This window comes from Ranitomeya variabilis, chromosome 2, assembly GCF_051348905.1.
Source record: "Ranitomeya variabilis isolate aRanVar5 chromosome 2, aRanVar5.hap1, whole genome shotgun sequence".
NCBI classification, from domain to species: domain Eukaryota; kingdom Metazoa; phylum Chordata; class Amphibia; order Anura; family Dendrobatidae; genus Ranitomeya; species Ranitomeya variabilis.
In genome coordinates, this window is record NC_135233.1 from 215,388,993 (window position 1) to 215,965,708 (window position 576,716).

The following is a 576,716-nucleotide window of genomic DNA, read 5'->3' on the forward strand; positions in this document are numbered from 1 at the left end:
GCGCACCCTCGCCAGGTACGGTACACCCTCGTCAGGTACGGCGCACGCTGACCAGGTATGGCGCACACTGGACAGGTACGGCGCACCCTCGCCAGGTATGGTACACCCTCGCCAGTAGTACCGCCCACACTGGCTAGGTACGATGCACTCTGGCCAGTTACCGTGCACACTTACCCTTTAAGGCTATGTGCACATAAAGCTGCTCAGGCGCCTTTGTCGGATTCCCATTGACTTCTAATATATTGTGTGGAACGGCTTCAGAGCATAACAAAACCCCTGAGGAATGGACAGGTCTCTTCTGTTCGCCTCTAGGCTTTTTTTTTTTTTTTAAACTGAATCTGTTAAAAGACACACAAAAGCCTGAACGTGTGAATAGCGAGTTGTTCTTGCGTAGAGATGCAGATGTTCGTTATTTTGAGCGTTTTCTGTGCGCTTTTTCAGGCAGTTTTCAGAGCAGAATCCACCTGAAAAAGACGTTGTGGGTGCACACTATTAGGGGGCGATTCTGTTAAGGCTTTATTCAGGGCTGCCACTAGAAATTTCGGGGCCCCATACTGGCAAAATTTCCGGGGCCCCCTTGAGACTAAGCCCAGGCTCCACCCCAGCCCCGCCTCCACGCTCCACCCCTCAAACTGTCCACAGTCCCACCGCTCTCTCTTGGAAAATCTCCACTTCTCACCTATCACACATTGACAGTTCCCATCACCAGATCACACATGTAGCCGGCAGCTTTTGTTTTGGCCAATAGATTTTTTTAAGCCACCAAAATGACAAGGTAGACACTTTTGGCCGGGCCCTACTCTACTGTAACCTATTAAATATTTGTTAAAATATGCAGTACAATTTAGGTATATTTTTATTTTTCAATTTTTAAAATGACCTATAATACCACATACAAGGAACAAATACCACAGCACCATGACCAGACACCATATTATCACCACAGTGACCTATAATACTATCTACAAGGCACAAATACCGCCACACCATGACCAGATGACATATTACCACCACAGTGATCGAATAATATCAAATACAAGGAACAAATACCACAACATCATGACCAGACCACATATTACCAACACATAGTGACTGAATACTACAATACTGATCAATAATAAAAAAAAACACAATACTATCACCATAAGTGCCATTATACACAGGAGATCTGTACTTAGTATGCAGTGTCTGTGTACAGGTAATACAGTGATCACCAGTGACATTATACACAGGAGCTCTGTATATAGTCTATAGGTAATCCAGTGATCACTGGTGATATTATACACAGGAGCTCTGTATATAGTATACAGTGTATAGTGTCAGTGTATAGGTAACACTGACTTACCAGTGACGTCTCTAGGTGAAGTCCTTCATCTTTCATCCCGTACAGACCACCATCACTTCATGCAGCCAGGACTCGTTTCTACAGGAAATAACAGTTATCTCGAGTTCCACTTTGCAGAACACATTACTTAATTTTCCCAACTTCTACATTACACCACATGAAGAAGGCGACATAGTGTCAATCTACACAGTAATAGGACCGCCCCTCCATTTAAAACAGTGTACTCAAAAAATAAAATAAATACATCACTGCAGTAATAATATCCCATAATTAGCCCCTATGGTAATAATATTCGCCATCCTAGCCCCCGTGTGTCTCATTACTGGGGTCAGCCATATGTTCTCCCATCCTGCCCTAATGAGTATCCATCCTGCCCCATATGATCTCCCCATCCTGCCCCATCTGTCTCAATCGTATCCATCCTGCCCCATGATCCTGCCCCATCTGTCTCCAATCCTGCCTCCAGTGTCTCCAATCATGCCCGTATCACCATTCTGCCCCGTCTCCAATCAGGCCCCCATTTCTCAATTCTGCCCCATCTGTTTCCATTCCTGCCCCAGTGTCTCCAGTCATGCCCCAGTGTCTCCAGTCATGCCCCAGTGTCTCCAGTCACGCCCCAGTGTCTGTCATCCTGCCCCGTGTCTCCAATCATGCCCTGTTTCTCCTTTCTGCCCCCCCTGTGTCCAGCTTTCTGCCCCTGTGCCCAGCTTTCTGCCCCTGTGCCCAGCTTTCTGCCCCTGTGCCCAGCTTTCTGCCCCTGTGCCCAGCTTTCTGCCCCCCTGTGTCCTGCTTTCTGCCCCCCTGTGTCCAGCTTTCTGCCCCCCCTGTGCCCAGCTTTCTGCCCGTGTGCAGCTTTCTGCCCCTGTGTGCATCTTTCTGCCCTTGTGTGCATCTTTCTGCCCCAATGTCCAGCGTTCTGCCCGTGTCCAGCGCTCTGCCCGTGTCCAGCGCTCTGCCCGTGTCCAGCGCTCTGCCCCCCTGTGTCCAGCGCTCTGCCCCCTCCTGTGTCCAGCGTTCTGCCCCTCCTGTGTCCAGCGTTCTGCCCCCTCCTGTGTCCAGCGTTCTGCCCCCTCCTGTGTCCAGCGTTCTGCCCCCCCCCGTGTCCAGCGTTCTGCCCCCTCCTGTGTCCAGCGCTCTGCCCTCCTGTGTCCAGCGTTCTGCCCCCTCATGTGTCCAGCGCTCTGCCCCCCCTGTGTCCAGCATTCTGCCCCCTCCTGTGTCCAGCGTTCTGCCCCCCCCTGTGTCCAGCGTTCTGCCCCCTCCTGTGTCCAGCGCTCTGCCCCCTCCTGTGTCCAGCGCTCTGCCCCCTCCTGTGTCCAGCGCTCTGCCCTCCTGTGTCCAGCGTTCTGCCCCCTCCTGTGTCCAGCGCTCTGCCCCCCCTGTGTCCAGCGTTCTGCCCCCTCCTGTGTCCAGCGTTCTGCCCCCCCCTGTGTCCAGCGTTCTGCCCCCCCCTGTGTCCAGCGCTCTGCCCCCTCCTGTGTCCAGCGCTCTGCCCCCTCCTGTGTCCAGCGCTCTGCCCCCTCCTGTGTCCAGCGCTCTGCCCCCTCCTGTGTCCAGCGCTCTGCCCTGGGCCCCACCCGGATCGCCGCTCTCAATTAAAAAAAAAAAAAAAAAAAAAGTTCTACTTACCTCCCGTCCCGCGCTCCTGCTCTCTGCACGCAGCTGCAGCGTGCACTCGCCGGCGACTGACAATGAAGTCAGACGCCGGCGACATGCACGCTGCGGCTGACGTCAGCTGCCAGCCTCAGATTGGCTGGCGGCTGTTAACTATTGACGTGCGGGCTCGGGCCCGCACTTCAATAGCGCTGCAGCGCCGGCCGCAGCTAAGGGCCCGGTTCAGCCTGCGGCTGCCGGTAGGGGCCCGATGGGCAGATGAGACGGGGCCCGATGCGGGCCCCTCTGCCCACCGGGCCCCATACGCCAGTCACGGCTGTAATGCCCTGATGGCGGCCCTGGCTTTATTATTAGGGCTCATACAAGTACAAAATCAGCAACACAAGTCTACGGGTCTGTGAAAAAAGTTGGATCGCACTTAGATGACATCGGACTGACAGAATAGAGAAGGTGAAGAAACTTTTCATCTCTTTCTACGGCCACGTTCACACGATCAGTATTTTACCTCAGTATTTGTAGCCAAAACCAGGAGAGTAACAATCAGAGGAAAAGTCTAATAGAAACACATCACCACTTCTGGATTTATCATTCTCTCCTGGTTTTGGCTTACAGATACTGAGGTAAAAAATTTACCAAATACTGACGGTCTGAACGTGGCCTAACTCCGAGAAATACTGATGCCTTTCTGATCAGAATAATTGGATCTTTTTTTTTAATATGGAGAAAACTGTTGTGTGACCGTAGGGGAACTTCTATTTAAGCAATACCTGACCTGAAGGTTTTCCTACATGACTGTAGTAATGCTATAATCTGTATTTAGCACATTTTTAACCTCACAGTGATCGGAGCTGATACATCTTAGGGGGGAGAATGTATGTATGTATGTGTATATAAATATATATTGTATTATATATGTGACTAACATACATATGTAATACATACATGTGTAATACACACACACACACACACACACACACACACACACACACACACACACACACACACACACACACTATAATATATATAAGTACACATATTTATTTATATATATGTATGTGGGTGTATGTTTTTATATATATATATATATATATATATATATATATATATATATATATATATATATATATTAGTGTGTATATCTATATACTAGTGGCACATAATTTCAGTCAGGAGGTTGCAGACGGTCACGCTCCCAGTGTTGGCCATACGCTTTGTGACTTCCCACCCTATAAGTATGTGCGTCCATGTTCTCTGTCAGTGTTTTATGGTAACACAGTGTACATGTCTTTATTACAGCGCTCTGCTCTTTATTAGACTGTCTGCATTGCTCAGCCCCGGCCGCTGTCTGTGAGGGAGAAGCTCATGCACCCAGCATCCCTCAGCAGCCCCATCCCTCTGCTCTCTCTTGCTGCCATGGCAATCACAAGACTGTGTGAGGACCAACACAAGCTCCGCCCACACACTGACATCATGCTTTTGAACCGACCAATGGTAAGTAAAAAGAGGCGGGCGGGAAAAAAAAAACCCACGTGCTCTCAACCAAGCTTCTTCTTACAGCGGAAAAAGCCAAGCATGACAGACAAAAGAATTCCTGCGGTTTTGATTGGTTGGCGTGTTTGCGTTTACCCTTAGCAACCGCGGTGACAACACCTGGTCGTAGCAACCACCTCAGCGCGCCATTTCTTGTGAGGCGGGGAGACGGAGCGTCCGCCCAGTCCGTCCTCCTCCTCCCGGGGCTGAGGACACGGGGAGGAGGAGCCTGCCTCCATTATTTATATTTTGTCTCCCTTTTTATTTCCTCCCCTCCTTCAAAGTCTGACACGTCCGCAGTGAGTGAGTGGCGTTGGCAGCCTGTCAATCCGTCACCGGGGCCGGCAGCAGCGGCAGCGTAAAGCAGGGCAAGCAGCCGGAGCCATAAATCCCGCCCGGGAGAGCCCCGACTACCGGCCCCCCATCCATCTCTCCTCATCACCCCCGCAGCAGCCGCCGCTGCCGCCACCGAGGAGGAAAAAACTTTTTTGATTGCTGCTCTGAAGCATCATCATCGTCCCCAGCTCCTGTCATTAATACTCCCCCACCCACAAGTTCTTCATCTCCTTCTTCCTCTTCTTCTTCATCCCAGAGACTTTCTTTTATATATCTTATTTCTTCTTCTTTTTTTCCTAATTTTTATTATTTTTTTTAATAATCTGCCATTTATTTTATTGGAGGTGATCAGCGAGAGGAGCTGCAGCCACTACAACTCCCACCATCCCTACTACTACTCCTCCATCACCATCGGACGCTGATTTATTAAATGAAAGACTGGGAGATTGTCAGCACCCGGAGGCGAAAGGATTGAAATAAAGATCCCCAGGACTGATCCCAGGAGGAGCACCATGCCTTCATCACCGGGGAGGAAATCAACTTAAAATTAAAAAAAAAAAAAAAAAATGATTTTTTTACTCTTTTGTTTAATTTTTTAGGATTTTTTAAAATAATTTATTTAAATTTTTTTCTACCTTGATGGAATAAAGCATTGATTAACCCTGCGGCACCCAGAACTGTCCCTAGAAGAAAGTGCTGCTGCTACCAATCATCCTTCAAGTCTCTGACTTTTTAATTTTTTTTTTCTTTAATTATTTTTTTTAGGGGTGGGGGGGATGATCTCGGAATAAAGAATTTTAAAATTGGCCCCCAAAATATTTACATTTGAGACATTGAATGAATGGATTTTTCTTCCTTTTTTTTTGTCCTAATGGGATGAATCAGAAGTGGCCTTAAGAAGCCGAGACTTTTCATGAGACCCCCAGAAATTTGTTGCATTATCCTGGGAATAAAAATTGCATTGAAAATAATAGATCTCCAGAAATAATAAGAAGGTGAAGCGTGAGAGGGGCTGCAGCTTTGTTACTTTGTATAAGGTTTTTTTTTTTTCTTTCTTGGATGGAGTGAACTGTATTATACGCCTTATTTACTAGTCGGGGTACCCAAGGCTGGGAATTTACGCTTGCTGCCATTGTTGATGTGCGGGGCATTGACCCCCCAAGCAGTTGTTGTGCCCCTCTGACTGTGAGGTTGTCTCCTTGCAGTCTTCCGTTTCTATTGATTCGGCTGCGGAGACGAGTATGGACGAACAGACCAGGATGTTGCAGACTTTGGCCGGGGTGACTATGGCCGGTCACTCGGTACAGGGGGGAATGACTTTACCTCCTCCCCATGGACACGATGGGACGGACGGAGATGGCAGGAAACAGGACATTGGCGACATCCTGCACCAGATCATGACCATCACTGATCAGAGCCTGGATGAGGCACAAGCAAAGTTGGTTTCCATCGCAATAATAAAAAAAAAAAAAAATCCCCGCACACATATACACGCAGCAGCATCACGCTTTCCCTCCCCAAACATGAGAGCAGCTCATCACTCCTGTACATCCTGGAGTGAGCAACTTGCAGACAGTTTGTCAAATAATCCGACACATGTTTGGGTAGCAACGATGAGGAGCAGAGGCTGCCATGCAGCTGGAGGCTCCTTCTAGCAGGGGAACGGGGGTGATCTGCTCTAAAGAGGGGCCGCAGCAGCTGTGTAAGAGGTGCTGCTGCCTCCACACAATCCATTCTAGGATCTGTCCCTATATACGAAGAGTGATCACTATAAATGTAATTCAGCGCGTTAAGGGGCTACACCAGTCAATCCGCACCCTTTTATTAGTCCATATATTGTTAAAGTGATGACCATAAACGCAGCTCGTCCCTATGTGTAGAGGATTATTTATAGGGCTTCCTGTATGTACTGCGGCTAGAAGGTGCCAGGTTCTGCATCTTTCTGTGCCCATCTTGTAGCCCTTAACCAGATGCAGACCGCTGTCGTGTTTTGTATGGTTTCTGGTGCTTTTTAGGAGCAGATGCTACCGCAGAAGAAAAACAAAACAAAACAATGTTAGGAAAATATACTGCTGTTTAAAAGTTGCCCCTTTTTAATAAATCAGTTTTGATATGGATTGAAGCCGGTTATTGCCGACAAGCGATGATTTATATGGGCTGTAATAGTCGGCTAATCTGACATGTGAGTAAACATTACAAATCGCCAAGCCTTTAGTGGGGAAAGCAAGACTTACACTTTTTACAAGTTAATAGTCGTAAGCAACGGGGCATTTAAAACGACAAAGTTAGGGCCAAGTTATCAAAAAAGTTTTCCCCGACGCCTCAGGGATCAGATGTTTGCTGCGATAGGTAGCGATAATAATGATATGTATTGTTGTAAATACTATTGTTCTGCTTCCTGCTTACTTAAAGGGTGCAGTATATTTATAAAGAAAGTATCTAATATTTAGCTATTTTGTAACATGTTCAGTAGTTTATTACAAATCCTACACGTTTGGATATACACACGCCAAGTATATATATACACATACGTACATATGAAACACATATTTTATTTAAAAATGATCAATTTCTGAGTGACCAATCTGTAGATCTATCCATACATCTGTCTGTCTATGAATGAATTGTCTATATATGAATGAATATGAATATGTGAGTGAAATGTCTATATATGAATTATCCTTTCATTATATCTATTTATTAATGAGTTATCTGTCATCTATGTAGCAGTCTATTTTTTAAAGCCTTTTTATCTAGTTAAATATGGTATCTATCTATGAGTTGGCTATCTATCTATCTATCTATCTATCTATCTATCTATCTATCTATCTATGAGTTGGCTATCTATGTATCTATCCCTTATCTAGTTATATATCTATCCAGCCATATCTATCTATCTATCTATCTATCTATCTATCTATCTATCTATCTATCTATCTATCTATCTATCTATCTATCTATCTATCTATCTATCTATCTCCATCCTCATATCTATCCACCTATCCTATATCTATTCAGTTATGTATGTATTTATGTATATATACACACGATTATTTATCTACATTATGTATTTTTTTTATTCTACCATGCTAATATCATGTTTCTAAACCCTTTTTTTTGCAGGAAGCATGCACTAAACTGTCATAGGATGAAGCCAGCCCTCTTCAGCGTGCTATGCGAAATCAAAGAGAAAACAGGTAGGGAGTTGTAATCTTTCTGTCATTATTAACCCCTTAATCGCGCTCAGCTTAACATGGCTTTTAAGCTGGGCGACGCCATCTTTGTTTCCTCGTGCGGTCAAGAAACAGTCCAAAAAAAGATTGTATTGATCATTTGTGTACTGATGGTTGTGTATGTTGGGCAAGGGGACAGGTCATCCTGCCTTTTGGCAACACTTCTGTCAGACAAACTATATTGAAATGTTAACCCTTCAGGGAGGCAGGCTGAATAGATATAGGCCACAAAGTTGTTCCTGTGGCTCACAAGCCCCCCCAAAATAAATGGTTCTGAGGTTGGTGGTATGCAGGAAGTGAAGTGGAGATGCTTTTTTCCCCCCTCCAACCCCTATGAAAAGATCAATAAGGAATCTGTGCTGGTGACACCAAATCACATCATTAATTAACTGCCAAAATCACTGGGAAAGATATCTTTATTGTGACGGATGCAAAATTAATTCCTATCTTAATCCACATTTAAAGGAAGAAACAAAAAAGAAATAGATTTTCTTCTGGGTTTTCTTGAGTTGGTTATAAGTTTCAGTACTGTACCGTCATCCACAGTAGCATGAAGTATTTTTCCTATAGGGTATATATCATCTATACACACATGTATATTGCATACGGTATTACATCAAGGTAATTGATGTAGGTGAGCGTTCTTAGGACATATCTCTATGGCTGCATTAGAAAAAAAAGTATTTAAAAAAAAAAAAATTCTTTTGTGAGGCGTTCTTATATATTTTCATAAAAAGCCATCATTAAATAATCCGATGATTTCAAGGGTGTCAAATCACCAGAACCTATTAAGGGTGTCAGTTTCAGTGTTGAGCTTGTCATTGATACATTGTAGCAAATCAAATGACTACAATATATATATTAATTGCTGGCACACCTAATCAATCACCGTCAATTTCTGTGTGCTGAGAGGGTTTTTTTTTCCCCTTAAACCCCCCCAAATCTATCTCCGTAATTGCTGCTTTCTGCTGGAATAATACACAATGACCTGATCTTATGAGCACTTCCTCTGTTTACTAGACGCCGTTCGGTCGTTTAGCAACTCAGAGGTTAATTTAATGCAATCTTTATACGGTTGCTACATATTTCTCTTAGGGATTAATTTTTAAAAAACATTTTTGCGTTTCGCTTTTAATTGCTCTTTTTCTCAGGCTTTTGTCTACACTTTTCACAGCATATGTTGCCACTTAACAGGGGGGAAAACAAAATTTAATAATTGAAATAATTGTACACTTCATGCATTCTGCAAAATGAACTTAATCGGACTGACTAGTGCTGTAAGGAAAGGTGTCAAATCTCAGATTTTCATAGATTAGATAAGGGGGCGAAACCAACCTTCGCGGCTGAGAGGGCTGTTCGGTACAAATGTCCACTGGCACCCCCGGCTTATAAAAGTGACAGTAACATTGACAAAAGGAAAAATGGAAATTGGAAAAGACGTGCCTATTACATTATGAATGAGCACAAGACTCTTTAGTCGCTTTAGCAGACAAAGAACGCCGAGCATTGGCCGTGACATCAATAACCAGCCGAATTGTTTAAATGAGAAGATTCGGTTTGCATCATCATCTCTTTAGTGTGATATAAAATTGTAGGCTGTGTACGTATGGATTTCACACATTGCACCGCTTCGCTCCGGAGCCGTAGAAGCAGCTGCTTCTTCCAGTTAGAAACAATGCTGAATTTCAAGTGTTTTTTTTTTTTTTATCCTCAGTGGCTGCAATCTGTTTAATGTCACAGAGGGCGGCTGGTGTGGCGTGTGCTAATGCCAGCCCCAGCAACTTTACCTTATTAGCCAGCGAAAATGAAAAGGGTCAGGAAACGTCTTTTGTTTTCTGACCGCTTCATTGTTTCAAAGCTTCTCTCTCTCCGTCTACAGAGAATCTATGAAAATATTGCACCAGGGTAAGACGCTTCCCCCCTCTATCCACACCTACACTTTCAGCACTGTTTTTTTTTTTTTATTATGTTTGTTCATTTTAATTATCACATCAGCCGGCAGGTTTTATTGAATAAAAAGCCAGATAACAAGCAGGTTTCAGTTTGTCCAGCACATTTTATCTTCTTCCCATTTTGCATACTTGGGAGTGGATTTTTTTTTTGTTAGGTGTTAAAATTATACACTAGTTACCAGGCTTTATTCACACCAGCTGCAAGGTAGAAGCAGTTTTTTATTTTATTTTTTTCTTCCCCTAAAATGTTAGGGGTTTTTTTTTGCCCCAAATATTTCAGATTTATGTCATTTTCTAGATTATTTTATTTATTTGGGATCGGAAGCCGAGAAAAGGATAAAAAAATAAGAAGCGTGAAAGATTTAGCTGCCTGGGCTGTGTTTGCTGCATGTAGATGAGAAATGACCTTTTTTTGAATTAAATAAAAAGGCTCTGGATTTTTCAGCTAGCCACAGGCATAAAAATCAATACACGTGAACATATGAGTGTGTATGGATGGCTTTTTTTTTTTCTTTTTGTCAACAAGCCTGAGCCTAAATGTAAGTTTTTATTCCCGAGTGGGTACACAGTGGCAACAAAAAACAAAAAGCATAAGATTGTTTCATTAGTGTTGGCAAAGCGAGAAAATTAGAAATATTTGTTAGTTTGTCATAAATCTCGGAACATGAAAGCAAAACAAATAAATAGTAATAAAAAATAAATAATAATAATTTTGTTTCTATAGCTCCAACATATTCCGCAGCACCTTGCACTTATGTACGTGTAAGGATATGGATAAAGGTGTCTTCCTTAACACCTATAGCGTCTTGCTCATCTGCCCTGTGAAACAGTCCGTTAAGATTTTAGGACTTAGAAGGCGCATTGACAGCTGCCAGCCACCCCATAATATAGGTGTCGCGGAGCAGAGATCTTAAATGCCAGTCGTTTCATAGTAATGTCTAGTGGCATACATGATGGTTTGCCAGATTTGTGGCCTTTTGCAAGCCTTGTAAGCAGCAGGACAGACTTGGGAAGATCATAAAATGTAATGAACTTCTCCACTGAGCGTGGTGTCCGCAGGGGGAAGCTAAAAGGACCGTCTCGGGCTACTTGAAGGATTTTTATACGCCTAAAGAGAGTCTGTAGAAAACACTCACTGAACATTTTTGACCCAGAAAAGATGCGAGTAGCCAGTCAGGAGAACGTTAACCTGTTTGTCGCCGAGGCATATAGCGAAAGATTAAAAGTTTGTGACCTAAAAGTTAATAATGAGTCACTTGTTGATAAAGGAAATCTAGATATTACTTGACGAAGCGCGAGAAAAACCTCATACAGGTAGCATGCAATAGAATATGCCTCAACATAAATGCACAAAAATTATTCTTTATAGTTGTGTATGTAAAAACAAAAATTAAGAAAGTACAACTCGTGGCCGCATAGTCAAATACGACTATTCAGTCCCCATCATTTCCTTTCCTGGGGACAGTAAAATGATCCATAGTTAAAAGAATGGGAATGTGCCAGAGTGCAAGCGTAGAAAAAGGGAAAAGATATATATATATATATATATATATATATATATATATATATATATATATATATATATATATATATATATATCTCCAATATTAATTTCTCAGCTTGACATAACCTTTAGAAAGTGCTGATTCAAAGTGATCAGACATACCTTTGTTCCTATGTCATTTTTTGGGAGTTGTGATAAACCACCTCACTCAGATCTTAGCCCCCCAACCCTGTGTGTCTGATGTGTATTTTTTTACACCCACCAGTCCTTGTAGAACCTTAGAAATTATTACTACCCCCCGGGGTAGCCTATCATGCATACGTACATCATATCATGCGTTGCCTATACTGCATGAAAACGTTTAACATATAGATTTTTTTTTTTAAACTTGCCGCTACACAGATATTTTCACCATCCATATCAATTACATCACGTCGCATAGAGATTCAGAGATATGGGACAATCTTTCCTGTTAATCATTATTTTTTTGTTAATTTGTAACTTGATTATTGGCCTCCCTATACTGCAGTAGGTTCACGTACAGCCTCCTATCAAAAATTGCAATACATTTGCTTTCAGTGCACCAACTTTGCTACATCTGTATGTTGGCTAAATACATTGATTCTTCATCAGAGCAGTAGTGTAGTCAAGTTTATGCATGGGATGATAATGCAGGTGTAACTGCAGCCCCATGTAAACGGTGTGATTGCGTTTGCTTGCAACCCATTACACTAGAAAGGGAGGTGGGTTGGGTGTAGGTCTATCTCGCTTCCCAAACCCGGTGATTATTAGTATTATGTATGATCAGTAGTGCCGGCTCTTGGGTAACGTAGGGGGTTAACCATCCAACAAAACTTCAACTCAATTACAGAGCTCTGTTTCCAGTGTATGTCTCGGCTTCCTCTTGTAAGGTTAAGCGGCAGCCAGTTATCAATGTAAATGTAATAAATGAAGATAATGAGGGGCAGGTTCAGACAGTAGGACGCACACACGTATGTCCTATGTACCAACGGGGATCTGTTCTAATATTCCATCCTAAACTGCTTTTATTGTTTCAGTCTTCTAAGGGTTGTACATGGGAATGCAGCCCTAGCGTTGGTCACTGAACGCTTTCTTTTATTCCTTTCCCCTTTTATATGTGTTGCATTGCACCGTATCTTTTTTTTTTTTCCGTCTTTTTTTTTTTTTGCCCAAAGTGATGCATATGTTGGTTATCTATAAAAACGTATAATTATTACAGCGTGGGGACACAAGAATATTACACATTTCTTTCTTTTTTTTTTTTTCTGCACATTCAGAACCATTTTACGAGGACGGCAAGAAATGTCATATTTTCTGACTGCCCAATAAAAGTTATCACATCCTGAATGTAGAGCTGGAATTTTTTTTTACAGTAAAGCAGGGACAGGTCCAAAGAAGAATTGATATAGTTCCCATGCAAGGCAGAGATTAGAAGTTTTAGTCATGGGTTTCTTTAGTTTGGTCTGATTAAAAAGCGAGCAATGTTGCTGGTAAAGCAATAGTCAATCATTTTTTATTTATTTCTCTTTTTTTTCCAGTAAACATATATCACTTCACGGATCACACTTAGTTTTTTTTTTAACCTAAATCTTAGAAACCTGAACAGGTCACCCCGAAAATGAACAGGAGGGTTGTCTGGTATGGCAATCGCTCGTTGGATCTGTAAACTGTGTGTTACATGTGTCCCTTATATGTTTGATGTAATAATGTTATTTATTTTCGTCCCAGAATTATTTATTGCTGATTTGAAAAAAAGAAATAGAGAAAACTCACTAATGATTTTTTTTAATTTTTACAGGGTGTCTGAAATGCCTAAACAAAAGGTGGGCACGTAGACAGATAAATAGATAGTTGGATGGCGGCTTTATTAGACGTTGTAGATATTTATAGTTTGATAGAAACACACTTTAGAAATGAGGCGTATAATCACATGTTGTTTTATGTTGTTCTGACTCTTTGTCGGTCATTGTGCTACCTTATCTGCAAACCTATTGTGACTTTTCCAATACACAAAGCGTGGGTAATGTAACCTTACAACACATTAGGGTAGGTAATCTGGTCTACTGCATATCCCCCCATACATTGTGAGACAGGTATCCCACTCGTGAGGCATTTTCTTAGATAAATGTAATGACATTTACACAGAACCCAGGTACTTGCAGCCACGCAAGGTTCGTCCACACTGTTATGTTTCTATCCTACCCCGTACTGACAATTACTTTAACATTGTAACCAGTCATAGGTAATACAAGTGCTGACGGAGCAGTCGTTGGATTATGACCAGGAAGTATATGCTCCCAAAACTTAGTCATAGGAGGATACATCATTTGTGAGCCCTAAACTCTCACCAAGGTGAAGAAGCCCAAATCTGGCCTTTCTCACCCACTCGATCACCCCTCCGTATCCAGCCTTTCTCACCCACTCGATCACCCTTCCGCGTCACTCCCGCTCTGTACACGTCTCAAGGTTTTTGAATTATGAGTGTTGTAAATAATTCACATCAATGTTTAAGATCAATTATTAAAGTTTCTGTCAGGCCTTACGTTACGCCATCTTTCTAAAAGCCCAGGCATGTTGCGATGAGTGACAATTTGGAAAACACGAAAGTTTCTGGACAGAAACTCCATATTAAGAGCTACACCCCTCTGAGAAAGCCCCCCCCATCACCCTGCAGTTTTCACTTAGCCATTACAGTATAAAGTGTAGAGGGAAAGGGAATAGGATGTGAATATTCCTGCTCGGCCCATGTGTCAGAGAACCACTTATGGCATTATAATCTCGGGGGATAGGCTTACAAATTCTCCTTCTTGAATTATTATTATTTTTTAGATATTTTTCACGTTGCAGTTACTCTGTATCTAATCACATGCTATAGGACATAGACTATTAACTATGTCCCCCTACATAGTCCTTCTCCAACCTCTTATAACAATACTCTTTTTCTTATTAAGACACTTTTTAAGACGTATGATTTTACCTCCACCCCCCACACACTCCAATACTACATTCCCCGCATTGTAGGACAATTTTGTCATCTTTTTTTTAGATAAGAATGAAACACGTCACTATAAATAATTCACTTTTCTTTTTTATGTTTAATTATTCCTTACACATCCCCATTCATTTCAATGGTCTGACGGTTTTCTTATTTTTTTTAATCTAAAATGGATTGGATGATAAATGCACTCAAAAATGACTTTGTAACTAATCACTAACCATCCATATTTCCTTTCTATTGACTTTACTAGAAAAATGTGCATTTCTGTGGGGCAGATATCCCATTCATTTTTTTTTTTTTTCTAGAATTATTGAAACTGATGTCACTGGCTCGTCTGTTATTTATTTCAGAGGAAAAGCCAAAAACACAGAAAAAAAACCCTTAGCCTGACATAAACTTTGGAGTAATTGTGTGATTTTACTGACTGTAGCAGGCAGACAGATCCGTCCTTACATCAGTGAGCCGCGCTCATAAAAAGGGAAATTAGAAAGCCGACGTTTTTTTTTACAAACTGTATACGATCTTCCCGGTGCGTGTGTTCTCCTTACAGGCCGCAGGGAGCGTATAGAAATTGCCAATAAATGTAACAAAGCCACAGCGAAAGTAGAATTCCCAATTTTGTTGCATAAAATTTCCAAAACACACCAAATTAGCTGCGAAAAAAGGGTTTCCCCCTTAAGCCCACGTTCTACTGTTCATTATCTGCCGTTTTCAAGATAGAGAGAGAGGGATATGGGCCAACAATGTAAATTGACAGCGCACGTTGTAGTATGGGGTGGGTACGGCTGGATCGCTGGCACCGGGAATCACAAGTGAAGTGTTTTAGAGCTGATTATGAATAATCCTGTTACACATATGCTGCTTCGTGTGTGTATTATGCACACCATGTGTGTCTTTTTTTTTTAATTTAAACGCAAGGAAATTGTACCGTTTACGCCATTATTTTTCAGTGTTTTAAAGTAACCCTTTCAGAACCGGTTCCCGACTCAAACCAAATTAGAACCGTTTATGAGCAGTGACTATTTAGAGAATGTTACTGTAGGTTGAGTGATACGGGTATTGTATGTTATGTCGGTTAATTGTATATAAGTTGTGGCGTTGTCACAGGCGGGCGTCCCCGGACCTTGTTAGCGCAGAAACTGCGAGAGATATACATTGTGCTTTCACGCACGGCACGTCCTGAGATAAAACACATCGGGCAGAGCAAGTCCGCAATAAACACCATCCACTATTACAGAAAGTTTTATATATAGTTGTGTCTCACAGCGAGTGAACTTTGAGCTCAGGCAAAGCAAAATATATGTATCATCCCCCACGTTCCTTTTCCAAAGTGGAGCTGACAATCCGTCTGCTGGAGTTTCCCCACTTCTCAGTATTGATAATAATTCCCGACTTCACGGATAATACAGATTTTTTTTTTTTTTTTAAATTTTATTGTTATTAGCCATTCATTATCCTAAATAATTATTATTATTGCATCAGTTACGTTAATGTTATTCTGCATTAATGTTAATATAGAGCAGCTGATTTCTGTTTTTCTCATTTGCTTTCTGTACATTTTATTTTATATATTAGCTACTATTCTTATTTATTAATAAATTTAATGCACTTTTATATCGCATCTGCTCATAATTAACTGTGTTACGTCAGGGGGGACAACTTGTCGCTTGCACAATACATACATGTATCTATGGATGTGGTAGGCCTGTCCCACACGTCCAGATAATTCCGGTACCGGAAAAATCGGTACCGGAATTATCCGTGTCCGTGTGCCCGTGCTTTTCTGTGGCACATCAGTGTGGCAAACGTGCGGCACACGTGTGCTGCCCGTGTGCCGACTGGGTACCACACGCACCGTGCAGGAGACAGCGCTAGAGATAAGCGCTGTCCCCCCACGTGGTGCTGAAGCCGCCATTCATATCTTCTCTGCAGCAGCGTTTGCTGTAGAGAAGATATGAATAATCCTTTTTTTTTTTTGTTTTTCGTGTTTAACATAAAGATCCCTGAACCTCCACCTCACATACTGGAATCACTGACGTGTGAAACCGGCCTTAGACTTGTTTTCTGCTGCTCTCATATTTGTGTCTGGTAATAGAGCTTTAGTCATGGAATATTTTTGCTTTATTTTCAATAACACTCAGTCATTCATTTATTTATAAAATACTGCCTTACACATATTGTTTTCCCCAAATTATCATTTTTTAGGTCACTGTCATTGGCCCATTTTAGATCTTGCAAAACCTGCAGCTACTGATGTCGTGATACCATGAGTCCGGGCAATCAAGGTCCAGCTAGTTGTTGTTGCTGAAGATGGTTGATTCACTGCATTCTCTCCTCTATTAAATATACAAGCAGATTCCACTAAATTTTCCTTGAAAGGCTATAGACTACTATCTAATCTATGACCAGCTTAAAGGAGTTGTCCAGGATTAAAAAAACAAACAAAAAAACCCCACCCCATATAACAATAATTATTAGGGGTTTTGCCTGCTCTTGTGAATGGACCTGTTGTGATGACATGCCTTACTTGCTCACGTGGCGGCTGCACCCAGTGGCTGTCTTCATTGTTGATGCCCGCATGTACAGCTTGCAACAGCTAATTCCAATGATACGGGACGACCAAATCAAAAGAGCCGAAAAATTGGCGGATTTACCGGATTAGTACCTTGTTTTATAGCATTCTGGGAGGGAATATCATTCTGCAGGATGTAAACACAGAGTGGTTTTCTGATTTCTTGGTGCATAGATTTAGTTTTGTCCCAGTCACGCTAAATATCCCGGCCTTGTTAGAATAGGATAATAGTGCCACCCATCACCAAGGGCACTTGCCCAGCTAGCAACCCCAAACTATGATGTTAACTTTATTTTTTCTTATTTTTCTAATATATATTTATTTTAAATAATATAGTGCAGCACAGTGGCTCATTGGTTAGCACTGTCGCTGTGCAACTCGGGGGACCTGGGTTCAAATCCCACAAAGGACATCTGCAAGGAGTTTGTATGTTCTTGCCATGTTGTCCTTTTTCCTCCCACATTACAGAGACATACCGGTAGGGAATTTTACATTGTGAGCCCCAATGAGGACAGTGATGATAATATATGTAATGTCCAAATGAAAGAAAAGAGGCACAACCGCACTGTTGATAATGTGAACACCACCAACATCCGACTCTGCACCTTTTAGGTTGCGCCAGCTGTATGTCTCCTCCACACTCTCGTAGGGGTGCTGCATCCAAAAACCAGTAAGCAAAATCCAACGAAAAAATGAAGAAATAGGAGCGCACTTACCCAGGTGGGATGACAATCACTTTATTAGGACATATTACAAAAACTGCAGGGAGAGATGAAGATAGCCACGGACAACGGCCGTTTCGTGCTGCACGGCACTTCAACGGGACCTGTTGAAGTGCCGTGCAGCACGAAACGGCCGTTGTCCGTGGCTATCTTCATCTCTCCCTGCCGTTTTTGTAATATGTCCTAATAAAGTGATTGTCATCCCACCTGGGTAAGTGCGCTCCTATTTCTTCATTTTTTCGTTTAATGTATGTAATGCTCTGCAATGCATAATAATAATATTTATAAAAAAATAAGAATAAATATTTTATCTCACATACAGCTGCTCTTGGTTAGGGTCATAGCTAGAGGGTGCTAGCTTGACAAGTATATGTATTTATATATAATATATATTTTTTTATTTTTGTGTTTGTCGAGTTGATTTTTCCCTGTAACTTTAGAGACGCATCAAGAATGAAATGGGTTCCCAGACAGTAGGTGAGATAACAGACTTTACTACCGTGACTAGTGGGAAGTTGGGAGGTCCGCAGGCCCCATCTGTAGCTTCACAGCATGACTGCATTACGGTACAGCATGCGGGCAGCTCCAGACCAGACAGCGGCATAGCGGTATAAAGTACTGCTGTTCTCTGCGCAGCTTTCCAAGCTGCAGAACCAAACCATGGGCCAACTCCTCCATGGCTAATACGAGTCTTAATAAGTAACGGAAAAGCCAGCGCCCCTCCAGCTGGGTTTCATAATGTTACACATGTCATTAAGCATGCATTACGCGTATTGGATCTATACTCTGGGAAAGTCAAATATTGTGACTACTGAAATATATAATTCACTGTAGTTAAACCAACATGCTCCATTTATTTGGCTAACAAGATATCCGCAGAGTCTAGTAATCCTTTTTACAATAATCAGTGCAGTGGGGATAAAAAAATAACCTGATGCCCGTAAGGATCCAGATGTCCTCAGGCCTCGAATGGCATGCTTCTGTGGACTTTTTTGGGGGCACTGACTGTTTCCTGTAGTGCTAGATATTGTCTACAGCAATGGCAAAATTGGGGCTTGCTTGTGTGTGGATATATTCAGCGGCTTCTCTTACTATGTACATATTTTATTGCAAAGTTGTTCTTATGGAATGGCAAATTCAGACTTGAGGGTGCCAACTATTCTCCCCCAAATTTATCTGAAAAAGGCTTTTTACACAAGCAATGCCATGTTTTGGAAGCAATGTAATAAAGCACAGCCATCATCAATATTATTACCCCCATAATGCAAGTGCTTGTATGTTTCTAAGGCTAGTTTCACACATCAGTTTTTTGTTTTCAGGCTGAATCCGGCAAAATTAAAAAAAAACAGGTCCAACGTAAATTGCGGAAAACTGATGCGCCGGTTCCGTTTTTTAGCTGGGTCCGGTCTTCTTTAATGCGCATGGATTTTTTGACTTCCTGGTCCCGGGGAAAAGAGAGAGAGAGAATCTGCATGATTTGTATGGAAAATGCTTTGAAAACCGGATCCGAGCGCCAGATTCAGTGTTTCACATCTCCGTTTTTTATGTGTTTTTGGCCGATTCCGTCAGTGTGTGTTTTTTTCCGCTGCACAAAAAAACGTTGCAGTGGACGTTTCCTCCGTCCGCCAGAAACGACTATTTCGGCGGATCCGGAAAAAAACGGATGAAACGTCTGGCCATCAGGCACAATCCGGCGCTAATACAACTCTATGGGAAAAAAACGGATACGGCATAAAAAAAAAGGATCCGTTTTTTCCAAAAATTGCCGGGTTGTGCCTGAAACAAAAAGCCCGATGTGTGAAAGTAGCCTAACTACACCATTAAAGGTACTATTAAAAATTGCATTTAGCACAAAAAACGGATTTAAACAATGGGTCATTCTCTAATGAAACATTCCCTTTAAATGGATATATTAGTCAATGCAAAGCGACATATCGCTAGTGAAAATCCGTATACACTGCTCAAAAAAATAAAGTAAACACTTAAACAACAGAATATAACTCCGAGTAAATCAAACTTCTGTGAAATCACACTGTCCACTTAGGAAGCAACATTGTTTGACAATCAATTTCACATGCTGTTGTGCAAATGGAATAGACAACAGATGGAAATTATTGGCAATTATCAAGACACCCTCAAAAGGAGTGGTTCTGCAGGTGAGGGCCACATCTCCGTACGAATGCTTTCTGGCTGATGTTTTGGTCACTTTTGAATGTTGGTTGTGCTTTCACACTCGTGGTAGCATGAGACGGACTCTACAACCCACACAAGTGGCTCAGGTAGTGCAGCTCAACCAGGATGGCACATCAAAGCGAGCTCTGGCAAGAAGGTTTGCTGTGTCTTTGAGCGCAGTGTCCAGAGGCTGGGGGCGCTACCAGGAGACAGGCCAGTACACCAGGAGACGTGGAGGGGGCCGCAGGAGGGCAACAACCCAGCAGCAGGCCTGCTACCTCCGCCTTTGTGCAAGGAGGAGCACTGCCAGAGCCCTGCAAAATGACCTCCAGCAGGCCGCAAATGTGCATGTGTCTGCACAAACGGTTACAAACTGACTCCATGAGGATGGTCTGAGTGCCCAACGTCCACAGATGGGGGTTGTGCTCACAGCCCAACACCGTGCAGGACTCTTGGCATTTGCCACAGAACACCAGGATTGGCAAATTCGCCACTGGCGCCCTGTGCTCTTCACAGATGAAAGCAGATTCACACTGAGCACATGTGACAGACGTGACAGAGTCTGGAGATGCCGTGGAGAGCGATCTGCTGCCTGCAACATCCTCCAGCATGACTGGTTTGGCAGTGGGTCAGTAATAGTGTGGGGTGGCATTTCTTTGGAGGACCGCACAGCCCTCCATGTGCTCGCCAGAGGTAGCCTGACTGCCATTAGGTACCGAGATGAGATCTTCAGACCCCTTGTGAGACCATATGCTGGAGCGGTTGGCCCTGGGTTCCTCCTAATGCAGGACAATGCCAGAGCTAATGGGGCTGGAGTGTGTCAGCAGTTCTTGCAAGATGATGGCATTGAAGCTATGGACTGGCCCGCCCGTTCCCCAGACTTGAATCCGATTGAGCACATCTGGGACATCATGTCTCGCTCCATCCACCAACGTCACATTGCACCACAGACTGTCCAGGAGTTGACGGATGCTTTAGTTCAGGTCTGGGAGGAGATCCCTCAGAAGAACATCTGCCACCTCATCAGGAGCATGCCCAGGCATTGTAGGGAGATCATACCAGCACGTGGAGGCCACACACAATACTGAGCATCATTTTCCTTGTCTTGAGGCATTTCCACTGAAGTTGGATCAGCCTGCAATTTGATTTTACACTTTGATTTTGAGTATCATTCCAAATCCAAACCTCCATGGGATATTCATTTTGATTTACATTGATAATTGTTAGGTTTTATTATGAACACATTCCACTATGCAATGAATACAAATTTGCAACTGGAATATTTCATTCAGAGATATCCAGGATGTGGGATTTTAGTGTTCCCTTTATTTTTTTGAACAGTGTATAATGCCATTGTGCAATCGGTAGCAATAGGCGCATTTGTAAAAAAAGAAAATAAAAAAAAAAGTGGTATTCACCTACAGAGCAGTAAAAGTGGTAAGACTACGTCATTTTTAACCCGCTAACAAATTATGATGCAACTGTATATCATTGCAGGGGTCATCGTGTTTGGAGGGGGGCTTTGGACCTGAACTCCATCCACATGTAATAGATTCCGGATAACAGCAGCAGCTGGAGTAGCGCTCCTATCACTGCTGTTGTCCACTTACATACCACTGTCAATGTCTGACAGCGGCGTTAAATGGAGCGGTTCCCTGTATTTGTGTTCACTGAGCCACCGGCAACGCTATTATGGGTCACCACTGCAGATGGTGACCAGTCTACAGGTTAAAGGTGACCAGGTTTTTTTCTTATTTTGTTCCTTCTGTTCTCTTGTGTGTTCCATGTTTTCCTATTTTTTTAATTTTTAATTTAATTTTTATGGTCTTTATGCTGCTCTACGTTATTAACTTGTGAGAAACTCCCCCTCGGTAAAGACCATAAAAAGTGTCACTAAAATAAAGGCCCAAATCTCTGGAATCATCCAAGGGATTTAAAAAAACAAACAAACCAAAAAATCTGAATACTCCCGGGAGCAGCCGGAAGAAAATAAGAGCAAAAACTGGCTACTTTTGATCTGGTGACAGATCCTTTTTAAGGGGTTTAAGGACCACCACAATGAAGAACGTGTCCAAAAGTTGTATACAACATTTTTCAGGTACCAATAATATTGACTGTCAACGTCAACATTAACCATTAACAAGAATTATTCTAATGATCTAAATAGCTCGATAGTGAAGAAATCTATCTATTATCTATTACCGTAATCATCTATCTATCATCTATCATCTATTATCTGTCTATCATATATCTCTTATCTATCATCTATCTAGCTATCATCTATTATCTATCTATTATCTATCTTCTATCTATCATCTATCTATCATCTATCTATTATCTATCATCTATCTATTATCTATCTATCTATTATCTATCTATTTACTATCTATTATCTATCTTCTATCTATCATCTATCTATCATCTATTATCTATCTATCATCTATCTATTATCTATCATCTATCTATTATCTATCTATCTATCTATCTATCTATCTATCTATCTATCTATCTATCTATCTATCTATCTATCTTTTATCTACCTGTCTATTATCTATCTACCTATCTATCTATTTATCTATCTATCTTTTGGTCCCTTAGCATAAAATAAAATGCAGCAGCCCCTGTATCTTGTAAATTCAGATACTTAGCAGATGCCGATAAGTTTGGCAATTATCATTTTCCTTTCTTTTCTTCCTTCGTCTTGGCGAACAGTAGTAAAACAGTGTGCGGTAAAAGTGTTTAGAGAGGGAGATAAATAAGTTGAACAGTTTTGCAATGCAAAGTGGTTGGTGGTATGTGTATTTTTTTTCTCTGAGCCTTTCTTGGCTTCTTCTAAACTGCTATTGTGAGCCCCAAGCAGATTTTCCCATTGCTAATGTCCTAGAAGTATTAATTCACTTTGAAATGCTAATTAGAGGGCATTATGCAAGAAATGAGATTAAGTGGCAGCGTGAAGCCATTTGCCTGTCAGTAAATTGAGAGTTTTAGCATCAAGAAGAGCTTTGTTTTTTTTTTTTCTTCTTTTTTTTTCTGTGGGTTTCTCTGGATTTTGCATATAAATAAAATTGATTGAAAGCACTCAAGAAGCTTCCAGAACGGAGCTAGATCTTTCCAACCGCCCTTTGTTTCACATATATATATATATATATATATATATATATATATATATATATATATATATATATATATATATATATATATATATATATGTATGTATTTTGGTATTTTGGATGTTATGAAGTAATGATGAAAGATTTGAATTTAGTGTTCACGGTAGCCCTATAATAAGTTTTTACATATTACCCTCTGCTGTTGCACATGTTCTAGTTTCTGAAAAACTACATGGTGACCACGTTCACGGTGTGACAATATGTGATGTTTTCAATTGCCATGGATTATATATAAAACAAAAAGAAAGTGATGGCAGCATAAAACATTTTAACGTTGCACAAGAAGATATGAATGGTTTTCTCTCTTTTTGGCTTTCGAAGGATTACAGAATTGTGAATGGTACAAGTGTGTCCGTGCTAATAGATACCATAAACAATTAACATGAAGGATGTTTTACATTGGCACCACAATATGGCATCTGATACGTTTTGGTACAATTTTGTTTCTTTTTTTCTTCAGGGGAGTCAGTAAAGGGGTTATCTCTTGTTAAATGGGAAATGTAAAAACAAACATCTCTGCAATCTACCTTTTCTTATTAAAGATTCTCTCCATTGTGGAAATATTTTTAATTCTATAGCTTACTCATCATTGCCTAGGTTACTGGCCACCACTGCAGTCTATTAGACTAGGCAGGCACTTGCAAACTCTTTGCTTTTTGAGTTTTCAAGCTATTAATGTGAGCCCTAATGCAAAATCTCCAACGTGGCCCCCAGCTATTACCGGTCTTTAATATTAATAGTCTTTTTATATGGATCAAGGGAACCTTCTGGGCCCTCTAGGGTCCGGGGCCACGGTGCAATTGAAACGCTTACACTTTTTATTGTTACGCTTCTGCAAGTGATGTTCTGAATCTGAAGTATTTGTGGATCAGCGCTTATCCGATGCTGTGGAGTCAGTAAGCCAAACCTTCTACTCTGACTCCTCAATTTCCCTAACTCCCGACTCCGACCCAACAGCACTAGTCACTACTGAGCATGTCCATAAAGTGCAGCACAGATTCGTCTCAACTAAAAGCCTAGATCCTTAGAACAGGAACAGGACAGACATTCATAGGACATTCCCTAACTTTCCCAAATTATGAAAAATATTACAACACATACTACATTGAACTATTGTATTGAGTCCGTCCATTTTATACAGATTCCATCAAAATGGACACGGACTCTGACTCCACAGGCCTACCACTTGTAGCATTGGGTAGTGGACAGCTTCAATCATGCAACCAAGATGCTCTGTCAGTCTTCAGGAGCACATCGCCACTCGGCAAGTAGGAAGCTGGGAGACCAAGGAGAGGCTCGCTCCTGAAGAAAGACACAACAAACCCTTTAATGAAGTACAATAAGGCGTTTATAGTTGCCGTATTATCGCTCTAATCCATTTTTAGGTTACATGGAGCCATAAAAAATTAAAGAATAGAGCTTGTTACTTTAGGCTACAGAATCAGAACCAGATACGGTAACCAGCGAAGATCTACCGAGGGTTACTAGTTCTATCACCGGTTTTATTGGTAGACTGTAGGTTTGTTGCTCATGTAAAGTCCTACTGCGGTGGAAGGTGAGCTAAGGTTGACCAGTTTCTAAAAAATTGCCTCTGGTCTGTTCTAAAATAAGTTATGCCACCTACTAATACAATTTTAGCTCCTATTCCCCTTACATTTTTTTTTAAAGATGTGGAAACAGCATTATACGCCTCCAAGTAAACAATTGTAGCTGTAGTAATAGAGAGGATGGTCCCGTGATAGCACATGGTCAATGCATCAGTTGCTTCCTTTGTGGACGCGGGCACATACATATAGAAACTCCTGTTCAGACAATCTAGTAATTTCTTTTGTAGTAATACCCAAGCAATGGACGCAGTGCTCAAAAGATTTATCCCATGACCATCACCTCTGTCCCATAGTGTCGTGTCCACATGCTGAATAGCAAGAATTGGAGCAGACAGGTGGAGAAGGCGCCCAAGGACCTACACAAGGGAATGCTGCCTGTCCCTTGTAATAGTTATATTAGTACGCGCCATCATTTTGTATTCAATGACCGATGAGAGCCATTTATTAGAAACTGGCCAACCCATTTAAGTCAATAAATTGTAGTAGTCAGCAGAAAACCCCGGACATCAATATCCTTCCATATTTAGGCCATCTAGTCATTTGGGTTTTGTCTAGCTGTGATATATGCAAAAAAGGCTAACCATTAAATTAATTATAATATTATTATTATTAGGGTAATGTAGGGTAATTGTGACATCTACCATATTGTTGATTTTGCTACGTCCACTCCGTAGGCTGCATTACACTTTTTGCTTTGTTCATAAAGACCCCTGCCAAATATCATCTCCACCTGCAAGGATTCCACCGGGAAACATTAATGCAATCACTCAATGTAGGTAATGAGTTTTCATGAATCAACTACCGTACATGTCCACTAAGTCCGCTGTCTGTACTAATAATTCCCAGGTAAAGATATCTTCCATCACAATCTATCTCATTAGTTAATGTTGATGCATTATATGATGATGAGAACCAACAGGTCCACTAGCCTGTGACTAGTAAAAACAAAATATCCATCATATCCAAACCTCAGAATTCGTGAAGCAGAAAACTTTTTTTTTTTTTAACTTTTTACAATCTAGCAGTCTTTGATACATTGAGACTGAACTCTCTCTCTTCGTCTCGACTCTTCTCTCTCTCTTTCTCTCCTCTCTTCTCCTTTCTTTCTCTCTTCACCCTCGTCCGCATTCGGCCGAACACTTCTGTCCTGGTTTGCCCATCTCTGCCACTTAAGGTACCGTCACATTAAGCGACGCTGCAGCGATAGCGACAGCGATGCCGATCGCTGCAGCGTCGCTGTTTGGTCGCTGGAGAGCTGTCACACAGACCGCTCTCCAGCGACCAACGATGCCGAGGTCCCCGGGTAACCAGGGTAAGCATCGGGTTGCTAAGCGCAGGGCCGCGCTTAGTAACCCGATGTTTACCCTGGTTACCAGCGTAAAAGTTAAAAAAACAAACAGTACATACTCACCTGTGCGTCCCCCGGCGTCCGCTTCCTGACACTGACTGAGCTCCGGCCCTAACAGCACAGCGGTGACGTCACCGCTGTGCTTTCACTTTCAGTTTAGGGCCGGCGCTCAGTCAGTGTCAGGAAGCAGAGGCTGGGGGACGCGCTGGTGAGTATGTGCTGTTTGTTTTTTTAACTTTTACGCTGGTAACCAGGGTAAACATCGGGTTACTAAGCGCGGCCTTGCGCTTAGTAACCCGATGTTTACCCTGGTTACCAGTGTAAAATATCGCTGGTATCCTTGCTTTTGCTGTCAAACACGGCGATACACGGCGACCTAGCGACCAAATAAAGTGCAGACCTTCTAGCAGCGACCAGCAATTTCACAGCGGGATCCAGATCGCTGCTGCGTGTCAAATACAGCGATATCGCTATCCAGGTCGCTGCAACGTCACGGATCGCTGGCGATATCGCCTAGTGTGACGGTACCTTTAGAATATTCTGAACTCTTATCAGCAGGACTGAAAAATGGACTCTTCACCAGCCCCTCATTTTATATTGTCAGCACTACGGTGGTCAGCAGTTATCACACAGATACACAGCTTTCCATGTATGAAATACGTAAGTCTTTATTTAGAAGATTCTTTGCTCAGGATGTTTTATGTGGCTAAAAGTCACTTGTTAGATTGCATTTACAGTCCATTATCAATTGAGATGTACCTGTCCTTTCATGTAAAATGTATAGAAATGCACGGCATTGCTATCCTCATCCCTCACAGGTTAAAACCGCTACACATACCAATCTAATATGTCTTGAAACTGTAAAGGTTTTTTTGCAATGCAAACTGCCATCCACTGTTTTTGAGTGAGCTCAGAACTCTGCCAGCACTACAGGTACTGGAATTTACTTTCCCTCAATTCCCACCATATTCGTGTCCAATGGCCCTGTCTGTCTGAACCTCCTCTCTGTTATACCTGGATACAGTTTGACATACAGAAGAGTAGGAGCAGAGATAAAGCCCCCCCACTGCCAGTAGAGGGTCATACACTTGCCCCCCACCTCCTGTAGAGGGTCAAAGACACACGCCCAATTCCCATATAGGGTCAAAGACCCCCCCCCTTCCTGTGGAGGGTCAAAGACCCATGCTCTGCTTCCTGTAGAGGGTCAAAAACCTGCCCCCAATTTCTTTTACAGGGTCAAATACTCATCCCCCACTTCCTGTAGATGGTAAAAGACCTGCGCCCCCTGCTTCCTTTATTGGGTCAAAGATCTGCCTCCCACTTCCTTTAGAGGTCAAAGACCCAACCCCCCCTTCTTGTAGAGGATCAAAGACCCAGTGTAGAGGGTCAAAGACCCAACCTCCACTTCCTGTAGAGGATCAAAGACCCAGTGTAGAGGGTCAAAGACTCAATCTCCACTTCCTGTAGAGGATCAAAGACCCAGTGTAGAGGGTCAAAGACCCAACCTCCACTTCCTGTAGAGGATCAAAGATCCAGTGTAGAGGGTCAAAGACTCAACCTCCACTTCCTGTAGAGGATCAAAGACCCAGTGTAGAGGGTCAAAGACTCAACCTCCACTTCCTGTAGAGGGTCAAAGACCCAACCTCCACTTCCTGTAGAGGATCAAAGACCCAGTGTAGAGGGTCAAAGACCCAACCTCCACTTCCTGTAGAGGATCAAAGACCCAGTGTAGAGGGTCAAAGACTCAATCTCCACTTCCTGTAGAGGATCAAAGACCCAGTGTAGAGGGTCAAAGACCCAACCTCCACTTCCTGTAGAGGATCAAAGATCCAGTGTAGAGGGTCAAAGACTCAACCTCCACTTCCTGTAGAGGATCAAAGACCCAGTGTAGAGGGTCAAAGACTCAACCTCCACTTCCTGTAGAGGGTCAAAGACCCAACCTCCACTTCCTGTAGAGGATCAAAGACCCAGTGTAGAGGGTCAAAGACCCAACCTCCACTTCCTGTAGAGGATCAAAGACCCAGTGTAGAGGGTCAAAGACTCAACCTCCACTTCCTGTAGAGGATCAAAGACCCAGTGTAGAGGGTCAAAGACCCAACCTCCACTTCCTGTAGAGGATCAAAGACCCAGTGTAGAGGGTCAAAGACCCAACCTCCACTTCCTGTAGAGGGTCAAAGACCTAACCTCCACTTCCTGTAGAGGATCAAAGACCCAGTGTAGAGGGTCAAAGACCCAACCTCCACTTCTTGTAGAAGGTCAAAGACCCAACCTCCACTTCTGTAGAGGGTCAAAGACCCTCCCTCCCGTTTCCTGTAATCGATGTCAATGGCTCTCCTGGTAAAGAGGAATTACACTTGGCAACAAGTTAGCCAGAAACCTATTGGTCATCACTTTGCAGTTATTTTTTAGGGGTAAGATGACATCATGATTATGATTGTGATTTGCAGATTGGCTACCTATCACATTATCATAGTCTGAAGTGTACTGACCATTATCACACTGTCAATGTGTCTGGACATTTTTCAGAATTCATCCTATGATGGTGTTTTAATTTGCTATCTCCATGATCCATTATAGATCTAGCAGCGGTTGCATGTCTGTAATGTCAAATGTGAATACTCTGCAGCCCGACCGAATATTCCCGGGCCTGCTATCTCTTACAGCTACGTCTGTTGTACAGTACAGTGAATTCCTGTCCCTATATCCTGTCAAAAAATGACTTAGGATTTTAGCCTTATGGTCAAAATGTGCAATGATTCCTATTTGACCTCATGGATGTATATATCTTACCATTCCTGAGTAAATTACCCCTCCATAAAAAGTACAGCCAGCGATTGTGCAGAGCCTAACATGATCCATAGCGCCAATGTGTGAGTTTTATGGCATTTTATGCTGAAGTTTTCTCAAAAATTATAGCACAATCCTGTCACTATAAAACCAGATGATAGGTAATAACAGGCAGGGGGAGGATTTCAACATTTTTTTTCTTGTTGTTCCTGTAGAAATTGATTGTTTTTTTTTGTTTTTCCTTTTTTTCCCTTCCTTTTTCTACAAGCAGACTGTAAGGTCTTGCAAAATTAATCTGTTGCCTAGCCAATCCGTATGATAGCATTTCTGAGAATTAAAACAAATACAAGTATATGGTAGGTTTCCTTTGCTCTTAGAGGTTTTGTCCTTAATTTGATCAGGGCTTCACTGAGCAAATTGTCTCAAAGATAAAGATCGAGGAATTTTAGGCTAATTTAACGTGTCCATACACATTAGATGAATATTGGCCAGACCTCCTCCTCTTAGTAACAGATGTATTGGGGAAAGAAGGGTTGGGCTGATGAGATTTCTACATGCCTAACCCTTTTGTCATCATGGGAGTTTAGTGCCTGCTGTAGATGTCTTACTCCTCGCTAGGGATACATGTACTCTTAATGGGACTTAAAGTGCTATTCCCATCTTCAAGATCCTATCCCAATAGGTGTAATAATATTAGCAAATACCTCCAATTAGAAATGTAGTATAGTTTTTCTGATTCACTGTCTTTCCTCTTATGCAGGGCCTTGCAAGATCTTTTGTATTCATGGTTACGACCACTGATATAGTGACAGTCAGCTAGTTGTTAGTGGTCGTAACCATGGATACCTAAGGTCCTGTAGCGCTCTACACATGTGGAAAGACACATAGCGAATCAGAAGAACTATGCTACATTTCTAATTGGAGGTATTTGCTAATATTATTATTACACTGACTACATATTGGGATAGGATCTTGGAGATGGAAATACCCCTTTTTTTGTCACATTTAAACAGTCCGATTTTCAGGAACAAGTGTTTCAAGAAGTATTTTGTTTCCCGATAATTCACCGATATAAGCAAGCCGGCAGTCATCTGACAAATGAGTAAAATGCTGATTTCAGCGATGTGTCACATACAGGGTTAGTTGTTGTAGTTTCAATAAAATCACTGTTTTATCAGCAAATTATCAGTAGAGGACTAGTCATCTTGTGCCATGCAGTCCTTCTACTCCATATAACCCTGCCCCCAACACTGATTTGTAGCTTTTTGCCTATGCACATTGTATGCAGAAAGCAGCCAATCAGAGGTGTGGGCGGGGTTATTCAGAGAACCGCTAGATCTACAGCAGAGAAAACCGATGATACTACACTCACTGTGATTGGCAGCCTACTGGATTACCTTCAGTCATCAATGATTTTAGTGCTGGACTTTGCCCATATTTTGACCGTAGACTTGATTTTCTTTTTTGCAGTAAATAGTTTTCTCCAGCCTCCAATCCCATTTCTCTCCTCCTGGACACTTACACTGGGCAGACTGCCTTTAACAACTATAGGTTTTACACACATTAGTTTATAATAAAGTGTTTGTTATGTCCCCCGCCCCTAAAAAAATAGCTCCATTTACAGAATATGACCAAAAGCTCCTAGAATATTAATACAAGGAATGTGTTGTTCTAAATCTAACAGCATCACAGTAAGTGACATGTCTCTACAGCTAGGAGTGGAAATAAAGACTTGTCCAATTAAATATTATTGTCTGTCCTCTATATTTTTGTACCTATTATTTTACATACCGCGGACTTCACTTCATCTCAGTCCATGCAGGGTTTGTCGAGTATTAACAGCCAGACACATTTGTTGAAAATCTGCCTTTTGCTGCCTAATAAAATCTGCTAGAGCCAAACAACCTGACTTACATTTTTTATTTTTTTTGCAAATTGATTGCAGGGACGCTGCCAGCTCTATTTTGCATGACAAAATGCTCTCATAACTTTTTCCTTTGAAGACCTCTTCCTCTGCCTATCCGGGTACTTAAGGCAGAGATTCTTATTTGTCATGTCATTGGATGTATATACATTGTATTAAAGGTGTGGTCCTTACTGAAAGTGGCTTACAGGAAACGTAGCCTTATTATTCATCCAATGTCACCTTTTATTTTATCACTGCAGACTGAGAAATAAGAGCAGAGCTTTAATTGTCCGTGAAGCAATTATGGCTTTTGCAAAAAAACATGCAGCCTTCTTCCAAAAACAGTGAGTGGTGATAAATCCATAGTGATCAGTGTCCCCCTCTTACACTGGGGCCCACCGGAGGATTCTCCTGTTCTCCTGAATGCCAGTCCAAGACTGATAGTGATAGTCGGTATAAGTTAGTGCTGCCCTTTGCCCAATTAAAAGTACCACTGGCGGAAAAAAGCAGAACTGGACCCCGTGCAAGAACAGTATATCGGCCCATTGCAGCCCAATAGCTCATCATAAATGGACTCTTTTAGCTCTTGGGCCCCTGTCTTGCTGCACAGGTTGCACCAATGATATGTCCACCCCCAGAAAGACTACTCCATTATGGTTGGAGATGTTCAACCATTGGGACTGAGTAGAACTGATGTCTACGGTAGGTTCTTGGGTGGACCATTAAGCCGGTATCTAACCAGTTGGGACTGCTCCAGTCTGGTTGCAGATGTTCAACCATTGGGACTGAGTAGAACTGACGTCTTCAGTAGGTTCTTGGGTGGACCATTAAGACGGTATCTAACCAGTTGGGACTACTCCAGTCTGGTTGGAGATGTTCAACCATCGGGACTGAGTAGAACTGACGTCTTCAGTAGGTTCTTGGGTGGATCATTAGGCCGGTATCTAACCAGTACCAGGAGTACAGTACTATGAGACATAATCCGGCTAGATGTAGAGTGATCTCAGGTGAATTGAGACACAATTTGGGGTCGGTGAGCAGAAGGGCACTCAAAGTCTGAATCTCAGGTGGAAAGGGATAATCTTGGGTGTCCAAGGAAGAGATAATTAACCAGGGCAAGAAGACACGTAAGAGAAGATACTTTAAGGCAGCGAGTCATGGATCCAAAGTGATCTATGGTGTAGAGCCAATTTTTCGTTGAATATGTTCCCAGCAAGTCATTTTTGTTTGATCTGCGATTTCATTTAAGAGCATGAGATCAGTGAATGGAAGATGTCTTCATTCTGTCTTTCATTACTCCTGAATACAGCTGCAGGAAGCTAACAATTAAATGGGTTGTCTTCCATACAGTTTTAATAAGGCTGTTTAAAAAAGAAAAAAAAAAAAGTCCCCGAACAGCCTCTTTACCCTCTGCCGCCTGGCTTACCCAGCAGTAATAATAACACAGATCACAGTGCTGCTGGTATGTCACCCCAGAGGTGGCTGCACGCTGACCTGTGAGGAATAATTGTAAGAGCACAGTGGCACTGATAGATATTATTACAGATTGCCTGTCCTGGCTCGAGCTTTGCAGCAGGAAAGCAACTTGTCTTGTTCACAAAGTGCTAGTGTTTCGGCTCTTATCCGCAGCATCAATATAACCCATTCTGTCAGCAGCCTGGCTGTGGTCAGCAGTAATGTAAATGTTTGTAGGATGAGTGTGTTTTACAGGCTTCAATCTACTGGTGTAAATCTGTTCTGTAAGTATATGCCGGAAAACAGATTCCCATTCATCCAGAAAACAATTGTCTTTGTTATCAGAGAGGCTTTGCTGGTACTTACGCAGCCACCAAATCCAGGCCTGCTGCCACAAGCTGGTTAGTAGCCACTGCCAACATACACTTCCCAAGCGTCAGTGCCAGGAAACGGGTACAGAGAGGGGATTTATCACAGCTCTGACGATTTTTGCATTGAAAGGCTAGTTAAATGATATACATGAGAGCCAGACACGGGGAAAGCAGAAATGTTCTTGTTTTACTTTCCGCTATAGTGAACTGTCCATTGCGAGTCATATACCTTACACACATAACTATATATACAGTATATTTATTTAAGTTGTTTGATCGTAGCAGCCAGATGTTATCCTGAGGATCTTATTGGTAATCACTGAAAATTTTGAAAATTCTCGTGCCCCAGTGCAAAATTTGTAAGGTTAAAGGGTTATTTCCACAATCACATTACTTTTCATAAAACACAGTATTCATATCGCTGTTGTAAGTATACCGACCTTTATTGTACCTTTGTGTCTTTTTGATCTCCTTCTACCCCTCTGTGCAGCACCACCCTGCTTCTCCTCAGTGCTGCAGGGCTCTCTCTCTTTGCTCTCCTGTGTGTTTATGAAGCGCCTTTACTGCAGTTCTCAAGAGTAGGAACGAAAGATCATCACTTTCTTTCAAATTACAGATATAATACTAATATATATTTGTAATATGGATGTTGTAACCATAAAATGTATTGATCTATATTGTGGTTCCAGAACTTTGTCTGTCTCTTGCATAATTGGAAAAGCAACAGTATATACATAAAGACTAGTCTATTTTTATATTTACGCAGACTATTTTACTATAGTTTAAAAAAAATCATTTTATTTATTTTCATCACTTATATAGCGCCATTAATTCCACAGCGCTTAACGGACGTTAATGGCACTGTCCCATTTGGGGCTCACAAGCTGCATTCCCTATCAGTATGTCTTTGGCGTGTGGGAGGAAACCAAAGGACCCGGAGGAAACCCACGCAAACACGGGGAGAACATACAAACTCCTTGTAGATATTCTCCTTGGTAGGATTTGAACCCAGGACTCCAGCACTGTAAGGCTACAGTGCTAACCACTGATCCACCATGCTGCCAACTGAGCCACTGTTTAGTACCAAAATCATCTAAACCCAGTACATCATAAACTAGAACAGCGGAGTATACTGTACATTAGACATGCACAGCAGGGGCCTACATAGAAATATTGGGGTCCCTAATAAAAGTCACAGGGTCATAGTGTATAGAAGATGATTGGAAGCATCAATAGATTCAGTTGTTTATTGGCCTGCTGAATCTGCTGACGTTTGTCCACACGGGATGCTGATCCTGGGAGTCCAGGTTTAGAGAAGTGGATAGGTCCTATGATGGGGTTGGGCAAATCAATAGCTGCATGGTCTGCCTTCTATGGATGCTATACAGGAACAGATGAAAGCAATTTGGTCCTGTGTATGGCAAAAGTCCAAGTGTATGGGGCTATATGAAAATGAACAGCCTAAAATATGTGGTCACTCTTCCCTACTGCATCCATGTTTTACACAGCGTTGTGCTACAGACATAGTACCCAAACACACAGCTCTGCTACAGTCATTGAAAACACACAATCTACTACAGCCATAGTACATGCACAGCTGTGCTATAGTCCTAGTACACACAGCTGTGCTCGCTTTCTGGCTGGCCGGTGCTCACAGTGCAGAGAAGCTGAGACGCCGGAGGACAGACACCGGAATGTAAGTATGTACTGTTTGTTTTTTTTACGTTTACGCTGGTAACCAGGGTAAACATCGGGTTACTAAGCGCGGCCCTGCGCTTAGTTACCCGATGTTTACCCTGGTTACAAGCGAACACATCGCTGGATCGCTGTCACACACAACGATCCAGCGATGTCAGCGGGAGATCCAGCGACGAAAGAAAGTTCCATACGATCTGCTACGACGTACGATTCTCAGCAGGGTCCCTGATCGCTGCTGCGTGTCAGACACAGCGATATCGTATGGATATCGCTGGAACGTCACGGATCGTACGGTCGTAGCGATCAAAGTGTGACTGTGTGACGGTACCCTTACAACCATAGTACTATCACACTACAACCATATTACTCCCAAGCTATTGCATAATACACACACACACACACACTGCTTTCCAGCAGTCATCATTAACACATTTATCTGCTCCATCCATAGTAAAGACACAGCTGTGTTGCAGTTATACACACACATACTACAAACATAGTACACATGCCTCTGCTGACTCTGACAGAGCTCCCCTGCTCTTCACATGACTGTGGTGATATAGCCATGACATCCTCAGGTGATCAGTAAGTGACATGTACGGAGAGTTCAGGGGTAAGACGGCACAGGTGCGGTTTCACAGCTGAGGAGCGCTCGGCTGTGGACATATACTCAGCCAGATCTGCAGGAGGGCAAATGATAGACTGGCAGCCTATGGAGCAATGAAGGATGTAAGTGTCCAGGCTCGTCCGTTGTCATTGGTACTACAGGAGGATTGTTTTAAAGGCAGCCTGGGAAAATAACCCAGTGAGGTTGAAAATGCCCAAAAATATGGCAGTTCTACAGCAGTTGTGGCAAAAGAACATAGCACCCGCAATATGTGAATACAGCTTTAAACGGCCCACACCTATATTATGCCATGTGTAATGATGGTGTCCTCTTATGCGTCAGTAGGGCCTTTATGGTGTTTCTGGTGCTAATGCAACCTCTGCACCCACTGTAGCTAAACCCCATGCAGATATTCTATTTAAGGGGTGCTTAGGACAGACATTTGTTGCTTATTTCCCTTTCAATGTCAGATTAGTAGGGTCTGACTTGTGACTAATAAATAGTGACAGTAACATTTTGAGCAGACCAAAGGGTCAATCATGTGCTAGCTGATAAATGCAGTGCCAACAGAAGATGATAGGGCATGCTTCTGAGAGGTTACTGTGCTTTGATCCCTGCCATTGTAATGTAGGTGGCATAGCCAGGCAATACCACAGTCTAATTAGGCACTACCCTTTAAATAAAGTGGTGTGGATGTGCCAAAGCTTGTTTCGGGGGTCCTCCTGTTGTGTGATTCCACCATACTTAGTTGGCAATGTCTTGTATGTAGGTAACCTAGAATCACCTGAATGTAGAGCTCTTCCCGGAGCTCATTTATCTCCATGATTGTCCAATACTTGTATTTGTGTTGATGAACGATCCTCGCACTGTGAAGCAGTGATGTCTCTGGGCCGTGTAGGGCATCTGATGGCTGTAAAGGAAGCTTTGACACACGGGGGGCAATGTATACAAATCAAATGGAGTGGGAAGAGTTCCCCTTTCACACAATGCATCCTAAATCATGTATATTTGTATTGACAAACGCAATCGTCTTCATGGACCTTTGAGGTTCATAGGATGGCTCAAAGTCTCGAGGTCGTTGCCTTAAGAGTGTGAATCGTGCCTTTGCCTCGTACCCTACTACTGATGTATATAACTGTTATGTCAGCGGAAAATCATAGCTTTTATTATGATAGATACCGCTTTATATGGTCATTGTATCTGAATATACTATATACCCTTGTGTGTTTCAAGGCTGATCATTTGGGATTACTAGCCTCCATGCTGTTAATAGGACAGCGCATAAGCTTCGCCCCCCCCCCTCCACATACCTCTGCGATGTCTGATCGCCCACTGTTTACCATTCGTGGCGGGTATAGTACCCCTCCTATCTGCCTTGTCGAGGTGTCATATCACTGATATTTTCCAGAGGTGGACCATCCCTTTGAGGATAAATTTATGCTTGTGTAGTATTGATATTATTGATGGTCGGTCTGCAAATGTTTTCTATAATTTATTATGTTTTCTATAATACAGCGATTTATCACAGTGAGGGATGGAGGCACGTGGAACTTGGTTTCATACAGCTGGAAGATTGGATGAAAAAGACTATCTCTCTGGCTTTTGCATAAAATGACTTTTTGTTTTTTTACACTTCCAAAATAAAATTTCTATTTACGTACAGACAAAAAGGAAAAGGAATAACGCATATATAGCACAGAGTCTTTTTTTTTTTTCCATTTATTGTTCAGTAAGGTTTCCAGGCTAAATCATTGGAAGCACTGGCCTTTGATCAGACTCGCATTATAATCCCATAACCACAAAACCACCGGCAATGTTAATGAAAAAGAGGGATCAAGACGAGCGAGTCCCGAGCTTTTATCTTAATCAGAATCAAGTTCTGCTGTTTTCGGCCAAGGATCTTTTTGTTATAGAGCAATCTATAGCATTAGTGCTCCTCATCTGTCATTGGCGGTGGGTCCTACCATTGCCGTACGTACAGTATGAGGCTGTAGCTTATCAAATCTGACGTCACCAGAGATATCACATCCCGTTTTTAAAAATGTATTAGTGACATCTCCAAAAACAGTTAATCCCCTTCAATTATTTTAATAGAAAAGTGTTTCGTTGACGTACATGGGTTTCTGGTGGTTGGTGCAGTCAATAAAAGGCGGTCTATAATGGTCTGCCTGATGAAGGGTTAATAATGTGTTTTCATACATGTACAAGCCGTCTGTACAAAAGAGTCCATTCCAAGGACAGGATCATTAAAACTTCTCCTGCTAAGATTCCTAAGTAAGGCTGCGGAGTTCACCCCAGTAATTCATCTGACTTGTATTTATACATTCCTTCACCCTGAGGTATATACATTCTCTGTTCTCGGTTTGGGAGGACTGTGATGGAAATACAATACATGGTCACTGTAGATCTTTTTTTTCGAAGGGTTTGGTTTTAATGTAGTTAAAGATTAGAGCTACACCGAACAAGTACATTGGTTACCACAAATGCAGAGCTCCTTCAGTATTCATTCATTCTGGGACAATGAAAATGGTAAACGTAAAACTATAAGTCTATGGAAAGCACCAAAACATTCTCTCCACATGTAAAAGTGGAGCAGGGGATTCTTTGGGGGCCTTTCTGATGCACATACCCTCTGGGATCTTGAAGAGTGTGACTAGTCGTATACATGGGAGGACGCTCGCCATCCTGACTCCCTCCGTATACACGTAGAAGCCACCCGACACTCCATGTTTGGCTTATCTCTGATCCCCAACTGCCCGATTCTTCTCCCTGTCCAAAATTAGGTGGTTGCCATGTCCCGTCAAAACGGCCGCTTTGGCGAACATCCGTCTAGTGTGCATGGTCAGCTTCACCTTCTGCCAACTCTGTCCATTTTTCTTTTTCCAGCCTTCTTCATAGAGGGGCTACATTATAAGCGGGAGACAGACTCTTACCGCCAATCGTGCATTGATGATATACCGTAGCTAGAGCTAGTTGACGCTCCAGGATTCCTGCATTTGTAATCCATGCCGAAATACTCATTTTATTCCCCTTATTGCTAATCTACCAGCAGAGTAGATCAGATAACATAGATTCACGTGATCATACCTTTTTCGATTGATGTTATGGTCACATGACTGAAATATCAAAGACATTTAATGTCGCGGCGTTTTGAACCAAGTGTTTTGGAGCTGAAAATATTTTGGTATGGCTTTTCATTAGATGGATTGTTACCGATTTCCATGTATGTAGTTTATCATTCTCCCCCAGGTCAGGGTTTGTGGGTACGAAACATTAGGGAAATTCTTATTATTCAGGACACATGAAACCCGAAACCATGCAAAATCCAAGTGTTGACTGGTTGATGGGAAACATTTGGTTTAAAGGGAATCTGTCAGCATATTTTTGCTATGTAATATGAGAGCAGCATGATGTAGGGGCAGAGAGCCTGATTCCAGGCATGTGACACTTACTGGGTGCAGAAATTATTATAGAATCCCTGTTTTCTCAGCTATAGATGTAGCAGCGCTCAGAATGCTGTGCTATGTCTAACCCCGCCCACATCCCTGATTGGCCGCTTCGTGAGTCCTAGTCAGGCAGTGATAATCTCCTGCCGATAAAACACTGATTGTATTGAAGCTACAGCACAGGACCTGATAAGTAAGACATCCCTGGAATTAGGCTCTTAGCCCCAAATGCTGCTCTCAGATTAAAAAGTAAAAACCTGCTGATAAATTGGAAGATGCTTATATAGCGTGTGTAACCAATTCTGGCTAATAGAAGGGGGAAGGCTAGCGGGAGACCACCATGTATGATGTCCATATGTGTCAATAGGCCATAAGGACGGCGGATGTCTTCATGAGAAATCCCCTCTGACGTCTTGCAATAATATAGCTGCTTCTGTTGATTTTCGCCGTCCTCCTGTTGTATTCTACGGATTTTCCCTATGAAACGACAAGATATTAATAGGCCCGGATTCTGCTATTCATACGTAGTGTAACCCGATAATCCCCTTTTAACTCGCTGCGTATTGTCTCCATGTGCATTTCTATCAAAATATTCAGATATTAAAAAAAAAAAAACCCTTCTCTTGCGACGAGGCGCGCTGTTCTAATATTTACATTTTGCTGTGACATGTCAACATCCCCTCTGTGCCATTTCTGATATGTTGCTATCAATAACTTTGTCAGGCACAATAGAAGCTTCCCATTTCAATCCACCCACCGCTATGTTTAATCACACACTTTTTTTTTCTCCCATACACGAGATGTGAAATTAACCGAACAATCGGGATGAGAAATCTCCGCAGTCGCTGGAAGCGCCTAGACATAGGCAGCCGTCCTCCGTGCGCTCAGAATTCGCCCGCGCCTTCCCCAGCCGCTTTCCAACATGCCTAAATTTACTGCCGCACAACACACCATTCAATATCTGTTCACTTGTGTACACTGGAATTGCAAGTATTGTATTTTCAATAGGAGTAAAACAAGATTACTCCATCGTTAACGCTGACTGATTAAAGCCTCCGCTCTTCCCATTAAAAAGATGTTCAATTTATAAAACTCCCATTTTTTTTTTTAAATAGTATCTTGGGTAACCCATAACCTTTTCTTGCAACAACTTATAGGGCTCTGTTGGGGATAGGATGAGGGGGAGGAGGCTGGTAAAATCAGTTTAAAAAAAAAAAAAAAAAAAGAGCAAATACATTTTTTTTTAAATTTTCAAAAAACTTAGAGGGAATCTGTCACCATTTTTTGCTATCTCATCTGAGAGCAGCATAATGTGGAGAAAGAGTCCCTGATTCCAGTGATGTGTGACAGCTTACTGGGTGCAGTTTTTAGATATAGCATGTAGCAGCCTTTTGTGTATATTGACAGATGCTGGACCAGTAGGCACGAGGCAGCTAGTCCATCAGTGCTAATCTCCTGCTGATAAACATTATCTTATTGCATGGAAACAGCAGCCCCCAGCATAATAAGTGGTACATCGCTGGAATCAGTGTCTCATCCCCTCAGATTACATAGCACAACCTGCTGACAGATTCCCTTTAATAACATTGTGGGGGACATACGTGCAACTGATTTTCTTTGTATGAAATTTCATACAATCTCATTCACACGCTGCAAATAAATCTGCAGAGTAATTGAGTGACCCTGTAAATGTCGCTTCCGCCTACTGTCAATTTACGCTGCAGATTTTCACAATGGATTTCGCCCCTTTGAATTCTTTGCAGAATCGCTTAATTATGGGGCACTCGAACAATGTGAAATAACTTATTTGTGGTTGGCTTCCTAAAAGACTTTTTTTTATTTTTCAGTAGTAGCGCCACTCTAGTCACTGGGTTGTGTCTGGTATTGCAGCTTACCGTTACACAAATGCCTGGGGTTGCACTGTAATACCAGACACAAGCGATGGACCCGAGTGGCGCCACAAGACCCTTTTCCACAAATTTCAGAGGGACCCTGATAAGCATGGAGGGATTCCGTCTGCCCCTTCTTCTGGATGTCTGGATAGTGTACAGTCAGGACTGCGGCTTTTGCTTCTTCATATCTCTCAGCCTCTCGGTATCGATCATCCTTTGGGGAAATATTGAAAGTTATTAGCTTAAAGAGGGTCAGCGGCAGAGGCGACTTTCCAACACGAGCCCTCTCTCCGTAATGACGCCGCTATTTATAGATCCCCCATTTCATTAGTCGCAGAGTTTCAGGGAAGAGGATTTCTCTGGGGGAATGGGATACTTGAAGTTCATTTTCTCCCTGATACACATTAAAGCACAGGGAAGGAAAAAAAAAAAAACCTGCACGCAGCCTTCATCTCTCGGTATTTATCTAGGACACAAGCTGACATCTGGAGGAGGCTGGTATTCCTAAATATATATTTGTAGCAATCCGAGGGCAGCCTGTTCTGCACGGCGGCGTATTAAATATCTGACAGTGCAATATCATTTAACCCGTTTGCTGCCAGCGTGATCCCTGCCCTCTCATCAAGTGTATCGTGTAGGGTCTGTGCTTAGGCTGGGGTAAGACAAAGGCGACTGCTTCGCCATACCTTGGCCTGTAGAAATGTACACTGGTGGGATTTCCTGGTTTCTTAGGCTAAATTCATTTATTCTGTGATTTGGAAAAGTTACTAACTAAAAAAAACAAAACATTTATGCAAGTTACATGTCCAATTTTACAACATACTGGTTATACGGTCATCCTTTTATAGGGTAATTGTATAATTTCTCCCCAAATATTTGCCAAGTATGTGTCCATAGGGCACCGATACATTTGCAGTATGCATTTTTTTTTTTTTATAACTGTTAGATATGTCAGGGCTATACACAATATGATCCGAGCCTTGATCCTCTGTATACCCTACCGAGAAGTGACCGACACATTTTTGTTTATTTTTTTATGGAAAAGGTTTTTTGTCATTTTTAGAAAAATATTTTGCCTTGTTGGGATCCCCTTAATCAGAAGCGACTGCCAAATGTTTCCTCGGGAAAAGTATTTATAGTATTTTTTTCTTTTTCTGTATTTGCATTCCAGAAATTAAGTCCCCCCACGCCAGTACTCGACATGCCTTTCATACATTAGAATGATGAATTGAGAGCAGAAATGGGGGAAAGACTGCAATGCAATGAAAATTTAATCAGCATCTTCTGCTGCTTTAATAAGGCAAATAATTCTTATTGGTCGCTGCGTTAAGATTTCTAATATTTAATTCATAACAAACCTTGCATTATTTCGCAGCAGTCGCAACAGCTACACTTTGCTGCCTGCCAAAAGGCAACCATAACAGCTTAAAAGCAGATGTAAATGCCGGGGTACAACTAGAGTGATTTGATCTAACAATCCGCGGCAATGTCACCAAATCATTTGACAAGTCCAATATGTTTACCAAATCATATTTAATGATGGATCACCACCGGCCGCCCCGGCTTCATGGTTGTGGGCGAGGAATAGACCTCAGCAAGGTTTAGCCAAAGGCCAGTGTGGCAGTATATGGCGGCGATGAGTATCTGTCACCCTCCACTTTCATTATTACTGAATGGATATATTATATATATTTTATATGTGTGCGTGTGTGTGTATATATATATATATATATATATATATATATATATATATATATATATATATATATATATATGTAAAAATATATAATTTTTTTTTTTTATCTGTGATGATATTCCTTAGACTGAGACAGACAGAATTAGTGGTATCTTTCAATTTTCGGGTTATTAAGCTATCCGCACACATTTGAGCTGTCATGTCCAAAGGAAAGAGATGTATGGCAAGAAGCAGATCTCGCTGCTCCTCTTTGTCATGATATTGTAAGCAGTCGCGTTGGCTGAAGTGAGGCCGCACCACAGCGCTATGGTAATACTCCTCTTCAGTCTATTGAGGCTGCCTGGAGGAGGATGCAGAAGGCAAAGGATGGGGTTTAGTAACTCATTGTATTCTTTGTGTTACTTTCTAGAAAGCACTAGGTCATGATTCTACGTCGTATTCAATTCAAGTATTAATCTACACAGCTGAATAACCTTTTGCATCATTTGTGATCTATGGTTACTGTAAACGCGGATAGGATGTCATGAAGCACACAAGCACATATTCATTTTGCTTTTCAATTAAATACTTATAGTCATATAGTAACAGATAGTCCTTAATTGCAATATGCTTCACATGCAGATATTGTATATGGCAGATAATTAACCTCGTGTACTCCAGGTGCTCGTTTGTAATGACCTTTGATGACCTTAAAGTTAATAATCCATAGAAGTGTAGCCATGTACGAGACCTGCAACTGTGAAGGGTAAAAGTCATGAAAATACAGGTATATACACACATATGTGTGTGTATATGTTTGTATTTATGTGTATATGTAATTATGTATGAATACATGTGTGTTTACATATAAATGTGTGTATATTTTGGTTGTACGTGTGTGTGAGTATAAATGTGTGTGCGTTTGTTTTATTTTGTTTGTCTGTATAAATGTATGTATGTGTGTATTTATGTTTATTTGTGTGTATATTTATGTGTAGGTATAAATGTGTGTATATTTGTGTGTATTTATGTTTGCTATATGCACGCATATGTATAAATGTGTATGCACATTATGTGTATCTATAAATATGTGTGTGATTGCTATATGTGCGTGTATCTATAAATGTGCTTAAATATTGTTGTGTATGAATAAATGTGTGTATTTGTTTGTGTATGTATAAAAGTGTATGTATTTGTTTGCTGTTTCTGTGCATGTGTATATGTGTGTTCATTATGTTTGTGTAAATGTGTGAGTTATATGTATGTAGGAAATGTGTGTATGTATAAATGTGTGTGTATAAATGTGTGAGTTATGTGTATGTATAAATGTGTGTATAAATGTGTGAGTTATGTGTATGTATAAGTGTGTGTGTATAAATGTGTGAGTTATGTGTATGTATAAATGTGTGTTGTGTATGTATAAATGTGTGTGTTATGTATATGTATGTGTTGTGTATGTATAAATGTGTGTGTGTTATGTGTATGTATAAGGGTATGGCTCCACGGTCCGGAGGGGCGGCGGTATCGCCGCAGCGGCGAAGCCGCTCGGCGCTAAGCCCCGCCCCCTTTCTGGGACGCGATGGTGCCGGATGTGTACAGTACACATCCGGGATCATCGCACCCCTCGCCATAGGGCCCTGTGATATGCCTTGCGGGGACGCTGCGTCCCCGCAAGGTGTACGGACATGCTGCGATCTGAAAAGACGCGCAGCATGTCCGGAGTCGCAGGGCCGCCGCGTGTGGGTTTCCACGCATAGTGGAGACGGGATTTCATAAAATCCCCTCCACTATGCTGGAACATCTGGACGCTGCTTGTTTGACGCTGCAGCGTCAAACAAGCAGCGTTTACTCACCGTGGAAACATACCCTAAATGTGTGTATGTGTTGTGTATATAAATGTGTGTGTTATGTGTATGTATAAATGTGTTTAAGTGTTGTGTATGTATAAATGTGTTTATGTATAAATGTGTTTATGTATAAATGTGTGTATGTGCAAATTGCCTCTTCAGAGAAAAAGAGGACTTGAACTCTATAGCGCCACCTGTTGGAAGTAGCGATCCTACAAGTCACAATCAACCCTTTAACGAGTCGTGCAACATGACTTAGGATAAAAGCCAAATCAGTATCTCAATTCGCAGACACGGTGTTTCGGGCTGTTGGCCCTCGTCAGTGCGAAGCATGAGAACTGATTTGGCTAGGTGAGAGGCTCTGGACTGGGGTCTAAGGGGTGTTGTGTATAAATGTGAGTTGTGTATGTATAAATGTGTGTTATGTATATGTATAAATCTGTGTGTGTTGTGTATCTATAAATGTGTGTATGTATAAATGTGTATGTGTTGTGTATATAAATGTGTGAGTTATGTGTATGTATAAATGTGTTTATGTATAAACATGTGTGTGTTGTGTATGTATAAATGTGTGTATGTATTGTGTATGTATAAATGTGTGAGATGTGTGTACGTATGAATGTGTTTATGTATTGTGTGTATGTATAAATGTGTGTATGTATTGTGTATGTATAAATGTGTAAGATGTGTGTATGTATAAATGTGTGTGTGTTATGTGTATGTATAAATGTGTATGTATAAATGTGTGTGTGTTGTGTATGTATAAATGTGTGTATGTATTGTGTATGTATAAATGTGTAAGATGTGTGTATGTATGAATGTGTTTATGTATTGTGTGTATATATAAATGTGTGTTGTGTATATATAAATGTGTGAGATGTGTATGTATAAATGTGTTTTGTTTATGTGTGTGTGAGTTTATATGTATTTATGTTGTGTGTGCATGTATGTATAAATATGTGTACATTTTCTATACTATCTATACATTTTGTGCTTGTGCCTCTCACAGACAGGCAGAGCAATGTTCACCATTGGAGGAGCATGGTCGTTCTCCAAACTCATTGAATTGATGTCCTTTCCCCAGAGGTAGAAAGCTCCCGAAGCCCCGAGCCTGCACAGTCCACCCTCGCTGCGCCCTGACAGTCTCCGGCCCATGTTTGGCATGACAGGAATTAATCCAGGAAGGCTGCAGGAAAGCAGTGATTAATGTCAGGTGGGACGGGATGCTCGCTTGCTCTCGCTCTGCTTTGATCGGGATTGAGAAGTGGAGAAGGCTCATTTCCTTCGGAGCAGAAAGCAGAGGTCGTCCGGAGTACATTAAAGTCAATTTCTTCTTATCTTCGGTTTCCCGTTAATATTTTGAACCCCTTCAATGCCAGCAGCGGAGAAATGTCCTCCCGTTTCGGTGTAATGACTCCTAGCGTGCAGGGCTGTCATAAAGTCGTGGACTCCTTAGTTTAGTAAATGACCATGCAGGTGGTGATCTAGTAGGCCGGGGTCAGCAGATTCTTCTCACACTTACCTCGTAATGGTACTCATACCTTATGTCCATAGGTAAATTATACCCCTATGCGTCATATGCGGGGGATCAGGTAAGGGTCTGGTACGGTCAGATCTGCCGAGGGTAAATGTCTCTGAAGACTGTAATCTATATCATGTACACCATATTCCACAAAGCGCACACGTCAATAGCGGACGACGGAAACATAACTGGAAGTAAAGGGAACGGAAAATTGGTATTAATAACGATTACAGAATTAAATAGCAGGGGTCCATTAAAATGTTCCATGCCTTTGTAGTATAGAAGTGTATGGGATCGGAACAGAACCAGGACACTTCTTCCCCCATTCATACACGATACATTTTTTTTTTTTTGCTGTAAGTAAAACCTGTATCTCTCTTTTTTTTTTGTAGTCACGGTGCTGAAAATAAATGATAATAAACTCATTTCTTGGTGTTTTTCTGCCTTAAGACATATCCTGGGCTTTTATACCCCAGTGAAACGTGAGCGAGGAGCCTGTCAGTAGCAGTGCATGACAAAATAGATTATTAATGAAGATCTGATCTCCAGAACTCTATTAATTTATGTCTGCCTGTCGCATCTCCCAGATATATCAGCCTCCTCACTCAGGGAAGAAAAAAAAAAAACTATCTGCCAACATTTCTGCTTTGTTTTAAAGTTCCTCCTAAGATAAAGGATTCGTTAGTAGGAACATGGTGTTGCCGGCGAGAGGAGAGGGAAAAAAAAAGACTTTTTATCACGTTTCTTGGAAAGGCTTTGGCAAGAATTAATAACTACCCAGGTAGATATATGCACTGAAAACTTATCTTGATAGGAGAAAAATAAAATATTGTGAGGTGTTTTTTTATATATATATATAAAATAAACGTACATTCATTAGACAAGCCTTTGTTTAGTCTGGGAGATGTAGATATTCCAGCGTCTTTAGTAATGCTGCACAGTGGAAAACTATGTATGTAGTGCAGATAATTGGAGTTATAGTCTTCAGTACCCAGACATACTGGATATATGCATTATTATACACGGCCCCCACCCCTCCGTGAATGCATTCTCAACAAGGCCAAGAGTGCATGTGTTCAACCTTTTAAAAAAATGTTCTGGTTGGAAATTGCCCACTCTCTACATCCCTCCACAATTAGTCAGACACTGGGATATTTTTATTAATTTTTGGATACAGGTTTAGGGACTGCTAGCCTAGCTATTAAAGGGACATTCCAACCGTTAAAAAATAAGGCCGGCCTCACACTAGCGAGTTTTACGGACGTATGAGCGCATAAACTACGTCCGTAAAATTCGCATTACACACGGCCCAATGATTCCCTATGTCCCAGCTCCTGTCTGCCGTATATTACGCATCCGTAATATACGGTCTTGTACGGCCGTAGAAAATCGCAGCATGCTGCGTTTGGCACCGTATTGCGCAAAAAAATCGCCAATGAAAGTCTATGGGGGCGAGAAAAATACGGATTCCACACGGACCAGCAGTGTGACTTGCGAGAAATACGCACCGGTGTTAGTGAAAAGCCGGTAATTCAATTGCCGGCTTTTCATTTCTCCTTCCCAAACCCGACATGATATGAGACATGGTTTACATACAGTAAACCATCTCATATCCCCCTTTTTTTTGCATATTCCACACTACTAATGTTAGTAGTGTGTATGTGCAAAATTTGGGTGCTTTAGCTGCTAAAATAAAGGGTTAAATGGCGGAAAAAATTGGCGTGGGCTCCCGCGCAATTTTCTCCGCCAGAGTGGTAAAGCCAGTGACTGAGGGCAGATATTAAAGGGAACCTGTCACCTGAATTTGGCGGGACCGGTTTTGGGTCATATGGGCGGGGTTTTCGGGTGTTTGATTCACCCTTTCCTTACCCGCTGGCTGCATACTGGCCGCAATATTGGATTGAAGTTCATGCTCTGTCCTCCGGAGTACAAACCAGCGCAAGGCAATATTGCCTTATGCAGGCGTGTACTATGGAGGACAGAGAATGAACTTCAATCCATTATTGCGGCCAGCATGCAGCCAGCGGGTAAGGAAAGGGTGAATCAAGCACCCGAAAACCCCACCCATATGACCCAAAACCGGTCCCGCCAAATTCAGGTGACAGGTTCCCTTTAATAGCCTAGAGAGGGTCCATGGTTATTGGCCCCCCCTGGCTACAAACATCTGCCCCCAGCCACCCCAGAAAAGGCACATCTGGAAGATGCGCCTATTCTGGCACTTGGCCACTCTCTTCCCACTCCCGTGTAGCGGTGGGATATGGGGTAATGAAGGGTTAATGCCACCTTGCTATTGTAAGGTGACATTAAGCCAGATCAATAATGGAGAGGCGTCAATTATGTCACCTATCCATTATTAATCCAATTGTATGAAAGGGTTAAAAAACACACACACACACACACACACACACATTATTAAAAAGTATTTTAATGAAATAAACACACAGGTTGTTTTAATATTTTATTGCTCTCTCAATCCACCAGAAGACCCTCGCTTGGCAAAATAATAAACCAACAATATACATACCTTCTGTTGATGTGTCACGTCCCACGAAGTAAATCCATCTGAAGGGGTTAACTCATTTTACAGGCAGGAGCTGTGCTAAAGCACTCGCTCGTACCTGTAAACCCCGGGTGCTGAAAGGAAAGCTGGGTGATCTGTACTTACATTGAGTTGCGGTGATGCGCCCTCTGGTGGATGAACTCATGAACTGGAGCCTTGGAAAAGTTCCCACGCTCGAGTTCATATGAGTTCAACCTGCAGAGGGCGCCTCACCGCGACTCAATGTAAGTACAGATCACCCAGCTTTCCTTTCAGCACCCGGGGATTACAGGCACGAGCGAGTGCTTTTGTTTAAATTTTAGATATAGTTTTAGAGTAGGAATTTATTAGAAAACATAATTTTTACTCAAGAAAATAATAAATAATTTGTGCTTTAGCACAGCTCCTGCCTGTAAATTGATTTAACCCCTTCAGATGGATTTACTTCGTGGGACGTGACAGTTCATCAGAAGGTATGTATATTGTTGGTTTATTATTTTGCCAAGCGAGGGTCTTCTGGTGGATTGAGAGAGCAATAAAATATTAAAACAACCTGTGTGTTTATTTCATTAAAATAATTTTTAATAATGTGTGTGTGTTTTTTAACCCTTCCATACAATTGGATTAATAATGGATAGGTGTCATAATTGACGCCTCTCCATTATTAATCTGGCTTAATGTCACCTTACAATAGCAAGGTGGCATTAACCCTTCATTACCCCATATCCCACCACTACACGGGAGTGGGAAGAGAGTGGCCAAGTGCCAGAATAGGCGCATCTTCCAGATGTGCCTTTTCTGGGGTGGCTGGGGGCAGATGTTTGTAGCCAGGGGGGGCCAATAACCATGGACCCTCTCTAGGCTATTAATATCTGCCCTCAGTCACTGGCTTTACCACTCTGGCGGAGAAAATTGCACGGGAGCCCACGCCAATTTTTTCCGCCATTTAACCCTTTATTTTAGCAGCTACAGCACCCAAATTTTGCACATACACACTACTAACATTAGTAGTGTGGAATATGCAAAAAAAAAAGGGATATGAGATGGTTTACTGTATGCAAACCATGTTTCATATCATGTCGGGTTTGTGAAGGAGAAATGAAAAGCCGGCAATTGAATTACCGGCTTTTTACATATATCGCGCTGAATTAAATATAAATACAGAATATATATATATATATGTGTCTCAATTATATATATATATATATATATATATATATATATATATATATATATATATATACTGTATATATTTTTAACGAACATTTGAGCACATAAATCCATTAGATGTCGGTTTTGCAAGCCTGCGAGAAAATATCGCAGTACGGATGCCATACGGATTACATACGGAGGATGCCATGCGCAAAATACGCTGACACACCCTGCCTACGGATGACATACGGACCACTATTTTGGGGACTTTTCTGCGTATTACGGCCGTAAAAAACGGACCGTATTTTTATACGCTGAGTGTGAGGCTGGCCTAACTTGGATCTGACCGAAAATCTGTGAAAATAACAGCCCTCAATATACGCTACATACGGTACTTTATTACTAGTTCTTGTCAATTGTACACTCCTATAAGGTGAGCAGACCAAGAAAATATTTCTGTAAGTTCAATAATGACTGGATGCTTTGGATCTGATAATTAGGCATTAATTGCATTAATGATAATTTAGTAATTGTCATTATCACTTTTTCAGGAGGATTGTAGTGTCCATGACTATACACTATACAGACGCAAACAACCACTTAAAGGGATTATCCAGTAAATTATTTTTTTTTACTATGAGCCAAAAAACTAACAAGCGGGTAGTTGCTAATTAGTTAGCAACTACCTTCCTCTTTTATCTAGTGTCGGCTCAGAGCGGTCATTGACTGCTCTTGCTGGCGATTCAGCTGCTCCACGTCAACAGAGCAGCTCTTTTTCTTCAGCTGTGCTGATGATGGGACATGGCTGCCAACGTCATGCTGATGGATTGCAGACTCCCCGCAGTTATGCGGCGGGGAGCCGGCTGTCAGCATGACATTGGCAGTTATGTTCCATCAACAGAGCAGATTAGAAGAGAAGCAGCTGCTCTGTTGACATGACATCAGCTTAATCCGCAGAGATCTGCATTGGGCAGAAAAGTCAGCTAGTAAGCAAATATCTGTATGTTAGGTCTTAGGCCACAGTAGAGAAAATTAATATAGTCCTGGACAGCTTCTTTAAAGGCGTTTTCTCAATTTATTAGGAGCGCACTGCTCCACTGTATCCCAACTTTCAGCTTGACAATTCAGGCCATTAGTACAGTTGCACTTCTGGCCCGAACCATGCTTTCTCCCATGCTGCAAGCAGAGACAGCTTTTCCTCTGCAGCATCGGAAGAGCTCAGGGGAACTGAAACTTGCAGGATCCAGCCAGCTTCAGAGCAGCTCTTACAAGCTCTATAAAAGAGAACTTATAAGTGCTGCGCTCCTTGCCTTGGAAACTGGCTACCTCTGATGGACTGTAGTGGTAGGTGGTAACCAATAAAAAGTAAAAACGTCTCCATTCTTGAGAACGAAGAGGAATTTCAATACTAAGTAAATTGCAAAGTTGCTCGTTTTTACAAGCATTTTGCAATTTTACCCATTTATGAAGATGATAAAAAAAAACCTTTTAAAGAAGAAACACGTGAAAACCAAAGAACCTGTTATACGGTCCCAAGATAATTTGTGTATAGGAATATCCGTCAGTCAGGTCGTTTGTTCCTTTACGCAGACGTTAAAAATGTTTGTCACCAGCACATCCCCTCGCGTAAACTGGGACTGTGACGCAGACAATAATGAGGCCGTATATGAGCGATCGATTAACGATCATTAGACTGCATACAAAGCCAACGATTGATCCATGCAAATGGAGCAAAACGAGTGCCAGCTTGTCAGTAGGCGCTAGTTTCGTGCAGAAAATCTGTGTATGGGAACCACAGGCCTTTTGCAATTTACTTACATTGTTCAAAAAAGCACTAATAATATGCAAGTAACCGTTTCTATTTCTCTTGCCGTTTTCCAGTGTGTTTTATAATATCTGACATTTCACGTTTGTGTGCTGTCGCTTACTGTTTTGTTTATTTATCTTCATATATTTATTTGTGATTGTTATTCCCAGGCTTTTAATTTCATGTTTACTAATAGTGTGTATATATATATATATATATATATATATATATATATATATATATATATATATATATATATATATATATATAAATAAATATTTATTCTGCTTTATTGCTCTACTGTATGTTCTGGATCCGTTTCCAATCTCGCTGCTTGTTACAAGCCTGTTTTTTTTTTTTGCCCAGAATGTAAGTCGCCTTTCAGATGTAAGAATGAAAAATGAACGGCTCTGTCTTTGGGAAGTAAAAGGCAGAGTGCTCAGTTCCTTCATATCACCGCCAATAAATGCATTGAAGCCCCCCTCCACGTCCTCCCCTCCTTCCAGACACATAGACGCGTTTTCGAGGCGGACAGCTATATTTTTCAGAGTGCCTCGCGCTGAGAGATTTCTGCTCTCTGCCTGACACTAGACACCAAGAATATTTCCTGAAGTCGGGAGAATTTTGAAAGGGTAGAAGGAATAAAAAAAAAAAAAAGATCACGTTGCAGGATGATATTCAGGTCGGGAGCAGGGGGGTAACCAGCAAATCGATTTAACCCATGAGTAGTCTAGGTAATCAGTAGCTGGACAACTTCTTTAGTAGTAGTTTGTTGAATCAATGTGGCCCTTGAAATTGATGCAGACAATTGCAATGCCTCCTTTAGGGTATGTTTCCACGTTCAGGAAACGCTGCGTTTTTGACGCTGCGTTTTTCCGCAGCGTCAAAAACGCAGCGTCCAGATGTTACAGCATAGTGGATGGGATTTCATGAAATCCAGACTCCACTATGCGTTTAAAAACGCATGCGTTTTTGCCGCGAAAACGCATGCGTGGTGCGTTTTTTCGAAACGCAGCATGTTGCTACTATGAGCAAAACACGCAGGTACACCGCAGGTGACCTGCCAGTGACCTCAGGTGCAGTTTTGGTCAGGATTTTACCTGCATAAAATCCTGACCAAAGCCTGAAGCAAAACTGAACGTGGAAACATACCCTTAAGGAGACTGAAAAGCTTGGTGGAGCGGTTACAAGCAGGATGATGGTGATGATGGAATATATTTAGCAGAGCATCCCTTTGCTTGCCATTCATGTCCACACATTAATGACAGTTTGCTAAACAGCTTGGCTATTCAGCTTTTGGAAAAGGCAGCCCTTGGCTTTGAGCCGTTAGCCGTGTGAAGCCCATCTCATTTGTAGGGTACCGAACTCTCCTCCAGCATCAGAAGAGGATGCCGTGTCTATCGCGGAAATGCCACTGGCAGCAAAGGGTTTGTATCTTTTTTTTTTTTTTTTTTGGTTAAAACAAAAGAAAAAAGAATCGTCTGGCATTCTGTAAGAATTTATTTCCCCCCGCTGGTCTTACCAGCCAGATTTTTTTTGCATGCGTGCATGAATATTCTGACGAGAGCAGGGACTGGAGGCATCCCATGGCTGCTCAAAAGACGCAAGTTTGGCCAGTTCCTTCGCTAGAAAGAAAAATTGATGGCCGTGCAAACAAATCATTTCTATTTGCCAGTGCCTTAACCATCTCGCACACAACAACGCGAGGAACAAAAGATAAAATAGCCCAATCAATCTGTTTAGCAACATATGCTTTACACAGGGATTTGGATATGAAGGTGTTGAGGTGGCAGATAAAGCCTCTGTTATGTCACCTTCTAATTTTATGGCCCACAGTATGTTACAATTACAGAAACACCAATGTGTTATGGCGCCTTTCTGACTGCGGCTCTCGAAATGGGAAGTGACTCTATAACATCTGTGAATAGCATTGTTCACAATAGCAGCGTATATAACATCTGTGAATAGCATTGTGCGCAATAGCAGCGTATATAACATCTGTGAATAGCATTGTGCCCAATAGCAGCGTATATAACATCTGTGAATAGCATTGTGCGCAATAGCAGCGTATAAAACATCTGTGAATAGCATTGTGTGCAATAGCGGCGTATATAACATCTGTGAATATCATTGTGTGCAATAGCAGCGTATATAACATCTGTGAATAGCATTGTGCCCAATAGCAGCATATATAACATCTGTGAATAGCATTGTGCATAATAGCAGCGTATATAACATCTGTGAATAGCATTGTGCACAATAGCAGCGTATATAACATCTGAATAGCATTGTTCACAATAGCGGCGTATATAACATCTGTGAATAGCATTGTGCCCAATAGCAGCGTATATAACATCTGTGAATATCATTGTGCCCAATAGCAGCGTATATAACATCTGTGAATAACATTGTGCGCAATAGCAGCGTATAAAACATCTGTGAATAGCATTGTGCGCAATGGCAGCGTATATAACATCTGTGAATATCATTGTGTGCAATAGCAGCGTATATAACATCTGTGAATAGCATTGTGCCCAATAGCAGCATATATAACATCTGTGAATAGCATTGTGCATAATAGCAGCGTATATAACATCTGTGAATAGCATTGTGCACAATAGCAGCGTATATAACATCTGAATAGCATTGTTCACAATAGCGGCGTATATAACATCTGTGAATAGCATTGTGCCCAATAGCAGCGTATATAACATCTGTGAATATCATTGTGCCCAATAGCAGCGTATATAACATCTGTGAATAACATTGTGCGCAATAGCAGCGTATATTAAATCTGTGAATAGCATTGTGTGCAATAGCAGCGTATATAACATCTGTGAATAACATTGTGCGCAATAGCAGCGTATATTACATCTGTGAATAGCATTGTGTGGAATAGCAGCGTATATAACATCTGTGAATAGCGTTGTGCGCAATAGCAGCGTATATAACATCTGTGAATAGCATTGTGCGCAATAGCAGCGTATATAACATCTGTGAATAGCATTGTGCTCAATAGCAGCGTATATAACATCTGTGAATAGCATTGTGCACAATAGCAGCGTATATAACATCTGTGAATAGCATTGTGCGCAATAGCAGCGTATTTCCGAGCTAACTGCTTTATACTTTTACTATATTGCATATATGGTGCTGAAATCTAAGGGCCCCTTTCCACTTGCGAGGAAAACGGACGAGTGCAATCCGATAAAAAATCGGATTGCACTCGGACCAATGTTAGTTAATAGGTGTCTTTTCATTTGCGATTTTTTTCTCAGCCGAAATCGGACTGAGAAAAATCTGGATCGGCTGAGAAAAAAATCGCAGCATGCTGCGTATTGCTGCGATTCTCGGACGAGACTCGCCAATGCAAGTCAATGGGTGCGAGAAAAAAATCGCACAGCACTCGCACCATGCGAGTTCTGTCCGATTTTTACGCACCGGTGTCCTTTGAAAAGCCGGCAATTCAGCGCGGTGTACAGTAAAATCACACTGACAGGTTAGAATAGAGTAGATATATACACATAGAATAGGTATATATACATATATATATGTCAGTGAGACACCTATATATATATTTATATTTAATGCAGCGCTAGATAGCATAAAAGCCGCTAATTCAATTGCCGGCTTTTGCTCTCTCCTTCACAAACCCGACAGGATATGAGACATGGTTTACATACAGTAAACCATCTCATATCCCTTCTTTTATTACATATTCCTCTTCACTAATGTAAGAAGTGTCTGTGTGTCAAATTTGGGGGCTCTAGCTATGAAATTAAAGGGTTAAATGGCGGAAAAAATTGGCGTGGGCTCCCGCGCAATTTTCTCCGCCAGAGTGGTAAAGCCGGTGACTGAAGGCAGATATTAATAGCCTAGAGAGGGTCCATGGTTATTGGCCCCCCCTGGCTACAAACATCTGCCCCCAGCCACCCCAGAAAAGGCACATCTGGAAGATGCGCCTATTCTGGCACTTGGCCACTCTCTTCCCACCCCCGTGTAGCGGTGGGACATGGGGTAATGAAGGGTTAATGTCACCTTGCTATTGTAAGGTCACATTAAGCCAGGTTAATAATGGAGAGGCGCCAATTATGACACCTAACCATTATTAATCCAATTGCATGAAATGATTAAAAAAAACACACACACACATTATTACAAAGTATTTTAATGAAATAAACACACAGGTTGTTGTAATATTTTATTGCTCTCTCAATCCACCTGAAGACCATCGTTCTGTAACAAATTAAAAATAATAAACCAACAATATACATACCTTCCGTAGATCTGTGACGTCCCACGATGTAAATCCATCTGAAGGGGTTAAAATATTTTACAGGCAGGAGCTCTGCTATAATGCAGCTGTGCTCGTGCCTGTAAACCCCGGGGAATGAAGGTAATGTAGGTCAATGACCTATAGTTACCTTCAGTCACAGTGATGCGCCCTCTGCTGGATGTCCTCATGAACTGCAGCCTGGGAACTTTTTCCCACGCTCGACGTCATATGAGGACATCCAGCAGGGGGCGCATCACCGCGACTGAAGGCAACTATAGGTCATTGACCTACATTACCTTCATTCCCCGGGGTTTACAGGCACGAGCACAGCTGAATATAGCAGAGCTCCTGCCTGTAAAATATTTTAACCCCTTCAGATGGATTTACATCGTGAGACGTCACAGATCTACGGAAGGTATGTATATTGTTGGTTTATTATTTTTAATTTGTTACAGAACGATGGTCTTCAGGTGGATTGAGAGAGCAATAAAATATTACAACAACCTGTGTGTTTATTTCATTAAAATACTTTGCAATATTGTGTGTGTGTGTTTTTTTTAAACATTTCATACAATTGGATTAATAATGGACAGGTGTCATAATTGATGCCTCTCCATTATTAATCTGGCTTAATGTGACCTTACAATAGCAAGGTGGCATTAACCCTTCATTACCCCATATCCCACCGCTACACGGGAGTGGGAAGAGAGTGGCCAAGTGCCAGAATAGGCGCATCTTCCAGATGTGCCTTTTCTGGGGTGGCTGGGGGCAGATATTTGTAGCCGGGGGGGGGCAATAACCATGGACCCTCTCTAGGCTATTAATATCTGCCCTCTGTCACCGGCTTTACCACTCTGGCGGAGAAAATTGCGCGGGAGCCCACGCCAATTTTTTCCGCCATTTAACCCTTTAATTTCATAGCTAGAGCCCCCAAATTTGACACACAGACACTTCTTACATTAGTGAAGAGGAATATGTAATAAAAGAAGGGATATGAGATGGTTTACTGTATGTAAACCATGTCTCATATCCTGTCGGGTTTGTGAAGGAGAGAGCAAAAGCCGGCAATTGAATTAGCGGCTTTAATGCTATCTAGCGCTGCATTAAATATAAATATACATATATAGGTGTCTCACTGACATATATATATGTATATATACACATTCTATGTGTATATATCTATTCTAACCTGTCAGTGTGATTTTACTGTACACAGCACTGATTTGCCGGCTTTTCAAAGGACACCGGTGCGTAAAAATCGGACAGCAATACGGATGTCATACGGATGTTGCGATTAAAAAATCGCATGACACTCGCATGACAATCGCACGATTTTCCTCCGTTTTTTCGGTCCGTTAATCGGACTGTTTTGTCTCTCACAAGTGGAAAGGGACCCTTACACACAGGTTGGTCCTATTTGTGTTACTTTGATCAGGGTAGTATGTACCGATAATAACCAGCAGGGCTGCTGTGAATTTCATATCTCCTGGGTTTTCTTGCAGATTTATAATAGCTGGTAATACCGAGTCAGTTGTCAGAATACAGGCCTCCATAATGTGCAGCCTGCACTCTGCTTACAGATTCACAGTGAAGCGATGGAAATATATTGTTCTCTATCTGCAGGGTGTCAGAGTGCTCTTATCTAAAGACTTTTTCTATCTTGATTATAGTAGGAAGTTGCCCTTTATACATTTTCTTAAAGGGTTTTCTTAGGTTATCAAAATGCAAAAAAACTAAAGTTATAAAGAAAATAAATAAGCATTTCCATACCCCCACAAATCTTCATCTCACCTGTGGCTTCTAGCAGTGCAGGACGTGATGACATTCATGCCATGAATTGCATTACCACTGCAGCTAATCACTAACCTCAACGATCACATATTTGAAAATGTTCCCTACTATTTGATAACTTTTGAAAATCACTTTAAATGTCGTGTACAGCTCCATTTGTTACAATGACCAGATGAAACTGCTTTGTAAATGGTCTTAAAGGGAATCTGTCAGCAGGTATGTTATGTAATCTGAGCACCATATTGTAGGAGCAGAGACCTTGATTACAATGATGTGTCTCTTACTAGGCTGTGTTTTGCTGTTTCAATCCAATCAACATTTTATCAACAAGAGATTATCATTGCAGGACAACATGGCACATTTCGGGTAGTCCAACCTCGCCCCCAGCACTGATTAGCAGATTTCTGCCTGTGCACAGTGTACACAGAGATCAGAGGTGTGGGGGATGGGTTATACACAACTCTGCATTCAGAGCTCTGCTAGATCTGCAGCAGAGCAAACTGTGATTCTATCACAACTGCTGCACCCAGTAAACTAATTTATACGTTGCTGGAATTGTTTTCTCTGTCACTATTTCATGGTGCTGTCAGATTACGCAACAAAAACCTGCTGACAGGTTCCCTTTAAATAAAAATCTTGTTTGTGTCTAGAGTTCCCAAGCAGACTTATGTGTCGCCCTGGTAACAATCCGATTCTAGCTTCTACTCTGAGACCAAGGTTTCTTGGTAAAATACAGTTGAAAGGTTACAGACAGATGTAAAAAGGAGAGTGTCTGCAGGATCAGACTACCCAAGGTTTGTCTGTAGTCTGTTACCATGGAGACCCATATATTAAATGCTTTGGAGTAATTAAAAAATGTTGAATAGGCTTATATAGATTTTAAAGGGTTTATCCAGGTCCTTTTTTTTTTTTTTTTAACTCTGGCGGTTTATCCAGGTCCTTTTTTTTTTTTTTTTTTTTAAACTCTGGCCCTAAAAAAATAACAGGCAGGTGTTTGATAGCTACCTGCCTGTTGTACCCGATGCTGGCTCAGAGCTCCTGCCGGCGATTCAGCTGCTCAACGTCAACAGAGCAGCTCTTCCTCTGTTGACAGAGCGTGACTGCCGGCATCATGCTGATTGACAGCCAGCTTCCCATGGTTAGTCAGCAGGGAGCAGGCTGTCAATCAGCATGACGTTGGCAGGCACACCCCGTCAACAGAGCAGAGGGAAGAGAAGCTGCTGCTCTGTCGACGTGGCGTCAGCGAAAGCTGCTGAATTGCTGGCAGTAGCCATCTGTCACCACTCTGTGCCATCAGAGATCAGCGCTGGGCACCACAGGCAAGTAATTAGACCCATAGTAAACAAAAATGTCCTGGGTAAACTGTTTAAGCAACGAAAAGGTGGTGTAGTTGTTTGCTTGCTTGTAAGATACATTTGCCTTTCAGTGTAGGCAGACATATGCTTGTATATGTGTTTGTATTTTTCCCTCTTTCTACCCCTCATTGGATAACATGGATCTGGCAGCCGGCTGTAAAGATCTTCCCTTTGTAAACTCCTTCATACCCTTGTACAGCCTTATATACATAAATTAATATTTACACATGCATGTGAGGGAAACTCCCGGGCGTTCTTGATCTCTTTCCATCCCCCTGACTCCCCTTTGCTGGGTTCTGAGGAGGAAAGGCTTAGCATCTGATAGCAGGCGAGTGTTTGTTAGAGGATGGGATAGTTTAAAAGCACAGAACGATTAGCAGCCCCTCCTGAGCCGCCGGCATCTGAGCACCAGTACACACCATCCACACATACATCTTTCCGTGGAGTAGCAAAGGACATTTGTCTTTGCGAATTGTGGTGAGATTTTAAAGAGCGGGTTTGACAGGAGACATTTTGCTGACATAGAATATTTTGTTCACTTCTGACTCTGGAATAAGTGCTACTTCTGTCACAGTGATTGATTTATATTTGTTTCCGGCTGCACCGCTCTGCACCGCGTGCTGCGTACCGTTTGGTGTTGATCACTAACGCTATGTGCGACAACACATTTCTACCAACTCGCACCGCGTTTCATCGTGACAAATAAAACTTGGGGGAAATTAAATTCAGCCACTTTTCATTTTTCTTTGTCTCATCATTTTTTATTTTTTCCCACCGCATCAGGCTCGATATAATTTTTAGGGCAGGATCATATGGACGTCTATTCAGGTTTTCAGTATATTAAGGTGCTTGGAAACTTTTATAATCCGGTAATAAGGAACTTAAAGGGAATCTGTCAGCAGCTTTTTGCTACCCCATCTGAGTGCAGCATGATGTAGGGGCAGAGACACTGATCCCTTACCGTACTTTGCCGCTTGCTGTCATTTTCTCAAGATCACTGTTTGCTCTGCTGTAGATCTAGCAGTTCTCTGAATGCTGAGCTGTGTATAACCCTGCCCACACCACTGATGGGCTGCTTTCTGTGTTCATAGGCAGAAAGCTGCCAATCAGTGGTGGGAGCAGGGTTATACAGAGCCTATTAATATAGAGCACTACCTGGGAGCAGGTTTTTGGTGCAGAAAAATCTGCTGCAAATGCTCAACGTGTGCATATATTCTTACAGTTTGTGTCTAGCATTGTTTCCAGTGCCGTCATGTGAACGGAGCCATGTGTGAAGAGGAATGGCTAAGTAGTTTAAGTTAATACCTAAGCCAGACCATGTCTGTACATCAGCTGTGATAGAGAAGGAGGCTGGCTTAGCTATTGAAATAAGCCGTCAGCCAGCCTCCTTCACAAACCGCTGTACTCCTGTGTCGGAGACCTACTATAAGAAGACTCGCTGGGGCCGGATCTTGTATCTTAAATTCAGGGCACCCTTCAGATGTGACATATTTGGTCATGATATCGTGTGTGCATCATGTGATGACTACCGTCATGGCCACTGGACCAGGATCCTGCAAGATTTTTTTTTTCAAACTCTGAAGTATATTAGTAAGTTGCATAACTTAATAATTTAGATTAAAGTATCAGGATTGGAAATGTTTCTGTGCTCTCTGAAGATACAACAAACACAGTGGTAGGTAAAAATGTACGGTAGGTTTCTTGTCTCAGCATTTCAGAGTCCACCCACTCCTTCAGGACAACCATACATAAATAGCAAGACAATCCAGACATACATAGTTTACATACAAAAAAAAAATAAAAAAGGTGCCAAGAGCAGATGGAGGAGTATGTAAAGTCACATGTCAAAACACCGTGTTCAAGTTTTACTAAAAAATATACTTCATTATATAACCTAGTACCGTATGCGGTGTTTTGACATGTGACTATATATACTCCTCCCTCTGCTCTTGGTGCCCTTTTACTATTTTTCTTCTGTCTTTAAGCCATGTATGTCTGGATTGACTCGCTATTTATGAATGGGTGTCCTGAAGAAGGAGTCGGTGGACTCTGAAACGCGTTGTCAATAAATCTACATTTTTACCTACCACTATTTTTGTCAGGACTCCAAAGAGCGCATAAACCCTTCCAATCCTGATACCGTGATCTGATAACTCTATGTACGCTGCATCTGGATTCATCTTTAATTCAAAAAGCCTATTAGATCGAATCTGTATTTATTGAAATGCCATTATGATTGGTCAGTAGCTGAATCAATTGATTAATGATGTTATTAAGGGATCTCCCTACCTATAAGTGTAGGTTAGCAGAATAGTTATAGTTTCATAGTTAAGGTTGAAGGTAGACTTCAGTCCATCGCTTTCAACCTATAGCCTAACATTGAAATCATATAAAGAAAACGCGTATAAAGAACAATTCATATAATGATCTTTATTACAAAAAAACAAAACACAAGGGATATACTCCCTATCAACATATGACACATTTAAAAAAACACCTGGTAGCCACAAGTGTGTTACAATGGTGAGCCAACAAAAAATTAGTGGCACCACTCTGAGTGCATGTTGATACCAGAGGAAATAACAGAACTAACACGCCATTCTCTAAATAGCATCAGATGGTACAAAGAAAAAACTGCAAATACCAGATCAAACCATCACTGTATCAACCATAGTATTAAAGCCACTGTGGCATACGTCACTACACACTACATGAGGTTATGAGGAAGGAATTAGCAGAAGCATGGCAGACAAATGGCGTCCTATTATTGGTCCTCTCTAGTATATAAGGTACCTCTTAGAAACATGATGCCACTCCCCCTGACGAAGGCACGCCGCCGAAACGCGCGTAGGGGTCGTGGCACCATTCTCTGAGTGTTCTGGTAAAGTACTTTATTTATTTACTGTTTGGTCTATTTGTCTGCCATGCCACTAATTTTTTGTTGGCTCACCATTGTAACACACTTGTGGCTACCAGGTCTTTTTTTTAAATGTGTCATATGTTGATAGGGAGTATATCCCTTGTGTTTTGTTTTTTTGTAATAAAGATCATTATATGCATTGTTCTTTATACGCGTTTTCTTTATATGATTTCAAGTATGTAGCGTTGAACACGTACATATTTTCCGTTATTCTGGACGCCTTATATACTTGCCACTGATGGTTATGAAGTATAATATAGATGCGTCTGTTTTGCTAAAGGTAACCATTTGATTTTTTACTTTTTCTATAGCCTAACATGTTGATCCAGAAGAAGGCACAGACCCATGGGGCAGACTTCAATAGCTCCATATTGGGGGAAAAATGATTTTACGACTCCACATTCAGCAATCGGACTAGTTCCCTGGATCAATACCCCATTACAGAATCTAATGCCCATAACTTGTAAGGTTAAATATTTTTTTTTAAAAAAAGCATCCAGGCCCTTCTTGAACGTAGTGAATCAACCAGCGTCATGTGGCAGAGACTTCCATAACCTCACTGCTCCTACAGTAAAGATTCTGCAACTGTGATCATGATTAAACCTTCTTTCCTCTACATGTAGAGGATGCCCCCTTGTCCCCGTCGCAGGCCTAGGTATAAAAAGATCATTAGAAAGATCTCTGTGCAATCTCCTCATATACGGTATTTGCACATTGTAATAAGATCTCCTCTACACCTTTGTTTTTCCGAACTGAATAACCCCAAGTTTAATATTGCAGTCCACCCATTCCCTTAATAACCTTGATTGTTCTTCTCTGAACCCGCTATGGTTCAGCTAGGTCCTTATTGTACACCAGGGTCCAAAATTTTTCCCAATATTGAAAGCGCTGTCACACTAGAGAGTTGTAAAAAACTATGTTCTTATCATATGTGTCTATGCCTTTATTAATGCATCCCAATTATTTTATTAGCCTTGGCAGCAGCTGCCTGACACTGCTCACTAAAGTTTAGTTTGCTGTCCACCCATACACCCAAGTCTTTTTCAGTGAGGGTATGTTTCCACGGGCCGGATTACATCCGGATTTGCAGCGTTCAATCCGCAGCGTCCAGATGTTACAGCATAGTGGAGAGGGATTTAATGAAATCCCATCTCCACTATGCGTGTGAACACGCATCCAGCGGCCCTGCGTTTTCGAACATACACCGCATCTTTTTAGACCGCAGCATGTCTGTTTACCTTGTGGCGACGCTCCATCTCCGCAAGGTAAATAACACAGTCCTATTTATGGAGTGCGGAGATTCCGGATGTGTTCAATGAACACATCCGGAATCACCGCATGTACAGAAGGGGGCGGCGCTATGGGCAGAGCGGTGTTTCCTCTCCTTCCAAAGTGCCGACAATCCCACCAGTGGACACGTACCCTGACAGTTCTACCCAGTGTTTACAATTTAATACATAATGATACATTTCATTTCCTATTACCTTACCTTTATCTAGCAACAGCAAGGACAAAGCCAGCTCACCGCTGCATCGAGAGGATCCAGTGTGCTCAGAACCTCTGTACATATTGATATAAGAAAAAGATTTGGGGTTTGCTCCAGCTACTTGATGAAGGTTAAAAAAGTATTGTCTTTATTGAAATATTCTTAAAACATAGCAGAAAAAGGTGGGTGGAAGGAAGTGGGTTAAAACGACGCGTTTCAAACATTATCCTTTGTCAAAGAACGCCGGATAGCATTGACAAAACACATTAATTTAGCCCGTTTCCTTCCATCCACTTTTTTCTGCAATTTTTTAAGAATATTTCAATAAAGACCATTCTTTTTTAACCTTCATCCAGGAGCTGGAACAAACCCAAAATCTTTGTTATATTTATCACTATACTTTTTAGCGGTGTTGATTATAACCTTATTGTGAATAGGATCAAAATAACTAGGTGTCCGGTAACTAAACGCTGAGCTAATTTGCATCCTTTTGTTAATGATCCCCCAAGATATGCTTTAGGACTATTCTATAGGTGCCCATTATACACTACAAAATGTATTCAGTCTCACCATTACACTTCTTGGTTACGGTTCTCAGGAGCTGGGGTTTTGTTACCTTGAAGCATCTGCTCTGCAGACACAGGAACGCCAACATAATCCTAATTTCCATTATCTGTGACAATGTGAACCAAGCCAGGAAAGTTTTGGCATTGAAGCTTTTGCACAGAGCTCACAGATTGTTCCACCGTACGAAGCAAAGCCAGATATTGACTAAGTCTCATAAATCAAGTGTTCTGCTCTGGGATTGTGCCTGATGAAATCCACTGCCTTAAAACAGGATGGGATCTTTTGTCAGACTTTTTTTTTCCTGCAGTTTTTTTTCTTTCTGTCAAATCACGGTAACACTTGCTCCATGGCTTTCATTCATCACAGTAACATAGTTTAAATGCACACTATTTATTAGTAGACTAAAAGAAATAAATATATCTTTATCAACAGTATATGAATACAATACGGTAAATATTTTTCATTAATACATTGGTGCCAGATGTTTACAGATTAGGGCCCTTTCACATTGCCTTTTTCCTTCGGTCAATGGCTCAGTCGGGGCTTATGTCTGAACAGGCTTTGAGTGTATGTGCCGATGGGTCCATTGACTATAATGATGCAGATGAGGTTACCGTTTGCTGCTCCGCACATAGTTCTCGGCCATATATGCCTATTTGAGTCAGGCATTAAGACATACATGGCCAAAAATGATGCATGGCAGAGCATACGGTGGCTCCATCTACATCATTATAGTCAATGGCCCGTCTGTGCATAAGCCCAAATCCCTTTTTGCGGGGGTAGGTGGGAGAGGGAGAATTGAGGTTTTAGACATAAACCCCGACGGGCCACTGAGAATAGGTAAAACGCAATGTGAAAGGGTCTTTTCTGGTAAATAGTTTGCATTTCACAGAAATGGGGTAAAAATTGCAACAAAGTAGTTATTAAACGAGTTGTCCACTACTAGTTGGTGGTAAGACATTTTTGTTTTTGGAGATTTATTTTTATAGCAGTCACATTTCTTTTTTGGGGAAGGTATATAGATGACATTCTGATTTTTTTGGAAAGATGAGACACAATTATTTTTTTATTTTGTCACTATTTTACTCACAATCAAATAGGGGAGAGCAGATTCATTTCCTTTATTTGAATATCTGCATTGATGTAGACTGTAGTTTGCAGGCGGAAATATTCCGTAAGTCTACTGCAACTAATAACTTTTTGCATTGGTATAGCTTTCATATAATGACAGACAGCCCTGCTCTTCTCACTTATTTCACTGCCAACAGCTACTGTATTTATAAGTGGTGGAGGGGAGTAGAGCAAACACCTCTGCAGCTGCAGCTCTCTTCTCACAGCTCTGTTACCTCCCCTCTCCCCACACTGACTGCTGGGAAAAGAGAGCTGCAAGAGGTATTTGACATAACACATACCTCTGCTCTACTTGCCGTCCCCCTACCCTGACTGGCATGCAATGAGAGCTGCAGATGCAGAGGTCTTTGTAATGACACAGCTCTGCTCTACTTCTTTTCCCGCCACACTAATTGCCGTGGAATGAGAGCTGCAGATGCAGAGGTGTTTGTAATGACACACAGCTCTGCTCTACTTCTTTTCCCGACACACTAATTGCCGTGGAATGAGAGCTGCAGATGCAGAGGTGTTTGTAATGACACGCAGCTCAGCTCTACTCTCTTTCCCACCACACTGATTGCCATGGGTTGAGAGCTGCAGATGCATAGGTGTTTGTAACGACACACAGCTGTGCTATACTTCCTTTCCCGCCATACTGATTGACGTGGGGTGAGCGCTGCAGATGTAGAGGTGTTTGTAATGACACACAGCTCTGCTATACTCTCTTTCCCGCCACACTGATCGCCTTGGGATGAGAGCTGCAGATGCAGAGGTGTTTGTAACGACACACAGCTGTGCTATACTTCCTTTCCCGCCATACTGATTGACGTGGGATGAGAGCTGCAGATGCAGAGGTGTTTGTAATGACAGACAGCTCTGCTATACTCTCTTTCCCGCCACACTGATCGCCTTGGGATGAGAGCTGCAGATGCAGAGGTGTTTGTAACGACACGCAGCTGTTCTATACTTCCTTTCCCGCCATACTGATTGACGTGGGGTGAGCGCTGCAGATGCAGAGGTGTTTGTAATGACTCACATCTCTCCTTTACTCGCCTCCCTCATTTATAATCACAGTAGATGCCGGCCGTGACATTAGTTAGGAAAGCAGGGCTGTGTACCGTTATAAAGTTGGATCTGATATTCCCTGTGGGTGTTTATTTTTCTCCTTGGTCTTGGCAAAAATTAGAATCTAAACTAAAATCTCTGCAATGGAGATGAGAAATTTAATAAAATTAAAAAGAAAAGGTCAGGATAACATGCTGAAACTGGTGATGGGTCCTCTTTAGGTGTAAACTTCCTTTAAAAGGAAATGTGTTTGTTGCCATTAGATTTAATACAATTTACGGTTGCTATCTACTGACTATAACTGCAAATAAAATGTTGACGTCTGAATCTGGAATTTACCATGCAGCTCTCCATTTCTCCAGGGTAAAGTTCCTGGGTATGAAACTTGTGTGGAGCAGAAATCTCCATCCTTAGAGAATTGATGTGAGGAACTGATCATTTACATCTCTCTTTGACCTCGCTGTCCACTAATGGCTTAGAAAATTGCTCATTAGAGCATTCAATACCTAACAAGCCTGCACCTCAACAGCTAATATCCACCTTTCAGTTGGTTGCTCGCTTACCGTTTTATAACCACATTTGATTAGGGGTCATATAAAGCCAAACTCATCAAATTGTGTGATTTGCATGAAGTTGTTTGGAAATTTGGATTTCTAGTGTCTATGTTTCATTTTCAGTGTCATTTCCCAGGTTTGAAAGGTTTATTTTTTTCATATGTGACATAAATAATAATTAACCTGGGGTTAAAACTAGCAAGAAATATTCATTTTATCCTTATTTGTCTGAAATTTAAATTCTATGCTTTTATCGGAGTAGAAGTGGATCCTGCGCTGGTAGTGGTACCAGTGGTAAATTTGTATAAAGATGTTACAAATTATTTATAAAGCTGGGAATACCTAGTTGTCAAAGTTGTGCAATATACCCTCAATTTAATATGTAAAAGTGTCTGTCAGTCTTGGCTCTGAGGAGCAATGGAAGACAAGTATACTATTTGGTTATTATTATTATTATTATTTATTGTTATAGCGCCATTTATTCCATGGCGCTTTACAAGTGAGGAGGGGTATACATAATAAAAACAAGTACAATAATCTTGAACAATACAATACAAGTCATAACTGGTACAGGAGGAGTGAGGACCCTGCCCGCGAGGGCTCACAATCTACAAGGGATGGGTGAGAATACAGTAGGTGAGGATAGAGCTGATCGTGCAGCGGTTGGTTGATCGGTGGTTACTGCAGGTTGTAGGCTTGTCGGAAGAGGTGGGTCTTCAGATTCTTTTTGAAGGTTTCGATGGTGGGCGAGAGTCTGATGTGTTGTGGTAGAGGGTTCCAGAGTAGGGGTGATACGCGAGAGAAATCTTGTATACGATTGTGGGAAGAGGAGATAAGAGGGGAGTAGAGAAGGAGATCTTGTGAGGATCGGAGGTTGCGTGTAGGAAAGTACCGGGAGATGAGGTCACAGATGTAAGGAGGAGACAGGTTGTGGATGGCTTTGTACGTCATGGTTAGGGTTTTGTACTGGAGTCTCTGGGCAATGGGGAGCCAGTGAAGGGATTGACAGAGGGGAGAGGCCGGAGAATAGCGGGGGGACAGGTGGATTAGTCGGGCAGCAGAGTTTAGAATAGATTGGAGGGGTGCGAGAGTGTTTGAGGGGAGGCCACAGAGCAGGATGTTGCAGTAGTCAAGACGAGAGATGATGAGGGCATGGACTAGGGTTTTTGCAGATTCTTGGTTGAGGAATGAACGGATTCGTGCAATATTTTTGAGTTGAAGTCGGCAGGAAGTGGAAAGGGCTTGGATATGTGGTTTGAAGGAGAGATCAGCGTCAAGGATAACCCCGAGGCAGCGAGCTTGTGGGACTGGGGAGAGTGGGCAGCCATTTACTGTAATGGATAGGTTCGTTGGGGGGGTCACGTGAGATGGGGGAAAGATGATGAATTCTGTTTTGTCCATGTTAAGTTTCAGAAATTTAGCGGAGAAGAAGGATGAAATAGTGGACAGACATTGAGGGATTCTGGTTAGTAGGGAGGTGATATCTGGTCCAGAGATGTAGATCTGTGTGTCATCAGCATAGAGGTGATACTGAAAGCCATGAGATTCTATGAGCTGTCCCAGGCCAAAGGTGTAAATGGAGAAGAGCAGGGGCCCAAGGACTGAACCTTGTGGGACTCCGACAGAGAGGGGGCGAGGTGAGGAGGTGGTGTGTGAGTGGGAGACGCTGAATGTCCGGTCTGTTAGGTATGATGAGATCCAGGATAGGGCCAAGTCTGTGATGCCAAGGGATGAGAGGGTCTGTAATAATAGGGAATGGTCCACTGTGTCAAAGGCAGCCGACAGGTCGAGGAGGAGGAGAACAGAGTAGTGTCGCTTGCTCTTGGCGGTTAAAAGGTCAGTGGTGACCTTAGTTAGGGCAGTTTCAGTGGAATGGTGTGGCCGGAAGCCAGATTGTAAGCGGTCAAAGAGGGAGCAAGAAGAGAGATGGGAGGACAGTTCAAGGTAGACGTGTTGTTCCAGTAGTTTTGAGGCATAGGGGAGAAGTGATATAGGGCGATAGCTAGATACAGAGGATGGGTCAAGAGAGGGCTTTTTGAGGATAGGTGTGATGGAGGCATGTTTAAAGCTTGAGGGGAAAACACCATTTGTTAGTGATAGGTTGAAGAGATGGGTTAGGGTTGGGATGAAGATTGTGGTGAGGTTTGGGATGAGGTGGGTTGGGAGCGGGTCAAGTGCACAGGTGGTGAGATGCGATCTTGAGAGTAGAGTGGCGAGTTGATCTTTTGTAATGGTGGAGTAGTTGGTTTTGGAGGTGGAGGGTAGGGAAGTTGGGAGGAAGGGCTCTGGGGCTTGTTGACCAAAACTGTCTCTGATGTTATCAATCTTCTGCTTGAAGAATGAGGCAAAGTCTTCAGCAGAGATAAGTGAGGAGGGAGGAGGTGCTGGGGGACGGAGGAGAGAATTGAAGGTGTTGAATAACTGTTTAGGGTTGTGAGACAGGGAGGATATGAGAGATGAGAAGTAGGTTTGTTTAGCTGTGGCGAGTGCGGTCTTGAAAGTAGTGAGGGACTGTTTGAATGCGATTAAGTGGTCGTTGGAGTGGGATCTTTTCCATCTGCGCTCAGCAGCCCTGGAAGCTCGCCTCAGTTCTTTGGTCAGGCTGGTGTGCCAGGGCTGTCTGTTGATTTTGCGAGCTTTGGTATGTGTAAGTGGGGCAGCAGATTCCAAAGCTACAGCTATTGTGGTGTTATATAGAGCGGCAGCGTCATCCGCATTGTGTATGGAAATTATGTCTGTGAGAGGGAGGAGGGATTCAGAGAATGAATGTAGGTCAAGATGTTTAAGATTTCTGCGAGGGTGTGAAAGTTTGTGGGGTGGGGACTCTAGACATGGAGTGGAGAGAGATGAGAATGTGAGAAGGTTGTGGTCAGAGAGAGGAAGAGGCGAGTTAGAGAGGTTAGATAGGGAGCAGAGGCGGGTGAAGATGAGGTCCAGTGTGTGACCATCTTTGTGAGTGGCTGCAGAAGACCATTGAGTGAGGCCGAAGGAGGAAGAGAGAGATAGAAGTTTAGTGGCAGCTGAGAGGGAAGTGTCAATGGGTATGTTGAAATCGCCCATGATGATAGTGGGGATGTCCGCAGAAAGGAAATGAAGTAGCCAGGTGGTGAAGTGGTCAAAGAAGGTGGTGGCTGGCCCTGGGGGGCGGTAAATGACAGCCAGTTGGAGGTTGGAGGGGGAGTAGATGCGCACAGAGTGCACCTCAAAGGAAGGGAGGGTAACAGGGTGGCAGTGGGATTGGGGTGAAGGAGCAGTTATCTGACAGGAGAAAACCAACTCCTCCACCATGCTTGCTGCTGGGGCGGGGTGTGTGAGAAAGGTGGAAGCCACCGTAAGAGAGTGCAGCAGGGGAGGCCGTGTCAGAAGGGGTGAGCCAGGTTTCGGTGATGGCGAGGAAGGAAAGTTTGGTAGTAACAAAAAGATCATGGATGTAGGAAAGCTTGTTACAGACAGAGCGAGCGTTCCACAGAGCTCCTGTTAGTGGGACTGGGGAAGCGGGGGCTGGGCGAATGGGTATAAGGTTAGAGAGGTTACGGAAGTTTGTGATGGAGCGTGGATGGGAGGTAGAAATGACTGTGGGAATATGGTGAGGAGGACCAGGATTTGGAGAGATATCACCAGCAGTGAGAAGGAGCAGAGATAGTGTTAGCAGGTGGGAGCAGGAGAGAGCGTGAGGGGGCTGCCTGTGCTTTGAGACAGAGGATTGTATGTTAAGGAACAGTTCTGAGGAGGAGGTGAGATGGATGGGGAGGATTGAAGAGGAGATGAACAGTTCCTTACTTGGTGTGGGGATTGGGGGAGGTTGCAGAAAGTGAAAGATTATAGGGGTAAAAGTGACAACAAACAGAAACATTGTTTGCAGTGATTGGCCAGTTACCTTCAGTTCCCTTCAGGTTCAATTCAGGTTTTAATTCTAATGTAATCCACACTTTTAGAACACACTTCTAGAAATCACACAGCAGACTAAAGTCCTGCAGACTTGTGCTATGCAATATATGGAAAACTAAGTGCGGTCAGGTGTGGAGCAGAGAGGAGTGGTCTCTGCTCATCTTGGTCAGAGAATTAAGGGTCGACCAGATGCATACAATCAAGACTAAGTAAACAAGGTCATAAATATCACACAGTAAGTTGGGGGTTAGCTGAAAGGCATACCATCACAATGCTAGGAGCAGGGGAAAGTCTATGCGCAAAGCTGGGTGATGTATTATGTGCGCTTCATGTAGGAGAGCTGGATGAACATACCATCACAATGCTAGGAGCAGGGGAAAGTCTATGCGCAAAGCTGGGTGATGTATTATGTGCGCTTCATGTAGGAGAGCTGGATGAACATACCATCACAATGCTAGGTTGTCCTATGTCCCTTGTGACACGGATCTGCCTCCCAGGTCCTACATTAGGACCTATGTATACCTATGTGTATATACGTTTTGCTAAATAATTTATGTATCAATTTAAATTTAGAGAATCTAATTCATGGGTCCCGATTCATCAAAACTGGCAGTGTTCACAATTGATGAGAGGGCAAGTTGTAGTCAGATGCGCCCGATTCATTACGAGTTTCGTCTCTCCATGAGCCTCACCACAAATCTTACTCTAGTCAGGGACTGGTGAAAGATTATTGGCATAAGGAACTCGCTACTCGACGTGAACGCCATAAGGAACACCACTACTCGGAACACCACTGCTTATCCTAAATGCCACCATAAGGAAGGCCAGCGCTTGTCAGGTGTAAGAAATGCCACCGCTTGACCTAAACACCCCCATAAGGAACACCACCACTCGTCATGGACGCCACCATAAGGAACGCCAGCACTCGTCAGGTGTAAGGAACGCCGCCGCTTGACTTGAGTGCCACCATAAGGAACACCACCACTCGTCATGGACGCCACCATAAGGGGTACCACTGCTCATCATGAACGGCACAATAAGAACCGCCACCGCTCATGATGAACGTCACCTCAAGAAACACCACCGCTCTTCAGAAATTCCGCGGTAAGGAGCGCTACCACTCGTCATGAATGCCACCATATGGGATCCATGGGTTTCCTCCGCACACATATCTCAGTCTGCACTCGCCCTCATTTAAAGTTTTTTTAAGCCTTGCTTTTGTTACTGCCTTTCTCGCCATGACTGACCCTGTGATTGTGGAATTTTTGTGTTTTGCTTTGACTACATTGTGGTCCTCTTGTATTATGTACTGGGTTCCTTGTTGTCCTCCTTTCCCTGTCCTCCCCCCCTTCCTTACTCCCTCTCCCCCTCCTGATGTTTTTTTTTTATATGTTGTTAATATGCAATCTTTCAATAAAAATGTATTGGTTAAAAAAAATGAATGCCACCATAAAGAATCCCACCGCTCTTCAGAAATATTCCTGTAAGAAACGACACCTCTCATCTCGCCCCCATTTTGGTACATCTGGGTTTAACTGGCGTTGAAACGCCAAAAGTTGCAACACTTCTCTACAAATCTATGTTGTGCAAAAATATGGCCATATTTCAAAGCGATTTACTCCATAATTCAGGCTTAATCCTTTTGATGAATCGGAGCCTTGCTCTTTTATCTCAAAGATAATTACATTATGCCACTCTGACATCACACAAGATTGTCCACTTGTCCGAATAGGAAAAGGAAAACTCTGAGAGGTTAAATTCCCTTCCCATCCTCCCCTTCCTCAGAGTTTTTCCTGTTCCTACCAGGACAAGGGCTTTAGAGGAATTTTATAAATTCATGAACCTTGCTTCTCAGGTGTATTCCAATGCAGAATTATCAGTAGGTGCCATGTAAGCCTTCATTTCACCTGCGGGGGCACTGCAGGAAAATGAAATACTTGAAACCTGCTTCCCTAACTAATTGCTGAGCCTCCTATTATCGGAACACTATGTGACCAGTGTAGTATAAAGTGATTGCCCATAGTATACGTCCCAGTGCTAGGATCAAGATTAGATTTAATCTTGACCTGTTCATTGTATTAAGTGCAGTATATTTCTGTCGCCAGGAACTGCAGCAAACAATTTCCATAGAAAATAAACCTGTAATAGCCAGGTGTTTAGGTGAGACGCAGGCGCCTCTGATCTCGGGGAAGTAATTTCTTCCTCTAGTTAAACCATGTCAGGCTGCGGAGGCATAGCCCTGTCCTTGCCTGTTCTCTCGAGATCACAGCGCAATATTTGTATCCTCTTGCAGCCACGGAGGTCAACCATTCTAATAAGAATGGCGAGATAAAACGACTGGAGTAAAGTGGATATATATCCTGTATTGCTTTCGGTGCCCCCTTTATTATCACAAGACATGTTATAAATTGCGTGGGCTTTTAGATGGCACTGATGTCTATAGACTGAAAGTAAGGCCAAATATATTTTACAATCATCTCATAGATTTGGTGATTAATGAAAATTTTAATTTAGGCACTTAGATTTTTGAACCTTTAAAAACCCCCACGCGTCATATTAATTGCTTATATTTTTTTAGTTTCTTTGATATAGGAACAATATAGCTTTTAGATAGGCCATCTGGGTATAATCATAGTGGTCCGCGGCCCTTTCATTATTTAACCAAAAAGTGCGGCTGTGCGTGGTACCGCAGCCCCACTCATTCAAGTCAACGGCTAGACGGGGGTCACTTGGAATAAAAGGTGCCCATGTAAATTAGGCAAATGATAATGTGTAAAAGTGGTGTCCCAAATCTCCCGTGACCCCAGACGTTGGAATTCAACAAGCGAGACCCTTTTTAGTAAAGGATGATATTCCGCTGCCTGAGGTGCTGGCCGTCACGTATCTGTAGCACAGGCAGATGATTATGGAGGAAGTCAGGATCGAGCAAGTTACATTTCAACTTCTTCTCTTCTTGTTCTAAGAGTTCAGCTTACAGCAGCAATTTATTCACCCCTCTATTGAGAACACCTGCACATTTGGCCGATTGGAGGATCGAGAGGGATTGATATTAACTAAATAAGCGTCATCCAAGTGCTATGTAACGTGTATGGCACCTTAGAGTATGGGCTTTTAAACTCTGGCGAACCCAACGATTTTACCAAGACGAAGAATCTTCAGGTCACATTGGCGCTTTTTGTCCTGAAATGTCTTTTTTTTCATCTTGTTGGTCCTTACCTGAGTACTTGCTTCGTTGTTTTTGATCGCCAACTATTATTTATCTTTTTTTTTTTTAATCATTTTGCTTTCATCTTTTTTTTCCTCTATTCAAAAAATTACGAGACCCCCCCTACCAAATTCTGAAGCAAAAACTCACAACAAAAAATGGCCGGGTGTCTTTTAAGCCTTCCCATTTACTTGTATTGTAAAGAACAGATGCTTAAAGAATGGTCATACAAGAAAGATATATATCTTGGTACCGCGTTAGTCAGTAGATAGAAAAATATTTAGAATTGAAAGTCCTCAGTGGTTGATACCTTTTAATGGCTAACTGAAAAGCCATTTTTTTCTGTGCGGTGTTGTGCATAAATGTGTTCTTTCAGAATTTGTATTAGTCTATGCCTGATGAAGAGACCTGAGTAGTCTCGAAAGCTTGCAATTTGTTACCATCTTTTCAGTTAGCCATTAAAAAGTATCACCCACTGAGGACTCTCAAATCTAAATATTTTTCTAAGAATGGTCAGGTCTCTGCTTTTAGCCACTTGGCGCCTTTTTAAGCCTGATGCAGTAAAAAGTCACTCAAAAGAATGAACATGTTCATTTCTATGTAAAACATCACTTCCTGTTCACACGTTAAGGCTTTTAAGTGCTTTATCGGGCTGAATCTGTCTGAATAAGATGTCTGCACATACCCTTACAGAGTAATGGAGCGGTAGTGAGCATGTGAGACCACCACTCCTATAAACGTGGACACCGAGATCAGTGGTCGGATCTCCATTGATCAGACATGTATCCCTTGTGGAGAGGTTAGACTTGCTATTTATGGGACAGTACCCAGAACCAGGCCATACCCTTTCCATGCGACCATACCAGTAAGTATGTTTTGAGGGCGCCATCTTTCTTAAGTACCGTAATAAACAACATCTATCAAATGGTAAAAATAGATGACGTAGGGGAAGATAAACTCCTCTGGGTCAACAGACCACCGAGCGAGGATTTGGTCAGCTTTGACAATAGAGTAATGTAGATCCGATCACACTATTTATTACAAAGATTTCTTGCTAAGGCGGCACCTTTTGTAGTAAACTAAGAGACACTTGCAGTATGTAACGGGGGAGGAAGGCGAGAAATAATCTTCCAAAACACGCCACATTACGGATGTATTTGACAACATTAGCAATGTAAACTACAGATTGAGCGTATAAAAAAATAACTAGCAGGGAGAGGGCTTTACAGTAATGCCAGGGAAAGGAGCGTCTGTGATTTTCATGAGCAATCATCAGTTATGGTGTAGCAAGTTCACAAATCAGAAATGATATCTTCAGGCAGCGCTGTCAAGTACTATTCAAATAACCGCAGCCCGCATGTGAATAACAGCAGACATTTTGAATTAATTAATCAGAGGAGATAGCCCGATCCCTCTTCTCATTAGTCTGCGGGTCGGGAACAGGGAGATGTATGTGATGACGATGATAGTCTTGTCTTTTAATGGTGATTTATGAAGATTCAGAATTGACTGAGATTTGTACGAGGGCTTTGGATAAAATAAACCTGTGTTTTTGATTAGAAGTGTCAAGCAATGCAGGTTTACGCTTCCTTCACTCCACATAGGACCTAGCGTCGTAAATTGCACTAATCACCGTCTACTTGGCGCGTTGATATACAAACGCTTGGACGTTCAGGCACAATAGACATGGAAGAGTCCTAAACTGGGCGGCACGGTGGCGCAGTGGTTAGCACTGCAGCCTTGCAGCGCTGGAGTCCTGGGTTCAAACCCCACCAAGGACAACATCTGCAAAGAGTTTGTATGTTCTCTCCGTGTTTGTGTGGATTTCCTTCGGGTACTCCGGTTTCCTCCCACATTCCAAAGACATACTGATAGGGAATTTAGATTGTGAGGCCCATCGGGGACAGCGATGATGTGTGCAAATTGTAAAGCGCTGTGGAATATGTTAGCGCTATATAAAGATTATAAAGATTATTATTATTAACTGTGTAGGAGGCTTTACAGCAGAACATGGAGTCTCTGCTCGCTATGGGCACTATGTGACAGGTCCTGGCATAACTGCAGATGCCATGAAGGGGTGAATTCTGCTCGGGTGTTAAACCTTAAAGCCCTCATATACATTAGATTAAAATCGGTCATACTCGCTTATATCTGGAAGAGTAGATGGTATTCAGCTCACGTGTACCTAGAGGGTTGCTAAGCAGTACATTCGAGGAAAGGGAAACCACCGCCAGCGTGCAAAATATGATAACAACTTACGTTTTAAAAAAAAAAAAAAGATTTATCCAATGAGATTCCAGAAAAGAAATAAAGACATTGCTGATGCGGTTTAGGCACAACTGAAGCCTAAGGCCACTAAAATCTGCTGAACTCGCCTATTATCGACGGGTTCGGCCGCCGGTGTAATATGTATGGGGGCGGTGGCCGACTGATGTTTGGGACATATGCCGTCCACACATCCTCAATTTCAGACTGATGATCGCATTGGTAAGTCGCAATCCGACATGATATCAAGCACCTTTCTCATAGAGAACACAGGAGCAGTCGGCTGAGCCAGTGTTCCTGTGTATGTCAGGGTCGGCTGAGATGGCTGTCAGCTGATCAATTTCCCAAAGCATCGTTTGGCCAGCAACCATCTAATGTGTATAGCCAGCCTTAGTCCTAGCAGAAAAACCAATACACAGACAGGAGTGTAAAAACTTTTACTTCTGAAACTTTTAAAATCCACTGTGTTTTGGATTTTATGCTACGACTATGGGCGGTTTGTGCCTGAAACGCGCCAACGATATCTATATCTCTTGTTTGTGGAATCTCATTGGATATATGTTTTTAATCTGAAAAAATAAACTGAAGACTTTATCTTGAACACGGACTGTGGTCTCCTTTTCCTCAACTGGTTTGGACCACAGTTCAATGTGTATAGGGCCCCCTGATGACTGTCGAGGGAGATCGTGATCCGGCATGTCTGATTTCAGACTGTTGAGGCCTTTGTTCTCGAAGAAAAGTCTGGCAGCGACTCTCTGAGAATACAGGAGCATGCGGCGGCACAGTGGGCGAGGTATCTACCAACCAAACGATCTGTGGGATCGTTGTTCAGCCGACAGCTATCTAAAGTGTATGGGGGCTTTCCATGTATGCTTGGGTGTTTTTGTCACTCGCAGACCCAGAGATGCATCTGTGGATGCAGGATGATGGGGTCCCAGTAGCAAACCCTCGTCATACGTTTATCAGCTATCCTAGATTATTTTAAAGCAGTAAAGTGTCTCTCTGGGCCTGCTTAGTAGAAGTGGGCCTGGGCGTGAGATTACCTCTGGGATGTGTGGGAAGAGCCACTATACTCTGCAGTTTCAGACCTTTTTTACAAGCTTATCTTTGCAACTGTCAACTGATGCTGTAAACCTTTACTACCAGCCGTTAACTGGCTCTGCTTTAATTATAGGCAAATTCCTCATTCTGTCCTAAGAGGAAGTTCCAGCAGTTCTATATTTACAGCCCATAACAGAGTTACTAACCCGCTGATACAGATGTCAGCTTCATAAAGGAAGCCAGCTCCTGCCAGCGATAGCACACGGCCAGATCTGCGGGCGCTTTACGAAGGTCAAGAGAGGAAATTACAAGCGAAAGCGATTTGGACTCGTTCATATTCATTCTCAAGGTGACATGGCCCCCGTCCTGCATCATGAGATAGCGGAGCCATAGCCCTAGTGAGAACCAGTGTTCACATCTTCACCTATGGCATTAACCCATTAACCTTATGCACGCAGGTGAACAATTAGGACAGCCAAGTACTTTAAGCATATTTTTGGTCACTTTTCTTTAATAGGATTTGTACACAGAATTTGGGCAAAAAAATGTTGCAACTTTGGGCATTTTTTACGCCAGTCCTGCCAAATTTTGGGCCAGAGATTAGCAATGAAAAAAAAAAGGATGTGCCTGAGCATAAAAGGGCAATTCATTATAATTTACCAGATATATACTCCAGTCCATGATTTTAGTATATTTTTTACGCTGTCTCACACGGCTCTTAATGAATTTTACTTCTGCACACTGTTTATCCAGACTGACGTCCAAAACACCAGTCGTGGTGACTCGGGGCCTTTTTTCAATTATTTTCCAACCATTTTTGTTTAATTATGTTCATTTTTGTAAACAATTAAAAACTTTTTGGTGCCCATATGTCCAGGAATTATCTTGATGCTGTGTAACTTTCCATTCACTGTTTTTTAGTGGACGCATTTCTCTTTATTAGCATTTTGCCAGCACTTTAAGTACTGGAACTTCCTCTCCCTTACTTTTCAACATTGGTCATCACTGCACTAGATGTCTAAGGCCTACATGATTCATAATCAAGACTTTAACCCGCTCTTTGTAGTGGTTCTCAGCTTTTATATAATAATATATGGTAAGGTATTTTGTTTTTTTTACAGCAAACAATCCCGTTAATTCATTCTCTAAACACTGGAAATCGCTGATATCTTGACCACAAAGTCTTCTTCCTTTACTTTGCAGATCGTCTTTGTCACGATTTGTTACTTTGGGGGCCAAGATGTGTAGTACACCCGGTAATAACAAGCGTTGCCTCGGCACGGTGTGTGCTGACACTTCGGGACCATTGTCTGCATGTCTCCTCTGTTCTTGTTGTCACATCTCCAGCCCACATGGTGTTCTAGGTAAAAAATCAGATTTCTTCCACAGCGGCAAGCGTCACAAAAATCACCGCATAGTTTTCAGACTAATGTGACAATGCCTTTTGGTAGAAAGGACTGTCACTTTTCTAATGTGCAAAATCTGGTTACTGTCTGCGACATCAACCTCAAGACGTAGGAGTAGGATCCCCACCATCGGGATGACCGCTTATTAAGGAATGAACCCGGAAATAAGTCATGGGGGGTAGTCATCATCGTTACCTTTAATGGTTAATACAGGAATATATTCTATAAGAAAATGTCAGAATTCTTTTGCGTATGTCATATTTCTGCCTGAATGTGGGCAGAAGCGCCTCGAGGTGGAGAGGCTGATGGAGCGACTGAATATTCCTCTCTCCTTACAGCGAGGGGCCTCTCTACTGCTCCATACATATTATGAGAAGGCAAATATGTTTTGGAGGGTGGAATAAATTGCCAAATCATTCAAAATAGTGCAGGTTTTATGGCTATGAAAAAAACATTACAAGAATCTGAATGTGCCCATTCATTCCTAAACAATGATTCTTAAACTGCAGGCAGAAAGGCAGAATGCACAGGTGTTAGCGAGTGGAGCCGCTCGTTCCGACGCGCCCAACATATGCTCGGTATTATTCCCATTATTAATTGTGGTAATAACATGTAATAGTCATCCGATGAGATACAAATGGATGCCATTCAATAGGACGCTCCGACAGCTCAGCAATTACCCAGACAGCTCGCAGTCAGAAAATCTGTTCAAATCTGAGATTATCACAGATACACTGGTGACAACGGCACCTTGTCAGGTCTAAAGAATGTGCACAATCTCTGTTTTAATTGGCCTTGTTTATTAATTACCCTTATCAGGCAATTCTTTTTTTATTGTGCCTCGATTTAACCCCGTCCTAGCAGACGCAATTGGGCATTGAGTTCGTTCAGCTTTGATAGGCTTGGTTCTTGGATTTAGCTAATGGTGTTCATGGTGATAATTAATGAGAACATTTCCGCTTTATGTGTATTTTTTGCCTTTGTGTGTATTGTGCCCGATCCTTACGTTGGGCCTATCCATTCACCCGATGGCCTACATAGTGTCATGCTTTGATACCTTTTCTTCATATGTTTCATAAAGCATAGCAGGCTATGTTTTCTTATATAGAAGCTACTCCAAAAACGTATGTCTATATGGTGGCATATTTTGCTGATGAAATCTTTCCAATGTCCTCCGTAGATGAAAGGCTCAAATGTAAAGTGCATTTAGACTTAGAAGGATTCTCCGCTGTCGCGCACTCCTGCAACTGGAGGTGAGCAATGCTGATGACGTTGTGTTGGCAGATGCCTGCATGATACTTGCCGGCCTTGTCCACTTTCTGGCAGGCGTCTGCCAACTCAATGTCATCAGCGCCGCTTCACTACTGAAAACCCTTTTAAGGTTCTTTTTGTACAAAAAAAAAAAAAAAAATATTGACTAATTCTTGATAAAATATCAATCATTTTTACAGTCCTTAAATACTCGGCACAAAGCACAGCTGTACAAAGGAACGCCAAGTGCCTGCGGCTTCACAAGACTGGTGCCCTCTTTTTCTTCATATTAAGACTTTTTATAAGACTCAATTTCTCTATGATTCCGAATATATCTTGCTTTGTTTTGCTTTGGATTTGTATCGCATACGGCAGACAAATGTTTTATGCTTCCGTTTGACATCAGAAGCATCTAAAAATATATTTTGACCCCCTAAAGGTCCGTTTCCACCTGTCAGTCAGTGGCACTAAACAACCGCTGATCAGCTGTTTGTTTTCGGAGCGGCAGTCGTTTCATCAGCTCTAAACGGCAATCTGTAAGCGATTACTCAGTTTGCATAGGCTGCCATTGATCTCGGCAGCACAATTCCTGTTTACACAGGAGAGTGTGCTGCCGAGAACAAGATTATCTTATGTGCAACACAAAAGATCATTTTACCCTGTAAACGAGTGTTTTGCTCATTTTTGGGGGGGATTGGCAGCCTTCTTAAAATAAGTAATTATCATAAAATTAGCCTTCCTAGTTATTTAATGTTTACAGCCCTATTAGTTTGGAGAGAATTAGAGAACAATAAAAGTGTGTGTTTCTTTAAAGACTTTGTGTAGTGTCACCTATGTGATATATGTCCTTATATACTAGAGACCTGCATTAATAAATAAATAATTAGAAATATTTTTATCAGTGACATGGCTTCCTTCACAAGCCATAGCAATCCGATAAGTAGGATATTCCTGTGTGAGGCTCCTGGCAAAATGGTCTGTCTATGGATGATGCTATTGCCTCCAGCCAAAAAGACAGATATCGATGGAAAGGAGTCCAAATTAGCCCAAAGTGTAACATTTTGTACTCCCATTTAGCTTGTCCAAATCAATGGCTATTTTAGGGGACATATTTTCAGCACATTTTACGGGAATGCAGCAAGAAGCTCCTGATGGGTGACAAATTGTTTGTGAGCAGGCCTTAAGGTTATTGCAATGCGGCCCCCAAGCCGAAGTGTCAGGATCTAGCCATGGACCCCCTGGCGCACTCATGTGAAGGTCTTCAGGACTCCTCATGTTAAATAAGTGCAGTTTTGGACTCTTGGAGACCCCAATGAGTGAGCGAAGCGAGACCCATCTTATTACAAGATCGAGGATGTTTATTGTAATGTATCGTAAAGTACAAGCATGATCCACTACCTTCCATTCCTGTTTCATTGATGAACACAAGTGATATCTTTTGAAGGCCAAATGTGTGTGGTGTCGGACAGAGTAGACTTTGTTAGCTCCCTGGGAAAAGAACAAACCGTTGGTAACTTTATTGAATAGAACGGTACCATAAATCCTCCCTGTGATCAACACCAGACCGGCTTCTCTACAAAATACCGGACACGGCATCACAAGAAGTGTCGCCATGGAGAACGCAGACATGTATTTTATATGTTCAAAAGACATATGTCAGAGTTTATCCTGTCATTCTTGGACTTTAAATTGATCACCAATTGTATTTCTTTACTAGATTTGTTTATTTTTAAATTTGTTTTATGGACGATTATACAAGGTTACATCAAGGAACAAACAACATGTTTCATTGCTCATTAATACTGTCTGACAAATTTAACCTTTCCCTTAATATACCATGGTCTAATATCTTAACCAAAAGCAGAAGGCACCAAATATCACATATTTTAATCATAGTGACTGGTGTGTGATTGGCTAATCAAGCCAAGGCTTCCATACCTTCTCATTTTTGAGGATAATATCTATTTTTATGTACCACCCCTCATAGGAAGCTGCAGTATTTACTGTGTTGATCCATATGAAATCCACAGGGGTAATCTATCCATTCCAAGAATGGTGATAGCTCTAGGGGCTAAAAATGTTTCCCCGAAGAGAGTGCGAGGGTAGTGAGGCCTCCTCATCAAAGATTCCCAATAAGAACTCCTTAGGACAGGGTATCACAAGGGATTGGAAGATCTCGGTAAGGATAGCTTAGGCGTTCTTATTCAAAGCCTGATGGGAAAATGTTCCCAATAATCCTATATAACGACCTGGACGAATCACGGAAGGACTAGGTATCACATGATATAAGAATGAGAGAATCAATACTAAAACATGAATAGAGACATAAAATACAAAAAGTGCTGAATAAATAGAACTAAAGAAAAACATAAAATTAAGAAAAAACATGAAACAATATCATGACGCAAATTCGAACAATTATAATGTCGGGTGCGGAGACTGAATATCCAGAAAGCCTCACAAGTTAACAGCCGTCTTTGGTTATCCCCCCCAATAGGCTCCTTAACTCTTTCAATACCAAAAATTCGGAGGGCGGAGACCTGGCGTTGATGGTGAAGGATGAAACGTTTAGCTGCAGATGATACCTTTCTGTTAGTATTGTTGCTGCCAGAGATGTCATTTAAATGTTTTTTTTTCACTTAGGACTGGTGTAACCAATATATAATAATTGACAGGAAACACATTTGATCCCATAAATAAAATTTTTAGAAATATAATTAATGTATTGATTAATTTGATAGGATTGTGAATTGTCATGATTGGAAAATGTACGACAATGAAAGGCATAATTAGAAGTTTTGCAACGTGCTGCTCCACACTTATAGGAGCCATTGTAGGTGGGCAAAGTGGGGATAGATCTGTTGTACGTAAAGAAACAGGAGTGAAAGAATATTACCAAGCGAGGGGACTTTTTTTAGCTACAGTGTTGCAACTTGATTTCAGAACAAAAGCAAGAGTGTTGCCTTCAAACAATATAGATAAGTATGATCCGTTTGGTATCATTGGATTCCAGGCTATATTGTACGGACAAAGCAGGTTTACGGATTTTGGTAGAAGCTTCTGGTTTATCGTTCGCTTTCAGTCGTTTACGATCCTTCCTATGTACAATATCACGTGCACGATTTAGGGTGTGTGCACACGTTGCAGAGTTGCTAGCAAAACCTGAAGCAATTCCGATGCCAGCAAAGTGAATGAGAAACCTGAAGTGTCATGCACACGTTGCTTATTTGTTACTTGCAGATTTGGTGCAGAAAATAATCTGCGGTATGTCTATTCTCTGCGCATTTTTACCCTGCATTTTTCACCATTGACTTCACTCAAATCAGTGAAAAGCGCAGGGCAAAAACATACGTTTTTGCAGCTGCATTTTTACTGCCAAGAGATGCAGAAATGATGCAAAAAAGTCTGCATCCATTTACTCTAGGTGTGCACATAGCCTTAAGGGCCACTGGGAATAACCTCTTGCAATTAATGCCTATTATGTGCATTACTAATTTCCTGCTCAAATCATTGTGCATCACTGCAATTCCTCAATATTCGGGTGTATTCTCCTACCGGTATAGATTTAATAGTGTGATTGGGGTGACTGCTGGTAACATGCAGGATGGTGCATGTTTTCTATACATGAAACTAAGGAAAAAAGGGTGCACTCTAGCTGTATACTCGTAATGGGTCAGGGTGCAGTGCCTAGTCCAATAATTGATATAACCATAACAAAGAAGAAGAAAGATTGGACTGAATTAGGCTCGCACAACCTTGTTCTGTATAAAGATATGAAATACGTTTATTTGAACACCACAACAAAACAACATAAAAACATTTAAAAATGCACAAATAAGTACACAACACCCCAATTAAACTCAGTTTGTAGAATAACAATACACTGCTAGACTCAGCTGAACCGACATATACATACCAACATCATGGTCAGGACCCAATATAGTAAACCAAATGGTAGTGGAAAAAGTCCACAACAATATGTAGTGGGTCCCTCTATTCTATGGCAAGAGGCAGATGAAGCAATAAATGGCCAGGAAAACACTGCTAGATATGCAAAGAAACGGCATAATGCCGTACCTGTTCGGTTAATTTAGGAAACAGACCAAAGTACAAAGATGTAAGGCTGTAAAGGTCGCCTGAAACCCATATGCCAGAGATGGTCAGCTGAGAGTGAAAAATGGGGTGTGAGGAACTGGCCCCACGCGTATCGCCGCCGCAGCGGCTTCGTCAGGGGAAGTGAGTTTGTGTGGTGAGCCACCAACGTTATATGCTACCAGCCCAATTTACCTAAAGTGCCGCTGAGTCTCGTCGGAGCAGGGGAGCGTGGACCGCAAGGCAACCGCCGACCGGAAGTGGAGGGGAGCTGGGCGGAAGTCAAGGGAATCTCCATGGAGATATAGTTGCGCATGTGCACACACGGCTCTGGTAATGAGCCATGTTGCGCAAGCGCTAAGCAAAAGACACAGGACAGATGGGGAGAATGAAAAAAGAGATCGATCTAAAATGTCCCACCCTGCAGCCGCCGCAAAAGATGAGACAGAGCACAGTACGAATAAAGACTCCAAAAGGGGTGGAGAAACATGAGGCAACCTATAGGGTATGGAAAAACGGCATATGATCAATGCAACAACGCAAACATATACAAATATGCACCCAAACCAGATGACTATATGTGTAAAAATACAAAAATAAGACAAACAATGAGGAAAACCCCTAGTATATTATAAGACAATTCACATAAACAATATATTTCCCCTATGTCTTCTTATATACCTTAATTTAAAGTGCCGAATATCCAAGAGGGCACAAATCCCACTGATACAAGATGACTATATATGTAAAACATACAAGAATAAAACAAACAGTGAGGAAAACCCCTAGTATATTATAAGACAATTCACATGAACAATATATTTCCTCTTTGTCTTCTTACATACCGTATATACTCGAGTATAAGCCGACCCGAGTATAAGCCGACCCCCCTAATTTTGCCACAAAAAACTAGGAAAACTTATTGACTCGAGTATAAGCCTAGGGTGGAAAATGCAGCAGCTACCGGTGAATTTCAAAAATAAAAATAGATGCTCCATACCGTTCATTATGGCCCCATAGCTGTGCCATATAGTGCTCTACACCGTTCATTATTGCCCCATAGCTGTGCCATATAGTGCTCTGCACCGTTCATAATTGCCCCATAGCTGTGCCATATAGTGCTCTGCACCGTTCATAATTGCCCCATAGCTGTGCCATATAGTGCTCTGCACCATTATTGTCCCATAGCTGTGCCATACAGTGCTCTGCACCATTATTGCCCCATAGCTGTGCCATATAGTGCTCTGCACCATTCATTATTGCCCCATAGCTGTGCCATATAGTGCTCTGCACCATTATTGCCCCATAGCTGTGCCATATAGTGCTCTGCACCATTCATTATTGCCCCATAGCTGTGCCATATAGTGCTCTGCACCAATATTGCCCCATAGCTGTGCCATATAGTGCTCTGCACCATTATTGCCCCATAGCTGTGCCATATAGTGCTCTGCACCATTCATTATTGCCCCATAGCTGTGCCATATAGTGCTCTGCACCGTTCATTATTGCCCCATAGCTGTGCCATATAGTGCTCTGCACCATTATTGCCCCATAGCTGTGCCATATAGTGCTCTGCACCATTATTGCCCCATAGCTGTGCCATACAGTGCTCTGCACCAATATTGCCCCATAGCTGTGCCATATAGTGCTCTGCACCATTATTGCCCCATAGCTGTGCCATATAGTGCTCTGCACCATTATTGCCCCATAGCTGTGCCATATAGTGCTCTGCACCATTATTGCCCCATAGCTGTGCCATACAGTGCTCTGCACCATTATTGCCCCATAGCTGTGCCATATAGTGCTCTGCACCGTCCATTATTGCCCCATAGCTGTGCCATATAGTGCTCTGCACCATCCATTATTGCCCCATAGCTGTGCCATATAGTGCTCTGCACCGTTCATAATTGCCCCATAGCTGTGCCATATAGTGCTCTGCACCGTTCATAATTGCCCCATAGCTGTGCCATATAGTGCTCTGCACCATTATTGTCCCATAGCTGTGCCATACAGTGCTCTGCACCATTATTGCCCCATAGCTGTGCCATATAGTGCTCTGCACCAATATTGCCCCATAGCTGTGCCATATAGTGCTCTGCACCGTACATTATTGCCCCATAGCTGTGCCATACAGTGCTCTTTCGGCTGAAAATCTCGGCTTATACTCGAGTATATACGGTACTTTGATTTAAAGTGCCGAATATCCAGGAGGGCACAAATCCCACTGCCAGTGTTTTCTATACATGGTAGTTAGAATAACTTGGTTTGGAATACCAGTAAATTGTAAATCTAGAAAAGTGATGGTGGATGAATGACGAACTGCAGTAAATTTTAGATTGTACTCATTGGTGTTGATGTATTGAGCAAATGATGAAATGTCAGATGCTCGGCCAGACTAGAAAATTAACAAGTCGTCGATAAATCTGCCATACCAATGAATATAATGGATTGATACAAAAAATATTGCTTCCAGAATGTCTTGACCAAGTTCGCTAAAGGTGAAAATTTAGCACCCATAGAAACTCCCCTGTGTTGTTAATAGTAACCCTCCCTTGGGAATATTCTTTCACCCAGTTTCTTTAGGTCCACCATACTTAACACACTTGGCTCCACTACAATGGCTCCTATACTGCAGATCAGCACGTTGCAAAACTTGTAAATACCGTATGTCTTTCAATGTCATACATTTTCCAGTTATGACAATTCACAATACTATCAAATTAATCAATACATTAATGGCAGTTCCAAAAAATGTTATTTATGGGATGAAATGTGTTTCCTATCAATTATATATTGGTTACACCAGCCGTAAGTTAAAAGTACGTATAACCGAACATTTAAATGACATCTCTGGCAGCAACAATACTAACAGAAATGTATCATCTGCAGCTAAACGTTTCATCCTTCACCATCAACGCCAGGTCTCCTCCCTCTGAATTTTTGGCATTGAAAGAGTTAATTAGCCTATTAGGGGTGATAACGAAAGACGGCTGTTAACTTGTGAGGCTTTCTGGATATTCATCCTATGCACTAGACATCACAATAGTTTGAATTTGCATCATGATATTTCATTATTAATGTTTTGTTTTCTTAGTTTTATGTTTTTCTTTAGTTCTATCTATTCATCACTCTTTGTATTTGATGTGTCTATTCATGTTTATTTTATTTTTTTTTAATTTATACTCTCCTTGTTATATCATGTGATACCTAGTCCTTTCTTGATTCGTCCAGGTCGTTATATAGGATTATTGGGAACATTTTCCCAACAGGCTTTGAAAAAGAACTCCAGATTGTGATTGAAACGTATTGTCTTGTTCTGGTCTCTTACACCTTACTTTAGATAAGGATTTTTAACTCCGTAAAGTTGGACTGAAAAATATTTTTACCAGAAGCTGGAACCCATTGCTTTTTCTCTCCATTTTTCACTCTTCGTCAGAACGTCTTTCCTATGGATTTTTAACCCAATAAAGTTGTACAAAATCTGCCACCTGCTGCCCACACCTATGGCAACGTGCAGGCGTGGATCTACCCATGTTATATCACTTTACTTGGAGACTTAATATACAGTATGTGCAGTGGCACTTCTTCTATAGGACCACTATATAGCTTGGGAAAACACAAAGGCTCCCCACTCATCAAAGCAATTTCACCAACATTCTGCCGTTAATTGCTTTAAAAAGTTGTAATATTTTTGTGCAACTCTGAGTTGGGCAAAAATGTGTCATTTTTTTTGGCATTTTGTTGCCAGTTTTTCCAAGTGGGAGGAGCTGGGTCGGGGGTGCAGCAGGGCTGTGATGCTACAACTTGTCTAATTCATGATCAGATGTGGCGTTCCTTGCACCAGAAATCTTACTCAACTGGAGTAAAATTTCTGTTGTGGCGCATGGAGGCGCTCGACACTCATCAGCCGCTTCTGATTCATTAAGATGGGCGAGCCTCTGACTCCAGCATGCCCTCTCATTAAGACAGGTGAGAAAATCACTGATCTTGATGAATTGGGGCCAAAATGTGCGAACAGACCAACCTGAGCAAAACTTACAGCTGTTTTTAGGATTTATGTAGGAACCATCATAACCTATTTCTATTGTATATTGAGCACCTCAATATGAAATGCAGTGTCTCAGTATATTACCACTACTGCTTGATTCAACACCAAGTCACCTGGGCTACCTTTACCCTTGGCCTATCGCTCCTGTACAAGATAAGTAATTACTTCTGCTTTGCTCTGCACATTTCTAATTACTTTATCCTTTTTCCCACCCCCCAGAGGTCATTGTGATTTAAAGGGAACCTGTCACCAGGTTTTCCCTATGTAAACTAAATGCACCATTTTTGTCTTCTTTACTAGATCTCCTGCTTATAAGTGTCCATTTCGCCCGCATATCAAAGAAAATACCTTTTATAACACTCCTGCATCAATGGGTGTCACTGGTCCTTGCTCGGCGCCTCCTCCGTCCCCTTAATCGCTAGCCTTCCTGCCTTGATTAACATGGCTGATGTCCTCTACTTCATCCACAATGTCTGTTGCTCCCATTCTCTACTCTGCAGGCGTGAGAGTTGAACGTAGGAGACATCAGCCCCATCAATTAAGGCTGGAGGCTCCGAGCGCAGACCATCGAGACCCATCGGCACAGGAGGGTATGCTGGTGAGCTGGACACTTACGACAAGGTGACTTAAAAGTGGTTGATATGGTTTGTATAAGGAAATCCTAGCGACAGGTTCCCTTTACGGCCAGAGTCACTCACGGCAGATTTGTCGTTGACATTTTTTCTGCCTTTCATGTGTAAAGGTCTACACTGGTGGCAAATCCGCAAGTGTCCGTTCACCCTGAATCTTCCATCTGTGCCCATAGACTGTCTACAGCTGCAGCAAGGCCAGAGTTTCCAAAAAGTTAAGATTAGACCTAACTTTATAACTTCTCTTCCCACACCCTTGTATGTTAGGAAATTGCTTGTGCTAGAGGGTACGCCATAAATTTGTCTGCGCCCCCTTTTCTAATTTACCATCGCTTCCTCCTAACGGCGTTTCTCCCCTTGATGCGGCGACAGCCATATTGTGTCCACAGCACACACTTTTGCTTGGTGGACTAAATGCTTCATTTAGAAGCCATTGCATCCCAATAGATTTTGGAACGACAGATCAGCTTGGGGGGACAGTTAATTGCAGATGGCACAGACAGCTGCTTTAAATGAGATCCCAGTACGACATATATTCCGTAACGGAGACCTTCTCCTATTAACTACCAGCTCAAAACTCTGTTGTATTGTACATCGGCGTCGCACAAATTGCTTTGTTCCTGCATGCTGATCCTTTAGGGGTTTGGTACGAGACACCGTGTTATTGAAACTCCTAGGAAGCAAGGCATAGGATGTTCTAAGGGATGAAAAAAAAAAAGGAAATAGACAAAACCGGTTTTAACCATTTTGGTGGCGGTTGGATGTTGTGAGCGTAAGCGCTAGCTCGCAGCTCTACTCGGTCACACAGGTGTATATATTCGATCAGCGCCACATAATGAATGCTTGCCGCTGGTATAAGGAGGAGGAAACCGTAATAATGTTAATAAAGATTCAAGAACTGCTGGCAGCCCGGAGCACTTCCTTCGCTTCTGTAGCCGTCCGACTTCCGCTGTTTCATGTGATACCGGCAGCAGCAGAACGAACGCTGCTCTTGGTCCTTCGCTCGGAGGTAGCCTCTGGCAAACTGCTTTATCTCCTCGTGTTTCTATTTACTGAAGTCTAAGGGGGTCGTCATAAAAAGACCATTTCCCAGCATCTTTCCCACTGACCACTGTATGCTCTCGTCTCTTGCCAGCCTTCTGCTGCCAAAAGACCATTTGAAAGTAAGCAATATAATTTAGCTCGGAAACTGTGAATTGTGTGTGATACTTGACTGCACGATTGTGAACGGTGTCAGCCACCGCCTCTCTGATGGAGATGCTTTTCTGTACAGTATGTAGCTCACCCGAGACATGACCCACTCATTTTTTTTTTTCCTTTTGGAATGGTATCATTGATTTGCAAGACCCTGTTCTATTTTGGACATATCCGCTCCCCTTTACACATGTTTTTTTTTTTGTTTTTTTTTAAGTAAATACTACTATTCCCCATAAAATAATAATGTTGGGGTACCTTTTCTAAGAACTCTGCATATTAATTCCTCTCTCCTGGAAGTAAATATGTTGAGACATTACTATTCCCCTTGGGTGTTTTTACATTGTGCCCCTGTCATTCCTGATTGAAAAGTGTCCGAATGCAGATGGACATAAAAAAAAAAGTCATATTTCCAGGAGGAATAACAGAGGAAGCACACAATACAAAGTTCTATGTTCTGTAGAATATGTGTTTGATGGGGATCTTCTTTTACAATTTCGGCTGACGTGTAATCAGTTAGGAGCTCGGTAACTCTGGGGCAATAAAACCCATGACTATTGTTGCCCTTGAACCAACAGAGAACAAAAAGGGATCGTTGAGGGTTAAAAAGTGGGTTTTCTTTTTTTTATATCTAGAAATGGCACCATTTATGCATTGCAGCTCGACATTATTCATACAGGCAATGCGTCCTCAGAAAATGATGTACTGATTAAATCAAGTGTTACATTAAATTTATTTGTTTTATTATCTGATCTGTAAAAAAAATAGAAATCTTGTTATTTTCACACTTGCGACTGGAGCTATTTAACACTCATGTCCTGTTGTTTCAGAAAATGCACATGTACATGAGCAGCAATAGACATCTAATGAGTGTGTGTAAATGTCATTGTGAAGGGGATAACACAGGAAAGGTAGATCAGCTGTGTATAGAGGTGTTACCTCCCAGCGTAATCCTGCCTGTGATGATAATGAGACTTTTGAAAAGTCATCTGTAAAGCGCAGTAAGTACAAGTCTAGAGTTGCCTCTGTGACCAGTTTTTTGTGATATGGGAAAAACATTGCCATTTAGATTTTTAATACATTTAGCCTTATTTAAACAAGGCTGATGACTGTAAAAGCCAAAATGGTCCCATATTTTGAGCACATTTCTCTTGAACAAATTGGATAGCGTGAGCTGGTAATTCCTAGATAAGAGCCCAGTGGCATTTATCATTACATATCCTGTTTCATAAAGGCAGGATTGATAAATATAATTTCTCTTGGCCGTAGAGCGAGGAAAATAGTTAATTTGTTACATCGGTGTCAATCGTTGATATATAAACTTTAAGTGCATATCAATACTTTCAGAAGGGTTATGAATTTGCAGAACAGATAAATTCTGCTATAAGAGCTCATTAAAGCCACGTACATGGAGCCCTGTGCAGGTAGCCATTCATCAACATTCATCTGCAAATGCTCCCCAGGTACAGATCTGCATCAACTTAGACTGATACCGGCACCAATCACCGCACTGAAATGCAGCTAAATGATTGTATAGGAAGACAAACCTCTGCATCGATCCGGCACTAAAACCGAGTCCTCCTCATGCTGTAATACTGTGATATTTCAAAACACTTTGCAATGCTGTGCGACGGACCGGCAGGGGTGCACATAATTTTCCTAACTTAAGAGGATGTTATCTTGATGAGTTGGACAAGTTGATAAACTTTAATATTTACCTATAAAGTGATGGCTTGTGGCTAGACTATGCCATGACTTTATGATCGGTGAGGTCTCTGTCTCCCTTAGGACTTCCATAGATTCTGAGAACGAAGCAGGTGACAACTCATGTACATCAAGAAGTGTGTAAGGAGCCTATATGAGGCCACTGCACTAATGAAAGGTTTACTATCATTGATATAAAAATCATTGCCTCTTTAGAATTAGTGATTGGTGGGGGTTCAAGTGTTGTGGCCGCTACTGATGAATGGACCCGATTGGCACTTTATGCTTAGGCCGGTCTTATAATGTCCAAGTATGGACTGGACGCAGATTTCCTGACTTGAACTCTACAAACGCATATGGACCAATACGGCCGTCAAGCTTGGGTAAGAAGACCAGCATCCCATCTGAATTCGGACCCTGAAACAAGGTTGCGTGACACCAGCCTAAAATTGGGTTCTGAAAAAAAAATCCAAGCCAAATGGATCCATTGCTGAACCTGCACTCTCAGATATTTGCTTATCACACCGGGTGCAGTCCTGTTGGGAATTATTAACACCTCTTTTTTTGTGTGTCCATTCTATCAAACGCCATTCATGTTCTCTATCTGTTTTTGTAGATCAGACTCCGCCATTCATATCTTTGGGGATCCATCAAAAAGGATTAAAGACCTCCGTTTTAGATCCCCTTTTTATCAATGGGAAAAATAAAAAAAAAGTTTACCTCTTTCAGTTTTTAAAGACTGATGAGAATAAAATGGAAGCAAAACAGAGGCATAGATAGAAAGTAATTTTTGATGGATGTAAAATTGGAAATGGATGTGTGAAAGTAGCTTTATACACTCCTGATTCTTTTTTTCTAGTGATTAATGGGGGATTCATCATCTGGGGTCCCACCAATCAAAACCTCTGCCATGTCACTAAAATTACAAGCCCATACACATTAGATTAAGAACTGTCTAAACCACTGATATCTATGAGATCTGTTTGGGGGACCTCCTGACTCAGAGAGTCTTTTTTTCCTTAGGGCTTTGTGACAAATCCCTGCTGCAAATTGCAAGAAAATACAATATAAACGCAATGTGTGCACAGACCATTAAGATGGTTTTGTCACAAAATCTGATGGATTTCCTAGTACCGTTAAACTGAACGAGATTCCTGAAGTCTCATTCACGTGTTTCTTATTTATTTTCCTTGCAGAATTGATGAATATTTAAATCTGCAGCACGTCAATTCTTTGTGTTTTTGAATAGGAGAAAATTCATCAAAAAAGCGTAATAAAAAAAAATGCAAAACTCGTCAGAAATGCATGTTTTTCATGCTGTGTTTTTCCTGCCAACATATCAGTATTTGCAGCAGATTTTTCTGTCCTTATACAGCATTTAGAAACCATTTACCTGTAGATTATCACTAGATCTGCAGTTAAACAGCGTTTCTGAATGTGACAGGTACACTTTGGCTATGTGACCACTATCTGTTTTGGATGCAGCATATTTTCGCTATTGAGCACAGGTAAATCCGCATGTGTTCACTGATCCATGGGGATTTACTGCATTCAATACATTCTATTGATGAAATTTCTGTTGCGGAGACGCTACATGTTGGTGACCTGAAAGTCGCACCGCATGTCCGTTTCCACGGGTGATCCACGCTGTACATCCACGTATAGTGGACATGGCATTTCTAGAAAGACTGTATAAAAAGACAAAAAAGTCAGTAATGCACCAAATGTTACCATATCCCCAAATGTGAACCCATTGCACAAGATACAAACAGAAAATAAAATGAAGCAAGTAATAAAAATTTTGCGTGCATTGACGTGTACTCTGCGAACATTGTCAGGACTGTGATATACAATCCATCACTTAGATCCAAATCTGGCAAAGAAAAAATGCTATCGCTTTGCCAGGTTAAAGATTGTGGCTCATCAGTACGATAGACTGCAAAGTTCCAGTGAGCGGAACTCGGAACCAAAATCCAATTATTTATTGATACTTTTCATAGCTTGTTACATTTCTAGAAATATAGAAATGCCAATAAAGACACATTTAACAAACTATGATGGACATGTTCGCAACTAATACCTCTATTTCTCATTGTTCTTCTCATGGAGTAATTAATGCAAATATTAAGAATATCGGCATCTGTAAAATAGAAGTGACAGTAGGTTTTACTGCGACGTTATTAACTCAGACAATAGGAGCAGCGAGAAGAGAAGGGGGAAATAAATGGCTTGGAAACTTGCAGCAAGTTGGAGAAGCCTCCTGCCAGGGAGATAGATTTGGAAGAGGAGGAACAGACAAAGAGAGAAGAGAAAGTGTTGTCTTTGTTTTCACTTCTACACATGACATGTCAGCAGCATGAAGGACACAACTTATTCCAGAACCGTGGATTGGCACCGCTTGTCAACACTTTGTAATGATGTTAAGTCAGCAGTATGTAGGATTTGGGATGCCACAATGTCTCAGTGTCTCCCGGGATGCATGTTTTAACTGTGCCACTTCACCAACTCCTCACTGAATCATTAAAAAAAGAAAAGTCTGTGTTTCTTCACTAAACCTGTAGCATCTGGCAGCTGAAAAAGTGCAGCAGAAACGAGCAACATGGTGCAGAGCATAGGAGAAATTTCATATTGTGACAACACATCAAAATAAATTGCTGTCAACAGACCCAAACACAGAGTGCTGTGATTTTATCTGACGTGTGAAGGGCTGAGACAGGCTGTCTTGACAAGAATTCCTGGAGCACCTGATATATACACAAGACAGTGATGTAAATCTGATTTTCCTGATAAGAGTGTGTGGATACAGTTAGAGCTATAGAAAATATACCTACTATTATTATTCACACACATGCTGGCCTTTAATTTTTGGCTGCAGGTTCCTTCCATCTCTGGTCATTGTTGGCCAACCATATTGAAACGCTTCCCAACCTTGACAAGGAGATGATATTTCTTTGGCCAGACTATTCTACCTCTACGTCAAAGCAATACGTTACTCAAAAAAAAAAAAAAAGTAAAATAAATAATAATAATAATTATATATATATATATAACAACATCCCAAGCATTTTCAGTGTCCATTTAAAGCTGTTAGGGAGCAGTGGAAAGCTGGCATCGTGTAATAGGACTTCCATGGACAGGCTTTGTACTACTCTCTCTAGGAGGGCCCATAGGGTCCTCTTGTTTTCCCCTTTTAACTCCTATACAGGGATCTGGTCTTCCACAGATGTTCCTGGGTTGGGTCAACAGAGTGGCTGCTGGCCGATAGAGCGATCTGGCAGAGGATGGTCAGAAAGCCTCATCAATACCAGGAGGTCGGGGACAGGAACAGAATAGTTAGGCAAATGCATAGTCTAAACATAGGCTGAAGAGATTAATAACGGGACTGAACCAGAGCAAGAATAAAGTATAACTGGCAGGGAGGGTAGGGTGTGGTGCTCTAACATTGGCCACAGCAGGAAGCTCATTGCTCCTGGTCCGCAAACACCCCTACTGCCAGACTGGGCAGCACTACAGGTGCCAGCTGGCTGAACAGAGCCTCTGCCTCCCAGAGCTTCTGGTCACAACGTCTCCACCATACCCTGCATTGCCAAGAGAAGCAGACTTCACAGGAGGAGGCCCAAATGGAGATGTGAAAAAAACTTGTGAAATGGTTTTTTGACCATCAAGTCACCACCTTTGAAAGTCATAGGTATTCTTGTGTCCTTAGTAGCCCAGATAAATACCTCATGTTGATGCTCGCTCAGGAGACAAGTCAGTATCTTGTCCAAAGCCAGATGGGTTGGGAATATGACAAGGCTAGCTTGACGTTTCTCCCAAGCGTTCCTACCTTCATTACGGACCAGTAATTTGAATGTGTCACACAGGCAGTAAACTTGGGTATAGGAGCAGAGCAGTCAGCATCTTATGGCAATTTGAAGGGTAAAAAGCATTTGACCCGTTTACTTTAAAGTTGTTTTTTTTGCCATTTCATGGCTGAGACGGGAGTAACTCCTACAAGACTTTTTCCGTAACTCGCACCTATTTCTATGAGATTTAGGGAAACAAAGTAGCACTGCCGCTCTCCATACTCCACCTCTACCCCGCAGATAGTTATTCCTGTTCCCTCTACAAATGGCTGAAAGTGGAATAAGCCTTTAGCCACGTGGCAGACAGCGCTTGTGATATTGAAGTTGCTTAGATTGACTCTTCATGTAGATACAGTCTGTGGGTTTGTAAAGCAGTCGGGTAACTTTTTCGTAACGTGCAGGGTTAAGAGTGCGGCATCTTTGAAGCCATAGTTGTCTACATGTACTTACCTAGCACAGACAATCCATTTGGCACCTACGCAGAACCATTACAGATCATTTAGGAATGCTAAACAATCTCCCCCAGATTCTCCCCGTCCTACAAGTCTAAATAGTGCATATTTCATCTCGCCGGTGGTGGCAGGGAGCTCCGAATGATGCATAGAAATTTGCCTCTCACTAGATCATCTTGGTGTATGCATATTTTGCTTCAATCATCTCAACGTAGATTGTAAATGGTGGCGAGTGATTGGAGAAGAGCTATGCTTTCAGTGTGAAGGAAGAGGGGGGGAAAAAACCTCTGCATGTAATCTGCATGTCAGGGCGTTCTGCATAATTCTGATTTTCCTCCATAGCTCTATAAAACAATATTTTGCTTGTGCTCCCCTGAGACATTATGCATGAAGTGAGTGCATTCACATTTGCAATTTACATATATTGCAGCCTTAGTGTAAGATAGAACAGCAAGCCACAATAAGGGAGGATTTTCTCCGCTGCCGACGTTCCTTTTCTCTAAAGCCGGAAACCATAATTAATGCTGGGAGTTCTTGTTTTCCAACAGTGGGGAGCCACAGGTAGGGGACCTCTGGTATGACATATTGTAGATGGGGTGCAGTGCGTGATGAGGAGCTCTTAGGCTGTGTGCACACGATGCGGATTTAGTGCAGATCCGCAGCGTTTTTTTCCGCGCAGAAACAGAGCAGATCCGCACTGTGATTTACAGTACAATGTAAATCAATGTAAAAAAAAAAAAAAGCTGTGCACATGGTGCAGAAAAATCAGTGCGGAATTGCTGCGGATTTAAAAGAAGTGTCACTTCTTTTGTGCGGATCTGCAGCGTTTCTGCACCCTTCCATAATAGAAATCCGCAGTGGGAAAAACTGCAGAAAATCCGCACAAAATCCGCATCAATTCCGCACTAAACCACATAAAAACCGTGGCAAATCAGCGGCTGCGGATTCTGCCAGGAGATGCGGATTTTGTGCAGAAAATTCTGCACCCCTTTCCCTACGTGTGCACACAGCCTTACAATTCTGCCATAGTGATCGTTAAAGATATACCTGTCCTAGTGTATCCTATTCCCTTAATTTGCATATATTCTAATTAGTTCCTAATTAAAAAATTTTTTCTCCTTCATTCTCTATGAGGGATCTGTGGCATGACTTGTCTTGGCGACACCCAACACAACCCATTGAGTTATATTGACTACCATTGGATTTTGTTGCGTGTTCATTGTTTTGATGGGAAGAATAGTGCAATATTATAGTTCCCCTCTAATATTACCGAATAACTTGGCAGATTTGCCATCTACAGCTCGTTATACACATGATATAGCAGCTCTATCACCCAACTCCTTTACACACCTGAACGCTCAGCTCGGCCGAGCTTTCACGTGTTTCTATTTCCATAAGGGAAGGCCGACAAAGCCTCTGGCGGAGGCTTATCTTACACAGGTGGGAGGCATAAAGGCCCCGATTCATTACAACTGGCTTTTGTTTATACCAATCCTAATGAATACGGCACATCTAATCTAATGCTCCCTTCATTATTCGCTGCGTGCCACTTAAAGGGAATCTGTCTTAAGGTTTTTGCGACCTTATCTTAGAGTAGCATAATGTAGGTAAAGAGAAGCTGAACTCCATGATGTAGCAATTCTGACACAGAGTTGTTAGCAATGCAGCAGAGCTGAGAAAGCAAACCCCGCCCACACCAGGTTCTGTGTGTGCAGAATCCATAGACAGTGAGCTGCTTATCACAGGAGGAATGTAGTCCAGCATTGTTAATCTCTTAGTGATCAATCCTTCACAGTTAGTACACACTTTGACAAGTGACACATCCCTGAATTCTGTGTTTCAGCCCCTGTCTCCTGCTGTCTCCAGATCACAGCAAACACCTGATGACAGATTCCCTTTAATGACTTGGGCGTATTTTACAAATGCCATCCACCTTCCCCAGAAATGTTACTCCATCCAAGCGCTAGCGTACATTTCTGGCATAATTTACACCACTTTTGTGGCATGAATTATGATAAATTTTTGCTCCGGGCTTCGCCTTGCCCTGTCCAGCGCAACCTCCACACATTTTGGTCAGACTAGAGTAAAAACTCCAAAAGTTGCTTCCAAATTGTAGAAAAATTTTGCAACATTTCGAAGCGTTTTTCTCCAGAATTTTTGATGGTCTTAGTCTATGTTCAGACGCAGCAGGGTTTTTTTTCGGCCGCAAAAACACTGGGTTCAAAACTAAGGTATTGCTACTTTTTTGCCATATTTTTTTTAATGTGTGTGGATTGCATGTTTAATAAACTTAGTTTTATCCACGAAAAAGTTTTTTTTTTTTTGCTTTCTATGCGTGGAGAAAACTGCTGCAAAAACAATGAAATAATTGACAGGTTGCAGATTTTAAAAACGTGGTCAGTCTAAAAACAAAAAACAGTGTGTGAAATTTCCATAATCTCATAGTTTTTGCTGGTAAGGTATAAAGCAGTTTATTTTCTGCAGAAAAAAAACTGCTGCGTGTGAACATTGCCTTAGAGTCTAGAAAAACCATCTGAAAACTTGTGTATGTAGTTTCTGTGATGATGGTCGTCCGTGTTGTCAACCAAGTGGTCCCGAAGCCTCAAATTGTATAACTAATGGAAAAAAAGGTATAAAAATGTGGCATAAAAGGAGAAGTCAAGGACTCGTGTTAGTGGTTGATCCTAGAGGGAAATACTCGGTGATATTGTCTGTGAGTTATGGAGAAGAAATCCTCGTCTTCTTGATATCACTCCTTTTTATAAAACCTGGAGACCTCTTACCGGGGCTTTTCTAGTAATACCTCGATTTTTCGGTTAAAATGCGAGTCGCCTTTTTCCTGTATTGTTATTTTATCCCTTAAAGGCTGCTAATGAGAAATAGAGCCTCATTATGATTTTAAGGATGAGAGAGGAATGCTTTTAATTAATGATATGTAAATGCTCTTGAATTGATTATGTTAGAATATCAAGAGAGATGGGTAGAAGCTGTGGTGTAATATATTTTAATTAAGAATTAATTAAAAATGATGGCAATTTCATAAAGCCTTGCAGAAAATAGTGGGAATTTACTTTCTGTCAGGAGTAAATTAGCTCGTGATTAAATAAAAGGGCCTTGCATTAATAGCAGAGTTATTTTTACATTGCGCAATGAAAAATTGCATCTTTCTCCTAAATATATAATCCAGCGTTCTGTGCATCTTATTCAATGTTGCACAAAAAGAAAAAACTTTGGTAAGAAGTTATCGGAAGACAAAGAGGACACATAAAAGAAAGCTATCCATAGACAGCTGTCAACTTGTGACTCCAAGCAAACATCACAGGATGCAGTAGATGGATCCTGATGGCCGCGCCGTGTTACATCTTCCCAGGTGACAGTCAACGCTCCTATCTTAATGTATGCCTGGCTTCCGTCCATACTTTAATATGACATCCCAGGGTTAGTAGCATCACTTGTGCAAGGTGACCTGGCTGCTAACTTGGGACACCTGTTACAAGTGCGCATAGCAGAGCCAGACAAAGGAGAATTTTAAAAAATGCGCTATGGGCGTAAATCCAAAATGAAAATTAATTGTGGCTTTTTTTTATTATTTTAATGTAGGTTTTAGGCTTTTGCTAACATTGTTCTTGAATCATGTTGAGAGGTACACATTCTGTAAAATAGAATTCGGACATCCTACTCGATGGGTGTTGGTTGCAATGCCCCGGGGCAAGGCACATAATGCACCCCCAAACCCACTTTTAAAGGGAATCTGCCACCTAATCTGAAAGCAGCATAATATAGGGGCAGTGACCCTGATTCTTGTGATGTATCGTTTACTAGGGTACTTGCTGTAGTTTTGATAAAATCACTGTTTTATCAGCAGGAGATTATTGCTAGGTAGTCCTTCATTTTCATGATCTCTGTATAACCCCGCCCCCACCACTGATTGGCAGCTCTCTGCCTATGCACAGTGTACACATAAACCTACCAATCAGTGATGTGGGCGGGATTATACACAGCTCAGCATTCAGAGAACTGCTAGATCTGAAGCAAATATAACTTATTTTATCAAAATGCAGCTCAGTGAGTGATACATCGCTAGAATCAGAGTCTCTGGCCCTTTATTATGCAGCTCTCAGATGGCAAGTAAATACCTGGTGACATATATTCTCTTTAATGCTCCCTTAAAATAAATAATGCCCCATGAGTGACTCCTTAGAAATCAATGATGCCCTTTGAGTTTCCCCTCCAAAAGTAATAATGCCACTTTTGTGCCAACCCCCATAAAAAAGTTTCTGCTCTTGTAATCTTAGGGAGTGAGTCCTCTTCTCTGCATACAGAGCCGGAAGGCATGGACAGCCCAATGCGGTGACGTCATTGTGTCGCTAGCATCGGGATGCTGACAACTCGTGGGCCTTGGGTCTATAGTAGGCTGTGGTGTACAGAATGGTGAGAGGTGGAGCAGAGAGTCTATGGCCACTGGTTGGTCGAGGTTGTCTTTAGCTTGTTTATTTTATCAAGGTGTGGCCCACCAATGGTGACCACAGTGTAATCTGCCGAGCTCTGGCGCCCACTTCAGAAAATTTTTTTGATTCTCTGATTTTAAAGGAAGAGTTCAGCCAGAAGCTTGCATAGGATAGGGGATAAAGGCTAGCTTGGTGAGGTCTGATTGATGAGCGTTGCAAGGAGCATTCATGACTGCTGCTCCACTCGTACTCCTCCTAGCGATGGTCTTGTTGCAGCCAGTGTCCTAGGAGTCATGGTTGTCCCAGCAGTCGAACCCCCATGAAATATTTGACATGCTCAATTCCTTTTTTTCTCTTTCAATAATCCTGTTGATTTCTACATTTTTTTTACCAATTTCACTTTTAATATAACTGGAAGAAGAGATGTTGTATGTGATTCAACCTCAGTCTACTGGGAGCCAATGATGGGCAGACGTGGTCACTAAGTTCACGACTTTGTATTACTTCTTACTTCTGAGGGTTTTCATCTATTGCATGAATGTTTTTTCGCCCTTTCAGTTCTTTACTGCATAATTTACAATCTTTTTTTGATTGAGAATGACCTGATTTTTCTAGATTAAGACTACGATCAGGTGGCTTCCCACATCCGCGTGTCGCGGGTCAAGTACAGACTGTGGTTCACAGACCGACCACGAATCTCCTGACCTGAACTTGGCAGTCTCATATATGCTTATGAGGGTGTTGAGTTCAGGTCGGTAAAACTGCAGCCGATCTGTGACACAGATGTGTGAATGCTGCCTTAGGGTATGTGCCCACTGAGTTTTTCAAGCAGAAATTGAGTGGCAACTCCACAGATCTCAAAAGTTTTAAAAAACTTTTAAGTTTCAGTTCATCTTCTCTTCTGAAAACCCAGAAAAAAAGACTCCGGGCACGATTAATCAAGACCAGCGTTGTGAGAGGGCGTGCTGGAGTCAGACCCTCCTGACGAGTGGTGTCTGCTTTAGTGCATCACCCCAGAAATGTCTTTCACGTCAGGTACTGGAGTGGGATTTTTGGCCTGGGGAACTCCACAGCTTGTCATGAATGAGACGAGCTGTTCCGTCATGTCCGTGCCACACTCCTGTCCCACCCTAGTCCCGCCAATTTTGTCATATCTGGGAGAAACTGGAGTGAAATGTCAAAAGGCGCGACTCTAAGTTGCATCTAAATTATGTGACTTTTTCAAGCTTTGCCGCCATAATTCTGGCATGAAAGCTTTGATGAATGTGGCGCTCAGTCTGCACACAGCCTTATATTGGTTCCTCAACGTTTCCCTACAGAAAAAAAAGTCATACATATGGAAACAGTGAGGTCGCAGAACAGGAGAGCTACTTCAGTCTATCGATGATCTGATAAAACCTTTCTGCCTTACTCCATAGAGATCAAGAGGTATTTTTTTGGGGAAGACATTGTCTGGACACTCATGGGTGGACCATAGAAGATGACACATTCATGTGGTTACAGATTTCTAATTTTCCCTCTAATTATAGATGTATTATATCATACTTGGTGGGCCTGGCATGCTCTACTCTCATTCTTTTTACAGAACTACAGACAAAAATAATAATAATTGGCAAGCCAGTGATCTGTGGTGGTGCTAAATGTCTGCATGCCATTCCCCCACCTCTACGCTCGCTGCCTGGCAGGACAACAACCGGCAGCACGTTCTGCTCTCTGCCTCCTGTGGCATTGTGCCTTCGGTGTGGAGTGAAGCGCTCGGTTGAAAGGAACATTCCCGATCTCCATACACGCCATGGGTTCAGCAGCACTTAGCCCTGGGAGGGAGGCAAAGACTATCTCTGAAATGTTTCTAAATTGACTTCACACCCATCGGAGCATCAGGGTTCATTCTCTTTAAGTATTCTCTTCCTCACCACGATGCCACCTAATTGCTTCTTGAATAATTTCAGCGTTTCTGCCTGGACAGTTGTACCCGCCGGCCCAACCGCATTTACCATTCTCTTGCTCGAGAAGAAGCGTTTTTCTGCTCTTGCCTTGAATTTAGCTTTGGTCTTAATCTCCTGTTCTATCCCTGTTTGTGCTCATTTGCTTTTCGCTGGCGAGCCCGCTACTAATAACTTATATTTACATATTGATCTCGGTGATTTGCATTAGAACTTATTTTAGTTCATTATCCGCTTAGTGAATAATTTCTTCTCTGATTATATTTAAAATGCGTTAGCGCTGTTTATTGCTTCTTACAGTCATCAAGATGGTACGATGGCGACACTTCTGCTAAATATCTATTCCGCAACCAGTCCACTATACTCTTTCACGTGGCATCTGATACATGTATATGTGTGTGTGTGTGTATATATAATGTGTATGTGTGTGTGTGTGTGTATATATATATATATATATATATATATATATATATATATATTTATTTATATACAGTGTGTGTGTATGTATATACTGTGTGTGTATGTATGTGTGTGTATATATAATGTGTGTGTGTATATATGTATACACATACAATGTGTGTGTGTATGTGTATATATATATATAATGTGTATGTTTGTGTGCGTATATATATATATACATACAGTATGTGTATGTATATACTATGTGTGTGTGTATATACTGTGTATGTGTATATATATATATATAAATATATACATACAGTGTGAGTGTGTGTATGTATATTCTGTGTGTTTATATATAATGTGTGTACATATATATATATATATATATATATATATACATACAATGTGTGTGTGTGTGTATATATATATATATATATATATATATATATATATATTAATTAATCATCTTTATTTTTATATAGCGCTGACATATTCCGCACATTATCACTGCTGTCCCCAATGAGGCTCACAGTCTAAATTCCACATCGGTATGTATATATAAATATATGTATGTACAGTATCTATACATCTGTGTGTGTGTGTATGTATATATAAATATATATATATATATATGTATACACACACGTTTGTATCTATACATGTGTTTGTATGTATGCGCGTGTATATACATGTTTTCGTATATACCATATATATATATGTTTATATATTGTGTGTATATGTGTACATTTGTGTGTGTGTGTATGTTATTCATATATATATATATATATATATATATATATATATATATATATATATATATATATATATATATATATATATTATATATATATATCGTATATAGAAAATATTGGAAGAGCACCAAACAATTGCCTCATCTAATGTGCAAAGCTTCTCCAACCAACAGTCCAGTGGTTCCTTACAATAAAATAAAAAAGAAAAACAACACAAACATATAGAAAAAAAGTGAACTTTATTGCCCAATGGCACTTTTCTATATTTTTTGTGCTTTTTCTCTTATAATATATATATATATATATATATATATATATATTGTACACGGGAGTGTGTTATTTTTTCCAAATTTCTGCACTTTTTCTTTGGAGCTGAATTAAACAAAAGCTTTTTGTTTCGTTTTTTTTCCCCCTGCATTAAGTGCTGGCCCCTCCATGGTATATACGCACCTAATTAGCCATCAAATATGCACATGAAGGGTTAAACCAAAGGCAAATTACATATGCGTACCTGCCAGCCAACTCTTGTCACACACCCATCAGCCGGAAAACATTAAATGAGTCGGAAAACATTAGCGAGATATGACAGCAGCAGCTTTTAAAGCATTTAATGCGTCTGCTACCACTCAAACCACAATGACCTCCCAGGACTAGGGGTCTCGCAGACCCCGGTGGATGGTGGGGAGGGTGCTAGTTGTACATTTTTAGAGATTGAGCGCTAGTGGATGGGGGGGGGGGGGAGATAAAGGTGGTCATGATTGTAGGAATAAGATGTTTATGTTTTATACACACGGGCTTCGGAGCTTTGTAGTGCTCGGGACATTATCCGGGCTGGGGTTAGACTATATCATCAGTCTATGAGTGGTAGTGATGGTCTGGCTTACCAAGATGTAACGGTAGACTGTGGTCAGGTGAGGTTAATGTGTAAAGCTGTCACATTCTGCATTTAGAAACGATCAACATAAAATAACTTTTGGGACCGGGACATGCCATTGACATCCATTCAGTGTCACGGTGATGCATGCCACGACGGTGCCCTGGAAATGAATTTGTCCTCTCCTTTTGTGTTACTTGACATTAAAGAACCTGCAGCAAAGATCCAGTAACAAAAGGAACATTTCTAGCTTGGCGAGGACTGCATTGTAATTATACAGTTCTTAAACCTTCAGACCCCCCGGCTGCTTTCCCCCCCAGCTGTGCGCCAGTCACATTGCACCCCTGCCGACTCCCCATGCCTTCCCAGGAATCCTTCCTCACACCACCCTCTGTGTTACAATCTGCCAGCGCAGATATAATTGCCGGGTAGCTCCTCTCTCTCTCTGTCTCTCGTTCTGAGCCTGTTAAAGTTGGAGCTGACACTGCCCTATGAATCTCCTGTCAGAAACAGTAGAACCTGAGCCCTTAACCCTAGATGTGCAGAACCCTCAATTGCTCCTGAGCCTTGAGTCCGTAATACAACGACAAGACGCTCAGTGCTTTTTCTTATTTGTTTGAGCAAATCCATACATTGTTGTTTTGTATATTTGCTTGCAGTTATAGAATTATGTCCAGATAAGCACAACACTAGTGTCACTAAGTAGTAATTTATGTACTATGTTCGCCTTGAAGCTAGGCTTTAATGACTTTTATACATGTTTAATAATAATAATTTTATTTATATAGCACCAATATATTCCATGGCACTTTACAACTAAGATGAGGAAAATTTAGAAAGAAGAGAGAGAGAAGAGATCTGTTTTTTAAGCACGGTTAAAAATGTGGTGGCTAGGTATTCATTGGATCGTTCTGGGGTAGTGCATTCCGAAAAACCAGCACAGCACGAGTGAAGTCTAGGAGACGGAATTTGTAGGTTTGTATTATGGAGGATGTTAGTTTTTGATTAGTTGCAGAATGATGAGAACAGGTAGGGAGGTAGATAGAAATAAGGGAGGAGATATGTGGTGGTGTATGACTGTGGAAAGCTTTGTGGGTGAGAGATAAGATTGTATTGTATTCTGTAGCGAATGAGTAACCAGTGCAATGGCTGGATGCACAAGGTGGAGGCATCGGTGTAGCAGCTGGACAGAAATACAATCCTAGCTGCCGGATTCAGGACGGATTAGAGAGGAGAAAGTTCGGAAAGAAGGAGACCAATCAGTAGAGAGTTGAAATAGTCCAGACGAGAAAGAATAAGAGCTACAGTAAGGGTATGTGCACACTTTCAGGAATTGGCAGTGCTTTGGACTCGGCACATGTTCACTGTGTCCAAAGCGCTGCCATCTGTTGAACGCCGGTGAATCTGCATGTATTCACTGAACCGTGTGGATTCATCTCGTCCAATACATTGTACAGATGAAATTAATCTTGCGGAATCTCGCGTGTCCACAAGATAAATAGATATGCTGCGGTCTGGAGAGACCCACCGCATGTCCGTCTTCTTGGGTGAGCCGTGGGTGTCTCTGGACGCATAGTGGGCACTATGCTGTAACATCTTGATGCTGCGGGTTGGATACTGCACAAGTACGCAGCGTCCAACCCGCAGCTTTTACTGACCGTGTGCACCTACCCTAACAGTTTCTGCAGTTTCAAGGGTGAGAAGAGCTCGGATTCTGGAGATGTTTTTAAGATGCAGGTGACATGAGCGAGTGAGCAATTTAATATAGGGAATAAAGAAAGTTCTGTCCCCAAGATAGCGAGTGTGCTGCTTGGGAGTTATGGTTGAATCATCCAAGGCAATTTCAGTTTGGCTATAGAGGGAGGAAGTGTTTGTATTAATTATATTGTAGTATTTCAATCAATAAAATAATAAGATCTGTTCAGAATAGAAAAAAATACTGCAAACTTATATCTAGTAGGTGGAGGGGTTGTGTCTAAAATATCATCTAAGAAGGGACACTGTTTCGACTTTGTTGCGGTTTTCCACTACTTAAAATAAATAAATTAAAAACATTTTCAATGGCCTGAAGACTCCCTGCCTGGCTCCTGGATTTATTTCTCTGCACGCCGCATCATGAGGTGGCTATAGCCAGTGAGCGGCCGCTGATTGACTGCAGCCTGGCTTCCTGTATCGGTGGGCAGCATCTATCCACAACTACTGCCAGCATCTGCTGATAGCTTCAGTGCTTGTATCCCATCCGCTCAGACCCAGTGTCAAGTGACGCCACCCGCTGGAAGAGGAAGTCTGGATCCTGGCAGAGAACACCGACAGCAGAATGGTTCCGTAGATGAGGATCTGAATTTTTTTTTTCAAGCACCCTACTGTGGGTAATTGAAAAAGTTTTTTGTTTTTAAAGTAGCGAAGAACTCCTTCAATATTCACAGTCTCGAACTAGAGAAAATAATTTATCTTACCACTTTATCTATTCTGTGCTTTCTTTAAAACTTTTCTCCACAGACAAATACCTGTTGCTAGACTGTTTTGACCTCTCTGATAAGCTTGTGTCAATGGTAGCCCAAGTTTTTGAGGAGGATTTGGAGAGTTTCCACTCGGTTTCCTCACCAAAACCTCAGCAAATAGTCCCAGGACCTCAGGAGACATATTCACTCTAATGATGGCTCTATGTGGGTTTCCTCCGTGTTCTCCACTTTCCTCCCACACTCCAAAGACATACTGATACGGAAATTAGGTTGTGAGCCCCAATGGGGACAGTGATGGTATTATCTGTAAAGCTTTGTGGAATTAATGGAGCTATATAAGTGAATAAAATGAAAAGTATTTGTAGTTAGTTGCTCAAACCCATAAAAAGTATCCCTTTGTACACTGAGGATGGCACTTGGTGGGCACACAGTGAGGGGTAATTAACTGATCTGGTAATTCTGTATTAACAAACCCTTTTGAGTGGGTCCTCGATTCTTCTCTCTCACTGTAGGAGGGTTTTCTCTCATATTGAATCATTTTCTCTTTTTTCTTAGCTCTTTCTGTTCTCCGCGCCTCTTGCCAGCAATAACAATCACACAGTATGCGGCAGAGCTGATTGTACTGCTGCTGGCTCTATATGGTTTTTCATGACAGATATTTTTAATTTATATTCACAATCATATCCAGGCTCCATTCACACCAGAATTTGGAAAGTATCTAACCAAAAATTGAAAACCAGTCCAGAAAGTGGAGGTTTGGGGTGATTTAGACTTTCTGCCATAAACCATATGATTTTTAAATTATCATTTTTCTTTATTAATTTTGCATTTTATTTTAGGAGTTCACCATAGGATTGGTGTTTGTATATACTTAGATTGTTGATCTACTCTTGTTCTCTTCATAATGTCTACAAGTAATCCAAAATGACCTAAAGATTAAAATAAAAAAAATCAAATATAGGTGTGTGTGTATATACATCAAGACTCTCTCTCTCTATATAGATTGTTGTTTTCTGTTATTAATATTAATATTAGTTTTCTAAATATAGTGACAGAGAATAACAAATATGTACATATTTCTGCCTTTAATAACCATTAGTAAAGTGTTTTATTCAATTGTCAAAGTTTGTAAAATCAATAGGGTCAAATTTTAGTCTATATCTGAATTAGCAAAACAATACATAACCTCTACATGTCATGTTACTGAGAGAATCTCCACTTAAATCATTAATTTGAAGGAGAAATTGTATAACACTGTGGCCGTGGCTCTCCTTTCTATGTTTGCCAATGATCTAAGCAATTGTGGGGGGGGTGTTCTTTCTCCACTGTGTAGCTGCCTGCTTATGATTGGTCAGCAGCATACAGGGAGAAGAAGTACACACCCCCAGTGAAAACAATCTGATAACACCCACTTGGACATAACAAAAGTTGACTCATTAGGTGCCAAATACTTTGATTGCTAATATCTCCACTATGGAAAAACTGAATAAAAAACAAACAAAAGACGTTATATTCTGCCCTGTAGCCACTAATACATCATGTGTCCAGATCAACATGAAACATTTGGTGAAAGGTCCTGTTGAATGAGTCCTAATTCACTGGTTATAGATCGGGTATATTTTTACCCCTGGTAGGTACTTCCTTACTCAAAGTTAGTGGGGTAGATGACAGTACAAAATGAGAGAGAGAGCATACTATTTTTTATCTAACAGAAAAAAAAACTAAATTGGTCATTACATTATTATTATTTTTTTTTTAAATCTTACAATGTTGTAGTTGTAGCTGTTGCATAAAGAATGCACCACTCCACAAGGTGTTTGTACCACCTATAAAAAAAAGTTCACTTCAAGTAATTCTACCATATGAAAGTATCATTTATTTTATATTCTACCTTATAAAAAGAACTATAAACAATGTAAAAAAACAAACAAAGGGCAACGTCATCCCATTTACTGCCAAGGCAGCAACTCATTCATAGTACGTCACAGTCAGGGAGTAATAACTGCGTTCATTGAGATTCACACAAGTGACTGGTTTTACGAACTTCATGTGAAAACCCATCAGGGCTAGAAAATAGAGAAATGGAGAGAACTAGAGGAGAAGTCCACTGTCTTAAGAGCAGGCTACAATAGGACACAATGTGGTTGGTCATGTGGGTGTCATTTTAATTCACACAGAGACCCCCATGATGGAGGCACAGGACAAGAGGCACCTTCATCAGGACCAGCATTTTTCACAGGCAGATTTCAACCTCCGTTTTTTAAAGGCTTGTCCATTGGTTCCTTTGCTCTGCTGATCATTTAGGCTCCTGGGGGGCCAGTTCCCCACGTATTAATAGCCTAACCTACAATGGGCTATCCAGATGGTTTTTTTCTCCTAAACAAGTGTGTGTGTGTGTGTATATATATAATATAAAGCATTTAATTTAAAGGAAAGTGTCTGCCTTTTCCTCAATATTCAAATTATATAGGGTTGAGTGCATTACCAAGCATTCAGGCTTCTTTTGGGGTATATTACAATTATTATATATTTAGATGTTTCTTAATGACATACTGGCAGATTTTTATTCCAAGTTCCCCTGTACTTTTCATTGATATTTTGTCTTTTGATTCCCCGTACCGACCTTTTTACCCATTTGCATTATGTGGCCCTCAGGGGTTTCTGTGGTTTATTAACTGGTGCATTTGGCACAATACTTTTTTTTTTATGTAGGCAAACAATGAGCTTTGGAAGGAGTTAGGCCCTAACTACCTGGTACCACATGGTATGGCAGTTTTTTAGGTGCCACTCCTCCCTGGAACTAGTTGCAATATATCACTGTCAGCCCGGTGCCCTCCACATCTCGGATCTCCAGATCAGGTGCCCGGGCGGCACTCACCGCAGCAGCTGAACAATCCTGACACACCGTCCCCGGTGGAGGACTGAGGTGAGGCACGGTTGGAAGGCACAGAGATTGGCGTCACTGTCTGCTGCCTCCTTACAAGGGGAAGCCTGATTAAAACTGAAAGGAGGAATTTATCGTTAGCTGTCGACACAGGCAAAAGTAATCCGACAGACCCTGCACACTATTGCATGCCTCTTATTATTCGTCCCTCAGTAAAACGTAAAAATAAATTTTGCCCCATAGTAAAAGGGAGACGAGGGTTTGAACCCAGGAAACCAGGGATATCATCTTGTGAAGGTCTAAATGTTGAGCCCTACAGTAAAGCATTCCTTCAGATGACAACTGCCGACATTCATGCCCGGAGGGTTTATTAACCTCTGCCTACGCGCTGTGGGTCAGGAAGGAGTTACGGGTGTTAAACAATGTGCCGTTTCCATCCATTGTCACGGCGGTTGTTTGCAGCACGGAGTAAGTGGAACGGTGGCCGTCACCGGGAGGAGGGTGGAAGTGGCTGGATGTAATGTAGGCAGTGACACAGGGACAGTGTAAATATCCCAGTGCGGCACAGGGGAAATTAGATTTACTCCAGCAGCTTGAAATCAAGGACAGGCAAGTGCCCTGTGCGTATTACTGTAATAAAGACACACTGTTCCTTGTGTAATGCTACAAGCCACCCTTGTGTGTGATACCGTAATATAGATGCCGGCACTGTACATTTAATACTGGAAAATGGATTTGGTGCTTGTGGGTAATTTAGAATTGCTTCATAGGTTAGAGAGTAATGAACCATGCACCATAATACAGGTATTGCATGTATGTCCAACGGTTACCCAAGGGTGATGTATGAACACCTGAAAAATAGGGCACGGAAATGCTGGCATGTATATTACCGAGGTAGCAGAGATCCTATATAATGGCATGTTATGTGTATATGTTGGAAAGAGTCTTGTGATACCGGGCAAGCATGACTATTCAGGGTCCAGAGGTTGTGATCACGCCCAAGTCTTGTTGTCTTGGGGGGATCCAGTGGTTTCATTCCTACAAGAATGGAAACCAGGACCACATGTGATGGTTAGAGGTGGCCCAGGGATAGATGGAGAATTGGGGCCGCTTGCAAGGTATGTTTGCCTGGAGAATAGGAGACAACAGATAATGCCGGGCCCAACTATTTTTTACAATTTTGTTCGAAAAGCTAAACTTTGCCATTGAGAAGAAGTCTTGTATGCCAATATCACAACGACTAAAGTCACCATATATGGTAGATCCCTCCTTATACTTATACATAGGGCATTGGTCTACCCTGCCATCTTTCAACACTTTATCTTTAGGATTTTTTTTTTCAGGTTCAGGTCAGGTGCTCCTATGGATGAGCCATTTGCAAAAAAACCCACCACTGTACACAGCCACTAACTATATAACACTGGACAGCAAGATGTTAGACCCTCATTCATCAGAAATCTGGATTAAAACACTTTGAAAAGTTGCAAAAAAACACTTTTGCCATTGTTACGCCAGTTTCTAGGGTGGATCTGGGGTGGGACCCCAGGCATGGTGACACCATCTTGTCTAATCCAAGTTTTGTCATACTTTACGCCACAAATTTTATTTACAATTCATCTTCTAACGATTCATCAAGACAGGCATTGTTCACATCGGTCTTGATGAGAGGATGTGCTGGAGTCAGAGGTACCTGACTCATTAAGAGGACACGTCACTCAATGAATCAGGTGCCTCTCAAAAGTGGAGTTCGCTTCGCCACAAATCTTACTCCAGTCTAGTACTGGAATAAGATTTGTGAAATAACTTACATAGCACAGGTCTTCTTGAATTAGACTAGCAGGAATTGCCATGTTCTATCCTGCCCCAGTTCCACCCAATTTGGCCCAAATTGGCAAAAGTCGAAAAAGCAACTGGCGTTGGGCAACAGTTTAGCCACTTTTCTAAGTGTTTTACTGCAGATTTGTGGCATAAACTCTTTGATGAATCGGGGCCTTAGTGGCAAGTGTGTGTATGGCTGGTTTGCATTGATTTAGTTGACATTCGGACATAATTGTGTAGTATTGCTGTTTTAATTGTTGCTCTAGAAGCATTTTGAAATGCTCACCACCTTCATCGTATGCATGGATGGTTCTTCTATGTGGCACTTTGTATGGGGAAGTCATGTTTCTCTCTCACAAGTAAGCAATATGTCAGCTCACACCCAGACTTGTAAATGCAAATATGCCTAGGCAGCATATTTTCTGAGTGAGGTACACCGTGGCCATATGTCTTGCCCTACATTTATATTCTTTACCTAAAACTTAAGATTTAGGCATTTTTTAAGATGTAATGACAGGAACATTGGACCTCCATATTGATGTCCTACAGCACCAACTGGACAACCCCATTACATGGCTTTTTATCTCTATAAACATAATTGGCAGACGTGGTGGCCAAGACATGGAGAATTATAATAGTAGGTTTTAAAGTTTTTTTTTAAATCCTCATGCTTTTTGTGTCGTCAATTTGAGACAACCCCTGTAAAATGTAATGACTATGTTACAAATGCATCTCTTAGGGTACTGGCTCTCCTTGTGGATCTACAGTTAGGTCCATATATATTTGGACAGAGACAACATTTTTCTAATTTTGGTTATAGACGTTACCACAATGAATTTTAAACAGAACAATTCAGATGCAGTTGAAGTTCAGACTTTCAGCTTTCATTTAAGGGTATCCACGTTAAAATTGGATGAAGGGTTTAGGAGTTTCAGCTCCTTAACATGTGCCACCCTGTTTTTAAAGGGACCAAAAGTAATTGGACAGATTCAATAATTTAAAATAAAATGTTCATTTCTAGTACTTGGTTGAAAACCCTTTGTTGGCAACGACTGCCTGAAGTCTTGAACTCATGGACATCACCAGACGCTGTGTTTTCTCCTTTTTGATGCTCTGCCAGGCCTTCACTGCAGTGGTTTTCAGTTGCTGTTTGTTTGTGGGCCTTTCTGTCTGAAGTTTAGTCTTTAACAAGTGAAATGCATGCTCAATTGGGTTGAGATCAGGTGACTGACTTGGCCATTCAGGAATATTCCACTTCTTTGCTTTAATAAACTCCTGGGTTGCTTTGGCTTTATGTTTTGGGTCATTGTCCATCTGTAGTATGAAACGACGACCAATCAGTTTGGCTGCATTTGGCTGGATCTGAGCACACAGTATGGCTCTAAATACCTTAGAATTCATTTGGCTGCTTCTGTCCTGTGTCACATCATCAATAAACACTAGTGACCCAGTGCCACTGGCAGCCATGCATGCCCAAGCCATCACACTGCCTCCGCCGTGTTTTACAGATGATGTGGTATGCTTAGGATCATGAGCTGCACCACGCCTTCGCCATACTTTTCTCTTTCCATCATTCTGGTAGAGGTTGATCTTGGTTTCATCTGTCCAAAGAATGTTCTTCCAGAACTGTGCTGGCTTTTTTAGATGTTTTTTAGCAAAGTCCAGTCTAGCCTTTTTATTCTTGATGCTTATGAGTGGCTTGCACTGTGCAGTGAACCCTCTGTATTCACTTTCATGCAGGCTTCTCTTTATGGTAGATTTGGATATTGATACGCCGACCTGCTGGAGAGTGTTGTTCACTTGGTTGGCTGTTGTGAAGGGGTTTCTCTTCACCATGGAGATTATTTTGCGATCATCCACCAGTCTTCCATGGGCGCCCAGGTCTTTTTGCATTGATGAGTTCACCAGTGCTTTCTTTCTTTCTCAGGATGTACCAAACTGTAGATTTTGCAACTCCTAATATTGTAGCAATTTCTCGGGTGGGTTTTTTCTGTTTTCGCAGCTTAAGGATGGCTTGTTTCACCTGCATGGAGAGCTCCTTTGACCATATGTTTACTTCACAGCAAAACCTTCCAAATGCAAGCACCACACCTCAAATCAACTCCAGGCCTTTTATCTGCTTAATTGAGAATGACATAACGAAGGGATTGCCCACACCTGTCCATGAAATGACCTTGGAGTCAATTGTCCAATTACTTTTGGTCCCTTTAAAAACAGGGTGGCACATGTTAAGGAGCTGAAACTCCTAAACCCTTCATCCAATTTTAATGTGGATACCCTCAAATGAAAGCTGAAAGTCTGAACTTCAACTGCATCTGAATTGTTTTGTTTAAAATTCATTGTGGTAATGTCTATAACCAAAATTGGAAAAATGTTGTCTCTGTCCAAATATATATGGACGTAACTGTAGCTGGTGTAGAGAGTCCTGTAGGCAATGTTTTCTGGAAAAAGATGCGTAGATTACTGTAACTCGCCACTAGAAGTAAAACAATTGCCTTTCTGGTGCCACTTTACCCTGTCAATATGTGACCCATTAAAGAGCCCTAAAATATGTCTAAGAATTTCAGCCAAATCAACGACTTTTAAAAATAACTTAATTTCCAGCAATTCAGTAGCAAATCAAAATTTGTTAAAGAGACAATAAAAAATATATACCGTATATACTCGAGTATAAGCCGACCCGAGTATAAGCCGACCCCCCTAATTTTGCCACAAAAAACTGGGAAAACTTATTGACTCGAGTATAAGCCTAGGGTGGAAAATGCAGCAGGTACTGGTGAATTTCAAAATTAAAAATAGATACTCCATACCGTTCATTATGGCCCCATAGATGCTCCACATAAAGCTGTGCCATATATAATGCTCTGCACCGTTCATTATGGCCCCATAGATGCTCCACATAAAGCTGTGCCATATATACAATGCTCTGCACCGTTGCCCCATAGATGCTCCATATATATAATGCTCTGCACCGTTGCCCCATAGCTGTGCCATATATATAGTGCTCTGCACCGTTGCCCCATAGCTGTGCCATATAGTGCTCTGCACCGTTGCCCCATAGCTGTGCCATATAGTGCTCTGCACCGATGCCCCATAGCTGTGCCATATAGTGCTCTGCACCGATGCCCCATAGCTGTGCCATATATATAATGCTCTGCACCGTTGCCCCATAGCTGTGCCATATAGTACTCTGCACCGTTGCCCCATAGCTGTGCCATATAGTGCTCTGCACCGTTGCCCCATAGCTGTGCCATATAGTACTCTGCACCGTTGCCCCATAGCTGTGCCATATAGTGCTCTGCACCGTTGCCCCATAGATGTGCCATATAGTGCTCTGCACCGTTGCCCCATAGATAGCTGTGCCATATAGTGCTCTGCACCGTTGCCCCATAGATGTGCCATATAGTGCTCTGCACCGTTGCCCCATAGATAGCTGTGCCATATAATGCTCTGCACCGTTGCCCCATAGATAGCTGTGCCATATAGTGCTCTGCACCGTTGCCCCATAGCTGTGCCATATAGTGCTCTGCACCATTATTGCCCCATAGCTGTGCCATATAGTGCTCTGTTATGGTTCTCAATGGCAAGAGAACATAGCCCAGCATACATAGGAACTAGCTCTTGGAAGGATGGAAACTTAAACTGACCATGAACTAAACCTGCCGCACAACTAACAGTAGCCGGGTAGCGTAGCCTGCGTTTTATCCCTAGACGCCCAGCGCCGGCCGGAGGACTAACTAATCCTGGCAGAGGAAAATATAGTCCTGGCTCACCTCTAGAGAAATTTCCCCGAAAGGCAGACAGAGGCCCCCACATATATTGGCGGTGATTTAAGATGAAAATGACAAACGTAGTATGAAAATAGGTTTAGCAAAATCGAGGTCCGCTTACTAGATAGCAGGAAGACAGAAAGGGTACTTTCATGGTCAGCTGAAAACCCTATCAATACACCATCCTGAAATTACTTTAAGACTCTAGTATTAACTCATAACATCAGAGTGGCAATTTCAGATCACAAGAGCTTTCCAGACACAGAAACGAAACTGCAGCTGTGAACTGGAACAAAATGCAAAAAACAAACAAGGACAAAAGTCCGACTTAGCTGGAAGTTGTCTGGTAGCAGGAACATGCACAGAAAGGCTTCTGATTACAATGTTGACCGGCATGGAAGTGACAGAGGAGCAAGGTTAAATAGCGACTCCCACATCCTGATGGGAACAGGTGAACAGAGGGGATGATGCACACAAGTTCAATTCCACCAGTGGCCACCGGGGGAGCCCAAAATCCAATTTCACAACAGTACCCCCCCCTCAAGGAGGGGGCACCGAACCCTCACCAGAACCACCAGGGCGATCAGGATGAGCCCTATGAAAGGCACGGACCAGATCGGAGGCATGAACATCAGAGGCAGTCACCCAAGAATTATCCTCCTGACCGTATCCCTTCCATTTGACCAGATACTGGAGTTTCCGTCTGGAAACACGGGAGTCCAAGATTTTTTCCACAACGTACTCCAACTCGCCCTCAACCAACACCGGAGCAGGAGGCTCAACGGAAGGCACAACCGGTACCTCATACCTGCGCAACAATGACCGATGAAAAACATTATGAATAGAAAAAGATGCAGGGAGGTCCAAACGGAAGGACACAGGGTTAAGAATCTCCAATATCTTGTACGGGCCGATGAACCGAGGCTTAAACTTAGGAGAAGAAACCCTCATAGGGACAAAACGAGAAGACAACCACACCAAGTCCCCGACACAAAGCCGAGGACCAACCCGACGCCGGCGGTTGGCAAAAAGCTGAGTCTTCTCCTGGGACAACTTCAAATTGTCCACCACCTGCCCCCAAATCTGATGCAACCTCTCCACCACAGCATCCACTCCAGGACAATCCGAAGATTCCACCTGACCGGAGGAAAATCGAGGATGAAACCCCGAATTACAGAAAAAAGGAGACACCAAGGTGGCAGAGCTGGCCCGATTATTGAGGGCAAACTCCGCTAAAGGCAAAAAAGCAACCCAATCATCCTGATCTGCAGACACAAAACACCTCAAATATGTCTCCAAAGTCTGATTCGTCCGCTCGGTCTGGCCATTAGTCTGAGGATGGAAAGCAGACGAGAAAGACAAATCTATGCCCATCCTAGCACAGAATGCCCGCCAAAATCTAGACACGAATTGGGTTCCTCTGTCAGAAACGATATTCTCCGGAATACCATGCAAACGAACCACATTTTGAAAAAACAGAGGAACCAACTCGGAAGAAGAAGGCAACTTAGGCAGGGGAACCAAATGGACCATCTTAGAGAAACGGTCACACACCACCCAGATGACAGACATCTTCTGAGAAACAGGAAGATCCGAAATAAAATCCATCGAGATGTGCGTCCAAGGCCTCTTCGGGATAGGCAAGGGCAACAACAATCCACTAGCCCGAGAACAACAAGGCTTGGCCCGAGCACAAACGTCACAAGACTGCACAAAGCCTCGTACATCTCGTGACAGGGAAGGCCACCAGAAGGACCTTGCCACCAAATCCCTGGTACCAAAGATTCCAGGATGACCTGCCAACGCAGAAGAATGAACCTCAGAAATGACTTTACTGGTCCAATCATCAGGAACAAACAGTCTACCAGGTGGGCAACGATCAGGTCTATCCGCCTGAAAATCCTGCAAGGCCCGCCGCAGGTCTGGAGAAACGGCAGACAATATCACTCCATCCTTAAGGATACCTGTAGGTTCAGAACTACCAGGGGAGTCAGGCTCAAAACTCCTAGAAAGGGCATCAGCCTTAACATTCTTAGAACCCGGTAGGTATGACACCACAAAATTAAACCGAGAGAAAAACAACGACCAGCGCGCCTGTCTAGGATTCAGGCGTCTGGCGGACTCAAGATAAATTAAATTTTTGTGGTCGGTCAATACCACCACCTGATGTCTAGCCCCCTCAAGCCAATGACGCCACTCCTCAAAAGCCCACTTCATGGCCAAAAGCTCCCGATTCCCAATATCATAATTCCGCTCGGCGGGCGAAAATTTACGAGAAAAAAAAGCACAAGGTTTCATCACGGAGCAGTCGGAACTTCTTTGCGACAAAACCGCCCCAGCTCCGATTTCAGAAGCGTCGACCTCAACCTGAAAAGGAAGAGCAACATCAGGCTGACGCAAGACAGGGGCGGAAGAAAAGCGGCGCTTAAGCTCCCGAAAGGCCTCCACAGCAGCAGGGGACCAATCAGCAACATCAGCACCCTTCTTAGTCAAATCAGTCAATGGTTTAACAACATCAGAAAAACCAGCAATAAATCGACGATAAAAGTTAGCAAAGCCCAAAAATTTCTGAAGACTCTTAAGAGAAGAGGGTTGCGTCCAATCACAAATAGCCCGAACCTTGACAGGATCCATCTCGATGGAAGAGGGGGAAAAAATGTATCCCAAGAAGGAAATCTTTTGAACCCCAAAAACGCACTTAGAACCCTTCACACACAAGGAATTAGACCGCAAAACCTGAAAAACCCTCCTGACCTGCTGGACATGAGAGTCCCAGTCATCCGAAAAAATCAGAATATCATCCAGATACACGATCATAAATTTATCCAAATAATCACGGAAAATGTCATGCATAAAGGACTGAAAGACTGAAGGGGCATTTGAAAGGCCAAAAGGCATCACCAAATACTCAAAGTGGCCCTCGGGCGTATTAAATGCGGTTTTCCACTCATCCCCCTGCTTAATTCGCACCAAATTATACGCCCCACGGAGATCTATCTTAGAGAACCACTTGGCCCCCTTTATGCGAGCAAACAAATCAGTCAGCAGTGGCAACGGATATTGATATTTAACCGTGATTTTATTCAAAAGCCGATAATCAATACACGGCCTCAAAGAGCCATCTTTCTTAGACACAAAGAAAAAACCGGCTCCTAAGGGAGATGACGAAGGACGAATATGTCCCTTTTCCAAGGACTCCTTTATATATTCTCGCATAGCAGCATGTTCAGGCACAGACAGATTAAATAAACGACCCTTAGGGTATTTACTACCCGGAATCAAATCTATGGCACAATCGCACTCCCGGTGCGGAGGTAATGAACCAAGCTTAGGTTCTTCAAAAACGTCACGATAGTCAGACAAGAATTCAGGAATCTCAGAGGGAATAGATGACGAAATGGAAACCAAAGGTACGTCCCCATGCATCCCCTTACATCCCCAGCTTAACACAGACATAGCGTTCCAGTCGAGGACTGGGTTATGAGATTGCAGCCATGGCAATCCAAGCACCAACACATCATGTAGATTATACAGCACAAGAAAGCGAATAATCTCCTGATGATCCGGATTAATTCGCATAGTTACTTGTGTCCAGTATTGTGGTTTATTACTAGCCAATGGGGTGGAGTCAATCCCCTTCAGAGGTATAGGAGTTTCAAGAGGCTCTAAATCATACCCACAGCGTTTGGCAAAGGACCAATCCATAAGACTCAAAGCGGCGCCAGAGTCGACATAGGCATCCGCGGTAATAGATGATAAAGAACAAATCAGGGTCACAGATAGAATAAACTTAGACTGAAAAGTGCCAATTGAAACTGACTTATCAAGCTTCTTAGTACGCTTAGAGCATGTTGATATAACATGAGTTGAATCACCACAATAAAAGCACAACCCATTTTTTCGTCTAAAATTCTGCCGTTCGCTTCTGGACAGAATTCTATCACATTGCATATTCTCTGGCGTCTTCTCAGTAGACACCGCCAAATGGTGCACAGGTTTGCGCTCCCGCAGACGTCTATCGATCTGGATAGCCATTGTCATGGACTCATTCAGACCCGCAGGCACAGGGAACCCCACCATAACATCCTTAACGGCATCAGAGAGACCCTCTCTGAAATTCGCCGCCAGGGCGCACTCATTCCACTGAGTAAGCACAGACCATTTACGGAATTTTTGGCAGTATATTTCAACTTCATCTTGCCCCTGAGATAGGGACATCAAGGCTTTTTCCGCCTGAAGCTCTAAATGAGGTTCCTCATAAAGCAACCCCAAGGCCAGAAAAAACGCATCCACATTGAGCAACGCAGGATCCCCTGAAGCCAATGCAAAAGCCCAATCTTGAGGGTCGCCCCGGAGCAAGGAAATCACAATCCTGACCTGCTGAGCAGGATCTCCAGCAGAGCGAGATTTCAGGGACAAAAACAACTTGCAATTATTTTTGAAATATTGAAAGCAAGATCTATTCCCCGAGAAAAATTCAGGCAAAGGAATTCTAGGTTCAGATATAGGAACATGAACAACAAAATCTTGTAAATTTTGAACTTTCGTGGTGAGATTATTCAAACCTGCAGCTAAACTCTGAATATCCATTTTAAACAGGTGAACACAGAGCCATTCCAGGATTAGAAGGAGAGAGAGAGAGGAAGGCTGCAATATAGGCAGACTTGCAAGTGATTCAATTGAAAGCACACTCAGAACTGAAGGAAAAAAAAAAAAAAAATTTTTTCAGCAGACTTCTTTTTTCTCTCCTTTCTCTGCCAATTAATTTAACCCTTTGTGGGCCGGTCAAACTGTTATGGTTCTCAATGGCAAGAGAACATAGCCCAGCATACATAGGAACTAGCTCTTGGAAGGATGGAAACTTAAACTGACCATGAACTAAACCTGCCGCACAACTAACAGTAGCCGGGTAGCGTAGCCTGCGTTTTATCCCTAGACGCCCAGCGCCGGCCGGAGGACTAACTAATCCTGGCAGAGGAAAATATAGTCCTGGCTCACCTCTAGAGAAATTTCCCCGAAAGGCAGACAGAGGCCCCCACATATATTGGCGGTGATTTAAGATGAAAATGACAAACGTAGTATGAAAATAGGTTTAGCAAAATCGAGGTCCGCTTACTAGATAGCAGGAAGACAGAAAGGGTACTTTCATGGTCAGCTGAAAACCCTATCAATACACCATCCTGAAATTACTTTAAGACTCTAGTATTAACTCATAACATCAGAGTGGCAATTTCAGATCACAAGAGCTTTCCAGACACAGAAACGAAACTGCAGCTGTGAACTGGAACAAAATGCAAAAAACAAACAAGGACAAAAGTCCGACTTAGCTGGAAGTTGTCTGGTAGCAGGAACATGCACAGAAAGGCTTCTGATTACAATGTTGACCGGCATGGAAGTGACAGAGGAGCAAGGTTAAATAGCGACTCCCACATCCTGATGGGAACAGGTGAACAGAGGGGATGATGCACACAAGTTCAATTCCACCAGTGGCCACCGGGGGAGCCCAAAATCCAATTTCACAACAGTGCTCTGCACCATTATTGCCCCATAGCTGTGCCATATAGTGCTCTGCACCATTATTGCCCCATAGCTGTGCCATATAGTGCTCTGCACCGTCCATTATTGCCCCATAGCTGTGCCATATAGTGCTCTGCACCGTCCATTATTGCCCCATAGCTGTGCTGCTGCTGCAATAAAATAATAAAACACATACTCGCCTCTCTTGCTTGCAGCTCCTCGGCGCCATCTTCCCGGCGTCTCTCTGCACTGACTGATCAGGCAGAGGGCGGCGCGCACACTATATGCGTCATCGCGCCCTCTGACCTGCACAGTCAGTGCGGAGAGACGCCGGGAAGATGGCGCGACGCCCGGTGTGTGGAACGAGGACAGGTGAATATGTAATACTTACCTGCTCCCGGCGTCCCGCTCCTTCCCCCGGACAGCTGGTCTTCGGTGCCGCAGCCTCTTCCTCTGTCAGCGGTCACCGGCACCGCTGATTAGAGAAATGAATTATGCGGCTCCGCCCCTATGGGAGTGGAGCAGCCTATTAATTTCTCTAATGAGCGGTACCATGTGACCGCTGAACAGGGGAAGAGCTGGGGCACCGAAGACAGTGGGACGGGCAGGGGGAGCGACAGGAACGCCTGAACTAGGTGAGTATGCCTCAGCACCCTCTCCCACTCACCCGCCGACCCCACCACCGATCATGACTCGAGTATAAGCCGAGAGGGGCACTTTCAGCCCAAACATTTGGGCTGAAAATCTCGGCTTATACTCGAGTATATACGGTACTTTTTTTCTTGTGTGATTTAGAAGTCAGAATGGTGTAGGGATCGGGGTCCGATGATTTGGGCTTCCATAGCTGCTATGAACAAATAAGTCCAAGGCAGAACCTAAATTGGATAACCTCTAATAATGCGTCATTTCCTTTTCTTCATCTTTTAGTAATAGACTTTTTGTGTCAGATAGTGAGGAAAAGAGTTTTGGTTGAGATTGTCAAGTACTTCACTGCAGGGCAGCTCTGCGGGGGTGGGACTACGGTGTGATTGGCAGCTTGGCTTTCTAGTACTGTTATTACTGTTATCACAGCACTTAGTAGCCATCATAACTGCTATAAATATAGTTACATAGGTTGAAAAAGACCTCGGTCCATCAAGTTCAACCTTTCTCCATTAATTGTACATTTTGTCACTAAATTAACTATAACCCTCAATGTTATGCGTATCTAGGAAATCCAGCCCTTGTATAAAAGCTGTTATAGTGTCAGCCGTTACTACCTCTTGTGGTCGGCATTCCAAAGTCTGACTGCTCTAACTGTAAAGAACCCTTTCCTGTTTAGCTGCCGGAATCGCCTTTCTTCCACCAATAATGAGTGCCCCATGGTCTTTGGAAGGAATAAGTCATGTATGCGTCCTCTGTATTGACCACACATATATTTATACATGTATCTCTTCTGAGGCGTCTTTTTTTCTAAACTAAACAAGCCCATCTTTTCCAACCTCTCATCATATGGCGGGCCTCCATCCCTTGTAGCAATCTAGTTGCCCAACTTTGAACTGACTCTTAAATTCTGAATATCCTTTTTAAAATGTGGAGCCCAAATCTGGATATCATATTCTAGATGTTGCCTCACCAGTGATTTATAAAGGGCTAACAATACGTTGGGATTGCGGGATTTTATCTCTCTTTTTATACACCCTAAAATCTTGCTTGCTTTTGCAGCTGCTGCCTGACATTGAGTACTGCTGCTCAGCTTACTTGTAACCGGAATCCCCGTCCTTCTCCTGTTCTGTAGTCCCGAGTATACTCCCATATGTGTATACATATATATGTTATTTTATTGCCACTCTTTGTCGTTAACAGCCGATTTGTTCCTTATGGAATTAGGCTTCCATTTCTTGTCCTTTCCTTCTCTCTATTGCTTTCTCTCCTTCTTTCCGTCTTGCTTTTTATTTCTTAATAAATGACAGCGCAGCTCGATGGAGAACAAGAAGGGGCGAGTAAAAGAAAACAAAAGATTTTCAATAGCTGGCACCGAATCTCCATGGCAACACCCCCAACATACGATTTCTGCCTCCTAACGATTATCACATTAGGGCCCAGATAAGTTTTTTAGAATCGAAGTAATGGAACGCGTTAGCCCACACGCCACCCACTAGTCATTTTGGCCACGGCGCATAGAGGTCATAAGCTGCGTTCAGTGAAGGGAGCCAGGACGGCAAATGATGCTGAGCCTGCGTCTGGGATCCGAGAAGAACAGAATTACAAGAAGAGTGCAGACCTGCTGAGGCAATTACCACTTAATGGGGTCATTTGGAAGGCAATTGCTAGGGGTTAATGTAGTATGGAGAGATGAGGTGAGATTGAAGCGGAATTTGGGGGCTGCAAATATCTTAAGATAAGAGAGATCAGAGAGCAGAGAATTTCCTTGCGGGCAGGACATGGATGAAAATGCACTGAAGGGGCAGGAGGGGTGTGGGCGGTCTGCGATGGTGGCGGACATGGGGGGGAAAGGGAAGGTACACACGTGGTATTGAGAAAGGATAGAACATGCCAAATTAGGTCTAAAGCTTGAGGCGCTAGCTCATGGATGACCCCGGTAGCCATTTTTACCTGACCCTATAAAGAACACACAACCTTCTATATCTCTATGTCAGTAAGTGATGAGGTTTCTCTCATTGCATAGATAGGAATCACATATTTCTGAGGTTTCCAACATACAGTCCTGGGGGGCAAATTATTCTATGGAAGAAGGTGTTCAGGTCACATAATAGAAATCTGTTGGGTGTCTCCACGAACCTGGCTTTTCGGAGAACAAAAATAAAATTAATTAAAAAAAACAAAACAAAACAAACCCTTCAGCGGCATTGTTAGATTCTACAGCGTGAGGCTTTGGAGCACATCACGTTTCCCAGCATCAGAGCAAAGCAAAGAGAATGTCAAAATATTATATGAATATCAGCTAGCGTTCTCTGAATGGGTATTTGGGTTGTGCGGAAAAATTACAGGTGTTTCAATTAAAAGTGTCAAAACGCTGATGGCATAATGAAAGTCATCATTTTTGTGTTAACCTATATTTTAGGCGCTCGTGTACAAACCAGGCCTGGAAGCCGGGAGTTGAGATTAATTTCTGAATAAACTGTTAGGAAATTATTAACTATTATAAGCATCACGAAAAATGAAGCGGAACCGATGGTAGAACAGAATAGTGTTAAAGGGAATTTGTCAGCAGGTTTCTGCTATGTAATCTGAGAGCACCATGATGTAGGGCCTGAGATGCTGCATCCAGCGATGTATCACTTACTGGGCTTTGGTTTGCTCTTTTAAGAAAATGTGTTTTATCAGCAGGAGATTATCAATACAGGACTAGGTGTCTCCTAGGTCCAGCTATGCCCCCACCACTAATTTTTGTCAATTTACAGTGTACACAGAAAGCAGTACTTCACTAGTCATGGGGTGGCAGAAGATTCCCTTTCTTGTAACATGAGTTCCCACCTGCTGTACCATCACCGATTTTATACATTTAGTAACTTTTGGGAATAACCCTTTAACCTTTGGATAGGACAGTAGTTGCTGATCTCTAGAAATCCTCCTGCTGGGATCCACAATGATCCTGACATTGGAGCTCTGGAGCGCATGCTTGGCTTCTTATCCATTCATTGTCAATGAGACTGCCAGAAATAGCACAGTAAATCTTTTGGCTTTCTCCGGCAGCCACATTGCCAGTGAATGGAGTCAGAGGTCAAGCATCTGGAGATCGCTTAGGGTCCTAGTGGTCAGATCTCCTGACTTAATTTTTGATATACATTTTTGAGGGAACAATCTTAGTAAAACTTGCATTTAAAAAAAAAAATCCCTGGTGTTCTTATTCATATGAATCCAGTGGGTAGTCCCTCCTAGGACTCTGCATGCAGAGATAGCTGTCAATCACTGAGTAGGACCACCCACTGGACTCGAATACATACAAACCCCAGAGATGTCAACGAATAAAATACAAGTTATACTGAATCTTTTCCTACTAAACCTATATATCATTCTGCTCAGCTTCTCCTTCTCTATAGCATGCACTCCACAGATGGTGCTGCATGTACACCGTGACAAGTTGATGCCAGAATAAAACCTGTTCAATTTGTCATCTACTTCTTGCTATACCTCTGAATCTTTGTTACCAAGTAGTAGGAAACAGATGGAAGGGAGTATGACTGTCGGATGAGACTACGGAAGGCTGCTGCATAGTCTTTAACCATGGAAAAAAAGGGTCTGAAAAAAAAACAACAGAAAAACTATATGTATATACAGTGGGGGAAAAAAGGATTTAGTCGGCGACCAATTGTGCAAGTTCTCCCACTTACAAAGATGAGAGAGGCCTGTAATTGACATCATATATAGACCACAACTATGAGAGTCAAAATGAGAAAGCATATCCAGAAAATAACCTCGTCTGATTTGGCGAGATTTGTTTTGCAAATTATGGTGGAAAATAAGTATTTGGTCATTAAGAAAAGTTCATCTCAATATTTTGTTATATATCCTTTGTTGGCAATGGCAGAGGTCAAATGTTTTCTGTAAGTCTACACAAGGTTGGCACACACTGTTGGTGGTATGTTGGCCCATTCCTCCATGCAGATCTCCTCTAGAGCAGTGATGTTTTAGGCCTGTCGCTGGGCAACACGGACTTTCAACTCCCCCCAAAGGTTTTCTATGAGGTTGAGATCTGCAGACTGGCTAGGCCACTCCAGGACCTTCATATGCTTCTTATGAAGCCACTCCTTCGTTGCCCTGGCGGTCTGCTTGGGATCATTATCATGCTGATAGACTCATCCACGTTTCATCTTCAATGCCCTTGCTGATGGAAGGAGATTTACACTCAAAATCTCACAATACATGGCCCCATTCATTCTTTCATGTACATGTATCAGTCGTCCTGGTCCCTATGCAGAGAAACAGCCCCAAAGCGTGATGTTGCCACCCCCATGCTTCACAGTAGGTATGGTGTTCTTTGGATGCAACTCAGCATTCTGTCTCCTCCAAACACGACGAGTTTTGTTTCTACCAAACAGTTCTACTTTGGTTTCATCAACAATATGACATTCTCCCAACACTCTGCTGGATAAAAAAAATTGAAAGAAACGGATGGCACTCACCGGTTAAAAAAACTTCTTTATTCCAATACTTTAAAACATCGGCGTTGGGAGGATGGGAGCAGGAGTGGAATGGACGACAGCCGTTTCGCACGGCAGTGGCGCTTCTACTGGTCACAAAGGTGAGTGAAACTGACATCACCTTTTAACAGAGGGACGGCAGTTAAACCACACCCCCGATGCTTGAACATATGTGCAGCTGCTATACATAACAATTAAAATGCATTTAGAAAACAAATGGATACAATACAAAACACAATAGAACCAGCTTATTACAAGAAAATGGACATATCCAATCTTTCATTCAAACCAGCGAATCCATATGGCCTCTCTTTTTAGTAGAAGCTTATTCAGATCTCCTCCTTGCACTGGAAGAGACACCCTTTCTAAGCCAGCAAAAGAAAGCACCTGGTCCCTTTGCAGAGAAACAGCCTCAAAGCATGATGTTGCCACCTCCATGCGTCACAGTAGGTATGGTGTTCTTTGGATGCAACTCTGCATTCTGTCTCCTCCAAACACGACGATTTTTGTTTCTACCAAACAGTTCTACTTTGGTTTCATCAGACTGTATGACATTCTCCCAATACTCTTCTGGATAATCCAAATGCTCTGTAGCAAACTTCAAACAGGCCCGGACATGTACTGGCTTAAGCAGGGGAAGACATCTGGCCCTTCAGGATGTGGCAGCGTAGTGTGTTACTGATGGTGGCCTTTGTTAAGGTGGTCCCAGCTCTATGCAGGTCATTTACTAGGTCCCCCCATGTGGTTCTGGGATTTTTGCTCACCGTTCTTGTGATCATTTTGACCCCACGGGGTGAGGTCTTGCGTGGAGCCCCAGATCGAGGGAGATTATCAGTTTTCTTGTATGTCTTCCATTTTCTTATTATTGCTCCCGGAGTTGATTTTATCACACCAAGCTGCTTGCCTATTGCAGATTCAGTCTTCCCAGCCTGGTGCAGGGCTACAATTTTGTTTCTGGTGTCCTTCGTCAGCTCTTTGGTCGTTACCATAGTGGAGTTTGGAGTGTGACTGTTTGAGGTTGTGGACAGGTGTCTTTTATACTGATAACAGGTGCCATTACTACAGGTAATGAGTGGAGGACAGAGGAACCTCTTAAATAAGAAGTTACAGGTCTGTGAGAGCCAGATATCTTGCATGTTTTTAGGTGACCAAATACTTATTTTCTACTGTATTTTGCTAAATAAATCTTGCAAAATCAGACAAGGTGATTTTCTGGAGTTGTTTTCCTTTTTTGACTCTTATAGTTGTGGTCTACCTATGATGTCAATTACAGGCCTCTCATCTTTTTAAGTGGGAGAACTTGCACAATTGGTGGCTGAGTAAATATTCTTTTCCCCAAATTTTCCCCACTGTGTGAGATATATATATATATATATATATATATATATATCCGAATGTCGCAGCAGAAATCGAGACTCATCAGACCAAGCAACGTTTTTCCAATCTTCTACTGTCCAATTTCGATGAGCTTGTACAAATTGTAGCCTCAGTTTCCTGTTCTTAGCTGAAAGGAGTGGTACCCGGTGTGGTCTTCTGCTGCTGTAGCCCATCTGCCTCAAAGTTCGACGCACTGTGCGTTCAGAGATGCTCTTAGGCCTACCTTGGTTGTAACGGGTGGCGATTTGAGTCACTGTTGCCTTTCTATCAGCTCAAACCAGTCTGCCCATTCTCCTCTGACCTCTGGCATCAACAAGGCATTTCCACCCACAGAACTGCCGCTCACTGGATTTTTTTTCTTTTTCGGACCATTCTCTGTAAACCCTAGAGATGGTTGTGCGTGAAAATCCCAGTAGATCAGCAGTTTCTGAAATACTCAGACCAGCCCTTCTGGCACCAACAACCATGCCACGTTCAAAGGCACTCAAATCACCTTTCTTCCCCATACTGATGCTCGGTTTGAACTGCAGGAGATTGTCTTGACCATGTCTACATGCCTAAATGCACTGAGTTGCCGCCATGTGATTGGCTGATTAGAAATTAAGTGTTAACAAGAAATTGGACAGGTGTACCTAATAAAGTGGCCGGTGAGTGTATATATATATATATATATATATATATATATATATATATATATATATATATATATATATACAGTACAGACCAAAAGTTTGGACACACCTTCTCACCTGTTGATTTTTCTGTATTTTTATGACTATGAAAATTGCGCATTCACACTGAAGGCATCAAAACTATGATTTAACATATGTGGAATTATATACTTAACAAAAAAGTGTGAAACAACTGAAAATATGTCTTGCATTCTAGGTTCTTCAAAGTAGCCACCTTTTGCTTTGATGACTGGTTTGCACATTCTTGGCATTCTCTTGATGAGCTTCAAGAGGTAGTCACCGGGAATGGTCTTCCAACAATCTTGAAGGAGTTCAAAGAGATGCTTAGCACTTGTTGGCCCTTTTGCCTTCACTCTGCGGTCCAGCTCACTCCAAACCATCTCGATTGGGTTCAGGTCTGGTGACTGTGGAGGCCAGGTCATCTGGCGTAGCTCTCCATCACTCTCCTTCGTGGTCAGATAGTCCTTACACAGCCTGGAGGTGTGTTTGGGGTCATTGTCCTGTTGAAAAATAAATGATGGTCCAACTAAACGAAACTGGATGGAATAGCATACCGCTGCAAGATGCTGTGGTAGCCATGCTGGTTCAGTATGCCTTCAATTTTGAATAAATCCCCAACAGTGTCACCAACAAAGCACCCCCACACCATCACACTTCCTCCTCCATGCTTCACGGTGGGAACCAGGCATGTAGAGTCCATCCGTTCACCTTTTCTGCGTCGCACAAAGACAAGGTGGTTGGAACCAAAGATCTCAAATTTGGACTCATCAGCCCAAAGCACAGATTTCCACTGGTCTATTGTCCATTCCTTGTGTTTTCTAGCCCAAACAAGTCTCTTCTGCTTGTTGTCTGTCCTTAGCAGTGGTTTCCTAGCAGCTATTTTACCATGAAGACCTGCTGCACAAAGTCTCCTCTTAACAGTTGTTGTAGAGATGTGTCTGCTGCTAGAACTCTGTGTGGCATTGACCTGGTCTCTAATCTGAGCTGCTGTTAAACCTGCGATTTCTGAGGCTGGTGACTCGGATAAACTTATCCTCAGAAGCAGAGGTGACTCTTGGTCTTCCTTTCCTGGGGCAGTCCTCATGTGAGCCAGTTTCTTTGTAGCGCTTGATGGTTTTTGCCACTGCACTTGTGGACACTTTCAAAGTTTTCCCAATTTTTCGGACTGACTGACCTTCATTTCTTAAAGTAATGATGGCCACTCGTATTTCTTTACTTTTTGCTGCTTTTTTCTTGCCATAATACAAATTCTAACAGTCTATTCAGTAGGACTATCAGCTGTGTATCCACCAGACTTCTGCACAACACAACTGATGGTCCCAGCCCCATTTATAAGGCAAGAAATCCCACTTATTAAACCTGACAGGGCACACCTGTGAACTGAAAACCATTCCCGGTGACTATCTCTTGAAGCTCATCAAGAGAATGCCAAGAGTGTGCAAAGCAGTCATGAAAGCAAAAGGTGGCTACTTTGAAGAACCTAGAATAGAAGACATAATTTAAGTTGTTTCACACTTTTTTGTTAGGTATATAATTCCACATGTGTTAATTCATAGTTTTGATGCCTTCAGTGTGAATGTACAATTTTCATAGTCATGAAAATACAGAAAAATCTTTAAATGAGAAGGTGTGTCCAAACTTTTGGTCTGTACTGTATGTGTGTGTATATATATATATATATATATATAACAGTATATAGTGGGGGAAATAACTATTTGATCCGCTGCTGATTTTGTAAGTTTGCCCACTGATATAGACATGAACAGTCTATAATTTTAAGGGTAGATTAACTTTAAGATTGAGAGATAAAATATAAAAAATAAAATCCAAAGTATATACCGGTATGTATTTTTTACCCAAATTTGTTTTCCAAGTTGCTTCATTTTGTATTTTAGATGCATCGGTTGAAATTGGGGATATAACCTTTAAAGTGTATCTATTGGCATGTTTTTTCTATTAATCTGAAAGCATCATAACTTAGAGGCAGAAAACCTGATACCGGTGATGTGTCACTTACTAGACTGTGTGTTGTAGTTTCAATACAATAAGTGCTTTATCAGCAGAAGATTATCACTACAGGACTACGTATCACGTGCAGGCCAGTCCTGCTTATCTGTGTAACCCCACCCCCAGCACTAATTGGCAGTTTGCTGACAATGTACACAGTAAGCTACCAATCAGGGGTGTGGGCGGGGTTATACACAGCTCAGTATTTTGATCGCTGCCACATCTACAGTAGAGAAAACAGGGATTCTATCAAAACTGCAGCAAACAACCCAGTAAGTGACACATCGCTGGAATCGGGGTCTCTGCCCCTACATTATGCTGCTCTCAGATTACATAGCAAAAACCTGTTGACAGATTCTGTTTTTATGCAAATTCACAAAGTAGCTACCTATATGGGGCATTATAAAGGGTTTTCTTTAGTTTGGAGAACATTGCATGTAAGACTTCTTATACTTTCTGGATCTCCCCCAGGGGAACCAGCACCCCCAGAACACCACCTCTGATACAAATAGGATTACTGCTAGTCGTCTCCCCTTTACCTTACAAATAAGTGCTGCGAGACTAATTCCCACTATAATGCTGCAATCAAGACGATTGCCGATCCCTTTGCGGCTTTATGTGAGAATTGCACGGTCCATGCTTGGAATGATTGGATTTGCCGTTAATACAGGTATTTCAGCGACTCATTGTGTTTGCCCACATCCTCCTTGTTGTTCATATTCCGCCCTGAAGAATATCCGAAGGAGAATAATGTTTCCATCCTGTAAAACCAGCTTTTTTTTTTCTTTTTTTTTTCCTCTTTCTCCTCAATCCGAAGAGCATATCAAGAAAAAGCATTAAACAAGAGAATGGAAGCTAGAAATTATGACTTAAAAAGTCTGAAGGGTTGGAATTCATTGCTGGCCCCCGTCTGTACTGTTGTAAGGTAGAAAAATCAATGATGCAATCTTTTCCCTCTCTCCTTGTCCGAGCCCTAATTGAAATGGAAAATCAGATGAACGGCCAGCAGATAATTGTTTTATCAATAGTGCCTGCCTGCCCTGGAAGGGTCAGCCTAGAATGATCGCGAGCCAGAGGTATGACGGGGACAAAATGTGAAATTGAACGGGGAGGAGGTCATAAATCAACCGTGACAAGGAAGAGTGACCGATGTGCGTGCAGCTGCTGGGACAGACTTGCTCCACTGCTTGGGATGTCTTAACCCCTCATGGGGATACAGGTGTTCATAATAATATCTCGGGCCTGCTAATTACAATGATGTGCGGCGAGCGGGCACAATGACAAGAAGTTGGCACAAGAAGGTTCCACGTAGAGTCATTTCGCATCAAAGCGTGAAGGTTCCCGGTGCCTGATCGCTATTATTACAATTACCTACAAGACCGAAACCTTCATTCGTAGCGTTAGCAGTACATTATTTTTTTTATCAACGGTATTTTTTTTTTAGATACAGTAATATTAATTGAACGCTGCTCACATTTAACCCCCTTTAAAATTCCAGAATTGTATTGGCAAAGCACCGAGTTTTTTTTTTTTTTTTTCCCCTACAGTAACTAATTTTTGTATTTTGTGTTTTTTTTATATATATGTTTTTTTTTTTGTATGTTTTTATGAAGAACGTACATTGGTGTAAAATTCAAGCAAAAAAATTAGGGTAAAGTACAAGTGTTAATTATTATAAATTTTTTTATACTATGACATATTAGCCATGCAAACCATTTTCTAATAGTTGTGAAATGCGTGGGACATTCTTTTACATTTTTGGCCCAAGACAAGTAGAAATTAAAAAAAATTTTTTTATATTAAGACGTGACATTCTTTTACATTTTTGGGCAAGAACAAGTAAAAACTATTTAGTTATTTATTTTATACAATGACATATTAGCCATGCCAACCATTTTCTAATACAGTCGTGAAATGCGTGGGTCATTCTTGTACATTTTTGGGCAAGAACAAGTACAAATAATAATTTTTTTTTACATACACTATGACATTTTAGCCATGCAAATCATTTTCAAATGGAGTTGTGAAATGCGTGGGACATTTTTTTTTTTACAGTTTTGGGCCAGCACAAGTAGAAATTATTTTTTTTAAATATTAAGACATGGGACATTCTTTTACATTTTTGGGCAAGAACAAGTACAAACTATTGATTTATTTATTTTATACAATGACATATTAGCCATGCAAATCATTTTCTAATAGAGTCGTGAAATGCGTGGGTCATTCTTATACATTTTTGGGCAAGAAAAAGTACAAATAATAATTTTTTTTACATACACTATGACATTTTAGCCATGCAAATCATTTTCTAATGGAGTCGTGAAATGCGTGGGACATTTTTTTTTACATTTTTGGGCCAGCACAAGTAGTAATTAATTATTTTTATTGTCTTATATTGCGACATGGGACATTCTTTTTCATTTTTGGGCAAGAACAAGTACAAACTATTTAGTTTATATTATGACATTTTTGGCCGTGAAGACCATTTCCTACTGGAGTCATGAAATGCGTGGACCTTTCTTTCACATTTATCCTTATTTAACATCTTGGGAATCAGGGTTAATTTTATATATAGGAACAGCTTGTTTTGTTTTTTTGTTTTGCTTTCATATTTTTTGTTTTATTTATTTACGGTACATGTTTGTTTTTCCTTTTATTTTTTTTATTTAAAGGGCACAATCCATTGCCATGCCAGAATAAGGCCTGTGACTGTGGACTGCATAGAAATATTTCAGACGAAGTCATTTATATTATTAGAATTAAAGCTTGTGTTTTTCTAGGATGCGATTTAACAAGTACTTGGGGTAATCTCTAGAAACACTTGTATCTGTGAATGACTGTCGTCTCCCTTTCTGGCGCTGCAGCAGCCGAGTCCCAGAGGTCTGAGGTGTGGATGTAACCTCTTGTGTCTGGAAGATCATGACAGGGAAGCACAGATAACATGTCTCATATATCTAATTCTGATGTAACTTGTTTTGAGCAGTAAATGGCATGATGTTGATATATATCCCCACCTGACATTATCTAGCAGCTGGAGCAGCAAGCTGAATCCTCGGTCACATGGGGATCCAGGTTTAGCGCAGTCAGACCATCCTGACAGTGAGTTGACGCTTGGAGAAGCAATGTCCCTTTGTGCCTCCAATACATGAAGATGTTTCCCTCCAGTCTCCATCTTGCTGGTGTCAGACACTTGTTTTGGTGTCCCAGGTAGTGAATTAGGACCTCTTCATTTGCAGACACCGGTTGCACACTTTAGCGGATATAAGTTTGCCAATATACTTTGTAATCAGAGGCTGTATATGTTCTGCTGCAAATACAGTATTATAGACATCATTTATATCTAGGCCACAGTACGGGGCTACCTAGCATTTGCGACCCCAGGAAGGAGGGCTGACCACCATGTTTTTTGACTGATTTTAGGGAATGCTTCACACAGGAGGGTGTTTTGTATGTGACCCTGCAGACTGGTTACTTTGCAGGTAACAGTAATTTAGACATCTATTTAATCTGAGAGCAGCATTATGTGGGGATGTGTCTTATTAAGCTGTGTGTTGTAGTTTCAATACAACCACATTTTATCAACAGAAGATTATCACTGCAGGACTATGTGTCACATGCAGGCAAGGTAGGCTATCACAATGCACAGTGTACACAGGAAGCTGCCATATAGGGTGTGGATGGGTTGGACACAGCTCGGCATTTTGAGCACTGCTACATATTCATCAGACAAACAGGGATTCTATCGAAAGTACACTATGCAGTCCGGTAAGTGATACATCCCTGGAATCAGAGTTTACGCCTCTACATCATGCTGTTATCATATTCCGCAGCAAAATCCTGCTGCCAGAATCTCTTTAACGCTGTTCTAGCGATTTTAGCTTTGATTTTGTCTGCCACCACTAGGGGAGTTATGGAGCATATATTACTGCATTCTGTATTACTATTTAGTAGGTGTATAAAATGTATGCATGACGCTCTGGAGCTCCCTCTAGTGGAGACAGAATTTTATAATTTCACTATCACAATGCAAAGCTCTGAATGCAGAGGAATGTGTAGCTCTGAATGCAGAGGTATTTGGAGCTCTGAATGCACAGGTATTTGGAGCTCTGAATGCAGAGGTATTTGGAGCTCTGAATGCAGAGGAATTTGGAGCTCTGAATGCAGAGGAATTTGTAGCTCTGAATGTAGAGGAATTTGGAGCTCTGAATGCAGAGCTATTTGTAGCTCTGAATGTAGAGGAATTTGGAGCTCTCAATACAGAGGAATTAGGAGTTCTGAATGCAGAGGTATTTGGAGTTCTGAATGCAGAGGTATTTGGAGCTCTGAATGTAGAGGAATTTGGAGTTCTGAATGCAGAGGAATTTGGAGCTGTGAATGCAGAGGAATTTGGAGCTCTGAATGCAGAGAAATTGAGAGCTCTGAATGCAGAGATATTTGGAGCTCTGAATGCAGAGGAATTTGAAGCTCTGAATGTAGAGTAATTTGGAGCTCTGAATGCAGTGGAATTTGGAGCTCTGAATGCAGAGGTATTTGGAGCTCTGAATGTAGAGGGATTTGGAGCTCTGAATGTAGAGGTATTTGGAGCTCTGAATGCAGAGGAATTTGGAGCTCTGAATGCAGAGGTATTTGGAGCACTGAATGCAGAGGTATTTGGAGCTCTGAATGCAGAGGTATTTGGAGCTCTGAATGTAGAGTAATTTGGAGCTCTGAATGCAGAGGTATTTGGAGCTCTGAATGCAGAGGTATTTGGAGCTCTGAATGCAGAGGAATTTGGAGCTGTGAATGCAGAGGAATTTGGAGCTCTGAATACAGAGGAATTTGGAGCTCTAAACGCAGAGGAATTTGGAGCTCTGAATGCAGAGGAATTTGGAGCTCTGAATGCAGAGGAATTTGGAGCTCTGAATGCAGAGGTGTTTAGAGCTCTGAATGCAGAGGAATTTGGAGCTCTGAATGCAGAGGAATTTGGAGCTCTGAATGCAGAGGAATTTGGAGCTCTGAATGCAGAGGTATTTGAAGCTCTGAATGCAGAGGTATTTGGAGCTCTGAATGCAGAGGTATTTGGAGCTCTGAATGCAGAGGAATTTGGAGCTCTGAATGCAGAGGTATTTGGAGCTCTGAATGCAAAAAAAAAAACAGCTCCAACCGTTATAAAGATATATTAAGATATTAATCGGTATAAAAAAATTAGAACTGAAAGTAAACTTACTTATTCGTGGGGTGCAACCTCTGGACCTGCACCAATCAGCAAGAAGGGTAATTTTTATCCCCTTTGTAAAATGGACCGCCGCTCCATTCATTCCCTATGGGGCTACAGAATACAGCTGAGCCCAAAACTCTACAGCTACCTAGGGAATGAAAAGAGCAGCGTAGCAGGGATTAAAGTCCTCTGTTCTAACGATGGGTGCGAGTCCTAGTGGTCGGACCCCCACCAATCTATAAGTTATCTCCTATCCTTTGGATAGAGGTGATGACTTCTTTCCACCGGACAAACCCTTCAAGGCTTACAATCATGTAAAAGTTTTTGTGCACAGGTGATAATTAACAGCCGAATTTCAAGACTGTTATGACCACAAGACGGAAGGCAATTATTTTCAGGTCCCAATTTATGCCCCACCATGAAACACGTCCTATACCAGTGTACACACATATACATATTAGGCATATTGTTATTGTATTGCTATATAAAGAGCAAATGAGTGGGACTGTGCCCCCTGGCATTGGTAAAAGAGTCCGAGGGGCAAAGTGCTGTATCGTGCTACTATGTGCGTGCTGTAGAGAAGAACAAGAAAAGCCAGATAGGTAGCTAGAGTAATGTGTAGCTGCGATTATCCTTTCCTTTATGTGCTGTGAATGGAGCGCTCACCTGCCAGTGACAGCGAAATTATTTTATTCAGGATTAAAATTAATATTACCTTGAAATTGAGAAGAGCGCCATGCCGTGGGCTGCACACGGAGGTCACACACAATTGTACCGTTTTACCATATTTCTAATTATAATAATTAAGCCTTCAGTATCTTATTGCCGCACAGCGCGCTGCAGTTACAGCCTAATGCTTTCCTGGGGGCTGCAAGGTGGTATGATTGGGGTCTATGTTAGCATATTGTAATATGTAGGTTATATTAAAGGGGTGGTCCAGTCTCATGACATTTTTTTTTTTTTTTAGCAAAATCTTTGAAGGGTGAAAAATAACAAACTGAGTAATACTTGGCTTTAACGATTCCTGATGCCCATTTTTTTTCTGGGTTTTGGTTTTCAGCAAAAGATGTTTAATCACAATCATGTGATCCCAAAGGCAAAATATTGTGGTATGAGTATCTGCTGCGACCATTACATGTCTGTGTTGAAGCATCATCTGTAAAGGCCAGGATATAGAGACCGGAGGGGGACAAAGGGGCAGACATAATCAGTTAGGTGGGTATTACTTAGTTTGGTATTGTTTATAGTTCTAGGGGGAAAAAACCAAGGGTCTGGACTACTACCGTACTTTAATTCATAGATTTTTTTGGACCCAAGTGTAGTTACGTACCCATTCCTGCAGGTGGCAGTGTTTGAGTTTGGTGTAATTTCTCTGTTCTACACTCTGTACCGCCATAAGGTACATTATGTTGCCCTGGGTGACCGAACAATGGTCTCGTTGCCCAAAATGATACAAATATTGTTCCTTTCTGCCATGTAGATGCTCACACAGGGTCACCGCATCATCCCGCCAGGGCGTAAGCAGTTGTGGCGCAAGACCTAAACAGTAGCAGGGTTTTTTTTGTGTTTTTTTGTACACTTTTTGCCTATTTTTAATGTTTTTATTTTTTATTTTTTTCAGTGTGTGTGTTTATATATATATATATATATATATATATATATATATATATATATATATATATATATATATATATATATATTATGAACAGTGTCGGGTGGCATGATATAAAAATACCTTTATTACTGCAGAAATTGGAAATCCGATCGGTACGTCCCCTCTCCCCATCATTTTTATTTAGTCTGTGAAGTACTACGCTGTGAGTGAGCTTCAAAGAAATCCCTCCACACAACCTGCAGCTAGAAACACTTGGAGAAAATCATCACTTTGCTTCTACCTAAAGTCTCTTCCTATCTGGCCCCCGCCTGGAACAGAGAATTGACAAAAATATGAAATTGATTTGGTTGAGGAGTGTTAAAGAGCCGAGAGCCAAATGTCACAGCAATGAATGGCCACCGAGCCGGGAAAATCGATGCGGAGGTTACGGTGGGGCTGGGCAGAATGCTGTGTTCCTGGAAGAGATCAGTCTGCGACGGCCTTGGAGAGCCATCAGGCGAAGAGCCTGAGAGGTTTAATGACACTGGATACTGAGGGGCTGACAGTACGAGCGTATACACACCAAGACACACAGGAGACCGAGGAACGTTATTACACCAAAGTGGAGCGCCTGTGACTACGAGAACGTCCACATATTGTCCCTGAGCCGTGGAGCTTACAATCTAACCTGAAGTACCATAGATGTTTGATCAGCACTAGGACCCCCAAAAACTCTAGATCTGGGGTTCCTGTGGCCCTCCCATGCAGAGGAAAAGCCCCTATAGGTGATATGGGAACAGTCTTTGGAAATCTACTTATGTTTCGTAAATTGCATTGTAAGCTATTATGAGAATTCTGACAGACACAACAATGTCTTGTAACGTCATCAGAAAGTAGCTGCCTGACAGTGCCGTCTTACTATCATAAATGGTCCTTGAGTCTTGCTGATGACAGATTCCTCCTACTTCAGAAATAGCCATAAAGCTTGTAATAAAGCCCACCATAGACACTAGATGGGTGTCAGCAAAGAGTTGGGTTGGCCAAATCTTTGTTCGGCAGCCGACTCTCCCATACACAGAAGCACTCGTTCAGCTTGAGAGCGCCTGTGTTCTCTGTGAGAAAGCCACCGACTGACAATTCTTTCTGCAGCTTATCTCAGGGAGAACAAAAGGACCTGCAGTCCAAAATTGCTGGATCGTTAACTCCCCTGACAACTAACTTTCCAGGGCCCCTATACACTTTAGACTTGTCGTTATTGGTGGCTTGGACAAAAGTCTAATTCATTGTCTTGTGGATTGAAATGGTCACCAGCAAACATTGACTTTAAAGGGAGTCTGTCACCGTTTTTTTTTCAACTGATCTGACAGCAGCATAATGTAGAGGCAGAGTCTGTGATTCCATCGATGCGTCACTTACAGGGCTGCTTACTGTAGTTTTGATAAAATTCCTTTTTTTCAGCAGCAGATTATCATTGCAGGACTAGTAAATCTGGTGCCAGGTAGTCCAACCATGCCCCCCACCACTGATTGGCAGGTTACTGTGTACACTGTACATGGCAGGAGAAGGTTGCCAATCAGATGTGTGGGCGGGGTTATGCAGAGCTCAGCATTCAGACAACTACTAGATCGGCAGCAGATTAAACCTTGATATTTTATAAATGACAGCAAGCAGCCCAGTAAGTGACACATCACTGGAATCAGTGTCTCTGTGGTTACATCATGCTGCTCTCAGATGGGGGAGCAAAACCCTGGTGACAGATTCCCTTTTATAGGGTTCGTTAAAATACTAAATTACCACCAATTGAAGTTCACATCATGTATCTAACTTTCATGTTAAAGGGCTTCTCAGCTTTGGACAATTCCCACTTGACAGAGTAATAACAAAATGTCCTCCTACTGTGAGCCCCCCCCCCCCCCCAGTGATCTAGAAGGAATCCTGGCAACAAGTGTCCAAATTTCCTGCAGCGCCACCACTGGAGAAATGAAGCATTGCACAGTGCCCAATTAATATAATAGGTTGTCTGTTTAATGCAACGCAGGACTGGATCTCTAGGGCAAGAGCTGCTCTTTTTAACCCCTTTACCCTCTGAATAATGAGGGTCCTGGACTAGGACCCTCCTCTCCTCTTTTATCTCGGGATTCTTTGATAGGGTATATTATATTGGGATTTCTTTACTAGACAACCCCTTTAAGAAAATGTCAGTTCTGCTATACTACCTACAGTATATAGAGTTCCTGCTCCGATATACCAATAACATTATATTAGGCAATTGCTAATAATACAATCCCATAATGTACTTGCACCTTGGAGAGCACTGGTACGTTCACCTTTGGCTCGCCCTGTATTTGCTCCATAATTCCCTCCTCTGTTCCCCTTCTTTCCATAAGTCTCGGAGCCTTTGTCTGCATTTCCGTGCTCCGGTGTACAGCACACGCACCTGCCAGACTTTCATTGCACCACCTTTTGCTCCCACATCTTAATTACTTCCCCTTTTAATTCCCGGTTTGCTGCCAACCCCCCCATGATGCCTCTTCCAGGCTCCTCATAGCACATCCCTCCCCCCATTCAGCGCCTGCCTGTTTTGTTTTTTTTCCCCTCTTTCTTTTCCTGAAGAAAAATCGCCTCATTAGTGTTAAATTCCCAAATGCCACATCATCTCAAACAGGGAAGATTATAACCTGAAAGGAAGAAAAGACAAATCTAAAAAAAAAAAAGAAAGGGAAAAAAAACCCCGTAAACCTATGGCAAATAGTCTGCGAGTGGACTGGCTCATAAAAATGCCCCCTATGTTGTTGGGAGTGTGTTTGGAGAGCCGCCGCCATATGTTCCTTGGGTTTTTTCGCTGGGATTATGCCATCATTATTGCTGATAAAAGCTGTTTACTGCCTTGGCAGAGGATTCCTGCTCCGAGCCATTCTGGAAATTGGCATACAGTTTACAGAAAAGTTCATTTAATGCCAGATGCCACAATACAGGGCTTTTGTTTTACGCTGCCATTCCTTCTCATTGTCCTACATATCGGATATTGATTGGATTTATCAGATATAGTTTTATCTTTTGAGGGGCCAAAAAAATGCCCAAATTCCGTTATGAAAAACCTGAAACGCGTGGTTCTAAACAGTAATCGGACTGGCTTGTCATAGGCCCACCAGTGACACTGATTCTTGGTGCCCTCTGTTCAGGTACATGCAAAAATCACCTGACCCTAGTACACAGATTTACTTTTGACAACTTGGCCAGCTTTTTTAAAGAATGATTAGATTATACCTTTTTCTGCAAATTATGAATCAAGTGTAATAGCACTGCTCATTAACATTCCTTCAGAGGGGCCTACCGGAGGAATCTCCGCTCCAGCGTGGGCCAGTCCGAGCCTGGTTAGAAGTAGACACCTTCATATTTTATTTTTTACCGCTCAGATCTCCTCTTTTTAGCCTTTTAAAGAGTTAATAAACCAGCATCTAAACTAGTGACCCGGCCTAGACTGCAAATGTGAGGTTTAGCTACACTGTCTGGTTTAGCGCTGTGTGACCTTACAGAAGTAAGCGATCTATAATTCTCGTTTGGGTAGAATTCCAACCACTGTATAAAATTTACTACTCTGCCCGCTGTAAACTTTAACGGCTTGTGCCAAGCGATAAAAGTGGGAGCTTTTAGAAAGGAATGGCGCTCGTAGAGCATTACACGACACGGCTGTCTTAAGGGCTTCTTAAACTCAACAAGCTCAGGCGCTTAAATTTGATCACTGGCCACTTTTTTTTTTTTTGGCATGTCATTTTTATGTTTATATATTATAAATTTACATGATTATTTCTTTTTGTTTTCTCGCTAAAACATATTGGAAGATCCTATAATGGTTTGTTCTGTTTCTGGACAATCTGTTTGGCAAAAAGGGTCTTTAACACTGAAAATGGTGCCTGTTGGGGTAAAAGGATCCACCCTTAAAGCCCCCAGATGATAGTGGGGATTGGAAAAGGATTGGACAGTTTTAATGGATATGTCTTTGCCAGAGATGTCTGTCGTGGTTAAAGGGGTTGTCACATCTTCATGAATGGATAAAATTGTACAGTTCTTGTAAATAAAAAAAAAACACAGTAACTTTGCAACTTAAAGGCTGGTGGAACTCGGACGAGAGCTATCAGTGGTTTTGATGGCCATCACTCATACCCATGTTATTCTATGGGGCTGTGCACATGTCCGATTTGTTTTCACGGACCAATTGAGTGGTCCGAGGAAAGACTGCATCATGTTGATTTGCCTCCGAGAATTGGCTAGTACTGGCCCATTCAATTTTCATGGATTGACATTGTGGAGAAACTTTATTTTTTTCTCTCCACCTCTGGGAAAGTCTGATACAAGTCTGATTAGTATGATCGGGCTGATTTTCTCAGATGTAGAGAAAACGGTCGTGTGCCCTTAGCTTAATAATTATTACAAATTCTGTCTATTTGTTAAGAATGGAGGGATTTTTAATGTTAATGTTTAATGCTCATTGCCTAGGTTACCGTCCAGTGCTGAAGTCTACTAGCAGAGGCCAATCACCTAGGCAATGAGCGCAGCGCTTACAAGATCTTTTGTGTTAGAGCTTACAGGTGCTGGTCAGATCACTAGATCCGGTCAGATTCAGTGCCACTATGCTCCGCGGATGTTGCAGAGGAAAAACTGCCTCCGTTGTTAGCACTTTTGACCAGTGGCTCAATCACGCCGCCGGTGTGAACGGTGAATCAGGAGTGAAGCGCACTTTATGGTCTCGTACATTCAAGAGAGGATTTTGGGGCTGATGGTTGCAATGGGTAAAAAAAGTGCCCTTCTTTGTCTCTGAGATAATCTGTTGGCCCAGTATGTCTTAAAGAGAAAGGAGCTCTATTTCATACATGTAACTTATTGTGACTTCCATCACTCGAGCACTGGCACATAAATTGTATTTTTTTTTCACATAAATCATTGGTGAAATGCTACTGCCAAGAGCAACAGTGTAGAACAAGTGTTCAAACAAGTCTAGCAGCACGGCATTGCCTTTATATGAAAATGTCCCCGTACGTCAGTCCTTAATGAAACTCTAGTGAATTTATCACTGTCCCGAGTTGTTTGACTTGTCCTTTGAGCATTGTTAGTATAGGCACGGTGAGAACAACCGTAATACACAGCACAGCCTATCTGTGTAGCAGAAATCCTTATCACCCCAGCTTACTTCTCCTGTCGTTACTTTTTTTAGATATATCTTTAACCCCTTAAGCCCCGAGGGTGGTTTGCACGTTAATGACCAGGCCAATTTTTACAATTCTGACCACTGTCCCTTTATGAGGTTATAACTCTGGAACGCTTCAACGGATCTTGGCGATTCTGACATTGTTTTCTCGTGACATATTGTACTTCATGTTAGTGGTAAAATTTCTTCGATATAACTTGCGTTTATTTGTGAAAAAAACGAATATTTGGCGAAAATTTTGAAAATTTCGCAATTTTCCAACTTTGAATTTTTATGCCCTTAAATCACAGACATATGTCACACAAAATACTTAATAAATAACATTTCCCACATGTCTACTTTACATCAGCACAATTTTGGAACCAAAATTTTTTTTTGTGACGGAGTTATAAGGGTTAAAAGTTGACCAGCAATTTCTCATTTTTACAACACCATTTTTTTTTAGGGACCACATCTCATTTGAAGTCATTTTGACGGGTCTATATGATAGAAAATACCCAAGTGTGACACCATTCTAAAAACTGCACCCCTCAAGGTACTCAAAACCACTTTCAAGAAGTTTATTAACCCTTCAGGTGTGTCACAGGAATTTTTGGAATGTTTAAATAAAAATGAACATTTAACTTTTTTTCACACAAAATTTATTTCAGCTCCAATTTGTTTTATTTTACCAAGGGTAACAGGAGAAAATAGACCCCAAAAGTTGTTGTACAATTTGTCCTGAGTACGCTGATACCCCATATGTGGGGGTAAACCACAGTTTGGGCGCATGGCAGAGCTTGGAAGCAAAGGAGCGCCATTTGACTTTTCAATGCAAAATTGACTGGAATTGAGATGGGACGCCATGTTGCATTTGGAGAGCCCCTGATGTGCCTAAACATTGAAACCCCTAACAAGTGACACCATTTTGGAAAGTAGACCCCCTAAGGAACTTATCTAGATGTGTGGTGAGCACTTTGACCCAACAAGTGCTTTACAGAAGTTTATAATGCAGAGCCGTAAAAATAAAAAATCATATTTTTTCACAAAAATGATCTTTTCACCCCCAATTTTTTATTTTCCCAAGGGTAAGAGAAGAAATTGGACCCCAAAAATTGTTGTGCAATTTGTCCTGAGTACGCTGATACCCCATATGTGGGTGTAAACCATTGTTTGGGCGCAGGGCAGAGCTCGGAAGGGAAGGAGCGCCATTTGACTTTTCAATGCAAAATTGACTGGAATTGAGATGGGACGCCATGTTGCATTTAGAGAGCCCTTGATGTGCCTAAACATTGAAACCCCTAACAAGTGACACCATTTTGGAAAGTAGACCCCCTAAGGAACTTATCTAGATGTGTGTTGAGCACTTTGACCCAACAAGTGCTTCACAGAAGTTTATAATGCAGAGCCGTAAAAATAAAAAATCATATTTTTTCACAAAAATGATCTTTTCACCCCCATTTTTTTATTTCCCCAAGGGTAAGAGAAGAAATTAGACCACAGAAGTTGTTGTGCAATTTGTCCTGAGTACGACGATACCCCATATGTGGGTGTAAACCATTGTTTGGGCGCATAGCAGAGCTCAGAAGGGAAGAAGCGCTATTTTACTTTTCAATGCAAAATTGACTGGAATTAAGATGGGATGCCATGTTGCGTTTGGAGAGCCCCTGATGTGCCTAAACATTAAACCCCCCCACAAGTGACACCATTTTGGAAAGTAGACCCCCTAAGGAACTTATCTAGATGTGTTTTGAGAGCTTTGAACCCCCAAGTGTTTCACTACAGTTTATAACGCAGAGCCGTGAAAATAAAAATTATTTTTTTTTTCACAAAAATGATTTTTTAGCCCCCAGTTTTGTATTTTCACAAAGGTATCAGGATAAATTGGACCCCAAAAGTTGTTGTCCAATTTGTCTGGAGTACGCTGATACCCCATTTGTGGGGGGGAACCACTGTTTGGGCGCATGACAGAGCTCGGAAGGGAAGGAGCGCCATTTGGAATGCAGACTTAAATGGATTGGTCTGCAGGCGTCACGTTGCATTTGCAGAGCCCCTGATGTACCCAAACAGTACAAACCCCCCACAAGTGACCCCATATTGGAAACTAGACCCCCCAAGGAACTTATCTAGATGTGTTGTGAGAACTTTGAACCCCCAAGTGTTTCACTACAGTTTATAACGCAGAGCCGTGAAAATAATTTTTTTTTTTTTTCCACAAAAATGAAATTTAGCCCCCAGTTTTGTATTTTCACAAGGGTATCAGGATAAATTGGACCCTAAAAGTTGTTGTCCAATTTGTCCTGAGTACGCTGATACCCCCTATGTGGGGGGGAACCACTGTTTGGGCGCATGACAGAGCTCGGAAGGGAAGGAGCGCCATTTGGAATGCAGACTTAAATGGATTGGTCTGCAGGCGTCACGTTGCATTTGCAGAGCCCCTGATGTACCCAAACAGTACAAACTCCCCACAAGTGACCCCATATTGGAAACTAGACCTCCCAAGGAACTTATCTAGATGTGTTGTGAGAACTTTGAACCCCAAAGTGTTTCACTACAGTTTACAACGCAGAGCCGTGAAAATAAAACATATTTTTTTTCCCACAAAAATGATTTTTAGCCCCCCAAATTTTTATTTTCCCAAGGATAACAAGAGAACTTGGACCCCAGAAGTTGTTGTTCAATTTGTCCCTAGTACGCTGATACCCCATATGTTGGGGTAAACCCCTTTTTGGACGCACGGGAGAGCTCGGAAGGGAAGGAGCACTGTTTTACTTTTTCAACGCAGAATTGGCTGGAATTGAGATTGGACGCCATGTCGCGTTTGGAGAGCCCCTGATGTGCCTGAACAGTGGAAACTCCCCAATTCTACCTGAAACCCTACCCCTAACCTCACCCCTAACCGTTTACTGAACATTTTCTGACAGTCATAAGTGCCACGTATATAAGTGCCACGTATATAAGTGCCACGTATTTAAGAGCCACGTATTTAAGAGCCACGTATTTAAGTGCCACGTATTTAAGTGCCACGATATTTCAGTGCCACGTATTTCAGTGCCACGTATTTCAGTGCCACGTATTTCAGTGCCACGTATTTCAGGCACTGAAAAATACGTGGCACGTAAATACTTCAGTGCCATGATATTTCAGTGCCACGATATTTCAGTGCCACGATATTTCAGTGCCACGTATTTCAGTGCCACGTATTTCAGGCACTGAATAATACGTGGCACGTAAATACGTGGCACTGAAATACGTGGCACTGAAATACGTGGCACTTAAATACGTGGCACTTAAATACGTGGCACTTATATACGTGGCACTTATATACGTGGCCACTGAAATATCGTGGCACTTATATACGTATATACGTATATAAACGTATATTTCAGTGCCACGTATTTCAGTGCCACGTATTTCAGGTTAGGGGTAGGGGTAGGGGTAGGGTTAGGGTTTTTTGTTTTTTTCTTGTTTTCTTGTGTTTTTCTATAAAAACGCATGCGTTTTACCGCGTTTACATGCATTTTTTCACACATGCGGTTTTTTTAAAAAACGCATGCAGATAAAAACGCAAGTGTGAAACCAGACTAAAAGACGCTTTTTATAGCAAAAAAGTTTTTGCGTCTCCACATTTTGAGACCTATAATTTTTCCACATTTTGGTCCACAGAGTCATGTGAGGTCTTGTTTTTTGCGGGACGAGTTGACGTTTTTATTGGTAACATTTTCGGACACGTGACCATTTTTTATCACTTTTTATTCCGATTTTTGTGAGGCAGAATAACCAAAAACCAGCTATTCATGAATTTCTTTTGGGGGAGGCGTTTATACCGTTCCGCGTTTGGTAAAATTGATAAAGCAGTTTTATTCGTCGGGTCAGTACGATTACAGCGATATCTCATTTATATCATTTTTTTATGTTTTGACGCTTTTATACGATAAAAACTATTTTATAGAAAAAATAATTATTTTGGCATCGCTTTATTCTGAGGACTATAACTTTTTTATTTTTTTGCTGATGATGCTGTATGGCGGCTCGTTTTTTGCGGGACAAGATGACGTTTTCAGCGGTAACATGGTTATTTATATCCGTCTTTTTGATCGCGTGTTATTCCACTTTTTGTTTGGCGGTATGGTAATAAAGCGTTGTTTTTTGCCTCGTTTTTTTTTTTTTTTTCTTACGGTGTTTACTGAAGGGGTTAACTAGTGGGCCAGTTTTATAGGTTGGGTCGTTACGGACGTGGCGATACTAAATATGTGTACTTTTATTGTTTTTGTTTGTTTTTTTTAGATAAAGAAATGTTTTTATGGGAATAATATTTTTTTTTTTTATTATTATTTATTTAGGATTTTTTTTTTTTTTTTTTTACACATGTGGAAATTTTTTTTTTTTACTTTTTTACTTTGTCCCAGGGGGGGACATCACAGATCGCAGATCTGATAGTGTGCACAGCACTCTATCAGATCGGCGATCATACTTTCATCGGAGCAGGCTGCAGCTTTCATCTGCAGCCTGCTCCGACCCGGAAGTGCTCCCTGCAGGACCCGGATACAGCCCCTCGGCCATTTTGGATCCGGGGCCTGCAGGGAGAAGACGTTCGGTACGAGGTGAGTACATCACCTTGTACCGATCGTCTCAGGGAAGCCCGCAGGGAGCCCCCTCCCTGCGCGATGCTTCCCTGTACCGCCGGTACACCGCGATCATGTTTGATCGCGGTGTGCCAGGGGTTAATGTGCCGGGGGCGGTCCGTGACCGCTCCTGGCACATAGTGCCGGATGTCAGCTGCGATATGCAGCCGACACCCGGCCGCGCTCCCCCCGTGAGCGCGGCCGATCGCGTATGACGTACTATCCCGTCACCGGGAATTAAGGCCCACCCCACCTCGACGGGATAGTACGTCATACGGGCTTAAGGGGTTAAAGGGGTGCAACGCCTTTAGCCTCATTACCTTAATAATAATGCAGCCAAGGGTCTCAAATACATTTACTATTGTCGGTCAGTCAATGTATGGCAGATATCAGTTTTAATTATTATTTATTTTTTAGAGCACCATTGATTCCCTGGTGCTGTACATGAGAAGGGTTTACATGCAAAGTACAATCTACCGTATATACTCGAGTATAAGCCGACCCGAGTATAAGCCGACCCCCCTAATTTTGCCACAAAAAACTGGGAAAACTTATTGACTCGAGTATAAGCCTAGGGGGGAAAATGCAGCAGCTACCGGTAAATGTCAAAAGTAATAATAGATACCAATAAAAGTAAAATTAATTGAGACATCAGTAGGTTAAGTGTCTTTGAATATCCATATTGAATCAGGAGCCCCATATAATGCTCCATACTGTTCATTATGGCCCCATAAGATGTTCCATATTAAAATATGCCCCATATAATCCTGCATAAAGGTTAATAAAGGCCCCATAAGATGCTCCATAGACACATTTGCCCAATATAATGCTGCACAAATGCTGATTATGGCCCCATAAGATGCTCTATAAAGATATTTGCCCCTTATAGTGCTGCACAAACGTTATGGCCCTATAAGATGCTCCATACAGACACTTGCCCCATATGCCGTAGTGCCCTACAAACGTTAATTATGGCCCCATACAGACACTTGCCCCATATAGTGCTGCACAAACATTATGCCTCTATATAGTGCTGCAGAAACGTTATGGCCCCATATAGTGCTGCAGAAATGTTATGGCCCCATATAGTGCTGCACAAACGTTATGGCCCCATAAATTGCTGCAGGAATGTTATGGCCCCATATAGTGCTGCACAAACGTTATGGCCCCATATAGTGCTGCAGAAACGTTATGGCCCCATATAGTGCTGCAGGAATGTTATGGCCCCATATAGTGCTGCAGGAATGTTATGGCCCCATATAGTGCTGCAGGAACGTTATGGCCCCCATATAGTGCTGCAGGAACGTTATGGCCCCATAGATGCTCCATACAGACACTTGCCCCATTTGCTGCGATAAAAAAAAAAAATCACATACTCACCTCACCGTCGCTCAGGCCCCCGCACTTTCAATAGTCACCTGCTCCTCGTTCCGGGCGCCGATCTGTCTCCAGCACTGATGTTCAGCAGAGGGCACGCACTGACCACGTCACCGCGCCCTCTGACCTCAATGTCACTGCTGGAGACAGATCGGTGCCCGGAACGAGGAGCAGGTGACTATCGCGCAGCGCTGCGCTCCCCTCCCCGTATACTCACCTGGTCCTGCCGCTGTGTAGATCCTGCTTCCCCAACGCCGCAGCGCTTCATCCTGTACTCAGCGGTCACATGGTCCCGCTGATTACTGTAATGAATAGGCGGCTCCACCCCTATGGGAGGTGGAGCCGAATATTCATTTACTGTAATGAGCGGGACCATGTGACCGCTGAGTACAGGAAGAAGCTGAAGCTGCTGCTGTTGGCGCCGGGGAAGCAGGGAACGCGCCTGGACTAGGTGAGTATTTTTAGACAGCCCCCGCTCCCCCTCCCCTGCCGACGCCCGGTATGACTCGAGTATAAGCCGAGAGGGGCAATTTCAGCCCAAAAAAGTGGGCTGAATATCTCGGCTTATACTCGAGTATATACGGTAATAATGAACACCTGGTACAGAGGGGAGAGAGCCCTGCCCTGGTGGGCTTATAGTCTACAGGATGATGGGCAAGGAGGCAGTAGGTTGGGTGGTGGTGAGGTGGCATCGGGGTTATTGCAGGCTGTAACTTTCTTGAAGAGATGGGTTTTCAGGTTCTGAATATGGTGGATAATCGGACGTGTTGGAGCACAGAATTCCAAAAGATGGGGGGATACTTGGAAGAAGTCTTGGAGGCATTTGGGTGAGGAACGTACGAGTGTGGAGGAGAGAAAGTGGTCTTTGGAGGACCGGAGATTACTTGTGGGAAGGTATTGATAAATTAGTTTGGAGATACATGGAGGAGACAGATTATGGATGGCTTTGTAGGCCAATGTCCGTAGTTTGAACTGAATTTGTTTGGCAATCGGAAGCCAATGTGAAGGGACTTCATAGAGGGGAAAAGCGGAAGAGTAGCGAGAACAGGGGAGGATTACTCAGGCAGTAGAGTTAAGGATGGACTGGAGAACTGAGAGCGCGTTAGTCTGGAGGCCACAGAGGAGGATATTGTAGTAGTTGAGGCGGGAGATGATGGGGACATGCACTAACATTTTAGTAGATTCGTGGTTGAGGAAAGGATGGATTCTGGAAATACTTGAGTTGTAGGAGGCAGGAGGTGGTGAGAGCTCCGATGTGCAGTTTGATGGACATGACATAGTCAAGGATTACTCCGAGGCAGCGGACTTTCGGTACAGTGGAAAGTGTGACCACGTTCACAAGCTCAGTATTTGGTCAGTACTTTACATCAGTATTTCTAATCCAAAACTAGAAATGGATGATAAATACAGAAGTGGTGACGTGTTTCTATTATACTTTTCCTCTAATTATTCCTCTCCTGGTTTTGGCTACAAATACTGAGGTAAAATACTGACCAAATACTGAATGTGCGAACTGGCTTTATAGGGATGGATAGATCGGGTAGGGGAGTTAAGTGGGATGGAGGAAACATGATGAGTTTGGTATTTTCCACATTCTGCTTTATAAAGCCTGTTGAGAAGGATCAAGTCCGTTCATACTACATGCTCTTCAAGGGCTGTTGCAGTCTACAATAACGATGTGTTTAATAATAACGATCACTTATCCATCGGATGGATGATTATGTTAGATCGGTGTGCGTCCAGCCTCTGTGACCCTTAGCCATCACCGGTCTCTTTTGTTCCTGGAGAAGGGGCTCTAATGCCCTGAAACACGTTGTATCCTGAGACTTTTCATGTTTTAACTTCTTCCAAATAAAAAAAAAATCCTTGCTGGATTCAACATTACTTGAAGTTTGCATTCATGTTCTATTGGTATACTAGCAGTGTGTGCCGTACATGGACCTGTTCTTGCCCTGATGTTCTCCATTTTGACCAAGGCCAGCAACTCGTTATGGACCCTGGCTGCATTTCTTCTTACATGGGCTGCGGTAGTGTCGTGCCTATACTAGTTGAGTCTACATTTCCACTCTTGCACTTGTCTTTCCTTTGACGTACTGACACCATGGGCGCCTTTTGCTTTTCTCTCTGATCCTGTCACTAAGTCATCACCAGAACAGGAGGCCTATATTCCTCTTTCATCCCTAGCCACAAGTTGAATGGAGCTGTTAGTTACACCATTTTTTGTTCGTTGGGGGTGACCATAACTGCTCATTGCAGGCCATGTTGGCATGTACATTATTATGGATTTGTAGGCTGGTGCGTGATTTGCGCCCTCAGAACAATACTGAAGAACTTTAATATTACCGCAGCATCTTCCTCTTTTTTTTTTTTTCTTCTGAACCAAGCATCTTCTCAATGACCCAGGCCCAAAAGATCAAGACACTTATTTTCCACACATCAAAGTATTGACATTGCCGATCACCTAACCGAGAAAAAAACCTCATTATTCCAGAAGTAGCAGGCTTTTCCCAGAGCTTGAGGGTTTAAATAGGCAGCGCTGTTGTATGCATTTTCAGCTTCAGCCCAATTAATAATTTGCATAATTAACACACATATTAAATTGGGACTGGCCTTGTGTGTTTGCTGTGACGGAGTAATGAAAGCACAGAGGGGCTGCTGCATATCGCCGTCAGCCAGCGCGAGGAAGCAGTAATTTGCGCAGGGACTGACAGGCCAGTTCGGGCAAACCCTGTTTGGCAGCTTTAATCGGTGACAAACGGCTCTTAAAGCCGTAACAGTGTTTCTGTCACTTACCCGGTTTGATGTCACCGTTAGACACAATAAATCAATAGTGTCAGAATTCTGCAATGTTTACAGCTAGCAAGCTTTATTATTTCATACGCTCTGGGCTGCGGACATCTGCAAATTGTCATAGACAGAGCCCTACAGAGCGGCGTTAGTGTAATTCTAGAGCAGAGCGTGCATGTAATGTGGATGGCGTAACGTTGTGCGCAGCGCAGAGCTGCCATCCGCTTCTGTCTGCTCTCAGTCCAACGCAGTCCACGTATAGTATACAGATTATGATATGTAGGTAACACTTGCAATGATAGGTGACCCAATAGGTAGGTGAGCCAATAGGTAGGTGCCCAATGCAATGATAGGTGACCCAATGCAATGATAGGTGCCCAATGCAATGATAGGTGACCCAGTGCAATGATAGGTGACCCAATGCAATGATAGGTGACCCACTGCAATGATAGGTGACCCAATGCAATGATAGGTGACCCAATGCAATGATAGGTGACCCAATACAATGATAGGTGACCCAGTGCAATGATAGGTGACCCAATGCAATGATAGGTGACCCAGTGCAATGATAGGTGACCCAATGCAATGATAGGTGACCCAGTGCAATGATAGGTGACCCAATGCAATGATAGGTGACCCAGTGCAATGATAGGTGACCCAATGCAATAATAGGTGACCCAGTGCAATGATAGGTGACCCAATGCAATGATAGGTGACCCAATGCAATGATAGGTGACCCAATGCAATGATAGGTGACTCAATGCAATCATAGGTGCCCAATGCAATGATAGGTGACCCAATGCAATGATAGGTGACCCAATGCAATGATAGGTGACCCAGTGCAATGCTAGGTGACCCAATGCAATGATAGGTGACCCAATGCAATGCTAGGTGACCCAATGCAATGCTAGGTTACCCAATGCAATGCTAGGTGACCCAATGCAATGCTAGGTGCCCAATGCAATGATAGGTGACTCAATGCAATGATAGGTGCCCAGTGCAATGATAGGTGCCCAATGCAATGACAAGTGACCCAATGCAATGATAGGTGACTCAATGCAATGATAGGTGACCCAATGCAATGATAGGTGACCCAATGCAATGATAGGTGACCCAGTGCAATGATAGGTGACCCAATACAATGCTAGGTGACCCAATGCAATGATAGGTGACCCAGTGCAATGATAGGTGACCCAGTGCAATGATAGGTGACCCAATGCAATGCTGGGTGACCCAATGCAATGATAGGTGCCCAATGCAATGCTAGGTGACCCAATGCAATGATAGGTGACCCAATGCAATGATAGGTGACCCAGTGCAATGATAGGTGACCCAATGCAATGATAGGTGACCCAATGCAATGATAGGTGACCCAGTGCAATGATAGGTGACCCAGTGCAATGATAGGTGACCCAATGCAATGCTAGGTGACCCAATGCAATGATAGGTGACCCAGTGCAATGATAGGTGACCCAATGCAATGATAGGTGCCCAATGCAATGCTAGGTGACCCAATGCAATGATAGGTGACCCAATGCAGTGATAGGTGACCCAATGCAATGATAGGTGACCCAGTGCAATGATAGGTGACCCAATGCAATGATAGGTGACCCAATGCAGTGATAGGTGACCCAATGCAATGATAGGTGACCCAGTGCAATGATAGGTGACCCAATGCAATGATAGGTGACCTTGTTAATGGGGTGTTCCAGAAAATGACAGGAGCAGTCTCATATTGGCCAGTTTCCTTGGCAAGGAGAGTGCGCTGCTTACACGTTCTAGGCTTTAGAGCCGGCAGGCGCCTCTCGAAGCTGTCTGGATCTGGCCAACTTGTCATCCCGCTCTTCATCCATGCTGCAGAGTGCTAAGTTCAAGCTGTCGACCATGTGCGCGTCTAAAGACCAAAAATTAGTAAAATACTTCTGTAAAATGGTTCGAGAAGAGGGTGGTTGCTTTTTTTTTCTCAAAACCATTCAACACTGGTCCATCGCTTTTGTCTTGGATTAAAAGGGGTTTTCCACACCAGTGTAGACTTGTGGCAAGCAGTGCAGCATGCTGGATGCCAGCAGTGCGTAATATGGATACTGTTGGATTCGGCTTTGCTAGCAGGTTCAAGCACATGCAATTTGTCAGATGCTGAATATCTTCTCATCCGCTTCTCGCAATATCTCGGCCTTATGGCTAAGATCAAGTATAGTGTCTTTAGAGAAGGTGGTCCTGGCCAAGGCACCCTAGGTTGATACACGATACACACTGGGTTTGGTGCACTAGTTTGTACGCCAGGTGGCTTATGTAATCACCTGAAGGAGGTGAGACACGATTTTTGACAAAATCAAATCCTGGACAACCCTTTTAAAGGAGATCTGTAACAATATTTCTCAATACAAGCTGCATGCATTATAAAATAGGTCTTCTAGACTTAAGGAAAAGCCCATGTCAGAACGACCATATGATCCTTTTTTCCCACCTGATATTAAAATGCAAAATGGGTAGAACTGTAGCTGGGACTCCTAAACCGCTCATCTTATCATCAGGATCAGACAGCCTTTCTGACATTAATTTTCAAAGTAAGTGCACAAGTCCCATCAGGTCTAAGATATCCATTTAATAATAAATACTGTCTGGTGACTGACCCGCTTTAAATAGTAAGTTAGGTCATCAAAGTTTGATCGATGGCTTCTCATTTTAGCGAAAAAGTCCTTAAATTGTACCAAATGTGGTTAAAACATTTTTATCGTTTTGAGGAGGACATTTAATTCACTTTTGTTTATTTCGTTCTGGTGGCATCTTAATCCTATTAACCATGATTATTCCTTTTTTTTTTTACATTTTGGCTTGCTTTGTTAACATTACTGCCAGTAAACCCAATCCTTCGCTTTTTTGGGTGAGGAGCGGTTGGCCAAATTGGCTGGATACAGGTTTTTTTTTTAGCACTGAGCACTTTAGCTGGTGCTCTTGGGACCGGTTAGCGTCTTGGCAGACCACTCTACTCTCAAGCTCGGTGTCTGTCCATTGACCAATCTGGGACATGTCTGAACACTGTCCAGTAGACTTTATTATTGGGAGGGTGGCCGGTATACCTCACATCTTATGATGCCACCTGCCAATGTGGATAGAGATGTCTCCATAGCCAAATGCTGATGTGTAGGATATATTCAAACAAAGCCATGAGCGCCATTCCAGCACCTGCGCTTGCCAGTCACTTAAGACTAAATATTCCAGTTAACACCATCAATACCCCACCATCCAGGGGCCGAAGTTATTAGTGAGTCATTCTGGGCGCATTACTTAGAATGCTAATTCACTGGAGCGCTTACAACAATTGTAAAATGACAGCACAGAGGTAGGAGGTGGGGATAGATTGTTGACTCCAGAAAAGAAAGGAGCCGGAGGGGAGGGGGACATCTCTCTAACCCATTCCTCCATTTTTTTTTTTTTATGATGAATAGAATATCTGACATCTGAGGCTCGGGAAACAAACATGTTGTGTCCACATGAGGGGTCAACATGGCTAACCTAAGCTCGATGAAACCCCCGGTATCCCCTTCCCTCTCCCCCCACAAACACTACAGTCTCTCAACCACACTCGGGAGACAAAGAAGAAAAGCCTAGATAATTAGACCAAGCTGATCGGCAGGAGGTAGGCAGCCTCTCTCAGACTGCCTCTTGTATATTCATGACCCTGAGTGATTGATGGAAGGACAGCGATTGTTGACACTGTCATTTGCAAGTGGAGAGGTAGGGACAAGAGACCGCCATGCATCTAAAAGGGGCCTTGGCGCCTTCTCATTTGAATTCTGCGTGTCACCCACTTCCAACAGGACATCTGCTAATATTGGGGGAAATAGGGGTTAACTCTACCGCTGCCAGACATCTCTAAACCAGCGCTATTACTTCATCCAATAATCAAGTCTAGGATCAAAATATTTAAGCACCTCCGAAAACTCCCTGCAATGGTAAATACATTGTGACAGCAGGTTAAAAACCGCTTGAACCCCCCCCTTGACGTCATATACATTTTATATTCCGTGTGATGTCCCGTGTAATATACTTTTAAAATACTCAATAATTAAGATTCCAGGAATCAAGTACAAAGGGAATCATTTCCCCCGCTTTCAATTACTCCAGAGCCTATATACAGTAATTAATTTCCAGAACCATCCAGTTATCAAATATGGCCCTTATAACGGCATGTGAATCTTGAAAACAGACTTGTAGCCCATTTACAACATCTTTGTGTTACAAGATGACCATAGCCCAGTAGCGGCTGCCGGGGCTTCGGACGCTCTTCTTCAATCTTCATCATTAAAGACAATGATCCGTTTGACTTTGAGATGATTGCCAATGGGCAAGGAAGACATTTTCACGGAGGCCACGCTCTATTTGTCATCTGCCCGACTTCAGTAAAATGTAAACTTTTTTTAAAAACTTGTTGAAATTATAAACTTTTCAAAAGATTATATTATAGAAGGAATGGAAACTAATGTTCTAAACTAGCATTTTCTGAGGCGGCTTCTTAGCAAATAGATGGCACATTGCCATGACCTGTGGATTCATTTGAAAGGAAATCTGTCACTAGGTTTTTTTCACCACATCTGTAGGAGCAGAAACCCTGATTCCAGGGACGTATCATTTTTACTGGGTTGCTGGCTGTCATTTTGATACAATCCCTGTTTTCTCTGCTGCAGATCTAGCAGTTCTCTGAATACTGAGCTCTGTATAGCCCCGCCCACAACTCTGGTTAACAGAAAGTGATAATCTCCTGCTGATAAAACCTAGGATTTTATGAAAACTGCAGCAAGCAACCCAGTAAGTGACACATTGCTGGAATCAGCCTTTCTGCCTCAACATTATGCCGCTGTCAGACTAGGTGGTAAAAACCTGATGACAGAATCCCTTTACTACTGTAAGTTCTTCTGACCAATCCTGATTTTCTGCATTTTGCATACTAGGGTGTGTGGCATCTTGAAATGTCGTGTACCCTATCCACCCATGTTTCCAAGACAAAGCCAAGATGGGTCCTATTCTTTCTCAGTTAATTTGAGGCCTAAGGACAGAGAGAGCTTAGACAAACATAAAAGCAATGCCTTTTTGCTGGCAGATGGACTCACACATTTTGATTAAAATGTGAATTAAGAGCCTCCCGCCTTTACTTGTGTATTCACTACACTTTTCTTATATGTGTCCTTTGACCCATGCAGCCCCAAGCAGTGTGACCTCTGACCTTTCTTGTTAACAGTCTTATGCATTATGGACGTCACATACATGTGGTGATGACATCTTGTCGCATGGTGGTGGCTGCGGCATTGCATATCTAAAGCTCTGCACACCCAACGTTTTATACCTTTTGTATCCCACTGTATATTTTTTTGTATAGGCCATCAAACCTTTAATGCTCAATCACAATTATCTTGCACCTGATGAACAAGCAAAACGCTCACTTTTCGGGAGAAATGATGTTTTAGGCAGCATAAAAGATCGTCGTTCTCATCTACAGGACTCACAGTGCGGAGAACAATGGTAACCTATGCGCACTGAGCCCACTGTTACAGATCCCCAGTAGCCATCGTTTGCTTTGGTCTACAAAAAATCACCGATCAGTAAAAGCTTACCGATTGGTTGTGCTTAAATCCCCAAAAACTACCACAATCTTTGCTGCTGAGCCATGCCTTTCCGAGTCATTCCTTGAGTGATCAGTGGGGGTCTCGGGACCCTCACCCCCACCGATATACAGTACAGTGCCTATAATGATGGGACAATATGTATCTAGGGTAAATATCACTAATGGGAGAGGTAGGAGTTTTGCTAGAATGGGATTGATCTTTAGGAGTTCCTCCTGCTCACAAATTCCTCTGCATCCCCCTCCTCTTCTATCCTTCTTCTAATCAACTCCACAATTTACGGCCAGGCTCTGAAATGAACGCCCTCAACTGCCATCTTTGTATTTACATCAATTAACACATAAACTCTTAATTACCCTGAGCAGGGGAGTTCCCAGCCCATAAATGGGTAGTGACACTGCAGCTGCCAGCACCAACTCAAGGTGACAATGAATAGGGACGTATCAATTAAATGGCAGTCCCTGGGAGGCACGCGCATTGCTCCGAGCAGAGGGTGCGAGGCGGTGGGCCATGTTTAGCCGGAGCTGTAGGCAGTTAGAGAGTGACAACCTCTCATTCAGGCATCGATGAAACGCCGCTTCACATTTTATGTCATTGGGTATTTCTCATATGTTCCTGGGTCGTTTGTTTTATTACAGAAATCAGTTTGTTTTTATCTTAGAGAGAATCTTTGCACTCCTATGCATTTTGTTTACAATGGAATTTTGTATTGGCTTTATTTTTTCTTCATATTTTTTAATAATATATTTATAGGAAAATGAGCATTAATATTATATAGCAGAATTGCTTAACTTATAAAACTCCTTTTTTTCTGCACTCCCTCCCTTTATTTTTTCCTTACATGCTCCAGTATCATGTAATTTCGAAATAAAGGCTTCATTAAGTGACGTGCTTAACAAAGAGACGCATTTCACACATTAAGCAGACGGTCTATTAGCATAAATGTTTAACTCCGCAAAGTACACAGAAATTCTAGTTTAAAAACAAAAAACAAAAGCCAAAACATAACGCATTCGATAAAACCAGCACTGTATTCAATAGGTGCTACGGTAATTGGAAATATAGCACAGGGATATGCATTGTCTCCTAATTCAATGCACTGCAATACGGACAGGGGACTTTTGCACCAAAAACAGAGCTCTTGTTTTTTAATAGATCTATATGCCTGGCTCCTACAGAATAGATACGGTCTAGTAGTATCACATAAGACAACATTGAGCACAGTGTCTCCCTATACTGGTCAGCACTGGACAGCGACCAGTATTTCTTGTGAGAGCCCTGGGATGAGGCTAGGACTGGATCAGCAGGAACCTGGCCTCCTTTCTCCTCTTATGATGAGTATATAGATAACCAGTCCTTCACTTTAGCATTCCATTTTTGTTAAACACCCCCTTTTCATCGTGCAGGATGCCCCTATGCTCCCCAGCATGTGACACGGTGTAAATACCTACCAAGCTGGCGGTTCTACCTGAGGAGCTGTCGCCTTTTGGACGAGAATTATGGCTGTTTTCGTTAGAGCAACGACTGGAAATTAGCTCCAGTCCTCCAGCAATTCTTCCTCCCGCCCGGAGCATCTCAGTGTGTTTATACATGGCTTGTATGGCAGCCTTCATAAGACATTTACCCCATGATTTGCGATGAGCTTATGTGTGAATAATTAATGGCAATTAATCCTTAATTACAGTAATTAGGCAAGTCACAGGAAATTAAGCTGCAGCTGGAGAAGACCATGCCTGCATAGCGAGGGCTGAGGGGCTGTGTGAATTTGCCTTTCACTGACAAGCAATGCCAAAGATGAGGGTTTAGCGGTCCCTCCTGGCTGACTGATGAAGAAGGAAGAGTTAACTACTTTGGTGTCAGACAAGTCGGAAGGATTAATAATACCAACTTTTGACCTCTTCGGGTGCAGGGATCAATGTTGTCCTAAAGAAAGAACCCAGTCAACCAAATGGACTTTTGACGCTCTAGGAATACTGAAGAATTTCATGTATATAGGTAGCAAAATCATAAAAGTAGTAGAGATGGAGAAAGTTGACTTGCCTTCCATGTAAATAATAAGAAAGGTGCATAAAGGTTCTCAGAAAGTCATATTTGCCATTATTAAAATGTAATTCGGATTTTAAGTAGCTGATGGACTTGATTGAAGATACCTACCTAGTAGAGCACATTCATGTGTGTAGTCAGGGGGATTTTTATTTTAGCGGGCAGCCATTCCAGGTAGTTTTCATCGAGTGGCTTGATCTAATTGTACTCTTAAATGCTTTTAGGACAGTTGGATCTACTCATATATCATTAAGGCCCCCTTAATGATCGATGGGTTTGGCCAACAGTCTGTGTATGATGGTCCCCTACTCTTCCTTGACAGATGATGTTAGTGGAGATAAGGATCCAGCATGTCCTAGTTCAGACTACTGATCCTTTTGTTCTCTAAGGGATAAGCCACCGCCAGAGAAATTGTGTAGAGGAATCTTACAGGCAAACCAGGAGCTTTGTGTGGTACAGCTGCAAGCTGAGCTATGGTTTGGCCAACAGCCATCTAAGGTATATGGTACATGCAAGAAGCGAAGTGACTGAAGGAAAGGTCTGTACAAATTTATATACTACATGATTGAAGACTTACTTTGGAGAAAGAGTCCTGTCTACTGACCGTCCGTAGTCACCTCATTTACTTCCTCACTCTCCATAATCATTATATGTTTTAGTCCTTGGTTTAAAGGAGCATTCATAATAACAGGTCTCCTCATATTTCTCTTAGGTTTAGCATTTAGATCTTGGAGTTTCTTGTCTTAAGATAAAGCCAAGTTGGAAAATGAATTGTTGGACTCAAGCTAGCCTCATAAAATACTGGGACCTGCTGGTTTCTATAGGTCTCCAATAAAAATTATCATTTTTCCCTAAGCAGCGATGAGGAAGGGAAATCTGAACTGGTGAGAAGCCCAATCCATAAGCCATGTACATGGGACACCTAATGGGATCCTTCTGTTGTAGGTGAAATGATCTGCCACCACAAAGCCTTACATATTAGATGGCTGAACGATTCTTCGGCTGAGTGTTCGGCTGACCGCTATCTCTGCCAACTCTTCCATACACAGGTGGACTCCTTCGGCCAAACACTTAGGTGTTCTGTATGAGAAAGTCACTGACCGCCATGTCGACCGGTGGCTTATCTCCAGGAGAACAATGTGATTGGGCATGTTCGGTTTCAGTCTGCCAATCTACATTTTCATTCGGCCGGCGCCCCAGTACACCGTGGACCATTGGCCAAACTCGTTTATAACGGTGGATTCTGCCAATGTTAGTCTGATGTATATAGGGGTCTTTACTTAATATGAATTTTCCATTAGATCACTCAGGTAATTTTTGTACTCCTAGCTGTTTCTTTAGGCAGCCCACAGCTAGAACATGACATCCCCCTGCTCTTTTGTCCTAATTTTCTTACATTTGGAACAAGTCCGAGGCATTTCATGTTTCCTTTGCCCTTTAACAAAACATCAAGAACATGATGGGAACAGTAAGCATGGAAAGAAAAAGAAGTTGACCCCAGAAGGCTCTAGATGAGTTTGAGAGCACTAAAACTCGCACTCTATATTGAAAGTACTGTATACAACAGGAGAATTTAAAGAAGTACAGAGGGGAAAGTATTGTATCAAATACTTATTTCATGCAATAAAATGCAAATTAATTATGTAGTAATCATACAATGTGATTTTATGGATTTTTTTTTTTAAGATTCTGTCTCTCACAGTTGAAGTGTACCTACGATAAAATTACAGACCTCTCCATTCTTTGTAGGTGGGAAAACTTGTAAAATCAGCAGTGTATCAAATACTTATTTTCCCCACTGTATGTAACAGATGGATTTTCTTGCCTCTAGATTTCCAAGTTAAAAAACATGTAAACTATTCTTTACAGCCCCAAAAAGTTTGCAGACAAGTACTGGTCCACCGGAGGCTGCATGGAATGTAAGCGCACCCTAATTCCACAATATATCTGTCTCATAATTTGTATGTAAGAGTTAAAGCAGCAAAGATGTTCACGGCTTACATTCCAATTATTAATACAGGAGGTTGCAGCCTTGGAGGTTATTCAAATGTAGAAAATGAGTTTGGCTTTTTCAAGTCACTTCCCGGCATCTGTCTACGTGACGTAGGCCGCCATTTTCAGCAGCCTGCAATTTTGTTCTCTTACTGTTATAAATGTAAGAAAAAAATAAAAGAAAAAAAAAAATGAACAGCCAGATTCTACATAACAGAAATGAAGTGTGCGTGGATGAGTTCTACACATTGTCTTTGCGGACGGGTTAATTGCTGTGAAAACTATTAAAATAGGATTTGTGTCAAACGCACAAAGGGTGTCAGATTCTCACTAAGCCCTTAATTATGAGTTGTCAACACTTAGCAAAACGAGCCCTTGTCCTTAATTAGCTTTGATTTAGTATATTCATTGTTAGAAAGTGTAAACAAGCGAATAATTATTTTCTTTTTCTTTCAAGCCAGCAAAATAAGGAAATATCATTGGTGTCGGAAACTGTTAAAAGAGCAGTCAGTGGCATTTATAAAGGAGGAAAATAAAAATCACAGAAATACTTTGCCGGTGGAGGATTAACCCTCCAATCTCTGCGGTATCAAAACCATAGAATGGGAATTTCAAGAAAATGCCAACTATGCCTTTACTTGTCTTTATCTAAATAGTATCAACCTTAAAAGCACTGTCCTTATTTGTTAAAGTGTAAGCCGATCCTCAAAGATGTAGGAAAGCTCAACCCCATCTATCCGAATGTGACAGCAGCCAACGTTCATGGGCCATGCTATTTCAAGGCATAAAAAAGCAAACTGTTGTCACGCACACGCTGAGACTGGTTGGCGCGGGCGTGCGGCCCCACTGGACCACAGACCAAACTTCCCTGGAAGGGGCGTAACTAAGTAGCTTCCTAGGTGTTCGCTGGAGCCTCTGATGGTGAGGTCAGACTTGTGCAATAGGAAGCTACCGGGTACCACTCCAGGGTGGTGTCTGGCTGTGGCTGCTGATCCCTCCGGGGAACGGAACATAGACAGGCAGGTGGACACGGCTGGCTCTCTGGTAAGCAGGCAGGTACGGCTGGCTTTCTGGAAGGACAGGCGGACATGACTGGTACACTGGAAGAACCGGTAGGGACCGGTCTGCAGGAAGGTATGTAAAACAGTATTTAATACTATAATCATGAAGCACCAATATATCCGGTGATGGTGAGCGGATAGTACCGACTCTTTCTACGCACCCTACGGATGCCCCTCTAGGACCACTCCAAAATACCACTACCACAAAGATACGGAGCAAAAACGTCCACTTCAACATAATTATTTAAAAGTATTCAAAAATGTTTATTAGTATAATCACCTTAATACATCAATATACAAATTACAGGATACAATATACAAAATGTACGTGCTGTCAGCACAAACATATAGCAGGAGACACTAAAAGGAGAACATGACAGTAGCCAAGTTAGAGGGGGAGTACTAAAGTACACCCTTCTGGTTACAGCTTTAATCCTTAGTGTAGCATTCTATATATGGCCATGTACATATGTATCATTGTGTCTAATAGTGCCCATACCACGGCCACCTCATATACAGTGGGGCAAAAAAGTATTTAGTCATTCAGCAATAGTGCAAGTTCCACCACTTAAAAAGATGAGAGGCGTCTGTAATTTACATCATAGGTAGACCTCAACTATGGGAGACAAACTGAGAAAAAAAAATCCAGAAAATCACATTGTCTGTTTTTTTTATCATTTTATTTGCATATTATGGTGGAAAATAAGTATTTGGTCAGAAACAAAATTTCATCTCAATACTTTGTAATATATCCTTTGTTGGCAATGACAGAGGTCAAACGTTTTCTGTAAGTCTTCACAAGGTTGCCACACACTGTTGTTGGTATGTTGGCCCATTCCTCCATGCAGATCTCCTCTAGAGCAGTGATGTTTTTGGCTTTTCGCTTGGCAACACGGACTTTCAACTCCCTCCAAAGGTTTTCTATAGGGTTGAGATCTGGAGACTGGCTAGGCCACTCCAGGACCTTGAAATGCTTCTTACGAAGCCACTCCTTCGTTGCCCTGGCGGTGTGCTTTGGATCATTGTCATGTTGAAAGACCCAGCCACGTTTCATCTTCAATGCCCTTGCTGATGGAAGGAGGTTTGCACTCAAAATCTCACGATACATGGCCCCATTCATTCTTTCATGTACCCGGATCAGTCGTCCTGGCCCCTTTGCAGAGAAACAGCCCCAAAGCATGATGTTTCCACCACCATGCTTTACAGTAGGTATGGTGTTTGATGGATGCAACTCAGTATTCTTTTTCCTCCAAACACGACAAGTTGTGTTTCTACCAAACAGTTCCAGTTTGGTTTCATCAGACCATAGGACATTCTCCCAAAACTCCTCTGGATCATCCAAATGCTCTCTAGCAAACTTCAGACGGGCCCGGACATGTACTGGCTTAAGCAGTGGGACACGTCTGGCACTGCAGGATCTGAGTCCATGGTGGCGTAGTGTGTTACTTATGGTAGGCCTTGTTACATTGGACCCAGCTCTCTGCAGTTCATTCACTAGGTCCCCCTGCGTGGTTCTGGGATTTTTGCTCACCGTTCTTGTGATCATTCTGACCCCACGGGGTGGGATTTTGCGTGGAGCCCCAGATCGAGGGAGATTATCAGTGGTCTTGTATGTCTTCCATTTTCTAATTATTGCTCCCACTGTTGATTTCTTCACTCCAAGCTGGTTGGCTATTGCAGATTCAGTCTTCCCAGCCTGGTGCAGGGCTACAATTTTGTTTCTGGTGTCCTTTGACAGCTCTTTGGTCTTCACCATAGTGGAGTTTGGAGTCAGACTGTTTGAGGGTGTGCACAGGTGTCTTTTTATACTGATAACTAGTTTAAACAGGTGCCATTACTACAGGTAATGAGTGGAGGAAAGAGGAGACTCTTAAAGAAGAATTTACAGGTCTGTGAGAGCCAGAAATCTTGATTGTTTGTTTCTGACCAAATACTTATTTTCCACCATAATATGCAAATAAAATGATAAAATAACAGACAATGTGATTGTCTGGATTTTTTTTTCTCAGTTTGTCTCCCATAGTTGAGGTCTACCTATGATGTAAATTACAGACGCCTCTCATCTTTTTAAGTGGTGGAACTTGCACTATTGCTGAATGACTAAATACTTTTTTGCCCCACTGTATGCAGTCACAGAAATATATACAATTGCTGCTTACCCATTGATGGTCAGGGCTGGTACCCCCACCTCGCTTGGCCTCCCTGGATGCGCGTTTCGCGTAGCTTTTTCAATAGGGTACGTACATTTTGTATATTGTATCCTGTAATTTGTATATTGATGTATTAAGGTGATTATACTAATAAACATTTTTGAATGCTTTTAAATAATTATGTTACGGTATGTAAAACAGGTAAGAACCTGTTCAGACAGGAGGACTAAATAATAGGTAGAGAAAGACCGCAAGAGCCGATGCAGAGCGAAAGCACAGGAGGCGGAGCCAATTGTAGAAACGTAGGAGGCGGAGCCAAGTGCAGAAACGCAGGAGGCGGAGCCAAGTGCAGAAACGCAGGAGGCGGAGCCAAGAGCTGGAGGCGGAGTCAAGTGCAGAAACACAAGATGCAGAGCCAAGAGCAGGAGGCGGAGCCAAGTGCAAAAACCCAAACGCAGGAGGCGGAGCCAAGAGCTGGAGGCGGAGTCAAGTGCAGAAACGCAGGAGGTGGAGCCAAGAGCTGGAGGCGGAGCCAAGTGCAGAAACGCAGGAGACGGAGCCAAGAGCTGGAGGCAGAGCCAGGTAGAACTGCAAGGAACGGAGCAAAGTAGAACCACAAGAAGCGGAGCCGCAGAGCGAGAGCTGAGCGGAGCCGCAGAGCAGGGCACAGAGTGCACAGCAAAGTCAGAATACAGAGCAAAGCTACAGAGAGCAGAGCTGAGAGCAAAGCCACAGAGTGCAGAGCTGAGAGCAGAGCAAAAACAGAGTGCAGAGCAAGATCACAGAATGCAGAGCAAGGAGCAAAGCAAGGTTGCAGAGAGCGGAGCCGAAAGCAGAGTAAAGCAAGACACAGAGGGCAGAGCAGGGCAAAGCAAGACACAGTACGCACAGCAGAAAATGCAAACCAAGACAGGGATATAAACGGACACAGGAACAAGACTAGACTAAGACAGAGTCAAGAACGAGACAAGGGATAGAGACATGGACACAAGCCAGGGTACGACGCCCCTCTGGGTGGCAGACATAGGCCAGGGTACAAAGCCCCGCTGGGTGGCTACACAGGAAACAGACCAGGGTACAACGCCCTCCTGGGTGGCAGAACACAAGAGTCACAGAGACATGGCCTGGCACTTCAGTAGCAAAGAACTGACTGAGGGAGTAAGTTGCACAGGCCCCCACCTATGGGTGGGGATGTCTTAAATACAGGAAGCCTCTTGGCGATTGGCCAGGGACACCTTAGCAGGGTGCACAGAGTCTCTATAAGAAACAGGAGTTGCCGGCGCCGCCCCTCTATGCACACACAGAGCATGCACAGAGCTAACAGCAGACATGAGGCACACAGCATGGAGCTGGCAGCAGAGAGAAGTCACAACAAGGCCCAGAGAAGTAAGTGAGTTTGAGAGTAATGCAGGTGGGGGATGGGAGGCCATGCAGTGATGCCAGCAGAGTTGTTACAACTGTTGTTCTAGTCCTGGACAATCCCTTTAAGTACTTTCTTACCAAAATGATGTCACAGCTCACCCCCCCCCCCGTACAATGACTAATAACACCACTATATACAGTAGATAACACAGGATCCACCATTCACAATAGGTGATGTCACAGCTCACCTCCTCCTGTACAATGAGTGATAACACCTCTATATACAGTAGATAACACCGGATCCAGCATCCACAATAGGTGATATCACAGCTCCCCTCCTCCTCCTGTACAAGGACTGATAACACCTCTATATACAGTAAAGGCCGGATCCACCTTTCACAATAGGTGATATCGCAGCTCACCTCCTCCTGTACAATGACTGATAACACCTCTATATACAGTAGATAAGGCCGGATCCACCATTCACAATAGGTGATATCGCAGCTCACCTCCTCCTCCTGTACAATGACTGATAACACCTCTATATACAGTAGATAACACATGATCCACCATCCACAATAGGTGATATCACAGCACACCTCCTCCTCCTGTACAATGACTGATAACACCTCTGTTATGATCCGGTGACTTTGGAGCCGCATGAACTTTCTCTGGAGTAGGTGGAAACTGTACTGACCGCAAAACCTGAACTAACACCGCAACTAGAAGTAGCCGTGGGCTGTGCCTAACAAACCCTAGACACGTCGACACAGCCGGAGGACTAAATACCCCTATAGATGGAAATAGGAATACTACCTTGCCTCAGAGCAGAACCCCAAAGGATAGGCAGCCCCCCACGAATATTGACTGTGAGTAGGAGAGGAAAGACACACGCAGGCAGAAAACAGGATTCAGCAAAAGAGGCCACTCTAGCTAAATAGGGAAAGATAGGACAGAATACTAAGCGGTCAGTATTAAAACCCTTCCAAAAATATCCACAGCATGTAATACAAAAAGTTCCACAATCTAACTAAAGACATGGAATGTATATCTGCCACTCCAGAGAATCCAACAAGACTGAGAAAATACTGACGCAATCTAAGCTGGAGAAAAAAAAACCACTGAATAGCACTGAATTATTAAGCACACAGCATGTGTGCCACAGAAACCAAAACCAGACACTTATCTTTGCTGATTTGGCAGAAGGCAGAAGGAACCAAACCAGGACCAAAACCTCCCAAAAACCATGGACAACTGGCAAGGACTAATGAATCCTGCACGCCTAAATACCCCAGTCAGAACAGCAATCAGCAGATACACCTGACCAGGACTGCAACTCAGGGACAACTGCATTACCACCTACAACCACCGGTGGGAGCCCAAAAGCAGAATTCACAACACACCTCTATACACAGGAGATAACACAAGATGCACCATTCACAATAGGTGATGTCACAACTCACCTTCTCCTCCTGTACAATGACTGATAATACCTCTATATACAGTAGATAACACAGGATCCACCATCCACAATAGGTGATGTCACAGCTCACCCCCCCCTGTACAATGACTGAGAACACCTCTATATACAGTAGATAACACAGGATCCACCATTCACAATAGGTGATGTCACAGCTCACCTTCTCCTGTACAATGAGTGATAACACCTCTATATACAGTAGATAACACAGGATCCACAATAGGTGATGTCACAGCTCCCCTCCTCCTCCTGTACAATGACTGATAACAGCTCTATATACAGTAGGTAACACAGGATACACCATCCACAATAGGTGATGTCACAGCTCACCTCCTGTACAATGAGTGATAACACCTCTATATACAGTAAATAACACAGGATCCAGCATCCACAGTAGGTGATGTCACAGCTCCCCTCCTCCTGTACAAGGTCTGATAACACCTCTATATACAGTAGATAAGGCCGGACCCACCTTTCACAATAGGTGATATCGCAGCTCACCTCCTCCTCCGGTACAATGACTGATAACACCTCTATATACAGTAGATAACACAGGATCCACCATCCACAATAGGTGATGTCACAGCTCACCTCCTCCTGTACAATGACTGATAGCACCTCTATATACAGTAGATAACACAGGATCCACCATCCACAATAGGTGATGTCACAGCTCACCTTCTCCTCCTGTACAATGACTGATAACACCTCTATGTACAGTAGATAACACAGGATCCACCATCCACAATAGGTGATGTCACAGCTCACCCCCCCTGTACAATGACTGATGACACCTCTGTATACAGTAGATAACACAGGATCCACCATCCACAATAGGTGATGTCACAGCTCACCCCCCCTGTACAAGGACTGATAACACCTCTATATACAGTAGATAAGGCCGGATCCACCTTTCACAATAGGTGATATCGCAGCTCACCTTTTCCTCCTGTACAATGACTGATAACACCTCTATATACAGTAGATAACACAGGATCCACCATCCACAATAGGTGATATCACAGCACACCTCCTCCTCCTGTACAATGACTGATAATACCTTTATATACAGTAGATAGCACAGGATCCCTCATTCACAATAGGTGATGTCACAGCTCACCTTCTCTTCCTGTACAATGACTGATAACACCTCTATATACAGTAGATAACACATGATCCAGCATGCACAATAGGTGATGTCACAGCTCACCTCCTCCTCCTGTACAAGGACTGATAACACCTTTATATACAGTAGATAAGGCCGGATCCACCTTTCACAATAGGTGATATCGCAGCTCACCTCCTCCTCCTGTACAGTGACTGATAACACCTCTATATACAGTAGATAACACCGGATCCACCATTCATAATAGGTGATATCACAGCTCACCTCCTCCTCCTCTACAATGACTGATAACACCTCTATATACAGGAGATAACACAGGATCCACCATCCACAATAGGTGATGTCACAGCTCACCACTCCCCCTGTACAATGACTGATAACACCTCTATATACAGTAGATAACACAGGATCCACCATTCACAATAGGTGATGTCACAGCTCACCCCCTCCTGTACAATGAGTGATAACACCTCTATATACAGTAGATAACACCGGATCCAGCATCCACAATAGGTGGTGTCACAGCTCCCCTCCTCCTGTACAAGGACTGATAACACCTCTATATACAGTAGATAAGGCCGGATCCACATTTCACAATAGGTGATATCGCAGCTCACCTCCTCCTGTACAATGACTGATAACACCTCTATATACAGTAGATAACACATGATCCACCATCACAATAGGTGATATCACAGCACACCTCCTCCTCCTATACAATGACTGATAACACCTCTATACACAGGAGATAACACAAGATGCACCATTCACAATAGGTGTTGTCACAACTCACCTTCTCCTCCTGTACAATGACTGAGAACACCTCTATATACAGTAGATAACACAGGAACCACCATTCACAATAGGTGATGTCACAGCTCACCTCCTCCTGTAGAATGAGTGATAACACCTCTATATACAGTAGATAACACAGGATCCAGCATCCACAATAGGTGATGTCACAGCTCCCCTCCTCCTCCTGTACAAGGACTGATAACACCTCTATATACAGTAGATAAGGCCGGATCCACCTTTTACAATAGGTGATATCGCAGCTCACCTCCTCCTCCTGTACAATGACTGATAACACCTCTATATACAGTTGATAACACAGGATCCACCATTCACAATAGGTGATGTCACAGCTCACCTCCTCTACTTGTACAATGACTGATAACACCTCTATATACAGTAGATAACACAGGATCCACCATTCACAATAGGTGATGTCACAGCTCACCTCCTGTACAATGAGTGATAACACCTCTATATACAGCAGATAACACACGATCCACCATTCACAGTAGGTGATGTCACAGCTCCCCTCCTCCTCCTGTACAAGGACTGATAACACCTCTATACACAGTAGATAAGGCCGGACCCACCTTTCACAATAGGTGATATCACAGCTCACCTCCTCCTCCTGTGCAATGACTGATAACACCTCTATATACAGTAGATAACACAGGATCCACCATTCACATTAGGTGATGTCACAGCTCACCTCCTCCTCCTGTACAATGACTGATAACACCTCTATATACAGTAGATAACACAGGATCCACCATTCACAATAGGTGATGTCACAGCTCAACACCTCCTCCTGTACAATGACTGATAACCCCTCTATATACAGTAGATAAGGCTGGATCCATCATTCACAATAGGTGATATCACAGCTCCCCTCCTCCTCCTGTACAAGGACTGATAACACCTCTATATACAGTAGATAAGGCCGGATCCACCTTTCACAATATGTGATATTGCAGCTCACCTCCTCCCTCCACAATGATTATTGCACACATTTTATATTATCATCGCTGTCCCCATTGGGGCTCACTATGTGTATTCCCTATCAGTATATCTTTGGAATGTGGGAGGAAACCCACGCAACCACGGGGAGAACATACAAACTCCTTGCAGATGTTGTCCTGGGTGAGATTTGAACCCTGTACCTAAGTGCTGCAATAAGTCATTTTCTGAAGATAGCTTTCCTTTCAAACTGTCAGAAAAGTGATAATGCGAAAAAAGATTATTTGATCATCAATAGTCAACTTAGTTGTTGATTGTTTTCTGTTGGATCATTGATGAAAACTTAGATATCTCATAGATTTTTATGTTCAGTCAAAATCATCTCCGCCCTAATACTGAATGGCCATACCCTTTCCTATGAGAAACTGTCTACCTATAAATAAATATCCAGACGTATTCCACATTGTTCTAGATAAAGGTTTGATCCCTCATGAGACTGGTATGAGGACAGATTCATTCTTTGATCAGGGGTCCAAGTTAAAGAGATTATCAAGCACTGTATATTTTTTTCCTAAGAAGTAGCAGGCAAGTGTTGCCACCTACCTTCCTGTAAAATACTTATTATACCTCATTAAAGGGTTTGTCGTGCCTTCTCTCTTCAGGAGCACACCTCTCCTCTACCTCTTGGCTTTCTACTTGCCGAGTGGCGGTGTGCTCCTTAAGATTGACCGTTCAGATCGGAGCATCTAGGTCGCTCCACTGATCTGAGCGGTGCATGCTTTGATGCTACAAGCAGGTGCAGCTTTGCCTCTGCAGCATCAGAGGAGCGCCTATCCACAAATGCTTCAGATTCACAACATCGATTCCAAACTCCTGAAGCAATGAACTTGCAAGTGTACACTAGCTACTTAGGAAACCAGCCTCACCTAATAGACTGCAGCGGCGACCAGTAACCTAGGAAACCAGCAGTAAACTATAGATTTAAAAATCCCTCGGGAGCCGAAAGGATCTCTAATAAGAGGAAGTAAATTGCAAAGATGCTTGTTTTTACATGCAAATTGCCATTTTACCTATTTAAAGGGGTTAGCCAGGATTTTTTTTCCTATATACCTAAAAACTAACAGGCAGTTAGTTGCTACCCACCTGCCTGTTGTGCCTGGCACCAATCTCTGATGGCACAGAGCTATCTGTGACTGTTCCTGTCTGTGATTCAGCAGCTTCCGCTGACGTCACGTTAGTAGAGCCGCGGCTTCTTCTCCCTACGCTCTATTGACGGGATGTGGCTGCTGATGTCATGCTGATTGACAGCCTGCTGCTTACCTGCGATGAGATGGCTGTCAATCAGCATGACATCGGCAGTCATGCCCCATCAACAAAGCAACCCATATGAAGAAGGGCTCCTCTGTTGTTGTGGAGCAGCTGAATCGCTGGCAGGAGTGGTCGGTGACGGCTCTGAGCCAGCACTGGGTAGAAGAGGCAAGTAGTTGCCTGTGTTTGGCCCATAGTAAAATAATATACAACAGTCCTGACATTCTAGAATGGGCCCAGATCGAGCCTTGCTGCCCATTGGTTGGTTGATATCATCAGGCTGGATCCCACCTATGCCTTGGACAAAGGTCTGATGGCTTAATTGGTTCTTGGAATTTTGGCACGTTTGAGGTTCTGTATGGATATAGCAGACCTTGGTGTTAGGGGGCACAATGTTGAGAGTGCCAGATGACTTTTGGAGAGTTGTCAAAATGTATCACTGTTAGTAGACAAGAGAATAATGACCAGTCATCGTGCTTCACCACCGAACCATGCACGGACATGCTGGTGGAGAGGGCAGAGCGGGGGTCTGTTGTTGTACACATGGATGTGATATTATATGACACCTAATTGTCTCTAAAGTGGAATACTTTTGTATTCCAGCATTTTATCACGCGCCCAGGTGACACCATTCTCCGTGCCATTCCATAAGAAAAAAAAGAAAACCTTATTAAGATTAAATACAAGGGAAATTCTGTAGGGACCGGCCTGCAGTGACATCTGGGGCTGAATGTAGATGGAAAACATTTCAGACCTGGGCTGCCAGATTGAAGGGCATGGATCAATTTTTAATTTACTTGTACGTACAGATGACTCATTTTGAAAGAGAGAGATGGCAGAAAGAGAAGGAGCGAGCACAAACCGTGTACAGAGCGTTGGAGAGGAGCTAGACGGCAACACAAGATGGAAATGAGACTGCGATAATGGGGTGGGCAAGGAGCTAATAGAGAATCCAGGCAGTGTGCTGGAATTATAGGGGGGCCGTGTGAAGGGGAGGGCTGCACTCCGTGCCGATTAAAGTCATGGAGTGTTTGATTTTATAAATGATTTTGCCCTTCCCTTCGCTCTTTTACGCCACCATCTCCCCAACCTAGCAAATAAGCAGCACATTCATTTTAATATGTAGAATTGGTTTGCTAACAGGGTGACAATTTCAAACGGACACCCCACTGTGTCGCAAACACGGCGGAGATTGTTGCCCATTTTACCCCGCCAAGGCAGTTGTTTAGGAGCGAGATTGGTCGTCCCTAGGAAATGCTTTAAAGTGCTGTAATTTTATTTAGGATAATGAGGATTTATAACAGTTTACCATACAAGAACCTGCCTTTTAAATGGACGTCCAAATAAGCTGTTTAGCTTTAGCTGAACTGAGCGCGGGATTAGATGAGCACTAAGGAGACGCGGAGTTAATAACTGCATACTCTGCACATTATCTAAAGACAAATCGTTCACCGGAACATTATGCCTGGTATTCCCGAGTCTATGTGGCCTAAGAGCCTCGTCTGCTCCTCATGTTGGAAGACAAATGGTTAATTTTTGTAGTTATATAGTTTGCAAAAAATTAGGCTGTTTGACTCCGCTTTCCGTTTTCACCACAGTGATTTTGATGCTGATTTTGAAAGGTAATTTTAACCTTAGTTATACGATTTAGGATTGGTGAAGGGGGGATATATTAATGAGACCCTGGTAACGTGCATGAAGTTATACAGTCATCATAGTAGAGGACCCCTGCTCACGATCTTTCTTTATTATCCATTGCTGCTTTAAAGAGTGCCTTTAAGGGAATATGTCATTTTGTGCATGCATTACTATCAGTGGGCAACATGGTATAGGGGAATCTGGGTAGATTGATATATACAGGGTGGGCCATTTATATGGGTACACTTGGGTGGGCCATTTATAAAGTTGGATCCAAAATGGCCGACTTCAAAATGGCCGCCATAGTCACCACCCATTATGAAAAGTTTCCCCCCTCCCATATACTAATGTGCCACAAACAGGAAGTTGATATCACCAACAATTCCCATTTTATTTAGGTGTATCCATATAAATGGCCCACCATGTATTATTGTGGGGAAAGAATCTGTATATTTTTAGTATTTTATTCAAGTAAATCTGGGCACTTTGGAGTCCAGTGGGTGGTAATTTCTATGCAAATTCATAAATGTAAAGCTGTCGATCATTATGTAGGACCACCCACTGGACTCCTAAGCATAGAGCAGGGATATAAAGTAAATAAAAAAAGATAAATCTCCGTCTCTCCTCCTGTCTATAGTAGACTGTTTGCAGATCAGGCTTATCTTGGGGAGTTGAAGACCTGTAAGTTCTAAAGCATGACATGGTCATACCAATTTTTTCAGTTCCCTTGCTTAACGTGGTTATTCTATGAAAACAAGATGTCGCCTATCCACAGGATAGGTGATAATGTGTTGATCGGTAGTGTCACAGTCTGCAGAACGTAGCACTGTTATCCACATTACAGTGGAGCATCATACTCGACCACTGCTAGATTCATTACTGCCGAGTGCCTTTTCCAGCAGTCCCATAGACCATGAAAGGAGCAGTAGTACTAGTCAGGCATCTGATTTGCAGCTCCATTTTCTTACTGGAATAAAAGTGTCCAATTGGGGATTAAAATTCCCTGTCCTGCCATTCTGTGTGGGTTCCAACAGTTGGAATCCCACCGATCAATAAAATATCATCTATCCTGCGGATAAGTGATAACTTGTTTTCAGCACAGAACCCCTTTAAAAAATGGAAAAATGGTCTATCAAAATTAAAGCATTAACCATTGACGATTTTAAAGGGAATCTGAGAGCAGTATGATATAGGGGCAGATACCCTGATTCCAGTGATGTGTCACTTACTAGGCTGTGCGTTGTTGTTTCAATAGAATCAGTGTTTCATCAGCAGGAGATTATAACTGCAGGACTAAGTGTCTTGTGCCTCCTAGTCCAACCCCGCCCCCAACATTGATTAACAGTTTTCTGTCAAAGTGCAGTGCATAGAAAAAGCGTCCAATCAGTGATGAGGGCGGGGTCGTGCACAGCTCAGCATTTGTGCTCTGCTAGATTGCTAGATCTGCTACAGAGAAAGTTGCAATTGTATCAAAATGACAGCATGCAGACCAGCAAGTGACACATCGCTGGAATCAGGGTATCTGTCCCTACATCATGCTACTTTTGGATTACATAGCAAAAACCTGCTGACATATTCCCTTTTAACGAACACCACAAGTAAAAGTGTTAGGCTCCATTCAGTCTTTTTGAAGTCCTGCTGCCTCAGATTTCAGATAAAAGACAATGACATGTATTGTTAGGGCTCGCTATTATCCACCTATTGAGACTTTTGATATCCAGCACCCACATGTACCTCTTACCAGGGAAAGCCATCACAGTCCTTAGTTGGGGTGATGATCGCACATTTGGGTTTGCTATACTCAGTGTAGCCTGACATAAGGTGGGAATACATTCACAAACATCGCAGGTGCTGCTGTGATTGGCTCACACATGTCTGCCTGTGCTTAGAGTCCTCTTCTTCCTCACTACCGAGTGCTGATATTAAAGCTTTCTATGGCTGCTGCTAGCGCTCACAAGGTCAGTGTGTTTGCTGGTTTAATAGCTCCCCATCAAGAATAAAATCAATGAGCTGCCTCACACAGCTTCTCTAGGGATTCTCACCTACTCCACCACTAGCATGTCAAGCTCATTTCTATAAGGAGTTTTCTAGATTTCCTTTTTTTTTTTTTTAATATGTATATTTTTTTATATTTATATAATGTATTGGGCGCTAGAGGCTGGCACTTAAGGGACATAGCCCACTTTCTAGAATAATGGCATCTTTTTCATTCCTATAACTGGTGAACACATGTGTTATTAAAGAGGTATTAGCTTCTAAAATATACTTATTATAGGCGGTTTGTGCTTCTGACCTCTTTACCTAGTCGAGACGAGAAGATACAGTACCTCCTCCACCTTCCATATACCTCATAAAAAGGATAGTCTCAGAAATAGTAGTAGATATGGTTTTATCATTTACACTGAAAGATTATCATGGACAAGAATTTTTTAAAGGGAATCTGTCAGCAGGATTTCACCCTTAAACTATGTATATGCTCATGTTGGTCTTTCAAAGACAAGTCCAGCAATAGCTTTACATGGCCAGTCCGATCCTCCGTTACTGAGAAATCAGCGTTTTAATCAATCTGTAGATGAGAGATCCGCATCCTCTGTCACACCAGCTCTGTCCCCCGCCTAGTGCTGACCTCCTGGGCAGGGAATAGAGGTGGAGTGACCGAGGCTTTCGATTTCCAAATAGATCTTCAGCCTCATTTGCATATCAATTCAAACGTTGATTTCTCAGTAACTGAGGAACGGACTGGACTTGTCTATAGAAGAGCTACATGCACATATAAATAGTTGGGGGGTGAAATCCTGCTGACAGATTCCCATACATAGCTGGATTATCGTGACACAAGCATTCTTAAACTTGCTGCTAATCACTCAATGAATGAGCAAAACACTTGTTCATCAAGTGAAATGATCTTTTGTCCAGCACATAATTCTCGGCACCTACAATCTATAGAAGACCAACAAGATATGGAGTTCTGGGAAGAGCACAATAAGCTACTGTGACATTAAAGAGGTTGTCCAGCTCCAAAAGTGTTTTAGAAATGGCAAAATATCCAACAATCAATTAACAAAGTACCTAGAGCTCCAGAAATCTTTGCTGGTCCAGCGTTGTGACAGCTCCACTTCTGGCTTGTGTTGGACACACGAGAGTGTTTCCTGCATCAGTTTGTTAATAGGGCTGATTGACAGATTCATTCAGTAGCTAAACCAGCCCCCTTCTGTTTATGCATAGAAAAGGGGGCTAAATTAATTATTAAAATGAGTCAAGCCTCCAGTCCCCCTCACTCACCGCATTGCTGTTTCCAGATTTTTGTATGGTAACTTGCTGCAGATGCGATGCGGGTGTGCAGTCATTTAATAAGTCTAATCTTTTATTTTCTACTCCTCCTTTAATTTTTTCCGTGGTTATCAAAAATTTGTGCTGAAATTTTCTCATGGATTTGATGCAGACTGTCATCGGATTTAATGCAAGTAAAACGGCACAATTCCTGCCCTTTAGACAAATCTATCAAAAAAATAAGAATCTGTCATTGAGAAGTCTAAAAAAACAAATGGAAAACAAGACATAAGCCCCGATTCATCATAATTGGCGTATAAACGGGTGACCTGGAATTAGATGCGCCACATTGATTAACAGCCACGGGCCTCCTAATGATTTTGGGCGCATTTTTCAGCTGCCATGATTGGGCGCTGGGCTCAAATGTCGTGCAACCGCACGAGAGCCCCAGGACTGCGAGTGGTGACACCACTGGAACGGCGCGTGACGTGAGAATAAGCTTTTTTATTTTGTCGGGGCCAAACATTTAGATCGCGAAGGGGTTGTCCTAGTAGTGGACACCCCCTTTAATGACCATATGATAAAGATAATAATAACTATATTCCGGGTTTATATAGATTAGTATATAGGTCCCAGGTAACTCAAACAGGAAACTGTGCCTGAAACCTGATTATGCCGAGTCCCACGAGTACTGGAACCACCACTATAGAGAATTCCGCTGACTCTTATTAGTGTTTGCGGGGACAGGCGACTACAGATGGTTTTTCACTGCTGACTACGTAACCTCTCTGACCCCTCTGCTAAATACAATTTAATGTCATTTAAGTAAAACAAAGTGAACTCTGAAGTGAACACAGGAGACCACTGAAATAAATTACGTGAGCCCAAGATGATTGAGATCCCGGTTACGGCACATCCTTCCAACTTCTTACAGACTTGTTAAATATTATTAACTTATAAAACGCTACATTGGTCGGAATTGTGGTCACAATGGAGTACACGTACCGTCTTCTTAACTAGATAAAGGGGTCTTATGGCTTCACCAAATAAACCTTTTCGTTGTGTGATTAAATATACATTTTTCTAATACTCTTTCTCTATTAGTTCCTCTGCTTGTGGTCATTCATTGCAAAACGTCAGCGTTGTCCTGTTCATGTGATGACACAGCGAAGCACAATTCATTACAGTATCACAGCTTTATCTTACAGCATGTACCTATAGGTATATCCCATTTTTATCCCCTGGAAGCAAGCAGTACAGGTTTCTAGTCAGTGACTGCTAGCAGAGATCCTGAAGACCATGATAAGTTCATAGAGAAAGTGTATAAAAAATTATATAAGAACTTATAAGGTAAGATTTATTTACTTAAACAAGAATATCCCTTTACATTAAACCTTAAAGGGAAGCAGAAGCTATGATAAAAATACCTATTGTTTAAATCAGGGTTTTGTATTAGCAATTTTCTTTATTTATTTTTATTTTAGCAATTTGTTTCTTGGTTTTTATTAAAAAAATAAATTGTAATCTTGCAATTTTCACACTGGCCACTGGGGGGCTTTTTCAATTTTATACTTCCTGTCCTTTGAGGAAGTGTTTTCAGCTGGCTGCTTATCATCAGAGTCAGAATTACAATGACAGGTAACACCGCTATACACAACGGATAACACAGAGGATCCATCAGTCACAATAGTTGATGTCTCTGCTCCCCATTCTGTCTATGCACAGGTATTGTTTCCTGAAACAACAGGAAGTTAAAGTCTAAAAAAGCCCCAGTGGCCAGTGTGAGAATTGCAAGATTTCTGTTTGTTTTTATTTCTAGTACACAGGGAGATATGGGGGGGAAAACATAAAAAATATAAAAATAAAATGTTTAAAAAAAACAACAAACACATTTAACACAAAAACCTGATTTAAATAATAGGTCCGTAACTGTCTTTTCTTTTTTTAAATCACAGTTTTCCTTCAGAAATGCTTTAGATTGGTGGACTCCAGGTCCTGAGACCCCCACCGAGTGCTCAAAGCACGATCGTGATCCATGTGAATAGTGGAGTACGGGCTAAATGTAAAGTCTATAGTGCTGCACTCAGACTAATGCAATAGCTGAGCGATTCTGCAATGTTTATAAGTGATTGCTGGGGGGTCTCAGGACCTGGAGCCCGCTGAAATAAAGTACTTCTGAAGGACAAATGTGGTCTAAAATTATAATAAAAATAAGTAACTTTTTTTTTTTTTTCTGAAGTTTAACTTTTCTTATGTAAAAAAAAAAAATATATATATTATTATTGACACATTGTAGAGCAGAGTTCACATTGGTATCATGGCTTGAAGACGCGTGACATTTGTTATGATGAATTAGGACTACTCCTCCTCCCTCATCGACTATTATTGGGTCTGTCATGTTTTTCATCTTTCCTCTAGTTATGGTAGATTATATACTATACTATGCAATGCTATTGAAACCAGATGAAGCGCAGTTTTTTTTAATATTGCCCACAATCTGCTCTGCAGAAATTGCAGCCAAATTCGGCTGATCCTGAGATGTAGAGTGAACAGTGGCGGTTAATATGGCGATACTTTGCAGGGGGATAAGAGCGAGATCTCCTTGTGCCAGATTACAGCAAGATGGTTACACGCCGCCCGACATGCTGTGACGGGTCTTAGATTTATTCTGCAGTCTCGGCAACACCAACAACCACCTGCTGCCTGCGCCAAGAAGCCATTGCTATTGTTGAGATCTGAGCCTCCTGCCCCCTATTGTGACTCCAGCGCTGTTTTCCTGATGCTTCATTTCGGAGCATGAGCCAGGTTTGTGCATCATTCATTATGTATTCTGGAGCAGTGGCGATGTGGTCGGCAGATGAAAGCACAACTCATCTTACAGAGCAGTATCTGTACCCACACACCCCCTATTGCTTCTAGCAGATCCTGTGCGTCTACAAGAGCTGCCTAATAAACCTCACATGGACATACCCCGTGCTGCTCTGCATAGACTGGAGACTTATTTTATATACTCTATAATCGCAACGCGTTCGAGTGAAGCAAGTAATGCAACGTAGGCGATTTCTAAAGAACCCCATTCATTAAAGGTTCTTAAAAGATCTTAAATATTGATAACCTTTCCTTTCGTTTCAATAGGTGGGCTATAGTACCCAAAACCAGTCAGTACACAGTGTAGAGAGCTGTGATATTCTGGCTCTGTACACAGTTTTCTTCTGGCTGCCTCGAGATCTGAAACAGTCTATACAGTAAGTAGGGGTTCTGGGTGTGGGACCCCAGCAATCTGATATAATGACCTGTCGTAAGGTGAAACTTCGGCTGCAGGATCACTTTTAAGAATTGTACAGCTAGCAATTTCCTTAAGGCCCCCTTTACATGTCCTGGTGATTCTCGGTGTGATCCATGGTCTGTGGCCATGTGCTGCATCCGTATTTCCACGTCCCTGTGCCATCTGTATGTCCGTGTGGCATCCGTGTGTCCATATCCATGTGCAACATCCATGTTTTGTCCTGAAAAAGAACTTATGATAGTTAAACAATTGATTTAATTTATGTAATCTTCCTTTACTTGAATTTATTGATTAAATAAATACATTTATATAAAAAAAATGTCATGGGCCCCCCACATATTTTTCAAAACTATCAGAGGTAAAGCTGACCGCTGAGGGCTGATGTCAATAATCTGGGAAAGGGGCCATTAGCCCCAAATGTTCCCAGGTTATTAATAACAGCTCATAGTTGTTTGCTTAGCCTTTACTAGTTAGTTTACAGGAGTACCCCAGAAAAAAAATGACAGTTTCCCCCATAAATTATAACAAGCAAGGGGTAACTATACAGCTGTGAGCTGACATTAGTGGCCAGGGAAGGGGCCATGGATATTGGCCCCCTTCACAGGCTTATAACATCAGTGCTCCACAGAAATGGCGCATCATTAAGATGCATCAGATCTAGCGCTTAGCCTCGCTCTTCCCAATTGCCCTGGTGCGGTGGCAAGTGGGTTAATATTGTTGGGGTTGATGTCAGCTTTTTCATGGCTGCTGACATCAAGCCCAGGAGTTAGTAATGGAGAGGAATCTATAAGACACCCTCATTTTAACCCCATAGTCATACTGTAAAAAATATACAGCCACAATAAAGTCCTGAAATTGAATGAAAAACACAGACTCCTTTATTTGAAATAAACATTTCTTACCCTATGTTGCCTATTTATTGGTGTAAAATTAAACTACTACAGTATGCTGGGAACCAAGTAGGAGGACACCGGAATAATGATTGGCTAGTGATCTGGAGCCCTGCACCCTTATTTTATGCTGCGTTTTTTCTTTAGATACAAGATAAATAGATACGAGATGATTGATATGAGATTAATACAAGATAGAATGTAAATTGATATATCGATATGAGAGAGGTAAGTAGAAGATAGATTTATAGGTGATCAAATATCAGATAAATAGATTGATACATGTGAGAGGGATACAAAATAATAGAGAGAGAAGATACAGAGATGAGATCGCTAGATGGATAGATATCCCAGACACAAGCTAGTCCCTGGATGGATTCCAGAATATAGATAGATTTGATATGTGATGGGTAGATACAGTAGATGTAGAGTTAAGATTGATGAGATATAGAGAGATCATAGGTAGTGATATATTAATAAAAGATAGTCTATCTATTTATATGCCATGTTATATTCAATATCCATAAATGACACCGTTCACACTGATCTGCTTTTTTTTAAAATTCCATTTAATGTCAGCATTCAGTATGCTTGATGTGAGGAGCGCGAAGCCCGGACGTTCCCCCTCCCACCTTGTGCTTTTTAGAATGACCCCCCGTTAAACCACATGACAGTTATTAGTCCTGACATCAGAGCCGTGTAACAGTTTGCAGTGATGGGAGTCGGATGATAGTCTATAATACAATTCTGCCTTCGCAGCCTCCCTAGATAAACTTGCCGTACGTTTTATTACAAAGTAGGTGGCCTGGAGGAGAAATCTCTGTATTCTTTTGCTTTTGGTATAAAATATGCACTGGGGTTTCTTATTTCATCTCCAATCTGTGTTATTCTGTAAGAATGCAGCAGTGCCCAGGGTCCTCTTTAATATTTAATTCAACAAGTTTTTAATCTGTCATTATGCTGTGATGAAGTAAGCATCAAGTGTCGCTGAGAAAGATTAAATTATACTTGGAAATAGGAATTGAAATGATTTAAGGCTGAGACTGGAGTATTTTCTTTGGACTGGTAATAGTTGCTTTCTTTGCTATAGATATATACCGTATATATATATATAGAGAGAGAGAGAGAGAATTATGTATGTTGATATGGTACATATAGAGCGTTATACCTATAGATATTTTTATCTTTCTAGTTTTTCTTTCATTCCTTCTTGCTATTTCACTTTCTCTCTTTTTCTCTTTCATTCTTGCTTTCTCTTTTCTTACTTTCTCATTTTTTCTTTTTCCTTCCTTCTTTCTGTCTGTCTTTCTTTCTATCTCTATTTCTCTCATCTATCTTTATAGCTATCTATCTTTAGCTTGATGTTTCTTTATCTTTTTTCTTTTCTTTTTCTTCCATTCTTTTTCTTTCTCCCTCTCTTCCTCCATGTTTCTTTTTCTCCCTTTCTCTTTCTTCCTCTTTCCCTTTCTCTCTCTCGTCCTCTCGCTTTCTTCCCATCTTTTTTTCGCTTTTTTCCTCTCTTGAGCTGCTTATTCTCTCTTTCTCCGTCCCTCCTCCTTTCTTTCTTCCTCCCTCCTCTTTCTTCCTCTCTCCTTTTTCTTCCTCTCTCCTTTTTGTTCCTCTCTCCTTTTTCTTCCCCTATCTCTCGTTCTTCCTCTCTCTTCCTTCCTCTTTTTTCCTTCCTCTTTCTTCTTCACTTTCTTTCTTCCTCTCTCCATCTTTCTTTCTTCCACACGCTTTCTTCCTCTCTCCTTTTTTCTCTATTTCTTTCTTCCTTTCTTTCTCTCTGTCTTCCTCTTTCTTCCTTTCGCTCTCACTTTATTCCTCTCTTTTTCTTGCTCTCTCCCTTATTCTTTCTTCCTATTTCTTCCTCTCCTTTGCTTCCTCTCTCCTCCTCTTTCATCCTCCTCTCTCTCACTTTTTTCCTCTCTCTTTCTTCCTTTCTTCCCCTTCTCTCTCATTTTCTTCCATTCTTTCTTCCTCCTCTCTCTCACTTTCTTCCTCTCACTTCCTCTCTCTCACTTTCTGCCTCTCTCTTTCTTCCTCTCTTTTTCTTCCTCTCTCTTCCTCCCTCCTCTCTCTTTCTTCCTCCTCTCTCTCTTTCTTCCTCCTCTCTCTCACTTTCTTCCTCTCTCTTTCTTCTCTCTCCTGGAGCAGAGCTGAATTATCACCAATGGACTCTGTTTCCAATCGCATTCAGCCTTTTCAACAAGGTATTCATCGAGATTTCTAATACTTCCGAGAGCAAGAGTGGTGCAGTAATGGGGACCAACGCTAACCAAATGCCTTCTCCTGACAATTTTCGCCCAGGTTCCAATACAAACAGAAACCATGGTGCAGATGTGAACAGAGCCCAATCCATTATGACAGTCAGCTCTGCTTCAGTGCATGTCTAAATAAATATATATATGCCAATAATGTCTGTAACGTGCTGTGGAATTAATGGCGCTATATATAAATGAGTAAAATAAATGAAAATATAATTAATATATTTTCCATCCCATTATTGTCTATCCCGCTTCATGTGCATGTTACTCAAAGATCACATCCTGATTCGCTTGTCTTGTGCATTCCCGATTGGAATAATGTAAGCGGACCGCCATCATTCCCCCCCATCCTTCCCCTCCGCACTCGCTTCCACCTCCCGCAGCCCTGTGAAGCAGACAGGTTCCCTGCTGCCAACGCACTCTGCTGATCGGGCAAAGTAAATGCATGGCTGTGTACAGGAATAAATAAACCCGAGCGGCTGAGTCAATAAGCAGGCTGAGTTCTGCGCCTACAGCAATGGCGGACAGCTCATTTTGTAGATGTGCGAGTTTTGTTTACATTTATAATGCAGCTTTATTTAATGCTGACAGATATAGCTTGTGGCAAATGATAGTCAGAATGTATGAGCAGTCATAATGCTTCTGTCTTCTTATAGTGCAGCGATGAAAATAAGCACTTCACCTCTGTTTTTATTGAGCAAAAGATAGCAGACAGCTATGCTACGCAAGGCTATTTATTGAGTTGTTTTACTGGCTCTGAACATGCCGCTTTATAGCCGTTGTGAAAATGGACTTTTGCTGGTGTGTGGGAAAGGAAATAGCTCGGCAGTGTGGAAGAAGCTGTAAAAAATATCTCTATAAATTATTATTATTTATTTAATTTTTTTTTTTTTCAATATTTTTTTTTTCCTCACTTGAGCTGGAAAATGTCATTTGAGCAGTGGTGCTGCAGATAAGTGGAAATGCCTGTATAAATCGGGAGTAAGCTAAGCGCCATATCGCGCCGCATATGCTTATTGGGGCCGCTACATGCAATGATTAAAACACAATGCTTTATTTTGTAGATAATTAGAAAAAAAAATCCAATCTATCCTCTGCAGCTGTCCATTTTATCTGCAGATCTCTTTAAAAAGGAGTTGTCACTGGATCAAAAGTGAGCAGTTTTTACTCATGTTTTTTCTTTATTATTCCCGCTGTCCCACTGAGTATTCCATTTTTTTTTTTATTCCGCCTTGTGGTTCCCGTCAGATATGGGCTTTTTATTTAGTATGGGCTTTACTAGAGGGTGTAGCTCGCAGGATTCCCCGGGGGCGTGTTTTTAGGCTGCTTTGCATTTTTACTCCTAGTCACGCCCCTGAGGGGCAGTAAATAAAAATGCCTATATCTCTGGAAGCATATGGCAGATTTAAAAAATAAAAAAATGAAATAATTAGGAGCATCAGGAGAGCAAAAGCTGGCCACTTTTAACCTAGTGACAAGTCATCTTTAAATTGTGAAAGTTGAGACCTGCATGGAGTAGACTTGTTTTACTCTAGTTCTGCTGCTCATTATAAGCACTTTTGGCACAATGAGCAAATTGATGCAGCTGTATACGCACCAGGCTGTGATACTTTATGGGATCTGACCCTTTTCTGTCTTTGCCAGCAGTTGCTTTTTCAGCAATTTGTTCTATAGCAGCTCATCTCTGGGAATAGACCAGATGTGTTAGCCACCACTCCTCCCTTGCATTATTGAGTCATTGGTCATCTCTCGCTGGTCAATTTTTGGCATCAAAATGTATCTCTTGTCAGAGTCGTTCTGATCCTTGCACTTCCCCTTATTTCCAAAATGTCAATCTAAAGGACTGACCTAGTTTAGTTAGGACGAGCCAGCGCAAGTTGAAAAGAGTAGTCTAATATATAAATAAATCCCAAAACAAATTTAGATCATAGTGTGTAATATATCTATGTTTTTACAGTGCAAATCCATGGATAAGGTGTGTAAGTGGTTGTGACGTGGCTTTGTGGGGTACATCCTGTTCTGATACTCAAAATCGAATCAGGACATGTGTTGACCCTTCCAGATCTCACACCCAGATCCAGATGTGTGAATAGATCCATGAAGATTGTATAATCGCCATATACAGTACAGACCAAAAGTTTGGACACACCTTCTCATTTAAAGATTTTTCTGTATTTTCATGACTATGAAAATTGTACATTCACACAGAAGGCATCAAAACTATGAATTAACACATGTGGAATTATATACTTAACAAAAAAGTGTGAAATAACTGGAAATATGTCTTATATTCAAGGTTCTTCAAAGTAGCCACCTTTTTGCTTTGATGACTGCTTTGCACACTCTTGACATTCTCTTGATGAGCTTCAAGAGGAGGTCACCGGGAATGGTTTTCACTTCACAGGTGTGCCCTGTCAGGTTTAATAAGTGGGATTTCTTGCCTTATAAATGGGGTTGGGACCATCAGTTGTGTTGAGCAGAAGTCTGGTAGATACACAGCTGATAGTCCTACTGAATAGACTGTTAGAATTTGTATTATGGCAAGAAAAAAGCAGCTAAGTAAAGAAAAACAAGTGGCCATCATTACTTTAAGAAATGAAGGTCAGTCAGTCCGAAAAATTGGGAAAACTTTGAAAGTGTCCCCAAGTGCAGTTGCAAAAACCATCAAGCGCTACAAAGAAACTGGCTCACATGAGGACCGCCCCAGGAAAGGAAGACCAAGAGTCACCTCTGCTTCTGAGGATATGTTTATCCGAGTCACCAACCTCAGAAATTGCAGGTTAACAGCAGCTCAGATTAGAGACCAAGTCAATGCCACACACAGTTCTAGCAGCAGACACATCTCTAGAACAACTGTTAAGAGGAGACTTTGTGCAGCAGGCCTTCATGGTAAAATAGCTGCTAGGAAACCACTGCTAAGGACAGGCAACAAGCAGAAGAGACTTGTTTGGTCTAAAGAACACAAGGAATGGACATTAGACCAGTGGAAATCTGTGCTTTGTTCTGATGAGTCCAAATTTGAGATCTTTGGTTCCAACCACCGTGTCTTTGTGCGACGCAGAAAAGGTGAACGGATGGACTCTACATGCCTGATTCCCACCGTGAAGCATGGAGGAGGACGTGTGATGGTGTGGGGGTGCTTTGCTGGTGACACTGTTGGGGATTTATTCAAAACTGAAGGCATACTGAACCAGCATGGCTACCACAGCATCTTGCAGCGGCATGCTATTCCATCCAGTTTGTGTTTAGTTGGACCATCATTTCTTTTTCAACAGGACAATGACCCCAAACACACCTCCAGGCTGTGTAAGTGCTATTTGACCAAGAAGGAGAGTGATGGGGTGCTACGCCAGATGACCTGGCCTCCACAGTCACCAGACCTGAACCCAATAGAGATGGTTTGGGGTGAGCTGGACCGCAGAGTGAAGGCAAAAGGGCCAACAAGTGCTAAGCATCTCTGGGAACTCCTTCAAGATTGTTGGAAGACAATTCCCGGTGACTACCTCTTGAAGCTCATCAAGACAATGCCAAGAGTGTGCAAAGCAGTCATCAAAGCAAAAGGTGGCTACTTTGAAGAACCTAGAATATAAGACATAATTTCAGTTGTTTCACACTTTTTTGTTAAGTATATAATTCCACGTGTGTTAATTCATAGTTTTGATGCCTTCAGTGTGAATTTACAATTTTCATAGTCATGAAAATACAGAAAAATATTTAATGAGAAGGTGTGTCCAAACTTATGGTCTGTACTGTATATATATATCTCCCAAAAACTGGATTTAAACAAAAGGTCATTTTCTGGTGACACATTCCCATTAATACAGACAATTAAATGTAGCTGTTACTGTAAAAGAATGGATTCCTGAGAACATAAATGAGGAATTTTACTTTCTGCCATGAAGCGCCGGACAGTAACCTTCCAATAACTTCTCATACATCTGTGTTTTTTCTTCTTCTAGGTTGCCATTACTGGTAGTATTCAGCTCATATATAAATCAGATTCCTCTAGATGTTGGGCTGATGTCATAGAAATAAAATATAATAAAACTCAATGTTCCTTTTTGGCTTAATCACATAAGCACAAACTGTAATTGCGGAAAGCACTATATAGTTTATTTGTCCATAATATGGCTTCATACAGCGAGCGTAGTGCTGAGCCCTAATAATGGCACTCAGGGAAGTCTCTGTGGCTTCTTTACACCTCCATATGAAAACTTGTGCCCCCATTTAATGCACAAGGGGCCCAAGTATTTTTTCCGCCTCCCAATGACTAACAGTAAAGGTCTCTATTCACATTAGACTAAAGTTGGCCATTGGTGGGATCAGCTGACAGTATATGGGGGTCTCCTGACTCTTCCCCGACAGATAATGTCTGGCTTGTTGGATTTCCAATGGCCGATCCCTTTATTCTCCGGCTGCTAGGAGGAGTTTGGTGGAAGTCAGGAGAGATTGCCGGTGGCCGACAATCATTTGGTTGTCAATTTTCTCATGTGTAAAGAGCGGAGAATCGCCCACATTGTTTCCAATATATGTGATGTGGAGAGTCCATAATCATTGGAAATTCTCATTATCCCCCCAGAAGCTCGCCCAATAGTACACGGAGTCGAAAGGTGGATACAATGCAGATTTTCTATATGGATTTTCAGGCTGAAAACATAGCTGGTAGTGGATTATGCCGCAGGTTGAGATTGCAGTGGATTTGGTCCGGTGGCATAGTGCTGGGGTGCCCACTAATACTTGCCCCTCCAGTACCTTCCCCCGTAAAGACTGAAGTTACTCCCATCTAATGCACTTTTTGTGTCTATCACTAACGACTTGATTCCAGTTTGGCAAGTCACACGGACAGCATCTCATTAATTCCACATGGGTCGAAGTCCACCATTTAATACACACGGAAACACTTCTATTAATTAGCTGCGCAGGGTAAGTCCATTATTCAGATCAGAGAAACCACAGCTTTATGCACTAATAGATCTAATACAGTTACACTGTATCTCAGGGTACATTGCCAGGTCATCAGTAACCGCTCCTCCGAATCTCGGCTATCTGATTTAATCAATTTCCTTGTTCCTTTATAATTGAATTTAATAGCATATGCCTGATTATACCGCATTAATAGAAAAATCAAATGTTCATCTGACATTGGTACAAAATACTGGTGTCCTCATCTGCATCGTGAGTACATTGTCATCATTGGGGTCAGACTGTCCCTGGACTGGGACGGAGGCTGTGGGAAAGTCTCACCAGAGAGGCGTCAGTCACAGGCTTAAAAGGGGGACTATGTGTCCAAATATACCGTCCCACAATTTATAAAGGGTGTGATTTATCCATCAAAAAGTTCAGCCATTTGGTCCTTTAAGTAACTTTTAATTTCCTGTAAATGAATTGAATGCATTTTACATGTCAGATGTAACATTTCCATTTAAATTATTTATTATGTTTTGCTTATGTGGCGCTATCATATTCCATAGCACTTTACATACATTATTATTGCTGAACCCAATGGGGCTCACAATATAGATTCCCTATCAGTATGTCTTGGAGTGTGGAAGGAAACCAGAGAATCCAGAGGAAACCCACGCAAACACGGGGAGAACATACAAACTCCTTGCAGATGTTCTCCTTGGTGGGATTTGAACCCAGGACCCCAGAGCTGCAGTGCTAACCACTGAGCCACTTGGTCTATAAGTAAAAAAATGTTATATATTAATGTATTGTAAGACTTTTCTGTTCTTCTCCAGCACACAAAGCTGTTAATCATTAGATTTGTAAGATCTTCTCTATAGCCCTCGCTATGTATGTAAGGCTTCCTTCCTCCTGTGGAGGTGCTGCAGGGAAATTGAACACATGTTGCCATCTTCTTCTGGAGATCACAGCTGATTAATTGGGGTATTAGTAACAGGACATCCACCTATTTTTTTGTTACCCCTTTAACAGAAAGAGCTTTTCTAAAGTAGTCAATCCCTTTAATCATATCCAGTGCTGTTTCAGAGATGGTCTTGTTGATTACGATGGATGGCTCTCTGTACGATGTATATAAAAAAAAAAATTATCATAAAAAATATTTGTATCATTGATTTGGAAAATGTGTAATGATTTATGTCATACTTTCAATCAGCAGATTTATCTGAAGGGATTTACCCTTTTAACTACTTGTATGAATTCATGCGCTGCTTCAGTGGTTGTGCACAGGCTGCGGCGGTGACATCACATCTGCAGTGCTGCACCCAATCACTAAGCCCAGCGGCTCCGCCGATACAGGCAGCAGCGGCTGCTGAGCGCAGTGATTGCGTGACATCACCAGGCTGCAGCTGCTGAGCGCAGTGATTGGGTGACTTCATCAAGCAGCAGCGGCTGCTCAGTACAGTGATTGGATGAGCTCACCAGGCAGCAGCGGCTGCTCAGTACAGTGATTGGATGAGCTCACCAGGCAGCAGCGGTTTCTCAGTACAGTGATTGGATGAGCTCACCAGGCAGCAGCAGCTGCTCAGTACAGTGATTGGATGAGCTCACCAGGCAGCAGCGGTTGCTCAGTACAGTGATTGGATGAGCTCACCAGTCAGCAGCGGTTGCTCAGTACAGTGATTGGATGAGCTCACCAGGCAGCAGCGGCAGCTATGTGCAGTGATTGGGTGACATCACTGACAGCAGCGGCTGCTCAGTACAGTGATTGGATGAGCTCACCAGGCAGCAGCGGCTACTCAGTACAGTGATTGGATGAACTCACCAGGCAGCAGCGGCTGCTCAGTACAGTGATTGGATGAGCTCACCAGGCAGCAGCGGCAGCTGAGTGCAGTGATTGGGTGACATCACTGACAGCAGCGGCTGCTCAGTACAGTGATTGAATGAGCTCACCAGGCAGCAGCGGCAGCTGAGTGCAGTGATTGGGTGACATCACCAGACAGCAGCGGCTGCTGAGCGCAGTGGTTTGGTGACCCCACTGCTGTCCGATCCTTCTCTTCTCTAACATCATCGTTTAGAGAAAAATTGGGAGGTCCCCATATGAAAAAGATAGTTGTCTGATCCTTTCTGAAATTCTTTCTAAAGTTTTGCCAACTTTAATATGTGGGGGGGCTTTAGGATTGGCTTTTATCGTACTGGATCTTCTATTGGTGTCATTTGAACACTCAATCAATTTAAATCATTATTATTATTATTATTTATCTATAGAGCACCATTAATTCCATGGTGCTGTACATGAGAAAGGGGTTACATACAGGGTTATAAATATCGTTTACAGTAAACAAGTTTACAGTTACAGACTGGTACAGAGGGGAGAGAGGACCCTGTCCTTGCGGACTTACATTCTATGGGATAGTGGGGAAGAGACCGAAGGTCGAAGGTGCAGCAGCTCTGGCGGTGGTGAGGCGGCTGCTCTAGCGATGGCGAGGAGGCAGAATGGTTATTGCAGGCTGTAGGCTTTCTAGAAGAGATGGGTTTTCAGGTTCCGTCTGAAGGATCCGAGGGTGGTGGATAGTCGGACGTGTTGAGGCATGGAATTCCAGAGGATGGGGGATTCTCGGGAGAAATCTTGGAGGCGGTTGTGGGAGGAACGAATAAGTGTGGAGGAGAGTAGGAGGAGGTCTTGGGAGGATCGGAGATTACATGAGGGAAGGTATTGGGAGATTAGTTCAGACATATAGGGAGGGGACAGGTTGTGGATGGCTTTGTAGATCAGTGTTAGTAGTTTGAACTGGATTCGTTGGGGAATTGGGAGCCAGTGGAGGGATTTGCAAAGGGGAGAAGCAGGGGAGTAGCGAGGAGAGAGGTGGATTAGCCGGGCAGCAGAGTTGAGAACAGACTGGAGTGGTGCAAGAGAGTTATCGGGGAGGCCACAGAGGAGGGTGTTGCAGTAGTCGAGGCGGGAGATGATAAGGGCATGCACAAGAGTCTTAGTAGATTGTGGGGTGAGGAAGGGACGGATTCTGGCAATATTTTTGAGTTGGAGGCGACAGGAAGTGGCAAGAGTTTGAACGTGCGGTTTGAAGGACAAGGCAGAGTCGAGAGTTACCCCGAGGCAGCGGATTTCAGCGGATGCCGTTTACCATAATAGATAGATCAGGTAGGGGGGATACGTGAGATGGGGGAAAGATGATGAGTTCGGTTTTGTCTACATTGAGTTTTAGGAAGCGAGAGGTGAAGAAGGAGGATATGGCTGACAGACACTCCGGGATTCTGGACAGAAGAGAGGCGACATCTGAGCCAGAGAGGTAGATCTGAGTGTCGTCCGCATACAGGTGGTACTGGAAGCCATGGGACTTTATGAGTTGCCCTAGGCCAAGGGTAAATATGGAATACGATTCTACCTCCCACATTCTGGTGACATATGACCTGTGTCATTCTTAATGTTTTAGATCCTCTACAGACTTTCCAAAATCGAGGCGTTGTTATGATCGCCCTGTCTCCGCCACACTTAAGCAATCATTTATTGTTTAAATACAGCACGAGCTGTAACAAAACGCTGTCAAGAGCCATCACACTCATTAACCTAGCAGCTAATTAGCTGCCTCCTGCTTGAAGCCTGACAAGTTTTGCAGTGTGAACCTATCACTGTAGTGTCAGTTCAGGAGCGTGTGGGGATGAGGTGGGGGGCGTAGGAGGTGCCCGTTAGGTGCCTGTGTGCGGAGGCCGTACGCGGATGGTTCTCATTCTGCGCTCCCACCAAATGTTACCGCCGTTAATGCTCTCAGCTGTAATTAAATTGGCAACACTTAATTACTGTAATTAACGCATTAACTGTTTTATTTCATGGGGAGATGAGAAAGTGAAATCAGGTGCAGAATGGTTGGCGAATGATAAAAATCACTTTTAACCTAATATCTTCCTATATGTGTTAATTGCATAACAATTGTATCTGCTTTAAAGGATTTGTTCTGATGTTTGGCGGACACAAAGATGGAAAAAATTTGAAATTTTTTTTTTTAAATGGAAAAAATATATGTTTGTGTTTTACCTATTAGGAAATCTGTCGGGACTATTTTCTTACTAAAACTAACAGTACTTCTGTATAGGTACAACAATAAAAATGATACCCATGTTGTAGTAATCTGATGTCCGGTGATGAGAAATCAAGCATTGAAACTATATGCAAATTAGCCTGGAAGTGCATTAGGGGCGGGTCAGTCATCACCCCCCTGTCCAATCCGATTTACCTGTGGTTTCAAAGCTTGATTTCTCAGCGTAAGCACATCCGGTTATTTGGCACAGGTATCATTTTATATTGCACTAGGACCTACAACTAGTTTCAGTAATGAAATTGTCCTATCAGGTCATCCCGATGCAGGGGCTATAACGAGTTAAAGTACCACTGTCATTAGACTTTAACGAGACCACAGATGCCTGCAGAAAATGGTCATACATATTAGCCTTGACCCAACCTGACAATTTTGTCAAATATGTATGGGAGTGTCTCGAGTCTCTTTCAGACGACAGATGTTGGAGAACAAGGATAAGACCTGTTGGATTTAATCTGCCTAATCTGAAGATGAGCCTTCTTCAGAGGTAACTGATAATCATCAGTCAGCCTGCTACTTTTTTAAGGCCATTTTTAGATGAGCTGATGATCAGGCGGACGAATGTCCATTCCAGACCGACAGTCCGTGTAAACATGTCTGCTGCTCAAACAATGGAGGAGGTGATCTTTTCAGATGCCACAAAGCTGCCAACCAACGGCCCAGCTGATAATATACCTACCGCCAATCAGTAAAAGTTTACCAATTGATGGTCTTATTGTGCCGCTGGTCGGTCCTTGTACACCAAAGTGTTGTGATATTGTAGCAACTCACTTGGGAAAATAGGTAACGCACTAAAAACTGCAACTGACCCTGCCGAATCCTGTAGAATCTAAAGCTCCTGACCCCCCGTAGTCCATAGTGGTTTCTGCCTGAGCTGCGATTGCCCTAACCACAGACTAGACAATGGCAACTCGGACCTATGTTGCCTGAAATGCCGTTGAGCGCTTCACATTCCTTCTAAAGAACCGGGCAGAGCAGAGTCGAAATTACCTACAGAAGGGACAGTGTGCTGAAATAGAAAGAGATCCCAGAGTGAGTAAAAACAAACCACAAATGCAGAATAAATTAGACAATATGCTGCCTGCTTCCTAAACAAGAAGCAGAAGATTTGTACAAGGTAAAGAACATAAACAGCAGAGAGATCAACCCTATCTGACCTTTCACTGACTGGCTTTAGTATATTTCTTAAAGGCACATTGATTAATATACGAATATTTGAAGTAAACTAATCTTTACGTACAGATAATATTTTGTACAGATTATGTAGAGATTATCATAAGCTCTGTCCCTTTGTGTTAACGTTTATGGGCTCCTAACATGAAAATGCGGCCAGTTGGCGCATATGCATTAATGCATCTCTCATTTCTTCCCATTGTACAATTTATCATTATTGGGTAATTCAACAATCCCTTTCTCTTGGCAGAAGATTAGACCCCAGACTAAATGCACACTTTTCCTGGCCTCGTAATCCAAGCCATTTTATTAGCTTCTAAACCAGATCCCTTTTCTCAAACAGCAGATAAAAAAAAAAGAATACCAGGAAAACATCTGATAAAAAGATTTAACGGCAGAGGGGCAAGCGGTGCCATGGATATAAACTCCCACATCCCGTTCTCAGAGTGCAGAATATTAGCTTTAATTTACAAAACAGCCTCATCTTCTATGCAGATAGCAAAGACAGATATAACCCAGGGCAAGTTTAATTTCAGATTGGGATTTCACGTAATGTTTTATTCATAGTATTATATCAAAAGTCCACGGCAATCAAGTTAAGCTCTAAACTTTAACCGTTACGTCAATTTCAATTCCGCAGGACACAGATAATTTATTCTGTCCTGTTTTATTTTTGAGGAGGGTAGCATCCAGACCCCTCCTGAAGGATTTCTGCTGCTTGACCTGGTTTTCGATATTCGGCATCTCTGTCCATCTAATTAGCATGTTCTCCAAAGACCAGGGCAGCGCTCCGTGTAGAGTATGGGCCTGGGGCATTTAATAAGTAGTTGCTCAGTAGTAGATTTGCATGTTTCTCTCGGGGTCTGAATAACGAATTACCTTGAAAATCGTTATGAACTGCACCCCCCCACCCATCTCTGCTCACTATGCCTCCTCAATTACCAAAATCAGGCCAATGCCTTGTAATGCCAATGGAATGCTGGAGAGGACACAAGACCCTAGGATACATGGACGAGGAGCAGATGGCACAATAAGTTTCAATTCTGCTTTAAGGCCAATACGGCAGGATCCAGACAGCCATTGTATCCTGACAGCCACTTACGTGCTATAGAAGAGTATTATAAGATGTGGTCGTCCGGCTCAAATACTCATCACACGAGAACAAAGCTTTCTTTAAAAGCACAAATTCTATCTCTCTCTGTACGTATCTGGGTATCTTTCTCTTTTCTGTCTCATCACATACCCACAGGATCATTGATCACTATAGTTGGTGCGAATCTATTCTCACAATCCATTCCATCGGACAAGTCCTGTCATCTGTGGCCGCTAGACAGGAGCTATGAGGACCGCCTCTTATCTGACGTCATCAGTCAGCAGGCTCCTCATCATCAGAGGCAGGATTACAATGACAGGTAACACAGGTTCAATCACACAGGATCCACCAATCACGATAAGCGATGTCACAGCTGACCCTGCTCCCTCTCCTTACACAATGACCTTTGCACACGCTCTTTAGACACTTCAAAACAATAGATAGTCAGAGTCGGCCTTTTGCTGCTAATGTGCATGTTTTGTTTTTTTGAGAAAAAAAACCAAGAGCTTATTGTAAAAAAAACATAAATCCCATTAGCTAAATGTGAAAATTGCCACATTTTATTTTTCTATTTTTTTTTTTTAAATATGATATGTTAAAAAAAGGGTAAAAGATGCAGTTAGCACAAAACCCTGTTTTAAACGATAGGTTATTTTCTGATGATAGCTTCACTTTACATACAAAATCTCAGAAGTTACTGCACCACTTTTATTGCTCCTCTGACAGTGGACGGGTAAATGTGAGTTTCTGCCTAATAGGGCCAAAATCATAAATTATTTTCTCTCATTCCTAAAAAAAAAAGGTCACCACCATTCATCAGTTCTCCAGTATCCAAGGTGAGCTTATTTCACTACACCACCCACCACTGATTCACAATGAGGTATGTGGATTGTAAAGGGCACTGCCTATCTGTATGCTGTCCTCTTTGTTTCTGCAGAAGGGTATCACCAGTGAGGTTTGACAGATAAATCCTTCACTCATATCCAGGTTTCAGAGAGACAGACCTATCCCATTGGTTTTATGTCCTTTTCTAACTTACAATTTTGTGAGTATATGCTTCGCTCATGAATTTACACCAAAATTAATCTGGTATAACAAAAATGGATTAGGCATCTTAATCCAGACTGCCCAATCCTTATCTCCTTTGTCATCACCTGCCCTCATAAACATTAGAATGGTAATCATCTGCTCCCGTAAACAATAGAGGGTTATAATCTGCCCCCATAAACAATAGTGTGTCATTATCTTCTTGCATTTTAGAGGTTCATCATCTGCCCCCCTAAACAATAGCGGGTCATTGTCTGCCAGCATAAATTTTAGACGTTCATCACATCTGCCCTCATGACCCTCTAATGTTTATGGGAGCAGATGATGACCCTCTATTGTTTATGGGAGCAGATGATGACCCTCTAATGCTTATGGCGGCAGGTGATGACCCTCTAATGTTTATCACCTGACCCCGTAAACATTAGAGGGTCTTCATCTGCCTCTATAAACAATAACGGGTAATTAACTGCCCCCATACATTTTTGAGGTTCATCATCTGCCCTCATAAACATTGGAGGGTCATCATCTGCTCCCATAAACAGTAGTGTGTCATTATCTGCTTGTATTTTAGCGGTTCATCATCTGCCCTCATAAATAATAGAGGGTCATCATCTGCCCGATAGACAATAGAGGGTCATAATCTGCCCCTATAAACAATAAAGGGTCATTTATTGCCCTCATACATTTTTGAGGTTCATATTCTTCCCCCATAAACATTGGAGGGTCATCATCTGCTCCCATAAACAATAGACGATTATAATCTGCCCCCATCATTACTGTATGTGCCACCATAAATTTTAGAGGTTCATCACATCGTCTGCCCCCATGACCCTCTAATGTTTATGTGGGCAGATGATGACCCTCTAATGTTTATCACCTGCCCCCTAAACATTAGAGGGTCATCATCAGCCCCAAAAACAATAACAGGTAATTAACTGCCCCATACATTTTTGAGGTTCTTCTGCCCTCATAAACATTACGTCATCATCTGCCCCCATATACAATAGTGTGTCATTATCTGCTTGCATTTTAGAGGTTCATCATCTGCCCTCATAAACATTAGAAGGCCATCATCTACCCCCATAAACAATAAAGGGTAATTTATTGCCCTCATACATTTTTGAGGTTCATATTCTGCCCCCATAAACATTGGAGGGTCATCATCTGCCCCCATAAACAATAGCAGGTAATTAACTGCCCCTAAACGTTTTTTGAGGGTCATCATCTGCCCCCATTAAAAATTATAGGGCCATAATCTGCCCCATAAACAATAGTGTGTCATTATCTGCTTGCATTTTAGAGGTTCATCATCTGCCCTCATAAACAATAGAGGGTCATCGTCTGATTCTGCAAAAAAATCAGTTCAGTGGACTTTTTTGTAATGTGTATAGGGTCTTAAAGGACTTCTTATTTTGTTAGATGTATAAAAATGGCAAAGTGCTTCTAAATATAAAGAACTTTGCAGTTTACCTTTATATTAAAAATCCTCTCTGTTCTCTGGACCGGAGTCATTTTAACATCTATAGGTTACCACTCGTTTCCTAGGATACCGGCCATCTCCATCAGAGGTGGTCAGTTTCCTAGTCAGGATAGCACGCTTGAAAGCTGTACTCCGAAGAGCTAGAAGCGTGCGATCATGCTCCGAAGCTGGCTGGAACGCTGGACCTGGTCAGCTTCAGTTGCTTCTGCTTGCAGCATGGGAGAGCAGAGTGACCGTGCCATCGGCCTGAAGACGGAAAGCAGGGAAGAGGAGTGCTCCTGAACAACTTACTTGAGTAAACCCCCATCAAATTATCTTTAAAGGGAAACTACCATCAGAAAATGACATGTTGTTTATTTTTATTTTTTTTGTGTGTTAAATGGGTCAGCTGTGATATCACCTATTATCTGTCACTATAATTCTGCCTCTGATAAGGAAACTCCTGAAAACTCTAAAATAGTCTCGGTGTCTGGTCTTTAAATTGCAGGGTTACTAATTTAGATTTTTTTTCCCCAATAAAGGCCGAGATATGAAAAAAAAATAGCCAAACTTTTTAAAAAATACTTGTAACACAAAAACCTGATTTAAACAGAAAGTTATCTTCTGATGATACCTTTTAAATTATTTTTTAGGGTAAAACTAAATTGCAATAATTCTTTTAAAGGGGTTGTCCTGGTTTTTTATTTAAGTCTGCAGTCACTCTATGATTGAAAATCCTCGCATGGTGCACAGTGCATGCTGTGAGGCTTATCTGTTGATGGCGGCGATACCAAGGGGTCAATGTGCATACTTCTGGCCACATTCCTACTAGACTTGTCGGATATAAGTGAATTGAGCGATGCCATGCACGTCTAGTTTGAATATGACTTCCTTTTGTGAAAACTGTGACAACTAAAAATAAAACCAACCAGTATGGTGTAAGAGGGTATACATACACTGCTCAACAAAATAAAGGGAACACTTAACACAATGTAACTCCAAATCAGTCACATTTCGGTGAAATCAACCTGTCCAGTTATGAAGCAACACTGATTGTGAATCAATTTCACCTGCTGTCGTGCCAATGTAACAGGCAACAGGTAGAAATGATAGGCAATTAGCCAGACAACCCCTATAAAGGAGTGGTTCTGCAGCAGGTGACCACAGACCATTTCTCTGTTCTCATTCTTTTTGGCAGTTGTTTTGGTCACTTTTGCATTTTGTCATTGCTCTCCCCCTTAGAGGTAAAGTAGCATGAGGCGATGTCTATAACCCACAGAAGTTGCTCAGGTAGTGCAGCTCATCTTGGATGGCGCATCAGTGTGAGCTGTGGCAAGAAGGGTAGCTGTGTCTGTCAGCACAGTGTCCAGAGCATGGAGCAGATACCAGGAGACAGGCCAGTACACCAGGAGACATGGAGGGGGCTGTAGGAGGGCAACAACCCAGCAGCAGGACCGTTATCTCTTTTGTGCAAGGAGCAACAGGAGGAGCAGTGCCAGAGTCCTACAAAATGACCTCCAGCAGGCCAATAACATCCTTGTGTCTGCTCAGACTGTCAAATACAGACTGCATGAAGGTGGTTTGAGGGCCTGATGTCCTCAAGTAGGTGTTGTGCTTACAGCCTACACTGTACAGGGCGATTGGCATTTGCCAGAGAACACGAAGATGGCCAGATTCGACATTGGCGCCCTGTGCTCTTCACGGATGAGAGCAGGTTCACGCTGAGCACATGTGACAGACGTGACAGAGTCTGGAGACGCCGTGGAGAATATTATGCTGTCTGCAATATCCTCCAGAATGATCGGTTTGGCAGTGGGTCAGTAATGGTGTGGGGTGGCATTTCTTTGGAGGGTCGCACAGCCCTCCATGTGCTTGCCAGAGGTAGCCTGACTTCCATTAAGTACCGGGATGAGGTCCTCAGACTCATTATGGGACCATATGCAGTTGCAGTGGGCCCTGGGTTCCTTCTGGGGCATGACAATGCTAGGCTTCATGTGGCTGAATAGTGTCAGCAGTTCCTGCATGATGAAATCATTGATGCTATGGACAGGCCCGCCCGTTCCCCAGACCTGAATCCAATCAAGCACATCTGGGACATTATTTCTCGTTACATCCACCAACACCATGTTGCACCACATACTGTCCAGGAGATGACTGTTCTGGGAAGAGATCCCTCAGGAGAAATCTTCTGCCTCATCAGGAGCTACATGGATGTCATGCAGGCACATGGAGGCCACACACACTACTGAGCATCATTTCCTTGTCTTATGGCATTTCCACTAAAGTTGGATCAGCCTGTAATTTGATTTTCCACTTTGATTTTGAGTATCATTCCAAATCCAGACCTCCATGGGATATTCATTTTGATTTACATTGATCATTTTTATGTTTTATTGTTCTAAACACATTCCACTATGTAATGAATAAAGATTTGCACCTGGAATATTCAGGGATTTGTCATTCAGTGATAGCTAGGATGTGGTACTATAGTGTTCCCTTTATTTTTTTGAGCAATGTATATATAAAATCATGAGTCTGGATAAGTCATATTGGTGGTATGGTACAGAAGGACTGCTAACCTTTTGTAATCAGAGGTTCGATGATGCAAAGTGGGAACAATAAAAAAGGAGGTAATTAGTGGATCGCAGTTACTGGAGTATGTAGCAATCACGTGTTCAGATTGTATCGATACAAATACACAAACCAATCGGAAAAGAGCAGGTGGCGCTGATACAATAAGGTAATTATTGCTATACTAACTTAGCTGATGTCGAATGCAAATCAGTTAATGTGTTAACGACCCGTTAATTACTTTACGTGTGAAAAGCAGAACTCCCCGGGGGCACTTTCCCCGATGTGTCAGCGTTAACAAACCAAGTGTATATAACAGACTGCACGTCGGAAGAGAAAATAAACACGAGGAATATTGTAAACATAAATTAGAAATGAAATTAGACTTGAAAGCGGATATATTTCTTCCTGGCAGAGTTGATAAGCAGTTTTCTGCGTTATCAATGCCAGTGTGAAGCGAATCTTCTTTCCTTCCTTTATTTCCACTGGGAGACAATATATGTTAAGGGATTAGCTTTATGTTAGGGAAAAATGGATGGCTTTATGGTTAAAATCTTGTAATAAGTTATAGGCTATTAAATTCTTTGTTGCACCATGGAGAAATATGGGACGCCGGCCGGCATCTTGGGATTAGGAAAGTGTCCCCTTCTCCCCCACCCTCCAGACACAAACTTTTATTGGCATTATTCAGGCTTATATAAAATAGGATTCTTTTATGTTGCAAATGTGATGGGTGTTATTAGACATCTGTCTGCCTTCTGTATAATCTCATTCTATGTAAGAGACAGGAGGATGACTCGCCAGTGTAGGCCATTTTCAAGTAATTTTTTTTCTTCCAGATTATAGTGCTGTTTTCCGTTCAGAAAAACTGGTACTAACTGGTACTAAGGCACATGAGTCTTCATGCAATGCTACCTGGGAAAAATATGGAAATACCTTCCATCCGGAGTAAAGAACAACCCCATTTTTTTAAAAAAAGACTTGTCTATATTCTGACAGCTTGCATTCTCTCTTAAAGTAACAATTCTGGAGCATCTTTTCTCTGCCTTGTGCCTTCCTTATTCTTCTTGAAATGTGAATAAATGGATAACTTTGTGTTGGCATTCCCCATGATAACGGACATGCCCCATACTCTCCACCAGTGTCCAGTCACTGGTAAAGAAGTTGGCCACTACTTTATTTATAGCCTATCGTTAAGCTAGCAATATTATACTTATGTCGGTCAAACATGCCAATATTGACTGTTTTGGCTAATGGTCTATTGTGTATGGGGATGCCAGTCAACTGATGGTTCGGAGAGATGTCAGTCAGGCATGTCCGATTTCAGATTGCAGATCGCATTGTTCTCCCTGAGATAAGCTGTCAGTCGGCGGCTTTCTAATAGAGAACACAAAAGGCTGAACGAGCGCTCCTGTGGGGAGTCGGCTGAGATGGCTGTCTGACAAACGATAATGTGTATGGCCAGCTTAAGATAGGCTATCAGTATCTGATTGGTGAAGGTATGACACCCAACACCACCGCCCGTATCAATATCTGATTGGTGGAGGTATGACACCCAACACCACCGCCCGTATCAATATCTGATTGGTGGAGGTATGACACCCAACACCACCGCCCGTATCAATATCTGATTGGTGGAGGTATGACACCCAACACCACCGCCCGTATCAATATCTGATTGGTGGAGGTATGACACTCAACATCACCGCCCGTATCAATATCTGATTGGTGGAGGTATGACACTCAACATCACTGCCCGTATCAATATCTGATTGGTGGAGGTATGACACTCAACACCACCGCCCGTATCAATATCTGATTGGTGGAGGTATGACACCCAACACCACCGCCCGTATCAATATCTGATTGGTGGAGGTATGACACCCAACACCACAGCCCTTATCAATATCTGATTGGTGGAGGTATGACACCTAACATCACTGCCTGTATCAATATCTGATTGGTGGAGGTATGAGACTCAACACCACCGCCCGTATCAATATCTGATTGATCTGATTGCTGGAGGTATGACACCCAACACCACCGCCCTTATCAATATCTGATTGGTGGAGGTATGACACCCGACATCACTGCCTGTATCAATATCTGATTGGTGGAGGTATGACACTCAACACCACCGCCCGTATCAATATCTGATTGGTGGAGGTATGACACCCAACATCACTGCCTGTATCAATATCTGATTGGTGGAGGTATGACACTCAACACCACCGCCCGTATCAATATCTGATTGGTGGAGGTATGACACCCAACACCACCGCCCGTATCAATATCTGATTGGTAGAGTTATGACACCCAACATCACCACCCCTATCAATATCTGATTGGTGGAGGTATGACACCCACACCCAACACCACCGCCCCTATCAATATCTGGTGGAGGTATGACATCCAACACCACCGCCCGTATCAATATCTGATTGGTGAAGGTATGACACTCAACACCACCGCTCGTATCAATATCTGATTGGTGGAGGTATGATACGCAACACCACCGCCCGTCAGCTGTTACCAGTTAAAACTATAGTGGCCGTGGCAAGGTACTAGAGATCCATTGCCTATTCACCTGAATAAGGGGTGGATCTGCAGTACCCGGCCATGACCACTAGAGAAATGATGGAGCTGCTGTGTTCCAGCACAATGCGAGAACTTCCAAATGGGTGTCGCACCCCCTTTAACTGTGCTATTGTAGGGACACACTCTGCAGATGAGGTCGGTTTAACTCCTCCAACATTCAAGGTGCAATTACAGACCACCATATCTGGACCAGCCTGAGGGTTAGCTCAAAAACCTTTGGTATATATGATGCTGTTGCATTTGGGTCAGTCAGTACATTAAGTTTGTACTCGGACCGTGAATCTCGGACATTTGAAACTATCTTAAAGAGAATAGTAAAACTTATTTGTCAATTTATGATTACATTACCAGGAATAGTAACCAGAGACCAAGGCATTTCATTTGTAAGAAAAGGTGTTGATTTACAGGTGCTTCTCACAAAATAAGAATATCATCGAAAAGTTAATTTATTTACAGTAATTTCTTCAATACAAAAAGTGAAACTCATATATTATATAGTTATTACAAACAGAGTGATCTATTTCAAGTGTTTATTTCTGTTAATGTTGATGATTATGGCTTACAGCCAATGAAAACCCCAAAGTAATTATCTCAGTAAATTAGAATACTTTATAACACCAGCTTGAAAAATTATTTTAAAATCTAAAATGTTGGCTTACTGAAATGTATGTTCAGTAAATGCTCTAAATACTTGGTTGGGGCTCCTTTGGCACCAATTACTGCATCAATGCGGCGTGGCATGGAGGCGATCAGCCTGTGGCACTGCTGAGGGGTTATGGAAGCCCAGGTTACGTTGATAGCAGCCTTCAGCTCTTCTGCATTATTGGTTCTGGTGTCTCATCTTCCTCTTGACAATACTCCACAGATTCTCTATGGGGTTAAGGTCAGGCGAGTTTGCTGCCAATCAAGCACAGGGATATTGTTGTTTGTAAATCAGGTATTGGTACTTTTGGCAGTGTGGACAGGTGCCAAGTCCTGCTGGAGAATGACATTTCCATCTCCAAAAAGATTGTCGGCAGAGGGAAGCATGAAGTGCTCTAAAATGTCCTGGTAGACGGCTGCACTGACTTTGGTCTTGATAAAACACAGTGGACCTACACCAGCAGATGACATGGCTCCCCAAACCATCGCTGTTTGTGGAAACTTCACACTAGACCTCCAGCAGCTTGGATTGTGGCCTCTCCACTCTTCCTCCAGACTCTGGGATCTTGATTTCCAAATGAAAGGCAAAATTTACTTTCATCTGAAAACACCTTGGACCACTGACAACAGTCCAGTTCTTTTTCTCCTTGGCCCAGGTAAGATGCTTCTGGCTTCTATTGGTCATGAGTGGCTTGACACAAGGAATGTGACACTTGTAGCCCATGTCCTGGATACCTCTGTGTGTGGTGGCTCTTGAAGCAATGATTCCAGCAACAGTCCACTCCTTGTGAATGTCCCCCCAATTTTTTAATGGCCTTTTCTTAACAATCCTTTCAAGGCTGCGGTTATCCCTGTTGCTTGTGCACCTTTTTCTACCACACTTTTTCCTTCCACTCAACTTACCGTTAATATGCTTGGATACAGCACTCTGTGAACAGCCAGCTTCTTTAGCAATGACCTTTTGTGGCTTATGCTCCTGGTGGAGTGTGTCAGTGACTGCCTCCTGGACATCTGTCAAGTCAGCAGTCTTCCCCATGATTGTGGAGCCTACTGAACAGACTAAGGGACCTTTTTAAATGCTTAGGAAGCCTTTGCAGGTGTTTGTTAATTATTCTAATTTACTGAGATAATGACTTTTGGGTTTTCATTAGCTGTAAGCCATAATCATCAACATTAACAGAAATAAACACTTGAAATAGATCACTCTGTTAGTAATGACTCTATATAATATATGAGTTTTACTGTTTGTATTGAAGAACTGAAATAAATTAGCTTTTTGATGATATTCTAATTTTGTGAATGTGTGAATGTTACCTAATACCCAAGCCATGTTCAAAGACTCTTGACAATGAACATTAAGCTGGGACATTTTAGAGAAATGGCCGCACCACTGGTTCCATGACCAAATCAATGTAACACTGAGATGTTAAGTCACATGAAATGAAGACTAGAAGGGTCCAGCAACCATACGTTGTCATCCCACAAAATAAGCCCAGGAGTAGGACTCATGTGATGTTACCTAGTAAAGGCCTCTTCATGGTGTTGCCCATGTGTTCTCCAGACCAATATCCAGTTATCATTGCACCCAAGGCAGAAGTTTGACACATCGATGAAGAGGACATTCCTGCCTCCATTGCCGTTATGCTCTGCACCATCATAGCCTTTTCTTTTTCATTAATTTTTTATTTGGTGAAATTTTACAATATCACGGTAGTGGAACAGGTTATATACGACGATATAACATGAGTTGAAATTCAACATATATAATATTATTGGAGTATGACAAAAAATACCATATAAACTATATGAAACTATATGAAGGATAATAATACATCATTAGACAGGATAGTGGGAAAAAGAGGAAAGGGGAAAAAGGGAGGATAGTCTTTTCTGAACAGTGACGTGAGGTCAGTAGAATATCTGACTGTCTGGCTCGTAGCCCAAGGTCGTAAAAAACCTTCTCTTGGTTTGTGTAGACATTGTCGGATGCCTTAGACTCGGTATGTGACATCTCATTTCAGTTGCAGTACTGAATAAATCAACAACGGGACCAGTGGTGCAGCCATTTATCGTAATTGTCCCTTTGGTGCTATACCATATGTTACTTGTGCTACTGTGAGCAGCCTGTGTGGCCTAAAACATGCTGCCATGGCCTGCAGCGTCTCCGGACTTGGGATGTCATTGGTCAGCAATTGCAAAAGAGCTGCCAACAGCGGATCTTGATGATTTCTGCATTTAGAGCAACAGAACTCCTGATAGCAGCCGAGATCTGTAAGTGCATGGATTTCTGCATATAGCTCATACTCCATACTGAATAAATCAAGATGTGTGTATATATATATATATATATATATATATATATATATATAACATCCCATATTCATTGACTAATACGTAATTGTAGCACTTCCATGACTTCTCCATCTCCAGTAAAGCAGACTGAGCCATATTGGAGAGATGCAAGACAAAACCGTAATCGGTATGGTATCACAACCTGACATAAATTCTGCACCCTTTTTATTATTTTTTTTATCATCTTGCATTCAGTGCCATCATTTCAGCATAAGATGTTGTTCCCTGGCAGCAGACGGGTTAAATACAGTTTGTTTTAGCTGCCTCCCCATCTCGCACAAGGCCATTACAAAAGGTTAGCCGCGCCATTACAACTGCTCCAAAATGAGGGAGGAAGCGGTTTTATGGGTCTCTAACTCCCACTTCAGCCATGAGAGCAAACTAGCATCAGTTTAAAGGTCAGGCGGCTGCGGCATGACTGAGAAAGGGGGGGTGTATATTAGAGGCAGGGGGCAGGTGAAGAAGCAGCTCAGCACCGGGGTGATTCCGCAGCATCAGCCTGCAGAATTATGGCCACCCAGAGACCCAGTATCACTTTAATGAGTCCGTCTGAAGAGGAAGAGTCGCGATTTATGTAGCTGTTCATAATTTTCTGTAGAGAGGGGTTTTTAGTGTACGCCTAAAATCCACTTTGCTTTTCCTTTTGTGTATATTATCCAAGTGCGCTATACCCTTCCGATACCCCACTAATTGGATTACCAGGATTTTATTCCAGCCACAGATAACGAGACACAAACCTGTAGATTTTTGGCTCTTCTCCATCGGACGTGTTGCAATATGAGACGACGTTAACGTCCTTCCTTCCTGCAAACAAACTACTTAATTTTGGAATTACAAAGTCCCTATTCTAATAGCCTGCAACAACGTGGGGGGTTCAGCGAAACTCCAATATCACAGCAGACGTCCCCCGTCCTCCGCCTATAAATCATACAGATTGAAATTAAGACAAAACTACATGTTCTAAACGGATCAGTTTGTGCTCGTAAATTGTCTCCTTCTAATGAGCAGCCAACTAAAGGGTATAAATAACTTTCTTGGCATGGCGCGTGTTTCCAAGGTGCCAGAAGCACTGGAGACATCACAGGAGTTAATGAAATTGTCTGTTATCAAAGTATCATAAAACCGTACAAATTAAACAGCCGGCCGTTTACTGTACTGCTTGGCAGACTGGCGAAAAAGAAGGGAGAAAGAGCATCTTACAGGAACACTGCTTCATTGGTGTATAGGTAATCGATGGGGGGGGAGGAGGGATATGCTGCTGCATAACAATATAATGTACATTTGAAAAAATGTCCAAAAAAGTAAGTGTACAGCAGCTGATAATCTAATAATGTATACCTCTCTGTATAAGCGGTATATAGACCTTGCTAGACCTTATTCACACATCATTGGTTTTTACCTGGGCGCACTCCATGTCTTTCCAACAACACACAGGCACATTATTTTCTCTGGAAGAGTTAAATCATAGAATCATAGAATGGTAGAGTTGGATGGGACCTCCTGGGTCATCTGGTCCAACCCCCTGCTCAAAGCAGGATTCACTAAACCATCTCAGACAGATGTCTGTCCAGCCTCTGTGTGAAGACTTATATTGAAGGAGAACTCACCACCTCTAGTGGCCGCTTGCTTCACTCATTGATCACCCTCATTGTCAAAAAATTTTTTCTAATATGTATCAAATCTGTGTCTCCTCCCTTTCAGTTTCATCCCATTGCTTCTAGTCTTTTCTTGTGCAAATGAGAATAGAGATGATCTTTCTACAATGTGACAGCCCTTGAGATATTTGTAGACAGCTATTAAGTCTCCTCCCTCTCAGTCTTCTTTTTTCCAAGCTAAACATTCCCAAATCCTGCAACCATTCCTCATAGGACATGGTTTGCAGACCGGTCACCATTCTGGCTGCTCTTCTCTGAACTTGCTCCAGTTTGTTCATGTCTTATTTAAAATGTGGTGCCCAAAACTGGACACAGTATTCCAGGTGAGGTCTGACCAAAGAGGAGTAGAGGGCAATAATGACTACACGTGATCTAGACTCTATGCTTCTGTTAATATATCCCAGTATTGCATTTGCCTTTTTTGCTGCTGCATCACACTGTTGACTCATGTTCAGTTTATGATCTATTAGTATACCCAAGTCTTTTTCACATGTGCTGTTGCTTAGCCCTATTCCTCCCATTCTGTATATGCTTATTGCCCAGATGTAGGACTTTGCATTTTTTCCTTGTTAAAAACCATTCTGTTAGTTGCTGCCCACTGCTCCAGTTTATTTATATCTTTTTGAATCCTCTCTATCTTCTCTAGTATTAGCTATCCCTCCTAGCTTTGTGTCATCAGCAAATTTAATCAGTGTACCCTCAATTCCTTCATCTAAATAATTTATAAAAAATGTTGAACAATACAGGGCCCAGGACAGAACCCTGTGGTACCCCACTTTGGACATTCTTGCACCTGCAAGTAGGATGTCCTAACTGCCGTGGGCTGTGTATATACTGGCAACGGCTGTTTCATTAGCCTCCTGATGAACTGGCATCATGGCAGGGAAACGCGTTGAGGCAGAGGCATATGTTTATCTTCTGGACCTTTTAATTGCTATTAATAAAAAGTTAATTTTAGGTATTAGTTAATATGTTAGTTTGTCATTCTTCCAACTGGATGTGCAGCCATTTACGACCACTCTTTGGGTCCGATCACTAAGCCAGTTATGAATCCACCTAACAGTTGCCTTGTCCATTCCATACGTAGTCATTTTTTCAATAAGGATGGTGTGAGATACTTTGTCAAATGCTTTGCTGAAGTCAAGATATACTATATCTACAGCATTTCCCTGATCCACCCAGTCAGTGATTCTGTCATAGAAGGAAATTAAGTTAGTCTGACATGATTTATTAGTTACAAACCCATGCTGACTCTGGTTAATCTCTTCATTCTTATCCAGGTACTTACATACCTGTTGTTTAATAATTTGTTCAAAGATCTTTCGTGGTATAGAAGTCAGACTCACCAGCCTACAGTTCCTGGGTCCACCTTCTTCCCCTTTCTGAAGATAGTAATTTAGCGAAAAGATATTGGTAGTTTGTGGCCCCAAAATCAAAGCCCTGGAAACCTCCTACTACATGTTGCATCCCTGACACCTTTTTTTTTTTATATCAGTAGGCCCCCCCATGATGTAATCATGTAAATTGTGCATTGCGCCACAACGTAACGACATTTTAGGGTTTACTAATCGAAATAGGCCCTAGGTACATGGTACAAGTAGTCGAACATACACATTGCTCTTGTCCGGGGACCACATAATACTGATGTGGACGCTCGACCAGGGTCGTGCAAATCCCTTTACTCTACTCAAATTGTAAGTCCCATAGTCTGCTTAATAAAAAAAAAAAAAAGGGCAATATGTCCTGGTGTGAACTGACTCATTCAAGTAAACAGGGGGCACAAAAAAATGGACAATTCCTAGTTTTCTATGAGGTGTTGTCCACATGGGTGAAAAATGGACCATCCTGGAAATGGAAGCGAAACAGTAAAAAAAAATTAGTTCCCATAAGAGGTTTGTAATAATTAACTTTTGCATAGATGCAACAACACTGTATAAAGGCACACTTTGTATAATTTACTATGTCCTGTCTGATTCTGAAACAAGAAGATTACACTTGAGTATTTGCGGCACATTTTTTTCAAGATGCAGAAACCTTATATGCTTAAAGGTGTATTCCCATTTCCAAGATCCTATCCCAATATGTAGTAATAATAATAATAATAATAATAATATTAGCAAATACCTCGAATTAGAAATGTAGTATAGTTCTACTGATTTGCTATGTTGCCTACCCAATATACAGGGCATTGCAATAGCTTAGGTATCCATGGTTACAACCACTCTTATAGTGACAGTAAGTTATGTTAGTGGCTATAATAACCATGGATACTTAAGCTACTGCAATGCCCTGCACATGGGGTAAGTGACCTAGCAAATCAGAACTATTTTATATTTCTAACTGTAGATATTTGCTATTATAATAATAATTATTATTATTATTACACATTGGGACAGGATCTTGGGGATGGGAATAACCCTTTCCTTTAAGGACTTTTTCACAGTTTGTGTTGAGCCATTCCTACTTTCTCTGTATATTTTTACAGCAAGACTTTTTTTATGTTCAGATCTACCTCCAAAAAAAAGTAGATGAGGCATAGTCAGTGTGAGACATAGTGTAGAAACGTATACAATGCATTCTACAAGCAGATATATACGGTATCCACACCCGTTTATTATGCGGGTTATGTGTACAGATAATTAATCCTCTGTGTGATCCATTGACTCTTGTCACTTTCTACACTTGCCGTTTGCCGGTTATATTGCCCATCTGTATTAAATAGCTCCTACCGGAGGCCCCAATAGATTGCAGCTTTAGAGGCAGCGTTGCTGACGGATGATGATAACACGTTTTATGGTGAAAAATATTCATCTTTATCAAAATTCCATTTTTATCTGATCCCTCGCAGTGTCATGCACGACAGCACACCTTAATAGAGTGACATTTAAATACATCCCCTCACATGCTTCATCCTAATTTTCCTCTTTCATATTAGAATGACAGAACTACACAGAGGCCCGGCACACGGGCAGGATCGGCCATTCAGCGTCTGTAGAGAGCCGAGTACATAAATGGATGACAGCTCGGGACCTTCTTACATCATTCGCAGCCCTAGTGACGGGTGCATTTTAATGATTTGCCCTCGTTAGTTGGGTGCACCTCTCCTTTACGTGCCGCTTTACATGGGGCCATTATCATTCGTGCCCGATCATTACCCTGTGTGAACAAGCCCAGCAAGGATACTTTAATTATTAAAAGCTCGTTTGTCATTGATCTCATCTGTTATGTTGGCAATAAAAATTCCCATCCATCTCCTTCCACTCACAATTATGGTCGGATGAAAATGAAAGATAAGAGTGTCGATCAACTTCGTATATAGTCACAGGTGATTGTCATCTGCAGTTTATCTGGAAGCGTGGAAGTAACTCGAGGTGGATTGTCCAGGACTTTGATATTGTTGACCTGTTGATAGCAGCGGTGAACCCATCAGATCATGCAGCTATTATGGGGCCCGTGAGTTGGGGAAGGAGCAACATCAAACAGCCATGTCCTGTATTCACCCACTTCTCCTAAAATCCACCATATATGTATGGCACAAGATGGAAGGAGTTGTATGGAGCGGGCTGGTGCATAATCCTGCACCATATCTGGTGGGTGCCAGCTGTTTTATACAGCAGACACCCGCTGGTAACTGATGCAGTTGGAGTTAGTTTAATCCTTTAGATGCCATGGTCATTGTTCACCACAACATCTAAATGGTTAAAGAGACGAAAGGGTCACCCCCCATTGGGTCACCATGATGCAAGAATCCAATGGTTTGATGTAATGGCAGCTGGGGGGCCCCTGATTCAAACCTTTCAATAAGTCTTTGTACACCCCTGAGGAAGCGGGAATAATCATACACGAAACGCGGTCAGGGTTTGAAGACCGGGATCCAGACTGGACCACTGCACCTATGGGTAATTGCTCCCTATATTTAATCATGTATTTTGTATGAATCATATGGAAACATATTGCGGTTTTATATCTATTGATTGCACTATTCTGACTGCACTACTTTGCTAGGTCAATATATACAAACAACCTCTTAGTTTCTGAAATTAATTTATCTGTCCCGTTCTGTGTATCCTAGGTCATTGTTTGTACCTAGGGATGTAGTCACATTGTTATTGTTAACCATTTACTATACATTAATTGATACAACCAAGTATGTTTTATGTGAGAATTAATGAAAAGGTAAAAAAAAAAATCAATAAATTATTTGATTGTTTAAAACACAGGCTACCTTTTCACTCTTGTTTCTCCTGTTCTTGAATATTGTTTTGTGAGTCGCCAATCATATGTATTTGGTTTAATCTATAGCTGATATTTATGTTTAGGAAGGAATATGTAGAGGGTATGTAAACGAGTCCTTCTGATTTGTTCTTTTTTAACATGTAAGAAAATTACATTGGTTTGGGTATTATGGTATTTTAATAACGGGTACCCAAAACCCAGAAATAAATCAATAACTCGTACAACAAGCTGAAGCCCATTGTCATCTGAGCAGAAAGGTCTTTTCAATAAAGAAAAGCTAATTTAGTATAAAATAACAGGAGTAAAATCCACTAAGCAAAAGCTGCTGTTTGATTGATACATTTATTAATAATGAGCTGCGGGATCCACAAATAGTTGGAATAAATGAATCCAACGCGCAGAGTCTCCAAGAATCGCTTTGTGACTGTAGGCCATTCAGCCACCGCGTGGGTAGAATTGCATCTTCACACGCTCTGATCTCCGATCAAACCGCTAGAAAAGCAGCAATATACTTCACCCTCAAAACTAAATATTCCGGCATAAACATTTACTGCCCCCAAATAAAAAAAAATAAATATGTTTACCAGGGAAAGAAATCTCGTGCCGCGATTACAACTTTCTTTATCAGATTCGAAGGAGGCCGAGAGAAAGGGAGTGTAAATCTGCCTCCAAAAAAGGGTTTATCTGAGCCGGGAAATGAAATAAACATTTGAGGTTCTCGATACACTGTGGCTGCACTCACTTTCCGGGGATTTAGATTTATTTCACTGCAGTTACGCTGCCAAGATTTATCAACGTTGCTGCCTAGAAGTTCCAATTATGTTTGCCATGCTTTGCATCGAAGAGTTAATGGCATTAGCCTCACAGACTAGAGACATATTACACATAAAAAAAGATAATTGTATAATTTTTCATACAGACCTGTGTTGTCCTGTTTAATTATAAGCTAAAATTTGTGCCCCCCATACCACCCAGAAAGTCTTATGGGGGCACAGCCTTTAGAAAAAGAAAACCTGCTGACAGATTTTCTCTATGCAGATCAGCATGATGTAGGGTCAGAGATCCTGATCCCAGCAATGTGTCACTTACTGGGTTGTGTTTTGCTGCTTCAATACAATCAGTGTTTTATCAGCAGGAGATTATCACTACAGGACAAGGTGTTTTGTGTCTCCTGAAAAATGCAGCAAAAACGCAACATATGAACATAGCCCAAGTAAGATTTACTGTAGATTTTAAGTTGGAATTTTCAAGAGCCACATGGCATCCACTAAAATATATTTTGTGCAAGAAAGGACCCAGGTCTTGGCCTCTGATCATACATCAGGAACTTTATTGGCACGTAAGGTCGAGGTAATGTAAACAAACAAGGACAAACAAGGTGTTAACAGAGGCTACTGCCACTTCTACATGCTTAACAATGCCGTAAGTGTCACTGTTTCTTTACACAGATCTACTATATAATTGTCTAAGGGTCACTTCCGTCTTTCTGTCTGTCTTTCTTTCTGTCTGTCACGGATATTCATTGGTCACGGCCTCTGTCTGTCATGGAAATCCAAGTCGCTGATTGGTCGCGGCAAAACGGCCATGACCAATCAGCGACGGCCACAGTCCGGTGGCAAAATGGCTGCTCCTTCCTCCCTGCAGTCAGTGCCCGCTCCATAATCCCCTCCAGTCAGCGCCCACACAGGGTTAATGGCAGCGGTAACGGACCGCGTTATGCCGCGGTGTAACGCACTCCGTTACTGCTGCTATTAACTTTGTGTGACCAACTTTTAACTATTGATGCTGCCTATGCGGCATCAATAGTTAAAAGATCTTATGTTAACAATAATAAAAAAAATAAAAAATTGTTATATACTCACCGTCCGTCGGCCCCTCGGAACCAGAACCGGCCTTCCCTGCTCCTCGCGACGCTCCGGTGACTGCTCCATGCATTGCGGTCTCGCGAGATGATGACGTAGCGGTCTCGCGAGACCGCTACGTCATCATCTCGCGAGACCGCAATGCATGGAGCGGTCACCGGAGCGTCGGTAACCGCTTCGCCTGGATCCGGGGCCAACAGAAGGTGAGTATACTGTATAACTATTTTTTATTTTAATTCTTTTTTTTAACAGGGATATGATGCCCACATTGCTATATACTACGTGGGCTGTGCAATATACTATGTGGGCTGTGCAATATACTACTTGGGCTGGGCAATATACTACGTGGGCTGTGCAATATAATATGTGGGCTGTGCAATATAATACGTGGGCTGTGCAATATAATAGGTGGGTTGCTGTATACTACGTGGGCTGTGCAATATACTACGTGGGCTGTGCAGTGTACTGCGTGGGCTGTGCTATATACTACGTGGGCTGTGCAAAATAATACGTGGGCTGTGCAATATAATACATGGGCTGTGCAATATAATACGTGGGCTGTGCAATATACTACGTGGGCTGTGCAATACACTACGTGGGCTGTGCAATATACTACGTGGACTGTGCAATATACTACGTGGGCTGTGCAATATAATACGTGGGCTGTGCAATATAATATGTGGGCTGTGCAATATACTACGTGGGCTGTGCAATATAATACATGGGCTGTGCAATATACTACGTGGGCTGTGCTATATACTACGTGGGCTGTGCAATATACTGCTTGGGCTGTGCTATAAACTGTGTGGGCTGTGCAATATACTGTGTGGGCTGTGCAATATAATACGTGGGCTGGGCAATATACTACTTGGGCTGTGCAATATACTACGTGGGCTATGCAATATACTACGTGGGCTCTGCAATATAATACGTGGGCTGTGCAATATACTACGTGGACTGTGCTATATACTACGTGGGCTGTGCAATATAATACGTGGGCTGTGCAATATACTACGTGGGCTGTGCAATATAATACGTGGGCTGTGCAATATAATACGTGGGCTGTGCAATGTACTGCATGGACTGTGCAATGTACTGCGTGGGCTGTGCAATGTACTGCGTGGGCTGTGCAATGCACTGCGTTGGCTGTGCAATATACTACGTGGGCTGTGCAATATACTGCGTGGGCTGTGCTATACACTACGTGGCCTGTGTTATACACTACGTGGCCTGTGTTATACACTACATGGCCTGTGTTATACACTACGTGGGCTGTGTTATACACTACGTGGGCTGTGCAATATAATAGGTGGGTTGCTGTATACTACGTGGGCTGTGCAATATACTACGTGGGCTGTGCAGTGTACTGCGTGGGCTGTGCTATATACTACGTGGGCTGTGCAAAATAATACGTGGGCTGTGCAATATAATACATGGGCTGTGCAATATAATACGTGGGCTGTGCAATATACTACGTTGGCTGTGCAATACACTACGTGGGCTGTGCAATATACTACGTGGACTGTGCAATATACTACGTGGGCTGTGCAATATAATACGTGGGCTGTGCAATATAATACGTGGGCTGTGCAAAATACTACGTGGGCTGTGCAATATAATACATGGGCTGTGCAATATACTACGTGGGCTGTGCAATATACTACGTGGGCTGTGCTATATACTACGTGGGCTGTGCAATATACTGCGTGGGCTGTGCTATAAACTGTGGGCTGTGCAATATACTGTGTGAGCTGTGCAATATAATACGTGGGCTGGGCAATATACTACTTGGGCTGTGCAATATACTACGTGGGCTATGCAATATACTACGTGGGCTCTGCAATATAATACGTGGGCTGTGCAATATACTACGTGGACTGTGCTATATACTACGTGGGCTGTGCAATATAATACGTGGGCTGTGCAATATACTACGTGGGCTGTGCAATATAATACGTGGGCTGTGCAATATAATACGTGGGCTGTGCAATGTACTGCATGGGCTGTGCAATGTACTGCGTGGGCTGTGCAATGTACTGCATGGGCTGTGCAATGTACTGCGTTGGCTGTGCAATATACTACGTGGGCTGTGCAATATACTGCGTGGGCTGTGCTATACACTACGTGGCCTGTGCTATACACTACGTGGCCTGTGTTATACACTACGTGGCCTGTGTTATACACTACATGGCCTGTGTTATACACTACGTGGGCTGTGTTATACACTACGTGGGCTGTGTTATACACTACGTGGGCTGTATTATACACTGCGTGCGTGGGCTGTTATATACTACGTGAGCTGTGTTATATGCTACGTGGGCTGTTATAAACTATGTGGCTGTGTTATATGCTATGTGGGCTGTTATGCACTCCATGGGCTGTGCTATATACTACCTGGCTGTGCTATATACTCCATGGGCTGTGTTATATACTACGTGGCTGTGCAATATACTACGTGGCCTGTTATATACTGTTATATACTACATGGCCGGCCGCGAACAATCAGCGACAGGCACAGTCGCTTCGCTAATTGGTCGCGGCCGGCCGAATCCTGTGTATTCAATGTACTGTATTATTCTAAAATATTCATAAATAAACTACATACATATTCTAGAATACCCGATGCGTTAGAATCGGGCTACCATCTAGTAGGTTATAAACAGGGAAGGGTCTAACAAGAGGGGGATTGTAAACGGAAGAATTATTGATTTCAATAGAAAAAATACAATTTCTTCAGAGATTACTGCATAATAAATGTTCAACGACAGCTGGACATCGAGGATTTGGAAATGCAGGAAGAAATGGCTTGTTGGGATATTGTGGATGATAACAATCACATGATGACATCAAGTATTAACTTTCACAACCATGGTCACCGCTTTAGGCATGTCCTTAAACTACTCTTATGGCCTGTTTACACTGGCTGACTCTGGTGGCATTAAACCACTGCCGGCCGGCTACTTTTTTGGAGATCAGCTTTCTTTTATTAGTTCGCACAGGCAGACAAATGAAAAATGTCTGTAATGAATCATGCACTTAGGCTGCCATTCTTCTCAGCAGCGCAGGTCCTATCTACATAGGACAATGTGCTGCCGAGAAAGATGAGCTTTTGTATAAAAGATCATCCCACCTAACAATCATTTTGCTCGTTTATCAGGTGATCGGAAGCCTGTTTCGAGTACATGATTATCACAAAATGCTCATGCAGTGCAAATGCAACTTAAAATTAACTGTCGTTTTAATTTTTATTCAATAGTACATGTGAAAATGAGAGACTTTGTAATATATCTCATCAGAGCAGTCTGCTTTTTTCTCCTTCAAGACTGATTTTTCACACTCAATTCCTGGGTATAATCTGTATCCAGTGAGGATAGACTTTCCCATTACTGAGATAGGAGATGGCAGTTGATGTTTATAAGATTCAGTGGAGGAGGAGCTAGAAGCTGAAACAACAGTTACAGTTATCCATAGAAGTTTATGAGCACCAACTGTCATCTCCTATCTCAGTAATGGGAAAGCCTGTTTTCACTGAGGACACATTTTACCCATGAATTGAGAATTTTGAGAATGAAAGATCAGTCTAGGAGGAGAAAGAACAGGATTTCTATCTAATAAGATACAGTAAAAAGTTTCTCATTTTCATGAGAACTATTGATTTATAAAATAAAAATGGTTAGTCTTTAAAGGGAATCTGTCACCAGATTCATACTACCTCTTCTGAGAGCAGCATAATGTAGGCAAACAGAAGCTGAATCCGATGATGTATCACTTTGTTTACTGGGTTCAGCAGTTGTAAGTTCTTACATATAAGATGAAGCAGAGCTGAGAAAGCTAACCCTGCCCACACCAAGATTTGTGTATACATTGTTTATAGGCAGTGAGCTGCTTATCACAGGAGGGGGCAGAGTCGGACCAGTGCTCACACAGCAGCCAGTCACAGCAATGTGATAAAATCTTCACTATAAGTAAACAACAGCTCACAGCCTCATAAGTGACACATCGCTGAATTCTGTGTTTTAACCCCTACATCATGCTGTCCACAGATTACATAGTAAAAACCTGCTGACAGATTCCCTTTAAGTAAGGCCCGATAGACCATGGACTTGTAGATATGAAATCCTTCTGGTGACCAGAAGTGCATATTATCGACCTTTTGGGAAGGTAATCTTTCCATTAAGGATAAGGATCTGACTACAATTTCGGGTTGCCAAGTAATGTGCTAATTTGGATTTCCAAGTCCTTTAAACTCTCACTCATCCACATGAACAGTGAATGTGTCTGAAACATTCAGTTCCTTTCATGTCAATGTTCATTCTTTTAGCCACTTTCCAGTATAATCTCAATAATTGGGTGGCCCCTCGGACACATTTTCCAGGAGGTGAGCCACATTTTTTTCCAAGCTTTTTCCATCTTTTTAACGTGCCAAAAAAATTTGGGATTTTTATACAAGAAACGTTCCATTTACACCAATATATTTGCAAATCTTAGATCAACGGCGCATATCCCAAATTGTGAAAATTCAAGATGCTTTGTATATGTCGATTTAAGCGTCCCATACTATTTGTGACATTATAACACAGGTTGATCTAATTCTGATTGTTCAGAGTTCGCTCTAAAGACCAGTCCTTACCCCCAACAAAAAGATAGAAAATTAAACATGGCCGTAATTGGCAAGTCTTAGCCATAGGTTTGATAGAAGGCATCCTTCATTGTACATCTTTTCCTCTGCCTTTCCATGCAATCACCGTAAGGAGGAAGATTCGCACCAAACCGCGTACAGAGAAGCCCAGTAATCATTTTCTTCCCCTCTCTCCTCGGTTTCCCAAATTGAAGCAGACACATGATAAAAATGTCAGCCCCACTCGGCACGTCAGGCCCCTAACAGGATTACATGTCAGCCCTTAATGCCTGGCTGTGTTTCCCCCTCACCATGAATGGCTGCATTATTGCTGGCGGAAAGTTCCGGTAATATATAGTAAGAGACAAGTAGCTCTTTATGGCCAGTGATTATTCGCTTTGAATGAAACCTGTGATTTATGTCCATTTAACTGAGCAGCTCCTTGTAAAATTCCCACCGCTGCATTTTTCCTCAATACAGAATGACTGAAGCGAAAGTGACAAGCGGCTTGGCGTGGAAATGTGCAGAGCGCTGCGGTGTTATATTTAATATACCTGACACAGGAATCGTGTACAGTTGAATAACCCTTGCCTTGCCAGGGGGCTAAGAGGCTGGAACTCCTGGGGTTCACTAGATGGACGGCTGTAAAATATCACATCTGGCCGACTTGCATTGGCCATAGGCAAAACGATAATTCAGGTGATCCAATTGTGATCTGCTCATGTGTGGCAGAGATACTATGGATTGCATGTGCACCTGTTCTGTTTACAGACATAACACGAACTATAAGGGGGTCACACATTGACTCAGTTCCCGAGAGACTGCAATCCACCCTCTAGAGGAATCTAGAATGTTAGAGTTGGAAGGGACTTCCTGGGTCATCGTGTCCAACCCCATGCTCAATGCTGGATTCACTAAACCATCTCTTCACTAAACCATTCACTAAACCAGCCTCTTCCATTGAAGGAGAACTCGCCACCTCTTGTGGCCACCTGTTCCACTCACTGATCACCCTCCTTGTCAAAAAGTTTTTTCTAATATGTATCTAATCTGTTTCTCCTCCCATTCAGTTTCATTCCATTGCTTCTCGTGTTTCCATGTGCAAATGAGAATAACGATGCTCCGTCTACACTGTGACGGCCCTTCAGATATTTGTAGACAGCTATTAAGTCTCCTCTTAGTCTTCTTTTTTGCAAGCTAAACATTCCCAGATCCTTTATCCATTCTTCGTAGGACATACTTTGCAGTACGCTCACCATCCCGGTAGCTCTTCTCTGAACTTGCTCCAGTTTTTCAATGTCTTTTTTAAAATGTGGTGCCCAGAACTGAACACAGTATTCCAGATGAGGCCTGACCAAGGAGGAGTAGAGGGGGATAATTACTTCACGTGATCTAGACTATGCTTCTGTTAATACATCCTAGAACTGTTTGCCTTTTTTGCTGCTGCATCACACTGTTGACTCATGTGCAGTCTGTGATTTATTAGTATACCCAAGTCTTTTTTGCACGTGCTGTTACTTAGTTTTATTCATTCCATTCTGTAGATGGAAACTTACTTTGCCTACTTTTTTTAGTGAGCAGTGAGTCGCATTATTCCTATCTCATACCATGATGGCATCATATCTGATTGGTGAGGGTTCATCCTCACGGAGCCTCACTGGTCCAGAGAATGAAAGCCAATTTATCACTGCATCCCCTTCAGAGCTTGTCGTGCACAACGGCACCCCGGCCACTCGGTTATGGAGGGAATTGTCACACATTCCCATTCACTTGAAGAATAATCGGCCTTTGTCCTATTCATTGTGAATGAGGATTAAATCTAGATTTCCTAGAGATAGACCATCATTTGGGATTAATTAAATAAAACACACACTTACCACTAAAACCTGTTACTGCAGTTTTTACAGAAAACTTTTCAGAAGAGTCTTTATCATCGCAGACAGAATTATAATGACCTGTAACATCTCTATATAAAACAGACACCATTCACAATAGGTGAAGTCACAGCTCACCTCCTCTCCGTACCGTCACAATGACCTTTGCAATTATCTGAGCATGCTCAGTACAGACTTCAATACAACTGAGTAGGAGCTCCATGTAGATTTCCTGCAAAAAAAAAAAACAGGGAGCAGGAGACAAGAATTGTATATAGTGGCTAGTGTTAAAATTTGATTTTTCTTTTCCAAAATACCCATTGTGATGTGGTGAAAAACAAAAAGTGTGTATATTATATATATACATATATATATATATATATATATATATATATATATATATATATATATATATATATATATATATATATATATCATAAAGAGATATATATATATATATACAGTATATATCATAAAGATGGATGTAAACAATAGCTCATTTTCTGACTATACGTTCTCTATAAAAGTGATGTCAAGGCTAAGAAAGTGTAGTCTGCTTCCCCCCCCCCCCATCATGACTGGTGCCATTTTCGCCTGTGATTGGTATTTTGCTCCTCATCTCAGTTCACTACAATCTAGTAAAAATGAGACAGTAATTTTTGGTTAGAGCTACAGAGCGACTCTGGCTGCAACATCTGCCGTGTGATCTCCAAGATCCTAGCTCAATATGTAGTATGTGTAATAATAAAAATAGAAATAGCAAATAACTTCAATTAGAAATGTAGTATAGTTCTTTTGATTTGCTATATCACTTAACCCATGTGCAGGGCATTGCAGTATCTTAGGTATCCATGGTTACGACCACTAACAGTTAACTAACGGTCACTATAGGAGTGGTCATAACCATGGATACCTAAGCTACTGTAATGCCCTGTACATGAGGTATGTAGAATAGCTGCGGAGACACCATCATGTGTTTCTCAACGCAAGCAGTGAATAGCCAGACCTTTCCCCGGGAAGGAACAACCACGGGAAGGGCAGCATCCAATAAAGGAAAACATCCAATACAGGAAAACCACCTATGCCAAGCATGGTATCCATCCACAGACAGCTGTTTCGGGGTGTTTGCCCCTCATCAGTGTGGAGTAGGAATCTGGCTATTAGGAGCAGTGCCTAGTAAAAAGGCTGTAAAGGCACAGATGATTGGCCTCGGGGAGACCCAAGCATCCAACACCACGGAGACACCATCACGTGTTTCTCAACGCAGTGTCTCCGCAGCTATTCTACATGCATTTGCATATTTCCCATAAGGGATGGGGGCAGTGTTCTGGATCACTGCATTGAGAAACACGTGATGGTGTCTCTGCGGTTTTGGATGTTTGGGTCTCCCCGAGGCCAATCATCTGTGCCTTTACTGTACATGAGGTAAGCAACATAGCCAATCAGAAGAACTATACTACATTTCTAGTGACACCAAGCCCATTTTGGTGGTGCGCCTGAAGTCGCCGTGTAGCCTTAACGGCTTGTCTTTTGTATTTATGGACAAGCTAATTTGATAGTAAGTTTCTTGTTTCATCACGCCCTTTTCTTCCTGAATGCCCAGCATATAACTGGGATACGAGTCCGCAGATTAGCTGATTTTCATCATTGTCATCACCGTAAAGCTTTGGTTGCATTGTGTTTGCCGGGCCAAGGATGCCCTACATGTGCAGCTTATCTTCCCAGGTGAGGCCGCTCATTGTGCAGCACAATATTGTTCTGATAGTGAGAGGAGAGCCGGCGGACCGCGCTCCGCAGGGTGCTAATCGGTTTATTTATAATTCAAAAGCATTGCCCATATATTAATGAAGTCTTAATGAGCTGCTGAAAAAGCGGTGGATTATTACATTTGCCCATACCCCGCAATCAGGAGGCACCCGGAGTGGACGTTTTAATGCAGCCTTACTAGAGTGGGAGCGGTATTACTGAGAGGTTAATATTCCGACTGACCTCACCTTTTATTATTTGGTCTGGAAACGATCCCTCCTATTCACAGCCATTTTATCTAATAAATAGACAGGGGAGGCAGGTGTTTGCGTGCTGCAAAATACTTAATTAAGATTTGCTGAATGATACCCAGCGACGGATGCAAATTCCACCTTTCCTGTGATCTGTGACAAAGAGATTGCCAGCACTACTCAAACGGTTACTGTCAATTTACACAGTAATATTTGTGCTGTTCTGGATCCCAAACGGATTATCTCGTAGCAGAATCTGTTACATTTAGAAAACACATATGGGACTGATAGTATAAAAGCCCATAAGCGGAGCTAAATGCAGGTATATCTGAGATAATTATTCTCTGGCCGCTTTCCCTGTACTGTGTTACTAGTGCAATAAAGAAACTTTGGCGTGGAGGATGCATAGGGGGAGCACATCTCACCTTATTACACCTATAGACGCCACATATTCATTTCTGCGCTGCAAATGAGTCTTTTCTAATTAGGGGCCTAAGGGATATTTTGTTATTCAAGACCACCATTGTTCATGTGGGGCATGCTGGAGCCAGAGGGGCCTGGATCCTTGAGTGCGCCTCCATACAAATTGACATGAATTAAATGAGTGTCACCACATCCCACTCCAGCTCCACCCAATTTGTCGAAACTGGCATGAAAGCACCCAAAAGGCGCAAAATTGTTGCCATAAACACCTTGATGAATCAGGAGCTATGTCCCTATGAAATTGATAGTCTTTAATTTCTTTTCTTTTATAACCATCACAAAGCCTGTTTCGACCACGTTCGTGGATTCTGTCTGAACCCCCCAAAACAGAATTCAAACATGCCCCTGGATGAAGCTACAGTGGCCGATTCATCGGAGCTTTTACACTACAAGTGTCATAAAAGCTTTGAAAAGGCGCATAGTTTGCCACTTTTGTTTTTTTGCATGCCACTTTGGATGAGCTCTGCTGAATTGGGTGGATCTGGTGAGGAGATAGGGTTGGCACAAGCCAGAGCCACACCCGCCCACCTGAGTCTTGAAATGTGCCAGTGGGTTTTTTTTTACAGGCAAAATGCTACTCGAGGCTCGGAAGCATGCCATTCAGAAGAAGCGTCAAATTCATCAAGTGGCGCACGCCTCTTAACGAATATTGCGCCACTTCTACTCTATTAAGACTGGCACAGCGTGAGATTGCGATACGCCGGTCTTGATCAATCGACCCGGTAGACTTCACTCATCAAATAGAGTCCAAAATTTGGAGGTTTGGGTTTATTTTGGCCGTATCGATCTTTGAAGTTGGAAACAATTGTGAAGTCTTACTGTGCTGTGATTCCGATGTTTAAAACCTGTTGCGATAGAAAAAAAGAACTTCCAATGGAGACCAAAGTTGCATGTTTTGGACTCTGTTTGATAGCTGAATTCTATGGCTTCATCGGTGGCACATCCGAATCCTGTTTGACAATGGTTCAGAGGGTACCTCTAATGGGGTCACGAATGCAATGCCAACTTGTGATCTGAACATACCCTAAAATTTGCAGCAGGATTAATGTTCTGTTTCTAAGGTTGGTTCCTCCAGAACATTAGTGATGGCTTATTCTATTTATGATCCAACCTATAGGAAATGGTCCCAAATCGTTCAAATGATTATGGTTCTTGACAGGGCTCTGAATGGACATCTACAACAGGGCCTTGTTTCTGTGTAGGGCGAGAGAGACTTGTGGCTACCCTCAATAACAATGCCTCGGTCATCCCACCTATGGTAAACCAGCTGCCCTCACTTGCGTTGCCCTTTTTTTTTCGCATTTTTTCATGTCCACTTCATATATAGCTTTTGAGTTACATTGGATGTGAGTATAAATAAGAGGATGGTAGTCATCGGAGCACAGTATGTTCACATACCCAACCTTGGTCTATGGGGATCTGATACAACTTTATATCATGATTGAAACAGATGTAAAGAGGTTAATTGTGCAGGGACATCGTCCTGGTTTCGGTTCTTCTGAAACTTTAATGAAATAAGCTGATTTAAGACTATTCAAGAGCTCAGTGTTTATCCAGCAGTTGTGTTCCTCTCGCTTCAATGGAAGGATTCTCCATAAGTTTTGGTCGGTGATCCTGCTTTAACTAATAGAAAGCCATGAATGTTTCATTAGGAAAAAGATCAGAAGCTGAAACTTAGAAGTAGAGAGGAATTCCGGTTAGTGCAAAAGTGTCATGCGTCCCAAATGAGAAGACCAGTACTGCTGTAGTTTTTTTTCTGGTGCCCATGGCCTTTGAGTTATGCCACGCACATAAGGTTGGCTAGTCTTCCTGAAGTCAGCATGTCTGGCCTATTTGAAGCCAAAATTATATGCAGCATTGTCTTTTACTAGAAACTTAAATTCTTGTTTTTATCTAGACCCTTTTTGTTGCATCGCCGGATGTTCACTGCCTTGGCAGCAGCTGCCTGGCATTGGTTTCTACCGTGAAAATTATTATCCATTATTTTAGAGAATATGAATTTCACACCATAGAGACAAGTGATTAATCCTTTGTGGGGTGATGTCAGCACGCCACGTGTGGAACATGTGAACCTTCATAGTGCTGGCACTATTTATTTATTTTTATTTTTTGAAGAATTGTGTTTTGACACCGTTTATGGTGGCGGTTCATGGTCTTGTTGATTCTTAGGTATATTAGGGGGGTGATGGGGATATACTGGGATTAGAGATTGATGGAAAAGGAGAAGGCGAATTCCAGAACTGAGAGCCTGAAAGCCTATTGATTACTAAGTGACTTGAGTTTAAAGGATTTATGACTCCTTCCGCAGTAGATGCTTACAGCATGGATTTGTATGCAGCAATGGTCGACAGTGGTAATGTGGAGGCACGGGGAATCGAATTGCTGCATTTGAGCAATGCCTGATAATCCACTCTTTGAATCCTATAGATAATTTGGTTAATACTGCTTGATATTGACGTAGAAATGATTTTACTCATTGATCTGATCCCAATTGGCCTCTTAGTAATGTATTCTTCATATGTGACCTTGCCATCAAATAATCTTCTCACGCTCAATGTCGTCTTTTCTTTAAACCGAAGGTCTCAGCATCAGAGGGGCGCAGGAGGAAGATCCCCCAGACCCGCAGCTGATGAGACTAGACAACATGTTACTGGCAGAAGGGGTATCCGGACCCGAGAAAGGAGGAGGAGCTGCAGCAGCCGCAGCGGCGGCGGCAGCATCAGGCGGAACCTCAGACAACTCGATAGAACATTCCGACTACAGAGCCAAACTCAGCCAGATCCGGCAGATTTACCACACAGAACTGGAGAAATACGAGCAGGTATGCTAGATTATATCATATCCATGCCACATGATGACATTGTTAGGCTGACGTCAGGTGGCTTACGTAAACTTGGGACACAGACTTACGGAAAAATATATGAATGGTGTTGGCCATTGCAAAACCCTCAAAAAACGGGTTTTCCTTTTAATACATGTTTGATATGAGGGGCTCCCAAGTGCCTGGTTCTATATAAATGGATCCAGCTGAAGACAATGTTGTGTGTGCGCCGCATTCTACATTCTCTTTTATGGGAGAATGAAACTCACCATTACTGAGTGTCACCACATAAAAATAATAAAACAGACAGGATCGGACTACAGGCTGCCACTCACAACACTTTGGTAGTGGTTTGTGGTCACATTCAGGGCTCCAGTTGCCACAATTGTGAATTCCATGTGGAAACATTCCGCAATAGCAAGCTTTGGACCAAGTGAGTTACCCCACTAGTATGTCTGATTGAGCAAAAGATCCCAGAGAGGTGGTGCAGCTTTCCGGATATAGGACAAGCTAGATATCGTCGCCACAAACCCTCCTCAGAACCACATTGAGGGCTACATGCACCCATCTCTTTTATGAATGCACTAATTTAAAGCGGATCTGTCACCAGATTTTACAATACCTGATAGTACTGGCACCTTTACTATGAAAAAAAATCTATATCAAAATGGTTGCATAATCTTGAAATATAATTGATAATTTTAGGAGTCCAGCTGGATGTATCAAATAATCATATTATTATCATGCTGGAAAAACATTCAAAAAGGATTGTAGAGTAAATACACTGGCCTCACCAGGTCTTTTTTAATAATAATAATAATCTTTATTTATATAGCGCCAGCATATTTCGCAGCGCTTCACAGTTTTACAATTTCAAACGCAACAGTCATAAGTAACAACATTAACAATACAATAATAAAGCAAAATAAGACGACCCTGCTCGTGAGAGCTTACAATCTACAATGAGGTGGGGGAGATATAAAGTACAGGTGTGTATTTACAATGATGTTCCAGCCATCTTCAGGGGGTGGGGGATAGATGGAGATAGTGAATGGGCTACACACACACACAAACATAAAATGACTTTGATTAGGGAACATGATAGGCCGCTCTGAACAAATGTGTTTTGAGCGTGCGCCTAAAACTATGCAAATTTTGGATGGTCCTAATATCTTGGGGTAGAGCATTCCAGAGGATTGGCGCAGCACGGGAGAAGTCTTGGAGTCGGGAGTGGGAGGTACGGATTAGTGCAGAGGTTAGTCGGAAGTCATTTGCAGAGCGCAGCAGTCGGCTAGGCCGATAGACAGAAATGAGGGAGGAGATGTAAGGGGTGCCACACTGTGGAGAGCTTTGTGGGTGAGAGCAAGTGCTTTGACTTGTATCCTGTAATGAATGGGCAGCCAGTGTAACGACTGGCGAAGAGCGGACGCATCCGAATACCGATTAGCTAGATGGACAACCCTGGCTGCTGCATTAAGGATGGACTGGAGAGGGGAAAGTCGAGTGAGGGGACGGCCAATTAATAGACAATTGCAGTAGTCGAGGCAGGAGTGGATCAGGGCAACAGTGAGGGGTTTTGTTGTTGCCATGGTGAGAAAAGGGCGGATTCTAGAGATGTTTAAGTAATGTGTTGAGTCTGTATTGGAAAACCTGGTGAAAGATGCGCTTTAAAGAAGCACGTTCCCTCTTGAAAACATGCTAAACCCATTATCTAGGCTGACACCTCGATGACAGTAGCTATCTGACAAGTTGTCTTCAGAAGGACCACGTGGTCCGGTTTGGTAGATGTGGTCACATACTGGTAACTGAAAGATGACTATTGGCTGTGCCACCCTAGAAGCTGTTACCGTGGACTTGCTGAATAGTCATCTGTTGTCTTTATGCATGGGTATAAATGTTGCTCTACATTTCCATCATGTACCTTGTCTAAAGGCATTACATATATGTACAGTGGGGCAAAAAAGTATTTAGTCAGTCAGCAATAGTGCAAGTTCCACCACTTAAAAAGATGAGAGGCGTCTGTAATTTACATCATAGGTAGACCTCAACTATGGGAGACAAACTGAGAAAAAAAAATCCAGAAAATCACATTGTCTGCTTTTTTATCATTTTATTTGCATTTTATGGTGGAAAATAAGTATTTGGTCAGAAACAAACAATCAAGATTTCTGGCTCTCACAGACCTGTAACTTCTTCTTTAAGAGTCTCCTCTTTCCTCCACTCATTACCTGTAGTAATGGCACCTGTTTAAACTTGTTATCAGTATAAAAAGACACCTGTGCACACCCTCAAACAGTCTGACTCCAAACTCCACTATGGTGAAGACCAAAGAGCTGTCAAAGGACACCAGAAACAAAATTGTAGCCCTGCACCAGGCTGGGAAGACTGAATCTGCAATAGCCAACCAGCTTGGAGTGAAGAAATCAACAGTGGGAGCAATAATTAGAAAATGGAAGACATACAAGACCACTGATAATCTCCCTCGATCTGGGGCTCCACGCAAAATCCCACCCCGTGGGGTCAGAATGATCACAAGAACGGTGAGCAAAAATCCCAGAACCTCGCGGGGGGACCTAGTGAATGAACTGCAGAGAGCTGGGACCAATGTAACAAGGCCTACCATAAGTAACACACTACGCCACCATGGACTCAGATCCTGCAGTGCCAGACGTGTCCCACTGCTTAAGCCAGTACATGTCCGGGCCCGTCTGAAGTTTGCTAGAGAGCATTTGGATGATCCAGAGGAGTTTTGGGAGAATATCCTATGGTCTGATGAAACCAAACTGGAACTGTTTGGTAGAAACACAACTTGTGTTTGGAGGAAAAAGAATACTGAGTTGCATCCATCAAACACCATACCTACTGTAACGCATGGTGGTGGAAACATCATGCTTTGGGGCTGTTTCTCTGCAAAGGGGCAAGGACGACTGATCCGGGTACATGAAAGAATGAATGGGGCCATGTATCGTGAGATTTTGAGTGCAAACCTCCTTCCATCAGCAAGGGCATTGAAGTTGAAACGTGGCTGGGTCTTTCAACCTGACAATGATCCAAAGCACACCGCCAGGGCAACGAAGGAGTGGCTTGGTAAGAAGCATTTCAAGGTCCTGGAGTGGCCTAGCCAGTCTCCAGATCTCAACCCTATAGAAAACCTTCGGAGGGAGTTGAAAGTCCGTGTTGCCAAGCGAAAAGCCAAAAACATCACTGCTCTAGAGGAGATCTGCGTGGAGGAATGGGCCAAAATACCAACAACAGTGTGTGGCAACCTTGTGAAGACTTACAGAAAACGTTTGACCTCTGTCATTGCCAACAAAGGCTATATTACAAAGTATTGAGATGAAATTTTGTTTCTGACCAAATACTTATTTTCCACCATAAAATGCAAATAAAATGATAAAAAAACAGACAATGTGATTTTCTGGATTTTTTTTTCTCAGTTTGTCTCCCATAGTTGAGGTCTACCTATGATGTAAATTACAGACGCCTCTCATCTTTTTAAGTGGTGGAACTTGCACTATTGCTGACTGACTAAATACTTTTTTGCCCCACTGTACATAAGATAAATGCCACGCTACAGACTTGCAGCTTGCGGCACCAGCAGCTGACATGCACCTATACGTGAGCGCCCCTCTTAGCCCCGGTTCTGCCTGCAGTGTACACAATGCATACAATATACAGCTTTTAGCAACGGTTTGCTCGTAGAAAAGCGCCCTGTACATTATCCGCAGCCAATGTAATTTAGATGACACTTTGAGAGCTGCCTCTCCAGAAGCTGCACTCTAAGTTGTTTTTTGCTAAAGGCAAAATGATGGTGGCGGGGGTCCCCTGTGCCCCAGAACATCTGGGAGACCTGGTTGTCACAGACATGGATCTCTCCTGAGTTCACCCCAAATTGAGAATTTGCAGAACAGCCAGGATACCATTTGGGGATACAAAGTGTGCGATGAAAGGAAAGGGGGGGTAAAAAAAAAAAAATCTCAGCATAGCTAACTCATTAAAAAGCGTAAAATTAATTCCGCCATTTTCCGGGAGCACATGACTCGCATATAGCGGATCCCAAACTCCGTAAGTGCTTAGCACTACAGTTTCCTAGCAAATGAGTAGGTGTCTGGATTATTAGCACATTCATGAGATTCAGATATCCGCATTGTGCGCTTTGAAGTCAAGAAATGTGCTAAAAAACTGTCAGTCTATTATACGCATATATATACTCCGACATAAAAGCACGCCGCGTAATACCCAATGTAAGTAACCCCATTAAAACCAGCCTGGCATCCTCCTCCTCCAGAAATAAATAGGAAGGTAACACAGCCTTTAATGGAACCACAGCAAAAGAAATCACTTTGGCAGAAGTGCACGCGTCTTTCTTAAGGGCGTACCCGGGTTTTAATTATCTAAATGTAAATACTTAACGAATTTTACTTAGAGTAATGAGCTAGAGTGCATACTACATAAATGAGATGTTCTAATTAATCTTGTATGAACTAGTGCTTTAAAGGGATGCTGGGTGAATCCCACAAACCCTGGGCTCGTGCCAAATTGCTAATCAGCCTTTCAGTTCATACATGGCTTCCCTTAATAAGCGGAGATAACGTTCCGCAAGCATTTCAGGAAATAAATCCCCACTTATTCCCAGCGACACGTGCGAAAAAAAAAAACCTGCCGAAATCCAAACTCTCACCACAGGCACTAACGGATCGGCAGCTTTCTCCGACATTCAGATCCTATTGATTTTGAGCATTTATCTGGTAATAATATTTTTTCTCTCTTTTCTTCTTTAGATCTATGTATTTTAGTAATGGAAAAGAATAATTTATTATGGACTTGTCCTGAAGTTCCATTTATCTTTGTTAATGGGATTGTGTTAAAATAGTTTGAAGGCATTTTCTAACATTAGAAAAAGTGTCCTTTTTTATTTATTTATTTTCTTAAAGGGTACCTGTCATCAGGACATTAGACCCCTAACTTAAAGAGGATATCCAGGACTTTAGAAAAAAAAAGGCATGTAGTTGCTAACAGAGGCAACTACCTGTCTGTTGTGCCCGTAACCAGTCATTGACCGCTCCTGCCAGAGATTCAGCTACTCCCCGTCAACAGAGCAGCAGTTTCTCTTTTTGTTGACAGGGCGGGACACTTGGTGTCATGCCGACTGCCAGCCAGCTTTCGCTCCCTAATTGGGGAAAGCGGGCTGTCAATCAGCATGACACCAGTAGTCCCACCCTGTCAACAAGAAGAGAAACTGCTGCTCTGTTGACAGGGAGTAGCTGAATCTCTGGCAGGAGCGGTCAATGACAGACGCCAGGTACAACAGACAGGTAGTTCCTCTGTTAGCAACTACATGCCATTTTTTTTTAAAGTCACGGATATCCCCTTAAAGTTGTGTGTGTAAAAGCACTTTAATGACGACATCCAGGTTTGGACTGGCCCACCAGAGAACTGGAGATCCTCTGGTGGGCCCTGGCTTCTCCTTCAGGAGAGTTTATACTTGCTGCTGCTATAGGGTTCTTGAATGGAGGAGAACCTGGTGCCACCGTCTGGATTTTAACAGTATCTGAACAATCACGTGATAACCGATTGAGTCATCAAGCAGACCCAAATCATTGTGTATCTTATGGCTATACCACTTGATATAGTGCTTGATAAAAATGTAGTCAAGGTTCGAAGAACCACTTTAATATGATGCATTGGTTTTGTATAGATGAAAGGTGGGCTCTCAGAATCAAGTCCTCTGGTGGATCCAGTGTTCTTCAGTCTGACACTGATTACATCCATACCTTGCTTGTGATATTTTGTAGGAAGATTGTAGAGAAATCCAGCTTTGAAGTTTTAATCCCAAGTGCAGGAGGCGGACACTATAATTCCAGCTCTCCTACCTGTGTCTTTTTTTCTACTGCCAAAAGTGGCCTCTGGTCTTTGACTGACAGATCACGCTTCTGTCAGTACATAACAAAAGACTGACTGTCACTTCCAAACAGAAAGCCATCTCTATACTCTGTGGTGCTACAGCATGTAAACATGAAATATGTGAATAAACATGAAATATGAACTCTTCCCTCAGAGACCTGCCATTCTTACCTGAGATTCTGCACAGGCGCCGTTATTGCCTGTAGCCTCAGTAGAGAGGCCAGCACATGCCATATTGATATTTCACAAAAGGCGTAAATGGAAAGATGATTATGCAAAACAAAAAAAGAAAGGAAAAACAATAAAAACGCCACAAAAAAACTGGTAATTTGGGCTCTTACTGCTGGGTTTTTGTACAGGTTACAGATGTCCACAGGGGCGTTAGCTTTTTGTCTAATAACCCATCTAAAAAGTTAGCAGTAGTGATGAGCGAGCATTAAAATGCTCTGATTCTCGTTACCCGAATCATTCAATTCCTAATGCTCGGATGTTCATTTCGAGTCACTAGTATAGTGGGAGTCAATGGGAAATCTGAGCATTTTTCTATCAGACCCTACAAAGAGGTCTGGGGGCAGTGAAAATGTTGAAATGGATGGAAAAAGAGCTGAATTGAAGGAGAACAGCGTGGGGAAGACCCCTGGAAGCATCTCTGACTCCCGAATCGCTTCTGAGAACAATGGTGTCACAATTTTACTGCACTTAAAGGACTAACCCAATCAGACCCAAAAGTTTAAGGTCACAGAGGAATTAGGGAGTACGTTGGTTTGTTCGGCCAGGTATTGCTTGACCATCTTTAAGAACTTTTCCCTCAAAAATGCCCTATCATCAGGCCCTGGATGCAGGGAGGGTGTTATGAAATTGGCCCAGGCCTTTGACATTGTACCCCTGCCTCTGCTGTACCTAGTGTGTGTCTCACTAGCCTCTCCTCCTTGGTTGGGCAAGGAAGCTTGCCACCTGCTGCTAGTGTTGCCTGACGGGAATTTTTTCAACATATTTTCCACAGTGACCTTCTGGTATAGCACCAATTTAGTAGACCTTTCTGCCTTAGGAAGGAAAGATGCAAGGTTCTCCTTGTAGCGTGGGTCTAGCAGGTGAACAACCAGTACTCTTTTTTTTTTTTTTTTGACCAAGATAAATCTAACACGAGAGTCATGGGAAAGGCAGCGGTAAAAGTCAGCCATATGTACCCTGCTCCCTAAAGCCAACACTTCCCTGTCTCCACCATTATGACGACTCTCCATCTCCTCCCGCTCTTTCTCATCATTCCCCTTTTCAGCCCATCCCCGTAGGAGAGATGGGGCAAAGCTTGTGTGGGTACTAGCCTCTGTTGCGCTAGCATCCAGCTCCTGTTCCTCCTCAGCCTCCACCTCTTCATTGTTACCCAATACATGCTGAGCAGATGGGTTGAGTCTGGGATGGGTGGTATCTCCCTGTTTCATGTGTTCCTCCATCTCCACCTGGTCTGCATGTAAAGCTTCAGCTTTAATTGTGAACATCGACTGTTTAAGTAGGCACAGAAGCGGGATCATTGTCCTGATTATGGCGTCATTGCCAGTCCTCAAAATCTTGGAGAACTGCACAAATGTCAGACATCCATGCCCACTCATCAATTATTATGTGCGAAGGCTGACCAGAATACCGACGGGCGTGTTGGTGCCTATATTCAACAATTGGTCACTGCTGCTTCCAGTACATGGTCACATCGCACACCAGTCAGTGAGAGGCACTTGCATGCGCTGCTGCAGCACTGCCAGAGCTGTCTTGCGGAAATGGGTGCTGATGCAGCATACCTTGACCAGAAGCTCTGGCAAATCTTGGGTAGGTTTTCAGAAACCTCTGAACCACCAAGTTGAGCACATGGGCCAAGCATGTTGTGTGTGAGCTTGCAAAGCTTCACAGCCACCAGGTTACGTCCATTATCACAGAAGACCATGCAGCGAGAGCCACAGATCTATCTGGTCTGTTACTCCTTTTAATAACTCTGCAGCGGTGTGCGGTTTGTCTCCTAGACTAATTAGCTTCAGGAGAGCCTGTTGCCGCTTTCCTGAGGCAGTGCTGAAGATCTTCCAGCTTCCTGCTGATGTGGATGACTTGCTTTGAGATAATAAAACTGAGATGGATGATGAGGAGGAGCAGGAGTTGGTGCAGGAACTGATAGAGGATACCCTGTTAGAAGTAGGGCCAGCAGTCCTCGGCGTTGGTAGCACATGTGCCAGACGAGGGTGGGACTCGGCCTTGGCCTCCACAATGTTCACCCAGTATGCCATCAGGGGGGAAATGTAGCATCCCTGGCCAAAAGCGCTTGTCCACATGTCTGTCATTAAGTGTACAGTCCCAGTTAGTGCGTTGGTAAGGGCACGGGTGATGTTGCTGGACACATGCCACACCGGGAGAAATAGTGGCGGCTAGGGACCAGGTACCGAGGGATGGCTGCCTCCATGAGTTGGCAGGAATTTCTAAAAGCCTAAAGAACACCTAACTCTTTGACGGAGAAATTCACGAGTGTCGTTGCTCTGTGGAACAGTTGCCTGCCTTCTTTCTCTGGTCACCGCACTGTATCTTTCTCCCTCTCAGCGCTGCAGTCCTCGCTCTGCATGCCAACTTCCCAAGTTGGGTCAGTGACTTCACATCCACCACCTCGACTTCCACTGCCGCACCCTGATCCTCCCAACTTGGTGATTTAACGACATGACTTATCGGCAACTGTCTCATCATCATTTACCTCCTTAGACAAAATTTGCCGTTCCCTACAGTCATCTTCTTGTGGCTGTGGCTGCTCTAAGTTTTGTCCATCACTAAACAGCATCTTCTCCTGTCCTTCTTGGAACTTGTAGGGTGACAGGCCACAATCAAAAAATGATGATGTAAAGAACTCCTCAGACTGTCCTGTGTGGGATCATTGGTCTCCTGGGACTCAACATGGTGGGAGGAAGGTGGTTCAGGGTGTGGATTAAGTGATCCAGACTCTTGGCTGCCGACACTGGACTGTGTGGGAAAACTGTGTGGTTCTGCCAAGCATGCTGGAAGCATTATCTGCTATCCAACCATCCACCTGTTCGCACTGCTCTGGCTTCAGAAGAGGTGTCCCGTGCCTCCCTGCAAAAGTGGGACAGGAAGCTAAGTGTCATTGCAGCGCCCCCACTGCCGCAGGGCCGAGGGGTACCCGGTACCGGGCCTCTGAGTCTCTGTTCTGGGGTTGTCACGGTGGCTAGACCCGGTCCGTGACCCTGCTGAGGGGCGCCCAATGATAGGTGTGCGGGATGGTGATGATGTTGTAGTGGTGCAGTGCAGGTTGCAGTAAATAACGAGGACACCAGGTTGCAGTCTCTTTACCTCTTTACTGAAGGCTTCAGGATCCTCAATCCGGAATACGGTTAACCGGGCTGCGCAAGCCTGGTCGGTCCGATGGCACATCCAGAGTTCCCTTTGCAGGTGGAAATCTGTGCCTACCTGCTAGCGCTTGTGTGTTGTAGTCCTTCCCTGCTGAGCACCACGGGATAGTCCTCACAACTGTTGTGTCTGTTTCTCGTGTTCCCTCACAACTCGATTCTGATGTTCTTCCACGTCCCCCAGATCTTGTGGTTAGGACGCACCCGTATGACGGGGAGGCTCGGAGCTCTTCCGGGACTCTAGCGTCGCCCCACTCCTGTTGTAATCCCCCCTGTGTCTTCCTAGGTCAATTGGGTGAGACAGCCCGCCTATAACTGACTGTCCTGCCGTAGGTTTGAAGTTTGGCTTGGAGCTCTATACTTCCTCGGCGTTCCGGCCACCGGTTATGCGCCTCAATAGGATGTTGCCTCGTCTTACAGCACGACTCCTACTGGTATTCTCCTTGTTGCTTTGATCTCGTTTCTCACTCAGCACAATATACCTCGCTTCTTGTCCTTTCTTAGGGTACCGCCGCTATATCGTGCAGGCGCGGTCCCGTAACGTTCTCTCTGGTTGCTAGGCCTCTGTCAGGATCCCACCCCTGACAGAGACCCCTCTGAATCTTCCCCTACAACACCCTCTGCCACAAGGTGTTGCCTGGTTCCAACCCAGTCAGCTTTTTCCTATCTAACTTCCTGCCTAACCCCCAGTTTTACCAGATTGTGAGGAGTGGCCTAATAAATAGAACCCTTAACTCCCCCTGGAGGCCAGACTGTGAAATGTATTGGTGTCTGTGATACCTGGTCAGATGAACTCCTTCAGTGCCATCAGACGTACCATAGCCCCCCTTAGTGGCGGAGCTACAGTACTGCAACGACCAGGACTCTGGGGCGCTGCATCATGGATGGGCATGTTTCTTGCTCCAGCAACAGGAGTAGTCACACTTGCTCCACGGCATCTGCGTGCACCATCAGCAGCACTTCCACTTTCTCATCCCGCACGCCTTATGCATTTTCTAATTGCTAAGTTTCAGAAAGACAAGTTCCCTTGATTAATTGAAAAAAAATAAATATTTAAAATAAAATAATAAAAAAAAATGGTCCTCTGTAGCAGGCCAAACTTTTGTTTTTAAATTTCAAATCACTGTAATTTCATACCAAGCATGTTAAACTGTATGAAAGACAATACAGTAAAAAATTTTATCCCCCCCCCCAAAAAAAAAGTGGTCACCTGCAGCAGCTATATATTTTGCAACGGACTGCAAAGCCCCAAGCCCCACTAGTAGGTGGTGAACACTTTTAATAGACTACTGAGATATCTCCTGAGATCATGGTGCCGAGATCTCCATCTGTGCATGCGCCTCCCCCTGGCAGCCATTTTCCCAGAGTCCACCGCATAGGAAACCATGGAACTGCGGGGGGCTCTGGCCTTTCACAAAATGTCGGCAGAGCCCCCGCAGCACCGCCAAACGCCCCCACATCACTGCCAGACACCCCCTCATCCCAGCCTGCAGCAACAGTACCAGTAACATATATTCGCATTATAAGATACACCCCCATTTTCCCCCCAAATTTGGGGGTGAAAAAGTGCGTCTTATAATCCGAAAAATACACTATCGTTCACAGTAATAAGGGTATCGCTACAACAATCCCCTTTATGTTCCAGGCACTAGCGGGGTATCCAGTTCTTTCCGCTAGGCTGCAAGTCTTTCTGACAAAGTCAATTGATGCTCTCTGGGCATCCATTACTCTGGCCCGTACCCAACCAATCTGTTGCACCACCCCAGACTGATCCCTGTATCGTACGTCAATGTCAGAAGTAACAGCCTGGTTGACTCGCGCCTCCTGGTCACTGCTGCAGATGCTTACTTCCAGATTAGAGTACTCACCACATCTTCGGTGCTTGACCTGCGACGGTCGTCTTTTGGGTCCGGATGAACAAGGGCTGGACCTTGGGTCTTGACCGGCATGGTCTTATCTCTGTATCTTGACTGATGCAGGGCTGGACCTCAGGTCTTGATCAGCATTGTCTGGTCCACGGATCTTGCCTGGTGCAGTCTGTATCTCTCTCACGGGCACACAGCAGCCCCTGGCCTGGTCACCCAACTGCATCCCACGATCTTGACTGTGACATCCCTCTGAGCACATGTCCTGCTGCTCTCTCTTGTTGGCGCCAATTCTCTTTCCACCTTTCTACTCCAGCCTTCTATTTACTGTATCATGAATGTCATTTGATCCTGGTGCTCCATCTAGACTTGTCCTTCTTGAAACACCCCCCCCCCCCCCCTCCCTCTTATTGGTTCCGAAGGGCTCTGTTTGGGCAGTAGGGGACAATTTCTGGTCACAAATGCTGCACTACTCTGAGGAAGGTCATCTTTCACGACTCACCCCCTTACACCTGTGTACTTTCAGGTGTTGAAATCAGTCTCTTACTAGGAGTTTCCCTTGATTGTCAGCTTTCTTTTTTTTTACATTGCTTTTCTGGAACAATTAGTGTATGTTACGGGTTATATGATGCACCTGTTTATAAGACGCACCACAAATTTTGTGGAGGAAAATAGGAAAAAAATGTTTTTTATTAATAAAATGGTGCGTGTTATAATCTGCTTTTGTGATAGCTTACCTGGGGCAGTGGTGGTGGAGCAGGATCCCAGGTGTCAGGGTCGCTCCTGGAGGAGGCACGACATGCTGCAGGCTCCAGGCGGGTAGGATTGGGTGTTCGGTGGCAGCAGGAGTCGGGTCATGGCTGCAGGCCCCAGGCTGGTACGACGAGGTGTTCGGTGGTGCTGGGGCTCTGATGACATTTTGTGACAGCCCGGAGCCCCGCACCTTCCATACTTTCTAATGTGGTGGACTCTGGGAAAATGGCTGACTGAGGCGGCGCATGCACAATTGACATCGCGGGAGCCAAGATTTTAAGAGATGCGCAAATTGACATATTGGCATGGAGATCTCATGTGCTGCCTCCGGCTGCTATTTTCACGAGTCCAACGCATAGAAGAGTATGGAAAGTGCAGGGCTGTCACAAAATGTCGTCGGAGCCCCCGCACCGCCAAACACCTCATTGTACCAGCCTGGGGCCTGCAGCCATCGCCCGTCTCCTGCCGCCACCAAAAGCTTCCGCAGCAGCGACCCTGGGGCTCCCCTCCATCGCAGCTACAATTCGGATTATAAGACGTGCCCCCATTTAACCCCCAAAATCTGGGGGAAAAAAGTGTATCTTACAATCCAACAAATATGGTATTAGTTTTAGCTTTTCTTATAATTGTATAAAGGCATATCTAGATAATCTGTTGGAAGCTATCTCCATCTACATCCAATATCTACAATATCTGCTGTTCATTACCACAGCATTTGCCAGATGATTAATGCAGGGAGTACAAAGAACCAGTATTCTGAGCTCGGGTTAACCTGAAATCACCTTTAGCTGAATGTGCTGTGCAGCCGTGCACCATTGTGGTTGTGTAACCATCCATGAGTACTTACACTGCTTTGGCTTATATGCCAATTTTCTGTTAACCATGTCATTTGGTTATAGCCCATTGCTGAAACAAAAACATCCTGTGTCCAACACGCTTATTTTGAGGCAAAGTTTCAATTGCTGTGTTAGATACCTGAATAAAATGTGGAATTGACTCTCACTGTGAGGCGTCGCGGAACATTTAAGACAATGTACAAATCGCACAACATTGTTAATGTTTGTTTGCTTCTTAAAGCGAGCCTTCACCGTGAAGAGCTATGCTTTGTTCCTTTTCATGGGCAGAGCAGTGGTAAGTCTAAGGCCGGCGTCACACTGGCGAGTTTTACGGACGTATGAGCGCATAAACTACATCCGTAAAATACGCATAACACACGGCCCAATGATTCCCTATGTCCCAGCTCCTATCAGCCGTATTTTACTGATCCGTAATATACGGTTTTGTACGGCCGTAGAAAATCGCAGCATGCTGCGTTTGTCACCGTATTGCGCAAAAAAATCGTCAATGAAAGTCTATGGGGGCGAGAAAAATACGGATTCCACACGGACCAGCAGTGTGACTTGCGAGAAATACGCAGCGGTGTTAGTGAAAAGCCGGTAATTCAATTGCCGGCTTTTCATTTCTCCTTCACAAACCCGACAGGATATGAGACATGGTTTACATGCTGGATGAACTCATATGAACTCGAGCGTGGGAACTTTTCCAAGGCTCCAGTTCATGAGGACATCCAGCAGAGGGCACCTCACCGCGACTCAATGTAACTACAGATCACCCAGCTTTCCTTTCAGTACCCGGGGATTACAGGCACGAGCGAGTGCTTTAGCGCAGCTCCTGCCTTAAATTGATTTAACCCCTTCAGATGGATTTACTTCGTGGGACGTGACAGTTCATCAGAAGGTATGTATATTGTTGGTTTATTATTTTGCAGAGCGAGGGTCTTCAGGTGGATTGAGAGAGCAATAAAATATTAAAACAACCTGTGTGTTTATTTCATTAAAATTATTTTTAATAATGTGTGTGTGTTTTTTAACCCTTTCATACAATTGGATTAATAATGGATAGGTGACATAATTGACGCCTCTCCATTATTAATCTGGCTTAATGTCACCTTACAATAGCAAGGTGGCATTAACCCTTCATTACCCCATATCCCACCGCTACACGGGAGTGGGAAGAGAGTGGCCAAGTGCCAGAATAGGCGCATCTTCCAGATGTGCCTTTTCTGGGGTGGCTGGGGGCAGATGTTTGTAGCCAGGGGGGGCCAATAACCATGGACCCTCTCTAGGCTATTAATATCTGTCCTCAGTCACTGGCTTTACCACTCTGGCGGAGAAAATTGCGCGGGAGCCCACGCCAATTTTTTCCACCATTTAACCCTTTATTTTAGCAGCTACAGCACCCAAATTTTGCACATACATAACATTAGTAGTGTGGAATATGCAAAAAAAAGGGGGATATGAGATGGTTTACTGTATGTAAACCATGTCTCATATCCTGTTGGGTTTGGGAAGGAGAAATGAAAAGCCGGCAATTGAATTACCGGCTTTTCACATATATCGCGCTGAATTAAATATAAATACAGAATATATATATATGTGTGTCTCAATGACATATATATGTATATATGTTTTAACGAACATTTGAGCACATAAATCCATTAGATGTTGGTTTTGCAAGCCTACGAGAAAATATCGCAGTACGGATGCCATACGGATTACATACGGAGGATGCCATGCGCAAAATACGCTGACACACCCTGCCTACGGATGACATACGGATCACTATTTTGGGAACATTTCTCCGTATTACGGCCGTAAAAAACGGACCGTATTGTCTTACGCTGAGTGTGACGCCGGCCTAAAGGCCCCACACACATTACACCAATGTCATTTGAACTCGTCAATATCGACAGGTTCAGACAATGGTCTAATGTGTGTTGGAGTGCCGGCCTGATGGTCGGAGAGATGTTGATCATAGATGTCTTATTTTAGACTGCTGATTGCATTGTTTTCCTAGAGCTAAGCTGCCGGCCAGCATCTCAGTCAGCGGCTTTCTTTCTAATTTAAAGTCCCAGGGTGGAGGGTCGCTTTAGTCAACTTTCTAAAAACTTATTAAAAATGTTCTTTTATTTTGCTGCCGACGAATATCTTCAAGTCCTTTATCTATCTGAGTCATCTACAAAAGTGCTACAAGTATGTCTGAGATCCTGCTCCTGGTTCTGATGGCACTCCCCCTACTTTCTCTCAATGTGGGATGTACTAGTAGGGAGGGGGAGCAGATTGTGCACAGAACTCAACAGTGTGGAGGCGAAAGAAAGCATTTACACTGTCGGGGAGGGCAGAGAAAAAAAGGCAAACACATAAAAAATAATAGCGCAGGATAGAAGCTGTGCTGATGTGATCTAATGGAGATAACAGTACCCAGGACACACAGACCTCACATCCAGCCTATATTACTGTGTGAGACACTCCCACAAGAGGAATAGCTTAGATTAGATCAGGAGTGATATATGTCATGATGAATAGCTGTTTGAAATGATACATTATTACTCTTATTTTTTTACTAGGCATGCAATGAATTCACTACCCACGTGATGAATCTCCTGAGAGAGCAAAGCCGGACGCGCCCCATCTCTCCCAAAGAAATTGAAAGGATGGTGGGCATTATCCACAGGAAGTTCAGCTCCATCCAAATGCAACTGAAGCAAAGCACGTGTGAAGCTGTCATGATCTTGAGGTCGAGGTTCCTCGATGCCAGGTCAGTGTGGCGTTGAACTATTATTACTAGTAATATCTCATTAGTGACAATCGAAACAACTTTAGTACTACAAAGCTTACCCGGAGTCCTGAATGGTTAACAGACGAGCATTGCTTGCTCCTTGTACGGCTAAGTGTAAGATCACATTAGCGGAACATGAAAAAGCTTAGATTGCAAATAAAAGTGACAATGGCAAATAGCAACCATTATACCCAGCACCAGGCAAAGAAAAGGAAATAAACGAGGCAAAAAAATGGCTAAAAATTCTTTTTTTTTTTAAATGTAAAATAATTTTGCCCTAAATTCTCAAGAGTCTTTTATGTTCTACTACTTCCAGAACACAAGATGGCACGAAGACTGCGTGGAGCTAGCCAAAACACGAAACGTCTAGCTATTCGATTATCACATCACTGATCACAGGCCGACTAAGTGTCAGGGAAACTCGAGAGCTAAAAATGCACCAATTTATCACATAGACTTCCACACTTGAGTAAATAACATAAAAATTACACAGAAAATGTTCCGGCTGTGTGAATTGCTTAACTTAGCAGGCGAAGCGTAACACGGAAAGTTACTTGGAAAGGTTGCGTTAACTCTTTCCTGCAACCGTCATCAGGGGTAGTAAATGGTAGTCGTGCTGACGGATAGGAATGGAAGTAAAACGGAGAATATGAGAGCAATGAGATCCTAGCAGCCTCGGGCAGGCAGTTTGCCGAATGCCTTATGGCACAGTAGCCCCGAGGCCTGCACATTTCAAGGCTTCCCACAGGGAGGTTGTCTGAATCCTATGAAACATGTATAACCGCCTGAGTGTGAACCCATCTGTGCTGGGAACTGTATCCTGCAATCCTCCGATGGTTACATCAAGGCTGAAAGACAAAAAAAAAAAAGGAGAATAAAAGTCCTTAGGACGAGGTGGAAGTCAAGACAACAGCACCACGTATGGAGTACAGGCAGTGAGGCATAAAGAAAAGGTCCCTAATATTGTCCACCCTCCAGCACCTGCTATAGGACCAACGTTCTGAGCAAATTACTGTATTTCTGACGCAACCATCCAACCCCCCTGTAATTATAAAGGGTCATCCAGCTCAGAAGAGGTTAAAATAATTTAAAAAGTCCTATCCACCTTACGGACCCTATCGCTGCAGCAGGAATTGCAGAGACTGACAGACTGAAAAGCGTCGGAACCGGGGCATCGGGTGATCGCTGAGACGAGTAGGACGACCTTTATTATAATGCCAGAAAAAACTGCTATTTCAGACAATCCCATAGACAATGAATGTAGTGGAGCATGTGCATCTCCTGTCTCTTCAAGATGGGGCACCAAAAACCTCCTTGGATATGAGGTAGTTTATGATTGTTGATAACTCCCTTTAACTTGAAGTGTAGGACAGGACATCACCCACAGACCCACCATCAACCATAAAAAGTCAATGCAAAAAGGTTGCATTTAAAGGCATACATTCGCCTCTGAGGACATTTTATTTACTTAAATGCATGAATTTGGGGTTATAAATCATTTTTGCCATTTATATTCATTACAAACTTTTGGACCTCTTGGCTTTTACAGGCTTCTCTGCACATTCAAGTTGTGGTCATATATTACCTGAGAAGAGCTCAACATTTTTAATGAAACTCAATTGCAGAAATCATTTTTAGCCAAAAGTACATGCATTTGTGTAAAAATAAAAAATAATTTAAAAAATCCACAACCCCTTTTAAGTGTTAAATGTATGGGCAGCTATACAAAAAACTGTGTTCTGATCTCAGCCATAACATGGGGCTATGGTGGCCTCACACACACCTGAGATCCCTAGATACTGGAGAACATAATGGTCGCAGAGCGTTCCAGCATTGCGACACCCGGATAACTCTGAATTCTTGCTTTTCTTCCCCAGGAGAAAAAGACGTAACTTCAGTAAACAGGCAACAGAGATCCTAAATGAGTATTTCTACTCCCACCTCAGCAACCCTTACCCAAGCGAGGAAGCCAAAGAGGAACTGGCAAAGAAGTGCAGTATCACAGTGTCACAGGTGAGGAAGTCATAGGCGCCTCAACTTTCACAGATTTGGAATAGTTGCCCCTTTTGGTCCTCTTTTAGGAGGGGGTGGGATATGCATCTGTTTAAAAAGCAAAAAAAAACAACTGGTGTTACGGAAAGTGTGATTCATTAATTACAACTAATTGCAATTAGTATAATTTGGTGAAATTAATGCATTACGAGTAATTAGAAATACTATACCCCTGTGCATTAGGCATTTAATTGGGTTAAAACAATGGAATTCTTCCTGCCTGTCGTTAGAGCCATTGTTCCCTCTCCCACTTCCGAGGTGGCCATTTACAATCTCGCCGTGCTCCGTGAGCAAGGCTGCAGCAAATCTAAAGGACACAGATATTTCTAAATGCCACAGGACCCAGCCCTGCAATGGGTCTGTGCCAGCGTGTGCCCCTCCGTCTGTGGGCCCTGTCACGTCTCATATGTCAGATATGACATTTCCAGGAGTGTGTCTGGCATATGCCAAATTTCTACAGGCCAACGAGGCTGCTCATTTCCAAATCCCACTTTGAGGGGTCTATTTACGAGGCTTGATTTTTTTTTTTTTTTTTCAGTTTTGCATCATTTTAACCCTAGGAGTTTTTTCTTCATGGATTATAAGTATGTGTTGAAATGACACATTGGGTTATACTGACACAATGACAATATTTCTCCCTGAGCTAAACAGGCTGTGATTTTATAACATTAACATATTCATGGAGCTCAGGCTCAGTGTCGAACTGATCGTGTATTCACAAACGACCTCCTAAAATGAGAATAATCACGACTGCGGCAAAGAGAAACTTACATACATGTGTACAGAGAAATGTGCACTTATTATAAATATTTATTTCATCGTTTCTTCAATTAACCATCTTTATGGTACCTCTGTTATTCCTCCTGGACAATTGGGTGTAGGCATTTCTCCTGTGAAAGGGGCATGTCCTCACAGTTTTATGTCGATATTCTCAGATTATATAGGGACACATCCTGATCACAACAGCCATATATAAGTCAAAACCTAAGACAGAAACAAAATTAACATATACCCTGTGGTAAGTAAATAAGTGAAAGCATTAGTGCAAATAAATAAGGTACTTGGTAAACACCATTTTTGATTAAAAAAAAAAAAAAAACAACGGTAAAAACCATCCCACCAGCGACAGGGTGTCCCCCAAAAAAGAAAAGATGCTCCAGAAAAAGAACAAAACAAAAAAACATATACGCCTCTTGTTACACAAGAAACCATGCACAGTACATATAATAATATTTACAAACGTGGAGAACTTCTTCATAATATGAGGGGTCTAAACCATAAAAAACGTATGTATAGGACTACAATGACCAATACATTAGATACAGATCGATACAGATCACCCACCGGTCTGGCATTGGCTGCAGTTGTGTTGAATAACAACTCACTTTATGGCACCTATGCAAAGTGTTCAAGCACAACATACTGCACTCCATGACACCTAAGGTTTAGGGTATGTGCACACGTCAGGATTTCTTGCAGCAATTTTCCTGACAAAAAATCGGAAATTTCTGCCAGAAATCCGCATGCGTTTTTTTCACGTTTTTTGATGCGTTTTTGACACGTTTTTTGTGCGTTTTTTCCCAGATGCATAGAAATGCGGGAAAAACGCAGAAAAAAAACGCAAAATTAATGAACATGCTCATCTTTTTACCGCGAGGCGTTTTTTTCGCGGAAAAAAATGCATCCATGTGCACAAAACATGCAGAATGCATTCTAAATGATAGAATGCATAATGCATGCGTTTTTAATGAGTTTTTATAGCGTTTTTATCACGAAAAAACCTGAACGTGTGCACATGGCCTTAGGCTTCGTTCACATGTGGCATTTTTGTTTCACCACGATATGCAAGATAAAAAAAAAGCATCAAATTAAAAAATTACATATTTTATATATATATATATATATATATATATATATATATATATATATATATATATATATATATATATATATATATAACCTTTCTATTCGTCTCATTATCATCACAGGTAGGATTACATTGACCGTCAGCACCTCTATGTGCAATATAGAATAGCCCAAGATACACCATTCACAAAAAATTGATGTCTGGGCTGATCAGATAATGTTTCTATACAAACAAAAGGGGTCTGAGTAATAAGTGTATTGCTGCTAATGAAAATGTGAAGAACAGGAAGTAATAGTCTGATATTGAGACTCATGGACAGTGCAAAAATGGCAATATTTTTATTAAATAATATCGATATAAAATAATGTAAAATCTGATTTAAATAATAGGTACCATAGATACCCTACCACTAACTACACTTTTTGAAATGGCGCTAGGAACATTAGCACAAGCAACAATGTTTTGGGATTTTTTTTACATTAATAAAAATAAAAGACCCAAACATTTAGTTGACAGATCACATGGTCCGCTAACGGCTCTGAAAAGAGGACAGTGAATGGCCAGAGGGATTTCTTATGTCTAGCGCATGCTTTTACTAATGTTCCAATTAAAGCTAGGAATATTTTTTTATGTAATCTGAGAGCAGCATATAATGTAGGGGCAGAGACCCTGATTCCAGCGATGTATCAGTTACTGGGCTTGTTGCGGTTTTTTTATAATCCCTGTTTGCTATAGATGTAGCAGTGGTCAGAATGCTGAGCTGTGTATAACCCCGCCCACACCACACTGATTGGCAGCTTTCTGAGTACAGTGTACACAAGCTGCCAATCAGTGGTGGAGGCGGGGTTACACAAATTAGCTGGACTGTCTGGCATGTGAGATCTAGTCCTGTAGTGATAATCTCCGGCTGATAGGACACTGATTCTATTGGACCTACAACACACAGCCCTGTAAGTCACACATCGCTGGAATCAGGCTCACTTGCCCAATATTATGCTGCTCTCAGATTAAATAGCAAAAACGTTTTGACAGATTCCCATTAAGGGGACTTTTTTCCCAGAGTTAGAAAAACATGGCTGTCCTCTTCCAGAAACCGTGCCCCCACCTGACATAGGTCTCATCTGGTATTGCAGTTCAATCTGGCAAGAAGTGAATGACGAATCTATAGAAAAAAAGCAGCGATGTTTTTCTAACCCCGGATTAGGCTGGTTTCACACTTGCGTTTTGATCTGCAGCGTTTTTTTTAAAAAACGCATGTGGTGAAAAAACGCATGTAAACGCGGCAAAACGCCGCGTTTTTTAGACGCATGCGTTTTTGCATGCAAAAAAAAGCGTCGTTTTGCCGCGTTTACATGCGTTTTTTCATGCGTTTGCGTTTTTTTAAACACATGCTGAGAAGTGTGTGACAGCTGCCAATCATCAAAATCAACTAGAAAACCCACTATAAATAGAAATAGCTAGGGTTAGGTGTCATGGTTCTCAATGGCAAGAGACCGTAGAAAAGCATACAAAAGGACTAGCTCTTGGAAGATGGGAACTCGAGCTGACTGTGAGCTAAACCTACCGCACAACTAACAGTGGCCGGGTAGCGTGCCTACGTTTTATCCCTAGACGCCCAGCGCCAGCCGGAGGACTGACTAACCCTAGCAGAGGAAAATACAGACCTGGCTTACCTCTAGAGAAATTTTCCCCAAAAGGCAGACAGTAGCCCCCACATATATTGTCGGTGATTTTAGAGGAAATTGACATACGAAGTATGAAGATAGGTTTAGCAAATTGAGGTCCGCTTACTAGATAGTAGGAAGACAGAAAAGGGAACTTCACAGTCAGCTGAAAACCCTTTCAAAACACATCCTGAAATTACTTTAAGACTCTAATATCAACTCATGACACCAGAGTGGCAATTTCAGCTCACAAGAGCTTCCAGCCTCAGAAATATTCAAACACAGAGAACTGGAACAAAAATGCAAAACAATCTTAGGACTACAAGTCCAACTTAGCTGATAGTAGTCTAGGAGCAGGAACATGCAACAGAAAGGCTTCTGGTAACATTGTTGGCCGGCATAGAAATGACTGAGGAGCAAGGCTAAATAGACAACTCCCACATCCTGATGGAAACAGGTGAACAGAGGAGATGAAGCACACAAGTGCAGTACCACCAGAAACCACCGGGGGAGCCCAGAAACCAAATTCACAACAGTACCCCCCCCCTCAAGGAGGGGGCACCGAACCCTCACCAGAACCACCAGGGCGATCAGGATGAGCCCTATGAAAGGCACGGACCAAATCGGAGGCATGAACATCAGAGGCAGTCACCCAAGAGTTATCCTCCTGACCGTAGCCCTTCCACTTGACCAAATACTGAAGTCTCCGTCTGGAAACACGGGAGTCCAAGATCTTCTCGACAACGTACTCCAACTCACCCTCAACCAACACCGGAGCAGGAGGCTCAACGGAAGGCACAACCGGTACCTCATACCTGCGCAACAATGACCGATGGAAGACATTATGAATAGAAAAAGATGCAGGGAGGTCCAAACGAAAGGACACAGGGTTAAGAATCTCCAATATCTTGTACGGGCCGATGAACCGAGGCTTAAACTTAGGAGAAGAAACCTTCATAGGGACAAAACGAGAAGACAACCACACCAAGTCCCCAACACAAAGACGAGGACCAGCACGACGACGGCGGTTGGCAAACTGCTGAGTCTTCTCCTGGGACAACTTCAAATTGTCCACCACATGCCCCCAAATCTGATGCAACCTCTCCACCACAGCATCCACTCCAGGACAATCCGAAGACTCCACCTGACCGGAAGAGAAACGAGGATGAAACCCCGAATTACAGAAGAAAGGAGAAACCAAGGTGGCAGAACTAGCCCGGTTATTGAGGGCAAACTCCGCCAAGGGCAAAAAGGCAACCCAATCATCCTGATCCGCAGACACAAAACACCTCAAATAAGTCTCCAAGGTCTGATTAGTTCGCTCGGTCTGGCCATTAGTCTGAGGATGGAAAGCAGACGAAAAAGACAAATCAATGCCCATCCTAGCACAGAACGCTCGCCAAAATCTAGACACGAATTGGGTTCCCCTGTCAGAAACGATATTCTCCGGAATACCATGCAAGCGAACCACATTTTGAAAAAACAGAGGAACCAGCTCGGATGAGGAAGGCAATTTAGGCAAGGGGACCAAATGGACCATCTTAGAGAAACGGTCACACACCACCCAGATGACAGACATCTTCTGAGAAACAGGGAGATCAGAAATAAAATCCATGGAGATGTGAGTCCAAGGCCTCTTCGGAATAGGCAAAGATAACAACAATCCACTAGCCCGAGAACAACAAGGCTTGGCCCGAGCACAAACATCACAAGACTGCACAAAACCTCGCACATCTCGCGACAGGGAAGGCCACCAGAAGGACCTAGCCACCAAATCCCTGGTACCAAAGATTCCAGGATGACCAGCTAACGCAGAAGAATGGACCTCCGAGATGACTCTACTGGTCCAATCATCCGGAACAAACAGTCTACCAGGCGGGCAACGATCAGGTCTATCCGCCTGAAACTCCTGCAAGACCCGTCGCAAGTCTGGGGAAACAGCAGATAATATCACTCCATCCTTAAGGATACCTGTAGGTTCAGAATTACCAGGGGAATCAGGCTCAAAACTCCTAGAAAGGGCATCCGCCTTCACATTTTTAGAACCCGGTAGGTAAGAAACCACAAAATTAAACCGAGAGAAAAATAACGACCAGCGCGCCTGTCTAGGATTCAGGCGCCTGGCAGACTCAAGATAAATCAAATTCTTGTGGTCGGTCAATACCACCACCTGATGTCTAGCCCCCTCAAGCCAATGACGCCACTCCTCAAAAGCCCACTTCATAGCCAAGAGCTCCCGATTACCAATATCATAATTTCGCTCAGTGGGCGAAAATTTACGAGAAAAGAACGCGCAAGGTCTCATCACGGAGCAGTCGGAACTTTTCTGCGACAAAACCGCCCCAGCTCCGATTTCTGAAGCGTCGACCTCAACCTGAAAAGGAAGAGTAACATCAGGCTGACACAATACAGGGGCGGAAGAAAAGCGGCGCTTAAGCTCCCGAAAGGCCTCCACAGCAGCAGGGGACCAATCAGCAACATCAGCACCCTTCTTAGTCAAATCAGTCAACGGCTTAGCAACATCAGAAAAACCAGTTATAAATCGACGATAAAAATTAGCAAAGCCCAAAAACTTCTGAAGGCTCTTAAGAGAAGAGGGTTGCGTCCAATCACAAATAGCCTGAACCTTGACAGGGTCCATCTCAATGGAAGACGGGGAAAAAATGTACCCCAAAAACGAAATCTTTTGAACCCCAAAAACACACTTAGAACCCTTTACACACAAGGAATTAGAGCGCAAAACCTGAAAAACCCTCCTGACCTGTTGGACATGAGAGTCCCAGTCATCCGAAAAAATCAAAATATCATCCAGATACACAATCATAAATTTATCCAAATATTCACGGAAAATGTCATGCATAAAAGACTGAAAGACTGAAGGGGCATTTGAAAGACCAAAAGGCATTACTAAATACTCAAAATGGCCCTCAGGCGTATTAAATGCGGTTTTCCACTCATCCCCCTGCTTAATTCGCACTAAATTATACGCCCCACGAAGATCAATCTTAGAGAACCACTTGGCCCCCTTTATTCGAGCAAACAAATCAGTAAGCAGTGGCAAAGGATACTGATATTTAACCGTGATTTTATTCAAAAGCCGATAATCAATACACGGCCTCAAAGAGCCATCTTTTTTAGATACAAAGAAAAAACCGGCTCCTAAGGGAGATGACGAAGGACGAATATGTCCCTTTTCCAAGGACTCCTTAATATATTCCCGCATAGCAGCATGTTCAGGCACAGATAGATTAAATAAACGACCCTTTGGAAACTTACTGCCCGGAATCAGATCTATAGTACAATCGCAATCTCTGTGCGGAGGTAGTGAACCAAGTTTAGGCTCCTCAAAAACGTCACGATAATCAGATAAAAATTCCGGAATCTCAGAGGGAATAGATGACGAAATGGAAACCAAAGGTACGTCCCCATGAGTCCCCTGACATCCCCAGCTTAACACAGACATTGCTTTCCAGTCGAGGACTGGGTTATGAGATTGCAGCCATGGCAATCCAAGCACCAACACATCATGTAGATTATACAACACAAGGAAGCGAATAATCTCCTGGTGATCCGGATTAATACGCATAGTTACTTGTGTCCAGTATTGTGGTTTATTACTAGCCAATGGCGTGGAGTCAATACCCTTCAGAGGTATAGGAACTTCCAGAGGCTCTAAATTAAACCCACAGCGTTTTGCAAAGGACCAATCCATAAGACTCAAAGCGGCGCCAGAGTCGACATAGGCGTCCGCGGTAATAGACGATAAAGAGCAAATCAGGGTCACAGATAGAATAAACTTAGACTGTAAAGTGCCAATTGAAACAGACTTATCAACCTTCTTAGTACGTTTAGAGCATGCTGATATAACATGAGTTGAATCACCACAATAGAAGCATAACCCATTTTTCCGCCTAAAATTCTGTCGTTCGCTTCTGGACAGAATTCTATCACATTGCATAATCTCTGGCGCCTTCTCAGTAGACACCGCCAAATGGTGCACAGGTTTGCGCTCCCGCAAACGCCGATCAATCTGAATAGCCATTGTCATGGACTCATTCAGACCTGTAGGCACAGGGAACCCCACCATAACATCTTTAATGGCATCAGAGAGACCCTCTCTGAAATTCGCCGCCAGGGCGCACTCATTCCACTGAGTAAGCACAGACCACTTACGAAATTTTTGGCAGTATATTTCAGCCTCATCTTGCCCTTGAGACAGGGCCATCAAGGCTTTTTCAGCCTGAATCTCTAAATGAGGTTCCTCATAAAGCAACCCCAAAGCCAGGAAAAACGCATCCACATTGAGCAACGCAGGATCCCCTGGTGCCAAAGCAAATGCCCAATCCTGAGGGTCGCCCCGGAGCAAGGAAATTACAATCCTGACCTGCTGTGCAGGATCTCCAGCGGAGCGAGATCTCAGAGACAAAAATAATTTACAATTATGTTTGAAATTCTGGAAGCGAGATCTATCCCCGGAGAAAAATTCAGGTAAAGGAATTCTAGGTTCAGATATAGGAGCATGAATTACAAAATCCTGTAAACTTTGAACCTTCATAGCGAGATTATCCAAACCTATAGCTAAACTCTGTGGATCCATTTTAATCAGGTGAAACCAGAACCATTCAAGGATTAGAAGGAGAGAGAGACGAAGGCTGCAGTAAGCAGAGATGCAAGTGAATCAACTAATGAGCAAACTCACAAAAAAAAAAAAAATTCTCTGCAGACTTCTTTTCTCTCCTTTCTTCTGCCAATTATTTTAACCCTTGGCCGGCCAAACTGTCATGGTTCTCAATGGCAAGAGACCGTAGAAAAGCATACAAAAGGACTAGCTCTTGGAAGATGGGAACTCGAGCTGACTGTGAGCTAAACCTACCGCACAACTAACAGTGGCCGGGTAGCGTGCCTACGTTTTATCCCTAGACGCCCAGCGCCAGCCGGAGGACTGACTGACCCTAGCAGAGGAAAATACAGACCTGGCTTACCTCTAGAGAAATTTTCCCCAAAAGGCAGACAGTAGCCCCCACATATATTGTCGGTGATTTTAGAGGAAATTGACATACGAAGTATGAAGATAGGTTTAGCAAATTGAGGTCCGCTTACTAGATAGTAGGAAGACAGAAAAGGGAACTTCACAGTCAGCTGAAAACCCTTTCAAAACACATCCTGAAATTACTTTAAGACTCTAATATCAACTCATGACACCAGAGTGGCAATTTCAGCTCACAAGAGCTTCCAGCCTCAGAAATATTCAAACACAGAGAACTGGAACAAAAATGCAAAACAATCTTAGGACTACAAGTCCAACTTAGCTGATAGTAGTCTAGGAGCAGGAACATGCAACAGAAAGGCTTCTGGTAACATTGTTGGCCGGCATAGAAATGACTGAGGAGCAAGGCTAAATAGACAACTCCCACATCCTGATGGAAACAGGTGAACAGAGGAGATGAAGCACACAAGTGCAGTACCACCAGAAACCACCGGGGGAGCCCAGAAACCAAATTCACAACAGTACCCCCCCCTCAAGGAGGGGGCACCGAACCCTCACCAGAACCACCAGGGCGATCAGGATGAGCCCTATGAAAGGCACGGACCAAATCGGAGGCATGAACATCAGAGGCAGTCACCCAAGAGTTATCCTCCTGACCGTAGCCCTTCCACTTGACCAAATACTGAAGTCTCCGTCTGGAAACACGGGAGTCCAAGATCTTCTCGACAACGTACTCCAACTCACCCTCAACCAACACCGGAGCAGGAGGCTCAACGGAAGGCACAACCGGTACCTCATACCTGCGCAACAATGACCGATGGAAGACATTATGAATAGAAAAAGATGCAGGGAGGTCCAAACGAAAGGACACAGGGTTAAGAATCTCCAATATCTTGTACGGGCCGATGAACCGAGGCTTAAACTTAGGAGAAGAAACCTTCATAGGGACAAAACGAGAAGACAACCACACCAAGTCCCCAACACAAAGACGAGGACCAGCACGACGACGGCGGTTGGCAAACTGCTGAGTCTTCTCCTGGGACAACTTCAAATTGTCCACCACATGCCCCCAAATCTGATGCAACCTCTCCACCACAGCATCCACTCCAGGACAATCCGAAGACTCCACCTGACCGGAAGAGAAACGAGGATGAAACCCCGAATTACAGAAGAAAGGAGAAACCAAGGTGGCAGAACTAGCCCGGTTATTGAGGGCAAACTCCGCCAAGGGCAAAAAGGCAACCCAATCATCCTGATCCGCAGACACAAAACACCTCAAATAAGTCTCCAAGGTCTGATTAGTTCGCTCGGTCTGGCCATTAGTCTGAGGATGGAAAGCAGACGAAAAAGACAAATCAATGCCCATCCTAGCACAGAACGCTCGCCAAAATCTAGACACGAATTGGGTTCCCCTGTCAGAAACGATATTCTCCGGAATACCATGCAAGCGAACCACATTTTGAAAAAACAGAGGAACCAGCTCGGATGAGGAAGGCAATTTAGGCAAGGGGACCAAATGGACCATCTTAGAGAAACGGTCACACACCACCCAGATGACAGACATCTTCTGAGAAACAGGGAGATCAGAAATAAAATCCATGGAGATGTGAGTCCAAGGCCTCTTCGGAATAGGCAAAGATAACAACAATCCACTAGCCCGAGAACAACAAGGCTTGGCCCGAGCACAAACATCACAAGACTGCACAAAACCTCGCACATCTCGCGACAGGGAAGGCCACCAGAAGGACCTAGCCACCAAATCCCTGGCACCAAAGATTCCAGGATGACCAGCTAACGCAGAAGAATGGACCTCCGAGATGACTCTACTGGTCCAATCATCCGGAACAAACAGTCTACCAGGCGGGCAACGATCAGGTCTATCCGCCTGAAACTCCTGCAAGACCCGTCGCAAGTCTGGGGAAACAGCAGATAATATCACTCCATCCTTAAGGATACCTGTAGGTTCAGAATTACCAGGGGAATCAGGCTCAAAACTCCTAGAAAGGGCATCCGCCTTCACATTTTTAGAACCCGGTAGGTAAGAAACCACAAAATTAAACCGAGAGAAAAATAACGACCAGCGCGCCTGTCTAGGATTCAGGCGCCTGGCAGACTCAAGATAAATCAAATTCTTGTGGTCGGTCAATACCACCACCTGATGTCTAGCCCCCTCAAGCCAATGACGCCACTCCTCAAAAGCCCACTTCATAGCCAAGAGCTCCCGATTACCAATATCATAATTTCGCTCAGCGGGCGAAAATTTACGAGAAAAGAACGCGCAAGGTCTCATCACGGAGCAGTCGGAACTTTTCTGCGACAAAACAGCCCCAGCTCCGATTTCTGAAGCGTCGACCTCAACCTGAAAAGGAAGAGTAACATCAGGCTGACACAATACAGGGGCGGAAGAAAAGCGGCGCTTAAGCTCCCGAAAGGCCTCCACAGCAGCAGGGGACCAATCAGCAACATCAGCACCCTTCTTAGTCAAATCAGTCAACGGCTTAGCAACATCAGAAAAACCAGTTATAAATCGACGATAAAAATTAGCAAAGCCCAAAAACTTCTGAAGGCTCTTAAGAGAAGAGGGTTGCGTCCAATCACAAATAGCCTGAACCTTGACAGGGTCCATCTCAATGGAAGAGGGGGAAAAAATGTACCCCAAAAACGAAATCTTTTGAACCCCAAAAACACACTTAGAACCCTTTACACACAAGAAATTAGAGCGCAAAACCTGAAAAACCCTCCTGACCTGTTGGACATGAGAGTCCCAGTCATCCGAAAAAATCAAAATATCATCCAGATACACAATCATAAATTTATCCAAATATTCACGGAAAATGTCATGCATAAAAGACTGAAAGACTGAAGGGGCATTTGAAAGACCAAAAGGCATTACTAAATACTCAAAATGGCCCTCAGGCGTATTAAATGCGGTTTTCCACTCATCCCCCTGCTTAATTCGCACTAAATTATACGCCCCACGAAGATCAATCTTAGAGAACCACTTGGCCCCCTTTATTCGAGCAAACAAATCAGTAAGCAGTGGCAAAGGATACTGATATTTAACCGTGATTTTATTCAAAAGCCGATAATCAATACACGGCCTCAAAGAGCCATCTTTTTTAGATACAAAGAAAAAACCGGCTCCTAAGGGAGATGACGAAGGACGAATATGTCCCTTTTCCAAGGACTCCTTAATATATTCCCGCATAGCAGCATGTTCAGGCACAGATAGATTAAATAAACGACCCTTTGGAAACTTACTGCCCGGAATCAGATCTATAGTACAATCGCAATCTCTGTGCGGAGGTAGTGAACCAAGTTTAGGCTCCTCAAAAACGTCACGATAATCAGATAAAAATTCCGGAATCTCAGAGGGAATAGATGACGAAATGGAAACCAAAGGTACGTCCCCATGAGTCCCCTGACATCCCCAGCTTAACACAGACATTGCTTTCCAGTCGAGGACTGGGTTATGAGATTGCAGCCATGGCAATCCAAGCACCAACACATCATGTAGATTATACAACACAAGGAAGCGAATAATCTCCTGGTGATCCGGATTAATACGCATAGTTACTTGTGTCCAGTATTGTGGTTTATTACTAGCCAATGGCGTGGAGTCAATACCCTTCAGAGGTATAGGAACTTCCAGAGGCTCTAAATTAAACCCACAGCGTTTTGCAAAGGACCAATCCATAAGACTCAAAGCGGCGCCAGAGTCGACATAGGCGTCCGCGGTAATAGACGATAAAGAGCAAATCAGGGTCACAGATAGAATAAACTTAGACTGTAAAGTGCCAATTGAAACAGACTTATCAACCTTCTTAGTACGTTTAGAGCATGCTGATATAACATGAGTTGAATCACCACAATAGAAGCATAACCCATTTTTCCGCCTAAAATTCTGTCGTTCGCTTCTGGACAGAATTCTATCACATTGCATAATCTCTGGCGCCTTCTCAGTAGACACCGCCAAATGGTGCACAGGTTTGCGCTCCCGCAAACGCCGATCAATCTGAATAGCCATTGTCATGGACTCATTCAGACCTGTAGGGACAGGGAACCCCACCATAACATCTTTAATGGCATCAGAGAGACCCTCTCTGAAATTCGCCGCCAGGGCGCACTCATTCCACTGAGTAAGCACAGACCACTTACGAAATTTTTGGCAGTATATTTCAGCCTCATCTTGCCCTTGAGACAGGGCCATCAAGGCTTTTTCAGCCTGAATCTCTAAATGAGGTTCCTCATAAAGCAACCCCAAAGCCAGGAAAAACGCATCCACATTGAGCAACGCAGGATCCCCTGGTGCCAAAGCAAATGCCCAATCCTGAGGGTCGCCCCGGAGCAAGGAAATTACAATCCTGACCTGCTGTGCAGGATCTCCAGCGGAGCGAGATCTCAGAGACAAAAATAATTTACAATTATGTTTGAAATTCTGGAAGCGAGATCTATCCCCGGAGAAAAATTCAGGTAAAGGAATTCTAGGTTCAGATATAGGAGCATGAATTACAAAATCCTGTAAACTTTGAACCTTCATAGCGAGATTATCCAAACCTATAGCTAAACTCTGTGGATCCATTTTAATCAGGTGAAACCAGAACCATTCAAGGATTAGAAGGAGAGAGAGACGAAGGCTGCAGTAAGCAGAGATGCAAGTGAATCAACTAATGAGCAAACTCACAAAAAAAAAAAAAATTCTCTGCAGACTTCTTTTCTCTCCTTTCTTCTGCCAATTATTTTAACCCTTGGCCGGCCAAACTGTCATGGTTCTCAATGGCAAGAGACCGTAGAAAAGCATACAAAAGGACTAGCTCTTGGAAGATGGGAACTCGAGCTGACTGTGAGCTAAACCTACCGCACAACTAACATTGGCCGGGTAGCGTGCCTACGTTTTATCCCTAGACGCCCAGCGCCAGCCGGAGGACTGACTGACCCTAGCAGAGGAAAATACAGACCTGGCTTACCTCTAGAGAAATTTTCCCCAAAAGGCAGACAGTAGCCCCCACATATATTGTCGGTGATTTTAGAGGAAATTGACATACGAAGTATGAAGATAGGTTTAGCAAATTGAGGTCCGCTTACTAGATAGTAGGAAGACAGAAAAGGGAACTTCACAGTCAGCTGAAAACCCTTTCAAAACACATCCTGAAATTACTTTAAGACTCTAATATCAACTCATGACACCAGAGTGGCAATTTCAGCTCACAAGAGCTTCCAGCCTCAGAAATATTCAAACACAGAGAACTGGAACAAAAATGCAAAACAATCTTAGGACTACAAGTCCAACTTAGCTGATAGTAGTCTAGGAGCAGGAACATGCAACAGAAAGGCTTCTGGTAACATTGTTGGCCGGCATAGAAATGACTGAGGAGCAAGGCTAAATAGACAACTCCCACATCCTGATGGAAACAGGTGAACAGAGGAGATGAAGCACACAAGTGCAGTACCACCAGAAACCACCGGGGGAGCCCAGAAACCAAATTCACAACAGTACCCCCCCCTCAAGGAGGGGGCACCGAACCCTCACCAGAACCACCAGGGCGATCAGGATGAGCCCTATGAAAGGCACGGACCAAATCGGAGGCATGAACATCAGAGGCAGTCACCCAAGAGTTATCCTCCTGACCGTAGCCCTTCCACTTGACCAAATACTGAAGTCTCCGTCTGGAAACACGGGAGTCCAAGATCTTCTCGACAACGTACTCCAACTCACCCTCAACCAACACCGGAGCAGGAGGCTCAACGGAAGGCACAACCGGTACCTCATACCTGCGCAACAATGACCGATGGAAGACATTATGAATAGAAAAAGATGCAGGGAGGTCCAAATGAAAGGACACAGGGTTAAGAATCTCCAATATCTTGTACGGGCCGATGAACCGAGGCTTAAACTTAGGAGAAGAAACCTTCATAGGGACAAAACGAGAAGACAACCACACCAAGTCCCCAACACAAAGACGAGGACCAGCACGACGACGGCGGTTGGCAAACTGCTGAGTCTTCTCCTGGGACAACTTCAAATTGTCCACCACATGCCCCCAAATCTGATGCAACCTCTCCACCACAGCATCCACTCCAGGACAATCCGAAGACTCCACCTGACCGGAAGAGAAACGAGGATGAAACCCCGAATTACAGAAGAAAGGAGAAACCAAGGTGGCAGAACTAGCCCGGTTATTGAGGGCAAACTCCGCCAAGGGCAAAAAGGCAACCCAATCATCCTGATCCGCAGACACAAAACACCTCAAATAAGTCTCCAAGGTCTGATTAGTTCGCTCGGTCTGGCCATTAGTCTGAGGATGGAAAGCAGACGAAAAAGACAAATCAATGCCCATCCTAGCACAGAACGCTCGCCAAAATCTAGACACGAATTGGGTTCCCCTGTCAGAAACGATATTCTCCGGAATACCATGCAAGCGAACCACATTTTGAAAAAACAGAGGAACCAGCTCGGATGAGGAAGGCAATTTAGGCAAGGGGACCAAATGGACCATCTTAGAGAAACGGTCACACACCACCCAGATGACAGACATCTTCTGAGAAACAGGGAGATCAGAAATAAAATCCATGGAGATGTGAGTCCAAGGCCTCTTCGGAATAGGCAAAGATAACAACAATCCACTAGCCCGAGAACAACAAGGCTTGGCCCGAGCACAAACATCACAAGACTGCACAAAACCTCGCACATCTCGCGACAGGGAAGGCCACCAGAAGGACCTAGCCACCAAATCCCTGGCACCAAAGATTCCAGGATGACCAGCTAACGCAGAAGAATGGACCTCCGAGATGACTCTACTGGTCCAATCATCCGGAACAAACAGTCTACCAGGCGGGCAACGATCAGGTCTATCCGCCTGAAACTCCTGCAAGACCCGTCGCAAGTCTGGGGAAACAGCAGATAATATCACTCCATCCTTAAGGATACCTGTAGGTTCAGAATTACCAGGGGAATCAGGCTCAAAACTCCTAGAAAGGGCATCCGCCTTCACATTTTTAGAACCCGGTAGGTAAGAAACCACAAAATTAAACCGAGAGAAAAATAATGACCAGCGCGCCTGTCTAGGATTCAGGCGCCTGGCAGACTCAAGATAAATCAAATTCTTGTGGTCGGTCAATACCACCACCTGATGTCTAGCCCCCTCAAGCCAATGACGCCACTCCTCAAAAGCCCACTTCATAGCCAAGAGCTCCCGATTACCAATATCATAATTTCGCTCAGCGGGCGAAAATTTACGAGAAAAGAACGCGCAAGGTCTCATCACGGAGCAGTCGGAACTTTTCTGCGACAAAACCGCCCCAGCTCCGATTTCTGAAGCGTCGACCTCAACCTGAAAAGGAAGAGTAACATCAGGCTGACACAATACAGGGGCGGAAGAAAAGCGGCGCTTAAGCTCCCGAAAGGCCTCCACAGCAGCAGGGGACCAATCAGCAACATCAGCACCCTTCTTAGTCAAATCAGTCAACGGCTTAGCAACATCAGAAAAACCAGTTATAAATCGACGATAAAAATTAGCAAAGCCCAAAAACTTCTGAAGGCTCTTAAGAGAAGAGGGTTGCGTCCAATCACAAATAGCCTGAACCTTGACAGGGTCCATCTCAATGGAAGAGGGGGAAAAAATGTACCCCAAAAACGAAATCTTTTGAACCCCAAAAACACACTTAGAACCCTTTACACACAAGGAATTAGAGCGCAAAACCTGAAAAACCCTCCTGACCTGTTGGACATGAGAGTCCCAGTCATCCGAAAAAATCAAAATATCATCCAGATACACAATCATAAATTTATCCAAATATTCACGGAAAATGTCATGCATGAAAGACTGAAGGGGCATTTGAAAGACCAAAAGGCATTACTAAATACTCAAAATGGCCCTCAGGCGTATTAAATGCGGTTTTCCACTCATCCCCCTGCTTAATTCGCACTAAATTATACGCCCCACGAAGATCAATCTTAGAGAACCACTTGGCCCCCTTTATTCGAGCAAACAAATCAGTAAGCAGTGGCAAAGGATACTGATATTTAACCGTGATTTTATTCAAAAGCCGATAATCAATACACGGCCTCAAAGAGCCATCTTTTTTAGATACAAAGAAAAAACCGGCTCCTAAGGGAGATGACGAAGGACGAATATGTCCCTTTTCCAAGGACTCCTTAATATATTCCCGCATAGCAGCATGTTCAGGCACAGATAGATTAAATAAACGACCCTTTGGAAACTTACTGCCCGGAATCAGATCTATAGTACAATCGCAATCTCTGTGCGGAGGTAGTGAACCAAGTTTAGGCTCCTCAAAAACGTCACGATAATCAGATAAAAATTCCGGAATCTCAGAGGGAATAGATGACGAAATGGAAACCAAAGGTACGTCCCCATGAGTCCCCTGACATCCCCAGCTTAACACAGACATTGCTTTCCAGTCGAGGACTGGGTTATGAGATTGCAGCCATGGCAATCCAAGCACCAACACATCATGTAGATTATACAACACAAGGAAGCGAATAATCTCCTGGTGATCCGGATTAATACGCATAGTTACTTGTGTCCAGTATTGTGGTTTATTACTAGCCAATGGCGTGGAGTCAATACCCTTCAGAGGTATAGGAACTTCCAGAGGCTCTAAATTAAACCCACAGCGTTTTGCAAAGGACCAATCCATAAGACTCAAAGCGGCGCCAGAGTCGACATAGGCGTCCGCGGTAATAGACGATAAAGAGCAAATCAGGGTCACAGATAGAATAAACTTAGACTGTAAAGTGCCAATTGAAACAGACTTATCAACCTTCTTAGTACGTTTAGAGCATGCTGATATAACATGAGTTGAATCACCACAATAGAAGCATAACCCATTTTTCCGCCTAAAATTCTGTCGTTCGCTTCTGGACAGAATTCTATCACATTGCATAATCTCTGGCGCCTTCTCAGTAGACACCGCCAAATGGTGCACAGGTTTGCGCTCCCGCAAACGCCGATCAATCTGAATAGCCATTGTCATGGACTCATTCAGACCTGTAGGGACAGGGAACCCCACCATAACATCTTTAATGGCATCAGAGAGACCCTCTCTGAAATTCGCCGCCAGGGCGCACTCATTCCACTGAGTAAGCACAGACCACTTACGAAATTTTTGGCAGTATATTTCAGCCTCATCTTGCCCTTGAGACAGGGCCATCAAGGCTTTTTCAGCCTGAATCTCTAAATGAGGTTCCTCATAAAGCAACCCCAAAGCCAGGAAAAACGCATCCACATTGAGCAACGCAGGATCCCCTGGTGCCAAAGCAAATGCCCAATCCTGAGGGTCGCCCCGGAGCAAGGAAATTACAATCCTGACCTGCTGTGCAGGATCTCCAGCGGAGCGAGATCTCAGAGACAAAAATAATTTACAATTATGTTTGAAATTCTGGAAGCGAGATCTATCCCCGGAGAAAAATTCAGGTAAAGGAATTCTAGGTTCAGATATAGGAGCATGAATTACAAAATCCTGTAAACTTTGAACCTTCATAGCGAGATTATCCAAACCTATAGCTAAACTCTGTGGATCCATTTTAATCAGGTGAAACCAGAACCATTCAAGGATTAGAAGGAGAGAGAGACGAAGGCTGCAGTAAGCAGAGATGCAAGTGAATCAACTAATGAGCAAACTCACAAAAAAAAAAAAAATTCTCTGCAGACTTCTTTTCTCTCCTTTCTTCTGCCAATTATTTTAACCCTTGGCCGGCCAAACTGTCATGGTTCTCAATGGCAAGAGACCGTAGAAAAGCATACAAAAGGACTAGCTCTTGGAAGATGGGAACTCGAGCTGACTGTGAGCTAAACCTACCGCACAACTAACATTGGCCGGGTAGCGTGCCTACGTTTTATCCCTAGACGCCCAGCGCCAGCCGGAGGACTGACTGACCCTAGCAGAGGAAAATACAGACCTGGCTTACCTCTAGAGAAATTTTCCCCAAAAGGCAGACAGTAGCCCCCACATATATTGTCGGTGATTTTAGAGGAAATTGACATACGAAGTATGAAGATAGGTTTAGCAAATTGAGGTCCGCTTACTAGATAGTAGGAAGACAGAAAAGGGAACTTCACAGTCAGCTGAAAACCCTTTCAAAACACATCCTGAAATTACTTTAAGACTCTAATATCAACTCATGACACCAGAGTGGCAATTTCAGCTCACAAGAGCTTCCAGCCTCAGAAATATTCAAACACAGAGAACTGGAACAAAAATGCAAAACAATCTTAGGACTACAAGTCCAACTTAGCTGATAGTAGTCTAGGAGCAGGAACATGCAACAGAAAGGCTTCTGGTAACATTGTTGGCCGGCATAGAAATGACTGAGGAGCAAGGCTAAATAGACAACTCCCACATCCTGATGGAAACAGGTGAACAGAGGAGATGAAGCACACAAGTGCAGTACCACCAGAAACCACCGGGGGAGCCCAGAAACCAAATTCACAACAGTACCCCCCCCTCAAGGAGGGGGCACCGAACCCTCACCAGAACCACCAGGGCGATCAGGATGAGCCCTATGAAAGGCACGGACCAAATCGGAGGCATGAACATCAGAGGCAGTCACCCAAGAGTTATCCTCCTGACCGTAGCCCTTCCACTTGACCAAATACTGAAGTCTCCGTCTGGAAACACGGGAGTCCAAGATCTTCTCGACAACGTACTCCAACTCACCCTCAACCAACACCGGAGCAGGAGGCTCAACGGAAGGCACAACCGGTACCTCATACCTGCGCAACAATGACCGATGGAAGACATTATGAATAGAAAAAGATGCAGGGAGGTCCAAATGAAAGGACACAGGGTTAAGAATCTCCAATATCTTGTACGGGCCGATGAACCGAGGCTTAAACTTAGGAGAAGAAACCTTCATAGGGACAAAACGAGAAGACAACCACACCAAGTCCCCAACACAAAGACGAGGACCAGCACGACGACGGCGGTTGGCAAACTGCTGAGTCTTCTCCTGGGACAACTTCAAATTGTCCACCACATGCCCCCAAATCTGATGCAACCTCTCCACCACAGCATCCACTCCAGGACAATCCGAAGACTCCACCTGACCGGAAGAGAAACGAGGATGAAACCCCGAATTACAGAAGAAAGGAGAAACCAAGGTGGCAGAACTAGCCCGGTTATTGAGGGCAAACTCCGCCAAGGGCAAAAAGGCAACCCAATCATCCTGATCCGCAGACACAAAACACCTCAAATAAGTCTCCAAGGTCTGATTAGTTCGCTCGGTCTGGCCATTAGTCTGAGGATGGAAAGCAGACGAAAAAGACAAATCAATGCCCATCCTAGCACAGAACGCTCGCCAAAATCTAGACACGAATTGGGTTCCCCTGTCAGAAACGATATTCTCCGGAATACCATGCAAGCGAACCACATTTTGAAAAAACAGAGGAACCAGCTCGGATGAGGAAGGCAATTTAGGCAAGGGGACCAAATGGACCATCTTAGAGAAACGGTCACACACCACCCAGATGACAGACATCTTCTGAGAAACAGGGAGATCAGAAATAAAATCCATGGAGATGTGAGTCCAAGGCCTCTTCGGAATAGGCAAAGATAACAACAATCCACTAGCCCGAGAACAACAAGGCTTGGCCCGAGCACAAACATCACAAGACTGCACAAAACCTCGCACATCTCGCGACAGGGAAGGCCACCAGAAGGACCTAGCCACCAAATCCCTGGCACCAAAGATTCCAGGATGACCAGCTAACGCAGAAGAATGGACCTCCGAGATGACTCTACTGGTCCAATCATCCGGAACAAACAGTCTACCAGGCGGGCAACGATCAGGTCTATCCGCCTGAAACTCCTGCAAGACCCGTCGCAAGTCTGGGGAAACAGCAGATAATATCACTCCATCCTTAAGGATACCTGTAGGTTCAGAATTACCAGGGGAATCAGGCTCAAAACTCCTAGAAAGGGCATCCGCCTTCACATTTTTAGAACCCGGTAGGTAAGAAACCACAAAATTAAACCGAGAGAAAAATAATGACCAGCGCGCCTGTCTAGGATTCAGGCGCCTGGCAGACTCAAGATAAATCAAATTCTTGTGGTCGGTCAATACCACCACCTGATGTCTAGCCCCCTCAAGCCAATGACGCCACTCCTCAAAAGCCCACTTCATAGCCAAGAGCTCCCGATTACCAATATCATAATTTCGCTCAGCGGGCGAAAATTTACGAGAAAAGAACGCGCAAGGTCTCATCACGGAGCAGTCGGAACTTTTCTGCGACAAAACCGCCCCAGCTCCGATTTCTGAAGCGTCGACCTCAACCTGAAAAGGAAGAGTAACATCAGGCTGACACAATACAGGGGCGGAAGAAAAGCGGCGCTTAAGCTCCCGAAAGGCCTCCACAGCAGCAGGGGACCAATCAGCAACATCAGCACCCTTCTTAGTCAAATCAGTCAACGGCTTAGCAACATCAGAAAAACCAGTTATAAATCGACGATAAAAATTAGCAAAGCCCAAAAACTTCTGAAGGCTCTTAAGAGAAGAGGGTTGCGTCCAATCACAAATAGCCTGAACCTTGACAGGGTCCATCTCAATGGAAGAGGGGGAAAAAATGTACCCCAAAAACGAAATCTTTTGAACCCCAAAAACACACTTAGAACCCTTTACACACAAGGAATTAGAGCGCAAAACCTGAAAAACCCTCCTGACCTGTTGGACATGAGAGTCCCAGTCATCCGAAAAAATCAAAATATCATCCAGATACACAATCATAAATTTATCCAAATATTCACGGAAAATGTCATGCATGAAAGACTGAAGGGGCATTTGAAAGACCAAAAGGCATTACTAAATACTCAAAATGGCCCTCAGGCGTATTAAATGCGGTTTTCCACTCATCCCCCTGCTTAATTCGCACTAAATTATACGCCCCACGAAGATCAATCTTAGAGAACCACTTGGCCCCCTTTATTCGAGCAAACAAATCAGTAAGCAGTGGCAAAGGATACTGATATTTAACCGTGATTTTATTCAAAAGCCGATAATCAATACACGGCCTCAAAGAGCCATCTTTTTTAGATACAAAGAAAAAACCGGCTCCTAAGGGAGATGACGAAGGACGAATATGTCCCTTTTCCAAGGACTCCTTAATATATTCCCGCATAGCAGCATGTTCAGGCACAGATAGATTAAATAAACGACCCTTTGGAAACTTACTGCCCGGAATCAGATCTATAGTACAATCGCAATCTCTGTGCGGAGGTAGTGAACCAAGTTTAGGCTCCTCAAAAACGTCACGATAATCAGATAAAAATTCCGGAATCTCAGAGGGAATAGATGACGAAATGGAAACCAAAGGTACGTCCCCATGAGTCCCCTGACATCCCCAGCTTAACACAGACATTGCTTTCCAGTCGAGGACTGGGTTATGAGATTGCAGCCATGGCAATCCAAGCACCAACACATCATGTAGATTATACAACACAAGGAAGCGAATAATCTCCTGGTGATCCGGATTAATACGCATAGTTACTTGTGTCCAGTATTGTGGTTTATTACTAGCCAATGGCGTGGAGTCAATACCCTTCAGAGGTATAGGAACTTCCAGAGGCTCTAAATTAAACCCACAGCGTTTTGCAAAGGACCAATCCATAAGACTCAAAGCGGCGCCAGAGTCGACATAGGCGTCCGCGGTAATAGACGATAAAGAGCAAATCAGGGTCACAGATAGAATAAACTTAGACTGTAAAGTGCCAATTGAAACAGACTTATCAACCTTCTTAGTACGTTTAGAGCATGCTGATATAACATGAGTTGAATCACCACAATAGAAGCATAACCCATTTTTCCGCCTAAAATTCTGTCGTTCGCTTCTGGACAGAATTCTATCACATTGCATAATCTCTGGCGCCTTCTCAGTAGACACCGCCAAATGGTGCACAGGTTTGCGCTCCCGCAAACGCCGATCAATCTGAATAGCCATTGTCATGGACTCATTCAGACCTGTAGGCACAGGGAACCCCACCATAACATCTTTAATGGCATCAGAGAGACCCTCTCTGAAATTCGCCGCCAGGGCGCACTCATTCCACTGAGTAAGCACAGACCACTTACGAAATTTTTGGCAGTATATTTCAGCCTCATCTTGCCCTTGAGACAGGGCCATCAAGGCTTTTTCAGCCTGAATCTCTAAATGAGGTTCCTCATAAAGCAACCCCAAAGCCAGGAAAAACGCATCCACATTGAGCAACGCAGGATCCCCTGGTGCCAAAGCAAATGCCCAATCCTGAGGGTCGCCCCGGAGCAAGGAAATTACAATCCTGACCTGCTGTGCAGGATCTCCAGCGGAGCGAGATCTCAGAGACAAAAATAATTTACAATTATGTTTGAAATTCTGGAAGCGAGATCTATCCCCGGAGAAAAATTCAGGTAAAGGAATTCTAGGTTCAGATATAGGAGCATGAATTACAAAATCCTGTAAACTTTGAACCTTCATAGCGAGATTATCCAAACCTATAGCTAAACTCTGTGGATCCATTTTAATCAGGTGAAACCAGAACCATTCAAGGATTAGAAGGAGAGAGAGACGAAGGCTGCAGTAAGCAGAGATGCAAGTGAATCAACTAATGAGCAAACTCACAAAAAAAAAAAAAATTCTCTGCAGACTTCTTTTCTCTCCTTTCTTCTGCCAATTATTTTAACCCTTGGCCGGCCAAACTGTCATGGTTCTCAATGGCAAGAGACCGTAGAAAAGCATACAAAAGGACTAGCTCTTGGAAGATGGGAACTCGAGCTGACTGTGAGCTAAACCTACCGCACAACTAACAGTGGCCGGGTAGCGTGCCTACGTTTTATCCCTAGACGCCCAGCGCCAGCCGGAGGACTGACTGACCCTAGCAGAGGAAAATACAGACCTGGCTTACCTCTAGAGAAATTTTCCCCAAAAGGCAGACAGTAGCCCCCACATATATTGTCGGTGATTTTAGAGGAAATTGACATACGAAGTATGAAGATAGGTTTAGCAAATTGAGGTCCGCTTACTAGATAGTAGGAAGACAGAAAAGGGAACTTCACAGTCAGCTGAAAACCCTTTCAAAACACATCCTGAAATTACTTTAAGACTCTAATATCAACTCATGACACCAGAGTGGCAATTTCAGCTCACAAGAGCTTCCAGCCTCAGAAATATTCAAACACAGAGAACTGGAACAAAAATGCAAAACAATCTTAGGACTACAAGTCCAACTTAGCTGATAGTAGTCTAGGAGCAGGAACATGCAACAGAAAGGCTTCTGGTAACATTGTTGGCCGGCATAGAAATGACTGAGGAGCAAGGCTAAATAGACAACTCCCACATCCTGATGGAAACAGGTGAACAGAGGAGATGAAGCACACAAGTGCAGTACCACCAGAAACCACCGGGGGAGCCCAGAAACCAAATTCACAACAGTTAGGGTTAGGGTTATGGATAGGGTTAGGGTTAGGATCCCTAGGGTTAGGGTTAGGGGTAGCTTTTTATTAGAATGTCCTGGTCACCAGGTCACTGATAAGCCACCCCCCACCATCAAGGTGATAAAGGGATCCAAACCCTAACCCTAACCCTGACAAGCCACCCCCCACCATCAAGTTGATAAAGGGATCCAAACCCTAACCCTAACCTTGACAAGCCACCATCCACCATCAAGGTGATAAAGGGATCCAAACCCTAACCCTGACAAGCCACCATCCACCATCAAGTTGATAAAGGGATCCTAACCCTAACCCTGACAAGCCACCATCCACCATCAAGTTGATAAAGGGATCCTAATCCCTAACCCTAACCCTGACAAGCCACCATCCACCATCAAGTTGATAAAGGGATCCTAACCCTAACCCTAGGGATCCATAGGAATTGGCTATTATGTTGACCTGGTGACCAGGACATTCTTCTAATAAAAAGCTTTGTTCAATGTGGACACCCCAAGATATACGGTATTGCTATAGAGTACTAAAAATATAAACTCGTAGAGTATGGACTGTCATATAGGGGTAGGGTTAGGGTTAGGGTTTGGATCCCTTTATCACCTTGATGGTGGAGGGTGGCTTGTCAGGGTTAGGGGTAGGGTTAGGGTTTTCTTGTTTTTTCTTGTGTTTAGGGTTAGGGTTTTCTTGTTTTTTCTTGTGTTTTCTTGTGTTTTTCTATAAAAACGCATGCGTTTTTAACGCAAGCAAACGCATGTGCTTAAAAACGCATGCGTTTACATAGACAGCAATGCATTTTTTTGCCGCAAATAAACGCCGCTAGAAATTACTACAGGTTGCATTTCTGCAAATGAACGCACGCGTCAAAAAACGCATGCGTTGCCGAAAACGCGTCAAAACGCATGCTAAAAAACGCATGCGTTTTTAATGTTAAGTATAGGAAAAAAAACGCAGGCGTTTTTTAGCGCTAAAACGCTGCGGATCAAAACGCAAGTGTGAAACCAGCCTTAGAAAATTCTATAGAAGGACTCCTGGCATCACAGAGACATTCTCAGTTGAGTTTTAAAGGAAAGTGCAGCCATTTTTATCCAACAGGTCAGACATGACCCTTGGTACGGGCTCCAGCCATGGTGTAAATCCTACGCTAAGTGCCGCCGCGCCTGGTGCCTGTAGGGGTTTTTCTAAAAACAGGTGCACGACAGTCGTCTCATTAAAACCTCTCCAGTGAAAGAAATAAAGCAGCTTTCTCCTACATAAACCACATTGCAGCGCTGCAGAGAGATGAAGCATTTACCTAATAATTTATAGAGGGTTTTTTTATTTTTTTTTCTTGCCATGTTAACGCTGCAATTAGCTTGATAAATAAGCAAAACAAAACCCTTCTTAAACGAATCCGCAATTACAAGCGATTCATTAATTGACTTTAGGCGACGGCGAGAGAAAGGAGAAAATGCCTCATTCTTATATCATTGCAAAGATTGTCTTTTCTTTTTCTAAGCGTGCTAGCAAGGGATGGGGGGACAGCCAGCCGGCAGCATTGTTTGGCAAGGGATTCTGGGATGTTGGCTTGAAGCGAGGAGATCTGCTGCCATTTAACCTTCGCAGTGCCAGATCAGAAGATGTATTTCCTCTGCCTCATAACAGGAGTCAGTAAATGAAGTAAATGCAATTAGATCACCGGCCTCATTAAAAAAGGAAAAGGCCTGGCAGATAAATGTGCTTAATTATTGGTAAACCCGTATACTGTAGATGATAAATGTGCTGCGCTTGGGATTATGGAGGACCTGGGCTCTATCTAACTAGTTTAAATCGTCTTCAATGCATTTCTCTGGATTTAGGTCATTTCGGTTATTATTAATAATCTTATTAAGATTGGGGTTTATTTTTTAGTATGATGTCATGAAGTTTCCTCATTATTTGGCAGTGGTAAATACACACGGAGTCTTTTTTTTCTCAGCTTTCAGAGTAGAAACTGAGCGGAAAGTCCAAATCCTCCTCAAAAAACTTGGCGGGTCGATTCGTGAAAGTGTTTTCCCAGAAAATTGGCTTAAAAAGCTTCAAAGGGTCGCAATGTTTGGCCCATTGTGGATTTGCAACTTTTGGCACTTTCTTGCTAGTTTAAAGGAGTTTAAAGGAGCTCCGCCTAAATGGCCGGAGCTGGGAGAAGGCAGCATGGAGCATAGCTATGCCCACCCATCAAATTTATCAAAAGTGCTGTCATTTCTTACTCTAGAAATGCTACTCCAGTACATGACTGGAGAAGCATTTCTGGCAAGGCATATGCCACTAAGAAGATGGCCAGGTCTCATTTTTTATTTAGTTTTTAGGCCCATAGTAAAACAAAAATATAATAGGCAGGTAGTTGCCAATAGTATAACCTACCACCAACCGCTCCTGCTGGCAGTTCTGCTGTTTCACGTCAACAGAGCAGCTCTTCTTCTTCCGGGCTGCTCTGTTGACGGGGTGTGACTGCCCATGTCATCCTGATTGACAGCTAACTCCACGCATTTAGAGAGTCGGCTGTCAATCGGTATGATGAGGGCAATCATGCCCAGTCAACGGAGCAGAGCGTATGAAAAGCCATTGCTCTGTTGATGTGACGTCAGCAGAGGCTGTTGGATCACAGGCAGGAGTGGTCTGTGACCACTCTGTCAGCAGAGATCAATGCCGGCAAAACAGGCAGGTAGGTACTAACTACCTGTCTGTTAGTGCTTAGGCCCATTGTAAAAAAAAATAAAAAAAAAATAGACTTGGGTAACACCTTTAAGTGGTCGGCCCTTTGTCTACACATACCATAATGGAGATCATACACACACATTAGACCAAACTCGCCCAAACACACTGTTGCCAGAGGGGAGTTCACTTGAAAGTAATTTACTACATGTGGCATAGTTTCTGAGAGCTGCCACATCGTTACGGCCCCTGTTTATATAGTAGGGGATATGGACATCTAAGAAGGGGTCCCTTGCTTCAGATCCCGCGCTGTTGGCCAATGCTTACTCTGCCTGCCGCAGGATACCCAGGGGATCACCTCAGGAACGCAGACCCAGTAAGGAATTGTTCCACCAGTAGGATGTTCCTATACATGCCGTCACCTCTAGTTCATACACACTCACGTTCTCCTACTACTACAGATACAAGGGCGAATTTCCAAGCAAGTAGAGTAATTTGTACCCCAAAAAAATGCTCTTTTGCGATTTTCATCATTTACGGTAATTATATTAGACAGTCTTTACAAAAAGGGAAACGTGAGCTAAGGAGGAACTCTGTGTACCAACAAAATGCAACACAATTTTGCTCATATTTCTAGCACAAAGTAAGACAACAAATAGGTGGTGTAGGCTAGTCCAAATTGAAGCTGTGATAAAGGATGCAAGTGAGCGTTCGAAACGCGTCTTGCTCCCTTGCCCTGTCCATGCAACATTTGTAATTTGTGTATATTTTTAATGGACTTAAAATAAAGAAAGAACTATTTTACCAGACGCTGGAACAACTTTTTTTTTGTAGTCCAAAGAGGCCTCAAACATATCAAAGAGCAGGAACCAGTGTAAAAAGAAAATATCGGATGCATTCTAAGACTGTCCAAAGGAAAATTATTTTTACATTTTCTTAAAAACAATCATCATTCTCATGTTAGAGATGAGCGAATATGTTCGGAAAATGATTGCCGAATCTGAATTTGACATATTTGTGCCGAATTTATTTTTGACAATCGTTTCTGAACATATTCGCTCATCTGTACTCCCATTGACTCCAATGGCGTTCGTCTATATTCGGCGACTATTGCAAATATGACGATCGTAATCTTAACCAAATATTGAAATATTCCCTCATCTCTACGTCATCATCACATCGTCCTATGCAAAAAGAATATGAGCTGCCGAGAACATGATATAATATATACATAGAACGATCCTATTACCGATTGTTCTTTGCACGTGGAAGTGCAGGCAGCCAGTCTGAGTGCTACTTAGATAATGTAAACCTAAGATATGTGTATCCCCTTCATATGCACTGCTAGGGGTCCATCCTGAGTGCAGGGAATCCTACATAATTACATTTTCTGAGACCTGCAGCATTTTGCTGCCTCTTTCAAACGTAGAAGTCAGGAGGTTTCCCCAATGGATACCGCCAACAGATGCCTGCGTATACTGCGCTTTTGTTTTTTACGAGAATCCTTTGTATAAAACAGCACAATCTACTGCATTTTTCCACACCAGTGTATAACGGTCAAATGGATGTCAAAAGGATTCATTTGACCCCTGGTGGGTGAATTGGGAGCTCATCTACTCATTTGGCTGGCACATGCAATGTGAAAGTTCAACCCAAGGATTGTGAATGTTTATTTTTTTCTTACAGACCTAGCCACCACTATAAACAGCTTGGTTGACAGATGGCTTAAAGAGTAATCATCGTTTTCATTTTATGAACTTTTTAATCTATAGTACACATGAAAATAAGCTACTTTGTAATAAGTCTTATCAGAGAAATGCACTTCTTTCTCTTCCTAGATTGGTCTATTATTCTCAAAATCCTCAATTCACAGGTAAAATGTGTCTTCAGTGAATACAGATTTAGCCATTACTGAGATATGAGATGGCAGTTGGTGCTTATAAAATTCTATGGAGAACGGTAACTCCTCCCCCGCCATAGAATGTTATAAGCACCAACCGTCCTCTCCTCTCTCAGTAATGTGAACGTGTCTTCACCGATTACAGATTTCACCCCTGAATCGGGAGCGAGAGATCAGTCAGTCCAGGAGGGCAAAGAAGCAGATTTCTCTCATAAGATATATTACAGAGTTTCTTATTTTCATGTGTACTGTTGGTTCTACAGTTTAAGGAAAGACTGGGCACTATAATATCCACACCTAATCTCTACCGGAAACTGGTAGAAATCAGTCGGTTTTTTTTAAGTTGGGTCGTTCCTATGAGAAATTCTGCTACTTTTCGGCTATAGCCAGCAAAGACTCTTTAACATTGGCAATGTAAACTGGACAGCGACGTTACCGTAAACGCTTGTCGGTGTGATTTTTGTAAACATCCTAACCAGTCGCCGATAGTAACCGGTACTTTCCATGCAAGTTAAACATAACGTATGAACGGCTCTCTTTTTCACTGCTTCCAATTAAACCTTGCTCGTTAGTTTAACCTCAAGGTAATGCCATCAAACAATGCATGTCAGGGAAACACTGCCCACAGTGGCAGTCATTAATTTTAATTGCCTTGATATTAAAGATTAAGAAGCATTGAAGAAGCTGGGATGGATTCCTACACCACGTCAAGAATATCCAGCACCCCGAGGCCTCCCAAGGCTCCGAAGATATTAAAATGTACCGGGAAGGAGGGGGGTCAGGGGTTGGAGGGCGGCGGTGGATACAAGAAAGCCTTTATTAGGCATGGCTATTGTTGAGACTGGTGAATTGTCCCTCGTCTGCACACGCCAGAGATTTGCTCACTTCTAAAGCTGTTAATAAAGCAGTAATTTGATTTTTTTTTTTTTTTTACAATAATTATCCGCCTGCCTTCATTAATGTATTATTGCCCTGCTGGCTGGCAGGTTAATGGTAAGCAGAATGTATAAAATGTACCGCCAAGTATCAGCTGGGGAAAAAAAGCTACGAATGAGGGATGAACTCAGGGTCACAACGGAAAGTCTGGTGCTGTAAAAATATGAATCCCGCATTTTATAAAGAAAAGAGCATTTACACAATTACCAAATGCCCCAAAGTTATATACATTGGGAATGGAAACCAAGGCTTATGCATCCAACCCAATTGTGGCTCGTGCGTCCATTAGGCCCTTGTGTCCCTCCATACGTGGGTCTGTATACAGAGACATGCATGGATTTCAAGTAGCAGAGAAGAGAAAATCATGCCATGATGTACATGTCACAATCTAGAGACTATGGGCTCATCTATCATTGTTGGATAATTTTTAGACAATGCAAACTGAAGGCCCCAATACACATTAGGCTAACGTTGCCAGAACTGATGGGTTTTCTGACAACAGTCTAATGTGTATGGGGGTCTCCCGACTGTTCCCTGATACATGAAATCAGGGGGACAAAAGAATCCAGACTTTCCAATTTCAGGCTGTCGATCCATTTGTTCTCTTAAACATAAGCCTCTTGTAGAGAACACAGGAGCGCTATGCAGATCGAGTGTTCCTGTGTATGGAGGAGTCAGTGCGACCACTATCTAAAGAGTATGAGGGGACTTTAGACTAGACAGTCTTAAAATTTCCCAAATTTATCACACCGGTAATGATGTGCCAAAAACTTGATGATTTTGGTATTTCGTTTGGCACAGTGTTACATAGGTCACATGCCTTTGATTAAGCCACACCCCATTGTCAGACATGGAATAGAAAGTGCCAAAAAAACATCGATATAGTCATAAAAGACCGTTTTTTGACCCATGTGCCTTGTTAAATCTCCACCCATTCTCTTCTCTAGATACGTTTCTTCCAGGGAAGATACCGGTCATTTCAGTAGTACGATGCATACTCACATACACATTATGGATGACTAGTGCCGCTCTTCTAGTTTATAACTAGTAGTTATTATTATGCATTGCTTATATAACGTCATATTCTGCAGTGCTCGCCCCCTCATGAATCTTGGCTATAGGGGGTTTAAAGTTGGTTTGCGGTACTCACTAGCTCATCTTTTTCATTGATTCATCATATGTCCTAATTTAAGAAGGGAATCTGTTACCAATGAGACCTTTTTAAATTAGGAGTCCTAATCTAGGACATATGCTGAAGCATAGAAAAGCGGAGCTAGTGAGTACAGCGGACACACTTACCACCCCTACAGACAGCATTCATGAAGCGGGCTCGTCTTTAGCACAACATACTGCTCCTGGAAGGTCCCGACTCATCATCTAGAGGTTGTGCTCGCTGGGTAAAGTTTTCTTCCCTCTGGAAGGACAGTGGTAAGTACAAAACGTAATAACAGTAGACATGTCCATCTAAACATCTGTCAGCCTTTCTCACATAGGGATGATTTATCCTAGCACTTTGTTAAAACAAGTGCTTACCTGATGATTAGTTAAGAAAAAGGAAAGTCTGTTAAAGGGAATCTGTCACCAAGATTTTCCTACCCATTCTGAGAGCATCATGATGTAGGCGCAGAAACCCTCATTACAGCAATGTATCAATTATTGGGCCGCTTGCAGCTTTTTCTGCTGTAGATCTAGCAGTTCTCTGAATGCTGAGCTCTGTATAACCCTGCCCACACCTCTGATTGGCTGATTTGTGCTTATGCAATGTGAATACAGAAAGCTGCCAATCAGTGGAGGGAGCTCATGAATATGGAGGACTACATAGCAGCAGGTTTACTAGTCTTCTAGTCATAAAACAATAATTTTTATTAGCAAGAGATTATCAAAGCTATAGCAAGCAGTCCTGTAAGTGACAGATCACTGGAATGGGGACTGTATCTACATTATGCTGCAAAAACATGATAAACGATTTCCTTTGTCAGCTGTGTGAATGGCTGTGAGTATCCCATATTATGACTTTTCATTAAGAGATTTCACCTCTCCTGCCCTCAGCAGACTCCTGACTTGTTCCAGCATTGCTACATTTACACACAGGTGACACTTTTACATCAGTTGTATTTTTTTTTATTGTTCACGCGACTGAAGTATTTACTGAAACTAAAGTGTAAGAATTGCTGACTCCAATGAAGGATAACATGGTATTACAATCCCAGTGACATCTAATGGTCATTTCTCTTCTCTAGGTATCCAACTGGTTCGGAAATAAGCGAATCAGGTACAAGAAAAACATCGGCAAGTTTCAAGAAGAGGCAAACCTGTACGCAGCGAAGACGGCCGTGAACGCAGCTCATGCAGTGGCAGCTGCTGTACAGAATAACCAGACCAGCTCCCCCACTACACCAAATTCCGGTGAGTCTACAAAGTTACATACAGAAAAATCGGCATACTAGAGGGCAGACTGCCAGCTAGAGTCATGAGAGGTGATCAATGGTGTTACCAATGTGATATCAGAACTACCTGACATTCCCTGGCATTTACAGGTAGTGATTAGTACAAATGAATGGGAAACTTTCACACCAGAATCCAACTTCCTTCTATTATGTTCTCAGGATCGAGCAATTTTCAAAGTGCTTCCTGATATGACCAATACTGTAAGAAGCAATGCAATATTGAAATATCTATAACACATCCATACACTCAAGGAATCCAGGGATAAGTGCAAGCTAGCAAGATCCTGACTGTTCCTCTCCACCTAAGAAAGAAGCAGTAGGATATAATGTGCACTGGCCAAAACCGCCACAGATTGCATTGACTTGGCATTGCAAAAGGTGCCACCCTCAGCATGAATTGACCCACTGCAGAATTGAGATCTGCAGATCTGGTCAATTTCCGCTCCCCATTTTTGCATGAAGGAGACTTCATTGCACTATATAGAATTTATTTGCTCGTTGTTGCCATGAAGACATAGAGACTGCATAGTAGAATCAAGACCTTAAATACTTTTTAACTAGTACCTACTGACTGCAAAGTTGCTTCATTTTTAAATGTTATTTGTTGGAAAAATAAATGGGTACATAGGTGTAAATGAGCTGGATGTGTGGTAAAGACGTGTTCTGTATTGCTTCATATCCAAGGCTTGTTGATTGGGATGATCACATTTCAAGAGGTATGTAGCAGTAGAAGGGGCAGGCTCTTACAGCAGGTAGTAGCAGGGGCAGGCATGGGCAGTAGTAGCAGCAGGCTCTGACAATAGTAAAATGGGCAAGCTTTTACAAAGGGTAGTAGAAGTGGCAGGCTCTTAAAAGGGCCAGGCTCTTCAAACGTCAGTAGAAGTGACAGGCTCTTATAATGGGCAGTAGAAGTGGCAGGCTCTTACGAGGGGCAGTAAAAGGGACAGGTTCTTCCAACCTCAGTAGAAGTGACAGGCTCTTATAACGGGCAGTAGAAGTGGCAGGCTCTTACGAGGGGCAGTAAAAGGGACAGGTTCTTCCAACGTCAGTAGAAGTGGCAGGCTCTTATAACGGGCAGTAGAAGTGGCAGGCTCTTATAACGGGCAGTAAAAGGGACAGGTTCTTCCAACGTCAGTAGAAGTGGCAGGCTTTTATAACGGGCAGTAGAAGTGGCAGGCTCTTATAACGGGCAGTAAAAGGGACAGGTTCTTCCAACGGTCAGTACAAGTGGCAGGGTCTTATAAAAGGCAGTAGAAGTGATAGGTTCTGCCAACGGTCAGTAGACGTGGCAGGCTCTTAGATCGGGCAGTAGATGTGGCAGGCTCTTACATCAGGCGGTAGAAGAGGCAGGCTCTTACAATGAGCAGTCGAAGGGACATGTTCTTCCAACGGTCAGTACAAGCAGCAGGCTCTTAGGTCAGACAGTAGAAGTGGCAGACTCTTACAACAGTAAAAGGGGCGGGTAGGCTCTTAAAATGGGCAGGAGAAGTGGCAAGCTCTTACAATGGGCAGTAGAAGGGATAGGTTCTTCTAACAGTCAGTAGAAATAGCAGGCACTTAGATCGGGCAGTAGACATGGCAGGCTCTTACATCGGGCAGCAGAAGAGGCAGGCTCTTACATCGGGCAGTAGAAGAGGCAGGCTCTTACATCTGGCAGTAGAAGAGGCAGGCTCTTACATCTGGCAGTAGAAGAGGCAGGCTCTTACATCGGGCAGTAGAAGTGGCAGGCTCTTAGATCGGGCAGTAGAAGTGGCAGGCTCTTAGATCGGGCAGTAGAAGAGGCAGGCTCTTACATCGGGCAGTAGAAGTGGCAGGCTCTTACATCTGGCAGAAGAGGCAGGCTCTTACATCGGGCAGTAGAAGAGGCAGGCTCTTACATCTGGCAGTAGAAGAGGCAGGCTCTTACATCGGGCAGTAGAAGAGGCAGGCTCTTACATCGGGCAGTAGAAGTGGCAGGCTCTTAGATCGGGCAGTAGAAGTGGCAGGCTCTTAGATCGGGCAGTAGAAGAGGCAGGCTCTTACATCGGGCAGTAGAAGTTGCAGGCTCTTACAATGGGCAATTAAAGGGACAGGTTCTTCCAACGGTCAGTACAAGTGGCAGGTTTCTAGATCAGGCAGTAAAAGTGGCAGGCTTTTACAACAGGCAGGAGAAGTGGCAGGCTTTTACAACGGGCAGGAGAAGTGACAGGCTCTTACATTGGACAGTAGAAGTTGCAGACTCTTATAATGGGACGTAGAAGTGGCAGGCACTTGCAATGGGCAGTAAAAGGGACAGGTTCTTCCAACTGTCAGTATAAGTGGCAGGCTCCTAGATCGGGAAGCAGAAGTGGCAGGCTCCTACTACAGTAAAAGGGGCAGGATCCTTCAACGGGCAGGAGAAGTGGAAGGCTTTTAGAATGGGCAGGAGAAGTGGCAGGCTCTTACACTGGGCACTAGAAGGGATAGGTTCTTCCAACGGTCAGTAGACATGGCAGGCTCTTAGATCGAGCAGTAGAAGTGAAAGGCTCTTACAATGGGCAGTCGAAGAGATAGGTTCTTCCAACAGTCAGTACAAGTGGCAGACTCCTAGATCGGGCAGTAAAGGTGTCAGGCTTTTACAACGGGCAGGAGAAGTGACAGGCTCTTACAATGGACACTAGAAGGGACAGATTCTTCCATCGGTCAGTACAAGGGGCAGGCTCCTAGATCGAGCAGAAGAATTGGCATGCTCTTACAACAATAAAAGGGGCAGGCTTTTACAACGGGCAGGAGAAGTGACAGGCTTTTACAACAGGCAGGAGAAGTGGCAGGCTTTTACAATGGGCAGGAGAAGTGGCAGGCTCTTACAATGGGCACTAGAAGGGACAGGTTCTTCCAATGGGTCAGTACAAGTGGCAAGTTCCTAGATCGAGCAGTGTAAGTGGCAGGCTCTTATAACAGGCAGTAGAAGGGATAGGTTCTTCCAACGGTTAGTAGACGTGGCAGGCTCTTACTTCAGTAAAATGAGCAGGCTCTTACAACAGCAATGGGGGCATGCTCTAACAACGGCCTGTAGAAGTGGCAGGCTCTAACAACGGGCAGGAGAAGTTTCAGGCTCCCACAAGGGGCTGTAAAAGGGACAGGTTCTTCCACCGGTCAGTACAAGTGGCAAGTTCCTAGATAGAGCAGTATAAGTGGCAGGCTCTTATAACAGGCAGTAGAAGGGACAGGTTCTTCAAACGGTCAGTACAAGCAGCAGGCTCTTAGGTCAGGCAGTAGAAATGCAACGGTCAGAAAAAGGGGCAGGCTCTAACAATGGGCAGTAAAAGGGACAGGTTCTTCCAACGGTCAGGTCAAGTGGCAGGCTCTTACAGTGGGTAGAAGAAGTGGCAGGCTCTTAGGGTACTTTCACACATCCGTCGGTACGGGGCCATCGCAAACCGTCGGCCCGACGGACGTTGTGCTAAATGTAGCACAACGTGGGCAGCGGATGCAGTTTTACAACGCATCCGCTGCCCATTGTGAGTTCCGGGGAGGAGGGGGCGGAGTTTCGGCCGCGCATGCGCGGTCGAAAATGGCGGACCCGTCGCACAAAAAAACGTTACATTGAACGTTTTTTTGTGCGTCGCGGCCACCAAAACACGACGCATCCATTGCACAATGGATGCGACGTGTCGCAATGCGTGGCTAACGCAAGTCTATGGAGAAAAAACGCATCCTGCGGGCAACTTTGCAGGATGCGTTTTTTTCTCCAAAACGACGCATTGCGATGTAGGCCATAAGACGGAAGTGTGAAAGTACCCTTACATCGGCAGTAAAAGTGGCAGGCTCTTACCATGGGCAGTAAAAGGGATAGGTTCTTCCAACGGTCAGTAGACGTGGCAGGTTCTTACATTGGGCAGTGGAAGAGGCATGCTTTTACAACGGGCAGGAGAAGTGGCAGGCTTTTACAACGGGCAGGAGAAGTGACAGGCTTTTACAACGGACAGGAGAAGTGACAGGCTTTTACAAAGGGCAGTAGAAGGGACAGGTTCTTCCAACTGGTCAGTACAAGTGGCAGGCTCCTAGATCGAGCAGTGTAAGTGGCAGGCTCTTATAACAGGCAGAAGGGATATGTTCCTCCAACGGTCAGTAGACGTGGCAGGCTCTTACTACAGTAAAATGGGCAGGCTCTTACAACAGTAAAAGGGCAGGGCAGGCACTTACAACGGGCAGTAGAAGGGACAGGTTCTTCCAACGGTCAGTGCAAGCAGCAGGCTCTTAGGTCAGGCAGTAGAAGTGGCAGGCTGTTACATCGGTCAGAAAAAGGGGCAGGCTCTAACAACGGGCAGTAGAAGTGGCAAGCTCTTGCAACAGTAAAAGGGGCAGGCTGTTACAATGGGCAGGAGAAGTGGCAGGCTCTTAGATCGGGCATTAGAAGTGACAGGCTCTTACTACAGTAAAATGGGCAGGCTCTTCCAATAGTAAAAGGGGCAGGCTCTTACAACGGGCAATAGAAGTGACATGCTCTTACTACAGTAAAATGGGCAGGCTCTTACAACAGTAAAAGGGGCAAGCTCTTACAACGAGCAGTAGAAGGGACAGGTTCTTCCAACGGTCAATACAAGTGGCAGGCTCCTAGATCAGGCAGGAGAAGGGGCAGGCTCTTATAACAGGCACTAGAAGGGACATGTTCTTCCAGCGATCAGTACAAGCAGCAGGCTCTTAGGTCAGGCAGTAGAAGTGGCAGACTCTTACATCGGGCAGTAGAAGTAGCAGGCTCTTATAACGGGCACTAGAAGGGACAGGTTCTTCCAATGGTCAGTACAAGTGGCAGGGTCTTAAAACAGTAAAATGGGCAGGCTCTTACAACGAGCAGTAGAAGGGGCTGGCTCATATTACAATTGGCAGTAGAAGTGGCAGGCTGTCACAAAGGGCAGTAGAAGGGGCAGGTTCCAGCAATGGTCTAAAGAAGGGATAGACTGTCAAAATAGCATCTGGTAGAGCTACAGGCTCCATTTGTAGCAAGGTTGTCTAGTCAAGCATACCTTTCTATTTTGTAGTTCACACGTCCAGGTTGTTGATTAAGGTTTACTAACCTTTCAAACCTTTTGTAATCTCTTCACACTTTCTTTTGAGCATCCTCTGAGATCCTTCGCTCTTTCCTTTCCTAGGTTCTTCTGGTTCTTTTAATCTCCCAAATTCAGGCGACATGTTCATGAATATACAGAGTCTGAATGGGGATTCTTACCAAGGGGCCCAAGTTGGAGCCAATGTGCAATCACAGGTAGGAGAGACGCCCCTGAGTCATTCCTCAGCGCACCTCCCACAGCTACCATCAAAGTACATGCAGCAGCCCAGGGTGTGCACACAATTGGCACCAACTCGGCCACCCTGGTCTTCCGGGTCATTTGATACTCTTGTGAATGCCGTCGGCTCTGACTTGAGTGCTCGGGGAGAGAAGTCTTGTTTGAGCTCCAGAACCTGTTAATAAAAGCATATAACGGTTAGGAGAAAGGTTCTGAGTAATGAGTGCGGCAAGGTAATGCTATGCAAACGGCTGTTTCCTAGTTTTATTGTAGCATTTTTGGTGCATATCTGGAGATTATCCGTTGAGTGGGCAGGAAAATTGCAACTGCAATTTCAGATTTGGAAGTTTATATAATCCTAACACTACTTTGAGTAATCTTGTATGAAACTATAGTCTTTCTGTAGGAATAAATGGCTGTATTTTGTTGGCTGATAACAGTTTTTTGCAACGCCCAAAGCTTAATACAGGGTTTAAGAAAACTAAGATCTGGGCAGGGTCTTTCAGTAAGGAAAGCAGCATTTTTCTGCTTATGCCATAGAACTGCCATGGAAAGGACAAGCTGCTCACTGATTTTGCTCAACTAACATTAACACTAAATATAAGGGGAATGTCTTGTTTCCTTAAAAAAAAAAAGAGAGAGAACAAGGCCAAGATTGCTTATGCGTTAATATGACACAATAAGCACTACTTACCTTATTACGCCCTTACTGCTTCAACACTGCCTCTCCACTACTCTCCGGCAATCTTGGTTTTTAATGTTAAGCAGTGATTGTCTGCAGTGGTAACGTGCTATAGACATGATGTCACATCAACCCTGCAAAGAAAGACCACAAGAGAGAGATGCTGTTGAGTTGGAGCGGTAGTTGGTAAGTATAGCTTATTTTATTTTAAAGCATAAATGCTTGACACCAATTTTTATTGAAACTAAACATCCCCTCTACATCTGATTCAACCCTGTAGTGATTCTATCACTGATAAACAGCACCTTCCCCCTAAGAGTAACTAAACTTTTTTTAATTTAGTTATCCTTCAGGCATTGCAAAGTTGTGAGTTTTTGTAATGTACTTCATTTCCTTATTGTGCTTCCTTCCTTACCAAACAACATGCTGCAGTGTTACTTCACTGCCCAGTTCATGCTCCTTCAGAAGCTGCTTTCAACTGCTGCTCAGTGAAGATCTGTAGACTATTTAGAATGAAAGTATGTTGAATCTGTGCCTGTGCACCGCACCCCGGTACTCCGACATGGGATATTGTTTGCATATAGTGTAAGGATCTTGCTTAGCAGCAGTTGAAAGCAGCTTCTAAAGAAGCAGAAACTGGCCTTGTGAAACAGCACTGCAGTATATGGTTTGGAAGAAAATGAAGCAAAATAAAGCAATGATGAACATTGCAAAAAATATATAACTTTGCTTTGCCTGAAGGATAGATACATTTAAAAAAAAGTTTACTTTAACAAAAACCAGTCAATAAAAAAATATTTTTTTTAAAATATTTCCTATTAAATAAATGTGAAGCATTATTACTGAGTTGTACTGTTCCTCCTGAATATTTATGAATAAATTGACAGCTGGGCGTTACCGATTGAGGTGTGTGACACGGTCGGCCCTGATTGGACATTTTTACACTATACAGCAACACCCCCCCAACTGGTAACACCCAGTTGCCAGTTAATTCATACATTTCTAGGAGGAATAAGGAGGAACAGCTCAACCCAGAGTTGTGAGACAAAAGTTCTGTAGAATTATTTAATGAATTTAATCATTTACTAAAATAGACATGTCAGCAGAAGTGACGTCTTCTCTCATATGTCAGTTCTGTAGGCTCAGGCAAAGCAAAAGTGTCTCTTCAGCGATAGGAACTTACAAACATAGATCTTAGTCTCCTTAATCTCTGTGAGTTTATTTCAAATATATTCATTTAAAGGGGTTTTCATACTTCAAACATGTCTGATAGTTGGGGATTGCACCTATTTGCAGAATAGGGGGTCTCCATTTTGGAAGTAGAGGAGAACACTCACGGCTCGGGGTGCATCGCTGATGAGCATTAGGGACATCGTTGAGTTTTCTGTACTTGCAGACATGCATCTATCATACAGAATACAGTGCTCAGACATGTAATCAATTATGCCAAGAAGCGGTCAGAGGAAAAAAAGTTATAAACCCCATGTTTTCCTGTACCCTATAGGTGGATACGCTTCGTCATGTTATCAATCAGACGGGCGGATACAGTGATGCCTTGGGAGGGAATTCATTGTACAGTCCACATCACCTAACTGTAAGTACGATTAATGCAGAGCCTCAGTCATCAGGTATTAATATGCTACATTGTGCCAGTTTACAGAAAGAGAAAAATGGTCAACAGTCCAATAATAACTTATTAGGGATGCAATATTAAAGTTAGGCTTGTGTAATACAGTCACCCAAGCAACCATAAAGGAGTACTGCATGGACGGCGTAGCAGAGGGGAGCTTGCTTCTCTGTTGTATACCAGTGTTAGACTGTCATTCTGTGCAGGCGTCAGTTTATTACACTGGTTTCACTGAAAGGACGACATGATATAGTGAGGAATACGTCAGTTGACAGGGACAAACTGTGACCAATGGATGTTCTTGACTTTATAATGGGTTTCATCAGGGTCATGTTGCCTTTTTTCCCCATCATTTTGATGGCAAGTATAGTGTCACATAGAATTGCAGGATCAGACTACACGGGAGTTTTGGTTGTCTGTAACCATGGAGACACATAAGTCTGCATAGGAGGTGAGGTCCCTGTACACATTAGATCGGTCATTCGGACCATAAGCAATCTGTCCCGAATCCTCTGGCAGCAGCCTAACTCTCGGAGAACAAAAGGATCAGCCCTTGAAATGCAACAGACCGGATCCTTCTCTGCCCCAAAGTCATCTGTCTCGGAAAAGTCCCCATACACATTACTATGTCGGCCCATCCCAATAAAATCAACACGTTTAGACAACTTTGACCTAATTTGTAGAAGCGCTTTCAAACTAGGTAGATCTCTGTCAAGACAGTATTTCTAAGTAATTACAACTGATAAATGAGCAAAACAAATTTACATTAAGTGCTCTCCAAACCTCAGATGTAATGGGAGGGTTTTTGAAGGATTTTGCCTCTATGCCGATCATTAAAGTGTTAATACATGGAATAACCAAAGATCTTAGATGGTCCCTGTATAATTATGCAACTACTAATGGGCCCAGTATACAGCCCCAAAATGACACATACAAACATAAATACCTCTGGTTCTTTCTGAACTCGCAGATATTCTCACACTTCTGGTACCAGTACTCACCTGTCGAAGGTCAGGGAAACAACATCATCTTGAGAGACGCAGTCCATTTAAATGGGTAGATTCCTGCTAATAATGGTTGACACATCGATGATCTAACAAAACGATTGGCACTCATTGAACTCCCCTTTACAAAGACCAGTGCAAACGCTAATGGTACAAATGAGATCTCCATACTGTTTGCAGCACATCTCCTGTTGCGGGATAATTTTTAGACTTCATAGTAGATCTAGTCAGCCAACGAATGAGCGCCAGCTGGTTGGTGACATGTTTACCTGGGTCAGTAGTTGGGAACAAACGTTCTTGCTAATGCTCATTCACCTACATGTAAAGAGGCCTCCAGCTTGATCTGGACATTTAGGAAGGGAATCCTTAGTGTTATTAACCGTTTTCCTAAAAATACACTACAGCCTCTTCTTATTTCGATTCTTCTCTATTAGTGTGCTGCCGCCTTCACCGATAAATACCATGTCACATCACTGGAGTCAGCCACATGACAAAGTCAACTTCTCCCTGGTAAACTTTAAAGAGCATTGAAGAGCAGACATTTTGTAAGATCACTCGCTATTTAGCACTAAGGCTGTCCTCCTCGGGAACGTTACAGTAGTTGTTCTCCTTTTCTCGCAGGAGACAAGGAATAAAGTATAATATAATAGGAACTTGTAAATGTCATCTGCTTAGGAAGTGGCAGCATTAGATATTACCGCACTGCACCGCTAAGGTCTCCAACAAGCTGATCGTTTCAAGGCTTGTTTTTTTTTTACATACCGGTTGGTCTTGGTAGACTATAATATTTAAAAGGACACTAAAATATCATATCTAAGAAAAAAAATAGCATTTAGTCCTCTTTGTGTGCTGTAACACCTCCACCACTAGGAGTGACGTTTTACCAAATTGAGCACGATTTAGAGGACACATACAGGTGACAGAAATGTTGTTAAAATCAGGACAGTTAATGCACAATAAAATAATCCATAGCAGCAAAGTGGAGGAAATTTTAAGAAAGCCCATCCAAAAATTGTGATCACATCATGCACACAACATCAGTTGTAATATACGGTGATTTCCTCCCTGCTCAGCGATTTCTGCCAGCCGCACACCATTATGACGATGGCACGTGTGCCACACTGCTAACAGTTTGCGGTTTAGTTTTTTAGCTTAATTGGTACTGGTGACTAGCCTAGGCGTATGGGGGTCCCACCATAGAAGTCAGTGGTCTGTTACCTCACTAGGTTTAATTAAGAAATCTTCCCATTGCTAGTAACAAGTGCAGAGAAACTCTAGAAAATAATTAAGTTGTTAACTAAAAATACTTAAAAAGATATTCTCAAGTTTGAAAGTTATCCCCTATCTATTTGACCTGATTGCCAGAGATCCCACCGTTAAGTGCCCCAGAAATCCAGAAGACTGCAGCTCTTCAGTGTGAATGGAGCGGTGTTCGATTAATAGTACTGTCACTCCATTCATTCTTATGGGTGTGCTGAAGACCGGCCATCTGACCATCTTCTGCACTCCCGTAAGAATCGATGGACTGGCAGTGCACATCATCGATCACTGCTCTATTTATACCGGGCTCTGAAGAGTTTTCTATGTCGGTGGATATCCTCAGAGGTCAGTAAGTCAGTATTCTCTATCCCATAGATAGGGGCTAACTTTCAGACTTGAGAATACCCCTTTAAAGTGTGTAATTTAAAGGTGTAGCCCAGGACCTTAAAATAAATGTATAAGATATGTGATCGGAGATTGATAGAAGGAATGGTGCCAAGCTCCATTCAATTGATCTACTATGTAAATGAATGGATATTCCGGCGCTGCTTACTTGCGCATTGGGAGGAGGGCTGCCGGTGATGTCATGTCTACAGATGCCTATCGGGACGCACGTACGATCAGGTATCCCAAATACTAGAATAGGGCAGGTGCATGATAAGTGCTGATCGTGCACACGCCCTAGCAGATGTAAACAGGTGCACAATACCTGCCGATGGTGCAGTGTCTCGGCATGCAACGGGAGATGTGGAAGAGGATGTCTTTTTAAAATGATTATTGCGTGATCGGGAGTGGTCCAAAGCCCCCCAGGCTGCAGCAGATCATTGTTAAACGTGACTCTTACAGGATGGACTCCCTTATGTCTCACCTGTATTGGTCTGCCTGTATGAATCCAGCAATGTGCATTGTCGGTGTGCAGATCACTCTTTGCCTATTTGCATGTCTTTACATCCATCTCCTGTACTGCAGTCCAGTGGCAAAATGCATCAGACTAGACGAGATACACGGACATATTAAATGGGCGTTAAACATCATGCACACAGCCATACCATAAGACAACTACTGTATATTACGGTATAACGCTCCGTATTCATTGTGCCGGGGCCTAATAAATACGTCCTCTTGGCTAAATCGTACCGACTCCGGCTGAGTACAGGCAGCCGCGTAAAAAAATCAAGCGCACAATATCTCGCTCTATGCAAAGAGTTGTATTCCCTCCCTCCAAGTGTCAGTCAATATTAATGATTCCCCAAATGATTGAAAATGTTGTGTTGGAGCTCGGAGGATTGGGGGGAGCGGGCGGCCTGGGTGATCATTAAATACGCAAATCGTTTGCATTTGATATATCAAATGGGCTCTTTGGTGTGCAGGGTGGGGGGGGTTATAAATAACTCATAATAACCCAGAAGAAAATGTCTGAAAGAGTCTTTTAGTTACCATGTTCTTTTTTCTTTTTTTTTTTTTCATTTAAAAAACATCCCGAAATGCTTCAGAGAGTTTGCAAAAATCCTTATCAACATGATAAAATATGAAGCTGTTATTGCCTGCAGCATTATAGCAGACATGAATTCCATCTTTTCTGATGAGGTTTGATAAGGCGCTCTCTTATAATACACCGCGTAATCTCAAACCACCAGAGGAAAGATTAATTTATTTGCAAAAAAAAAAATCTGCTGGGAGAGGAGGCGGCCCAAAAAAAAAAAAAAAAAAAAAGACCCCTGACGGACGTGGTCTCATCCAGCCGCCGCGAACGGTAAAAAATATTACACATTTGTTGTTTATAAATTAGAATGAAAAGCCATAAAGGACATAGGGGAAAGAGTGATAGGTATTATGAGTGATAGATATTACATAGTTGGGGCCTGGCTGTCGGGAAGCGAACACATCGCTATAGATCAGAGCTGTAACACATCTCCACATCGGAGGCATCGGGCTTAACCCTTAGCATGCGTGAGGGCATTTCAGGACAGGAAAACTAATGGATAACTGCTAATATGACAAAACGCATCCGTGTTTGCCTCCTCTTTCTCATATAAAATGCCATTAGTCGCCAAGCACAAGAACAATACATTACGTCTCTGAACATTAGTCATAAAGACTCTGGATAATTGACATTATAGGGAGAACGTCCTAAACCGAGCAACCTTGTATAAATTAAATGGAAGCAGATACTGAATTCCCGATAGTCATTTGGTTTTTCAAAAGGAGTTTTGTACTTTTTACACTACTTGGACTTTATACTGTGTCGTTGTCTTCCCCCAGGGCTGAGCTCTTAAGGACCCCCTAATATTTCTTAACAGTCAGTCCTTGTAGCCCCCAGAGATCTCTGCCCGGCATATTATCTAATAGACACAACATGTAAGATGTGAAAATCCCGTAACACCATTTCTAAAAATTTTTTTGCAAGAAATCCTGTTGCGAACACTTACTACAGAGTCAATGGAAACCTCCAGAGCAGCATTCATCATTAATCTCATAGTTAGAGCAGAGCAAATAGATTGGCATCCAGTTGTGTCCTCGGCAGCAGTTGGGCAGGATAGCCTTCACTTCTGGCTTTTATTTGGTGACGTCATGGAGCACAGACGTGGAGACTGCCTTGCTCTGGCTGCTGCAGAGGACCAGACTTGGATTCAAGACCAGCGGAGCTTGAATCTTTTTGCACAACATTTTTTTTTTAACCAAAAATTATCCATTTAAATTTGAGTAGTTGTGGAATAGGAGTTTTACAAGTTACAAATTATGTAAAAGTGTTACATACGTGGATAGAATATAGGCACACATAGACTGGCCATAGGCCCTGGTGTCGGGCTATTAATATGTCATGGTGGACAAGCCATCCACTCCACTGACCATTTCAGGAGTGATTCCTTCCCTGGGACCGGTCATCGCCATGGTGGACAGAGGGTCATGACTCAATACTGTTAGATCTTTGGCCACTCACGTTTGCCGACCTGTCAGTCCTTTTATTTTGTGAGATCCATCCTAATTCAGATATAGCACTAATGTTGTGAGATAGACACAGCTGAAAAAGAAACCTGTCCATCCACTACAGCAAGAAGACAAAGACCTCCATGAGGCTTCATTCTAGATCGGGTCTTTTTAGGAGTTCTATTGATTAGAAAAGCCATTTTCCAATAATTTATGACTGAATTCTGAGATAATGTGGAGAATTCCTTATTCAGGACCCACACTTATTAGCCAGCGTAGAGTGGTTCACCGTGTCTATGGTGAACCCCACGTATCTGCATTACACAAATATTGATTTTACTAGGCACGGTGTAATGCCTGATTCTCCCTCTGGGGGCATCACAAAGGAATTACAAATTTGCTACAGGGTTGCCCTTTTTGATTATGGCTAATTGCTGGGGGTCTCAGCTGCAGAATTCCTTGTAGTCAGCTCACTTTAGAGGACCCTTTTAAGCATGGTCATGTATTATCTTGTGTGTTCACTTCATGTGTGTGGACTTGTACAGAAAAAAAGATTTAGCAGATGATAGATTTGGCACAATTCGAAGCGTCCTAAATCTATCACCATGGCACATGCTGGATGATTAATTCAGGACACTTTTGGTTGTTTGTTTTTCTTTGGTCGAAGGTGATGCATCTTAACTGTGCCTTTTAAATAGGACCTGTCACTTGCCATAAAGGTGTCATATTTGTTTTTCTACCTGGTGTAATTGCTGCTATTCTCCTGAATCGGGCAATGATTTTCTTATTCTCCTGTCCCTCTCCGTTCCGGAGATATGGCTCCCTTTTCTCTGTATGTAAATGTAACCATTTTTTAGCCAAATGGGTGTGGTCCTCATCTCTGTGGGCGTATTCATAAAGCCTACACCCCGTTGGCTATAAAAGACTACACAGGGAGGAAGTGGTCATAACTAAGGAATGGAGAGGAGCAGGAAAAAAAGAAAAACATCGCCGGATTCAGGAGAACAGCGGCATTTACACCAGCCAGATAAAAAAAAAAACTAATAATCATGGGAAGTGATGGCTCCTAAGCTACCCTTATGTCAAATTTGCTGTATCATATGTCAGAATTCTTTAGAAAGTGCTTAATAAATGTGAATTGTTTTCTTTTCAGGCTAATGGAGGGTGGCATGAGGCGGCAACCCCTTCTTCTGTCACCTCCCCAACCGAAGGGCCCGGCAGTGTGAACTCTGATACCTCTAACTGAGTGGCCCATCATAAAGCTGTGCATCCAGCTCTCTGGAGGGACAAGGCATCACGTTGGGTCTTTATTCAATACTTCGTTAAGCAGATTCCCAGCTCTGAAGGAAGAAGACCTTCCCTTTTCCGATAAATCTTCCTTTCTCCGGCTCGGCGGCGCTGCTTTGCCTGTTACAAATAAGGACCCGCACACACAGCCGCAACGTCCACCCCAGCTGAGACAAGCTGCTGCATTTTAGTACCTTTTTTTTTGTTTGTTTTTTTGCTTAATCACCACTTTGAAAGCACTTTATCTAATTGGGCCAAGATCTGAGTTAGAATCTGTGAAATGATCTCCATGTCCCACCGGCACTTTTTAATAAACGGCTAAAACTGAAGGAATGAAGTAGCAGCAGCAGCTTTAAAAGGAGAAACGTTTGCATGTTTGCCTAGAATATCTGGGGTTACGGCGAAAAATACATTTTACACTTTCCAAACCTCCCGTAGTTGATGATGATGATGATGATTAATTACTTTTTTTTTTTTTTTTTTAAATCTTGCTCGTTTTCCTTATATGACACATCAAAAGATCTGTGAAGATGCATCCACTTCTACAGGGAAGAAGAAACGCACACATCGAATGCTGTTAACGTGTCATTTCACCGGAACGGACTTGTTAACGAAGCCCTTTCATGTTGTCATGTATCGGCCAAATTTATGTATTTTTTTTTTTATTTACTGGTATTTATTTTATTTAAATTTTTTTTTCAAAAAATCTTTTTTTTTTTTTTTTTTTTTTGTAGGACATTGTCTACAAAGTTACAGAATGAGGGAAAATTAGGTATATACCATTTCCAACAATAGCATATAAATAAAAATCTGTGGTCTACATAAGGAATAGGAATAATGATGTCATTTCACTTTTCCAATATCTCAGTTACACACCCATTATGGTTCATAGATCAGATAGGACAAGAAAAGGGACATCAGGTCCCACAACAACAAACCAAAGAAACGTTATCAATATGGGATTTATGTCTTGTTTCCATGGGTCATTTAATATGTTCAATGTTTTATTTTAATTTCTGGGATACCCTTTAATTACCAGTTGTATCTATTGATTTTATTTTTTTTTTATTTTGCTTAGTGATCATCAACGTATTATTAAGCGAATGCATCTTCAGCAGAATTTTCCTCCAATAATGCAGTAAGATTTTCTTTTATATTAGCTTTGTAAATATCGAGGAGGGTCATGATGATAGGAAAGGGACCGACTTCCCTATGTGGTGTTTTACAGCAATGGGTTAAAGGCTGTATATAAAATTGTCAAAAATCTGCCATTTCTTGTGGCAAGTTAAAAAAAAAAAAAAAAAATACAAAAAAAATGTAAATATTGTAGCAAAAGAGAATTTATACATTGTCACCGAGCAAAACGGCTTTATTTACCTCATTAAAGCTCATAGGAACCAACAGACACGTCACACGTAGATTAGTCTGCCCACCTACTACCTCTAAATAACACGCGTAGTACGTCTAACTTTCTATAATCGTGTCATTACAGCGGATAGGGCCATGCTGGAATGTATAGTAGTGCCACCGTGTCGTAAATAGAGATGGGCGAATAAATCCTCAGGTCCCTGGTCCAGCGGCCCTGAGGACCACCTCCTACCTGTACTGCATCCACAGCTCCTCTTTCGATTAGCCAGCCTTGACATTGTGCCAGGCAAGCTAATGGAACAAGGAGAGATGAATGCCGTCAGGAGGCGGCTCACAAGGCTCATGGCCAGCAGCTGACCTGGCCGCTAGACCATTGTCCGTGAATTGATTTGCTTATCTCTAGTTGTAAATAATTAAAAAAAAAATAATTTTACAATTTAAATGCAAACTGCAACTTAATATGATGACCCCAAGTTCTGATCAAAAAATTCCTCAACTCCAAGCCATTGTACACCTTACTGCATTAAGAAACGCATTATTTCTCCTCTGTTCTCTCTGAAATTTTATATAGAGGGGTTTCTCCAGGCCTGGACAATTAAAGATGGCCTGTCAGCACAAAATGACTGTTAAAACCAAGCACAGGCGCTCTGTGTGCTCTTGGCGTGGTCAAGCAGTTCAGTGCACCTTCCCACCTACTTGTTTTCCATTTTTCCCCTCCTTCTCTGCCGGAAGGCCGGCCAGCCAGCCAGCCAGAACTATCAATCAACGAAGAGGAGGGTGGAGATTCAAAACAAGTAAGTAGGGATGTGCATCGGCCATGACAAGGGTGCCTGCGCTTGGTTTGAACAGTCATTTTGTGCTTACAGAGTTAATTAATAGCCTGTCCTTAGAGAAGACCATTAATATCAGATTGTTGGAGGTCAAATAAGAAGCAGATTAAAGGGGCTCCTCCATCGTTTACCAGGCACAGCTCTGTACTTTAAGTAGTGGCTGTGCTTGGTTTTGCAGCTCTTTTTACATACCTGCTGAAGTCAGTGTTAAAAATATGGAGATGTGCAGCCAGCAGCGTGTCTACCCCAATCGGCTGATCCACAAGGCTGCTAGGATCGGCTATTTAATTTTGTAGTTCTGGAGAACCCCTTTAAATAATTGATCTAAAACAATACATTCCATGTGCCCCTCTAAACACATACTCAGTACTAGATGTCTGGGTAAACGGTACAGTATATGTCTTGGAGGTGCCATTACCGTTTTTTGTTTATTTATTTAATACTCCATAAAATGTTTTTTTGGGTTCTAAAATTTAAAAAGACAATTGATGTGAAACAATAAAATGTTAAGTGCACAGTGCAACAAGTTTTCAGCTTTACATTTTTTTTATTTGATTACTCATTTAATAACTTCTTGGTGCTAAAGGAAATGTTCCATCAGAAAATTACCTATTGTTTGAATGTATTTTTAAATTTTCCGTATCTTCACACTGACCAGCTAGAATCATTCTTTCTATTCTGTACAGATATCTTTTCAGCAGGCTCATTATCATCACAGACAGGATTACAAGGACTGATAACATCTCTACATAGGTGATGTCACAGCTCACCTCCTCCTGTACAATGACTGATAACACCTGTATATACAGTAGATAACACCGGATCTACCATTCACAATAGGTGATATCTACTGTATATAGAGGTGTTATCAGTCATTGTACAGGAGGAGGTGGTGAGCTGTGACATCTAATGTGAATGGTGGATTGTTTACTATCTACAGTATATGAAGGTGTCATATATAATTGTACAGGAAAAGGAGGAGGTGAGCTGTGACATCACCTATTGTGAATGGTGGATCTGGTGTTCTCACAGCTCACCTCCTCCTCCTGTACAATGACTGATAAAACCTCTATATGCAGTAGATAACACAGGATCCACCATTCACAATAGGTGGTGTCACAGCTCACCTCCTCCTCCTGTACAATGACTGATAACACCTGTATATACAGTAGATAACACAGGATCCACCAATCACAATAGGTGATGTTACAGCTCACCTCCTCCTCCTGTACAATGACTGATAACACCTCTATAAACAGTAGATAACACAGGATCCACCATTCACAATAGGTGATGTCACAGCTCACCTCCTCCTCCTGTACAATGACTGATAACACCTTTATATACAGTAGATAACACAGGATCCACCACTCACAATAGGGGATGTCAGAGCTCACCTCCTCCTCCCGTACAATGACTGATAACCCCTCTATATGCAGTAGATAACACAGGATCCACCATTCACAATAGGTGATGTCACAGCTCACCTCCTCCTCCTGTACAATGACTGATAACACCTTTATATACAGTAGATAACACAGGATCCACCACTCACAATAGGTGATGTCACAGCTCACCTCCTCCTCCCGTACAATGACTGATAACCCCTCTATATGCAGTAGATAACACAGGATCCACCATTCACAATAGGTGATGTCACAGCTCACCTCCTCCTCCTGTACAATGACTGATAACACCTCTATATACAGTAGATAACACGGGATCCACCATTCACAATAGGTGATGTCACAGCTCACCTCCTTCTTTTCATGTACCATTATATATAATACCTTCATATACTGTAGATAGTAAAGGATCCACCCTTCACATTAGATGTCACAGCTCACCTCCTCCACCTCCCTTCACAATGACCTTTTACTGGGGTTATATTTGTGTACAAGCAAATGGGGTCAGAAACATTATGTTGTTGCTAATGCCTGTGTGAAGAGCAGAAAGTAGGAGTCTAATATTTGGAATAGGTGTGAAAATTTGCAAGTTTTTATTTTTCCAATAAAGGTAGGGATATGAAAAACAAATACCATAAGAATGGGATTTAAGCAATAGGTAATTTTCTGATGACACATGCTCTTGAAAGCTAAATTTTCCAAGTAGATTCTTTAATCTAACCTATATGTTTATTCTTTCAGAAAAATTAGTATTTACTAACAAGATGACATCAAATTCATAGGAACTGGTCAGTCAATCTTCTGAAATTTTATCTAAAGGGAATTTGTCAGCGGATTTTTGCTATGTAAACATGATTTAGGGGCAAAGACCCTGATTCCAGTGATCTGTCACCTTATAGGCTGCATGTTACTGTTTCAATAAAATCATTGTTTTATCAGCAGGAGATTATCACTAGAGGACAAGCTGCGTTGTGCTTCCTAGTCCAACCAGACCCTCACCACTGATTGGTAGCATTCTCTCAATATACAGTGTACACAGAAGGCAGCCAATGATTGATTGAGGGAGGGGTTAAACACAACTCCGCATTCAGAGTTCTGCTAGATCTGCCGCAGAGAAAACTGTGATTCTATCAGACCTGCTGTAAGCAGCCCAGTAAGTGACACATCGCCGGAGTCAGGGTCTCTGCCCCTACATTACGCTGCTGTCGGATTGCATAGCACAAGCTGGCTGACAGAATTTGATGTCATCTTGCTATATCTTCTCCCTAATACTCTGTAAATATCCTTTTTGTTTACAAGTATTTTTTACATAAGCGATACAAGGCTTTATTTTTACATTTCTTCAAATAATTGAGTTTAATTTTGTTATCAAAGTGCTGTTTTTAAAAACACGTGCAATTATAATGTGTATGTACTGGTATGTATTATTTCTTGTAATTACCGTATATATTTTTTATTTTATAGATAGGGTCAGGCTGCAAAATGTTGTCTGTGTCATCATGTGTGCCTCTATTTAAAAAAAAAAAAAAAAAAAAAAAAAGCATCAAAAGGGAAACAAATAAGTCAACAAAATCAAATAAAACTGAAAAACAAGGAAAATATTAGGATTTTCAACACTACTATACAATTCTGCATTTAGTTATCGGCGGTATAAATCCTTATATTTTTTTAATTACATTCTGCTGCTCTTCACGTTTTTTCTTTTGTTGTTTTTTTTTTTTCCATTCTGATAAGTAATGTACATTGTAATCTTTTTGGAGATAAAATGAAAATGTATCTTTTAAAATAATTAAAAAAAATATACACTTTATAAAGCTGCTTTTGCAACTTTGAAGCTTATGAGTAAACATGAGGTCTTCTGTTCAACACATTAAAGTAAGGCGAGACAGTAAAACTGTTGTATATACTAAGAGACATTTTAAATGTTTTTTCATCTCGTTAATTCAACACAAAAAATAAAAAATAAAAAAAAAAAACATTGTAATGCATACAGATTTCAGTATAGGGTGGGGTATGTGATGGGAGGGTGGGAAGGCGGGAGGCATTATGGGAATATCTTTTTTTTTTTTTTCTTTGCTTTGAGTTCACTTTTGTATTGTATGAAGATCTGGCTGGGGTTGATTCACGGGATACTGATGGTAATGACAATTTGTGGCAGTGATTCTAATGTATTAAAATCCAATCTGTTTGGTGTTTACTTTTTAACTGGATTATACCCCTGGATTGAAAAAGAAATTAACAAAAATGAAAAAAAAAAAAGTCTTCCTTGTGGTAGTTCTATGTAGTTTAAAAAATACAAATAAAATGTTTTTGATTTGCCTTGTGAGTTCCTTTTTTTTTGTTTCCAGGCATTTATATTCCAGGTAATATACGGGTGCCATCATACATGTGGGTGTAAGGAGATGAGTCTTCTAGCTGGGCAAAAAACAAATGCCCCGAGTCACTCATCATTTCTGGTTTGGTTGGTTGTTTTTTTTTTTTTTTTCCTGTCTTAGGCCGGTTTCACACGTCAGTGATTCCGGTACGTGAGGTGACCGTTTCCTCACGTACCGGAGACACTGACACACGTAGACCCATAAAAATCAATGCATCTGTGCAGATGTCATTGATTTTTTGCGGACCGTGTCTCCGTGTGCCAAACACGGAGACATGTCAGTGTTCGTGGGAGCGCACATTTTTACACGGACCCAATAGAGTCAATGGGTCCGCGTAAAACACGGACCTCACACGGACATTCTCCGTCTGGGGTCCGTGTGCGTGCAGGAGACAGCGCTACAGTAAGCGCTGTCCCCCCCACATGGTGCTGAAGCCGGTATTCATATCTTCCCTGTAGCAGCGTTTGCTATAGAGAAAATATGAAGAATAGTGTTTAAAATAAAGATCCATGTGTCCGCCGCCCCCCAACCCCCTGTGCGCCCCCCCGCTGGTCAGAAAATACTTACCCGCTCCCTCGCTCCTTCCTGGTCTGGCCGCGCCTCCTACTGTATGCGGTCACGTGGGGCCGATCATTTACAATCATGAATAGTCGGCTCCGCCCCTATGGGAGGTGGAGCCACATATTCATGACTGTAAATGATCGGCCCCACGTGACCGCATACAGGAGAAGCCGCGGCCAGACCAGGAAGCAGCGAGGGAGCGGGTAAGTATTTTCTGACCAGCGGGGGGGCGCACAGGGGGTGGGGGGGCGGCGGACACATGGATCTTTATTTTAAACACTATTCTTCATATTTTCTCTACAGCAAACGTTGCTGCAGGGAAGATATGAATCGCAGCTTCAGCACCATGCAGAGTGGGTACCACACGCTCCGTGTGGTACCCACTCGCCATACGGGCGGCACACGTGTGCCGCACGTATGGCCTCCGTGAGTTCCCAGGCACACGGACACGGATAACTCCAGTACCGATTTATTCCGGTACCGGAATTATCTGGACGTGTGGGACAGCCCTTATACAGATTTTTTTATCTATTTTTTCCTGATAGATTTTAACCCAAACTCATCAAAATGATGCACTCTGGCCCCAATTCATTAAGACTAGCCATTGGTATGTGCACCTCGCCAGTCAGTGACCGCAGTAATATTTCTACAGTAAGAGACGCCGCAACTTTCCATGAATTTGACAGGTTGGCGGAGCTGCTTGAAACTGGCATGAAAATGCCCAGATTGATCAAAGCTTTTACAACAGATAAATATTGTAGAAAGAAAAAGTCGCACTATTTTTACTCAACTTTTGGCGTTTTCATGCCAGTTTTGCCAAGATAGGGTGGGACGCTACTGCCCATAAAATTCATGACAAGCTGTGGCAATCCTTACACCAGTAGTCATACTCCAGTCCCTGACCGGAGTAAGGTTTCCGGTGCATAGAGGCCCCCATGCATGAGATGAAAGTTGGCCGATCGCACCAATTTCAGCAGCACCAGCCAACCAATTGATTTGTCTGGGGACCTCCTAACTATCAGATAAACGATGAGGTAGTTGGAATTTCAACCCTCAATCCTTTTGTTTTTTTTTAATGGGAGATAAACCGCTGCCAGAGGTGTCTGATCGCAGCTTCCGCCTCTCTCCCTGTTGAAAGCAGGAACGCTTAGCTGAGCACTCATTTTTAGAAAGGTAGCAGTCTGCCGAGCCAACGTTCAACCAGCTGCTATCGCATGTGTATGGTGATTGGCTGCAGCGGTCACATGTACATGATTGTCCTTCATCACTGCACGACAAGCCAACAAGACCGTCAAGACATACGGATCAGTGATGTTGGAGCTGCACTCTATTAGCTGGGTAAGTAAAAGGGCCTTTTTTTTATTTTTATCACATTCTCTACCTTTACTCTTTTTTAATTGCATACTACCCCTTTAAGTCATAATCTTACATAGAGACTAGTGATGAGCGAACGTGCTGGGATAAGGTGTTATCTGAGCATGCTCCGGTGCTAACCAAGCTTGAAAAATATATTCGAGTCCCCGCGGCTGCATGTTTCATGGATGTTCGAAAGTCGCAACTCATGCAGGGATTGCCTGTTTGTTAATCAATCCCTGCATGTGTTGCGGCAGTCGAACAGCCATGAGACTGGAACATATTATTTGAGCACCCCGAAGACACACTGTTAACACCTGAGCATGCTCAGATAACACTTTATCCGAGGATGTTTGTTCATCACTGAGAGTCCCAGCAGAAAATAAATATATTTGCCACAATTAAATGCCATTTTATTGTAGAGCAATGGCTGTGTTCAGGCGGCAGTAAATGCCAGCTCTGAGCTGGGCAGTCATCTCCCCGATTGCTGGGAGTGGGCTGACATCTTGGGTGAGGCCAGGTCACTGACCTGAAGAAGCGGACGCTAGCTATTAGGAATAATGAGCAGTGCTGCAGACGCTTTAGTGAGCTCGCATACGTTTTGCTGAAGTTTGCGCACAGGGCTGCGGCATGCCTCCCCCCATTGTTAGTGCTCTGCCTGCCCCCTCCTCCACTATATTGAATGGGAAGCGTGTCAGCAGGGACCACGCCAGCGTAATGAACACACAGCCCATCTCGCATCACATCTCCACCGGCCCACAGGCTACAAGCTGTCATACACTGATGAGGTTCATAGCTGGGACCATCAACCAGGCCTCCCCCGCCTGCCCACATTTTCACTCATGCCCGGCGCCCAGGGGGCATCATTATCGCACCCCATCTAGAGGCAATAGAAAGCTCCCTCCGCCATTCTTGAAAACCGATTGGCTAGTGCTAATGTTACGCGTCCCAGTCACTTGGGTTTTAACCCTTTTAGATCAAAATTGGAAGAAATATTCCATTCTACCTCTGCCGAGGCGCAGTCATTTAAGAAAAGTTCTACAGTAATTCCATTGTGTCACCCGCTTTGCCTTGTAGCTATTATTTAGCGATCTATGCTGCTATCCAGACATACGAATAAGTTACATTTAGGAAAATATTAAAAATGACTTGTTTTCGTATTCTCTTTGCCATGAGGTGGCGACCATTGACACTTTAACTAATGCCAAAGTTGCAGAGCTCAGTTTGGCATCCCCTTAATGCATTTTTGCATCCCTAATATGGCAGTAAGACCAGGACAAACCATCCTTCCCCACCAGATTTTACAGAACCAATCTTCCCAAAATTATATGCCCTCATTGTAACCTCAGGGGGTTTTTTTTGCCACTTGCCTGAAAAAAAAAAAAGATTTCCGTCAGTGATTGGATAGTGTGTCCGTTTATACGATCAGTGATTTCTTCATATGCCCAAAAATCCATTTTGCAAAGTTTCTCCTACTCTTTACTATATTCACAGCGGGCAGCAGCTGGATGGTACATATGATTGTCATCAACTTGTAGACTTGTACGGGTGATTTTCATCCATGACGACAGAACAGCCCCATAGAAAACATACCCCATTATAGTCTATGTGTATCACGTGACAAATGGAGGCTGTAGTCGAGTTCGGCAGTAATGCCTAAGGTTCCTCTGAAAAGGCCGACGCTCGGGGTAGGTGTACACGGGCCGCTATATGCTGTGGATATTCTTGGTGGGAAATCTACATTAATGTTCATTCACACAGTATGAATAGGATTTCAGAAAATCCTACCAGCACTGTGGTGTCTGAATACACCCTGCAGGCAACATATCCAATTATCTCATTATATTAGGATATTACTAATGATGTATAATTCCTTAGTATTTGATATACCATGGCTTCAGATCATTTTCTATTATTATCTTATGGATAAGTAATCTGTTGCTGTAATACCGCACGTTAGAAAACGTAGTGTTATTCTTTCTTCTAGTTTGGGCTCTGAAGGTGAGATGTGGTCTTTCGGGCACCTATGTAGCCCTATTAGGATTTCCTACGCTTTAGGCTGGTTTCACGGTCCGTATGTGAACCGCTATGTCCAGACCGGTTGCAGTTCTCCTGGCCTAAACTCAACAACGTCATTGATACAAGTCTACTGAGTTTGGGACAGGAGACCCATTTCCAGACTGTATTTGGGTTGCGAATATCAATTGTGGAAAGACGGACTCAAAGGGAAGTGATCATCAGAAATGTACCTATTTTTTAAATGAGGTATTTGCCTTACAAGTATTTTTTTAAACTGTCCATTTTTTTTCATATCATGATCTTTATTAAAGTCAAAATTTGTAAAATTACAATTTTCACACTGGCCACTGGGGCTTTTATGAAGAGTTTTCAGCAGGCTCCTTGTCAAAGTCAGGATTACAGGTCAGGTAACAACTCTATACGCTGCTTATAACACTGAATCCACCAATCACAGTAGGCGAATTTACAGCTGACTGCACAGTGACCTTTGCACACGCTCATCAGATGCTTCAATACAAAAATAGGGTCAGGGTCTGAACATTGTGGCTACTACGTACATGTGTTGTTTCCTGAAACAGGAAGTTAAAGACTAAAAAAGCCCCCGTGGCCCATGTGAGAACTGCAAGATTTCTATTTTTAATTCAGATTGTGATATGTAAAAAGAAAAAAAATGAATAAAAGTTGCCCCCAAAATTTTATAACTACATTTAGCACAAAAACTTGATTTAAGCCCTTAGCAAGTGCTGATATACATTAAAACGGCGGTTAAGGGGTCTTAGTCTTTCACCTATATTGTGTTCAGTCAGGGTTGTCCCCGCCCATGCAATTTGAATTATGTTCCCTTGTTTTCGCTGACGCCACAGGAAATCCTGTGCTTCCACAGTGTTTATTGTGTTGCCGCGCATGCGCAATGTGTAACTGGGGAGCTGTGCTTGCTGATCACAACCTTTTATAGACTTTGATGCGCAGCGGTTCTGGCACATGCGCACACAATCAGTGAAGCTGGAAACTACAAACAGCTTCAGTGTGCACGCGTCTGGAGTTGCTCATCATGGCGCATGCGCGGCTTGCTGATAGACAATTACACCTTGTGCAAGCTCTGCTCCCCCAATACACACTGCACAAGCTTGGCAACACAATAAACACTGCGCAAGCTCGGGATTTCCAGTGACATCGGCGAAAACCAGAGAAAGTAACTCAAATTGCGTGGGGGGGACAACCCTGACTGAATGCAATGAAGCGCACCCCTATGGCTAAATGACCAGGTAAGATATAACTACAGTATATAAAGTGCTTTTTTACAATGATTACGGCAACGATTTTAATGAAAAAATGTGTTAGTAATGCACATTGCATCACTCACAATGCACTGGGGACACGTTAGATGCTATAAATGACATGTCAGGTTCCCTTTAACAGTTTGCCTATTCACCAGAAGCACATGCTGGACACAACGTTATAGAGGTGCTACTATATATGGGGGGTGCTACACTTCATGGGAGCACAGAAAAAAAAAAGCATGAAGTGGATGTTACAAAATTGTCATTGCAGCCATAAATGAATTGAGAGGTGCAATTTCTAAAATGGGGTCACTTTGGGGGTTTGACTACTTTTTTGGCACCTCAGGGGCTTCGCAAATGTCGCCCGCAAACTATTCTAGCAAAATCTGTGCTCCAAAATCCAAATAGCGCTCCTTCCCTTTCAGCCCTGATATCTGACCAAACAGTAATTTCTGACAACATATGGGGCATCACCGCCTTCGGGAGAAGTTGCGCAATAAATTATGGGCTCCAGTTTCATCTATTAACCCTTGTGTAACTTAAGAATTTGCAATAAATACAAAAATTACATTTTTACCAGTAAAATGTCACATTTCCATGTCTCAATGCTATAAAATTCTGTGAGACACCTGTGGGTTCAAAATACTCACTACACCCCTAGATGAATTCATTAGGCAGTGAAGTTTCCAATATGGGGGTCACCTTGAAGGGGGTTCTGCTATTCAGGGGTGCTGCTAATGAAGCCCACAATCTATTCAAACAAAATCTGAATTCTAAAAGCCAAGTAGCGCTCCTTCCCATCCGATCCCTGTCGTGTGCTCAAACAGTAGTGTACAACATATGGGGTACTGCCACATTCAACAGAAATTGCATATCAAATTGTGGGGTCCAATTTCTCCCATTAACCCTAGTGTAAATTGTAACGTTGGTGCTAAAACAGTATTTTAGTGGAAAAAATTTATTTTTTTTGTTTGCACATCCAGAATGTTATAAGGTTTGGTGAATCACGTATGGATTTAAAATTCTCAGTACACCCCTAGATGAATTCCTTGAGGGGGTCTAGTTTTCAAAATGGGGTCACATCAGTGGGGCTTCTGCTGTTTCCGCATGTCAGGGGCTCTCCAAATGCGACATGATACCCGCAGACCATTTTATCACAGTCTGCTTTCCAAAACGTCACTCTTTCCTTTCCGATCCCTGCCGTGCACCCAAACAGTAGCTTTTCACCACATATGGGGTATTGGCGTACTCAGGAGAAATTGTACAACAATGATTAGGGTCCATTTTCTCCTGTTACCTTTGTGAAAATAAAAAAAATTGGAGCTAAAAGTACATTTTTATGGGAAAAATTTGATCACAGCTCTATGTTATAAACTTCTGTGAAGCACCTAGGGGATTCAAGGTGCTCACTACATATCTAGATAAGTTCCTTGAGGGGTCTAGTTTCCAAAATTGGGTCATTTGTGGTTGATTTTCCACTGTTTAGGCACATCAGGGGCTTTCCAAAGACATAGCGTCTGCTCTCGATTCCAGCCATTTTTGCATTCAAAAAGTCAAACATCACACCTTCCCTTCCGAGCCCTGCTGTGTGCCCAAACAGTAATTTTCCCCCACATATGGGTTATCGGCGTACTCAGGAAAAATTGCACAGCAAATTTTGGAGTCCATTTTCTCCTGTTACACTTGTGAAAATAAAAATTGGGGCTAAAGCAAAATTTTGTGAAAAAAAAAGGAAAATGTAATTTTTTTCCTTACACGTTGCTTTAGTTCCTGTGAAGCACCTAAAGGGTTAATAAACTTCTTGAATGTGGATTTGAGGACTTTGATGGATGCAGTTTTTAGAATGGTGTCACTTTTCGATATTTTCTGTCATATAGGCCCCTCAAAGTCACTTCAAATGTGAGGTGGTCCCTAAAAATATGGTTTTGTAAATTTTGCTGGAAAAATGAGAAATCACTGGTCAAGTTTTAACCTGTATAACGTCCTAACAAAAAAAATATGTTTAAAAAATTGTGCTGATGTAAAGTAGAAATGTGGAAAATGTTATTTATCAACTATTTTGTGTGACATAGCTCTCTGATTTAAGGGCATAAAAACAAAAACAGGCTTGGGGGTAAAAGCGTTAAACAATAGATCAGTTTTCTGATCATAGCTTTCCTTACAGGGCCTATTACATGAAGCGACCAAATGATTGTTACATCGAACAAGCATTCTCAGTGTGGAGTATAAATATGTGACTGTTTCTCGGCAGCACATCCACTTGTGTACATAGGCATCTGCCAGAATCTGTAGTGGGAACAGCAGAGGAGGAAGGGAGGAAGAGACGCACGTAAATTGATCGATCAGTGATCAGCTAGATTATTGACGTTTGTAAGTTTCACTCATTTAGCGGGATATGCCTCCGACAACAGTGTAAAATATTTTTTTGTGAACGATCTTTCTTACAACCCCCTTCCCTCGCAGAAATATTACATCTACTCCCTATACTGGCGCTCATTACCGGTAGTTCATCTGCTCCTGTAAAAAGATCCTTGGACTGAATGGCCGCCAGGACTCCAGAGGGAGCCGGTTATGGGTTTCTAATAATTATATTGGTTTTCACTAGTTCTGTGTCCAGAGATCTAGAAGGTCTAGTAAATGTAGTGACCCCTCAAATGACCAGAACAAAGACTGGAGCGCAGGTAAAGCTTTGGGAGCTGTAAACAATACCCTCATTTCCTTGCACAGTTTGATAACAGAACTTGGTAAAAATAAAACTTTCCTAAGCAGCTCCAGATCGTGTGTGAATTCTTGTTTTATAATGAGAAACAATTGTTAAAACACTTATATAACAAGTTTTATGTGCTCATAGATTTTCCAGTTCCCTTGACCTTCATAGCATTTTACGACATAAGGCTGCAGTTTATACTCCAGAGCTGTAGTTCCTACTTTAAAGGGGTACTCCCATCTTTTTAGGTAATGGCATATGCTTTATAATTGGTGGAGCTCCAACTGCTAAGACTTCCATCGATACTGAGGATAAAGATGGCCCAGCTTTAATCAAGCTCTGTGTCTCCTTTACTATTTTCTCCTGCTCCCGCTGGACAGCGAATTCTCAAAGGAGGACACAGTTCTCATTCTCAAGAGGTCAGACCCCACTGTTCACAAAGTGATAGCGTTAAGCCATCTTTTTACAAGTAGGGAATGCCCCGTCAGCTTAGAACAGGACATTACATTTTGGATTCATGAGGCTAAAATTTCTGGTCATTGGGTCACCCAAAAACAGAGTCAGGAAAAGACATGACAGGTACAACTTTCTGCAAAAAATGATAATTCGACATTGTAAATCCATCTGTAAAAAGTAGAACAGCAAACCAATTGTGAATAGCTTACGGTATATGTATCCCATCCGCAATCCTTCATCATAACACATCTGTTTGGTCACCCACCTGCATTCTGAAACATGCAGACACCTTCCTGTTCTCTCCTTTCTCATTGTCATTTTTTGCATATTATTCCAATATCTGCACCCCATTAACCATGAGCCCATTTGGACTAACCTTACTCAGCAATATGATGTGAGCCTATGCAACTTTTGAGAGTTTGAGAATCTCGTTTTTTGCATTCTTTTTTTTCATTTTTCAGTTCATTAGATTTACTGTACAGAAGAATTTACTTACATTACTATGTCCAGAATATCAGGACGGTCCACATGGAACCAGCAAAGGAAAGAATATAAGGTAAGTATTGCAATTATTGATTCACATGTATAGGTTACATGGTTATTTTGAGATTCCATGTATGAGGGTAATGCACTGTATGGTACCATGGAAAAATCCCATTAAAATTTTAGGTTTTCTGGCTGCGTAGAAAGCCATATCCTGAGATTTCCCAGTACTTATCAAAGTCTTCTTAAATTAGGTGGCTCTTACTCTTAAAGGATCTGTCTAGTGATGAGTGAGCATGCTTGGAAAAGGTGTTATCCAAGCAAGCTCTAATCGAGTATTTTCAGCATGCTCGAAGAAATGCTCAAGTCACCGTGGCTCCACGTCTCGTGGCTTTTCGAAAGCCCCAACAAATGCAGGGATTGCCTATTTGAGACATGTATCCACAGCAACTCGAGCATTTTTTTTTCCGAGCGATGTCGCGCCAGGCCAGCTAATCAAAAGAAGAGCCACTGTGATAAAAGGTGGTTCTCCCAATTCCCTCCGGCAATCACAGACACCTATCATGGCCGATGGACTGGGACATGGGAATCAATTTGCACCATCTCTAGTAGCGGTAACTGACATAACCATACAATGAAAAATATCATTCTGTGTACTTCTTGTCTTCTCCTTGAGCGGACCTGGTATCTATCTAATCGAGATTGTGTGTACATGATACAAATTTACTATAATTTATAGGACCGGCTCTCAATCTCCTTATCATTTGTGTTTTCTTGTGAAAGAAACTGAATTATGCCTGTTGTTGCGTCTCGTATTTTGCATACTGAAGCTTGTTTCGGAGAATTAAATCACGCAGCAGTCAGATCTTTGGCGGAGGCTCTTATGTCTTACTACGTCTAGTCTGCTACAAGTGACCCCCACATTCCTGCCTCGTGATATCATTCCCTGTCTGTCCCTGCTCTGTCTGATTTCAACTGCGTCACTCTGACAAATTTATTGCTCCTGGCCTGCAGAACCTTCTCCTTTCTGAGTCAAGAAGAGGCAGATATATACAGACATATAATACCCCCAGACATATGTACACCACAGATATATCACATAATAACAGAAGCGCATTAACACTGGATGTGGGTTTCACTCGATGGAAATCATAGGAAACTACAAATTACATGGATAAGTGAGGGTGGAAGAGGGCCACCACTCGTGGGACTCACTTTTGTTAGAGATAGGGCCACTATATACAATTGTCAAATAATCACTTCTACGCTCTTAAGTGAGAAAGTTGCATCTGAGACCTGAAGGTACTAATAACCATCCATGATTCATCTCCAATAAGTCAACTATTACAGAAATGTAACAATGGCAGCCATCACTAAGGAAAAGGTATGGTCAAGGGTAGCCACCACTAAGGGGGAAGTATGGTCAAGAGCGGCCACTACTAAAGGGGGGGTATGGTCGGGGCAGCCACCACTAAGGGGGAGGTATGGTCAGGGGCAGCCACCACTAAGGGGGAGGTATGGTCAGGGGTAGCCACCAGTAAGGGGGTAGTATGGTCAAAGGCAGCCACCACTGAGGGGGAAGTATGGTCAGGGGCAGCCACCACTAAGGGGGAGGTATGGTCGGGGCAGCCACCACTAAAGGGGAGGTATGGTCAGGGGCAGCCACCACTAAGGGGGAGGTATGGTCAAGGGCAGCCACCACTAATGGGGAGGTATGGTCAGGGGCAGCCACCACTAAGGGGGAGGTATGGTCAGGGGCAGCTACAACTAAGGGGGAAGAATGGTCAGGGGCAACCACCACTAAGGGGGAGGTATGGTCAGGGACAGCCACCACTAAGGGGGAGGTATGGTCAGGGGCAGCTACAACTAAGGGGAAAGAATGGTCAGGGGCAGCCACCACTAAGGGGGAGGTATGGTCAAGAGCAGCCACCACTAAGGGGGAGGATGGTTCAGCTGATTATTTGGCCAGTAGCTAGCTTGCGCAACTCTCCAATAAACAGCTCAGCTGAGCACTTCTGTGTTCTCTATGAGATATTAACTCCAAAACATCTGGATTGACAGCTTGTCTCTTTAAAGAAAAAAAAGGATTGGCAGTCTGAAATTGGACTTGCTGGGCCCTTAATTCACCCGTCAATCATGTCAAGGGCCCCTATACACAGTAGACTGTCAACAAGTACCAACCACCAGAGTTTTGGACCAATTACCAAGGAAATAGTGACACGGATATATCTTTTAAAATTACTTTATTTGAGCTGGTAATAACATATCTCATGTGCACATGTTGGAAAACATAAAAACAATACAATAGGTGACATATATAAAAAATTAATCACCAATATATAAAAACCAAAATAGGCATAAGGTGCACCACATAAGGAAGGGTTAATCTCAGGGCTCTCATATGGGACTATAAATAATAGTGTATCACAAGTGATGGGAAACTGTAAAAAATGTAAAAATATATGCAAAAAATATATAAATATATTCCCCACAAGACAATACGTGGGTTATAACCAAGTGCACCAGTGCTATGTGCAAATGTGCAAAAAAGCAAAATAAGGTAAAGTGCTGAGTGCAAAAGATAGTCCAAAGATATATGAGAGTACCTGTACCTTTTATATGGCGTCACCAAACCCCAGGGGTGCGCATTGTTTGGAGTTTGGTGACGCCATATAAAAGGTACAGGTACTCTCATATATCTTTGGACTATCTTTTGCACTCAGCACTTTACCTTATTTTGCTTTTTTGCACATTTGCACATAGCACTGGTGCACTTGGTTATAACCCACGTATTGTCTTGTGGGGAGTATATTTATATATTTTTTGCATATATTTTTACATTTTTTACAGTTTCCCATCACTTGTGATACACTATTATTTATAGTCCCATATGAGAGCCCTGAGATTAACCCTTCCTTATGTGGTGCACCTTATGCCTATTTAGGTTTTTATATATTGGTGATTATTTTTTTTATATATGTCACCTATTGTATTGTTTTTATGTTTTCCAACATGTGCACATGAGATATGTTATTACCAGCTCAAATAAAGTAATTTTAAAAGATATATCCGTGTCACTATTTCCTTGGTAATTGGTCCAAAACTCTGGTGGTTGGTACTTGTTAGCTATGTGAGTGGTTCCCACTCAACACTTTTTGTTTGCACTAAGGTTTACTGTTTTAAAATTGCTCTGACACATATATTTACGTATGGGATAGTATGGATAGAATTTTTATTCCCTAAGTGCTAACAAAATTTCTTGTCACAGTAGACTGTCAGCAGATATTGACAGGTTCTGCCAACATTAGTCTAATGTGTGTGTATGGGGGGAGGGGCTCTTTTTTCCTTTATCTTTGCTTGTACAACGATTTTCTGTAAAAAATACAAAAGTTTGGTTCACTTTTTGTCTCCATTGGGTTACACACAAAATTCTCAAAACCTATGTGACATTAAAAATTGTTAACACTCATACGACTGGTTTTCGAAAAACACAACAGTTCTATCGTATAGCACAATATTAGCAACCATTACTTTCAAAGGTGATGGCAAATCATCAGGAGAGATAAAGGAAACTCCGCAACTTCTCAAATTTATGGTATGTCCATGTTCACACTCCTGCGGCTCACACCACTCAAAGGGTCACAGTGGCTTGCGCTCACCACCCCCGTTGTCACATAGGGATAAAAAGGTTTCCGAGAAAATTCAACTTGGCTGCAGTAATCCACTGCTGGCACCTATCACCCTCCAGGTTAATCAGTATAAAGTCATTTCCGATCCCAGTCCTGTAACTCTCTCAGATATATCAAGCAGAACAGCATAGCCCAGCAGGCCTCCAGCTTGAATACTAAAGAGGATATATATTCATATACACACTCAACAACTTTACTAACTTGCATTGTATAAAAATGCATACCTTCGTTGCAGCACGGAAAACATCTGCCTGATCTTGGGTTTCGCTTTCACAGCTTCTTCTGGGGCTTGTGTAGAGTGTTCTGTGTAACACTTTAAATAGCCCTTCTACAAATCACACTCCTTAAAGTGGCATTTAAGTTAACATAAAAATACTCCAATTACATCTATTAGATCAATAATTTCCAATTCGTTCACTATTAAAATCGGCATACGATTAATATGAGATGGTAAGTGTACGGTTATAGCTTACATTTCAGTTCTTGCTCTAGTTCAATTTTATCTAATGCTATCTCTGATAAATGGAATATGCCCTTATTATTTTGTATCTGATTTTTAATCAGGGAAAGTCTATATATTATATATGAGAGGGACATACTAAGTGAACTCATCCGTAAGTTCTGGTGACCCCATAGAGCCAATCAGGCCCCGCTCTGAACTTACATCATAGCCAGAGTCCCTATTTCTGGATCTTCTGGACAATGTGACCTTAAAAAAGGAGTTACAGTTATTTTCTAAGCTGTGGGATACCCCTGTGAGGGGAATTGTAATGGCCTCTGTAAAGTACTGTGCATCGGCTCCTTTTCAAGGGATAGGAGCTGATCTGCGGCTCTCGGCAGCGGCTGCTACGCATTGAATGGATATGTATTATTCAGCTTCTTTCAATGTTTAGATTTCCATGGTGCCAGGACTAATAACAGATGATTGGTGGGGGTCCTCAACAATCTCATATTGACGACCAATATCCTACAAGCGGACTACCCTTTAAATATGTTATATTTGACTGTAACTATTCACCAAGTGATCGGTAGGTGCAAAAAAAAAAGCAGCTTCCATCTTGGAAAGTGATAAAAGTTTTAAGGGAAAGTTCTAGACTTGTTACCCTGTCATTGCATTTTACCTTACAAATCAGAAAAGGAAAAAAAGAAGGTTAATAAGGATCCCAGGATATTTCACAAAGGTGATTTAATTACCATTTCCTACATAGCTTTACTCTTGTACTTCTTGTATTCCCCACATACATTGGGCTGCTTCTTAGCAGGTTCTACCGGGACAACTGCCCGAGGGCAAAAAAATGGAAGGTTCAAACACATTCGGAGTGCTCTAAGGTGATAAATATCCAGACTCCGCCATCAAAGAGCCATTTGATCATACCCTGTCACTGCAGTAATAAAAAGGATTAATTTATTTTTCCGGACTGCCAAATCTCTCCTGTGTCCCAGGGTTGAAGTTCTGCGTGCGTGGGACTAATTATAAGTAATTACAGGCTGCATGCAAAGAATGTAGATATCAATAGTCATTTCTCAATGCAAAAGTAGATTGCAAGCTCAGTGGATCAGCATTGCAGAAGACCACCTTAGCAGCAGCTTGGCCCAGGGGTCAGGGAGCCTCAACACAAACAGCAAGAGAGCAGTCACTTTAAGGATAATGCTTTTTGGAATTATGAGCTATGTGAGTTCTCAACCTGAGTTTAGGGTGGAAAATGGATATAGCTCGATCTGGGGCGGAGGCAAAAGAAAAAAATGAGAATAATATTAAAGGCAAATATAGGTCTTAAATAACTGATTCTCTTATATAAAATGATACTCCTCATTAATACATATCTATGCCACGATATATATGATCCCTATACAATATTACTGTATGTACAAATTGCATTATAATCACAACTGCTCAGTTTCTGCAATACCACCTTGTGGCGAAAGCTGGGACTGCGGCTTAGATGTGTTTTCCAAATCTATCCACAGCAAATAAAAGACAATGTCACCAAAATAGCAAATTAATAGCAAATACATGTACACAAGATACACTGACAATTCCCTAATACATCAATCAATAGATTATAGTAGTAAAATTTTAGTTTTACAGTTCCATATACTTTATGTTAATGGGTTCAATTTGAGGGCCTTATTTTCTAATGTCCCTTATGGCAGAATACTAGCAAGGAATACAACCTAATAAGGCTGGAGTCACACTAAACGTATGAAAAATCGGCCTGAGTGTCCCTCCCGTGAGACGCACGAGTGTCATGCGAGTACAATCCGATTTCTCACACATAGCATCCGATTTACATCTGAATGCAATGCGATTTTAACTTGAGCTTTTACATACAGCAATTCTCTTTGTCATTTACACATCGTTTTCAAAGGAAATATTATTCAAAACACGCACACACAGAGACAGACAGACACACACACACACATATATCAGATAGAATAAAAGTCGGCAATTCATGTGCCGTGTACAGTAGAATTACAAGGTGACAGTTTAGAATAGAATAGATATATAGATATAGAATACATATATATGTATATATATATATATATATACACTCACCGGCCACTTTATTAGGTACACCATGCTAGTAACGGGTTGGACCCCCTTTTGCCTTCAGAACTGCCTCAATTCTTCGTGGCATAGATTCAACAAGGTGCTGGAAGCATTCCTCAGAGATTTTGGTCCATATTGACATGATGGCATCACACAGTTGCCGCAGATTTGTCGGCTGCACATCCCAAAGATGCTCCATACAAGGCAGGATGGATCCATGCTTTCATGTTGTTTACGCCAAATTCTGACCCTACCATCCGAATGTCGCAGCAGAAATCGAGACTCATCAGACCAAGCAACGTTTTTCCAATCTTCTACTGTCCAATTTCGATGAGCTTGTACAAATTGTAGCCTCAGTTTCCTGATCTTAGCTGAAAGGAGTGGTACCCGGTGTGGTCTTCTGCTGCTGTAGCCCATCTGCCTCAAAGTTCGACGCACTGTGCGTTCAGAGATGCTCTTAGGCCTACCTTGGTTGTAACGGGTGGCGATTTGAGTCACTGTTGCCTTTCTATCAGCTCGAACCAGTCTGCCCATTCTCCTCTGACCTCTGGCATCAACAAGGCATTTCCGCCCACAGAACTGCCGCTCACTGGATTTTTTTTCTTTTTCGGACCATTCTCTGTAAGCCCTAGAGATGGTTGTGCGTGAAAATCCCAGTAGATCAGCAGTTTCTGAAATACTCAGACCAGCCCTTCTGGCACCAACAACCATGCCACGTTCAAAGGCACTCAAATCACCTTTCTTCCCCATACTGATGCTCGGTTTGAACTGCAGGAGATTGTCTTGACCATGTCTACATGCCTAAATGCACTGAGTTGCCGCCATGTGATTGGCTGATTAGAAATTAAGTGTTAACAAGAAGTTGGACAGGTGTACCTAATAAAGTGGCCGGTGAGTGTATATATATATATATACATATATATACACACACACACGTCAGTAACACACACATACATGTATATACACCGTGTTCCAAATTATTATGCAAATTGGATTTAAGTGTGATAAAGATTTAATTATTTTGTTTTTCAAATAAACTCGTGGATGGTATTGTGTCTCAGGGCTCAATGGATGACTGAAATCAATCTTAAACACATGTGATAATTAGTTGTCCAGGTGATTCTAATTAAAGGAAAACTACTTAAATATGATGTTCCACATTATTAAGCAGGCCACAGTTTTCAAGTAACATGGGAAAGAAAAAGGATCTGTCTGCTGCCGAAAAGCGTTAAATAGTGTAATGCCTTGGTCAAGGTATGAAAACATTAGATATTTCACGAAAACTGAAGAGTGATGATCATCAGACTGTGAAGAGATTTGTGACTGAAACAGGGCACAGACAGGGTTCATGCAGATAAAGGCATAATGAGGAAGGTTTCTACCAGACAAATTCATTGGATTAAGAGAACAGCTGCCTAAGTACCATTACAAAGCAGCAAACAGTTATTTGTAGCTGCTGTTCCCTCTGAAGTCCCTCGAACCTCAAGGTGTAGGATCCTTCAAAGGCTTGCTGTGGTGCATAAACCTACTATTAGGCCACCCCTAAACAGTGTTCACAAGTAGAAACGGTTGCAGTGGGCTCAGCCATACATGAAGGCTAATTTCCAGTCTTGTTTACTGATGAGTGTCGAGCAAACCTGGATGGTCCAGATGGATGGAGTAGTGGATGGTTGGTGGATGGCCAACATGTCCCAACAAGGCTGCGACATCAGCGAGGTGGAGGAGTCATGTTTTGGGCAGGAATCATGGGGAAACAGCTGGTAGGGCCTTTTAAGGTTCCTGAAGGTGTGAAAATGACCTCTGCAAAGTATATAGAGTTTCTGACTGACAACTTTCTTCCATGGTATAAAAAGCAGAAACGTGCCTTCAGGAGCAAAATCATCTTCATGCATGACAATGCACCATCTCATGCTGCAAAGAATACCTCTGAGTCATTGGCTGCTATGAGCATAAAAAGAGTGTGGCCACCATCTTCCCCTGACCTCAACCCTATAGAGAACATTTGGAGAATCAGCAAGCAAAAGATCTATGAGGGTGGGAGGCAGTTCACATCAAGACAGCAGCTCTGGGAGGCTATTCTGACTTCATGCAAAGAAATACAAGCAGAAACTCTCCAAAAATTCACAAGTTCAATGGATGCAAGAATTGTGAAGGCGATATCAAAGAAGGGTTCCTATGTTAGTGCAGCGCCCCAGAGTCCTGGTCGTTGCAGTACTAATGCTCCGCCGCTAAGGGGGGCTATGGTACGTCTGATGGCACTGAAGGAGTTCACCTGACCAGGTATCACAGACACCAATACACTTCACAGTCTGGCCTCCAGGGGGAGCTAAGGGTGCTATGTATTAGGCCACTCCTCACAATCTGGTAAAACTGGGGGTTAGATAGGAAGTTAGTGAGAAGCTGACTGGGTTGGAACCAGGCAACATCCTGTGGCAGAGGGTGTTGCAGGGGAAGATTCAGGGGGGTCCCTGTCAGGGGTGGGATCCTGACAGAGGCCTAGAGAACAGAAAGAACGTTACGGGACCGCGCCTGCACTCCGTTGCGGCGGTACCCCAAGAAAGGACAAGAAGCGAGGTTTATTGTGCTGAGTGAGAAACGAGATCAACGCAATAAGGAGAATCACCAGTAGGAGTCGTGCTGTAAGTCGAGGCAACATCCTACTGAGGCACGCAGCCGGTGGCCGGAACGCCGAGTGTTGTGAATTCCGCTCTTGGGCTCCCTCCGGTGGTTGTAAGTGGCACTTTTGTGAATTCTGCTCTTGGGCTCCCTCCGGTGGTTTTAAGTGGTACTGCTGCTCCTTGGATTTAGCAGTCAGCAGCTGCTTCCACTGATTGTCTTTCTGGCTCGGCTATTTAACCTGGTTCTATCCTTCAGCCTGTGCCAGTTGTCAATGGTTCCTGCTTGGATTCACATCTCTGCTTGGATTTCCCTGATATTCTGACCTGTTCAGCAAAGATTATTCCTTGCTTTGTTCTTTTGCAGTTCACTTGTTGTGGACTTAATCATTCTGCACTTTCTATGTTTTTTCTTGTCCAGCTTGTCAGTATGGATTTATTCAGTTAAGCTGGAAGCTCTGGGAAGCAGATTTACCCTCCACACCTTTAGTCAGGTGTGGAGATTTTTGTAAACTCTGTGGTGGATTTTTCTAGTATTTTAATACTGACCGCACAGTATTCCGTCCTGTTCTATCTATCTAGCTAGACTGGCCTCCTTTGCTACATCCTGGTTTCATTCTGCGTATGTCATTTCCCTCTCCACTCACGGTCAATATTTGTGGGGGGCTGCCTATCCTTTGGGAATTTTCTCTGAGGCAAAATAGCTTTCCTGTTTCTATCTCTAGGGGTAGTTAGTCCTCCGGCTATGACGAGGTGTCTAGGGAGTGACAGGAACATCCCAAGGCTACTTCTAGTGTTGTGTTAAGCTCAGAAACTGCGGTCAGTACAGGTACCACCTCCTCCAGAGCACGTCCCATGTTGCTCCTAAACCACCAGTTCATAACAGCCGAGGAAGTATTGAGCTCCAGGCCTTACTTCAAACCTACGGCAGGACAGTCAGTTATAGGCGGGCTGTCTCACTCAAATCACCTAAGAAGACATAGGGGGCAACATTTGGAGAGAGGCGACTCTAGGGTCCCGGAAGACCTCCGAGCCTACCCATCATACGGGTGCGTCCTAGCCATATCATCTGGGGGACGAAGCAGAACATCATAATCGAGTTGTGAGGGAACTTCAGAAACAGACACAGCAGTTGTGGGGACTATCCCGTAAGCACAGCAGGGGAGGACCACAACACTCAAGCGCTAGAAAGTAGGCACAGATTTCCACCTGCAAAGGGAACCCTGGAGGTGCCATCGGACCGGCCGGACTTACGCTGCCCGGTTAACCGTATTCCGGATTGAGGATCCTGAAGCCTTCAGTAAAGAGGTAAAGAGACTGCAACCTGGTGTCCTTGTTATTTACTGCGACCTGCACCGCACCATAACATCATCACCATCCACACCTTTCATGGGGCGCCCCTCAGCAGGGTCACGGACCGGGTCTAGCCACCGTGACAACCCCAGAACAGAGACTCAGAGGCCCGGTACCGGGTACCCCTCGGCCCTGCGGCAGTGGGGGCGCTACATTAACATGTAACTTGGCCTGTTAGGATGTTTTGGAGTTAAATAGCTTTTTTGTTCAGTGAATGTGACCTCCTAATGCTCCAAATTCCACAAATGAGCATTTTCAGTTCTTTAAAACATATCAAATGTTTAGAAATTCTACTGTGCCTAATAATTTGGAACAGTGCAGTATGAGTTTTTATTCATTTTGGACATTATACTGTTATCATTGGGAGGTTTCTTCAATAAAATTCGATGTATACTCTAACAGGTGATGACTTTTATTAGGCTGATTGTCATTTGCACCGACGATTTAGGAAAACCCGAGAAAAATGTCGTTTGCATAATAATTTGGAACATGGTGTATGTATGAGTATATATATATATATATATATATATATATATATATATATATTTATATATATATATATATATGGTGTATATATATATCTATATATGCAATTGTCTAAGGGGTACTTCTGTCTTTCTGTCCTCAACTTCCGTAACGGAAATCCCGCGTCGCTGATTGGTCTCGCCAGCTGCCTGTCATGGCTGCCGCGACCAATCAACGACGGGCACAGTCCGATTAGTCCCTCCCTACTCCCCTGCAGTCAGTGCACGGTGCCCGCATACTCCCCTCCGGTCACCGCTAACACAGGGTTAATGCCAGCGGTAACGGACCGCGTTATGCCGCGGGTAACGCAATCCGTTATCACTGCTATTAACCTTGTGTGTCCCCAACTTTTTACTATTGATGCTGCCTATGCAGCATCAATAGTAAAAAGATGTAATGTTAAAAATAATAAAAAAACACAAAACCTGCTATTCTCACCCTCCGTCGTCCAACGATGCGCTCGCTCCTGCCGCCATCTTCCATTCCCAGAGATGCATTGCGAAATTACCCAGAAGACTTAGCGGTCGCTACGTGGGCTGTGAGATATACTGCGGGGGCTGTGCTATATACTACATGGGCAGTGTGATATACTGCGTGGGCTGTGTTATATACTGCATGGGCTGTGCTATATACTACGTGCCCTGTGTTATATACTACGTCGCCTGTGTTATATACTGCGTGGCTGCTATATACTGCGTGGGCTGTCTTATATACTGTTTGGGCTGTCTTATATACTGTTTGGGCTGTGTTATATACTGCGTGGCCACTGTTATATACTGTACTAGATGGTGGCCCGATTCTAATGCATCGGGTATTCTAGAATATTTATGTATGTATATAGCAGCCACATAGTATATACAGTGGGGCAAAAAAGTATTTAGTCAGTCAGCAATAGTGCAAGTTCCACCACTTAAAAAGATGAGAGGCGTCTGTAATTTACATCATAGGTAGACCTCAACTATGGGAGACAAACTGAGAAAAAAAAATCCAGAAAATCACATTGTCTGTTTTTTTATCATTTTATTTGCATATTATGGTGGAAAATAAGTATTTGGTCAGAAACAAACAATCAAGATTTCTGGCTCTCACAGACCTGTAACTTCTTCTTTAAGAGTCTCCTCTGTCCTCCACTCATTACCTGTAGTAATGACTCCTGTTTAAACTTGTTATCAGTATAAAAAGACACCTGTGCACACCCTCAAACAGTCTGACTCCAAACTCCACTATGGTGAAGACCAAAGAGCTGTCAAAGGACAACAGAAACAAAATTGTAGCCCTGCACCAGGCTGGGAAGACTGAATCTGCAATAGCCAACCAGCTTGGAGTGAAGAAATCAACAGTGGGAGCAATAATTAGAAAATGGAAGACATTCAAGACCACTGATAATCTCCCTCGATCTGGGGCTCCACGCAAAATCCCACCCCGTGGGGTCAGAATGATCACAAGAACGGTGAGCAAAAATCCCAGAACCACGTGGGGGGACCTAGTGAATGAACTGCAGAGAGCTGGGACCAATGTAACAAGGCCTACCATAAGTAACACACTACGCCACCATGGACTCAGATCCTGCAGTGCCAGACGTGTCCCACTGCTTAAGCCAGTACATGTCCGGGCCCGTCTGAAGTTTGCTAGAGAGCATTTGGATGATCCAGAGGAGTTTTGGGAGAATGTCCTATGGTCTGATGAAACCAAACTGGAACTGTTTGGTAGAAACACAACTTGTCGTGTTTGGAGGAAAAAGAATACTGAGTTGCATCCATCCAACACCATACCTACTGTAAAGCATGGTGGTGGAAACATCATGCTTTGGTGCTGTTTCTCTGCAAAGGGGCCAGGACGACTGATCCGGGTACATGAAAGAATGAATGGGGCCATGTATCGTGAGATTTTGAGTGCAAACCTCCTTCCATCAGCAAGGGCATTGAAGATGAAACGTGGCTGGGTCTTTCAACATGACAATGATCCAAAGCACACCGCCAGGGCAACAAAGGAGTGGCTTCGTAAGAAGCATTTCAAGGTCCTGGAGTGGCCTAGCCAGTCTCCAGATCTCAACCCTATAGAAAACCTTTGGAGGGAGTTGAAAGTCCGTGTTGCCAAGCGAAAAGCCAAAAACATCACTGCTCTAGAGGAGATCTGCATGGAGGAATGGGCCAACATACCAACAACATTGTGTGGCAACCTTGTGAAGACTTACAGAAAACGTTTGACCTCTGTCATTGCCAACAAAGGATATATATTACAAAGTATTGAGATGAAATTTTCTTTCTGACCAAATACTTATTTTCCACCATAATATGCAAATAAAATGATAAAAAAACAGACAATGTGATTTTCTGGATTTTTTTTTCTCAGTTTGTCTCCCATAGTTGAGGTCTACCTATGATGTAAATTACAGACGCCTCTCATCTTTTTAAGTGGTGGAACTTGCACTATTGCTGACTGACTAAATACTTTATTGCCCCACTGTACCACAGGCCACGTAGTATATAGGAGTACTATGTGGCCTGTGGTATATACCATGTGGCTGCTATACATTACACCGAGTATATATTATATACACACACTATGTATACATATATACACCCCTCCTCTATACAGTACAGATAATGGCCGGTATACACCGCCTCCTCCCTGCAGTGTCCGCACATTACACCAGGTATATATTATATACACACACTATGTATATATATATACATATATAGAAAATGGCGCTGGTTCGGGGCTGCTCTCCAGGTCCCTGGTATTTCTCTCCGTGCTCGGTACCTATTAAGTGTCTGGCGCACATGTAAGCAGCAGGGGAGCTCCTCGGTGAGGAGAAGCCATCATCCTCACGCCGAGGGTGCGCCACCGGTGGCCGCTTTCCCGGTGCACATGTAAGCAGCAGGGGAGCTCCTCGGTGAGGAGAAGCCATCATCCTCACGCCGAGGGTGCGCCACCGGTGGCCGCTTTCCCGGCGCACATGTAAGCAGCAGGGGAGCTCCTCGGTGAGGAGAAGCCATCATCCTCACGCCGAGGGTGCGCCACCGGTGGCCACTTTCCCGGCGCACATGTAAACAGCAGGGGAGCTCCTCAGTGAGGAGAAGCCATCATCCTCACGCCGAGGGTGTGCCACCGGTGGCCGCTTACCAACCCGTCCGACACACGGCCCGCCAAGGAGAACCGGCGTCACGAAAGTTGTGCAGCGGCGCTGCCCGCATACATAGCTGCAAACGTAAGTGCTCTATTCACGACGACGATCAGCGCAAATGGCATAGCTACGACGGCTACGTGACGGATCAAAGGACTGGGCCGTCGCTGATTGGTCGTAGCTGTTTTGCGGCGACCAATCAGCGACTTGGATTCCATGACAGACAGAGGCCGCGACCAATGAATATCCGGGACAGACAGACAGAAGTACCCCTTAGACAATTATATAGTAGGATGTATACAGCAGCCACATAGTATATAACACAGGCCACATACTATTTGTCTGCTATATACTACATGCCTCCTATATGCTAAGTATATAACACTGCCCATGTAGTATATAGCACAGCCCCCGCAGTATATCACACAGCACATAGAACTTAATACAATTGAATGAAATTATGAAACAGATCATCAAAATATATAAACCACATTACATGAACTGTAACTGTATTTAAATAAATCATCGGACAAAAGAAGGACATTGACACTATAATATATTTATTAACAATATCAAGCCAAAGTATTTTATAAGTCCGGCCTGTGTTCAACTTTTTGCCAGGGTTCTAGATTTTCGGTAATTTCTGGCCATTTAGGATTACAGGTCATTGTCACAAAAATGTCAGGTCTTCCAAACTTTGTTACTATTTAGCCATTGCATCTTGATAATGCTGTTGCATGTTGCGGGGGCTACCTTCAAACGACAACGGGAGGATTGTTTTTCCAATTGGAATTCCCTTTTCAATTGATTGTTTTTGCAAATGTTCTTGAAGAACGCAGTAGTCTTCAACTTTAAGTTGTTTTTGGTTCATTCTTATGAAATTTAGACGATAGGCTTCAATTTTAACATATGCGTCAACTAAGTACTGTTGTGTCAGTTTCCCACCGTTTAAAATAGGATTGAAGTAATTTCGGACAGACAGACGAAAACTGTAGTATTGCAGCTGTGTAATTCTTCTTGAAGTTCCTTGTTGGTTTAGGTTTTCATGCCACCCTTGTTCACCTCTTGGAAAGAATAGCGGATACAGAAGAGCATCAAGGTTGCTGTGCAAAATGCTAATTCGTTGTGTCTTAAGGTACCGTCACACTAAGCAACGTCGCCAGCGATCTGTGACGTTGCAGCGTCCTAGGGAGCGATATCGCTGTATTTGACACGCAGCAGCGATCAGAATCCCGCTGTGAAATTGCTGGTCGCTGCTAGAAGGTCTGCACATTATTTGGTCGCTAGGTCGCCGTGTATCGCCGTGTTTGACAGCAAAAGCAACCATACCAGCGATATTTTACACTGGTAACCAGGGTAAACATCGGGTTACTAAGCGCAGGGCCGCGCTTAGTAACCCGATGTTTACCCTGGTTACCAGCGTAAAAGTTAAAAAAACAAACAGCACATACTCACCAGCGCGTCCCACAGCCTCTGCTTCCTGACACTGACTGAGCGCCGGCCCTAAACTGAAAGTGAAAGCACAGCGGTGACGTCACCGCTGTGCTGTTAGGGCCGGAGCTCAGTCAGTGTCAGGAAGCAGAGGCTGGGGGACGCGCTGGTGAGTATGTGCTGTTTGTTTTTTTAACTTTTACGCTGGTAACCAGGGTAAACATCGGGTTACTAAGCGCGGCCCTGCGCTTAGCAACCCGATGCTTACCCTGGTTACCCGGGGACCTCGGCATCGTTGGTCGCTGGAGAGCGGTCTGTGTGACAGCTCTCCAGCGACCAAACAGCGACGCTGCAGCGATCGGCATCGCTGTCGCTATCGCTGCAGCGTCGCTTAATGTGACGGTACCTTTAGGAACCAAAGGGTTGTTTTGGTCTGGCTTAAGATGGACTAATATATCCCTTTGAAAAGGAGGTTCTCCATCATCGTTTTGAAAAACAACTGCGACCTCACTTACACGTGGTTTGTTGTAAAGTCGAGGATTCTGTTTACGTTCTTGTTTAACCCCTTCATGACCCAGCCTATTTTGGCCTTAATGACCTTGCCATTTTTTGCAATTCTGACCAGTGTCCCTTTATGAGGTAATAACTCAGGAACGCTTCAACGGATCCTTGCGGTTCTGAGATTGTTTTTTCGTGACATATTGGGCTTCATGTTAGAGGTAAATTTAGGTCGATAATTTCTGAGTTTATTTGTGAAAAAAAACGGAAATTTGGCGAAAATTTTGAAAATTTAGCAATTTTCACATTTTGAATTTTTATTCTGTTAAACCAGAGAGTTATGTGACACAAAATAGTTAATAAATAACATTTCCCACATGTCTACTTTACATCAGCACAATTTTGGAAAGAAAATTTTTTTTTGCTAGGAAGTTATAAGGGTTAAAATTTGACCAGTGATTTCTCATTTTTACAACAAAATTTACAAAACCATTTTTTTTAGGGACCACCTCACATTTGAAGTCAGTTTGAGGGTTCTATATGGCTGAAAATACCCAAAAGTGACACCATTCTAAAAACTGCACCCCTCAAGGTGCTCAAAACCACATTCAAGAAGTTTATTAACCCTTCAGGTGTTTCACAGCAGCAGAAGCAACAAATAGGAGAAAAATTAACATTTAACTTTTTAGTCACAAAAATGATCTTTTCGCAACAATTTTTTTATTTTCCCAAGGGTAAAAGGAGAAACTGGACCACGGATGTTGTTGTCCAATTTGTCCTGAGTACGCTGATGCCTCATATGTGGGGGTAAACCACTGTTTGGGCGCACGGCAGGGCTCGGAAGGGAAGGAGCGCCATTTGACTTTTTGAATGAAAAATTGGCTCCAATCTTTAGCGGACACCATGTCGCGTTTGGAGAACCCCCGTGTGCCTAAACATTGGAGCTCCCCCACAAGTGACCCCATTTTGGAAACTAGACCCCCCAAGGAACGTATCTAGAAGCATAGTGAGCACTTTAAACCCCCAGGTGCTTCACAAATTAATCCGTAAAAATGAAAAAGTACTTTTTTTTTCACACAAATTTTCTTTTAGCCTCAATTTTTTCATTTTCACATGGGCAACAGAATAAAATGGATCCTAAAATTTGTTGGGCAATTTCTCCTGAGTACGCCAATACCTCATATGTGGGGGTAAACTACTGTTTGGGCACATGGTAAGGCTCGGAAGGGAAGGAGCGCCATTTGACTTTTTGAATGAAAAATTATCTCCATCGTTAGCGGACACCATGTCAGGTTTGGAGAGCCCCTGTGTGCCTAAACATTGGAGCTCCCCCACAAGTGACCCCATTTTGGAAACTAGACCCCCCAAGGAACTTATCTAGATGCATAGTGAGCACTTTAAACCCTCAGGTGCTTCACAAATTGATCCGTAAAAATGAAAAAGTACTTTTTTTTCACACAAAATTTTTTTTAGCCTCAATTTTTTCATTTTCACATGGGCAACAGGATAAAATGGATCCTAAAATTTGTTGGGCAATTTCTCCTGAGTACGCAGATACCTCATATGTGGGGGTAAACCACTGTTTGGGTGCACGGCAAGGCTTGGAAGGGAAGGCGCGCCATTTGACTTTTTCAATGGAAAATTAGCTCCAATCGTTAGTGGACACCATGTTGCGTTCGGAGAGCCCCTGTGTGCCTAAACATTGGAGCTCCCCTACAAGTGACCCCATTTTGGAAACTAGACCCCCCAAGGAACTAATCTAGATGTATAGTGAGCACTTAAAACCCCCAGGTGCTTCACAGAAGTTTATAACGCAGAGCCATGAAAATAAAAAAATATTTTTCTTTCCTCAAAAATGATTTTTAGCCCGGAGTTTTTTATTTTCCCAAGGATAATAGGAGAAATTGGACCCCAAATGTTGTTGTCCAGTTTGTCCTGAGTACGATGATACCCCATATGTGGGGGTAAACCACTGTTTGGGCGCACGGCAGGGCTCGGAAGGGAAGGCACGCCATTTGGCTTTTTGAATGGAAAATTAGCTTCAATCATTAGCGGACACCATGTCGCGTTTGGAGAGCCCCTGTGTGCCTAAACATTGGAGCTCCCCTACAAGTGACCCCATTTTGGAAACTAGACCCCCCAAGGAACTAATCTAGATGTATAGTGAGCACTTAAAACCCCCAGGTGCTTCACAGAAGTTTATAACGCAGAGCCATGAAAATAAAAAAATATTTTTCTTTCCTCAAAAATGATTTTTAGCCCGGAGTTTTTTATTTTCCCAAGGATAATAGGAGAAATTGGACCCCAAATGTTGTTGTCCAGTTTGTCCTGAGTACGATGATACCCCATATGTGGGGGTAAACCACTGTTTGGGCGCACGGCAGGGCTCGGAAGGGAAGGCACGCCATTTGGCTTTTTGAATGGAAAATTAGCTTCAATCATTAGCGGACACCATGTCGCGTTTGGAGAGCTCCTGTGTGCCTAAACATTGGAGCTCCCGCACAAGTGACCCCATTTTGGAAACTAGACCTCCCAAGGAACTAATCTAGATGTGTGGTGAGCACTTTGAACCCTCAAGTGCTTCACAGAAGTTTATAACGCAGAGCCATGAAAATAAAAAATTATTTTTCTTTCCTCAAAAATGATTTTTTAACCCACAATGTTTTATTTTCCCAAGGGTAACAGGAGAAATTGGACCCCAAAAGTTGTTGTGCAGTTTCTCCTGAGTACGCTGATACCCCATATGTGGGGGTAAACCACTGTTTTGGCACACGTCGGGGAGCGGAAGGGAAGTAGTGACGTTTTGAAATGCAGACTTTAATGGAATGCTCTGCGGGCGTCACGTTGCATTTGCAGAGCCCCTGATGTGCCTAAACAGTAGGAACTCCCCACAATTGACCCCACTTTGGAAACTAGACCCACAAGGGAACTTATCTAGATGTGTGGTGAGCACTTTGAACCCCCAAGTGCTTCACAGAAGTTTATAACGCAGAGCCGTGAAAATAAAAAATGTGTTTTCTTTCCTCAAAAATATTTTTTTAGCCCAGAATTTTTTAATTTTCCCAAGGGTAACAGGAAAAATTTGACCCCAAAAGTTGTTGTCCAGTTTCTCCTGAGTACGCTGATACCCCATATGTGGGGGTAAACCACTGTTTGGGCACATGGCGGGGCTCGGAAGGGAAGTAGTGACGATTTGGAATGCAGACTTTGATGGAATGATCTGCGGGAATCATGTTACGTTTGCAGAGCCCCTGATGTGCCTAAACAGTAGAAACCCCCCACAAGTGACCCCATTTTGGAAACTAGACCCCCCACGGAACTTATCTAGATGTGTGGTGAGCACGTTCAACCCCCAAGTGCTTCACAGAAGTTTACAACGCAGAGCCGTGAAAATAAAAAATAATTTTTCTTTCCTCAAAAAAGATGTTTTAGCAAGCAATTGTTTATTTTCACAATGGTAACAGGAGAAATTGGACCCCAATATTTGTTGCCCAGTTTGTTGTGAGTACGCTGATACCTCATATGTGGGGGTAAACCACTGTTTGGGCGCACGTCAGGGATCAGAAGGGAAGTAGTGACATTTGAAATGCAGACTTTGATGGAATGGTCTGCGGGCGTCATGTTGCATTTGCAGAGCCCCTGATGTGCCTAAACAGTAGAAACACCCCACAAGTGACCCCATTTTGGAAACAAGACCCCAAAAGGATCTTATCTAGATGTGTGGTGAGCACTTTCAACCCCCAAGTGTTTCACATAAGTTTATAACGTAGAGCCGTGAAAATAAAAAATAATTGTTCTTTCCTCAAAATTATGTTTTAGCAAGTAATTTTTTTTTTTTGCAAAGGTAACAGGAGAAATTGGACCCCAATAGTTGTTGCCCAGTTTGTCCTGAGTACGCTGGTATCCCATATGTGGGGGTAAACCACTGTTTGGGCGCACGTCGGGGCTTGGAAGGGAGGGCGCACCATTTGACTTTTTGAACGCAAGATTGGCTGGAATCAATGGTGGCGCCATGTTGCATTTGGAGACCCCTGATGTGCCTAAACAGTGGAAACCCCTCAATTCTAACTTCAACACTAACCCCAACACACCCCTAACCCTAATCCCAACTGTAGCCATAACCATAATCACAACCCTAACCCCAACACACCCCTAACCACAACCCTAACCCCAACACACCCGTAACCCTAAATCCAACCCTAATCCTAACCCTAATCCCAACCCTACCCACAACTGTAACCCCAACACAACCCTAACCCTATCCTTAACCCTAACCACAAGCCTAATCTTAACCCTATTTCCAACCCTAGCCCTAATTCCAACCCTAAGGGTACCGTCTCACATAACGATTTACCAACGATCACGACCAGCGATACGACCTGGCCGTGATCGTTGGAAAGTCATTGTGTGGTCGCTGGGGAGCTGTCACACAGACCGCTCTCCAGCGACCAACGATGCCAAGGTCCCAGGTAACCAGGGTAAACATCGGGTTACTAAGCGCAGGGCCGCGCTTAGTAACCCGATGTTTACCGTGGTTACCAGCGTAAAAGTAAAAAAAAAAAAACGTACATACTCACATTTCGGTGTCCTTCAGGTCCCTTGCCGTCTGCTTCCCGCTCTGACTGAGTGCCGCCATACAGTGAGAGCAGAGCGCAGCGGTGACGTCACTGCTGTGCTGTGCTCTCACTTTCCGGCCGGCAGACAGTCATAGCGGGAAGCAGACGGCAAGGGACCTGAAGGACACCGAAATGTGAGTATGTACGTTTTTTTTTTTTTTTTACTTTTACGCTGGTAACCACGGTAAACATCGGGTTACTAAGCGCGGCCCTGCGCTTAGTAACCCGATGTTTACCCTGGTTTCAAGTGAATGCATCGCTGGATCGCTGTCACACACAACGATCCAGCGATGACAGCGGGAGATCCAGCGACGAAAGAAAGTTCCAAACGATCTGCTACGACGTACGATTCTCAGCAGGGTCCCTGATCGCTGCTGCGTGTCAGACACAGCGATATCGTATGGATATCGCTGGAACGTCACGGATCGTACCGTCGTAGCAACCAAAGTGCCACTGTGAGACGGTACCCTAACTCTAATTCCAACCCTAACCCTAAGGCTATGTGCCCACTTTGCGGATTCGTGTGAGATTTTTCCGCACGATTTTTGAAAAATCCGCAGGTAAAAGGCACTGCGTTTTACCTACGGATTTACAGCGGATTTCCAGTGTTTTTTTGTGCGGATTTCACCTGCGGATTCCTATTGAGGAACAGGTGTAAAACGCTGCGGAATCCGCACAAAGAATTGACATGCTGCGGAAAATACAACGCAGCGATTCTGCATGGAATTTTCCGCACCATGGGCACAGCGGATTTGGTTTTCCTTAGGTGTACATGGTACTGTAAACCTGATGGAAAACTGCTTCGAATTCGCAGCGGCCAATCCGCTGCGGATCCGCGGCCAATCCGCTGCGAATCCGCGGCCAATCCGCTGCGTATCTGCTGCCGATCTGCTGCGTATCCGCGGCCGATCCGCTGCGGATCCGCTGCATATCCGCTGCCGATCCGCTGCGGATCCGCTGCGTATCCACTGCCAATCCGCTGCGTATCCGCTGCCGATCCGCTGCCGATCCGCTGCGGATCCGCTGCCGATCCGCGGCCGATCCGCTCTGTGTGCACATGCCATAACCCTACCCCTAACCCTACCCGTAACCCTAACCCTACCCCTAACCCTACCCCTAGTTCTAACCCTAGTTCTAACCCTAACCCTAGTGGAAAAAGAAAAAAAAAAATTTCTTTATTTTATTATTGTCCCTATGGGGGTGATAAAGGGGGGGGGGGGGTATTTATTATTTTTTTTATTTTGATCGCTGTGATAGAACCTACCACAGCGATCAAAATGTACCTGTAAGGAATCTGCCGACTGGCAGATTCGGCGGGCGCACTGAGCATGCGCCGGCCATTTTCCAAGATGGCGGCGCCCAGCGAGGAGACGGCCGGACACCGGGAGGATCGGTAAGTATGAAGGGGTGGTGGGGGGGGTGATCGGAGCACAGGGGGGGTAATCGGAGCACAGGGGGGGTGAATACTAACAAGGAGGGAGCGGACAGGAGGACGGGGGAGCCGGCAGGCGGACGGAGGGGACCGGACCCCATAACAGAGGCCTGGGGGGGCGATCGGTGGGTGTGGGGGGGGTCACGTGAATATTTCCAGCCATGGCCGATGATATTGCAGCATCGGCCATGGCTGGATTGTAATATTTCACCAGTTTTTTAGGTGAAATATTACAAATCGCTCTGATTGGCAGTTTCACTTTCAACAGCCAATCAGAGCGATCGTAGCCACGGGGGGGTGAAGCCACCCCCCCTGGGCTGAAGCACCACTCCCCCTCTCCCTGCAGATCGGGTAAAATAGGAATTAACCCCTTCACCCGATCTGCAGGGACGCGATCATTCCATGACGCATACGCTGCGTCATAGGTCGGGAAGGCACAGACTTTCATGACGCAGCGTATGCGTCAAAGGTCGGGAAGGGGTTAATGGCCATGACAATAGAAGGCATTTCAGTACCATTTTGTATAGCCCTCTGTTCCTCCTCAGCTTGAACGTCTTTTAGCATGCGATACGCGGCAGCAAATGGGCTTATTTTTTGTAAATGTACAGCAATTTGGTTCATCAGTTCAGCATCACACTTTTCGTTTTCTTTTAGGTTCATCCTTTGTTCTGTAGCCTCATTTATATCAATGATGTATAATTGTGCAAATTTTGGTGGTTGTCCTATTTCTGGGTGAAGTGTTCCAGTGCGGTGGTAGATCTGGCTGTGAATTTTAAAACAATACGATCCGAATCCAGGGGGCGGTGCAATGTTGGCACCGAATGAAGCAAACGCATGTTGATGCTTCTGATATTTTCCATGAAATTTCTACTGTGTTAATGCATTCCTTTCATTAACTGCTCAAACAGATCTGAGTAGTGAGGTCTCGGTAGCATAACTTTTCATTTTTGGCAGCATTGAGTAAACTGATTGTCAGATGGTTTTTCATCAAGGAAATTCAGAGAGTCGCATTTAGAGAAAACTGCCTTCATATTCCCACAGTAGTGTTCATGAATTGTACTTTCATTGTCTGTTACGTAATGTGCAAGTTGTTGAATATTGTCCTGGTCGTGCCTTAGTTCGTAGAGCATTCGTTTTTTATGAATTTGGCGATCATGTTGTTCCTGTCGTACAACAGTTTGTTGTGGTGTCTCCGGTTGGCGACGGTGTCTGTGAGATTCCGCATCCTGGGCTTGTCTAGCAGCAGTTTGTTGTGGTGTCTCCTGTTGGCGACGTTGTCTGTGAGATTCCACATCCTGGGCTTGTCTGGCGGCAGTTTGTTGTGGTGTCTCCTGTTCCCGATGTTGTCGTTTTCTTGCTGCTGCTGCTTTTGTGTCATCCTCATTGGCGTATTTTCGTTTACGACCCATTCTAAGATAGAAACACAGGGAGATGCCGCCCATACAGGGAGACGCAGGCACACACCCTATACAATGGCGGCACTTGACAGCAGCGGAGGACAATGATGATTCCAGAATTTGCGGCAGACTGTGCCCGTCGCTGATTGGTCAAGGCCGGCTGGCCTCGACCAATCAGCAAGGCGGGATTTCCGAGACAGACAGACAATTAGACCCTTAGACAACACAATGGCGGCACTTGACAGCAGTGGAGAACAATGCCCGTCGCTGATTGGTCGAGGCCGTCTGGCCTCGACCAATCAGAGACGCGGGATTTCCAGGACAGACAAACAATTAAACCCTTAGACAATTATATATATAGATATAAATATATATATAAATATATATATATATATATATATATATATATCTACACACACACACACACTGCTCAAAAAAAACAAAGGGAACACTAAAATCCCACATCCTAGATATCACTGAATGAAATATTCCAGTTGTAAATCTTTATTCATTACATAGTGGAATGTGTTGAGAACAATAAAACCTAAAAATGATCAACGTAAATCACAACCAATATCCCATGGAGGTCTGGAGTTGGAGGAACCCAGGGCCAACCGCACCAGCATATGGTCTCACAAGGGATCTGAGGATCTCATCTCGGTACCTAATGGCAGTCAAGCTACCTCTGGCGAGCACATGGAGGGCTGTGCGGCCCTCCAAAGAAATGCCACCCCACACCATTACTGACCCACTGCCAAACCAGTCATGCTGAAGGATGTTGCAGGCAGCAGATCGCTCTCCAAGGCATCTCCAGACTCTGTCACGTCTGTCACATGTGCTCAGTGTGAACCTGCTTTCATCTTTGAAGAGCACAGGGCGCCAGTGGTGGATTTGCCAATCTTGGTGTTCTGTGGCAAATGCCAAGCATCCTGCACGGTGTTGGGCTGTGTGCACAACCCCCTTTTTTTTTCTTTTTTTTTTTTAGCAAAGTTTGGAAATTTTTTTCACCACTTAGATAAAAAATAACCTAGTCATGTTAGGTGTCTATGAACTCATACTGACCTGGAGAATCAAAATGGCAGGTCAGTTTTGGCATTTAGTGAACCTAGCAAAAAAGCCAAACAAAAACCAGTGTGAGATTGCACTTTTGTTGCAATTTCGCCTCACTTGGAATTTTCTTCCCGTTTTCTAGTACATGACATGGTAAAACCAAATGATGGTTTTCAAAAGTACATCTCGTCCCGCAAAAAAATAAGCCCTCACATGGCCAAATTGACGGAAAAATAAAAAAGTTATGGCTCTGGGAAGGAGGGGAGCGAAAAACGAACACGGAAAAATGGAAAATCCCAAGGTCATGAAGGGGTTAAAGATAGGAAAAGAAGGCAGCACTCCACTATTAAGGTGAAAAAATATGTGGTTTAATTCTCCTAAGAAAGGCTCAGTACGAGCCGAAACGTCGCCTGCCATGTGGGTCTGAATTAAACCACTTTTTTTCACCTTAATAGTGGAGTGCTGCCTTATTTTTCTATCTTTATTGCGTTTTTGGCATACTGGATTAATTGCTGTGAAGGCCTTTGCACCTGACAGTAGATATTGTGCTGTTCAGTTTTTTTGTTTATTATATCTATATACAGTGCCTACAAGTAGTATTCAACCCCCTGCAGATTTAGCAGGTTTACACATTTGGAATTAACTTGGCATTGTGACATTTGGACTGTAGATCAGCCTGGAAGTGTGAAATGCACTGCAGCAAAAAAGAATGTTATTTCTTTGTTTATTTTTTTTTTTAATTGTGAAAAGTCTTTTCAGAGGGTCATTTATTATTCAACCCCTCAACCCACCAGAATTCTGTTTGGTTCCCCTAAAGTATTAAGAAGTAGTTCAGGCACAAAGAACAATGAGCTTCACATGTTTGGATTAATTATCTCTTTTTCCAGCCTTTTCTGACTATTTAAGACCCTCCCCAAACTTGTGAACAGCACTCATACATGGTCAACATGGGAAAGACAAAGGAGCATTCCAAGGCCATCAGAGACAAGATCGTGGAGGGTCACAAGGCTGGCAAGGGGTACAAAACCCTTTCCAAGGAGTTGGGCCTACCTGCCTCCACTGTTGGGAGCATCATCCGGAAGTGGAAGGCTTATGGAACTACTGTTAGCCTTCCACGGCCTGGACAGCCTTTGAAAGTTTCCTCCCGTGCCGAGGCCAGGCTTGTCCGAAGAGTCAAGGCTAACCCAAGGACAACAAGGAAGGAGCTCCGGGAAGATCTCATGGCAGTGGGGACATTGGTTTCAGTCAATACCATAAGTAACGTACTCCACCGCAATGGTCTCCGTTCCAGACGAGCTTTACTTTCAAAGCGTCATGTCAAGGCTCGTCTACAGTTTGCTCATGATCACTTGGAGTACTCTGAGACTGACTGGTTCAAGGTTCTCTGGTCTGATGAGACCGAGATCGAGATCTTTGGTGCCAACCACACACGTGACGTTTGGAGACTGGATGGCACTGCATACGACCCTAAGAATAAAATCCCTACAGTCAAGCATGGTGGTGGCAGCATCATGCTGTGGGGCTGTTTCTCAGCCAAGGGGCCTGGCCATCTGGTCCGCATCCATGGGAAGATGGATAGCACGGCCTACCTGGAGATTTTGGCCAAGAACCTCCGCTCCTCCATCAAGGATCTTAAGATGTGTCATCATTTCATCTTCCAACAAGACAACGACCCAAAGCACACAGCCAAGAAAACTAAGGCCTGGTTCAAGAGGCAAAAAATCAAGGTGTTGCAGTGGCCTAGTCAGTCTCCTGACCTTAACCCAATTGAAAACTTGTGGAAGGAGCTCAAGATTAAAGTCCACATGAGACACCCAAAGAACCTAGATAACTTGGAGAAGATCTGCATGGAGGAGTGGGCCAAGATAACTCCAGAGACCTGTGCCGGCCTGATCAGGTCTTATAAAAGACGATTATTAGCTGTAATTGCAAACAAAGGTTATTCCACAAAATATTAAACCTAGGGGTTGAATAATTATTGACCCACACTTTTATGTTTAAAATTTATAAAAATTTAATTGAGCAACAAAACTTTTTGGTTTGTAAGATTTATGCATCTGTTAATAAATCTTGCTCTTGTTTGAAGTTTGAAGGCTCTAACTTATTTGCATCTTATTAAACCTGCTAAATCTGCAGGGGGTTGAATACTACTTGTAGGCATTGTATATATACGGTATATTACATAGATAGATAGAAGAAAAGCTGGCAATTCAAGTTCCGTGTACTGTAAAATCCCTGCAGGAGCCGACCGGATAGAAGAGATGGATTACATACAGTAAATACAAATAGAATAGATAGATATAAAGATGTCTGTGACAAATACAATTAGTAGAATGTGTGTGCATCTTACTGTACATGTATTTAATTAATAAAAGATTATAATGGCGTGGGAAAGCCGACAGCTGGGGGCAGATGTTTATAGCCTGGGAAAGGGGTAATAAGCATGGAGCTTACCAGGCTAGTAATATCAGCTCACAGCTGTATAATTAGCCTTTACTGGCTATTAAAATGGGGGACCCCCAAAAAATTATGTGTAGTCCCCCTATAATTAATAACCAGCAAAGGCTATGCAGACAGCTGCAGGCTAATATTAATAGCCTAGGAAGGGGCGATGGATACTGCCCCTCCCCCAGGCTAAAAACATCAGCTCTTAGCCACCCCAGAAAAGTTGCATCTCTAAGACGAGCTAATTCTGGCACTTAGCCTCGCTCTTTCCACTTGCCCTATAGCGGTGGCACGGAGGTGGATCGCTGATGTTTTAGGGATGTTTGAGCTACAGAAGGCACAGGAAACTTGGTCAAAGTTGAAGGAAAGATGAATGCAGCACATTATCGGCAAATACTGGAGGCAAATTTGCACTCATCAGCCCAGAAGCTGCGCATGGGACGTACTTGGACGTTCCAACATGACAATGATCCAAAATACAAGGCCAAGTCGACCTATCATTGGCTACAGCAGAACAAAGTGAAAGTTCTGGAGTGGCCATCTCAGTCTCCTGACCTCAATATCAATGAGCCACTCTGGGGAGATCTCAAGCGCGCAGTTCATGCTAGACAGCCCAGGAATTTACAGGAACTGGAGGCTTTTGGCCAAGAAGAGTGGGCAGCTTTACCATCTGAAAAATTAAAGAACCTCATCCATAACTACCACGAAAGACTTCAAGCTGTCATTGATGTTAGATGGGGCAATACACGGTATTAAGAAATGCAGTATGTTAACTTTTGATCAGGGTCATTTGGATGTTTTGGGTTGTCATTATGATTTAAATAGAGAAAACACTGTAGTTTGACAATAAATGGCTTCACCGAACCACTAACCATGAATGGAGAAAAAGTTTTGGTGTTATTCATATTCTCTGAAAAAAGGACAAGAAAGCAAAAATTCTGCCGGGGTATGTAAACTTTTGAGCACGACCGTATATATACATTTGAATGAGTTTTAGGCTTCATTCAGATGTCTGTTTTTCTTATGTACAAAAGAAAACAAAACAGACCAATTATTTTAATTAGACTTTGATCAGAGTTTGGTCTGAGTTATATCAGTTTTTTTCGTATAAGGAGAAAGAAAGAAAAAGAAAAATCTCCTCTTTCTTCTAGGTGTCACTCCATGAAAATTAGACCCTTACACTTACATTGCCGGTTTTCGGACATGTCTCCACTCGGTCCGCAAAAAATAACGGACTTGTGAATAGTCCTATAGAATATCATAGGTAAGAGTGTTATCCGTGAAAACCATGGATAGCAGTCGTCAGAGAAAATCGGATGTGTTAATGAGCCCTAAATGTCATCCACTTTGCAAATCCGTGGTGGAAAATCGGCATCATATTTTCTGCACATTTCTGTAAAAATCTCTCTCTGGCCAGTAAACAGAGTAAATGTATTAGCGCCTGCTGTATTAGCCATGCATTAAGATCATAAAACATGGACAATGACGAGGAATTTCAGTCCTAAAACGACCAGCAATTAATCTGTAACATTTATTTTCTGATCATTGACAAAGCAAAATAAAAATAAATCAAATATCATAAATTGCAATACATAGAAGTGCACTTTTCTCCTTTTCACCTCAATTTGTCTCTTCAAAATTCAGCATAAAAAAATAAAAAACATGCCTAATTAAATATGCAAATCTAGAATTTAGGCCCTAATTGACTCCATGTAAACTGGCGCCAATTAAACATGAAAAGATGTCATTTGCAGAGAGCCATGAGTTCAGTTGGTATTACATGTGAAATGCAATTTTCTGCTGTCTTTGATTTATCGCCGTTAGACGCATTGTTCAAAGGAGCATGTTATATTTCAATAGAGAAATATTGTTTATTCATTAATATTTTAAACCCAGTTTATTGCGGTGCCCGCCTCTTGCTGCATAAAAACTTCACATTTAAAAACATGAATTAATGAACGCATTTGTGAAGTGTAAGGAGATATCATAACCTCTCATTTTTCATCTTGAAGCCGCGGGCAAAAGTATTTTTTATTATTATTGAGTTTTCTCCCCCCTCATGTTTTGCTATACCTTTAAATAAAACCAAGAAATGGGAAATGTTTCTGACATTTTGAATTGATCCAAAAACGCAATGCAAATCAGATGGAAAGGCGTCACTATGTATACCAAGGACCCGAGACTTGCACCCCAAGAATTGTACCTAAAGGGCTCATGTATACAGCAGAGCGTGGAAAGCGATGGCTTCTGCATGCTGCCATACAGCTCCACTGAACTCTGCGGGTACAGAGATATTCAGCCCTAGAAGCAACACTGTTGAACATGCCGAATTTCCTTTCAGTCCGATTTCTAGGGGAAAATTGGAGCCTTATCATACACTATGGCAGTGATTTTACAGATCCATAGGCTACAGCTAAGTGCATAAGCCATCAGAGAGAGACTGATGATGGTCCAACTCCATACCACACTTCAGTCCAACTCACAGGAATTTTACATATTTAGGCAAAATCAATAGTAGATTAGAAATAAAATTGTGAATGAGCCAACATAAATTGCTCCATACAGAATTATGAGCCCCATACATTGCTCTATACAGAATAATGAGCCCCATATATTGCCCCATGCAGAATAATGAGCCCACACATAATAAGCCCCATATATTGCTCCATACATAATGGGCCCCATATAATGCACCAAACAGTATAATGAACCCCATATATTACTCCATACAGAATAATGAGCCCCATATATTGCTGCATTCAGAATGAGCCCCATATATTGCTCCATACAGTATAATAGCCCCATATAATGCTCCATACAGAATAATTGACTCCATATAATGCACCATACAAAATAATGGACCCCATATATTACTCTAAACATGAGCTCCATATCAGGCTCCGTACAGAATATCGGACCCCATATAATGCTCCATACAGTATATAATGGGCCCCATATAATGCTCCATATTTAAGGAGCCCATATAATGCTCCATACATAATGGGCACCATATAATGCTCCAGCATATGACAGGCCCCAGCATATGACAGGCCCCATATATTGTTCCAAAAATTAAAAAAATTGAAATGCTCACCTCTCCTTGCTCCATATATTGCTCCATACAGTATAATGAACCCCATATATTGCTCCATACAGAATAATGAGCCCCATATATTGCTCCATACAGTATAATGAGCCGCATATAATGCTCCAAATAGTATAATGAGCCCCATATATTACTCCATACAGTATAATGGACCCCATATAATGCTCCATACAGAATAACGGACTCCATCTCCATATATTGCTCCATACATAATAGGCCTCACATAATGCTGCATACATAATAAACCCCATATATTGCTCAATAGATAATGGGCCCCATATATTGTTCCATACAGTATATGGTGGCCCCATATAATGCTCCATACATAATGGGCCCCATATAATGTTCCAGTTTATGACAGGCCCCATATATTGTGCCAAACATTAAAAAAATTGAAATGCTCACCTCTCCTTGCTCAATATATTGCTCCATTCAGTATAATGGACCCCATATATTAATCCATACTGAATAATGGACCCCATATAAAGCTCCACACAGTATAATGAACCCCATATATTGCTCCATACAGAATAATGAGCCCCATATATTGCTCCATACAGTATAATGAGCCCCATATAATGCTCCAAGCAGTATAATGAGCCCCATATATTGCTCCATACAGTATAATGGACCCATATAATGCTCCACATAGAGTAATGGACTCCATATATTGCTCCATACAGAATAATGGACCCCATATATTGCTCAATACATAATGAGCTCCATATATTGCTCAATACATAATATGAGCCCCATATATTGCTCCATACATAATGGGACCTGTATGATGCTCCATACAGTATATGATGGGCCCAATATAAAGTTCCATACATAATGGGCCCTATATAATGCCCCATACATGAGCCTCACATAATGCTGCATACATAATGAGCCATAAAATGCTCAATACAACATATGATGGCCCACATGATTCTCAACACATAGTGGGCCCAATATAGTGCTTCACTATATGATGGGCCCCTTATAATGCTCCATTATATGATGGACCCCATATATTGCTCCAAACAATAAAATAAATAAATACTCACCTCTCCTTCCTCACTGCTGCTCTGCTCTGGACTCCTTATCGTCGCCGTCTTCCAGCTCTCTGCGCTGTGATTGTTCAGAGCAGGGAGCGCACTGTAGTGACGAAGACATCGCTCCCTCTGACTTGAAACGTCACAGAGTCAGAAGACGCGGAAGATGCTGCAGCTGTGGCGGTAGCAAGGAGAGGTAGGTATTGCAAGTACCGGGGCCCTGAGCAAGCGGGGGAGGCACTCGCGGGCGCTGGCACTGGGCCCCACAGTGCATCAGTGTCCCCTACGACGTGTGGACCCCCCTCTGATCAGGGCCTCGGCACTTGCCCAGGTGGTGATGCCGTCCCTGGCAAGTGGTATACAAACTGCTTAAAGGTCCAAACCTACAGTATTTTTTATTTTCCATATCCCTATATAAAAAAAATAGTAATCTTGCAGTTTTCACACTGGCCACAAGGTCTAATATTAAACTCATACTTCCTGTTCTGTACAGCAGTCTCATTATCATCACAGACAGGATTCCAATGACAGATAATACCTCCATATACAGCGGATAACACAGAATCCACCAAGCACAATAGGTGATATCACAGCTCACCTCCTCCTGTACAATGACAGATAACACCACTATATACAGTAGATACACATGATCTAGCATTTGCAATGAGTGTTGTCACAGCTCACCTCCTCCTCCTGTGTAATGAGTGATAACTAGTGATGAGCGAGTGTACTCGTTGCTCGGGTTTTCCCGAGCACGCTCCGAGTATTTATGACTGCTCGGAGATTTCATCCCAGTAGCTGAATGATTTACAGCTACTAGCCTGCTTGATTACATGTGGGGATTCCCTAGCAACCATCATTCAGCTACTGGGATGAAAACTAAATCTCCGAGCACTTATAAATACTCGAAGACCACCCCAGCGTGCTCGGGAAAACCCGAGCAACGAGTACACTCACTCATCACTAGTGATAACACTTCTATATACAGTAGATAACACTGGATACACCATTCACAATAGGTGATGTCACAGCTCACCTCCTCCTCCTGTACACTGACTGATAACACCTCTATATACAGTAGATAACACCGGATCCACCATTCATAAAAGGTGATGTCACAGCTCACCTCCTTCTCCTCCTGTACAATGACTGATAATTTCTCTATATACAGCAGATAATATAGACCAAACCAAAGAAAAACAATATGTGCATATACCCTAATGAAAATAAATAAGTAAAAAGGCAAGTGCATTAAATAATTAACATAAGGTACTTAGTAAACACTGTTTTTGATCCAAAAAAGCATAAAGCTATCCCACCGCAGCAAGGTGTACCCAATTGGGACAGTAACTATACTCTCTAGTTAAAACCTACCCAATGTGAATAATATAGGCAGGGGCGTATCTGGGGATGTGAGTGGGGCATTTGCCCTGGGCGCCTTCAGGCTTCCTAATGCGGCAGTCCGAGGTGTTTCCCAGCCAGCTCTGAGAAGATGCAGCGTTTTGGCATCTTCCAAGTGTGAGCACAATTGAAACCCTGACCAATGGCAATTCTAGGTTACAGTTATGTCAGCTGCGTGATCAGGTCATGTTATCACACTGGGGACGTCACTCTTCAGCACTGCACGAGAGCTAAAGATGCTGAAGATTGAATGCAATTATTGTAAGTGGGGGGAAGAAATTTGAGTACACAGTATGGTAAGAGGGGGTGGGGGAATGTATGCGGACACAGTCTGGGGAGCGAGGTGGGATGGATGCAGACACAGTATAGGGAGCGAGGAGGGTGTATGTGGACATAGCATGAAGAGTATAAAGAAGAATAAATTTGAGGGCACAGTATAGGAAGCGAAGGGGGATGGGTGCAGACACAGTATGGCGAGCAAGGGGGGTGTATGTGGACACAGTATGAGGAGAAAACGGGAGAAGAAATTTGAGGGCACAGTATGGGAGGTGGGGGGATGGGTGTGGACAATATGGAGAGCGAGAGTGGGAAATTTGAGAACACAGTATGGGAAGCGAGGGGGATGAGTTCAAAAACAGTATAGGGAGTGGGGGATGTGTCAGGGATCTATTGGAGGAAATAGTGTGAGGAGACAGTATGGGATGAGAAAAATGTGAGGGGCACAGGACAGACATTTCATAGTGTGAGGGGGCGGTATAGAGAGGGGGCAGCATGGGGGGACAGTATGAGGCCACAGCAAGGAGGGGACAATATGCCAAGGGGGGCAATGTGATGTCGAAGCACAGTATTGAGAGCGGGCAGTTTAGGGGACACAGTGTGAATATAGGGACTAGTGATGAACGAATATACTCGTTACTCGAGATTTCTCGAGCATGCTCGGGGGTCCTCCGAGTATTTTCTAGTGCTTGGAGATTTAGTTTTTCTTGCCACAGCTGAATGATTTACATCTGTTAGCCAGCATAAGTACATGTGGGGATTCCCTAGCAACCAGGCAACCCCCACATGTACTTATGCTGGCTAACAGATGTAAATCATTCAGCTGCAGCAAGAAAAACTAAATCTCCGAGCACTAAAAAAATACTCGGAGGACCCCCGAGTATATTCACTCATCACTAATAGGGACCAGTTTAGAAAGAAGAGAACAGTGTGGAGGGCATGTACCATAAGAACAGTGTGTGGGTCATGTATTACAATAGATGTATTGATGTTGAATTCAGGTACTGATGGTGGTCCTGGTGATATATTCATGCACTGATGGTGGTTTTGGTGATGTATTCCTGTACTGATGGTAGCCCTGGTGATGTGTTCTTGCACTGATGAGGGCTGGGATGCTGTACTGATGGAGGTTATATGGATGTATTTCTGTACCGACGTTGGTTCTGATGCTGAATTTCTGTACTCTGGTGGTTCTAGTGATGTATTTCTGTACTTCTGGTGGTTCTTGATGGATTCTTGTGCTGTTATGGGTGTGGATCTGTGGCGCCCCAGGGTCCTCGTTGTCACAGTAGCATTGCTTTCCTCATGGGGAGAGTGATGTTACATTTGGAGGCAAGGAAGGATAACTGTCACCAGTAGTGTTGAGCATTCCGATACCGTAAGTATCGGGTATCGGCCGATATTTGCTGTATCGGAATTCCGATACCGAGTTCCGATATTTTTGTGATATTGGAAATCGGAATCGGAAGTTCCCAGTGTATGGTTCCCAGGGTCTGGAGGAGAGGAGACTCTCCTTCAGGCCCTGGGATCCATATTCATGTAAAAAATAAAGAATTAAAATAAAAAATATGGATATACTCACCCGTCCGACGGACCCTGGACCTTTGCGATGTAACCGGCAGCCTCCGTTCCTAAGAATGCAGTGAGTTTAGGACCTGCAATGACGTCGCGGCTTGTGATTGGTCGCGTGAACGGTCACATGAGCGGTCACGCGACCAATCACAAGCCGCGACGTCATCGAAGGTCCTTAACTCTGCATTCTTAAGAACGGAGGCACCGCTAAGAGCAGGGGCCGCCGGAGGGGTGAGTATATCAATATTTTTTATTTTTATTCTTTATTTTATACATGAATATGGATCCCAGGGCCTGAAGGAGAGTTTCCTCTCCTTCAGACCCTGGAAACCATTCCGATATTTTGTGTCCCATTGATATGAATTGGTATCGGGTATCGGTATCGGCGAGATCCGATATTTTGCAGGTATCGGCCGATCCAATCCGATACCGATACCTTTGCATATCGGAAGGTATCGCTCAACACTAGTCACCAGGTAAACACAAGCATGCAACATGTTAACACTCCAGACCACCAGGGGGAGCTTTTGATCCTATGTACTAGGTGACTCCCCAGATATATGGTAGTTTTGGAGGGAAAGTTAGTGGGTTCCTGTCAGAGAGACAGAGGGGAAGGAAGCAGAAAGATGTGCTAGAGAGAGAGATTGCCAGAAGGGAGCTTGTCGTGGAACATCAGCTGAGGCGAAGCTGGTACGATAGGAGAACAGCTGAGCAGACGTGGGGGTCTGCAGCTCCCGGCAGAAAGAGGAAACAGTTCTTGCCAGGAAGCAGACTGGAGCAGTCTGAGGCAGAAGAAGATGTACGGAGCTGTGTAGCCGCAGTGCTGCGGCTCCTGGAAAGAGATTATACAAAAGCCGAATATATTGCAGTGAGCGTGTAGGAGAGAGAAGCACAGGAGAGGATACCAGTGGGAGACCAGCCACGAGCAGGCGCAGGGACCAGTAGCCGGAACACCAAGGTTGTAAGGGCCTCTACGACTTACATCAGAGATCGGCAGGACAGCTGAATTACAAGTTACCTGTCCGCCTTAATACCCAGGAGGCACGGTGACACCTATAGAGCCCGGGCGTGCTAGAGTCCCTGTAAAAAGGCTCAAGTCACCAGTCATACGGGTTATGTCCTATCCTATACGGGGGACAGAGAGAGAACATCTGTGAGGATCTTATATGAAGCTGCAGCGCCCCAGAGACCTGGTCATTGCAGTAACGTCGCTCTGCCGCTAAGGGGAGTGATGGTGCGTCTGATTGCACTAAAAGAGTTCACCTGACCAGGTATCACAGTCACACATTACACTTCACACTCTGGCCACCAGGGGGAGCAAAAGGTTCTATGTATTAGGCCACTCCTCACACTCTGGTAAAACTGGAGGTTGGATAGGAAGTTAGAGAGAAGCTGACTGGGTTTTGCCCAGGTAACATCTAGTGAGAGGAGAGCATTACTTGAGAAGATTCAGGGAGGTCCCTGTCAGGGGTGGGATCCTGACAGAGGCCTAGCAACGGACAGATCGTTACGGAGCCGTGCCTGCACCTCATTGCGGCGGCATCTTAAGAAAGGACAAGAAGCGAAGGATATTGTGGAGAAGTGAGAAACGAGATCACAGCACAAAGGCGATAGAACCAGTAGGAGTTGTGCCCAGAGATCGGCAACATCCTACTGAGGCGCGTAGCCGGCGGCCTGAACGCCGAGGAAGTAATAGACTCTACGCATTACTTTGAACCAAAGGCAGGGCAGTTAACTCTAGGTTGGCTGTCTCACCTTTTTCACCTAATGAAGACAACGGAGGCAATTGTGGGAGAGGGGCGTCTCTAGGGTCCCTATAAAATAACTCCAGGCCTACCCCGTCATACGGGTGCGTCCTATCCATATCATCTGGGGGACGGAGAGAAAGAACAGAAACATACACGACAGTTGCGAGGACTATCCCGTGGTGCTCAGCAGGGAAGTACTACAACATCCAGACGCTAGTAGGTAGGCTACTGATTTCCACCTGCAAAGGGAACTCTGGATGTGCCTTCGGACCGGCTGGTCTCAGCCAGCCCTGTTAGCAGTGCTCTGGATTGTGGATGCCGAAGCCTTCAGTAAAAAGGTAAAGAGACTGCAACCCTGTGTCCTCGTTATTTACTGCAACCTACACCGTCATCTACATCTTTAATTGGGCGCCCCTTAGCAGGGCCACGGACCGGGTCAGGCCACCGTGACATCCCCAGAACCGAGAGAGACCCGGTACCGAGTACCCCGCTGCCCTGCGCTTTGGGGCCGCTCCAAACTCATAGGCAGTAAGGGACTACAACACCACGGTGCTAGAGGAAGGCTTTAATCTTCACCTGGATAAGGGTACTCCCATCTTGCCTCCAAGCCGGCCGGACCCTGCCTGCCCTGTGATCTGGTGCCCTGGACTGTGGCTGTCTGAAGTCTTCAGTAAACAAGGTAAAGAGACTGCAAACCTGTGTCCTCATTCTTTACTGCGCCATTCACCATCTTCCATCTACACACCGGGAGCCCTAGGGATACACTTCACCTGTGGGAAGTTATACCATCTAGCTGCCATAACATCACTCCAGAGGACCCCTTAAAGCAGCGTCGGTCCCCGCTGACCGAATACCACAGGTGACGTCACGAACATAAACTTTATTCCTTTTAAAGACCTTTCCCTTTTACATGGGCGCCCAGGGCCACGGACCAGGTCAGGCCACCGTGACATCCCCAGAACCGAGAGAGACCCGGTACCGAGTACCCCGCTGCCCTGCGCTTGGGGGCCGCTCCAAACTCATAGGCAGTAAGGGACTACAACACCACGGTGCTAGAGGAAGGCTTTAATCTTCACCTGGATAAGGGTACTCCCATCTTGCCTCCAAGCCGGCCGGACCCTGCCTGCCCTGTGATCTGGTGCCCTGGACTGTGGCTGTCTGAAGTCTTCAGTAAACAAGGTAAAGAGACTGCAAACCTGTGTCCTCGTTCTTTACTGTGCCATCCACCATCTTCCATCTACACACCGGGAGCCCTAGGGATACACTTCACCTGTGGGAAGTTATACCATCTAGCTGCCATAACATCACTCCAGAGGACCCCTTAAAGCAGCGTCGGTCCCCGCTGACCGAATACCACAGGTGACGTCACGAACATAAACTTTATTCCTTTTAAAGACCTTTCCCTTTTACATGGGCGCCCAGGGCCACGGACTGGGTCGCCACCGTGACATCCCCCTGTGAACTCAGGACCCGGTACCGAGTACCCCACGGTCCTGGCAGGGCAACTCATCCTGTACACATGTAACAATCCATAATTTGTATGAGTATGCGATACATGGCTATGTTAATAAAATGTTGTGCTGTCTGACAAGTTAAGGGTTACTATATTTATTTTTATTTATGTTATGAGCATTATAGGGGTGTCCAAGTTTGTGATGAGTCTGCAGTCATTCTATGTGATTGCAGACTTCTGAATTATCACAGCGCGCATTGTATAAGTATGTAATCTGCATACATGCGGTGATGTGCCGAATAAACATGCCTGGCCTCGCTTAATGAAAATTAATTGAGCAAGGTGGAACACATCTAGTTAGAATGACAAACCGTAAACTTGTGCTAACATGACGGTCCACTCTTGTCACCGGCAAAGGAGAGTCCTATAAGTGTGCAGTGCATGCGCTGTGAGGATTCAGAGGCCTGCAGTCACATAGAGTGACTGCAGATTTTCATCTCAAACATGGACAAGCCATTTTATTATAAAAATGAAGCCCTGTAACATGCTAATCCTAACAGCGTGTAATATACTCACTGTCAGGATGGCCACTTCACTCACATGCGATTTTCATACTTACGGTCAAGTGACAACTAGCTTATCTTCTTATTTCTCTGTTTTTCACTCAACATTGAGAGAATTAGGAAGAGCAGCTCGTTTGCACATCGCATATGAATGATTGGTCACATGACGACTACTAAGACCACTTGAGGGGGAAGGGGTAGGTGCCAAACTGTGCTGGAAAGCCTAGATACACCTCTGACACGGAATCTACCATTCAATTTACAATAGGTGATGGTCACAGCTCACCTCCTCCTCCTGTACTGTGGTAAGAAACACCTCCATATACAGTAGAAAACAGAGGATCCATCATTTACAATAGGTGATGTCACAGCTCACCTCCTCCTCCTGTACTGTGATAAGCAACACCTCAAAATACAGTAGAAAACACAGGATCAATAATTTACAATAGGTGATGTCACAGCTCACCTCCTCCTCCTGTACTGTGGTAAGCAACACCTCAATATACAGTAGAAAACAGAGGATCCATCATTTACAATAGGTGATGTCACAGCTCACCTCCTCTTCCTGTACTGTGGTAAGCAACACCTCAATATACAGTAGAAAACACAGAATCCATCATTTACAACAGGTGATGTCACAGCTCACCTCCTCCTCCTGTACTGTGGTAAGAAACGCCTCCATATACAGTAGAAAACAGAGGAACCATCATTTAAAATAGGTGATGTCACAGCTCACCTCCTCCTCCTGTACTGTGGTAAGCAACACCTCCATATACAGTAGAAAATACAGGATCCATCATTTACAATAGGTGATGTCACAGCTCACCTCCTCCTGTATAATGACTGATAGCACCTCTATATACAGTAAATAACAGAGGATCCATAATTTACAATAGGTGATGTCACAGCTCACCTCCTCCTCCTGTACTGTGGCAAGCAACACCTCCATATACAGTAGAAAACACAGGATCCATCATTTACAATAGGTGATGTCACAGGTCACCTCCTCCTCCTCCTGTATAATGACTGATAGCACCTCTATATACAGTAGATAACACAGGATCCACCATTCACAATAGGTGATGGCACAGCTCACCTCCTCCTTCTGTACAATGACTGATTACATCTCTATCTATATACAGTAGATAACACAGGATCCACCATTTACAATAGGTGATGTCACAGCTCACCTCCTCCTGTTCAATGACTGATAACACCTCTATATACAGGAGATAACACAGGATCCACCATTCACAATAGGTGATGTCAGAGCTGCCGCCTCACCACCGCCAGAGCCACCGCCTCACCACCGCCAGAGCCGCCGCCTCACCCCTACCTTCTGTCTCTTCCCCACTATCCCATAGAATGTAAGTCCGCAAGGGGAGGGTCCTCTCCCCTCTGTACCAGTCAGTCACTGTAAACCTGTTTACTGTAAACGATATCTATAACCCTGTATGTAACCCCTTTCTCATGTACAGTACCATGGAATTAATGGTGCTATATAAATAAATAATAATAATAATAATAATGTCACAGCTCACCTCCTCCTCCTGTACAATGACTGATTACATCTCTATCTATATACAGTAGATAACACAGGATCCACCATTTACAATAGGTGATGTCACAGCTCACCTCCTCCTGTTCAATGACTGATAACACCTCTATATACAGGAGATAACACAGGATCCACCATTCACAATAGGTGATGTCAGAGCTGCCGCCTCACCACCGCCAGAGCCACCGCCTCACCACCGCCAGAGCCGCCGCCTCACCCCTACCTTCTGTCTCTTCCCCACTATCCCATAGAATGTAAGTCCGCAAGGGGAGGGTCCTCTCCCCTCTGTACCAGTCAGTCACTGTAAACCTGTTTACTGTAAACGATATCTATAACCCTGTATGTAACCCCTTTCTCATGTACAGTACCATGGAATTAATGGTGCTATATAAATAAATAATAATAATAATAATAATAATAATGTCACAGCTCACCTCCTCCTCCTGTACAATGACTGATCTCTATATACAGTAGATAACACAGGATCCACCATCCACAATAGGTGAAGTCAAAGATCACCTCCTCCTCCTGTACAATGACTGATAACACCTCTATATACAGTAGATAACACAGGATCCACCATCCACAATAGGTGATGTCACAGCTCACCTCCTCCTCCTGTACACTGACTGATCTCTATATACAGTAGATAACACAGGATCCACCATTCACAATAGGTGATGTCACAGCTCACCTCCTCCTCCTGTACAATGACTGATAACATCTCTATATACAGTAGATAACACAGGATCCAGCATCCACAATAGGTGATATTTACTGCCTGTACCACGTGCCACGCCAGAGAGGCAACGGGAGATTAGGGAGGTTAATAAGTGGCTCAAGAATTGGTGTAGGAAGGAGGGGTTTGGGTTCCTGCAGAACTGGGCCGACTTCTCAGTGGGCTACAGGCTCTACGCTAGGGACGGGCTGCACCTCAATGGGGAAGGGGCAGCTGTGCTGGGGGAGAAAATGGTTAGAAGGTTGGAGGAGTGTTTAAACTAGGGATTGGGGGGGAGGGTATTCATTTTATAGGAGGGGAAGATAGTGCAGATAGAGAGCTGGGCACAAATAAGGAAGTTGGGGGTGGCGGTGGCATGGGGGGTGGGGTTAGAACAGTTAATAATTTAAGAAAGAATAGAGGTACAGAGAGTAACATCAAGTGCATGTATACTAATGCCAGAAGCCTCGCCAACAAAATGGACGAATTAGAACTAATGTTGTTGGAGCATAATTATGACATGGTGGGGATATCTGAGACGTGGCTGGATGAGAGCCATGACTGGGCTGTTAACTTGCAGGGCTATAGCCTGTTCAGAAATGACCGTACAGATAAGCGAGGGGGAGGGGTGTGTCTATATGTAAAATCTTCCTTAAAACCCATCCTGCGTGATAATATAGGTGAATTTAATGAAAATGTCGAGTCCCTGTGGGTGGAGATAAGGGGAGGGGGAAAAAATAATAAATTACTGATAGGGGTTTGTTATAAATCTCCAAAAATAATGGAAGCAATGGAGAATATCCTCGTAAAGCAAATAGATGAAGCTGCGACACAAGGAGAAGTCATTATTATGGGGGACTTCAACTACCCTGAAATAGATTGGGGAACAGAAACCTGCAGTTCCAGCAAAGGTAATCGGTTTTTGACAACTATGAGAGACAATTACCTTTCACAGCTGGTTCAGGACCCAACAAGGAGGGGGGCACTGCTAGACCTAATATTAACCAACAGGCCAGACCGCATATCAAATATAAGGGTTGGGGGTCACTTGGGGAATAGTGATCATAAAATAATAAGTTTTCATGTAACCTTTAATAAGATGGGTAGTAGGGGGGTGACAAGGACACTAAACTTCAGGAGGGCAAATTTCCAACGGATGAGAGAGGATCTTGGTGCAATTAACTGGGACGATATCCTGAGACACAAAAATACACAAAGAAAATGGGAGACGTTTATTAGCATCCTGGATAGGACCTGTGCACAGTATATACCGTATGGGAATAAACATACTAGAAATAGGAGGAAACCAATATGGCTAAATAGAGCTGTTAGGGGCGCAATAAGGAACAAAAAGAAAGCATTTAGAGAATTAAAGGAAGTAGGTAGTGATGAGGCATTAAATAAATACAGAAAATTAAATAAATTCTGTAAAAAGCAAATCAAGGCAGCAAAGATTGAGACAGAGAGACTCATTGCCAGAGAGAGTAAAAATAATCCCAAAATATTCTTTAACTATATAAATAGTAAGAAACTAAAAAATGACAGTGTTGGCCCCCTTAAAAATAGTCTGGGTGAAATGGTGGATGAGGATGAGGAAAAAGCCAATCTGCTAAATGACTTTTTTTCATCAGTATTTACAAAAGAAAATCCCATGGCAGCCAATATGACTAGTGATAAAAATTCCCCATTAAATGTCAACTGCTTAACCCAGCAGGAAGTACAGCGGCGTCTAAAAATCACTAAAATTGACAAATCTCCGGGCCCGGATGGGATACACCCCCGAGTACTGCAGGAACTAAGTACAGTCATTGATAGACCATTATTTTTAATCTTTAAAGAGTCAATAACAGGATCTGTACCACAGGAGTGGCGTATAGCAAATGTGGTGCCAATATTCAAAAAAGGGGCAAAAACTGAACTCGGTAATTATAGGCCAGTAAGTTTAACCTCTACTGTGGGTAAAATCCTGGAGGGCATTCTAAGGGATGCTATACTGGAGTATCTGAAGAGGAATAACCTCATGACCCAGTATCAGCACGGGTTTACTAGGGACCGCTCATGTCAGACTAATTTGATCAGCTTCTATGAAGAGGTAAGTTCCGGACTGGACCAAGGGAACCCAGTGGACGTAGTGTATATGGACTTTTCCAAAGCTTTTGATACGGTGCCACACAAAAGGTTGATACATAAAATGAGAGTAATGGGGATAGGGGAAAATATGTGTAAGTGGGTTGAGAGCTGGCTCAGGGATAGGAAACAAAGGGTGGTTATTAATGGAGCACACTCGGACTGGGTCGCGGTTAGCAGTGGGGTACCACAGGGGTCAGTATTGGGCCCTCTTCTTTTTAACATATTTATTAATGACCTTGTAGGGGGCATTCAGAGTAGAATTTCAATATTTGCAGATGACACTAAACTCTGTAGGGTAATCAATACAGGGGAGGACAATTTTATATTACAGGATGATTTATGTAAACTAGAAGCTTGGGCTGATAAATGGCAAATGAGTTTTAATGGGGATAAATGTAAGGTCATGCACTTGGGTAGAAGTAATAAGATGTATAACTATGTGCTTAATTCTAAAACTCTGGGCAAAACCATCAATGAAAAAGACCTGGGTGTATGGGTGGATGACAGACTCATATTCAGTGGCCAGTGTCAGGCAGCTGCTACAAAGGCAAATAAAATAATGGGATGTATTAAAAGAGGCATAGATGCTCATGAGGAGAACATAATTTTACCTCTATACAAGTCACTAGTTCGACCACACTTAGAATACTGTGCACAGTTCTGGTCTCCGGTGTATAAGAAAGACATAGCTGAACTAGAGCGGGTGCAGAGAAGAGCGACCAAGGTTATTAGAGGACTGGGGGGTCTGCAATACCAAGATAGGTTATTACACTTGGGGCTATTTAGTTTGGAAAAACGAAGACTATGGGGTGATCTTATTTTAATGTATAAATATATGAGGGGACAGTACAAAGACCTTTCTGATGATCTTTTTAATCATAGACCTGAGACAGGGACAAGGGGGCATCCTCTACGTCTGGAGGAAAGAAGGTTTAAGCATAATAACAGACGCGGATTCTTTACTGTAAGAGCAGTGAGACTATGGAACTCTCTGCCGTATGATGTTGTAATGAGTGATTCATTAATTAAATTTAAGAGGGGACTGGATACCTTTCTGGAAAAGTATAATATTACAGGGTATATACACTAGATTCCTTGATAAGGCGTTGATCCAGGGAACTAGTCTGATTGCCGTATGTGGAGTCGGGAAGGAATTTTTTTCCCCATGGTGGAGTTACTCCTTGCCACATGGGTTTTTTTTGCCTTCCTCTGGATCAACATGTTAGGGCATGTTAGGTTAGGCTATGGGTTGAACTAGATGGACTTAAAGTCTTCCTTCAACCTCAATAACTATGTAACTATGTAACTATATCACAGCTCACCTCCTCCTCCTGTACAATGACTGATAACACCTCTGTATACAGTAGATAACACAGGATCCACCATTCACAATAGGTGATGTCACAGCTCACCTCCTCCTCCTGTACAATGACTGATAACACCTCTATATACAGTAGATAACACAGGATCCAGCATCCACAATAGGTGATATCACAGCTCACCTCCTCCTCCTGTACAATGACTGATAACACCTCTATATACAGTAGATAACACAGGATCCACCATTCACAATAGGTGATGTCACAGCTCACCGCCTCCTCCAGTACAATGACTGATAACACCTCTATATACAGTAGATAACACAGGATCCAGCATCCACAATAGGTGATGTCACAGCTCACCTCCTCCTCCTGTACAATGACTGATAACACCTCTTTATACAGTAGATAACACCAGATCCACCATTCACAATAGGTGATGTCACAGCTCACCGCCTCCTCCAGTACAATGACTGATTACATCTCTATCTATATACAGTAGATAACATGGAGTCAACCATTCACAACAGGTGATGTCACAGCTCATCTCCTTTCCCTACTCCTATACTGAAATTCAGAGCCAGTCTATTGTTGCTCATGTCTATTTGGCTGCTGAAAAGAACAGGAAGTATAAATTCAAGGGCAGCACGGTGGCTCAGTGGTTAGCACTGTAGCCTTGCAGCACTGGGGTCCTGGGTTCAAATCCCAGCAAGGGCAACATGTGCATCTGTTTCCATGTTTTTGTGGGTGTCCTTCGGGTTCTCCAGTTTTCTTCCAGATTCCAAAGACATATTGACAGGGAAATTAAATTTTGAGCCCCAAGGGGGGGACAGCGATGATAATGTCTGTAAAGTCCAGTAGAATTAAGGATGCCATATAAGCGAGTAAAATAAATAATATAAAACCAAGTAGGTTGTGTGAAAATGGCAAGATCTAAGTTTTTCTTTTTTTTAATTCAATTGTCTTATGAAAAATGTACAGTAAATAAACTATCAATATAAAAAAAAATCAACATAAAAATCTGATTTGAACAGTAGGTCATTTTCTGATGACATTCCACAGCAGACATCCCAATTTTGGTATTCCGGAGTAACAATTTAAAAAAATTACAGCGGTATTCTCCCCGAAAATATGGTGCAGCAGCAATGCAGCACAGCGTGCCTACAGCTCGGTTATAAGGGGCCGCTCTTTAGGCTTCCAGCATAGAGTAGATGCGGTTGGTCAGACAGTTTGCGGTGCACAGCGGATCCAACCAGCAATGATGCAGGGCAAACCCGTCATAGACAGTACTCGACCACTTTCAGATTGCAGGAAATACATTCAGCGTCGTGTCTCGCCGCCCAGGTGCTTGGCGGCAACAGCAATTGTTCCATACTGTGCCCCTAATAAATGGTGGCACCATCCATCAAGATTAATGATAAATGCAACTAATCCGCATCTTAGCGGTCTCAACTCCCCCCATTACGCTCTCTTCTTCCATCTATATGGATTTCACAACCCTTTACGTTATTTTCGCAGCTATAATTTGATTCTCAGACTCCATTTGTGGCCATTAATGGGTTAAGCAGCTCTCTGAGCAGAGTTTCCTGTTTTGCAGTTGCCTTATTTGTGGTCAATTTGCAGGGAGAGCGGCTCCTTGCTGTAGAGAGAGAAAGGTGATAGATGTTGACATCCAGAATAAAGCTGAATATATTTTAAACAAAAAGAAATGATGCAGTAATAGGTTTGGATCCGCGAGTTAGCAGAGCAGACCAAGCTTTGCATCTAGAAGAGAGAGAGAGATCACAAGCAATATACACATAATACACAGTCATTAGCACCAGGATGAAAACTCACCCATGTATAGGCCCGCAGAGACTCGGGGAAGCTGAGGGGTTTCATAAATTAAAGGGCCAGCTGTACTGCAGAGTAAAATGACCTTAGAACACTTATGTCTTTACAGGGTTAACTGGATTTTTTTGCATGACCAAGAGCAATGCAGCACTTGGGGTCACTGATACTGACTACTGAGTGCAAGTGCTTTTGTTTTATGCTTTTTATTTTATGCATTTATTTTTAGATATCATTTACTTTTATTTTATATATTTTGTTTTATCTATTTTTATTGCTTTATTTTACTTTCAACTTACCATATGTATTGCAATTTTATGTAGTATATTTTTCTTTGTATTACTTCTATAATGTTATGCATTTACATTTTTGCTTTACTTAAGGGCTGTCCCACACGTCCAGATAATTCCGGTACCGGAATAAAACGGTACCGGAGTTATCCGTGTCCGTGTGCCTGGGAACTCACGTAGGCCATACGTGCGGCACACGTGTGCCGCCCGTATGGCGAGTGGGTACCACACGGAGCGTGTGGTACCCACGCGTGTGGTACCCTGCATCGCGCTGAAGCCGCGATCCATATCTTCCCTGCAGCAGCGTTTGCTGCAGAGAAAATATGAAGAATAGTGTTTAAAATAAAGATCTATCTGTCCGCAGGCCCCCCACCCCCTGTGCGCCCCCCCCCCGCTGTTCAGAAAATACTTACCCGCCTCCCTCGCTGCTTCCTGGTCTGGCCGCGGCTTCTAGTGTATGCGGTCACGTGGGGCCGATCATTTACAGTCATGAATATGTGGCTCCACCTCCCATAGGGGCGGAGCCGACTATTCATGATTGTAAATGAGCGGCCCCACGTGACCGCATACAGTAGGAGGCGCGGGGCAGAGAGGAAGGAGTGACAGCCAACGTGGGAGCGGGTGAGTATTTTCAGGACAGTGGGGGGCGCACAGGGGGTGGGGGGGGCGGCGGACAGGTAGATCTTTATTTTAAACACTATTATTCATATTTTCTCTGCAGCAAACGCTGCTACAGGGAACATATGAATGGCGGATTCAGCACCATGTGGGGGGGACAGCGCTTACTGTAGCGCTGTCTCCTGCACGCACACGGACCCCAGACGGAGAATGTCCGTGTGAGGTCCGTGTTTTACACGGACCCATTGACTCTATTGGGTCCGTGTAATCCGTGCGCTCCCACGAACACTGACATGTCTCCGTGTTTGGCACACGGAGACACGGTCCGCAAAAAATCAATGACATCTGCACAGATGCATTGATTTTTATGGGTCTACGTGAGTCAGTGTCTCCGGTACGTGAGGAAACTGTCACCTCACGTACCGGAGCCACTGACGTGTGAAACCGGCCTAAAATGCATGTATTGTATTTTATGTACTGTTTTTCCTTTTTATTTATTTTTGATGTTTTTAGTTTACCTTTTATTTATGTATTTTATGTATTGTTTTTCTTTTTATTATTTACCTTTATTTCTATATTTTATTATAATTTTAATTATGCATTTTATTTGATGTATTGTTTTTCTTTTTATTTACTTTTATTTTATATATTTTATGTATGCATGCTTTATTTTACTTTTAATTTAATTATTTTATGTACTATTTGTTATTTAGTTTTCTTTTCTCTTATATATTGTTTATATTTATTTTACTTTTGATTTATGTATTTTCTTTAATTTTTCTTTAATTTACTTTGATGTATTTTACTTTTCATTTAAAAATATTTAATTGTATTTATATGTTGTTTAGTTTTATTTGATGTATTATTTGTATTTAATATCTTTTACTTACTATACAGTATATGAACATTGTGGGAATGCTGGACTACGTCAAAGATGCGTGGGAACATTTTTTGGAGTAAATTGGTGAACTAGAGACAATGTTTTTATTTATTTTTTTCTCTCTGTTTTTCAGGTATCTATTTCTGTACTATGTCGGATTTGATGAACTACAACAGATTCCTAGGATTACGGCGGATTTGTACGGCTTTTTTTCAATGAATTGGTGAGCTAGGGAAAGTGTGGGAGAGTAATTTTTTCTAATAAACTATTTTTGTGTGTATGTTTTTACTTTTGATTACTGGGTTAGTAATGGGGGTGGAAATTAGACAACTCTCCATTACAAACCCCAGTGCTTGATTTACCTTTGCTGGTTTCATAAAATAGGGGGGGACTCCATGTCGTTTTTTTTAAAATTATTTATTAGGTTAAACAAAACTAAACACCGTTTAGTGCCACATGAAAGCCACTAAAGGGTGCAAGTTAATTATATGTAGGGGAGCTATTGAAATTATACATCTGCAGGATATCTGTTCGATTTATTTATTCTATATAACTATCTATAATCTATTATATATCTAATATATTCATATCATCCATCTATATCTTCATATAAGATTGCTTTATTACTTTTGTAAATTAGCTTTAAGTTACATAGAGAATTACTGTATGTAAAAGATTTTGTTAAAAACGCATTGCACATGGATTGCATACACGTCATACGGAGTGACATTCGCATGATACTAGTCCCACTTTACGGTAAGAGAATTGAAACAATTTATTAAACACTAGCAGGAATGAGACCTTAGGCTACGGTCACACTATCAGTATTTGATCAGTATTTTACATCAGTATTTGTAAGCCAAAATCAGGAGTGGAACAATCAGAGGAAAAGTATAATAGAAACACATCACCACTTCTGCATTTATCACCCACTCCTGGTTTTGGCTACAAATACTGATGTAAAATACTGACCAAATACTGAATATGTGAACGTGGCCTTAAAGGGAAGGTACCGCGCTTGTAGATCATTAATAAATCAATGTAATGTAGCATAACATGCATTTATAACCAAGTTTTGATTGCATTTGAAACATATTTTGTGTGTTAAAGAAGGCACTGGGGGCTGACATCTTGCTTTCACAGTAGCAGCACGACACTTTCAGTGTCATAATACCCCATGGTCATAGGAGATAACAGACGGACGCCGACCTTATCTATTGTAATAGAACTGTCACTGCTGTGAACTGGGCACACCTCTGTGGGCTGCACAATTCACAGTAGTGGGAGTGTTCTGCTGCCATATTCATGGAGCCCTCAGATCTGCTAACATAAGCAGTACTGCTTCCAGCGGAACAGATCCTAGATTGATGGCTGACAGGAGTAAAATGCAGGAGTAAAGTATGGGCAGAATAGCAGAGACATCAAGGAGGAACAGTGTACCATTATGGGAGCAGGAGCTGTCAGCTTATCAGCAGGAGTTGTGATTCATCTCTTAATAAGATAAGGAGCTGGGTTCTGCAGTGAATGGCCAGACATTGTGGAGGGGGGTGAGAGAATCATGTAATCTGGGTGAGAGAGACTGAAGGGAGAGAGAGAGACAGTAACTGCTGGTGATAGCAGATCACAGGGCAGTCACACACAAAATGGCGCTGTCCTGTGATGCTACTCTTCATTCTGCCCCAGGGATACTAGACCACCCAAAAGGGGAGGGAAATGGTGATGTCAGCAGTTACTGCACCAATTTTGCTGCTAACAGTAAAGCTGTCTTACTATAGCTGCTTGAGGTCTAAACCGGAAAATGCTCCCCCTAGTGGTAAATATATATGTTTGTAAGAAAATAAATATTTTTCATATAGAAATGTTTGCAAACAGTGCAAACATTGCATTAATACATTTAATTACTATTTTAAGCTTAATTTCACAATAAAACAAACTACAAGAAAACTGGTGGTACCTTCCCTTTAACATGATGCCTTGTCTAGGATCTGTAGAGGAAATAGAGGGATAATTAGAATTGAATTACTGTTTAGCATCACCTCATTTACTTGGCAGGGTCTTTATGGAAGCATACAGTAAGAAGTTTGTTTACCTTATATTCTAGGGAGGCATTATTATTTTGGGCTCTGCAATATTGTGCATTTATGGAGTGTTGCATTATGGCGATAGAACCACAGCATAGCATACGGTAAGTTCCATGATGTGATGACTATTGTCACACTGGCCCCATAGATATACCCCTTAATGAAATTTAGGTCACTTCGTGTTGTCCCAAGTCAGAGGGCATTGTTCCCCCTTTATTTTTTTTTAATCATAAGGGAAAACGTAAGATTTCACCCCCCTCCCCTCTCTTTGGATTTGTTCTAGATTTATAGAAAACAGTAAGGAAAAAAAGCTCTATAAATGCACCTCCAGAATGTGACAGAACATATTAAGTCCCCACCCGGCCTAGATAGCGTCACTAGATTTGTTTTTAAGGTTTACCGCTTTATCTGAAAGTCAGACTATGTACTTTTTTTTCTAGGCTATGGACTTTGTCTAGCACTGCAGCACAGCTCCATCTCTTTATGTAAGATACTAGACACAGACTATAAAAAAAGGTGGCACTCTTTATGGTGGAAAATGTAAAAAAAAAAATCAAAATAACTTAATTGATGCATCAACCATCAAAATGAAGAGAGTCATCCAGGATTCCAATAACAGCAACACATCTGACTACAGTTAGTGCATGGTTTTGTAGCTCAGCAACATTCCCTTCATTACAGCAAAGATGCAATACCATAACCTGTAGACATCTGTGCCACTGTTTTCCTTTTAAGAAAACAGCCTTGTTTTTGTAATCCAACACAATTCCATTTAAAAACAGGATATCTACCCATGTATTTCTCCAAAGGGAATATAGCAGTGCCTATAGGCAAAATGGATGCACATTGTAACCCTACTTCTACTCTAACTCTCACTCTACCTCCCAACTCTCACTCTACCTCCCAACTCTCACTCTACCTCCCAACTCCCACTCTACCTCCCAACTCTCACTCTACCTCCCAACTGCCACTCTACCTCCCAACTCCCACACTACCTCCCAACTCCCACTCTACCTCCCAACTCCCACTCTACCTCCCAACTGCAACTCTACCTTTCAATTCTTACTGGTTATACTTGGACCCAGCATTGGGAGTTTGAAAAAAGAATAAATGTTCACCCATAGAAGAGACACACATACATTTCCATAGGCTCATCCCACATCTATAGATATATAGTACACTAAAATCACTGTAACAAAGCATTTAAAAATGTTAAAAAAATAGTCTGGTAATTTAGCACCTGTATTTGAGGAACTGGAGGAGTTATTGGTCTATACACATTCTCCTATTCTAGAATAAGAAAAACCCAGTTCTAGTGCACGTCTTAGATCTGACGTATGGGCGGATTGTGTTTGTCCTCATTCTGAAGCTTCGCACCTGCAGATTTCTGCTGCCCTATTAATTGACTGATATAATGAATTGAGGATCCGTGGACCTGACATTACCGAGGGATAGGAAGATCTGTACAGTCTATGATGGGGAGGCTTCGGTAGTAAAAATGAGATAAACCAGAATAGTTCTAAAATCTCATGAGAGGGAAGCTTCCTGGAGTAAAGCTTATATATAATGTGACGTGGAAGCAGAAGTATGGCAGAAAGCCATGGCAAAGGTTCGGGTGGTGAATGAATTTAATGAGATTCCTTAAGAAGAAACAAAATGGAGCTGAGATTTAATAATGCCTTATAAACAATTAACCTTTCCATTTATCCGTTATTGATTAATAATGTGGATTTAAGTCGTACGAGTCTCAGTGCAGGATGGAAAAGCTTCAGAGGCTTTAACTAAAAGAATAAATTAAAATGGGCCGCAAAAAAAATGTAACCTTTAATTAGATGATGATGTCACCACGATGATGTCATAAGTTATCTGTCTCTGCTCTTATACCTCTGACTTCATCTGGAGGCACACAGAGATTTGTTGTTTTTTTTTGTGTTTTTTTTACAGATGTTGTATAATGAACCTCTCTGCCTCATAGAGCGGCACATAAAAAACTCCAATGGCTTTGTAGTGCGTAAACTCCTGACTTTTAAAATCCACAGTATCTAATCATGTGGTTCACCTAAATAACTTATATAGATACGAGTACGCTGTATATTTTATTTTTTGTACATTTTGACTACTCTGTATCGGAGGCAGAAAAGTAAATAATGCCCTGGGGCGGGATGCGCTGCATGCAGTCCCGCAGTGCCAGCGTACTAAGACCATGCACACGTTTCCAGAAAACATGGGTCTTGTCCATTGCACAATTGTTATGTAGTCATGTCCAGCACAGACTTCAGCTGATGCCTTGGACGGAGCGGGATCTCCAGAATGGTATTATTGAACCATTTAAAAAAACTTTGCGAACACACCAGAGTTGGAGCTCCACATTCTTACACCTGAATCAAGGACTTAAGCTGCATTTACTCTGCATGATTATCGTGTGCGGGTGCTCCTAGGAACGCTTATTTTACGGTAATCTTGTAGTGTCAGCAGGCTACCGACTGCCTGAAGAATGTACAAAACGCTCATTCCTCGGAGGGTGAAATTACATTTTGGTTTGACCGCAAGATCATCATTATCGGCAGCACATCGCCCTCTGTACACAGTATGTGCTGCCGAGAACAATGGTAGTGGATCGCCCCCAGGCACAGGGCAGTGGGGTACTCGGTACCGGGTCCCTCTGTCTCGGTTCTGGGGATGTCACGGTGGCCCGACCCAGTCCGTGGCCCTGCTAAGGGGCGCCCAATTAAAGGTGTAGTTTGTCAAGTGTTTGTGACGCCACCTGTGGTGTTCGGTCAGGGTGACCGATGCTGCTAGGGGTCCGCTGGGGTGATGGAATGGCAGCTAGATGTTATACCTTCCCACAGGTGAAGTATGTCCCCAGGGCTTCCCTTGAAGAGTAGGTGGTAATGGTGGATGTTGCAAGGCGCGATGAATAACGAGGACACAAAGGTTGCAGTCTCTTTACCTTTTACTGAAGACTTTAGTGTCCACAGTCCAGAGTACCGTTCACAGGGCAGGCTAAGTCTGGCCGGTCCGAAGGCACATCCAGAGTTCCCTTTGCAGGTGGAAATCAGTAGCCTTCCTACTAGCGCCTGTGTGTTGTAGTACCTCCCTGCTGAGCACCACGGGATAGTCCTCACAACTCTCGTGTATATTTCTGATGTTCTCTCTCCGTCCCCCAGATGGTATGGCTAGGACGACCCGTATGACGGGGTAGGCCTGGAGCTATTTTATAGGGACCCTAGAGACGCCCCTCTCCCACAATTTGCCTCCGTTGTCTTCATTAGGTTAAAGGTCGGGCAGCCAACTTGGAATTAACTGTCCTGCCGTGTTTCGAAGTAATGCGTAGAGCCAATTACTCCCTCGGTGTTCCGGCCACCGGCTACGCACCTCAGAAGGATGTTGCCGGTCTTAAGGCAAGACTCCTCCCGGTATTATCTCCTTGTGCTGGAACAGTCTCTTCAAAAGGTTCTTCTTTGTAAAACCAGTAGAGAGCACCTTTAAGAAGGTGCAAACTATGGACAGCAACAGTTTGTGATCATGCGCAGTTCATGATTCTGCAGTTCTTTTAAAATAAACTTTGGCAAACTGGAAACAGTAGGGATCCCGGGTCAACAAAGGGATCCCTTTAAGAGACATAACCCTGAACGGGTTTAAAGCAGCAAAAACAGGAAAACAAACAGTTAACTATTTACAGTTTCAGATTTCCGAGGTTTATTCTCATAATTCAGGAGGCGGCCTCCACCAGGGCCTTACCGGACAAGTAGCCCTCTGCTGCTTAGGAAGACTCGCATCCAAGTCTACTCCTGGCGCCAGGTGCACTCCATGCGTCTGTTCTTTCTGCACGACCAGGTCGTGCGCGACAATAAAGGTCTGGGTGGTCCGGTGAATGATGCCAGGGACGGTAGGGGTTGCTGCTGCGGCTTCAGCGGCAAGTTCCTCCTCCAGGGTCCTGGATACCGCCAAGAGGGTTGTGTAACACTGTATATCCCGGGCCCACCAACCGTTCCCCTTTTGGTACCGGCGGTAGGTGACGGCATCTCCGGGTTTCAGGATGGGATCCGCACCGCCTCCGCTCAGGCAGGACTCCACTTCCTCCCGGGTGATGTGGACCCTCACTGATGACCCGATCTCCTGCATGAACCCTTTTCCTCTCTGGGGTTGGTATACGATCACGACACCCCACTTTGGCAAAGAGCCATCCAGCAACTCGCCTCGAACTTCCCGCTCCACTTCTCTCACGTACTCAGCAATCAGGTGCCTCCGGTATTCCCCCCATGGGAAGGGCCCAAGGTTAGGCCTCCCCGGTGGTCTGGGGTCATTTGACGGGAACACCGGGGCTCCAGCAGTCACAGCGACGAACGGATCAGGTGCGGAGGGAAGACGGTCCTCCTGGTAACCGCGGTACCTGGTACCCGCGCTTGAAACGGCTCCTTCAGTGCCACTCCACTCCTCTGAGGAAGGCGCCAGGGTCAGTCGCGATGGGGGCAGCGGAATCTCCGCAGGCAACTCCCAGGGGTCCAGGCCTTCCAGCGGTGGCATGTTGGAGTAGTCCTCCGGTGACGAGGGTCGGTGCGGGGCCATTCTTTTTCAGAGGTCTCCGCTGGTCTCCAGACCCATTCCTTCTGAGTCATAGTTTCGTTTCTTCGGTCTCCGCCCACCATAAAGAATTAGGAGGCAGACCTCGGCTGCTGCCGGACACGTCCTCAGAATACAGAAATATTTAGACTGGCCGGCCATTGTTCTTCGCGCTTCTCAGTTCGTTCACGCCCACAACTCCACACCCTTCTTCTTCTCCTGCGCTCCTCGTGGTGCTGTAATGGCTGCGGTTTTGGCGGGAATTTTGGCGGCAAATGGCAATACACAGTCTTTAAGCAAATCACAGTTCAAGCACAATTCTGGCACAGTTCTAAGGCACACATGACCCAATTCTCAGGCTTAAGTAGATCCTGTTTGTGACGCCAAAGTTGGATCGCCCCCAGGTGCAGGGCAGTGGGGTACTCGGTACCGGGTCCCTCTGTCTCGGTTCTGGGGATGTCACGGTGGCCCGTGGCCCTGCTAAGGGGCGCCCAATTAAAGGTGTAGTTTGTCAAGTGTTTGTGACACCACCTGTGGTGTTTGGTCAGGGTGACCGACGCTGCTAGGGGTCCGCTGGGGTGATGGAATGGCAGCTAGATGTTATACCTTCCCAAAGGTGAAGTATGTCCCCAGGGCTTCCCTTGATGAGTAGATGGTAATGGTGGATGTTGTAAGGCGCGATGAATAACGAGGACACAAAGGTTGCAGTCTCTTTACCTTTTACTGAAGACTTCAGCGTCCACAGTCCAGAGTACCGTTCACAGGGCAGGCTAAGTCCGGCCGGTCCGAAGGCACATCCAGAGTTCCCTTTGCAGGTGGAAATCAGTAGCCTTCCTACTAGCGCCTGTGTGTTGTAGTACCTCCCTGCTGAGCACCACGGGATAGTCCTCACAACTCTCGTGTATATTTCTGATGTTCTCTCTCCGTCCCCCGGATGGTATGGCTAGGACGACCCGTATGACGGGGTAGGCCTGGAGCTATTTTATAGGGACCCTAGAGACGCCCCTCTCCCACAATTTGCCTCCGTTGTCTTCATTAGGTTAAAGGTCGGGCAGCCAACTTGGAATTAACTGTCCTGCCGTGTTTCGAAGTAATGCGTAGAGCCAATTACTCCCTCGGTGTTCCGGCCACCGGCTACGCGCCTCAGAAGGATGTTGCCGGTCTTAAGGCAAGACTCCTCCCGGTATTATCTCCTTGTGCTGTGATCTCGTTTCTCACTTCCCCACACTATACTTCACTTCTTGTCCTTTCTTAGGATGCTGCCGCAATGAGGTGCAGGCGCAGCTCCGTAATGTTCTATCTCTTGCTATGTCTCTGTCAGGATCCCACCCCTGACAGGGACCTCTGTCTGCAGCTCAGATGTTCCTCCTTTTCTCTCCCTGTCTGCCTTACAGGTCTTCTCTGGGTCTCACCCAGGCAGCTTTCTCCCTAATGTCCTATCCAACCCCCAGTTTTACCCGAGTGTGAGGAGTGGCCTAATAGATAGAACCTTTTGCTCCCCCTGGTGGCCGGAGTGTGAAGTGTAGTGTGTGACTGTGATACCTGGTCAGGTGAACTCCTTTAGTATCATCAGACGTACCATCACTCCCCCTGGTGGAAGAGCGACAATACTGCAACGACCAGGACTCTGGGGCGCTGCACTCCCCCCGTTAAATCCAGTACTCCCGGACTGGGAAAAGAAGAACAACAATACATGTTAGCAAAAGACATACAACATTTTTGAAATGCTGTAAAGAAGTAAATATAACAATGCTTCCCTTTATGGGAGGTGAGAACACTTAAATGTTGCAAACAAAAACATATTTACATTGTGCTTATAATTTTTAAATAACACCTGTTAATTAACTAACTATAAATAACTGTTATTACCCATATGGGTTTGCTATCTACTAAGTGCAAATACAAAACAGTACTTTTCCTTTAAGGGCGTGTACCCACTAAAGGCATGCTATAAAACTCAAAAGTGCAAATTAACATTTCCTTTTTTTCTCTCACTTTCACGTATGCAGGACTGTCTGTCTACCCCTACGGGCCTACTGCATCTTTCTTTTAGCTTTTCTCTCAGCAATTCTAATATTACTTTAACTTCAATTTTTATTCAAAGAACATCATTAACATTTCTACTTCTAACTACATACTATCACTATGTAAAACATTATCACTATCTAACTATTTAAGGCAACATTATCATGTTTCGACTACGTGCAACAAATGAACATCCCCTTTAAGAGGAGACCAAGTCTCTTCCGAGGTAGTGCAAACTATCAATTTGCAAGTCCGTTTAAAGCAAGAACTTCCGCGCTGTAATCAGGAACAGTCTCTTCAAAAAGTTCTTCTTTGTAAAACCAGTAGAGAGCACCTTTAAGAAGGTGCAAACTATGTACAGCAACAGTTTGTGATCATGTGCAGTTCATGATTCTGCAGTTCTTTTAAAATAAACTTTGGCAAACTGGAAACAGTAGGGATCCCGGGTCAACAAAGGGATCCCTTTAAGAGACATAACCCTGAACGGGTTTAAAGCAGCAAAAACAGGAAAACAAACAGTTAACTATTTACAGTTTCAGATTTCCGAGGTTTATTCTCATAATTCAGGAGGCGGCCTCCACCAGGGCCTTACCGGACAAGTAGCCCTCTGCTGCTTAGGAAGACTCGCATCCAAGTCTACTCCTGGCGCCAGGTGCACTCCATGCGTCTGTTCTTTCTGCACGACCAGGTCGTGCGCGACAATAAAGGTCTGGGTGGTCCGGTGAATGATGCCAGGGACGGTAGGGGTTGCTGCTGCGGCTTCAGTGGCAAGTTCCTCCTCCAGGGTCCTGGATACCGCCAAGAGGGCTGTGTACCACTGTATATCCCGGGCCCACCAACCGTTCCCCTTTTGGTACCGGCGGTAGGTGACGGCGTCTCCGGGTTTCAGGATGGGATCTGCACCGCCTCCGCTCAGGCAGGACTCCACTTCCTCCCGGGTGATGTGGACCCTCACCGATGACCCGATCTCCTGCACGAACCCTTTTCCTCTCTGGGGTTGGTATACGATCACGACACCCCACTTTGGCAAAGAGCCATCCAGCAACTCGCCTCGAACTTCCCGCTCCACTTCTCTCATGTACTCAGCAATCAGGTGCCTCCGGTATTCCCCCCATGGGAAGGGCCCAAGGTTAGGCCTCCCCGGTGGTCTGGGGTCAGGTGATGGGAACGCCGGGGCTCCAGCAGTCGCGGCGACGAATGGATCAGGTTCGGAGGGAAGACGGTCCTCTGTTGTGAACTCTATTTTTAGGCTCCCTCTAGTGGTCACAAGCGGTACTGTGTAGTGTTGTCTTCTGCAGGTTGGCTGCATCAGCTGGTTCGTTATCCTTGGTTCGTTTCCTATTTAACTCACCTGGATACTCAGTTCCTTGCCTGCTATCAATGTATTCAGTGCTCTTCAGATTCCTTGTGATTACCTTGCTCCCAGCCTCTCCAAGACAAGCTAAGTTTTTGTCCGTTCATTTTTTGATTATCAGCATTCATCATGTTTCTTGTCCAGCTTGCTAAGATGTGATCTCCTCGCTTGCTGGTTGCTCTAGGGGACTGAGTTTCTCCCCCCAGACCGTTAGTTGGTGCGGGGGTTCTTGAAAGTTCAGTGTGGATATTTTGTTAGGTTTTTTTACTGACCGCACAGACCCCTTACTATTTTCTGCTATCTAGTATTAGTGGGCCTCATTTGCTGAATCTGTTTTCACCCCTGTGTATGTGCCTTCCTCTTACCTCACCGTTATTATTTGTTGGGGCTTCTATATCTTTGGGGATTATTTCTCTGGAGGCAAGAGAGGTCTTTCTTTCTCTCTAGGGGTAGTTAGTTCCTCAGGCTGGCTCGAGACGTCTAGGTTTTTTAGGCACGTTCACCGGCTACTTCTAGTGTGTTTGGATAGGTTCAGATTTGCGGTTAGTCCAGTTTGCCACCTCCCTAGAGCTTGTCCTATGTTTGTTACTTAGCTGGAGTAATTCGTGATCCTCAACCACTAAGGATCATAACAGTATAGCAGGCCAAAAAAGTGTTTAATGCATCGCAGAAGTGGGATAAAAAGAAGACCTGAGTACATTTTTTTTTTTTCCCGCTTTTCCTTTGCTGCAGTCTGTTTAGTTTCTTTCATCCCCTTGAACTCTGGGTGGTTTTGAGCTCAGCTGCAGACATGAATATTCAGACTCTGACTTCTAGTGTGGATCATCTTACTGCACGGGTGCAAAGTATTCAGGATTTTGTTATTCATAGCCCTATGTCAGAACCAAAGATACCCATTCCTGAGTTGTTTTCTGGAGATAGATCTAGGTTTCAGAATTTTAAAAATAATTGTAAGTTATTTCTGTCTCTGAGACCTCGTTCCTCTGGTGATTCCGCTCAGCAAGTTAAAATTGTTATCTCCTTGTTGCGCGGCGACCCTCAAGATTGGGCCTTCTCTCTGGCGCCAGGAGATCCTGCATTGCTTAATGTAGATGCATTTTTTCTGGCTCTTGGACTGCTTTATGAGGAGCCTAATCTTGAGAATCAGGCAGAAAAAGCGTTGCTGGCTATCTCTCAAGGTCTGGATGAAGCAGAGGTGTATTGTCAAAAATTTCGGAAATGGTCGGTGCTTACTCAATGGAATGAGTGTGCCCTGGCTGCAAATTTCAGAGAAGGTCTTTCTGAGGCCGTTAAGAATGTTATGGTGGGGTTTCCCACCCCTACAAGTCTGAGTGATTCCATGGCTTTAGCCATTCAGGTTGATCGGCGTTTGCGGGAGCGCAAATCTGTTCATCCTTTGGCGGTATTTTCTGAACAGAGACCTGAGTCTATGCAATGTGACCGAACTCTGACCAGAATTGAGCGACAAAGTCATAGATGTCAAAATGGGTTGTGCTTTTACTGTGGTGATTCTACTCATGTTATCTCAGCATGCTCTAAACGTTTAAAAAAAATCGCTAAACCTGTCACCATTGGTACGATACAGCCTAAATTTATTTTGTCTGTTACTTTGATTTGTTCTTTGTCGTCCTACCCGGTTATGGCTTTTGTGGATTCGGGTGCTGCCCTGAATCTGATGGATTTGTCGTTTGCCAGGCGCTGTGGTTTTGTCCTGGAGCCTTTGGAATTTCCTATTCCTCTGAGGGGAATTGATGCTACGCCATTGGCTGAGAATAAGCCTCAGTATTGGATGCAAATGACCATGTGCATGACTCCCGTACATCAGGAGGTGATTCGTTTTCTCGTTCTGCATAATTTGCATGATGTTGTCGTTTTGGGTCTGCCATGGCTGCAGGCTCATAATCCAGTTTTAGATTGGAAAGCTATGTCTGTGTCAAGTTGGGGTTGTCAGGGAATTCATGGCGATACTCCGTTGGTGTCTATTGCTTCTTTCACTCCTTCTGAGGTCCCTGAGTTTTTGTCTGACTACCAGGATGTATTTAATGAGCCCAGGTCCAGTGCCCTGCCCCCTCATAGCGATTGTGACTGTGCTATAAATTTAATTCCTGGTAGTAAATTCCCTAAGGGACGACTTTTTAATTTGTCTATACCAGAGCATGCCGCGATGCGGAGTTATATAAAGGAGTCTTTGGAGAAGGGACATATTCGCCCATCCTCTTCCCCTCTTGGTGCAGGATTTTTTTTTGTGGCCAAGAAGGACGGTTCTTTGAGACCTTGTATAGATTATCGTCTTCTGAATAAAATCACAGTCAAATTTCAGTATCCTTTGCCACTATTGTCTGATTTGTTTGCTCGGATTAAGGGGGCCAGTTGGTTCACTAAGATAGATCTCCGTGGTGCGTATAACCTTGTGCGCATTAAGCAGGGAGATGAATGGAAAACAGCATTTAATACGCCCGAAGGCCATTTTGAGTACTTAGTGATGCCTTTTGGACTCTCTAATGCTCCTTCTGTGTTTCAGTCCTTCATGCATGACATCTTCCGAGAATATCTGGATAAATTTATGATTGTTTATCTGGATGACATTTTGGTCTTTTCTGATGATTGGGAGTCCCAATTGAAGCAGGTCAGTATGGTGTTTCAGGTCCTGCGTGCTAATGCTTTATTTGTGAAGTGCTCAAAATGCCTCTTCGGAGTACAGAAGGTCTCCTTTTTGGGTTTTATTTTTTCTCCTTCTACTGTGGAGATGGACCCAGTCAAGGTCCAGGCTATTCATGACTGGACTCAGCCTACGTCTGTTAAGAGTCTTCAGAAGTTCTTTGGTTTTGCTAATTTTTACCGTCGTTTCATCGCTAATTTTTCTAGCGTGGTTAAACCTTTGACGGATTTGACCAAGAAGGGTTCTGATGTGACTAATTGGTCTCCTGCGGCCGTGGAGGCCTTTCGGGAACTGAAGCACCGGTTTTCTTCAGCTCCAGTCTTATGTCAACCAGATGTCTCTCTCCCCTTCCAGGTCGAGGTTGATGCTTCTGAGATTGGAGCAGGGGCTGTTTTGTCGCAGAGAAGCTCTGATGGCTCTGTGATGAAGCCATGTGCTTTCTTTTCAAGAAAGTTTTTGCCTGCCGAGCGGAATTATGATGTTGGTAATCGGGAGTTGTTGGCTATGAAGTGGGCATTTGAGGAGTGGCGACATTGGCTCGAAGGAGCTAAACATCGTGTGGTGGTCTTGACTGATCACAAAAACCTGATTTACCTCGAATCTGCCAAGCGCCTGAATCCTAGACAGGCTCGTTGGTCGCTGTTTTTCTCCCGTTTCAACTTTGTGGTCTCATACCTGCCTGGTTCAAAGAACGTGAAGGCTGATGCACTTTCTAGGAGTTTTGTGCCTGACTCTCCGGGAGTTTCTGAGCCGGCTGGTATTCTCAGAGAGGGAGTGATTTTGTCTGCCATTTCCCCAGATTTGCGACGAGTGCTGCAGAAATTTCAGGCGAATAGACCTGACCGTTGTCCACCAGAGAGACTGTTTGTTCCGGATAGATGGACCAGCAGAGTTATTTTCGAGGTTCATTCTTCGGTGTTGGCGGGTCATCCTGGGATTTTTGGTACCAGAGATTTGGTGGCTAGGTCCTTCTGGTGGCCTTCCTTGTCACGGGATGTGCGTTCCTTTGTGCAGTCTTGTGGGATTTGTGCTCGGGCTAAGCCTTGCTGTTCTCGTGCCAGCGGTTTACTTTTACCTTTGCCTGTCCCGAAGAGGCCTTGGACGCACATTTCCATGGATTTTATTTCGGATCTTCCAGTATCTCAGAAAATGTCTGTCATCTGGGTGATGTGTGATCGTTTTTCCAAGATGGTTCATTTGGTGCCCTTGCCTAAGTTGCCTTCCTCCTCCGATTTGGTTCCTCTATTTTTTCAGAATGTGGTTCGCTTGCACGGCATTCCTGAAAATATTGTGTCTGATAGAGGATCCCAGTTTGTGTCCAAGTTTTGGCAGATTTTTTGTGCTAAGATGGGCATTGATTTATCTTTTTCGTCGGCCTTCCATCCTCAGACTAATGGCCAAACCGAGCGAACTAATCAGACGTTGGAAACTTATTTGAGATGTTTTGTTTCTGCTGATCAGGATGATTGGGTGACTTTTTTGCCATTGGCCGAGTTTGCCCTTAATAATCGGGCTAGTTCTGCTACTTTGGTTTCGCCTTTTTTCTGCAATTCTGGTTTCCATCCTCGTTTTTCCTCGGGTCAGGTTGAGTCTTCTGACTGTCCTGGGGTGGATTCTGTGGTGGATAGGTTGCAGCAGATTTGGAACCATGTGGTGGACAATTTGAGGTTGTCACAGGAGAAGGCTCAGCGCTTTGCCAACCGCCGCCGCGGTGTGGGTCCCCGACTTCGTGTTGGGGATTTGGTGTGGCTGTCTTCTCGGTATGTTCCTATGAAGGTCTCCTCTCCTAAATTCAAGCCTCGCTTCATCGGTCCTTATAAGATCTTGGAAATCCTTAACCCGGTGTCTTTTCGTTTGGATCTCCCAGCATCGTTTGCCATTCATAATGTGTTCCATAGGTCTTTGTTGCGGAGGTATGTGGTACCTGTGGTTCCTTCTGTTGACCCTCCTGCTCCGGTGCTGGTCGAGGGTGAATTGGAGTACGTGGTGGAGAAGATTTTGGATTCTCATATCTCTAGACGGAGGCTTCAGTATTTGGTGAAGTGGAAGGGCTATGGTCAGGAGGATAATTCCTGGGTTGTCGCCTCTGATGTTCATGCGGCCGATTTGGTTCGTGCCTTCCACGTGGCTCATCCTGATCGCCCTGGGGGTCTTGATGAGGGTTCGGTGACCCCTCCTCAAGGGGGGGGTACTGTTGTGAACTCTATTTTTAGGCTCCCTCTAGTGGTCACAAGCGGTACTGTGTAGTGTTGTCTTCTGCAGGTTGGCTGCATCAGCTGGTTCGTTATCCTTGGTTCGTTTCCTATTTAACTCACCTGGATACTCAGTTCCTTGCCTGCTATCAATGTATTCAGTGCTCTTCAGATTCCTTGTGATTACCTTGCTCCCAGCCTCTCCAAGACAAGCTAAGTTTTTGTCCGTTCATTTTTTGATTATCAGCATTCATCATGTTTCTTGTCCAGCTTGCTAAGATGTGATCTCCTCGCTTGCTGGTTGCTCTAGGGGACTGAGTTTCTCCCCCCACACCGTTAGTTGGTGCGGGGGTTCTTGAAATCTCAGTGTGGATATTTTGTTAGGTTTTTTTACTGACCGCACAGACCCCTTACTATTTTCTGCTATCTAGTATTAGTGGGCCTCATTTGCTGAATCTGTTTTCACCCCTGTGTATGTGCCTTCCTCTTACCTCACCGTTATTATTTGTTAGGGGCTTCTATATCTTTGGGGATTATTTCTCTGGAGGCAAGAGAGGTCTTTCTTTCTCTCTAGGGGTAGTTAGTTCCTCAGGCTGGCTCGAGACGTCTAGGATTTTTTAGGCACGTTCACCGGCTACTTCTAGTGTGTTTGGATAGGTTCAGATTTGCGGTTAGTCCAGTTTGCCACCTCCCTAGAGCTTGTCCTATGTTTGTTACTTAGCTGGAGTAATTCGTGATCCTCAACCACTATGGATCATAACAGTCCTCCTGGTAACCGCGGTACCTGGTACCCGCGCTTGAAACGGCTCCTTCAGTGCCACTCCACTCCTCTGAGGAAGGCGCCAGGGTCAGTCGCGATGCGGGCAGCGGAATCTCTGCAGGCAACTCCCAGGGGTCCAGGCCTTCCATCGGTGGCATGTTGGAGTAGTCCTCCGGTGACGAGGGTCGGTGCAGGGCCATTCTTTTTCAGAGGTCTCCAGACCCATTCCTTCTGAGTCATAGTTTCGTTTCTTCGGTCTCCGCCCGCCATAAAGAATTAGGAGGCGGACCTCGGCTGCTGACGGACACGTCCTCAGAATACAGAAATATTTAGACTGGGCGGCCATTGTTCTTTGCGCTTCTCAGTTCGTTCACACCCACAACTCCACACCCTTCTTCTTCTCCTGCGTTCCTCGTGGCGCTGTAATGGCGGAGGTTTTGGCGGGAATTTTGGCGGCAAATGGCAATACACAGTCTTTAAGCAAATCACAGTTCAAGCACAATTCTGGTACAGTTCTGAGGCACACATGACCCGATTCTCGGGCTTAAGTAGATCCTGTTCGTGACGCCAAAGTTGGATCGCCCCAGGTGCAGGGCAGTGGGGTACTCGGTACCGGGTCCCTCTGTCTCGGTTCTGGGGATGTCACGGTGGCCCCACCCGGTCCGTGGCCCTGCTAAGGGGCGCCCAATTAAAGGTGTAGTTTGTCAAGTGTTCGTGACACCACCTGTGGTGTTTGGTCAGGGTGACCGATGCTGCTAGGGGTCCGCTGGGGTGATGGAATGGCAGCTAGATGTTATACCTTCCCATAGGTGAAGTATGTCCCCAGGGCTTCCCTTGAAGAGTAGGTGGTAATGGTGGATGTTGTAAGGCGCGATGAATAACGAGGACACAAAGGTTGCAGTCTCTTTACCTTTTACTGAAGACTTCAGCGTCCACAGTCCAGAGTACCGTTCACAGGGCAGGCTAAGTCCGGCTGGTCCGAAGGCACATCCAGAGTTCCCTTTGCAGGTGGAAATCAGTAGCCTTCCTACTAGCGCCTGTGTGTTGTAGTACCTCCCTGCTGAGCACCACGGGATAGTCCTCACAACTCTCGTGTATATTTCTGATGTTCTCTCTCCGTCCCCCAGATGACCCGTATGATGGGGTAGGCCTGGAGCTATTTTATAGGGACCCTAGAGACGCCCCTCTCCCACAATTTGCCTCCGTTGTCTTCATTAGGTTAAAGGTCGGGCAGCCAACTTGGAATTAACTGTCCTGCTGTGTTTCGAAGTAATGCGTAGAGCCAATTACTCCCTCGGTGTTCTGGCCACCGGCTACGCGCCTCAGAAGGATGTTGCCGGTCTTAAGGCAAGACTCCTCCCGGTATTATCTCCTTGTGCTGTGATCTCGTTTCTCACTTCTCCACAATATACTTCGCTTCTTGTCCTTTCTTAGGATGCTGCCGCAATGAGGTGCAGGCGCAGCTCCGTAACGTTCTATCTCTTACTATGTCTCTGTCAGGATCCCACCCCTGACAGGGACCTCTGTCTGCAGCTCAGATGTTCCTCCTTTTCTCTCCCTGTCTGCCTGACAGTTCTTCTCTGGGTCTCACCCAGGCAGCTTTCTCCCTAACTTCCTATCCAACCCTCAGTTTTACCCGAGTGTGAGGAGTGGCCTAATAGATAGAACCTTTTGCTCCCCCTGGTGGCCGGAGTGTGAAGTGTAGTGTGTGACTGTGATACCTGGTCAGGTGAACTCCTTTAGTACCATCAGACGTACCATCACTCCCCCTGGTGGAAGAGCGACAATACTGCAACGACCAGGACTCTGGAGTGCTGCAGTAGCTTATGTGCACTCTACTACAGATTTTCCCTCGCGGTCAGCTATTAAATGACTGCTGACCAGCAATTATGTTGCTGGTTGCCGGTATTTAACCCTTTGCCATGTAAATGCAGGGATTGTCTGTTTGTTAAGCAATCCTTGCATGTGTTGCGGCTCTTGAATAGCAGCGAGACATGCAGCCATGGGGACTCAAACATATTTTCCGAGCACGACAAAGACACCCGGTTAGCACCCGAGCATGGCGGATAACACCTTATCCCAGCACGTTCGCTCATCACTATTACTATGTTTTATGGTGTAGGTGATGAGCAGCGTCAGTGCTACACTGCAGAGTACAGACTGCCACAAATGTTGCATATATTTAGATATAGAAGTAATAGAACACAGTGTAACAAAAAAAAATTATTTTTGTTTAGTATTTTGAGAAAGGTATTTTTTTTTTTATATAGAATTCACGTTTCCTGCCAAAGTATTCTGATCCCTGAGAAATACAGGAGGCTAAAATAGAAAGATAAATTATCAGCTTTGTGCAGCAGGAATTTGATAAGACAGAGTTCGCTAAATTCCTTCCTATTAACCCTTTTAAAAACAGAACGCATATCCATAGGACACGTTACATTGTAGGATATGGTCGTCTACAGGACCGAATGGGTCAAAACAATCAGGTCTCTTATCTAACAGTCTAAGGAAAACAAACCTATTTATTAGGGCCAGAGACAAGACGTAGATATGAGGAACAATGCTGCATTGTGTGTAATAACAAGCCATGCATCAGGCTCATTGTAGCAGGACAGCTATTTTGGTGTTAGCCAATCGGATAAAGAATAAAACTTACGGCTGCACATTGACAGGAATATTGGTATAATGGGGATCGGAAGCCACGTTTCCTCATATGACACAAATGAAGGTGGCAGAGAGGTCCTACAATCAACGCTATGCTAGTTACTTAAAGGAGGTGAGGAACGCCCAGATATTTACTTCTCCTGGACATGTTGCAAAGTTGACTCTTTCTGCAACTTTTTAGCCATTCATTAACTATTATGAAGTTGATAGACATAGGTCTTATATTCATCTTTACTTGCCATATAACATGGCAAACCATAGGATTGAGCTAGAAGGGAGCTAAGCACATATAGGGCCCACATAATGCTGCCGTACATTTCTGCACAATGGTACCTTACAGTGCCCAGACAAAATTGCCTTAGAGCACCCAAATAATACCTACATGCACTGCCTAAATAGTGGACATGATAATAGTAAAGTCTTTGGTGTATGAAGGTATTGGATAGTTTTATACATTCAAAACTCCTTATAAATTGCCCAGACTAGCACTTCTGAGACATAAAAAGTTTTTGCGTTTGTCGCCATTTTCTGAGACCCCTAGCGTTTACAATTTTCAGGATATGGGGCTGTGTGATTGCTTTTTTTTGTACCCTTAGCTGATGTTCTTATCAGTACCATTTTGGGGTAGATATAATGTTTTGATCGCTTTTTATTGCATTTTATTTCAATGTTACGGCAACCAAAAAACAGTAATTCTGAGGCTTCGCTTTACCTATCAGGTTATTTATTTTGATAGATCGGAAATTTCTGAATGCAGCAATACCAAATATGTGTTTGTTTGTTTGTTTGTTTTTAAATGGTTTTATTTTCAATGGGGAAAAAGGGGGGTAACTTTACATTTTTTTACTGTGTTTAATAGTCCCCTTAGGGACTTGAATGTTATGATCCCAATGGCAGGGGACCTCAGAGATTTCAGCAAAGTCTGCAAAACATAATACCAGCTCATAGGGAAGTGGTAACTAGGCTGACCATATACCTGATCCTAGCACAAAACACTAACAGCAGCCGGGGAACGTGCCTACGTTGATCCTAGATGTCTCGCGCCAGCCGGAGAACTAACTAACCCTATCAGGGAAAATAAGACCTCTCTTGCCTCCAGAGAAAAGACCCCAAAGTAATACAAGCCCCCAACAAATAATAACGGTGAGGTAAGAAGAAAAGACAAACGTAAGAATGAACTAGATTTAGCAAAGAGAGGCCCACTGACTAATAGCAGAATATAGTAAGAAGACTTATATGGTCAGCAAAAAACCCTGCAAAATATCCACGCTGAATATCCAAGAACCCCCAAACCGACTGACGGCGTGGGGGGAGAATATCAGCCCCCTAGAGCTTCCAGCGATAACAGGAATCACATTTTGTACAAGCTGGACAAAAAATATGAACAATGCAAATGATCAAAAGTACGAAAGCAGGACTTAGCTTATCTTGCAAAGAACCAGGACCTGCAGACAGGAGCAAACAGAAGTGAACTGATTACAACGATGCCAGGCACTGGACTGAGAATCCAGGAAGTTTAAATAGCAACACCCCAGGCCTAACGAAGCAGGTGAGTACCAACCTGGGAAAGGACAATCCAAGTGCCAAACCACTAGTGACCACAAGAGGGAGCCAAGAAGTATAGTTCACAACAGTACCCCCCCTTTAAGGAGGGGTCACCGAACCCTCACCAAGACCACCAGGGCGATCAGGATGAGCAGCGTGGAAGGCACGAACCAAATCGGCCGCATGAACATCCGAAGCGACCACCCAGGAATTATCCTCCTGACCATAGCCCTTCCATTTGACCAAATACTGAAGCCTCCGTCTAGAGAGACGAGAATCCAAGATCTTCTCCACCACGTACTCCAACTCGCCCTCAACCAACACCGGAGCAGGAGGCTCAACAGCAGGAACCACAGGCACAACGTACCGCCGCAACAAAGACCTATGGAACACGTTGTGAATGGCAAACGACACAGGAAGATCCAAACGAAAAGAAACAGGGTTAAGAACTTCCAAAATTTTATAAGGACCAATAAAGCGAGGCTTAAATTTAGGAGAGAAAACCTTCAGAGGGACATACCGAGAAGACAACCAAACCAATTCCCCAACACGAAGTCGGGGGCCCACACCGCGGCGGCGGTTGGCAAAACGCTGAGCCTTCTCCTGTGACAACTTCAAGTTGTCCACCACATGATTCCAAATCCGCTGCAACCTATCAACCACAGAATCCACCCCAGGACAGTCAGAAGACTCAACATGACCCGAGGAGAAACGAGGATGAAAACCAGAGTTGCAGAAGAATGGCGAAACCAAGGTAGCGGAACTAGCCCAATTATTAAGGGCAAACTCAGCCAACGGCAAGAAGGTCACCCAATCATCCTGGTCCGCAGAAACAAAACATCTCAAATAAGCCTCCAGTGTCTGATTAGTTCGCTCCGTTTGACCATTAGTCTGAGGATGGAAGGCAGATGAAAACGACAAATCAATGCCCATTTTAGCACAAAAAGAACGCCAGAATCTGGACACAAACTGGGATCCTCTGTCAGACACGATATTCTCCGGAATGCCGTGCAAACGAACCACATTCTGAAAAAACAAAGGAACCAGATCGGAAGAGGAAGGCAACTTAGGCAAGGGTACCAAATGGACAATCTTGGAAAAACGATCACACACCACCCAGATGACAGACATTCCTTGAGACACCGGAAGATCAGAAATGAAATCCATGGAAATGTGTGTCCAAGGCCTCTTCGGGACGGGCAAGGGCAAAAGCAACCCGCTAGCACGAGAACAACAAGGCTTAGCCCGAGCACAAGTCCCACAGGACTGCACAAATGACCGCACATCCCGTGACAAGGAAGGCCACCAAAAGGACCTAGCCACCAAATCTCGGGTACCAAAAATTCCCGGATGCCCTGCCAACACCGAGGAATGAACCTCGGAAATGACTCTGCTGGTCCATTTATCAGGAACAAACAGTCTGTCGGGTGGACACGAGTCAGGTCTACCAGCCTGAAATCTCTGCAACACACGTCGCAAATCCGGAGATATGGCCGACACGATTACTCCCTCTTTAAGAATACCAGCTGGCTCCGAGACTCCAGGAGAGTCAGGCACAAAGCTCCTAGAGAGAGCATCAGCCTTAACATTCTTCGAACCAGGCAGGTATGAGACCACAAAGTCAAAACGAGAGAAAAACAATGACCAACGAGCCTGTCTAGGATTCAGGCGCTTAGCAGACTCGAGATACATCAGATTTTTGTGATCAGTCAAGACCACCACACGATGCTTAGCACCCTCGAGCCAATGACGCCACTCCTCAAATGCCCACTTCATGGCCAGCAACTCCCGATTACCAACATCATAGTTCCGCTCAGCAGGCGAAAACTTCCTAGAGAAAAAGGCACATGGTCTCATCACAGAACAACCAGAGCCTCTCTGCGACAAAACAGCCCCAGCAACGATCTCAGAAGCATCCACTTCAACCTGAAAGGGAAGTGAGACATCAGGCTGGCACAAAACAGGCGCCGAAGTAAACCGGCGCTTCAGCTCCTGGAAGGCCTCCACGGCTGCAGGAGCCCAATTAGCCACATCAGAACCTTTCTTGGTCATATCCGTCAAAGGTTTAACAACGCTAGAAAAATTAGCGATAAAGCGACGGTAGAAATTAGCAAACCCCAAGAACTTCTGAAGACTCTTAACAGACGTGGGCTGAGTCCAATCATGAATAGCTCGGACCTTGACTGGGTCCATCTCCACAGCAGAAGGGGAGAAAATAAAACCCAAAAAGGAAACCTTCTGCACTCCAAAGAGACACTTTGAGCCCTTCACAAACAAAGCGTTATCACGCAAAACCTGAAACACCATCCTGACCTGCTTTACATGAGAATCCCAATCATCCGAGAAAACTAGAATATCATCCAGATACACAATCAAAAATTTATCCAGATACTTCCGGAAGATATCATGCATAAAGGACTGAAACACTGAAGGGGCATTAGAGAGCCCAAAGGGCATCACCAAGTATTCAAAATGACCTTCGGGCGTATTGAATGCAGTTTTCCATTCATCTCCCTGCCTAATGCGCACAAGGTTGTACGCACCACGAAGATCTATCTTGGTGAACCACTTGGCACCCTTAATCCGAGCAAACAAGTCTGACAATAGTGGCAAAGGATACTGAAACTTAACAGTGATTTTATTCAGAAGCCGATAGTCTATACAAGGTCTCAAAGACCCGTCCTTCTTGGCCACAAAAAAGAATCCCGCACCGAGAGGGGAAGAGGATGGACGAATATGCCCCTTCTCCAAAGACTCCTTGACATAAGAACGCATCGCGGCATGCTCGGGTACAGACAAATTAAATAATCGTCCCTTAGGAAATTTACTGCCAGGAATCAAATCTATAGCGCAGTCACAGTCCCTATGAGGAGGAAGAGCACTGGACCTGGACTCACTGAATACATCCTGATAGTCACACAAATACTCAGGAACCTCTGAAGGAGTAGAAGTAGCAATAGACACCAGCGGAGAATCACAATGAATTCCCTGACAACCCCAACTTGAGACAGACATAGCCTTCCAATCCAAAACAGGATTATGGGTCTGTAACCATGGCAGACCTAAAACGACCAAATCATTCATTTTATGCAGAACAAGAAAACGAATCACCTCCCGATGTTCAGGAGTCATGCACATGGTCACTTGTGTCCAATACTGCGGTTTATTTTCCGCCAGTGGCGTAGCATCAATTCCTCTGAGAGGAATCGGAACCTTTAAAGGCTCCAGGACAAAACCGCAGCGCTTGGCAAACGACAAGTCCATAAGACTCAGGGCAGCACCTGAATCCACAAATGCCATAACAGGGTAGGAAGACAATGAACAAATCAAAGTCACAGACAAAATAAATTTAGGCTGCAAATTACCAATGGTGACAGGACTGACAACCTTGGTTAGGCGTCTAGAGCATGCTGATATAACATGTGTAGAATCACCACAGTAAAAACACAGCCCATTCTGACGTCTATGACTTTGTCGCTCGGTTCTAGTCAGGATTCTATCACATTGCATTGAGACAGGTGTCTGTTCAGACAACACCGCCAGAGGTTTAGCGGATTTGCGCTCCCGCAAACGCCGATCAATCTGAATAGCCAGCGCCATAGAATCATTCAGACTTGTAGGAATTGTAAAACCCACCATCACATTCTTAATGGCTTCAGAAAGGCCATTTCTGAAATTTGCGGCCAGAGCACATTCATTCCATCGAGTAAGCACGGACCATTTCCGAAATTTTTGGCAGTACACCTCAGCTTCATCCTGGCCCTGAGAGATGGCCAGTAGAGCTTTTTCTGCCTGAATTTCAAGATTAGGCTCCTCATAAAGCAATCCGAGCGCCAGAAAAAACGCATCAACATCCGCCAATGCAGGATCTCCTGGCGCTAACGAGAAAGCCCAATCCTGAGGGTCGCCACGCAAGAAGGAGATAACAATTTTAACTTGCTGAGCTGAATCTCCAGACGAACGAGGTTTCAAAGATAGAAACAATTTACAATTATTCCTAAAATTCCTAAATTTAAATCGATCTCCAGAGAACAGCTCAGGAATAGGTATCTTAGGCTCTGACATAGGACTGCTAACAACAAAATCCTGAATGCCCTGCACACGTGCAGCAAGCTGATCCACACTAATAATCAAGGTCTGAACATTCATGTCTGCAGCAAAGCTTCAAGCCACTCAGAGATAAAGGGGAGGAAGAAAAAAAAATTCCAAAAAAAAAAACAAAAACAAAAAACTCAGAACTTCTTTTCTTTTAATCCCACTTCAGCAATGCATTAACTATTTAAGGGCCTGGCATACTGTTATGATCCCAATGGCAGGGGACCTCAGAGATTACAGCAAAGTCTGCAAAACATAATACCAGCTCATAGGGAAGTGGTAACTAGGCTGACCATATACCTGATCCTAGCACAAAACACTAACAGCAGCCGGGGAACGTGCCTACGTTGATCCTAGACGTCTCGCGCTAGCCGGAGAACTAACTAACCCTATCAGGGAAAATAAGACCTCTCTTGCCTCCAGAGAAAAGACCCCAAAGTAATACAAGCCCCCAACAAATAATAACGGTGAGGTAAGAAGAAAAGACAAACGTAAGAATGAACTAGATTTAGCAAAGAGAGGCCCACTGACTAATAGCAGAATATAGTAAGAAGACTTATATGGTCAGCAAAAAACCCTGCAAAATATCCACGCGCTGAATATCCAAGAACCCCCAAACCGACTGACGGCGTGGGGGGAGAATATCAGCCCCCTAGAGCTTCCAGCGATAACAGGAATCACATTTTGTACAAGCTGGACAAAAAATATGAACAATGCAAATGATCAAAAGTACGAAAGCAGGACTTAGCTTATCTTGCAAAGAACCAGGACCTGCAGACAGGAGCAAACAGAAGTGAACTGATTACAACGATGCCAGGCACTGGACTGAGAATCCAGGAAGTTTAAATAGCAACACCCCAGGCCTAACGAAGCAGGTGAGTACCAACCTGGGAAAGGACAATCCAAGTGCCAAACCACTAGTGACCACAAGAGGGAGCCAAGAAGTATAGTTCACAACACTTGAAGCTGCGATCAACTGATCGCCTGTGCTACACGTAGCGGGGCTTCAGCACTCTTATGCATAGCAAAAAAATCACGATCCCCTATGAACGTCAACCAAGAGCTGTCAGTTAGAGGAGGATCATGAGGACAGGTATAGGGGTCTTCTACAGACCCCCGGCTGTCATGAAAACCCATCGGCGCCCCATGATCACGTGACGGGGAGCCGATGAGTGGGACTTGTGACGCGCTTCCAGGCAACACGTGTTAAATGTCACTGTCAGTGATTGACAACGGCATTTACCTGGTTAACAGCTGTGGGTGGATTTCAGATACAACCACGTATGTTAGAGGCACTTGACGGATGATTAAATCAACCATATCAACTGTGGGGAAAGATACGGGCTCAGCACCGATGACGAAGCAATACATCAGTAGTCGTGAAGGGTTAAGGCTTTCCATACACATTAGATGTTTGTTTGCCAAAAGATTTTTCAGCTGACCGCTATCTCAGCCATCTCTCCCATACACAGGAGCGCTTATTAGGCTGAGCAGTCCTGTGTTCTCTATGGGAAAGTCACTGACTGACACATCGGCCGGTGACCGGAGGACAATGTGATTGGCAAATCGAAATCGCACATGCGCTATCGACATCTCTCCTGACCATCATTTGGCCGGCACCCCCATTGACATCAACATAGGGCTGGAGTCACACTGCCGTATTTCTCCTGCGGAGAATAGCATAGTAAAACTTGTACTGGCTGACAGCTCTCCTGACCTGAGCTTGACAGCTGCATATTAATCCATCATGCTGTCATGCTCGGGTCAGGAGAGGTGCTGGCCAGTCCGTGCAGTGCGATGCGATTATCTCACGAGAAATATGGCAGTGTGACTCAAGCCTAAGTCTAATGTGTATGGCCAGCTTAACTATTCCAACAATCAATTGTCTGGGATCTCATATACATCAGACTGTCAGCTAAATCCACTAATATTGACAGGTTCGTCCGACATTCGTTTAACGTGCATAGGGGTTCTTTACTTAGGCTAGATTGCTTGTAGATTACTTTAAAGGTATATTCAAAATAACAAAATAGGATATCCGGCACTGCAGTCAGCAGTCAGTCATTTTAGCATGGTAACAGCCTCAAGCAATCTCTTGGCTGTGTGTGTCTATATACACTGCTCAAAAAAATAAAGGGAACACTAAAATCCCACATCCTAGATATCACAGAATGAAATATTCCAGTTGTAAATTTTTATTCATTACATAGTGGAATGTGTTGAGAACAATAAAACCTAAAAATGCTCAATGTAAATCACAACTAATATCCCACGGAGGTCTGGAGTTGGAATGATGCTCAAAATAAAAGTGGAAAATGAAGCTACAGGTTGATTCAACATCAGTGGAAATGCCTCAAAACAAGGAAATGATGCTCAGTAGTGTGTGTGGCCTTCACGTGCCTGTATGATCTCCCTACAATAGCTGGGCATGCTCCTGATGAGGCGGCGGATGGTCTCCTGAGGGATCTCCTCCCAGACCTGGACTAAAGCATCCGCCAACTCCTGGACAGTCTGTGGTGCAACATGACGTTGATGGATGGTGTGAGACATGATATCCCAGATGTTTTCAATCGGATTCAGGTCTGGGGAATGAGCAGGCCAGTCCATAGCTTCAATGCCTTCATCTTGCAGGAACTGTTGACACACTCCAGCCACATGAGGTCTGGTATTGTTCTGCGTTAGGAGGAACCCAGGGCCAACTGCACCAGCATATGGTCTCACAAGGGGTCTGAGGATCTCATCTCAGTACCTAATGGCAGTCAGGCTACCTCTGGCGAGCACATGGAGGGTTGTGCGGCCCTCCAAAGAAATGCCACCCCACACCATTACTGACCCACTGCCAAACCGGTCATTCTGAAGGATGTTACAGGCAACAAATCGCTCTCCACGGCGTCTCCAGACTCTGTCACGTGCTCAGTGTGAATCTGCTTTCGTCTGTGAAGAGCACAGGGTGCCAGTGGCGAATTTGCCAATCCTGGTGTTCTGTGGCAAATGCCAAGCATCCTGCATGGTGTTGGGCTGTGAGCACAATCCCCATCTGTGGAGCGGGCACTCAGACCATCCTCATGGAGTCGGTTTCTAACAGTTTGTGCAGAAACATGCACATTTGTGGCCTGCTGGAGGTCATTTTGCAGGGCTCTGGCAGTGTTCCTCCTGTTGCTCCTTGCACAAAGGCTGAGGTAGCGGTCCTGCTGCTGGGTTGTTCCCCTCCTACGGCCCCCTCCACGTCTCCTGGTGTACTGGCCTGTCACCTTCTTGCCACAGCTCGCATTGATGTGCCAATCCTGGATGAGCTGCACTACCTGAGCCTCTTGTGTGGGTTGTAGAGTCCATCTCATGCTACCACACCAAGCATTCAAAAGTGACCAAAACCTCAGCCAGAAAGCATTGGTACTGAGATGTGGTTTGTGGTCCCCACCTGCAGAACCACTCCTTTATTGAGTGTGTCTTGATAATTGCCAATAATTTCCATCTGTTGTCTATTCCATTTGCACAACAGCATGTGAAATTAATTGTCAGACAGTGTTGCTTCCTAAGTGGACAGTTTGATTTCACAGAAGTTTGACTTACTTGGAGTTATATTCTGTTGTTTAAGTGTTCCCTTTATTTTTTGGAGCAGTGTGTATATATATATTATATATACACACATATACAGCATATATATATATATATATATATATATATATATATATATATATACATACATACATACATACATACATACATACATACATACATACACACACACACACACACACACACACACATACACACTGGTGCTCCTCACAAAATTAGAATATCATCCACAAGTTAATTTATTTGAGTTCTTCAATAAAAAAAGTGAAACTCATACATTATATAGAGTCATTACAAACAGAGTGATCTACTTCCAGTGTTTACTTCTGTTAATGTTGATGATTATGGCTTACAGCCAATGAAAACCTAAAAGTCATTATCTCAGTTAATTAGAATACTTTATAACACCAGCTTGGAAAATGATTTAAAAATCCGAAATGTTGTCCTACTGAAATATACCGTATAAACTCGAGTATAAGCTGTCCCGAGTATAAGCCAACCCCCCTAATTTTGCCACAAAAAACTGGGAAAACGTAATGACACGAGTATAAGCCTAGGGTGGAAAATGCAGCAGCTACCGGTAAATGTCAAAAATAAAAATAGATACCAATAAAAGTAAAATTAATTGAGACATCAGTAGGTTAAGTGTTTTTGAATATCCATATTGAATCAGGAGCCCCATATAATGCTCCATACAGTTCATGATGGGCCCCATAAGATGCTCCATACAAAATACGCCCCATATAATGCTCCATATTAAAATATGCCCCATATAATGCTGCACAAAGGTTAATAATGGCCCCATAAGATGCTCCATAGAAACATTTGCCCCATACAATGCTGCATAAAGGTTGATGGTCCCATAAAATGCTCCACACATTATGGCCCAATAAGATGCTCCGCACATTATGCCCCATAAGATGCTCCACACGTTGTGGCCCCATACGATGCTCCACACATTGTGGCCCCATACAGTGCTCCACACATTGTGGCCCCATACGATGCTCCACACATTGTGGCCCCATACGATGCTCCACACATTGTGGCCCCATACGATGCTCCATACATTGTGGCCCCATACGATGCTCCATACATTGTGGCCCCATACGATGCTCCATACATTGTGGCCCCATACGATGCTCCATACATTGTGGCCCCATACGATGCTCTATTAATTGTGGCCCCATGAGATGCTCCATACATTGTGGCCCCATAAGATGCTCCATACATTGTGGCCCCATATGATGCTCCATACATTGTGGCTCCATACGATGCTCCATACATTGTGGCCCCATACGATGCTCCATACATTGTGGCCCCATAAGATGCTCCATACATTGTGGCCCCATGAGATGATCCATACATTGTGGCCCCATAAGATGCTCCAGCCATTATGGCCCCATACGATGCTCCACACATTATGGCCCCATGAGATGCTCCATATATTGTGGCCCCATGAGATGCTCCACACATTGTGGCCCCATACGATGCTCCACACATTGTGGCCCCATACGATGCTCCATACATTGTGGCCTCATACGATGCTCCATACATTGTGGCCCCATGAGATGCTCCATACATTGTGGCCCCATGAGATGCTCCATACATTGTGGCCCCATGAGATGCTCCATTCATTGTGGCCCCATACGATGCTCCATACATTGTGGCCCCATACGATGCTCCACACATTGTGGCCCCATGCGATGCTCCATACATTGTGGCCCCATACGATGCTCCATACATTGTGGCCCCATACGATGCTCCATACATTGTGGCCCCATGAGATGCTCCATACATTGTGGCCCCATACGATGCTCCATATGTTGTGGCCCCATAAGATGCTCCACACGTTATGGCCCCATAAGATGCTCCACACATTGTGGCCCCATACGATGCTCCATACAATGTGGCCCCATACGATGCTCCATACATTGTGGCCCCATAAGATGCTCCATACATTGTGGCCCCATAAGATGCTCCATACATTGTGGCCCCATACGATGCTCTATACATTGTGGCCCCATACGATGCTCTATTAATTGTGGCCTCATGAGATGCTCCATACATTGTGGCCCCATAAGATGCTCCATACATTGTGGCCCCATACGATGCTCCATACATTGTGGCCCCATACGATGCTCCATACATTGTGGCCCCATACGATGCTCCACACATTGTGGCCCCATACGATGCTCCATACATTGTGGCCCCATACGATGCTCCATACATTGTGGCCCCATGAGATGCTCCATACATTGTGGCCCCATACGATGCTCCATACATTGTGGCCCCATACGTTGCTCTATTAATTGTGGCCCCATGAGATGCTCCATACATTGTGGCCCCATAAGATGCTCCATACATTGTGGCCCCATACGATGCTCCATACATTGTGGCCCCATATGATGCTCCATACATTGTGGCCCCAAAAGATGCTCCATACATTGTGGCCCCATAAGATGCTCCATACATTGTGGCCCCAAACAATGCTCCATACATTGTGGCCCCATACGATGCTCCACACATTGTGGCCCCATACGATGCTCCACACATTGTGGCCCCATACGATGCTCCATATATTGTGGCCCCATACGATGCTCCATACATTGTGGCCCCAAAAGATGCTCCATACATTGTGGCCCCATACGATGCTCCATACATTGTGGCCCCATACGTTGCTCTATTAATTGTGGCCCCATGAGATGCTCCATACATTGTGGCCCCATAAGATGCTCCATACATTGTGGCCCCATACGATGCTCCATACATTGTGGCCCCATACGATGCTCCATACATTGTGGCCCCATAAGATGCTCCACACATTTGCCCCATATGCTGTTGCTATGATTAAAATAAAAAAAATCACATACTCACCTCTCTTCGCTCAGGCCCCTGGCACTTGCGATAGTCACCTTCCTCGTTCCACGCGCCGCTCTGTCTTCCATCCTCTGCACTGACTGTTCAGGCAGAGGGCGGCGCACACACTAATCATGTCATCGCGCCCTCTGACCTGAACAGTCACAGCCAGGGGACGGAAGACAGAGCAGCGCGCAACGGTGGAACGAGGAAGGTGACTATCGCGCAATGTTCACCTCCCCCGATATACTCACCTGCTCCCGGGATGGTCCCTGGCAGTGTCTCACTGTCAGATGGTCTCCAGGAGCCGGCGGCATCTTCCTGTGTTCAGCGGTCACGTACCGCTCATTATATGCACGCATATTCATTACTGTAATGAGCGGTACCACGTGACCGCTGAACACAGGAAGAGCTGCCCGGAGGCCATGGGACATGCAGGGACAGCGCCAGGAGCAGGTCAGTATGTCACCGCGCCGCTCCTCCTCCAACGCCGACCCCCCCCTGCTGACAATGACTTGAGTATAAGCCGAGAGGGTCACTTTCAGCCCAAAAAAGTGGGCTGAAAATCTCGGCTTATACTCGAGTATATACGGTATGTTCAATAAAAGAACTCAATACTTGGTCGGGGCTTCTTTTGCATCAATGCGGCATGACATGCAGGTAATCAGCCTGTGGCACTGCTGAGGTGTTATGGAAGCCCAGGCTGCTTTGATAGCAGCCTTCAGCTCGTCTGCATTGTTGGGTCTAGTGTCTCTCATCTTCCTCTTTAAAATATCCTATAGATTCTCTATGGGGTTAAGGTCAGGCGAGTTTGCTGCCAATCAAGCACAGTGATACTGTTGTTTGTAAATCAGGTATTGGTACTTTTGGCAGTGTGGACAGGTGCCAAGTCCTGCTGGAGAATTAAATTTCCATCTCCAAAAAGCTTGTCGGCAGAGGGAAGCATGAAGTGCTCTAAAATTTCCTGGTAGATGGCAGCGCTGACTTTGGTTTTAATAAGACACAGTGGACCTACACCAGCAGATGACATGGCTTTTGGGGAGCCAAACCATCACTGGTTGTGGAAACTTCACACTAGACCTCAAGCAGATTGGAGTGTGGCCTCTCACCTCTTCCTCCAGACTCTGGGACCTTGATTTCCAAAAGAAATGCAAAATTTCATCAAAAACTTTCATCTGAAAATAGCACCTTGGACCACTGACAACAATCCAGTTCTTTTTCTCCTTGGCCCATGTAAGAAGCTTCTGGCTTCTATTGGTCATGAGTGACCTGACACAAGGAATGCGACACTTGTAGCCCATGTCCTGGATACGTCTGTGTGTGGTGGCTCTTGAAGCAATGACTCCAGCAGCAGTCCACTCCTTGTGAATCTCCCCCCAATTTTTGAATGGCCTTTTCTTAACAATCCTTTCAAGGCTGCAGTTATTCCGGTGGCTTGTGCTCCTTTTTCTACCACACTTTTTCCTTCCACTCCACTTTCCATTAATATTCTTGGATACAGCACTCTGTGAACAGCCAGCTTCTTTCGCAATGACCTTTTGTGGCTTACCCTCCTTGTGGGGTGTGTCAATGACTGCCTTCTGGACACCTTTTCAAGTCAGCAGTTTACCCCATGATTGTGGAGCTACTGAAACAGACTAAGGGACCTTTTCAAATGCTTAGGAAGCCTTTACAGGCGTTTTTTGTTAATCATTCTAATTTACTGAGATAATGACTTTTGGGTTTTCATTGGCTTTCATTGGTTTCATTTTTGTGGCAAAATTAGGGGGGTCGGCTTATACTCGGGTCGGCTTATACTCGAGTATATACGGTATATTTCAGTAGGACAACATTTCGGATTTTAAAATCATTTTCCAAGCTGGTGTTACAAAGTATTCTAATTAACTGAGATAATGACTTTTGGGTTTTCATTGGCTGTAAGCCATAATCATCAACATTAACAGAAGTAAACACTTGAAATAGATCACTCTGTTTGTAATGACTCTATATAATATATGAGCTTCACTTTTTGTATTGAAGAAATGAAATAAATTAACTTTTTGATGATAAACACCATTTGTATGCGGTGAACTTATTAGTTATCACAAGCTACATGTTGTACCCCACAAATTAAAAATGTATGACATATGATAGGGAAAGTGAATATCCCTTGTGACAGAGTCACTGGTGAAGTGATGGAGGGGAGATACGTGTCACTGCGCATGATGGCGTCAGTGATGTGAAACCAAAGTAGTTTCCTCCAGCACACTACATGTTGAGAGGTTTTAAAAAGAATTATGTTATGGGCTCATTTTAGTGGACCTCCATAGAGCGGGTGGGAGGGGGTCAACCGTATCTCCACCTGCAGTGTCCTGACAGGGCCTGTGTGATGTCGAGATCACGTGATCAATCACATGATGGAGGAGTCACATGGTCTGGGCTTAAATGGCTGACTGCCAGAACTTCCTGAGTTCAGTGGGAGCCTGGAGAGAGAACACTCCAGGAAGTTGTTTGCTCAATCTGAACCGTGGACATTGCTGCCGGTGAACTGGCTGATCCCCGCTAGGGAAAGGACTATGTTTTTTTTGTTTCTTTGTTGTGTCCAGAGGGCTGTGTTTACTTTCCCAGCTTGGTTTATGCTGGTACAATAAACCAAGCATTTTCTTTAAGAGACAGTGTTCCAGTTATACCTCTGTGTCCAGCCGAGAAATCCCTTTACCACACCCTTTAAGTGGCTGCATTCAAAGAGTTAATATTTATGACCTACCCCTATTATCAGATCGGTGAGATCCATCACCTCTCATACTTAAGAAAATGTGACAGTAATTGGGAAAACCCCCAGTGCTGTGCATTACTTGTGTGAGGACTGCCACCTACCATCCAAATGAGACCATACGGAAGCAACCAGAAGAGAAACAGTTTCAGGGGGGACAAGTTTGGATGCAGTGCCTAGTCAGGTGCCTTTGATGAGGTAGTTCCTCACTATAAAAGGTCTACGCACCAAATCGGAGAGGGTTTAGTGTTAGGGACTGGTAATTTAGGAGTGACATGCGACTAGCTCTGAGCAGGTGGTAACTATACTGACCGCAGTTCCTGATCTTAACACAACACTAGCAGTAGCCGTGGGATGTTCCTGTCACTCCCTGGACACCTCGTCACAGCCGGAGAACTAGCTACCCCTAAAGGTAGAAACAGGAAAGCTATCTTGCCTCAGAGAAAATCCCCAAAGGACAGACAGCCCCCCACAAATAATGACTGTGAGTGGAGAAGGAAATGACACACGTAGAATGAAACAAGATTTAGCAAAGGAGGTCACTTCTAGCTAGATAGACAGTACAGGACAGAACACTGTGCGGTCAGTAATAAAACTAGAAAAAGTCCACCGCAGAGAAATGCAAAAATCTCCACACCTGACTAAAGGTGTGGAGGGCAAAATCTGCTGCCCAGAGCTTCCAGCTTAGCTGAATAGATCCATACTGATAAGCTGGACAAATGAGCAAAACATAGAATGTGCTGAACAATAAAGTCCACAACAAGAGGACAGCAAAAGGACAAGCAAGGACTTATCTTTGCTGAACAGGTCAGAGTGTCAGGGAAATCCAAAAGAGCTGTGACTCCAAGCAGGAACAATTGACAACTGGCATTGATTGAGGGATAAGGCCAGACTAAAATAGCCGAGCCAGAAAGATGACCAGTGGAAGCAGCTGCTGATGCTAAATCCAAGAAGCAGCCATACCACTCAAAACCACCAGAGGGAGCCCAAGAGCAGAACTCACAACAGTACCCCCCCCTTGAGGAGGGGTCACCGAACCCTCACCAGAGCCCCCAGGCCGATCAGGACGAGCCAAGTGAAAAGCACGAACCAAATCGGCGGCATGAACATCGGAGGCAACCACCCAAGAATTATCCTCCTGGCCATAACCCTTCCACTTGACAAGATACTGAAGCCTCCGCCTCGAAAAACGAGAATCCAATATTTTCTCAACCACATATTCCAACTCCCCCTCAACCAACACCGGGGCAGGAGGATTAACAGAAGGAACAACGGGTACCACATATCTCCGCAACAAAGATCTATGGAAAACATTCTGGATGGCAAAAGAGGCTGGAAGGGCCAAACGAAAAGACACTGGATTGATAATCTCAGAAATCTTATAAGGACCAATAAACCGAGGCTTAAACTTAGGGGAAGAAACCTTCATAGGAACATGACGAGAAGATAACCAGACTAAATCCCCCACCCGAAGCCGAGGACCAACACACCGACGGCGGTTAGCAAAACGCTGAGCCTTTTCCTGAGATGTCAAATTGTCTACCACATGAGTCCAAATATGCTGTAACCTGTCTGCAGCACCCCAGAGTCCTGGTTGTTGCAGTACTGTGACTCCGCCACTATGGGGAGCTATGGTACGTCTGATTGCACTAAGGAGTTTCTCTGATCAGGTACACTCACACCACACTTCACACTCCGGCCACCAGGGGGGGTGGTCCTATCTAGTAGGCCACTCCTCACAACTCTGGTAAAACTGGGGGTTGGACAGGAAGACAGGGAGAAGTAGCTGGGAAGAGCTAGTGAGAGGACCTGTCAGGGATGGGGATCCTGGCAGACTCCTCAGAGCAGAACTAACCAGCAAACAACGGGAATACAGAAAAGGAGAATACCAGCAGGGGTTTTGTTGAAAGAGGCAGCACCTTGCTGAGGCGCAAACAATCGGTGGCCGGAACGCCGAGCAAGTAAGAGACTTTAAGTACATTGCAAACCACGGCAGGACAGCTAATTACAGGTTGACTGTCTCACTTAACACCTAAGCAGACAACGGAGGCAGCTGTGGGAGAGGGGCGACTCTAGAGTCCCGGAAGAACTCCAGGCCTACCCCGTCATACGGGTGCGTCCTACCATATCACCTGGAGGACGGAGAACGAACAGTAGAGACAGAAAGAAACAGTTGTGAGGACTATCCCGGGAGCTCAGCAGGGAAGAACTACAACACACAGCGCTAGAAGGTAGATACTGATTCCCACCTGTGAGGAGAACTCCTGATGTGTCGTTGGACCGGCCGGTCTCTGAAAACCCAGTTAACAGCGCTCTGGACTGAGGTCTCCAACATCTTCAGTAAAGAGGTAAAGAGACTGCAAACTGGTGTCCTCGTTATTTACCGCGACCTGCACCGTTACCACACCACTTATTGCACCGGACGTCCCCCATTGACAGACAGGGCCACGGACCGGGTCTAGCCACCGTGACAACCCCAGGACTGAGACCTAGAGGCCCGGCTCCGGGTACCCCTCGGCCCTGCGGCGGTGTGGGGGCGCTCCAAACTTGGCGTCACGAACAGGATCTACTTGAGCCTGAAGAATCAGGTCATGTGTGCCTTGGAACTGTGATTATTGTGCTTGGACTGTACTTTATTGAAAAGACTGTGCTGTGCCATTTGCCGCCAAAAATTCGCCATTGCCGCGCGCGGAGGGAGGAGCCTCAGCTACGTGGGCGGGATCAGCCAAAAGAAGCGCGGAACGTAAAGCGCGGTGAGGCGCCAATCCCGGAAGAGGAACTCCGACCTCCAGCAGGTTAGTGGGAGGAAGGGACGGCCATGTCCGAGTCGGGAGGAGAGGAGGTGGCGGTCGCAGCCGCGGACGAAGGGGCAGCTCCGGTCCCCGCAGCGGGCGAAGCCGCGGCCCTAATACCACCACTGGCTGCCGCAGAACCCGTTGCCCCCATCAGCCAGTCGGACACTGCCGCTAATGCAAAAGCCATAATGCCCTTCTCCATGCCCTACCTGCCCGGAGCGGCCTGGCTCCCACGATACTCTGGGGAGGCACATACGTTCACTGACTTTAAAGAAGGGCTCTGCAGCCTGCTCGAGTTCTATCCCCTAACCGAGCCCCAGAAGGTCCATATGATAACCGGCCAACTCTTTGGGGCGGCTCTGAGAGAATTGAAATCCTGGCCCGCTGAGGATAAAGGAACTGCACAACAGATTTTTGCCAAGCTTAAAGCCACCTTTGATACTCGCACTGCTACAGAGATTAAACTGACTTTCTATGGATGCAAACAAAAGTCACAGGATAGCTTGCGGGACTATGCCCTTAATCTCCAGGAAGCGATGCGGGCCATTAAGCAGAGTGACCCCGGCAGCATGCAGGATGAAGATAAAATCCTGAAGGAGCGGTTCATTGAGGGGCTCCTGTGCAGTCACCAGCGGGGCCAATTGCACTTCCTGGCCATGCAAAATCCAGACTTGACTTTTGCGCAGTTTAAAGATAAAGCTATCCAGGCATTGCAGGAGCGACAGCCCAGCCGCGCAGTACCACCCAGGCGCCCCGCTCTCATCTACCACCAGGAGGTGGCATCGGATACCCCAGTTGCCGCGGAGGCCGACGCCCAGAGCTTCGAGGACGACTCCCCTGCAGGACTTCGTCTCCAGATGCAAGAGCTAACCAAGAGCGTTGCTGCCCTGGCCCGGACGGTGCAGTCCCTACAGGAGGCCCCCAAAGAGAAGATCCAGTTGGCTTCCAGCCCGGAGGATGTCCCTTGGATGCGACAGAGGAGGACTCCGCCGACCAGGAGCCGGCCCGACGATCGCTTCCACCAGGATGGACGACCCATCTGCCGCCGCTGTCACCAGGTGGGCCATCTTGCAAGGTACTGTCCTTTAAACGAGCAACCCCTGGGGCAAAGGGCCAACCCCCAGGAGTAGGACGGTCAGGCCCGCAGCATTGGAGAACCAAGTATATTGGAGGACGACCAGTTCTCCCTGTAGTGATTGATGGAATCCCCTTGAATGCTTTGCTGGACACCGGGTCTCAGGTGACGACTATACCTTACGTGCTCTACAAACGGTATTGGGAGGACGCTGATATTACTCGTGGCCCTGATGATGATTTCACCATAATCGCCAGTAATGGTCAGCCATTGCCACAAGTGGGGTATAAGGAGGTCACCATCAAAGTGGGGCGGGTGGAATTGAAAGCCCAAGGGATTGTGATTGTAGATATTGATCGTCGAGAATGTAATCCCATGATGACTCTTGGTACTAATGTTATAGAAAATTGTCTTGCAGAAGTGATTGTTTTGTTGCAACAGGTGGCAGAAAACGCTGGCCACAGTGAGCAACGTGCCCTGCAGAAGGAAATCAGAGCTCTGATGCAGAGACAGCAGGTAGAGCTGACTGGTGGTGAGATTGGTCGTGTCACTGTAAGTGATTCAAACCCCATCGCGATACCTCCCAAGAGTGAAATGTTAATATGGTGTCGAGCAGCCATAGGCCTCAGGGGTAAGGACTACCAGGCCTTGGTAGAACCTGTATATTCAGACAATAGGCCTACTGTTCTGACAGCCCGGGGGGTGGTAGACGTCCGACAGGGGAGAGTGCCTGTACGTGTCCTCAATTGTGGGGAGGAAGAGGTCCACCTAACCAAGTATACTACGCTCGCCAAACTGTTCACTGTCAATAATAGTGTAATACAGACACCTGAACCCTTGGGCCCGTCAAACGTGGCGGAGAACAAAGGTTCTGCAGAGCACTCGAAAGATTGGTGTCGGGAATTGCATGTGGGCACTGACTCTACCCCATCTCATCAAATACAGGGGGCTTACAGGGTGGTACACGAGTACGAACAGGTATTCAGCAAACACCCCTCAGATTTTGGGCAGGTGAAAGGGATCCAACATCACATCCCCACGGGAGATCATCGACCCATAAAAGAGAGATATCGCCCTGTACCCCCAGCTCATTACCAGTGTGCCAAGGACATGTTGCGGGAAATGAAGGAGGCTGGGGTGGTGAGAGACAGCTGTAGCCCCTGGGCGGCTCCGTTAGTCCTTGTTAAAAAGAAAGATGGTACAATGAGGATGTGTGTTGATTACAGACAGTTGAATCGCATTACACATAAGGACGCATACCCACTGCCCAGGATAGAGGAGTCTCTGGCTGCTTTAAAATCTGCTAACTATTTCTCTACCTTAGATCTCACCAGTGGGTACTGGCAGGTTCCTGTGGCGGAGGCGGACAAAGAGAAGACGGCCTTCACGACGCCAATGGGCCTCTGTGAGTTCAACTACATGCCCTTCGGATTGTGCAATGCTCCCGGAACGTTCCAGAGGATGATGGAGAGCTGCCTGGGACACCTGAACTTTGAAACCGTGCTGCTATATCTGGATGACGTCATAGTCTTCTCTAAAACCTACGAAGACCATCTGAAGCACCTGGCCGAGGTGTTTGAAGCCTTGTCCAAATTCGGCCTAAAAGTGAAACCGTCCAAGTGTCATCTGCTGAAACCTAAAGTGCAGTACCTGGGCCATGTGGTGAGCGCTGAAGGAGTGGCCCCAGACCCCGACAAGGTCACAGTGATCCAGGACTGGCCAAAGCCTAGTGACCTCCACGAAGTCCGGCAGTTCCTCGGGTTGGTAGGTTACTACCGGAGATTCATTAAGGATTTCACTAAGAAGGCCGCACCCTTGCAAAATCTGCTGGTGGGCCAACCAAAGAAGACCAAGGGGAGGAAAACCCCCTTCGATTGGAACGAAGAGCTGGAGGTATCCTTCACCTGCTTGAAGTCGGCGCTGACGGGAGAAGAGGTACTGGCTTACCCCGAATACGACCAACCGTTTGTGCTGTACACAGATGCCAGTAATGTGGGACTAGGAGCCGTGCTGTCTCAAGTCCAGAACGGCAAGGAAAGAGTGATCGCTTACGCCAGCAGGAAACTCCGTCCCACGGAAAGGAACCCTGACAACTACAGTTCCTTCAAACTGGAATTCCTTGCCCTTGTCTGGGCAGTGACGGAGAGGTTTAAGCACTACCTGGCCTCCGCGAAATTCACCGTCTTCACGGACAACAATCCGCTAACGCATCTGGATACTGCCAAACTCGGGGCCTTGGAACAGCGGTGGATGGCCCGGCTGTCCAACTATGATTTCACCATCAAATATCGGGCAGGGCACCAGAATGCCAATGCCGATGCTCTGTCCCGAATGCCCAATTTACCAGAAGTGGGAGAAGACCCGGAGGCACTTGAAGAGGTAGAGCTGCCTGCCTTCCATCGCCCCAAAGCCACTCAGAGCTCTCACCATGTGAAGAACAGGCACAAGAACCAACCGGATGCCACGCTGAATCCCCTGCCCCACCACGGATGGGCAGAAACCCAGGATAGTGACCCCGCGGTCCGTCAGGTGAAAGAGCTCTTGACGCAGGCTGGGTTGCACCCTGGCCCAGATGATCCACAAGAAACCCAACAGCTGTGGAAGGGGAGAAGCAAGCTGTTTATCCATGATGGCAAGCTGTGCAGGAGGAGCATCGACCCACGTACTCATGAATTGGTGTGGCAGATAGTGGTGCCAAGGCGAGATGCGCCCATGGTTCTGGGAGCCTACCATGATGGAGCCGGACACTTCGGATGGAAGAAGCTAGAGAAGCTACTCCGAGGGAGGTTCTATTGGATTGGCATGAAGAGAACCATTGAGAAGTGGTGTCGGGAGTGTGGTCCATGTAGTCTGCGCAGAAAGGACCGTGACAGCCAACGGGCCCCCCTGCGGCCTATCATCACCAAACGGCCGCTTGAACTGGTCGCGCTGGATCATGTGAAGCTGACACCTAGCCGGTCGGGCTATATCTACGCCCTTACCATCGTGGACCACTACTCCAGGTTTCTGGTGGTTGTACCTGTTAAAGATCTAACGGCCAGGACTGCCGCCAGGGCCTTCCAGCAGCACTTTTGTAGACCCCATGGCTACCCAGAGAAGGTACTGACCGACCAGGGGCCTGCCTTTGAAGCAGAAGTATTCCAAGAATTCTGCCAGTTGTACGGGTGTAAGAAGATCAGAACTACACCGTACCACCCTCAAACCAACGGGATGTGCGAGAAGATGAACCAGGTAGTAATCGATTTATTGAAGACCTTGCCTGTGGAAGAACGGAATCTGTGGCCGACAAAGTTGCCTGACTTGGTGGATATGTACAACCACATCCCAGTAAGTTCCACCAACTGTACTCCAGCGTACCTGATGCGAGGAAGGTCTAGTCGGTTACCCGTTGATCTGGATATGGGGGTCCTAGTACCTGAAGATACCTCGTCGGATGCGGATTGGGATGAAGAAAGGCAGCGAAGGTACCGCGAAGTGCAAGAGTGTGTGGAGAGAAGTCTCGCCCAGGCTAGGCAGAAGCAAGAAAGGGACTACAACCAACGCGCTCCTGCGATTCCCCTGTCACCTGGTGAGCAAGTGCTTAAACGGAAGAGGAGGTTACACAAGCTCGATGACCAATGGGAAGCGGAACCGTATACCATCTTGCCATCCGACTTCGACAACACTAAGGTCTGTCTCATCAGCAAGGACAAAGGGGAGACCTCGACAGCGGTATCCAGGGATCACCTTAAGGTCTGCCCCGATAAATTGAAAGAGAGGGGCACGGCCCCAGAGATCTCCCCGCCGGTGGAAAAGGAGAAAATGTTCCATACTGTCCTTGGTGACTTTCCCCAGTCCTGGACACTGATAAACCAAGCCGTTGCGGTACCTGTTGTAATGTTTGAACAGCCGGACCCGCCAGAAACAATGGTGGTACCAGATCATCTGGCTCCACTACCTCAACAAGCCTTGCCTGAAGATGCCATGCCAACCATTGAACCGGCAAATCCTCCCTCTACTATCAGTGAATCTGCTGTACCCACTGTTGATAATTGCAGCTCTGAGAGCCCTAACCTGCCAGTGCTACCCAGACTCACTAGAAGTGTAGTTAGAAGACAGCGCACTACACCAGCGGTAGCAAGCATAGCGGGCCCTGTTAGGCCAATAGCAACCCCTGCGCTGCGAAGGTCCACACGCAGCACTCAAAATCAAACTCCCCTCCGCTACAAACTTTGGAGGTATTAATAAGGGCTGCTATTTAATTGAAAATGTTGTATATATATCGTTTTGTTACAGGTTTTTAAATGGACAATAGAGTAATGGACGGTGAATTGCTCAAAAACTTTCAAAAGGGGGGGGGCCCCTTTGTTTACCCGGGGTCCCCGCTGTTTCAACCACTGAACTGAGAGTCATAAACTGTGCATGACCTAATTTTCGCAACGTTCAAGAATCCTCACCTCCCGTAAAGGGAAGCATTGTTTTGTTCAATTGTTATGTTATTTCAAAAATTTGTGTGTTTCCTGTTTAACATGTATTATTGTTCTTGTTTTCCCAGTCCCGGAGTACTGGATTTAACCGGGGGGGAGTGCAGCACCCCAGAGTCCTGGTTGTTGCAGTACTGTGACTCCGCCACTATGGGGAGCTATGGTACGTCTGATTGCACTAAGGAGTTTCTCTGATCAGGTACACTCACACCACACTTCACACTCCGGCCACCAGGGGGGGTGGTCCTATCTAGTAGGCCACTCCTCACAACTCTGGTAAAACTGGGGGTTGGACAGGAAGACAGGGAGAAGTAGCTGGTAAGAGCTAGTGAGAGGACCTGTCAGGGATGGGGATCCTGGCAGACTCCTCAGAGCAGAACTAACCAGCAAACAACGGGAATACAGAAAAGGAGAATACCAGCAGGGGTTTTGTTGAAAGAGGCAGCACCTTGCTGAGGCGCAAACAATCGGTGGCCGGAACGCCGAGCAAGTAAGAGACTTTAAGTACATTGCAAACCACGGCAGGACAGCTAATTACAGGTTGGCTGTCTCACTTAACACCTAAGCAGACAACGGAGGCAGCTGTGGGAGAGGGGCGACTCTAGAGTCCCGGAAGAACTCCAGGCCTACCCCATCATACGGGTGCGTCCTACCATATCACCTGGAGGACGGAGAACGAACAGTAGAGACAGAAAGAAACAGTTGTGAGGACTATCCCGGGAGCTCAGCAGGGAAGAACTACAACACACAGCGCTAGAAGGTAGATACTGATTCCCACCTGTGAGGAGAACTCCTGATGTGTCGTTGGACCGGCCGGTCTCTGAAAACCCAGTTAACAGCGCTCTGGACTGAGGTCTCCAACATCTTCAGTAAAGAGGTAAAGAGACTGCAAACTGGTGTCCTCGTTATTTACCGCGACCTGCACCGTTACCACACCACTTATTGCACCGGACGTCCCCCATTGACAGACAGGGCCACGGACCGGGTCTAGCCACCGTGACAACCCCAGGACTGAGACCTAGAGGCCCGGCTCCGGGTACCCCTCGGCCCTGCGGCGGTGTGGGGGCGCTCCATGTCCATCACAGAATCTACACCAGGACAATCAGAAGGCTCAACCTGCCCTGAAGAAAAACGAGGATGGAAACCAAAATTACAAAAAAAAGGCGAAACTAAAATAGCTGAACTGGCCCGATTATTAAGGGCAAACTCAGCCAACGGCAAGAAAGTCACCCAATCATCCTGATCAGCAGACACAAAGCATCTCAAATAGGTTTCCAAGGTTTGATTAGTTCGCTCAGTTTGGCCATTTGTCTGAGGATGGAACGCCGAAGAAAAAGACAAATTAATGCCCTTCTTAGCACAAAAGGCCCGCCAAAACCTGGAAACAAACTGGGAACCTCTGTCAGACACAATATTTTCCGGAATGCCATGCAAACGAACCACATGCTGAAAAAACAATGGAACCAAATCAGAGGAGGAAGGCAATTTAGGCAAAGGTACCAAATGGACCATTTTAGAGAACCGGTCACAAACCACCCAGATAACAGACATCCTCTGGGACACAGGAAGATCCAAAATAAAATCCATGGAAATATGCATCCAGGGCCTCTCAGGGACAGGCAAAGGCAAAAGCAACCCACTAGCGCGGGAACAGCAAGGCTTAGCCCGGGCACAAGTCCCACAGGACTGCACAAAAGAACGCACATCCCGCGACAAGGAAGGCCACCAAAAGGACCTAGCAACCAAATCTCTGGTACCAAAAATCCCAGGATGACCGGCCAACACCGAACAATGGACCTCAGAAATTACCTTACTTGTCCATCTATCAGGAACAAACAGCTTCCCCATAGGACAGCGGTCAGGTTTATCAGCCTGAAATTCCTGAAGCACCCGCCGTAAATCAGGGGAGATGGCAGAAAGAACCACCCCTTCCCTAAGAATGCCAACCGGCTCAAGAACTCCAGGAGAATCAGGCAAAAAACTCCTAGAGAGGGCATCCGCTTTAACATTCTTAGATCCCGGAAATTATGAGACCACAAAATCGAAACGGGAGAAAAACAGGGACCATCGAGCCTGTCTTGGGTTCAGCCGCTTGGCCGACTCGAGGTAAATCAGATTCTTATGATCGGTCAAGGCCACAACGCGGTGCCTGGCTCCCTCAAGCCAATGTCGCCACTCCTCAAATGCCCACTTCATAGCCAACAACTCCCGATTGCCGACATCATAATTGCGTTCCGCAGGTGAAAACTTTCGGGAAAAGAAGGCACATGGTTTCATCAAGGAACCATCAGAATTCCTCTGTGACAAAACGGCCCCTGCCCCAATCTCAGAAGCGTCAACCTCAACCTGAAAAGGAAGAGAAACATCCGGCTGATGCAACACAGGGGCAGAAGTAAATCGGCGTTTAAGCTCCTGAAAGGCCTCAACAACCGCAGAGGACCAATTCGTCACATCAGCGCCTTTCTTCGTCAAATCGGTCAGCGGCTTAACCACACTGGAGAAGTTGGCAATGAAACGGCGATAAAAATTAGCAAAGCCCAAAAATTTCTGAAGGCTCTTCACAGATGTGGGCTGAATCCAGTCATGAATGGCTTGGACCTTAACAGGATCCATTTCTATAGACGAAGGAGAAAAAATAAACCCCAAAAAAGAGACCTTCTGAACTCCAAATAGGCACTTAGACCCCTTCACAAATAGAGCATTATCACGAAGGATCTGGAATACCATCCTGACCTGCTTCACATGAGACTCCCAATCATCGGAAAAAATCAAAATATCATCCAAATACACAATCAAGAATTTATCAAGATAATTGCGGAAAATATCATGCATGAAGGACTGAAATACAGAAGGAGCATTAGAAAGCCCGAAAGGCATCACAAGATATTCAAAATGGCCTTCGGGCGTATTAAATGCAGTTTTCCATTCGTCACCCTGTTTAATACGAACAAGATTATATGCCCCTCGAAGGTCAATCTTGGTAAACCAACTAGCCCCCTTAATCCGAGCAAACAAATCTGAAAGCAAAGGTAAAGGGTATTGGAATTTGACCGTGATCTTATTAAGAAGGCGATAATCAATACAGGGTCTCAAGGAGCTATCCTTCTTGGCAACAAAAAAGAATCCCGCTCCCAATGGTGACGAAGACGGCCGAATATGCCCCTTCTCCAAAGACTCCTTAACATAGCTCCGCATGGCGGCATGCTCTGGCACAGATAGATTGAAAAGTCGGCCCTTAGGGAACTTACAGCCAGGAATCAAGTCAATAGCACAATCACAGTCCCTATGTGGAGGAAGGGAACTGGACTTGGGCTCATCGAATACATCCTGGAAATCTGACAAAAATTCAGGAACATCAAAAGAGGGGGAAGAGGAAATTGACATCAAAGGAACGTCACTATGTACCCCTTGACAACCCCAACTAGTCACAGATATAGATTTCCAATCCAGCACTGGATTGTGTACTTGTAACCATGGAAAACCCAGTACAACAACATCATGTAAATTATGCAACACCAGAAAACGGCAATCTTCCTGATGTGCTGGAGCCATGCACATAGTCAGCTGAGTCCAATACTGAGGTTTATTCTTGGCCAACGGTGTAGCATCAATACCCCTAAAAGGAATAGGGCTCTGCAAAGGCTGCAAAGAAAAACCACAGCGCCTGGCGAATTCTAAGTCCATTAAGTTCAGGGCAGCGCCTGAATCCACAAATGCCATGACAGAAAAGGATGACAATGAGCAAATCAGGGTCACAGACAGGAGAAATTTAGGCTGTACAGTACTGATGGTAACAGATCTAGCTACCCTCTTAATACGCTTAGGGCAATCAGAAATAGCATGAGCAGAATCACCACAGTAAAAACAGCCCATTCTGACGTCTGTATCCCCTCTGTTCCGCTCTAGTCAAAATCCTATCACATTGCATAGGCTCAGGACTCTGTTCAGAGGATGCTGCCATATGGTGCACCACTTTGCGTTCGCGCAGGCGCCGATCAATCTGAATGGCTAGAGACATAGATTCGCTCAAACCAACAGGCGTGGGGAACCCCACCATAACATCTTTAAGGGCTTCAGAAAGACCCTTTCTGAAAATTGCTGCCAGAGCGTCCTCATTCCATTTAGTGAGCACAGACCATTTTCTAAATTTCTGGCAGTATAATTCTGCCACTTCCTGACCCTGACACAGGGCCAACAAGGTTAGGTTCGTCATACAATAATCCGAGCGATTGAAAAAATGCATCTACATTAAGCAATGCCGGATCCCCTGACTTAAGGGAGAATGCCCAGTCCTGAGGGTCACCACGCAGCAAAGAAATAACTATTTTAACTTGCTGAATGGGATCACCAGAGGAACAGGGTTTCAGAGCAAAAAACAATTTGCAGTTATTTTTAAAGTTCAAAAACTTGGATCTATCCCCATAAAACAAATCTGGAGTAGGAATTCTAGGCTCTAAAGCCGGAGTCTGAACAACATATATCTTGGATACTCTGTACTCTTGCAGCAAGCTGATCCACACGAGAAAACAAACCCTGAACATCCATGCCCGCGCCCAAATCCTGAACCACCCAAAGATTAAGAGGAAGGAAAAAGACAAAACAGACTAAAGAAAAAAAAATGGCTCAGAACTCTTTTTCTTTTCCTTCTTTTGAGATGCATTCAACTCATTTTTGGCCAGTTGTACTGTTAGGGACTGGTAATTTAGGAGTGACATGCGACTAGCTCTGAGCAGGTGGTAACTATACTGACCGCAGTTCCTGATCTTAACACAACACTAGCAGTAGCCGTGGGATGTTCCTGTCACTCCCTGGACACCTCGTCACAGCCGGAGAACTAGCTACCCCTAAAGGTAGAAACAGGAAAGCTATCTTGCCTCAGAGAAAATCCCCAAAGGACAGACATCCCCCCACAAATAATGACTGTGAGTGGAGAAGGAAATGACACACGTAGAATGAAACAAGATTTAGCAAAGGAGGTCACTTCTAGCTAGATAGACAGTACAGGACAGAACACTGCGGTCAGTAATAAAACTAGAAAAAGTCCACCGCAGAGAAATGCAAAAATCTCCACACCTGACTAAAGGTGTGGAGGGCAAAATCTGCTGCCCAGAGCTTCCAGCTTAGCTGAATAGATCCATACTGATAAGCTGGACAAATGAGCAAAACATAGAATGTGCTGAACAATAAAGTCCACAACAAGAGGAATGCAAAAGGACAAGCAAGGACTTATCTTTGCTGAACAGGTCAGAGTGTCAGGGAAATCCAAAAGAGCTGTGACTCCAAGCAGGAACAATTGACAACTGGCATTGATTGAGGGATAAGGCCAGACTAAAATAGCCGAGCCAGAAAGACGATCAGTGGAAGCAGCTGCTGATGCTAAATCCAAGAAGCAGCCATACCACTCAAAACCACCAGAGGGAGCCCAAGAGCAGAACTCACAAAAGTGCTACTTACAACCACCGGAGGGAGCCCAAGAGCGGAATTCACAACAGTTTAGGTGCTAGAGGATAGCGGTCGTGGACAGGAGAAGACACTGGAGCTGGAGTGATAGGCTTCAATAAGAAGCAAATGCCAACACGCTGCTGTCTGGTTACAAACAGGACCCCAGTGGCATCGGGTGAGATCCAGAGTCCAGAATATGCTGGTCAAGACCCAAGGACCCGACCTGCGCCAGTCAAGACCTAGAGTCCCAACTGCACCAGTCAAGGTCTGAATCCCAGACCTGCGCCAGTCAAGAGCCAGAGCCCAGTTGACACCAGTCGAGAACCGGAGCCCAGCCTCCAGACCCCTGGGAGACACCAGATGTTGAATAAGCACTAAAGATCCGTGAGGAGACTCTGCCCGGAAGAGGATGCCTGCATGAATGAGCCAGGCAGTTGCTTCTAGCACAGACGTATGGTACAGGGATTAGCTTGGGCTGTTACAGTTGACAGGGTCAATTGAAGCGAAGGTGGCCCAACGTGCTTTGGTAGACTTTATCAGTAAGACTTGCAGCCTAGCGGGAAGTACCGGAGGCCCCACACTAGAGCCATTGTTATGGTAGCAGTCTGCACATTAGCTCCCACAGGAACAGGTTTTAGACCCCTGTCAGAGGGACATAAGCATAATCCTCAAGAAGATTCCCCAATGTTTAAGGTGAACTTTAAGACTCATGATATGCCCTGTATTGAATCATTTACTTGTAATTAACATATTGCATCTTGCCGAGTGTTGTTATAACCATTGTAATTTCCTGCTATATTTCAGGAAATAAACTGCTCATTTGTTCCCGCCTTGTGTTCCTCTGCATGTTGCATCCAATCACCTGTATTACACACTCACCGATCAGCTGTGACCATGATCTGGTCGTAAACCGTGAACGGAGCCAGAACAGCACAGCTCTGTACATTGTGTAGTGGTCATTTCCAGTTACTGCAACTAATCTCATAAATATAAGTAAGCAACATCTAAGTAGTGCACCTCCCCTTTAAATGACAAATCCGACTCTTGCTTTATCTGGATGGCAAGTTCCCTTATTTCTATGTACTTTTAGGATTCTTTAGTGATCCCCACTATGTATTTTTTTTTTATTATTATTATTATTATTATTTATTTATATAGCACCATTAATTCCATGGTGCTGTACATGAGAAAGGGGTTACATACAGGGTTATAGATATCGTTTACAGTAAACAGGTTTACATTGACAGACTGGTACAGAGAGGAGAGGACCCTGTCCTTGCGGACTTAGATTCTATGGGATAGTGGGGAAGAGACAGAAGGTAGGGGTGAGGCAGCGGCTCTGGCGGCGGTGAGGTGGTTGCTCTGGTGGCGGTGAGGCGGCGGCATGGTTATTGTAGGCTGTAGGCTTTCCTGAAGAGATGGGTTTTCAGGTTCCGTCTGAAGGGTCCGAGGGTGGTGGATAATCGGACGTGTTGAGGCATGGAATTCCAGAGGATGGGGGATATTCAGGAGAACTCTTGGAGGCGGTTGTGTGAGGAACGAATAAGTGTGGAGGAGAGTAGGAGGTCTTGGGACGAACGAAGATTGTGCAGCGCCCCAGAGTCCTAGTCGTTGCAGTAATATCATTCTTCCACCAGGGGTAATGATGTTACGTCTGAAGGTAATAAAGGAGATCTTACTACCAGGTATCACAAACCATACACCACACTTCACACTCCAGTCCACCAGGGGGAGCCTTGCTCCTATCTACTAGGGCACTCCTCACAGAAGGGTAAAACTGGTGGGCTGGATAGAAAGTTAGGGAGACGCTGGCTGGGCTTTGCCCAGGCAACACCTGTCAGGCAGACAGGGGGAAACGAGGAACATCTGAGCTGCAGACAGAGGGTCCCTGTCAGAGGTGGGATCCTGACAGAGGCCTAGCGAGACAGAAAGCTACGGAGCTGCGCCTGCCCCACGTGCGGCAGCGTCCTAAGAAAGGACACGAAGAGAATTGTATTGTAGAGGGTGAGAAACGAAGTCACAGCACAAGGAGAAAACACCGGGAGGAGTTCTGCCCTGAAATAGGCTGTCTCCTTCTGAGGCGCGTAGCCGGTGGCCGGAACACCGAGGGAGTAATTGACTCTACGCTTTACTTCAGAGACCGGCAGGACAGTCAATTCCAAGTTGGCTGCCCGACCTTAATACCTAAGAAGACACAGTGGCAAATTGTGGGGGTCGAGGCATCTCTAGGGTCCCTATAAACAAGCCTCAGGCCATCAGTCATACGGGTTTGTCCTATCCATACCATCTGGGGGACAGAGAGGAAGAAATAACATCTAGAACATCTACAAGAGTTGTGAGGACCTTACTGAGTTGCTCAGCAGGGAGGGACTACAAGACACAGGCGCTAGTAGGAAGGCTACTGATTTCCACCTGGATAAGGGGACTCTGTATTTGCCTTCGGACTGGCCGGACTCTACCTACCCTGTGGTCTGTACCCTGGACTGTGGATGCTGAAGTCTTCAGGAAAAGGTAAAGAGACTGCAACCTTGTGTCCTCGTTCTTCACTGCGCCTCACACCATCCACCATCTACATACTAGGAAGCCCTGGGGACATACTTCACCTGTGGGAAGGTATACCATCTAGCTGCCATAACACCACCCCAGCGGACCCCTAAGCAGCGTCGGTCACTCTGACCGAATACCACAGGTGGCGTCACGAACACTATCCCTTTAAAGACCTTTCCCTTTCAATACGGACGCCCCTAGGGCCACGGACCGGGTCAGCCACCATGACATCCCCGCTGAGAACCGAAGGACCCGGCTCCGAGTACCCCACTGCCCTACTGGGGGCGCTCCAATTACGTGAGGTAAGATAGTGGGAGATTAGTTCAGAGATATAGGGAGGGGACAGGTTGTGGATGGCTTTGTAGATCAGTGTTAGTAGTTTAAACTGGATTCGTTGGGGGATTGGTAGCCAGTGGAGGGATTTGCAGAGGGGAGAAGCAGGGGAGTAGCGAGGAGAGAGGTGGATTAGCTGGGCAGCAGAGTTGAGGACAGACTGGAGTGGTGCAAGAGAGTTATCTGGGAGGCCACAGAGGAGGGTGTTGCAGTAATCGAGGCGGGAGATGATGAGAGCATGCACAAGAGTTTTGGTAGATTGTGAGCTGAGGAAGGAACGGATTCTGGCAATATTTTTGAGTTGGAGGCGACAGGAGGTGGCAAGAGCTTGGACGTGAGGTTTGTAGACCATATCCCACCTTGCCTGTGTTCCTCACCAACTCTAATAGTTAATTATGACCTGAGAGTAAGACAGAACTTATTGACATGTTATACATCCCGCCAGGGCATCGTGTTTTCTTTAAAATATTATGCAAGTGGACAACACGATTATGTTCATCTCTAATTAGAAACTCACAAATTGATTTTTTTTCCACCATAAAAAAAAGTTAATTTTATGTACTGCTCAATTTATCTGTCTGAAATTACACTTTTTACTGAGGGCAGGCATGTCTCCCTGCTTTATTACACCCATAAAATAATTTTTTATTTAGCCGACAAACTAGTATATCTCTGTGAAGGTGCCCTTACAGAAATCACTGTACGCTATTCCGGACCAAACATGTACCGTATATATAGAGAGCGAGATCAGCATCCAAACCTTAAAGAGGTACTCAGCCTTCGAAAAGCCCTCGCGTCATCCATACTACGCTTATTAGGCCTCTGGAGCCACCCACTATCAGCAGTATCAGTCGCACTGAAATACACACAGCTCCCAATATTCCTCTGCTCCATTTCTTTTCCAAAAAACAGACATTGCTGGTGTAAAATGTGCTACTAAGTTAGCCATTGTGGCAGACCGATTAAAAGAGAATCTCCAGACCTGAACCCCATTGAAAACCTCTGGAATGTAATCAAGAGGATGGTGGATAGTCAGAAGCCATCACATAAAGAAGAACTGCTTCCATTCTTGCACCAGAAGCAGTGTGAAAGACTGGTGGAAAGCATGCCAAGACGCATGAAAGCTGTGATTAAAAATCATGGTTATTCCACAAACTATTGATTTCTGAACTCTTCCTGAGTTAAAACATTAGTATTGTTGTTTCTAAATGATTATGAACTTGTTTTCTTTGCATTATTTGAGGTCTGAATGCACTGTGTTGTTTTTTTGTGACTATTTTTCTTTGTCACAACAAAATACAAAATGTATTGCTTGAAAGTTCAGAGACATGTCAGAAGTTTATAGAATAAAAGAACAATTTACATTTTACTCAAAAATATACCTAAAAAGAGAAAAATCAGACAAACTTAAAATTTTGCAGTGGTCTCTTAATTTTTGCCAGAGCTGTATCACCTGGGGCATTTTTTTACACCATTGATGCAGTCGCTCACAATCTAATTTTACACACTCACAAGGTAGAAACATAACTCCGAATTCCTGAATGTAAAAGAGACATTTCAGGAACCAATTCATTCTTACACCCCTGGATATGCACAGAGTGATGTCACTTCACAGGAATAATTATTTCACATAATTATATCCTTCAAAAAAGATAGTAAAACACAGTGATGTCACAGTACAGAGAAAATATACACAGTGATGTCACAGTACAGGGATAATATACACAGCGATGTCACAGTACAGGGATAATACACACAGTGATGTCACAGTACAGGGTTAATACACACAGTGATGTCACAGTGCAGGGTTAATACACACAGTGATGTCACAGTACAGGGTTAATACACACAGTGATGTCACAATACAGGGATAATATACACAGTGATGTCACAGTACAGAGATAATACACACAGTGATGTCACAGTACAGAGATAATACACAGTGATGTCACAGTACAGGGATAATACACACAGTGATGTCACAGTACAGGGATAATATACACAGTGATGTCACAGTACAGGGATAATACACACAGTGATGACACAGTACAGAGATAATACACACAGTGATGTCACAGTACAGGGATAATACACACAGTGATGTCACAGTACAGGGATAATATAAACATACCTCCCAACTTTTGAAGAAGGCAAAGAGGGACAAAGGTAGCGGCGCGCACAGCGCACCGTGGCACATTTTAGGCCATGCCCCTGACCACACCCATTTCACAACTAGTCACTCCCATATCCATGCCCCAACCACACCCATTTAGCACTGCTGATCATACTGTTTCATATAAACGTAAGGAATGGGATGAATGACCTCGGGGAGATCAAAACATCCAACACCACGGAGACACCATCACGTGTTTCTCAACGCAGTGATCCAGAACACTAGGCACTGCTCCTAATAGCCAGTTTCCTACTCCACACTGATGAGGGGCAAATACCCCGAAACAGCTGTCTGTTGATGGATACCATGTTTTGGCATAGGTGGTTTTCCTTTATTGGATGCTGCCCTTCCCGTGGTTGTTCCTTCCCGGTGAAAGACCTGGCTATTCATTGCTTGCGTTGAGAAACATGTGATGGTGTCTCCACGGCTTTTCTACATGCATACTGTTTCATAAACAATAATTATAAACAGAAAAACATATGGCCACACAGTGCTCCATACTGTATAATGGCCCCACGGTGCTCCATACTGTATAATGGCCACACATGATGCTCCATACTGTATAATGGCCACACAGTGCTTCATACTGCATAATGGCCACACATGATGCTCCATACTGTATAATGGCCACACACGATGCTCCATACTGTATAATGGCCCCACATGATGCTCCATACTGTATAAAGGCCACACATGATGCTCCATACTGTATAATGGCCACACATGATGCTCCATACTGTATAATGGCCCCACATGATGATACGTATAATATAATGGCCCCACGTGATGCTCCATACTGTATAATGGGCACACATTATGCTCCATACTGTATAATGACCACACAGTGCTCCACATACTGTATAATGGCCACACATGATGCTCAATACTGTATAATGGCCACACAGTGCTCCATACTGTATAATGGCCACACAGTGCTCCATACTGTATAATGGCCCCACATGATGCTGCTTACAGTATAATGGCCCCACGTGATGCGCCATACAGTATAATGACCACACATAATGCTTAATACTGTATAATGGCCACACAGTGCTCAATACTGTATAATGGCCCCACATGATGCTCCATACTGTATAATGGCCACACATGATGATGCCAGTGTACAGCCAGGGTTGTAGATGTGTTCCAGCAGCTCTGCTTACAATGCAGAGAAAGATTTCACCACCTGTCGCTGTCCACACAGCTGCCTCACAGATCCTGCACATTGCAATGTAGCCCAGCTCTGCGAACTCTGTATGCACTCAGACAACACCACTATCTACTGGCTCCACCTCTTAACTGCTGTAGTATATGAAGGATATATATATAATACACATATATATATATATATATATACATATATATATATATATATATATATATATATATATACTGTGCCTATGACTATCAGGCTGCAGGGGATTGCTCTGGCTAACAGGCTGCAGTGGATTGCTCTGGCTAACAGGCTGCAGGGGATTGCTCTGGCTAACAGGCTGCAGGGGAATGCTCTGGCTAACAGGCTGCAGTGGATTGCTCTGGCTAACAGGCTGCAGTGGATTGCTCTGGCTAACAGGCTGCAGTGGATTGCTCTGGCTGACAGGCTGCAGTGGATTGCTCTGGCTAACAGGCTGCACTAGATTGCTCTGGCTAACTGGCTGCACTAGATTGCTCTGGCTAACTGGCTGCACTAGATTGCTCTGGCTAACAGGCTGCAATGGATTGCTCTAACACCACACACACCTCAGAATGTCCTCTCTCCCTCTCTGGCCTAATTAAGGGGCGTGTTGGCTTCTCCTGCTGGCTGTGTGGGAGAAGCAGAGTCTGTGCAGGACTGCAGGGCACAGCCTCACAATCGGGACAGTCCCGCAGTATGAGGGACGGCTGGGAGCTATGTATACACAATTGTTATGGTCTGGTGATTAAGGAGCGACATGCGACTAGCTCTGAGCAGGTGGTAACTATACCGACCGCAGTTCCTGATCTTAACACAGACACTAGCAGTAGCCGTGGGATGTTCCTGTCACTCCCTGGACACCTCGTCACAGCCGGAGATCTAGCTACCCCTAAAGGTAGAAGGAGGAAAGCTATCTTGCCTCAGAGAAAATCCCCAAAGGATAGGACAGCCCCCCACAAATAATGACTGTGAGAGGAGAAGGAAATGACATACGTAGTATGAAACAAGATTTAGCAAAGGAGGCCGCTACTAGCTAGAAAGAATTAGTACAGGACAGAACACTGTGCGGTCAGTAATAAAAACTAGAAAAAGTCCACCGCAGAGAAATGCAAAAATCTCCACACCTGACTAAAGGTGTGGAGGGCAAACTCTGCTGCCCAGAGCTTCCAGCTTAGCTGACTAGATACATACTGATAAGCTGGACAAATGAGCAAAACATAGAAAGTGCTAAACAACAAAGTCCACAACAAGTGAACTGCAAAAAGACAAGCAAGGACTTAGCTTTGCTGAAATGGTCAGAGTGACAGGGAAATCCTCAGAGAGCCATGACTCCAAGCTCAACAATTGACAACTGGCATTGAATTAGGGAAAAGGCCAGACTAATATAGCAGAGCCAGAAAGACAATCAGTGAAAACAGCTGCCGATGCTAAATCCAAGAAGCAGCCATACCACTCAAAACCACAGGAGGGAGCCCAAGAGCAGAACTCACAAAAATGCTACTTATAACCACCGGAGGGAGCCCAAGAGCGGAATTCACAACAGTACCCCCTCCCCCCTTGAGGAGGGGTCACCGAACCCTCACCAGAGCCCCCAGGCCGATCAGGACGAGCCAAATGAAAAGCACGAACCAAATCGGCGGCATGGACATCGGAGGCAACCACCCAAGAATTATCCTCCTGGCCATAACCCTTCCACTTGAAAAGATACTGAAGCCTCCGCCTCGAAAAACGAGAATCCAAAATTTTCTCAACCACATATTCCAACTCCCCCTCAACCAACACCGGGGCAGGAGGATCAACAGATGGAACAACGGGTACCACATATCTCCGCAACAAAGATCTATGGAAAACATTGTGGATGGCAAAAGAGGCTGGAAGGGCCAAACGAAAAGACACTGGATTGATAATCTCAGAAATCTTATAAGGACCAATAAACCGAGGCTTGAACTTAGGGGAAGAAACCTTCATAGGAACATGACGAGAGGATAACCAGACCAAATCCCCCACACGAAGCCGAGGACCAACACACCGACGGCGGTTAGCAAAACGCTGAGCCTTTTCCTGAGACAACGTCAAATTGTCTACCACATGAGTCCAAATCTGCTGCAACCTGTCCATCACAGAATCCACACCAGGACAATCAGAAGGCTCAACCTGCCCTGAAGAAAAACGAGGATGGAAACCAAAATTACAAAAGAAAGGCGAAACCAAAGTAGCCGAACTGGCCCGATTATTAAGGGCAAACTCGGCCAACGGCAAGAAAGCCACCCAATCATCCTGATCAGCAGACACAAAGCATCTCAAATAGGTTTCCAAGGTTTGGTTAGTTCGCTCAGTTTGGCCATTTGTCTGAGGATGGAACGCCGAAGAAAAAGACAAATTAATGCCCATCTTAGCACAAAAGGCCCGCCAAAACCTGGAAACAAACTGGGAACCTCTGTCAGACACAATATTCTCTGGAATGCCATGCAAACGAACCACATGCTGAAAAAATAATGGAACCAAATCAGAGGAGGAAGGCAATTTAGGCAAAGGTACCAAATGGACCATTTTAGAGAACTGGTCACAAACCACCCAGATAACAGACATCCTCTGGGACACAGGTAGATCCGAAATAAAATCCATGGAAATATGCGTCCAAGGCCTCTCCGGGACAGGCAAAGGCAAAAGCAACCCACTAGCGCGGGAACAGCAAGGCTTAGCCCGGGCACAAGTCCCACAGGACTGCACAAAAGAACGCACATCCCGCGACAAGGAAGGCCATCAAAGGACCTAGCAACCAAATCTCTGGTACCAAAAATCCCAGGATGACCGGCCAACACAGAACAATGGACCTCAGAAATTACCTTACTTGTCCATCTATCAGGAACAAACAGCTTCCCCACAGGACAGCGGTCAGGTTTATCAGCCTGAAATTCCTGAAACGCCCGCCGCAAATCAGGGGAGATGGCAGACAGAATCACCCCTTCCCTAAGAATGCCAACCGGCTCAAGGACTCCAGGAGAATCAGGCAAAAAACTCCTAGAGAGGGCATCCGCTTTAACATTCTTAGATCCTGGAAGATATGAGACCACAAAATCAAAACGGGAGAAAAACAGGGACCACCGAGCCTGTCTAGGGTTCAGCCGCTTGGCCGACTCGAGGTAAATCAGATTCTTATGATCGGTCAAGACCACAATGCGGTGCTTGGCTCCCTCAAGCCAATGTCGCCACTCCTCAAATGCCCACTTCATAGCCAACAACTCCCGATTGCCGACATCATAATTGCGTTCCGCAGGCGAAAACTTTCGGGAAAAGAAGGCACATGGCTTCATCAAGGAACCATCAGAATTCCTCTGTGACAAAAGGGCCCCTGCCCCAATCTCAGAAGCGTCAACCTCAACCTGAAAAGGAAGAGAAACATCCGGCTGACGCAAGACATGGGCAGAAGTAAATCGGCGTTTAAGCTTCTGAAAGGCCTCAACAGCCTCAGAGGACCAATTAGTCACATCAGCACCTTTCTTCGTCAAATCGGTCAGGGGTTTAACCACACTAGAGAAGTTGGCAATGAAACGGCGATAAAAATTAGCAAAGCCCAAAAATTTCTGAAGGCTCTTCACCGATGTGGGTTGAATCCAGTCATGAATGGCTTGGACCTTAACAGGATCCATTTCTATAGACGAAGGAGAAAAAATAAACCCCAAAAAAGAGACCTTCTGAACTCCAAATAGGCACTTAGACCCCTTCACAAATAGAGCATTATCACGAAGGATCTGGAATACCATCCTGACCTGCTTCACATGAGACTCCCAATCATTGGAAAAAATCAAAATATCATCCAAATACACAATCAAGAATTTGTCAAGATAATTGCGGAAAATATCATGCATAAAGGACTGAAATACAGAAGGAGCATTAGAAAGCCTGAAAGGCATCACCAGGTATTCAAAATGGCCTTCGGGCGTATTAAATGCAGTTTTCCATTCGTCACCCTGTTTAATACAACCAAGATTATATGCCCCTCGAAGGTCAATCTTGGTAAACCAACTAGCCCCCTTAATCCGAGCAAACAAATCAGAGAGCAAAGGTAAAGGGTATTGGAATTTGACCGTGATCTTATTAAGAAGGCAAAACACCAGAAAACGGCAATCTTCCTGATGTGCTGGAGCCATGTACATGGTCAGCTGAGTCCAATACTGAGGTTTATTCTTGGCCAACGGTGTAGCATCAATACCCCTTAAGGGTATGGGACTCTGCAAAGGCTGCAAAGAAAAATCACAGCGCCTAGCGAATTCTAAGTCCATTAAGTTCAGAGCAGCGCCCGAATCCACAAATGCCATGACAGAAAAATATGACAATGAGCAAATCAGGGTCACAGACAGGAGAAACTTAGGCTGCACAGTACTAATGGTAACAGATCTAGTGACCCTCTTAATACGCTTAGGGCAATCAGAAATAGCATGAGCAGAATCCCCACAGTAAAAACACAGCCCATTCTGACGTCTGTATCCCCTCTGTTCCGCTCTAGTCAAAATCCTATCACATTGCATGGGCTCAGGACTCTGCTCCGAGGACGCTGCCATATGGTGCACCACTTTGCGTTCGCGCAGGCGCCGATCAATCTGAATGGCTAGAGACATAGATTCACTCAAACCAACAGGCGTGGGGAACCCCACCATAACATCTTTAAGGGCTTCAGAAAGACCCTTTCTGAAAATTGCTGCCAGAGCGTCCTCATTCCATTTAGTGAGCACAGACCATTTTCTAAATTTCTGGCAGTATAATTCTGCCGCTTCCTGACCCTGACACAGGGCCAACAGTGTTTTCTCAGCATGCTCTACAGAGTTAGGTTCGTCATACAATAATCCAAGCGATTGAAAAAATGCATCTACATTAAGCAATGCCGGATCCCCTGACTCAAGGGAGAATGCCCAGTCCTGAGGGTCGCCACGCAGCAGAGAAATAACTATTTTTACTTGCTGAATGGGGTCACCAGAGGAACGGGGTTTCAGAGCAAAAAACAATTTGCAGTTATTTTTAAAGTTCAAAAACTTAGATCTATCCCCGTAAAACAAATCTGTAGTAGGAATTCTAGGCTCTAAGGCCGGAGTCTGAACAACATAATCTTGAATACTCTGTACTCTTGCAGCAAGCTGATCCACACGAGAAAACAGCCCCTGAACATCCATGCCCGCATCCAAATCCTGAATCACCCAGAGATTAAGAGGAAGGAAAAAGACAAAACAGACTAAAGAAAAATAAAATGGCTCAGAACTCTTTTTCTTTTCCTTCTTTTGAGATGCATTCAGCTCATTTTTGGCCAGTTGTACTGTTATGGTCTGGTGATTAAGGAGCGACATGCGACTAGCTCTGAGCAGGTGGTAACTATACCGACCGCAGTTCCTGATCTTAACACAGACACTAGCAGTAGCCGTGGGATGTTCCTGTCACTCCCTGGACACCTCGTCACAGCCGGAGATCTAGCTACCCCTAAAGGTAGAAGCAGGAAAGCTATCTTGCCTCAGAGAAAATCCCCAAAGGATAGGACAGCCCCCCACAAATAATGACTGTGAGAGGAGAAGGAAATGACATACGTAGTATGAAACAAGATTTAGCAAAGGAGGCCGCTACTAGCTAGAAAGAATTAGTACAGGACAGAACACTGTGCGGTCAGTAATAAAAACTAGAAAAAGTCCACCGCAGAGAAATGCAAAAATCTCCACACCTGACTAAAGGTGTGGAGGGCAAACTCTGCTGCCCAGAGCTTCCAGCTTAGCTGACTAGATACATACTGATAAGCTGGACAAATGAGCAAAACATAGAAAGTGCTAAACAACAAAGTCCACAACAAGTGAACTGCAAAAAGACAAGCAAGGACTTAGCTTTGCTGAAATGGTCAGAGTGACAGGGAAATCCTCAGAGAGCCATGACTCCAAGCTCAACAATTGACAACTGGCATTGAATTAGGGAAAAGGCCAGACTAATATAGCAGAGCCAGAAAGACGATCAGTGAAAACAGCTGCTGATGCTAAATCCAAGAAGCAGCCATACCACTCAAAACCACAGGAGGGAGCCCAAGAGCAGAACTCACAAAAATGCTACTTATAACCACCGGAGGGAGCCCAAGAGTGGAATTCACAACACACAATTATGTCACAGTACAGGAATAATACACACAGTGATGTCACAGTACAGGGATAATACACACAGTGATGTCACAGTACATGGATAATATACACAGTGATGTCACAGTACAGGGATAATATCCAGTGGTCACAGTACAGAGATAATACACACAGTGATGTCACAGTGCAGAGATAATACACACAGTGATGTCACAGTATAGGGATAATATCCAGTGATGTCACAATACAGAGATAATACACACAGTGATGTCACAGTGCAGAGGTAATACACACAGTGATGTCACAGTACAGGGATAATATACACAGTGATGTCACAGTACATGGATAATACACACAGTGATGTCACATTACAGTGATAATACACACAGTGATGTCACAGTACAGGGATAATATGCACAGTGATGTCACAATACAGGGATAATACACACAGTGATGTCACAGTACAGGGATAATAAACAGTGATGTCACAGTACAGGGATAATACACACAGTGATGTCACAGTACAGGGATAATACACCCAGTGATGTCACAGTACAGATATAATGCACACAGTGATGTCACAGTACATGAATGATAAACACAGTGATGTCACAGTACAGAGATAATAAACAGTGATGTCACAGTACAGAGATAATATACACAGTGATTTCACAGTACAGGGATAATACCCACAGTGATGTCACAGTACAGAGATAATATACACAGTGATGTCACAGTACATGGATAATACACACAGTGATGTCACATTACAGTGATAATACACACAGTGATGTCACAGTACAGGGATAATATCCAGTGATGTTACAGTACAGAGATAATACACACAGTGATGTCACAGTACATAGATACTACACACAGTGACGTCACAGTATAGGGATAATATACAGTGATGTCACTGTACAGAGATAATACACACAGTGATGTCACAGTACATAGATACTACACACAGTGATGTCACAGTACAGAAGTACAGATACACAGTAATATCACAGTACAGTGATAATACACAGTGATGTTACATTATAGGGATAATTCACAGTGATGTCACAATACAGAGATAAAACACACAGTGATATCACAGTACAGGGATAATGCACACTGTGATGTCACAGTACAGGGATAATACACACAGTGATGTCACAGTACAGGGATAATATGCACAGTGATGTCACAATGCAGGGATAATACACACAGTGATGTCACAGTACAGGGATAATAAACAGTGATGTCACAGTACAGGGATAATACACACAGTGATGTCACAGTACAGGGATAATACACCCAGTGATGTCACAGTACAGGGATAATGCACACAGTGATGTCACAGTACATGAATGATAAACACAGTGATGTCACAGTACAGAGATAATAAACGGTGATGTCACAGTACAGAGATAATATACACAGTGATGTCACAGTACAGGGATAATACCCACAGTGATGTCACAGTACAGAGATAATATACACAGTGATGTCACAGTACAGGAGTAATAAACACAGTGATGTCACAGTACAGGGACAATATACACAGTAATGTCACAGTACAGGGATAATAAACAGTGATGTCACAGTACAGAGATAATATACACAGTGATGTCATAGTACAGGGATAATACCCACAGTGATGTCACAGTACAGAGATAATTCACACAGTGATGTCACAGTACAGGAGTAATAAACACAGTGATGTCACAGTACAGAGATAAGATACACAGTGATGTCACAGTACAGGAGTAATACACAGTGATGTCACAGTACAGGGATAATGCACACAATGGTGTCACAGTACAGGGATAATACACACAGTGATGTCACAGTACAGGGATAATATACACAGCGATGTCACAGTACAGAGATAATTCACACAGTGATGTCACAGTACAGGAGTAATAAACACAGTGATGTCACAGTACAGAGATAAGATACACAGTGATGTCACAGTACAGGAGTAATACACAGTGATGTCACACTACAGAAATGATAAACACAGCGATGTCACAGTACAGAGATAATACACACAGTGATGTCACAGTACAGGGATAATATACACAGTGATATCACAATACAGGGATAATAAACACAGTGATGTCACAGTACAGAGATAATATACACAGCGATGTCACAGTACAGGGATAATACACACAGCGATGTTGGCGCATATTAACAATAAAGATAGTGATGCTACAGTGCAGGAATAATATACCCAGTGATTTTTTTTTGTTTCCCCATTAGTGGCAGAATATCATACTAGACAGGAACAGTCTGCACCTGATTATCATAGTGGAGATGCCTGTGAGGCTCTCTAGTCATTGTTTCACACTCACACAATTGCTACTTAAGTGTTAATTTGATATGCGCAAAGATGACGTTGGAATAATTCCACAAATGTCATATACAAAGTGCAAAGTTATCACATTTTCAGATGTAAGATCAGAAATGTGAAAACGTGTTTGAGAGACAATGAAAACACCAGGTATGTGCTGCATGTGCCATGAACAAATGCTTCATACTCATTCATAAACATTTCTGTGCAGGCATAAAAGAAAGTCTCCATACACACTTTTATTGGTCAAAATGCCATTTTGTTACCAACACCTAAAAAATTCTGGTTGACGTCATTTGAATTGTAATGTTTGCGATGGTAGTTACATATATGGGTTCCCTTAGCGGTGCACAGTCTACGTGTTTGGCTAATTTTATCAAAAGGAAAGCAAATGTAGGTAATTGTGGCCAATGTTACCAACTAAGAATGGTAAGAAAAAGTCAAAGGACAGATACTTAGAATCATCCATCCTACCTTACTCATATCCTTTAAAATGTCTCCTCCACAGGAAGATATGTGATCACAAAGGAAACGCCAAGAGGAGGGGGTGGGAGAGGAGACCCATTCCAATCAATGGACCATTATCCTTAATCATATTGACGTTCATATTAACATTTTTACCATCTAATAAATGGATACAAAACGATAGATGTAAGGAAGCATTAAACCTCTTGTAGATAACTCACTTTATATAGATACTGGTAGGATCAATTGGTAATTAGGGGTCATTGCAAAGGATAAGTATCAGATAAAAACTTCATACAGAACAGGATTAAGGCCAATAAAACTCTGGATCATTTCCCTTACATGACATAAAACAGAAAGAGAAGAAATTACTTTATTGCCCCCATATATTAGCACAATCTTTATGGTCTCATTGAAGAAAGTAGACTTTTTCTGTACTTTTCCTGGATCACAGTCTGGATATATTTCACAATGTAAAATTGGTAGGGGGGCTTCATTTTTTCATTTTCTTTGACATGTTACCTGATATGTAATGACACTTCAGATTTATAGGCCAATACCCTGGCATGCGTGGCCCTGGATCTATAGACCTATCCAAGTAGATAAGGGTCCGGATATTTACCAATTATCAATACCAAGTCTTCCAGATGTTTGGCGTCACAATGGGTCTAAGATTTGTCAAAAGTTGAGATGTTTGCCAAGCTCATATAGCCATGTAGGCATAGGGATCTGTCTGGTACAGATACCAACCCTGGCCATGACCCTATTGTTCAGGAAATTTTTTAAGGTAGACATATTACCATGGAAGAACTAATTTCCCCCAATTTAGGATTGATATAGCTGTATACCAAGATTTCTTCAATTACTCAAAGTAATTTTTACTCCAATTACTCACTTTGTTACAACTTGTGACACTACCAGGAGACAGGATTTAGAAGTAGCTGGAAGAGTAGATAGATTTAGGAAAGAGTTAAAGTCAATCAAGAAACCTATCAGCTAGGGTTAGGCTGGACTCACACATTGACTTGCATTGGACAGGTCTCCAATATTTTCCACAGACCACTCAGTCTCAGAGAAAAATTAGACATGTGAACAGCCCCATAGAATATCATAGGTATGAGTGCTATCCGTGAAAATCACGGACAGCATTTGTACCCAAAAATTGAATGTGTGTAAGAGTCCAAACATGGATTTGTCAAACCAGCATTACTCGTAAAAGAGTTTGTCCAGCCAATTTTTAAATTTATTTTTTAATTTAAAACAAGGCATATGTAGTCATAAAAAAATGGCGATCCACACCTCCACTTATCCTCAACACTACATTCCGATGCTTACCTGGTCCCTCCTTCTTAACACAAGAAACGCCGGCACAGCAGTGACCAGATTTAATGAGTCATTGGCCAAGCGGGCATTTCCTGTATTTATAGACCTGACCATGAAGGGGTCTCTGTGGAGAAGAGTATTGCTTCTTTTTATAATTAAAAAATAAATAAATAATAAAAATCCAGATAACTACTTTATTGCTGAATGATATTCCAGGGATTTGCCAGGGGGAAAAGGGACAAATTGGTCTTTGCCATTTAAGAGTAGTTTTTGCCTCCTAATTTGGGTTCTCCTTGATGGGTTTGTAAGTGTAAAAGGTTCATGGATTTTCTTCAAGCCACTAATTATTCAGTCTCCAGAAAATATTTTTTTATGGCTCCTCTGTAGGGAGATACTAATTTACCATTTTGTTAATGTAATGTATATTGATTTGGTTTCTTAACACAGGGACTGTGGATATCCCAGGTTTTTTTTTGTTTTGTTTTTTAACATGGAGCTTTTTCATAGACGAAAACTACACGCATAGAGTTGCTCTATGTTCAGAAATTTTACTCCAAAGTCTGGAGAAAGTCTATTTGGACAACCCCTCTAAATCGTGAAATACTATTAAGTTGCGGTTTCAGCTCCACTGAGTCAATAGTGAATAGTGGGGTCCATGCGTTAAATATCGGCGATTATATGGAATAGATTGGCAGACCCCTACAGAAAGGTATATAATTTGATATTTCCAAATTGTTGGAGCAAAAAACTGTTTCTTTAAAATAGAAATTCTGATATAACGCGCCACATAGGAAGAGGACAGCGGCAGTCAAGTGGTTCAACATTCTCTACTCTCCCATTTTGGAAGCCTTTAACCTTTAAGTAGCCAGCGGGATTAACAAATCAGTGGTCAGCAACGTGTCGTAGGCTCCTGGGGGAACCAAAGGGTTACAGAGCAGTTAAGAAGTTGATGAGTTGGAAGCGGTTTGCAGCTCTCAGGGAATGTCGGCCTTCTATTGATGAGGTATATTGATTTACCATCAGTCCCCGCGTGGGCATTCTCTGCTCTATTATACCGCAGCCAAGGCTTATTCCCACTGCAGTGCTAAAGAGGAAATATGGCCAGCCTGACCTTGGCAATATAGAGATAATGAAAGATTTCTAACGATCTTTCCCCCCTAGATTCCGGCGGACGCCCCTCTCCCCCCTCTCTAGCTGCTGCATGCTAATTTCTGCAAGGAAATGGCTTTTCCTCTTGCGGCCCCTAAATAGAACACACTTCTCTGCCTTGTCGCCTGTCCTAAAAGATGCATTTGGGGTTTGGAGACAGAGGGAAGAAAATAGCAGAAGCCTTTACTCATATGAGATTGGCAATGGTTTATAATAGTGCCGAGTATGATTGCTTTTTGCTCGCAAACTGATGTGTGCAGGTGTAGCCGAGCTGAATCCGTCAATTAACTCTTTGGTGTTGCATTTAAAGCTCAATAGACCATTACAATGCAAACATATTGCATTGCAGACTTAGCATCTTTACAAAAGGGAGTGGCTCATAGGATCTCTGGGGGCATGTCTTGGACTGCTCTGCATTGTTAGACTGTGAGCCACACCTCCTTGGTAAAGACCAGAAAATGTAGATCTATGTAAAAAGACCCATCTCTCTGGAACCGTATGGGGGATTTAAAAAAAAAACACAAAAATAACCTTAAAAAGCAAACTCAGAGGAGCAGTGGGAATAAAACAAGGGCATAATCAAGCCTCTTTTGACCAGGCATCAGGTCCTCATTAAAAGGGATTGCAATCAAAGGCTACTCTTGACCATCCTCTCGGTTAGGTCATGCAGACATCTTCGAAGTAGTGATGAGCGAGTGTGCTCGTTGCTCGGGTTTTCCCGAGCACGCTCGAGTGACCTCCGAGTATTTGTTAGTGTTCGGAGATTTAGTTTTCATCACCTCAACTGAATGATTTACAGCTACTACCCAGCCTAAGCACATGTGGGGGTTGCCTGGTTGCTAGGGAATTCTCACTTGTAATCAAACTGTCTAACAGTCGCAAATCATCCAGCTGCTGTGAGGAAAACGAAATCTCCGAGCAGTCATAAATACTCGGAGACCACCCGAGCATGCTCGGGAAAACCCGAGCAACGGGTACACTCGCTCATCACTACTTAGAAGGTGTTCCACTGCTTGAAATCCCTCTCTGTGATCCGGAGAGCCACTGCCATGCAACAGCAGGTCTAGGTGGCCTTGGGCCACCAACATATTAGGCCTCCTTCACATTCTAGTGTATTTCGTCCATGTATTGTCAATCAAAAGACCGCACACAGACATATTTAAGTAAATTGTTTTTTTCAGGCGTTCATTTTTTGGTGGATTGATAGTCCGCACACAAAACGGAGTTGTGTACCATTTTGGTCTCATTTGCAGACCAATCTTGCAGCATCCAATCTTGTGACATACCCAATTTGTGGCATCCAATCTTGTGACATCTCTAACCTGTTGCATCCAATCTTGCGACATCTGTAACTTGTTGCATCCAGTCTTGTGACATCTCTAACTTGTTGCATCCAGTCTTGTGACATACCCAATTTGTGGCATCCAATCTTGTGACATCTCTAACTTGTTGCATCCAATCTTGTGACATACCCAATTTATTGCATCCAATCTTGTGACATCTCTATCTTACCGCATCTAATCTTGCGACATACCCAATTTGCTGCATCCAATCTTGTGACATCTCTAACTTGTTGCATCCAATCTTGTGACATCTCTAACTTGTTGCATCCAGTATTGTGACATACCCAATTTGCTGCATCCAATCTTGTGACATCTCTAACTTGTTGCATCCAATCTTGCGACATATCCAATTTATTGCATCCAATCTTGTGACATCTCTTTCTTACCGCATCTAATCTTGCGACATACCCAATTTGCTGCATCCAATCTTGTGACATCTCTAACTTGTTGCATCCAATCTTGTGACATACCCAATTTGTTGCATCCAATCTTGTGACCTCCCTATGACCTACGCATTTTCGGTAAGGTTTGAACGGCCATATTGAGGGCGTATTTTCCCGCAGTTTTTATGGCAGTATTTCCCGACATGACCTTGAGTCTTGTGACCCAAACTAACAGTATTCTAGGCATATAGGATGCCGCTTGGTTGGGATCACGAGACCCGTGGTAAAACCGGGAATTGCGGCCATAATAGCGGTGGTAAAATATACCCTCAATACGGAGTGTGAACCTGCCCAAAGTAACTGAGGCCTTCAGATTCCTGCAGGTTGCAGGGGAGGGCGACTGGATAAATATTAGCATGTGTTCCAACGTGTCAGTCTCCTCTCCCATTCTTCACGCTGCTCTGGCACCGCAGTATTAGTAAGCGGAGAATGAATGGAGCGCTGTTCATATATAAAGTTATCTGTCTGTCTGCCTGAACCTTGTGACTGTCACTGTTCCGGTCAGTAGGTACAAGGCAGATTGTATTCCCAGTGTTCAGCCGCTCACCTCCCTGCCCTGTGTCATTGCTCAGATGTAGTGGAGATAAGTAATCCACATCTAGCAGAGCTATTAGTATCAGTGACATTTTGACGTTGCATTTTAAAAAATCCGCCGGTAATCTGAGTGATTTATGGGCTGGTGTCGGGCTCCATCACGGGAGAGCTCCGATTTATCACCGCCTGCTTAGAATTATTAATGATTACCAATTTGTTAATCTGATGTTGGAGAAATCCCAGAGAACTACAGACCTTGCTCAGAGCGTGGTGACGGGCTGCGTAGCTTGGCGTTCAGCCATGCTGCACCTCCGCCGCTGCATACATGTGTGTATATGTGTGTATATGTGTGCTCCTGTCGGAGAACGCCACATGGGGTGGTAGCTGGGGATAAAGCCCCATTCAGATGACCAATTTTAACCAGTGTGCTGGAACTGATTTTCATCCAAATATGGTCTGTTTTCAGTTTTTTATATATGCAGAAACAAAAAAGAAATTCCACGTTTTCTCAGACTTCCTCAATTGTTAAAAACACACAGCACTTGGATGGCACACGCTTGGAATCTGAGCGCGATACTTTTTTTTCGAAGATACATTTACTAGAATGGACAATTTTGATCCACAAATGGGATAAAAAACTGACATGTTTAATCATGGTTTTTTTCCCCCTTGGTCAAAAACAATCTGCAAGGAGAAAAAATCAGACATGAATATGTGGAAGAAGGACGACTGAGTGAGGCCTGAAGCTGACTGATGTGCCAGAAGTAATGGGTGCCGGGGAGGGGCGCCAGAAGGTCAGGGTCTTGGCTGTGATGCAGGACTAAGGCAAAAAATGAATATTTGCCCCACGTAATTTTAAGTCTTTCTTTTATAATGAAATAAAGTGTACCAAGTGCTGTATGTTCTAGGCTTTCCCAGATAGTTTTGATGAAAGGGGCACTGACTGACTTTCTTTTACCTGGGACATAATATTTTGCACCTCTGCTCCATAAAGTAACACCCTGCTTCTGCCTATTGGTGGCCCCACTATGCTCAACTCTTTACAGAGATTCTGCTTCTAAAATAGTATGTGCTCCCCACATAGTGCTCCGCAGTGCCCTCTTCCCTCACGTATGGTGCCCCTCCACTACATTACACTGGCAAAACAATAGCCACCCAGCCCTACTCCCAGGATGAGCAGAGTAGATCTTCATTCTGTATTTTGTGTAACCAGGCACAGAAGTCACAATGTAGAGATGTCATCGAGCATCCTGTGCAGAGACGCACATGGTACAGCAAATGATGAAACGGGAAGCGCACAGCTCCCCAGACTTTCATATCATATGGTGCAGGTTTCTTTTAGCAGTGCAGGGGTTAATCTGCTCAGATAAATCCACCAAACGCCTTCTCAAACAACAACCACAAACAACCATCTCCTATCCATGTAGCAGAAGCTACTCTGACAATGAGTGCTAGCCAGGACCCAGATTATATAGGAGATGAGAGTAGCTAACAGTGAGCAGCTGAGAGAGTCTTAATGCAGGAAAGTTTCCAAGAGCTCTCAACTGACCAGATTAACCCCTGCACTGCAAAATGAAACTTACACCATTTAATATGAAGGTGAAGTGCTTCTAATCAGTGCAGGAGTAGGGGAAATCAGATGCTGTGATCTCCTGGCTCCTCTCTGTCACAGTAAACCCATGACAAACAGGAAGGATCCAGGATACACAAGAGATGAAACAATACAGTTTTATTATTGACGCATTTCAAAGTTATCAAATTTGTTCCTCAGGAAGCGGAAGAAGTTTGATCACTTCGAAACGTGTCGATAATAAAACCGCATTGCTTCATTTGTCATGTATCCTGGATCCTTCCTGTGGAACTTTATCAGCAGCATGAAAAAAATATTTAATATTCCATTACACAGCATTCTTCTAGTTTTGCGACCCGTGGATATGCAGCAGCTGATGTAATTAAGCTCTGAAATGGTTGTGGGCTACACAACTTTAATGGTGAGCAAGCATTCCCCATATATATATTGTTATCAGTTAAGACCCTATTACGCTTTTCTGCTCAACAGAGCTTATTGAATCAAGACATAGTGTAGTTATACTGCATCAGCCAGGTCTCTCCCAGGCAAGATTTCAAAATAGAAAGCAAACTGCGGTTTTAAGATGTGTTGTTCAAGCTCTCTCAAAGAATCACCAAGAAATGGACAAAGTTGAGAACTGCTGACACAGTGGTCAGCGAAGGAAACTTAGTGAAGCAGATGAAAGACACATCATGCTTACTTCCCTTCAAAAGCAAAAAAACTCCAGCAGTGCCATCAGCTGAGAACTGGCAGCAACCAGTGGGACCCAATTACACCTACCTACTCTTGGAGAATTCTGGCAAAAAAGTGGTCTTCATGGAAGAATTGTGCCAAAAAGCTATACCTTCTCCACCAAGTTTCCTTGGCAGACCATTGTGTCTATGGTCCTCCATGTTGCCATTATTTACAACATTATCACCTGTTTGGTATAATTAGTTCTTCATACACCTAATTATAATACCTGAATTTGTGCAAATGTACCTAGGAGAATTGACGATGTTTTGAAGTCAAAAGGGACTCCCCAAATATTGATATGATTTAGTTTTCTCATATGTTGATTCATTTTTCCTTTTCATTGATAAAAATAAACTATTCACATATCTGTTTGAAAACATTCTTACTTTTCAGCATTTTCCCCCCCACACATGCCTAAAACTTTTGCACAGTACACACACACACACACACACACACACACACACACACACACACACACACACACACACATCTCTTACGTTACTTTGTAGCTCACTTATTTTGAGCATTTTTCTAGTTCCCCTCTTGCACCATTTTCCCAATATATTACTTTACTAGCCCCCTGGCCCTGCGTGTCCATAACCTAGTTTAATGGCTGTTATATAATGTTACTTTGGCAGTGTTGGGCTCCTAGCATTCTGGCAGATTTATAAGCTACACGTTAAACAACTTGTTCCTTTGCTGCTTCCTGTACTTGGAAGTCACCTTTATCGTTGGGCCGCCTGGGACTAAAGCCCTGATCATATAATCTAATCCGGGCAGCAGATGGGATCTCAGAGCCTCACTTACAGAATATCATTGCCCAGTCTCCCTTCTTGTACAATTAGTTATCCCTCAAAACTGTTGCCCACGTTATATTGGAAACAGGAGGGAGCGGGTGGGGGTAGGAAATAAAGAAAAACTTGAGACATGCCTGTGTATGGTCATGCAAGTTGCAGTCACAAGTACAGGGTTTTGATTTGCAGATTTTCGTAGTGTATGGAGCTATTCTCTCCAATAGGAGCTGATCCATAGTACCTGTCATCGACCTCTACACGGTGTAGGGAGATGTGGAGTTCAGCTCCATATTCTGTGTTCTTTCAGCCTCCATGGAGGTGATAATAGCTAATCAGGAGTTGGATCCCATTGATCTTACAATTATGACCTATCCCAAGTATAGGTCATTAATGCAAAAGTAGTGGACAACCACTTTATCCATTCTTGTATTATCTTGGATGTGGACTTTGGGTCATTATCCTGTTGTAGGACCCATTTTGCTCTGCTCAAACTTAGTATCCTTTACAGACGAGAGCACATTCCACTCCAAAATGCTCCCCCCAGACAAAGAGGCAGCAAAGAAGCTTCCAAAACATCATGGATCTCCCACCATGTGTTACTGTGGGTAGGATGCACTTTTCTTCACAGGCTTACTTTCATCACCCAAATTATGTATAAGCTCATTGTCACACCTACATTTTGTTTGCAGAGTTGCGGTGACTCCCCCCCCCCCCACACACACACACACAATTCTGTTTTTTTTTTTTGCTTCAAGGCAATTACTGATCAGATTCATTACTTTTTTATTTTAATTGAACTTTTATGGATACAGCGATACCAAGCATATAGTAAAGACCTAAATTTTGGACACACCTTCTCATTTATGTAAATTGTACATTCACACTGAAGGCATCAAAACTATGAATTAACACATGTGGAATTATATACTTAACAAAAAAGTGTGAAACAACTGAAATTATGTTTTATATTCTAGGTTCTTCAAAGTAGCCACCTTTTGCTTTGATGACTGCTTTTCACACTCTTGGCATTCTCTTGATGAGCTTCAAGAGGTAGTCAACTGGATTGTTTTTCACTTCACAGGTGTGCCCTGTCAAGTTTAATAAGTGGGATTTCTTGCCTTATAAATGGGGTTGGGACCATCAGTTGTGTTGTGCAGAAGTCTGGTGGATACACAGCTGATAGTCCTACTGAATAGACTGTTAGAATTTGTTTTATGGCAAGAAAATAGCAGCTAAGTAAAGAAAAACAAGTGGTCATCATTACTTTAAGAAATGAAGGTCAGTCAGTCAGAAAAATTGGGAAAACTTTGAAAGTGTCCCCAAGTGCAGTGGCAAAAACCATCAAATGCTACAAAGAAACTGGCTCACATGAGGACCGCCCCAGGAAAGGAAGACCAAGAGTCACCTCTGCTTCTGAGGATAAGTTTATCCAAATCACCAGCCTCAGAAATCGCAGGTTAACAGCAGCTCAGATTAGAGACCAGGTCAATGCCACACAGAGTTCTAGCAGCAGACACATCTCTACAACAACTGTTAAGAGGAGACTTTGTGCAGCAGGCCTTCATGGTAAAATAGCTGCTAGGAAACCACTGCTAAAGGACAGGCAACAAGCAGAAGAGACTTGTTTAGGCTAAAGAACACAAGGAATGGACATTAGACCAGTGGAAATCTGTGCTTTGTTCTGATGAGTCCAAATTTGAGATCTTTTGTTCCAACCACCGTGTCTTTGTGCGACACAGAAAAGGTGAACGGATGGACTCTACATGCCTGGTTCCCACCATGAAGCATGGAGGAGGAGGTGTGATGGTGTGGGTGGTGTGGGAGTGCTTTGCTGGTGACACTGTTGGGGATTTATTCAAAATTGAAGGCATACTGAAGAAGCATGGCTACCACAGCATCTGGCAGCGGCATGCTATTCCATCCGGTATGCGTTTAGTTGGATCGTCATTTATTTTTCAACAGGACAATGACCCCAAACACACCTACAGGCTGTGTAATGGCTATTTGACCAAGAAGGAGAGGGATGGGGTGCTACGCCAGATGACCTGGCCTCCACAGTCACCAGACTTGAACCCAATCGAGATGGTTTGGTGTGAGCTGGACCGCAGAGTGAAGGCAAAAGGGCCAACAAGTGTTAAGCATCTCTGGGAACTCCTTCAAGATTGTTGGAAGACCTTTCCCGGTGACTACCTCTTGAAGCTCATCAAGAGAATGCCAAGAGTGTGCAAAGCAGTCATCAAAGCAAAATGTGGCTACTTTGAAGAACCTAGAATATAAGACATAATTTCAGTTGTTTCACACTTTTTTGTTAAGTATATAATTCCACATGTGTTAATTCATAGTTTTGATGCCTTCAGTGTGAATGTACAATTTTCATAGTCATGAAAATACAGAAAAATCTTTAAATGAAAGGTGTGTTCAAACTTTTGGTCTGTACTGTATATTTATTTTATTTATTTTGTAATGGGAGAAAAAAGTGAATGAGTGGATTATTTGTATTTTTTTTTATTTGATTTTGTTTCTAAGTCCCCTTAGGGGACTTGAACCTGCTATCTTTCGCTTACTTATACTACACACTAAAATACTATAGTATGGCAGTATTTAGTGAAAAAGATGTTCCCCTATGAATGCCAGACACAGGCTGGTCTTCATAGGAGGACCAAGATGGAGGTTGACAACTATTGATGAGTCAATATACTCATTACTTGAGATCTCCTGAGCATGCTCGGGTGTCCTCCAAGTATTTTTTAGTGCTCGAAGATTTAGTTTTCATCTCCTCAGCTGAATGATTTACAGCTATTAGCCAGGCTAAGTACATGTGGGGGTTGCCTGGTTGCTAGGGAATCCCCACATGTAATCAAGCAAGCTAGTAGCTGTAAATCATCCAGCTGCGGTGAAGAAAACTAAATCTCCGAGCACTAAAAAATATTCTGAGGACCCCCGAGCGTGCTCGGGAAATCTCGAGTAATGAGTATATTCGCTCATCACTATTGACAACCAATTGGTTCCCCACAATCACATATGGGAGTGAGAGTGTATGTATGTGTGTGTGGGGATGGGTAGCCTGTGAAATCAGTGATACTGATGTAATGTAAATGTTACTACTGGAGACTGACAGTAGCGTTTTTAAGTAGCTAAACTACGGTGATCGGAGTGTGTCTTCCACTTTAGTTACAGGTAGAATGGCGACTATGCATTACAGCTGGTATCTGCTTGGTATAGTGCAGGCTCAGCCCTTGAGCCCGCTCCATACATGGGAACTCAACATAAGACGTATTATTACATCTTATGCCAGTAAGGGGGTCCACCACTTTACAGACCCCTGTTGTGTTCAGTATGTAGCATTTGGTGCAGGGTGAAAGCATCACTTCAAATATTTCCAGCTAAAGCCTGAAGTTCTTTCCACATTGTATTTACTTTCTTTGCTATATTCTGCACCAACTTTTGTAGGGTTTCCTCATCAATGTTCCTCTTTCTACCACATTCTGGAATGTTCTTGATTGGTCCATGAGTAACAAACTGCTGCAATCTATGTGATACTTTTTATTAATTTTACTTGCTTATAAAGTACCATTAATTCCATAGCGCTTTACATACATCATCACTGTCCCCATTGGGGCGCACAATCTACATTTCCTATCAGTATGTCTTTGGAGTGTGGGCAGAAACCGGAGAACCTGGAGGAAACCCACGCAAACACAGGGAGAACATACACACGCCTTGCAGATGTCTATCTATCCAAAACAATCAATATTTGTCTTTCTTTCTATCAGTTTTTGTCTACAGTATATGTATCTCTCATATATACCTGACTCTCCATTATGTCTTGCATAACCATCTGTAAGTCTAAAAAAAATAAAAAACAAAAAGCAGAGCAAAATTGCAATAGGGTGCAAAAACCTTCCAGGCATATACCAAACCTTTACAATAGTAAAACCTTGAGAAAGGTCCACACTTGGGACCAAAACGTTGCACATGGGCCAATAAACTGGACGTGTAATTCATCTATTGGTGTGCTGCCTTCGTTTTTTTTTAAACATCTGTAGGTCTAGCTGCCTACCACACATCTATTTCTTACATATCTATCTCATATCTATTTCCTGATACACATCTGTCTGTTTCATATTTATATAATATTTATCGGTCTCGTTTTTATCTTTTTCTCTTGTGCTATTCATCTATTTTAATTTATCTATTATCTTTCTAGGTAGCTCATATGTTTTCATGTCACTGAATTTCTCTTACACCTATTATTTCTATCTAACCATCCATCCAATATTTCTTTATTTTGGTCTGTCTGTGTATTCCTGTATATCTCACCATATACCTCAGAGAGATATGAGATCGTTGGATATGAGACAGATAAATGTAAGCCAAAGAAAATGACAGACGTCGTTTTGTGTCATCTCTATGTGTATGTCTACATCTATGTCCTAACATATCTAGCCATCTAAATTGTGAGTTACTGCAGCACTATTGTTCCAGTTGCAGGGTTTCGCTCACAGGTAGGCATTAGGACGCATTCACACAGGCAATGCGGTTTGGTCTAAATAGGTGCAGTTTTATTACTTTTATAAAACTCCAAGGGATTCAAAACCAAAACCAGCCTCTTTTGGGCACAAAGGTATCACAGCAAGTAAACAGTTTATTCAGTAGGCACATATATGTCAGTGCGGGCTCACCCACCAAACTTTATACACAGAAGAGGCACAATCCCACCAGTCTCTGCATCTCCTTCAGCCTCAGCTCCAGCAGCTCTCAGTGCCAAACAGAAGTGCTCAACTTCTGGCACAGTCCACACTAAACAGAGTGCAGCTTCCACACCTTTCTCTACATCTTCAACACAAAGACTTCTCAGCTTTCCAAGCTGATGCCTACAGTCTCTATTTAGAGAGAGACCCTGACAATGTCTCTATTTCAGCTAAAGCTCACATTTTGGCCTGTCACTCCCCACCTACAACACATTCCACTTTGCTTTATCCAGCAGACTCAATGGCTCATCAGCAGCATGTGCCAAACCCATTTCCTGGTTCTCAGCAACAAACCGCAGGTGCACTTCTAATCAAGACTAGAGATGAGTGAATATTTCAATGTTCGGTTCGGAATATGATCACCGAATTTGCAATATTCACCAATTTATAGAACATTTGCCGACCATAACCAAAAACAAACGCATGCACAACACCTTTATAATGGCCCCAAATGCTATCAAAACACATCAAATGAGGAACAGACACCAGGAAAGTGGTCTCAATTCACTCACAGTACAAATTGTAGCATGGCACTGCAGCAATCAGCCAGGCATTAGGTACCAGCGTTTGGGACAGCATTTACAGCTTTCAACTGAACGTCACAGTAAGACGAGGTGGGTGAAGGATCGGTGTAGGCTTCCTTTGCTGGGAGCCCTGATACCACATGCAACACCTCAACCTACTTTCATGCTGAGCTACACTCTGGTGGCACAAATACCAGTTTTGTAGACTATGATAATCAGAAAAATTTAAGGACAGTAACATTGGTAGTTGAGTCCAAGGAAGTGGAGGTCTGATGGTCTCAGAGGCCTACTGCTACAGGCAACACCCATGAAGGAGACCCAACCAGGAGTGTTCACATTTCCAAACGTTATTGGCAGACACCACCAAAGTAGCATCAATTTCAACACAATAGAAATAGTATAATAGGGACCGACAGGTCTTCCACTACGCCCAATCCAGCAGATGAACACCCAACCAGGAGTGTTCACATTTAAACAAATGAGGGCCTTACACCACAGAAGTGGTATAAATGTCACGAGAGTAGAACCACCACTACAACCCCTTTGTATACCAGACAAATGCCCTTCCCCCATAACCTCCCTCTCCAACATCACTGAAGGGGAGCTTATTTGTCTCCTCTCCAAATAACACCTCACCACTTGTGCACTAGAGCCAATCCCATCCCATCTCCTCCCCAACCTCACCACCACACTTATCCCATCCCTAACCCATTTCTTCAACCTATCACTAACTTCTGGTAGCTTCCCTTCTGCTTTCAAACATGCCACAATCACGCCAATCCTTAAAACGCCAACCCTTAAAACGCCAACCCTTGATCCAACCATTATGTCCAGCTATCACCCAATATCGCTACTCCCATTCGCTTTCAAACTTCTGGAGCAGCACGTCTACGCTGAACTTTTCTCCTACCTCTCCTCTAACTTGCTCTTTGACAATCTACAATCTGGTTTATGTCCCCATCATTTCACTGAGACTGCCCTAACCAAAATTACTATTGACCTACTTACAGCCAAAGCTAATGGACAATACTCTATACTCCTCCTTCTAGACCTGTCCTCTGCTTTCAACACAGTTGACCACTGCCTCCTACTGCAGATCCTCTCTTTCTTTGGCATCAAAGACCTTGCCCTATCCTGGATCTCCTTATACCTTTCCAACCCCACATTCAGCATCTCCCACTCTACCTCCTCATCAAACCCTCTCTCTGTGTTAGAATCTACCAAAGGTCTGTTCTAGGACCCCTACTCTTCTCAATCTATACACTTGGCCTGGGACAACTCAAAGTCCCATGGATTTCAGTACCACCTTTATGCTGATGACACTCAGATCTACCTCTCTGGCCCAGACACCTCTCTGCTGTCCAGAATCCTGGAGAGTCTATCAGCCATATCCTTCTCCTCTCGCCTTCTCAAACTCAGTGTGGACAAATCTGAACTCATCATCTTTCCTCCATCTCACAGATCTTCCTTACCTGATCTACCTATCACAATAAATTACATCATGCTTTCCCGCGAACCGGAAGTCCGCTGCTTCGAAGTAACCCTTGACTCTGCCTTGTCCTTCAAACAGCACATCCAAGCTCTTTCCACCTCCTATCACCTCCAGTTCAATAATGTTTCCAAAATCCGTCCTCAACCCTCAATCTACTAAAATGCTTGTGCATGCCCTCATCATCTCCCGCCTCGACTACTGCAACATCTTTTTCTGTGGCCTCCTTGCTAACACTCTGGCATCTCTCCAATCCATCCTTAAATTTGCTGCCTGACTAATCTCTCTCCTCACTATTCCTTCGCTTCTCCATTCTGCAAATCTCTTCATTGGCTCCCATTCCCTCAGAGGAAACAGTTCAAATTACTAATACTGATCTACAAAGCCATCCATAACCTGTCTCCTCCATATATCTCTGAACTAATCTTCCAATATCTTCCCTCATGTAACCTCCGGTCGTCCCAAGACCTCCTTCTCTACTCCACACGTATTCACTCCTCACCTAATCGCCTCCAAGACTTCTCCCAAATATCCCCCATCCTGTGGAATACTGTGCCCCAACACGTCCGAATATCAACCACATTCGGATCCTTCAGATGGAACCTGAAAACCCACCTCTTCAGGAAAGCTTACAGCCTGCAATGACCCCGCTGCCTCCTCACCACTACCGGAGCTACAGCCTCACTAACACTGGCTACGCAGTACTGAGGTGGTGAGGATTCACTCTGCATTGTTGGAACGCATGTCTCATTAAGTCAGAGGTTGAGGGCATAGGTGGAGGCCCTAGAGGAGATAGAGGAGGAGGCAGAAGCAGTAGAGGAAGTGTTAAATGAAGAGGTTGGTCCTGCAAGCCTTGGGAATTCCAAGACTTGTGAAGCAGCGCATGCCCCCACAGCCACCAGAGTCACCCAGTGCCCAGTCAGTGAGATATAATGCCCTTGGCCATGCTTACTCATCCAAGTGTCTGTGGTGAGTTGCACCCTGGCAGACATAGATTTAGTCAATGAACAGGTGATGTGGTCTGTGACATGCTGGTGTAGCGCAGGCACAGCTATCTTCGAAAAGTAATGGCGACTGGGCAATTGGTACTGGGGGACAGCGATGGCCATCAGCTTTCGGAAACTTTCTGGCGGAAAGGCAGCATTTCCATGGCCAACAGATTGGAGATGGTGGGGGTCAACCACTTAGCTTTGTCATGCGTAGGAGGAAACAATCTTTTACAGGCTGGCTGCAGTGCTGAGAGAGGGCGGAGTACGGTGAACTGGACAAACTGCTGGACCGTGAGAGAGGTGCAGGCAGAGAGGTTACAGTGGATTGCAAAAGTTGTGGTGTGCTCGTTCTCTGAGATGGGTCTAAAACAGCAGGCATGTCTGCATCAGTTACAGCTGACAGTGGGCTCTCAGTCAGTGTGACTGGAGCAGGTAAAGGACACGAGGTTCTGTGGTCGAAGACCTATGTCTCAATAGTTGGTTACAGAGGAGGAGGAAGAAGCAGCAGATGCAATTGATGGGAATTGATGGTTGTTGAGGTCCGCTGGTCAGCATTTTAGCGCAGTGGGATTCCCAGAGTAACGCATATTGATTGCGCATGTGAAGGTTCATACATGTAGTAGTCAAATTATTGCACTTTTTACCTTGACTCAATTTTTCTTTGCAAAATTGGCAACATACGTAAGTTGGCTCATCCTTTGCAGTGTCAAAAAAGTCCCAGGCTAGGCAATCCTTGCCACCCCCTGCAAGCTGCAGACCTGCGGACGCTGCTGGTAATAGCCACAGTTGTGGCTGAGGATGCATTGTTCGTCGTGGCTGTATCACTTCGTGTCTGTGATGTACGGCGCAATGTAACCTCCTCATCTTCCTCCTTAGATGACCTACTCAGCTATGTGCCTATATGTTCACTCCAACTTGGATCTAACACCTCATCACCATCATCCTCTATGTTATCACATTTCTCGCTCGTTAAGTCGCCCTCCTCCTCTTCCTGCCCTGACAGCATAGTGCAGTCAGCGTAATCCTAATGATCATGATCACCTACCCGGGGGTAATGTCTGATGACAAGGGTCAGGATGCTGCTCAGACCCTACTTCTCCCTGCCCCGGATCCAAGCTAAAAAAATTTGGGACACCCATCTATGGCTCCGTACAGGCAGTTGTACGGTTGGAGAGTTGGGACACATGGGGAAGCAAGAGGAATTTGTGTGCCACCTCTGCGGACTGTACTGGGTGTGATGTTGAGGTTGAGATAGAGGAAGAGGAGGAGAGGCCATTTGAAGCTGCGCTTGCCATCCACTCAAGCACATGCTTTTTCTGGGCCTCATCAACAAGGCGTACCACTGTGTGTCTACCAAAAAAAGGTAGTGGAGTAGCCCATCCAGTAACAGAAGTTGTCAAATGTTTTTGCATAGGACGTGACGTTCTTGGTACAAACATTACCACCTACCCCACGTACACCTTGAACACCAATCCTAATTCCCCTTCCACCATGGCCTCGCTTTTTCACAGGCATGTTGCTCAGATAGTGTGGTAGGAGCACAGTATTAGCAACAAAAAATTAGATTTTAAACTCTGCACCATCTCTGCAAACAGCTGAATTTCAGCGGCAGTAAATTCCAAGGTGAAATATGGAGTGCTGTATCGTGTTAGTCACAGAAGAAAGAATTGTTTAAGTGTGGATGAGGAAAGAAGATATGCTACAAACCATTTGAATGTCAGATGTCCCCTACTGTATGACGTTAGGAACAGAGCAATTTTTTGGTGGCCTCTGTATCAGGCCTCTATAACACACTGGATGCAACAAACTATTTGAATGTGAGATGTCCCCTATATGACACTAGGAACAGAAGTGTCTTTTGGTGGCCTCTGGATCAGGCCTCTGTAACACACTAGATGCTACAAACTATTTGAAAGTCAGGTCCCCTACTGTGTGATGTTTAGCAACAGAAAAACATTTTTTGTTATGTGCGTGAGATCTGCAGACAGCTTAATTTCAACCCAACAAAATGACAAAGTGTGATACGATGGGTTGTCTAACTTTTTTGAACTGAAAAATTATAATTTTTTTTTAATGTGCGTTAGTTCTGCAGACTGTTTCATATCACCACAGCACTAAATGACAAGGCGGGATACAGCAGGCTGTTTCACATTTAGCTAGTAAAGAAAGATTTAGAACGCTATACTTGTGAATGGAGCACAATAGAAGCAGTGCACAACACACTTGTAGGACATGTGCCCTGCTGGCTTGGTCTGTGGACCTCAGTAATGGCCAAAAAAAAATGCTGGAAGGTAAATTTAACAGCCACACTGGACACTAGCTAGCTACGCTATCTTACTGATATACAACCACGTAGCTAATTAGCTAAAATCTTGCTGCTAACAGTGGCAGCGTCAGGAGCAGCCTCTCTGCAATGTTACAGTGTCAAAATGGTGCTACAACAAGATGTCCGCTCTTTATATAGAGATGGACATGTGATTTCAGCAGCCAATGACACAAGCCATGGTGTGTCAGGACATTGTGGATGTTTCCTGTGCCCTGATTGGCTAGCCGCAATGTGCACACAAATTTAGAAAAAAAAAAAATGACTGTTTACAAGAACGCCGCGCCTCTGAGCTCTGCAAACCCCCCTCCCCTAATCAAACACGTGCCAATCGCTCATGATACACCACCATTATTGTTGCAAAAGTGCTGAAAATACTTTTGTGGCAGCGCAAATATTTTCTGGCACTTTTTACCGAATGTTACCGATTTTATAACATTTTGCTTGTGTTTCCGATCACGTATCTAAATGTGCCATATTCGTGCCGAATTTATGTTTGGCGATCGTTTTCCAAACAAATTCGCTCATCACTAATCAAGACCTGCAATGCTAGGACTTAACCCTCACCTACCTGGCCTTGCTACAGAGTATAAAGTCTGTTTTATTAACCCCCATTTAGTGCAACTTTTCTGTCCTCTCATAGGACTTTTTTTTTCAAAACCCCGATCAAGATGTATATCTGTTGGACTTGGATTCCACTACCTTCTGCCCCAACAGATCTTCTACAGAATGTGGCTGTTGGTCTATCCATCCATGTATCTCCAATCAGCCCATATCAAGCTCACCCATTTTATATCTAACTATCTTAAAGAAACCCCAATCTGAATATTAGACATTTCCAAATGATTGATCACAATCTACAGGCTGATTCCTGACCGTGGACCAATAGATCACAAGGTGACTGGCCATCCTTGATGACTCTAATCAATATAAAAAGCAATCTAGTTACCTCTATTTTTACACTGTGGTCACTGATCAGTGGATAATGATCATGAATATTTAAATATATACATCTAAATGTATAAATATACTTACATATATTCATGATCATTATCTACTGGTCACCAATCCGTGACCAAAGTGTGACTGGCCAGGAAAAATAAACTTTATTTATCTAATTTTCTATCTATTATCCTATCCATCTACTAATCTATCTACTCATCTATCCATCCATTTATATCTAACCACCTATCTACCCATATATTTCTTTATCACATCATCTGTCCATGTATTATCTATTATCTATCTATATATCTATTTATTATCTATCATCTGTTCATTTATCATCTATTATCTATCATCTGTTCATCTAGCCATTATTTATCTATATTAAAACCTAAGATAGAAACAAAATGAGCATATACCCTGCTGTAAGCAAGTAAAAAGCAATAGTGCATATAAATATTGCAGGGTACTTAGTAAACACTGTTTTTGATTAAAAAAAAGCGTAAAAGCCATCATCCCACCAATGCCAAGGTGCACCCAATCAGGACAGTCCTAACCTCGAGTAATAAAACCTTTTCATGTATCAAAAGTTAGCTGAATGTGAATAAGGGCCAAGCAGGACTGGGACCCAACTGTGGACACCCAGCAATGGGAAGCTATACAAATATCATGCCCAGCTCAAAGAATGGGAGACCACACTATCTATATTATCTATCTATTATCTATCTGTCTTATCTATTATCTGTCATCTAGCATCTATCTATTATCTATCTATCTATCTATCTATCTATTATCTATCTATCATCTAGCATCTATCTATTATCTATCTATCTATCTATCTATCTATCTATCTATCTATCTATTATCTAGCATCTATCTATTATCTATCTATTATCTATCTATCCATCTATTATCTATCTCACTATCTATCCCCATATCTATTATCTATCTATTCTCTGTCTATATATCATCTATCTATCTATCTATCTATCTATCTATCTATCTATCTATCTATCTATCTATCTATCATCTATTTATTAACTATCTATTATATATACATCCATTATCTATCCATCTATTATCTATCTCACTATTTATTCCCATATCTATTATCTATCTATCTATCTATCTATCTATCTATCTATCTATCTATCTATCTATCTATCTATCTATCTATCTATCATATATCTAATATCTATCTATTCATCTTTCTATCTCATGTCTGTCTATATCTATCTCATATCCATCCATCCTTCCACCCATCCATCTTCTCTCTTTACATCTTATTTCCTACTTATTGTCATTTCTCTCCATTTCTTTCCCATTCTGTAATTGTCTCCCGGTCCCCCTTGTTTTCAGTCACTCTCCCTCCTATATCACATCTCCCCCTCCCCTGTACAGTCTGTGGCTGTGCCAAAAAATGAGAGATCCAAATTAGCGCAAGCTCCATCCTCTAGAAAACATTTAGCTTCCTGGCCGGGCGGGATCTGCCCATGAATAATTGAATCTTTTCATTCGTTGCCCTGTTGAATATTTATAAGGATTTTAACATTTACAACAATGCGCTCTCCAGGAGCTGTTCTCTTTGTATTGTCACAGTTTTTCCTTTGTTCTTTCTGTGACATTTCCTGATATTTTTTTTTCTAATCAAGCTGCTTTTCTTGTAGATAAAGTGCAATGGAAAGGAGCCCAAACACACGTATGTTGGCTGGGTCCCCCACGTTGAAATTCGGGGACTAATGAGAGGCAGAAAATTGCAGTTTGCGTTGCCGCAGCCTTTTCTTTGTGACTTGGGATATGTTATATAATAACATTAAAGTGAGCACTACACAATTTATTTCCTAGTTCGTGTCTGTAGAGGACTGGAGAGACTTTTTATGGACCTGGCAGCTGGCGATGTATTTGCTATTAGAAACAATGCTGCACGTTATTTTCAGGGCTTTTGGTTTCCTCTCGTTCTACAACTACAGATGAAGTAGACTTATGTATGCCATTTGCTACAATCTGCTGTAAAGTGTGCCCACATTGTATCTGGAGCAAAATATTACCTGGCAGCCATGGCATGAGATCATCATAAATCTTAGCATTACATTTTTTTGCTTAAATACTTGTACTTTAGGCTAAAAATAATTTCTGCAATTGGGTTTCAGTGAAAAATTTGCACCATTTGCCTTATATAGCAATTATGTTGCATTGCCTATTGCACACGGCCAAATGAGTTAACTGAGAATCTGATGGCCTGATAGGAGAGTTTGTAACATTTTATCTGTCTTTTATGAGCTCCTCTCAGCTCATTTATGACCACAGATCACATCAAAGATAAATGTGCAGGAAAACAAAACAGTCTGTAAAAGCCAAAATGGTGCAAAATTTTCAACGAAACTCTACTGCAAAAATGATTTTCTAGCATGAAACATGCATGTAAAGCTAATCCGTCAGCAGTATTTTGCTAAGTAAACTACAGACAGTGTCAGGTTGGCAACGTTAAACTGATTAAAATGATATCTAGTGTGAAGAAATCCTTCTTGTGGTTCTTGTGTAATCAGTGTTAGAAGTTTTCAGTTAATGAGATTCTCGTAAATCGGGGCAGGACTGTAGGAAGAGTCTCATCTTCCTGCTCTAAGCCAGAGAAACCAAGAAGAGACCTGCCCACAGGCTGCCCTGAAGCACAAACAGTCTGTCTCTGTGATGAAGATTATGTTTGTGCTTTGGGGCGGCCTGTGGACAGGTCTCTTCTTGGTTTGTCTGGCTTAGGGCAGGAAGATCAGACTCTGCCTACAGTCCTGCCCCAGAGCACAGGCATATCATTAACTGAAAACTTCTAAGACTAATTACACAAGAACCACAAGACTGATTTCTTCATTCCAGGTATCATTTTAATCAGTTTAACAGTGCCAACCTGACAATGCCTCTAGTTTACTTAGTAAAATCCTGCTGATGGTTCGCTTTAAGTAATAATAATAAAAAGTCCTCAAAAGGTGAATAATCCCTTTAAATAGGCTAGCCCGCTAAATACATTTATCCACAGTAGAGGTGATTAATATTTGTCCATTGTGACCCCAGTAATTCAAAGAGCAGGAGTCCTAAAGTCTTCTGAAAGGAGCAGTAATAATACGTGTGACCATTATTCCATTCACTTCTATGGGATTGACGGAGCAGCGGTCAAACATATGCATTACCGCTCTATTAATTAACAAAGGGGAATTTGGGACCCCTGACTTGGCATTACTAGCTGACAAATGTATGATGGGTGTCTAGCATTCATGCATGATCAAGTGTTTTGTAGTAGGAAGATGTAAGGATAGAAGGAGGAAATAAAGGTTGTCTATATAACGTCCCTTTATGATATTTTAGCATGTACCTACCTGTATAGATGGTTCTGGAGCCAAAACTGTAATTTATGGCATCTTAACGGAAGATCATGGAAAGAACCCACTCTGGTAGCTCTATATTCTTACATCTGAAATATTGGACATGGCCTCAGGTTTGTCCTAGGAACATAAGGAAGAAACAGATTACAATTCTTTCTAAACTTGACCTGCACTATTTCTATCTTCTACTTGGATCACAAACAATTCAAGAAAAGCTCTAAGGATTTCACAACTACCGTAGTATGATGAAGGTCACAATCTATCAAATCATGGTAGGCGATGGAAACAGAATTTAGAACTGGAGGATTCAATTTTGGTCCCAGTTTCGAACCTACAGCAAAATAATAAAATTTGAACTTAAGTAAGTTCTCTGAACAGCATTTTCTACATTTCACATATAAAATAATTTTAGATTATTATTTAATATTTTGTGGCTGACCTTTCAGAGTTAAGTATTCCATGCATTAAATGTCTACATTTTTTACATTTTTTTTAACAGACTTCTATTCTTTTTCCCTAAAAATAACATAATAAAAAATGCAAGGTAGTTGCAGGTCACAAAGGCATCACCTGGAGGGGATTATATTGGTGTGGAGTGTTTGGATATAAAATTTTACTAGTAAAACATGTGAAATAAAAATAGTTTGCAACACACACACACACTTTGGGAGGTACACAGTTATAATCATATGTCTGGATTTTGTGGGATTTTATGTTGTATTTTTTTTTTCTAAATAATTATTTTTGCCCTTTACAAACAGATTTGCCCAAGAAATGCAAAAACTTGGGGGGGGGGGGGGGTGTTTGCTCATCACAAGCAGCTATATTATCATTACCTGACACAGCTTAATTTTTTTTCTGTAAAATCTATTGTGACGGCTTGCTGCTGCATTCTAGTGCATTAAGAATAAAAAAATAAAAATGTGTTATAGTAATTTAAATGTAGCAGAACAGATGCCAGACCCAACATATTCTTGATCAATCACAGCAAGTCTAGCACTACTGGCACCTCTCTGATCTCTCTTCTTTTATTAACAGAATCTGTGTATTGTTTTCAGACTACTACATTCATGTTCTTCACTGCTACAGTTGAACAGAACATTAGTATAACATAGAGTATGTATCTAATGTGGTCTTTTTCTCCCTTTCTCTATGGCTGAACTGCAAACTCTCATATCCTTTTACAATCCTAGTGTGCAATCAATCTGTTCTGCAAAAAGTATTTAAAAGCCAAAATCAGGAGTTAAACCTACAGAAAAAAAACACCATAATTGAAAAATTCACCTCTTTTCCATGTTTTGGGGCCACTCCTGGTTTTGGCTTATAAATACTGATGAAATGCTGACCAAAACTACTACCTTTAGGAGACAGTGTTGAGAGCTGCTGCAGAGCATCTCCGAATCTAAGTAACCAGGTATTACAAGACCCCAATAGAAACGGAGCTTCTCAAGGAAGAGCAGGACCTATGGTATAATCAACCAAGACATCTTCATTCTTTAAATGGAAAAACCCTTTGAGGGTCCCTAGTTTTATTTAGTGATTCTTCTTAAATGTGCTGTAGCCATTATTTTTGTATTTTCCGTTGCGTTGCGCTCACTAATGTTAGCCCACAATGACCTCTGTTGGTTCATATGAATGATCGTATTGATTAAATATAGGGCAATATTGAGGTCTGAAATCACTTCCACTGACTTGTTTCATGAAGTTAAGGAGCAATTCACATTCTGGCTGAGCATTAACCATTGCCTAAGGGTCATTATTTACTAAATCAGGCACAAGGACTGTGATATTCTGTCAGCAAGGGATACAATATCCATATACACCGAAAGCAATGAGTATAGCGTGCTTAACCCATTACTCACTGACACAAAATTATTGCAGGCTGAAAGTGTTTGAATATTTGAAGAATTCAAAAACATATATATAAAAAAACTAAAATCCCTGTAATTTGTAAAAAAACCCATTAAAAATAAAACCTCAATTGAGCATGTTTGAAGGGTTCACCACCAGGCACCCTCTGTTATTATTATCATTAGTAGTCAATATGGAACAAATAATATCAAGTGCAATATCAGGTGCAAACAGTAAGATTCAGCACCAAGTATTGGACAGCTCCACCACTCTGTATGTAAAACTGGAAAGAGTGCATTTCTCTAAAAGGATTTTCTCATCTTCAGTCTTCAGGAGCACGCTACTCCCCCAGCCTCCCGACTTCCTGCTTGCGAGGGGGTAGCTCTGCCTGTCTAGTGTTGGAGGAGTACAAGAGCTCTGAATCTGTCTCCTTGCTTAGGAAGCGGGCGGCAGTGGTATACTGCAGCGCACCGTACATTATTCTTCAGAAGTATGTATCCGAAAAGAGGAAAAAATATATATTTTTTTGTGCATGCTTTACGCTCAAATTTATACATAGATACAGATAAAACGTATGCACCAATAGAGTATTTTTACAGAATGACAGGTCTTCAGCCTGTGGTTCTGTCCACCAATCATGTTTCATGGTTCCATTATGGTCATTTGTACTTTAAAGGGAACCTTCAATGCCCCCAAACCATTTGTGTGACTGTGTAGCCCTTTAAAATGTGAGCCAGTTGATCTCTTTATGATCCCAAAGCGATTATCTAGCATTGAGAAAGAGGGGTTTGAAGTTCAGTATATACAGTCATGGCTGAAAGTGTTGGCACCCATGAAGATATTTCTCCCAGAAAATTATTACAATTACACATGTTTTGTTATACATGTTTATTTTATTTGTGTGTATTGGAGCAATACAAAAAAAAATTGAGAAGAAATAGGCAAATTGGATATACTTTCACACAAAAGCCCAAAAGGGGGCTGGACAAAATTGTTGTCAGCCTCAGCTTAATATTTGGTTGCACACTCTTTGAAATAAATAACAGCAATCAATTACTTCCTATAACCATCTACAAGCTTCTTACATCTCTCAACTGAAATTATGGACTCTCCTTTTGCAATTCTCCCAACAGCAATTTTAACATCTCTCCACCGGTGTTCAATGGGATTTAGATACGGACTCATTGCTTACCACTTCATCACTCTCCAGTGCTTTGTTTCCATCCATTTATGGGTGCTTCTTGAATTATGTTTGGGGTCCTTGTTCTGCTGGAAGACCCATGAATTAGGATGCAAACTCAGCTTTCTGACACTGTGTACTACATTGTGACCCATTGTTAATCTTCAGATTTCATGATGCCTTGCACACAGTCAAGGCATCCAGTGCCAGAGGCAGAAACAACCCTAAAACATCTTTGAACCTCCATCATATTTGACTGCAGGTATTGTGTTCTTTTCTTTGTATGCCTCATTCCATTTTTGGTAAACAGTAGAATGTTTTGCTTTACCTAAAAGCCCCATCTTGATCTCATCCGTCCACAAAACACTTTCATGGAAGGATTTTGACTGACTCGCATACATTTTGGCAAACTGCAGTCAAGCTTTTTCATGTATCTGTGTCAGCAGTGGGGTCTTCTTGGGTCTCCTGCCACAGTGTTTCACTTAATTCAAATGTCGCTGGATAGTTTGCTCTTACACTGATGCACCCTGAGCCTGCAGAACAGCTTGAATTTCTTTGAAAGTTGATTGTGGTGGCTTTTCCACCATCCGGACTATCCTGCGTTGCAACCGTTCATCAATTTTTCTCTACTGTCCACACACAGGCAGATTAGCTGCAATGTCATGAGTTGGAAACTTCTTGATTATGTTGCGCAATGTTGACAAAGCAACATCAATTTCTCTGGAGATGGACTTGTAACCTTGAGATTGTTGATATCTTTCAACAACGTTGGTTCTCAAGTTCTCAGACAGTTCTCTTCTAGTGATGAGCGAATATACTCGTTACTCGAGATTTCTTCTTGATTATGTTGCGCAATGTCGACAAAGCTACATCAATTTCTCTGGAGATGGACTTGTAACCTTAAGATTGTTGATATCTTTCAACAACGTTGGTTCTCAAGTTCTCAGACAGTTCTCTTCTAGTGATGATACTCCTCCAAGTATTTTTTAGTGCTCGGAGTTTTAGTTTTCTGCGCAGCAGCGGAATGATTTACAGCTGTTAGCCAGCATAAGTACATGTGGGGGTTGCCTGGTTGCTAGGGCATCCCCACATGTACTTTTGCTGGCTATGAAATGTAAATCATTCAGCTGCGGCGCTAAAAACTAAAACTCCGAGCACTAAAAAATACTCGGAGGACCCCCGAGCATGCTTGAGAAATCTCGAGTAACGATATTCGCTCATCATTATTCTCTTCTCCTCTTTCTGTTTTCCATGCTTAGTTTAGCACACAGACACAATGCAAAGATTGAGTCAACTTCTCGCCTTTTTATCTAGTTTCAGGTGTGATTTTCATATTGCCAACGCCTGTTACTTGCCACAGGTGAGTTTGAATGAGCAATACATGCTTGAAACAAAGTTGTTTACCTGTACCCTCACCTACTGTATCCTCACCCATCCCTTGTAGATTGTGAGCCTTCGCGGGCAGGGTCCTCTCTCCTACTGTACCAGTTATGACTTGTATTGTTCAAGATTATTGTACTTGTTTTTATTATGTATACCCCTCCTCACTTGTAAAGCGCCATGGAATAAATGGCGCTATAACAATAAATAATAATAATAAATAATAATAAAAGTGCCAACAATTTTTTTTCTGGCCCATTTTGGTGGTTTTCTGTGAAATTATGTCAAATTTGCTTTTTTTTCTCTGTCTTTTTGTGTTGTTCCAATACACACAAAGGAAATTGATTGCTCTTATTTATTTCAAAGAGTGTGCAACCAAATATTAAGCTGAGACTGACAACAATTTTGTATAGCCCCCTTTTGGGGTTTTATGTGAAAGTACCGTATTTTTCGGCGTATAAGACGACTTTTTAACCCCTGAAAATCTTCTTAAAAGTCGGGGGTCGTCTTATACGCCGGGTGTCGTCTTGTACGCCGAGTGCAGACACCAATGTGTATATGGTGGGTGGGGGGGAGTGGTCCCGATGATGAAGAGGGGGCGTCTCACAGGAAAGTGAGGAATGAGTATCCCCCATTACCTCATTGTAGCTGCAGCGTGGGGTCTCTGTGCTGGGGAGAGGCGGCGGCTGCTGCTCCTCTTTGTGCCACGTGGGTGCTGTGCTGTGGGGTGGCGGCTCCTCTTTGTGCAGCGTCGGGGCTCTGTGCTGTGGGGCGACGGTGGCGTATCTTCGTGCAGAGTCAGTCGGGGCTCCTCTGGCATTTCCTCAAAGCCCGGAGGCCCCGGCAGCTCCATTGATCTCGGGAGACGAGATCTGAATCTGAGCATGCGCATCGCAGCAATGGAGCTGCCGGGGCCTCCGGGCTTTGAGGAAATGCCGGAGGAGCCCCAACTGACTCTGCACGAAGATATGCCGCCCCACAGCACAGAGCCCCGACGCTGCACGAAGAAGAGCCGCTGCCCCACAGCACCCACGCGGCACAAAGAGGAGCAGCCGCCGCCGCTCCCCAGCACCCCACACTGCAGCTACAATGAGGTAATGGGGGATACTCCACTTACACTTTCCTGTGAGATGCCCCCTCTTCGTCATCGGGACCACTCCCACCCAAAAGGCACATTAGTCACCGGCCCTATAAGACGACATACGGCGTATAAGAAGACCCCCGACTTTTAAGAAGATTTTATATTTTAACTGGAAAAGTTGGTGGGTCGTCTTATATGCCCAGTTGTCTTATACGCCGGAAAATACGGTATATATCCAATTTGCCTGTTTCTTCTCTCTTTTTTTTTCGTGTTTCTCCAATACACACAAATAAAATAAACGTGTATAACAAAACCTGTGTAATTGCAATAATTTTCTGGGAGAAATACTTCATTTTCTGGAACAACTTCAAAAGTTGCCAACTCTTTTGGCTGTATGTGTCTGAAAATGCATTGGAGGTGTGACTATGCACTTACAGCTTCTCAGCCTCATGCTGTATTCATAGCCTAGTGCCACTGGGTGATTGACAGGACATTGGCTCAGATACCCGGCAGCGTGAAACTGAGGAGCTGCATTGGAGCCAATGACCTGCCAATCAACAAAAGGAGAATAGCGATATTCAGGGATTACAGAGTGAGGCTGAGGAGCTGTAAGTGCATCATCACCCCCTAAATCAGACACCTTAAAAGAAACCTTCAAAACGCGGTTTCCCGCCATGGAATCATTGCTTTGGGGGACAAGAAAGAATCAACTAGCTTCTCTTTTAAAGGGCTACACAAACATATAAACTGTTTCAGGGTGTAGAAGTTTATGACAGGTTTCTTTAATGTGGAACAATAGATAACCTCTGTTTAGCACAGTCATAACTTTTAAATTAACAGTCAGGTAGTCTCAGGGGATCGCAAAGGAGGCAGATATTTCAGATAGATGGATAGTCCACCACAGCTCCAGCACGGTGCCTCCAATGGAGGATAAATGCATCCTGATGAAGACGGGGCACCGTCGAAATGCGTTGTGGATTCACCCAAAATACCTGTGTCCTGTAGTTCCTAGTGCTCCACTAACCGTCATTTTATTTTACTATAACATTTAAATTGTTTGTTATTTAGATGGGTCTGTTCTGCATAAAGATACTCGTACATGTTAGCATTTTGTGAATGCTCCTGCCAAACTTAGGAGGACAGTGAAAAGGTCATAGCAAATACATTTGTAGTGTTGGTAGAATAGGTAACATGTCATTAAAAGGGGTATCCTCAAGATTGAAAGTTCTCTCCTATCCTTAGGATAGGGGATAGCTTCCCAATTGCTGTGGATCCAAGTGATGGGACCTCCACCGACCCTGAAAACTGGGGAGCCCTGTGTGAATTAAGCGATGGTCAATACTGTGCACTGCCGCTTCATTCATCCTTACTTGAGGTCTGAAGACTAGCAAAGTGCAGCGCCAATCTATCTCCAGCGATCTCATTAAGATTAAATATAGCAGTTCAGTGCACATGATCGACAACGCTATATTCAAACGGGGCTTTGAAGAGCCCCAATTGTCAGAATCAGTTGGGGTTACAACTGTTGGATCCCCAGTGATCGGGAAGTTATTCCCTATCCTTTGGATAGGATATAACTTCCAACATTAAGAATACCCATTAAAGCATTTAGCCCTGGTAACAAGGGGGAACCAAATGCTCTGTGCCAAAAAAAAAACAACAATATTATAAATGGCCAATGGGAAGTGTGAGACACTATTACAGATTTTGTCTAGGGACTTCAAGGTTCGCCATTACTGACGTAGAAGGGATTGGGAGAGTCCATGCAGAGCACCAATATGATCGTGAACGATTTGCTTAGACTTTGTGATTCCCAATGATTAGTAGGAATCCTGGTATTTATACAATGTTGCTTTCATTACTTGTATAGTTTTTAAAACTGTGATGAATGAGGTACAGAAGGAAGGGATCATTTGCGGTCTTTGGCTAAGAGCCAACATGATAAATATGGGATGTCAGCCAGACTGCTTATATTGTCTGGAAACTGCTGTATAGCAAAATAATTTATTAACCTCTTCCCGCTGCAACCAATTTCTATTTTTGCTCTTCCTTTTCTTCCTCCTCGACTTCCAAAAACGTTTTTTTTTTTTTGGTTTGGGGCTTGTCATCTGCAGAAGAAGTTGTAGTTTCGAAGGACACCAATCACTTTATCACATAATATACTGAAAAATTGAAAAGCGGTGAGAAATTGGGCCCCTTTCGTATTTCCTCCATTTTAGTGTTTTTACTTTTACAGCATTAATTGCAAGGTAAAAATGACCTGGCGACATGCTTGTTCAGGTCAGTACGATTATGATGACACCAAATGTAATTAGATTATTATGGTGGTAAAAAAAATAATAACTTTGTTATGCACCATGGAGCTGTGTGATGTTTTATTTGTGCAAGAACTGTTTTTATTGGTAGCATTTTGGGGTGCATGCAATGTTTTGAATGCTGCTTATTGCATTTTTGGGAGGAGTTGCAGAGACTAAAAACAGTAATTCTGACATTTCCTTTATGGCCTCTACCACATGAGTTGAATAATTATTGGTAGTAAAGGCCAGAAAAGAACAAAACATAATTCGCCTGATGAATTCCTTATCGTTCCAGCTCCCCTCTGTACACATGACCACTGCTGTCAGTCACTGGATGCTGAAACAGACAGCATGAGAACACAGAAGTAGGTGATGTACCCACTGAATTATAATAGTGGCCAAGAAGGCACATAACTATGGAAGAGGGCTGGTGAGGCCATGCTGGGTACTTAGCTGGGGGAGTCAAGTAGCAACTGTTTTTTATCTGAATGTAAAAATGATTTTTAACCCCAAACACATGCATTTAAGTAAATACCTAAATGCATATATTTGGGGTTCAAACTCATGTTTGCATTTGGATATCATTAAAATATGGACAGTGAAGGGTTACAGTATTTAAAGGCAAGCAAAAGTGTCTATAAATATAAATTCGACTGGCTGCAGTTATAGTTTTTCATTGGTGTCAATATGAGTTATTAAGAAAAAACAGCAAGATCTGCATGATTTTTTTTCTCTTTTCCTAGGTAGAGTTTTGTATGTTCCAGCTGGACGGAGATTCCTGATAAGTGTACAGAGTCGGGGCAGTGGGAGTGGGAGATTTGTGCTGGAAAATTAAATAACGGAAAACGCTTCATTGAAGCTGTGGGTGAAGTAATGAAAGTAATAGGATGTCTGCTGCGAACATAGGCTGTGCTCAAAATATGACAATGAGCAGTAAAAGGCGGTAGGGATTTTTATCCAATACCTGAAAATATAGGAAGCACAGAATGCCACTATGGTGAGTGCTCGTCGTTGCGGAAAAAAAATGGAGACCTCCAATTTATCATTTGTTTTGTTTTTTTAAAGTATTTTTTCTTTTTGTCTGGTGTTCTTCATTGCAAATTTTTGCACCAAATTCTTCAAAATGGCACATGCGGCTCATGAATTTTACACAGAGTCAAAAATAGTCTGTATCTTTGGCTTTAACTTTTCTTTATTTTTGTCTAACTTTTATTTAACTTTACTGTATAGTCCAAAGAGTCACACATTACACAAAATGAGGCAAAAATTTCTGGCGTATAGAAAAATTACTTTATTCGGGAGTACTGGAGTACATGTGTTCAAAACCCTTGCAATTTTTCAAAAAGTTGCAAATGATGAATCAGGTGAAAACATCTGGAAAGACAAAACCCCACCGACATTGTCAAACTTAAAAAAAAACAAACAAAACAAAAACACATAAAAGTGATGTAAAAATGCACAAACATTTGGGTCTTAGAAAATGGCACCTAAAACTTATTTTACCCACTAAAATAGAGCCAAAATGGGACAATTTAGATATCACCTTAACCATGCTGACCCAAAAAAAAAATACTGGAATTGCAATTTTTGCATTGCAATTTTGCCTCACTTGGAATTGTTTTACCGTTTTGCAATACATTGTCTGGTAAATTTCATTTAAAAATACAACTCGTTCCACAAATTTATTTATTTTTTTTTAAATCGAGCCCTTATAAAGCTATGCAGGCAGGAAAAACAAAAAAAGTGATGGCTCTTATAAAAAGTGGAGGAAAAAAATAAAAAAATGCAAAATAAAAAAATCACCTGTTCATTAAAGGGTTTAAAAAGCTTGGACAACCCTGACTCCATATTACATTAGTGATCTCCCATGATCATCACTTCTGAGGAATACACTCTGCCTCCCATTTGCTATTGACTATGAGTTGGAGTCCTTACAAATGTTGTGTGATACCAGGTGGGTTTTGGGGTCTCATTAGCTTGATGTCACTGGTTATAGGCAAAGTCAACAGTGTCACCTATAGAAGCAAATATTATTTATTCCCTGAAGCAATGAGAAGCCATTATTAGAAGAACCTCAAAATGTACAGATTTTTCCTTTATATCTGTACATGTTTTAGGTGATTAGTGTAGATGAAACTAGTGTATGGCCTCATAATGACCAAGAATGGTGATAGCATTTCACCTAATATGACCGCTATTAAAAAAAAAAAAATCAGTTTGTCAGATATCTACTGCTTGTCTACCTGGTGTGGTCACCTGCCAACTACAGTGACATTGCATTACTGTTATTCATCTTTCCAGGTTGAATGCTAGAAGATCTACATTGTTTTCATAATTATATTTCACTAAAGAGTTTAAATATATGATCTTCATCCTAGATGCAACATTTCTCCTTGCGTACAGTGGCATTTTAAGGGTAAGTTCACACAGGGCATTTTTGCTGCGTTTTTTTCTGCAGCAAAACCTGATCATCTTGGCAGGAAAGAAGCTGAAAGAAAATACAGGTTTAGATGCATTTTTGGTGCTTTTTTGTGGTGTTTTTGGTGCGATTTTTCATGCTTTTTTTTCTCTTTGTGCATGCCAATAAAGTTGAGTGCACACAGAGAAAAAAAAACAACTTCCTGTAGGTAGATAGAATGAATAGATAGAATAGAAAAATATTTAGAATTGAGAGTCCTCAGTGGTTGATAAACAGAGTCCTTTGGGAATTAGATTAAATAGATAGAATTAGATTAGATTAGATAGAATAGATAGATAGAATAGATAGATACATATATTACCTGAGGTATCCTCTTCCCTGGCATTTTCCCACGGTCCAGAGGTTACCTCAGGTCAGGCTGTGAGTGGGCGCAGGCTCGGTGACGTCACCGCTAGTTACTGAGCTCCGTCTCATTCATTCCCCAGTAACTTACAGCCGGGAGAGGTCGCATTAGCAGCGCTCCCGGTTGTAAGCTTTATCTCCCCCAGAAACTGCATGGGACACTCGTTATATTGGACTACGACGGATCAGGAAATATACTTCTGCTTTTTTATTTTATTTTTATTACAGAAGATCGAGGGCTTCGATTTGGAATGGCAGAACAATAAAAAGATGGTCAAAACTGTGTGGTGTTTTATTTCATTAAAAGACTTTTTTCTGCATGTGTGTGTGTTTATTTAACCCTTTAACTGTTATAGGATTAGTAATGGATAGGTGTCTTATTGACACCTCTCCATTACTAAGCTGGCTTAATGTCACCTTACAATAACAAGGTGACATTAACCCCTTATTACCCCACTTGCCACCGCAACAGGGCAAGTGCGAAGAGCAAGGCAAAGCACCAGAATTGGCCATATCTAATAGATGTGCCTTTTCTGAACAGCTGTGGGCTCCTATTTTTAGGCTGGGGGGGGGGCTATATCAAAGACCCCTTACCAGCCTGAGAATACCATCCCCCAGCTGTGAGCTTTACCAAGGCTGGTTGTCAAAAATGGGGGGGACCCCACGCTGTTTTTTAAAATTATTTATTTAAATAATTTTTTTTAAAAAGTGTGAGGACCCCTCTATTCTTGATAACTAGGATTGCTGAAGCTGACAGCTGGGGTTCAGTCCCCAGCTGTGAACTTTGTCTGGCTGGTTATCAAAATTAGGGGGGAACCCACGCCGTTTTAAAAAAAAAATATTTACTTATAGCGCAGGAGCGGCAGATGAAACTCCTATCCGCCGCTCCTGCTCTCACTGTAATTAGCGGCTGTAGGTGTCAGCTGATGGGAGCAGTAGTCCCATCAGCTGACACCTGTGATCAGAGGTGAAGTTTATACCTCCGATCACAGCTGATCGCTCCCGCTGTCTTCTGACAGCATGGGAGCCTCGACTCTCTGACCGGCGGGGAGCATTTCCCCGCCAATCAGAAGCGGTGTTTGCTACGCTGTCATGCATATAACAGTGTGTCAAACACTGTAATGTCGGACGCCCCATTCAAGCGAATTGGGATCGGGTCCGCTCTGCTGGATGACAGGCTGCATGAACGCATTATGCAGCCTGTCATCTAGATGTAGCAGAGCCTGGTGTGATGTCACATCCGGCTCTCCTTGACTTTTCTGCAGCGAATACGCTGCAAGAAAAGTCAACCTAGCATATTTGCAGTATATTTTTACCACCCACTCAAGTCAATGGGTGAAAAACGCTGAAAGAAGTGACATGCCCTATGTAAAAAAAACACTGCAAAGCAAAAAATACTGATCACACAAAAACTCAATGTGTGTGCATGACATTTCTGAAATCTCATAGGCTTTGCTGGTACTGTAAAAAGCAGCTGAAAATTAGCATAAAAAAAGCAGCAAAAACACCCTGTGTGAACTTACCTTAAAAATGCCATGCCAAGGTGAGGAGACTTAAGCGATGCAATGCTCCTCTGGGAAATTAAATATGCAAATTGTCTCTTCAAAGAGGAAGAGAGCTAGAACTCTAGTGCCACCTATTAGAAGTAGCAATCCTAAAAGTCAATGTTGACCCATTTAACATGCCCTGCCACATGACATAGGATAAAAGCCAAACCATAATCTCAATTTGTAGACACTGTTTTGGGCTACTGCCCCTCATTAGTGCAAAGTGTGAGATCTGACTACCCAGAGGAGCATTGCAAGGCTTAAAAGTCTCCTTACCTTGGCATGGCAGGCTTGACATGACACTCTCCCCAAGGAGAAATATTACCCCTTGGATGCCAGTCAGGCGCCTCTCAGACAGCCAAACCAGATCTCATACTTTGCAATGATGAGGGGCAGTACCCTGAAAAACAGGCTGTATTATTTCCTCAGTACACATAACATTGGGAGTTATAGTTTATTTAGTGACAAAATGTATAATTGATGGAGAAAGGTTGAACTTGATGGACCGAGGTCTTTTTTTCAACCTATGTAACCACTTGTGCCATTTTGAAGAATTTGGCTCAAAAAAAGTCAATGAATACCACAAGACAAAAGAAGAAAAAAAGTGATAAAAAAAAGCAAATGATGAATCTTGCAGTTCCAATATTGAAAAAGTCTGCATCTTATAAGTGGTTCTTTTATCAAACCAATAGTATTATTTGCTTTATTTGTCCTTAAAGCTTGAGTTTAATTTCCTTACAACGTACTTTATGAGTTTTCTCAATCTTGCGGGTGTTTTTCTCTATAAACAAAGAAAAGCTTCTCCGGGGTCATAGTCATTGTTTAATGTCGGAGACAAAGAACGGACCTTTGGAATATGGAGATTTCCTTCTGTCTGCTTTGTCAAGGCTTTATCCCGAATTTAAGGTTAATAAAGTTTAATTAAACAAAATTAATAAGATTCAATATTTTCTTAGGCCGGTAAAAATCATGCTTTGGCAACAGGCTAATGATATTATTTGCTCTCTTAATGCCGTGGGTAGGAATAAATTAGATATTGATACCTCCAGCTATTTCTTTCAGCTGATGAATCTGGAATATGTAAATATATTTATCTCGCAGATTTTATTAGCAGGGCAAATATCATTCTTTTTTTTTGTGCCATGTTGACCAAATAGTAAAGTGCTCTTCCCTAAAACCAAATATATGAAATTAACTTGGCTGCAACCAGCGGTTTAGTGATGTGGGTATGAAAATGGAATTTACAAGAAAGAAACTAAGATATACATTCAGTACAACCTTTGCTAACATTTCAGTGGAGATCTTTAAGGGAACGGAATACTTCTATTAGCTGCTAAACTTTGGTTTAATACAGATCAAGCCATTCTGTAATGTTATTGTATTAATCAGTATGTTAGAAATATGGATTCATTTTGGGGTAAATAAAACAGGATTGATTAGAGATGAGCAATTCCATTCTGCTGCTGGTCCGGCATCCAGTCTGGTTTCCCATAGGAGGTGGTTTATCAGGTGCAGAAGTGAAGACGGTCTATGATGGAAGGACCAGACTGGACGCCAGACCAGTGAATTGAATTGTACTTGGGTACATGGTGATCATCCAATGATCATCATGTGAGATTATATTTTAGTCTTCCTCTAAGATCTCAATTTACTGTTTGTGGTTCCAACAACTGGCCCAATTGGCAATCAACACATTGCTAGGTACTGTATGTTGTCCATGCAACATTCTTTAAGAGATTCTGCATGACACAAGGACTTAACCGCTTGCAATAACGGGGTCTGTGCCATGCATTCTGCTACTCGGAATAATGAAGAAAAGAAAGAGATATTTATTTTTCTAACCTATCCAGCATGGTCTTCGAATAGACAGAATTAGTATAACACTCCCCAGAGATGCAATAGCGGGAATGTTGTCATCATAAGGGTTAGCACATTCATCTTTGCTTTACAAAGCTCCAGGTCTCCTCTCACATTGTCACTTCAGTCGTGTCCATAGAGAGGTGGGTGTTAATGAGATAGACAGTGTAGCCTTAAAGTGTACAGCAATTCCGCACAAATTGTATTCACGTTCTGCAGGATGGAGTTGCGAGCCGGTCTATACTATAATTATCAGCAACCTCCCTTCAGTAACATGCCATATTTTCTATCTGCTACATTTGTGCACACGTAGTATACAGGTGTATACTTTAAACCCAAATTCATAGAAAATATAAAAGAAAAAGTGACTCACTAGGAAAAATTGGTTTCCACTTTTGTTGGACCCTTCAATGTATTTCATTATTGGTCATCTGTGACAAAAAAGTGTGACCTGAGACAAGGAACAAGACAATGGTCTGTGCTCAAGGAGGAGCCATGGATGGAGATAGGTAGAGGAGACAAGGAACAAGACAATGGTCTGTGCTCAAGTAGGAGCCATGGCTTGAGATAGTTAGAGGAGACAAGTGTCACGCTCACTGTTGTGATTCGGTTCGTGGGCTCCCCCGGTGGTCTCTTGTGGTACTGGTGTCCTGCAAGCTTTGCCTTCTCAGTTCACCTGTTCCTATCAGGATGTGGGAGTATCCTATTTAACCTTGCTCCTCAGTCATTCTAATGCTGGCCATCAATGTATCCAGAGTGATTCTGTTGCATGTTCCTGCTCCCAGTTTTCTGCTCAGCTACGTTGGACACTTTAGTCCTTAAGTCTATTTTTGTATGTTTTGTCCAGTTTGCACTTATGTGAATCTCTGCAGCTGGAAGCTCTTGTTGGGCTGAAATTACCACTCCAGTGGCATGAGTTGTCACATGAGTTAAGGTAATTTCAGGATGGTGTTTTGAAGGGTTTTGCAGCTGACCGCGAAGTCCTCTGTTGTATCTTTCTGCTATTTAGTTAGCGGGCCTCTCTGTGCTAAATCTGCTTTCATACTACGTGTGTCTTTTCATCTGCTCTCACCGTTATTATATGTGGGGGGCTGCTATCTCCTGTGGGGACATTCTCTGGAGGCAACCCAGGACTGTGTTTTCTTCTACCAGGGGTAGTTAGTTCTCCGGCTGGCGCGCGGCATCTAGAGACAACGCAGGAATGCCCCCTGGCTACTTCTAGTGTGGTGTGTAGGTTTAGCATCGCGGTCAGCTCTAGTTTCCATCACCCGAGAGCTTGTCCGTTTATTCTATGCTTCTGATGTTTCCTTGCCATTGGAAACCATAACAGTAGTACTGTTGTGATTCGGTTCGTGGGCTCCCCCGGTGGTCTCTTGTGGTACTGTTATGGTTTCCAATGGCAAGGAAACATCAGAAGCATAGAATAAACGGACAAGCTCTCGGGTGATGGAAACTAGAGCTGACCGCGATGCTAAACCTACACACCACACTAGAAGTAGCCAGGGGGCATTCCTGCGTTGTCTCTAGATGCCGCGCGCCAGCCGGAGAACTAACTACCCCTGGTAGAAGAAAACACAGTCCTGGGTTGCCTCCAGAGAATGTCCCCACAGGAGATAGCAGCCCCCCACATATAATAACGGTGAGAGCAGATGAAAAGACACACGTAGTATGAAAGCAGATTTAGCACAGAGAGGCCCGCTAACTAAATAGCAGAAAGATACAACAGAGGACTTCGCGGTCAGCTGCAAAACCCTTCAAAACACCATCCTGAAATTACCTTAACTCATGTGACAACTCATGCCACTGGAGTGGTAATTTCAGCCCAACAAGAGCTTCCAGCTGCAGAGATTCACATAAGTGCAAACTGGACAAAACATACAAAAATAGACTTAAGGACTAAAGTGTCCAACTTAGCTGAGCAGAAAACTGGGAGCAGGAACATGCAACAGAATCACTCTGGATACATTGATGGCCAGCATTAGAATGACTGAGGAGCAAGGTTAAATAGGATACTCCCACATCCTGATAGGAACAGGTGAACTGAGAAGGCAAAGCTTGCAGGACACCAGTACCACAAGAGACCACCGGGGGAGCCCACGAACCGAATCACAACAGCTCACGCCCTGACTGGTGGGCGTGAGCTCGGGGGGATTGTGGCCCCACTGTGCCACAAACCAGACTACCCTGGAAGGGGCGTGACTATGACAGCTGCCTGGGTTTTCACTGGAGCCCCTAATGGTGAGGTCAGGCTTGTGCAGCAGGCAACTGCCAGGTGCTACTCCAGGGTGGTGTCTGGCTGTGGCTGCTGATCCCACTTGGGAGACAGGAACACCAGGATTGGTGCGGGCATCAGGCAGGACTGGCAGAAGAGCACGGCTGAAACTCAGACGAGTAGGCTAGCACAGCTGAGACACAGGGCTGGCAGAGACACGGCAGAGAACACAGGGTTGGCAGAGACACGGCAGAGAACACAGGGCTGGCAGAGACACGGCAGAGAACACAGGGCTGGCAGAGACACAGGACTGGCAGGGACGGCAGAAAACACAGGAGTGGCTAGGACGGCAGGAAACACAGGACTGGCAGGAACACGGGATTGGAAGGCACGGCAGAGAACACAGGACTGGTTGATGTGGTTTATGAAGGAACAGGTAGGGACCTGTTCACACTGGAGGTGCAGGTATGTGGAGCGGCCCCCAAACGCAGGGCAGTGGGGTACTTGGTACCGGGTCCCTCGGTCTCGGTTCTAGGGGTGTCACGGTGGCCCGACCCAGTCCGTGGCCCTGCTTAGGGGCGCCCAAATAAAGGTGTAGGTGAGAGTTTGTTAAGTGTTTGTGACGCCACCTGTGGTATTCGGTCAGGGTGACCGACGCTGCTATGGGTCCGCTGGGGTGATGGAATGGCAGCTAGATGTTGTAACCTCCCACAGGTGAAGTATGTCCCCAGGGCTTCCCTTGATGAGTAGATGGTAATGGTGTAGGTCGCAGTAAATGACGAGGGCACAGGGTTGCAGTCTCTTTACCTCTTTACTGAAGGCTTCGGCATCCGCAATCCAGAGCACTGCTAACAGGGCTGGCTGAGACCGGCCGGTCCGAAGGCACATCCAGAGTTCCCTTTGCAGGTGGAAATCAGTAGCCTTCCTACTAGCGCCTGTGTGTTGTAGTACCTCCCTGCTGAGCACCACGGGATAGTCCTCACAACTGTCGTGTATGTTTCTGCTCTTTCTCTCCGTCCCCCAGATGGTTTGGATAGGACGCACCCATATGACGGGGTAGGCCTGGAGTTATTTTATAGGGACCCTAGAGACGCCCCTCTCCCACAATTGCCTCCGTTGTCTTCATTAGGTGTAAAGGTGAGACAGCCAACCTAGAGTTAACTGCCCTGCCGTAGTTCAAAGTAATGCGTAGAGCCTATTACTTCCTCAGCGTTCCGGCCGCCGGCTACGTGCCTCAGAAGGATGTTGCCGATCTTGGGGCACGACTCCTCCTGGTTCTATCCCCTTTGTGCTGTGATCTCGTTTCTCACTTCTCCACAATATACTTCGCTTCGTGTCCTTTCTTAGGATGCCGCCGCAATGAGGTGCAGGCACGGCTCCGTAACGATCTGTCTCGTGCTAGGCCACTGCCAGGATCCCACCCCTGACAGGGACATCCTTGAGTCTTCCCAAGCAACTCTCTCTCTCACTAGATGTTACCTGGGCAAAACCCAGTCAGCTTCTCTCTAACTTCCTATCCGACTCCCAGTTTTACCAGAGTGTGAGTGGCCTAATACATAGAACCTTTTGCTCCCCCTGGTGGCTGGAGTGTGAAGTGTAGTGTGTGACTGTGATACCTGGTCAGGTGAACTCCTTTAGTGCCATCAGACATACCATCACTCCTCCTTGTGGCAGAGCGAAAATACTGCAACGACCAGGTCTCTGGGGCGCTGCATATGGATATGTAGTGTGGAGGAACAGGTAGGGACCTGTTCACACAGGAGGTGCAGGAATGAATATGAAATATGAAGGAACAGGTAGGGACCTGTTCACACAGGAGATGTAGGCACGGAAACAAGCTAGAAGGAAAGGAGAATGAAGGAACAGGTTGGGACCTGTTCACACAGGAAGAGAACCGCAAGGCTGCGGATAGGAATGGTAGAGCAGCAAGAGATAGTGTAGCAACAAAAGCTAAGCAGAGCAGAACCGCAAGGAATACAGAGAGGAGCTGCAGCGAGAGGTTTCTGCAGCAAAGCAGAGCGGAGCCACAAGGAATGTGGAGAGGAGCTACAGCAAGCAGCGTCGGACTGGCCCACCGGGATACCGGTAAAATGCCCGGTGGGCCCCGACCCAGAGAGGAGGAGGAGGAAGAAAAAAAAAAAGAGACGCGGGCCCTTTAAATCTTCGGGCGGCGCCGACCGCCGCCACGACCAGGGGCCCCGCTAACCCCCCCGGTGCCAGCGCTGGCATTGGGCCCCCCTTTAATACTTACCTCTCCTGGTTCCTGTGGCAGCTGCAGTGTCTTCAGCGCTCCCTGACTCTGCGACATCTCAGGGCCGAGGGTGCGATGACGTCATCACTGCGTGCTCAGCCTCTCTGTCCTGAGCGTTGCAGAGACGGAGAGACGCTGAGTACATCGGACCTGCGCTGGGAACGGGAGAGGTGAGGATTTTACTTTTTTTTTCTCTATGTCTGACTTATGTGCTGGAGACCCTGTGGCAATGCTGGACACTGGGGCAGATTGCCGGACACACTGAGGCAATGCTGGACACTGGGGCAGATTGCTGGACACACTGGGGCAATGCTGGACACTGGGGCAGATTGCTGGACACACTGGGGCAATGCTGGACACTGGGGCAGATTGCTGGACACACTGGGGGCAGTGCTGGACACTGGAGCAGATTGCTGGACACACTGGGGGCAGTGCTGGACATACTGGGGCAGAATGCTGGACACACTGGGGCAATGCTGGACACTGGGGCAGATTGCTGGACACACGGGGGGCAGTGCTGGACACTGGGGCAGATTGCTGGACACACTGGGGGCAATGCTGGACACACTGGGGGTAATATGTTTGACATACTGGGGAAGATTGCTGGACACACTGGGGCAGATTGCTGGACACACTGGGGGCAAATCTGGACACACTTGGGCAATATGCTGGACATACTGGGGCAGATTGCTGGACACACTGTCTGGGGGAAATGCTGGACACACTGGGGCAATATGCTGGACACACTGGGGGTAATATGCTGGACACACTGGGGCAGATTGCTGGACACACTGGGGCAGATTGCCGGACACACTGGGGCAGATTGCTGGACACACTGGGGCAGATTGCCGGACACACTGGGGCAGATTGCTGAACACACTGTCTGGGGGCAATACTGGACACACTGGGGCAATATGCTTGACATACTGGGGCAGATTGCTGGACACACTGTCTGGGGGCAATGCTGGACACACTGGGGCAGATTGCTGGACACTGGGGCAATATGCTGGACATACTGGGGCAGGTTGCTGGACACACTGGGGGTAATATGCTGGACACACTGGGGTAATATGCTGGACACACTGGGGCAGATTGCTGGACACACGGGGCAGGACTGGAGGCATGGGCAGAATGTAGATACGGGGCATGATTGGAGACACAGGACAGAATGAAAGACATGGGGCAGGATTGGATCATGGGGCAGGATGGATACGATGGAGACAGATGGGGCAGGATGGATACGATGGAGACAGATGGGGCAGGATGGGGAGATCATATGGTGTAGAATGGATACTCATGAGGGCAGGATGCGAGAACATATGGCTGGAGCCAGGAATGAGATAAACGGGGCCAGGGTGGGGAGTATTATTACCATAGGGGCTAATTAAGGGATATTATTACTGCAGTGATGTATTTATTTTATTTTTTGAGTATACTGTTTTAAATGGGGGGGGGCGGTCCTGTTACTGTGCAGAGTGACACTATATCGCCTTTCTTCATGTGGTGTAATGTAGAAGTTGTGAAAAATTAAGTAATGTGTTCTGCAGGCGGAGCTCGAGATAACTGTGTTATTTCCTGCAGAATGAGTCCTGGCTGGAAGAAATGATGGCGGTCTGTGCTGCATGAAAGATGAAGGACTTCACCTAGAGATGTCACTGGTGAGTCAGTGTTACCTATACACCAACACTATACACTGTATACTATATACAGAGGTCCTGTGTACAATGTCACCAGTGATCACTGTATTACCTATACATTATATACAGAGCTCCTGTGTATAATATCACCAGTGATCTCTGTATTACCTCTACACAGACACTGCATACTAAGTACAGATCTCCTGTGAATACTGGCACTTATGGTGATAGTATTGTGGTTTTTTTTAATTACTGATCAGTATTGTAGTATTCAGTCACTATGTGGTGGTAATGTGTGGTCTGGAAATGGTGTTGTGGTATTTGTCCCTTGTATGTAGTATTATTCGGTCACTATGTGGTCTGGTCATGGTGTGGTGGTATTTCTTCCTGTAGGTGGTAATATTGATCTTGGTATAGTGGATTGTGTTGTGTATGGCGGTCATTTGTTCTCTCTGATATTAATTAGGAGAAGATTCTTTATTTCCATTAGAGTTTTAATGCTTTGTACACAGCGGCGGAGATGCACTTACAGGGGTTTTCCTGTGGAAAAAAGTAATCACCTCTCCACAGGATAAGTGATAACGTATTGATTGGTGGGGGTCTGACTGCTTGGACCCATTCAGCAAAATGTGGAACTTTTTATCCCCATTAGACTGGAGTGGCATGTCCGACTAGATCACTGATCCATTCATTCCCTCTGTGGCTGCACTTGTTTTTTTCTGGAAGCCCCAAAGAGAATGAATGGAGCTGCGGTCAGAAATCCCACCTGCCGCTGCATTTTAAAATAGTGATAAAAGTGTCCTGTCAGGGATAAAACTTCCCCATTCTTCCGATCGGTGCAGTTTCTAATGGTCGGATCTAAGCAATCACCTATCTTGTGGAGCCCATGGATCAGTGATAACTTGTTTTAACCAAGAACCCCATTAATGTAAACTACTGTAATTATACATCCCAGTTATTGGGGCACACGGTAGATGCGCAGCAGCCACCTGTGTTTTACAGCTGATACTCTGCTATAATGACAGATATTTGCATATAGCTGTAGGGTGGGCCCCTAGAGTCCATTCCTCTGGTGGGCCCCAGACACCCCAGTCTGACCCTGGCAGCAAGGGATAACTGCAGCAGCAGAAGATAGGCAGAGTAGAAAGGACATACCAAACAAAACACCCTCACATAAAGGCCAAATGATAGAAAATATAAACTTTTATTGATCTAAAAAACAGCGTATATAGCATACAAAATAGTAAGGGGTAGTGACCACCAGTGACCCCGGACGAAGCATTTCGGTGCGAAACGCGCGTCGGGTGTGGTGGGTCCCCGGGTTCTTCCTCCTGGTAACTATATTTATATTTATATTTATGTTATTCTCATGCAGTATGTTTGTACTTTTGCCAAGCTACCTTAGCTGACTGACTCTATGTTTGGACTTCGCGTTATATGCCATATGTATGTACCTATTATGCTCTATGCGGATGGATTTTTTATACCTGCTATATATTTGTTGCCATATGTGTTCCATCAATAAGTACTCTCTGCTGCCTCACTTTTGTGTTTATTGAGGTTGATTCCTGTGTGTGACCCACCATTGCTCCTGCACTGGTGGTCACTACCCCTTACTATTTTGTATGCTATATACGCTGTTTTTTAGATCAATAAAAGTTTATATTTTCTATCATTTGGCCTTTATGTGAGGGTGTTTTGTTTGGTATGTCATTATGGTTGTACCTTCACGGCCTAATTAGGGATATCTGTTTGGTGTTTAGAGTAGAAAGGAGCAGAACCGCAGCCTTGCAGCCACAAAGGTACAGAGCAGGCAGAGCCGCAAGAGTGCGGAATGTAAGCAGACTGAGAACACGAGGAAAGACACAGCAGGGAAGGAAGCCACAGACAAGGAGACTGAGATAAAACTAAGTTCAGACAAGGACAAAGACACAGGGACCAGGATATTCTGCCTCCTGGAGGGCGGACAACAAGATCAAGGCAATAGCACAGAGAAAAGCCTCCAGAGAGGGAGTAACTCAGAGCAAGGCCTGGAAAACTCAGCAGCTAAACACAAACTGAGCTAACACATTGCACAGGCCCAGACCACTGGGTGGAACTGCACTAAATACTGGAAGCCTCCTGGCAATTGGTCAGGAACAGATTAGACAGATGCACCTGATTCCTATAAAAACCAGAGAGTTCAGGCGCCGCCCCCCTATACACACAGCCATGAAGCATGCAGAGAGCAGAGACACAGAACATGGAGCTGGCATGAAACAGAAACCACATCATGACCTGGAGCAGTGGGTAAGATAGTGTGAGAGATGAGAGGCCATGCCGTGATGCCAGCAGAGTTGTTACAACAAGGAACAAGACAATAGTCTGTGCTCAAGGAGGAGCCATGGTTTGAGATAGGTAGAGGAGACAAGGAACAAGACAATGGCTTGTGCTCAAGGAGGAGCCATGGCTTGAGATTGGTAGAGGAGACAAGGAACAAGACAATGGTCTGTGCTCAAGGTAGTGCTGTGTACAGTGAGGAGCCATGGCATGAGATAGTTAGAGAAGCTGTGGCTGGCAGTGATGAGTTCAGATGTATCCGGAAACCATTAGGAAGTTATGGCCTGAATTATGATCATAGTGTGACATAAGACACTTTGAAAAGACTGTTGGCTGCATCAGGAGATCTGACAGACACAGAGAGTGAATATGTGGCTGGAGTCCATCATGTCCAAACATAGGTACAAAGTTAAGACACTGCTTCGGTTAAGATGCAATTGCCAAGTTATGTACATCCCAATGATATCCCCTCCAAGCTCTGTTCATCTTCACACATTGACCATCAAGCTCTGTGCCTCCTAGTGAGATGACCATCAAGCTGTGTGCCTCTTAGTAATCTGACCAAATTGTATGCCTCCTAGTAATGTGACCATCAGGTTCTGTGACTCTTATTAATGTGATCACCCTGCTCTGAGCTTCCTAGTATTGTGACCACCATGCTCTGTGCCTCCTAGTAAGGTGACCACTAAGCTCTGTGCCGCCTAGCATTGTGAGCATCAAGTTCTGTCTCTCCTGGTGACTTCTAGCAATGTAACCACATTTTAGTAATGTGACCACAAAACTCAGGGTTTCCCAGTAATTCAAGCACCAAGTGGTGTGCCTCCGAATAATGTGAACACCATGCTCTGAGTCTGCATTTCCTAGTAGTTTAGCTGCCAAGCTTATATACTGTTCTTGTTATGCAACCACCAATCTCAGTGCTTCAAATATGAAGTGTAACCAACAAGATTTGTTTGTTAGTTTTGCTGTGCCCTTACTAAGAAATTGTAACACTACACTTGCCTTCCTCAACCTGATTAAAATTAATTGGCATCAGCCCTGCTGTGTCTAAGTCTATTATGCAGCCATCTTTGAAGTAGCAGTCAAGTTTAACCCCTTCACCCCTGGAGCTTTTTTCATTTTTTCCTTTTCGTTTTTCGCTCCCCTCCTTCCCAGAGCCATATTTTTTTTAATTTTTCCATCAATATAGCCATGTGAGGGCTTATTTTTGCAGGACAAGCTGTACTTTTGAAGGATACCATTGGTTTTACCATGCCGTGTAACAGAAAACGGGAAAAAAATTCCAAGTGCGATGAAATTGCAAAAAAAGTGCAATCTCACACTTGTTTTTTGTTTGGCTTTTTTGCTCGGTTCACCAAATGCTAAAACTAACCTACCATTATGATTCTCCAGGTCATTACGAGTTCATAGACACCAAAGATGTCTAGGTTCTCTTTTATCTAAATGGTAAAAAAAATTCCAAAGTTTGCTAAAAAAAAAATTGCGCCATTTTCCGTAGCGTCTTCAATTTTCGTGATCTGGGGTCGGGTGAGGGCTTATTTTTTGCGTGCCGAGCTGGCGTTTTTAATGATACCATTTTGGTGCAGATATGTTCTTTTGATCGCCCAATATTGCTACATCACCTCTATGTAGCAGAAATGCAGGGTTGCTTTGAACGCCGACCACAGGGTGGCGCTCAAAGCAATCGGCCATCAACAACCATAGAGGTCTCAAGGAGACCTCTGGATGTTATGGCAATGCACCGATGACCCCCGATCATGTGACGGGGGTCATTGGTGCGAGCACTTCCGGCCGCGCTGCCGGGAGCGCTAGTTAAATGCCGCTGTCAGTGTTTGACAATGGCATTTAACTAGTTAATGGGCGTGGGCGGATCGCGATTCTGCTCGCGCTCATTGCGAGCACATGTCAGCTGTACAAAACAGCTGACATGTTGCGTCTTTGAGGTGGGCTCACCGACAGAGCCTACCTCAAAGCGGGCGTACTATTCCGTCAGCTGGCAGAAAGGGGTTAAGATAGAAGGGTCACACTCAAGTTTATATAGTGTATATTAATATAACTTAAAGGGGTTTTCTGCACTTTACTTATACGTTTTATTTGTACCTAGGCTGCAAAATGCTGACAGTTTGTAATATACTCACTAGTCACTATCAACTTCCTGCACTGTTGCCTAGATATCAAACTTTTCAAAAATCGAAGAAAACAACAGCACTCAGATTGTATATTTGCGTCATAAATGTGAAGAATTTTAATAGGAACACCACAGTGTTAACCTCAACAACTGATTATATCACTGTGGTGTTCCTATTAAAATTCTTCACATTTATGACGCAAATATACAATCTGAGTGCGGTTGTTTTCTTCAATTTTTGAATGGTCTGGATCTCTCTGGGTTCAACCAGCACCTACTCCATTAATTCCAGAGTGCACGTCTTCTTTCCTTTTATTAGATATCAAACTTTGGCATGTGGCCATCCTCATTTATGGTTTTAGAGGATTCAGTCATATACAGACTAGTCTTTTCCAGTCTAGAGTCTAGTCATAATGTCATAACTGACATTATGCCCGTTCTCTGGCAAACCCTCCTCTCAGCACTGTGTGAGCACTGATTGGATTGCACTGTTCAGTCAGCTGTAAGGAGGGATGTTTCTACTTATATTTACACTGCTGGCTCGTATGCAGGGCACACCACGCCTTTATATCAGTGCTGGTACTGTACAAATGCTGGTTGGACAGATTAGTTAAATCAGCACTTAGTGCGATTATGAGGATATATTTTAGGTGTATAGGTTTTATTAATATGTCTTTAAATGTTTTCATTCCAACGCGCAAATGAATGACAGAGGTCATTGTTGGTCAAGATTTCTAAGACAGCCAATGAGTGTGTAGTGGAAGGCTAGAGGGGAGTGCTCGAAATGTAGGCAGGGTGAAATTAGCACTGGTTGAGAATTTGGGTACTGACAATGGGTACGTTCCCATGGTCAGTGAACACTGTGGGTTGGATGCTGCGTACATCCGCAGCGTCCAACCTGCAGTGTCCAGTTGTTACAGCATAGTGGATGGGATTTCAAGAAATCCTATGTCCACTATGTGTGCACTGATGCCCGCGGACCACCCGCGAAGACAGACATGAGGCGCATCTTTCCAGACTGCAGCATGTCAAGAGACACGAGTCTGGGCAAGATAAATCTCACCCATACAATGTACTGGAGGTGGTGAATCCGCAAAGTTCAATTAACACACATGCGGAATCACATGCGTTCAAAAGCCGGCAGCGCTTTGGACGCAGCAGATATGTGCTGCGTCCAAAGCGCTACCAATTACTGACAGTGTGCACATACCCTTAGAAAAAAAAAAGCACAAGAAGCAGTCTAAGCTGGAAGAGGAGCATGTAAAGAAGCTGGATGCAGGAAATGAAGTAAAATTCAGGTGGAACAAAGAGGTAGAAACAAAAACCAAAATTTATAATAATAATTATTTTACTTCTATAGCGCCAACATATTCCGCAGCACTTTCCTTTTTATAGGGGGATTGTACAGACAATAAATATTAAAGAATAACAATAATCACATAAATTAACAGATACCAAGAGGAGTGAAGGTCCTGTTTGCAGGCTTACAATCTATGAGATTATAGGGGTGTTGTATATTATAATACAGCACAATTATCTTAAGTTTGGGGGGGATTTTGGGGTTGGACAACCTTTTTAGGAGTTGCTATGGCTGATGTAGAGTTAGTATTAGTCGCACTAAGCATTCCTCAACATATAGCTACTTTTTATGACATTTCTAGTTACTTATGGTCTGTTGGGAATCCTAGATGATGGTCATATCCTAGTCAAAACAGTCTGATAACATAAAAGCACCTATCATATACCTGTAAATCCTGTTAAATTTTCTGCCTGTTAAAACACACGCGTTGTCATTGAGAAATAGCAGTGAGAATAAGGCATGAAAATGAGTTGTCCATCTGGAAGAGATCTGTCTGTGGTCGTTGATATGACTGGAAGGTAAATATGGATATTATATTGAAGTTATAGATCAGAGGAACATAAAACTGAACTCATATTAATAAAGTGGAACATAACATGAAGGACCCTTTTACAAATTTCTTTCATTTCTACAGTCATGCAAGCAATAGACTTGTGCAATATTTTGTTGCTGACATGCCCGCAGTCAAGTGGCAGCAAGTGTTCAATTCCTATGCAGCGCCACCAAAGGGCAGATGACATATTACACAGCTCTCAATAAAATCATGGACTATGTGATATTTAGAATACCAGAACAAGAAACTCATTTTAAATCCAAGAAGAAAACAGTTTGATCGTATACCTATAATAAGTAAATAGTAATAATACATGTATTTAGTTACCGTATACATTATTTGATCAAAACAGCGTGAAAGCAATTCCACCGCGACAAGGTGTAGCCAGTTGGGACCTGTCTCTAGTATTACCCTACCATGTATCAACCAACCTTCATGTGAACAAGGGCAGAGCAGGACAGGGGCCGACTGTTCAGCCACCTGTCGATAGGAAGCTATATAGATGAAATACGTATGTCAGAAAGGAGGGCACACTCCTGTTTCTACAAAGTACATAAAAAAGCAAAATCAAAGAAATGACCGGAGCATAAGTTGGTATATGTGGAAAGTGTAAGAGCACATTAATTGTTTTGTTTGACCGAGCTGGGGCTAGCTCAGCCGTGTATAAGTAGCCAGGGCCTAGTCTGTTTAGATAGCGCCTGGACAAGGCTGGGAGTTATGTCTATGAGTTTGTTTTGGTGCAACCTGTGGAATGAAATAAAAACTGCACGTTTGGAGCAAAAATGCATTGCCTTTGCGAACGCTACCTAAGGCTTAATGCCCAACAGAGAGTGAATCCCTACAACGGTTACAATACCACAAGCAGTTGATAAGTTGATGATTGCTGGTGGTTTGACCACTTGGACCAGCAAAGGTCCTGAACAGGGCACTGGAGTCCCCCATTTAAACAGAGCAACAGTCCCACATGCAAACCACCAGCCTTTTAATTGTCTATTAGACTGATATATCTAGCCAAATGCTATACTTAAAGTGATACCATCTTGAGGCAATGACCTCATTTTTAAATCAGGTTTTGATGTGTGTGCAAAATTGACAAACATTTTTTAAAAGTTCACAATCTTTATTAAAAAAAGAAGAGTTCAGGACGAGTTCATATTTTGATTGTCATCACAGGTAGGATTAAGATGCCAGGTAACACCTCTATAGACAGCTGATAGCACAGTATCCACCAATCACAATAGGTGATGTGACAGCTGACCTGCTCCCCTTCGCTTCACAATGACCTTTGCACAAGCTCATTAGATGCTTCAATACAAAAGATTGAGTCTGAGGTTGTACATTATGACTAATGAACATGTGGTTTTTCTAAAACAACAGGAAGTCACGGTCTAAAAACACCCCAGTGACCTTTGATAATTGCAAGATTTCCATTTTTATTTTTTTTTAATTACGATTGCAATATGGTTAAAATATGTATAAACACAACAACCTGATTTAAACAATTTGTACATTCCCGTAAAGAATATTTCTAGTATTGCTTCATCATAGACTCCTTCTTAAATATGCAAACCTACTGAAAAAAATATATGAAATGGGTAACAAAAAATGGTTGGCAAGCCCAATACATATGGTTATCGGAGGACTTTTATCTGTTTGGACATTCACCAATTTGTTCTTCCACACCATTTCTAATTAATGACATTACTGGTGAGATATCTACCTTCATTATTGGATTTAAAGGGATTGCCCAGGCTTGGGACTCAGCTCAGGAGTCACCCTTTGTGACTGCATACTTGTGAATCCTTAAAGCACACAGTGTGTGCCCTGTCAGGATTCTCTGATGCGAGCGCCAGGATCGGAAGGTCACGTGACTAGTGATGAGCGAATATACTCGTTACTTGAGAATTCCCAAGCACGCTCGGGTGTCCTACGAGTATTTTTTAGTGCTCGGAGATTTCGTTTTCATCGCTTCAGCTGAATGATTTACAGCAATTAGCCAGGCTAAGTACATGTTGGGGTTGCCTGGTTGCTAGGGAATCCCCACATGAAATCAAGCAAGCTAGTAGCTGTAAATCATCCAGCTGCGGCGAAGAAAACGAAATCTCTGAGCACTAAAAAATACTCATAGGACACCTGAGCGTGCTCGGGAAATCTCAAGTAACGAGTATATTCGCTCATCACTACACGTGACCAAAAAAAATACAAAGGGAATTGAGCAAGACCAGGCAGATCTAGTTGGAATGTGGCAGAAAGTATGCAAATTGGAACACCGATGACAGTGTCCCTGCATGGCTCCCCTTTCCCCTTCTTGCAGGAACGCCAGCATACTCACTGCCCCGGTCATGTGGCATGGTCCTCGGCAATTTTACGGCTTCCTAGTGTTGTACATGACACATTTCCGCAGTTGCACCTGGCTCCCAGCCAATAGTGAGGTACCAAAGCAACATAGAATCATTACGTAGTGTGGTAGTTAATAGTGAGTTGTAAGGTCCCCTGTTCCTGGTGAGGCCAGTATCCTGAACCCTGAAATCCCTGATCCTTATGTGGCCTGTCCTGAACCCCAAGTCCCTGGTCCTTGTGTGGTCAGTGCTGAACCTGTAGTCCCTGGTCATTGCATGGCCAGTCCTGAACCCATAGTCCTTGGTCCTTGCATGACCAGTCCTGAACCAGTAGTCCATAGTGCGGCCAGTATCTGAACCTTGTCGCCCGGTCCCTGAATCAGTGTCCGACACCTGTGTGTCTGAACGTGTGTTTATCCGAGTATTCTATGTATCCAGACTGTCCAATCAGTCTCCGAATCGGCTCTGTCTGGGACTCTGTATCAGTAACCATTCTACCCATGGATCCTGAACCTAGTAGTTCCACATGAAAGTTCTTCCTGCAAGCAATGAAGAGTTGGTGTCAGACTCCCATTTGACAGCTCCAGAATCGGGTGAGGGTGTTGTCAGATGAAGGACTAGCCCTGCCAAAAGACAGACAAGTCATTTCCAAGCAACTAGAGCTTCAGATTGGAGCATTGTATATGGAGAAGATTGTCTTCTATGTGCTGTCTGGTTTTCTCATAGGTACCCCAGAGCTGAGAGCTCAAGTGCCCATTCTAGACCCAGTATGGTGCTTCATTGGGGACAGTCGATTCACAACGGGTGTCTGGTCCTCATATGGCCAGATCAGTTATCAGATTCGCCATCTTTTCCACCAGGTCTGCTAGTTGCTGACTCAATGTGTGCTGGGGTCTCCGAAGGAAGGGAAGCAAAGCCGATGTCACCACACAGTTCCGATGATTGTTCCAATAATCTGCCCCCAGGAAACTCGCCACCTCGTGGACATGTTGTTTTGGAGACCATGCTAAAGATGAACCTAGAGGAGGTATCATCAGTTTCTAGATGGTCTGTTGAAGAGAATGTCCTGGCAGCGGCATCTTCCAAGTCTCTGAGGTCCACCAACCAGGCAGAGGAACTCCACTTGGTCCTTGAATCCTCCGGGGTGGTAGCTGATCTCAATGAACAGAAAGACTTCCCAATACCAAGTTCCTGGTACTTCACCAGCATCAACCTATACCAAAGATGACTTGATGGAGAGAAGCATCCTAGTCGTGAAAATGGTGAGAGAAGTAACCTCTCTATTAGTGGATAGGAGACGTCGTGGGAGTTCGTGAAGAGATGTCAGCCTCCAACTTCTCTGCAGAGAGTCCTTGCGGGCTTGAAGAAGAGGGGATTTAAGGGGGGTACTGTAACATCTCTACCAGAAACCCCGAATGGCTCCCATTCCCCCTCCATGCAGGGACGCCGGCATACTCACCTTCCTGGCACCAAGGCCCACTCAAAGATGGAATTGTGTCTCTCTAATTTAGAAGCAATCCTGTGCTACTCCCTGGTAATTCAACTCTCCATGTATGTTTTATAGTTGGACAATCATGTGTCATTTTAACTGACTCCTTCACGACATACGCCGTACTAGTATGGCGCATGTTGTCTGTTAGGGCTAGCGGAATGCACCGAGTAATGAGAGATAGATACAAGGTGCGTTCGCAGCCCGGGGTCCACCGTGCAGAGATACCTGCTGCTAAGTAATGGCGGATGGACACTGAGCGCACACGTGGGTTAACCTCCCCCGTGTGAAATGTAAGCTACCTCTGTTGCTTCAGAGTCATGCTATACACAGAAAACTATTACCCTAACTAGGGTTGTGCTTGCTCTAGAACTCTTCTGTGCTAACCGCACACATGAAGGAATCAGATGCTACGCCAAGGCTAATTGCCCCCACTGATGCTAGCTGCCTGCCTGAGTGTACAGCCCCAGAGCTAAACAGACTCTCCACATATGACTGAGTGGTAGAGTATCCACTGGCAACAGCCAAACACAATTGATACTAGCGCATGTCTGTGCAGCCATGCAAACCTTTTATAGTTGTAGCTTCTTCAGGACATTCCTAGTGGACCAATAGGAGCTGCAACAGGACCTGAGCATGTGACCCCCGACCTCCAATGAGAGGTCTTCCCTTGGGCATGTTTAGAAGGAGAAAAGCAGGACTTAGTCCCAGAAGCGTCTGCTTGCCGCTGACCAGTACTGGCTACAATAGCTGAGCCTAGAAGGGCAGCAGTAACCAAGCACACAGTATCTGCCTGAGCCAGATGCTGGGACCGACGTCTCTGCTGAGCAGGCTCCACTGCGGCTTTGAGAAGAATGGGAGACCACAGCGGAGGTGGTTCGAGATTCCCCCTGTGCAGCGGCGGGAACTCGAGACCTAAGATTGTGTCCCTCTCTTTGATGTCAGCTCTGGCGCTGAGCCCACATCTTTCCCTGCGCATGTCATCTGTTTTGAACAGCTGACATGTGCCTGCAACAGCCGCGGTGGAATCACGATCCACCTGCGGCTGTTAACCCGCTAAATGCCGCTGTCAATCGCGATCGGGTTATCACTAGGGTTGAGCGAAACAGATCGAACAATTTCATAAGTCGCCGACTTTTGGCAAAGTCGGGTTTCGTGAAACCCGATCCGATCCCAGCGTGGGATCGGCCATGCGGTCGGCGATCTTGGCACCAAAGTCACGTTTCGTATGACGCTTTACCCACCATTTTTTTCAGCCAATGAAGGAGTGTGGGCAGCGTGATGACATAGGTTCTGGCTTGCTTTCTGCGGCGTCACAGAGCCATATTACCGTTTGGGATGTAGCGATGTAGAGAGAGAGAGAGAGAGAAAAAAAAACCCACAACCCCATTGACTTGCATTGGGTTTCTTGTTTAGGTCGGCCCCCCCGACTTTTCACAATAATCGGCCGATTTCACACGATCCGACTTTTGAGGAAGTCGGGTTTCACGAAACCCGACTCGATCCTAAAAAAGTAAAAGTCGCTCAACTCTAGTTATCACAGCTTCTAGTCTCCTATTGAAGCACGCAAAAAGTAAAAAAAAATAAAAAATTTTTTAAATATATAAAAAAAATTAAAAAATATAGAAGTTGAAATCACCCCCATTCGCCCCAATCAAAACGAAACAATAAAAAATAAAATAAAATATGCACATTTGTTATTGCTGCGTTCAGAATCTCCCTATCTATCAAGCTATAAAAAGAATTAATCCAATCGGTAAATGGCATAGCGAAAAAAAAAAAATTGTAAAAACACCAGAATTAAGTTTTTTTGGTCGTCACAACATTGCATTAAAATGCAATAACGGGCAATCAAAAGATCATATCCACACCAAACTGGTATCATTAAAAATGTCAGCTTGGCATGCAAAAAATAAGCTATCACCTAGCCGAAGATCACGAAAAATGGAGACACTACGGGTCTCGGAAAATGACAATTTTTTTACAACAAATTTTGGATTTTTTTTTCACCATTAAATAAAAAACAATCTATACATGTTTGTTATCTAGGGTCAGCTTTAGCATTTGGTGAACATGGTAAAAAAAAAATCCAAAAAACAGTTGTGGAATTGCACTTTTGTTGCAATTTCACCACTCTTGGAATTTTTTTCCTGTTTTTGAGTACACGACATGGTAAAACCAATGGTGTCGCTTAAAAAGTACATCTTGTTCCACAACAAACAAGCCCTCATATGGCCAAATTGACAGAAAAATAAAAAAGTTATGGCTCTGGAAAGAAAGGGAGTGAAAAACAGAAACGCAAAAACGAAAAAGGGATGTGGCGTGAAGTTCTAGTCAGTGCAGGAGTTTGTGAAACTGGATGCCATGATCGCCTGGCCCCTCTCTACAGAAAAAATGCAGAATGTGAACAAGCCCTAACTGTCTATATTTAAGTGCTGTTGCAGAAAAATAAAATCACATGTAGTAAGACACTTTTACCAGAGCTGTATTTAGACATTTTTTCCCTTCCTGAGGCAAAAGTTCTGTTTTCTAGTAGAGACCTATATCTAAACACCCTGGTCAAGGCAAAATGGCTTTTTTGGCCCTAGGTAGCAAAGACGTATGGCATATGCACCCCTTGCTGTACCCAAGCTACAACTCAGCCTTTCATATATAACGGCTTGCAAAAGTATTCACCTCCTTTACTTTTTACCTATTTTGTTACATTACCACTTGTGTTTAAATATTTTTGTAATCTCATTTTGTGTGATGCATCAGCACTAAATAGTCTAAGTTGGTAAAGTGAAGTGAGAAAAATATAGACATAAATTACATTTATGGGATGAAATAACAAAAAATTGGCATGTGCATATGTATTCCCACCTTTTGCTACAAAGTCCCTAATAATTTCTGGTGCAACCAATTGACTTTATAAGTCACATGTTTAATCCCTTTCCCACCTGAGACGTATCCATTCTTCCCTGTAACCTGGGCCTAATTGACCTGTGATAAATGGATACGTCCGTCCTGGTTGTGCGCGCCCGATCGCTGACGGGTGTCAGCTGATTCTGACAGCTGACACCCGACACTCAGTTCAAGGAGTGGTCCTGTACTGCTCCCGGAACTTTTACCCCCTAAATGCTGTGATGGAACTCGATAGCAGCATTTAGGGGGCAGGCAGAGGGAAGACAGCCCCTCTGCCCTTGGATCAGGTTTTATTATGTAAAAGCACCAAAACATAAAAAAATAACTGTGGTATACCACTGTAATTGTACTGCCCTGAAGAATAAAGCTGCATTATCGATTTTACCACAAGACGAACGACATAACCCCTCCCCCCCAAAAAAAAAATCCTGAATTGCTGTTTTTTGTGCATTCTGTCTCCCAAAAATTGTAATAGAAAGCGATCAAAAAATGTCATTTGTCTGAAATTGGTACCAAAAAAAACATGAACTAGTCTCACAAAAAAAAGACCTCAACATGACTCTGTAGGCCGAAATATGAAAAAATTACAGCTCTCAAAATATAGTGATGTAAAAACTAGCAATAAGAAGCGCTTTTTAGTGTGTGACAGTAGCCAAACATAAAAAAAATGTATAAATTGGTATTGCTGTAATTGCACCGACCCAAAGTATAAAGTCGTCAAATCACTTATACCGCATGAGAAATGGCGTAAAAATAAATAAAAACAATTGTTCACCTGCTGTTTCGTTCATTCTGACTCCCAAAGATCACAGCAAGGTTCAGTGCACATTTATCATCCGCTCTGCTCTGAGTGTTTATGGAGCGCCCCCACACCGCCGCAGGGCCGAGGGGTACCCGGAGCCGGGCCTCTGGGATCTCAGTCCTGGGGTTGTCACGGTGGCTAGACCCGGTCCGTGGCCCTGTCCGTCAGTGGGGGACGTCCGGTGTAATAGGTGGTAATAATGGTGCGGTGGAGCGGTGCAGTTGTGGGGTGTAAGTCGCGGTAAATAACGAGGACACCAGGTTGCAGTCTCTTTACCTCTTTACTGGAGATCTCTGAGTCCTCAGTCCGGAACACGGTTCACCAGGCTACGCAAGTCCGGCCGGTCCAATGGCACTTCCAGAGTTCTCCTCTCAGGTGGAAATCTGTGCCTTCCTTCTAGCGCTATGTGTTGTAGTCCTTCCCTGCTGTGCTTACGGAAAGTAACCCCACAACGGTTGTGTCTGTTTCTTAAGTTCCCTCACAACTCGATTTGATGTTCCTCTGTAATCCACCCCTTCCCTGTATTCAGGTTGGAATGGCACCCGTTTGTCAGGTAGGCCTGGAGTTCTTCCGGGACCCTAGAGTCGCCCCTCTCCCGCAATTGCCCCCCAAGACTTCATAGGTGATATGTGGTAGACAGCCCGCCTGAGACCGACTGTCCTGCCGCTGTTTGGAGTATGGCTTGAAGCTGTATTCTAATCCACTCCCTCGGCGTTCCGGCCACCGGTATTGCGCCTCAGCAGGGTGCTGCCTCTTTCAACAAAACCCCTGCTGGTATTCTCCTTCTGCTTGATCTCGTTTCTCACTCAGCACAATCTATCTCGCTTCTAGTCCTTTCTTGAGTCCCGCCGCTTCCAGGAGCCTGCGCGGACCCGTTACGTTCTTTCAATGCCAAGCCTCTGCCAGGATCCCACCCCTGGCAGAGACCCTACAGTCTCTCCCTTCACAACACCCCCTGCCACAGGGTGTTGCTCCGTTCAATCCCGTCAGCGTTCTCTCTAACTTTCTGCCTGACCCCCAGTTTACCCACTATGGTGGGGAGTGGCCTAATGAATAGCACCCTTAGCTCCCCCCGGAGGCCCAGCTGTGAAACATATTGGTGTCTGTGATACCTGATTGGAGGAACTCCTTCGGTGCCATCGAACGTACCATGGCTCCCCTTAGCGGCGAAGCCACAGTACTGCAACGACCAGAACTCTGGGGCGCTGCACTTACACCAGGATTTCCATATAAATCTGTGAAATACGTAATTCAGACAGAACTCCAGGCATAAGATTCCCTATAACGAGGCAAATTGAGGCACTGTGGACGCCATAGGACCTATGAGCCGGCGGTGTCTGTCTTTTTAGGATTGCATAAAAGTGCCATTGGCCACAGTTTTGTGCTCTTCTGAAAAGAAGAGGCCAGACGTAGTTCAGAGTAACTTTGCTGCCTCATTATAGTGATCCTTCAGGGGTTTCATCTGAATCACGTCACTCTGAGATTTAGATGGAAACCCCGATGTAAGTGCTCAGCATAGAGCGCAGGATAAATGTGATCCCAAATGTTATGTAAAATGTTCCCAACAAAACATCTGTTAACGGAAATATAGGGGTCTTCCACGCTGACTGTAGCACAAAGGCTTGAAAAAGCTAAACAGCTCCTTGCCCCTCAAAAAAAAATCATCAATCAAATTAAGTGTTCTCAAATCCAAATGCTCCTCCCCCCCACCTGAGCCCACAGTGTACCTAGACCACATATAGTGTCCACTTGTCTGGCATTTCTGAAGTGATGAGAGCTTGCCTATCTTACGGGTGCATGCCTACAGAAGCATGAGCTTGGCATAACGTACTGGTCACTACAAGGGCAGTTTGCAATTTCCACTTGGCAACATTCATTGCTGCTTGTTTCTGGAAAACACCCATGGAGTCAAAATCGTCACTATACCTGTAGATAAATTCTCAAAGAGGTATAATTTCCAAAATGTGGCCAATTGAGGGGGATTCTACTCTTCTAGCAATTATGGGCTCTGTATATGGAGTCTGCAAACTATTCTAGGAAAATATAAGCTCCAGGATGCAAATAGCGCACTGTCCCTCCCAAATCTCTCATATGGCTAAGCAGCACTGTACAGCCATAAATGGGATATTGCCACGTTCAGTAGAAATTGTGAGATAAATTATGGTGCCATTTTTACCAACTTCAATATGCTCCCCACACATCTAGATCAGTTGCCTGAGGAGTCTAGTTTCCAAAATGGTGTCACTTGTGGGTGATTTTTACTGTTTAGGCACATCAGGGTCTCTCCAAACGCAACATGGCATCCGCTAATTGTTTCAGCAAATTTTGAATTCAAAAAGTCATATTAGGGTTGAACAATTAATATAATGTTCAATTCTCTAGTTGCCTACTCCTGGCCTAATGGATATTGATCATGTGCACTAAAGAAATACACCAGACACAGTCAGCTGTAACTCTCCTTGATCAATGTGTGGCTCAGCTCCAAGAAGGGATTTATTAGTCAAACACAATGTTATATATCTCCTGTAAGGGGGCTCGGTTAGCTCTAAAATGGGAGTGATCGGATGTATTCCATTGGTTAGTGGGTTGGGCATGAGCAAGTCCATGGGCGGATCCATGAGGTCATCAAGGTGGGTTGGTCCGTGAGGTCATCAGGGTGGGCGTCGCTGTGGGTGGATCCATGAGGTCATCAGGGTGGGCGTCATCTTGGATACCAGACCACACGGTCTGCTGAAACAGGAAATGGCGGCCATCTTCAGTGTCTTCATTGTTCATCTTGGATACCAGAGCACACGGCTCTGGTAGAGGAGATGGCAGCCATCTTAAGTGTCTTACTTTGTCTGAGGAAAACTTATGTAAGGTTAAACAATACATGTTATAGGTTGCTTCCCTCAATTACCTTATGTGTTGAGGTTAATTAAGTATTTGATCTTATGGCTCTCCTCAACAGTCATATGGTGCTCCTTCCTTTCCGAGCTCTGCTGTGTGCCCAAACAATAGTTTTCCTCTACAAGTTGGGTATCGGCATGCTCAGGAGCAATTGCACAACAAATTTTGGGGTACATTTTTACCCTTATGAAAATAAGAAAAATTGAGTCTAAAGTAAATTTTTTTTCCACATTCCAAAAATTCCTGTGAAGAACTTGAAGGCTTAATAAACTCCTTGAATGTGTTTTTGAGTACCTTGAGAGGTGAAGTTTTTAGAATGGTGTCACTTTTTGGTATTTTCTGTCATATAGACCCCACAAAGTCACTTCAAATGTGATGTAGTCCCTAAAAAAATGGTTTTGTACTTTTTGTTGGAAAAAGGAGAAATTGCTGGTGAACTTTTAACCCTTATAACTTCCTAACAAAAAAAAATATATATTTAAAAATTTGTGCCGATGTAAAGTAGATATGTAGGAAATGTTGCAATATGTCACGAAAAAACATTCTCAGAATCAGCGGGATCCGTTGAAGCGTTCCAAAATTATTACCTCATAAATTGACACTGGTTAGAATTGTAAAAATTGGTCTGGAGTGCAAACCACTTTGGGGGATAAAGGGGTTAATAAAAGGAAGTCCACCTGTGTGCAATCTAAGTGTCACATGTCAGTCCATAGAGGCTGCAGGACCATTAACAAGAGGCACCACTAACCACCATGAAGACCAAGGAGATCTCCAAACAAATACAAGTCAGGGGAGGGTTATAACAAAATATCCCAATCTCTGATGATCCCCTGGAGCACTATCAAATCCTTTATCATCAAATGAAAAGAACATGGTACCACAGCAAACATGCCAAGAGAGGACCGCCCACCAAAACTCTCAACCTGGGCAAGGAGGGCATTAATCGGAGAGGCAGCACAGATAGCAAAGGTAACCCTGAAGGGGCCACAGAGTTCCCAAGCAGAGACTGGAGTTTCTGTCCATATGACCACAATAAGCCGTACACTCCATAGAGGTGGCCTCCATGTAAGAATGGGCAGAAAAAAGCCTTTACTTACACACAAAAAATTTAAGGCTCTTTGTCAAGGGTTTACAGCGACAGAGGAGCTAGAAGACCACAGTGATGGATTTCTCCTACACTCGCACTGCTAAGAAGCACCTACATATTGCAGGTTTTTTTTATTAGTATTGCAGGGGTTAATCTGCTCAGTTGAAAGATCTTAGAAGCTTTCCTGCATTCAGGCTCTCAGCTGTTCACTTTCAGCCACTCCCTTCTCCTATATATATTCTGGGCACCGTCAAGTACTCATTGCCAGTAGGGTTGAGCGACTTTTACTTTTTCAGGATCGAGTCGGGTTTCGCGAAACCCGACTTTGTCAAAAGTCGGGTTGGGTGAAATCGGCCGATCATTGCGAAAAGTCGGGGGCCGACTGAAACACGAAACCCAATGCAAGTCAATGGGGAATAAAAGTCGGCAGTGAGTGGAGGACAGGAGAACACCTACCGAGCCCATTTTAATGTCAAAAACATCAATTATTGTTACTTAAGCTTGTCAATCTTAATTTACCTTATAATAATAGTTAGCCATTGAAAATTTGGGGGTAATTTGGCAACAGTTGTGGGGGGGAATAGGGCTGGCTCAAGTTTTTCGTGGGCCCAGGAAACGCGGACTACGTCACGGCGGTGGAGCAGGGAGAGGTAAGTATTTCAACTTTGCAAGTGCTGTGATCATGAGCAAGCAGGGGGGGCACACTCGTTCACATTGCCACTGGCACAGGGCCCCTCAAAGTACGGCATTCTGTTTGACAGCGGGGGCGCCTCCCACCGGCAGTGACACTTTTGCGTACTATGACGGGCCCTGTGACAGTGACGTCGCCAACGAGTATGCCCCCCCCACCTCATGAAGGAACCTGCACTTTCATATGCACCTTCCTCTTTGTCCACGTGTAAGGTGGTATAGTATGCGGGAAGGGGGACCTGACTTTCAGCAGGGTCAGATTCTGGCTGTGTAGAGTGCAAGGGGAATGTAGTGGTCTGGGTCAATGTACCAGCAGACCCATCAAGCAGTGGCTGGGTAATAGGCAGGATGAGGAGGAAACACAGATATAGGCCCAAAATAAAAAAGGAGGCTAAAAGCTGGAAAAAATTGGTTACAGGAGTAAACAGGCAGCATTGCTTTGTTCAGTGGAGGACAACAACAAGCAGCAGCAGACACCGTTAGTAGGGCCCAACCAAACTAGTAGGCCAAATACAGTTTCAAATTCTAAATATAGGCCGAAAGCCTGTAGATTGAAACTCAGCTTTGTTTCTTTGAGGAAACCAAGAGGCAGCAGCAGACATAACTAGGCCCAAACCAAGCACCAGGGCAAATGCAGTTTCATATTGTTGATAGAGGCCGAAAGCCTGTAGATTTAAACTCAGCTTTGTTTCTTTGAGGAAACCAAGAGGCAGCAGCAGATGTAACTAGGCCCAAACCAAGCACCAGGGCAAATGCAGTTTCATATTGTTGATAGAGGCTGAAAGCCTGTAGATTCAAACGCAGCTTTGTTTCTTTGAGGAAACCAAGAGGCAGCAGCAGACATAACTAGGCCCAAACCATGCACCAGGGCAAATGCAGTTTCATATTGTTGATAGAGGCCGAAAGCCTGTAGATTCAAACTCAGCTTTGTTTCTTTGAGGAAACCAAGAGGCAGCAGCAGATGTAACTAGGCCCAAACCAAGCACCAGGGCAAATGCAGTTTCATATTGTTGATAGAGGCCGAAAGCCTGTAGATTCAAACGCAGCTTTGTTTCTTTGAGGAAACCAAGAGGCAGCAGCAGACATAACTAGGCCCAAACCATGCACCAGGGCAAATGCAGTTTCATATTGTTGATAGAGGCTGAAAGCCTGTAGATTCAAACGCAGCTTTGTTTCTTTGAGGAAACCAAGAGGCAGCAGCAGACATAACTAGGCCCAAACCATGCACCAGGGCAAATGCAGTTTCATATTGTTGATAGAGGCCGAAAGCCTGTAGATTCAAACTCAGCTTTGTTTCTTTGAGGAAACCAAGAGGCAGCAGCAGATGTAACTAGGCCCAAACCAAGCACCAGGGCAAATGCAGTTTCATATTGTTGATAGAGGCCGAAAGCCTGTAGATTCAAACGCAGCTTTGTTTCTTTGAGGAAACCAAGAGGCAGCAGCAGACATAACTAGGCCCAAACCAAGCACCAGGGCAAATGCAGTTTCATATTGTTGATAGAGGCCGAAAGCCTGTAGATTCAAACTCAGCTTTGTTTCTTTGAGGAAAGCAAGAGGCAGCAGCAGATGTAACTAGGCCCAAACCAAGAACCAGGCCAAATGCAGTTTCATATTGTTGATAGAGGCTGAAAGCCTGTAGATTCAAATGCAGCTTTGTTTCTTTGAGGAAACCAAGAGGCAGCAGCAGACATAACTAGGCCCAAACCAAGCACCAGGGCAAATGCAGTTTCATATTGTTGATAGAGGCCGAAAGCCTGTAGATTCAAACTCAGCTTTGTTTCTTTGAGGAAAGCAAGAGGCAGCAGCAGATGTAACTAGGCCCAAACCAAGAACCAGGCCAAATGCAGTTTCATATTGTTGATAGAGGCTGAAAGCCTGTAGATTCAAACGCAGCTTTGTTTCTTTGAGGAAACCAAGAGGCAGCAGCAGATGTAACTAGGCCCAAACCAAGAACCAGGCCAAATGCAGTTTCATATTGTTGATAGAGGCCGAAAGCCGGTAGATTCAAACGCTTTGTTTAGTAAAGGTAGAGTGGGCGCACCCACCTGTCCAGGCAAACGGCCCTTGCACGGGTGCTTGCGCCAAGTGGTGACCACGGTCCTGTGGGGGGAGTCAGCCCATTTAGGGAGGTATAAAAATGGCCTATGATGGACATTCAGCAGCTGCAAATGGAGGAATTGGCAAAGTCAGTAAGAGGTAGGCAAAAGCGAGTCATTTATCACCCAAGCTAGGTGTCAGCAGGGGAAGGTGGGGCAAAAGAATTGCCAATCCATGATTGGTTCATTTTAATGAAGGTTAGATCATCTACATTTTGGGTAGCCAAACATGTCCTTTTTTCGGTCAGTATTGAACCAGCAACACTGAAGACTCTTTCTGAAAGCACACTGGCAGCAGGGCAAGCGAGCTCCTGTAAAGCATATTCTGCCAATTCGGGCCAGGTGTCTAGTTTAGATGCCCAGTAATCAAAGGGGAATGACCTGTGAGGGAGAACATCGATAAGGGATGAAAAATTGTTTGTAACCATACTGGACAAATGCTGTCTCCTGTCACTTTGAATAGATGCAGCAGTCCCTGTTGTGTCAGCGGTCATTGAAAAATCACTCCACAACCTTGTCAGAAAACCCCTCTGTCCAACGCCAATTCGGATTTCGGCACCTCTAGCACCTCTGTCATGTTGCCCCCTACGGCAAGTGTGAGGACCATCACCGCCTCTGTGTGCTGGGAATGCCTGAACCAAACGGTCTACAAGAGTGGCTTGTTTGGTAGCCAATATTTGCTCAAGGTTCTCATGTGGCATGATGTTTTGCATTTTCCCTTTATAGCGTGGACCCAGGAGGCAGGCCAACCAGTAATACGTCATCGGTCATCATTTTGACAATGCGGGGGTCCCTTTTTAAAATACGCAAGGCATACTCAGCCATGTGGGCCAATGTTCCTGGTGTCAATTCACTGGTCCTGCTGGGTTGAGGAGCACTTTCTTGGAAATCCACATCACAAGTGTCCCGCAAGAAACCTGTACCTGACCTTGCAACGCCACCAGTTTCAAGTGGCCCCTGAGAAGCATCCTCCTCCCATACATAGTCATCCCCATCATCCTCCTCCTCATCCTCTTCGACCGCCACCTCGTCCTGGACAGTTCCCTGACCAGACAATGGCTGACTGTCATCAAGGATTCCCTCCTCCTCGGCTGCAGACGCCAGCTCCTTGATGTGCGTCAAACTTTGCATCAGCAGACGCATAAGTGGGATGCTCATGCTTATGATGGCGTCGTCTGCACTTGCCAGCCGTGTGCATTCCTTGAAACACTGAAGGACTTGACAGAGGTCTTGTAGCTTGGACCACTGCACACCAGACAACTCCATGTCAGCCATCCAACTGCCTGCCCGTGTATGCGTATCCTCCCACAAATACATGACAGCACGCCTCTGTTCACACAGCCTCTGAACCATGTGCAGTGTGGAGTTCCACCTTGTTGCAACGTCAATAATTAGGCGGTGCTGTGGAAGATTGAGCGAACGCTGATGGTTCAGCATCCGGCTGGAGTGTACGGGCGACCGGCGGATGTGCGAGCAAAGTCTTCGCACCTTCAAGAGCAGGGCTGGTAACTCCGGATAATTTTTAAGAAAGCACTGCACCACCAGGTTCAAAGTGTGAGCCAAGCAAGGTATGTGTTTGAGTTGTGAAAGGGCTATGGCAGCCATAAAATTCCTTCCATTATCACTGACTACCTTGCCTGCCTCAAGATGTACACTGCCCAGCCATGACTGAGTTTCTTGCTGCAAGAACTCGGCCAGAACTTCCGCGGTGTGTCTGTTGTCGCCCAAACACTTCATTTCAAACACAGCCTGCTGACGCTTCCCACTAGCTGTTCCGTAATGGGACACCTCGTGTGCAACACTGGCAGCTGCAGATGGAGTGGTCGTGCGACAGCGCTCTGTTGATGAGCTTTCGCTTCTGGAGGAGGAGGAGGAGGAGGTGGGGTGGCGAACATCTACAGCCAACTGTTTCCTAGATCGTGGGCTAGGCAGAACTGTCCCACTATTGCTGTCCTCTGTGGACCCTGCATCCACGACATTAACCCAGTGCGCCGTGATGGACACGTAACGTCCTTGGCCATGCCTACTGGTCCATGCATCTGTTGTGAGGTGCACCTTCCCACTGACAGACTGCCTCAGTGCATGGACAATGCGGTCTTTGACATGCTGGTGGAGGGCTGGGATGGCTTTTCTCGCAAAGAAGTGGCGACTGGGTAGGTCATAGCGTGGTACTGCGTAGGCCATCAGGGCTTTGAAAGCTTCGGTTTCAACCAACCGGTAGGGCATCATCTCTAACGAGATAAGTCTGGCAATGTGGGCGTTCAAACCCTGTGTACGCGGATGACAGGATGAGTACTTTCATTTCCTAACAAGAGTCTCTTCTAGGGTGAGCTGGACTGGAGAGCTGCCTATGGTGGAACTAGCGATGGTGGTGGTTGTGGACATGGCGGATTGAGAGTGAGTTGGTGATGTTGGCCTACATACGGTGCTTCCTACCAATAACCTTCTGACTCCCTGACTGCTTTGGCCTAGCGACGATCCCTCCACATTTGCTGCTGCTGGTGTCCTAATTGGTGGGCTTACAGTGAGGGAAGCAATGTTGCGGTGCTGACTACCTTCATTCAGACCTGGTGCACCAACAGTACGGGACATTACGTAATTAGTCCAGGCTTGCAAGTGCATGCTGTTTAAATGTCTAGGCATGCACGTTGTATTTAAATTGTTAAGAATCTTCCCTCTGCTAAAGGTCTTTGAGCATTTTTTACAGATCACTTTTGACTGATCATTGGGATCTTGGTCAAAAAAATGCCACACTGCACTCTTCCTACTATGGAATTCCTTTTCAGGCATTGCACGGTGTGCAACTTTCACAGGATGGCCACGCTGTCCTAAAACTGGTTTTGTCAAACGTTTTTTGCCTAATACGGGCCTGCCAGATGACAGCTGTTGCGATGTAGATTGGTGCTGCTGCGGATAACCCTCCTCCGCTTCTGAGCTACTGGCAGCGCCACCCTCTTCCCCCAATGGCTGCCAGTCTGGGTCAACAACTGTGTCATCTATCACCTCCTCCTCCTCAATGTCATGTGCACCTTCCTCAGTGTCACCGTGTAAGGTGCTAAAGCGTTCGGGATAGGGCACCATAGTCTCATCAGGGTCAGATTGTGGCTCAGCAAACTGCGAGGGCAATGTAGTGATCTGACTCAATGGAACAGCATCATAATCTAGCTGTGGCTGTGCATCAGTGCACTCCATGTCCGATTCTTCTTGTAATGGGCAGGGTACAATTTCCCTTTCTAACCCAGGCACGGTATGTGTAAAGAGTTCCATGGAGTAACCTGTTGTGTCGCCTGACGCATCCTTCACTTTTGGTTTGGGAGAAGGACACAAGGAAACGTCTTGTTCCTGACCGGGAGCATCCACTGACGACTGGCTGCTGTGACATTTCGAACTTTGGGAAGAGGAGGCCAAAGAGCTAGAGGCTGAGTCAGCAAGGAAAGCCAAAACTTTTTCCTGCTGCTCTGGCTTTAAAAGCTGTTTTCCTACTCCCAGGTAAGGGAGCCTTCGAGGCCTTGTGTAGCCAGACGATGACGCAGGCTCAACACCTCCAGCCTTAGGTGCTACTGTGCTTTTGCCACTACCACCAGATGCAGCACCACCATCAGTACCAGCTGACAACCCCCGCCCACGGCCTCTTCCACCAGACTTCCTCATTTTTGGGGGGGAGACACAGAACCACAACTGTGGCCCAGTGGTATAACAGTAAACTATGAACGTGGCAGAAAGTGGCTGCCTGATATATACGACACACTAGCAGTACAGCAGAATATACACTGTGTGCGAATTTTAATCTCCCTTTTTTTGGGGGGGGAGACACAGAACCACAACTGTGGCCCAGTGGTATAACAGTAAACTATGAACGTGGCAGAAAGTGGCTGCCTGATATATACGACACACTAGCAGTACAGCAGAATATACACTGTGTGCGAATTTTAATCTCCCTTTTTTTGGGGGGGAGACACAGAACCACAACTCTGGCCCAGTGGTATAACTGTAAACTATGAACGTGGCAGAAAGTGGCTGCCTGATATATACGACACACTAGCAGTACAGCAGAATATACACTGTGTGCGAATTTTAATCTCCCTTTTTTTGGGGGGGAGACACAGAACCACAACTCTGGCCCAGTGGTATAACACAACACTATGAACGTGCCAGAAAGTGGCTGGAATTATTATTTAAAAAAAAAAAAAAAAAAAGGAAGCTCCCTACAATGAGCTCAGGACAAGTATGGCAGCAATAAAAAGGACTGCTGAACACAAAAATGTGGACAAATAAACAAGATAGGTAACTGTGCAGAAAGGAGCAACAGGAATTTTGCTTTTAAAAAAGCAGTTGGTTTGCACAGCACCGTGCACACAGCTATGCAGCTGCTGCACTAAAATACGACCTCCACTGTCCCTGCACAAAAAGGTGGTGTGGGACAATGAAAATCGCTCCAGCACAAGCGGTTTGGGGGTTTATATTTCCTCCCTAACTCTGTCCCTGCTTCTGACTAACTGCAGCAACACCTCTCCCTATGCTCAGATCGGCAGAAGTAAGATGGCGGTCGGCGTTCACGCCCCTTTATAGCCCCTGTGACGCCGCAGACAGCAAGCCAATCACTGCCATGCCCTTCTCTAAGATGGTGGGGACCGAGACCTATGTCATCACGCTGCCCACACTCTGCGTCCTCCTTCATTGGATGAAAAACGGCGGTGACAGCGTCATATGAAACGCGACTTTGGCGCTCTGATCGTGTACCGCATGGCCGATCCCACACTAGGATCGGTTCGGGTTTCATGGAACCCGACTTTGCCTAAAAGTCGGCGATTTCTGAATATGACCGATCCGTTTCGCTCAACCCTAATTGCCAGAGCTAGCTTCATGCTGCATGGTTAGGAGATGGTGGTTTGTTGTTGTTGTAGAAGGCATTTGGTGGATTTATCAGAGACCATTGCTAGGTTTTAGTTGTGTGCCAATTCCCTTCCTTCTCCTACTTTGGTTTTACCCAATCCTCCACTCCCCGGTGTTTACCTCCATTTGTGTGTGTATATTTGTATGAGTGGTATTTTCCTTTATCCCTGTTTGTATTATCTTGTGAATCTGGTTGGTGTATTATGGTACACTACTGTTAGAGGTCGAGTTCCCACCTCTGCACAGGGGGAATCTCGGGCCATCTCTACTGCGGTCTCCCATTCTCCTGCCGCAGTGGAGGCTGCTCAGCGGAGACATCGGTCTCAGCGTCTCGCTCAATCTGACTCTGTGAGGAGGATTACTGCTGCTCTTCCAGCTTCTGCTATTGTAGTCAGTGCTGGGCAGAGGTGAGCAGACGCTTTTGGGACGAAGTCTTGCCTTTCTCCTTCTGAGCATGCCCAGGGTAAGATCTTTCATTGGAGATCGAGGGTCACATGCTTGGATACTGCAGCAAAGCCCATTGGTCCTCCAGGAAGGTCCTGAAGTGTTATGACCCCAATGGCGAGGGTCTCAGAGGAACGTGGAAGTCTGCAGAATACAAAAATCCAGCTCATAGGGCAGTGGTAACTGGGTTGACCATATATCTACTCCTAACGCCAACACTAGAAGTAGCCGGGGATCATTCCTACGTTGATTCTAGATGACACGCGCCAGCTGGAGAATCTAGCTACCCCTAGTAGAGAAAAACAAAGACCTTTCTTGCCTCCAGAGAAGGGGACCCCAAAGCTGGATAGAAGCCCCCCACAAATAATGACGGTGAGGTAAGAGGAAATGACAAACACAGAAATGAACCAGGTTTAGCACAGAGAGGCCCACTTACTGATAGCAGAATAAAGAAAGGTAACTTATATGGTCAACAAAAACCCTATCAAAATCCACACTGGAAATTCAAGAACCCCCGAACCGTCTAACGGTCCGGGGGGAGAACACCAGCCCCCTAGAGCTTCCAGCAAAGGTCAGGATATAGATTGGAACAAGCTGGACAAAAATACAAAACCAAAACAAATAGCAAAAAGCAAAAGGCAGACTTAGCTGATATAACTGGAACCAGGATCAGTAGACAAGAGCACAGCAGACTAGCTCTGATAACTACGTTGCCAGGCATTGAACTGAAGGTCCAGGGAGCTTATATAGCAACACCCCTAACTAACGACCCAGGTGCGGATAAAAGGAATGACAGAAAAACCAGAGTCAAAAAACTAGTAACCACTAGAGGGAGCAAAAAGCAAATTCACAACAGTACCCCCCCCTTAGTGAGGGGTCACCGAACCCTCACCACGACCACCAGGGCGATCAGGATGAGCGGCATGAAAGGCACGAACTAAATCGGCCGCATGAACATCAGAGGCGACCACCCAGGAATTATCCTCCTGACCATAGCCCTTCCACTTGACCAGGTACTGAAGCCTCCACCTGGAGAGGCGAGAATCCAAGATCTTCTCCACCACGTACTCCAACTCGCCCTCAACCAACACCGGAGCAGGAGGCTCAGCAGAAGGAACTACAGGCACAATGTACCGCCGCAACAAGGACCTATGAAATACATTGTGAATAGCAAACGACACAGGAAGATCCAGACGAAAAGATACAGGATTAAGGATTTCCAATATCTTGTAAGGCCCAATAAAACGAGGTTTAAATTTGGGAGAGGAGACCTTCATAGGAACAAAGCGGGAAGAAAGCCACACCAAATCCCCAACGCGTAGTCGGGGACCCACACCGCGGCGGCGGTTGGCAAAGCGCTGAGCCTTCTCCTGTGACAACTTCAAGTTGTCCACCACATGATTCCAGATCTGCTGCAACCTATCCACCACAGAATCCACCCCAGGACAGTCAGAAGGCTCCACATGACCCGAAGAAAAGCGAGGATGGAAACCAGAGTTGCAGAAAAAAGGCGAAACCAAGGTGGCGGAACTAGCCCGATTATTAAGGGCAAACTCAGCCAACGGCAAGAATGTCACCCAATCGTCCTGATCAGCAGAGACAAAACACCTCAAATAAGCCTCCAAAGTCTGATTGGTTCGCTCCGTCTGTCCATTAGTCTGAGGATGGAAAGCAGACGAAAACGACAAATCAATGCCCATCCTACTACAAAAGGATCGCCAGAACCTGGAAACGAACTGGGATCCTCTGTCAGACACAATATTCTCAGGGATGCCGTGCAAACGAACCACGTTCTGGAAAAACACAGGAACCAGATCGGAAGAGGAAGGCAGCTTAGGCAAAGGAACCAAATGGACCATCTTGGAGAAGCGATCACATATCACCCAGATAACGGACATGCCCTGAGATAGCGGAAGATCAGAAATGAAATCCATGGAGATATGTGTCCAAGGTCTCTTCGGGACAGGCAAGGGCAAGAGCAAACCGCTGGCACGAGAACAGCAAGGCTTAGCTCGAGCACAAGTCCCACAGGACTGCACAAATGACCGCACATCCCTTGACAAGGAAGGCCACCAAAAGGACCTGGCCACCAGATCTCTGGTGCCAAAAATTCCCGGGTGACCTGCCAACACCGAGGAATGAACCTCGGAAATGACTCTGCTGGTCCACTTATCCGGGACAAACAGTCTGTCAGGTGGACAAGACTCAGGCCTATCAGCCTGAAATCTCTGCAACACACGTCGCAGATCCGGAGAAATAGCTGACAAGATAACTCCATCTTTAAGAATACCAACAGGATCAGCGACTCCAGGAGCATCAGGCACAAAGCTCCTAGAAAGAGCATCGGCCTTCACATTCTTTGAACCTGGTAAATACGAGACAACAAAATCAAAGCGGGAGAAAAACAATGACCAGCGGGCCTGTCTCGGATTAAGGCGTTTAGCAGACTCGAGATACATCAGATTTTTGTGATCAGTCAAGACCACCACACGATGCTTAGCACCCTCGAGCCAATGACGCCACTCCTCAAATGCCCATTTCATGGCCAACAACTCCCGATTGCCCACATCATAATTTCGCTCGGCAGGCGAAAACTTCCTAGAGAAAAAGGCACAAGGTTTCATAACAGAGCAACCAGGGCCTCTCTGCGACAAAACGGCCCCTGCCCCAATCTCCGAAGCATCCACCTCAACCTGAAAGGGAAGTGAGACGTCAGGCTGGCACAAAACAGGCGCCGAAGTAAACCGGCGTTTCAACTCCTGGAAAGCCTCCACGGCAGCAGGAGCCCAGTTAGCTACATCGGAGCCCTTCTTGGTCATATCCGTCAAAGGTTTCACAATGCTAGAAAAATTAGCGATAAAACGACGGTAGAAGTTAGCGAAGCCCAAGAACTTCTGAAGACTCTTAACTGACGAGGGCTGAGTCCAATCAAGAATAGCTCGGACCTTGACTGGGTCCATCTCCACAGCAGAAGGGGAAAAAATGAACCCCAAAAAGGGAACCTTCTGTACACCAAAGAGACACTTTGAGCCCTTGACAAACAAAGAATTTTCACGCAAAATTTTAAAGACCAACCTGACCTGCTCCACATGCGAATCCCAATTATCAGAAAAAACCAAAATATCATCCAGATAAACAATCAAAAATTTATCCAGATACTTCCGGAAAATGTCATGCATAAAGGACTGAAAAACTGAAGGCGCATTGGAGAGCCCAAAAGGCATCACCAAGTACTCAAAATGACCTTCGGGCGTATTGAATGCGGTTTTCCATTCATCACCTTGCTTAATGCGCACAAGGTTGTACGCACCACGAAGGTCTATCTTGGTGAACCACTTGGCACCCTTAATCCGGGCAAACAAGTCAGACAACAGCGGTAAAGGATACTGAAATTTGACAGTGATCTTATTTAAAAGCCGATAATCAATACAAGGTCTCAAAGATCCGTCCTTTTTTGCCACAAAAAAGAATCCCGCACCAAGAGGGGAAGAAGACGGACGAATATGTCCTTTTTCCAGAGACTCCTTGATATATGAACGCATAGCGGTATGTTCAGGTACCGACAGATTAAACAGTCTTCCCTTAGGAAATTTACTGCCCGGGATCAAATCTATAGCACAGTCACAGTCCCTATGAGGAGGCAGTGCATTGGACTCAGACTCACTGAAGACATCCTGATAATCAGACAAATACTCCGGAACTTCCGAAGGCGTAGAAGAAGCAATAGACACAGGCAGGGAATCCTCATGAATACCACGACAGCCCCAACTTGAGACTGACATAGCCTTCCAGTCCAGGACTGGATTATGGGTCTGTAACCATGGCAGCCCTAAAACGACCAAATCATGCATTTTATGTAAAACCAGGAAACGTATCACTTCGCGGTGTTCAGGAGTCATGCACATGGTAACCTGAGTCCAATACTGCGGTTTATTTGCTGCCAATGGTGTAGCATCAATACCCCTAAGAGGAATAGGATTTTCTAATGGTTCAAGAGTAAATCCACAGCGCTTAGCAAATGAGAGATCCATGAGACTCAGGGCAGCACCTGAATCTACAAACGCCATGACAGGATAAGATGACAGTGAGCAAATCAAAGTTACAGACAGAATAAATTTAGGTTGCAAATTACCAACGGTGACAGGACTAACAACCTTAGCTATACGTTTAGAGCATGCTGAGATAACATGTGTAGAATCACCACAGTAGTAGCACAAGCCATTCCGGCGTCTATGAATTTTCCGCTCATTTCTAGTCAGGATTCTATCACATTGCATTAAATCAGGTGTCTGTTCAGACAACACCATGAGGGAATTTGCGGTTTTTCTATCACATTGCACCGAATTAGGTGTCTGTTCAGATAACACCATGAGGGAATTTGCGGTTTTGCGCTCCCGCAACCGCCGGTCAATTTGAATAGCCAGTGCCATAGTATCATTCAGACCTGTGGGAATGGGAAAACCCACCATAACATTCTTAATGGCTTCAGAAAGGCCATTTCTAAAATTAGCGGCCAGTGCACACTCGTTCCAATGTGTCAGCACGGACCATTTCCGAAATTTTTGGCAATACACTTCAGCCTCGTCCTGCCCCTGAGACATAGACAGCAAGGCCTTTTCTGCCTGAATCTCAAGATTGGGTTCCTCATAAAGTAAACCGAGCGCCAGAAAAAACGCATCAAGATCAGCCAATGCCGGATCTCCTGGCGCCAGCGAAAAAGCCCAATCCTGAGGGTCGCCCCGTAAGAACGAAATAACAATTTTTACTTGCTGAGCAGAATCTCCTGATGAACAGGGTCTCAGGGACAAAAACAATTTACAATTATTCACGAAATTCCTAAACTTAAACCTGTCTCCGGAAAACAGTTCAGGAATCGGTATTTTAGGTTCTGACCTAGGATTTCTGATAACATAGTCTTGTATGCCCTGCACACGAGTAGCCAGCTGGTCCACACTTGTAATCAAGGTCTGGACATTCATGTCTGCAGCAAGCATAGCCACTCTGAGGTAAAGGGGAAGGAGAAAAAAAAAACCTCAGAATCTTCTTTCTTATAATCCCTCTTCTGCAATGCATTAAACATTTAATACTGGCCTGGCAAACTGTTATGACCCCAATGGCGAGGGTCTCAGAGGAACGTGGAAGTCTGCAGAATACAAAAATCCAGCTCATAGGGCAGTGGTAACTGGGTTGACCATATATCTACTCCTAACGCCAACACTAGAAGTAGCCGGGGATCATTCCTACGTTGATTCTAGATGACACGCGCCAGCCGGAGAATCTAGCTACCCCTAGTAGAGAAAAACAAAGACCTTTCTTGCCTCCAGAGAAGGGGACCCCAAAGCTGGATAGAAGCCCCCCACAAATAATGACGGTGAGGTAAGAGGAAATGACAAACACAGAAATGAACCAGGTTTAGCACAGAGAGGCCCGCTTACTGATAGCAGAATAAAGAAAGGTAACTTATATGGTCAACAAAAACCCTATCAAAATCCACACTGGAAATTCAAGAACCCCCGAACCGTCTAACGGTCCGGGGGGAGAACACCAGCCCCCTAGAGCTTCCAGCAAAGGTCAGGATATAGATTGGAACAAGCTGGACAAAAATACAAAACCAAAACAAATAGCAAAAAGCAAAAGGCAGACTTAGCTGATATAACTGGAACCAGGATCAGTAGACAAGAGCACAGCAGACTAGCTCTGATAACTACGTTGCCAGGCATTGAACTGAAGGTCCAGGGAGCTTATATAGCAACACCCCTAACTAACGACCCAGGTGCGGATAAAAGGAATGACAGAAAAACCAGAGTCAAAAAACTAGTAACCACTAGAGGGAGCAAAAAGCAAATTCACAACACTGAAGGTGCTCAGGCTTTGCAGCAGCTTCTCATTGGTGCTTCTTGGAAGGTCCTGTTCGGGCTGCAGCTATAAAAGGCTCGCATGGCCGCATGGCCATGCGCTAGTGTCTTTCTAAATTACGTGCTTTGCGCCAGTGTGGTCATGTGTGATTGTGTTCAGGGACCCGGCTGAAATAAGCCTCTAGAATGCTGGCACCTCCGGCGAGGAGTTTTGTGTGCATGCATGACTACTGACTGCTCTCTCTTGGGTAGTTAGCCTGTGCTCCTGTGAAGTTAACAGGGCGCAGAGCTTTGCTTTCACGGCTGCTCTGTGAGTTAACCGAGCTAGCCAATACCGCCATATAGTGCTGCCATTTGTCTAGCAGCAGGTTCTCCGGCACGGTGGACCTCGGGCTGTAAACGCACCAATAACAATAAAAACTATTTTCCTCGGTGCGTTCCGCTAGCCCTAACAGTACACTAGCGCCAGGGTCTGGCTAGTAAATGGCGGACGATCAGCGTTTACAGCGGTACGTCCAGCAGCTGGAGGGAAGGTTGACGGCTCTAGAGCGTACAACCTCAGCTGTGGACGTCACTGCTGTCGCTGTTCAGGCTGCAAGTGCAGCTGCAGCCAGTTTGTCCGCAACCACCCTTGCTCCGACTATATCCCGTCTCCCGCTTCCAGACAAGTTTTCTGGTGACAGTAAACTATGTCGCGGATTCGTGAACCAGTGCTCCATACAGCTCGAGCTCCTGGCTGCACGTTTTCCTTCGGAACGGGCGAGAGTGGGATTAGTTTTGTCTCTTTTGTCGGGCAGGGTATTGGAGTTAGCAACGCCGCTTTGGGAGCGCAATGATCGTGTAGTGCAGAGTGCTCCTCTCTTCCTGGATGCTCTGATGCAGGTCTTTTTAGGACCTCGTGTCACTCACGATACCGTGCTCCAATTGTTGGCAATTTCTCAGGGTTCGTCCATGGTCAGCCAGTTTGCCGTTCAATTCTGGACTCTAGCCTCTGAGTTAGAATGGCCGGATAAAGTCCTTATTCCGGTGTACTGGAAAGGACTGGCTGATCATGTAAAGGACGCCTTGGCCACCAGGGAGATTCCCGCCACACTGGAGGAGCTCATTACAATTTCTACCCGCATTGACCTCCGTTTTAACGAGCGGAGGTTGGAGCGGACCCAGTGTAGGCAGAGGTTTCGGCTGGCTCCCACCTTCGCCAAACCTCTAGAATCTCCCGTCCTGGCATCCGACTCCCATGAGGCCATGGAGGTTTCTCGAGCGGGACCTAAGTCTCAGACCGTTCGAGTACCTGTGGTGTGTAGAAATTGTCAGCAACTGGGACATTATGCTAACAAGTGTCCACAGCGGTCGGGTAAACGATCGCGTCTAGTGACTATAGGAGGAGGTTCACTGGATACAGCGGCCTTTTCCTCCAAGTTGTCCTTTAAAGGGACAATTCTGTTGGACTCATTCACTCTTGCAGTTGAGCTTTGTGTGGATTCAGGAGCTGAGGGAAATTTCATGTCCTCTACTATTGCTGTGCACCAAAATGTACCTCTGGTGATGCTCACTAAACCAGTAACTGTTAGAGTGGTGAATGGGTCGACACTTCCATTACAAATCACACACCAGACTGTCCCTTTCACATTAGCCATGTCCCCATCCCACCAGGAGATTATTTCCCTTCTTGTTCTTCCCGAGGGAATGGATGAGATTTTGCTGGGAATACCCTGGCTCCGTTTTCACTCTCCACATATTGAGTGGTCCTCTGGGAGGATATTGGGTTGGAGTGAGTCTTGTAAGGGCAGATGTGTGAAAGAGTGCTTTCAGGTTTCCACCACTGAGATACCCGCAGATATGTCTTCTCTTCCCGAATGCTATCGGTCCTATGCAGACGTTTTCTCCAAGAGGGCTGCTGAGACCCTTCCGCCTCACCGTCCCTATGACTGTCCTATAGATCTCTTGCCTGCAGCAGAACCTCCTAGGGGACGTGTCTATCCCCTCTCTCTCCCGGAGACTGAGGCTATGTCCCTATACATCCAGGAGAACTTGGCAAGAGGGTTCATTAGGAAGTCAGTGTCACCGGCAGGGGCGGGGTTCTTTTTCGTCCAGAAGAAGAACGGAGAGTTACGTCCTTGCATAGACTACAGGGGTCTTAACGCCATCACTGTTAAGAATAAATACCCGCTGCCCTTGATTTCTGAGCTTTTTTATAGGCTATGGGGAGCAAGGGTATTTACCAAATTAGATCTGCGGGGTGCGTATAACCTGATTCGCATCCGTGAGGGGGACGAATGGAAGACGGCGTTTAACACCAGAGATGTGCACTATGAATATCTAGTGATGCCCTTCGGGCTCTGTAATGCCCCAGCCGTTTTCCAAGACTTTGTCAATGACATTTTCCGGGGTATGCTCTCCACCTCGGTTGTAGTCTATCTGGATGATATTCTCATCTTTTCTCCTGATATTGACTCCCACCGGAGAGATGTGGGCAGAGTCTTCGACCTCTTACGGGCAAATTCCCTGTATGCTAAGTTGGAGAAGTGTATGTTTTATGTATGTTTTACCTTTCCTGGGCTATATCATCTCAGCCCAGGGATTGGCTATGGATCCTGCCAAACTACAAGCTGTGATGGACTGGCAAGAACCTCATTCTCTTAAAGCGGTGCAGCGCTTTATGGGGTTCATTAATTATTACCGCCAGTTCATTCCCCACTTCTCAACTTTAGTAGCTCCCTTGGTAGCCCTCACCAAGAAGGGAGCAAATCCCAAATTGTGGTCAGAAGAGGTCTCCAAGGCCTTCTCTTCTATCAAGTCTCATTTTGCTAGCGCTCCCATTCTACATCGTCCCGATGTAGATAAGCCGTTTATCATGGAGGTGGATGCCTCATCCGTTGGTGCAGGAGCAGTCCTTTTCCAAAAGGATGCTCAAGGTCGGAAGCATCCTTGCTTCTTTTTCTCCAAGACCTTTACACCAGCGGAGAAGAATTATTCCATCAGGGACAGGGAGTTGCTAGCGATTAAATTGGCTTTCTCTGAGTGGAGACATCTCTTGGAGGGGGCTCGTTTTCACTTTCAAGTCTTCACAGACCACAAAAATGTATTATATTTGCAAACAGCTCAGTGGCTAAATTCTCGCCAGGCCAGATGGTCCTTGTTCTTCTCCCGGTTCCATTTCACCCTCCATTATCTCGCTGGGGAGAAGAACATTCATGCTGATTCCCTTTCTCGCTCTGTTGTGTCATCTGAGGAGGAGGAAGGAGAGCCTCGGCTTATTGTCCCTTCCGAGAGTCTGAGAACCATAGCTCCGGTTTCGCTAGAGTCTGTGCCTCCGGGCAAGACTTTTGTGCCCATTAATTTGCGACCAGAGGTTCTCTTGGGCTCATTCGTCCAGGGTGGGTGGACACTTTGGGACAAAGAGGACGTCTGAGCTGTTGGCGAGAACGTACTGGTGGCCACATATGGTCCGTGATGTCAGAGATTATATTCAGGCGTGTGTCTCCTGCGCCAAAAATAAGTCTCCTCGACAACGGCCAGCTGGGTTACTCTATCCCTTGCCAGTGGCAGACAGACCCTGGGAAATGGTCGGGATGGACTTTGTGGTGGGTTTGCCAAAGTCTCGTGGCTGTACCATCATTTGGGTTATCACTGATCATTTCTCGAAAATGGTGCATTTGGTGCCGCTACCACGGTTACCTTCTGCACGGGCTTTGGCAGCGTTGTTCATAAAACACATCTTCCGCCTACACGGTATGCCGGACAAAATTGTCAGTGACCGGGGTCCCCAGTTTGCGTCTCGGTTCTGGAGAGAGCTTTGTCGTCTTCTCAGCATTGAGTTAAATCTCTCTTCCGCATATCATCCCGAGACGAATGGGTTGGTAGAGAGGGCCAACCAGACTTTGGTCACATATCTGCGACATTTTGTCTCAGCCAGGCAGGATGACTGGGCATCCTTGATACCGTGGGCGGAGTTTGCGCTGAACAATGCTGTAGCCGACTCCACTGGTCAAAAACCATTCCTCCTGAACTGTGGTCAGCATCCGCGGGTACCTGTGACTATGCCCATGTCTTCCGCTGACTCCAGGGTGGCAGACTGGGCTGTGGAGGCACGGGATATTTGGGACCACACTCAGGATGCCATTCGGGCCTCCAAGGAGAGAATGAGGTCTTCCGCCGATGCACATCGGCACCCCGCTCCGACCTTTGCTCTTGGTGACTTGGTGTGGCTCTCCGCCCGTAACATCAGGCTGCGAGTTGAGTCCACTAAGTTTGCACCTCGCTACTTGGGTCCTTTCAAGGTCCTCGAACAGATTAACTCCGTGGTCTATCGTTTAGCCCTTCCGCCACGCCTGGGTATCACCGACACCTTTCATGTGTCCCTCTTGAAACCTGTACACATGTCCCGGTTTTCCGAGTCATCTGCTGGGACATCGGGTTCGTCTACGGACGATTACGAGGTGAACGCTATTTTGGGGTGCAAGGTGGTACGTGGCAAAAACTTTATTTGGTGGACTGGAAGGGTTATGGTCCTGAGGACAGGTCTTGGGAGCCTGCTGAGCACATTAGGGCTCCGCAGCTCATTGCTGCCTTCGAGCGTAACGAGGCCCAAGGAGGGGGGCCATGTTAGGGGTCGAGTTCCCACCTCTGCACAGGGGGAATCTTGGGCCATCTCCGCTGCGGTCTCCCATTCTTCTCCTGCCGCAGTGGAGGCTGCTCAGCGGAGACGTCAGTCTCAGCGTCTCGATCAATCTGACTCTGTGAGGAGGATTACTGCTGCTATTCCAGCTTCTGCTATTGTAGTCAGTGCTGGGCAGCGGCGAGCAGACGCTTTTGGGACTAAGTCTTGCTTTTCTCCTTCTGAGCATGCCCAGGGTAAGATCTTTCATTGGAGATCGAGGGTCACATGCTTGGATACTGCAGCAAAGCCCATTGGTCCTTCAGGAAGGATCTGAAGGTGCTCAGGCTTTGCGGCAGCTTCTCATTGGTCCTTCTTGGAAGGTCCTGTTTGGGCTGCAGCTATAAAAGGCTCGAATGGCCGCACGGCCATGCGCTAGTGTCTTTCTAAATTATGTGCTTTGCGCCAGTGTGGTCATGTGTGATTGTGTTCAGGGACCCGGCTGAAATAAGCCCCTAGAATGCTGGCACCTCCGGCGAGGAGTTTGTGTGTCTGAGTACATTCAGGGACCTGGCTGAAATAAGCCCCTAGAATGCTGGCACCTCCGGCGAGGAGTTTTGTGTGCATGCATGACTACTGACTGCTCTCACTTGGGTAGTTAGCCTGTGCTCCTGTGAAGTTAACAGGGCACAGAGCTTTGCTTTCACGGCTGCTCTGTGAGTTAACCGAGCTAGCCAATACCGCCATATAGTGCTGCCATTTGTCTAGCAGCAGGTTCTCCTGCACGGTGGACCCCGGGCTGCGAACGCACCAATAACAATAAAAACTATTTTCCTCGGTGCGTTCCGCTAGCCCTAACACACTACTACTCCCCTTTTCCCTGGGTGGGGGAAGGGTACAGATGGAAGGCGTATACAGGTGCCAAGCTAAGGCACGTGGCCCCGGAGTCTTCACCATCAGAAACAAGCTGGAGAACAGTGCAAACTAGAGCGCCCCAAGTGGTAGGGCCAAGAAAGGAGCTCTTGGTCCCAGAATACCATACAACAGAGTCGTGACACTGTTTTTGAGTTTGCCAAAAGGCGTGGGAGACCCCACAAATATATGGCCACCAAGGTAAACACTAGGTCTGACACCAAACTAATCCAGCTCAGCACCCCAAGAACACCATGTTTTTCAGCAGCAGGGACAGGGAAAATGGTTTGAGTCGAGAGGAAGATGGATGGTGCGAAATGCAGGGATATTCTTGAGCAAAACCTGTTTCAGTCTGTCAGTGACTAAGGGAAGACATGTAAATGTTTTGGAGCGGCTTAGTCAAAGCCCACACCTTAATCCAATTGAGAATCTGTGGTCAGATGTAAAGATTGCTGTTCACCAGATGAAACCATCTAAATTGAAGTAGCTGGAGCAGTATTGCCTTGAGGAATGAGCAAAAATCTCAACAGCAAGATGTGGAAAGGTCATAGAGACTTAACAAAAGTGACTTGCAGCTGCGATAAGGGCTAAGAAGGACTGGGCCCAGCTAGTAGACACACAGCCATGATGAACCACATCAATAAAATGTCCAGCTCAAAGAAAATGCAGGTCACACCTTTATATGCATATGGTGCAGACAGACTGAAAAAAAACGAAGGATATGAACTGGGACATAAACTGATGTGCATGCAGCATGTAAGTGTGACGCCCCAGGGTCCTGGTCATCACAGTGGCATTGCTTTCCTCACGGGGAGAGTGATGTCACGCTTGGAATCGATAAAGGATTCCTTTTATCAGGTAATCACAATGCACACAACATATTCATACTTCAGGCCAGAAGGAGGAGCTCTGAACCCAGATTAAGGGGAACTCCCCTATAAATACATTCTAATCTGGAGGGAAAAGGTTTTTTTAGTCAGTCTGTCAGTTGACAGAGGAGAGAGCAGTCAGACATTGAGTGTCGGAAGGACTGAAGGAGCAGTGTAGCCAGAGTTGCCGCAGCTCCTGGGGAAAGAGAGAGAGAATACGGAAGGAAGAACATTGTTTAGTGAGCGTGCAGGAGAGCGAAGCACAGGAGAGAGATACCAGGGGAGCCTAGCAGCGATTTGGCTACCTCCCTAGTTGAGCACAGATATCGGTAGCCGGAAGACCGAGGTTGTGAGGGACTCTAAGACTTACAACAGAAACCATCAGGACAGCTGGATTACACATCACCTGTCTGCCCTGATACCCAGGAGGCACAGTGGCACATAGAGCCCGGGTCGTGATAGAGACCCTGTAAAAAGGCTTGAGTCACCTGTCATACGGGTTTGTGTCCTAACCTATATGGGGGACAGAGAAGAACTGCAAGGACCTTATCAGAAGCCATAGGCAGTAAGGGACTACAACACCACCGTGCTTTGAGGAAGGCTTTTAACTCCACCTTGTAAAGGGGACTCTGAATTCGCTTCCAAGCCGGCCGGACTCTGCCTGTATCTGTGATCTGGTGCCCTGGACTGTGGCTGCCTGAAGTCTTCAGTAAACCAGGTAAAGAGACTGCAAATCGTTGGTCCCCACTAACAGAATACCACAGGTGGCGTCACGAACACAAACTTTATTCAAAACCCCTTTAAAGGGAAGGTGCCACCAGTTTTCTTGTAGTTTGTTTTTTTGTGAAATTAAGCTTAAAATAGTAAATAAAATGTATTAATGCAATGTTTGCACTGCTTGCAAACATTTCTATATGAAAAATATTATATATTTTCTTACAAATATATATATTGACCACTAGGGGGAGCATTTTCCGTTTTAGACCTCAAGCAGCTATAGTGAGACTTACCAGCTTTACCGTTAGCTGGAAAATTGGGGCAGTAACTGCTGACATCAGCATTTCCCTCCCCTTTTGGGTGGTCTAATATCCCTGGGGCAGAATGAAGAGCAGCATCACAGGGCAGCGCCATTTTGTGTGTGACTGCCCTGTGATCTGCTATCACCAGCAGTTACTGCATCAGAAGCACAGTTAGTTTATGTGGTGTGTATGGAGCAGCATTGTCTGTGCAGAGCTGTCTGTGACTCATCCCTCAGTAAGATAAGAAGGAGCTCCAGGTCTGCAGTGAATGGCCAGGCATTGTGGAGGGAGGGGAGAGATACATTGTATGGCTGAGAGAGGTGTCAGGTGTCACCTCTCTCTGCTGGCTGTGAATGCAGCTTAATGGAGTGAATGGAGCTCCTGTGATAGAGAGTAAGTGGAGCTTGGCAGAGAGCACTGGGCTATAATAAAATGGCTGCTAGTCACACCTACAGCAGTGAGTTGTGCAGCCCACAGAGGCGTGCCCAGCTCACTGCTAACACCTCTCCAATGTTATAGATAGGGTCCTCGCCGGTCTATTATCTCCTATGTCCATGGGGTGCTGTAAAATGACACTGTTAGTGTCGTGAACTGCTGTGAAACCAAGATGTCAGCCCCCAGTTCCTTCTTTAAACACATATAACACACGAAATCTGTTTCACATGCATTTAAAACTTGGTTATAGCAGCATGTTCTGCTACATTACAGTTTTTTATTAATTATCTACAAACGCGGTACCTTACCTTTAAGCACATTCCCTGTAACATGGGCACCCAGGGCCACGGACCGGGTCGCCACCACCGTGACATCCCCCTGTGAGTACCTGACCCGGTGCCAAGTATTCCCACTGCCCTGGTGGGCGTTCCATAAGCGCACGTTCACACTGGCCACTGAACAGAAAAGAAAAACAGACAGAAACATGTTCTTTACCTGAACTGATGGAAACCCTAAAAAAAGCAGTGAAATTCTAGGTTGTGAGGTAACAAAACACAAAAAATGGCTGAGGGTGATACTTTGGCAAACCACTGTATGTCCAGCTCTGAAATATGAGAGAGATGCACAACGGGCACAACTTTTGAACAGTTGAGTCATGTGCCACAGTATGATTGTCTATAGGTTGTCATATCAGTTTTTTAGGGAATATGGGATCTAATGCAGCAATTCACAAATTATTTTCCAATGACAGCTTTAAGTTAAAAGAACTTCTATATGAAAATTGAGGCACACTGTGTTACAAAATGGTTTAAAATAAATGTTACCGCCCAAGACCATGCAATAGACTAACTAGATAAGTTGCAGATTTTCAGAACGGGATCTCTTTTCATAAAGGATGATAACGGTTCCCATTGACTTAAGGCCCCGTCTCACTAAGCGATTTACCAACGATCACGACCAGCGATACGACCTGGCCGTGATCGTTGGTAAGTCGCTGTGTGGTCGCTGGGGAGCTGTCACACAGACCGCTCTCTCCAGCGACCAACGATCAGGGGAACCTCTTCGGCATCGTTGAAACTGTCTTCAACGATGCCGAAGTCCCCCTGCAGCACCCGGGTAACCAGGGTAAACATCGGGTTACTAAGCGCAGGGCCGCGCTTAGTAACCCGATGTTTACCCTGGTTACCAGCGTAAATGTAAAAAAAAACAAACAGTACATACTCGCCTTTCGGTGTCCAGGTCCCTTGCCGTCTGCTTCCTGCTCTGACTGAGATCCGGCCGTACAGCGAGAGCAGAGCGCAGCGGTGACGTCACTGCTGTGCTCTCACTTCTCACTGTACGGCGGCTCAGTGAGAGCAGGAAGCAGACGGCAAGGGACCTGGACCCCGAAAGGCGAGTATGTAGTGTTTGTTTTTTTTTACATTTACGCTGGTAACCAGGGTAAACATCGGGTTACTAAGCGCGGCCCTGCGCTTAGTAACCCGATGTTTACCCTGGTTACCAGTGAAGACATCGCTGGATCGGTGTCACACACACCGATTCAGCGATGTCAGCGGGGCCTCAACGACCAAAAAAAGGTCCAGGCCATTCTGACACGACCAGCGATCTCACAGCAGGGGCCTGATCGCTGGTACGTGTCACACATAGCGAGATCGCTATGGAGGTCGCTGTTGCGTCACAAAACTTGTGACTCAGCAGCGATCTCGCTAGCGATCTCGCTATGTGAGACGGGGCCTTTACAATTGAATCTCACACAATGTTTTTCTTCCCTTCAGGAGCAAAGTTGAACAAAGCATTTCCTATAGGGTGTGTAGGCAGTCAGCAAGATAGAGCCTGCTGCAAACAAAGGCTGAGATTAAGTGATTTGTCACAAATGTACCTGGCCGCGGTGATGTGACACTTGCAAAAGGCTCCAGCACTGATAGAGTGCTAAGAGGTTTTACTTCGTGGAGTAGCAAAGGATTAAGGTGTCAAGGAGAGACATCTGGTCTGTGTGGTGAGAATCTGAACGATATTGTGAAAGGGTGAGCCCTGTACAACTGTATGGGCTATTTTGTTTTGCCTTATGCCGAACAACTATTTATTAGTGATGGGTGAACGCGTGGATGTTCAGGTCCTGCGGGTTCAGTCGAACATCTAAAAAAGCATGACAGCGTGCCAAACATGGGCTCTGATCGTTAAGTAAAATCATTACTGCTGGTCAGAAAGCTGGGGTTCCCACGCTGTCCAATGATAGCATGAGTCAGCAGATGTGACTGACGGTAAAAAGGTTACCTCTGGTCTCAGGCGTCGGCCGATGAGAATACTACTCCCATCAGCGTACATCTGCTGTCGCTGAAAACAGCAAGAGTGGGGGCCACTGATAGGAGTATTCATCAGCCGACGCCTGTGCTATAAATAAAAAAAAAATGAATGGGGTCTCTTCTATTCTTGATAACCAGCGCAGGCAAAACTGACAGCTGTGGCCTGCAACCCTAAGCTGTCAGCTTTATCATGGCTAGGTTATCAAGATTAAAGACCAAAACAGAAAATAACCCTTAAAAGATACATTTATTTCTACTTTTAAAATTTCATCAATATACTTGAAATATATAAACTGACACCACGAAAAAGACTGGGTATTGGTGGGCCTGAGCAATGGACAAAAGGAGATGATAAGTGGCAAATTCCTCATTAGACCCTAGTATGATCCTAAATGACCTGTGCCCTTCCTAACAGTGGAGGTTGACACCCTAACACACGATATGGTGCCCCCACTCCACATCGGCTGTCCCTTATGTCCCTAAAGAGCCCTAGCTACTACCCAAACCCAAGTCCCCCCACACCATGCACACACAACAAAAAATCTAGCTGAGTAACCTAGCCTTAATGAATTTTCTGCATAAAAAAATAAGCAAGAAAAAGGCTTGACCATTGAATAAGGCTGTGGTTATTTCACAATCTATCAGACAGATGTAAACCATAGATGCATATAATCATGCTCATTTAAAAATGATAATATAAACCTGGGTACCAAATTACTGATAGTATCTATTGGCTATAGTATGATATAGGTATAGATAGCCAGGTTAGTCAATTTTACATAATCCCTGTACTTTTAGGTCTACACATCTATAATATAACGCTGGGAGCGTCACTCTCTCCAAAGCCTTTATAGACTGCGCAAGCGCAAGCTGGACCCCACAGAGTGACGCTCCCAGGAGATCGCGGTATGCGTAAGCACTGAACACACACCGCAATCTCCAACGGAGAAGCAGGGACGTGCCAGGAGGGTGAGTATGCAATATTTACCGGTCCTCCGTTCCATAGATGCGCGCTGCTCTATCCTCCACATCCTCTGCCTGTGACGTTCAGTTCAGAGGGCACGATGACGCGCTTAATGCGCGCTGCCCTCTGACTGAACAGGTAAATATAGCAAGTGCCGGGGGCCTGAGCTAGCGGCGACTCCGGCACCTGACCCCCACAGCGCGCCGGTGTCCCCGCCTGCTCAGGCCCCCAGCATGCGGCGCCCAGCACAGCCACGCACAGCCGCCCGCACTCAGCACAGCCACGCACAGCCGCCCGCACTCAGCACAGCCACGCACAGCCGCCCGCACTCAGCACTGCCACGCACAGCCGCCCGCACTCACCACAGCCACACACAGCCGCCCGCACTCACCACAGCCACGCACAGCTGCCCGCACTCACCACAGCCACGCACAGCCGCCCGCACTCAGCACAGCCACGCACAGCTGCCCGCACTCAGCACAGCCACGCACAGCCGCCCGCACTCACCACAGCCACGCACAGCCACCGGCACTCAGCACAGCCACGCACAGCTGCCCGCACTCAGCACAGCCACGCACAGCCGCCGGCACTCACCACAGCAACGCACAGCAGCCGGCACTCAGCACAGCCATGCACAGTCGCCCGCACTCAGCACAGCCACGCACAGCCACCCGCACTCAGCACAGCCACGCACAGCCACCCGCACTCAGCACAGCCACGCACAGCCGCCCGCACTCAGCACCGCCACACACAGCCGCCCGCTCTCACCACAGCCGCCCGCACTCAGCACCGCCACGCACAGCCGCCCGCACTCAGCACCGCCGCGCACAGCCGCCTGCACTCATCACCGCCACGCACAGCCGCCCGCACTCAGCACAGCCACGCACAGCCGCCCGCACTCAGCACAGCCACGCACAGCCGCCCGCACTCAGCACCGCCACGCACAGCCGCCCGCACTCAGCAGCGCCACGCACAGCCGCCCGCACTCAGCACCGCCACGCACAGCAGCCCGCACTCACCACAGCCGCCCGCACTCAGCACCGCCACACACAGCCGCCCGCTCTCACCACAGCCGCCCGCACTCAGCACCGCCACGCACAGCCGCCGCACTCAGCACAGCCACGCACAGCCGCCTGCACTCAGCACAGCCGCCCGCACTCAGCACAGCCGCCCGCACTCAGCACAGCCACACTCGGGCAGTAGAGCCGGAGAGAGAAAGATGGGAGCAACATATGGCAGAATGGAAACAGGAACAGGCAGAATGGGTGCAGCACATTACAACAGAATGGGGGCGCAGGATGGGAGCAGCACATGATAGAATGGGGGCGCGGGATGGGAGCAGCACATGACAGAATGGGGGCGCGGGATGGGAGCAGCACATGACAGAATGGGGGCGCGGGATGGGAGCAGCACATGACAGAATGGGGGCGCAGGATGGGAGCAGCACATGACAGAATGATTGCGCACGATGGGAGCAGCACATGACAGAATGGGGGCGCACACATGGCAGGATGGGAGCAGCACATGACAGAATGGGGGCACAGGATGGGAGAAGCACATGACAGAATGGAGGCACACACATGACATGATGGGGGTGTAGGATGGAGCAGCATATGACAGGATGGGGGCGCAGGATGGAGCAGCACATGACAGGATGGGAGAGCAAGATGGGAGCAGCACATACCAGGATGGAGACCATATACCAATATAAATGCTCGCCACCTGGGCATAGAACGGGTTCAATAGCTAGTATAATAGATTGCCACAAGGTAATATTTCTCAGCAACCAGCACATTTTACCTTAGCATGCTAAATAGAAACCTTGCTCTTTTCTCGGAGGAACATACTACAACAAAGTGCAATACACCAAATATCATAAATGTATTGTCATAATAAACAATAGCATGCTAGGAATACCATAATAGGTAACTTATCTGAATGAAATAGCATTCTTTGTCCCAGTGTCCTTGTGCCAAACATGGGCTCTGATCGTAGGTAAAATCATTACTGCTGGTCAGAGAGCTGGGGTTCCCACGCTGTCCAATGATAGCGTGAGTCAGCAGATGTGACTGACGGTAAAAAGGTTACCTCTGGTCACAGGCGTCGGCTGATGAGAATACTACTCCCATCAGCCTACACCTGCTGTCGCTGAAAACAGCAAAAGTAGGAGCCGCTGATAGGAGTATTCATCAGCCGACGTGTCATGATCTCTGCAGGCAGAGATCATAGCAAGCCTATAGAAGGACAAGCTCTCGGAAGATGGAACTATACTGACCATGAACTAAGCCTGCCGCGCAACTAGAAATAGCCAGGTAGCATTTCCTATTTATCACTAGATGCCCAGCTCTGGCCTAAGACCTAAATAGCTAGCAGAGGGAAATATAAGACCTGGCTCACCTCTAGAGAAATATTCCAAAGAAGACAGTAGCCCCCCACATATAATGACGGTGAGTTCAGATGAAACAACAAACGCAGCAGGAAAATAGTCTTAGCAAATTTGAGGTCCGCTTACTAGATAGCAGAAGACAGATAGTATACTTTCATGGTCAGCAGAAAAACACTAACAAAACACCATCCAGAGATTACCTTAAACTCTGGCATTAACTCATAACGCCAGAGTAGCAATCCCTGATCAACGAGAGCTTTCCAGACACAGTAACAAAACTTCAGCTGTGAACTGGAACAAATAGGCAAAACAAAACATGGACAAAAGTCCAACTTATCTAGTAGTTGTCTAGAAGCAGGAACAAGCACTGAGAGGCATCAGATAACATTGTTGACCGGCAAGAAACCACCAGAGAAATGAGCCTAAATAGCGACACCCACCACTGATGGAACCAGGTGAAACAGGAAGGAGGATGACAAGTCCAATTCCACAAGCGGCCACCGGGGGAGCCCAGAATCCAAATTCACAACAGTACCCCCCCCTCAAGGAGGGGGCACCGAACCCTCACCAGATCCACCAGGGCGACCAGGATGAGCCCTATGGAAGGCACGAACAAGATCAGAAGCATGAACATCAGATGCATTGACCCAAGAATTATCCTCCTGGCCGTAACCCTTCCAGTTGACCAGATACTGGAGTCTCCGTCTGGAAACACGAGAGTCCAAAATTTTCTCCACAACGTACTCCAACTCACCTTCAACCAACACCGGAGCAGGAGGCTCAACTGAAGGTACAACAGGTACCTCATACCTGCGCAATAACGACCGATGAAAAACGTTATGAATGGAAAAGGACGCAGGGAGGTCCAAACGGAAAGAAACAGGATTAAGAATCTCCAATATTCTATAAGGGCCGATGAACCGAGGTTTAAACTTAGGAGAAGAGACCCTCATAGGGACAAAACGAGAAGACAACCACACCAAATCTCCAACACAAAGCCGAGAACCAACACGACGATGACGGTTGGCAAAACGCTGAGTCTTCTCCTGGGACAACTTCAAATTGTCCATAACCTGCCCCCAGATGTGATGCAATCTCTCCACCACCGCATCCACTCCAGGACAATCCGAGGATTCCACCTGACCGGAGGAAAATCGAGGGTGAAACCCCGAATTACAGAAAAACGGGGACACCAAGGTGGAAGAGCTGGCCCGATTATTGAGGGCGAACTCTGCCAATGGCAAAAAAGCAACCCAATCATCCTGGTCAGCAGAGACAAAACACCTCAGATATGTCTCAAGGGTCTGATTAGTCCGCTCGGTCTGGCCATTAGTCTGAGGGTGAAAAGCAGATGAAAAAGACAAATCTATGCCCATCCTAGCACAGAATGCCCGCCAAAATCTAGACACAAATTGGGTACCTCTGTCAGAAACAATATTCTCAGGAATACCGTGCAATCGGACAACATTCTGAAAAAACAGAGGAACCAACTCAGAAGAAGAAGGCAACTTGGGCAGAGGAACCAAATGGACCATTTTAGAGAAACGGTCACAGACCACCCAGATGACAGACATCTTCTGGGAAACAGGCAGATCAGAAATAAAATCCATCGAGATGTGTGTCCAAGGCCTCTTAGGAATAGGCAAGGGCAACAGCAGTCCGCTAGCCCGAGAACTACAAGACTTGGCCCGAGCACAAACGTCACATGACTGCACAAAGACTCGCACATCTCGTGACAGGGAAGGCCACCAGAAGGATCTTGCCACCAAATCCCTGGTACCAAAAATTCCGGGATGACCTGCCAATGCAGAAGAATGTACCTCAGAGATGACTCTGCTGGTCCAATCATCCGGAACAAACAGTCTATCAGGCGGACAACGATCCGGTCTATCCGCCTGAAACTCTTGCAAGGACCGCCGCAGATCAGGAGAAACGGCCGACAAAATTACTCCCTCCCTAAGGATACCTGTGGGTTCAGAATTACCAGGAGAGTCCGGGTCAAAACTCCTAGAAAGGGCATCTGCCTTAACATTCTTAGAACCCGGTAGGTATGACACCACAAAATTAAAGCGAGAAAAAAATAAAGACCAGCGCGCCTGTCTAGGATTCAGGCGTCTGGCAGTCTCAAGATAAATCAAATTTTTGTGGTCAGTCAATACCACCACCTGATGCCTAGCCCCCTCGAGCCAATGGCGCCACTCCTCAAACGCCCACTTCATGGCCAAAAGCTCCCGATTCCCAACATCATAATTCCGCTCTGCGGGCGAAAATTTGCGAGAAAAGAAGGCACAAGGCCTAATGACGGAGCAGTCGGAACCTTTCTGCGACAACACTGCCCCAGCTCCGATCTCAATGGAAGAGGGAGAAAAAATATACCCCAAAAAGGAAATTTTCTGGACCCCAAAAACGCACTTAGACCCCTTCACACATAAAGAATTAGACCGCAGAACCTGAAAAACTCTCCTGACCTGCTGGACATGAGAGTCCCAGTCATCAGAAAAAATCAGAATATCATCCAGATATATTATCATAAATTTATCCAGAAAATCACGGAAAATATCATGCATAAAAGACTGGAAAACTGAAGGGGCATTAGAAAGACCAAAAGGCATGACCAAATACTCAAAGTGGCCCTCGGGCGTATTAAATGCGGTCTTCCACTCATCCCCCTGCCTGATCCGCACCAAATTATACGCCCCACGAAGATCAATTTTAGAGAACCACTTAGCACCCTCTATACGAGCAAACAAATCAGTAAGCAATGGCAATGGGTATTGATACTTAACAGTGATCTTATTCAGAAGCCGATAATCAATACATGGTCTCAAAGAGCCGTCTTTTTTTGAGACAAAGAAAAACCCAGCTCCCAAGGGAGAAGAAGATGGACGAATATGTCCCTTTTCCAAAGACTCCTTTATATATTCCCGCATAGCAGCATGTTCCGGCACAGACAGATTAAACAAACGACCCTTTGGATATTTACAACCCGGTATCAAATCTATGGCACAATCGCACTCACGGTGCGGAGGTAACGACCCAAGCTTGGGTTCGTCAAAGACGTCTTGATAATCAGAGAGGAACTCAGGGACTTCAGAGGGAATGGACGACGAAATAGAAACCAAAGGTAAGTCCCCATGAATACCCTTACATCCCCAGCTCAACACAGACATTGCTCTCCAGTCCAAGACTGGGTTGTGAGACTGCAACCATGGCAATCCCAGTACCAAATCGTCATGTAAATTATACAGCACCAGGAAACGAATAATCTCCTGGTGATCCGGATAGATACGCATGGTAACTTGTGTCCAGTATTGTGGTTTATTATTAGCCAATGGGGTGGAGTCAATCCCCTTCAGAGGAATAAGAGTCTCCAAAGGCTCTAAATCAAAACCACAACGATTGGCAAAGGACCAATCCATAAGACTCAGAGCGGCGCCAGAGTCAACATAGGCGTCCGTGGCAATGGATGACAAAGAGCAAATCAGGGTTACAGACAAAATAAACTTAGACTGAATGGTGCCAATGGAAACAGACTTATCAAGCTTCTTTGTACGCCTAGAGCATGCTGATATAACATGAGTAGAATCCCCACAATAGAAACACAATCCATTCTTCCGTCTAAAATTCTGTCGCTCGCTCCTGGACAGAATTCTATCACACTGCATACTTTCTGGCGTCTTTTCCATAGACACCGCCAGATGGTGCACCGGTTTGCGCTCCCGCAGACGCCTATCAATCTGAATAGCCATTGTCATGGACTCATTCAGACCTGCAGGCACAGGGAACCCCACCATAACATCCTTAACGGCATCAGAGAGACCTTCTCTGAAAGTTGCCGCCAAGGCGCACTCATTCCACTGAGTAAGCACAGACCATTTACGGAATTTTTGGCAGAAAACTTCAGCTTCGTCTTGCCCCTGAGATAGTGCCATCAAAGTTTTCTCTGCCTGAAGTTCCAAATGAGGTTCCTCATAAAGCAAGCCCAAGGCCAGAAAAAACGCATCCACATCGCGTAACGCAGGATCCCCTGCTGGCAATGAGAAGGCCCAATCTTGAGGGTCACCCCTGAGCAAGGAAATCACAATCCTAACCTGCTGAGCAGGGTCTCCAGCTGAACGAGACTTCAGGGACAAATAAAGCTTACAATTATTTCGGAAATTCTGGAAGCTAGCTCTATTCCCTGTGAAGAACTCCGGCAAAGGAATTCTCGGCTCAGATACCGGAGCATGTACCACAAAATCTTGTAAATTTTGTACTTTCGTGATGAGATTATTCAAACCCGCAGTTACACTCTGGAGATCCATTATTGTCAGGTGCACACAGAGCCATACAGAGATTAGGAGGAGAGAGAGAAAAAAGACTGCAGCAAGGCAGACTGGAGGAAAAAAAAAAAAAAAAAAAAAAATTCCAGCAGACTTCTTATAACTCTCCTTTCTCAACCTGGGTCTTTAACACTTTATTGGCCGGTCAAACTGTCATGATCTCTGCAGGCAGAGATCATAGCAAGCCTATAGAAGGACAAGCTCTCGGAAGATGGAACTATACTGACCATGAACTAAGCCTGCCGCGCAACTAGAAATAGCCAGGTAGCATTTCCTATTTATCACTAGATGCCCAGCTCTGGCCTAAGACCTAAATAGCTAGCAGAGGGAAATATAAGACCTGGCTCACCTCTAGAGAAATATTCCAAAGAAGACAGTAGCCCCCCACATATAATGACGGTGAGTTCAGATGAAACAACAAACGCAGCAGGAAAATAGTCTTAGCAAATTTGAGGTCCGCTTACTAGATAGCAGAAGACAGATAGTATACTTTCATGGTCAGCAGAAAAACACTAACAAAACACCATCCAGAGATTACCTTAAACTCTGGCATTAACTCATAACGCCAGAGTAGCAATCCCTGATCAACGAGAGCTTTCCAGACACAGTAACAAAACTTCAGCTGTGAACTGGAACAAATAGGCAAAACAAAACATGGACAAAAGTCCAACTTATCTAGTAGTTGTCTAGAAGCAGGAACAAGCACTGAGAGGCATCAGATAACATTGTTGACCGGCAAGAAACCACCAGAGAAATGAGCCTAAATAGCGACACCCACCACTGATGGAACCAGGTGAAACAGGAAGGAGGATGACAAGTCCAATTCCACAAGCGGCCACCGGGGGAGCCCAGAATCCAAATTCACAACACCGACGCCTGTGCTATAAATAAAAAAAATTGAATGGGGTCTCTTCTATTCTTGATAACCAGCGCAGGCAAAACTGACAGCTGTGGGCTGCAACCCTAAGGGTAAAAACGCTATAAAAACTCATTAAAAACTCATACATTATGCATCCTATCATTTAGAATGCATTCTGCATGTTTGTGCACATGGTGCGTTTTTTTTTCCGCGGAAAAAACGCATCGCGGTAAAAAAAGCAGCATGTTCATTAATTTTGCGGATTTTCCGCGTATTTCCCGCAATTCTATGCATTTGGGAAAAAACACATAAAAAACGCGTCAAAAACGCATGAAAAAACGTGAAAAAAACGCATTTCTGGCAGAAATGTCCGGTTTTTGTCAGGAAAATTTCTGCAAGAAATCCTGACGTGTGCACATAGCCTAAGCTGTCAGCTTTATCATGGCTAGGTTATCAAGATTAAAGGGGTCTCCACAGAGTTGTTTTTTAATTATTTAAATAATTAAAACAAACAACATTGGGTCCCACCCATTTTGACAACCAGCCAAGCTAAAGCAGACAGCTGGGGGCTGGTAAGGGCCATGGATATTGTACCCCCATCCTCCACAGAAAAGAACGTACAACCAAAGTGGGAGTGGGAAAAACTTATCCTGTAGAGACTATTGAAGCAAGTGTAAAGTGAAAAAGAAAAATGCTGTAAAAATTATTAAAAAAAACATTTTTTTTTTAATAAAAGTTTAAGTCACCCCCATTCAAAATAATATAAAATAATACAAAATACACATATTTGGTATTGCCACGTTCAGAATCACCCGATCTATCAATATATAAAAAGAATTAATCCGATCAGGGTAATGTGAAAAAAAAAATCAAAACGCCAGAATTACATTTTTTTGGTCACCAAAACATTGCATTAAAGTGCAACAATGAGCAATGAAAAGCTTGCATCTACACCAAAATGATATTAATAAAAAAAGTCAACTCAACATGCAAAAAAATAAGCCGTCACCCAGCCCAGATCATGAAAAATGGAGATGCTTATTACGGGTCTTGGAAATGACAAGTTTTTTTTTTGTTTTTTTTTTACAAACTTTGGATTTTTTTCACCACTTAAATAAAAAAGAACCCATACTTGTTTGGTATCTACAAACTCGTAGTGACCTGGAGAATCATAATGGCTGGTCATTTTTAGCACTCAGTAACCATGGTAAAAAAACAAAAGCAAAAAACAACTGTGGAATTGCACTTTTTTTTGCAATTTCACAGCACTTCATTTTTTTCCCTTTTTCGAGTACACTATATGACAAAACCAATGGTGTCATTTAAAAGTACAACTCGTCCCACAAACAAACAAGCCCTCACATGGCCATATTGATGGAAAAATAAAAAAGTTATGGCTCTGGGAAGAAGGGGGACCAAGAAATGGAGACACGCAAAAACAGAAATACCCCTAGTCCTTAAGGGGTTAATCAAAGGCGGTATTTCAGTTTCACATTTCTCAGCAATTATCTCTTCAAGTTGAAAAAAGAAACTGCCGAAACGCGTAGTTTTAGGTGGGGTGAGGGGTAAAATTTGTGTCTATACATGTGACATTTTTGGATTCATTAAATATTGAGAAGTTCTTTGCATAAACATCTATCACTGTTCCTTCAACGCTCGCAGGATACACTCCTTTTTTTGCTTGGATACAGCTATGCTTAGTCTGGACTGAACTACTTCTGTGCTGGAGCGTCTGAAACGACCGTCATAGTGGTGAGCTGAAATTATCCATATTTTTTTCTAAACAAAAATAATCCTGTGGATTGGCTTAGTACTGTTTCTGGAAGAAAACAAGCACATTTTTGTATTCATGAACAATTCCTTTCCCCTTCCTGTACAGAATAACTCCATGCTGCGGTCATTAGTGACTGTAGCACCTAAGCGATTAGTCCGAGAAAGGGAGATCTATCTTTCACCTGACAGGGGCCTAATTTAACAATTCTGGCTCGTCCAAAGCCGAAAATTTAATTAAAGGTTGCCTAGATTACATAATTTCCCCTTCTTCTATTTTTCGATTGTTGCTAAAAGCTCAATATTTCACTCCACTCCATGATCACAATGAAATAAAACCTACACAAATTATTTAAGCATATATTTTACAGAGGTCTGCACTTCCCAGAAAAAAATCTAAATCTTATATCGAAGGAACACTTAAAGACATTGAAAATAATTGACATTTTATATAATTTTACTATTATTCTCCATTTATACCGGACATATATGGACAGATTTTACGGTTTAACCTTCAGGTCAAATGAAGGAATTAAAGACAGTATTTGGCCGTATGTAGACGATTGGCCTGACTCACTAATCAATTAAAAGCCAAAGTTTTGTCAAGCATCTCATTCAAATAATCACTGTAAATGAATGTAAATGTCAATTTAATAGTGGAAAAGAAATATATCAATGAAGTGTACTATCCAAAGAATTCACCCATTGAACAAAGGGAAGACTTGCAGAATTATACATTTACAACACGATTGTATTACTATTTGACTAATACGTGGTAAAATTATTAGGTAATGGAGCAACATATGGATAAACTATCATGACTAGCGGAAAAGATGGTGGGAACTTTGCTGCAAAAATTAATCAAGGGTTTTTCTGCTTTGGAGAACCCTTTTATTAAGGCCTCCAAACGTATTAGATAAAAATAGGCCAATAAAAGGTTGTTTGTTGGTTAGACAAATAGTTGATCAATAGCGTAAATGACCCAATCTCAGACTGCATTATTTGGGTAAGACTTTTTCAGCAGGTGATACAGGCAGTACTCATCATTGTAAGAAAAAATCCAACATGTCTAATCGGTCTTTAGAACAATAATGAACGTTCGTTCGTCATCCATCAGTTGAAATGAAGATTGACATTTGTTATGGTCAAAACTGGCCATTTCGGATGACTTTTGTCTAATATGTATGGATATAGTTTGATCTTATGATGTCCTGCCACTAAGATCCCCTGAGATCAACTGTTTTCTTGGGGTAGAAAGCAGCAGTAAGTGTACCATTCTTCTTTGCCACCAAGACAAGGGAAATTGAGCATTACACAGTTCTTAATGAAGTCAGTGGGTTGTCCATGTTATGCTTGGAGACACTGGATCCTCTAGAGCAGAGGTGTCAAACTGCATTCCTCGAGGGCCGCAAACAGGTCATGTTTTCAGAATTTCCTTAGCATTCCACAAGGTGCTGGAATCATTCTGTGCAGGTGATTAAATTATCACCTGTGCAATACAAGGAAATCCTGAAAACATGACCTGTTTGCGGCCCTCGAGGAATGCAGTTTGACACCTCTGCTCTAGAGTGAGACACACTTTTTGTAGATGCTCGATTGATTGTTTATCAATTTTCACAAATAGGGTTTTTGAACATTACTTAAAATATAAAATGTAGATGATTTGGATACTTTAGTCAAATATGGTAAAATACCCAAAACTCCAATCTACATGGTGGTAAAATCCAGTGGCGAAACAAAGAAATTAGAGTTGGTGCGAATTGATTCGCATGTCCCAGTCCGTTGGCCACAGCAGTAATCTGTGGCTGTTGGAAGGAAGTGGAAGAACTGCTTTTCAGCTGTTGGCATCTGCGGATCCTTTTTTGATTAGCCAGCCTGGCGCGACATCATGGTTGTGGAGTGACACACTTGAAATGTGGCTGGCCCATCATCAGAAAAGCCACAGATGCCATCAGGTAGGAAGTGGTTCTTAGGGCTTCTGTCCTGTTGTGGCCACAGATTGCGGTTGTGGTTTGTGGACTGGGGCGTAGATTTGCACCAACTCTAAAAGAAACCATTTTGATTTTTGCTATATGGCCCCCTCACTCCTATTGCAAGTACGCTATACTTCTGATACATTAGTCCATCCATGAAACTTTATTTACCGTTCTAAGTAACCGGGCATGTTGCCTTTCTCACACATCGTGGTACAGCTCTGCTCTGCTGTATCTGCCCCTTTAGCTATGAACAAGTTAATGGGATTACTTTTTTGCTAATGTAAATCAGAAAGTGGAAAAAAAAATCTGACAAGTTTTCCTATTAAAAAATAATTGTAATCAGGGTGCCGTTTTGAAGAGAAAGTGATGATGGGAGATAGACGGACAGTGCGGAGAGATGGATCGTTTTAATTTGCACCAATTAAATTGAGGTTCAGAGGACCATCTTCTTCAATCTTCATGAATACTTTATTTTCTGGCTGCTCTGGAGCTATTAAAAAGAATGATTGAGTCAAGATCCTAGCACGGTATCCATGATGAAATATCACCTTTCATGCAAAAGCCAAGTACCTACTGCTTGAACTGATAGTGAATAGTTAAAAACCGCACAGATGAAAAATAACTGCGTGCAATATGATAGAGACGGTATTTATATGTCTGAACCTTTCATAACCTAGCAAATGAGATGGAGTCTGCAGAAAATTGTGGATACAAGCGTACAATACTGTATTTCAACAGTTAGTGTCACTTTGTCTCGTCTTATTGGTTATATTAATATGTTTTTGCCACAATATATCATAACCTCTCCAAAATCCACCTTCAGGACAGAAAAATCCCACCTGGATTAGTTGTGGTCTTCTCCATAGGCATAGAAATTAGTTTTCATATCAATAGATGAAAATGATCATGTTAGATGTACTCTATCTAGAGTTTTTTTTAGGACAGGCTACCAATGTGTGATTGGTTAGGGTCTCATCCTCAGGTGAATAAATGTGCAATGCAGAACAAAAGCACCTTCAATATTGGTTCATCTGCATTCAAGTAAATTGGACGAAGCTGCAAGTTTCTCCAATTCTGGATTAAAAGTGAAGAATTGCTATTGAGTCCCAGTGGATGTGCTGTGTTTTTTTATGGAAAGTCCTGTGACTGACCCATGTTTTTGATCCAAGGTGTGAACCCTGACCATATTTCTGCAGATATTGTAAAAAAATGTATTTAGATGCTACCCTGCCAGGACCTTACCTCTAATATGATATCAACCTAAAACAATATTTTTTTCGTTGGTGTAGTCATTCCTCCACCACAGAGTGAGCTTAGCTTATCTCTCTTTGTACACGTTGCCGAAAGAGAATGAACTCACACTGACTAAGTCATATATGACTTGTGGAGATGGCAGAAGATCCCACTGAGGGCAGACTGCAGCTCCCTGAGATTGTCTTGAATCAGCAAGTGAAATGGTAATTTTTGTGTGGTTTCAAGGGGTTGTATGCAAAGCAACTACCTCCAGAAGAAAGATGTGCCAAAGAGGTGATATGAGAACAGATATGAAAAGTTGAGCTGCAATGTCAGTCACAGCCTATAGGCTAGAGTGGCACTATTTCAGAAAAAAAGGGTTTTTGTTTTCTAATATTATGTAACCTTGCCTTCCTCTGTATTGATGCACTAGTAGAGTCATTCCTGGTCACATGGAGCCATAAATGCCCCTCTGAGAAGACTATTACTCAAGTACATATCTTTATATACCTTTAATACAATAACCCATGGAGCAGGGGTATATACATTTCACACTGGGTAGTAGCGACATCGCTATTGCAAGTGGATATATGTAGCAAGGAAACCTGTACACCACAATGCAGAAGATAATCATTAGGCAAGTTGGGCGTAATTTCCGGGACCCGTGAGCATGTTCAGTATGGATGTTGTATGGCTTTGTAAGTTTGTGATTCATTCCTGCAGGGGATCATTTTGCGAGAAGGTAAATGAGTTTTACTGATGCCCCAGTCCAGACCTTGTCAGTTCCATTTAAAACTCCCCACTGTTCTCCGCTGAGCGAGCCTGCGCTTGGGCTGCCTCCCTGCTCATTACTGTGTAGCCAAGGCTAGGAGCAGGCTCCCATTAATGAGGGCAGCAGGAATCATTAACCTGCATCAATGCCAGCAGGGCTACAATATTGCCGACTAGTGAGAGGAACAAACCCTGAACAGGAGAGGGTTTATCATCCTTAACACTATAATTATTGTTGGGATCTTCAAGTGTTTCCCCCTCAACAGGTGCCTGGTAAACAGAGAAGAACATTTAATCAGCTACAACCTTGTAAGATTCATTTACGCTTCATCTTATGCGATGTATCAAATGTTCTCAATCTTGCAGCTGTTTGGTAAATGCTCAGCGATAAAGAATGATAAAGCTGCCGTGATATCTGTCAGAGAATCCCAATAGCATGTGATTGCTTTATAATGGGGTAAGCAGAAGCCTATAAGCAGGTGACACTGAGCAGACCTGTAGATCAAGTCACGACAAAAGTGTAGGATAGAGTTGCGAAAAATGATTTACAGATTTCTGGTCCAACGTCGATAGTCTGTGGCCTCTGGATATGAATTCTGTGAACCTATTATCTGCCAGCATCCTAGGTGCTTGCGGACTAGAGCCCTGCTTACCTCCTCCTACTTGCCGGCATCTCTGTTGTCTTCGGATCAAAGCCCTGCATACCTTCTCCTAAACTGATGGGATCCCTGGTGCCTCTAGAACAGAGCCCTGTGTACTTCCTCCTATTTGCATCTTCGATGCCTCTGGACCAGTGCCTTGAGTACCACCTCCTTTTTGCCAGCATCCCCGATGCCTCCAGACCAGAGCCCTGTGTACCTCTTCCTACCTGCATCCCCAGTGCCTCCAGATCAGAGCCCTGTGTACCTCTTCCTACCTGCATCCCCAGCGCCTCTCTGGACCAGAGCACTGCATACCTTCATCTACCTGTCAGCATCCCCAGCACCACCAGTAATATGTACTTTTTCCTACTTGGCAGGATTGCTAGCACCCTTGGACCAGAGCCATGTATACCTCCTACTATGTAAGCCAGGCACCTTTGCGCCAGAGCACTAGAAGTTTAAATATATTTGAAGTATGAACGTAAAACTAACAAATGGAGAAAAGCCGTCCTGGTCAGCTCTGGGTTAAATTAGTCCGCCTCTCTTTGGTTCTGGGGCGGCTATTTAATGCTGGTGGTTCCTGGATTCTGAGTCGGTTATACTTCCGTCTACTTGGTTTGAGGTAGCTGACCCAGGTGATTCATCTGTAATCGTTGTGCCTCTGTGCGTGTGTGCCTTGCTGTGTATGACCCAGTTTGTCCCCTAACTACTGCCCCTGTTCTCTGCTTGGTACTTCTCTGTCTGTCCTGGCTTTCTGACCCATTGGCTTGTCTCTGACTAATCTGCTGTTTTGCGCCTTGGTACCTCCGTTCTCACGTGGTATCTCCGCCCCATCATCCCTGCAGTGATCACGTGACCACCCTAGTTCAGGTCTTGTGTGCATTGCGTGCCTCATTCCTCCCTCTCCCTGCGCTCCCGCTAGCGCCCCTTAGGCTGTCTTTCTATTACACTAGGCAGTGTCATTACATCTGGACTAAAGCCTTGTTTACCTCCTTCTACCTGTCAGCAACCCTGGCGCCTCCGGACTAGAGCCCTGTGTTCCTTCTCCTACCTACTAAGATCCCCAGTACTACTGGATCAGGGCACTTCATTCCTCCTCCTATCTGGATCCCATGTCTCTAGACCAGAGCAATGGGTACTGCCTCCAGAGTTGAGAGTACCTCCTCCTACCTGCCATTACTCTTGGTGCCTCCGGACCAGAGTGTGTACCTCCTCTTAACTGCCAGGATCCCTGTGGCCTCCAGACCAGACCCTTATGTACCTCCTAGCTGCTGGGATCGCCAGCACCTCTGGACCAGAGCTCTGTGTACTTCCTTCTACTTATTGGCATCCCTGGTGCCTCTGGAACAGAGCCCTGTATACCTCCTCCTAGCTGCCAGTATCTCCAGTGACTCCAGAGAGCTCTGAGTACCTCCGACTACCTGCCAAGATCCCCAGCACCCCTGGACCAGAGACTTGCATACCGCCTCCTACCTGCTGGCACCTCTGGCCCAGATCCCTGTGTACCTCCTCCTAGCTGCCAGGATCCACAGTGACTCCAGACCAGAGGTCAGAGTACCTCAGATTACCTGCCAAAATCCACAGCACCCCTGGAGCAGAGCTATGCATATCTCCCCCTACCTGATAGCATCATACGCACCTCTAGATCAGAGCCCTGTGTACTGGCTACCCAACGAGCACGATCCAAAGCCCTATGTATCTCTTCCTACCTGCTGACATTTCCAACACATCTCCTGCTTAGTAGGCCTGGCACATCTTCATGTGGGAGTTAAGTAACAATGATATAATGCCATGCCTGTTAATCAAAAGAGGCACTGCAGATAGGAGATTTGCAAGGCTCTGGTCCTGCAGTGATGGCCTACCAATGTGGTTGGTGGACCAGGGTCTTGACAACTTTTTGCTCAATTCTAGCTCAGGAACCTGCAAAAATACACTGTCTGGTCATCAACCATGTTTGTGAGAGTCCTTGATGAAATTACCTTAAGCCCCCCAGGAATCAGATTTCAGCCCACACATTGCAGCATTCCCAAAACCCAGCTATTGCTATGACACAGATGTCCTTGACAAAGATCTCTTTTGGTCTAAACGTTGGACCATATCTGTTTTGACTCCTTGCCATATCAAAATAAATTTCACTTGCAGCAGAACCTACGTTTTTTATCTATTTCTTTGGTGCTGAGGTTTCCACTCCTATAAGTCAGAACCAAGGGTTCTAACCTCGAGCACACTATACTTTCAGACACTACTGCTGTCGATCCTCTTCTTCCTATTGAACCTTAGAAATTGGGTTTTCCTCAGTAAGTTATGATCAGATTTTAAATTGAGTGTTTCAAATATTATTGCAAAATAGATTGTGGAGACCATCTGTGAAGAAACCAGAGCATATCTTAATTACCCAGACAACTATGTTTTTGCAAACCAAGAAGAATTGACTTTTTATCTGTATTTTGGCTTGTGGATTTAAAGGGACTCTGTCACCTGAATTTGGAGGGAACAATTTTCAGCCATAGGGGCGGGGTTTTCGGGTGTTTGATTCCCCCTTTCCTTACCCGCTGGCTGCATGCTGGCTGCAATATTGGATTGAAGTTCATTCTCTGTCCTCCATAGTACATGCCTGCGTAAGGCAAGATTGCCTTGTGCAGGCATGTACTACGGAGGACAGAGAATGAACTTCAATCCAATATTGCAGCCAGCATGCAGCCAGCGGGTAAGGAAAGGGTGAATCAAACACCCGAAAACCCCGCCCCTATGGCTGAAAATTGTTCCCTCCAAATTCAGGTGACAGAGTCCCTTTAAGTGCTTATGTCTGGTGGGTCGAGAAGACAGACTTGCAAACTGATATACTATTTAACATACTGTGTAAGTCTGTAATAGTAACTTGTACATAGTGTGCGTTTATCTTTGTTTACTGTGTGCTGATATGCCAATTGTGTATTGTATTCTGTAACCAGTTTGTTGACTTCGAAGGTAGATAGGGGAAGGCTGTGAGGGGGACTGAAGGACACTGGGCAATTCTAAAAATAACTTACATGCTTCATGTATAAAAAGACCCAGAGAGCAGATCTCATCACACAGAGCTACCAGCCAGCCGAACATTCTGAAAACCACCCAACGGACAAGAGACAGGACTGCAGACAATCCATCATGGCACCATCATGAGGGACACGGATCTATGATTCTATAGGAAACAACCTAGGAGTGGAAGGACACAGATCTGATCCAGTGACCATCTCTGAACCATGGATATGTTTGGGGAAAGCCAGGTTTGGGACCCGCTGGTCGCCTGGGTCCATGGAGATGGTCGGATAAGCCAGGTGGTAACTCTCGTGTCAACTGGCTTTGGAACTTGTATGGACTCTATGGACTGTTCTCCATCATCTCCCTACGCCTGTCATTACCTCGTGTGTGTGTATCACAGGTGGAATAGAGACCCTGGGAGCTCTGACGTAACATCTACCATTATCCCGGCGAGTCAGCGGTAGGGTGGGACCCTGTAATTTGCACCATTTTGGGGGTAATTGCTGGGATTGTTCTGTTTGCTATTGGGTGTTGTGGTTCAATAAAGTATTGCCACACTGTTTTACCCTAACCCTGTGTTGTCCGTGTAGTATTCTGCCAATGGGGAGAGAGCGCGGGCATTCAGTGGTATGAGTCCTGGTCCATGCAGTCTTGCTAAAGGCAGCTGGGCCAGCGGACAAGAGCACCCACTGACCCCATTTCTCCACACCATCATTTTGTATTAATCTGGATAAATTGGTGAAGCTTTAGTGATTTAAACTTTATTGAAATTATTTCAAATCAAGTCAATTATTAGTAAATGTACCCATATAGCAAGTGCTAGATTGACAAGTGCTGCAGCACGCCTATACCATTTACATAGTGTGTCTATCATAGGGATAATGTGTATAAAGCACAGAGCGTTGAACGAACGCTCTCTGCATTAAGTCAACAGATGAAGCGCCAAACATTATTATGACTCCAGGAGTTATTCAGCTAATACTGAAGCATAACATAAGTGCTCATAGAAAAAAAATATTTCAGAACATGGCACAACTATTCCCATATAGCTTCAATACTTGACCTTTTTGGTACATGAAGAGACTTTAAAAGGACTTACCGCTTGCCATAAATGTAATTTTTTTAACCTGGTGTAAATGCAGCCGTTCTCCTGAATCCCAGCGTTGTTTTTCTTTTGTCCCTGCACCTCTCCGTTCCAGAGCTAAGGCCTTCTCTTCCTTGTATATAAAGTTAGCCTTGTTAGTTAAGGGTGGTGTGGTCAGCCTCATGAGAATCATGCCCAGTTGGCTAAAAAGCTTAGATTATCAATCAGGGAAGATGGGGCCATATCTCTGGAACAGAGAAACGCAGAAAGAAAAGAAAACAACGCTGGATTCAGGAAAACAGTGGCATTTGCATAAGGTAAAAAAATTACACATTTATGGCACGTGACAGGTCCTATTTAAAACTTATATATTTTCAGCCACTGTAAATGAGGATGTTCTCAGGGGATATTCTGTGCACAAAACTGAAGGCAATTCTTGATATTTTATAAAAAGATTCTAAACCTGAGCTTCACTTTAACTTGCAAAATATATTACATTACCGCTAATGGAGGCTTTTCTGCCACTTACATCTTACATTATCCCATGTTCAACCGGTAATACACTTTTTTCCAATTTAACATCTCCCCTCCACCCCACTGGCTTTAGCGAGTCTACCTGGTCTCTAATAACCTCCACATCACTACCCTATGAATCCTCTTATTGCCATTATCATCTGACATGAGAACATGCATATTCATGAAGCACTCAGCACTCACCTCATTAAAACCCATCATGCTCACCTCTATCCAATAAACAGTATGAAAAAAAAATATAAAAATCAGGAGCAGAATGGGACTTTCTCTTTTTCCTAGCTATTTTAGTGAAAACTAGTTGTGGCGGCTTATCGCCTTACATTTTATTTCTTAGACCTTTACAACCATTACAGTGTATGGTGAATTTATAGTTAATATCACCCAGTCCCGTCATCTCGCAATCTGTGGTGTGCTGACCTCCATTCAGATTATCTACTAGCCCTGAAAGAGACAATAATTTAAAGCCGATTGCTAATTGTGTTAATTAATGTGTTAATTTAGGGCGAAGATCCCTGAAGCATGATGCCTCCATCCTAACCAATACCAGATCTGTCTCTTGTTCTGATGGCAAAAAAAAAAAAACCTCCAGGAAGATGGAAGATCCCTTCATTGCCCCAGTTTACTTCATACTTTTCTTCAGCAACTAAAATCTTGTGTGCTTTGTACGTACAGAGCAGCAGCTAGGCGTTTATTCTAAAGTGTCTTTATAGGTTTTTCATTCTTGGTACCCCCCAAGTTATGCTCCAGAGTTTGTAATCTCTTATTGTGCGGTATACATTCCCTACAGGTGTAAGCCATGGACCGGGGTGGGCTACTCGGGATACATCGAAGACGTGGACAAGGAAGGCAGTAAACCCTAAACTTGTCAAATTAAGTTTTAGGCTGGGGTCACACTGGAAAGTGCAATGCGAGAAACTCGCGCGAGTCTCTCACTTCAATACCCGGCACTCAGGACCGGAACGTGCGGCTGCATGTGTTTCTATGCAGCCGCACGCTGCGGTCCTGAGTGCCAGGTATTGATGCGCAAGTTTCTCGCATTGCACTTGCAAGTGTGACCCTGGCCTTACTGTGAAACTCAGACTGGTTACTCTTCCATCAAGCAACAAAATATGACAGGTTAAGTCACACACACACGGTCAGACCTGACCGGGACCCGTTATTCAGTCACGGAAATGTTGACTACGTTACTATAATTTACCCAATTGTGCGGCCACCGAGCATTTACCTGGTAGACTGGAACAATTACATGAACGCCAGGGGCGGCCTGTTGGTGGTGCAGCACAGCAGCTTACAAACTTAACAAGATGACCCTAAACTCCCTTGGTAGAACCCAGTTATGGAATTATACACCGTCGTGTTCACTTTAAGGACCATGTGAGTGCAATGGGCCACTCCTCAGATCACCTCTGTACACGTCAGTAAATCCCCTTTAATACTGTAGTCTCTGCAAGCCACTAGTGGTTCAGCAAGCTGAGTCTGATGGGCACTGATGCATTCTGCCTGTCTGAGTTTGGCGCCATACTAACTGTGTGGGCATGCTCCCATGTGCACGCTCCCACAGCAATCCTCTCAGTGTCCCTGAGCTCAGGACCTGTGTTGTGGCAGAGATGAACCCGCCTGGATGACGGCTGTTTGACCAAGGCATGACATGTTTCTAAACAGTGCGTGGTACCACAGCTGACTTACTGGAAGGCCCTCCGGGTGTGTCCTGGGTATTTCAGCTCCATGGCTGGCGCTTCATGGAGATGTCACACTTCCTTCCCTTTCCAAGCTTTTTCAAGATGGCCTCCGAACCAACACCTTCCTGTCAGGCACTTCTTCCTAATTGTTTATACTTCCCCTTGTCTTGGGGCTCTGTTCAAACTGCAGTTGACACCAGCAGAACAGAGTCCATGTTACACAACACCCCTCTCTGCCCACAGAGTCGCTGTTCTTATTTCTCCTCACAGAACTGGAGTCGCCGCCTCAGAATCAAAATCCTGCACAAACCAGTTTAAGCCAGTCATCCAGCAGTTACAGGGGAAACAGTGGCCTCCAGTGGCTGGGGATTAGTACTGCAGGCAATAATATTATCAATTTTACATGACCTACAAAATAGAACAGCAGCTGCAAATGACATGCAAACGGTTAATGGTAGGCGGCGGTCAGCGGCATATTCCCCATGACCTCACACATCTTCTATGTCATGTAATCCTTCATTGTATATAATATTTAAATACACGAGTGCTTTTGCACATGGGCTACGTAGTTTCTCATGTTCCTATATGTGTTATATGTTCCCTGGTGCTCCTGTGTATGTGCGTCGAATATAATCTATGACGGTTCAGTATGTATGGGATATATTCCATGGTAATCCTCTTTATGTGTGCGGTATTTATTCTCTCATGGCTTAATATGTATGGGATATAGTCCCTGGTGGTTTGTGTATTATATAGAATCTGATGGTTCAGTATGAGTTGTATGAATTTCCAGGTAGTCTGGTGTATGTGTATGATATATAGTTCCTGATGGCTCAGTGTATGTGGTGCATATCCCTGTAAGACGAGTGTATGTGTGATATATAGTCTCTTATGGTTCAATAGGTGTCGGATATATTCCCTGGTAGTCCAGTGAATGTGCTTTATGTAATCTCTGATGGCTCGTTATGTGTGATGTATATTCACTGATAGTCTGGTGTATGTGTGATTTATAGTCTCCGATGACTTGTTATGTGTGGAATAAATTCCCTGGTAGTCCGGTATATGCGCTTTATGTAGTCTCTGATGGTACAGTATGTTAGGGAAATATTCCCTGGTGGCTTGTGTATGTGTGATATATAGCCTCTGATGGTTCAGTATGTGTGGTATATATTTTCCCTGGTAGTTCAGTTTCTGTGTGTGTGTAATATAGTCTCTTATGACTCGCTATGTGTGGTATATATTCCCTGGTGGTCTTGTGTATGTGTGATATATAGTCTCTTATGACTCGCTATGTGTGGTATATATTCCCTTGTGGTCCTGTGTATGTGTGATAAATGGTCTCTGATGGCTCGCTATGTGTGGTATATATTCCCTGGTGGTCCTGTGTATGTGTGATATATAGTCTCTTATGACTCGCTATGTGTGGTATATATTCCCTTGTGGTCCTGTGTATATGTGATAAATGGTCTCTGATGGCTCGCTATGTGTGATATATATTCCCTGGTGGTCCTGTGTATGTGTGATATATAGTCTCTTATGACTCGCTATGTGTGGTATATATTCCCTGGTGGTCCTGTGTGTGTGTGATATATAGTTTCTGATGGCTTGATATGTGTGATATATTCCCTGGTGGTCCTGTGTGTGTAATATAGATTTCCTGAAGATGCAGTGTATATCAGTGAAGGTTCAGTGCATAGTTTGCAATTTCTGATGTATAATCCCTGGTGGTAAAGTGTGTAATGCACCTTGAACCAATGCTTTATTAAATGTGTTTGAGTATTTTACGAAGGTAAATGTAATATTTCCAGTGAGGGGTTTCTTAGATGTATCACCTGGGTTGGATGTAGAAGTCATCATGGTAAAGGAAAGATACTGGATTACACAATTAAGGGGTTAAGGAATTGTTTTTGACACGGTGACTATATTAGGAAATCGCTAGTTCTGTTATTCCCTTATGCACGTGTTCATGGGTGTACACGAAAATCATAGCGCCCCATAGGAATACGGCGTCCAGCCTTGTAGCGGTAGTATAGTCAGTCCCTAAGGTGGCTGCACTAGTTAGGAATTCTCTTTATGCTACTAACATTGCCCATGGATCGCGGGTGTCTGCCATGATTTACTGACGCTTACTTTCTCCAGGTCCGGAGAATCCTGCAAAATAATAATAGGCCTGTATGTATGCATATACACACGTAAGGAAACTCACCAGGGAAATTAGACGGCGGACTCTTCGCAATGGAACGAGTGCAGCTCCTGAGAGCAAAATGAACTAAAGAAAATCAATAGTGTTGGTAAATGAAAAAAAAAAATGGAATCAAAGGTTTTGCTTTTTCCTTTCTTTTTTTTTTCTCTTCCATCCTATATGTAACTACAAGGTGCAGAAAAACACATGGACCTCAGGCACGGCCATGTAAGATCTAGAACATAGCAATTACACACAAAGGGATCCATATTGTATAGATTTGTGATAGAAGTCTAAGGGTCCATTGTGAATTTTTGTATCCTGCCGCTTTTTTTCGTAAGCATAGAAAATCCATAAATACAGTGTCGGACTGGGCTGACAAAGGCCCACCAGTAACAATGATTCTAGCATACCTCCCAACTTTTGAAGACGGGAAAGAGGGACAAAGTTTGCGTCGCGCAACGTGCGCCGCGGCAAATTTTAGGCCACGCCTCTGACCACACCCATTCATAACTAGTCACACCCATATCCATGTTCCAACCACACCCATTTAGCATTGCTGATCACACTGTTTCATAAAGAATAATTATAAACAAAAAAATATGGCCACACAGTGCTCCATACTGTATAATGGCCACTCATGATGCTCCATACTGTATTATGGCCCCACATGATGCTTTGTACTGTATTATGGCCCCAAATGATGCTGCGTACAGTATACTGGTCCCACGTGATGCTCCATACAGTATAATGGGCCCACATGATGCTCCATACTGTAAAATGGCCACACAGTGCTCCATACTGTATAATGGCCACACAGTGCTCCATACTGTATAATGGCCACACATGATGCTCCATACTGTATAATGGCCGCACATGATGCTCCATACTGTATAATGACCACACAGTGCTCCATACTGTATAATGGCCACACATGATGCTCCATACTGTATATTGGCCGCACATAGCTACTCCTACACACGCGGCTGCGCTCCGTACACTTTGCACACATGGCTCCGCTCTGTACACACACGCTCCGCTTCATACACCTCATACACACGCGGCTCTGCTCCGTACACCTCAAACACACACGGCTCTGCTCCATACACCTCATACACACACGGCTCCGCTCCATACACCTCATACACATTCAGCTCCACTCCATACACCTCCAGCTCCGCTTCGTACACCTCATACACACACGGCTCCACTCCATACACCTCATACACACACGGCTCCGCTCCATACACCTCGTACACATTCAGCTCCCCACCATACACCTCGTACACATTCAGCTCCGCTCCATACACCTCGTCCCCATTCAGCTCCGCTCCATACACCTCGTACACACACGGCTCCGCTCCATACACCTCGTACACACACAGCTCCGCTCCATACACCTCATACACACACGGCTCCGCTCCATACACCTCGTGCACATTCAGCTCCGCTCCATAACCTCATACACACACGGCTCTGCTCCGTACACCTTGTACACACACGGCTCCGCTCCGTACACCTCGTACACACATGGCTCTGCTACATCCACACTGTAAACACCTCCTGACCCCACACATAACAGGCAGCGCATCACCAGGGCACTTGCTTCTCTCCCTAGAAGGGGGTGTGTGAGCCCTGTGCCAGTGCTGCATGGCGCTCACCTGCGGGTGCTCTCACCAGGGCATGTGTTGCTTCCCTGGAAGTGATGGAGGGGCAGCAACAGCACAAAGCCTCATTAGGTGCAGATCAGTAAATCTGGAGACATTTCTCTGCACGGTGAGAACTAGTTTCCTTTGTTACAAGCAGAGCAACAAGCAGCCTGCTGCAGCACATGGCTACAGAGCACGCCCACTCCAGCTCATTATCCTGCTGGCACCTACCTGGCACCGCACACACCGGGGCATGAGGGTCGGTGTGCCTGCTCGTCCTGCACAACATCCAGCTCCTCGTCCTCCTCCTCCTCGCCACGTCCGTGTCCTGCGGATGACCCCGTGCCCAGCGCTGGCAGCGCCTCCTTCATGCCACAGGAAGCCCTAAGAGTAAGACTCAGGAACATGGGGAAGGGGCGTGGCCTAACACAAGGGGGGGTGACGGCTAATTCTCCTGTTGTCTGCGGGAGCAGAGTGTCCTGTGCAGAACAGCGGGAAAAAGCATCAAATGCGGTACAGTCCCGCACAATGAGGGACGGTTGGGAGCTATGATTCTAGGGGTCCACCGTTCAGCTACATGCAAAAATAACCTGACCCCTAGTACACAAATTAACTTTTGCTTCTATGTAATATAAATTTGCACAACTTATTTAATTATTAGATTATACCTTTCTCTGCAAATCAACACTATTCATCAGCACTACTTCAGAGGCCCACCAGAGGATTGCCCTGCTTCCTCGAGGGCCAGTCCAAGTAAAAATTGTGATATGATTCTAGAGGAGAAAGTGGCGTCTCACGGATGCACCATATGAGTTTAAAGGGTTAAAGTTGCATTTTAAAATTTTCTTTTTTTGGCAAACAGGCATAAAGAAATAGTATTAAACTATTCTACTACTAGAGTTGGGTTAATTTTATTTACGTGGAACTAATAGATCTTCTATTAGCAAAAATCATCCTACAAAAAATAATGTATGAGCTGTTGTAGAAGCCAGCATGCATCAGAGTAAGACGTGAAAGTATAAAAAGGAGTAGATACGGTAAATATATAAAATATACATGCAATTACTAGACATTGCAATAAAAGTGGCTTTGTCATGTCTCCTATCTCAGGGCAGCATATAATAGAGGGGGAGATGCTAAACTAGGGGATATATAGCTTTCTATATTTTAAATTGTAATTTTATGTATAAATCTGTATTAATGCTGGTAGGAGTCATAGAAAAAGCCTGTGAGTCCCGCTTTCCCCGCCCACTGTTTGTGGGTGGAGCAAAGGACTCTCAGGCTTTTTTTTTTTAATGAATCCTGGAAGCATTTAACATCTTTTTACATTGAAATATGTAATAAATTCCTATAAAACGATATATCCCCGAGCTCAGCATCTCTCCCTTTATTATATGCTGCCCACAGAGAGCGATCCGACACACCCACTTTAATAAACCGGTCAGCACTAATAGTCCATACTCGTCTTCCAATCCCTGCTGCTCTTCTGGTACTGCTGCATGGGTCCTGCAGGAATCCTCGCTCTTCATTTTCTGGCAGGGGGGATGGTGTATGAACGCTGTGGCCAATCACTGGCTGCAGTGGTGACATATCTGTACCACCAGAAAATAATCACTCCTGCAAAATCAGGCATCAATTTTAAGAGAGGGTAGCAAAACTTTAATGGCCACTTTTGGCAAAAGCTGTGAAACCCTTGATAGTATCATATTACAGAGTAATGCGGGGTCTCATGGTTGAAAACCCTCTATAACAAGAGATATAAAATTGGTAGCATGCAGAAGTATTGTATGGCCCAGTACAGATCTATTCACTCTATACAACCCTTATCGACTGTGTACATTATTGGGAAGTTTGGATGGAGTTCCCCTCAAAGTCCCATAATGCCATACCAACAGCTGAAAGAGCACATGCATGTGAGCAGGGGCGTAACTATTGTAGGCGTAGGGCTTGAGGTTACACCCACCCTAGAGGGGGCCAAAAAGTTCCCTTTGGAATATATGAGCAGACCAATTCTGTTAACCGCCTGTGAAAGTTGGGAGCCCTGTTGGACCTTTTGCATTGGGACCCAAGAACACCAAGTGGTGTCACCGCATGCGAGACCCCAATTTTCTATTTGTTATATGTCGTATATCTTCGAACTATGGCGGCAAATTATTATCCAGGTCGTATATTACGTCTAAGACTTCTTCCGCCCACTACCCAGAGACACTTTTTCCAAGACATCGGAAGAAGGCACTTTCTTCCCTTATACTGAACAAATGTGTAAATAGACCAATTAAAGACATTAACCTTGCTTGAAAACCTGCAAAAATGACAATTTCATATTAGGAAGTTATTTAATTTATTGGCTGTGACCTCATTGAACATGTTAATGACTCGTACTCAAATCATAATGAACTTGATTGCTTCTCCCTCGTTAACATTTTTTTTTCTTCCATCTTAATGCGCACTGGCAGTTTAACGGACCGTACCCGCATGTGATATCAAAAATAAAGAAGTTAAAAAAAAGTCAGTAATTACCCGAGCTCTATAATGTCAGGATAATTTGCGATAAAAAGATGGCTGAAAACTGCCTCATTTAATTAAGATTAGAGATCTGCGTTTACAAGGAGGAAAACTTGTTGCATCTTTGAAGGGGGGAATTAGTAAAGTATCAAAGCAATGATTGCCTATGGTGTTTGAAGGTGATATTTTTTGTCGTCTTGAGATTATATAATATATTTTTAGCTGTCATAAATTAGATACAACCTTTTCTCACAATTAATTTGTTTTTGGATCTTGAACTCTTTCCTTATTAGTAACATTTTCCAAGTTTTGCACTTTTATTTCCCTCCCTTTCTTCCAAGAGCAGTAACTTTTTTTTTTCTGTCGCTATAACTAAATGAGGAATTGTTATAGAAATCCTAATCTTATATTAATATTTGATAGCTTAATATTATAGAATCTTATATTACTCCTTGATAGCTTAACATAATATAGGAATTTTCAAGAGGAACAGATTTTGGGGACGAGATGAAATTTTGAATGACACCAATCACTTTACTATGCAAAACATATCATCACTTTATCAGATAGAAAAAGAAAAAAAATCCAAACGAGGTAAAAATGGTAAGAAAACCAAAACGCAATTCTGACATTGTTTTTTGGGTTGGGTCCAGTGTGCTGCAAAAATTATCTTACAGCACGCTTCTTCAGCTCAGTAAGATTAGGCAATACCTAACTTTTTTTTTTTTTTTTTTTTTTTTAAATATATTTCTTCTTGCATTCCAACTCCCCCCCAAAAAACAAAACAAACGAGTGCTTTGTAAAACAAAATTTGTGTTCTGTCACTGCTTTTTGAGATAGGAAGCTTTTTAGTTTTCCATTGCACAGTTTTTAAATTATATTTTTTATTACATTTTTGGGGGCAGAAGTAAAGTGTCTGTAAAATGTAAGTTCTGGCATTCTGATTTTTTTTTACCTTTACAATGTTTAATGCAGGATTCTTTTTAGATTTTGATAGGTCAAATTAATAGAGATAAAATAGTGATAACGAATAATTTTTTAATTTTTATTTTCTTTATTTTTGGATTGGGAAGTGTGGCTCATTCAAACATTTATTTATTTTTTATGTTTTAACCCCTTTCTGCCATCGGACGGAATAGTATGTCCGATGGCAGATCCCCTGCTTTGATGCAGGCTCCGGCGGTGAGCCCACATCAAAGCCGGGACATGCAGCTGTTTTGTACAGCTGACATGTGTCCGCATGAAAAAAATAAAACCAAAAATAAAAGTTCAAATCACCCCCCTTTCGCCCCATTCAAAATAAAACAAAATAAAAATCAAACCTACACATATTTGGTTTCGCCGTGTTCAGAATCACCGGATCAATAAAAAAAGGATCAACCTGATCGCTACATGGCGTAGCGAAAAAAAAATTCTAAGTGCCAGAATTACGTTTTTTTGGTCACCGCGACATTGTATTGAAATTCAATAACGGGCGATCAAAGGGTCGTATCTGCACCAAAATGGCATCATTAAAAACGCCATCTCGGCACGCAAAAAATAAGCCCTCACCCAACCCCAGATCACAAAAATTGGAGATGCTACGGGTATCGGAAAATTGCACAATTTTTTTAATTTTTAATTTTTTAGCTAAGTTTGGAATTTTTTTCACCACTTAGATAAAAAAGAACCTAGATATGTTTGTTGTCTATGAAGTCGTAATGACCTGGAGAATCATAATGGCAGGTCAGTTTTAGCATTTAGTGAACCTAGCAAAAAAGCCAAACAAAAAACAAGTGTGGGATTGCAATTTTTTTGCAATTTCACTGCATTGGAATTTTTTTTTCCCGTTTTCTAGTACACGACATGCTAAAACCAATAGTGTTGTTCAAAAGTACAACTTGTCTCGCAAAAAATAAGCCCTCACATGGCAATATTGAGGGAAAAATAAAAAAAGTTATGGCTCTGGGAAGGAGGGGAGCGAAAAACAAAAAGGCAAAACCGGAAAAAAGCTCCGGGGGGGGGGGGGGGGGTTTAAGGGGTTAAAGACTTTACTTTTTTACTCACCCTAGGAGATTTGAAACTGTAATTTTTTTGATCAATTTTACTATATACTGCAATTCAATAATTTGAGACAATATAAAAAGGTTGAGGCATAAAACTCTTAATAGAATTTTCTGTTATAGATAAAGTTCAGCCCAGGCTGCACTTTGTTAAAACTTAAGAAAGAGTCCTCTATTCACCTCCCATAGGTTCGCTGATCCCAGTGTCTACCGTTGGCTGAAGCACTGACGTCATGTTGGCAACACGGCAACCAATCGGAGAGCTCAGCAGTTTTGTTAGCATAGAGAGAATCCCCGCATGACCAGTCCAGAGAGAGGATAGCAGAAAACAAACTCCAGACTGGATCATGACAGTCCGGTGCTGGACAAAGACCATTGCTGGCTTTTCCAGACTCCTAAATGAGACTTGTATTTCTTTATTAAACTGTTGTTTCCCTTAAATATTCTAAATTTTGGTAGAAAAAAAATGATGGTGGGATATTAGCCAGTTTCTGTACATTTTAAGTAAGTCAAAGAGACTGGTTTAAATATGCTCCACATACCTATTCAGGCCACAGCCTTACACATATCTGAACATGGTCATTGCCATGCTAAGGCCTTTATCTGACCTCCGTAGCACTGCCTGTCACCTGAGTAATACCCTCCACAGACCTCGTCACTCTCTTGGATATATCCTGTAATTACTCCATTGTTGCTCAAAACCATGCAAAAATTCAATTCTGCCTGGTTGGGTAGTTTCCAGAAGAAATGCGTAGGCTTGTGCAGATTGGTCAATGGCACTCCTGTCTCTTTCCCTTAAGGAGGCTGCTTTCAAGTAAAATGAGGCTTGTACATGTTCCTGACATGGGTTTCAGGCCTGACAGACTGACCACAATACAGGTCCTCGCTTTCATACACTGTATTCACAATTTCATTCTAATGCTTTTGGTGTCTGGTAGAATCTAACTTAGCTTCCCCAACTCCTGTATTATATTCACCTTACAGCAGCTTCACCCGCTATGGCAGTGGCTTCATTGAGATCCAGTGGCCAAAATGAACTGTGAAACTGACAAAACTCAGGCTTCACGGCACCTGTTGGCCCTCTGAAAATGTGGTGGCGAGCGAAGCCCAAAATTCAAATGGGCATGGTTTAGCTGGCATTGTAAAGTGCTGGGAATATATATTCCACTGTCTAGCTAACAATTTGAAATGAAGGAGGGTCCTCCCAGATATAGAAGGGAGAGCCCTCACAAATGTTAAAAGGAAAAACTAAAGCCAAAACACTCTGTGTGAACATATGCTAAAGGGGAAGTATAATTATTATTATTTTTATTATTTTGCTTTATATACATGCAATTATGAAGGAAACTTCTTATGACACTTCTTATGACGATTTTGAATTTAAGGCTTCTTCTTCGAGCCACCATTCCAGACTTTTATTGGATCGCCCCCATGTAGTAGGGCAATGGGTTACTCGGTACCGGGTCCTACTTCGTTTCTGCGGGGAATGTCACGGTGGCCCGACCCGGTCCATGGCCCTTTGAGGGGCATCCAATTTAAAGGTGTAGTTTGTACGGTGTTCGTGACGCCACCTGTGGTATTCGGTCAGGGTGACCAACGCTGCTAGGGGTCCGCTGGGGGTGATGGAGTGGCAGCTAGATGGTATACCTTCCCACAGGTGAAGTATGTCCCCAGGGCTACCCAGATGGATAAGTAGTAATGGTGGATGATGTAAGGCGCAATAAATAACGAGGACACAAAAGTTGCAGTCTCTTTACCTTTTACTGAAGACTTCAGCGTCCACAGTCCAGAGTACCGATCACAGGGCAGGCTAAGTCCTGCTGGTCCGAAGGCATATCCAGAGTTCTCTTAACCAGGTGGAAATCAGTAGCCTTCCTACTAGCGCCTGGGTGTTGTAGTACTTCCCTGCTGAGCACCACGGGATAGTCCTCATAACTTTCGTGGATGTTTCTGATGTTCTCTCTCTCTGTCCCCCAGATGGTATGGATAGGACAAACCCGTATGACTGGGATGGCCTGAGGCTTGTTTATAGGGACCCTAGAGATGCCCCGACCCCCACAATTTGCCACCATGTCTTCTTAGGTATTTCGGTTGGGCAGCCAACTTGGAATTGACTGTCCTGCCAGTCTCTGAAGTAATGCATAGAGTCAATTACTCCCTCGGTGTTCCGGCCACCGGCTACGCGCCTCAGAAGGAGGCTGCCGATCTCGGGGCAGAACTCCTCCCGGTGTTATCTCCTTGTGCTGTGACTTCGTTTCTCACTCTCTACAATACACTTCTCTTCGTGTCCTTTCTTAGGATACTGCCACACATGGGGCAGGCGCAGCTCCGTGTCTTTCTGTCTCGCTAGGCCTCTGTCAGGATCCCACCCCTGACAGGGACCCTCTGTCTGCAGCTCAGATGTTCCTCCTTCTTCCCCTGTCTGCCTGACAGGTGTTGCTGGGCAAAGCCCAGCCAGCATCTCTCTAGCTTTCTATCCAAACCACCAGTTTTACCTTTCTGTGAGGAGTGCCCTACTAGATAGGAGCATGGCTCCCCCTGGTGGATTGGAGTGTGAAATGTGTTGTGATGCCGTGATACCTGGAAAGATGAACTCCTTTAGTGCCATCAGACGTAATACCACTCCTCCTGGTGGAAGAATGACATTACTGCAGCAACCAGGACTCTTGGGTGCTGCACTCCCCCCCGTTAAATCCAGTACTCCCAGACTGGGAAAAGAAGAACAACAATACATGTTAGCTAAAAGGCATACAAATTTTTGGAATGCTGTAAACAAGTAAATATAACAATGCTTCCCTTTATGGGAGGTGAGAACACTTGAACGTTGCAAACAAAACATATTTACATGGTGCATACGGCAAATGGGAAACAGTTATTATCTATCTATGAAACACAATTACCCATACAGATATTCTATCTACTAAGTGCATTTACACAACAATAAATTAACATTTTCTTTCTCTAAGTGCAAAGTCTATTAACCATCTATCTATGGCTCTCTAGAGGACTCACTAACCCCTACTGGTTCACTTTATTAAAATGCAGAACAGGTTTCACCTCCACTACAGGCTAGACTGTATCTTTCTTTCAACTTCTTTTGTCCTCAGTTTTATTTAAAGTACATCATTAAACATTTTACTCTCAACATTTATCAAACATTTCTTATCACTAGCTTTCTAACTACATACTATCACTATGTAAAACACTATTGCTATTTAACTTCTTTAAGCAACATTTTCACTTTTAGACATTCCCTTTCAAAGGAAACTCCAAGTCTTTTCAGAGGTAGTGCAGATAATCACATCATTAATTTCCAAGTTCACTTAAAGGCAACATGACGTGATGCAATATGAGGGACCCGTTACGAACCCCCGAATGTTGGTCTTGGGTGAGCTACAAGACGTGTAATCCTGACCCGGAATTCTGCCACACCAACGGGTTTTTCTTCAGGTCTGTGAAGCAAAGCAGTTATTTTACAGCATAATTAACAGCAGTTTCTGTTAAGAGGCAGTCTCTGTAAAAGCCTCCTATGTAAAACCAGTAGAGAGCACTGGTGCAAACTATTTACAAGCAGTTTGTGAACCAGTCACCGTCCAGGATTCCAATGTTCTTTGGTAAAACAGTGATGAACTTTTGTGCAAAACTGGAACAATAGGGATCCCGGGTAAACAAAGGGATTCCTTTAAGAAGAATAACCCTGGGTGGGTTCAAGCAGCAAAGAAACAGTTAACTATTTACAATTTCAGGTTTCTGAGGTTTATTCTCATAGTAGGTTGCAAGACATCAGTCAGTAACGAACACTTCCTGACCGGGGATGCTTCGGTTCCATGCTCTCGTCTGATGCGGTGTCAATGTCATTGGTTCGTCTCTCAGGTGCGGTCAAGTCACTAGGAGTCTGGATTCGAATGTCAGTTTTAGTGACAGGCTCTGTAGTAGAAATGATGCACACAGTGGTGGCAGTGTTAGAATTTGTCAGTTCAGAATTAGTCTTAGTCAGGACAGCAGGTGGCGCTACTGTAGGCTCGCATCGCTTAACATTCTTAGCGTACCAACCTTGCTCACTCCAATGGCGGGTGTAGGTCACATGATCCCCTCTGTTCAAGTTTCGGTTATTGTGTACTTCGCGGGACTGGGCTTTCACGTTGTAGCTGGTAACAAAGACTTCGGTCGGCAGTCCCGGCTCTTGTATAAAGCCCCAACCCCTTTTCGGGTGAAAGGCTAATACTGTTTGTTGTGAAATTGGATTCTGGGCTCCCCCGGTGGCCACTTGTGGAATTGAACTTGTGTGCATCATCCCCTCTGTTCACCTGCTCCTATCAGGATGTGGGAGTCGCTATATAACCTTGCTCCTCTGTCAGTTTCTTGCCGGTCAACAATGTAATCAGAAGCCTTCTGTGCTTGTTCCTGCTACTAGACAACTCCCAGCTAAGTTGGACTTTTGTCCTTGTGTGTTTTTGCATTTTGTTCCTGTTCACAGCTGCTGTTTCGTTACTGTGTCTGGAAAGCTCTTGTGATCGGAAATTGCCACTCTGGTGTTATGAGTTAATGCTAGAGTCTTAAAGGAATTTCTGGATGGTGTTTTGATAGGGTTTTCTGCTGACCATGAAAGTGTCCTTTCTGTCTTCCTGCTATTTAGAAAGCGGACCTCGATTTTGCTAAACCTATTTTCATACTACGTTTGTCATTTCATCTTAAATCACCGCCAATATATGTGGGGGCCTCTGTCTGCCTTTTGGGAAAATTTCTCTAGAGGTGAGCCAGGACTGTCTTTTCCTCTGCTAGGATTAGGTAGTTCTCCGGCTGGCGCTGGGCATCTAGGGTTAAAAAACGTAGGCATGCTACCCGGCCACTTCTAGTTGTGCGGCAGGTTTAGTTCATGGTCAGTATAGTTTCCATCTTCCAAGAGCTAGTTCTCATATATGCTGGGCTATGTTCTCTCGCCATTGAGAATCACGACAGTTTGACCGGACACAAAAAAGGGTTAAATTACTGGCTGAGAAAGGAGAGAAAAAAGAAGTCTGCTACAATTTTTTTTTTTTTTTCCTCTAGTTCTGAGTGTGCTCTTAATTGAATCACTTGCTAGTCTGCCTATACTGCAGCCTTCCTCTCTTTCTCTCCTTCTAATCCTTGAATGGCTCTGTGTTCACCTGTTTCAAATGGATCTTCAGAGTGTAGCTACAGGTTTGAATAATCTCGCCACAAAGGTACAAAATTTGCAAGATTTTGTTGTTCATGCACCTATGTCTGAGCCTAGAATTCCTTTGCCTGAATTCTTCTCGGGGAATAGATCTCACTTTCAAAATTTTAAAAATAATTGCAAATTGTTTTTGTCCCTGAAGTCTCGCTCTGCCGGAGACCCTGCACAGCAGGTCAGGATTGTAATTTCCTTGCTCCGGGGCGACCCTCAAGACTGGGCTTTTGCATTGGCACCAGGGGATCCTGCGTTGCTCAATGTGGATGCGTTTTTTCTGGCCTTGGGGTTGCTTTATGAGGAACCTCATTTAGAGCTTCAGGCGGAAAAGGCCTTGATGTCCTTGTCTCAGGGGCAAGATGAAGCTGAAATATACTGCCAAAAATTCCGCAAATGGTCTGTGCTTACTCAGTGGAATGAGTGCGCCCTGGTGGCGATTTTCAGAGAAGGTCTCTCTGATGCCATTAAGGATGTTATGGTGGGGTTCCCTGTGCCTGCGAGTCTGAATGAGTCCATGACGATGGCTATTCAGATCGATAGGCGTCTGCGGGAGCGCAAACCTGTGCACCATTTGGCGGTGTCTACTGAGAAAACGCCAGAAAATATGCAATGTGATAGAATTCTGTCCAGAAGCGAGCGGCAGAATTTTAGACGAAAAAATGGGTTGTGCTTCTATTGTGGTGATTCAACTCATGTTATATCAGCATGCTTTAAGCGTACTAAGAAGCCTGACAAGTCTGTTTCAATTTGCACTTTACAGTCTAAGTTTATTCTATCTGTGACCCTGATTTGTTCTTTGTCATCTATTACCGCGGACGCCTATGTCGACTCTGGCGCTGCTTTGAGTCTTATGGATTGGTCCTTTGCCAAACGCTGTGGGTATGATTTGGAGCCACTGGAGGCTCCTATACCTCTGAAAGGGATTGACTCCACCCCATTGGCTAGTAATAAACCACAATACTGGACACAAGTGACTATGCGTGTTAATCCGGATCACCAGGAGGTTATTCGCTTTCTGGTGCTGTATAATCTACATGATGTTTTGGTGCTGGGATTGCCATGGCTGCAATCTCATAACCCAGTCCTCGACTGGAGAGCTATGTCTGTGTTAAGCTGGGGATGTAAAGGAACTCATGGGGACGTACCTTTGGTTTCCATTTCATCATCTATTCCCTCTGAGATTCCTGAATTCTTGTCTGACTTTCGTGACATTTTTGAAGAACCCAAGGTTGGTTCACTACCTCCGCACCGGGAGTGCGATTGTGCCATAGACTTGATTCCGGGTAGTAAATACCCTAAGGGTCGTTTATTTAATCTGTCTGTGCCTGAACACGCTGCTATGCGAGAATATATAAAGGAGTCCTTGGAAAAGGGACATATTCGTCCTTCGTCATCTCCCTTAGGAGCCGGTTTTTTCTTTGTGTCTAAGAAAGACGGCTCTTTGAGGCCGTGTATTGATTATCGACTTTTGAATAAAATCACGGTTAAATATCAATATCCGTTACCACTGCTTACTGATTTGTTTGCTCGTATAAAGGGGGCCAAGTGGTTCTCTAAGATTGATCTCCGTGGGGCGTATAATTTGGTGCGAATCAAGCAGGGGGATGAGTGGAAAACCGCATTTAATACGCCCGAGGGCCATTTTGAGTATTTGGTGATGCCTTTTGGTCTTTCAAATGCCCCTTCAGTCTTCCAGTCCTTTATGCATGACATTTTCCGCGATTATTTGGATAAATTTATGATTGTGTATCTGGATGATATTCTGATTTTTTCGGATGACTGGGACTCTCATGTCCAGCAGGTCAGGAGGGTTTTTCAGGTTTTGCGGTCTAATTCCTTGTGTGTGAAGGGTTCTAAGTGTGTTTTTGGGGTTCAAAAGATTTCTTTCTTGGGATACATTTTTTTCCCCCTCTTCCATCGAGATGGATCCTGTCAAGGTTCAGGCTATTGGTGATTGGACGCAACCCTCTTCTCTTAAGAGTCTTCAGAAATTTTTGGGCTTTGCTAACTTTTATCGTCGATTTATTGCTGGTTTTTCTGATGTTGTTAAACCATTGACTGATTTGACTAAGAAGGGTGCTGATGTTGCTGATTGGTCCCCTGATGCTGTGGAGGCCTTTCGGGAGCTCAAGCGCCGCTTTTCTTCCGCCCCAATGTTGCGTCAGCCTGATGTTGCTCTTCCTTTTCAGGTTGAGGTCGACGCTTCTGAAATCGGAGCTGGGGCGGTGTTGTCGCAGAGAAGTTCCGACTGCTCCGTGATGAGACCTTGTGCTTTTTTTTCCCGTAAATTTTCGCCCGCCGAGCGGAATTATGATATTGGGAATCGGGAGCTTTTGGCCATGAAGTGGGCTTTTGAGGAGTGGCGTCACTGGCTTGAGGGGGCCAGACATCAGGTGGTGGTATTGACTGACCACAAAAATTTAATTTACCTTGAGTCTGCCAGGCGCCTGAATCCTAGACAGGCGCGCTGGTCGTTGTTTTTCTCTCGGTTTAATTTTGTGGTGTCGTACCTACCGGGTTCTAAGAATGTTAAGGCGGATGCCCTTTCTAGGAGTTTTGAGCCTGACTCCCCTGGTAATTCTGAGCCCACAGGTATCCTTAAAGATGGAGTGATATTGTCTGCCGTTTCTCCAGACCTGCGGCGGGCCTTGCAGGAGTTTCAGGCGGATAGACCTGATCGTTGCCCACCTGGTAGACTGTTTGTTCCTGATGATTGGACCAGTAGAGTCATCTCTGAGGTTCATTCTTCTGCGTTGGCAGGTCATCCTGGAATCTTTGGTACCAGGGATTTGGTGGCAAGGTCCTTCTGGTGGCCTTCCCTGTCACGAGATGTGCGAGGCTTTGTGCAGTCTTGTGACGTTTGTGCTCGGGCCAAGCCTTGTTGTTCTCGGGCTAGTGGATTGTTGTTGCCCTTGCCTATCCCGAAGAGGCCTTGGACGCACATCTCGATGGATTTTATTTCAGATCTGCCTGTTTCTCAGAAGATGTCTGTCATCTGGGTGGTGTGTGACCGTTTCTCTAAGATGGTCCATCTGGTTCCCTTGCCTAAGTTGTCTTCTTCTTCCGAGTTGGTTCCTCTGTTTTTTCAAAATGTTGTTCGTTTGCATGGTATTCCTGAGAATATCGTTTCTGACAGAGGGACCCAATTCGTGTCTAGATTTTGGCGGGCATTCTGTGCTAGGATGGGCATAGATTTGTCTTTTTCGTCTGCTTTCCATCCTCAGACTAATGGCCAGACCGAGCGGACTAATCAGACCTTGGAGACATATTTGAGGTGTTTTGTGTCTGCGGATCAGGATGATTGGGTTGCTTTTTTGCCTTTTTGGCGGAGTTCGCCCTCAATAATCGGGCCAGCTCTGCCACCTTGGTGTCCCCGTTTTTCTGTAATTTGGGGTTTCATCCTCGATTTTCCTCCGGTCAAGTGGAATCTTCGGATTGTCCTGGAGTGGATGCTGTGGTGGAGAGGTTGCATCAGATTTGGGGGCAGGTGGTGGACAATTTGAAGTTGTCCCAGGAGAAGACTCAGCTTTTTGCCAACCGCCGTCGTCGTGTTGGTCCTCGGCTTTGTGTTGGGGACTTGGTGTGGTTGTCTTCTCGTTTTGTCCCTATGAGGGTTTCTTCTCCTAAGTTTAAGCCTCGGTTCATCGGCCCGTACAAGATATTGGAGATTCTTAACCCTGTGTCCTTCCGTTTGGACCTCCCTGCATCCTTTTCGATTCATAATGTTTTTCATCGGTCATTGTTGCGCAGGTATGAGGTACCGGTTGTGCCTTCCGTTGAGCCTCCTGCTCCGGTGTTGGTTGAGGGTGAGTTGGAGTACGTTGTGGAAAAGATCTTAGACTCTCGTGTTTCCAGACGGAGACTCCAGTATCTGGTCAAATGGAAGGGATACGGTCAGGAGGATAATTCTTGGGTCACTGCCTCTGATGTTCATGCCTCCGATCTTGTCCGTGCCTTTCATAGGGCTCATCCTGATCGCCCTGGTGGTTCTGGTGAGGGTTCGGTGCCCCCTCCTTGAGGGGGGGGTACTGTTGTGAAATTGGATTCTGGGCTCCCCCGGTGGCCACTTGTGGAATTGAACTTGTGTGCATCATCCCCTCTGTTCACCTGCTCCTATCAGGATGTGGGAGTCGCTATATAACCTTGCTCCTCTGTCAGTTTCTTGCCGGTCAACAATGTAATCAGAAGCCTTCTGTGCTTGTTCCTGCTACTAGACAACTCCCAGCTAAGTTGGACTTTTGTCCTTGTGTGTTTTTGCATTTTGTTCCTGTTCACAGCTGCTGTTTCGTTACTGTGTCTGGAAAGCTCTTGTGATCGGAAATTGCCACTCTGGTGTTATGAGTTAATGCTAGAGTCTTAAAGGAATTTCTGGATGGTGTTTTGATAGGGTTTTCTGCTGACCATGAAAGTGTCCTTTCTGTCTTCCTGCTATTTAGAAAGCGGACCTCGATTTTGCTAAACCTATTTTCATACTACGTTTGTCATTTCATCTTAAATCACCGCCAATATATGTGGGGGCCTCTGTCTGCCTTTTGGGAAAATTTCTCTAGAGGTGAGCCAGGACTGTCTTTTCCTCTGCTAGGATTAGGTAGTTCTCCGGCTGGCGCTGGGCATCTAGGGTTAAAAAACGTAGGCATGCTACCCGGCCACTTCTAGTTGTGCGGCAGGTTTAGTTCATGGTCAGTATAGTTTCCATCTTCCAAGAGCTAGTTCTCATATATGCTGGGCTATGTTCTCTCGCCATTGAGAATCACGACAGTTTGACCGGACACAAAAAAGGGTTAAATTACTGGCTGAGAAAGGAGAGAAAAAAGAAGTCTGCTACAATTTTTTTTTTTTTTTTCCTCTAGTTCTGAGTGTGCTCTTAATTGAATCACTTGCTAGTCTGCCTATACTGCAGCCTTCCTCTCTTTCTCTCCTTCTAATCCTTGAATGGCTCTGTGTTCACCTGTTTCAAATGGATCTTCAGAGTGTAGCTACAGGTTTGAATAATCTCGCCACAAAGGTACAAAATTTGCAAGATTTTGTTGTTCATGCACCTATGTCTGAGCCTAGAATTCCTTTGCCTGAATTCTTCTCGGGGAATAGATCTCACTTTCAAAATTTTAAAAATAATTGCAAATTGTTTTTGTCCCTGAAGTCTCGCTCTGCCGGAGACCCTGCACAGCAGGTCAGGATTGTAATTTCCTTGCTCCGGGGCGACCCTCAAGACTGGGCTTTTGCATTGGCACCAGGGGATCCTGCGTTGCTCAATGTGGATGCGTTTTTTCTGGCCTTGGGGTTGCTTTATGAGGAACCTCATTTAGAGCTTCAGGCGGAAAAGGCCTTGATGTCCTTGTCTCAGGGGCAAGATGAAGCTGAAATATACTGCCAAAAATTCCGCAAATGGTCTGTGCTTACTCAGTGGAATGAGTGCGCCCTGGTGGCGATTTTCAGAGAAGGTCTCTCTGATGCCATTAAGGATGTTATGGTGGGGTTCCCTGTGCCTGCGAGTCTGAATGAGTCCATGACGATGGCTATTCAGATCGATAGGCGTCTGCGGGAGCGCAAACCTGTGCACCATTTGGCGGTGTCTACTGAGAAAACGCCAGAAAATATGCAATGTGATAGAATTCTGTCCAGAAGCGAGCGGCAGAATTTTAGACGAAAAAATGGGTTGTGCTTCTATTGTGGTGATTCAACTCATGTTATATCAGCATGCTTTAAGCGTACTAAGAAGCCTGACAAGTCTGTTTCAATTAGCACTTTACAGTCTAAGTTTATTCTATCTGTGACCCTGATTTGTTCTTTGTCATCTATTACCGCGGACGCCTATGTCGACTCTGGCGCTGCTTTGAGTCTTATGGATTGGTCCTTTGCCAAACGCTGTGGGTATGATTTGGAGCCACTGGAGGCTCCTATACCTCTGAAAGGGATTGACTCCACCCCATTGGCTAGTAATAAACCACAATACTGGACACAAGTGACTATGCGTGTTAATCCGGATCACCAGGAGGTTATTCGCTTTCTGGTGCTGTATAATCTACATGATGTTTTGGTGCTGGGATTGCCATGGCTGCAATCTCATAACCCAGTCCTCGACTGGAGAGCTATGTCTGTGTTAAGCTGGGGATGTAAAGGAACTCATGGGGACGTACCTTTGGTTTCCATTTCATCATCTATTCCCTCTGAGATTCCTGAATTCTTGTCTGACTTTCGTGACATTTTTGAAGAACCCAAGGTTGGTTCACTACCTCCGCACCGGGAGTGCGATTGTGCCATAGACTTGATTCCGGGTAGTAAATACCCTAAGGGTCGTTTATTTAATCTGTCTGTGCCTGAACACGCTGCTATGCGAGAATATATAAAGGAGTCCTTGGAAAAGGGACATATTCGTCCTTCGTCATCTCCCTTAGGAGCCGGTTTTTTCTTTGTGTCTAAGAAAGACGGCTCTTTGAGGCCGTGTATTGATTATCGACTTTTGAATAAAATCACGGTTAAATATCAATATCCGTTACCACTGCTTACTGATTTGTTTGCTCGTATAAAGGGGGCCAAGTGGTTCTCTAAGATTGATCTCCGTGGGGCGTATAATTTGGTGCGAATCAAGCAGGGGGATGAGTGGAAAACCGCATTTAATACGCCCGAGGGCCATTTTGAGTATTTGGTGATGCCTTTTGGTCTTTCAAATGCCCCTTCAGTCTTCCAGTCCTTTATGCATGACATTTTCCGCGATTATTTGGATAAATTTATGATTGTGTATCTGGATGATATTCTGATTTTTTCGGATGACTGGGACTCTCATGTCCAGCAGGTCAGGAGGGTTTTTCAGGTTTTGCGGTCTAATTCCTTGTGTGTGAAGGGTTCTAAGTGTGTTTTTGGGGTTCAAAAGATTTCTTTCTTGGGATACATTTTTTTCCCCCTCTTCCATCGAGATGGATCCTGTCAAGGTTCAGGCTATTGGTGATTGGACGCAACCCTCTTCTCTTAAGAGTCTTCAGAAATTTTTGGGCTTTGCTAACTTTTATCGTCGATTTATTGCTGGTTTTTCTGATGTTGTTAAACCATTGACTGATTTGACTAAGAAGGGTGCTGATGTTGCTGATTGGTCCCCTGATGCTGTGGAGGCCTTTCGGGAGCTCAAGCGCCGCTTTTCTTCCGCCCCAATGTTGCGTCAGCCTGATGTTGCTCTTCCTTTTCAGGTTGAGGTCGACGCTTCTGAAATCGGAGCTGGGGCGGTGTTGTCGCAGAGAAGTTCCGACTGCTCCGTGATGAGACCTTGTGCTTTTTTTTCCCGTAAATTTTCGCCCGCCGAGCGGAATTATGATATTGGGAATCGGGAGCTTTTGGCCATGAAGTGGGCTTTTGAGGAGTGGCGTCACTGGCTTGAGGGGGCCAGACATCAGGTGGTGGTATTGACTGACCACAAAAATTTAATTTACCTTGAGTCTGCCAGGCGCCTGAATCCTAGACAGGCGCGCTGGTCGTTGTTTTTCTCTCGGTTTAATTTTGTGGTGTCGTACCTACCGGGTTCTAAGAATGTTAAGGCGGATGCCCTTTCTAGGAGTTTTGAGCCTGACTCCCCTGGTAATTCTGAGCCCACAGGTATCCTTAAAGATGGAGTGATATTGTCTGCCGTTTCTCCAGACCTGCGGCGGGCCTTGCAGGAGTTTCAGGCGGATAGACCTGATCGTTGCCCACCTGGTAGACTGTTTGTTCCTGATGATTGGACCAGTAGAGTCATCTCTGAGGTTCATTCTTCTGCGTTGGCAGGTCATCCTGGAATCTTTGGTACCAGGGATTTGGTGGCAAGGTCCTTCTGGTGGCCTTCCCTGTCACGAGATGTGCGAGGCTTTGTGCAGTCTTGTGACGTTTGTGCTCGGGCCAAGCCTTGTTGTTCTCGGGCTAGTGGATTGTTGTTGCCCTTGCCTATCCCGAAGAGGCCTTGGACGCACATCTCGATGGATTTTATTTCGGATCTGCCTGTTTCTCAGAAGATGTCTGTCATCTGGGTGGTGTGTGACCGTTTCTCTAAGATGGTCCATCTGGTTCCCTTGCCTAAGTTGTCTTCTTCTTCCGAGTTGGTTCCTCTGTTTTTTCAAAATGTTGTTCGTTTGCATGGTATTCCTGAGAATATCGTTTCTGACAGAGGGACCCAATTCGTGTCTAGATTTTGGCGGGCATTCTGTGCTAGGATGGGCATAGATTTGTCTTTTTCGTCTGCTTTCCATCCTCAGACTAATGGCCAGACCGAGCGGACTAATCAGACCTTGGAGACATATTTGAGGTGTTTTGTGTCTGCGGATCAGGATGATTGGGTTGCTTTTTTGCCTTTTTGGCGGAGTTCGCCCTCAATAATCGGGCCAGCTCTGCCACCTTGGTGTCCCCGTTTTTCTGTAATTTGGGGTTTCATCCTCGATTTTCCTCCGGTCAAGTGGAATCTTCGGATTGTCCTGGAGTGGATGCTGTGGTGGAGAGGTTGCATCAGATTTGGGGGCAGGTGGTGGACAATTTGAAGTTGTCCCAGGAGAAGACTCAGCTTTTTGCCAACCGCCGTCGTCGTGTTGGTCCTCGGCTTTGTGTTGGGGACTTGGTGTGGTTGTCTTCTCGTTTTGTCCCTATGAGGGTTTCTTCTCCTAAGTTTAAGCCTCGGTTCATCGGCCCGTACAAGATATTGGAGATTCTTAACCCTGTGTCCTTCCGTTTGGACCTCCCTGCATCCTTTTCGATTCATAATGTTTTTCATCGGTCATTGTTGCGCAGGTATGAGGTACCGGTTGTGCCTTCCGTTGAGCCTCCTGCTCCGGTGTTGGTTGAGGGTGAGTTGGAGTACGTTGTGGAAAAGATCTTAGACTCTCGTGTTTCCAGACGGAGACTCCAGTATCTGGTCAAATGGAAGGGATACGGTCAGGAGGATAATTCTTGGGTCACTGCCTCTGATGTTCATGCCTCCGATCTTGTCCGTGCCTTTCATAGGGCTCATCCTGATCGCCCTGGTGGTTCTGGTGAGGGTTCGGTGCCCCCTCCTTGAGGGGGGGGTACTGTTGTGAAATTGGATTCTGGGCTCCCCCGGTGGCCACTTGTGGAATTGAACTTGTGTGCATCATCCCCTCTGTTCACCTGCTCCTATCAGGATGTGGGAGTCGCTATATAACCTTGCTCCTCTGTCAGTTTCTTGCCGGTCAACAATGTAATCAGAAGCCTTCTGTGCTTGTTCCTGCTACTAGACAACTCCCAGCTAAGTTGGACTTTTGTCCTTGTGTGTTTTTGCATTTTGTTCCTGTTCACAGCTGCTGTTTCGTTACTGTGTCTGGAAAGCTCTTGTGATCGGAAATTGCCACTCTGGTGTTATGAGTTAATGCTAGAGTCTTAAAGGAATTTCTGGATGGTGTTTTGATAGGGTTTTCTGCTGACCATGAAAGTGTCCTTTCTGTCTTCCTGCTATTTAGAAAGCGGACCTCGATTTTGCTAAACCTATTTTCATACTACGTTTGTCATTTCATCTTAAATCACCGCCAATATATGTGGGGGCCTCTGTCTGCCTTTTGGGAAAATTTCTCTAGAGGTGAGCCAGGACTGTCTTTTCCTCTGCTAGGATTAGGTAGTTCTCCGGCTGGCGCTGGGCATCTAGGGTTAAAAAACGTAGGCATGCTACCCGGCCACTTCTAGTTGTGCGGCAGGTTTAGTTCATGGTCAGTATAGTTTCCATCTTCCAAGAGCTAGTTCTCATATATGCTGGGCTATGTTCTCTCGCCATTGAGAATCACGACAACTGTTCCTTGCTTTACTGAGTTCTTATTACCGCGTTTGATCTTAGGCTTTTGTACTTTAGGTTGGTCGGTTTGTTCTGTTTCCTTTCGGTGCTCCCAGTGTGAAATTAGACATTGTTTATACTGCTCCCGGGTGAGCACTGCAATATAGGTCCCTTCCTGTTTGGATCCGTCCGGTTTGGTCTTTGGGGCATCCCATTTGAAAATCACCCCCTCGGAGCTCACGTCTAGTGGTTCACTCATTGATGTCAGTAACGGGGGCAGGGTCCCTTCTATCGTGCCGAGACCGGTCACGACCAGCTCAGCAGCGGGTGGCTGGTCACAAGCGAGGCGGGGAGCGGCCATTGGAGCAGGATCGATCGGTGGGGCAGGGGAACTTTCCATACCTGCGTCTGATGTGATTCCACCAATGTCGATCCACTTCGCTGATGAGGACGCTGGAATCGGCGGCGGCTCAGACCACGGTTCTTCCAATGTGATTTTCTTGCACAGTTCCGACTTCCATTTCTTCGTTGCGGTTGGCTCCGCAGCAGGGAGTCAGGGGGCCCGGCTCCTCCTCCGACGGATCCCAGGGGTCCGACTCCACCAGCAGCGGCGAGTTCGGGTTTGTCTCCGGTTGGCTGGGATGGCCCTGGGTCACTCCGTCGTCGCTCAGGTACCCGCTGGTCACCATCCCTGCTTCTGAACCTTCGGCAGCACACACGCGCTGCTCCTCCATTTTCTGGGGTGGAGCTCCTTCTTGACTTCTGGGCACGTCGTCATCTCGCAGCAGTAGTCGGAGGGGGCGGTCATCACTTCTGGTGCCACTTTGGTAGTCTCCTCCCATAGCACGCCTTTCTTCTTCTTCTGCGCTCCTCGTGGCGCTGCAATGGCGGCAGTTTTGGCGGGAATTTTGGCGGCAAATGGCAATACACAGTCTTTGCAATAAATCACAGTTCAAATACAGTTCTTAGGCACACATGACCCAATTTTTCAGGCTTAAGTAGATCCTGTTTGTGACGCCAAAATAATTGGATCACCCCCACGTAGTAGGGCAATGGGGTACTCGGTACCGGGTCCTACTTAATTTCTGCAGGGAATGTCACGGTGGCCCGACCCGGCCTGTGGCCCTTTGAGGGGCGTCCAATTTAAAGGTGTAGTTTGTACGGTGTTCGTGACGCCACCTGTGGTATTTGGTCAGGGTGACCGACGTTGCTAGGGGTCCACTGGGGGTGATGGATTGGCAGCTAGATGGTATACCTTCCCACAGGTGAAGTATGTCCCCAGGGCTTCCCAGATGGATAAGTAGTAATGGTGGACGATGTAAGGTGCAATAAATAACGAGGACACAAAAGTTGCAGTCTCTTTACCTTTTACTGAAAACTTCAGCGTCCACAGTCCAGAGTACTGTTCACAGGGCAGGCTAAGTCCGGCTGGTCTGAAGGCATATCCAGAGTTCTCTTAACCAGTAGCCTTCCTACTAGCGCCTGGGTGTTGTAGTACTTCCCTGCTGAGCACCACAGGATAGTCCTCACAACTTTCGTGGATGTTTCTGATGTTCTCTCTCTCTGTCCCCCAGATGGTATGGATAGGACAAACCCGCATGACTGGGATGGCCTGAGGCTTGTTTATAGGGACCCTAGAGATGCCCCGACCCCCACAATTTGCCACCGTGTCTTCTTAGGTATTTAGGTCAGGCAGCCAACTTGGAATTGACTGTCCTGCTGGTCTCTGAAGTAATGCGTAGAGTCAATTACTCCCTCGGTGTTCCGGCCACCGGCTACGCACCTCAGAAGGAGGCTGCCGATCTCGGGGCAGAACTCCTCCCGGTGTTATCTCCTTGTGCTGTGACTTCGTTTCTCACTCTCTACAATACACTTCTCTTCGTGTCCTTTCTTAGGATACTGCCGCACGTGGGGCAGGCGCAGCTCCGTGTCTTTCTGTCTCGCTAGGCCTCTGTCAGGATCCCACCCCTGACAGGGACCCTCTGTCTGCAGCTCAGATGTTCCTCCTTCTCCCCCTGTCTGCCTGACAGGTGTTGCCTGGGCAAAGCCCAGCCAGCGACTCTCTAGCTTTCTATCCAAACCACCAGTTTTACCCTTCTGTGAGGAGTGCCCTACTAGATAGGAGCATGGCTCCCCCGGTGGATTGGAGTGTGAAATGTGTTGTGATGCCGTGATACCTGGAAAAATTAACTCCTTTAGTGCCATCAGACGTAATACCACTCCTCCTGGTGGAAGAATGACATTACTGCAGCAACCAGGACTCTGGGGCGCTGCATTATCACATGCGTCGCATGGACCTTTGTGATCTAATTATTACGAAGCATATGAGCCACCTCCACTGCCATATTTGTGGTGCCAGAACTGATAGACGTTAGGATGAGCCAAATTGCTGACTCCGATATTTTGCCTGGACGTCCACTTCTTGGCTTTTGAATGAATGGACGCACTTCATTTCGTATTCTTCCGACTGTCTTGGCACTCACATCACGCAATTTGGCAGTTTTCTTCATGCAATTTCTCTATTCTTGGGAAGTTTTCTCCATGGCTGCTCCTCTATTTGAACCAGTGACCTTTCACTTAGAAATCAACCTAATAACGCATTGAGCCATTAGGGAATGTGAGAACAAGTTGTAATTTGTAGTATTCAAGTCGAAAAATATTTTTTTCAAAACAGTAACAATGCTGTGACATGACTAATCATATGCTAAATAGTTGCAAGTCAAATTTATGTATGAGATAGCCAAGATGATTTTCTATAACATATAGGTAGTCTCATGATTAAAGCAGAAGTGGATGATGAGGTATGGAGCCTGTAAGTCAAACGTTTAAAACACGGTTACCCTTTTGCTCGTCAGTGTATGGAGGACAGGTAGAGAGTGACAGGCCCCACACTACACATGAAGGACAGGTAGAGAGTGACAGACCCCACACTACACATGGAAGGCTCAGGCAAATATGGGAGTACTGCCTGTTTTTGCCCTATATGTATGTATGTATATACAGTATGTATACACATAGCTATACAGACGTATATAGGACTGAGCTGAAATAACAGTCAGTTGACAAGGGCATTTCTTTTTGTAAGGGGAAAAAAAATTATTTCTAATTTAAGATAATTTTAATATTTTTGTGTTGCAGAGCAGATTCTTTATTTTTTGTGTATTTTTAGGTCATAAGGTCATTACCTTATGGCAGTGTATTAGTAGGACCACAATAAATGTCATTTTGTCACTGTCTTAGTTAAGACTCGTTTATTAATGCATTGGGCCTTCTAAGATCTGGGTCTGTGGGGGTTACAGAGGACGGCCCTGTTGTGCTGCCAAGACTGGGATTGTGATGTTGTTATGGGGTCAGTACAGACAGTGTGTTTAGGTCATTCCTGCCATGATGTGTAGTCTATAAATCACACAGTGAGGTGTAGAGGTTTCAGGCAGGAAGAAGGAGCAGGCCATGCCGAAGTATCTAATTTACTGAAGCATCCACATTTGTCACAGTCATAGAGGGAGCTGGTGAGAAAAGTACAGAGACACGGCAGACAATTATTCTTGTACAGAAGGTTACTGCAAATATCAGCCCGACTACTTAGACTCATCATTGGACACAAAAGCCATTATTAGATCGGAAACATCCTCAAGCCAAGGAGTTGTCCTTTAGTAGGATTCTTCAGTCCACTTTTGAACAAAAGGGGAAGGGGTTAAGTTTGTCCCATCAAATGTTTGTTTGCAACAGAGAACCTGGGATTTACAAAATTAATTGAAATTCCTCCCAAAAAAATAAAAAATAACCAGTAGTATTAGTTTTCTCACTTCTGTTCTTACTGGGGATTTGCAATGAAAGGTCACTTGGCTGATCAAACACTAGCATCTAATAAGGGGTCATTGAAGATCCCTCGCCGTACAAATGTGCCAAACTGTGCGGCTGCCACCCGGGGATAGAGTAAACACCGCAGGCTAAGCGCATTATAAATGTATACTTTGTGACCTTTAAGGCGTCTCAACACTACTCAAGGAGATAGATCGAATGCTCGTTCTTCAAAATCCCACCACGCCGCTCTTCACAGGTGGGATTTTGGTGTTTGGAGAAGAAATGCCATAGTAAAGAGGTGAAGAATACATTTCAGAGATGAAAATATTTGATATTACTGCTGTGGAAACATGGTCTGACAATGATTGTATAAATCCACACTTCCCTACTGTATAGTTACGTCATGTATTAAGCAGGGGCCCAATTTAGGTCCAAGGGAATACATAAAAAGCCCCCCCCCCACAGGTCTCTAGCTGCCAATAAACCCAAGTTCTAGATGGGGTTGACAGAGGATTACGGCCTTGCTCCCACAGAACCTCTTAGATACTGTGGTCAGCATTCACCGTGGCACAAAAGGGGTTAAAAACTGCTGCGACCATAGCTAGCTCCAATCACAGCAGTTGCTGACTGGTGTCTGGTATGTAAAACAGCTTGCACCCACCAAGTATGGAGAGAGATTAGCATGTCTGCCCCCTCCATACACATCCTACCAACTTTTGACCTACATATAGGGCAGATGTCAGAAGACGTTGGTGGACGCCTGGCAGGGAACAGTGTCATTTGGCCAACCTAAATCTGAAACTGGGCTGCCAAAATCTTAAATTCTTGTCAATTATAATACTAGTCTCTTCATATGGGGCAGAGGGATATCTTGGGCACCTTTTGGATTTAAGGGTCTAGCTATCCGGTATAGTTATGCCCCGTGTTACAATACAACAGTTTATATACAAAATAAGTGTAATATGGAAAAAACTTGATCCTAAGAAGATGCAAATGAAGATAACATTTTGATTTTTCAACAAATAAATATTATTTGCATAATGAAATGTTATATACTTTCTGAATCCAGTCCTGCTTTCAAAATTTCATCTTCTTGTTAATTAGTAGAAATATTTTGCGGATCAGGCTCGGCCATCAAAGTCTATGGGGATCCATTAAACACAGATCTTTAAAGACTATGTACATTTTCACACAATTTTTTTCTTTTTTTAGTAATTTGCTTACTTAACATAAAGTTAAACTTTCAAAATAGCTTTCATTTAAGATTACCTTGCATTTTGGTGTTGTAGAGTCCTTTATCTGGTTGAATGTTCTGCAAAAATGTTTTAAATCTATCAGAGCTCCTGCTCCTGGTTCTGAAAGCTCTCTCTGCTTCTTCCACTCCTACAAGAGAATAACATGAAATCTAGAAAAGGCTGCAAACTGCATATTGGGGGTCTAGCCTATATTATAGCGAGTGACGTTGCCATGACGCAAAAATCTATGAAAAAAATTATGAACTCTTTTTAAATACCCTGTGACAAAGTCACTGGAAAACTGCTGGAGGGGCAATATGTTTAATTGAGGCTATTAGCTTCAATGATTTGAAACCCAGTAGTTTTTCCAGCATTTTAAGGGCTGGGTTTTTGAGGACAACCACTGAGCGGGTGGCAAGGGTACACCTTATCTCCGCCCCCGGGTGTGGTCTGGTTCTTAAATAGTCGGCCTCCAGAGACATTGAGTTTTCAGTAGGGCTGGAGAGAGGAACTCAAGAGCTTTGTGTCGTGAAGAGAAAAAACTGAACCCGTGGGTGGTTATTATCTTGAGCGGGCAGATCCCCGCAGATGCAGAGACTGTATACCATTTTGTTTTGCTTTTCCTGTTTTTGCCCAAACGGCTGTGTTTATTTTCACTTCATGTTGGTTTATGCTGCCTGTATGATAAACCAATGGAAGATTTAAATAGACAGTGTACCTGTATCTACCTCTGTGTGCAGCCGTGTGGGCCAATCTACCACAACCCTAATAAAATGTTCACTAGCTAAAATCATATAGTGTATAAACACATGACAAGTATATGTCCCTTGGGCATTCATCAGGAATACTTTTTATGTAATTGTATAAAGAGGTGTAGATGACTTTCGACTTATACCTCTAATGGGAGGTCCAAATGAGAGGTTAGGAAGGCTCAAATGTGAATAGAGCCTGAAAATACAATAACGATGTTTATAGGAGGTATGATGTCTGGGATCCCCACTAATCCTGAGAAAGAAGGGACTGAGGCTTTCTTTAAAAGGGGTTGTCCACTACTGGGACAACCCCTTCTTAAACATAATGTTCAACCTCAATAAAATAATAAAACCTATACTCCCTTCCTATGCCGGCTTTGTTTCAGCAGTGACAGCACTCGTGTTCCTGGGCTGTGATGTGGTGGAATGACATGTGATGCTCGGCGACCAATCAATGCTGGCATCACTGTCTTTGCCTCCTGTCGAAATGAGCATGAAGAGGAAGTCAGAAATCAGCTACAGCCCAGACTTCCACTTTATGTTCAGTTCCTATGAAGACAGGGACAGTGATGCCAGCTCCGATTGGGCGCCAGGCATCATGTGTCATTCCACTGCATCACAGCCCCGTGACCGCGAGTGCCGACTCTGCTGGAATGTAACTGGAACGGGAGGGGTTGTATAGGTTTGTTTATTTTATGGGGGACGAACATTTAGTTTAAGAAAGGATTGTCCTCGTAGTGAACAGCCCCTTTAACATCTCCATTTACAGAAATGTTTCCTATTCACCAGCTGTGCAAAAAACTGCATCACAGGTTTATTCAAGTAAATGAAGCCGAGCAACATAGGATAGGTGTACATGTATGATCACTGGGGGGGTCCAGTTGCTAGGACCCCCACCGATCACAAGAACAGGAAGCCCAAATCCCATTGTGTGAATAGAGAGATAGTGAGCATGCTCAAGAACCAGTTCTATAGACAATGAATAGAGCAGTGATCACAAAAATTTGCTACCATTCCATTCACAAAGGGGCCTTCAAATTTCTTATTCTCGTGATCGAGGAGGCAAAGGCCCAGCCATTGAACCCCCAGCAATCATCCATGTATCACCGATCCTGCTGCCTATGAGATAATCAGCAGAATAGGTGCTTATGAAGATCCCAAAGCTGGATCTACACAGACCAAAAAATTATGTTGTATCCTTCTTCTAATTTAAGAAGACTTTCGATCTAAGGACCAAGTGGTTAGAGGGTGGTAGAGTAGCAAAATGAGGTTTAGGGTTCCAATGCTTATCATGGGTTTAAGAGGTAATCTCCTTATGGAGACTGCCAAATTGGTATAGGGATACTTATAAGCCAATCAATTCTCCCCTGGGAATCTAAATATAGCCTCTTCAGAGATTGGAGATTGAAGCGGATATTTGCATATTTAAATTCCAATTTACATGATCTAGAAGTCTCTACGCCGACTTGGTGCTTTCAATAAAGAGAAACTTTACCCATTAGACCTTCTGTCAGGTCTAATCACACCTAGCCAGTCAGATCTCCTGTTTTGCACTGATGAGGGGCAAAACACAGAAACATGTGTCTGCAACTGGAGTTTCTGGTTGAGCTTCTTATCCTAAGGGTGCTATCACATTGCGTTCAGGCACCCTTTTGGTGGGACCACTGAACGAGTGTCTGAATGCAATGTGAAGTCATGCAGCTATGATTGTTAAAGGGTCCATATTGATTTTTAGAATTGCTAAATCCAATAGGCGGCACAAGACATCCTTTCCTTAGCCTCTCCGAATAGGATATTTACATAATGTCCATCATGTAATGTTACTTGCCCCCACCATTATAGGTATATGGCTTAATATACATCCTCAACGTTAAAGTTTCACAACTAGCCTATAATTTTACCATACAACTTTCTAATATGACAACTGTGCTACGAACGGTGCAAAGAACATGCAGGAAACTCTTCCAGAAGATGCTGCAATTCATTTATAAAAGTTTTCGAGCGTGGTGCCAAACCAACCAATACATGACCGTTCGCTCTCTTCTATAAATTAGTCACATCAGTTTTTAACCAATGTCAAATTGATCCTTCCAGTGATAATTTATTGAGCCGCCTGCCGTACACTTATCTCCTTTATGTATGTTTTGCAGAAACATTTTTATTTATTGGTGATTAATGACTATATTTTACCCATAATTTATACCTGGAGCCAGGATTTGCTCTTAGTAATGTGGCTCGGTGATATAATGGTTTTGAGATGTGCTTAATAAAGAACATGCAGTGCGCCATTTGCACATTTTTATGTTTGTACATCGTGACCCTTATAAAATAATGACCTCCTCTAATAAGTGTCTCCAACCGGCAAACTGGAGACAGTATCTTCTAATTAATATCATCCAAAGGCCGTTTTGATTGTTCTGCTAAAAGAATGAAAGATCCATAAATATATACAGGGTAGGTTTACTACAATGTTGTCACCATTTGGACATTTAATGACTTTCATTCAATAAATAGAAACTTGACCTAATAAAAACATCAATTTCAGGTTATATCCGATGGACAATGAACAACCACTTTGTATGACAATGTTCAAAGTCCAAAGCTCATATAAAGTTCCAGGACACTGATGCAACAAAGGGACCCAAAGGTCAAGTGAAAAATCATATCTTAAAAATCTTAGAAATCTTAACCCTCTGTCAAGGATAACAGCTGCGGGAGTTTTGGTCACACAGATCCCACCACTGTTACCACTTTGTCACAGATGACACTGGAGAGATCACATAGATGCCACCAATTTGTTAAGGGAGTGCAACTCCACTGCCTACAATCGTCTGGACAATTACACAATTGACTGACAACAAGTGATGGAGGAGGCCGTGGCTGCTTCTACTACTAGGTTGGTTATTGGGGAACTCACAGTGAGCATATGGTATATACACTTCCGATTCCAATGCATGGGATAAAAATACAGTGGCTTGCCAAAGTATTCACCTCCCTTGGCATTTTTCGTGTTTTGCTACCTTATAGCCTGGAAGCTCACTGGGTTTTTTGAGGGTTTGCATCAGTTCATTTAAAGAACATGCCTACAACTGTGAACATTTGGTTTTATTTTTATCGTGAAGCAAACAAATAGGACAAAACAACTGAAAACTTCAGTGTGCATAACTATTCACCTCCTAAAGTCAGTACTGTGTAGAACCTCCTTTTGCGGCAATTACAGCTGCAAGTCACTTTGAACAAGTCTTTATGAACTTTCCACATCTTGCACTGGGATTTTTGACCATTCCTCAAGGCACAACTGCTCCAGCTCCTGCAAGTCAGATGGTTTCCCCTAGTGAACAGCAATCAACAGTATGCTTTGGGTAATTGTCTTGTTGGAAGGTGAACCTCCATCCCAGTCTCAAACCACTGGACAGATTGAAACAGTTTTTGCTTAATTATATCCCTGTACTTCACACCATCCATCTTCCCCTCGACTTGGACCATTGTTCCTATCCCTGCTGCCAAAAAATATTCCCACTGCATGATGCTGCCACCACCATGTTTGAATGTGGGATGAAGTACTTGGAATGATGAACTGTGTTGGTTTGACGCCAGTCGTAGTGTTTACCTTGGTGGGCAAAAAGTTAAATTTTGGTTACATCTGATCAAAACATCTTCCCCATACATTTGGGGAGTCTTATACTATTCAGACTATTCAGTGCTGATGCATTACACACACATTGGAGTACAAAAATAGACCTATAACATTTTATATATTTAAACTGTAAAGGTAGGCAGTGTTTTGTAAAAATATACAAAGATGATGCAAAATGGGAACATAATACGGTATATACAATTACATGAACTAAAAAGGAATAGCGAAAGAAAATTACTAAATATAATATCACGGAGATGGCTTAGAGCTTAGTAGAGGGAGGCACTCTGATTGGAAAATGGACCAATCTCACAGCAAACTTATGTCTTCCAGAATAAACAAATGTAACAGTATGTCAGGGACAAGCATGCTCTTCATCCCTTCCTAATAAAATGGGTACCCTTTTCATAACCAACTTTCATCTTTATTAGGCAGGAGTCACACACACACAACGTAAATAAAAAAAAGGTCTGTTTTACACGGACGAGAATCGCAAAAATGTTCCCTGTTCGCTACCAAGTTCACCACGTCAGTCTGCGCTACCTCTGTGACATCAGCGGTAGTAACTGAGGCTGGCATACTCCCCGCCTGACCCACGGTGAACTGACAGCGTGGGAAAATGTTCAGAAACTTTCCCACGCTAATGAGTTCATGTCCGGTCAGGCGGGGAGGCTGCGCAGGCATCTTTTCATTCATTCCTCCGTGGTTTACAGCCCAGCCGGTAGCATTAGCACCACACCGGGATGTAAACTATTTAACCCCGTGAGAGGGATTGCAGCGTGGGACTTCACTGACAGATATGGGATATTGTTGCTTTTTTATTTAAAATTTTTTTTTTTTTTACAGAAGAACGAGGGCTTTGCTTGGATTGAGAGTGTAATAAGGATGCTAAAACTGTGTTTCATTATTTCATTAAAAGACTATTCATAATTTGTGTGTATTTTTAACCCATTCATACTATTGGATTAATAATGGATAGGTGTCTTATTGACACCTGTCTATTATTAACCAGGCTTAATGTCACCTTACAATAGCAAGGTGACATTAACCCCTTATTACCCCATATGCCACCATTACTGGGCAGTGGGAAGAGAGAGACTAAGTGCCGGAATAGGCACATCTTACAGATGCGACTTTTCTGGGGTGGCTGGGGGCAGATTTTTTTTAGCCAGGGGGGCCAATAACCATGGTCCCTCTCTAGGCTATTAATATCTGCCCTCAGTCACTGGCATTCCCTCTCTGGTGGAGAAAATAGTGCGGGAGCCCATGCCAGTTTTTTCTGTGAATTAATCCTTTAATTTAACACCTACAGCTCCGAAATTTTACGCACACACACTACTAACATTATCAGTCAGGGACATATATAAATCTAACGGATGTGCAATGGTTTACTGTATGTAAACCATGTGTCAAATCTTGTCGGATTCTGCAATGATTTTACAGAACCCGACAATTGAATTATCGGCTATTCTGCTATCTAACTCTCTATGAAAAATAAAGATATATATACCTATACTATGTGTAGACATTTATTTTATCTATTCTATTGTAACCTGTCAGTGTGATTTTACTGTACACCACGCTGAATTACCGGTTTTTCTATAGGGCACTGATGCATATTTCTCACAAGTCACACTGATGGTCCGTGTGGTGTGCAAGTTTTTCTTGCACCCATAGACTTTCTTTGGCGAGTCTCAGCCAATATACAGTGCAAATCGCAGCATGCTGCGATTTCTCTTGCACGTGTAATACGGCCGAGAAAACAACGGATGATGGGAGCTGCCCCATAGATTAACATTGGTCCGAGTGCTATATGATTTTTTATCGCATAGCATAGTATTATGCTCTAGTGTGACTCCGGCCTTAGTACCCTTAGTACTTAATACCCTCCTTGATGCGCTGACATGGAGGCTGGTTGTGGGATGAGCTAGGTGGTTCAGAATTCCATGAAATCCTCAACTTATTATTATTATTATTATTATTTATTTATATAGCACCATTGATTCCATGGTGCTGTACATGAGAAGGGGTTACATACAAGTTAACTTAAAGAATATCTTCGCTCCTGGTGGTGCCAGACGTTAGATATTGTTGTCATGTTTCTTATCGTGATTTTATGTGTCTAATTGGATGAAACATGGCCTGGATAGCACCATCCATTGAACCGTTATTCATTTGGAGGGGTTAGAATGGCTTTATGGTGAAGTGTTAAGTCAGCTCCTTCGCTATGACACTGAAAATATATTGGTCTCACTCTGAGAAAAAAAATGATTTTTCTATTTGTGTTTATTAAAACAGCAAAATATTGCAAAACTAAACTTGTCTGCTCTCTTGCTGACACTTCTGGTCTCTGTTTTGTGTCCAGTGATGCCACGTCTACATGACATGTGGCTGACCAAGCCAATCGCTGGCAGTAGCTGCCACTTCTTGACTGGAGGGAAACTTGGAAAGGTTTGGAAAGAGAACAGCTGATCGGTAAGGGGAGAATTTATACTTTTATTACTCTACAGCATTTTCAGATTTATTTATTTTTTATTGAAAATGTAGGTGGCTGGATAACCCCTTTAATAACGTACTTCCAAGCTGCACAGATATTAGATCGGTCATGGAGACAGTGTTATTAGACTTTTTGGCAGCCAGGGATTAATGTACGACATGTCCAATTCTTGAATTAAATGTACAGGTTGCCGGCAACATCATTAGCAAGAACAGCGGATCCGAAATGGTGAATCAATGACTCTAAGGCACTACCTCCTGAATCTCTATGTTTTAACATCAAACTTCATCAGTCTCAAATGGCTTCTCTTACTGTTAGTCGGTTTAACTCTTTTACATTCTGAACTAATATTCTAAAGAAGACGCCAAAACACCACTTTACAGATTACCCAAATAATGACTCTGTAGAGAAGCTGTGGAACTTTCAAATGTTTGAAAGCATTTTGCCATGAATTATAATCCAGAGCTGCATTCATCGTTGATGAGGCTCCAGAGCTGAAATCTAATGGCACACAGTACAATAAAAACTTGAAATTTTGCATTGTTCATAATTGCCATTAGGAAATTTTTAGATTCAAACTTCCTTTTGTTTCAGGAAATGCACATGTTCAATAGAAGCAATAGACTGACTCACGCCATATACTTTGTATTGTACTTTGTACTGTTTTTTGGTGATGCAAGTTTCTTTATTTCATGCAAACAAATAAAATTAATTTTGACTTTGAAATATGCGACAATGTAAGGACATTTTGACCCCACTGGGGTCTTTATCACAATGTTGTTTGGTATGTGAAATGGTAGGGATATGTTTGAAGGGGAAGAGTTACAGTTACAGTGTTTTCTTGGTTTCCTTGGCGCTCCTGCGCCTTTGTTTCCCACCCAGCAAAGAGGCGCAGAAGCGACAAGGAAGCCATGACAACACAGCAGTATCTGCAACTCTTTCCCTTTGAATATATCACTTCCATTTCAAGCACCAAACAACATCGTGATAAAGACCCCAGTGGGGTCAAAATGTCCTTACTTTGTCACGTACTCCAAAGTCACAATTCATTTTGTTTGTTCGCACGAAATAAAGAAACTTGCATCACCAAAAACAGAGTGTGCGGTGAATCTCTAGCCTTGGTCTTGGGGTCTCAGGCCCCATTCCACCTGCACCTCAACACTTTGACAGAGTGCAAGCAAATCTTCCAGCAGCTATTGTACAGGATTGGCAGGAGGTGAGCTGTGACATCACCTATTGTGAATGGTGGATCCGGTGTTATCTACTGTATATAGAGGTGTTATCAGTCATTGTACAAGAGGAGGAGGAGGTGAGCTGTGACATCACCTATTGTGAATGGTGAATCCTGTGTTATCTACTGTATATAGAGGTGTTATCAGTCATTGTACAGGAGGAGGTGAGCTGTGACATCACCTATTGTAAATCGTGGATCCTGTGTTATCTACTGTATATAGAGGTATCAGTCATTGTACAGGAGGAGGAGGTGAGCTGTGACATCACCTATTGTGAATGTTGGATCCTGTGTTATCTACTGTATATAGAGATGTTATCAGTCATTGTACAGGAGGACAAGGTGAGCTGTGATATCACCTATTGTGAATGTTGGATCCTGTGTTATATACTGTATATAGAGGTGTTATCAGTCATTGTACAGGAGCAGGAGGTGAGCTGTGACATCACCTATTGTGAATGGTGAATCCTGTGTTATCTACTGTATATAGAGGTGTTATCAGTCATTGTACAGGAGGAGGGGGTGAGCTGTGACATCACCTATTGTGAATGGTGGATCCTGGGTTATCTACTGTATATAGAGGTGTTATCAGTCATTATACAGGAGGAGGAGGTGAGCTGTGACATCACCTATTGTGAATGGTGGATCCTGTATGAGAGAGAGAGAGGGAGAGAGAGAGAGAGAGTGAGAGAAAGAGAGAGAAAGAGAGAGAGAGAGAGACACAGAGACTTGAAAATCCTTCTGGGCAAGCTCAGAGGGAAAAAACGTGATACGTCGCTGGATTCCTGTGTGTCTCAGTCAGCGATGGATCCTGAGTCCATAGGCTTCCATTATAGCCAACGACGGACAGCGCAGGACCCGTTGCTGACCGATTTTCCGATGTGCACGATGGATGAAACGGATGGTGTCATGGTTCCCAATGGCAAGGGAACGTAAAAAACACATAAGTAACGAACGAGCTCTCGGGTGATGGAAACTCGAGTTGACCGTGAGCTAAATCTACCACACAACTAACAGTAGCCAGGGAGCATACCTACGGCTTCCTATATGCCACGCGCCAGCCGGAGGACTAACTACGCCTGGTAGAGGAAGAAACAGACCTGGCTTACCTCTAGGGAAATACCCCAAAAGATGATAGCAGCCCCCCACATGTAATAACGGTGAATTAAGAGGAAAAGACATACACAGTATGAAAGTAGATATAGCAAAGAGAGGTCCACTTTCTAGATAGCAGAAGGATACAAAAGAGGACTTCACGGTCAACTGAAAACCCTTTCAAAAAACCATCCTGAAATTACTTTAAGACTCCTGTGTCAACTCATGACACAGGAGTGGCAATTACAGCCCGCAAGAGCTTCCAGCTACAGAGAATCACAAAAACTGCAAACTGGACAAAAGGTACAAAACAAAAGGACAAAGTCCACTTATCTGATCAGCAGACTAGTAGCAGGAACATGCAACCGAAGGCTCTGGTTACAATGATCACCGGCAAGGAAATGACTGGAGAGCAAGGCTAAATAGGAAACTCCCAAACACTGATGGAAGCAGGTGAACAGAAGAAGCAAAGTGCAAACAAGTCACCAGTACCACCAGCAACCACCAGGGGAGCCCAAAAAGCGGATACACAACAGTACCCTCCCCTTAAGGAGGGGGCACCGAACCCTCACAAGAACCGCCAGGGCGATCTGGATGAGCCCTATGAAAGGCACGAACCAAATCCGAGGCATGAACATCAGAGGCAGTTACCCAAGAATTATCTTCCTGACCATAGCCTTTCCATTTAACCAGATATTGAAGTCTCCGTCTGGAAATACGGGAGTCCAAGATCTTCTCCACGATGTACTCCAATTCACCCTCCACCAGCACAGGAGCAGGAGGTTCAGTAGAAGGAACCACCGGTACCTCATATCTCCGCAACAACGACCGATGGAACACATTATGGATAGCGAAAGATGCCGGGAGGTCCAAACGAAAGGAAACAGGGTTAAGAATCTCCAAAATCCTATAAGGACCGATGAACCGAGGCTTAAATTTGGGAGAAGAAACTCTCATAGGGACAAAACGGGAAGACAACCACACCAAGTCCCCAACGCGAAGGTGGGGACCAACACGACGACGACGGTTAGCAAACTGCTGAGTCCTCTCCTGGGACAATTCCAAATTATCCACCACTTGTCCCCAAATCCGATGCAACCGATCCACCACCGCATCCACTCCAGGACAATCCGAAGATTCAACCTGACCAGATGAAAAACGCGGATGAAACCCTGAATTGCAAAAGAAAGGAGAAACCAAAGTGGCAGAACTAGCCCGATTATTAAGAGCAAACTCCGCCAACGGCAGAAAGGCAACCCAATCATCCTGATCCGCAGACACAAAACACCTCAAATAAGTCTCCAAAGTTTGATTAGTTCGCTCCGTCTGGCCATTGGTCTGAGGATGGAATGCAGACAAAAAGGACAAATCAATGCCCAACCTGGCACAGACTGCTCGCCAAAATCTAGACACGAACTGGGTACCCCTGTCAGAAACGATGTTTTCCGGAATACCATGCAAGCGAACCACATTTTGAAAAAACAGAGGTACCAACTCAGATGAGGAAGGCAACTTAGGCAATGGCACCAAATGAACCATTTTAGAAAAACGGTCACACACCACCCAGATGACAGACATCTTCTGAGAAACAGGGAGATCCGAGATAAAGTCCATAGAGATGTGCGTCCAAGGCCTCTTCGGAATAGGCAAGGGCAACAACATCCCACTAGCCCTAGAACAACAAGGCTTGGCCCGAGCACACACATCGCAAGACTGCACAAAAACACGCACATCTCGAGACAGGGAAGGCCACCAGAAGGATCTAGCCACCAAATCTCTGGTGCCAAAAATTCCCGGATGACCTGCCAGAGTAGAAGAATGAACTTCCGAAATGACTCTAGTGGTCCACTCGTCAGGAACAAACAGTCTACCAACGATCAGGTCTATCCGCCTGAAATTCTTGCAAAGCACGTCGCAAATCTGGAGAGACAGCAGACAAAACCACTCCATCCTTAAGGACACCAGCAGGTTCAGAATTCCCAGGAGAGTCAGGCTCCAAACCCCTAGAAAAAGCATCTGCTTTCACATTCCTAGAACCCGGTAAGTACGAGACCACAAAATTAAACCGGGAAAAGAACAACGACCAACGTGCCTGTCTAGGATTCAGGCGCCTGGCAGACTCCAAATAAATTAAATTCTTGTGATCAGTCAAAACTACCACCTGATGTCTGGCACCCTCAAGCCAATGACGCCACTCCTCAAATGCCCACTTCATGGCCAAAAGCTCCCGATTACCAACATCATAGTTTCGCTCGGCGGCCGAAAATTTTCGCGAAAAGAACGCACAAGGTCTCATCACTGAGCAGTCGGAACTTTTCTGCGACAAAACCGCCCCCGCTCCGTTCTCGGAAGCATCGACCTCAACCTGAAAGGGAAGAGAAACATCAGGCTGGCGCAACACAGGGGCAGACAAAAGGCGGCGCTTAAGCTCCCGAAAGGCCTCCACGGCAGCAGGGGACCAATTGGCAACATCAGCACCCTTTTTAGTCAAATCCGTCAGAGGTTTAGCAACGCCAGAAAAACCAGCTATAAATCGACGATAAAAATTAGCAAAGCCCAAGAATTTCTGGAGACTCTTCAGAGAAGTAGGCTGCGTCCAGTCGTAAATAGCCCGAACCTTGACAGGGTCCATCTCAATAGAAGAAGGGGAAAAAATATACCCCAAAAATAAAATTTTTTGAACCCCAAAAACACACTTTGAACCCTTTACACACAAAGAATTCTCCCGCAAAACCTGAAAAACCCTCCTGACCTGCTGAACATGAGACTCCCAGTCATCAGAAAAAATCAAAATATCATCCAAGTACACAATCATAAATTTATCCAAATATTCCCGGAAAATATCATGCATTAAGGACTGAAAGACAGAAGGTGCATTAGAAAGGCCGAAAGGCATTACCAAATACTCAAAATGGCCCTCAGGCGTATTAAATGCGGTCTTCCACTCATCCCCCTGCTTAATTCGCACCAAATTATACGCCCCACGAAGATCAATCTTAGAGAACCACTTAGCCCCCCTTATGCGAGCGAACAAATCAGTCAGCAAAGGCAACGGATACTGATATTTGACTTTAATTTTATTCAGGAGACGATAATCAATACAAGGCCTCAGAGAGCCATCCTTTTTAGAGACAAAGAAAAAACTGGCTCCTAAAGGTGATGAAGAAGGACGAATATGTCCCTTTTCCAGGGACTCCTTAATGTACTCGCGCATAGCAGCATGTTCAGGTACAGATAGGTTAAACAAACGACCCTTTGGAAATTTACTGCCAGGAATCAGATCTATGGCGCAATCACAATCCCTGTGAGGAGGGAGTGAACCAATCTTAGGCTCTTCAAAAATATCACGATAATCAGACAAAAATGCCGGAATCTCAGATGGAATAGATGACGAAATGGACACCATAGGAGTGTCCCCATGAGCCCCCCGACATCCCCAGCTTAACACAGACATAGCCTTCCAGTCAAGGACTGGGTTATGAAACTGTAACCATGGTAATCCAAGCACCAAAACATCAAGTAAATTGTACAACACAAGGAAGCGAATCACCTCCTGATGGTCTGGAGTCATACGCATAGTCACTTGCGTCCAGAACTGTGGTTTATTACAAGCCAAAGGTGTAGAATCAATACCCTTCAGAGGTATAGGGACTTCCAGAGGCTCTAAATCAAACCCACAGCGCCTGGCAAAGGACCAGTCCATAAGACTCAGAGCGGCGCCCGAGTCCACATAGGCATCCACGGTAATAACTGATAATGAACAAATCAAGGTTACAGACAAAATAAATTTGGACTGTAAAGTGCCAATTGAAATGGACTTGTCAACCTTCCTAGTACGCTTAGAGCATGCCGATATAACATGAGCAGAATCACCACAATAGAAGCATAACCCATTTTTACGCCTATAATTCTGCCGCTCGCTTCTGGACATAACTCTGTCACATTGCATTTTCTCTGGCGTCTCTTCAGAAGATATCGCCAAATGGTGCACGGGTTTGCGCTCCCGCAAACGCCGATCAATCTGAATTGCCATTGTCATGGACTCATTCCGACCTGTAGGCGCAGGGAACCCGACCATCACATCTTTAACGGCATCAGAAAGGCCCTCTCTGAAATTTGCCGCTAAGGCGCACTCATTCCACTGAGTAAGCACAGACCACCTACGAAATTTTTGGCAGTATATCTCCGCTTCATCTTGCCCTTGAGATAGGGCTATCAAAGCTTTTTCAGCTTGAATCTCCAAATTAGGTTCCTCATAAAGCAACCCTAAAGCAAGGAAAAACGCATTCACATTGAGCAACGCAGGATCCCCTGGTGCCAATGAAAATGCCCAATTTTGAGGGCCACCTCGCAGCAAAGAGATTACAATCTTAACCTGCTGGACAGGATCTCCTGAGGAGTGAGGTCTGAGAGAAAGGAATAATTTACAATTATATTTGAAATTCAAAAACCGAGATCTATCTCCGGAAAACACCTCTGGTGTAGGGATTTTAGGTTCAGAAATAGGAGCATGTATAACAAAATCTTGTAAATTTTGAACCTTCGTAGCAAGATTATTTAAACCTGCAGCCAAACTCTGGACATCCATGTTAAACAGCTAAGGTCAGAGCCATTCAAGGGTTAAGAGAAGGTAAGAAGCAGCTAGACAGCAATTAAGGGCTAGGCAGCAAAACTCTGAGGGAAAGAAAAAAAATAAAAAATTCCCTTCAACACTTCTTTTTCTCCTGCTTCAGCCCAAACAATTAACACTTTGTGGGCCGGTCATACTGTCATGGTTCCCAATGGCAAGGGAACGTAAAAAACACATAAGTAACGAACGAGCTCTCGGGTGATGGAAACTCGAGTTGACCGTGAGCTAAATCTACCACACAACTAACAGTAGCCAGGGAGCATACCTACGGCTTCCTATATGCCACGCGCCAGCCGGAGGACTAACTACGCCTGGTAGAGGAAGAAACAGACCTGGCTTACCTCTAGGGAAATACCCCAAAAGATGATAGCAGCCCCCCACATGTAATAACGGTGAATTAAGAGGAAAAGACATACACAGTATGAAAGTAGATATAGCAAAGAGAGGTCCACTTTCTAGATAGCAGAAGGATACAAAAGAGGACTTCACGGTCAACTGAAAACCCTTTCAAAAAACCATCCTGAAATTACTTTAAGACTCCTGTGTCAACTCATGACACAGGAGTGGCAATTACAGCCCGCAAGAGCTTCCAGCTACAGAGAATCACAAAAACTGCAAACTGGACAAAAGGTACAAAACAAAAGGACAAAGTCCACTTAGCTGATCAGCAGACTAGTAGCAGGAACATGCAACCGAAGGCTCTGGTTACAATGATCACCGGCAAGGAAATGACTGGAGAGCAAGGCTAAATAGGAAACTCCCAAACACTGATGGAAGCAGGTGAACAGAAGAAGCAAAGTGCAAACAAGTCACCAGTACCACCAGCAACCACCAGGGGAGCCCAAAAAGCGGATACACAACAGGATGGCCATCCGTCACAATCCGTCGCTAATACAAGTCTATGGGAAAATGCAGGATCCTGCATTTTCAAAAATCAACGGATTTCGACGTGAGACAAAAGACGGAAGTGTGTGTTAGGAGTCGAATTTTCTCTGCTGCAGTCTCCCATTCTGCATCGGCTGCAGTGGAGCCTGCTCGGCAGAGACGTCGGTCCCAGCGTCTCACTAAGACTGATACTGTGCAAAGGGTTACTGCTGCCTCTCCAGGCTCTGCTATTGTACCCTGCACTGATCTGCGGTGAGCAGGCTTTTCTTGGACTAAGTCCTGCTTTGCACACACTGAGCATGCCCAGAGTAAGATCTCTCAGTGGAGATCAAGGGTCACATGCTCAGGTACTGCAGCCAAATCTATTGGTCCTTCTAGGAAGGTCCTGTAGGTGTGCAGACTCTGTAGCAGCCTCTCATTGGTCCTTCTAGGAAGGTCCTGTACGTGCTGCAGCTATTTAAGGCTCGCATGGCCGCATGGCCATGCGCTAGTATCTTCCTAAGTTATGTGCTTTGCGCCAGTGTGGTCATGTGTTTGTATGTGTTCAGGGACCCGGCTGAAATAAGCCCCTAGAATGCTGGCACCTCCGGCGAGGAGATTGTGTTTGTGTGTATTCAGGGACCTGGCTGAAATAAGCCCCTAGAATGCTGGCACCTCCGGCGAGGAGTTTTGTGTGCATGCATGACCACTGACTGCTCTCATTTGGGTAGTTAGCTTGTGCCTCTGTGAAAGTCTAACAGAGCACAGAGCTTTGCTTTCTCGGCCGCTCTGTGAAGCTAACAGAGCTGGTTCATACCACCATATAGTGACGCCAATTACTTAGCAGCAGGTTCTTTCCTGCACGGTGGATCCCGGGTTGCGAACGCACCAATCCCATCTAATAAATATATTCGGTGCGTTCCGCCAACCCTAACAGTGTGAAAGTAGCCTTAAAAGTGTCCTGTCCCCTGTCATATACGAACCATCCAGCGTCTTCGCCCTTTTTTGGCACCGCTCTGCTGCGCGATCTTGTAAGTGTGGCTTCTGCCTGGCTGGAAGTCAGTAGCTACGTCACAAGCTCTCAATGCAAGTCTAGGAAAGCCAGAACAAGGCCATTGTAGACTTGTATTGAAAAGTAACCTCTGGCTTGCTCCATGAAACACTGGAGTTGCAGGCAGCCTTCATCATTTTCCAGTGTCACGCACGTCGGTCTCCAGCAAAAAGTGATCTGCTTGCAACGCCAGGAGACATCTGTATACTTTCTTTGTCATATAGGAAGGTGTCATTTTCCGGAGATATCTAATGACTAAAGACCACCATAGACATTAGGTGGTTGTTGACCAAGTGTTGCCTATGAGAGCGGCTGTCAGACATTTCTGGCAGCAGCTCTTCTCATCAAGAAAATACATGTAGATGCAAGTCACATCAATAGGAAGCACACTGATCTCGAGAACAAAGCCCCATTGAGCAATACCTTCAATGAAAAGGTTGTGGGAATTCCCATCGAAATGTGTAGAAATTTCAAACACCTCTCCACTCTCCGTGATATGCATTGGGGCCTCTTTCTTGAAGAAGTTGTAAGTTCCTTTGTATGGACCTTCATTTACTATACATTTATGGCGCATCCTATAGATATCCCATAAATGTTTGAGATGGTAATACCCCTTGATGATAGAATTTTTTACAATGTTGATAGTGCAGAAAGTAAACTGTAAGCCAAAAGCCCTCGACAAACCATCATGGGATGTTACTTACAAATGGGGATAGGGCTTTTACCTTTTCATCCCATTCCAAAAAATGGACACAAACGGAAAATAGACAGAACCCATTATATTATGAACTGACCCACCAGACACACAAAAGACAAAACTGTACAATCAAGGAGCCAATAAATGAGTGGGTTTACGTATACTGACAAACAATCATCGAAATTTAGATGATTATCCCAAACACGTGGTTTCAAGCGAACCACAATATTCCAACTTGGTGGATCACATATTTGGCAGACAGCCATCTTTCATGAATAACTGCAAAATTGTCAAAATTGCTTCTTCAAAATGGGGGCAACTTAATTTAAAGCCAAGTCTATAATGGCTTCTACTCAACAGTAAGACACGATCTGCTTTTCTTGTATGTCACGTATCAAGATCCTAATTTTTCTTAGGTTACAATATACAAATTGGCTTTAATAAGATTTCGTCAGGGTTCACTTCCCTTTATTAAAATGCCAAACCCTGAATATATTATTTGTGTACTTGTATTTGTAAGCTCATCGGGGGCTAAGGGGTCAATCAAGACTTTCCTGTCTCGCATTCTACACCTCCCCTGCTCCCCTAAGTGTAAATCCTTCATCGGGGGTTGTGCAAACTGAAGATTGCGAGCTGATGTCCATGGAAAGCTCATTTTAGTGTCCAAAGGCAACTCAATCAGCTGCAGGGAGAGAGACTGATCCAGAGTCAGTCAATATATGTCTTCAGTGATAGAGAGGGAGCACTGGCTACCCCTCCGTCACCCGGCGCTCTCATCTACTCTAATCAATGTTATTTCACAAAGCACGCTTAGCCGGGTTTAACCCTGTTTTCACTGTGAGGCTGAACAGACTACAGACATGCCACATATATTCACTTGAATGGAAAAAAAATGTTTGCGTCAATGGACTGCTAGAAAATTAGTAGATTTCATTGTAAAATACATTTTATTGGCTATAACGACTACAAATACAATGTTGGGTGTAGTCTAAAACTGCCTAAACGACATTACCTATTGAACTTCTGTTCATCTGACAGCTATTTCCCCAAACTTCCTCATTAACATGCATGCTTATCCTTGTTTAGCACTATAAAGCAAAGGAGAATAAACTGCTACCAGATTCCTATAGGTATCATCTGTGTTTCCTGTAATCCTTGCTACGAGGAGACAATCTGGATGGCCAAAACCAAAAAATTCAACAGGCAGATCCAAACAGTATTTATGTGATGTGCATGTGCTGTGTTATCTGAAGGGTTTCAACCTCCTGACTCCCTACTACCCCTGCAATTGGAGAAAATGAAATGCTAAGTCAGTGTTGCTTACCCTTAACCAAAAGAAAACAAAAATTCCCTGCAAAACAAATGTCCCAAGTCCCATAAAGTTGGGTCCCCAGGACCCAATAATCATTTCATGTCAGCTTTTGAGTTAGCAATAACCCTGTAGGCGATTTTCTTGGACTCCAAGAGCCTTAAGATAGAGTATCAATATAAAAACTAGTAGAGCTTCTTATTTAGTTGCTTTGCATGGAGTCGCAGCTTGGATCAGCAGTGTCTCATTCAACTGAGCAGACTGCGCCATTATGAAAAGTTTGGAACCGTGCAGGGGAAAGTCAGTATTTACATATCAATGTTTCATGCTCCAAGTACAGACCTTGATGCACAGACCGGAAGAAGGTCTGCTGACCTGAACTCAACAGCACCATGCGTATCTAACTATCTATGAGGCTGTCAAGCTTGGATCAGGAAACCTGCGGCCAGTCCATGCATCACGATCTGAAACATGAACGTTGTAATTCAGCCTTAGACTGAACGGGCATTTTTAATCAGCTGATCATTTGTGTGTGCCAAAAGTTGTCTTCTCCTCCAAGGATGTAAATATAGTGGATGCCTGGGTTGCAGTCACGCCTGAACTCTGGAGCCCCAGGGGGCCCTAAAGGTCCATTTGGCTCATATGAGAACACACATTCTATTAAAGATCCATGATAGTGGGGGCCCTGTTGGAGATTTTGCATTATTGCCAAGGAGATTCAAGTTATGCCACTGTTCCTCACCCATTTCATATAATGGTCCAATCTTAGGATAGGCCATCTCAGAGTACCTCGTTAAGTAGATAAAGATCTTTCAATAACAGCGTTGAAGAAAAAAATGAAGTCACCCTCTTTTTGAAAAATTGCTGAAGATCTAAGACCCAAAATCCAGTCAAGTGGGATCATTCCTTTTTTTTAAGGAATGAGCACAGACACCACTAAAGTTTTCTTCTGGTTAGGTTTTGTATGTTTAATTCAAACTGGAACATTGAGGCCGATTTATCAATTTGTTTTATCAGTTTTCTGGAGTAAATGTTCATTGCCTTCGGTCTAAATTTTTCCCAAAGTAATAAGAATAGCCTCAAACCTTCAAAACAACTTCAGGAAATTAAACTCTTCCAAAATCCTCTGGAGCAGACACTGTTTTGATAACGCAGTGTCAACACATCCTTTGAAACAGATCCTGAAGGAAATCTATCCAAACTAGGCACTGTCAAAATAATTGTCTGCAAAGCACATTTCAAGAAAAAAAACAAAAAAACTATTCCATAACGCTTTGGGAAAAGAAAAGCTTCTCCAAAATCTCCCCAATAAATGTGCCTCTTACAAAAACTGCTTTGCAAATAAACTTTTGGAATACTTTTCCAAATTAATTTCTCTGGGAAATCAACTTTTATGATCACATGATTAGTTTTTCAGCTTTATTTTTTCATTGAAATTGTTTGGAAAAATGCTTGGTGGCAAAAAAATTTTTACGTCACTTCATTGAAGCTTCTCCAGATGGAATCTGTTCCAGATTTGGCACTGCCCAATCAAAAGACTGTAAAGGAGGGTTGAGGACAAAAAAGAAATAAAAAATAAACTCTTCAAAACTATTTTACGGAAGAAGAATCCTTCCCAAGAACTTCCCAGGAAAGCAACGTTGAAAATTTGTGTTTTTTAATGCTTCAAAAAGGCCGTGTGCACAAAGCCTTCAGCCGATTTCACATGTTCAAGTTTGGTCTCCTGACCTGAGCTAAGTGTGTCCCAGCATAATAGCTCAGGTCATGGGACTTGGCGCTCGGGCAGGATCTCGCAATCTTCATCCAACATTTCACATTATTTTTTTTTCCCCAATAGAAGCTAGAGAAAAAACTGTTTTGTATGCTAAAACATCCTTTTATATTTCTTTTATATTATAATATACAGATATTGATGCGATTTACCAATATTTTAAATATTGTAAAAATGCATGCTGAATGTTTGCTTTCTTTCGAACAGCTCACGTTGCTGTAATCCATAAACAGTTTGTGCAGACACCGAAGTGGCTCATAATGTGTGTCTTACAATAATTTACCTTTTTCCCTGGTTACAAGACCAAAGCAGCATTCCATCATCAGTGATTAAGATGAAGACAGCAACTTAACCTGAGGCATCTGGTGACATTTGGAAGTGATGCATTTGTGCATCGCCGGCCAACAAACCACTGGGCAGTCATCATTGTTTCTCCTCTTGTACCAGAGGCTGGAGTTGTTTCCACTGAATAAACAAAGGATTTTAAAGCTGTAAAAGCCGTGGTTAGTTAACCTATGATTTACAGAATTTATGTTGTTGGGGGAAAGGGCAAAACCAGGTCCAGATGGGACAAATAAGAGTGGGCAGATTTTTTTTTTTTGAAAGAAGGAAGTTTTTTTTAAAAGGACTTTCCAAATTGGGAATATTGATGTCATGTCTTTTAGGATATGTCAATCATACCTGAACGATGGGGATCTGACTTTCAGCACCTCCACAGATAAATCGTTTGAAGGGGCACTTCTACTTCTTCTACTTGGTGCATTGTCTTAATCAGGGGTGGACATACCACTGGGGCAACCTGGGGTCCAAGACGGAAAGGGGGCCCATTTCTACCTCCAAAGCAGTGGAATTGTGCATTATGAAAAACTATTGGACTACAAAGGGCCCATATATTGTTCTTGCACATGGGTCCTCTTGGTCCCGATCAATTCAATGAAACAACATAGCAATACCCAGCACAGTCTCTACTATTTAGACAAAACAGAAGAGGCTGCGGCTCCTTCAAAGAGCTAAATGATGTGGGTGTTTCGGGTCAGATCCCCACTTGTTGGATAATAATGACCTAACCTAAGAAGAGGGCATTTAAAACACTTTACAACAGCTCCAATAACACTACACTTCCCCAATAGATATACAGTATATAATAGTACCAAGGTTCTTAGGCAAAAGCTCCTTTTGCTTATGCCGCAATCTAACATAGTATAATTGATAAAGTTCCCACCACATCCATAGCCAGTAAGGTAGCCATGGCTTTCACAAAACCGATGGACATGTTTTTATGGATGCAATTTCAAAAACTCCAAAAATAGGATACCCAATACCGAGTAAAAACCAACCTCCAGAGTTACACTGGCAAGAGGTTGTTTCTCGTATGGAGGTGGTGTGGCGCCAAACCAATCAATCCAGTTGCCATCCCCTCCTTCCCAGGAAATCTTTGCTGTAACTGAAGATCCTATTCACTCACATCTCAATCAAATTTAAAGATGCCGGCATCAACAAAAGTAATATTCTGCCCGTAGGGCTAAAGAGTGAAAGTGGAAATGGACAATGTCTAAAATCAGATTTTATGCCTTTATCGGCCATCGTCTAGACTGAAAGATATGCATGTCTCCTTTAGACGTTCTGCAAATTGTTGACTACTCGTCTCAGAAATGTTCTTCTTACAGAAATGCAATGCAGCATTGACTTTCCATGTTGATCTGTAAAATTAAAGGGTTATTATTACCATTTTCATATATTGCAACACAAACACAGAGCCGAGAACAGAAAAAAGCGGCACTCACCAATGTCAGCGCAGTGATGTTCTTTAATGTGTCATATTTGTTAAAATACAACAGCAGGTTGTAGGCGATGAGGGTGCGGGGAGGGTGAACTGGTCCAGTTCACCCTCCCCGCACCCTCATCGCCTACAACCTGCTGTTGTATTTTAACAAATATGACACATTAAAGAACATCACTGCGCTGACATTGGTGAGTGCCACTTTTTTCTGTTCTCGGCTCTGTGTTTGTGTTGCATGCTTTTGTATTTTTGAAAGCTGAGCACCACTTTGCAGTTACAATTTACACTGCATGCTGTGGGTCTGAAAAGGGTTACATACATCCGCTCCATTATAGTATTGTGCGTCCTGGTGCCATTCACTCAAGTTTGTTCTGAAAATTTTCATATATTGGTATTGTTGGATAGAGCTTGGAAAATCAAGCACTTTTGCAATTTGCTGTTTATTAAGAATTTGCAGCCGTTCTTGAGATAAACACTTTTCGGTTGTTTACAGCTCGTTGCCCAAGAGATTAACCACCTCTTCTTTCCAGCTTGTAAGCACTGCGCTGAAGTTAGCTGGGATTAGAAGGTTACAGCGTGTTCCAGAGATCCTGGTCAGCTTCAAAACAGTGCGTACAAGCTCAATAGAAAAAAAAGCTTGTAAGCACTGTGCATGGTCAGTCACTGCTGCTAGACAGCAGCGGTGGTCGGTCACTGAGGCTGTATACTAAAGAAAAATGTTAATATCTCAAAAATAACAAACTTTTTTAAAATACAGTAAATTGCAAAAGTGCTCATTTTTACAAGCATTATTCAATAATATCCATCTATGAAGATGAAAATATCCCTTTAAACCCCCCCTTAATGCAAGAGCCAGATGTTCTTTTAGGTAAATGCTCCTTTGGCCCTTGCAATTATCTAAATAGTATAATAGCTGGCCGTGTACTAGCGGTCTATTCTCTTTATATAGCTGATGGCAAACACTTCACTGTTAGCTAGTTCTCCTGACTTCCCATACACATGAACACTCGGTTCAGCGGAGTGTACATGTTCCAAATAAGAAAGGAGGTGGAGGGAAGCCCCCATACACATTATCGTCATTAAAACCTGTCTACCAATAGTTTGAGTTTAAACACTGCATTTTTTACTCTCCAGCTGGATAAATCTTACTCTACTCTCCCCATAGAGAACACAAGAGCTCTTTATTGAGTCGGGTACAATAATCATCAGAAGACACCCATCTCAGGTGGCACATTACACCACTGCAAGACCCTTCTGGCTTAAGTGTACGTTTCATGTAATATAAAGGATGAGGCATGTTCAAATAAAACATGCCCAATCCTTCTATTCCTGCATTACAGGTTCGATCTGTCGCTTGACCCTGAAACTAATGAGTATGACCACCATGACTGAACAATGGGTTAAAATGTCTGGAAAATTTAATAAAAATTAAATCTACACTGCCATAAAACAACAGATATTTTAGGATGAAGGAGGGCTAGTTTTACGACGGACGTGCTGAGTAAATAGAAATAAATTTCGAATAAACAAAAAAAAGTTAAAAAACTTGCGGAAGGGACAATTAAATTCCTAACGCTCAGTATTATGATCAATTTATTTAGTTGCCCCCTTTGCTCACTAATCCATAAGGTTCATACATGTGGAAATTTCAATATAGGGCTGGTTTACTTCTCTTTGGGTATGTGCACACAGTCTTTTTGCCAAGTTTCTGAAGCAGAAACGGATGGGAAATTAAAAGTTTTTGCGGAATATCGAGTTTTTTAGAAGTGTGAACATACCACAGTGACATTTTTCTAGTAGGGTCTGTTGGTTCCTTCATCTTCTCTCCTGTTACCGTCCCTTACTTACCCTTTTGCACCCCTGACCTCAATGACTCCCTACGCTGTTCCCTTCTCCGGTTGATCCTATTTCTATCCCAGGAGTAACAGTATAGAGCAGGAGGAGCAGAGCAGATTAATATTGTAATTTTTAGAAAACAATTCAGAGTATCTTCGAACTAGTGATCTAAACCCTGGCTCAACCTGGATTAAAGAGTTCAGTGGGTGGTCCTACTTATTGATTGACAACCATCTCTTTATGTACACTCACATAGAGGAGGCTGTCCATCATTAAGTAACTGGGTACCAACAGACATGAGGAGCTATCCTTTTTCCCCAGAATAAATGTTAATAATATCATCCAATACTCAAAATATTGCACAGCCGAAACTCATACCATTTGCTAGAGTATATTTCTCTGATTTAAAGGTGCTTAATCATTTTTTTTTTTTAGGGTTAGGAAAATAAATTATATTTGACCAAACCCATGCTGTTCTTGTTTTAACACCTCCCAGGGTCTCTTTTTCCGGATCCTTAACACACAGGAAATGGCTCTCAGCCAATCACTGGCTGAGGCAGGTCATGACTACAGCCATTGATTGGCTGTACAGTCCTATGTGTTGAGGGAGACCAGAAAGTAGAGACCAGTGGGGGACTAATAAGGATAGTATCTCTTTTTGATTTATTTTGCCATTCTGACTTTTTTTTTTAAAAGAAAATATATATATATAAACAGTGTCCTCTTTAAATACCAAAACCACTCATAGTAGAAAACATGGATTCTTACTACTGGTAACATCACCACACTAGTCCAAATGCTATGTGTGTTATCGCAGCTTGGCCTCAGTGTGTGGAATTGAGCTGCAATACAACAAACACCCTATGGACAAGTGTGGCGCTATTTCTGGAAGAACGCATTCCTTTTTACCATAGAACATTTTCCAAGTATTATACATCTACAAAATAGAGGTTATTCTAAGACTGGTATGCTTTTTTTTTCTTGCCACATTTCTGTCTGTTGGTTTGCCTTACGGTCAGAGTGCTACCGTGGTCGCGTATTAAGTCATGTGTCAGCACAGAAGACATGGCATCAAGAGGAATGGCCTAGTGTCTGGATGTCAGTCTGAGTGCTCGTGATTCATGGAGTGAGATCATCGGTGGAAGAGCTCTGCATTAGTCCAGACTGTATATTAGAATAAGTAACAAGCCGGGCGTCAGATGGAGAGCGCCAGCAGATTCTGCATCAATCTCGGCAGGAAGAGTTTGACACCTTGTTCTAGGTAGAAACGACAAAGTGCTTTAGGAAATCTGTCACCAGCTTCTCTAAGCAGTATTACAGGATTATCCATTAGCGCAATAAATGCTGGAAATAAGTGATGCAAAATAAGGAACATTCTACTTAAGAACCCTACGTCTGAGCTGTTTACAACTTGTTGTCCTTCAGATTTTCTTCACCAATGCATCACTTGTAATCGAAATTTGCATGAAGGACAGTTGTCAGAAGTTGTCATATAAACTATCATATGGCTCTTGATTACCCATTTCATTATGGCTTAGACTTTGGACTTTCCTTCTAACATCAAGGCCTCTAAAATCATGCAACATTAATATATTGGGAGCAGAAATACAAAAAGCAATAAAGTGGCACTCACCACTCATCATGCCTGGGAATACTGAGACATGTTGATTAAAAGCAGTGAAAACCACGCTTCCGCTAAGCCTTCAGTTAAATTAATACGTTGTTCAGCACTATACATACAAAGATGTCATTCATAATTGCTGGCTTCTAAAAGGGGTTGTTCACAATTTTCTTTTCCCAAATGTTTCCTCTTTATCCTAGAGGTTTCTCCTGGCATTGCAGCACAGTCTTAATGGCTTGAATGGGTGTGAGCTGTGTTACAGACACAAACAAGTCGTTTCTTGGCTTGTTTAAATGAGCAGACTGTCCTACTGATGCAAAAAGAACAATCACTAGGAGGTCATTCTGTGCACATAGGCTACCATTGTTCTTGGTAGCACATGTACTGTTTACTAGAACCTTTCAATGTTCAGTTGGGTTCAGATTGGCGAATATCCTGATGTTTGCCGAGGTAAAACAAAACACCTTCAGTGAATTAAAAAGCTGCCAAAACAGATAAAATTAGTGGCAGACAACAGAAAAAGTGGCATCAATTGACCCATCAATTGCACTATCAATAAATAATTTGAGAAAAATTGACATGGGATATTTTTGATCACTAGACAGGCAAAAATGACAGCTGCCGGCTGCAACCCTCAGCTGTCAGCGATGGCAAGGTTGCTTATCAAGAATAGAGGGATTCCCATGCTGTTTTTTTAATTATTTAAATAAATAATTAAAAAAAAAAACTACGGGGGGTCCCCCCTATTTTTGACAACCAGACAAACTAAAGCAGTCACCTGAGTGCTGGTATTCTCAGGCTGGTATGGGGCCATGAATATTGCCCCCCAGCCTTAGGCTACTTTCACACTAGCGTCTGTACGGGGCCGTCATGCTGCGTCGGCCCGACGTACCGACGCATACTGTGCAAGCGCCACACAACGGGGGCAGCGGATGCTGTTTTTCCACGCATCTGCTGCCCCATTGTGAGGTGCGGGGAGGTGAGGGCGGAGTTCCGGCCCCGCAGGCTCGGTCGGAAATGGCGGACCGTCGGCACCAAAAAACGTTACATGTAACGTTTTTTGCTGCCGGCGGTCCGCCACAACACGACGCAACCGTCGCACGACGGTTGCGACGTGTGTCAATACGTCGCAATGCATCGCTAATGTTAGTCTATGGTGAAAAAACGCATCCTGCAGACAACTTTGCAGGATGCGTTTTTTTGCCAAAACGACGCATTGTGAAAAAATGCAAAAAAAACTAGTGTGAAAGTAGCCTTAGAATAGCAGCCCACAGCCCCATCAAAAAGGCACATCTATTGGATGTGCCAATTCTGACGCTTTGCCTGGCTCTTCCCACTTGCCCTGTGGCAAGTGGGGTTCATATTTGTGGAATTGATGTAACCTTTGTATAATCTGCTCAGCTCAACCCATTCAGCTTTTAAACCCAATAGTTGAAAGTCACAGCGGAATTAGAGAGTACGCTGGTTTGGTTGGCCAGGTATTGCTTGACCACCTTTAAAAACTTTTCCCTCCTTGTCAAAAATACCTAGTCACCAGGCCCTGGGTGCTGAGCTGGTGTCATGAAAATGGCCCACGCATTTAATAGTGTACCCCTGGCTCTGCTGTGTGTCTCCATGGCCTCTTCTTGGATGGGCAAGTAAGCTTGCACCCTGCTGCTAGAGTTGTCTGATGGGAATTTTTTTTCAACATATTTTCCACAATGGCCTTCTGGTATAGCACCATTTTAGAAGACCTCTCCACCTCAGGAAGGAGAGATGCAAAGTTCTCCTTGTAACGGGAGTCTAGCAGGGTGAACAACCAGTATTCTTTGTTGACTAAGATCAAGGTATCGCAAAGGAAAGGCAGCGGTTAGTGTTGAGCGATACCGTCCGATACTTGAAAGTATCAGTATCGGAAAGTATTGGCCGATACCGGCAAAGTATCGGATCTAATCCGATACCGATACCCAATACCAATACAAGTCAATGGGACACCAAGTATCGGACGGTATCCTGTATGGTTCCCAGGGTCTGAAGGAGAGGAAACTCTCCTTCAGGCCCTGGGATCCATATCAATGTGTAAAAGAAAGAATTAAAATAAAAAATAGGGATATACTCACCCTCTGACGCGCCCTGGACTTTACCGCCGTAACCGGGAGCCGTTGTACCTAAGAATGCGCGCTTGAAGGGCCTTAGATGACGTCACGGCGCTCTGATTGGTCCGTAGCGGTCGCGTGACCGCTACGCGACTAATCACAAAGCCGTGACGTCACCTAAGGTCTTTCAAGCGCCGCCAGAGAGGTGAGTATATCCCTATTCTTTGTTTTAATTCTTTCTTTTACACATTGATATTAATCCCGATACCGATTCCCGATACCACAAAAGTATCGGATCTCGGTATCGGAATTCTGATACCGCAAGTATCGGCCGATACCCGATACTTGCGGTATCGGAATGCTCAACACTAGCAGCGGTACATAAAGTCGGCCATATGTGGCAAGCTGCACACAGCCGACACTCCCCGTCTCCACCATGATGACGACTCTCCATCTCCTCCTCCTCCTTCACATCCTCAGCCCATCCATGTAGGAGAAACGGGACGAAGGTTGTGTGGCTACAAGCTTTTGTTGCGAGCAACCAGCTCCTGTTCCTTCTTTCTCTTCCTCTGCATCCACCTCCTCATTGTTACCCAATCTGCACTGAGCAGATGAGATGAGCCTGGGCTGGCTACAATCTCTCTGTGTTAGGTCTTCCACCATCCCCAGCTGGTCCACATGTAAAGCTTTATGTTTAATTGTGAGCAGCGACTGTTTAAGTAGGCACAGCACAGAAGCAGGACAGTTGCGTTATGGCATCATCGCCACTCACCATCTTTGTGGAGTCCTCAAAGTCTTGGAGAACCAAACAATTGTCAGACATCCATGCCCATTCTTCAGTTGTCATGACTCTCCTTCTCACAAAGCCTTGCCAGCATGTGCAGTGTGGAGTTCCATATGGTGAGCTGGCACTTGCATGCGCTGCTGCAGCACTGTTGTGAATTTACTTTTTGCTCCCTCTAGTGGTTACTAGTTTTTTGACTCTGGTTTTTCTGTCATTCCTTTTATCCGCACCTGGGTCGTTAGTTAAGGGTGTTGCTATTTAAGCTCCCTGGACCTTCAGTTCAATGCCTGGCAACGTAGTTATCAGAGCTAGTCTTCTGTGCTCTTGGCTACTGATCCTGGTTCCAGTTATATCAGCTAAGTCCGCTTTTTGCTTTTTGCTATTTTGTTTTGGTTTTGTATTTTTGTCCAGCTTGTTCCAAATATATATCCTGACCTTTGCTGGAAGCTCTAGGGGGCTGGTGTTCTCCCCCCGGACCGTTAGACGGTTCGGGGGTTCTTGAATTTCCAGTGTGGATTTTGATAGGGTTTTTGTTGACCATATAAGTTACCTTTCTTTATTCTGCTATCAGTAAGCGGGCCTCTCTGTGCTAAACCTGGTTCATTTCTGTGTTTGTCATTTCCTCTTACCTCACCGTTATTATTTGTGGGGGGCTTCTATCCAGCTTTGGGGTCCCCTTCTCTGGAGGCAAGAAAGGTCTTTTGTTTTCCTCTACTAGGGGTAGCTAGATTCTCCGGCTGGAGCGTGTCATCTAGAATCAACGTAGGAATGATCCCCGGCTACTTCTAGTGTTGGCGTTAGGAGTAGATATATGGTCAACCCAGCTACCACTGCCCTATGAGCAGGATTTTTGTATTCTGCAGACTTCCACGTTCCTCTGAGACCCTCGCCATTGGGGTCATAACAGTTTGCCAGGCCAGTATTAAATGTTTAATGCATTGCAGAAGAGGGATTATAAGAAAGAAGATTCTGAGGTTTTTTTTTTTTTTTTTCTTCTTCCCCTTTACCTCAGAGTGGCTATGCTTGCTGCAGACATGAATGTCCAGACCTTGATTACAAGTGTGGACCAGCTGGCTACTCGTGTGCAGGGCATACAAGACTATGTTATCAGTAATCCTAGGTCAGAACCTAAAATACCGATTCCTGAACTGTTTTCCGGAGACAGGTTTAAGTTTAGGAATTTTGTGAATAATTGTAAATTGTTTTTGTCCCTGAGACCCTGTTCATCTGGAGACTCTGCTCAGCAAGTAAAAATTGTTATTTCGTTCTTACGGGGCGACCCTCAGGATTGGGCTTTTTCGCTGGCGCCAGGAGATCCGGCATTGGCTGATATTAATGCGTTTTTTCTGGCGCTCGGTTTACTTTATGAGGAACCCAATCTTGAGATTCAGGCAGAAAAGGCCTTGCTGGCTATGTCTCAGGGGCAGGACGAGGCTGAAGTGTACTGCCAAAAATTTCGGAAATGGTCCGTGCTGACACATTGGAACGAGTGTGCACTGGCCGCTAATTTTAGAAATGGCCTTTCTGAAGCCATTAAGAATGTTATGGTGGGTTTTCCCATTCCCACAGGTCTGAATGATACTATGGCACTGGCTATTCAAATTGACCGGCGGTTGCGGGAGCGCAAAACCGCAAATTCCCTCATGGTGTTGTCTGAACAGACACCTAATTCGGTGCAATGTGATAGAAAAATCGCAAATTCCCTCATGGTGTTGTCTGAACAGACACCTGATTTAATGCAATGTGATAGAATCCTGACTAGAAATGAGCGGAAAATTCATAGACGCCGGAATGGCTTGTGCTACTACTGTGGTGATTCTACACATATTATCTCAGCATGCTCTAAACGTATAGCTAAGGTTGTTAGTCCTGTCACCGTTGGTAATTTGCAACCTAAATTTATTCTGTCTGTAACTTTGATTTGCTCACTGTCGTCTTTTCCTGTCATGGCGTTTGTAGATTCAGGTGCTGCCCTGAGTCTTATGGATCTGTCATTTGCTAAGCACTGTGGTTTTACTCTTGAACCATTAGAAAATCCTATTCCTCTTAGGGGTATTGATGCTACGCCATTGGCAGCAAATAAACCGCAGTATTGGACACAGGTTACCATGTGCATGACTCCTGAACACCGCGAGGTGATACGTTTCCTGGTTTTACATAAAATGCATGATTTGGTTGTTTTAGGGCTGCCATGGTTACAGACCCATAATCCAGTCCTGGACTGGAAGGCTATGTCAGTCTCAAGTTGGGGCTGTCGTGGTATTCATGGGGATTCCCTGCCTGTGTCTATTGCTTCTTCTACGCCTTCGGAAGTTCCGGAGTATTTGTCTGATTATCAGGATGTCTTCAGTGAGTCTGAGTCCAGTGCACTGCCTCCTCATAGGGACTGTGACTGTGCTATAGATTTGATCCCAGGCAGTAAATTTCCTAAGGGAAGACTGTTTAATCTGTCGGTACCTGAACATACCGCTATGCGTTCATATATCAAGGAGTCTCTAGAGAAAGGACATATTCGTCCGTCTTCTTCCCCTCTTGGTGCGGGATTCTTTTTTGTGGCAAAAAAGGACGGATCTTTGAGACCTTGTATTGATTATCGGCTTTTAAATAAGATCACTGTCAAATTTCAGTATCCTTTACCGCTGTTGTCTGACTTGTTTGCCCGGATTAAAGGTGCCAAGTGGTTCACCAAGATAGATCTTCGTGGTGCGTACAACCTTGTGCGCATTAAGCAAGGTGATGAATGGAAAACCGCATTCAATACGCCCGAAGGTCATTTTGAGTACTTGGTGATGCCTTTTGGGCTCTCCAATGCGCCTTCAGTTTTTCAGTCCTTTATGCATGACATTTTCCGGAAGTATCTGGATAAATTTTTGATTGTTTATCTGGATGATATTTTGGTTTTTTCTGATAATTGGGATTCGCATGTGGAGCAGGTCAGGTTGGTCTTTAAAATTTTGCGTGAAAATTCTTTGTTTGTCAAGGGCTCAAAGTGTCTCTTTGGTGTACAGAAGGTTCCCTTTTTGGGGTTCATTTTTTCCCCTTCTGCTGTGGAGATGGACCCAGTCAAGGTCCGAGCTATTCTTGATTGGACTCAGCCCTCGTCAGTTAAGAGTCTACAGAAGTTCTTGGGTTTCGCTAACTTCTACCGTCGTTTTATCGCTAATTTTTCTAGCATTGTGAAACCTTTGACGGATATGACCAAGAAGGGCTCCGATGTAGCTAACTGGGCTCCTGCTGCCGTGGAGGCTTTCCAGGAGTTGAAACGCCGGTTTACTTCGGCGCCTGTTTTGTGCCAGCCCGATGTCTCACTTCCCTTTCAGGTTGAGGTGGATGCTTCAGAGATTGGAGCAGGGGCCGTTTTGTCGCAGAGAGGCCCTGGTTGCTCTGTTATGAAACCTTGTGCCTTTTTCTCTAGGAAGTTTTCGCCTGCCGAGCGAAATTATGATGTGGGCAATCGGGAGTTGTTGGCCATGAAATGGGCATTTGAGGAGTGGCGTCATTGGCTCGAGGGTGCTAAGCATCGTGTGGTGGTCTTGACTGATCACAAAAATCTGATGTATCTCGAGTCTGCTAAACGCCTTAATCCGAGACAGGCCCGCTGGTCATTGTTTTTCTCCCGCTTTGATTTTGTTGTCTCGTATTTACCAGGTTCAAAGAATGTGAAGGCCGATGCTCTTTCTAGGAGCTTTGTGCCTGATGCTCCTGGAGTCGCTGATCCTGTTGGTATTCTTAAAGATGGAGTTATCTTGTCAGCTATTTCTCCGGATCTGCGACGTGTGTTGCAGAGATTTCAGGCTGATAGGCCTGAGTCTTGTCCACCTGACAGACTGTTTGTCCCGGATAAGTGGACCAGCAGAGTCATTTCCGAGGTTCATTCCTCGGTGTTGGCAGGTCACCCGGGAATTTTTGGCACCAGAGATCTGGTGGCCAGGTCCTTTTGGTGGCCTTCCTTGTCAAGGGATGTGCGGTCATTTGTGCAGTCCTGTGGGACTTGTGCTCGAGCTAAGCCTTGCTGTTCTCGTGCCAGCGGTTTGCTCTTGCCCTTGCCTGTCCCGAAGAGACCTTGGACACATATCTCCATGGATTTCATTTCTGATCTTCCGCTATCCCAGGGCATGTCCGTTATCTGGGTGATATGTGATCGCTTCTCAAAGATGGTCCATTTGGTTCCTTTGCCTAAGCTGCCTTCCTCTTCCGATCTGGTTCCTGTGTTTTTCCAGAACGTGGTTCGTTTGCACGGCATCCCTGAGAATATTGTGTCAGACAGAGGATCCCAGTTCGTTTCCAGATTCTGGCGATCCTTTTGTAGTAGGATGGGCATTGATTTGTCGTTTTCGTCTGCTTTCCATCCTCAGACTAATGGACAGATGGAGCGAACCAATCAGACTTTGGAGGCTTATTTGAGGTGTTTTGTCTCTGCTGATCAGGACGATTGGGTGACATTCTTGCCGTTGGCTGAGTTTGCCCTTAATAATCGGGCTAGTTCCGCCACCTTGGTTTCGCCTTTTTTCTGCAACTCTGGTTTCCATCCTCGCTTTTCTTCGGGTCATGTGGAGCCTTCTGACTGTCCTGGGGTGGATTCTGTGGTGGATAGGTTGCAGCGGATCTGGAATCATGTGGTGGACAACTTGAAGTTGTCACAGGAGAGGGCTCAGCGCTTTGCCAACCGCCGCCGCGGTGTGGGTCCCCGACTACGCGTTGGGGATTTGGTATGGCTTTCTTCCCGCTTTGTTCCTATGAAGGTCTCCTCTCCCAAATTTAAACCTCGTTTTATTGGGCCTTACAAGATATTGGAAAGCCTTAATCCTGTATCTTTTCGTCTGGATCTTCCTGTGTCGTTTGCTATTCACAATGTATTTCATAGGTCCTTGTTGCGGCGGTACATTGTGCCTATAGTTCCTTCTGCTGAGCCTCCTGCTCCGGTGTTGGTTGAGG

At 43.8% G+C, this 576,716-nt stretch overlaps 1 protein-coding gene and 2 long non-coding RNA genes across 12 annotated transcripts; 1 reads left to right on the top strand and 2 right to left on the bottom strand.

Moving 5' to 3' along the window:
* The first annotated feature begins 4,605 nt into the window (after positions 1-4,605).
* On the top strand, positions 4,606-292,013 carry PBX3 (PBX homeobox 3). Of its 8 annotated transcripts, none has more exons than XM_077283608.1 (10): positions 4,606-5,820; positions 6,031-6,263; positions 7,949-8,022; positions 222,327-222,568; positions 237,886-238,076; positions 239,975-240,110; positions 271,850-272,015; positions 277,168-277,280; positions 279,489-279,578; positions 285,957-292,013. In XM_077283608.1, the coding sequence occupies exons 2-10, from the start codon at positions 6,067-6,069 to the stop codon at positions 286,047-286,049; spliced, it is 1,302 nt and encodes a 433-aa protein (XP_077139723.1). In that variant the 5' UTR covers positions 4,606-5,820; positions 6,031-6,066; the 3' UTR covers positions 286,050-292,013. The 8 variants fall into 8 exon arrangements, with proteins under 8 accessions (XP_077139723.1, XP_077139722.1, XP_077139725.1 ...); XM_077283607.1 differs by having other exon boundaries at positions 4,606-4,792; positions 5,170-6,263; XM_077283610.1 differs by having other exon boundaries at positions 4,606-4,788; positions 5,170-6,263.
* LOC143804954 (uncharacterized) lies at positions 238,385-277,229 on the bottom strand. The gene is made up of 4 exons (XR_013221134.1): positions 277,093-277,229; positions 240,999-241,133; positions 240,054-240,197; positions 238,385-238,945 (listed from the first exon to the last, which is right to left on the bottom strand). It is a non-coding gene; the product is annotated as an uncharacterized LOC143804954 (long non-coding RNA).
* A 58,092-nt stretch (positions 292,014-350,105) lies between the features above and the next one.
* Positions 350,106-516,102, bottom strand: LOC143809256 (uncharacterized). 3 transcript variants are annotated; one of them, XR_013222178.1, is made up of 6 exons: positions 515,818-516,102; positions 492,579-492,725; positions 458,783-458,908; positions 432,713-432,807; positions 432,471-432,596; positions 350,106-350,141 (listed from the first exon to the last, which is right to left on the bottom strand). It is a non-coding gene; the product is annotated as an uncharacterized LOC143809256 (long non-coding RNA). The 3 variants fall into 3 exon arrangements; XR_013222179.1 differs by lacking the exon at positions 350,106-350,141 and adding an exon at positions 410,210-410,352; XR_013222180.1 differs by lacking the exons at positions 350,106-350,141; positions 432,471-432,596; positions 432,713-432,807 and adding an exon at positions 441,096-441,639.
* Positions 516,103-576,716: the final 60,614 nt, after the last annotated feature.

Bases quoted from the DNA above. Each gene is read 5' to 3' on its own strand.
- PBX3 (XM_077283606.1), top strand. From the start codon at position 6,067: ATGGACGAACAGACCAGGATGTTGCAGACTTTGGCCGGGGTGACTATG. The intron at 8,023-222,326 runs GTAGGGAGTTGT...TTTAAACCGAAG, and splicing joins CGAAATCAAAGAGAAAACAG to GTCTCAGCATCAGAGGGGCG. The intron at 277,281-279,488 runs GTAGGAGAGACG...TGTACCCTATAG, and splicing joins GAGCCAATGTGCAATCACAG to GTGGATACGCTTCGTCATGT.